Raw genomic sequence first — 576716 nt, 5'->3', positions numbered from 1 at the left:
AAGCAGGAAAACCTAAAGAGAACCCATCATGGCCCAGATATTACTGTTTCCAAAAGAGCAAGGCAACAGATTGAGACAGCCATGGGAAACAAAGTTTGGACATTGGAACCATTAGAGAGACTACTTAACGCACAAGTCCGTAACACTTAAAAGCTCACTGCTAGGAAGAGGAGGTCATACTGTCTCCAAATTTTTCTGCTTGGCCACAGGCCTCTCGAGTAAGAGCTTGGAACAAACCTTTTTGGCAGCAAGTTAACACAGAGAAAATAAAGAGGGCCCTCATCCCACTCCTCCCTCCCCCAAAGAAAAAAAAAAAAAAAAAAGAACACCCCAGATCATTCTATTGGACTAACAAATCAACTGACAGAAGAACCTAATAGATGTCAGATCAAAAAGGATGGGACTGTACAGACTAAAACACAGAAGAGAAGCAGCCACTGAATGATCAAGTACAGCCAAAACAATTCCAGCTATTAGATATCTATGAGGAGGCATTTGATAAGAGTCTGTGCAGGCAAGATATGGTTAGTCAAACAGAACGAGTATTTAAGATATCATTTTCAGTGGACATTAGCAGTTTTATTCCCCATCATCCCATGGTAAAATTTTTCCGCAGCATTACAAAAGGTAAGTTACAAGTAACTGGAAATTCAGTGAAGTTGTATGGCACCAAGAGTGAACAGACTAGATAATGACACAGAAGGGTCAGAAACAGTAGCATATAACTGATGCTGTTAACCTAGCAAGTAACATTTAAAAATTTTTTGAAATGTGACAGTATATTATTTGCTAATATTCTGCAAGCAGATTCAGCTTGATTTCTTTTGCAAAAGTTTGGTTTAATCATATGTAGGAATAGTCACGTATTGCTCAGAGACAACTTTTACTAGGTTAACCCACATAGTATTGTTTTAATAAGGTTTTCACAGCTAACATTTAAGGTAAGCTAAGACTTCTTTATATTCAATTTGCCATATTCCTGCACTTTAAGACTGCTAAGTGAGTTACACAGAAATAAAGCTTAAAATGACTAATGCAAGACAGGACATACCAGTTTTTAAGTTAAATCCTACTACATTAACTCATCACTTGTAAGCAGTTAAATACTTGACCTCAACTCTCCAGGCTAATGTCAAAAGCAACTTTATTTGTTTAGGCACAAATCCAAAGTGATTATTTCAACGTTCGGGTAGGCAGGTTCAAATTGCTTCAAAATCCCAACAGAAGAAAGGCAGTCACTCAAGAGAGGCTAAAATCACCAGCAGACAAATCACCGTATCTCTGTTCAGCCTTTAGCTACCTCTATGGTAATATTATATTACCATATAATATTAACACTGCAGAGGGGCAGAAGTGCTGCAGCCTGCGTACATTGCTCTTATAGGACATTAGTTTCATGAGGGATTATCTAACTCACTTTGGCTGAAGGACTGGATCCCATGCAGTTTATCCCAAATGAGTCCTCAAAAGAAGACATTTTGGGGCACACAGACGTAAAACTTGATCTCCCAAGCAATTATTCTAACCAGTTAGCATACACATAATGTTCTATCAATATCACCAGTCTCTGTTAAAGGATAACAAGAACAGCTTGTAGCTTTGAAAAATCAGTTTTAAGAGCCTTCTCTCAAATGCTAGGCTATAAATCCTGTTGCCACTGACACCTGCCAGAAGATCTGAGCCTGCCTAAAGAACCCCAAAGTTATGATGAAGGAGAACACACCTTTGTGCTATTTAGACCCAGCCAACTCCTTAATCATTTAGTTGATTCTCTCCTCCCACTCCCCAATCCTCAGGTGTTTAGAACTCTTTCTTAAAGACAATATTCAATGGCTCTGACCAACTGCCAAGTCCCACATGGGATTTTCAGCAGGGTACAAGTATCTGTGAAGGTGTACTATATAGTCCAATAAGATTTCTGGTCCAGGCCATGACTAAGTTGATTACTGCCGTGCATACATTTTAAGTGTTCAACTACACTTTACAGGATTCAATTAATATCAGCAGTTAATCCATGCTACCTTAAGAGCTCACAAGACAATGATTTGCACCACCTGCATAAGCTATATGGTACTGATGAACCTTAAACTGTACCAAACTTATTTCTCAGACATCTTGAGCATCAGATCTTGCTTCTGCACACACTGGGTTGAGTTAAAAGGAAAGGGAAGATTGTTCAGTTTAAAGATAAAATGCATGACTCAGACACAATAAAATTCATATTAAAAATTACCTGAAACAAGTTTAGACTAGTGTTAGCAATACAGAATTAAACAGAACACATTGTCATTTGCAATAACATGATTACTTTGCCATAACATGATTACTTTGCCATTACCTTAGCTGCCTCAGTGCAAGTTTGAATTTGATTTGCAAAACTCAACAATGACAAGAGACTGAATCACCACTTCCTAATTTAATACCAAGTTTTACAAATATGGATTACTACAGGTTTACTGGTATTGGTCAGACACTTCATTGAATAGTTGGTTTAGCCCACCCAACCAACCAGTTTTTCCACTCATCCAGCTGTCCATCCATCCAGACCATAAAAACCTAACTTAAATACAGAAATATTGCAGGAGATGGTACCAAGGCCCTGCTAAAGCTGAGATACACAACATCCACTGCTCTCCTGTCATCCACAAATCTAGCCATTTTACCACAGAACAATAACTCACATACTGTAAGATTAGATACTGTTGCCTACCAAAATAAAGACATCTTTAAGCTTGCTGACAGCTGACAATACAGCTTTAAAGGAAAGTTAATGTTAGAACAGCTTCAGAGCAAAAACTTATCCATTTAAACACCAGGAGGGGGCAGCAGAAGCTTTGTACACTTGAGATATGTGACTTGACTTTTTTTGTTATCAAGTTTTCAGCACCAGTTTATACCGCTCAAGCACACTCTGCTATATCAACTCACGTCAGATAAAGGAATTTGCCTCACACATATAACTAAGCAACTCTCTGCACGTTCTACTATCAAATTGAGAAGCACAGGAAAACAAAAAAAGTCTTCAAACATCCTTCTGTGACAACAGGACTCTCCAGAGGGAACACTGCAGCATACTGCACTGAAATATGGCACTGTATGACAGAACTTCCAGAGTATATTTTATTGTTTTAGTATTATAGAAAGAATAAAAATGAATTAAAAATAAAGTGTGGGATACTGAACATTCGCAGCTTATTGTTTCTTTTGTGGTAAAAGATCTCACAGCAACAGGAAAAGCGGGGGGGGGGAGTAAACCAACAGAGTGCAATAAAACTTGGCATTATAAGGTTTACTTGATATGCTGCTTAGAGTTGATGACATTACATATATTAACATTAATATCTATGGTTTATAAACAATAATCCAAGCTGAATTTTCAGAGGTGCCTGTGGGAACCCAGGACATAAAGTTGGCATGCATTGTACCAACTCAGGAGTACTGGAACAATCTAAGAGACCACAAGAATACTATTTTATTTTTACAAGCAGATTTGAACTGCAAGAAGCAGTCCAGAAGGGTTAGAATCCTAACAAGCTTAGCAGAGCTGCACAAGCAAGTACTAGAAGCCTGTCAGTTACGCTTAGAAACCCCATCTATAGGTTCACAAAGCTCATCACATTCAAGAACAACAGGGTTCCTTCCCTACTACCCTCCAGAAGACAGCAGCTGACAAGTTAGTAATTTCAAGCAGAAACCTAAATGACTCTTGCACCTTATTTTGTACATTCAAACTACCTGAAGAGTTTCTAACCTTCCTTTAACTAGGCTGAACTGTTTTGCCTGCTACTATTTAGATTTACTTAAAGCCACACCTTGGCACTACCCTTTCTTCCCTCTCCTTCTCAAGCTTTTACCACAGATTTGCAGTCCTCAAGGTGTATCTGATTTTCTTATCTATAGTAAACACTTACCACTTCTGCATGCCTGAGAGGGCTAAAAAACCTCACCAGACACTGTAAGTTACTGTTAATCTTCTACCCAACTTTAGGAAAAGAAAAAAAATGTAGCTGTTACTACCCAAATATCCCTTCCAGCAGACTTTCTTTTTTCACAGCACTGAACAGCACTGATATGTTCCACTATCAAATTGAGAAGCACAGGAAAACAAAAGCAAAAAACAGAATGTGGTTCCGGAACAACGCTAACACTCACTATCAGCTTGTGATCAGGAGCTAGACACCTCCAGAAAGAGAGGGGGGGGGGGAACAAAGAAAAAAAAAACAGAGAAAAAACAACTTTGCATCCCTCATATACTGTACCCTACCTTTCTCCTTCTAGGAAGGAAAACTTCATCTGTGCTTCAGAACACTCTAGAATTCTACCTAAGGCTGAGGAACAGTTACTGGCTCCTTTTCAAATTCTACTCACTTTTAAAAAACACTCTACAGACAAGAAATACAAATACTTATTCTTACTGCAAGACAACTCTAGGAAAAAGTTATCAACAACACAAGACTTCCACTCAAATACTGGATTTACTTTAAGCTCTCTACTTAAACTTAAGTAACAGCATATCTATAATTTTTGCTTGACAGAAATAAGAAAAAGAACACAAAAGAAAAACACTAAAATCCCCAACCCTAATAACTCCATGCACTTTCAGCATTTACATTTAGTCTTGTAGCATGATCCAAAAATACTCACCCTTAGACTATTTAAACCCCTTTCAGACATCTTCTACTCTTTAGAAGTAACAAAAAACTCTAACATCTTCCTCTTTCATCAAGAAATCTCTTACCTATTTTTTTTTTTTTAATAGCTATCACCATCTTTCTGCTGTCTCAAATGCTCCTCCATACACAGCTCCTCAACCAAAAAGCACAGCTGGCCTCCAGAGCATTTTCTCACAGGAGAAGGAGGAGGAGGAAGAGGAGGAGTCATATGGCCCTTTGGGTGCAAAGAGAGGCACCTGAGCTTCCCACCTGCACTCCACCTGCCAGGAAAACCTCCCGCTCCGGGCCAGGGCCCAGGCTCACAGACTGGCCCCAGTCAACCAGCACGTGAAAAATATCCTGTTCCCTCAAAAGACAACATGGCAACTCTCTGTTAAAAATGACCATTAGTTACCACCAGCAATATCCCAAAATATGGGGCTTTAAAAATATCTTAATGAAAATATGATTCAGTCAAAAATAATTTTTAAATAAATTCAGATTAAAAATGTTCTCATTTCATGCTACTTCGTGATGGACCTTCAGTTTACTACTACTGTTACGGCTTTATCAATTAGCAGTGTACTCGTGGCTGTCACTGTGGCAAGCAAACAGCCAAACATCATATGTAGGTGCTTGAGGAGACTGCGATGGAAGCAATTTTGGAAACCAGCATTTTGACATCCTAACTGCAGGTTTACTCAATTTACATCAGTAGTTTCCATCTGCCAGGTAAACTCTTGGGACACATTGCTTTGAGAGCATAATGTCCTAGCTGCCAAGAGACTTCTATCTCATGAAATGGACTGCTTGCAAATATACTTATTAAGCAGACTTTTATTTGTGGTTATTTATGACAAGATAGGTTTATACTCCATTTTGCATCTTTTCTTTCTGATACAGCACATTGGAGCCAGCCATTCCCACACACAGAGTCAAAGGAATTAAATTCTATCCTATTCTAAAATGATTTATAACCACACCCTGCTTTAAATCTGCCTCTGCAAGGCCATGAGATTTGAAACCATCTGCTTCCACATACTTATTTCACATCTGCACTGTTTCACATTTGCAGGTGTTTAGGATGGTTGTTCCTTGCAGGAGTTCCAGGGTACATTCCAGACCAAACAAACCCATAAACTGTCAGACAGTTGCACGACACAACAAAGTAGAGCTCCCTGATTCGAACTGTAGGATTGTAAATATATTCAGAGGTAAAATGACGTGAGCTTACCCTCACCTAACAGATTTGGTAGTGGCTCCCAAAATAATCTAGAGAAAGTGTTTCACTCCATGTTCATCTGGTAGGTTGTAGAGGCAAGTGGCCAAAACTCTTCAGCCATGGCAAACCCCAGTTTTCACCTGCACCACAGATCCCCACCGGGCTTCCAGAGAGTGTCTACAAAGAGTTGCTCTAATAGCAGCAACCTCTGCAGACAGCTGCTCTTTGCTTTGCTAAAGACACGCAGTGTGGCAACTGAGAAGGATCAAAGCAGTCACTGTGGCAACAACAGAATCTCAGCAGCTGATTCAGTGCATGTGAACTTCATTCCAGCCCTGACCTCAATACCCCTGCAGCAACTTCCATGGATAATCAAAGCCCAAGAAACCAGGCAAGTGCAGCAACTGTTTTTTCTTGGGAAATGTTATCCCACACCCACAGCAGGATAAAGGATGAGTGTCCTCATTTTGAGGAGGATAAGATTTCTCCCTCTATAGCTGACACTGTGAAGTCCCTTACAAGTTGTAAGTTCTAAGGCAGAATAAATCGTTATAGTTCCACGAGAGTCAAGAACATAAAAAATGCATGTGTTCTAACTCTGTCCTAGACTAAAAGATCTAAAGGGAAGCACCGACAGGAAAAAGGGGAGGGACTCTGGTATTCTTCCACCCTTACCAAACCCAACATTTTAGAAGTCATCTATATATGTTATGATAAATCAAGGAGGTATTATCACATTGTGCAGAACTAGTGATGCTGAGAAAACAAAGATATTGAAATCTATAAAACCCACTAAGATTACGACTGAAATAATAGTAGGATTTCTGGATAATGATATGAAGTGGCAGTTTAGACAGAAAGAAAATTTAATGCTGTACAAAAGCTTTACAAGTGTTCTCTGAAACCAATGAGATGTTGACATTTTTAAGAAAATGAAACCCAAAACAAAAGTCTAGATTTAATTATGTGTTTGAACATTTTATTTTCTTCTGAATTCTGATAGCGTCTATCCAGACACAACGTGTTCATGAGATTCAGTCCTCTTTTGAGCAACAAAATGCCAATTCTATGATCCTATTTTCAGTCATTCACATGATTTATCATTTTAAGCCTGTGCTTTCAACCTATGACATTACCATTCATACTACCTACAGCTGAGAGCACTTCACAACAATTATAATAGTGTTGATAGCTTTATTAAGGAAGTACTAGCATTGGCTGGCTTATGCCAGCATGAAATTGTAATAAGGGGATAAAGACTGGCTTCTTCCTATGAAAATGCTTGTTTGTTTTTGTGTTCAAGTTAGCTCAGTAGAGATATAAGCCTTTCCTTTTACAAACTTCTGAGAAGAAAACAACAGGTATGTTCATTTTCTGAAAATGTTCTCTGTTGTTATTGAAAGAAAAGGTAATGCTGGGGAAATCTACAGAGCTAACTAAGAGAGTTTGTTAGCATAGAAGCTTTAATGAAACTGTTAATAGTAGTCTTTCTGGATAGCCTGAGCAATCAAGATTAAAGTTTTAGCTATGAAGTATTTGTGTGTGTATATAAAGCTAGAAATATTAAATTATCTTGCTTAAAGGCTTGCCTTCTGAATTAATGGAGAGTACACGCATATCTTGCACTTCCATCTATGGCACTTTAATTGACTACTTACAAACCCTGAAATCAATTAAATCATGTATTTCAGTAAATTATTCAGCATATGAGAGGCACCATAAGCCTGATACTGGGTATGATAATCAATCCTCACCTTAAAATACGTTCTAAATAAAGAAGTAACGGGGAGAAGTGGAAGCGTGACCCTAGCTCTTTCCTAGCTGACTGCATGTGGTGCCTCAGGCTTTGACAGCTCATAGGGATACGGTCATCCCACGCATAATACATAAACACAGATATTTCTGATCAGGAATCCTCTCGCACTCTAAGGCTGCTGAACCTAGTCCCGAGATCCACCAGCCTTTCTGGCTGAGGCCTTGTCAGTGAGAACTAGGTAACCGCACACCTGAGGAGTGTTTCTCCATTTTTAAGCCTCTCTAGGTGGAACAACAAGCCAGCCCTTCTGGGTATCTTCTCTTCCTCCTCCCTCCCAAGCTTCCAACCATGCTCTAAGATCACTGCAGCTTTCTGCTGTAGCCCCCTGGCACAGGGAAAGGGTTCAGGGGCAGAAATGTGTCGTTAAAAGAGCAAGCGGTCTGTGTCTCTGATAACGTGAACATAAAGCGCTTGCTTCAACTGCTGCTTCTACATTTTGGTCTTTCGTGTCAACACTTGGCATCTAAGACGCTTTGCTGTGTATGACTTAGGAAGAAAAGGAGGAGCCCGGGGAGAAGCGAGGGAGAGGCACAGCGGGCCAGGCTCGCAGAGCTCCCCGCGCTCGGGCGCGCTGCTCAGCGCCGCCTGGAAATGGCTCCTCCGCGCGGAGCCGGCCGGCCCCCGCGCGCGGCCTCCGCCAGCCCGGCCCGGCGGCCGCCGCTCTGCCGCGGCACAGGCGCGGCCGCCCGCGGCGCTGCTCCCCGCGCACCGGCTTCCGCAGGCGGCGACGGGGGGCCGCGCGCGGCCGCGCCCGCCTCGCCCTCCGCGAGGCGCCGCCGCCGGGGCCCGCGGCCGCCGGCGCGGCCTGCCCGGCCCCGCGGGCGCGGCGCGGCCTCTGCGGCCGCCTGCGGAGTAAGCGCGCCCGCCATTGGCTTCTGCCGGCCGCGGGGGCCATATTGAATGGGCTCGGCCCTCCCCTCGCGCACCATCTTATCCGCTGCGCGGCGGCCCGCGCTGCGCCCTCCCCCGGGGGCTGCGGCGGCGGCGGCTCCCGCAGGAGACTCGCGCGCTCCCGCCTCCCTCCCCTCCCCTCCCCTCGGCCCGCTCGCGGCTCTGCCCGCCCCCCGCGCCGCCGCCGCCGCCGCCGCGCGCGCGCCCGGCCGCCGCCGCGGCCCCGGCCCCTGGCGCGCGCGCGCCCGCCCTGCCTCCAGAAGCGCCTTGTCAGCGAGCGGCGGCGGCCCCGCGCGGGCGGCCAATCAGCGCGGGGGTGACAAATATGCAAATGCGCCCCCCGGCCCGTCGCCGCGGGTGCGCTGGGGCCGCCGGGGTCGCGGCGCGGAGCGAGTGAAACTTCGCCCGCCGCGCGGCCGCCTGCCGCGGCGTGGGCGGCGGCGGAGCCGGCCGAGCCGCCGGCCTGGGCCGCCCGGTAAGTGCCGCCCCCGGGCAGCGGCCGCCGGGGCGCCCGGGGGGGGCGGGGGAATCCCCGCGGGGGGAGGGGAGGCGGCCGCCGCCGCGCCTGCCCGAGGCCGCCCGGCGCGGAGCTGTCAGGCGCGGGGCATCGCCGCCTCCCGCCGGGCAGCGGCGGCGGCTCCGGGCGCTGCCGCCGCGTAATGGCGAAGCGGGCGGTGAGTACGTGCGAGGGGCCGGGCGGCTCCGGAGCAGGCCGCGCTCCGGGTGCCGGCGGCGCCGGCTCGCCCGCGGCCCTCCCGCCGGCGGGGCACGGCGCGGCCTGCTGCCTGCTGCTCGCCCGCTTCCGCCCCCCGCCGCCCCGCGGTCTCCTGCCGCCGCGGAGCCCGGCGGCGGCGGCGGGAGGCGCTTTCCGGGGGCGGGATGCGGCGGCGAGGCCGGGGCTGCCGGGGGGGCGGCGGGGCTGGGTGCCGCGGCGGGGCTGGGTGCCGGCGGCGAGGCCTGCGGGCCGCGGCGGGCCGAGGAGGCCGGCCGCCCCCTTCCCCCGGCGGCGCGGCGGCCGCGGGAAGGGCCGAGCGGGGGGCGAGGCGCGCCGGGCCGCCCCGGCCCCGGTGGCACCGAGGGACGTGGCACCCTCGCAGGCAGGGAAGCGGCGATGTTGGACCTGGTTTCTCCCCGTGCGCGAAGATGGAGGTGGGCAGGGGGAGGAATTAAATCCCTGGGACAAGCGAAGCGGTGGAAGAAGAGGAGCCAAGGCTGGCAGCCTTGGATCCCTGACAGCAGAGGATGTGCGAGCTGGGGAAAGGGATACGGAAGGGACGGCACAGGGTGAGGCATGTTCGTGGAAGAGGCGACGGCCATGTGGCCCGCTGCTCCTCGGCGCTGGGAGATGCTTGCAGCGAGGAGAACCAGCAGCACATGGTGGGAGGCTGCTGCTGTGCGACTGGAGGCTTGAAAAGGGACTCGGGTGTGGAAGTACAAAGTTGGGATTTATTGGCTGGCGTTTTGCAGGCAGAGACTGCAAGCTGACTTCCTTCTGGGATGACAAGTAGAGAGTTTTTGAGGGTAGCTTGGTGCTCTGTGTATGCTGCGTTGGGTGGGTAGGTGGCATGGTATCTTTATTTTGCCAAAGTGGAGAGATTATGCTATTTCTTGTTGAGGCAAAATGATCTGCTTAAAACAAATAACTTCTTCGTTCCCTTTTCACACATATTTTTATGGGCAGGGAGAAAAAGTACGTGAAGAGAGTCCAGAGGTCTTTACTTCAGTTGTATATCTTGGACACTAAGGCTGATGTATGCACTTTCAGTTTTAAGAGATTTTTTGCACTCCTCACTGTATTTGTATAAGTGCCCTGAATCTCTAGCAACTGAAAACTTATTTCAGGGTGTGAAAGTTGTTCAATAGGATGAAGAAATATAGCTCTACTTCTCTCCCTTATGTGGAAGATAACTAAGCATGCTGTTGTCCATGCTCATAGGGGACAAAATAGAAATCAATATAAAGAGAGAAAGCTTCTAGTTCTCTTGTGTCTTTTTTTGAGACTTTAGGAAGTAGCTATAAACAACAATTGTCCTTTCTCAAGAGAGCTAGTATCAGTAATGAGAGCTTTGTGCATCCCTTTTTAAGTGTGTCATTCAACGATATGAAGTTTGCATTTGGTAGATGTGATGCAAAATCATTATTTCACCTTATTTTAGTTAGAATTGGTCCTATGCAAATAGAAATAAATATGTTAAGCATTCTAGGCTGAATATTAACATTCAGTCATCTTTGAGCAATATCTGGATTTTTACCTGAGTTCTGACTTCTTTTTTTTGTACATAATGATCTTTTTGCCAGCTGCTTTCACGTGGTAAATATTTTAAATCTAATGATTTCTTATAGTTTATGAACTGTTGAATAGCAATCAGTGGGGTTTTTTTTTGATTTTTAGATGCTCACAAAGTTTCTGTCAAACACTTTCCCCTACACTAGGCACTAATATATTTCTTCTTTCAGGCTTAATGATGACTTTTTCATTGTTCCTGCATCTGGCACATGGGGCTTCAAAAACACCAAGGACCCAGTTTTGGCCAAGCAAAGAGCAAAAAATAATATACATGTTTGTGAAAGTTGAAAGTTAACTAATCCAGGGAATTGTGTGCCCTGCCCTATGTATGAACCAAGGACACACAAAGAAAGTAGTGGGAACTAAGGTAGGATGTGAACTTCATATACCAGCAACTTTCTGGTTACTACCCACTGTGAACTAACAAAAGATATGTGAGGTAGTTTTCTTTTTCTTTTTTTTTTTTTTTCATTGATGGGTAAGCTACATCAACTTACTTTACTGTATGATAAGGCAGGCAAATAGGTAGTTACATTGTGTCAGTATTATACCTGAAGTTCCTAGTTCACTTTGTGTGAACTTATTCATATGTTTGTGTTTAGTGTTTAAGCAAGTAGTTCAGTTTATAAGATTTATGCTGCTTTTCACGGTGAGGATGTGTTAACTTATCTCTCTTGGATTAAAACTGTCACTTTTACTGCCAAAAAACCTATAGTCTTAAAAGTCTTGTAATTTTTCAAGTCTGATGAGGAATCTCGGCATTTACTCATTTCACATGAGCTGCTGGTGTTGAATGCTTCTAAATATTAGTCCAGGAATTCATTCGTAGAGAAATGTTGATGAAAGCACAGTGTGTGGATTAAAACAGAAAGATTGACGTGGTTGTTCGAAATTGCCTTGTTCTTGCAACCTATAAAGTAAATAGTTACACTTCTATTCTTGCTTGCTTTATAGGCCCAGTTGTTTTCTGTGTGCACTACAATTTTACAGAACAAATTTTCACAAAAATTATGTTTTTCTTTTCTGTACTTCAAAACTAAAGGTAATCCAGACAACTGTGCATGTATTTTGTTGGTCAGGATTCCTAACGATACATTTTTCTTCCCTGTATTTCAGTCTTGGAGAAGTAAGTGTTTAAACACTGGGCTGTTGTCTTACCAGAATATTGATTTGATATCACGCAGTTTGGGATAAGTTGAATCTGATGTAGTTGAATGATGTGGTCCCACTCAACTCTAGGTTGCAGTGTTAAATAGCAAAATTTCCTGAGTATTTAGTTAATATACAATACTGAAAGAAGTATGACACTGTTCATAAATCATCCAATTCAAGTATTTTTCTGAGTTTAACTGAAATGGGGTAACAGTTAACACTCATTCTTTTTTAACTGAACTAGTTTTTTTGGCTGCTTTCTATTCTTCCACAGGCCTGTCTTTATTTGTTCTTTTTGTGGTCCCTGTCCTAGCAAACTAAGGAACCGCGTGCTTAATGCACGCTTAAAAATCTTACACTCTGTCAGGTTCATAGAGCGTACTTTCATTCAATTTTCTAGTGATCTTCCTCTAGTTAGAAATAGCACTTCAGGAATGCAATGCATCTGCATACACGTAAATGTGTGATGAAGAAACTGTCTCTTTATTAAGCTGAATTGATAGCAACTCAGCATTATTGGAACTATTTTAGAATATTGCTGAAATATTCTCGTTCTCCTTTAGCAAAAGAAAGCTGTGATGCTAAGATGTAATTCTTCTGCTGATGCAGCTACGCCATAAGGGTTTGCAGCTCTATCTTTAGATGTAGGAATAGCAGGAGTCTCAGATTTTTATCTGGCTAGTCAATTCATAAATGCAAGAGAGTTGGCTTGAAGTCAAAGAGGCTGAACACGAGACTTTCTTATTCACAATAGCGTGAGGAGGAGAGATCATTTTTAGGCAATATTTCTTAAATATTGCGTACAAAGAGTATGTTGTTTACAATGACCATGTTTTGAAGGAACTGCAAAGTGAAAATCTTGCAGAAGACCAGCTGTAAATCACTTTCTAACAACAATGTTACTAGTGAAGCTGTAGTTTTACTTCAGAAATGTTAGCATCTTACTACTAATAGCACCATGTATATAAATATGTAGATGACTACACAGCTGCCTTTTAGGAGGGGCTGTAGTGATCAAGTAAAACATTACTTCTGGCAGTGCCTTAGACTGAGTTCCCCTTTCAGTGCTGCTTTTATCCTATGTTCATTATTAAACTGCAGGAAACAAATTTGAGGTTGTGAGGCAGTTTTTTTTTCTTTTTTTTTTAACTCATAATTTAGCCAAAATATATTGGCATGATATAACATATGTCAGTGAACACATGCATTGAGTTTATAAGCTTGATTCACATAGACATTAATACTTGTCATCTCTTTAGGAATCTGTAGGCCACTAGCATACACTCATGTTTGTTTCTTAAAAGAACTGTGTTACCTTCTAAAGATACACATTTTTACTTTAATCTTAAATCAGCAGTAAAACTTGCCAGAAGAAGAAAAAACAATCTCTTACTTTTTCTGTAGTTGAATAATAATTTTGACTTTGTTCTTTATCTGAGTCATATTAGAAAATTTGGTAACTTTGGTTACCAAATTATTTCCTTCTGCAATGTGTTCTTGGGCACTTTTCCTTGTGCTGAGTGAGGAGTGCTAAAAGCTTCATTTTTTTCCATTAGTCACTGAAATTCAGGAATTCTCTCCTAATCTATCCTGAAATGTCTTTTGAACAGTAAACAATTTTATTATTTTTGTTATTAACACCCCAATGAAGAAGTCTGTAAGCTTCAGGAAGACTTAATCTGTATAATAATGACATAAAAACCTTCACCTCTGGTGTTCCATATGTTAGGAGGAATCCAAGAACGATATCAGATATGTTTTTGTTTTTATGTCTTGTAGTGAAGCCAATGTAGTTAGTGTCTTCCATCAACATTAAAAACAGTAATAGAAAAGAGAATGGACCTGAGTCCATATCGTACATATGTTGCTGATTTCAGCAAATATTTTTCTGAAGTATTTTTTGTTGTTTCTAAAACTTAGGTTCAGAACCAGATTTTGCGGGAAGTTTTTATAGTACTCTTGGAAAGATAGATGAGTATTGCCTCTCTTTAACTAGGGAAAGTTTTTAAAAAATCTAGTTTGTCAGACTTGTGATAGAGAATTGATGTAAAAGTAGAAATCCGGAATTTTTGACTCTCTCTTGCAGGTGAGTTCAGGAACACATCCCAAGTTTGCTAAAGCAATGAAATAAAATGATAAATTTTGTTTTGTTTGTATAATTGGCTTGTTAGTTTAGGCAAAGAGGAGTGTATTAAACAAGTTACAAACTTAGAATGTCTTGCATTGCTTGTGTTTGGGAGAGACTGTTTTGAGAAACTTCATATCAAATTTCCTTAGAAATGGTCTTTTACAAGTTAGAAAAGTTGTATGTGTCTCCAAAAGGCCCAGACCTTTGTACATGAAGCTCTTTATGCCAGCTAATGTAATATGGAATGGGAAATGTGAACTTGTTCTGTTCAGTAGAGTAGTATTGTGGTATCCTAATCTGGTTGTGTTAAGACCTGAAATTGTGCTTCTCTCCTAAATGATTCCCTTTAATTTTCCTGGGAGAGACTTCTCTGAGTGTCACATCTTTAGTGCTGCTGGTCTGTGCCCATAGCCTGTGGGCTACCCAGTCATCTGTAAAACACAAATGATCCTTGGCGTTGTTCTGTTTGCTACTTCCAAGTCATGAAATTAACGCCACTCAGAAAGCTATCGCACAGCTTTCAGTAGTTTAGAGTTGTTCATCAGACTAGAACATGAGAATTGCTGGAAATTAGTGTATTATCAGATTGTGAGTTGAAAAAGGGCTAGGCTGTGTTTTGTCTCTGAAGGTTTATAACGAAATCTTGTTTTAGGCCACGTGTGAAAATGAGAAGGCTTTTTTTTCTGTTTTTCAAAGTGAATATTTCTCTACGTCTTAACTGCAACATAATTGCCCAGGAAAGATAGTGGACTTTAGAAGCAGGTTTTGTAGGTCTAATTTAAGGTGTATTGCTGAAGTTTATGATAGAACTAATGACCAGAAGTAAACTGTAAATTATAAAACATACTTAAAACACTAAATCTGCTGTTTTCGCTCTTGGAAAAGAGATTAAAAAGAGCTATTCATATGTTGTATGGGCATGCTAAGATTCGTGGGCAGATCTCTTAAAGAAAAAAGTAGTTCTTCATAGTAATTTTCAAAATTTCCCTGAAGGTTAGGAAATTGGGAAATGTCATTGATCTTTATTTAAAAAAAAATGAAGAACTTTTTGGAGTTGTGGAATTTATGTAAGATTTCACAGGTACACTTTGGAGAAACAAAATGACAATAATGTTGAAAAAGCAGAATTGATTACTTGTATAGCTTCCTTCAGCAGTCTTGCAAGAAAATCTTTTTGGATTTCCTTACAGGTTTCAAAAACTTACGTTAACACCTTAGTAATTGCTCTTGAATGAATTAGGTTTATTTAGCTAGTTTGTTAACTGGCCTTTTTACATTGAAATAAACATTTCTAGGAAAAGATTTAGTGGTTAAAAAGAGGTGTTCAGTCCAACAGAAAGGCTTTAACCTTATGTTCTCTACAAGAAGGTTGTCCAAACTTACCTCACTAGTTCAGAGACTGCTGTAGCAAATGAAGATGTTACTGTTGTCCCTAGTTTCTTTATTGTTGTTCCCTTATTGGGATTTATTGCCAACCAAACATAAATGAGAAGGTAGGATGTATGTGTATACCTCAGCCATTTCAGTGTAAAGTGTAATGGCATAGTTTAAACTGCCAAGATGATGGGTTGAAACTGAAGTGAAAGACTATGCTCTGACGCAGCTGAGGCACGTAAATGTGTTTTGGTTTGCATATTGTGCTTTCAGGGCAGTAACTTTTAGCAGAGGTGAACAAAGTAGTTGAAAACAGTAACTTCTTAACTGCCGCTAAATTTTCTAAGGTGTCTGCTGAAGACATAAATACACACAGGAACTTTGTATAAAGCTATATAAGTTGTTTTGTTGTATTTAAGATCATATTTTAAGAAATGGAAAGTGGTTATTCCAGACTGATTAAAATGAATAGTTTATTTCCTGTTACATTAATGTATATTAAAGTTTGCATGTTAGTGTACGAAATGAGAAAAAAATGTTCAAAACTAAGGGAATAGATGTGCATTTAAGGAGATGTATCTTTTTATTTCAGTCTTTTGTGAAGAGACAGTGTTAGCTGGCCAGTAGAAGATTATTTTTAAAAAAGGTTGTTTAATATGTATTTATCCAGACTTGTTTGTAACAAATTTAATTTTGTTTTCACCTGATAAAATACAAGCTTTCTTGTTTATCAGTGAATTTTCTCAATTCAAAACTTAAAAGCAGACATTAAGACTATGTACCAACCAGGGAGGCTTAAGACTATGTATCAACCATGAGGCTTTATAGATTTTTTTTTTTTAACTATAACACATTTAATGCATATGTATATATGTAATTAAAAGCATAAAATATAGCTTATCTGAGAAGCTATGAATATAGATTCCATTTTTCATCTTAAGTTGTTAGTCGCTTTTGTGTGTATTTCTCCTTGGCACTTAGTATCATCATCAGTAGTTCTTCTGTATAAGAAATCTCTCTTATATTTTACAGTTAAAGGTATACAATAGATCTTGTCAATGTGTATTTAGTTTAATATGTTTTTTCTTCTTTTCCATATAGGGTTTTTCAAACTTGTATATTCTCTACAATTATCTCCATATTGGAAGCTGTTCAAGCAAGTGGATTCCATTGGCCTGAAGAGTAAGAATAATCTTCTTCCTGAGGTATTGACAGAATCTGTTTTAAGAAGGACAGCTAAGTTTCAGATAGCAGAGAGTGTAAGATAGAGTTGGTATCGTATGCTAGGCTCAAGTGAATTAGGTTTCTTTTTTTTTTTTAATGCGGAAATTTCGCAACTGGGGGAAAATACTTGATTGCAAATTTTCTTGAAAATTTGTAATTAAAGTAAATTTTGAATGTCCCTAGTCTGTAAATTTGTATATTGTAAAACCTTAATATTGTAACTTTATTCAACAAATAGCTATTAATTAAAGAGAAATCTAATAATTTTGAAGTGTATTAAAATGCTACATAATTCTTGACAGTTGAATAATCTAAAATTTAGCTCTAACTTCTGGATGAGAGGAGAACTTTTATGGGATGGGAGCTCTGTTTGACATTTTTCCCTACCCCCCACACATGTCCTAGAAGGATCTGTTCCTGAACTCTTCTACCCTCCCCCCCCCACCCCCCACTCCATTTTTCTTTAAGCCCTGAAATGTTTCAGAGCTTCTTTTGGATTAAAAGAGAAGTTGAGCTCCTCTACCTTGTATGGCAAGGGGGGAGGAAAAACTGTCATAAAGTGCATTCCCATAGAAAGGCAGTGTCAGTTACTGTTGGGAAGTACATCTGTCACTAGGTAATCACAGAAGCTTTGCTTCTGTTTTTTTAAAGGAATAAAATGTTCATTTAATAAACAGGGCTTTTTGTATTGATGAATTTAAACCTAACCCTAAAACCTCATTTCATTTTTGGTTCTGGTCCTTATACTTGAGCCTTTCAGTTGTCCTAAAACTTGAGGTACTCTGGCACAGATTCCATATTAGAGGTTTAGTACTTTACTTTTTTTTTCTGCTTTTTTTTTTTCAGAAGTCCTACAAAACTTTACTTGCTTATTTATCTGCCATTTGTAAAATCATGGCTACTGGTGATAATGCATTAATTCTGGTGTTCTTTTTATGGTACCTACCTGAGTCTGAAGTATTCAAACATCTAAATGTGTGATCTTGAAGTTGGTTATTATGCAACTAGTTTGTCATGTTTTATTTCTAGGTCTTCAATGATGAGGTATCCGTTTGGAGATAAAACACATCCCTGAGCAACTTCTTCATTAAAGAGATGTGTTCTCTATTAATGGGTAAGGATTTTTTTTTGATCTTCACCTGTGCCCTTTCTTACATTTTGTACTGGATATTTTGAATTTAGAATATTTTGGCAACCTATTTATCTTACCAATGTTTTATACAGAGACCTGCAATGGTATAGTTAGTTAAGTGGCTGTGTTAACTTTCAATTTTGACTCCAGCTAATCATGAAACTTTGAAATACATGCATCTAAGTATCAATGCTCTAGCTAGATCACCATATAATTCTCAATATTACAAGTAGAGAAACAAGCTGGTGGTATATAGATAAATTTAAAAGTTGGTCTGAGATTTGAGATTACTTTTCTGACAATTTTACAGTCTTTATTAGGTATATCACCGTGCATCTTTTGAATTTGGACCTCTAGAAAGAAAGGAACTCTGTGCTGGAAAGCAACAAAAGGAAAGAATGCAAATTTTATGCAATTAAAACATTTTTTTCTCCCCAAAGAATACAAATTTCATTTCATCTGAAAGAATGTATATTTTATTCAGTAATTGTGTGGTATTATACACCTCTTCTTCAAAAACTGGAAACAAAACAACAACAAAAAATTCCTTAGAGAATAACATTTTTTTAAGTGCTGGTAGTATTTTTAAAGGCTGTAGGCTTCTAAATAAAACATCTGAGATTACTTCATATGTTACAGAACTTGACATGATATATTCTCTCCAGATATAAAATACTACCTGAATAAATGTCATTTTGAGACTTTTAAAATTCATCCTGAGTTAGAAATTAAAATGAATCTCTTAAAGAAGTTTAGTAAGTGGCCAAAACATGTTGCTATATGATTTTCTGATACAGAATTTCCATATAAAAATTTCCTAACATATGTCCTCTTCTATGTTCTTTAATTCCGTTGAGCTTAAGTGTAGCTATTCGCAGTAAAAAAGCTGTTCCGTACTCTGAAGGCCACTGTCCTTGATAATGGTAGAAATTTGACTTTACTCGCAGTGAAGATGGATTTCTTTTTCAAATGAAATATCATTTTTCATGTTGGTTGACTTAAACTTTTATGAATGACTGTAACAACTGACAAATACTGATTTATTATTATAGTTTTCTCCAAACCTTTAATATTTATTTCCCAGAGACTACCTGGTTCAAGAGAGAGGAGGAAAGGGGTTAGGAGAGAGTTTGTGTGTGTATTAGGAATAGAAGGGTGAACTGTGACATGAGCTGTTTGGTGCAAGGAGAATGTAGATATGTGATCAGACTGCTGTGTACTATCATGACAAGTGCACAAGCCAGTGTGCTCCAGTGTTGTGCTCTTATTGAGATATAAAACAGTAGCCATAGACTTGAATCTAGTCCTGAGAATTTAATTTAGAGTAATCAGTTCTGAATCTTTCTCTTGGTGATCTTCATATTAAAATACCAGGTGTTTGTATTATCTTAGATATTAGGATAGTGTTTGTGAACTCTTCAGCAGAAGAGAAATTTTAAGCAAAACTTTTAAATTGAGAATATGAGTATACTGCATGGATGGCTTATTACTCAAAAATAGTTATAAATGCATACAAAATACAAAAATGCATATTTATAATTACATATGTACTTTTAATTTTAAAGGGTACCCAAGCAAAATTTCTCTTAATTTTAAGTGATGCCAGTAAGAGAAAATAAATCGTATCTATCCTTATTTAGATATAGATACGATGTTAAACAATCCTTATTTAGATACAGATACGATGGTACAAAGATTTACTTATTCCTTTATGCTAGAGTATCATAGAGATTTTCTCTATTAAATGTTTAAATGTTCTTTTTTTAAAACTTCTTGGATTTTGAGGAAATTGTGCTGTCCCTTTAAAGTAAGTTTTAAATTTAATGTGTACACTGATCTTTAAACCTGTGATAGCATATCATTTATATTATAGCATTAGTGGGGAATAGTTTGTGTTATTTAATTTGCCACAGCTTTTTACACTTAACATAAGCTCTAGTTATAATTAAATGCGACAATAATATAATGTAATTGTCTTTTTGTTTTTAAAATTGAGGAGAGAATAGCTATGTCATTTCTGAATATCATACAGAAGTTACCAGTTTCTCCACTATATGTTTTTTCAACGTGGTATACTGTATAACTCTTTTAGCATTGCATGGTCCATTTGCCAGTAGATGGGCAAATGATACGAAGTCATGAACCTGTAATGTTCTTGTATATTATATAGAGTTTGGCAAATAAAACTATTTTTGTGGTCTCTTTGGTAGATGTCTTATTTGGAAGCAAGTCTGTTATGCCTTGTTGCATTGCTTTCAAAAAAAAAAATTGCTTGCATGCACATAAAATAAAGCTCTTCCCTAGTTACGACTATCTGTGTTTCTCTCTTCTATTTCCTTTACCTGAAATCTGAATTTCTGTTATGCCATACTTGTATGACTTCTCTTTTCATCTCATCTCTCTACTATGTTGTCTATAACTTCTATCTTAGGAAACTTCTATCAAGTGTCTGGGTAGTCATTGCTTCAAATTTTCATGTGAAAAATGGTCATTCAAGGTCATTCATTTTCTCATCTCTGATACTCACTCACATCATTCACGTGCAGCAATAATACCTAGTCTATCTAACATAAAAGCGGGAATGTCATGATAATGTGCTGAATCTTTACCTGATTTACTTGCTCATAATCAAGCCCATTGGTTCTTGTGAAAAATCTTCCTGTTGTCTTTTCCTTCATTGCAAGTAGTCAACACTGCAGTTAATAAAACACATCGATAGTTTTTATTATCTTGTGTCTTACTACTACTCTCACTATATTTTTGTAAGCAGAATTGGTGTCTTTGTTACCATATCCTTTTCCATTCTGTTCTCCTACTTGTTTTTTTGATATATTTGTTAAATAATATGAACCATATTTCCTTCTCTTTTGATTTTTAATCCTTATACTTCTCCTATCATTCCTCCTCTCACTTTTTCCTATAACTATAGTGAATATTCTTGCTACTGAGCTCTTTCAGAGGTGAATTACTATGAAAGAGGATCATCTCTTCAAGACTTCCAACCTGTCCTTATTTCTTGTTCTTTTTTTCTAGTTAGTATAAAGGGTTGTCATTAAACTCTGGACAGACAGTAGAGAAAGTTTGGATTTTTTTTTTTTTTTTTTTTTTGTATGCTTTATTTTTTTTTCTCCCTCTCTGGGGATTTAAACCAAGTTTGTTAACTTGAAACCTCGCTATTCTAACCTAGCCCTGGTACCGATTCCCTCTTACTGTAGACAAGACTTTTAAGGAAATAAATAAAATTGGACCCAAGCATAGCCAGTTTCATTTCTGTCCAAGTGATTTTGAATATGATAGGTAAGATTTGCAAGAGACTTGGAAGTTTAGGAAAGTTAGAGTTCCAGGAGAAGTACAACAGAGTTACCTGGACAGATTAAGTGGAACAGTAGTGCATTGATTTATATTCTACTTGTAATTGAAAAGAGTTTTACAGTAATACAGGCTATAGAATTGTTTGTTTTTCAAAGAAATGCATGGGCCATGCAGAAATTAGTAGTATTGTCTTAGGGAATTTTTTATTCACTTGGGCTTAAACCACAGTTCCAGAACAAGAAAAGATGCAAGTCTTTAAAATAGGTGTCTTGGGATAAGAACTAGTGGGATGTTGAATGAAAAGCACTAAAACTAAAAAGAGGAACTGGGAGAAGTTACAGCTTCGATTCAGGCATGTTTGCAGAATAGTATGATACTAACCAGAGACATAATGCATATGTTTTGTGTGAGACAGCAAATGAAATAGTTTGCAATCTTAGTACTGTTTAAATTTTAGATTTTTTAGTATGACTGAAGATGGCAGACATTGAAACGTATTTCTGTTTACGTCTGGAGAATAATGTTGATGTTTCCTGGTAATTAATTTTAGACAATATCATGCAGTGGGGTTTTGAGGAAAAAGATAACTTGTTTCAGAATAGCGTGTATGACTGAAGGGTTTTTTTTAAAAAAACCATTACGTGGTAGTTACCTTGAAATAATTCTGTTGATCAATTTTCTTATGTAAACTATGTATATTGATACAGAATTAAGAGGTTAACAAAGAGAGAAATTAAATACTATTAAGAAACATTGCAGAATGTATTTTATCTTTTACTTGTAATACTAAGGATGCTGTATGGAATTGAAACTGAACATTTAGTAAAAAGTGTGGAACATGAGAAAATCATAAATTGACCTAATGTCCTATTGTTGGTAAATATTATTTAAGCAATTCTAGTGGATAGGGGGCAGTAACCTCTTAAACTCCAATACAAAGAACATAGTCTTCTGATTGCTTCATCAGCTTGCACCTGTAGTTGTTGTTTGTTTCCTAGAATTGGTCCAAACAGCTCTTGGACATCTGCATTTGTGGAAGGCTTTCACCAACTTTAATCTGGATAAAGGTTAATATTAAATCAAAATACAATAACAGTAGGGAATTTAGACATACGAAATGTTAAATTCTTTTATCTTTTATAGTAACATGGTCACAAATTCTGTTAGGAGTACACAAAGATATCATAGTATTTACTATGAGAAATCAGACTTTAAATTGCCTTTAAATGCAATTATCTACCATAGCAGTGAAATAAACATTTATTTTTAACAGAAATAAGTCTTTTCAGTTTTAAGGAAGACCTCATTTTTGTCTCTTATGTATTTTACATTCTGTCTCTTTTACTGTAGTTTACATCATTGAGTAGGAATTCAAAACTAGTTCTCTTGTTCAGTTAAAATGGGGATACAATAGATTATCTTCAGTGAGAAGTATTTTGGAACAGGTAGTATAAAGCTGCAATTGTTTGGTTAAACTTGCAGTTGTCAAGTGCAATAGATTAAAATCTTTAAAATATTTTTGTTCCTTGAATGATTTTCTGACAGCTGAATGTGAAAAGCATGTTGAAAATTAGAATTGGTGCCACATATCTGTTTAGGAAAAGAGAGGGCTGAATAAAAGTTTGCTAAAATACAAATGTAGCTGCTATCATTTGCTATATATTAAAGAAGGAGCAAGGACATGGAGAAGAGAAGCACTTAAAGCACGTGGAAGGAGTTTCCTGTCAGAACGTTTTTGTTTCGTTAGCTTGGATTTGAGAAGGTAGGAGTTGAAGGAGAGGACAAGAAAGTAGTATTTACATACCAGTTGTAGTCAGAAATGGACCATTATGCTTTCACAATTTGCAGGCTGAGAATTTAACATTTTCATATTAAAGTATAGCAAAAAGAAACAAAAATGATAATTGCTAAGTAAATTTGGAAGATGACTTAGCAAAAAAGGCCAATTTCTCCAAATCAGATATCCTTGAACTTCCTGATTCACCTTTTCTTTGAGCTGAGGAAACATGGTAGATTTTGTAGATAAGGCAAAATGACGAGGGATAAAAGTACTACTCTAGTCAAAATAATAAAAGAAAAAGAAAAAGAAAAAGGGATATCTTTGCAACAGAATTGTTTTTGGCTGTTTACAGTGGCATCGTGTCCAAAACAATTTTGTTTTTCCACTTGATAGTCTTATTACAGAAAAGTTCTCTTCATAAGAAATCTGCATGGGACTAACTAACCTGAAGAGATTTCTCATGTGTCTAGCCTTTAGGTTTCTCATATTGCAACTTCATCTGTGATATCTATCTTGCTTGAATTCTTGAAGCTGAAGCTGACATTAAAGTTAGCTTTTCTTTTTAATCCTACTAAGACTTTCTGTTTTATAAAACCTTTGTTTCTTAAAGTAGAACTTGTAGTAGAGAAGTTTTAAGTTTTGGAGTTGCTTTTTTTCCTTTCTTGTTTTTCCTTATGCTGAAAGAAAGTAAGAAAATTTCTGGAGATGGAAACTTCCCCCCCCCTCTTTTTAGTTTTGAGCAAGGAAACAGACAAGCTCAGAATCAGTGTTGTGGCTGTCTTAAGATGAGAGATGATTGTATTAGAGGTGTTACAAAAACTGAAAATGACACTGGTCTTCAGAGGCGTTGATTTGGAGGAATCTAGATACATTTATTTCATCTTACTTAGTTCTTTTCTGAAAAATATCCGCCTTTTGTAGGCCTGTTTTCTTGTATATCTCTCACTGCTTGCGAAATGCAGAGCTCATTTGATTCATAAGCCTAGAGAAGTTGCCCAGCTGGAATAGTAAAATAATTGAAACATGTAAGGGTAAGTAACTGAAGATAGCTCTCTATTGTTAAAATACTGAAAAGTACCTAAGCTTAAAAGTATATGTTATGGTTAAATTTTATTAAATATAAATTGCTACCATTCTGGATTACTTTCTGTTGTGCAAAATTACTGACTTGATTGAAACAAAAACCAGTATTATAAAATACATGTTCTACCTGGGTAATGATGTTTGTTCATCATCTGTATATTCTACCTGGGTAATGATATTTGTTCATCATCTGTTAGAAGGCGGTATTTAATACCGGAAAGGTGTCATTGTCTTGTTTTTAATCGTAAATAAACAGCGTAATCGGCATTAGAATATAATAGTCTAATTTAGGGTAATACTGCTTTTAACCTGAGAATCCCTAACTTTAAGCAGTAAGTTGTGCATATGTACTTTGGAATGGATAGCTACATTACTAAGCAAAACTATCAGCTTAGCGTGTGTGGATTTTTTTTATAGCAAACTTGTTCTGTGTATTCCTCATAGTGCTCAATGCTTATACCAGTTCATACTTCGATAGATGTGCCTACTTGGTGCATTTCAGTATGATACAAGATTTGTCTGTCCTTTTTGTTTATAGAACAGAAGTTTTATATATTGCATCCCTCAGTTAGGCTTTATTCTGGCTATGGTTACAATACCATACCACGGCAATTTTCCCTGAACAGGAAAGATTTTCTTCTGCCCATCAAAGACTGGCTGGATATACTTTGTACTTGATAGGTTCAACCTTTTCTGTGAGAGGGTATTTCAGATTTCCAGCATGTCCATTTTTGGAAGGCTTTTATACAGGCTGTCTTCCTAGGTGAATACATTAATGAAGGATTGCAGTAGAAATGAAGGAGGAGAGTATCAAGGTGAATTCTAGAAATTAAAGATGTGGCTGTTTTCTTTATGAAGATTAGATATATGCATGGACAGGAGAAAGGATGATTACTTGATGAGGGTGCTTAGTTAAAGTGACTGCTCCTCTGTTCTAGGGGTTTTCAGTTATCTATGGAGTAAATTATCAAAGATGCATTTTCATTCAGACATTTCCCGTTCAGTTTGATTGCAATACAAATCTGCTAGATTTCAGATTAAAGTTAAACTAAGTGTCCTTCTCAGTTCCCCTTGCCTGAAATCTTTGATCGCACACTGATTCACTGGTGATCATTCAGTGATGTTATAGTAAATGAATAAATAAAAGAGCAAAATAACTTGCATTGCAAAACTAGGTAATGAGAAGTGGGTAGACACTTTTGCTGAACCCAAGGTATTTAATTCTTTTCTTGTGTTTATTTTTAAGTGTTTCACTGCACTCATTCTTGCCCCTTTCCTTTAAGCAGGAGTTTTACTATAGCTTAGTTATGTGTGATTAAATGAATTTTTTTTTTGAATCTTTATTTAGTGAAGATTAACTAGAAGAAACAGTATCTCAGCTTTTCCTGCTGAAGTCTGTTGTTGTTGTTGTTATAAAATGTAGTTTATATCCTCTCAAATTTCTTGCTTAAATATACAAAATTATTATATACATTACATGCATTATATTTGATTTCTTTTTACAGCTGTTTAAGAAGGACACATCATAAAAGGAATGCATTTTACTTCTGGAGCACAAGTCTATTATAGTTTGGGTAGTTTTACTGAATGTAGCAAAGGAGAATCTGAAATTGTGCTTAGCTAATAGAGTGATCTGAATGAAATAATTGAAACAGTTTAATTTAAAACATCAAATATTAATTTAATTACATAATGTACAAAAATTATAAAGGCTGTACAGGGCATTGAATATAAGCAGAAATAACTCTTAAGTGGTTTGCATTTTATCTGAACTGCAGAATTATGAACAGAGTATCAAAAAAGCCATAAAAGTATTGGGGAGAGAAAAGAGGTTGTGAGAAAGGTTTAAAAACAAATTAAGTGTAATCATTTTGTTTTTCTTTTTCTCCCATAGAATGCTTTAAGATTTGCATTTCATCTGAAGCACTAATGGATGTTGGCATGCCTTGGATAAGGTGGTAACTGCTAGATGTAATCTGTTCCTTCGCTGCAGCAGGCCAAAACTGACTCCCTTTGGAGTGAGAGAGAAACCAGTACGAACGTATCAAGATGACTGATCCTATGATGGATTTTTTTGATGATGCCAATCTTTTTAGTGACACCTTAGAAGGTTTGTCAGATGATGCCTTTGTTCAACCTGGACCTGTTTCACTTGTTGATGAATTGAATTTGGGTGCAGAATTTGAACCTTTGCACATAGACTCATTGAACCATGTGCAAGATGCTCAAAACCAACAAAAGATGAGTGAGTTTGAGCAGCTGAACCAATATGATTCACTGAAACTTCACCAAGTAAATCAGTCTTTTAGTAGCTCAGCTGACAATGTCTTATCACCACACTCTCAATTTAATTGCTCACCGATTCATCCGCAGAACCAGTCTAATGGGATGTTTCCAGATGTGGCTGATGGTAGTCCTATGTGGGGTCATCAAACTGCCACAACTGTTTCAAATCAAAATGGGTCCCCTTTTCATCAAGGACATTCTCAGTCTATGCAGCAAAACAAAAGCTTTGTAGCACACCATGACTTTGCCTTATTTCAGGCTAACGAACCGCAGCATCAGTGTGCCTCACTACGGTCGCAACAAAACAGAAACAGCATTAACACAGGGCAGGATGCTCTGAGTCAGCCAAAAGACTTCATGGAAGTTAGTGTATCTACTTCTCACAGAGTCAGTGTTAACCACCCACCTCCAGTTTCTAATCCATCAACTTCGCAGCAGCCTCTGTCTGTTCAGCCATTTTCTCAAACTGCAAGTGCTTCAATACACTTTTGTGGGAATCAAGAGGGAAATTTTGATGGACAGTCCTCAACTATTACTCCGTGTTCTGTCAATAATACCCAACAATTTTCTTCTCCTTATTCTTACTCTAATAACCATATTTCTCCTACCAGCCTTCTGCAGTCTACAACAGCTCTTTCTTCTAGCCAGCAGACACACCCTATCTCTGACTTCACTGGAAGTGATGCCTTTGCATCTCAAACAGGGACCAAGCAAGAAACAACTGAGCACATGTTGAATCCTAATACACCTTTGAATTCAAATAGTTTTCAAATCTTGCATTCTGCACATCCTCAGGGCAACTTCAGTAGTTCAAAACTCTCTCCTGTGAGTATTAATTTTTCAGCTTCTACTGGTTCTGCGTCTCAGATAAGCCATTTCACTGACCCGATTGAAAGCAATGGTTTTACATCTTTAGACGAGAACTTACTTCATCAAGTTGAGACTCAAAGTGAACCATTTACAGGACTTGACCCAGATGACCTCCTTCAGGAAGACCTTCTACCACAGTTTGATGATTCTGCATTTGTTCAGGATAGCACAAGCCATGTTTTAGAGCATGATTTAGAACACCACATAACCCCACCACAAGTAACACCGTCATCTGAAATTGCTCGATCACAGTCTCAAAGTCAGATCCATCCATGGCATTCTTCAGTTTCCAATCAGCATCTGCAAGACAGAAGTCGTATAACCTTACAAGGACAGGTATGTAGTGGTTTGTTTTATTTTTGAGCTGTCTGATTTGGCTGTTCTGGTGAAAAGAATAACAGTGGTTGGTACTTTTGCCAAACCACAGTAACTGGACTCTCAGATCTTTTGCTGGTATTTGGCCCAGAAGTCTAAGTAACTGCTGGTTTGTGAAAAGACTGCTGATGAAAATCTTACTTTCTCTTTCCTGTTGATTTTTTTTTTTTAAGCTTTTGTGGAAAACAAGATTTATATGACTTGAAGTGTCTATTTAGACAAAAGGATGCCTGCCTTTCCAGTACTTGTATTTTCTAAGTGCATCAGGGAAAACTGGTTGTTTTATTATTTAGCTGCAAATATAATGGCTGATTGTCTTTTGAAGTACTGATAAGAGCATATTTTTGGGAGTTTTAATAACTTATTTGCATATATGTGCAGGTATAGTATGACTGACTTGTGTGGCTGATTTCCTGCAAGAATAACACTGGTTTTTTTGTTACATTGGTCCTTTGCTTGATAACATAATGCTCATGCTAATCAACTAAAAATATAAGAGTTTTTCTGTTTGTTTTTAGTATGATATTAATAATATAAAATACACAAAAGCTATGCCTAACTTTCTTATTTATTTTCTCTCTCTCTTTTTTTTTTTTGTTTCTTCTGGCTAAAACAAAAATTCCACAGTTCATACATACATGACCTCATATATTGCAAGTGTTAAAATTCTCCACATGGAAGACAAGAGAGCATAAAAATTATCTTGTACATTTTCAGTAGTATAGAAAAGAAACAACCCAAAACTTTGCAGACAAAACATTTCCCAATTTGAAAATTCTAGTGAACTTTTGAATAGCTTTGTTAATTGTTTGAGATCTTAAGCCTCTTGTAGTAAGGGGTTTTTTGGTTGTTTGTTTTTGTTTTTTTAACACAGACCTTTATCTGTATCGCATTCTCGTATTTTATAGTGACATGTATGAGTGGCAATAAACTGAGATATTGACTGGTGATTGCTTTGATCTCGTACGGAAGTAGTTAAACTCTTCATAAACAAAAAAGGAAGGAGTAAAGAAAGCTCTCCTTTCACAACACCATAACCAGCAAATTCATTTGCTTTTTTTGCAGCTATTGGAAACTTCAGCACATACGAGGTTCCTGAGGATTTTTTTTTTAGCTTAATAGATTCTTATATCAAAAGGAAATACATCTTGAATATACAAGGAGAAACTTAAAAACCAAAGGCACAAATAATTGTTCTTTCAGCCTTTAGAATTCATAAATCTTTCAAGCCAATGCTATAGTTTTGGAGAGTAGATTAGTGGCTTTCTTTGTCAACATTTTAAGTGTGGCAGCAGTGACTGCATGACTTACAAATTAATACCTGATAGTATCATGTTTTGGCACTGCTTGATAGCTTTAAGCCCAGATTTGATGTAATAGAAGTGACTGAAACTTCTTCAATTTCAATTAGAGGGTATGGCAAAAGGAGCCGTAACTACTCTGTGGTAAGTGCATTTATTTAGCTGCCATTGCTGGTTATATAGGTCTTTCCAAATTGTGAGGACATTTGTTTAATGTATATACATGTGAAAAGTAAAATTAGGAATTTTTGTCTAAAATTACAGTAGAAATTCTGCTTATTTTGGAGGAAAGGACAGGGAATATAAATGCTTTCTAATTTTCAATATCTATGTTTTGAAATAGAGGTCAATAACATCAAATATGCATACATGCCTGCATATGGCTGTATAAAATATGTAAGTTAATAACTGTATACCTGAGGCTATAGATTCCTGTCTTATCAAAAAAAAAAAAAAAAAAGGGAAGAAGAGGAACTCAATACTGCTGCTTTTATATAGCTTGCAATAAACTCCTAGTCCCTGTGAAGAAGGCAGTAAAATAACATTTTTCTCCTATTCTCAGAATAATCTGCTAATTTTATCAGTGGAAAGATAAGGGTCTAATTTTTGATTTTTAGATCAGTAGATTGCTTTTCCATTTCGACTTCTGCTTATGTTCATGGCATTGAATTTTCAATTCCTACTAGTTTTTACTTGTAGCAAAGAAAGTATGTTATTAGTAGAATACGCACGTGGCTGTGAATTCAAGAATAGCTTGATTATTAGCTGAGGCAATGCAGTACTCGCATACTGTTGGTGTTCATATACGTTATTTTTTTCAGGTCGTGGAGTAGGGAGAAGAAGGGACAGCCCAAGTAGCTAGTCTGGGCAGCTCTCTCTAACGGAAGGCTGTCCGTAACCTAAAGATGCACAGTATAGTAGCCGGCAGTGAAATATGATCCTATTTATTACAGTGTGTCCAGTCCTGCAAAAGGAGCAGAGCTGGAGCCGCCGGCCAGGAAGCGGAGCAGCGGAGAGCGGAGTTGCTACCAGCCGCTTGGAGGCTATTGGTCTCCCCTGTGCACACTCGGGTGAAGGGTGAACAGGAAGCGGAGTCCAGGAAAGGGAGGCGGCGAGCGAGTCGTGCGTTAGCGTAGTGTGCGAGCAGCGTGCGGGATGCCAGCCGGGCTGAGCAGGACGTCTAGGGAAAACTTTCTGGTGCTACGACTTATTTACTGTCGTATACTTCGGGATGTTTTAAGACTACTTCGGTCTTTTGCTGATGCCTGTTTTAGTGCCTTCATTTCTAACTAAGTGTGGAGAAAAGTTCTGAGGCCTATGGAAAATATTTAAATTTGGGAGGCAGTTGTTTGGTTTTCTTACTGTGGCGTGAGAACAGAGCAACTTTACAGTGTTTAAGGTTGGTTTTACTTTTTTTTTCACCTGGAACTTTGAAACGAAACGGACAGAAAACAGTTATAAAACTGCATGATTTGGGTTTTCTAATAATATTCAGGGTGTGCAATAAAGTGTAAAAATTGGATTCTGACCTCAGTTTATCTGATAGCGCAGGTGTTTTGTGTTTCTCTCAGAAAGTAACTGGTGGTGCAATGGCAGCTGTCAAACAACTGGAAAAAGTGAATTGATGGGTGAATGACAGAGGCGAACATTTTAGCCTCTTTAAATCAGTGTGTGTACTACGAATTAGGAATAAAAAAAGTATGGCAATTACTGAAGCTGTGTGTTCCAGATCTGTCTTGTCCAATTGCAGTTACAAGAGGGATTTTAGTTCAACTTCTCGTTTTTATGTATTGTTTGATCATTTTGTAGCATTTAAAGTTCAAGATCAATTTTTGTTTGAGCTTTTTACAAATGCCTGTGATTTAACTGAGGTGGGAGGGTAGAAGATGATACTGGTCTTACTGAGACTGATTATTTTTTAGAGTAGGAGTTAGGTAGGAAGGAAATTTTATTTCGTAACTTTCATATGAATTAGTTTGTATGTCTACTGCTTAATGACAAAAAAGTCTTGTTGTGCTGATTTTTTTATATATATATGTATTGAGGAAACAATTATTGCTAGATTTAGTTTTAGTTTGATAATTGCACTTTATCCAGACAAGATCTTTTTTATTATTTTATTTTTTTTTTTTACTTTAATAAGTAGTTAATTGACTGTAGCTGTTGCGAAAGGACCTGACAATAGAGAACTGAAGATCTTTAACTTCAGTTAAACTGAAGTTATTTAAAGTTAAGGAAGATAATAAAATACCTTTCACTTCATCATTTGAAATGAAGCATACTCAGAATTTTTTGTACAGCTATTCTTTTCATACAAATTAGTTTAAAAATTAATACAGTCACTTCAATGCAATACTGCACAATTTAAAACATCTAGAATGTCTTATGCTGCTACTATATTTGCTATGCCTGCTATATTTAGAATATAATTGTAAATATATTGCACCTCTAAATTCTGCATCATGCATTTTTCAGCTAAGTTACTTTGACAATGAGAGCGCAAATTGAAGTGGAAAAATGCAGTAGAGATTGATGTAGCTTTACTCTCAACTAATGCAACTCCTCTGATCTTTAACTCCACTTAACTTATTTTTGTTAAAGCCAAGTAATCTACTTTCATTTCATAACTAGAAAAAGACAACAAATATACAGGCTTGAATGTTCAGTTCTGTATGTTTAGAACAAAAATAAAGTTGGCAAGTTATTCTGAAGTAGAAACTGCTGAGAGAAGCTTATGACCACCTCACTGTATATACTATAATAAGCATTTTAATCTATTCTGGCTACATATGTAGAGATAAGTGAGATTAAGAGGTCCCTTCCAACCTTACCGATTCTACGATTCTGTGATTAAACTGGAAAATAAAATTCCATTGTAGTTCTGAAGTGTCATAGGGCAAGGTGGTAGTCTTACCTCTTAGGTCAGAAGGGTTTTTTCTTTTTTCCTTTTTTTGTGGCTAAAAGTTTGTCCCCTAACTTTATAGTTCAGCATATTCATGCATTCCAGTTTACATCTGGTGTTTTTTTTAAAATATGCAAGCACAAGCTCTCTTGCTGTTTGTATCAGAGCAACAGATCAGAGCAACTGCATTTTTGGATAGAATTTTCCATGCTCTTTTAGCTAATTGCAAAGAAAGTGAAAATTGTACGTGATTCTTCGTCAGGATTATGCTCTAGGACATCTGTGTGTATCAAAATTGTATAACTTCATATATAAGATTATTATCAGAGGTGGAGGTAGGTTTCACCTGATTGAAGTTCAGGAAACTGGATTTTGTGCTGCTGAGGTGCATGCCCTGAGTTAGGCCACAGGCCTTTAACCTCTCCCTGTGTTAGCAGATGCCTCTCTGTACTGTAGAGTTTTGTGATAAAAATAAAATACACAGTAAACAGTCATGTGCTTTCTCAAGTAATTGTGTTAAGCCCAATAAGCCAATTAGTTGATAGTTATAGAAAGCATACAAAAATTAAGGATATCTAGTGTATGCCCTGGGTATTCTTACAATACAAATACTAAATTATGATCCTTTTATTTACATTGCTTTTGTAGTAGTGGATGACAAAATTTTCAGTGGTACTGAGTATAATAAATTATGTGGCTCAAAATTTATCCCACTTCACATAATCTGAAAATAAAAATCTAAACATCTGATCTAGTCAGAGTAAAAATATTTGAATATGGGGGGCATTCAGAATCACATTTAAGCACCAGTAGTTTGAAAAAGAAAAAGAACCTTCAAACCTCCATTTCTTCCTAAAATGCTGAATGCTGAAACTCCACGGATCCACGGATATCCACTGTATTTCTATTGTTCTTGTTCCCTTAATTATGGTTAATTTTATGAGTAACATTGCGTTAGCAATGTAAATCTCTGTCTGAACTTTCTTTGTGAACATGATTATTTCTAGGAGTTGTCTGCTCTGGATTTAGTTCTCTGTGCTTGAAGAACCATTTTCACCTAGCTTTTAGCTGTTACTATGTCAATGTTTTTTTTTCTCTGCCACAGTGAGGCAGCAGAATTCAGTTGTCATCTCCCAGGACCCGCCAAGTTTTTTTAGCATGAGACTTGCACAATTCTAGACAGGGATAAACATACAGAATGTAGGGTGCCTTTTCCCCTCCTCCCCTCTCCCCCTTTTCCCCTAACTTTTCTCTTTTAACCTCTGGAATGAGCACTCCCTCTGCTGATTTAAAAAGTAAACGTTTCCGTTTTTTGTTTTCTTTTTTTTGTTGAGTTTTTTGTTAGTTTTACCATATTTCCTGCTTTTTCACTTTCTATTATTTTGAAAATCAGTTGCAGAAATGAAAAGAAGTGAAAGTGAGCAGCGGGTCAGGTACGCAGAGCTAATGAGAAGAGCAGGGCATGGTGTCTGAGCTGAGCGCGGCAGTTCCCTGAATGAGCAATATGTTTTAAACTACAGCTGTATGTAATATGTTTTTCTTTCTAAACTATGTTTTGTTTTGTTTTTGCCAGTGATGTATTCATGAAAATAGCAATATTTTGGTGGTTTAATAGTTGAATGTTTATGAAGCACTTTAATTTTTTATATATTTTGATCTTGTATTTATTTTTAGCTATCCCGAATGTTTTTCTTAAGTATCTCTGAACCTTTCTCGGCTGTCAAATAATTATGTTGTCCAATTCTGACTTGAGAAAAGAAATGCTTGCTGATTTTTTCCGTAATGATTGCTATAATTTAAGAATATCACTTTTCCTAAGATAATTGCATGCTCATTAAATACTGCAATAGTTGTCTTTGAAATATGCCAAAACAGAAACATTTTTGTAAAAAGTAGTTAACAGATGGCAGGCATAGGAAGGAGGCTTCTAGCTAGATCAGTTTACAGGAGTAACCTTACAAATATTGTTGAGGCACGATTAGTTGAAAAAATAAATAACATGAAAGATAGTTTTTAAAAATTGATATTGTGGAAAAGGTACAATTGAGTATCTAAATATTTATTATCTGCGAACAGATGTCTGGTTGACGCTGAAGAACTATAAAGCAGTTCAGTAATGTGAGAGTACCAGCATAAAGATGTAACCATATAGCAGTTGTGTTATAGAGACAGCAACCCATACTGCTGGTTGTTAAAGCTAAAGATTGTTAAAAGTTTCAATATATGCTTAAGTTACAATTAGTTTAAGGGAAAAGAGAATTAGTTTAGTGAAAAAAAAGCTATGTTGTTCCATCTTCTGTTTCTTAACACAACAGTTGGAGCTCTCTGGAGATCTCATTTTACTGCAAAGTAACTTTTTTTTTCTTTTTTCTTATTTAATTTGCTGCTTGGTACAAAATTGTGTACTCTGGAAACAGTGGTAGGAAGAGAGGAAAGAGCAATGAAGTGGGAAGCAAAGAGAGCACAAGTTTGCTCCATGGGATTCTTCCTTGGTATCAGTGCCCATTAATCTGTTCTGTCTCATGCCATTATCCAAAGCCTGAATTTGTGAGTAGCTTCGAACATACAATTGCTTCTAGAATTTCCAGAATAGCATTTCATCTTTAGACACTTTGTAGGAAATCAACACTTTATGAAACGTTACTGAAACAACATTACTGAAAGAGAAATAGAACTGGTTAATAGTGTTAACCAGCTGTAGGTTTTTGAAGGCAGTTGAAGTACATTTGGAATTAATACTGCTTTTGTCCAAATATGAGTGTTGTGTGTTGTGTTTTATGATTTATTTTACCTGTTAGGCTAATTCTAAATATGTATATGTAGAAAAAACTTTTACCACAAACAGGCTTCTACAACTGGAGAGGTATTGTTTTATTTGCTTCATTGACTAAGATACAAAGTTTGAACAACCTTGTAATTGCGTGGATTTCCAAGAACAGTGTTTATCTTAAGGTAGTTCGAGTGGATTCCATTTGATGTCTTTTCAGGCTAAGAAATATAGGTAAATGGGTATCTTAGAATGATGTGACTGAGAATTCTTACACTGACTTGAATGAGTGTGATAAATGAATCTAGGAATATAGCTTTAGGCTGGGAATAGTTGACAAGCCTCTTTGAAAGTTGCACAATTTGTGGTAGAGATTGATTTTTCTCTTATAAATGTAGCAGCCTTTCTTTCATGTGGGCTATTTCACTTGTGTTTACATATACTTTGCACTTTGGAGGGTTTTTTTGCTCCCTTAGTGTCTTACTGTGAAGACTAACACTTTAATTTATACCTTGAGATTTTTTTTTCCCCTCTACATACAACCTCTTCAGAAGTTAGTTTGTAGTTTAAAGTAATTTCCATGTTTTCAACATGTCATGTATATAATGTTATTCAATAGCAAATGTAACTATTAAAACAGCAAAGACAGGCTTCTTTCAGGAGATGTTCATAAGTTGTAAGGAAAATGGAAGTTGGTCTTAGTTATAGATCTCAATGTTTTGCTTCTGAGAATTTTGTTTGTTTCTCTTGCTATAGTTTGAAACAGCTGTACGACAGAGTTTCTAAAATTTTGCTTTCAGAAGAGAATTCTGACTTTTTATGTTAAGAGTAATCCTAAAAGCAATTGCTTCACTGTACCACTTTTTTACTGAATACCACTCATGTAGTAAGAGATTTCCTGGATAGTATTTTAAGCAACCTTGCTAGAGAAACATAACTGTCATGCTTTTCATGACTTGCAGCATACTGAGACTCAGTATCCATTTTTATACTTTAAAAGGTTAGGAAGTATCTCTATAAGATTTTGCAAATTTAGTTTTCCTTTCTTCATTGAACCTTGGTGGCAGCTACTAGTGAGGCTCAGACATTGCTCAGCTTTGTGGAAATTTTATTGGAACAGTGAAGTAGCAGGAATTTTGATTCTTGCAAATCTTAAAAAGCAGCAAATGTTACAGATGCTGAGCACAAGCTGTCAAAGAGAGGGCAGATAAATTAATTTAAACATAGGACTGATAGTGGAAAATAGTATGAAGGTAAAGGCAAAGGATTGGGTCATCATTCAGGGGAGATTTTTCATACCCAAACCTCATAGAAGAGAGATTTATGTTGCTGATAAAATTCAAACTACTGTGGTAAACTTACACTCTCATTTTTGGAACAAATAAAACCATACTTTTGAAACAGCAAGTGTAATCTTTTGCATCAGGTGTATAGAACCCCAAAAGGATCAAGTGCAGTATGCATGTGCAACTCATTAAACAGACATTTTAGAGGACTGTGTGCACAATCTCAAGGAGGCCCTCCAAAATTTAATTTATTAAAATTGTTTTGGAGTTGTGAGGTACTGCAATGCTGGGTGCTTTAATAATACTCAAGACTGAGCTGTGAAATTCAGGCAGGATTTTAAGGTCTGTTCTGACGTGATTTATTATGAGTGAAAAATACACAGTAGGAAGTACCAGCTTTTTGATGGCCTATATTTATTCTGTGATTGTTCTGAAAGTTCTGGAATTCCATGCCACTGATTTTAAATCATGTTCTTTTGGTTCCAGTGCAACACTTCTAATGCAGGATTTCTAATAACATCTTCTATATATTCAGAATAGAGGAATAATGACCCCTTTCAAACTATTATTCAGCTTTTGCTTGAGCAAGGAATTGTTATGCTGGAGCACCCTATTCATACTGAATAGGACAAGTATTGCTTTACCTCTTTCAGGCTGGTCTGGAGATCTCATGACTAGTAGGTACTATTCAAGATATGTTGTAATATGCTCCTCTCTCTTCCCACCCTATGGCACTCCGTTACTGCCATGTTCTACATGGATTTTGATGCGTTTTTAAAGTCCTCTCAATGACAGTCAGGTTAAATAAAATCAGTCCATGAATTTAGGTGGAAGTGATCTGAATGAGGTGCCAGTGCCTTGAAGCAGTATCATAAGACATAAATATGTCTTATTACATTGATAGAGAAAAGATACCTTTGCGTTTTCTGGTTGTTGGTAGGATCCAGTAGTGTTATATGTGCAAGCGTGAAAAAAGTGTTTCCCAAAGTTACTTTTACAGTTACAGAGTCAGAAATGTCTTACACACTAGTAAGAACAGCTTTTAAAAAGACTAGGCAAATGTATCTTAATATTTCTGCGTTGTAACTTCTCTTATATTATCGTATGGCGAGGGAGTAACCTAATGTAGGCTTCTTTCTTGTTGCTAGCAGAAAATAAACAATTCACGCATTTACCTCCAGTCGTTTGATATGATGAAATCTGATCAACTGCAGATCCTCTGCAAGGGACACGTTTTCTCATACCAGTCTGTTGCGATTTTGGACGAATGTGAACAGACTTTGACCAGCTTCAGGAGGTTTTCAGGAGCGATGACTGAACATTGCTTGTTTTGGATAGAGGGTCAAAGGTGCCCTGTGGCTCTGACTCTGCCTGCAAATTTCCTTGGCTGCACGCTGCCCTTTTCTAAGCAGTCTGTCATCCCGCTGCTTGCTGATCGTTTCTGTTGACTTCAATGCCATTAATGATGATATGCGTTTCTCTTGTCCTGAGCTTTACACTAGATCTAGTCCTCTTATGCTAAATATCTGGCTCAGCTGAGATAGAAAATTATTGCTGTGATGCTTCTTTCTGGAGGCTTATCTTAAGCCTTTTTTTCTTTTGTTTGATCCCTGCCAGTAAGTTCTTACTCCATGCCTCTGCAGGGAAGCTCTTGGATGATATGTTCTTTCTCTAGAGAGTTTTTAAGAGGCTTCTGGGGGAAGAAAAAAATCTTCCTGGGCTTTTCCTTTGCCTTAAAAAGACTTCTTTTAGATCCCCTGTGCCCTCTGACTGTGATCTTTATTTTACACCAGTGCCTTTTTGATGAACTCCTTTCCTGTAGGCATCCACTTTCCCTTCTCTGTTTTGGGGTGGGGGGGTAGGGAGCATGTCTTTAAGGAATGTTTAATTGAGAAATCTAGACTCAACAGGAGAAGTGTTGATAGGCTTACATAAATGCTAAAGTACTCTTTTATATTGGAGATTCTAGCACTCTAGCAAGCTGTTAAAACATTTCAGTGAGGCTGACACAAAATATGTGCAAGTTTGCTTAAATTGAATCCGAAGAATTATTTCTCCATCAATGGAAATACTATGCATAGTCAGCACTGATTTAAATGATGTGTGATTCCTCGGCTACGGAGGTGGGGTGTTTTTTAATAAATAAATAAATAAATTTCCCCAATTTATATCAGAATCTTTTAATACACACCAAGTGCTGCTTTTTTATCTTTATGAAATTACAAACATTGAAGAAGTTTTGGTTGCTTTTTTAGGTGTTAAGGATACTAAAAAAGAAAAAACATCATTTTCAAAGGTTCAGCAAACTTTTCAACTTAACTGTTTTTGGTGAATAAAGTTATTGTAAATAGTGAGGTCTCACACACAAGCCTTTCTGAATGTTACTTGCTTAGATGTAAAGGTAGTTCATTAGTTCCTGGTTCTGCTATTCACAAGCAGCACAAATGCATTCTGTTTAAAAAAAAAAAAAAAAAAAAAAAAAAAAAAAGTGCTGGTATTAACCTATAAACATTTCTGGATTTTTGACCGGGATGACTATCATTTGCAACATGTTATATCAGGAGCCTTCATATTCCAAATGAGCTGATCCATGTAAAACATCTAAGTGAACTTTACCATTCTACCTAATATATTACAAAATTCCTGTAGAATCTGTTAAATTGTGCTGTCAAAACGTTCTGTGGAGGAGAATCTACCTCTCTGGTTTTTTTATCTGCAGTTGTTTCCCTGACCTAGCTCAGCTTTCCTTTCTGCAGGTAATTGCAGGAGCGAGGTGTCGAGACAAAAGGTGGGCAGGTTCGCGCTAGCTCTGCGGAGTTCGTGTCTGCTTGCCCTTGCCCTTCAGCAGGATGAGTGACTCCATTGCAGCAGCAGCAGAGCACAAAACAGGCCACGGACGGTGCTGCAGTTTGCAGCCTGTCGCAACTGTCGTGGCCGCGTGGCGTGGGGACTTGCAGCCTTTTGACTCTAGAAGCTCTTTGGGGCAAAAGGCTGAATTGAGAGAGTTTGGAGGGGAAAGTGTACAAAAATAATGACATCGTAGTAAACTTCATAAGGATGAAAGGATTTTTGTCTTTAGTTATAAAAAATACTTAGGAGCGTTTTCACAGTAAGTGAGACGAAGTTATATCAAGACGAGCTACTGTTAAGGTTCTGTTCTCTTGCCGAGTAAGAGACTTTGTTATGCCTTGCTGGTTTCTGAGCATGCCTGCGACTGGCGTCCTGATTCGGGTGCTCGTGTTAAGGGAGTAAAAAGCTGCTTGTGTTTGTCATTCCTTTTGGTATTTTTTGAGGGGGGGATCGTCTCCTGACTCTCTCTCTCTGTTTGGTGATGAAAAACAAAAGAAAAGTAGTCTCTTTGTGGTAGAAAAGTGGTGGCCATTTACAGCATGAGTGGACAGGTAGAGACTTGGGAAAATAGAATGAGGAAAGTTATTTTCTGTTTTAATTTGAAGTTGTTTGCAGTTTTGTTTTATTTGCTCTGCTAGCTCTTGCACCTTAATCTTTGATTTGTTCTGAAATCAGCATTTTTAAGGAGATTTTTCTTTTTGTATAATAAATCATAATTTCTGTCTAAAAATAAATACAGTTACTTGTTATAAAATTACTTGGTAAGAAAGCAGTAGCTAAAACATGAGTACTTCTAAGGTAATATGGAAATCTACCAAAGACTGTAAATCTGAATGGTGCCTGTGCTGTTTAAATTGTTGGGTATGTAATGAAGAGGTTGGAAAAAAGCTATTTCAGCATATTCATCTTCATGCTTTGTATTTTGCGTGGAATATATAGAAGTCGTTCAAGTGTTCTTTTTTTCCTTTTAAAAAAAATTGTTTTAAAAGTCAAATTTTCAGCTGTCTTTTTACAATCTAAAGCTTTGTGCAACTGCTAAACTAAGACCTTTATTCAGAATCTTTTAACTGTATCTACCATATGGAGAAGAATTTCCTGAATTCTGATGTGTCCCATGGAGGTCAAATATGACTTTTGTTGCAGGTGTAAAAGCTGAACACTTTCAACAGTTTTTCAATTTTCCTGACTGAAAGACTTTTTTGTAATTTTTTTTAAAAGAAAGGCTTAAAATTTTTCTTTCAATATTCACTGAAAAATGTATTTGATATAGGACTTTGAACCTTGTTTAATGCTTCATTTTTAGTAAAAGAATGCATTTCTTTCCCCCTCTCCTCTTTCCAGTTTTTAGTGTGAGGCAGTTTTACATGTGCAAGTGGTATATATTGTATGCTTTCAAGTACATATAGCTGAAATGATCTTTAGTGCATTTGTTTCATATGTGTATGGTACTTTGTATCTGTTTTGGTATCGGGTCATTGGCACAGGTGCTAGTCTTTGGCTCTCTGAATGTTGGTAGCATTTGGATACTACTGGTCAGAATTGCCCCGCTATTGTATGTACTGGTTGGGTATGTTACCCCGAAAACTTGTGTGCCCAGAAATTAGGATACTGAACTCCTAGCCTGTGTCTGTTAATACAGTTTCACTTGACATATTTGTGTACTGAGCTGAAGCTAGTAGCAGGAATTCCAGTGGTTTAGTGTCAGCTTACTTGAGCTGTTACTAAAAATTATCATATACTTCAAAAATACAGTGGTGGAAATTGCTAGTGAGAAGAGATTTTTTTAAACGGTCAGCATGTTCTATGTGCAACTCTTGTTCCATGGCCAGAGCGTACTTCATTTCCAGTATTACTCTTTCACCTTTTGGGCTGTGAGTGTGGGGAATGTTGCAGTAGAATTCAATTCTTAGCACTCTGATTACAGACTGCTTCTGGTGTTCTCGTTTTGCAAGCAAATAGAGGCTTGAATTTTATTTGGTCCTTTGTTTTGCTTTTTGATCATTCTTGCGGTTCTGAAAGAAAGTGCTAAGGCTTGCTTCCTTTTGACTCATAAGGCATTGAAGTTGTTACTACACATCTTACTCCTTTTCCACAGTGGCAGTTTCTGAAAGAATCTCGCCCATTAGAGATCAACTTCTTTGCTTCAGTTAAAACAAAAAAACAAAAAAAAAAAAAAAGGAAGTTTCAAAATTTTGACTTAAACCATCACATTGAAAGATTTGTTCCTGCATTTAAACTTGAGCATTTAAATTGTCTTACTTACTTTAGACAATTAAAACATACAAATCTTTTCTTCAGGATGGGAGTTTTAGAATATTTCAGAAGAAACAGAGTTTAAAAAGTAAACATTAGTTTCTGAAATTAATGATTGGAAACATGCTATTACAACAATCTTTTGGAGGTTTTTTTGTTTAATTATGCATAGGAATTTGAAATAGGCTTATGTAATCAGAATGAAAGTACAGTATTTGGAATTAAGGTTCCTATATTAAACCTCTTGAAAGAGGGAACTGCGATAAATATTGGATTTCTGGAAATACACAATTTAATTTTCTCACACCTTCAAAACTGTACAATGAAAAGGAACTTTTCAATCATAATTTAACAGTGTGGCACCATATTACATGTGGTTAAATTAGTACTTCAATAGAGGGACTATAGTTTAAATACTGTCATAAATGAAAAGAGTATACTCCACGTTTAGCTTTTCTTTCTCTTTTTCCTTAAAGTACTTATTCAGCCATTTGCTAATCTGTACAATGTAGCAATTTGCCATGAGAGCCTCATCAGTAGTGCAAATTTTAAGAGGCTCAGTTGTACAAGCAGGAAGGAATGGAAATAAAAGGCTGAGTTAGACTCTACTAAGAATGAATTTAAAAGGATAACAACAAAATAGTGCAAGTGTAAAACATCAGTGTGTTTTAGCCACTGGGCCAGAGTGCCTTCTGAGGAAGTATGGGCCCTGTAGCACTTTCACTGTTCTTTGGCTTTGATACGTTTGAATGCTAGCAGGGATGAGGTAGTATACGACCGGAAGGTCCGTTTGGAGACTTACGAAGACTGCACCTGCTTTAGCAGCAAAACCATAGGACTTGTTCTGTGAGGTAAGAGAATCTATATGGGAAGCAGGGAGGAAAGCGAGAGTAGATCGTGAGTGGGTCGTGTGGTGTCAAAGGGTTGGATTCTGCAGCTGATGCCTACCATGATTGTAACCTCTCATGTGGATTCTTTAAGCTCTAAGAAGAATTGAGCTCACATTGCTTCATTTCACTCAAAGTATCTCTTTTCTGCCTCTCTGTCTATGAAATGGTAGAGGCAGGGGACATCTCTGAGATTTCCGTCCTCCTGGTTTGACTGAAATTGATGTGATAGAAGCTACTGGGAGCTCCGAAGCATAGTGGCACGAACTTGGATTACGTGATTGCATAGCCTTGTGTTTTAAAGCAAGCTGAGTCAAAATTGAACAGCTCTCACTTGTAGTTTAGTGTACATGCATAATTGTAACTTGAGAGCTGAAAAACAACCTACTTGAATACTTTAAAGCTAATTCTTGCAGGTCTTTAGTTAAAGAATTTATGATTATCAAAGCCTGGCTTGGTGGCATGGGACAGAAGTATGCCCAGCTGTATGAGGGACAGCAGTTCTGCCAGCTGTGATCATGAGACCGTTGGTTTTTTTTTTTTTTTTTTCTTTTGTTCTAGATTAAGCACCTCAGGAAAGAGGACCTTCAGAGGAAGGTATTAGTAATGTATTTCCTTGGGTAGCCGATGAATTTTGATAAAGTAGCAGTGAACAAACTGTTACCTCTATATCATGTACTACTTAGCTAAGTTAATCTTGACTATGGTAGTTGCATCAAGATGTGCTATGTATGTCCAGTGACAAATAATCCATCTGGGGGGAATAAAAACCCTACTACTTTGCACTGCTATTTTAAACTTCAAAACATTGTGATGTTTCCTATACTATCACAGGTTTTGACTGGCGCAAGGAAATCTTATATTGAGGAGCATTAAGGAAAAAAAAATCAACACAGTCGTAGCAACAGTCTGGTTTATCGTGCTGAAGTACCTTCTGGTAATGTTTTTTGTTCCTTTAACACTGAGTTTGTTCACTTTAAGTTTGTTTGGTTTATCACGAAGTAACCAATTTCAGGTTATCAGCACTTATAGACATGTATTCGTCTGTAAATTATCAGGTGACATGTGACCTGTTATTATGTGTTTTGAAATTAGATGTATTTTACTGCAGACACATCTCTTGAACAGGAAAGTTCACGGTGTAAAAAATCCCTGATACTTAGATTATAAAACCAAATGAATTGCTGCATTTCTTTTTCTACTGAAGCATCTGGCAAATATCTAAAAGATATTTTTGGATACAGATACAAAGAGATTATTAGAACATACTCTTATTGAGGTCTTAATTTTACGATATTTTTATATTTCTGGCAGTGCTAGTTAAGGAACTCCACTCCCGCTTCTGTCGCCTCATTTCAGTGCTGTGAGGTGTCGTACCTTCAGTTGTGTTGATGCTAGTGTTAATTAGGCTATGCAGTATTGCTGAACTGCTGAACTTCATGTGATCTGGGCGCAAAATAATTCCCATTTCTGTATTTGCAGGGAGGGCCACAAGCATTTATAGAAGACTAGGTAACAAGGATAAGAATGGGACTCAAAGTTAGAATTGCCTCTATAGCTGACCTGTAATAAACATGTATGTATGTAAGCACTGGATATATAGAGATTTTAAGTATCTTGGGATGTGGTGGTGGTTCTATGTCCTCAGAAGAGTTAGGCTATATAGTAGTTTAAAAGCTGTCTTTCAGAGGAAAGTTTGTCATATTCTGCAAATATGCTACTTTGCTTATCTGTTGTAAGCTGTATAAGCGTATACTGTAGATCAAAATCAAAAAACAGGGTTAAAGAATTGAGCAGTGTTGCACTAATCTATTAAATATGTCCTATATGTCCTGGTTTTAGCATCAGAATTGCAGTCAAAAACTAAGATAGTACTTTTCAAACAGTGATTTAAATGCAAAACAACTTTGCTGTTGGAAACAGCAATTTTTATTGTATTTAAAAATCAGCCGTGGGCTGTTTCAGTATATGTAACAAAATATGCATTTTAATGCAGATTTCTGTAAATACAAACACTAATCTTGTGGCTATAACATCAAGAGTGGAGAACAGGTGATGGTTGTTTTGGGGAGGGTGATGTCTTCAGAGCACTTTCTCATTCTTTACCATTCAGAAAAGAAAAAGCATTCTCTGGAAAAACAGATGGAGAGCAATGAAGTGGCTCACAATACTAGTATAGGCATTTTTCTGCCTGCCTTATTCATATGACTTACTACCAGGACTGCTTTTTTTTAATTCAGCAGAAAGTAGCAGGAGGGCTAGAATAATTTGCTCATGTTAACCTTATACTTGCTACATTTTGTTGGTATGGCTTGTATTTTCGTGGTAGTTGATGCTGATGAACTGGAAAGATGGAACACAATCATTCTTCTTATAACATAGAATGTTTTTTTTTATGTATGAATGAATTTCTATTAGTGGTGATTTTTCTTGTAATTTTGTAAGAAATATTTATCTTTTTTTCCAAAGTTTCCAAAATACCCCCAGGAAAATAACTTAAAACATGACTTACCTTGCCGGGGGGGAATACAAACTCACTCCAGCCAAACCCATTTAGGGACTTCCTGTTGTTTGACTCCCTTTTTGCAAGGTAGTTTCGGTTTCTCTTTATCAAAGTCGTAAGAGTTAAGAAATGAGATATCTTTATTATAGTATTGCTTGAAGGGAGAACACGAGTTTGATAAAATTTTACTCTGTTCTGAAATTGGAGATGCATTCATAAAAACATAGGTTTTCGTAGTTTTCTCTAAATAAAAGCTTGCATCATTAAATAAAGTAAGAATTACTTTAGCATCCTTAACTGTACTTTAAATACAATAAGTTTACATTTAATGGTGTCTGTTCATGGTGTCACCTTGTTCTGGATTTTAACTGTAATGCAAAAATCTACTAAATTTAATCTTGTGAAAGAATACAAGGTATCTCGTAGGGTAGAAAAGTTAACAGCTTAATCTGCTTTTCCCTGGTAGTGTTATTCATCAGATTCTTAAAGCAGCACCTACTGGGGTGAGAGATTATGTTAGTGGATATTTGTTTAGTGAAGACTTAAAAATGAAAGCCATCTTTGGTTTTTGGTCATCTGGTGGTAATGCAGTTTTAACAATGAAGATGCTTCCTACTGATACAGAGTTGGGCTTTTTTTGTTTTTTGTTTTTTTTTCCTTTGGAGATACATCTGTCTCCTGGTACAACTTTTCCTCTTCTCAGGGCTAGAAGAGTAGGTAGTATTGCATTTTTCTGGAGTGAACAGCTAATAGGCTGTTAACAAGTTGGAGATCCGTTCTCTTTTGCCACTTTGCAACATCCTATTCACCGCAGTTACTGAAGTTGTCTGACTTTCTTTGCCTGCTAAATGAAAGTTTCTCTATTGTAAAAATGGGGGTGTGTTCCAGAAGAAGCTGTTACCTGTACTTTCCAAGAATATACTTGATGTGGTGGGATTTCAGGGGATCAGTGTATTTCTAGAGCTTTGACTATGGCTTTCAAACTCTAATGACCAGTCCCTTTAACTTAGAAAGAGACATATTTTCTTGCCTGTAAGCTGTAAGTATTTGACTACATATCATATTGATTCATTCATCTCCAGATGCCTGCACAGAACTTGTCTTAAACAATGAAGTGAAACCTAAGGTTCCTTTATAGAGTATTGAGTTAGGTAAACTTTTTTTTAAGCAGTCAAAAAATTGAGGAAAGTTAGCAGGTAAGATTAGCTAAGAGTGCAAGAAACAAAGTAGTGGAGCTGCTTTGTTGGACACATTTATTGTTTTTGGCAATAAAACTAGAGCATTTTGATCCTTAGGTTAGACATCAAAGGTTTTTAGGGAACTGTAGAGTTATAGCGTACCTCTGAAATCGGTCTGAACCATAGTAATTCAGAACCACTGCATCTGCAACTCCAGTGGTCTTGAATGTGATCATTAGGTGTTTTTATATTTTTATATGTAGATGCCCATACTTTTCTTTCATATTAAAAGTATGCTTCCAGTGCAGTGCCCACTCAATGAGTAGAACAAAAGATATGCAATGCGTCAGGCTTAGATTAATGTAAATAGTCACTGTAGCTTGTTCTGCATGCAAAAAATCACACTTAAGAAATTTCATAGAGGCGGTAGTTTTCGTTGGCATTGTATGCCGGTTTCCAGATAGCTGTGCTCAGTATGACAGAGTACAGCCAAAGAGAAGTGGTTGCATGGGCACAGAACACCAAGGCGCTGAAGACTGGCATGCATCCAAGACGATATCTTGGTAGAGCAAGATTTCATTTTCTTTCGTTTTTGGCAATCTGTATGCTCCAATACATAGTACTTCCATTAAGGAGTACTTTTAAGATTTATAGTGAAAGAAGCCCACAGTTCTCATGCAACTATCATATTCAGAAAAAGAATTTAGCTATATTTGACAATGAACCACAAAAAAAAGTTCTCTTTTCAACCAAAAGCTTCCAAATAGAAACTTCAGTGTGCTGCAAAGTCATTCTCTAATATTAGATACTGGCTTTGCAGCATGCCCAGGTTAGCAGAATCTGGTCACACTGGTTTGATGTCCTCTCCGTGAATGATATGGTAAATTAGAACCTTACTGGTTAAGATGCAGCAGCATTAATAACTTTTAATTAATATATTGGCTATAGAAGTGGTGAAAGCACTGTAGATGTGTGTAATATGTATTATTAGGTTTGGTAGCTTTTAGAAGAGAAACAACATCCTATAGACGGTGTAACATGAAAAGCAGGTGCTTGCTTCCTCTTAGAAACGTGACTGGTTAAAGGTTGCTGTCCTTTAATATTAATCTCCAGTTAATCTTAAAATTCGGTCATAAACTTAGTGTTAAATGTGTTGTAGGGTTTGGATCACTGTAACCAAATTTACATAGGGAAGTAACTATTGTACAGCTAACAAATGTTGCCTAGTCACATTGTAGTAGTAATCATCTGTTCATTTGTCAATGTTACAGGCAACAAATATGGAAGGTTGAAAAATTAGCTTTTTTCCCTGTATCTTCTTTTTCCTTTCTTTGCTTTCTGTACAAGTAACACTTTTGGATTAGGTCTCAGGTGTATGTATCTATGAAGATTCTGTGTCCTTGAAACATTGACATGGTCATTCATTAACAATGAAAACAGGAAGCAAGGAGAAGAGTGAAGAGCATTATCATCATAATAATCTGAAAAGCTTCACTGACTCCCCTAATAGTTCAATATATGCACCAAACAAGAAAGGAAAAATGGTAGAACCCTGTGGATCTTCATTTGACTGTGTGCTTGGCTTTGAAGAGCAATCCCAGTAGATGATGTGGGACAACTGTTGAACAAGAAAGTGAAAAAAATAGTTTCGAAGAAACTCTGAAAAAATAAATCGTTGCAGTTGATGTCAAGGTCCTCTTACTTTGCCCACTGACCTGGTGGACTGAAAAGAATTTGTTATCCTTTCGAGGCATCCTGTGCTTAGTAGTTACCTCTTCCCACAGATGTGTCTAATCTGCCACAAGAAGTAAAGGAATCTTTCAAGTCATTGAAAATGTAAACCTTTTGGCTTTCTATTTTTAGAATAGCAATGATCGTAACTAAGTTCTTGGTGGTAACTAGTCCTTGGGTGAGTAAATCCACAAGTGAAAATGAATCTTTTTTCTTAAAGATAAGGATGCTTTATATAATTAAATCAGGAATGTGTGGCTCATTAAAATTCAGAGAAAGGCATTAACAGTCCTTAGAGTGTATCTAGAATGTATGTTGCTCAGGAGAGAGATTCAGCCTTAAAAGTCAATGCACATACAGAATTGAAAGTAATACAACATTGGCTTGAATGGTTACATTGTAAGAAGTGTGTTCTGAGAGTAGAAGTAATGTTTTATTCGTGGAACGGATAGGGCAGGCTTTCCTAAAAGAGTAAAGTTTTTGCTATATATGTTCAACTGATTTTCTTGAGGCTTCCTGAGTAGTGATATGCAGTGGATATAAAGGAACTGTTAGAGGTCATGGAACAAATTTAAAGTAGCTTTATGCCTACAAGGAGGGAAAAACAATGTCTGTGTGAGTTGATTTATCCTCATCTTAAGAAGTATTGTGCCAGTGAAGGTCTTTGAGTGCATATCCTAAACTTCTTACTAACAAGGTGTTAGGAAAATGCCTTTTTATGAAAAGTCTGCTCACCAGAGTATTCCTAGCTATTGGGAAGACTTATGTCATGATTCTCTCTGGATATTGCCTGGTAACTTGGTTGTTAAGCTAATGCAAAAGCAAAGATGTCGTTCAGCAATGTGTAGTGTGCTTCTGCTCCTGCAAGACAGCGTGTCAAAGTCTATTGAATGCTGCTGAAGAGAAGGTGCAGTCCTTGCTGCTGTGAATCACGGCATAGGTGGAAAAGTCTACAGCTATTGTCTTACTCCGTTCCACCCTTAATATTTTTTTTAGCGATAATTCTTCCATGTGAACAGCCCAATTGCCTATACCTGCTGCTGTTAATGGCTTTTCCAGGCAGCAGCAGCAGCATGAAATTGACATGATTCTTGACAATTTCATTGCTGCCCACAGGATTTTGAATAGCAGCAGGGGAACTGACTGGAGTCTTGTTAATTTCACTCTGCTGCTGCTTGGCAAGCTATTAGCAGCAGCAGATACCCTGGAGCTCTCCCTATGCAGGCTCAAGAAGACAACATTGTATTGGTTTACATTCAGTTATGTTTGGACAATTATATTATGAGGGGGAAGGGTATATGGGGTTAGCAAAGGCTTTGTCGTTTCTGTTGTAGATGCTATGCAGATGTTTTCCTTTGCAGTGTAAGGGTGTTTCTTTTAAATTTTTGCGTTTTGTAACAGTGATGACTTTTTTTATGTAGGTTTCCTTAAAGCTTTAGTTTGGAATGACTGACTGGTACCTTCCTGCATTGTCATGTACGGCATTCCTATCTAGTTAGAAATATTACAGCAAAATTAAAAAGTGTCCTCTGTTTTCTAACAGAGTTTACTGTTTGTGAAGTGCAAGAGACATACTATAAACAGAAGTGATAGTATAGAGCAAGAAGCAGAGGGTCAAGCTTCAGGAATGAAAACATAGTTGTCTAGTCCAGTGAACTCACAATTCTATGGTAATGAGGTAGTAAAAGTTATTCAGAAATGATTAAACTTGAGAGGCAGGTTTGAGCTCTTATGAAATGTATAAAAAGAAACTTTGTTTTGCAGTAACAACCTCTGAAAGATTATTGCAAAAGATGTACGGAAGGGAAGTGCAAATTTCTTTTAAAAATCCTCTAACGTTACTAGCTTTCATAGCTTTTAGTTTAAAGCTAAAATTATATTGAGGATGAATTAGGAAATTTTTTATCTCAAAATATTTAATTAATACATTGTTTAGCATTTTTTCACTAACTTGTGAGATAATACCTCTAAAAGATAAATCACTACTATTTCTGTTATAGGTTGTATAACTATAATTTAGAAACATCTTGGCTGGTCTGAAAAAAATAACATTAAAGTTTAATAATTGTCCTTGTGTATTAAGCTGCGTGGTTACAGGAATAGCTTTGAATTTAAGTGATATTGTTTAGAAAATAATTCATTTAATATATCAGTACCACTAATATTTTAAATGGACAATGAAGTTCCTTCTGAAGTAAGTCTTAAAACTTAAAAGAGGTGAAAGCCTGATTAAGTGTAAGACCTAACTTTAAAATTCTCAAAATCTCTGCAATATTTTAAATTGTCAATGGAAAATCATACAATTTTTTTTAACTTATTTCACGATGCGTAGTAAGAAAAAAAACAAACCATATTCTGATCTGTTTTTTTTTTTTTTTTTTTTTTTTTTTTTTTTTTTTTTTTTTACCTTTTAACAACTTTTCAAAAACCTGATACCTTCTTTTAGGTTTGCTTTGATATGTTAACAATACACTTTTAAAATTTTATCAAATATAAAGTAACACTTCCAAATAATCTTGGAATGAACAGGATTTTATTACTTAGTCACGTTCCATTTAATTGAGGTCTATAGTTGTGGGGTGGGGGTGGAATAAAATCGACTTAAGAGAATTCTTCCATTTTCTGTAAGGAGCAGAGAAGTCTGTAATACAGTGTTTCTGATCACTGTTACTAGCTTGCGGTCATAAATTCAATATAAAACAGTAAAAGATATCTTGGAGCGCAAAATATGTTTGAGGCCACAGACCAAGGTGGGGGTGTGTGTATCGTCCTCCAGTTTAGATGAGGGAGCTATAAAGTTGCTGTGAATTAGGATACACAGAAATAGGTTAGTTCCCACGAATTTCAGCCGAGGTGAAGTGAAATGGCATTCGTGGTGTTACTGCAGGAGGTGGAAAAGTAAGAGTTAATCGCTGTACCACATGCAGGGAAGAGCAGCCCGTTGGGGGTTAAATTGCAGAGTCTAATGGAATAATAACTGGTAGCACCATCTGCTGGCCTACTTCCGCAGAAGGAGTCAGTATTTTTAACGACATCTCTAATATTCATGCTGATGCATTTTGATGCTTTGTGCATTCATTTCTTTCTGTGCTTTGTTGGAATCTGGCTATCTGCTTACAGCTATTGTTGAAATTCAGCTCTTTGCGGGAGGCAGGCAGTCTTTGTCGTACCTGAGCTGGACGATCAGTGGATGCATACTTGTCCGGGGAGAAAGATGTGGATAAATCACAATGTGTATTTGTGGAGGGTTGTGCATATCTTGGCTGCAGCTTGCTAAATAGGCCATTTAGCAATCTTCTTTCAATGCTTTTCTCTTGAGCACTGCCTGGGGTGCTGAAAAAGCAGAGGGCAAGCCTTTGTCTGACGCCAAAAATGTCTTCAGTGAAGAGGCCAAGAGGAAGGGTAAGTGAAAGCCTGAATGAGTGGGAGGAGGAGGGGTTCTTTGGGCTAAAAGGCTAATGGGATTGAATAACCTTCCTTATTACTGGCTGCTGCTGCGGGAGTCGTGCTGCATCGCCATCTTGAGCTTGTTGCTGTTTTCTCGAGTCTTGGTTATTTGTTATAGCCTGTAGGCCTTAAGGTGGCATTTTAGAGAGTGATCCTAAACCCTGCCTCTTTCCCAGTGCTGCAGCACTGCTATTAAGCCTGTGAGGCACGTATAGAAAATGTATCCAGTGAAGTGCACTGGATTTGGCCTGAAAATGTGTTTGGAAATTCCTGGTGGCTTTTCTTCATGCAGTAGTCAGAGACGCAGTTACGGGTGAGAACGTAACATAACTGTTATCTGCTGGGCTTTTTTTGTCTGTTTGAATAGGAAATTCTTTCCATTCCTCAAAGGGGAAGGGGGGAGGGGTGGAAAGCAAAAACATATCTTCTGGTCTGCTTAAAGAGAGACTGATAATTTGAATATTGAATTCTTAGTGTAAACAATTCTGCATAGATGAAGCCGTGATTTAAAAACCCTAAAGTAAAAGCAAGAGTTACATTTTCTAACTAACATATTGAACTTTGTGTGGTTCTAAATAAAAAAAAAATACTACTTTTGGATCTATTTACTAATACGCTGCGTAGCTTAGTTTTGTTTTTGTCTTGTTCTTAATCTTGATTTTGTTCAAGCGTCTGTTCTGGTTAGCACCGAGTTAGTCTTGCAGGTCTTATGTCTACTTTAAGGTATCTATGGCGCTGATGTCTTATCAAAAGAGGAATATTTATGCTGTTACCTCCGGTAGTTCTTTGCTTTTTCAGATTTTGAGAAAAATATTTATTGGAGATGTGTGTGAAATATATGGGAATGTTTAAGAATTGGTGACTGTAACCACAGAGGTGGAAAGAAGGGCAAGATAAATTTTAAAAAATGTATTTTAATGGTTTTTCAGTGTGTAGACTATTTTTTTAAAACCCAACAATTGATGTACTTATTCTGAAACCCACGCTATTCTGTGGCAAAACAGAATCATTTTCCTTCTTTGTTGTGTCCTTGCATGAATCCCTGCCAGTTTGATTTTTTTTAATGCAATTCCAGATTAAAAAAACTTACACATATTCTAAAAGAATGTTAGTATTGTTAAAATAAGGGAATTCTGTTTACTTTTGTTTCTTATTGCAGCCTCCTTCCTCCAAAAAGGCTGATGGTTCAGGATCATATACTAAGTTGCAGAATACCCAGGTGAGGGCAATGTCTGAAAAGAAGCAGAAGAGAAAAGCAGACTCTGAAAGTAAACAAGAGAAGGCAAATCGCATAATATCCGAAGCAATTGCAAAAGCAAAAGAGAGAGGGGAGAGAAACATTCCGCGAGTAATGAGTCCTGAAAACTTCCCCAGTGTTTCAGCTGAAGGAAAAGAGGAGAAGAAAGGAAGAAAAGTTAAATCAAAACCAAAGGACAAGGAGGGTAAAAAGGCAAAAACTGGTTCTTCATCCAAAATTAAAGAGAAAACGAAAATTGGGTAAGTAAATTAAAATGTCTTCTTATTTCTCCTCAGTTTGCAAACATTCTATTAGAATGAAAACTGCTTACTGGTAACAAAATGTTCTTCACTGCCTACAAAAAATTCTTTCTGATTAAGTCCATGTGTGGACTTTATTCAGGAACAAGAATGCTTTGTTTTCGCTTTAGATTAGATCATTTTAGGACTGTCCTTTGCAAAGAATAACTTTCATATTTTAAATTCATTGCCTGCATTACTCAGTACTTTGAAGCACAGACAATACCAAAGTATCCTTCAACTACCAGTCTAATCTGTTTTGAGTTTGAATCAAGTTTATCTGATACTATAAATGCTGTCTTTATCGATTCTGGCATATATCATCAATGCAGTATGTATGATAAACTGCATAGTAGGAAACTGGAGGTTTAATTAACTTTTGAGGAAGTGAATATTCATGTAGGTACCATGTATCAAAGCTAAAGCGTATATTGGAAAATTTTTATTCGAAATGCTTTGTGTTCTTCAGTCCTATCAACTCAATCTGCCATCTTAAAAACTTCGCAGACTCAGCTGGTTTGGTACCTTGGTAAGGTGCCTCCAAAAAACTTGTGACATATTATAGTGCTGCTAGGGATTCAGTAGATGGTACTCCTTCACACATCAGTGCTAATGCAACTCTCCAGTGTAGCTTTAAAGGAAAGTATGTGATTTTTACCATGCTAAGTCTGTCAAGTAGGACTTGAAACAGAGATCTTAGCTATGATGTGATATTTATTTTTGGAATACTACACCCTTTCTGCAGTAACAGAAATATTAACTGGCATATCTGTCCCGAATTAAATGTCTCATACATATTTATATTCCTATTTTTTACAGAGTGAAAATGAATGTTCTTTTAATCAGTTCACTTCTCTGCAGTGTGGTTTGCAATTTTTCTAAATTTGTGCATTTCTTATGTATTGAGAAGTTATCCTATAGTATAAAGGCTATTACCATAAACTCTCATTAATTCTCAACCTGAAATTTCCTGGTCGTTATTTCTTTTCCTTCTAATTATGGCTTGACATGGGAATAATGTTTGTTACACTCCTTAACACTGCATAGTGCTTCCTGGGGTTTTTTCCTCCATCTGCTTGTCAAAACTGGGGTTTGGGATATTTACTTCCAAAGTTAATTTCACTTTCATGTTCCTAAATTGAATCATATTCTATTACAGGTGGACATTTTATATGTCTTTCTCATCTGGAAACTTAATACACTGTTGTTTAGCTAGTATTAGCTTCTTGCTTGAAGTTTTATATGAATTGCTCGTAGTGTGCTTTTTATTATCTCCCAGATAATTAACAAAACCTTACAAGCTCTAATCCTTGTAGTACATTACATTGTTTTCATAACTTTTTTTCTGTTTCAGAACAGTAAAAAATGAGTTGTTACCTTTGATATATACTTCTCAAGACAGTTTTCTGTCTTTATGAAACACTTAACTCTCCACAAGAATTTGGATTTATTTTCAAGATACCACAAAGCAGAGTGAAGTTGCAAGGAGATAAGATGTTTCCCAAACTATATTTTTAAACATATTTGGGTTTGATCGAAAGTAACACTGAAGCTGATAGAGAGACTCCATGTAGCTGACTATGGTTAACCTTATTGAGTAAATTTGCATTGCTCTGTCCAGGTTTACCTCCCCATTAATTTACCTGTTCAGTCAGCCTGCGCCCCAATAGCACTCTGTTAATTCAGCCTGCTACCAAATAGTTCTATGAGTGTGTGGGACACATACCTAGGGGTTTACAAGTTACTAACAAGCAGTGGAGAGAGGTTTTTAGAACGACGTTTTACAGATTCTAGTTTCTGTAGATTTTGGTGGACAGTTGTAAATCTGATGTTTCCTGGCTCCCAGTTAATACACTTCTCTGTATTTGAGCAGCTTCATGTGGTGTTATAATTGCACTGTTTTTATTAATATATAAATAAAACATGAAATGTGTAGCAAGGATATAATACAGCTGTTTTGAAGAGCAGTGAATTTAAAAAAGCCCTCTCTACTTTTTTTTAGAAGAGTAATCTTGCTAGACTTTACTTGAAGTGCAAGTGGAGCTGTTGTTCCTATCTACAAGTAATATTTGCTATGGAATGTCTACAGATAGCTTTTCAAAGATGGCTAAAAAATTGTAAGGTTACCAAAGTTCTTTTTACTAAAATATACTTTATTTGAAGAAAAACAAAGTGAAATCAAGCTATAAATAATAAGAGTTTAAAAGGCTAAGAAACTCTTCAAAAGCTTCCTTCCTATGTTAGTCTTATGCAAATATTCTTCAATGAATCTAAGTATGTTCTGCAAATTACTGTGTTGTCAAAATATAATTAAGGTTTTGAATATGAGAGTTGTTGGCTTACATTGTTTTTCTCCGTTATCTTAAAATAAAGCAAACCAATTGAATCACCATTTGGTTTAATGGTCAAATCTTGGGAGAAAGTTTTACCATGCTAAAATAACATCTGGAAAAGATATGACTGCTTTGGGGAGGAAGGGGAAGGAGAGGAATAGCTATCCAACGTGAGCACAATTGTGCATTCTCCAGTCTAGTACTCAAAAAATAAACTCTGGTTTAGCTTGTGGTCACAGGCTTTGCTAGGATCTTGCAAAGGTGCCGGTTGTGTGGCAGGTACACGTTGCTCTTGAGGGATACTTGCAGAGTGCCCGTTTCCCTGCTGGCGCTGGTGGCAGGCTGAGGCACTGGCCTGGCTGGTCTGGCAGAGCTGGAACCGCCACGCTACTCGCTGAACGTACCTTGATAAAGTTGTCTGGTAGCCATCAATAAAAAAATGTCCATAAAAATACAATGTAATACACTGCGACTTTTACGGAAATTGAGTAGCCCTCGTCTAGGATCAAAATAAGGTTCACTATTATGTGTTGTAATTTTGCAGACAGGATGATTTTAAACTTTTTATTCTTGCAACTTAACGTAAGTTGGTATGTCTTTTTAGGCTTCATATTAACTGTTTATGTTTTCCTTAATGATTCCTGAGAGATCTACATGTACTGTAAATGCTTACAGCTTGATTCTTTTCAGTTTATCATTGGCATGTATAAATTACAAGCAGCTACTTTCTAGACAGGCTACAGTTTTGTTCTGAAGGCAGGATGTGACCTATTGTCCAAAAAATAACACTTGCTAATTTCAGTCAGCTGATTTTGAACTGGATTCAATAACTAAAGTTGTTATGCCACAAGCACTGATGAGGATAAATGACTGAATTCTTACTACTAAGAATGTTTTAAGTGTATGACAAATTATTAAAAATAATAAAAAAAAAAGTATGTATAATGTATTTAGCATTACTAAATTATATGTTAATTGTAAATAACTAACTTGATAAGTAACCAATGCATAAAATAAACTGGTTATATTTTACAATTTTTATGAGGCTTGCAGACCCGCTTTCTATTCTGGATAACCCAGCATAGTGAATTTATGTTTAGGAATCTATTAAAATGCTTAACCTTTTTGCATAGAACTTGTATCTATTTATGGGCTTTTCTAGTTGATTATAATTCCAGTTCTTCCATTTAAGGTGATGCATATTTAAACTAAAAAGTGTACTTTAATACAGCTTGATGTGAAGGATGGAAGAATTATGAATTCATGAACATTCTGTTGTTCAGAGAAGTAGATTGGCATTTAGTTTTTTATAATTCTCACTGTATTCCCACCTACTCAAACATATAATTAAATATCATGGCCCCAATGAAAAGCAGCCACTCCACATTACTGATGTAAAGGACAATATCTGTAGATGACATTTAGGCCTTTTTCTTTACTTCCCTCTGTCCACACTATGTAATTAAAAAAAAAGAAAAAAAAAAAGTTTACAGAAGTTCAATTCAGGGTGGTAGCCCTTTAAGTTCAAAACTATTTCCTGTTATGAGAAACACGCTGATTGTTCTATGTACAAAAAAGAACAACGGTGCCTCTTCTTTTAATTATTAGCCTTTAAATTATGTAGTACATGAATCCAGCAAGTCCTTTGTGATCCAGTGCACTACTCTAATGAGTAAATGTGACTGTAGCCTTGAAGTAGGTCTCAGTTATACCTTTTACGATACAGAGTGTCCTAGGGACCTAAGACCCTGACAGCAAATCTTTATATGATCACTCTTATGTATGATACTGTTAAGATAGTTGGATCCTGTCTAAACTCCGTTAGCAACAGGAGCCATGTAAAAACGCAAAGGATTCACGTGTTATGTTGGTTCTATATTATTTAAGGTTAAATGCAAGAGCTTTGAGTGAATTTCATGAGTAGCAGACGTTGTGAAGTGAATTAAAATTATGAGTTTGTTGATTATGTTCTTTGTCCAGTTATTTCAGTGAAGAGGTCGACAGGGAATAGTTACAGATCAGCACAACCTGTTGCACTTGCTTAATAACATATGGGCAAAATTTAGATAAGCGCATAAATTGTATATAAAATCCACTAGAGAGCACTTCATTTTGCCAAGGAAAACCCTGATCTTGTGAGTTATTGTGAGCTCGTACAATATTTCTTAATTCTTCATTCACTAGGTAGAATTTGTAAGTTAGATCTTGAATTCCAGTGTATCTTTTTTAATAAATACTTAATTTTTGTAGAGTTCTTGGTGATAGCTTCTGTTCCATCAGATGTGGAATTGTTTTTTTCCCGTTCCTTTACCTCAGGATCTGAGGTAAAGAGAAGTGGTTCTTATTTTCAGCTTTCCTCTCCATGCAGTCTGCTTTTCCATGTGCAACAATTTTTCTTTTTCCTTTTCTTTTTGTAAGATGCTCCCTTCCCCACTCTCCCGTTAGTAGTTGGGATGCTTTGTACTTTCTTTACTCTCATATAATGTATTCCTTACGTTTGCATCCCAGCCTTAGTTTTTATCAGAAGCTAAAGCGAGCCCTATTGCATACGTGTCCGCTGAGAGCGTTCAGTGCGATACCAGTGTCCGGCAGAGCTAGTCTCTCGCACTGTGCCCTACCGGAACCTTTCATTTCAGTTTTCAGGGCTTCCTATTCACTGTTCCGCTGGGTCCCCCGTTAAACGCGTGTGCGTTAATGCTTTTGTGTCCCCCTCTTCCCACGGGGCTCCCAGGAGGGTCCCGGAGTGTCTGTGCTAGGCGAGAGCAGGGGTGGGTCTAGCGCAGTGCCCCTTCTCCAGCAGCAGCCGCAAGGGGATGCGCTGGGAAGAGCACAGAAACGGGGCGCACGAGGTACTGCTGAATGGTTTCCCAGCCGCCAAGCATGCGTCTCAGGAACTTCCTCAGACAGGTACAGTTTTATGAATTTACAAGCCTGGAGTAGCTTCCTGCCCATAAACTAGTCAAGTTTCCCCTGTAAGCTGTGGTAGATTTTAGCATCCGCAGCTCCCTCTTGGCGCAGGTCAGAAGCTCAGGCGCGGTGTGCCTTGCCTGCATTAGACTCGGAGAAACGTAGCTGGTTGGTTAGATTAGCTGATGCGTATTCGTGATACATCTTTAAATTCTCTGAAGCAAACTGAGGGGGAAAAAATGGGAAAAGTGGACTGTCCAAGTCTATTATCAAAAAGAGGCATGTTTTTACAAATACCTGAAGTCAATCTTCATCAGAGATTGAAAGCAAAAAGAAAAGAAATTACTTTTGAAGACAATAGGAAAACCGCTCTATTCGTTTTTGAAATTTTATTGACTGTGATTATGAAAAATGTTTTATAGTTAATAATTAAACTGAGAATACCAAATAAAAAGTAGGGACTTGAGGACCATAACCCACTTTTGAGCAAGCAATCTCTCTTAAATACAGAATTATGATCCTTACTGCAAATTTCATTTTATGAAACTAAAAAGACATGAATGGAAGGGTTTTGTTTGGTTGGTTTTTAACTTTCTAAGGAACAAACTTTGGCTAAATATTGAGAACACATAGAAACATTAATTGCTTTTTAAAATGGCTATTATCTTTTTAACCATGTTGTTTAAAAAACCTGTAGTATTTTCGTAACTCAAGAGTTTCATTTTCTGTGTGGACTGTTAGTCTGGATGTAGTAAATATGTGGTACTTCTATTATTTGGACATTTTCCAAAGAGAAGCAAATGAGAGAAAAGTTTCAACCATCTTCTCAGTGTCTTTTTTTTCAGGTGACCAAGATGCTGCAAGATGCTACTTTGACATAAAAAATAACATATATTGTCATCATAAAAACTACTGTCTTGTATTTAATTTGCTGTTTATAATGGCAGAAGATATTTGGATGTCAGAGCAGTTAACCTCATTTTTTGGTTACACAAATCTGATGATTGGATGCTATGTAAAATATATATATATATATATATATATATATATATATATTAGGCGAGCTCTTTATCTGTGTTTTTGTTGGGTGGTTTGTAATTATTCTGTGATTATTCAGTGAAAACATATTTCAAGAGTAATATTTATTACATTTCAAAAATGAAAAAATATTTTGACATATTTTGACATTTTACTATAGTTGACATTAATGTTTTCACATATGGTAAAAAGAAATTAAACAGTATGATTTCCAGCATAACCTTTAAATTTGAACTAAGAAATAATCTGTACTTTTTCATTTTATCTAATTTATTCAGCACAAGATTGGCTCTGAGCATATTCTAAGAGATTTTATGAGTTCTTAGAGATAAAATGACTGTGTATTGAGTATAGCTTCTCTATTTGTTACATTTTAAAAATGAAGATTCTTGTAATTCCCTCAATTTAACTGCAGAATGCAAAATTTGTAAGCTCAAATAAATCATGTGAGACAGTTTTGAACAATATCACGCTCTTGACCACAGCTGAATTTTTAATGAGTAAAAATAAGATCTGTTATTTGCATTACATCTTGCTGTCATCTTTTGCAGATGATATTCATACTAATTTTTATCTATGAAGTTATGTGTGTCATTGACTAGTTTAAATGTAGAATTTTGTATCATAATTGTTTCAAATCTATAAATAAATAAGGGAGATACAAAGAACTTTGAAATAGTCAGATACCTATTACCTGTGGAGAATTTCAGTAGCAAAAAAAATACCAACTATTGTAAAGTTGTAGCTTTCTCTTTTATGAAAAGTTTTTCATTTTTTGGACCGCAGAACTTTCTGTTTTTATTGCAAAAAGGAATAAGGAAATCACTAGTAGGTGTATTGTTTTTAATCTTAAAATTAAGTGAACTTCAATATACAGTGTTCACTTAAGATGTTTTGTTTGTTTGTTTAACAGAAAGCTAATCATCACTCTGGGTAAAAAGCAGAAAAGAAAAAATGAATCTTCAGATGAATTGTCTGATGCTAAGCAGACTCCACAACGGTCATTGAAAGATGGAGACTCACAGGTAGGTAGCCAGAAATTTCCTCTGTTAAATTTGTGTGTGGTGTTATTTCTGCAGATTTTTTTGTCAGCTCTCCAAAATGTTTTATACATTGTGACACAGTGACAGTTATTTACTCTATTTGGTTTTGCAGGTCTTGATTTTTAAGAATAAATGGCAGTAAAATAATTGAAATATGCTGTCTACCTATAGCAAGAGAAATCAGTGTGACTCTAGAAACTGGCCTGTATTCAAGTATTGCTAATATTAATTTGTTTATTAAATTTCAACAGTTTAGGGGACTGGGGAGTTTGGGCGGGAAGGTGGGTTTTCTGTTTCTGTTTTACAAATATCAAGCAGAACGCTTTCTTTGAAATTATCCGATAATACTCTGAATTAGGTTGTGTTAATAGCAATGTGAAATTATTTTTGCAAATTGTAAGATTGCTTAACACTTAATGTTGCAAAGCAGCACACCGCTGAACTTTGGACCTTGAAGTTGCGTATTTTAAAGTTCTTTTACTTTCTTTACAACTTGCACAAATCTGTACAAATCTTGTACAACTGTACAAGACTATTTTGAGGCTTGTGGATATATGTACTGTTAAAAACCTTGTTACCTGTAACAATACAAACAAGGTAGACTCTTTGCTGGGAAGAATTTTAATAGACTGCTTTTATTATCAACTACTTTTTTCCTGTAGAAAATCAGAAAATCCTGCAACTTAGATTCCCTCTTTTGTAGCATCTTGGCAATAGCATATATATTGTACGTGATGCTGAAGCGCTGCAGGTTCTCTCTGGAAGGTGGACAGTTTTGCTCCGGAGAGACAGATAAACAAAATAATTACTTATTGGAAGCATCAAGATTTTCAAAGGGAACAGGCTATAGCAAGTAAAATGGATGTAGGTTCCAGTAAATGATGATGTTTTTAGTCACCAAATAATTTTAACCTACTCACAGATTGTTTGCATCTCTTGTATTTTATTATTGCTAATTGAAATTAAAAAAAAAAAAAAAAGAACTTATTCACATAATAAAAATAAGGAATCGGAGCTCAGATGGCTATGGTTGATTTTCCCAGTAGTGCTTTTGTTTCTATTAAATAATTTGATCTTAAATTAATAATAGCATACCTAATTACTTGCAAACGTTATACGTGGAAAAATATGAACTATTTACAAGAAATGATATACTGTTTATTTGTATGAAAGTAACAGAATTAAAACCTTCCTGTCTTAGGGCAAACTCATTAAAAGGAAGATTTCTTCCAGAAAATGTACAGATTTTTGTCTTCTGCAATTTTATCTGTAGAGATGAAATCAATATTCAAAATGAAGTGTTGTAGAATAAAAATTATTTGCGTAATTTGATGACAATATTAGATAATATTTACAGGGATGATCTTTAGTGTTTTGGAGATGATAAAACTGGAAAAAAAAAGATCAGAAACCGTTTCTAGAATGGATTTTAATTTAATCAATAGTGTCTTAGGTAAAAGCTACCAATAAGGGAACACGAAATCAATTATTTCTCAGGGAATTTGTCTTAATGTAGAAAGTCTACATAGTATTAATTGAAGAATCTGAAAGCAGGTCTGATGGTTCTGACATACTGCAACTTATCAATAGTGTTCTGTAACAGCAGACCATAAATTTAATGGCCAACATATTGAGTCTTAATTAAGATCTTTTATTTTATTTATTTATTTATTTATTTTTTCGGTAGTCCTATTCCAAGGGTCATCTGATAGACAGAAAGGAAGAAGCATCAAATCATGTGATGGTCCTAGCCTGAAGGGAGCAGAGGGTGGAGATAATGTGGGGGACATGGGCTAGATAAAAAATGCATTGCAGAATGTTACATAGCATTGCACATTTTCTTTGAAATAGTTTGGGAGAAGCAGAACTGGAAAGATAAAGATATGTTGCTTTAGTTCACTCATTTTCTGTTCATTTTTCAAACACTTTCGTGGTGTTTTTCTTCTACTGCAAGTAGCTTCCTATTTCTAAGCTCTGGGGTTGGGGGCAATTTTAAGTCTTTTTTTTTTCATAATTCATTTGATATGCCTAGTTTTTCAGTAAGTGACTTCAAAAAACCATTGATTTATTTGTTGGAAAAACGTGTGGTACTACTTAATTACATGCTTTAGAGCAATTGTTTATGACTGTTTCTCAGTTTAGGGAAACAGATCTCCCCCCCCCCCAAAAAAAAAAAAAAATCAGGTAATACATTAATATCTTAGAAAACATATGTCTGTTGAAGTTTTCTTAATTGCTTAATATATTATGAAAAGAAGTAGTGAGAAGGATTGAAAATGCTTCTTAATGCCTCAGTGGGTTTTGCAAATTTCAACAAATATTTACTGAGTAAAAACCTGAATCTGGCTCTTAATCTTTCTTTTCCTACTCCATGTCTCTCTGCACATTGATGGTGTTAGCAGGCATTCCGTTGGGAAACTTTCACTTTCTTTAGCAAGCTTCTGTTGATGTAACCGTAGTGTGATATTTTAGTATTTGCGTAAACTTCGTTTCTTTTTGCATTAAAAAACCCCCACTTTTTATCAAAGAATAGCTAATCTGGCAGCATTATTATAAAAGAAAGTGATTGAATAAGTATTGTCATTTTTACACTGTTCCGGCTTCTCTAGAAGAATGGTAATACTCATTCTTTGGTATTTTGCTATATTGAATGTACTGTACTATATCTCTATCATATTAAAACACTTCCAATGTATTTGTTAATTTTACCAGATGTCAGCCAGACTAAAGGTTGAATTTAACAGCCAGAAAAAAAGTTCCTGTGCTACAGTCTTACCGTTACTGTAAAATCTGCTATAGAAGCCAGTGGCCCTATAGGTATATGACAGAGTAGCTTTTTTTTTTTTTTTCCCTCCAATTCAGTTTGTTTTTCTCTAACTTATAATACATTGCAATGAACAATGGCTAAATAAATAAACACTTTGGTGTGTAACTCAGTATAATGCATTTTGTTAATATCGGCCATTTTCTCTTTCGATGATTTTATTTCTGTGATGATCAGCTCTTAAGGAGGTTGCAATGTTTTCAAATTGTAGCTGGTTTTAGCTTAACTGACTCCTTTGACTCTGTAACTGTTGTTTATCTGGTGGATGGGTTTAGAAATCAGTCTTAAAATGGTTAAATATGTTATGTTTAACATCCTGGTGCTGAATGGTGAGAGGATGTGTGTAAACAACGTAAGTATTTGAAGCAGTGAGATGAGAAGAAATTTTTGTGTTCAAGGGGCAGGATATTTTTTTTTTTCCAAACTGGAGCTGCTTGTTCTCAGACTCTTGCAGAAACAACAGTGGGAGATCCAGAGAGATAAAAGCAAAGCAAGCAAAATGCTGCTTTTAAACAAGTCTGATTAAGGTAGAGGAGAATGTGTTGAACTGGAAATGTTTTTTTTAAAAAAAAACAGTAAAATTTATTAGCAATCAAATCAGCATTTATCATGATCTAATAATTTCTTCCTATAATTTCTGAAAATTTTCGTAATATTTGTATGTGTTGTTTAATAGATATTTCAGCGTATTTTGTATCTTTTACTAATAGATTATTGGACAGTAAGACACTTTTACTATTTTCTACTACCTTATAAAATTATTTTGAAATACTGATACTTTCTTAGAAGAGACCTGTTATTTTTCAGCCTTATTCGTCTACCCTCAAATATTACTCAGTGTTTGCTTTTGAGCTCTAAAAGCAAAGATTATCAAACATTTATATGTAAAATCTAAGAAAAGTTAGTGATTTTATAGATTGAAACACTGTATTTGACTGCTTCCTCTGTGGTTCACATCCTTAACCTTTGATTTTAGATACAGCTAAAGTATTGCTTAAAAAATATCCCCAAATCTGCAATTCATCTTAGGGGAGATTTTTGGTTAAAAAAAAAAAAACTATTTTTATTTTACTATATGCAGAAGAGAAGATCAAATCGTCAGGTTAAAAGGAAAAAGTATGCTGAAGAAGGAGAAGGAAAGCAATCAGAAGAGGAGGCTAAAGTTTCTGTAAAAATCAAAAAGAATTCTACTCCTTTACCCGCTGAACAGCCTTTACAATTATTTGTTGTAAGTAAAATCTGGCTTGCTCTGTAGTGGCAACTTTCCAGTGGTCTCAATGAATTTAATGAATAAAGCTCACAATTTGGAAGGAAAACCTTATTAATACTAATCTGTAGCTTATTTAATGTGACATCTTGCCGAAGATCTTAAGAACTGGAAGTAAGGGCTAATTACAGTGTTTTTTGTTTGGCGTTTTTTTTCTTTTTTGGCTAAAAATTGTCAAATTAACTGAAGTCACAATTAAGGATAAGTATATTTTGAGGAATGTGTTGTGCTTTGTAGACATGTGAAAAGGCCATGTGTTAAATATATATTATTTTGACTTCTAGAAGTATAAAAGCGATAGAGCCTCTGCTTACTGAGACTGTAAAAGCACACTCCTGCCTTTTTCCCCCTCAGGTTCTCACTTCTCTTTTTAATTTGTGCCACCTCTGGTACTCAAACTTCTTGTTGAACCGTTCTAGGTAAATAAAGTAGCAGGAAAACAACAGCAAAAAAGCCTTCATGAAACAATTGTGAAGGAGTGCCAGAGCTGTAAGGGAGGGAGGAGGACAGCATGGTTGGAAGGAGTCAGGCAGGAGGGAAGGTGACTTTTTACTGTAAGCAACATTTAAAGATTGGCTCATTAGCTCTGGAACCACAGTGCCAGTCCTGGCAGAGCTGAGTAATTCAGTAGCTGTTTCACACCAAAGCCCTGCTGGAATTTACAAGCATGACCCTTGTCTGCCCGATTCCCCAGTGTGTTTCTGTTTTCTGGGCTCAGAGGAGATCTATTAAATGGAGTTTGACACACACTGTATTGTTTTTCTTTTATTAATTTTTTAACCTGTCTGCCAGAGTCCTTATCTTTCCATCTCTGTGTAAAGAAATTCTGGATATGTCAGCTGCATTAGATCAACTGTTTAGGGCATACACAGTGTTTCTGGAAAGCATCAAAATCACTGCTGCTTGTATTATAAATGTGTTTGGCAAGTGAGTGTTGGGTCTGATGCTTTTTGGAAGTGCCAGACATTCTGAATTTTGACATGTATTTCTCTCTGGGTATGAATCTGGAAAATCCTCCTTTTAAGGTGGGCTTATGAAAGCATCTAGCTTTAAAAAAATATACATATTTTTAAAAATCATCAAGAGAGAAATACTTTAGTATTTTTTTTTTTTTACACTAAGTAGTATTAATCAGGTATCAGTTGAATGAAATAGGTAATAATAGGTGTCTACTTCTTGTTTTCTTTCTTTTTTATTAAATAAAACTGATGAATCTATATCCAAGGTGGAATATGTATAATGTAACTTAATTTGTTTTGCTCCCAGGCTGATAATGTTATTGGTAGAAGTCAAGCTTGCCTTTATTGTTGATCTTTTAACAAACCACTTGTGCATGAAGGTTTTGAGGTTGATCGATTTGCAGGGTATCTTTACTGCTATTAATAAAGATGTCATTATTCTCCTTTGTTTATAGGAGAATCCAAGTGAAGAAGATGCAGCAATTGTAGACAAAATCTTATCTTCTAGGATAATAAAGAAAGAAGTAAGTGAATGTCATAGGATAAAATTGCTTATTTGAAAGTGTGGTCTGTGTCCATCATTTTACATATCCCTTGAAATTCCTTTCTTAGGTGTCTGCTGGAATGACAGTGGAAACAGAAGAGTTTTTTGTAAAGTACAAGAACTAGTAAGTATTGAGAAGTTTCCATTGAAAAAGTTGGTAACTTAAATGACAATGCCATATTCAAATTTTGTGTTATTTAAAGATTACTTATGACCAGATTTTGTCATCTTTGAGTTTTTTCTTTACATATTTAGTTTTGAAATTATTAAGAATCTGAATCATATTGTTAACCATTTACAAATTATCAATATGCTGAAGTGGAGGCTGACAAACTGACAGGTGTCGCCAAAGAAGCACAATTTTTAGAGGATGTGTGTTCGTTAAATTCAACAAAGGATTTTTGCCTGAGATGAAGGTCTGTTTCGTGAATTGAAATCGAAGATATTTCATGAACATAGATTAGATTCGGTGTCATGCATCTAGGAGATTGATGTGGGAGTCAGTATTACTGTTGTAAAAAGAACAACTTTTTCTATATTTTCTTCTTCTCCATTTCATACCCATCCTCCTGTTACTACTCAGCTCTTAGGGTTGCAAAGGCAAGCACGTTTAATTTTATATATGTGAGTAATTTCATTAGTTTTTTGGTGATGAATGTAACTATTTTGGAGCCTCCAGTCCCACGTTTTTTCGGAGCATAAAGGAAAAGGTTTTTTTTTTGTTTTTTTTTTTTTTTTTTTTTTTAGCTCTTTTAAAGAGTCAAGTCATCTTCTGAGAGTCAGCTCTTCTGTATTTCTAGGGAAGAGTCCTATGTCTTTTGAGAATTAAGAACTGATGAAAATAGACTTCTGTCAAACCAACCTAAACTTCAGAAAGGTTTGCTTGGGGTACTGTGAGGTGGTGCAGCTACAACTGAAAAGCATGCTCATGCTTTCTTCTGTCTTTGCCTTTGCTCCTACGTGCCTCCCCACTACACAGTCTGACTGCATGAGCCTTCCTGATGTGGGCTCTAGTGCCCACCAACCTGATCATTTAGCTGATCAGCTGTATACTTGAGTGGGATCCACGAAGAGAGGAGTTCACATGTAGTACATGGAAAAGTCCAGTCCATTAAGTGCTTTGCATCTCTGAAAGATGTACTTAAGTGATTTTTTTTTTCTGAATATATGGGTTTCTATTTTTTTTTTTTTTTTTGATACAAGTAAGGTAGCAGAATTAAAATTAGGTTAATGTAAGATCACTTTAAATGCACTTGCTTTTCTTCTCAGATCATTTGAAAGTAATCTGTGAATTCTTAGAATTCTCTGGATCCTAGGCCAAAAGTAACTACCTTACCTAGATATAGCATGATTATTTGGAGGAGTAAATAGACTTAATAATTTAGTAATTTTAACATTTACAGTAAGATTTGTCTTAAATGATAAAATATTCTCTTATTTGAGTGAAATTCAGGTTTATAAACTGTATGGTTATAACTGTTTGCTAAAAGCATATACTAAGCTTTTGCTTTCACTAATATATTAACCTTAATCTTTGTAATTTTAGCTCCTATCTCCACTGTGAATGGGCCACAGAACAACAGCTTTTAAAGGATAAAAGAATCCAACAGAAAATAAAGCGGTTCAAACTAAGGCAGGCGCAAAGAGCTCACTTTTTTGCAGATGTGAGTATGAAATATGCAATTAAAAGAAACCTTTTTCCCTGTTAAGATTGTGATTAAGACTTCATTTTTAAATTGAATAGCTGAATGTTGAGAAGTAAAATTTAGCCATCAGGGTTGGGTTTGGAGTTGTAGCAGGTGTGGGGGAACGCTGTTTGTTTTTTGTTTGTTTTTAACTCTTGAAGATAGATACAATTTTAAGAGAAAGTCTTCTGCAATCAATAAATTGACCTCACTTGCACAATTTAAAATACAGGATTCTTTGGTAACTAACTACTAGTGACCATGGAAAGACTTGGGAAAGGCTTTTCTTTCCTAAGATGGGAAAAGATAAGAGAAAAGATCATCTCAGTATGGGTAGTTTCTATACTGTACAAACTTCTAGACACAGCTGAATTATTGCACTTCCTCCCTCAATGACTCTACATTTTCTATTCTAGTGTCAGATCCCACTTCGATGATAGTTATCTTTATAAATGTGGTGATTTTATGATATGTGCAAAAGCCTCAATGGCTTCCAACTGACAAATTCATTTACAGCTAATCAGATTTTTGTGTACAGCAAAAAATGGGTATGCTAAGTCTCAGTGTATACCAATGTTTTTGGGTTCCCTGCTTGGAACTGATTTTATTAATTTTGCAATGCAGATGGAAGAAGAACCTTTTAATCCTGACTATGTTGAAGTAGACCGAGTATTAGAAGTCTCTGTATGTGAAGACAAGGACACTGGTGAGGTAAATATATCTTAAAGCAAGTCAACCCTACACAGAGCTGCATCTTCTTAGGTAGTTGTATTTTTAGCGTATTTCAAAGTAAAACCTTAATGATTTTTGAATTTCAAAAGTTATTTTTAATGGGACATTGTAATTTCTTGTACTTATGATCTATTTTGAAATAGAAATCAGTGTGCAATGGCTTCCATTTTTATTAGTACTAGTATGTAATAGTAGCCAAAGGTTTGGTTTAATAATTGCCACATGAATTCAGACAAAAGACTGATACTATATGCTCTCCTGTTTTTCTGATGGTGACAAGCGGTCACTTGCTGAAGAAAGCACAAGAAGGCAAAGTATAAATGATGTCTTCAGTGACGATTCCCCCTTCTTCTCTAGCTCTGTCCTCAGGCTTTTGGCAATCCTCAGGGATTTTGCTACCTACCAAAGGACCTTTCTCTCTGTTTATCAAATCTTTTTTGAACCTGATACTTCTCTTTTGGAAGACTATTAGAAAACAAAAGCATGAGATGAGAAAATTTTAAAAATTATGCATAAAACATAATCAAGCAAAATGATAATTCTGCAAGAGTCTGAGAAGCAAATAAAAACCAATGGGTTTGTTGATTAAGGCTCTTGAGATAGCTGTAATAACTAATTCTGTTCTGTTATGTAGCAAAATTGGCAAACTTTTAGCCAATGATTTCTGCATTAATCTTCAAAAGAGTGGATGGGAGTTAGAATTACTGCTCACTGTATGCAGCCCGTTTGTCATTACTACATTTTTAGAAAAAAGGGTCATTGACACAAATCTTCTCCTTATTTTTTTCATGAAGTATCACTTTAATTTAGCTTCTAAGGCTTTATTTGCTAAACTGATTTAAATCAGTAAATAAGCTCTATCTTTAGACTTTTTTTTTCCAGATTTTCATGTATGTGTCACAGCAGACCTGTAAAGCTTTCTGTTGTGCAAGATTTCTGTTTTAGGATCCTATGTAGCTGCATTTTGAGAATGAAGGAAACATTCTAGGTAGCAGCTCTGTGGTTAGATTTTTCTGTTTCCACATACATGGTGACTGCAGTAATTTAACTTTCCTAAGACCAAGATTTAGTTAGGAGTGAGTGGAATCAAAACATGCTCTAGAAATTTCTCTTTGGCTCCAGGGGTCTACAAAAAATAGCTGAATATCAGAAGGCAAGGATAAGTACATAGAAAACACTGCACTGATTCTACCACAGAATCTGGGAACTGATAACCTACGCAAATTAGCACAGATTACCTTTAAACAACATCAAAAACCTGGTTTTGTTTCCAGTGGTTGTATGTAAATTAACTGCTCAAATAGAAGTCATATTAACAGTCTATATACTAAATTAAAAGCTGATAACATTCAGAATTTTTTCCTGCAGCCTGTTGTTTACTATTTAGTAAAATGGTGTTCATTGCCATACGAAGACAGTACATGGGAGCTGAAAGAAGATGTAGATCAAGCAAAAATAGAAGAATTTGAACAGTTGCAAGCTTCCAGGCCTGACTCAAGAAGATTGGTAAAATTATACTTAATTTACTTGTTTGTCTTGGCAAATTGGATGCGCTTTTATCAACTTTAAATTCTTGTATTAAAACGTAAGCTTTATTGACCATCTGTGGAAAGAATCTGTAAACTTTGTTACCTAGAGGAAAAAAGAATTCAAGTAGGCATAGATAAATATTTTCATTTGATTTGTTACTTACTCTGTTAATTAAAAAGTCATTTTTTTTCCTTTGGGGAAAAGTATGAAGTATTATGGCTTTCTTAGCTGTTGAGTGAGTGATGAGCAACACATTCTAATTGTCTATCACAAAATATAAACATCATTATGATGAGAGGAAAAGGGAATAAAATATAAGTGTTCTTTCTTCTCTATAGGGTTGTCCTGTGCTTCAACACTGAAGGAAATTGGCGGAGAGCTGTCAAACAGATTCCATAATTACCTCCTGCTTTTATTTTTCTTCTTTTCATGAATGTCTAGCTAAAAGGAGGAAATATGTATAATGAGGAAATCTGTTTTATCATTAAATTATCAATCTTTGGTTTCATAGGGTGGGAGAAAAGAAAATAGTTCTATTTAAAGTTATCCTATTGCCACGGAGTAAGGCATATGTCCTGCGTGGTGTAGTGCAACACTTGTTCTAATTTATTTACCCTACCAAACTGAATATGCGCAGTATTTTAATTTATAGGCTTTGAATTTTATTTTAATGCTTTCTCACCCATGGATAATTGTAGAAGTCATGTTTAGCCTCTAGATTATGTGCACTTTGTTTTTCTAATATTTATTTAAAATGCTGCCATTTCAGCATATGAAGAGCTTTATACATCTGTGTTTGCCCTATTTGGCTTTGAAAGAAAACGATGATTAAAATAGAACTGTAAGACTGACAGCCATCTTAGCATCAGCAACAGGGGTTGTTTTTTTTTTTTTCTTTCTTTTATTTTCTTTATTCTTCCCCAGGCTTCAGAAAGTACAAGGAAGTGTTTGCTGCCTGCAGCTCTGAGAGCTGGAGGTGGCTCTCAGTGGTGTGAGAAAGTGGCCAGATGGTTGCTTGTGGGTGAGGGAAAGAAGCTACAGCTGTTGGGGAAGGACAGTTACTGCAGCAGGCCGGGGTAGTGTCGGTTAATGCTGATGCTGGCCATAAAGAGATGCAGAATTCAGATCCAGAATTCAGACCTACCAAATTGGGCCACCTGAATTTTGGGTAAACATGAGCTTTTATAAACATTGAGTAATGTTGAGAGTACAGCGGATCAAAAAACTTTTTTTCTAAAAGTATTTTGCTTGAATTTGTCAGTATATTCAGGTAGGAATGCAAAAGCTACCTGAAGACACTGTCTTCCCCTGGAGTCCTACCAAGCATCAATCAAAAAGTTCGTGGTTTCTCTGCTATGTTGCCTGCTCAGCTTATTGCCAGCCTATTGAATCTCCAGGCTGGGGATCCAGTATATATACAGGCTCTCAGCTTTCCTTGAGCTCACGAGGAAGATCATATCTTGATTCTGTTACAGTCTCGTGTCATTCATGTCCTTCATATCATGAGCCTATGTTTGCTGGTACTGTCCTTCATCTGATCCCATGGTGAATTCAGGGAACTAAACCACCTGCAGATTCACTTTTTGTCGTCCTGATGTTAGTTTTCTGAATTGGCTAACTGAGGTCAGGTGAAAATCGGTCACCAGCACTGGGGCTGAAAGAAAGGGCCGGACTGCAGTAACCCAGCGTAGCTTGGCTCAGACCATTTCAGAAGGACAGCCTTAGAATACAGAGTTGCTTATACTTTTGGGATCCTGGTAATCTCAAGTGTTCGGGTGGCTGTGGTCTAAGGGCAGGCATCGCTCAGGCTTCCAAAGTGAGATGTTAAAGATTCTCAACACGTTCTCTGAAGACTCACTGTTGCATAAATGTTTCAGATTGCCAGAGTCAAGCTATTTATGCTTTTAGTTCTAGAAATCAGTTATTTTGTATTATTTATTTTCAAAATATTCATTTCTATAGACAATAAACTTCAGGTTTCCACACGTTAGTAAGTAATGTTAACAGGGACTCCTTCCTATCTTTAAAATTGAATGATTACACTCAAGAACTAATAGGTAAAACTGTTTTGAAAAATAATTATTTGCAAACTTGCAAATATATTCATTTTTCTTTTAAAGGACCGACCACCTCCAAACTCCTGGAAGAAGATAGAACAGTCCAGGGAATATAAAAATGGCAATCAGCTCAGGGAATATCAACTGGAAGGACTTAACTGGCTGCTATTCAACTGGTACAATAGGTATATGCATGGAATATTTTTAATATAAATTTTAAGAATATGAAATTAATAAATATTTTTAAAAAATTATCTTAACCTTTCTCCATTTTACAAAGGTATAACTGGAAAAAAAATTTTTTTGAAGTTTCTCTTCATTTGAGTGTACAACTGTATTTTACCAACAAGATTAACAAAAAACAAGCCTTAGAAGAATAAAACTAAGCTACCTGAAAACAATTTAATGGCTGAGAGGAAATTTAAACAAAAAATGAATTACGCAAAAAATACACGCTTTTAGGAGATAAAGGATTTTTCCTCCTTGGAACAATTGAAAAATAATTGTTGTATGTGTTATTTTCTATCAGAATAATCAATGAAAAATTTTTGAAGATGTTTAAAATGATACTTTCACTGGTATACTTGCATCTTTCAAAATGATTTATAGAATTAAAATATATTTCAAATAAAGTTACTTGTTCTCACAAATAAGATGAGTAGGTAATTTTATTTCCTATATTATAAGCTAAATTAACTTTTGGTAATTAATGCTGTAATATGCTACCTAGAGTATAATCATTGTTTGGAAGATATCTTATCCATTTTTCAAGATGTTCCTCTCCCCTCAAAGTAAGAATTTTCCCTATATCTAATTCAGATATCTACTCATGAATCTTTCTCCTTGTTTTATTTCCAAAGTATCAATTCCATTCTCTTTAGAGATTGTGTCAGTGAGCATACTGTTTAGACATATAGTTTCATGATCTGGAGGGGAAAAAAAAATTCTCAGTTTGAGTCAAGGCCACAAAGATGATTCAGGAATTGGAGCATGACCCCTAAGGAGAGGCTGAGAGAGCTGGGAAGAGGCAGGCTCTTCCCAGTGGTGGCAGGTGACAGGATGAGAGGCAATAGATACAAATGGAAACACTGGAAATTCCACCTGAAAATAAGAAAATACTTTTCGCTGTCGGGGATGGTCAAATGCTGGCACGGGCTGTCCAGAGAGGTTGTGGAGTCTCCATCCTTGGAGATGTTCAAAAGCCAACTGGACATGATCACGGGCAACTTGCTCCAGAGGCCCCTTCCAACCCCAACTGTTCTGTGATTCGGCTCACTGCATAGCTTTGTGAGCACCTCAGTGAATGTATGTGGTTGAGGGTGAGCACCTAGTGGTGCTTGGTGTAATAATTTGGTTATATATCTCTGTCTCCATTTTGGAAAAAGAGTGGGTGAAATTTGACAGTGGTGCTATGATGCACTCCGTTTGTGTGAATGTAGATGGAACAATTTGCATCGCTTATACTGTGACTTTCATGGAATCTTCGTTAGTTTCTAGCAGATTTTTCAAGGTGAATGTACATATAGGAAATCTTTGATTAAATTCATTTTCTTTATTTAGGGTAGAAATATTCTCAAAAGAATAATTTTAGTGTGTTTTATTTAGGAGAACCCTATGGAACTTTCCTTTCTCAGGTTATGCAAGTGCTAAATACGATTAGAAACCACTGTTTTTATGTACCAAGTATGTATTTTCACCATAAACGGGCAATGCTTAGGTGCATCTTCTGCACTCCCACAGTTCTGACTATTGTTTTAAACTGGTATCTCTGAGCTTTGGTTTTTTATAAATTTTCCATTTGAGTAACAGCTCTAATGACTATACTTTCTTTGACCCTAATAACAAATAAATATATCTTACTTTCAGACGAAATTGCATTTTAGCGGATGAAATGGGTCTTGGCAAAACCATTCAGTCAATTACATTCCTCTATGAAATCCTCCTGTCTGGTATAAGAGGGCCTTTTCTGATCATAGCTCCGCTTTCCACTATAACAAACTGGGAAAGAGAATTTCGCACATGGACTGACCTTAATGTTGTAGTGTATCATGGAAGTATGATCAGCAGACAAATGATTCAGCAGTATGAAATGTACTTCAGGGACTCCCAGGTATTGTAATGTCACTTGCATCCACTGACTTACCCCCAAACTTGTTTCAGATGATAATAATGAAAAGTACACTTTTCGTTGTCTGTATGTGTGTCTTGATGAAAGTCACTTTCCATACCATTGTGTGTTTTGATCGTGTGTCAGTCTTTAACATGCTTAACGAATAAGCTGCGTGAAGTTGGTTGCAGCAAGATGTGTGTTGTTACAGTTTGCTGAGCAAGTTTGCAACTGAGTAGCGTTGACTGTGACATTCATGTGCAGATTAAATTGTATGCGGTGTTGATTTTGGGCAATGAATTTGCAGAACAGTGAGAAAGACAATGTAGCCCATTAAGCGCTATGTTGCCTTTAGGTAGCTATTAATTTCCTTTCCCTGGAGTAAACTAACCTTGCTAGTGTTACAGTTTGCTTTTCTGGCTTAATTACTTTATATTAATTGAAATGAAAAAAAGATAAAGTCTTTTTAATAGGTTTTTTTTCCTGTTTTTTCTGGATAAGGAAGGAGTTTTTCTAACCTGTCATGCTGTTTTACAAAGTTTATAAGGCTATTTTTCTTTAAAAACTTAAACTTTCTCTTTTGAACAAATTCTTAAATATTAAAATGATATCTTGTTTCTCTAGTGAGTTACTGTATACTGACTGTCTTATTGAAGGCCTGACATGTTCTCTTTGTCAGACTGATCAAGTAAAGCAAGTTAGATGAGATAAAAGGTGTGTGTTTGATTCTGATTGGCTTAAGTGATATTTTTCTACTTGCTATATGAGTGCTAAATGTATTACTGTTACACGTTTTGATTGACTGTAGGTTTCTTCTGTCAATCATTCTTTCAGATTTTCTTGGAATTAAAAATGTATTATTACCTACAAACTTCTGTTGCAGCAATTTTATTAGATGGCTGTATCTGTAATTAAGAAGTGGTTAAATATTACTGTTAGTTAGACAATATTGTATTTTTGACTATTCATTGGTACTAATTACAGAATTGTATAGACTTAAATATGGTATGTATGGGAAGACAATTTGTGATCTAAAATCACGTGTCTGATTTTGGATAAAATTTCAGCAATGAAATCTTTAAGTTGAGTGGGTTCATGGTAATATGACAAGGTGTGTGTTTATAAATCTCTAGGGCCGCATCGTTCGAGGTACATACAGATTCCAAGCCATTATCACTACTTTTGAAATGATTCTTGGTGGCTGTCCGGAACTCAATGCAATTGAGTGGCGATGTGTTATTATTGATGAAGCGCACAGGCTGAAGAACAAAAATTGCAAACTCTTGGAAGGACTAAAGCTAATGAACCTTGTGAGTGACTGTGTATCACTTGTGTGGTTTTACTGTGTAATTTTCTATAAATATTTTTAAGTACAGTACTATAGTATCAAAGTGCTGTAACTATCACAAGCATGTTTACTAAAAGACTGGAGATACCTATTCTTGATACTCTTTATCAGTTACATTCTTTTTTTGAGACTGGATATTGGTATGTTTTTGAGGAACTAAAATGGGGCATGTACTAGCTGTAAGCAGAATATATTTCTGTTAATGCTTTTTTATAGTCTGATTATGATTTTGATCGCTCTTTAGTAATAAAACAGTTTCTGTGCAAGTATTTGTGCAATGACACATTTAAAAGAAGCTAGAAAATGTATTAAACAAGTTACTTGTTAAAAGTGAGTTGTAACACTATTAAGCAAGTAGTGGAATTTAAGACAGGATGTTTATCTAATACTTCAGATATTACATGATATAGTGGCAATATTTTAAAAGAGAATGCTGCAATGAATCTTTATGTATATGTTTGGGGGGGGTGGAAAGAGTATATCTGCTACAAGGTGTGCCATGGCTACTTTCGAGTTTTTTCTCCCACCTGACTTTTACTTTAGTATACTAATTCGCATTCGCATAGTGTGCATTCTCAGAAGAAGATATATAGGTTGTCTAATTTCATTTCTATTTTATACTTGGTGTGTTTTTTCTGAACTATTGGGATAGGTATCACATATGTGTGAAAAGTTGTTCAGTCATTTCTTTAGTAATTGGTTATAACTAGGTGAACTGTCTCTCAGATGTCAGAAGAGAAAATCTAAAGAAAAGCTAGTAGAAAATACTGTTGTTCTTTCATAAATCAGTTTGTGCATATTACCTGTGTACTTACTGATAGTCAGAATTGGTACTTTCAGATTTTGACACTCAGAATTAATAAAAATGTTTTATTAAATGCTTATGTATAAGCTCATGTGATTTGTTTGGGGTTTTTTCCATCCATCTCCCCTGCTCTTCTCTATAGGAGCATAAAGTGCTGCTAACTGGTACACCACTGCAGAACACAGTAGAAGAATTATTTAGTCTCCTTCATTTTCTTGAGCCATTGCGTTTTCCTGCTGAATCGACATTCATGCAAGAATTTGGAGACCTTAAAACAGAGGAACAGGTACTACATGTGGTAGAAGTTCCTTTTGCATTCCAGTATTTAAAAGCAACTTACCTGAGCAATAATTTTTGTTTCGAATAGCTTAAGTAACTGAATGCTGGTGCCCTTCTCCCCCCCACCCCCATCTATCACTTACGAGTTCTTTTGTCGTGCATTTAACTTCTGTAATCTATGCAGACGGTAGAAAGCAGCAAAAAAATGTAGTAACATTTTCAGATTGCTAAACGAGTCAAGGCATCATCTTCAGGATGTTCTGAAGAAAAACCACAATGCTGAAGTATTTCTCTTAATTTCTTTTCTTTTTCTTTCTTTTTTTTGTTAGAAGTATATTTAGAACTTTGATTTTATTTGAAAAAGTACTCTGATAAATTAAAAGAGGTGTTTGTTACAGAATCTTAGTTAATGCTGAAGGATTATTTTTACTTTTATTTTTTGGATCAGTTTTGTGAATGTCAGGTAAGAGTGAGAATAATAATGATTATGTCTTCCGGTTTTGTAGCCAGGATCTTTGCTGACAAATGCCAAAAAATGCTCCTCTTTGTGTTTTGGAGTGCATCAAAAATCTCTTTGTTAATTAGAAGTTAAAAATAAAATTTTAAGTCTCCTGGAAGTTATTTCATACAAATGTAGAATTAACGATGTGGATTTAAAAACTGTTGAATTACACTATACTATTACTTTGGTCTGTATTCCAACTAGTTTTTGTGGTTCATTTAGGTTCAGAAACTGCAGGCCATCTTGAAACCCATGATGCTTAGACGATTAAAGGAAGATGTAGAAAAAAAGCTGGCTCCTAAAGAGGAAACTATAATTGAAGTAGAACTAACTAATATTCAGAAGAAATATTATCGAGCAATTTTGGAGAAGAATTTTGCTTTCTTATCCAAGGGAGCAGGGCAAGCAAATGTACCCAATCTAGTTAACACTATGATGGAACTCAGAAAGTGTTGTAATCACCCTTATCTTATCAAAGGTAAGTGCATGATAAACTAAGACTTGCCTCTTCTTTAACCTACTTTTGTACTTCTTTTTAGAGCATGTAAGAACTTCTATTTGAAATATATTGCATTGTGATCAGACTTTCCAAGTATTGAATTAGATGGAAACATTTTTTGATGGATGTAAAGCAAACTTGAGGCAGTTGCATATTATGTAAGGCGTGAAGTGTGAATTTCTTATTCATGTAATTTCACAGAAAATTTAGAAATAAAAAATTTCCATAAGATAATGGCTCTTTGGAAAAGTTGCATCAATTTAAAAACAATATGTAAAACTCTTTTAAAATGAACTTCTAAAATTAGTGCTTCTTGCAGACAATAGTGTGATTTATGTCAGTGTTTGTTCCTTTTTCATTTATGTATTACTAACTTGGATATTTTTTTTTCCTACTTGCAAGGAAAAAAAAACTCTTAAATAGCTTAAAATTTTGCTATGGTTTCAATCATAGCAGGACTTAAGAAAAGGTTTTGAAAATACTGCTTCTTGAAAACACTGCTTCTTGCTGCTGAGACTCGTGTCCCATTTCAAATATCACAGCGATAAAAGAGCTTGCAGTATTTTTCGTTGTTTTTAAGCAGCACTCTTAAAAATAAGTTACATTCCTGGTTTTGCAATTTTGAGAGATTTAATTAATTTTGGGTATTTTTCTATATTCTTCTGCCTGAAGTTGTAAGATTTCCATATTGAACAGAACTGCATAGCTGTCTATTGTTTTCTAAGAGTGTAGAAATAACTGTTCTTGTTAGACTTTAAATCCACCCAGAAATTTGTTCTTTCTGGTCTCAGACGGTGGCTGATGGGGAATATTTAGAGTATAAGCACTGACTTTTACTAGATTAGTACTTCTTCCTCCCTTCCTCCTCAAATAAGTAATCACAAGCTAGGTCTGAGTTGAAAGCAATGTTATTTCAGCATTATTTGTGACCTGTTTTTAAATGGCTGTACTCAGACTTCCTTTAGCTTGAGTGCAATGGCTTAATCTTCCTGACAACTCCAGTGTCTCAAAACAATGTATATACCTGTTATCCATGTTGTAGGGTTTTTCCAATCTAGTTGAATAATTTTTCTTATTCATAATAATATTTGAAATTAATAGTGATTAATATAACTACATCTTGAACATTGAGTCCTGCTCTTGAATACTAAGTCAAAAAAGGCATAGTACACAATTAAATCTGTTAAATTTGCATTGCAATATTGCAGTATTTCTAAGGACATTCTGAACTTTGATTAAAAAACAAACCTGACCCTGAGTCATCAATGTCACAGATTTTTTTGGGGTGCAGCTGTCCTTGTCACCATCACCCAATTCCATTGCAGTAAGATGGAAGTCACATATAATTCACAGGTCACTGAAAGTGTCTCTTATGGCTTGTATTTTTGCTATTTATGCTTTTATTTAACTGTGGAAGCCGTTTAGTAAGTACAGGAAAGGAGGACAAGGTTTGGATTTAAGTAAACAGAAACATTTGAATAGTTAACAGTTTATGGATGAAAGATAAATGCTTTTTGCCCATGTTTAAAAAGTTACAAACAAATAAGATGTTTATTTTGAGACTTATCTTGTGTATATATGAAAATACTTGTGTGCGTATATGTAAAGATACTGATATATATTCCTTGGTAGGTGCTGAAGAGAAAATCCTTGGAGAGTTTAAAGAAACTTATAGCCCAAGTGCTCCTGACTTCCATCTACAGGCAATGATCCAGTCTGCTGGTAAATTGGTTCTCATTGATAAGCTTCTTCCAAAAATGAAAGCAGGAGGCCACAAGGTGCTTATCTTCTCTCAGATGGTGCGCTGTCTAGATATTTTGGAGGATTATCTTATACATAAAAGGTAAGGTATTGTATATTTTATCTTCATAGTATGTTACTCTCAATGAGCGTATCTGTAGATGTTTAGTGCAGGATTAATGATTATAGCATAGTAAAGATAGGAAAACGCTTTTGTTGTTGTTGTTGTTCCAATTACTTTGTAACTTACACTCTATGCTGTCAGTTACTCAGTGACAGAAAACCTTTAGAGAGCAACTAAAGAAAAGTTGTTGAGTAAACTCTGCCTTCAGTTTGTTGCTTTTTCATTAAACATGCTTGTATGTGTGTAGTATTTTACACATTGCTTATCAGAAACTGTAAGTTCAAGCTCAGCATTGCTTGTCTAAACTCCAGGAAGCATATAACTTGTGCTTCGTTTACACCATATTGAACTTGGACCAGGTACTTCTATGGGAATTATAGCTTCTTACTCCTGATAAAATATAGGTACATAATGTTTAATAACTGGAGCTTTATTTTCTATATTAATGTAACAAGAAACATGTGACTACAATAAGGTAATTTAGGCCACTCTTAAAAGCAAAATTCTCACTTCCTATCTTGACTGAACTACTACATTTTTGAATTTTGCAGGATTTTACTGCCAGCCATAAAACAGTTCCCTAGACTGGCTTTTACTCTAGCATGTAATAGCACTATTTGATCATACTGCAGACCCAAGGGAAACAATGCACAATGCATGTGACTGAATACTATGTATGAAGCCTTAGCATGTGAAATCTAGCCCTAAACTCAGTTAAAATCAGTAGTTGCTATGTTAGCCTGTAAAACTATAAAAAGTTTGGATTTTATGGTTCTAATAGTTCAGTTTTTGGCTTGTAGATACTGCTTTAAAGTGTATACTTGTCAGTGAATTGTCTAGTAATATGGAACTAACATTAAAAAAAACTTAGTAAAAAATGTAGTGCCTTTGTTCAATGGATACAGGAGTGTGTGTTGGAAGTCATTTGCAGCTTATATTATCATTTCTATTTTATTATCATTTTATATAACTTTTATACTTTGTTACATGAAGTTATTAATTTGAACTGAGAGCTCAACATTTTGTGTTTTTTATGGATGGATTTTAATGCACTGACTGATTCGAACTTCATAGTAGTACATATAATTCAATATGAAAATATTCCTTAGTCTGTAAGGTTGTAACAGCTAGACTAGTACATCACTGCTACAGGTAGAATCTTCTGAAATCTGCAGACGTTAAAATGTGCTTTATGCTGCGCTTTGATTAGAAATGGTAGAGTGCACACATGATTAGAGGTAAGACTCAACAGGACTTGTATCTCTAGGAGATGGATGGCTGCCTGCCAAAATGCCTGTGGTCCTGTGGGTTATCTGCTGTGCCATTTTATGGCTGATTAGAAGAAAAAAGGTTGCAAAGCTTTTTGACTAGTAAATATACATTCAGCATCTTATTCCCTTTAGAGCATGCAGAAGCATTTTACCACTTCTTTAAACAGGGCCAAAACATTTATTTTTATTTCAGAAGTTTCATAGGAATCTTTGTAGTTATCAAAGGTAACAAAAGAAGTGACAGTGGAACTTTTGTTCTTTTAAATTTGCAGTTTTACTTCAGGAGATCAGAAGTTCTTTGAGCCTTGATAAATACAAAGACAGTGGCAGAAGTGCTGCGAGGTCATTTTTGTTCTGTTTCTCTTGGTCTTGACAGAAAGAACGTGCAGTTTATCCAGGCACAGCTCGCTAAGTGCTGCTCTGTACTGCTTCCACAGTTTACCCGTAAGGTTCAGGCCGTTTGGGGTACACAACACAGCGGTACGCTGCCAGGCTTCTGTGACCCGAGGCAGTCGCCCAAGAATAGCACATGAAAAGCTTTTAAATGTCCACGTTGGACTTCAGTTTGTGGCATGCTATAGTGCGAGTAAATGCCGTGGTAATGCATGTTCCCTGGTGTGTATAATCAAACTAATCAATCAGAACAATAATTCTGCTTTTCAGAAGAATTTGTCTTAGAATTTCAGTGTTAGGACTTCCTGATGTTACCTGCATTTTACTACTACCAATATGAGCAGTCTGTCTTGATTTCTGGTTATGTTCCTCACTGATAAGCAGAATTCAAGGTTAACATCACTTTTACTGATTGTAAAGAATAAATATGCAGGCAGGAGGCCTATTGTAATTTTTTATTCTATTGTAAATAATTTCATAATGATTTTCATGTGTCTGTGTGTGCTGTGTGTATACATGACAATTTGCAGATATTTATATGAGCGAATTGATGGACGAGTAAGAGGGAATCTGAGACAAGCAGCCATTGACCGGTTTAGCAAACCCGATTCGGATCGGTTTGTCTTCCTTCTCTGCACCAGAGCTGGTGGCTTGGGCATTAACCTGACAGCAGCAGATACATGTATAATTTTTGATTCTGACTGGAATCCTCAAAATGATCTGCAGGTAATTATTTTATTTGTTTATTTTTGTGAGAGTAATGTTGATGCCTTAGCAGGCAAACAAACCTAGTCGATATAAATTTGGTCACTTGGAATATTTTATCTGTTTTGAACATGCATGATTTTAAAATGTTCAGGAGTTTTTTTTTTTTTTTTTGGAAGTGTATGTTTAAATTTTATTGATGGATACTCTGTAGGTGAAAGTCATCTTTTCTAGATTCCATCCGTCTTTCAGAGTGATTTCTCCTTAAATGCAACAGTTCACTGCAACCAAGTCAGAAAATTTAAAAAAATTCTTAAGATTTTCATGACATCAGGAAGCATAAAACAATGCTGGAGGGCAGGTTTTACATATGCTGTCTTGTACAGTTTACAGAAGTGGAAGTGTTTGATTAAAAAAATATTTATATATATTTAATTAGGGAAGAATTCGGTCCCATATTAATGTACAGTTACCCTGTAGTTTTATATAGGAGTGACCTCAGAAAACTATCCCAAGTGAGTGGATGCAATTAAACTAGTAAATCTTGCTAGCCATGGGTGGTATTTATCTTTGCGGCAAAATATCTAGGTGTAAATATTTGAAAAAAAGTAATGAGGACCAGAGGGGACCTGGGATATAGATTAATCGTGTAAGCCTGAAGTAAATAAAAAACTATATAATCAAAACAGCTTTGTGTAAGAAATGCTGAGGGTAAAACCTTCCTTTCAATTTATGCAATTTAGACTTTGCAATGAAGTTTAGTTAGATGTTGGTACTGTGATAACTGACCAGAAAAATAGAAGGTCCAGTTATCCAATTAGCACGTGAAATAGGTCTGGACAAAACAGACTGAAGAAAAAAGTGAAGTTCAGCCATTCTTGGACAGATCATCTGTTTCAGAGGTAATCACATCACAGCAAAAAGCCCAAAATATATATCTTTTTTTTTCTTCTTCTTCTTTTTAGAAATAATTATACTGAATACAGTAGGTTCTGATCCTGGTTTACATGAAGTTTACACTACCTGTATTCTTACTATTCTTACTTCATACAAGCTGTATGCTCCTGCTGCCATCCTTGACTATAAGACTCAAAAAATGTAGAAATCTAAAGGCAAACTTTTATCTTGTAGATTTATGTAAGAAAATGTTTATTCTTGTATGCAAATGGATGGGAGAGTAATATATAAATGAAAATATTTCCAATTGCTTATTAAAACCAATAATAAGAGATTGAGGTTGAAACTAATGCATTTTTATATAATACATGCGTAATCTGTAGAAAAAGGAGTAATTTATAGAATCAAACAATGAATTAATCCAGTGAATTAGACACTGAACTAGAATCAATTTTCAGGTCACAACTTCTTTAGTGTTTATATCTGGGGATTGGACAGATTGTGGCAGTGGTCATTTTTATGTGGTGTTTTTGTTGGAGCGATACCATTCAGCAGCATTCAGCACAGAGCAGCCCACCTGCTGTTTTTACAGAAGTGTTTATGGTATGAGAAATATCTGATAGCTTCTATTTAAGTAAATGTGAATTGACTTCCTTTCAAGTTTATGCTATTGTTTGAGATGACAGTACAGTAGAACAGATTTCTTTAAGTCTTATCCTGTTATTAGACAAAAGTTTAAGTTTCCATTTTTGTTCTCCCTTCTTTCAAAAGGCTCAAGCTCGTTGTCACAGAATTGGTCAGAATAAAGCTGTGAAAGTCTACAGATTGATAACCCGTAATTCATATGAGAGAGAGATGTTCGACAGAGCGAGTCTGAAATTGGGACTGGATAAGGCTGTCCTGCAGAGTATGAGCGGAAGAGAAAACAGTGTTGGTGGTGTATGTAGATATATTTCTTGAAATAATTATCCTTTTGCTCTTGTAGTCATGTGGAACTGCTTTAATTTATAGAAGATATGATTTTTTTGTATTGCTTGCATCTCTGTTATGTTTTCTGATATGGATTAATGAAGATTGACATAATTACCAAAATACAGTCGTATTTTCTGATAAGTTTTCTGTTTTAAAATAGAGTTGTTATTTCTTACCTCATAAGGTAAGATAATTTCAGAGTTAACACAGGGAGAAAAATTTCTCTTTGCCTTGTTGTATCTTCCTGAATTAGTATAATGTATTACTTTAAGCTCAGATGTATGTGTGGTATTAAAAGGTAATTTTTTTTAAACTTATGTTCGTCACTACATTGATAGTAGCTGTGACTAGAGAAAGGTACTTGCAAAAAATCAGCACAGTAACCATGTAACATTATTTCAAATGTCAATTAGACTTTTCTCTGAGTGTTTTTAATAACCTAGATTTTAAATTCGAAACTTAGTAGGCATAGTTAGATTTTGGAAGGAAACAAGAAATAGAAAAGGCTTTGAGGGAGTTTTTCTTAGTTTATTTTTAAATCTATTTCATTTGCTCAGATCCAACAACTCTCTAAGAAAGAAATAGAAGATCTGCTTCGAAGAGGGGCATATGGTGCCATTATGGACGAGGAAGACGAAGGCTCTAAATTCTGTGAGGAAGACATTGACCAAATTTTGCAACGTCGTACTAAAACTATCACGATTGAATCAGAAGGAAGGGGCTCCACGTTTGCCAAGGTGCAGAAGCAGCAAGTTGTTCTTTGAGCGTACAAAATTTTAAATTTAGTGGAAGAATGTTATAAAGCTTATAATTTAAAAAGAAATAAAACAGTAGTTCTGTCTATTAATTTGTTTTTTTTTGTTTTGTTCTTATATTTAAAACCTTACATAGACATGCATATAGCTAAATGTGATTTGCACATTCATATTGAATCAACTGCCAGACCCAAGGTACATGATTGAGCAAAATCAAGATAGATGTGATATGGTGGATTGCAGTAACCAAGAATATTAAAAAATTGTTTTGTTTATATGTCCACTGAGGTAAACTAAGGGAAAAAAATGCAAGTAGATAACTATTTAATAAGATTAAATACCTAGGATATGATCTGAACCCTGTACTTTTTTGGTAAGAATTGGAAGAGCAGAATAAGAGTGCTTCTGAAATATGGGAAGAGAAATAAACAAATTGTAAGAATAAAGGATCTTCAGAGTGATTATGTGCAGAATAAAATTGGCTGAAATCTGTTCTTAGTTTGTGATGGGTGAGGGAAGGAAAAATAGTAATAATGTAGCATCCAAAAATTTACGTTGGGAATTTGGAAAAACACAGAACAAAAAGTGAATTTGAACCCTGTAATTTCCTAGCAGTACAAATTATGACAACAAATACAAATTATGGAAAACATTTAAAAATATATTTATATGAAAAAACACTTAATTTCTCAAGCAATATAACCTAGATTGCAACATGGGTTTTCACTAATGCAGTTGTGACAATTTAAAAAACAAGCAGAACAGAAGGAAAACTTATAAAAATATAAATGAAAATTTATAAATAGGCATATAGTTTTTTAGGATCTTTTATATGTTGCTAGGTTTTCTTAAGTAAAAAATAGGCTTCTTATGAAGAAATAGGAAGCATCATCATGTTTTTTAACAGAAGAGCTAGAACTTTGTTAGTTTATTTACTTTTTTCCCCAAAGCAGTGTATCTTTTTAGTGCTTTCTGAAATTAAGCTTATTCCATAATCCCAAGCTTTAATTTTTGATAGTTTAAACATTTATTTGAAATTTCACTCAAGGTAGTACTTTTGCATGTGATGAAATCCCCAAATACTGATAAACTAATAATCCTTTTCTAAGGATTCCATTTTCTTCTGTTCGAGTAACGTAGATTGAGACTTAAAGGCAGAAAAATTTTGCAGCTTTGTGTTCTTCCCTCCTGATGATGCAAAATAGTTCATTAGATTTTTTTTTTTTTTTTTTTTTTTTTTTTGTGTGTGTGTGTGTGAGAGAGAGAGAGAGAATATGACTTAGGAGATATTTTGAGTTGCTTCGCACTATAGGTAACTTCTAAAGGCTTAACAACTGCTTGGGATATTTTGATGGGATAAAGCAGTGCAGTTTTAGCAGCACACATTCAAACTGTACTAACTTTTCGTGTAGGATGTTGGTAAGTTTTATTTTGTTTTTAATACAGGCTAGTTTTGTTGCATCTGGAAACAGAACTGATATTTCGTTAGATGACCCCAACTTCTGGCAGAAATGGGCCAAAAAAGCAGAAATAGATATCGAAGCCATCAGTGGTAGAGTAAGTATCTCTCTTTTATAATACATGTTTTAGAATTGTTGAATTCTGGGATAACAGTGAAGTATTTTTGGTGCTTTTTGATTAACATCTCAACTAATCAGACTAGGGGTTTATTTTATTCCATTGTTTATAATTGTGCTGGTTAGTCTGTGCGTGGGTAATCAACCCACAGATTTTTTTAGCTCCTTAATATCCCAGAAGAGTTGGGAGGGGGCAGGGATTGTTTGTTTGCTTGTAGCTTTTTGTTTTTTTGGTTTGGGAGTTATTTTTTGTCTAAGACCTAGATATAGTTGGAATAGTGTAATTGTTCTGATTGTTTCTCTGGCCGTAAATGTTACGCTAAAATCAGCAAAATACCTGACTGGCAGTTTTACCTTACTGAAAGGTGTATCCCGCACTTAGAGAAATTCCTATGCAGTCAGTTCTAAAAAGGTTTTATAGCCCCTTTTTACTGCCAGAGACCATGGAGGACTGTCTGCAAGTTTTCAGTGCAAACAAATGAGATATTTAGTACTGGCTATTACTAATATATTGGCATCATGGTATGAAACTTGGATTTTATTGCCTTAAGCAGCACAAAATATTATGCTTGCTTTACATGTGTTTTTATGTGATGCTCTTTGTAAAATATCTATTAATGGAATTGGAAAGAACTTTTTCCTATCTAAACTAAAGCCACCTACTTAAGAAAAGCTTACTAGCTATTTCTGATAAGTTTTGTTTGAAATTTTGCAGAACAGCTTGGTTATAGATACCCCAAGAATTAGGAAACAAACACGGCCTTTCAGTGCTACAAAAGATGAGCTGGCTGAATTGTCTGAAGTGGAGAGTGAGGGCGATGATAAACCAAAACTCCGCAGGCCTTGTGACCGCTCCAATGGATATGGAAGAACAGAGTGCTTTCGGGTGGAAAAAAACTTACTGGTCTATGGGTATGGTATAGCTCTTATTTCATTCTTGGAAGCTTATGAAACAGTGGTTTTCCAAGTACTATATTTTGTTTATGGAATAAATTTTAGCTGTCTTGGCAAAGATAAATGCAGATCCTGACCAAGTAGAGTGTGTGTATGTGTGTTTATATAAATTAAGTTTTCTGTTGTATTATATCCGTTTGATATTCTAAGCATTAAGATTTGTTAGTTATTGCAAAAGATGTAAGGCATAATAAAATATGTAGATACTGCTAATCACATGAATAAAATTTAACTTTAGATGTCTTTGTTTATGTGGTAAGATTTGCCTTGGTTGTCTCAGGCTGTATGATACACGTGCATGTATGATTGTGTTTATACTGTTACATGTTGCAATATCTAAGTAGAAATAAGCATGTGTATTAACAGCATTTATAGCCTTTCTGCTTGACAGCATTTATAGCCTTTCTACTTTGCTTTGCTTTGTGTTTGAATGAGTTCCTTTAAATCCATTTAATGTTTTTATACTTCTGAATTCCTAACCTCTTTATCTTTTAAGAGGAACATATTTAAACGGACTGCACATTCAATATGCTCAGTCAACATACTAAGTTTCAGATTAAACTTGAAATAACGTGGTATATATTTATTTAGCCTATGCATTTATTGTATACCCTATATAAGTCTTTCTGACAATTTGCAATTGAAGAAATGCTAAGGAAAAGAGGAGAAAATCTTTTTTCAAAGGAGATTATGCACATTTAACACTGGCCCTATGGTAGTCTCTGTAAATTCATTACAGAAGAGAGCAATGTTTACAGTAAATGCTGCAGGCAGGCTCAAAAATCTGTAGGTAAATAAGGCTCAGTAAGGGACCTGGTGTTCATAATTGCAAAACATTTTGTACTTCCATGATGTTTGAATAGGAACTGAAAATGTAACCAGGCGTATTTAGGCATATTAAAATAAAATATGTTGATTTGTGAATATCATCTTAGGCCTTCTTTCTCTCCTACATTAAAAGATAAATGACTATGTTGGTACACCAGTATGAGTACCTGTCAGTAGTGTGTTTCAGAAGCCTACAGCAGTCATCCATGTTTTTTAAACAAACAACCCACAGAGTTTTGTTTGAAAGATTACTTTCAAATTTCCACTCAATAACTTAAATAGAAGGAAAAATTAGAAAAAAAAAATGAAAATCTTTGAGAAGCTGCTTTCTGTAAAATAAATCTACAGGCTGCCTGAGTGTTTCACCTGAAAGTACTGATGTGTGTTTCACTTTGGACCAGGTGGGGTCGATGGAGAGAGATTTTATCGCATGGTCGCTTCAAGAGACAACTAAATGAACAGGATGTGGAGATAATTTGCCGAGCTCTATTAGCATATTGTCTTGTTCACTACAGAGGGGATGAGAAGATAAAAAGTTTTATATGGGATCTCATTACCCCAACAGAAGATGGGCAAACACGAGAGCTGCAGAATCACCTTGGTAAGCTCTTAAGCGTTTCTCCAATTAAATAGCTTCACATGCACATGCTTGTGATACTAGGATGAAAATAGGTAAAAATTTTCTGTGAAGGTGTCTTTCTTAAAATAAATGGAATTTATGCCAGACAGTTAATGGTGGGAATGGTACCCTTTCTGCTTTGCTTTGGTTTTGGGTGACTTACCCTAATGGATTGGTATATTCTAGGCGACCTTTCTTTTAGTTCAGCTGCTAAGGACCTGTTCCATTTCACAGTATGTGAAAATGCTCTCCCTTCTCTGCCCTCTCCTGCTTTGTCCTTAGCTGGTGAAATGTACTCCAGAGGTGCTCTAAGAGAGAAAAGAGAAAAAATGATGTGAGGCTAGAATTCTTTCTGCACTGCAGGTCACAGTATTGATGTAGGATATAGTAAATGTAAATATCACAGGGACTCCATATAGTTGCTGTCACTATATTTTATTTTAAATTACATAGGCTTATCAGCCCCCGTGCCTAGGGGAAGAAAAGGAAAGAAAGTGAAGACCCAAGCTAGTACTTTTGATATACACAAAGCAGAATGGCTTCGAAAATATAATCCAGAACATCTATTGCAAGATGAAGGATATAAAAAGCACATAAAACACCATTGTAACAAGTAAGCAGTAGTTGAAATTTGAATGTTTTCCAATTTTTATTTAAAGATTCCTTTTTCTTCTAATTCTTCTGTCTTAAAAGGCTTTAAAGTACTTGTGTTACTCTCCAGAAATAAGTTTTAATGGTGTGTGTTTGATTAGGACAAATGGGTTGAAGTATTGGGAGGTGAAACAACTATCTCAGTTTTTAAATATTTCTCTGACCATTTCTGATTTAGAAATTAGTGTGTGTGCGCATGCCTACCTAGAGAGACATCCTCCCAGCATATTTTGGGAGCCTTGTAGCACCCAAAGGACTGAAGATTTTACTGACTTTGCTTAGATAATACTTACAGTTTATACTTAGTTTGCAAAGAGAACACTTAGCAAAGAAACTGGAAGCATCAAAGTTATTGCCTCTCAGCCTTCTGCATTTTCTCTGCCAGGGTTTTGAGGCTTCTGAGGAGCTGAGCTTCCTTGCTTGCTTGTTGAAATTCACTCATAGGCATGAATGAGCTTGATTTGGATTAAATCATTTTTTAAATCAGTTTTCTGAGCAGAACTTGTCATACTTTGCCTGATAATTTTGTACAACTGCAGTAGCTGGACTCAAGATAAAACACAGAGAAGCCACTGAGGTCATGTGCTAAACTGTAGAGGGAGGAAGAATGGAAAGGTGGTGTGGAGCATGCTCTGTTCTCAGCCTGTTCCAGTCTTTTTAAGAGAATCATCAAATTTGGAAAAGGAAAATGGCAGTTTGTTAATAACAGGTTTTTATGAATAAAGTAAGGAATATTCTGCTGGCCTTGATCTTTTTCTAGGATTTGAAAGAATTTTTATAAATAAATGATTTGTAAAAGTGGTTGCCATTAAAAAAATTTTAAAAAGGTTAAATTCCTCCTGAATTGGAGGTTATCATCCTCCCTTGTAAGTGAAGACAGTGTTGCAGTGTCACAAAAATTAGTGAAAGCTTTACTTACAGCTATATTATGTTTTTGTTTTTTGTTTTAGGGTCTTGCTTCGAGTAAGGATGCTGTATTATTTAAAACAAGAAGTCATTGGTAATGAATTCCAAAAAGTGTTTGATGGAATTGATGCCAGGTAAACTATACGGAGGTTTTTTCTTGTTTAAGTGTAAACTATCAAATGAAAATTCAGAATTCTTTCTAGATGTAAATAAGAATTAGAACAACCAAATATTTGCACCCTTAAACTGTGAGAAAATGCTTCTATTTGTTCACTAAGCAGCTTGTGTTTACTGTACATGAGGAATTTTGGTTGCTGTTTATTAGTCTAGCTATGTAAAACAAATTTGCTAAAACTAAATATGTGAGTAAAAGGTAAATTATTATAGTTTATATGCTAATCGGATATTCCCTGCTATGCACACTTTCGGTTAAATGCTTCATCTTCCACTGATTTTTTTTATTACTATTTTTAAATGGCAGCATTTCTATTTGAAAGTTCTTTAACTCACTTCTACAGTAACTTGTGATGGATAACAGTTTAAATCAGCTCAGAAGGCTATTACAAAAGTCTGTGGAAGAACAGTCCATCAAATACTATTAATCACAAAAACAGATAGTGTGTGGTTTACAAAACTTAAGCACAGACTGCCAGAAGTTGGCAAAGTTTAAGCATACAAAGACAAAAATGCACCTCTCCTTCTGAGCATTATTGACCTTCATGCTGTTGGTGACTCTCCTTAGTGAAATTGATGTTTGGGTCCCTGAGCCAGATCACTCTGAAGTTCCTGCTGAGTGGTGGGATGCAGATGCAGATAAATCCCTTCTAATTGGAGTTTTTAAACATGGTGAGTAATACAGATGGCTGTTTATATACTTCACCACCACTCAATATAAACCCCCTACTCTCCTGCGGTTTTTAATAGCTACTTTAGAAAGTTGAATTTGTGCCCTTTCTTCACCCGTTTTAGGTTATGAAAAGTACAACACCATCAGAGCAGATCCAGCACTGTGCTTCTTGGAAAGGGTTGGCAAACCAGACGAAAAAGCAGTTGCTGCGGAACAGAGAGCAAATGATTACATGGATGGGTAGGAATTCTTCAGACTAGTAATGAATGTTTTGAGGCCTCAAAATAGAGTAGACTGAATTTACATTCTGTACTTTATTTTCTTCTTAAGTGTTTTTTACATTAGTTTTATGGCATTGATGTGAAGAATACTACTTTGAACTTATTCCTAGAGAGGGGAAGCAGAACTAGGAACAGTGTAACAAACCAATCAAGTGTGGAATTTCACAGTTAAAGAAAATACGTAGCAACTTGTAGCCACTTGTAACACTTGTGGTGTCATAACCATTCTGCCTTGTCGTGGGTCAGAAATGCTACTTAGATGCTCAAGTGCAAAAGCCTCCTGGGGCTGAATACTGCAGACCTGTTTTAACTTGTTTTCATATCTGTCAGCTTGATACTACTCATGTAGCTAACCAGTGACCCTGATAGATCAATTTGAGTATCACCGATAACTGCTGTGAGGCCCAACTGCCTTTACGTGTCAGTAAGAAGCATCGCAACTTTCTCATAAAGGACATCGTTGAATGAGATGGCAGCTTTGAGGAGAGGAGAGGAGAGGAGAGGGGGAAAAGGACAAGGTTAAAGCCAAAGCTGCTATGAAATATTTCTGTCTTTCAAATAATAATAATAAAAAAAAGAATCAAAATAAATGTAACTAAATTTAAATGTTCTGTGTAACTGAAAAAGAGAGTAAGGATTTCTTACAATATTATTGAAATGATTTGTTATTTCTTGAAATTTTAACAGGGATGTAGAAGATCCAGAATACAAACCAGCCCCAGCAATGTTTAAAGATGACATAGAGGTATCATGGGCACCTTTTTCTTCTTTTAACACACTCTGAATGCAACATTTTGAGTAATTTTTAAGCAAATTATTTGGTATTTTCAATATTCATCTGAACTGATACAGCTTATGCGTCTTTCCTGCAAATCTTTGTAGTGAGGGGGGGGGAAAAAGGGAACAATTGGTATATATTTCTATTCTATGCCTAATTTAACCATTTGTCCAAAATATAAAATAAATTACTGTTGTTCTTTGTCATAATCTTAAAATGTCTGCAAGATGTACATTTTAACTAAATCTCTGGAGTGGCTACATTTATTTTTTTTTTTCTATTTTGTTTTTCTACAGGATGATGTTTCATCCCCAGGTGATCTGGTAATAGCAGATGGAGGTACATACCTAAAGTTTTAAATCTCAGCCTTAGTTTGAATTTTTTTTAATTCCCCTGGCTCTTAGCTAAATCATACTTAGGTTGCTTGTTGTTAGCGTGCAGCCATAGGCACCAGCAAGAATGAATTTGTTTGTGTAACTTTTGTTTTAATATAGATGGACAAATGATGGAGGGAGACAAAATTTACTGGCCCACTCAGTCCGCCTTAACAACGCGTCTTCGCCGCCTAATAACAGCTTATCAACGAACAAGTAAAAACAGGCAGATTCAGCAGATCCAGCCAGCATTCCCAATACAGACTAGTATGATGCAGCCTCCGTATGAAGAAGCTGCTTTAAATCCAAAGATGGCTGCTAAGATAGAAAGACAGCAAAGGTATGTGCAGAGCACAAATATTCATTTTTAAAATACATAATTATAACAAAAAATTAAAGGGGTTTTGTATTCTGTATTTTATATATTCCTGATGAGATAATAATTATAAGTTGCATGAAATAGTGAAGGAAATCACTGTTTCTAATTTTTCTTTCTTGTTGATCAAGATGGACAAGAAGAGAAGAAGCTGACTTTTATAGAGTTGTGTCCACATTTGGAGTGGTGTTTGATCCTGAAAGGGGACGATTTGATTGGACCAAATTCAGAGCGATGGCTAGGTTACATAAGAAAACTGATGAAAGCTTAGAAAAGTACTTATATGCGTTTATGTCAATGTGCAGGAGAGTCTGTCGTCTTCCCTCAAAAGAAGGTAAGCGCATATATTTTAGAATTTTATCTTTAATTTTTGCCATGAATATATGCCTTAAAATTTCTTTCATATGTTCCAAAATAAAAGTGTGGGAGAAGAAAATAAGAGTAGCTCTGAAATGAAATATAAATTGAAAGTTCGTAACAGGGAGAGATATTAGCTAGTCAAAGCCATCCACTTCCAGAACTGATTGGGAGTGGCTTGGATTTTTTGTCAGATTCTCATCTTTGTTTTGTTTTGTTACAGAGCTCGTAGACCCAAACATCTTTATCCAACCAATTACAGAGGAGCGTGCTTCTCGGACTTTGTATCGCATTGAGCTCCTAAGGAAAGTACGAGAACAGGCTCTTCGGCACCCGCAGTTGTTTGAACGACTAAAACTATGCCAGCCGAACCCAGATTTACCTGTCTGGTGGGAATGTGGGACTCATGACAGGGATTTACTTGTTGGAGCTGCTAAACATGGAGTTAGCAGGACAGACTATCATATTCTTCGTGATCCTGAACTGTCATTTATGTCTGCCCAGAGGAGCTATAGTCAAAACAAAGTGGCACTCTCAAGGACTCCTACTCCCCTCTTGCATCAATATCAGATGGCATTGTCTGCTTCTCCTCTTACACCTCAGTCAAGATTGCTGGATGCTAAAGTGAATACTCTTGAGGATACAAAAGTTAAAAATGAAAATCTGAAAGAGGACCCTCAGTCTTCTGAAGAGGAATCTATGTCTACAGAGGAGACGCAGACAATAATGAAATCTGAACCTTTAAGCCCCAAAAATGGCACGTCAATACAAAATACCGACCACAAACCTAGTGTGAAGACTGAAACAGACAGGCGCATGGTTGCAGCAAGGACAGAGCCTCTAACTCCAAACCCAGCCTCCAAAAAACAGAGAGTCAGCAAAAGAGGATCTGATTCCAGCTCAGACTCGGACTCTGACTCAGACAGATCATCCTGTTCTTCCAGGTCATCATCTTCATCCTCTTCATCTTCCTCGTCTTGTTCACACTCTCGATCAGGCTCTAGCTCCTCGTCATCTTCATCTTGTTCTTCAGCCTCCTCCTCGTCATCTTCCTCATCATCATCCTCTTCCTCATCATCGTCGTCATCGTCTGAAGAGAGTGATAGTGATGAAGAGGAGGCGCAAAAACGTGGTAAGTGTGTAGTCTTAATTCTGCAGTAAAACTTTTAAGCTGAAAAAGATTATTCTTAATGGAAATAGATCTAAAAGAAATGAGTAAATTAAATTGTACAAAAGTAAACTTCAGTGAATGTTTTTGCTTGGTTCTTCAAGTGAGTTGGAAGAATTTTGGATAGACAGCATTTTCTTTGCTTCCTCTCAGTGCCTTGGATGAAGCAGCAAGTTAGGTGGTGTTGCCTGATTCCCTAAACAAATTTACTGTGCAGTTGGTCCCCCTTTGGGAGGAGAGTGGAATGGCTAAGCTTTCCTACAAGTATGCAGTGTGAGCGGGTCTTCCCTGCTGCAGTTTTTCTTTCTCACTCTTGCTCATCTGCCTTTGTAGCTTACTCGTTGAGTTTTCAGGAGATCGAGAAACTTCTTTTAATCCAAGTTAGAGTTGTGCCGACTGCTTTTTGTCCTTGTAAGCTGGAGGTTGACCAAGCTTGCACTTGTACTAAAAATTTTCAAGTACTTAAAATGTTTGCTCAGAAAAGACTGAGGAGGTTATATAGCATAGGACCAAAGAATATACAGGGAGACACTTTCAGAAGTTTCAAAGTAAAGCAAAAACCACTGATTAGTGAAAGGACTTAAATTTGTACTAAACTGATCAATTGTACCTAATGTTTTTAGATACCGACCGTGACTGTACTCTACCCTTGTCACGTTCAAACTGAGTTAGCATGTGAAAAGATATTTCTCTACACTGTGCTAAGAAATGGTAATAGTAAGGGAAAGAAAGTGAAGTTGGGCAATGGGATTACAGCCTGAATGAATAAGCTTCTCTTCCCCCGGCCCCGATAACTGAAGCGAAAAGCCATCCTGTTAACCCGATGGATCCTTTTGTCTGGGGAACTGACAGATGGAAGCCATAGGGTTAATTTTATGGGGAACGAACACTGGGAAATAAATGCTACTTAGACAAAATGCTTAAAGTGCTGCTGTCTGTAGCAGTAGAAGGACATTTTCAGAGGAAGCAGTTGTATGAAAATTTCAAAACAGGGTGAGAAATAAGGAGGCTTATATGACATAATATTTGGTTCTGGATGGAAGATGCCATAACATTTGCTTCGTATACAGATATTGGGCTTCCTTTCTGCCAGCTCAGACTGTGTAGGCATATAGTTGTGCCATCCTCAGATGGCAAAATGCTGTAAATCCATCAGCCTTTCTTTTTGTGGCTATTGGTGAAGGCTGGTAAATGCTGGAAAATTCCCTTAACTTCATCTACACTTTTAAATCCGGATTTTGTTTCACATATTGTGCAACAGTTGTAGGACTGTTGGCCTGTCTTTCACATTTGAAAATTTTTAAGCCAAATAATATTAATAACAGATCACTCAATATGTAGTCATTGTTAAGAACAAATCTGAGTTCTGTGTCCCTCAATACCTTTACTCTTTGTGCTGGTGTAATACTTGCCTGCCTTTATATAAAGCACTACTTTTCAGTTTCAGTCTGCTTCCCTAATAGTGAAATTTATATTGCTGTCTAGATGGAAGCAAAAGTAAAAGAAGAATGTGAAGAGAGGTATAAGCAGGTCAGAAGACACACTATATTAGGAAAAAAAATGTGATTTAAAAATTATACAGATGCTCATTTTAAAGACAATGGAAAATAAGTGAAGGATTCAACACATACCATCCAGGAAATGAAATGGAGCATTGTTAAAAGCAGTATGCTCAGTAAACTTGCCACATTCTGGTGATAGACACCCTCTCTATTGAACCTAATACTATGTTTTATAGAGCATGTTGATTTGCAAATTAAATACTAGTATTAAAAGTATGTAAGGATTGCCTGTCAGATTGCTCTGAAGCACATCTGTTCAAAAAATAGCTGAGTGTTTGATGTGTTAAGTTCTTGAAAAAGTCTTGGAAAATCCAACAGATCCGACAGATTAATTCTTCGGTTTAACTTGATGTTTGGACTACTTTGAAAGCTGTTTTGTGTATTTCGTTTACTTGAGCCTCTTACAAGATTACAATGAGTGTATTTATTCCCTTTTCTTGCAACATGAAATTATATTAGTGATTTTATTTAGCAGAAGGAGCCCCTCACATAAAAGCCTACGATGAAGAAAGTGTCGCTTCTCTGAGTACGACACAGGATGAAACCCAGGACAGTTTCCAGATGAACAATGGGACACCAAATTCCAGTTATCTCTTGCAGGGTGGATACATGTTGGCAGCTTCCTATTGGCCAAAGGCAAGTTTCTAATGCTGCTTTGAAAACCAAAGGCATAGGGGAGGGTTGGCTGTGACGTATTCAGTTAACTGTTAAAACCAAAAATTACTCAAGCTGTGGGGAGATCTTGAAAAAAATAGGAGTTGTGTTCATGATAAATTGCAGTAAAATTTTGGCAAGTATTTAATATACAGGTTGTACAGCTGGAACTATAAATGAAAAATTGTTTACATTCAGAAAGTAAATTTAGAGGAAGTATAAATGAGATAGAGATGAGATAATTTATCAAGTATTTGAATGATCTTAGTCAGTAAGAGTTAAGAGCAGTCCAAAGTAACTTACAGTGAAACAGAGCAAAAAAATCACTTAAGTTTAGAAAAACTTTCTTAGTAGTAGTAGGGCTCCTTCAGCTGCCATGTAAAGTCTTGGTTAATTTCTTGAGTCATGATGAAATTTAGACTGTTAACATACCCTTTATGGTAAAAATTTTAGCATGTGATTTTTGTATGTTGAAGTTCTAATGTATACTTTGAAAAGAAAAATCTTGACTGATAGGGAATTCTCTTTGAAATAAATAATGTATATTTTTAAGTTTGTTAGTCTTATCTGAGTTTATATGGCAGACATAGCTATAGGATATTTTTTTCATTTCAGAGCTAATACTCTTTAAAAGCTGTTTTTGAATAGCCAAAGAGAAAACTTGTGGAGTTTAATTCATAGTTTGGAAATCTACAGGCTGATTTCTTACACTTTCAGTCCTTAGCTCACTAAGATTCAATGAAGCAAAATTTGTGAATTGCTGAAATGCCTGTTCAGTACATGTTACAGTACACAGCTGCCATGTTAAACTTAGGGGTTTCAGTGGTATGATCCTCTGCTTTTAGTTAGAGAAAAGCCTACAGAATGTTAACTTTGTGCCATGTTTTTTTAATTTATATTTCTCAGTATTTTTGAAGCGTTTTTAGGATACTCATAGTGTTTTCAGATATGCTGTTTCACAAAAAATATACCTATAATGACATTTTACTGTGAAACATGATTTCAAAATCTTGCTCTTTGGAGGAAGCATGCAATTTTTCTTGAAAATTCACAGCTAGATCACAAACTTCTGATGAAGGCAAAGGTTTCAGAGGTCAAGCGACTGAGGAAAGCCCGAAAAGGAGGGCAGTGCAGGAGATGGACAGGGTGATGGAACAGGCTTAGTGTTTGAACTTCAGCAGCTTTTAGTCTTGTTTACATTTACTGTTGGGATGTGTATTTCAATCTAAATATTGCTTTTCATGATTTGAGGGAATTTATTTGAGAAGAGCCTAGCTTTCACATGGAAGTTGCTTGGCAGGTAGTGAAAAATCTCAGTGTACCAAATTGGACAGAAAGATATACATATATATATATATATATATATATATAGAGAGAGAGAGAGAGAGAGAGAGAGATAGATATAGAGATATAGATATAGATAGATATATATATTTAATGCAGGGCTTTATTCTGAGAGGGTCTAGAACATGGAAGGAAACTTACATATTGAGTAGTTCTAGTGTTCGCATTTTTATTTGATAAATGAGTATACTCTGAAAGTAGCAGAAAACTGATAATCTTTTAGAATCTACATGTGATATATGTACTTTATAGTACTAGCGCTGAGGACTAAAATGACTTAAAAAGCTGAAATGAGACATGAATAAAAGTCAGTAGATACAGTTTCATAGATGCTATTTTCCAGATACAGTATGATACTGCTCACAGGTTCTGTCTGTGTGAAGTTAACTAGTAGTCCCTGCCTCAAGCAAGTCGAAGCCAGACCTACAAAACACTTCTTTGGTAGTTACTGTATCTTGCCTTTAAAAGTTGGCGCAGTAACGCGTTCAAGCATTTGCAGTGACAAATCGACCCCGTATCGATGAGAGAGACTGCGTACTTGTTTGCAGGTGGTGAAATGAAGTGCCAAGGTGGCTTGCACAGACTCCCGCAGGGAATTTGTGCAAAGCCAGGAACTTACAAAACTATCAGTTCAAGTCCAGTGATTAACATTTCCCTTGATTTTAAAATGCAAGATTATACGTACGTGTAATGTATACAGTGTTGTTAAGCATTACTTTTGTAAAAATATTTTCTCTCTGTTTTTTAGGATCGAGTTATGATTAACCGGCTTGATAGTATTTGTCAAACAGTGTTGAAAGGTAAATGGCCTTCAGCAAGAAGGAGTTACGACAGCAATACAGTGGCATCTTTCTATACAACCAAACTCCTGGATAGCCCGGGTGCAGCTGCAGACTACAGTGAACCCAGTGCACCAACACCCCCTAGTGCAGGTGTTAAAGAAGAATATGATCAGTCACCACAGATGTCAAAGGTGAAGAAGCATGTACGAGAAAAGGAGTTTACAGTGAAAATCAATGACGTATGTTTATTTTTATTGCCTTAGGACCTGATTGCGATTGCGGTGTGCGGCATGCTTTACCTGCAAGTGCCTGCCTGCTCTCACTCTTTACTTCCTTCGCACACTTGTTTGTGGGTACTGGGGTCTGCTTCTTTGGGGCATTCAGTGTATATGCATATATATATTTTTAGTTTGCATAAACCACTGGAGGGAATCATTGTTATTTCCTCCTTCAAACAGAAAGTTTGCTATTACCTTGCTTCCTCAGACAGCCTATTTTTTGCAGTTTCTAAGAATATGATCAATAATAAAAGATGTTTCTGTTCTGTTTGGCTTTTTTGAACATTGTGGTGTGTCCCACGCAACTAGTACTTTATCATTTTGTGGCCCTTTAGAGGGTTGCAGGTCAGTTTTGCGGTTTTATGTACAGGCTAGAAGCTTCAGAATGCTTAGGGTTTTTTTTATTTTTATTATTTTACTTTTTTTACACCTGCAATTTAAGACCTGTTAACTAGCACATAGAAATATATGAAACTTTTTTCCTGTAATTGGATATGACGTTTTTGTAGGACTAGATTAGGGAGTTAGACAGCTGTTCAGTGGCTTGAGTTTTCTGTGAAGATACTAATTATTTTAAATCTATGTTCATAGAAGTAATTCTGTGAAATTTCCAGACTTTTTTTTTTCTTTTCTTTTTAACATGGAAGAGAAGCAGGACTCAATTTAAGATCTGCAGTTTTCATTCTTCCTCAACTCTTCTGGAGTAACTGTTTGAATGTGAGAACCCTGATTATGAAGTAGTCATTTCTACTTCAGAAGAGACTGTTCTAACCCTGGGATTTATTTAACAGGAAGGTGGTTTGAAATTGACTTTTCAGAAGCAGGGACTGTCTCAGAAAAGGCCATTTGAAAGCGAGGAAGGGGCATTGGGACAGCAGCAGTACCTAGCTCGGCTTCGTGAACTCCAGAATGCTTCAGAGACCAGTCTTGTCAACTTCCCCAAATCACTTCCGGAATCGGGTATGTTCTGTGACTTTTTAAAATATCAGAGGGCATAGGGATTAGTAGTAAATCTTCTATTTGGGGTGATTCTGTTTGTCTCCATACAGTAAAGGAAGAGAGAAATTCACAATATTACTTATTCCAAACTGCTTTCTAGAGGAACTCTCTCCAGTGTGCAGGGAATTTAAGCACCTAAGCTGAGGTGTGGAGTTAGACAACATGAACAGCCTCACAGTATCAGTTAGTGTAATGCTTGTTTATTACAAGTATCCTATTACGCATTTTAAGCATCCTCAATAGGAGGTTTTAATCATTTTAAAGTGTAACATCTCCATTGACTGTAATAGACATAAATCAAAACTTGTGGCTAGTTTCTAAGCGAAGATGAAGAGTTCCAGTTTTATGCCTGTGTTATTGTCTTTGCACTCTTCATATTCTTTCCTGTCTCCTGCAATGAAATAGTGAAGAACAATAGTCTAGAGCCAACTTCTTGTTTTCATACCTTATTTTCCTGATAGTTAAGAGTAGATGTACATTAACAGAAGAAGACATTGAGACTGAAATAGGAAGTTAAAATTTGGATTAAAATATTTGTAATGAATAGAATTGAGTGCTTGTTTTAGGCCAACTTCTGATTAAATGACTGCAAATCATTGAGACACACACATACATATGTGTATATATATATGTAAAGGAAATATTTTTTATTTATATTAAAAAATACTAACCTTCACTTCCATTTTGTGGTTTCTTATTCTTCTTTTACAACATATCGTTAAAAACTTGTTATAAATGTTGTTATAAACATTTATGTAGGGCTGTCTGCCAGTGTTTGTGATGTCAGTGGTCTTTAATAGCTCTTCTACTTGTACAGGTTTGTTTGGGGATGCTTTTAAATAGGAAACTTTTATAGTAGAGTAGCTTTTCAGATCCTCATATTAATAACACATTTTAAATGGTCATAAAACAATAGGTAATTTCTGTTACGTATTATGCGTAGAAATTATCTGTACTGGTACTACTTAAAGTAATTTTATTTATTTTTCTTCTGATATGTTTCTTGTTATAAACAGCTCAAGCTTCATTAATTTTATTGCTTCATTCATTTTGCTAGGTACTTCCAGTCAGTTAACAGCTAGTGCCAATGGAGTGATAGTTGACAGTCAGCCTGTAGTGAAAAAGAGAAGAGGAAGAAGGAAGAATGTGGAGGGAGTTGATGTCCTCTTTATAAATAGAAATAAACAACCTAATCATGTAAGTAAATTTGAATCTATATCCAAAAATAAGGCCCAATATGCTGTTAATCTCTTAACCAAGCATTGACCCGTCAACAGTCAACAACAAGTTTATTACTCAAAACAGTTTTTTCTGAAGTTGTTAGCTGTAAATTTAAGATGACAAAATGAGAATTGTTTCATTAAATATTACCAAAATGCAACATTCGCAACTCTTTATAAAAACTAAACTATATATAGTTCTTAGTTTTGATAAAATGTAATTAGTAATGTATTACTAAAAAACATGACATTTGACATAGCAGCACTTTCAGATATCTTTTTCCCAGTGCCTTTTCTGCCAATATGTGTTACAGGGTTTGACCCTACAATGACTTAGGTGGAGCTTATCTTTGTGCTAATGAGTAGGGTCTCTGAGTTCCTGGATGTGTGCATAATGGCTCGCAGGACTGTGGCCTTTGCTGTATTGTATATAAAACAGTTTCTGTTTTCCATAGAAAACTTAATCAAATGTTTTGAATTTCTCCAGGTTAATCCAGGTATTAACTCCTGTCAAGTTGCTGCAGGAATAAACCCAACGCTCGCTCACGTTCAGTCACAAGGCATGCTTGATGCGGAGAGTCCAGTTCCTGTTATTAACCTAAAAGATGGAACAAGGCTCGCAGGTGATGATGCCCCCAAAAGAAAAGACTTAGAGAAGTGGCTGAAGGAGCACCCTGGCTACGTTGAAGATTTAGGAGCTTGTATTCCTGTGAGTATTCTTTTCAGCTCTGCTTTAGCTCAGCAGCAAAACATCTCTCATAGCGTACTTGAATTTGTATTGTATTTTACGTGGAATTCTCTCTTTTTTGTTGTTTATTCTTCTATATTGCATTATTTAGGAAGGAAAATATCTGTCTCCTGGAATTTCTTCTTACATAATTTGTGAGCTCCACTAGCCTTCCATTTCTCTCGCAAATATAATTGCTAGGAAAAAATAACATTAAATGTGTATATTTGATCATTGTCTAGTTTTACATAGATCATAAGAATTATCTACAATAAGAAAGTATGTTTTACTACGTTAGCTAGTTAGAAATGATCAGAGCTGAAAATACGTAAAGGTGAATTTAGTGATGTGCAAGGGGACTGAAGATTTGATTGTGGAGTATGTCTCATCTACATTTCAGTGGTGTGGTAGTATCGCATTGTGCGAGTATGATGAAAAGTGGCTTTATATCCTGTCGCCATGCAGCCTGTACTGCTGTGAGGCTGTTTCGGCCCAGGTGCAGGACATAGTATTTTTCCTTTGTTGAACTTTGTGAGGTTACTGTCAGCTTGTTTCTTCAGCCTGTGGAGGTCTTCCCGAATGGCACTTACCCCAGCAGTGTGTGAGCCACTTTCCCCTGCTTGGCATCATTTCTTGAGAGTGTATTCATCCTGTCCCACTGTCCAGATTGTTAATGAAGACACAGGATAAAAAGTGCATTTCCCGAGAGTTCCATTTTTCCAATAGTAAATAAGTCAAACTTGACAAAAATAGACCGGCTTTTGTAAATCCTAAGGTTATTAACTTCAAGAAACCAAAACAACGTGTAGGGGCGAAAAGGCTAGTTGTTCTTTTTGTTAAGAACGTTCTCTGTAGTAACATGTTTTGCTCCAACACGTTTTTTTCAACAACTGTGTGTCTGTGTTTTGCTGCATCTGTTCCTCCTTTCTTCTCTCTGTAGTCTAGTGATTAGAAATAAGAATTGAGATAAAATTTCAAAACTTCCAATGAGGCATTTTTGTCTCTGAATTAAGGATTGTATTTAGAACACCAAAGTATGTACTAAGAAATTAATTAAATATGCAAAGAGCATAGTATAAAATTCTGAGGATAAAAATCTGCATTTAGTATTTTTGAAGCGATATAGGCTGTATAAACTAGATAGTCACACAATCACACAATCTATACTTTCATTTTTTTAAGTCATAGGAACAACTATCCAAAATGAGTAAAAGAAGGTGACTTCAAATGAAAGCCTGCCTAAAGAGAATTTGCCAGTATCTTAACATATTTTGAAACAGTTATATCAGAAAAATATTTGACTTTTTAATTCCTTTGTAATAGAGAATGCAGCTGCATGATGGGAGGCCTAAACAAAAAAGACACCGTTGTCGAAACCCTAATAAACTGGACGTTAATAGTCTGACTGGTGAAGAACGTGTTCAGCTCATAAACAGAAGAAATGCAAGAAAGGTATTCACGTTACTGTCTTCATTCCTATCTTGCCAAAACCAAGTTACCTGAAATGAAAAACACTTAATATTCAGCCAGTTAAATTTTATGTACAAATTAAATGTTTTTGTGTTGCATTTTTGGCACAAAATAGGAAAGTCAATGGCAATGTTCTAGTAAGTATTTTGAAACTATGGAAATACGCAAGATTGCTAGAAACTTACTCTGGGGTTTCTGTTCAGAACTGAATACTCAATATACTGTGCTATCTATCTATATATATATATACACACATATATATGTATACTGCAGTGCCACTGACTGAAAGTGAATTCCCATACAGAGGCTATCCTGTGAAATATTTTGTTCCATAGTAAAACTGCTTTAGACAGATTTTGATATTTCTATTACAGTAAATATAAGGTTGTTGTCTTTTCTATGTTACTGATTTAATTTAGCTGCAGTAACTTTTGCAGAGGAAGTTTTTATTTTCCATAGAATCTTTTTATCTTGAAGACTGGCAGCAAAGAACACTCTAAAAAGACCCCACTTTTACGTTTGAATTTCTCTTAACATAGTTTTCTGTAGGTTGTACTAATCAAATAGCAGCTATCTGAAAAGTTCTAAACTTCATGCACATCTTACGATTTATGTCATTACTATTGTCATTACTTATGTCATTACTGCTTTTGAAATGGTTAAAAATACATTGATAGTGTATCCCACGTAGGAACTCGTTCATCAGAATTTGTTAAATCCTGTGTGCTGGAATTTGAGGGGAAGGGTCTATCTTTTTCCTTATCTCTGCTGTTCAGCATTTATGATTCACCAATATACTTGTAAATCAAATTGCCAAGTTAACCAGTAGTGCAGTAAGGGAATAAAAGAGGAAAGGGAGTTCTTGTGTGAAAACCCAGGAGGGGAAGGTGAGATGCTTAGGTGGTATTTACAGGTTTTTCAGTCAGATGATCAAAGTTTGGGAAATATATGATGAATTCAAGCCTTCCCCCAAACTCCTTTTAAAAGCAGTATGCAAGAAAAGCACCGCAGAACACTTGTTTGTGGAATGAATTTAAACAGTTGTGTGGGATGGTGTTTTGAATGCCAGCGTTGTACCAGAACAGCGGCGTGGTGAGGGAGCCTTTTCGGTACTGCATCACTGCACAGACCACTTTCTCTTGTGATACTGCTGCCGTGACTTTCTGTTAGAGAGCAGCTGCAAGGAAAGCAGAGTTATTTTCATGCTGCTATTTTAAGGTCAGAAGCTTTGTGTGTCTAGAGAAGAGAGGCAGAATTTGAGAGTCCTTAATCTCTTCAGTGCATTGAGGCGGCAGCTCTGAAGCAGAGCCTGTGTAGTGCTAGTCCCTCGATAGGCAGGCGCGCTTGGCTTCTCTGTGGTAAGCCATGCTCTAGGGAACCCTTTCAGAGCTGATGATGAAGGAATGAGAGATTTGATCTTCGTTTGCGGTAAGAGCCTGTTTTCATGATGGCTTTTTTTTTTTTCCTTTAAGAAGTTTCCCCTGATAGCTGAAACACTCTTCTGTTCCCTTTTATTATTGTCAGCATTCTCACTTGACAACCTGCCCCAAGCTCGTGTGGGTCACCAAACTCTCCAAAACTTGTGTGTGGTGTGGGTGGGTGTTGGTTGGTTTTTTTTTTTTTTTTTTTTTTTTTTTTATGGGGGGGGGGATGTAATTGGGATCCACATTTAGTAGCATGGGGGAGGAACAGAAAGCAGAAATATGAGTTGATGTTGCAATTTATTATAGAGAAAGTTGAGCAAAAACTGGAATTCTTTTCCCTCTCTTCTTTTTACTAGAGACAATCTGAATCAGTTTATACTTCTGGCTAATCTGTAAACTTAATTCCCTGCTTGTATGATTTTATTGCTGAGACTTGCTCTCTAGCGATCTTGACTCAAAATTAGTCATCTTTGCATGAAATAAACACAAGAATTTTACAAGAAAAGCAGAACCTTTTGATAGAAGTATTTTTAGAAAGTGACTGACATGATAGGATAGGTACTAGATAGAGGAAAATTGTAGCAAATATGATTGGATGTAGCAAATACGATCTTGCAAATCCTTGGACCTCTGTTGTTCTCTGTTCACTGTTGTGCCTGCTGTTCCATTCACTGCATGGCTAAAACGAGCTCTGTCATTAATACTTAATCTGATAATAGTAGGAACATCGGTTACTGAAGTTACAAAGTATGAGTTTAATAGATGATGATGTTCAGAACAAATTAAGAATATTTTGCCTAATCCAGTAGAAATAATCAAATGCTGTGTCTTGTTGATAATTTTAATTGGGGCTATTTGTATTGTTTTACATAAAAGGCAAAAATGAAAGTGTGTGACAGTCATGAATGTTATCTATTTTCATATTAGAAGAGAAGTATTTCTTGACTTCTGTCTCTTACTTCTCAGGTGGGGGGTGCTTTTGCTCCCCCTCTGAAGGATTTGTGCAGGTTCTTGAAAGAAAATCCGGAGTATGGAGTGGCTCCTGAATGGGGAGAAGTTGTAAAACAGTCTGTGAGTATTTGCATAATAAGATACCTGTGACGTGAAACGCGTCATAAAACACAAGCAAACAAAAAAGACATGTTTTTTATTTCTGGTGTATTAGTAAGTGTAGGGTTTGAGTCCATATTAGGTTTTCTGGACAGCTCAGTTCCCTAAAGTGGCACAGCTCCGAGTAGGAGGAGGGAGGGGGAGGCAGTGACAACCCCAAATTAGAGATTTGTTTCAAGGTGCTACAGAGCTGTGACTTCTGCACCTAGTAAATACAGCCTTGAAGGTTTTTAGGCAAGGTGTTAGTCCACGGAATAATTTCTTATCCTTAAAATTATAGTTATGAAGATAAACACTATTTTAAATATTTACTTTTAGTTTTTAAATAACTTACAATGTACACTTTTAATTCTTACAAAAAGAATGTTATCACCTATCAAAATGTAAGTCAAGTAGTGAAATGCTTACTTTCTTTACTTAGAGTTTTTGTTTGTTTTTAACTAAAAACTGGTTTTGAGATTCCAGTGGAGGGAGCGAGGCTAATAAATTTTAAAAGCTTGGTATCTTTTAAATGGTCGTCTTTTCAGCTGAAAATATGAGTAATATCTGTACATCATTAGTGAGGTGACTAAATTAGACTTGTATTAGAGCTTTCAAGCCCGATTTTCACATGCATCATTTCTTTTGTGCCCATTGATTCCCATTGCCAGTGTTTTGGGGAATATTGCCCTACAGTTTTACCATTACCAGTCCTGTTCGTGTAGGGATTTTTCAACAAAGCTGGTGGTAAAAGTAACGTGTTCCCTTGTAGCCCTGAGCTGCTTGCTAGTAGCAAGATCCATTTGGTAAATAACTTTTCCTAGACTGGAACTTACCAGTGTAGCTTTAAAGGGGTGCATGTGTCCCTGTATTTGTATGCTGTGTGCTCCCATGTGTACCTGCATATATGGACATAATTTTACATTTAGATCACAGTTAACAGGGAGCTTACAGAACTAGAGACACTTATAGACACAATTTCTACATGTTTATGTCAATCAAATAACTGGGCAGCTGCCTAGTTAAATTTTATGTCCTGTATGGATAGATGGATATACAGACCTGTGAGAATGATTTCAAAGGTCACTTTAAGCAATTTTATCTCTTTCTGATCAATTGTTAGAGACCATTTGAAAAACTGCTACAGAAAAAAAAGATCTATCTAGAGACTTGTTTAGTTTATGCAACAATACCAAAAACTCTGATTTATTAAAAAGTAATTATACTAGAATTACAAAGGTTATTTTGCTTGAGATTTGTTTTTGGTTAAGTACAAAAAAAAATGCAGTCTTATTTCTTCCTCTACTAAAACTTGTCAGAAGCATGTTACATTAATGCTACATCTTCAGCCTCCAGCAAAGAAATGACTAAGTCAAATTCTGTTCTATTTCATGTTAGCTAAATTGTAAATCTTTCTGTCAAGTTCTAAATTCCACTCTCTCCGGTACCCTTGTGGGACATTCTGGTAGGAAAAAAAGTAACTAGGAACAGGATTAGACTGCAGTGAACAGAGGTGTAAATAACAAAGAATTCTTTCTAGAATTTAGTACTGTATTGTATTATGGAGGTGATTAACAGTTTATCTTCTGATTGCCATTTTTAAAAGGAATTTTGAAGATAATGCATTTTAAAGAATGTGTTAATGTACAATTACAGTTCTTTCTTCGTCATCAGACAAAGGACTTATAGCGGTAAGGAGTGCTATGCAAGCCCCTAAAAGAAGTGCTCTGAATTTCATTTTAATTGAGCTTGAGTCTCTCTATTTATTCTTAAGTATATGGATGATGTAAAATATGAAGGCATTAAATAGACACTAACAATAGTAAAAAGGACTCAGACTCCTGATCTGTGTGAAATCACACATTTATATTTCACCTCAAATTGAGTAACTAAGTTCTCTTTTTAATGAGGCAGTTACAAATTAAATGACTTGAATGTGGTAATATCCCAAAGCAGTGCTATGTTTTATATCTTGAATTCAGGTTGCTCCTCTAATTAGCTGTACTTGGCGTGATCTACAAAGAACCCTCCAAAGATGAGTTAGCAGAGCGTCTTCAGAGGAGACATCACAGTAGAGACCTCACTGGAACTGAGATTTAAATGCTTGAGATGTGTTAGTGCAAAGTCACCGCAAATTGCAGCGAGTTGTCAGAATGTCAAGTTGCTCTGCTAACCTGACAGAATAATCTTTGATATGTTTACTGTATGCTCGGGTGTTCTTCATTTTCATGCTTTCAAAATGCTGAAAATACATGCTGCATCTCTTGCAGGGGTTTCTTCCAGAAGGTATGTTCGACCGTATTCTCACGGGGCCTGTTGTGCGGGAAGAAGTGAGCCGGAGAGGAAGACGGCCGAAGAGTGGGATTGTCAAGGCAACAGCAGCTGCAGCCGCTGCAACAGCAGCCAGCGTCTCGGTTAACCCTCTGCTAGCCAACGGGTTGCTGCCGGGCGTGGATCTGCCCAGCCTGCAGGCCCTGCAGCAAAACCTGCAGAATCTGCAATCGCTGCAAGTAACGGCGGGATTAATGGGCGTGCCGGCAGGCTTAACCACTGGAGGGGAAGCAAAGAGCGTGGCTGCCATGTTTCCCATGCTGCTGTCAGGGATGGCTGGATTACCAAACTTGCTGGGCATGGGCGGACTTCTCACAAAGTCGACAGAATCTATTTCAGAGGAGAAAAAGGGAAGCGATTCAAAGGAGGCAGATATAAAGAAAGAAAGGACAGAAGACCAAAATATAGATATTGGTGGTGAAAACTCTGTTTCAAATTCTCCTTCGACATCCTCTGCTGCTGCAGCTGCCAACCCTCTATCTCTTAACCCGTTACTTTTGTCCAACATACTTTATCCAGGGATGCTTCTCACTCCAGGCCTTAATCTTCATATCCCAGCTTTGTCTCAGTCCAATATTTTTGATGTACAGAACAGTGAAAACAATGACACAGGCTCAGCCAAGCCCACAGAAGAAAAAGAGGAAAATTCTAGGGTTAGAGATCAGGAAGACAAAGGGGGAACAGAGCCAAGCTCTCACAACGAAAACAGCACAGATGAGGGTTCAGAGAAAGCAGATGCTTCATCTGGATCTGATAGTACATCGTCTTCATCCGAGGATTCAGATTCTAGTGATGAAGACTGACCCCAGACTCTGCACTTAAATTATAAACTGATTTTGAATTTATTCTTTAATTATTTCATTGTAAATAACCCAGTGTTGAGTGCATCAATGATTTGCTGACCGAACATTTCAGTATTTGTTTAGAAGTGCAAACTGCTTTCAGAGACGTTTTGCATGTAATATTTCTTGAAGTTCATAAGTTTCTGAACTTGTATGTACTATCAAATACACAATGGTGTAAAATTACAACAAAAGGCATTATAATTTTGTTGGGGGGTTAATTTTATGAAAATAATGCTCGAGTAAGAGCTGTATATTTAATATATTTGCAGTGAACACAGAATACTTTATGCATATTATTGATTTAATTTGAATATAGTTTTACAGCCTCCTTGACACTTATAATTTACAGATCAAAACTCAGCAATAATTTGGGCAGCTAATGAATGTCATGAAAGCTGTAGAATCTACATCACCATCCATTGCTTTAATTACATGAAAATGCTCTAGTGTTGTGATGCACTGCTGTTTCCAATTCAGGTACAAGTGTGTTTAAAAGAAGATAAATTTTTTCCCAATCAGCCAATTAAACTGGCTACCTGTTACCTCAGCTGAGTTAGTTTAGGAAGTTTACATTGGTTTCTATTAACTTGTTTTCAGGTTTTGTTTTCTTTTCTAAAGACATCCTGTATGATATCATGTTAAAATCTGAGTTATCTGAGATATGACTGTTGGGTTGTTTTTTCTCATTACAAGAGTTTGACAGTAGTAAAGGGAAATTAAAACAAACAGTCTTATCTCATGCTACTTGGCACCACAGAGACCTATTTAGTTTACACCTTGCAAAGTTTTGGGCTCCCTGCACAGAATTAAAAGTCACAAAATAAGGAGTAGTTTCCCCAAGACTCAGAAGAGGCAAACTGTCATAAAGTGCCACTGAAAAGACCTTTCAACACTGCATACTTCATGTAAAAACTGTTTGTTTGCTTTGTTTGTGTAGATTTCTATTTGTGTTTTATGTCATAAAACCTCCTGGAATTACCAGTTAATAATGGTAAATAAAGTATAGATAGTTCTGAACTCCTTTTGAGTTTAAGCTTCTCTACAGATTTAAATCTGACTAAATATTAAATATTACCCCAAATCGTTATTGGGATATCAGTTCATATATTATGCTGAGTTGCCCACTAAAGAAAAAGCACTTTGACTAGAAAAGGAAGACAAATTATTCCTGGAAACCACAAGAACAGGGCATAAAGCATCTGTTTAAGTCCAAATCCTTAGAACCCTTTACTATATAAAATCTGTCTAATATTTGATGTGTGATATGATTCCTCCTTCTTCTTAAGCTGCTATTACTCTGACACAGTAGAGGCCCAGATTCACATTTACGAAAGTTCTGAACTAAGTGAGATTTCAATTGACCTTAGTTATATCATTTGTGGTCCAAGAATAGGCAAGTGTTAAGAGAAAGTAGATACAGGTACTGGTAGAAGTCATTGAAAAAGCTTTACAAAGGGATAAATTTAAAAATAAAAAACAAAAAGCTGTATATTTTGATATAGTTCTGTTGCTTGCTTGTACAGTAAAACTACTGTGTTGTTTTTTTACCAAGAACTTTACCAATGAAATATAAGTTTCTATGTGCAAAATAATTAACCCTATGATTAGAAGCAGTATTACATGTAATTACACAATTATACAAGTACCATTTGGATTGTGCTGGTTACGTATTTTCCCGAATAGTATTCTGGTTTTTGGCCCTTCATGCAGTGTCTTAGCAATAGTCAAAATTTAAAAACTGCCAAGAGAAGGGGGTAGCAATTTTTCATCATGAGAAAAATGTATTGCATATTTAATATTTTGCCCTTTGTAATATAGCACTTTTATTTAACTAGGATGCATCTATGAAATAGCCAAAGTTTTACAAACAGTTATTAACTTAGTTTGCTGATGGACTACATCAACAATACCATCACTTCCCACCCTTACCCCACAGAAGAAATCCTAAATCTTGTGGCTAAAACAAATTTATATCAGATTTATGAAATAAACTATTTTCCTAATTATGCTCAAGTGAGTTTGGTTACCATTCTAGTGATTCTTTCTATGTAATAAGGCAATTACAGTTTAAAGTAATGAAGGCTGGTGTAGACTTGAACATAATATATCGAGTTTATTTTTAATCAGTATGAATCAGAAGGGGAAAAAATGTCCCACTATCAGCTATAAACTATATGCAAATACGGTTGTATAAAGTTAAGGGTTATAAGGAAACCTCAGTAGAATTACACTAATACTGAAGTTAAAATTAAAAGGATATCCAAGGTGATGATAAAGTGTGTGTTGGTAGTTACTAAAAGAACCTTAGCTGTTATTGCCTTGTATTTCTATCCCTTGTTTCAGGCTTCATGATCCAAGTCTTAGTCCAGTTTTTTCTTTTGGACATTTGCAATATTTGCCAGTTGTGTTCTGTGTAGTCTGAATTTGCTTTCTGTAGTTGAACAAGCGTCTTAAAAAGTCATTTGTAATTTATTGAATTACTTTCTATGATGTTCTATAGAGCAAATGGAAGTTTAATTATTTTTTATTAAACATATTCTTTGACTACCCATGATGTCAGCCTCAGTATGTGAAAATACTGTTGTCTGTGTAAGGATTAAACATTTATCTGTGAGCGGCAAAAGTTAAGATTGAATGTTACAGTCTAAAAATGTAGTTGTTCACAAGATGTTAGAAAGTCAAGCCAGAGATATAACCTTTTTATTTTCCCCACAAACTGAGGTCAATGTTTTGCTGCTGTTGTATAGCCTTTCTGAGAATCAGTTTCAATCTCCTTCCTGTAATTGTTGCCTTACAACCAAAATAAGCTGTTGCTCCCTTCCTCTGTAGTTATGGTTAGGAAGGAGAACGCATTCTTGGTCTGGGTTCAAAACTTGGCTTGATGTGAAGTAATCATGTGTCTACTGTTGTTCCAAGGTTAAAATGTTGGAAGTGGATACCTTTTGAATTTTTCTTTTTAAAACTCTACATTACTTTTTAGATGCTTACTAAGTCTTTTAATTTTGTACACAAAACAGACTATTGCTATTTTTCACATATTCCATACAGGGGATGGACATTTCATTTTGCAGATCAGTTTTTCGATAAGATTATTTTCATGATGACTAGGTATGGTGTTGGTGTTTCATTTCTTACACACCTCCAAACTCTTTATGAATCAGTATCTGCAGCTGATGATCTGTTCAGACTATTAACAGGTTGTCCTAGACAAACTCCAGCCATATTTATTTTGTTTTGTCTGAGTAAATCCTTCTTGCCATGTTATTTGGTAATGTATTTGTCAGTTATTGCTCTGTACAACAGTACTGGTATACCATCAGGTTCACTATTTTATGCCTACATTTGCAAAGTAGCGAGATGATGTGTGTGTGTGGGTGCTCAGGTGCTTAATGTAAAGGGATCTGGCATGTAGCACTGTGTGAAATTATGCTGTGAAACTGATTAGCATTTGGCTGTACAATTTCTGATCTAGTTCAGCTGTATCTATAGTTATCTCCAACATGAATAAGCTCTAACATAAGCCACAGTGTAATGTGAGATTTACACTGCTGCAGTTGACAAACATCTCAAATTTTACATCTGTGCATTGTAAGGATGTTATACTGGGATTATACTGGGGTCTACAGAAGAGACCCTTATACTAGTGTAGCTATGAGAGTTTGCAAAGTAAAGCGCAAAACAAAACTACTCTGGGCTGTCTAAACAGCTCTAATGTTATACAGAAAATAGGTATCATTTCTTTGCCCCTTTTATAGAGGAAAGGAAAGCAAAGACAGTAAAATGATCATAGATTTCCATAACTGGACAATAACAAAATCTTGATCCCTTTGTTTTAATTTCTGTAATATGAACTAATTTTTTTTCCATTAAAAGATACAGCAAGGGCTTCTGATGGTTAATCGTCTCTAAAGGTAAGTTTCAGTTAATATTTTCCTGAGGAAGAACATGTATTTTAGTCAATATTTTAAATGCAAATATGTATGAGCAGGATTGCTGCTAGTCAGCACTGGGTATTTACATACAGTGGCATCTCGTTGAGAACAGCAAAAATAAGTCGGTATCTCAGCTGCTTCAGTTCACTTCCTGGTGCATTAGTGAAAATCCACTGTAATGAGCAGCTCGTGCTAATCGAGCAGACTGTGATCTCAGGTAACTGGAAGAGGAACAGGCATTTCTTTCTGTAGCTGCTTTTGCTATGTAGTGTGCAGCCTTTAGCAGAAAGGAGGGGGAACACAGCTGGGTACTGTCAAAGCCTTTATTTAAGGGTGGCAGTTTTTCCTTTCAGGAAGCAATGAAAAGCCCTTTTACCAGTAACCTGCCTTCTACTGTATTTTTCTATTTACAGTAGAAACTCATGTACTTCTGTATATAGAAAAGCTTGCTAATGTTTAAACATTCTGTGAACATGCTAGACAATGACGAAAGATCAAATACCCTTATTTGAGGGGTATATTTTAAATACTTCAAAGGAGAGGCTTTGGAAAAGGTTAAACCCTTTTGGTCAGGTTATTTACACTGTCAGGGTAGAGAATGTCATCAGGCAGAGAACAACTACAGAGCTGGTTTTGAAGGGGCCAGGTGAAAATGCTGGAGGATGTTACATTTCAGGCTGCCTTCCCCCCCCCCCCCCACCCCCCCCAAGGCCCTCCAGCTGAGTAGAAGTTAGCTTTGTTAGCTATTTGGTCTTCTAGGAGGAGGTCCTTGCAGAGATACTCATCTTGGTACAAATTGGATGTTTCTGCTTCTGCATTTGAAAACGAAGAGATCAGAGTAGACAATCTAACCCATTAACTGTTGTTCAATTAGGTAATATCTGAGAGTTGTAAGTGAAAAAAAATTTAGGAGAAAAATATTTAGCTTCTAGTAGTGATGCTAGAGCCTTTAAAATGTTGACAACAGAGGAGTGCTTGAATACATTATAACTCTAGTAGAGTGAACAAATTACATAATTTACCATTGCTGAAGATCCAGCCTGCCTGAAGTGATAATATTTTGACTGCTTTATTTCAATTTTGAATGAAGTATTTAAGGAAGAACGTCCACTGAGAGATAAATACAAAGAATTAAGGGAAGATTTCCACAAAGTAAGCTAGGTAAAGTCTTGAAACTGAGATGTATGTATAGGTGAGTATCTCCATTTAGAATGTTTACGTCCTTAAAATACTTTAAAGTACTTTATTGTGACTTACACAACTTGAACTTTGGGTTGAATTTAGAGTATTGAATACTGTAATGCAAATTAAAAGTTATCTAACATTGATTCTTTTTTGAAACGTGTCCTATTTAAAATTAATCACTGTAGCAGTTCTCTTAAAAAAAAAATTAAGATGGAGGCTATGAGGGTTTTGTTTGTTTGTTTGTAACTCTGTTTTTCTTTGAACTCCCTCTGTAAGTAAACCACTCCACAAGAAAGGAGACACGCACTACTCAGAGGATCCTGCTTATAAGGTCATTCAGCAAAACAAGAATTCATTTCCATGTGTTTTGTCCAATTAAACCCTGAACAAGATCTAAGAGTACAAAATTCTCATTGGTGTTCTAGATAACTAACACTGAGCCAAGCTCTCTTACTGTCACTTCTGCATGTAAGGGAGGATGCTTAGGGTAATTCTTTGGATCCTAACATCAGATGTAATACTGGAACCTCTTTTCACCAAAGCTCACCAAAATTGACAGTAAGTCCTTCCAGCTGTCTCCAGTTCTCAGAAGTGAGCAGCTTTTGATCTGGTAGCTGCTGCTGCGTCAGCTCCTCCATGTCATGCTGTTTCATCTCAATTATGTCTCTCAGCTAAAACAGGTGGTTGGAGCTCAGCCCTTTACTCTCCTGCAAGGGAGTTTCTAACTCCTAGTCCTAGGAAAGATAAATATACACCGCTTTCTTTTGTAATGCAGCAGCAATTTTAAGCTGAGTAAATACAGAATTCAAGTATCTGTTTATAAATAATGATGGGTGTCTCCGGGTGCTGTCCAGACTGTCCTGCAAAGGCTGCCTGTCAGATGCAAGTAAGTTTTTTGGCAGTGTTCAGGAAACTCTGCTTCTAGTTTTAATACTAAATGAAGCTGTGGTGGGAGAAATTCGGCTGACTCTGGTATCTCAGATTGTTCCTTTTCTGATTTTTAGTGCAATGAACACTTCTCAGAGACATGAGGAGAAGAAACATGCTCCTTTTTAAATGGAATCTTAAATCTGTCTGTGATCATTTGTCTCCATCAGCTGAGGCTTAAAGAAGGATATTGAATGTTTCAAGATTCCTGATGAAGTTCTGCAGACTGGCAGTATTGGAAGTAGCAGAAGACTGGCTGTGCTGGGAAGGACTCAGGGAAGGATCCTGGGAAAAGGTTTCTGTGATGCACATTGTTTCTCCCTCCACAAGTCTCTTCAAGAGCTGGTCACTCTGGACTTCCCTAACATCAGACTTTGACTGGTATGTACCCAGCCTTACCTGGGAGCCTACCTTATTCTCTGGGGGTAGACAACATTAGCCACTCTTTTGAATACTTCCTTTTTGCAGAGGGCATTCAGTATTTTAGGTCAGCACAGTTAGGGCCCGTGTCACTACTCTGCAGCTGTTTGGCTTCAAGATTTGCTACTCTTTCCTTGTGTTTTACAAGGAGACTGTGGTTTCTTACTGGAGGAAACAGTAAAGAGAAGTCATATGGCACAAAAAGATTTCAGTGTCTTTCTAAAATGTCTAAAAATGCTTCTTGTGTAAAAATTCAATAGTTAAATTAAAAATAACCTTATTTTAAAAGTTTACGTGAATGTTCTTATTTAGAAATCTTACACCACTTATAAAATGTGGACACATAGGTATGCAGGTATTATCACAGCACAATAACCTTATCCCTATCCTTGATTTTGTTTATCTCTTAATATTTGGGGATTTTGTTACTTTTTATCCAAATGATACTTTCAAGTAGAAAGCAGAATTAGTGTAAACGTAGGTTAACCTAAAAGCCTTTGAAGTACTATATTGAGACTTCTGCGGGCAGGGAACAACCCCTCCGTGCTGTATCTCAGACCTGCTAGCAAGTTCACAGCTCCCCGAGATAGAGATGTGGGGAAATACATCTCGTCCAGCCACGTTAAACTAAAAAAACCACCGTGTCAGACCAAGCAGCTCTGCTGACGAGACTGCGCGTTTCCGGCCGGGCTGCTGGCGCGGGGCACGGCGGGCGGGCGGCCGCGGCGGCTGCTGCGTCCTCGCCGTCGCGGCCTGGCCTGAGCCCGCTCGTGCCTCCGCGCGCCCCTCGGTGTTTCCGCGGAGGGCGGGAAGGCCGCGTCCCTGCCTGCCGCCGGCGGGGGCCGAGCGCCGCGCCGCGCCGCGCCGCGCCTCGCGCCCCCTTCAGCCGCGGCGCCATCGCCGCCGGCGGCGCAGGCGCTTCGCGCGGCTCCTCCTCACCGGCGGCCCCGCCCCGCGCACGCCGCTGGGGTGACGTCACGCGCTCCGAGCGTGACGTGTACGCAGTGACGCCATGCTGCTCACGGTGCCTTCCCGGTGCATCCCGGGAACGGGGGCGAGGTTGGGGGGGGGTGCCGCGCGGCATTGTGGGAGGGGAAGTCTGTGGCGTCGCCCCTGTGCTGCAGTGCGCCTGCGCACCTGTTTGGCGCTGATAGGCTGGTCGCCCGCATGTGGCCCAATGAGAGGGCGCGGCGCGGCGGGGGGCGGGGGCGGAGCTCGGCGCCGGGGCGTTTGGATTCGAACGCGCGTCGCGACCCCGCGGGGCGGCGGCGCAAGCGCAGTGCGCGGCGGGGCGGCGCTGCCCCCTAGCGCCGGGGCGGGGGATGCCGGGCGAGGCGGAGGCCGAGGCCGAGGCCGAGGCCGAGGCGGGCGCCGCCGCCGCCGCCTCCCCGGCGGCCGAGGAGGGCGACACCCGGCAGCGCTACGAGGAGCTCTGCAGCAGCCTCAACATGGACGAGCGCGCCCGCTCCGAGGCCTGGCTCAGCTACCAGAGCATGAAGCGCAACTACACGCTGGAGGTGAGCGGCGGCGGGCGGTGGCGGGCGGCGGCGGCGGGGGGCGGGCGGCGGCCCTCGCGCCGCGACGGCCGCTCCCGCGGGGCGCGCGGCCTCCGCCCCGCCCCGCCCGGTAACGGTCGCGCTTCGTGAGCGCGGTCGCTGCGAGCGTTACTGCTCACGTGCGCGACGCCGGAGGCGCCCCGCGCGCGAGGCGCTGGCTGGGGGCAGCCGGGGCGGCGGCGCGGCGCGGGGCGCGCTCGGCAGCCGCCCGGCGCCGGGGGCGGTTCCGAGCGGCCGATGCCCCTTCCGCCGTCAGGCGGCTCCTGCCCCGCGCGCGGCGGGGCCTTGCGCGGTGGTGCGCGGGCTGTGCGCGCCTGCGGCGGGAAGGAAGTGGCCAGGCCGCAGAGCGGCTCTGCCCGAGCGCTTTTGGTCCCCAGATGCGAGGGAGTCGGGGAGGAGGCGGGCGTCCCCGCCGGGGGCGTCTGCGCGCTTGTCCCGCGGTACCAGCTAGCCCGAGAAAGCCGCCGCGTTCGCCAGGGTCTGTGCCCCTTTCTGCTTATCCTCGTCCGGTCGAAACGTTACAGTTTAATCAAAGAGGAACGGTTACAATTGGAATTATTTTTTATCTTTAGGAATGATATTGAGTAATGTTAACAGAAAAATGGAAACTGTGTTTTCCTGTTTCCATGTTCTGTTCAGGGAAGAAGGTTTTGATCGCAGGGAGCTGTCACGGTTGTGACACCAAGGTAGCACAAAGCGTTATCGTAGGGGACAAGCAATGCTGAAACGAAAATGTGCCGTTAAACCTCGGCTACAGCGTGAAATGTGTGAATCTAACTTGCAACTGATAAGTTTCTGTTTTGACACGACTCAGTTTAAGCAGCTGTTCTTCTTGTACTTCTGGATTCTTAGATAGTTCTGTCTAACCATATAGTTAGATGGAGCTTTGAAATAATGAGTTGACTGTGCTGTTGCTTTGAACGTTATTATTATTAGAACTTAATTAGCTTTATTCTTTTTCTTGATGTTGGGTGTGTAGCTGAACAGTATTTTTCTTTCTGGTCAAATCTTTTAGATGCCTGATGTTTTATTTCACAGGGAAATGATCTGCATTGGCTAGCGTGTGCCTTGTATGTGGCTTGCAGAAAAGCAATTCCAACCGTGAGCAGAGGGACAGTTGAGGGGAATTATGTATCCTTAACCAGAATTTTGCGCTGTTCGGAACAAAGGTGACTTTTCTTTTTACTGTTTTTTACGCATTTGTAGAATCTTAACAGCTGCACATCAACTTAAAAAATTTAGAAATTGAGAGGAAAGACTAAATGTCATTCTTATTTCCTACTTTTTTGCAGGAAATGCTTTTATGTAGAAATTATACAGTCAGAATCTTTGCGCTATAGCACATTGCCACAGATGTGAGATAGTTTTGTTTGAGCATTACTGCAAAAACACCGATTTTTCAAATTCAGAGATTGGCTTCTCACCTTCAAAGAGAGGCTGAAACTAGCCCATGAAGAATGGTCTGGTTTTGAAGAATGTGCAGAGGATGAGCTTGTCTGTTCAAAATCTAACATCTGTGTGTGGTTTCTGCTTAGAACAAGGTATAATAGGCTAACATAAGAAAACACTTTTTAATTGGCTGTGTGGGTATTCACACCTTTTCAGTTTTCTAGAAGAAGATTTCACTTTTTATATGTTTTTGCTTTATGAAAAGAAAGTAATATCAGAGTTTGATAAACACATTTTTATCAAATGTTTATTTCTATAAAGCAATGAAGAAGAATTTCATGGAATAACTGAATTTATGTATCAGCTGTATGATGGTTTTGTAGCAACATACTACATGGATTGGCAAGGAAATGAATGTCAGTTTTGCACTTTGTCTCCCATTCTCTTTTACTTTTAGACTTACTTAAATAAAACAAAGTGTTCCTTTAAAAAAGCTTTTTTAAATCAAAAATTCAGGAAGCTGAGTATAGGTAAATATGTGATTTGACCTATAGAAAAAATAGTAGAAAAATGAATGGAAGTTGAATTTATGAAATGAAATATACTGAAACACATGTAAAAATGTTTTATTTGCTTATTTTTCCATATCTTTATATAGTGTTCTTAGCATTGAAGAAGTTGGAGTTTGTTTTATTTAATTAGATTAATTATTCAGAAAAATGAGGGAAACTTGATTTTATTGTAATCTGAATACTGGAATTAATCGTACCAGCCGATAAAAAACTGTAAACGTATGCATACGTACATACATATGTATGTATGTATGTATATAGCTAACATGATCATCAAGAAATATCAAGATATTTTTCGAGTTATTTGAGCTCATCCTTATTTGAATGGCTTTGAATACTTTGAACTGTAATTATTGTCATGGTTGTTTGCAATGCTGCCATTTTGTTAGTAGTTTAGGAAGTAGAAATTGCACTTTTTATTTACAACAAAATATCTTTCTCCAAAAATTAACTCTCAGTTTCAACCTGTTTGATATTTCAGCTTGATAGAGTTTTTTAACAAGATGAAAAAATGGGAAGACATGGCAAATCTACCTTCCCAATTCAGAGAACGAACTGAGAGACTAGAGAGAAACTTTACAGTTTCTGCTGTAATCTTTAAGAAATATGAGCCCATTTTCCAGGATATTTTCAGGTATCCTCAAGATGATCAACCTCGTCAACAAAGAGGAAGAAAACAAAGGTACTTTTCTGTTATTTTCAGGCTTTTTTTTTAGAGTATTGCTACTACTAAAATACAGTGAAGTTGCTTAGTTGCTTTATTTTTAGCTACATTTCCATAGCAGCTCTTTACAGTATCAGAGGTGGTCTGTCTTTTCTCCCAATATTTTTTGTATCTTTTTCCAGTTTGTCAAATATTATAGCATTCAAGCTGTTAATATTCTGTGATTTTTGGGGGGAATATGAAAATAAGCCTATAGTAGACAAGGGAAATAATAGTATTTCTAAGGAGGGAAAGACTGGAAAAGCTTGATTGTTATATGTCTGTTAATTAATAGCTCATAGAATAACCTAGCTTGCTTTACCGCCTAGTAAGTACCACAGTTTTCTTCATTGAGACACTTCTTGCTTTTTTTCTTTACAGTAGAAACTTTATTTCTTTGTTGTTATGGTATTTTGAGTGCTGTGAAAATCGTGTGCTAGTTGTCTTTTGTGGTTATGCTGATTTTAACAAGATTTCGTCTGTTTGTGTTGGTGCTTAGCATGGCTTGCCGTCTTTCCTCATGCTAGTTAGCAAAGATTGATTTATTTCCGTCCATCATTTCTTTCATCTTCAGTACTGTGAAATACTATTATTTATTTCCAGCTTTGCATTGCTTTTTCCAACAATTCCAGACTTGCTTGGTTTTCTTCATGTTTTTGTGAGTGTCACATAGTGTTATTTGTAACCAACTGTATTTGAATCTATAATGAAAGATAAGATTGTGTCTAAATGATTCTGTTGGAGAATGCAAAAGTTAATTTAATTGGAATTGCAGTGTAGAAAGATTAGAATTGAGATGAATATGTGCATATAATGTTGAAATCATAACATGGTGCATATATAGTTTGATGATTAGAAGTAACTCTCATATGTCTGGTTAGTTTGATAGTAGAACGTAAAGTAATTTTGAAGATTAAATAAGAAGCTGATATTTGCATATATTTCATGCACGAAATAGTAATTTTGATATTTAAATTCCCTGCATAACTGTGGAATAACCAAATAAGAAAATAAAAGGTTAAAGCTGACCAAACTACTGGAGAAATGAAAAAAAAAAATGGCTTCAACTTGAATGAATTTGACCTGAATGAACGAAAGAATTTCTAAATTAATAGAATTCCCTGTTGATTGACTTAGTTTGCTTTCCCTTGAAAGAATTACTTGTTTTATTAAATACAGGCCTTAGAGCAACAGTACTTCTAGAAGTAGAAATAAACTGATAAAGACTTTTTACAGTGTGCAAACATTGCTTGGTTTTGAGGTTCACGTTCATATTTTACTGAATTAGACAACTAGAGTTAAAAAAAATAGGAGAACAGTGGAAATATTGAATGAAAACATATCTCTATGGCACTTTCTTTGCACTTCTACTATTTTTTGTCCTGTAGAAGGACTGTGACGTGAAATACCACAGTCAGTGATGATAATATGGGTAAACAGGAAAAGGTGATAGAGTTAAAATAAGTTTAAAAAAATAAAAATACAGAAGTCAGTACTAGGGGAGGGTTTGTGGGCTTTTTTGTTTTGTTTTGTTTTTTACTCCATACAGTGAATACTTAAACATGGTTTCTGATTTCTGATATTTAAGAAAAATTTCATTTGGATGAGTTGATTACTTTATCAAGATTTTTCCATTACCAAAAACGCAAATTGAACTTCTTAGCCAGATATTTGAAAGTAATCCATAGGAAGAAGGTCTAGGAAAACTGTCTGGCATAGTATATGTGGCAGTATTATGAAATAACAAATCCTCAATAGGTAGATTTAAACTTCTGATTTTAAAAGAGGCCTCATGAATGAATTATACATTTTATTCAAAGATCAATAGAGGATCTTAGGCATGATAAATGATGTATTTCAAATTTAGGTGTACTATATATAATTATATACAAAAATACTGTATATACACATGTACATGACACACTTGTGCACAAACAATTCTGCAAATCTTCATACTATGTATATTAACAGTATGAACACACCACAGAATGCGTTCTTCCAAAAATATGTAGACCTGCTTGTAATGATCAGAATGCTTTTGAAAAAGGCATTTCAACTCTTGCTCTTTAAATCTTTGGACTGACTGTATTTGTTATCTGTTGTTTGAAAGATCTGAATGCTAAAAGCTACAGAAAATGCTATTTCTACTCTGTACCCATTCTTTGAGACTGAGATCACAATTTTGCCTTTAAAGACCACAGTTTTGGCTATGTTTAACATTAATTTTACAGTGATCTGCTACTGAGGTCTTGGCCCATTTCAAATGGCACCTGCTATACTGGACTGCTGTAGTGACATTTAAATCATTGCATGCAACCTGAGACTAGGCTTCCACTTGTGTCCTCACTACACAGCTGTACAGTTTTCCTTTTCATCTGTAGTCAGGCTTTGGGGGGAGGGTGGAAGGTTTTTGCTCTTCTATAGTAAAACTCAATTTTCTTTTAGAATGATTGAATGCTGAGTCTTAATTCACTGAGATTACTGTATGTCTTTTTCTTGCTGTATTTCCCCTCCCAAAGACGACAGCCGTGCACAGTGTCTGAAGTTTTCCAGTTTTGTTGGGTGCTGTTTGTTCATGCAAAAGGTAAGAGATCTGAAGGGAATGACATGCTGCAAATCTCGCTGTGCTAGTCTTATATCAATCCTTAAACACTAGATAGGCATAGATATTTCTAAATTCAAAAATGTCTTTGAGAAAGGATCTTTTCAGAATAACCCAAAAGGAATGTACTCTGTCTTGATTTCCCCAGCTGTGTTTTACCATACTTTTAAGGTAAGATATGCGTCCACTTAGTTTGGGAAGTATTTTGTGGAATACCCTTATGAAGTTTGCAGTGTTGTCAAGCTTTTATGCTGTGTTTCTAAGAGGAGAAGTGTCTTATAATTTCAATGATTTCATATTTAGATGTAGTTGTGATGTATAGTGTAGACGTATGTTTCGTAGAGTCATAGAATCGGTAAGGTTGGAAGGGATCTCTGGAGATCATCTAGTCCAATCTCCCTGCTTTTTTTTGAAAGGACGATTTTGTGTTTTAGACATACTGGTGTAAACCCAGAAATGGCTGCCTTGAAAACTGAGGCTCCTTTAGGGGACACAAGGGAAAAGCCTCTGCTTCCAAAGGCGTAACACAATGAGGAGACAATGTACACAATATAACCTTTATTACAAGAGCAATCTTGAATCTAACATGAAAAGTAGAGAATTTCAACAGTGGTTTTTTTGGGGGGAGGGGGAGAAAAAGCCCTAGAAGGAAATAGGAGTAAATCCTTTTTTGTGAGAAAGAGTGAAATTCCCCCAAATTTTAGCTTTAAGTTGTCTAGTCATGTCACATGTAATCTGAGGTTCTGTCTGTATCAAATCTAGGCGTTAAGGAATTTCTGCTCAACTCTAGGGCTTTTTTCAGGTGAGGCTTGAGACTGGGAATTCTGTATAGCTAAGATACTGTTCTGAGGAAAATAAAGACAAGATTTATGCTCCTAACTGAAGGAACTTCTTTATAGATTCAGGTCTGTTAATAATTTCAAGAGACTTTTTATATTGTTCATAAGACAGCTTCTGTTTGAAAAACTTAATAGTTTGTTTACTTGTGTATATTTTGAATTCTACCAGGAAAGAGAGAAAAGGAAATTTGCCTGTTTTTTTTGTTTGTTTTTTGTTTTGTTTTTGTTTTGTTTTTTTTGAGGGGTGGGGGGCAGTTTAAAAGTAAGTCGGTGTGAAGATTGCTGCAGTGTGATGTATTTTTCTCAACTGACTGCTCTGGAGGATAGCCCAGAGCACAATGTAGTTTGTGACAATATTGAATTATCTGGTGCTAAACAGCTTTTCCTTCCTTCCTACGTTATATCACGTAGCAGAAGGTTGTGAGCAGCTCTCTCCCCCTTTCGGAAGAGTTACCAGCGCTATCACCATCGCCACTCACCATCTGCTCTTTGTACAAGGTTTAAGGGTGTAGTACAGAAGGAGTGCCAAGTACTTTATGTTATGTAGAAATTGCCTTTTCCAAATAGTGTACAAATTTCACTTTATTAGGAAAGAGAAATCTATACTAAGCACATATGTTGCTTGCATCCCTGAAATGCAATCTGATTTTCATCTCGAGTGTGATCTTTTCTTTGCAGTCCCAAACAGCACTCCCCAGCAGTATGAAATCCCTCTTCATACTCCTCTGAGCCCGGAGGAGTGTTAGCACTGTGCCTCCTTTCCAGTGAGCAGGGCTGGCCTCTGTTAGCTCGGTTAGGCCCCAGAGAGGAGGTGGGGCAGTCTGAAAAATCACAACTTCTTCTTTTCCCTTCAGTAGTGTCTGTGGATAGATACACTTCTATGCATAGATTGGACAGTGGATGTCAGGGAGTATGAGAGCCTTTTGCTAATGCTAAATTATTGGTTTATATGTTTAAGTAACTACAGATTATTTTAATTGGCAAGCAATTTCAAACATACAAAATGACTTTGTAGAACAGCAGAACATGCTGATAACACAGCCAGTGAAGGAAAACTTACAGTAATTATAAGTTGCAAAACTGTTAAAGGACTAGCAGTAAATTTATTAAAAATGTGGCAGCGCAAAAATTTAAACTGCATGTTGACAATTAAATTCTTATTTGCTGTATTTTGGGGGTTGGCAGCAGTCCTTATCATGGCAACCGCACATCAGTGGCAAGTTTGGGCTTGTCTCTGCGATGCTGCTGCAAGCCCGCGGGTGACTGTGTTCAATGGTTCAAGTGCCAAAAGTCTGGGTCTTGGTCAGAGCTTCTGTGCACGCTGCGACGACAGCGACTTGGCTTAGTGATACTGCTGTTGTTGCATTCTATTTGTAAGATAAATTCTCTTTAACCTGTTTTTTTAATTTCTTTACTATTTTTATTATTTGATACTAGGATGTGAAAGGGAGTACTGAACTGTTGTTTGAAATTTCATTGACTTAGCAAATCATTTGTATGAATATATTGGTCTTTAAATTTATTTTTGACTGTGATACTGTCAGTGACTAGTGCTATACTAGTCTTCATGCTTATAAATTTGAACCTGTGTTATGAAAGTTATTTCTTTAATGTTTTTATTGATTTATGTTTCGCTATTCTACTTAGGACTTTGTTGATGGCTTTTTTTCTGAACCTTTAATGATTTGGAAAGCACTCCAATGAAAGTGTACAGTTAATCTAAATTTTGTGCAGGCTTAATTTTTTCTAAATAGTTTCAATTATCTACCTTGAAATTATCCTTTTGTTAACAAACCTAGAATCAGAGAACTGAGCATAAATTTGAAAGCACTGGTAGGTTTCTGATAGAAAAACAACAGAAAAATCCTCTAATTTTATACACATTTTGATGTGTTCTAGATTAGTTTATTGCTGCATGATAGATCTCTTCAATGAGTTGCCCCATTTTTAGCATGCTCAGCTAAATGGTTTGGAGTTTACCTGCATTAAAAACACTAGGAAGAGTTACTAGTATTGAAAGAGTGCTAGAAAATCATGCTGTAAATGTAAAATAGAAATACAACTTATAATATTAATTAATGGTATATTTTATTTGACAAGACTATATTTATCTTAGGCCATTCCCTAAAAGGAATACCATAAGCCTAAATGAGTTCAGTGGTGTAATGAATCTGAATATAATCTTTGTGAGATATGATTAAAGAGGTTACAGGAAGATGGTGAATAAAAATGATGTTAGAGGTACTTAAAATAAAGCTACATTGTAAGCCAGATCAGAGAGATGCATTTTAAATCTTTCATAGAGCACAAGAGAAATACAATTAAATTTGTTACTACATGTAACGAGCATGCCCAAACCTAAGTTTTATATGGAAGTCAGACTGGTAAAGAAAAAAATATCCTGATTTGTAGTTGCATATGGATTCTTTCTGGAGGATTTGGGAGGCATACGTTTTGTTTTGGAATGGAGTTTTGTTTTCATATTGTTTTGCTTTGACATCTGAACTAACTTTTGCTAGGGCAGAGCTAAATGTTATTTAGGATTCTTTACAGCGTTGCAAAACTGGGAAAAGGAGAGCCAACTTGGCTCCTGTTGTTCCCCCTCTAAGCCTTAAAACCAGATTCTGTTTCGGAAAGGTGCAGTAAGATTCTGTTGAAGAAAGTAGCGTTTCCTGATACTAAAGCTTGTGTTGCCAGATTTCTGGCAACAAATTTCTTTTCCTGGGGATAGCTTAATGTGGGACATTTCACATTACTTCAGTTCCTTCTGCACTGATTAATCAGGTTATTGTGAATCAGGGAGTTTGCAGCTTCATGTTTATCAGTGTTTGGTAAGGTTTGTTTTCAAAACAACGTAATATTTGAGTTCTTATATATCACTGCTGTTTCTGAAAACATTTTACTATTATAATTACTCTATTCTACTATAACTGTTCTATTAAACGTGTGTTTATTTTATTCACTGTATTTCCATCCAAATATTTTTAGTCATAGTCACCTTAGTCATTCTGTTTCAAAGACTCCATCTCAAATAATGATTATAATACAAATCTCAACAGTTTCTTTCTTAACAGAATTTTAAATTTATGTTAATTAATCTCGTGTGTTTTTCTGATATTGAAGGTAATTTTCCTATGATCAGTGATGACTTAGTCAATTCCTACCATCTCTTGTTATGCGCTTTGGATCTAGTGTATGGAAATGCTCTCCAATGTCCTAACCGTAAAGAACTTTTGAATCCTAATTTTAAAGGTATGTTTAAAAAATGAACTGTCTGTATCGAAAGACTGCAAGAACTTCTATGGCTACTGAAATGAGTATGATTGTATATAGTAGAGAACAAATTGAATAATATTATTGGATTGTGAAAAGGGTGAGATATGTTGGAATTATTATTTCACAATCTGGTTATAGTCAGGTTTCTACCAATATAATAGGTAATAACAGACTACTGAATTTTGTAAATAATAAGTCAAGAAATTAATCTACAAAGGAAATATTGTATCAAAGGAAGTTCTTAAGTAAGAATTTCAGTATGTTAATGTCACTGAGAAAGTGCATATTGGCACAATCAGGTTGGAGAGTTCTGGGAGGTAACAACTTGGAAAGAGCCAGTGTTCAAATATGAGTCTGACTTGATAACCACAGATGCAAATAAGTGGTGAGAAGTTTCCAGTGAATCCATGATGTATCCTTTCTAGACTTATGCTTCATTTTCAGTGCTGTATGGTATCTGCATTTACTTAACCTACATTTGACTAGGATGTGAAGTGGAACCATTTTTTCAAATATATTTGACTAATTTTGTTTGATTAGTTTTGTATTAGAACGATGTTTTATCATTGGATATCTAAACTTTTAAAATCTGGCACTCAAAATATTGTTTTGCTAATATTATTAAATAGTGTGGATACTGTATAATTAATAAATTTTTGAAGAGAACAAATTAGTTTACTATTTTAATTTCACTCTACCTACACCACACAGTATAGAATACAAATTTAGTAAGTAGATAGCATATGGATTTACAAAATTAGATAATACTTTATTTCTTAATTGTAGGTCTACCTGAAGACTTTCATAGTAAGGATTATAAAGTATCCTCTGATCCCCCCTGCATCATTGAAAAATTGTGTTCATTACATTATGGATTAGTTTTAGAAGCAAAAGGCATAAAGGAACATTTTTGGAAGCCATACATTCGGAAACTTTTTGACAAAAAGGTTGGTCAATAAATTTGTGGTGTAGAAAAATTTCTCCTTGATCATCACCTTCCAAACATTTAAAGAACCAAAATGCCCACTGTTTGTCCTAACCTGTCTTACAGCTTTTAAAAGGAAAAGAAGAAAATCTGACTGGATTTCTGGATCCTGGGAACTTTGCAGACAGCTTGTAAGTCACTTCATTCATGGTTTGGTTTCCATTAATGTCCCTTTGGTTTGTAATACAAAAGCGATTATACAATCTGTATCTTAACACTAATATTAAGTAATTTATTTGTGTATTAACTATTTTTATATATATATATATATATATATATATATATATATATATATATACACACACATATATATATATGTATATAGAGGGCCACGTTAAATGGGTGGGAAGTAGGAGAGAGGGAATTTTTTATGGTGATGTGATGCTGCCTAAGTAAAGCATTTCCAGATGTGTGAGAGTTATCAGTAGAGTTGCTCCTCCTGTGGCTATTCTAAATGGCCACCCATCAGATATACTGGAAAAATAATGTCCTTGCCACTGTCATGTTTTTGATTCTACAGTTTTTAAAAGAGCCTCTGTACTTAACACAGGGTTAAAATAAAATTTAAAGTAGACTTCCAACAGGCAAAAATAGTGTTCATTCAGTAAGCAGTTAAATTATTAATGTCTAAATAAAGGATTTATTTGTATTTATTTTTTTCCTTTCTGTTGTAGCAAAGCCATCAACAAGGCCTATGAGGAATATGTTTTGTCAGTAGGAAATCTCGATGAGCGGATATTTCTTGGGGAGGATGCAGATGAAGAAATTGGAACTCTCACAAGGTGCTTAAACACGACTTCAGGAATGGAAACAGCTGAAAGAGTACAAGTGAAGCATAATTTGCAGCAGCATTTTGACAGGGTGAGTATGACACAATCTCTGTTGCTGACTATGTTTATAGTAGGGGTCAGCTGAATTAGTTTGAAGAGAAGCAGCTGCTAAAAAAAAACCCTAACATTTATATTGTTTAAGATGATCTGGGAATGTACACAGCATAATAGAGTTAGTTTTGGAAATTGATTTAGGTATATTGTTTACTTTGATTTTTAAACTCAACAGAATCCTCCATGATTGTTTGGTAGGTTCAGAATTGTCCTGAGGTTCAGAACAGTTATTGAATCTCTGCGCCCTTGGACTTTTTGGTCCCTTTAGACTTGTTTGCCCGAATTTCTCATCCCTCACCTCTCTGTCCCATGTTGCAGGGTTTTCCCTATTTAGCATATGCAAAGTTGCTTAGCACTTTCTCTGCATTATCTTTGTTTCTTTGTCTTCTAACAGGTATACTTCAGGTGTTAATGTCTGTTTAATGTGTTTGTTAGTTAAATCATTAGGGAACGGTTTTCTCCTTGCTTGCCTATAAAGCATCATGCAAAGATACGTTATTATATATGATTAATAAAATAGCATAGAACATCATTTTCCGGAAGGATAAAGAAACGAAAACTGTGTGTTTCAGAACAATGAAGTCAGGTCCTTAAAAATCTCAGGGCCTTTGGGTGAGTAGTGTTTTAAAAACAGGCACTGGCTTTTAACAGACATACATACCTGTATGTACAGGTCATTCATTGTTGCTGAACATGGAAAAAATACTTAAAAGGAGGAAGGACATGAGACAGGCAAATAAAGATATAAGCTGTATTAGCACAATTAGATTAAAGAGAGCAAAGGGGCAAAACAGTCTGTATCACTGAAATAGTCATTTGATTGTGTTCCAGCCTGAGAGCTGGTTAATGGTTTTCAACACTCTTGAATGAAGGAAAAGATCAAAATAACTGTATCTGCAAAATTAATATAAATAGATAATTTCTTGCTTCTGATGTATTTAAAGACTGATGTTAGCCACTAAGTTTTGCCAGCGTAAGGCTTGAGTTGAGTGACTGTTAGCCTCTTGCAGTTTGTTTCTGTAGTGATGGAGCAGTCTGGTCTGTAAGACAGCAGCTCGCTGCTGCGATGCTCATGCTGTTGAATGCTCAGGAGAGTCCAAGGCAGGGCTGGGGAACCTGCCTTTCCTGCTAAGGGTACGGAGACAGGAATAAAACACACTTAGGGTTGTGAGGAGAAGATGGAAGAAGAGGACTATTGGGAGATGGAGTGCCAAGTGTAATCTGTTCATTAAAATAAGGAAAATATCCCTTGGTTAGTAATTGTGTGGTTAGACAATTGGAAGATGCATTGTTTTACTCAGAAGTATTGCTGAATATTGATTGAAAGAACTTCCTTGATATTAAATTATTTTGATATGATGGCTTGATCTGAAGCAAATGACTCAGCGTGCTAATTGACTGTTTCAGTTACATTCTGAAGGACTGTTTTATGTCAAACTCTGGCTTGCTGAAAGGAAATCCTGCCTCAGTACAGGTTTCCTATCTGCTACAGCTACCTTCAGTACTCACTCAAGGGACAGGATGGAACTGCTGGATTTTTTTTTTTTTTTTTAGATTGGCTTAGTTGTTTCAGACTTCACTCCTAGTATCTGCATTTCAGTGTGAAGTCACTTCCTCGCTGGTTATACAGTAATATACCTTAGTATTTGATACAAACATCTAAGCAACACAGAAATCTCTCGTGGCTGGCTGTTAGCTAAGGCATGAACAGATTTGGGGTGTTTGATTCGTGGTCTCTCTCTCAACAGGAATATAGTGTAACACTGGGTAAGCAAGCGTTCTGCAGACTGATATCTCAAGGTTATGAAGTGTGTCTGAATTTTATTCTAATGTACAGTTATACACTTCATTTTGTCTTTCTAGTCAAAATCACTTAGGATTACAACTCCACTTACTGGTCGCAAGTATATTAAAGAGAGCAACCCATATGTGACCCCTGTTTCCATAGCAACATATAGTTTGAGCCGTCTTCATACAATGCTGGCAGGACTGAGAAATGCCCCCAGTGAAAATCTGGAGCAAATACTCAGGTAAGTAAGTTTGTTTAGCTAACCAAATAACTATGGAGTTTTTTTTAATCATTTTAAAAACGCATGTTACTGCTAAGCAGTGTAATGTAAAATGTAAGTGAGCATTGAAAGTATCTAGGCCTGGAGTAAAAGAGAAGTCAGAGAGAGATTGAAATTCCCAAAGACTCCGTTCTCCAGTTTTATATACCTTTGTCCTTAAGAAATCAGTGTCTGTAAAATGATACATTTAAAGCGAACAGTTCTGAACTTCTTGAATAGCAAAATGTTAACAAAAATTTTTCTAGACTTCTTCCTTTTTATTATTTAGCAAATCAAAACCATTCCGCAATGTAGGAGATGATTGTTTGTTTTCCAAGTAGTTAAACTGTTGCCTCAGGTGCAGCATATTTTAAAACTTTTTTTTTTAAACCTGGAAAATGCTGCTTAACTATGAATTCCTGATCACAGAAAAATGTATATATTACTAAAATATATACAATAATAATATGTTGTTGGCTTTTTACAGTACATACAAAGTTAGGCATGTATGGGTGTCTTTGTGTTACTGAAGTCCAAGATACAGCTTCTTACTTTAACCATACTATAAAAATAATTATTGATGCTTTTGTCACAGTAGGAATAGTACTTTGAAAATGTTTGTTTCATTTATTTTTCCAGGGCATGTTCCAGGGATCCTTCTCAGTCTATCGCAAACAGAGTAAAAGAAATGTATGAAGTGTACTGCCAGTACATGCAGTCTGAAGGAGACTTCAGTAATTTCTCCAAAGGTGGGAAGCATTTTACTTGCACAAATAAGAATTAAAGTGCCTTTAAACACTTCAATTTTTTGTAACTAACTTACTTAAAGTTTTACTGTATAGGCAGTGCTCTAGCACAAGAGTCCTTTCTATTACTTTTCTTTGTATTCTGAATACATGGGAAAGTTCAGCCCTGCATAAAATTTCATAACTGGGTTTATGTTAAGGCATTGGAGTTTGCTGGTATTTTCACTTTTGCAGAAGTGAAATGAGAAGCACTCGTAAGGTTTTTTCCACTCAAATCTAAGCAAAATATTGATGATACTGATGATAGCTTGTATTTCTGCGACAGTAATGAAAACCCTTACTAATTGCATTCTTTAAGAGTCCTATGGCAGTTTTGGCTCACATACAAATATTATTGAAATCCTGTGAGTATAAGTTCTTTTATTATATATCTTGTAATTTAACTCTTTCTTACATAATATATCTTTTATATTCTTGTGATTCTAAAGATATTATTTGCAAAGTTGTCAGATTTGTCTGTGAAATAAGTAAAAAGATGGATAAAAATTAGGAAGATGCTCTTGACTTTCTTCTGTATGGAGGCCCTACTAATTTTGTATCTGTTCTTGTCAATACTGTTGCTTCAATGTTTTCTTTCTGTTGCGTAGTGCATGTTAGATTCATATAGATATTTATTTCAAACAGTTATTGTTTTCTGAACTTGGAATATAGACATTACATGCTGCAGTGTTAGAGTCTGTTCTTATAGGTGGTGTTTTCATCAAATTCTGTATTAAGTAATAAACTGATCTGCTGTGCAATCACATGTTAATGCAGCCTGGAGAATGATTCCAAAATTAGCTTTAAATTAACCCACTTAATCCTGAAAGTATTGTAGCTACAACAGCATAGAAATCCAAACAAGCTAATTCAATATTATAGTTCTATAGCTTAAGATGAAATATGTAATTTTTTTTATTGCATTTCACAAAATTGTTTCTATTTAAAATGCCTGCAGATGTTGCCAGTAAGCATTTTTGTCGGGCTGAGGTGCTGTACTACAAAGTATTGGAGTCAATCATTGAGCAAGAAAGGAGGAGACTAGGAGACACCGACTTATCTGTAAGAAAATCTAATCATAACTCAATTTTTAAAAAAATTGGAGCTGGAAAAAAGGAAATCATCAATTGTACAGCATGATAAACAGCTGTTATTTAAAAATGAGTGTAAAACGCTGAAACCTAGCCTGTAGCTACAGCAGAATGGAATAAAAAGTGTAAAAGAATGCAGTTGAGTGTTTAATAAATAGTTACAATGTGTAGATTCAAGCATTACAACTTGCAATTCCCTCCCCCCCCCCCTTTTTTTTTCCCTTGCAGGCAATACTGGAGCAAGATGTGTTTCATAGATCTCTGCTGGCATGCTGCCTTGAGATAGTTACCTTTACATATAAGCCACCTGGAAACTTTCCATTCATCACTGAAATATTTGACATTCCTGTTTATCATTTTTATAAGGTAAAGAAGTGTTTGACTGCCAGAGATGTTGATCAGATCATGAGAACTCTGTTGACCTATAAAAAGTAACATTAGCTTAAATAGTAACACTTCATCATATCCACCACCACTTGTTTTTACAAAAAGTGGTATTTCCTAAGCCTGTGTTATTCTGAGGTGTGTCTCAGGTATTTGAAAAACAAAGTTTAACCTAAGCAATATTTAAGTAACCTATATAGAAACTAATGCAATATCATTTTACCATAAGCAGTTCACTGTTTTTTGCAACAGTGCTTGACAGTTTTCATTGTTTGTTTATTAAGCAAGATAGATATAAATAATAGCTGCCTTCTGACAACAGCCTAACACTTCTACAAGTGTTTTCTTAAGGATTAGATCTCTTCCTCAAGAAGAAATATGAACTAAGTATACTATGTTGACTATTCACTATTTATTCAGTATGATATGAATTTCATAATTACCCCCTTTTCAGGTAATTGAGGTTTTTATTAGAGCAGAAGATGGCCTTTGTCGGGAAATAGTAAAACACCTTAATCATATTGAAGAACAGATCTTGGAAAGCATGGCATGGAAACAGGAATCTATATTGTGGGATAGAATCAAAGATAATGAAAACAAAGTTCCTAGCTGTGAAGAGGTAAGCAAGCACTATTTTTTAATGTTACGTAACATTTCACATGGTTTTCCTCTTAGAGAGGGGACATCATTACAGCATAAAAGAGAGGCTTTACCTGTCCAAATTTTCGTTTCTCAGTGTAAGCTAATCAGTGCAGAGAAATTGGAAATGTAGTGTGTTCCAGTCTATCCACGGACTAAACAAAGAGTCCATGGGCTATTAGCTCCAGAGAGACATTCAAAAGGTAAAGTCCACAAATGAGATGATTCTTAACTACTATTTATACAACATGGTAAATCATGAATAGAGTAGACAAGATGCAAGGTTTGGAACAGTCCTATGAAATCTTAAAAACTGAGCTGGAAGAAATGTGCATTTGATAAATAAGAGTACAGACTCTTAATCTCAGTTACAGAAATATTACAGTACTATATCTTCTAGAGTAGTACACTCTGACTACAAGGCATCTAGGTTATGCTTAAAGTAAAATTTTCTGTATCCTTTGTTGTTTTTATTTTCTTCTGCTCTACAAATTTTGATCAGCAAAACTATAGAGAAGTGTGATCATGTTTGTTACGCAGTCAGTCTTGACACGGACACTCTAATGTCAATTTAAATATCTTAGGTAATGCCACCTCACTATTTTGAAAGATCTGCTGGGAACAGCGTTGTAGGTTCTCCATTAACACCAAGACGAATAAATGAGGTTCGTGCTGAAACTGGAGGACTAGGAAAAGGTGAGACTTTTTTTTTTAAGCATAACATCTATTCATTCTTCTTAGAGCATGGCTTTAGGTCTAAATGGTGTACAGCAAGAAAGATGATCTAATCTCAATATACATTTAGCTGCAAAAGTACTTGTAAATGGTACATCTGTTGCAACTCACAGTTGACAACTATCTAAAATATGTTTATTATTTCAATGCAATTAAATTGCTGTTCTGAGAGGATGTTTTCAGAAATTTCTGTGTAACAGTGTATACTAAAACAAAAAAAAAAACAAAACAAAAACAAAAACAACCACCCTGCAGTAGCCTCTAGACAGTTTGCTTTCTAGTCATACCAGAGTGGAAGCTTCATTATACATTTAATTAAGAGACATCTCGTATAATCTGGGAAAATAAGACATACAACGTTAGCTTAGAAGAATGAACATAGCATTATTTGAGAATACATCAATCATCTTTAAAAGTAATCTATAAATGACAAATATGGACATAACAAATTTTTAAGGACACTTCCTGAAGCGCTTTGGAAGACAATTTGGTTCTCTTTTGCTTTCTTTAATGTATTTGTTATAATAAGGGATTATGCAACAAAGCTAAATATCCTCTTTCTTTAATCCTCAGGCCTTGCATCCTCCCCAACTACTCTGTACGACAGATACAGCTCTCCGACAGCCAATCCCACACGGAGAAGACTCTTTGTTGATAACGATAACAGCTCTGACAGCGGAACGCCAGTGAGAGTGTCCCAGCAGCCTGTGGTCAATACTGTGCCTGTGCAGAACATGAATCCTGAAGCAGTGTCAGTAACTCCGGTGCCTGGCCAGACGCTGGTCACGGTGGCAACTGCCACCGTAACAGCTAATAACGGGCAGACCGTTACAATACCAGTACAAGGTAGGAGATAAGCTACTCAGGGATTGTTCGTACTGGTTCCCATCAGACTATCAGTTACCAGTGGGGAGGGAAGCCCCTGTTTAACGTTTCCTCTATTAGGAAGAATTTTTGAATGGATGAGCAGAATTTAGAGCAAGAACATAGACAACACAGAGATCTTCAGACTACCACTGACTACGTATAGAACTTACTTATTTACTTATTTTATAAGCTTGTTTTCCTGAACTGCCTGGGAAAAAAAGTTGAATTAGTATTAAAAACCTCTGTCCATATCAGTTATCATCTCTACTTACAATAAAAAGTCCAAAGCATATACAGATGAAATTGTTTCATCCAAATAATGATAAGCTAATCTTGCCAAGAGCAATATTTTTTCTTTTCTTTTAAGAAATCAGGAATTCTTTTGTTTCAGACTTTTTTTTTTTCCTTAAATTACAGGTATTGCTAATGAAAGTGGAGGAATTACCTTCTTCCCAGTTCAGGTAAACGTAGGTACCCAGCCTCAAGCTGTGTCTGGTTCCATTCAGCCTCTTAGTGCCCAGACACTTGCTGGTACCCTGAACACTCAGATGACTGGGGCAACTTTGCAGTTACCAGGCCAAGTAACAGTTCAGCAAATCGCTTCTGGAGAGCAAAGACAAAACCAGCAATTTACCACTACCACTGCTATTAGGCCCAGGAAGATGGGTTCACTGTCACTCTTCTTTAGAAAGGTACTTTCCAGTCTAATCTGTGCTTCATTTAGTTTATATTTCACTTTAATTGTAGAATACATACATACCTACTTATAAGCAAAAATTCAGTTTTAAGGTTATATATATATCTTGTCTACTCAGATGCACACCTGAAGAGTCCATTTCTTCAAGGCTCAAGGATTCAACTTTGAGACATTCATGAACATTTTATGTTATTTAATATGGTGTTTTTTGTAGACAAGGTTCCTGTGCTTAAGATTCTTAAGAATTTAAGCTTCAAACAATTGCTTCATTAGCATCAATACCTGTGATGGGGATGTCAATCTTATAAATAAACAAAAAAAATTATCTTGTTCTCCTTTTGACATATCATTTGCAAAAGTTCTACAGTGTCTACATCTGAACTACTCTGCTAGCTTGCATTAATAAAAAAAAAATAGTATTGATGTGGCCTCAAGCATAGCTTCCCTTTCAACAGGTGTATCATTTAGCTAGTGTTCGTCTGCGGGATCTCTGCGTCAAACTTGATATATCTGATGAGCTGCGGAAAAAGATCTGGACATGTTTTGAGTTTTCCCTGGTTCGCTGTCCTGAGATCATGATGGACAGACACTTGGATCAGCTGCTAATGTGTGCCATCTATGTAATGGCTAAGGTAAGAGGAAGAAAAATGTAATTTAGATTTAATATTCCAAGGACTACAATTCTTAAGGAAACAAACCCAAAAAACACAAACAAAAACAAAGAAAGAGCCAGCCACCCACCCAAATACATACGCATGCTAGCTATAAGCCTTTCTGTTTGTTTGTCTATAGGTTACAAAAGAAGATAGATCATTTCAGAACATTATGCGCTGCTATAGGACACAACCACAAGCCAAGAGTCATGTAAGTACAGCTAAGGTAGTATGGTTTCTGGTTTATTAAATCTTAGTTCTACTTTTTAGATGGTAGATTTTTAAAGTGAGTTTTAATATGAAGTGAATCCATCCTGTTAGCCATTCTCTTCAAAAGATACCAATCACTTCTAAAATTCTGCACTAGGGAAAGCTTTAGATTCTTTACTGTACCTAAAACAGGAAGTATCTTCACTTACTTATAACCTACAGAAACAGCGCCAATTATAAAATACTGCTATTAATTACAAGGCAGCATTTTTCTAAAAAAGCAGGTACGTGATTGTTTGACTATGTAGCTGCCCATGTAATCACACTTCCTTTATTGTGCTCCTCTACTTCTCTGCAGGTGTATCGGAGCGTCCTGATAAAAGGCAGGAGACGACGACGATGCTCTGGCAGCAGTGATAGCAGTAGCCAGCAGAACTCGCCTACAGACAGAAGTAAAGAGAGAAACAAAGAAAGAAGTAAGTGATGGTTGTAATGCCAGTTCCAAAAGATTTATATAAGGAAAGACTGGATTTTGTTCTCCCTTTCCCTCCAGGTTCCTTCTTTGGGGAACTGACACAATTAGGACTGCATCAGCACCATTTAAGAGTTGGGACAGTTTTCAGTCACATAAGGTCATCTTTAGAGTTTACCACAACTGCTGCACTGACCATTGGGCTCTGTGTATTTTATTGCAGTTAAGTGCTTGCACCAATCTATGTGCATCATTCTGTAGCAGAATGTCTTTACCAAATGAGGAAAGCCAGTGCGAGCCCATGCTCAGTTACTTATTTACTTACACCAATCACAGAGCTGCAGTAGTTTCTTCCAACGTTTTAGTTGGAAAATGGCTGGCTGGCTTCAGAGGTAAGAACAAACCAGCCTCCCACAGCATCATTTTAGCATGTCTGCTGTCTCTGAAGTTGGGGAGAGATTCTTGATATTTGAACTAACACATTTTCCTTCAATGAGCTTTTCCAAAGGAAAGCAAACAAGTGATGCTTTCTATTCTTACCGCCTGTTTTCAAGATGTTTAATAGATGATACTATAAATTTTAGGTATTGCTGTTTCCTGTTATACAGAGGTAGAAGAAAATCAAAAAGAATAATTTTGCAACTTCCCTTTTAACAGCAGGAAGCACTAGTGAGCTAAACATTTCTACCACTACCTGAGAACATACCATGCTATTCCTTATTTGAAATTGTGCTAGTTGGCAACAAGACAGAGCTGCTGTTAGAAGTAAGTGTAATGCAAATGCCTGCAAAACAGTTTTAGCTGTGTTTAATGTCTCAATACTGTGATGAAGATAAGTCAGCTCATACACAAAAAACACTTGCAGTTTATCCACAAAAAACTTAGAAATCAAATGTGTTTCTATATGTAATACTCAGGAGTCAAGTCTTTAGTAACATACTGCTACTTTGTAAGGAAGGATGTTAAGGGGATAGAATTACCATCATGGAAATCAACACCAGATTCATGGCTGCAACACTGCCATTGAAAGAACTGGAATGCAATTTTTGAAAAGCAGATTTTTGATTTCAGACATTTAACATTACATAATTGTGCCAAATAAAGGAAATAAGGAATAAAGGAAAATCTTATCTTTTCAGCCAGCAGAGACTCCAGTCCAGTAATGCGGTCCAGCAGCACCTTGCCTGTGCCACACCCAAACAGTGCTCCCCCTACGCCAACCCGACTGACAGGTGCCAACAGTGACACTGAGGAAGAAGAGCGAGGGGACCTGATACAGTTCTATAACAACATCTACATCGAGCAGATCAAAGAATTTGCCCTGAAGTATACTTCAAATGCAGTAAGTTAACCCTGTGCTTTTTATTAGTAGATAGATCTGATTTTATTCTATAGGCAGTAAAATACCATTGCTAACCTCATTTAAATAGAAGCAAATTCAAGTGTTGTTTCTGTTGATGACAAGAATTTCAGTTCAAGAATATATTCTGCTGCCAAAACATTAAACACTTTTGATGCCCTTTTGTTTTTTCCTCCTGCCCAAAATAATGCAACACTGGGCAATGTCATCCATAGGCCTCAGATACAGTTGAAAAAACACACACACACGCACTTGTATGGCCCCAAAAAACGTGAAAAAACTTGCATATTTTCTAAATGCAGAGAGGTGTGACATTAATATGAAAGGGAGCCATGTTTAAGACAGCTGACTTAAGGCTTCTGTAACACCTGTGATAAGATACTAACTATTGATTTTCCCATTCTCTTGAGCAGACTGATTCTCCTCCACTCTCTCCCTACCCATTTGTAAGAATTGGCTCCCCTCGCAGAATACAGCTGTCCCAGAATCACCCAGTGTACATCTCACCACACAAAAATGAGTCTACTCTCTCTCCTCGGGAAAAAATATTCTATTACTTCAGCAGCAGCCCATCTAAGGTAAGACCAAATATTTGGGTTTTGTTTTTTAAATAAATCCTTAACTCTACCTTTACTTTTTTGGTAGTAAAAATAGATAAAATTGTGCAACAGACCTTGTTTACATTAAAATCTTTAGTTTGTCGGTTTAGATGTACGTTTACGCCTATGAAGGTGTAAAGCAGTTAGAAGTTTGGCTTACTTGTGTTACACTTTGTACTAGGCCCATGGAGACCTGAGCAACTGACTATCCGAATATTAAGTACTGTTGTGTGCTTTTAGCTACTTAGGTGTACAGTGAGGGAGGGGAGTGAAGTATGTCAGATTTCCATTGAGAATCTAGTTATCTAGAAACAAGTGGCTCTTGAAATGGAAAAACTTACCTAGCGAACAGGAGACAGACAGACTCCTGTGGTCTCTGGTCACAAGCAGTGAAGCAGGCATCTTCTTCCAAGAAGCATCTTCATTCGAGATAGCAGTTGAATCTATAATGTTAGTAAGATAACATGACTTAGATATGGGTAGAAGGCATTTCAGCTGTACATGCACACCAGCAGAGCACTGAAATAACAGGCTGGCTCAAGACTATATAATACAGTAATGGATGGACCAGTACAGTGGTGATAAGGATTAATCTGTCCCCAGAAGCACTTTGTATAGAACAAATCGTTAGAAATCCAGCATTTGAAGCATATTGAAAAGCATAAGGATATATAAGCGAGATAAGGCCTAGACCAGACTGCCTCTGACTATTCATTTTATACTTTGGTACTCACAAGGATAAACCAATTCCTTTTTTATTTTCTTTCCCAGAGGCTAAAGGAAATTAACAGCATGATTAGAACAGGAGAAACTCCAACAAAGAAGAGAGGCATTCTCTTAGAAGATGGTACCGAAGCACCAGCTAAGCGAATCTGTCAGGAAAACCACACTGCTCTGTTGAGACGACTACAAGATGTAGCAAACGACAGAGGGTCTCACTGAGTTCGGTGTCGCAGCACAAGCATTCCCTCGCTGCAGCTGCTGGGCCAGGCAGCTTAGCAGATCACATGGATTCAGGCAGGCTGTCGCCTCACGCCTGCCCCTGTGCGACAAGTCTCCTGTCAGACCACGCTGAGCGTTTGTACTTCCCAGAAAGGGGCAGGAAGACAGTCTCGCCCTAGGACCAGGACAGTGGCGATCCACTTCAAACTCCAACTCAGACTCAGCCCTATGGTTAAGCAAATCATAAGGCAAGTGATCCATCTTCAGGCTTAGGCTTGAGAAAGCAGTTCAGGTTTATTTCCATTGCTTGGAGAACGCATCCTTTATATAGCTTTCTACCTTGCAACAGGTATTTAAATCAGTCTGCTATAACCAGTCTGCTTACACTGGTTTTCTCAGTGCTTTACCATTTTCAGCTTTGGACTAAGAAGTTATACGTGCATCAAATCTGGGAGCACTGCACCAAGATAATCATATTCAAGGGTATCTTGGTTTTTACATTAAAAACCTCTATGAAAACAATGACTTACAAGTAGCAGTCTAAGTCCAGTTGTTCTGTCTGGACTTCTCACAGGAAAGGGAAGATGGGAATAACTTTTTTTAAAGCCCTGAAGGAAGTTATCTAAATGGATTCTTTCCAAAATCAGGATGATGTGTGCCCCTGAAAACCATCAGGTTGTTCTGCTTTAATATTTGGGCACCTTGTTGTATAGAAGTAGATAATTTGTTTATGCATTGTTTTTTTAGCTGTGCAATGTTTTAAAGTGAACTCATGTTCAAAAGGTGGCACTTTTGATAGGGCTGTGAAGCATCATTTTTAAGGCAGGTTAGTTTTGCTGTATATTTGCAATGGCACTTTCTAAATGTGAATATTTTTCAGAGGCTGAGACTTCAGATGTTTTCCTTTATTGAAGCAATTTGACTTTTGTATTTATTTTCAAATTGACATCCAAAAGCTCCCCTCTTCAGCAAATGGCATTAAGAATTTGTTTTAAACTTCATGTGTATGCAGTAATGAATGCAGGAAGCTAGGGATGGTTGCTTTTCCCCCCCCCTTCCCCCCCCCAGGAATTTTATATGCCTGTAATGTTTGTTCAATTTTTTTAAATTTTTATTAATACTATTATTTTATTATTATTTTTGTTAAGAGTCAGGAATTGGCCATCTCACTTTCTAGAAGGAAGGTGGCATCAGTCTCTTAAAATGTATACTTAGGGAGGTGGAGTGCTTTTTTTGTTTGTTTGTTTTTTTCAAGGGCAGGGTTTGCGGGCAATTTTTTATGGACTAAATTAGGCTGCCTGGGAGAAATCTCTCCCCTGCTAACAGCATAAGAAAGTGGTGCATATATTAGACTTTTTTTTTTTTTTTTTTTTACTAATTACTTTCAATTAAAATAGCTCCAAAATACAAAACTTCTTAGTATGTTTAATGTTTTCTTAATAATTGATGCACTATACCAAGTTGTTCCTTTTCAATGCCATAATTAAGGACAGCATTGTCATTAATGGAAAATTTAGTACACAAGATTATAGAAACTTTAGAGAGAGGCAAAACTCAAAACCTCCATGTTTTCAGTCATTTCTGCTCCTCAGAATAATGGAAAGATTTAGGACTTAATTCCACTTATATTTAATTAAGGAAAACTAAAAGCATCTTTCATTCTTACCTGCATAACAAAAAGGCTGAAGTTGACCAATTCTGTAGATGTTTCTGTAAAGATATTTATGAAATTGTCAGGCAATTCTTGTTACTCTATACCATTTACCTTACTTTGTATGAAAATACTGCAAGTGTATTTTTCAATAAAGAATTTATAAACTCACAATTATGTTGCTGTATGAAGAGAGTTTTCAATGTGCAAAGCTGAAAATAGCTGGTAACTCTCTAACACTAGGTTTGAACAGCTGATGCAAAAAGAAAACATCAAAATGTTCATCACAGGAATAGCTGAGGGCTACAAGCAACATCAAATACTTGATTTGAAGGACGTCACGCAAACATTGCAAATAACTGTTTGTTTCCAAGAAGTATCCACATCTGTTAATCACAGACAAAACAGCCATTTTATTCTTACCATGGTTTAGAAAGCATGTTTTAAAGAAGTTTCCTCTTCCTACTCTGTTATAACCTGTCACGACTAAGCCTACAGAGCCAAAGTAGTAGCACTGCCTTTACCCTGCAGTTCTCCGAGCGTAGTCACTAACTTTCAGGATTGTTCCTCTTCATAAATGAGGAGGATTATCACAGCTAGGTACTAGAAAGGGAGGCTAGATTGAAAGAAAGGTGGTATTTCCTCCTTTTAGGAGCTTATAATTTGAGATCTCATGTTATCTTCTAATGAGGGCATAGTTATTTTCATAAATGCTAGCTTACGGTTGAACTAAATTAGGGCAATTCTTAGGAATTCTTAATTAAATTCTTAAGGATTGTTTTGGCCAGTGACAACCAGATACTACTTTTTGGTTGAGGAAAGTAGTGTTTTTCCCCGGTATTTACACAGTGTCATTGGCATTAAGTTTCATCAGCTTGTATTTTTATACCTTTCTGAAACCAAATTATTAAGTAAGCCTCAGTTCTTTTTGATGGCAAAGAATAACAGATAAACAATAGGTAGTTTACTTTTTGAAACAAATAATAAAATAAAAAGCCTTACTCCAGTATAGGTGTCTTAAAATAAATAGTACGTGTGTGTGTGTATATGTGTGTGTGTGTATATATATATATATATATATATATATACACATATATATATATACATATACACACACACACACACACACACACATACATATATATATATGTAGAGCAATCTCAGATTATTTGCTTCAGGACTGAACTGTTTAAAGCGTTAGCATAACTAACATTCCTCTTTCTGAAATATTCTATGGAAAATTCAGAACTGCAAAGATACTCATAAGTGTCTTAAAAAAAAAAAAAACACATCAGTGAACTCAAGTAGTGACAGGGACTGCATTTAGTCATCAAGCAATCTTCCCTTTAATGATATACCTGCACTATGAAAGATGACAGCTAACTTCAGGGGAGGAGGATTTGATTTTAACATGATAGTTTTAGCTTACCTCCTTCCTGGGACAGCTTCTTTTAATTCATAAATCTGACTGCAGAAGATGTAATTAGTGTTTTCTCCCCTTTATCAATTAAAAAAAAAAAAAAGATTAGTCAGATTATTAAAGTATACAGAATTCACACTTCTTAAATAGAGAAAGCCAGCCTACCCTCTAGACCCTACTATGGGGGTGTGATCTCTATTAAAGCTCTAAGAGAAATAAACTTACTTACTTACTGATAACAACTTAATTTTTTACTATATTAATGATTCTTCCTTATTTGTTCTTAGGAAGCGTCACAATAAAAGATCAGTAAACTCCAGCAGCAATCTGACAAATAAAAGAACAGTAGCTGTATCTTTGAACTGACATCAGAATTTTGTCATTAGATTCAATTAGATCTTTTCAGTAGTTTACAGTTAGGTTTTTTCATATTTACCTCTCTTTGCTTCCTCCCCTCCCTTGAGGATCTAGGTTAGAAAGGACTGAACTTCTATCCAAGTCCTTCACCTAAGTGGCTTAGAAAATTTGTATGTCAGTGATTGATCAAAGAGGCTTCTGAATAACTATAAAAATAGAGGAATTGCCACTTTCCATGCAATAATCCTTGTTTCACTAAACACTTCAAATGCTAAGTTTGATGTGTTTACATTTCCATTTCAAGGTTCCTACAAAAGGTACAAGAGAAGCACCCCAGCATTCACAGTATTTTATTAGCTATGCTACAGGTCAGTAAATGAGCCCTCAAAAAACTTCCCCACACCTTTTCCTTGAAACAAAACCACATCACCATTACTGCTCCGTAATCCTCGCAACAGATGTTGCAGGTTAAAGCTTCCAGACCAGTTATTCCATTTCTGTTTTCTCATGCAAATTCAAGACAGGTGTGTGGCACCCCCAATACCCTGGCAATCCCTCCTAGCTTGTTAGAGGTCTGAAACACGCAGGCTAAACAGGGCACCAAGGCCACACGCACGAGTAAGAGCCAACCACAGTAAGGGACGCAGAGCGAGGCCACTTTCCTCCGTTACTGCGTTACAACACGTTGGCCGTTCCTCTCAGGCGTTAGACGTCGCCGCCGCGTCGGTCGAGCTCGCGGAGCGTGCTGTGCCCTGCGCTGGGGCTTTCCCCCGCGGGGCCCGACCGCTGGGAACAAGCTGCTGAACAGCCGCCGTGCTCGACTGAACACAGACGTGGCTGCTCCGGAGGTTGGTGCCTGGTGCGCATACCGTAGAGGACGGCGTAACGCTGAACAAACGTGTGTTCAGGATTAAGAGAAATGCCTTCCCTAGAACACAAACAGCAAAAGCCAGAGAAGCTAGGAAGGATGTTTTTTAAAAATAGCCAAACAAGTAAGAGAGAGGTAAGAGAGCAACAGAAGAACGTTAAAGCATTAAGCCATCGTGTCACGCCACGCTACACGTAGGCTATGGCTGTTGCAAGTGTTCACCTGTAACTTTGGCTGCCCCCCTCTCAGCGCGCGGAACTATTTGCCTTGCATGGAGGTGCTGGGGAAGGTGCCAGCTACTTCCTGCAGAACCCCCCCCCCCCCCAAAACAGATAAACTGCATTAAATAAGAGAAGCAGAAAGATATATAAAAACATCAGAGAGCTCTAAACAGGAGCGAGAAAATAGTTACGTTCCTGCTCAAGCTGCAAAAGGAAAGGACTTCTCCCATGTCCATGGCCTTCAAGTTGTAAAACTCTTAAGTATAAAGAAAGCAGGTATCTGCCTGGCAATCTCGACTCGCTCTCTCAGAGCGAGACACTCGGGGCAGTTCCTTTCCTCAGTAAAAACCCCAGTCCACGTGCACGAGCACTCACGGCAGCTTGGCAGCCTTTGCTCCTATTGAACATTTCACGAGGACTTGGGGCACAGAGCAAGCGAAGCCCCGCGCGCAGCCACTAACGCAGCCCGCACGGTGCCTTCCCGAGAGAGAGGCAGGACGTGGCCTCCCACCACCCCCTCAGGGCAGCAGCCAGGTCACTCACCCTTTCCCGGGGCGACGCACGCAGCCTTCGTCCTCTCCAGCGCGGACCCGATCCCAGGGAGGAGCGACGCAGCGGTGCCGGGCGCTCTCGCTCCGCTGGCTCAGGAGACCCCACAGGCGCTGCGCAGCCACTTCGCGCCGCTCGGGGCCCGGCGGCACGCCCGGCAGCGGCGCCCACCGCCGCCCAGCCCCCCGCCTTCTCCCAGAGCCGGGAGGGCCAGACAGCTTCTGTAGCTGGCAATACCACACAAGAAGGACGTTCCTTGCTTTCACAGACCACAAACTTAGTTTTAAGCTTCTATTTTACACTAGCAAAGTTTCCTAAAACAAAAAATAAATCATCAGATCAGGAGGAAGGCTTGGAGCACAGGGCGAGCAGAGGGCTTGGTCGTTAGTTCTTCCAGTCACCTGGGGCAGAACAAATGCACACAGCCCCCCACAGCTTAATATTAGCTCTCCAAGCAACAGCTGTGCAACGTCCAAAAGGTCAGTGCTCCCTTTTGCTTCCCCATGCTGGAAAAGGGGGAGAAGGAAAGTGCAGAGGGTCTTTCTGCACTTCTCACGTACTGCAAAAAAGGAGCGGCAGAGAGAATCACTCACTTCTAAGATCCACAGGTTTTCACTTTTCTATACAGACACACAGAGAAATTATAAAAGGCTTACGGGTACCTGCCATCCAAGTCCTGTTCTCACAGAGTAACTTTAGCATGCAATACAAAGAATGCCAAAACACCTTTAAATAAAGATATACAATGTTACTACTGTAGGAAAGACTAGACAAGTAGCGACAATTCCAGATTTTACACTGTCCTCAAAGGCCAAGAAGTCTTGTCCTCAGAAATCTTTTATATAACAAAAACAAATCCTCACTTAGGAGTAACTGCAAAGTCCTTGCAGGTCCTAAGCCTTTTCCTACTGCTTCCTTCCAAAGGGACAGGAATGGCAGGAGGGAGAAACCACTGCTCAAGACCCCTATCCATTATTTGCACAAGTTTATTTCAAGGTTCGCAGTCAAATACTAGGTTCCAAACTAACTACTAGAAAGGAAGCAAAATTTAGCTTAATGGGATCTTGCTGATGCTAGTTTCTAGTGCTGCTGTGGAAACAGATACAGTTTTCCTCCAAACAGCATTTTAAAACTCCACCAACAAAATATCCTCACACCAAGCCACCTTTACTCTAGATACTGATACATGAAGCACTAAATTGCTTGCAGTGAGCTCTCCAGCACTGACGTGGCAATTAAAGATAAGCAGAAATACACAGAATTATTCTAGTAATGACCTCGCAATAGTCAAAGTACACCAGCAGCAACCTTCAGAGAGCCACTGAAAACCACAATTTGCTTCAGATTTCCCCGTGCATTTTGAGAGCCAGTCATTGTCTCAATGCATCCTCTTCTCAGCCTCACACCAAAGTTGGCTTCAGAGCTCAGCTAGACAAGAGAGATTGCTGTTGAAAATAGTAGGAACCAAGTTTACTCCAAGTTAAGCCCCTATAAAAATTGTAACAAGTTAGTCCTCTACCCTAGTGACCTACGCCTGCATCTCAGTACAAACTGCCTTTTCAGAAATTCTTCAGTCAATCACCAGTTTCAATACAAGCAGTTCACAATAAAAACCAGTGCATTTAACAACATTAAATATATTTGAATCTGCTGTACTAATTCACATAATCAGAGCTTATACCCTTTGGTTTACATAGGCTTACACTTCACATAGGCATAGCTAGCAAAACCTTTCAGAGAGCTAAGGTTCAGTCACAAGTATCTTGTTTAGAAGGAGCCAGTTGGTAACTTGTGCTTAGAATTCTTTTAAATTCAATCTCAGATTTTAGGAAAAAACAACTCTAAACTATATTTCTCTTATACTTACTACAAATGGATATACTAAGTTTTTAAAGAACACTTTGGCTTTTAGTCAAGAACTTAAGTCTCGTAACAGATCCTTTATGAGAGGTAGCCCCAAGGAATGCACCTTTGGATGCAATCCTTGTCCATCTTAAAAGAGGACTGCTTCTCTCCACGTACTCCCTGTACTCTCCAGTGTAACAGCAATTTCAGCAGCTCGAGAGAAAGTCCAGCAACTCCAGTAAACTGACGTATCTCAAAGGCAGAAGCTTAAGAAGTTCAGATCTACGTAATTCAACAAGATTTCAGTAACACCCAAACCAGAGTAAGTACTCAATTCATACAAACTTATATTATATGGAAACCATACAAGCCACCCTTAACAGAACATTAAATTGATCCTTTGGTATTTGATAGCAAGATTCTGTCCTGAGCTTGCATAGACTTTAAAAAGGTTTTCCTGGCTATGGAATAAAGCTGTATTTAACCAACTCTGTTAACACAGTACTTAACAGGATGGCTACCAATACAAATGTAGCTGTTTGCTTTCGTTCCATGTTCAATTTTTGCTCAGTTTCTAAGATATAGACAAACAGAGGGACAAGAGATAGATCATGATTTTTTTTATTTTTTTAAAGATGTCACTATTAACACACATTAGTCAAGCTATCCTAGTAAACCCTGCAGTATGGACACCTAGGGAATCTAAAATCCTCTAAGATTTTATTAGCTCAAGAGACCACCATTAAAAGCTTTGATTTTAGTGTTTATGCAATAAAAGTCTAATATGCCTGACGTTCAGCTTTCACCTTGTCAGACTAATGTGCGCTTTAGTGACAATATCCATTTACAAATCAATAACACATCATACACCGAGTATCAACCTCAGCTTTACCTCTGGAAAGTGCTAAATGGAGTCATTGAACCAGCTATTTACAATTTCAAATCCTAATATATTTACAATAGAAACCAAAGTATTTAAAACCATTAAATATAGTGTTTAACTCTGCTATATTAGTTTACATGAACACAGCTTACTTCTGGCATCATATTTCCTGCTAATATTTCTGCCAGCAATTTAAGATTCAAAAAAGCTACTCCTGGAGGGAAAAATAAAAGCTTAAAAACCAACCCAAAACCTCCAGGCAATTTAGAGCCCTGAGGAATTACCCACCCTAGACAGCCTTCAAGTAGAAGTAACTGCAGTATTCAGAGATACTTCCAAACTCCAGGCAAGCCTTTAAAACCTAATGCATATTTAAAACATTAAGAGTCAGTAATCCATTCAGGAGGTTTACTGGAGTCACTGCTACAGTTCAGTTTTTACTAATCCATAGTCAAGAAGGAAACTGCTGCTCTGCTGTTTCTCCCTCCGTTACATTCCCTCCACCCACAGAAAGTGTTTTGTGCACCACAGTCCAGAAGAGCTAGGTAGGCATTGTCTTCTCTTCTTTGCTGAAAGGCTGAACTGAACCCGGCTTTACCCATGACAGGCCAGAAACATGCATGCTTTTGCAGTGCTGATCTTCTGGCTTCTTCTAGATGAAAGAAAGTTAAAGTCAGAATTACCAGATACCTTAAACCCTCTCACCACCCTCTGTTCATTCTAAGCTTAGCTTGAAGCTTCTTTTTTAGAAAGTATTCTTAATGCCTTTCAAGACAATTCTTCCCCTCCCTCAACACTCATCATGGTTAGAGTTAACTGCTTAGACAGATATAAAAGAGGTTAGCATCTCCCTCTTCTCAGAGGGGGCACTAAAATGGCTACTGCTTTAAACATGCAAATGTGTGCAGCATCTGTGGAGTTTCCTGAGATACAGGAGAGTTTTAGTGAATTAGTTCATGTATCACTATTCCATTATACCACAAAGATTAAAATTCAGACAGTATTTTGTTTAGAGACTACGTCCCAGCAGCACTATACTGCTATTAGCCAATTTCTTCGTTCAATGGTAAGAAGAATCAACCCCAGTCAAGGCAATTTTGGCATCAACTTCAGGCTAGTCCCATAGTATACTAGCTTGCAAAGGCTGAGTGTACCATGGAGCAGTACCCTGCCCTGCTGAAGGCTTCTGGACACAAAGTAACATAGTGAGAAGTAGCAGGTACTTTCTCTACACCATGGAATTAGTGCTTTCTATAGATAGTCTCTCCCATCCCTGAATATTTATCATGGTTAGAATTAATTACTTGGACGCAACACAGTGCAACCAACATTTGAGACTGACTATTGCAATTTAAAAAGACAAAAGAAAAAGGCGGGGGGGGGGAAATCAATTTGAGGGAAAAAGAATACTGAACAATGCACCTGGGAGCATCTGTGGACTTAAGTCAGTTTATGAAGATTAGATATCTACTCTAGCAGGTCAAAGAAACAGAATAGCTTGCAGGTTTTCTGTATAGCAGGTGCTATCCCTGACTCCACGCTGCTATAGGCTCATCAGATCCATTTGTATGCCAACTACATCACATCTGGAATGACGTACATCAAGTTCTAAAAAGGGATAATTATGTGAGTTATGTCACCATACCACAGTAAGGCTTTCCTTTTGCCCAACAAAGCAAATTAAGTCACTAAGAAAATTGAGCATGCGGTCCCTCTGTCCCTCCCCATATTTTCTGAGAAAAAGTGACATCAAGTGACAGAATTGCAGCAATACATCAGACAACCGCAGACGGGGGGGGGGGGGGGGGGAGGGGGAGGGGGGTAGTTAGGCTGGGGCCTGGCATTGCAGTAGTCTCCTTCCTGTCACGTGCCTCAACATCTTTCAGCAGAAGCCCTGTGTTCTGCAGGAAATTGAGATGTCACTGCGCTTTCTAGGCTATGGCTCCAGTATGGGTCATTTTTTTCCCCTGAGGCATAAGAACTGCACATGTAATAAACAAAGATCCAGAGCTACAGAAGAAGAGAAAGACTGGAAATCACAGGATATATGAGTAAGGGATTTCCTTTTAGAATTTGAAATCTGTCACCTAAGACACAGAATTTTGTCCATTCCTGCTATCAACAAACTACTCTGGCAACTAACATACCATATGTATGATAGTTCCTGGAGATCTTAGTTTCCTCCTTAAAAAAAAAAGTTAGTATGCCTCTCCAAAGAGGAAGGAGAAAAGAAGAGTCATTACTGACATTATGCTTGCCATCTGTCTTGGACAACAGCACATCCCTTCAAGTTCAAGCATCCCAACTCATTCTTTTTCTTTAGATTTTTAACTTATAGTGTAAGAAATAAGGGAGTTGAGCTGGAGAAAGAGTCAGGTGTATTTTCTAATATCAGTAAGTTAGAATCTAGATCAAATTATTTTCCTGTGTGTTCTAAAGCCACCATACCTCAAGATCTGCTCACTTTGGCAACTCAGAACATTGCTATACTGAGCTTACAAATAGTATATTGTATTAAGACCAACATACAAACTCACTTATATCTAAGGACATGCAAGAATATGAGCTAATGCTTGCAGCAAGGAAGGTCTAATCTGGGACAAATGAAAAAGACCCAACTACAATACTGGAAGGAGGCCAACACTAAATGACTGAAGTATTCAGAATGTATTTTCTTGCCAGTCCTGCAAAAATACCAAGCATCATTTCAGAATTTGAGCCACTGCAAGGGGACTGACTTGTCATATCAGTTGGTGGAGACCCAGGATTGCTATCTGTCAATTCTTGTCAAGTAGAGAATCAGTTCGAAAAACAAAAACATATCGTCAAGGAAGACGGTATGTTTTTGCAGAATCTTTCTGAAGCCTTAAGTTCTCCAGAATTAAGACTTTTGGATCTATTTCCTAAAAAGACAAAGAAAGCTTCTACCACTTTCTGTTTTCACATGTGTTTCAAGCCATTAGGTAAGTTATCATCATTACTTATGGCCCTTTATCTATGCTAAAGTTATTTTAGTGTTACTGTACCTTGACTCTATAGATAAACAGTATTGCTCAGATGAAAGCTATATGAAGCAACACCATTCTTGCTAAACCAGTAAGAGTTATAGGCTGTACTTTGTCATAAAAATAACCAAAGTACCCTTTATTTAGCTGACACTGTCTTGCAAGACCTAAGTAATATTGGAGACACTTAGCAGAATACTCTGCTTGCATTGTTTAAAAAAAAAAAATGTTTTGAGTGAGAGGAAAAGCCTTGAAGTTTTGACACATTCTTCTCTCAGAGGAGAGCAGAGAAGCTGGAGATTGTCAGATTACACAGAAGTAGTACCTAACGTGACTGGTACGGGACAAGCTGCAGTCAGCAGTAAACATTCAGTTAATCTCTTAGTTATCCTTCTTTCTTCCGTGTGTTCTCTAAACGATCGAGGTCTACCAAGTGGGCCAATCGTTATACTCAGTCTAGCTAATTTTTCTAGTTAGCCAAATAATTAATTGCTTAACACTCTAGTTAGAACACTGATGTAACCGCTTAGTTAGGAGACCTGTCTCAGCACAGTCGCTGATCCAAAAGAGGGGTGGTATAAGGGCGTGCTCATCATAAAGCAGCAGTGAACCTTATTTCCCTTATCAGGCAATAAACACTTCTCACAGTGACTATTTGGACTTTGCACTTACCTTTTGAGTTAACATCTTTTCTCTAGCTTCATCATGGATAGCTGGATTCCATGGAGAAAAACTAAAGAAAAAGTAGAAGCATCTCTTATTTTGCATTTTTGGTAACTGGAGGATATACAGAGAAAAATTATAACAAAAAGGAGCAATTTTCCTTGTTTTTCCGTCAATTACAAAGCTGAATTTTCAGTGTTACAGCGCACAGGTAGAAACTACAATTCACACTGAAATGCATCTTTTCAACTATACATATTTAGGTTCTCATTTTGCTTTGCATTCAGAACTGGAAATTCATGTTGATGATGCTAGAAGAACTAGTCATACATTCATTATGGAGCTTATTGTTCTATCCCTTCTGTAAAAGGAAGCTCTAAAGATATCACCAAGTGCATGCAGCCAAGCTAACAGCCTGAAAATTGTTCAGGAAAGTCAGGATTTGTCATATGGATATTGCCACGCAAGGGAGATGCTTTTCTTAAAGTCTTGATACACTTAGTGAAAAAACAGTAAGCGCAAACATCTGGTTACATCTAAGGTGACTCAATACTAAACACAAGAAAATAAGAGGAGGAATATTCACAGTATTCCTATAAAGGTAAGAATCAGGTCACTAAATTTTAATCTATTGCCAGAAAAAAAGCATTTCAAATCAACAGCTACAACAAAGCTCGCTTCCAAAATAATAGGACATGGCATGTCTGTTTGTGGTACTTACATGATTGCATAGGGATCCTCTACTTTCGGCTGATCAAATAAGTGACTGCTGCATAGTCTGACACTGTCCACCACTTTACTTTTGAACAGCTGAATATCTTTTTCATACCTACAAGAGAAATAAATAATGCTAAAGGATTGCAAAAGCCAGGTTTGCTCTGAAGGCATAGATTTGGCAAAGTCTCAATTTCAGATTCTATTCCAAACAACTCTAAAGGTATAGATTGGGAACTGATAAAAAACAGCTGTACAGATCTCTTGTTTCTCTACTTCTAAACAAAAGTTTCATAGAAGACCATGACTACATACATGGAAGATACTTACAGCACTGCAGCCTCAGGATTCAAAGGGCTAGTTGTATCAATCTTGTAGAAGACTCTGCGAGCATACATTAATACTTGCCATATGTGATTATGATTTCGCCTATAAAGAACAAAACACAGTGAAGAAAGGAAAAAAAATCCTTCAAATGATACATCAGTATGTTAGCACTAACCTCCATTTTGCAAATGCTCTTTTCACATCCAGTTCACCAGACACAGGATCTACTAGCGGATGGAAGACAGGCAGATCAAAAACCAAGCGCTGCATTAGAAAAAAGAAAATCAATTTTAAAAGCACTCGAGAAAGTTTTTTTTGGGGGGAGGGGGCGGGGTTAGTCAGATACTGTTTTCAAACACTAGTTAACTAGTACTGTTCTGAGAGAAAGCAACTTGAAATTTTTTAGACTGACTGTAAAACTGTAATCTAACACACCCTCATTACTTGTAGGGTCTTGCACTCTCTCACATGTTTACCACCAAATCAAGGAATTAATCCAGCTAATCGCACAAGCACTAGAGCCAACACAGGTAATAACATCAGATAAGATCAGATAAAATCAGACCTATTCCTTACACTATTTGTGATTGAAAGCCTTTTACCTACTTGAGTTACAATCAGTACTTTTCTTTAAAAATATTTTTAAGTGTCCTGTGCAATGACACCACAGTGTCTTAAGCTCTTTCTAGTTAGCTTCCTTCGCTGTTTATGCATTCCTCCAGAAGGAAACTATAAAAACTAGGATGCTTTTCCCACAAAGAAACCCAAAATGAAAAGTAATGCTCTACTACCCATCTCCCCTCTCTTCCTCCTCCCCCCCACCCCCCACCAGCCTTCTCCTCAAGTTCTCTTAGTTCTTCGTTTCAATGCATTTTAGACACAGGCAACAAATTCCACAGCATTGTGGCAAGCACTGCACAGGCTCCTGTATTTTATGTTCTACTGTGTTGCTACTCAAGTTTAAACTCTTACAAGAAGTATCCAAATCCAATTTTCTTGCCAAGGAGAAAATAGTCCAACAGTTAAGGTAAAGAAGTGGTTGACTTAATAACCTAAAGCATTTAACTTCGTGAAATTCCCTCTACATCAGACCAGGTAATCAAAGCACATGACCTAGCACAAGCCTGAGGAGAAATGCTGCAAACATTAGCTCTTTAGCAGTCTATTCCAAAACAAAGTAATAAGATCTTCCTACAGATGGCAGAAAATAGATACCAGGCAGATCACAAATGATCCCAGCCAACTAAGCAAAACTAGTTCAAGGAACTGAGAAGTTGATCAGTGTATCAGCTTTAACCAGAAGTCATACTTTAACTCACACAACACAACACCTACAAACCTGCCCGCTCACCCACCCCCTGCCCCAAACCCAACACACATCACCACTTACCGGGCAGTCTCCATCTGGGTAATTATCGGGAATATAGACAGTAAATTTAAACACACCATCCTGGTAGAGCCCATGCCTTATGAAGATTACTCCAAACCACACTGAAAATGAGAAAGTTTACTTGAGTGGAAGAATTTATTTATTTATTTATTTTATTTGGAAAGTTATATTTAAACTTACTTAATGCTGATCGGTAAGACGGCTGCACATAGACACCTGGCAATTTCTGCTTTACAACCAGGGTACTGCAATTAGAAACAGTATTTAGAATAGCTCTACAACCACCTTAAATCTACAGCAAGTTGACAACAGCAAAGCCAAGACATACTGCCAGTAGCTTAACAGGGGACTTCTTCCACAAATTTCCAGTCAATTCCCAAGGGTGGACTGCCCACAGACAGAGAGGCACAGAACTAGGGAAATCTGTCTCTTTCTCCCCGCTTTTCCTAGACCACCCTTTAAAGGGCTACAAATAAGAAACACCATTTCTTAAGACAAAGATAAAATCAGAAGAGTAGTAGATGTACTTATGGCATGTCATCGCTACTACGTTTTCATTTTTCTACTGAAAGACCAATCTCAAATTAAAGGGGAAAAAAAAAAAAGAAATGCAATTAAGTTATTCAGACTTAATTAAATTTTGACTGCAAATTTGATAGATATCACCATTTCTCATTAATTTTGAAACCTGGTCAAAACTTTAGCTTAGTAGTAGCAACAAGTAGCTTTTCAGTCTTAAATAAGACTGAGGAAAGTCAAACAGAAATTATATTGGATAACTAGCAAAACAAAGTACCAGAAAACTGAAAGGAACTCAAGCAGTAGGGTATATTAGAGACCTAGACGGAACGATTCAAGGCAACTCATAATCAGGATGAATTGACTTATTTTTTAACATTGGCAGTTATTTTCATTTTTATTTCTTGTGACGAAAATCAAATCATGATCTCCAGTCGTTAACAACCAGTACGTTTTAACCAATTTTTTTTCCCCTTTCATTTTACTCATGACTTTTCGGAAGCTCCATTTGAAAAAAATCAAGAGTTTTATAGGCACAGAATGTGTTCCTGTTACTATTTTTCAAATTAAGAAACATAGAAAGTTCCTAATAGCTACTAACAGCAAAGGTAAGAAGATTCTACAGAAAACTATAAATAAGCTGAATTTTTTTTTACTTCATAGGTTTTTCAGTTACTTGGCATACAGGCCCATTATATCAAACTCAGAACGCTTGCACAAATACAAACAATAATCTTAAAGGAAAAAAGTTATTGTATTCCTTTGCTTATGATTTCCATAATATACCTGAATTTGTTAAATAAGAGGAGTTTATCTTATCATACTGCTGCATTTTTGCATGCTTCAGAAGAAGCAAAAAAATCTTACTTGAACTAAGACAAACATCTGTGTCAGTTCCCTAAACACAAAGTTTAACGTTCAAATTCTCACTTTCAACTTAATGGTTAAACGCAAGAACTGAGACTTAATACTGCATCAGGACTCCAGGGGATTTCATTCCAAAAGGCACTGCATAGTTCAGAATCCAATCCATCTATTGCAGAGGAAGTCTCCTCAGCTTTGCAGCACAACACACATGCAACTAGGAAGTTTTGCAAATAGATTTGTATGCTCCCACAGCAGTCTACAAATCACTAACAGATCAATTTATTTGATCCAAAGAAAGCTATTTAAATTGTGTTAACTATTCTCTCATAAGTTTCATGTTAATCATCATTTGAAAGTCAGGAAAGAATGCAGTCTTCCTAATATTCATTTAATGGCTCATATCAGGTGGTATTCAAATGTTCTGCATGATAACTGAAGGAAGCTCCCACATCCTACCTCCATTAGACAGGACCCTATATTCATAATTGTTTTCCTGCTAGACATCTGCTTGCTTCTATTTTAATACTTGTTTCCAAAATTGGATATTTCTGACTAAAAAAAAAAAAAAACGTTAAGGTAACTGGTCAGTACGCTTAACTCCAAAATAAAGCCTGAGAAATAAGATACTGCTACTGCTTCAAAGAAGATGCATTTAAGTCAGCTTTTAGCAACAGATGAAAAGAGACTTTATACATTCAGAAAACCGTAGCTAAACACACCCCTTAAAATCTTGTCCCATTTTCCTCTCCTCAGCTACCTCAACAGATTGAGGCTGCTCCTTCAATTAATTTTGTGGAGCTGGAGCTTACTACCCTCTTCAGGGACTATGGCAGAGATACCATATGCAAGACCTACAAGCCCTGTTATTTTCCTTTAAAGCGCAAGTCCAATGATCAAAAACAAATCAAAAAAAAAGTGAAAACTTACAATTCTGCAAGGAGAGAATATTCCAAATAAAAAGGTCCATAAGAAGCGTGTGTTCCATTTGTCGACTGGGATGCGGGGGCAGGAGACACAGGCTTGGTTATTGGCACAGCATTTTTTGGAATAGAAGGCAACTGTTTCTTTGTAGAGGCTCGTGGAGGACTAGTTCTTAGTTCTCCGGTTAGAGTTTTCTCTTCAGCCTCAGGTCTCTGTTAGATTAAAAGAGAATCATAAGATAACAAGTCAAATACTGCAAGTATTAAACATGAGCACATTTTAAATACAGGTTTAAACACTGCCTTACTAATTACAAGTTTGGCCAATGAAGCCAATCTTGGATTTTGGAGCTCTATTTTTCTGTGCTTTTAAACAAACTTATGTTCCTTTAAACTTAGCCTACAATTGCAAAAGCAATTAATATCTGAAGTCTGAACACAGTCAACTATTACTCCTGGACAGGAAATCTGCAGATCAGGACAAATGCTTAAGGAGGCTTGTATTTATTTATAAACTGGCACCAGATAATATATAGCACCAGCTTAGAAGTCAAGTCTATTTCCAGCATACTGTATACACAGATAAACCATTTCCACTGACAAGCACCCCTGCATTTTAGAATTCAAGGAGTCTCTGAACAAGAAGGGTAGTAAAGCAGAAATGAGACAAGAAGAACTTTATACCAAAAAGTTTCCATTAATATTTCATTTCCTGCTTGTGCCGAGATACCAACATCACACTGAGAGTGATCATACAGCCTACTCCCACTGTAGGGAAAACACTGTTTGACAGTGGTATCAAGCCTGGTTTTAATAATTTTGCTGCAGTAACCTGTTTACATCTATGCTATCTTTTGTTTAAAAAGAAAGCCTTTTCCACTCAACTGGATATTGCTAGAGAACACTATACTATATATAGACCCTATAGTAATTCCATAGATTGCCCAAGACAAACTTGCAGGTTAAAAACTTGTGATTAGGCTAGTTGCAGCAAAAAAAGGCATGAATTTAGGGTATAGTTTTTTAAGCACTTGATACTTGGACCAATAACAGTACCTATGTTACAACTTTCATCAAAATACATGATTTGCAAAAGTGCTGAAAACCTGAGAAATACCCAGACCTAAAACAAGAATGATTTCAGGCATAATCTACTGTAGCAAGTGATAGCATTATGAGGGTACAGAACTTAAAGTGACTCAAGGATCCCAAAAATCATGTTCAAAGAGTATTTTACTCCTTAAGATGTAACTTAATATTCTAACTAGAGATAATGATTATTTGTTTTATGCAATTACTTAACATTACATCCAACATAGATATTACAATACCACAGAATAAAACAGAGAACCAGTTCTACCAAATTCACGTCTATCAGACAGTGATTCAAACCAGCAATTAAACATTTCATAGTAATTTGATATATTTTTGTCTGATTCTTTTTTAACTTCGTTGCTAAATATTTCTTTGATCATCAAGAATAATTTAATCATTCTACACTTAATTTATAGCATTACTCAATGCAGATTAACCTCTTACACAGATTAACCTCTTATAGTATCCTTTTATTAAATACCTACCTTGCGTACAGAGCTCGTAGACATGCTCCAGAAAGGGTTCATAACGTGTATTCCAAATAAAGGACTGTAAGTTTTCAGTATCTGCAGCGTTTCCTCAGGTCTCTCCAGTTTATACTCTAACAATACACAAAATCAGGATTTAATGAGTATGCATCCTAACAGATAAACAAGACTCAATATACAAATTGGGGTCAAATCTAATTATGCAGATGGTTTTATATTCCTATAACTACAAGAAATTTTCTCTTGAAATTAAGACTGACAGTAGATAAGTGTCAAAACTCTGTTATTTATCATACTTCAGAACATTCTTATAGCTGTCTATGAAAGAATTTTTGCCTTAGAATCCATGTCTTCTTTCTGCTAGAAGGTTACTCAAAAAAGGTTTGGTATTCTACATTTTTTCTTGTCAGCTGGAAAAAAGATCATCTCTTGGTTCAGCAAAATCAGGAAAGAAGAAAAGAAAAGATCCTCTACACACACAAAAAAATAAAAGTTATCACTTGAATAGTTAAGCCCAGTACTGGATAGTACTACAACAGCTTATTCTGTAGTGTGGTGAAATGGTATCCCTTGCATACCCCACCGTCTTCATATGTTTTTGAAGAGCCCTAGTTTGAGAGTTCTCTACCATTCCCAGTGAAAGACGTGATCCACTCATTGAGTTTGCATCATGCATGTGTCATTTTGTTTTTGTCCACATTGAAACTTGTCCAGGAATAGACAAAGCCACAGAACACTGAAGCGTCTCTGTAGCTTATTAAATGGTTTCATCAGAAAGCACTAGAGCTTAGCATACTAAGCTAATCAGCAGCTTTTGATCAGCAGCTCAAAAACACAGATTTCAGCAGTATTTGGTGTTTCACTGTGTGATCTACTGCTTGCACCCTTGATCCCAATGCTCCCCTCTCCCTTTCGGATGTTACCTCCAGCAGTCTATCACTTTAAAAAACAAAAACTTGCTATTGTTTGTGCCAGAACTCTTGGCTATAGCACCCCTTTGTCCGGCATGCCTGTTTTCCCACTACTTTTTACAATTCTCATGATTTCTAGTCTGTTTTCTTGTCTGTTTTCTTTTTTTTCCCTCCTCCCATTTCTGGCTACACTAAATATGTTTGGGGGACAACTCAGTTTACTTAACTTCTTTCATAAGAATTTGTACAACCCTGACCAAACACAATTCAGAGGATGTGAGACGGGGAGAGCGCAAAAAGCACGGGCTTGTTCATAGTCAACACTAAGTTGTTCTATGCATGTATGATGGTATGTCACCATCTATTCACACATTACATTGATTAGTTTATAGAGAAAACAATAACATGATAATTCAGACTCTTAAAAAGGGCAATAAATGCCAATCTTTTTACAACAGGAAAAGTTAAGCTAGATTGTTTATGCAAAGAAAGTCTAGCAATGTTATACCTTCAGAAGAAACATTTATAAGTATTTGTCTAGACTATATAAGAGTTAAGCATAAAAAAAAGCAACCACCACATTCAGAAGAGTGCTGAGAATTCATTCTCCCATCTCAATCATCCCATGCAAACATTCAAGCTGTACTCAGTATCAATTCTAGTACATATGATTCCTCCTGATATTTTTCTTCTTCAGTGGCCTGGGAGTCACCTAGTTTTGAGCCAGCAAGAACAGAAAGGCAAGCAGAACTATTGTGCTGGGACATGTTCTGTGATAGCAGTGGGAAGTGGGGGAAGGTTACCTTTCCCAGTATGCTACCTGGAAAGCAGAGTCAAGCCAGAAAGATATGCCACAGACAGTGTTGCCTTTCCTCTTCCATGAAAGCCAGCCAGACTAAAACATCAAGATGCCAGGCTAGAGAGGTAGAAGACATTTCCTCAGGGAACTTCAGTGAAGTCAGAGGGTAGAGGAACTGATGCACAAAGAAAGCACCAGAGCACTATGGCCTTGACAAGAAAGCAAGCTGCTGGAAACCAAGGTACAGGTTTGGACTTACTAGTAGGAATCTGGAGTGAATGCTTTACTTTTTTTTTTTTTTTTTTTTTTTTAATATAATAATATGTGATATAAATTGCATTATTCCAGAACCAGAAATACAGGAAATGGGCAGGACAGATAACAAGGTACATACATATAGACAGCCTAACTTACTACAGGCAAGACAGGGAACCGATCTAGAAGCTGGATAAGTGGCAGCTTGTTCTGAAAGACTCCGCCTTTCGGAAAGCAGCTATGCATCCCAGTACACTTCCACCTTTGCCAGCAACTTTTCATTTTATCAACACTTATTTACAAGCTATTAAGAACTGGTTTCCTGCCCCATATAAAACATTGATTTAGCTCTAGTTAAACTACAGAATTAACTTCTACAGATTCTTCCACATGAATACCATTTATCCCACTGTTTTCTAATAATAAGTGATATACAGTGTTGTTCTAAACTTATTAATAACTGTATCAGTTTCACTCATTTGTTAAAATGTTAGGTATGATAGAGATCTAATAACCTCAAAGTACCAGTTTTCCAAGGGCCATTTAAGAAGTCCTGCAGTGTTTTTTAATACTTTGTTTCTTTGAAATCACATACATGCTCCTAGCTATGCTGGAGGTGGGAGTGGAGAATATTATCAGCACAAGAAAATTGCCCTGCAACTGCTTATGCTCTCTAGTGCATTTATCTCACAATTTACTACATCACAACAACAATTAATAATAGAATCACTAGAAGTCAGCTATCAGCACATTTAAATCTGCAGATAGTTTATCCTACTTCTCACCGTGCAGAATTATCTGCGTTAGACAAAGCGAGCAAGGACCCAATACCAGTAAGTGCATTTTCTAAACAATTTAGTCATTTAATTTTACATCAGCTACAATGTTTAGGGCAAGGCTACCATTGCAGCACTTTATGGTAGCCCACATTACTGAAAGCATCACCTTCCCAGAAAAACCCAATCCATCAGTTTTTCTCATTTAAGGGAAAGGGAATAAATGCATCCAGAAACACCACTTTGCTTCTTTCCATACTGTCATCACTTACAGTGCCTCCTCTGAGGCTTGACAGTATGCTGCTCAGTAGCATGTTCTATTATGTCCTACTTCTACAAGAATAGGAGGCAACAGGAATCCTCCTAAATAGGTCTTCTCCCATAGGTCTTCTACAGATATAGATCTATGGCTCAGCAAGTCCTTCTACTATATTTTTTTTAAAACAGTACCTGGGTTGCCAAAGGATATCCATTCTGTACCTGAAGACTGAATCAAGAAGACTACTTGTGACCAGCACCATAATCTTATATTCATGTTTACAAGCACTGAAGAATACAGTACAAGAGAGCATTCAAAGCAAGTTGAGCCAGTTTAGAGACCAAAGATTCACTCAGCACTTCATCACCACTCTTTAAGGCGGGGGGGGGGGGGGGGGGGCAGGGGAGAACTTTCCCTATCTCTACAGGGGATATCCTAATTAAAAGTTATTTTGTTATTTATATCTACTGTCACATCACACCATGTTTTCTTACTGTCATCAGTCATTAGACAAAACACAACAGGACACCAAACCAATTCTACAGACTTCATCTGCCTAAATCAAACAGAGATCTTTTCCAGATGCTTTCTGAAAAAGCACTAAATGATCCCTCAAGAGATAAAGGCATGTGGATGAGTGCATTTATACATATATATTATGCAGTCTGTCCCCTACCGAAAGGGAAAGGGAACATTCTTGCCCCTGACACTTAACACAGCGGATTAAACACAGGCTTAGAGAATAAAACAAGTTGTGATCACAACGCTCTTGGCATTTTTTTTTCCACAGACATCGCAGCTGTTCAGGTTGCGCCTGATCCTGATCGCGCTCGCACCTGAGAACGAGCCTTCGGCTTCGCCCGCCGCGGAGGCGCCGAGCAAGCCCGCCCAGCGCACACCCGAACTGACCAGTCGGGCCCGCTCGCCCGCCGCGCAGGGCAGGGCAGGGCTGACACCCGTCGCCGCAAGAGCGGCGTCGCGCCGGGGACGGCGGCAGAGCGCAGCGGGCCGCCCAGCAGCTGGCGACCACCGGCCCCGTCGCGCCGCGGAGCTGTCAGCCGCCCGACAGGCCGCCCGCGGCCGCTACGCCCGCCGCACTCACCCGCGACCCGGCCGCTCCGCTCCGCTGCCCGCGCGGCCCAGGCCCCGCCAGCCGCCGCCGCCGCCACTCCCCTCCTCTCCCCCCGCCGCAGCCCCATTTAACTCCCACCCCCGCGGCGGCGCACATCCGGGCCTGGCCGCCCACCCAGCCAATCGGCGGCCGGCTCTTCCGGCAAGCCTCGTGTGGAGCGGCGCAGCGGGGACGCGGCCCGCCAATCACAGCCGCCGTCGTTTCTGTGATGTAATAAGGCCGGCCCCGCTCCTCCGGCGGTGTGCGGCTCGCGGCCGCGGGGGGGAGGGTGTTCGGCAGCCGTGGCGGCGATTGGATAGCGGGCCTGCCCGTCCTGGGGAGGCAGACCAATGGGGTGCGTGGACGCACCTGTCACTCTGTGAGCAGGAAGAAAGCTCTGGGGAGGGAGTGCGCCGAGACAACATTTCCGATTGGCTGGCGGAGCCGTCGCTCGCGCCACCTGCTCGCGGCTTCCCATTGGCGGAGCAGCTTGTCGCGTCGCGCGGCAGCAAATGGCGGGCGCGGGCGGGCGCGCGGGCGGCGACCGCTGCGCCTGAGGGGAGCGGCGGGGCGGCGCCTCGGCCGCCGGCGGGGCGGGCCGGGGCCCCCACGCACGGCGGGAGGCAGCGGTGGGAGGGGGGGTAGAGCCAGCAGGTGACGGGCCTGTCGGTCGTGCCACACAGCCCTGTGCGTGCTGCGCGCCTCCGCCGCGGCCCACCGAGAGACGTGTTAGTGGCTAAAGTGAAACCAGCGGGCAGCTGTCGGAAAAAGGCAGAAAACTGCTATTGGTACAGTCCATAGGAGGCTTATGGAGATGTTCTTTCAAGGAACAGAATTAGCTATGTATCTATATCAGTATATGTTAACGGTAAAGTTCAATGTGAATATAAGAATATACAAATCATCCTAACACAAGCAGGAAGGGAAATAAACACAAATTAAATCATTTCAACACTTTACGTGAATAATGTCAGTACAGAAGTACTGGACTACACATGTGAGAGCTACTGAAAAAAAAGCTGTGTGAGGAAAAGGCTGCTGCGAACCTGTAAAGCCTGTCTTCTCCCTTACAATCAGTTCAGGAGCTCTCGGATAGTTTTTAAGTAATGCAGGTGCAATCCGAAATCTTCCAACCTAAACTTGCCAGTGATGACTTCACAAGTCATGGATTTTTGCCACTTTGTTTAGAGCTGCATGTTCTTAAAAACACCTTAGTGACTGATACTTTACAAAACACATTTTTATTTTATTTCCTGATTTAAGCAGATGTCCTTCCAATACTATCACTGAGCAGCCATATACGCATGCACACAGTGTTAACTTGCAGTTAATTCTGCGTATACTCAGATATATATACAAAGAGAGTTTAGCTCTAAAAAGCTGCTGAGCAGAACGTGCAAAATAAGAATAAAATTTAAGAGAATCTTTTGTTTGTAGTTAGGCTTTCTCTGAGCTCACTAGAACAATTACAGGAGTGCTATTCCAAAACTAAAGCCATTTGTCAAGGTTTGGATGATGACAAGAATATCTATGCTATCTCAAATATAAAAATTACAGAGAAAATTACAAATCAATAAATACAGCTTTTTCCCCATTCCTATCCTATGAGCAAAAATATCGTGTTAGGGTTATCACTTGTCTTAATTATTGTAACATCCTCCCATCTGCCTGTGCTCCCAAAAATTACACTTTAAAATCTTCAGTCAGTTAGCTGTATTATTCTAGCCAAACTCTCTCAGTTTGTGAAATCCTTTCCCAATTTCCTGTTCTTCAGTGCTCCAAATGAAAGCTCTTCGCCTACATCTCTGAAATACTGTGCAACATAACTTCCGCTGAGGTTCTTATCTAAAATTCATCTATCGTCTCTCCTACATGCAAGTCTTTATTCTACTGCTTTTAGTCTAGAACCCTTTGTTGCTTGCTCAGTAGCAGTCTTTTTACCTGTTTTTCTGCTTTCTTACCTCTTTTCTGCTATCTTCTTTCTTATCTTTTTTTTCCTGCTAACAGCTCCAAATCTTTTCCTGCCCTCTGTCTTTGAAGATTATGTTTCCAGAAATCTTTTTTATGTTGTTATCTTCATCAGGGGTCTTTTCAGATCTAGCTTTTCCTCAGAGTGCCTTGCTTGTGTTAGGTCCCGATCTTGCTATGGGATCTGCACTGATGATCAGAGAAACATTCTTTGTTCAATGTTCGTTTACATGTTACACAGATGTTACAGATCTTACAGTGTACTTTTGTGGCTTGAATTCAGTTGTATTGCTGTTCATTTCAGTGTACATGTTCATAGTGTCACAAAATTATATCACAATGTGATGAATGTGAATGTGAAGAATTTTAATGTTAACTTTGACACCAAGTCAGGAATACTTCATCAGGTGTTGAACACATCCTTATTATTACTCCAAATCCCACGATACTCCAAAGTTACTTGTTTTGTCAACTACAGAAACACATTGACAAGAAAAAAAAAACAGTCTTGGCCAATACATTTTCATAGATGCTTATTCTGAACAACTGATAAGGAAAACACTTTTTCTATCTGATTACTAGGAACCACTTGTAATCAACATACAGGACCACAACACCATTATCTGTGTGAATGCAAGAACAGTAATTGTCTGCAGTGTGGGTGCAAGGCCAGAGATGCTACTTGTTTTCCTAAAATGTCAGAGCACCCAGGTTTAGGTCTCTGAATTTGAAGTACCAAATTGTCCTGTGTATGGCCATTCTACTCCTGGCATAATCAAATACTACAAACAGGAATATTATTTCTATTATGCTTTTTTTTTTAATTAGTATTTATGTATTTAAAATCTCAGATGTGTTTGTTGAGTAAAATACCAAGTCAGGAAATCTAAAAACTAGGATGTCAGCGCAATGGTATAGTAAATCTTTCCTTTATTTTCCTTTCTTAAGTAACAATACTGATTGTGCAATTGCAATGTAATACAATTTAATCCTTTTTTTGCTTCTAAAATCCAAACAAAGTCTATCCAAACAGATGTCCTCAGGTGAGCTTTACACATCCAGAAAGTTAAATAAAAACATTATTTACTCTCTAGTAAATCTGTAACAGCAGAATAGCTAAACTGAAATATAATGACTTCAAAGAGGAACACAGAAGTTGTCCTATGAGCTGGACTAAAAAACACCATTCTTATAAAATAAGATAGTAGACTAATTTCTGCTTTTAGCCACACCAGATCAGAATGAATTTTACTCAACAAAATCTTTGTATTTTAATGCCCTTTGAATATTTGTTTATTGCTTACCTTATTAAAGATTTCCTTTCCTATGGGTTGGTGTCTGTAGAAAATATTTTAAGACAATATTTTAAATCCTGCTACTTTTTCATTTGTATATAAAGGTAGAATAAAAATCACTGTACACAAATAGCCTAACTCTTCTGTCTTTACCATTTGCACATCTTGCTACCTATTCAAGGAAATACAGAAAAGATGCTGTGAGTCTGAAGCACAAAATCTTTAGGGTTTGTTGAATCAGCTTGAAAGGGTATTAGAGATCCATTGTCATACACACACCAAGAATGCCTTTGAAAATGGCATCATTGTATTTGAAGAGATGGGCTATCATTTGAAGTGCACCAGTTTTGATTTTAATTTTTTCAGGAGATTTTGAAGAGAGAAGCTTTAAAATAGGGAGCCAGATAGCTGTGTATTCATATTAAAATCCAGTTTTCTAGGCATACTTGCATATTTGTTTTACCCAGAAGGCTAAATACCATAAGGAATTTCATTTAAAACGATGTCTTTAGGACAGCATTGGAAAAATGTGTTGGCAAAGACCTTCTGCACATCATACGTTCATACTCAAAACGAATATATACATAACCCAGAATATAAATTGCCAAGCACCTACCTCTCTGTGAAACAAGGGAGGATGCGATGGTCGTGTCATTTAAGGAATATTAAATATTATATTTAATTGTTCAGCATTCAGAGATTCTGGATAGTTCTGACTGACTTAAATCTGGGCCAGAATTTCACTTTGTGGTGACAGAAGTTCTTAGAAGTAATCTGAACTAAAGAGATAAGAGCAAAGTTAAAATATGTATTCAATTAGTTTAAGGGAATACTTGGCACCACTAGATGGTGTTCTGCAGCTGTTCTATTCGCATATTGTAATCCATAGGCAGATAAATGACAAAAATACTTTGACTGAAACAAGATATATGCTGTATGACAAAAAAAAAAAAAAAAAATCAGGGCTAGTGCTGCTAGCTGCAGATAAATATGTAAACTGGTCTCCCTCTGAAATCCACTGTATATGGAGACAAGAGAATTTTGAAAACCAATCTATATAATTACACAAAACATACCCTTACTTGATAACTAGTAGTACTAGTGTGACTTTTTTCCCTCTAAAAATGCAAAGGTAAAAGATGGTATTTTCTCTTTTTCAACACTAACATAATTACAAGCAAACTAAAAGCTTGGACCTCTGAGTATCTTTTTTTGACTTTCAAATGTAATTTCTTTTGATCTGTGTGCTACAAGAATATACAACAACACTTTATAGAACAAGCTAATTAGAAATAAAAGCAGCCATGTAATCAGTTTAGATTTTTTTTTCTTTGTGAAGTGCTATACTGTCTCCCTCAGAATATTTTAAATTTCTCTATACTAGTCTCTATTTGTATAATCTACTGACTGGTTAATGTGGAATTGCCAATAATAGAATGCATCCTTTTTAAACAGAGAAACTAACAGATTCCTAAAATATGATGCTGAACATACAAGAATATTAAAAAACAAGTACCTTCCTTTTAAATGCACGTACAAACAAGTTAATGGATAGGAGGTTATTTGTGAGTGGCACAACTGCAGAGGTTGTCCACAAGGAGGAAAACATCATGTCACTGTTCTCTCATTGTCCTGAGGGGCAATAGCACAAAAATAATCTGGGTAATCTATTTGGATTTAATATTTTGAGGTAAAGCTAAAGCTGTTGAACATCTCTGGCCCTTCTTGCTGCATGCCAGAAAGGTATTTGATTTGGAAATGCTTTCCCAAAACTTACTAACTGCGGCGATAGATTCCGTACAGGCCATCACAGCTTGATGGAAAATGCTGCCGAGATCCACGATTCCCTGTATGCGAGTTGGTGTATGGGTTTCTTGAGGTGTTTTGTCACATTGCTCCACTTGAATTTGAAAATAAGTACCACTTTCTTCAGTTTCATCCAGGTTCACCCCTTTCTTAGCACCCAGCAAGCCTCGTAACAAAGTATAACAAAAAAGAAAGATCAAAATTAGTAAAGATTAATTACAAAGTACTGGCTTTAAGGGACAAAATTGAAAACAAATAGCAAAACAAATACAAACGCCCAATCTAGCTTTCCCCTAACAATCTGATATTTCTGTAGGTGATTAATCTCTTCTGTTTAGAGCCTCTAAGATGCACCAGTGCTGGGATCCATTCAGAGTTCACAGAAATCTCTTCACTCCACTGTGTCATCTAATAATGCATTGCCCACTCTCTTCCAAGCCAAAACAACAAGGAAGAAAACTGCTATTACCTGTCCTGTGTTGCGTTGCAAGTATTGCGGAGGAGAAAAAAACATATTAAACATTTAAGTAAGCATGTTTTTCAGATTCCTTCATTTTTCAGCTAGACTGCTTAGTTATTATGAGTCCTACTGTGAAGAATTCAGACCTACAAAACTTCAAAAAATGACTTCAAGTACTTTTTTTATCCTAAAAATGTCTTTTTTTGATTATGTAGTATCTCTTATTTGAATGGTGAGAATTACTGTTCTTTCAGAGATAAATTTTGATTCTGCATAGTATAATTTTGAAAAGAATTCCCCATTTTGAGAAGGACAAATATTTTATCAATAGATTAAAAAAAAAGTTGGATGTTTGAATCTTACTAGAGACTTACAATGTCAGAATAAATCCCATAAAAGAAGTCTCAGACACTAACTGCACGGGGTTTATTTTTAGTTATGTGAACTCTTGCTGATAGCATAAGGTAGCTCAGACAGGGCAAGCAGTTGAGCAGGATTCAATTTGTCACACTTTCTGGAAATATGTTACATGGGTGTCCAAATGATATAAGTGATCTGCACTGTAAACTTTTGCACATAAGAATAAGCTAAACAACTACAAATCTGTACAAGCTATTCATGTATTATCATTTTTAGGATACTTATGTCTGAAGAACTAAAATTTCTAATTTAAGATTTTTTACAGCAATTCTTTGATGATTAAAAAGTGCTACAGCTGACTTACAGCTCTAATTGCTACTTCCTGAAGGATATATATATATATATATATATATATATTTAATTTATTCTTATCAATACCTTTCTTTCATGGAACATTTTGAATTATAATCATGCAAAATATACTCTCAAACAAATATGCATGTAATCTCTCACTCTCCAGAATATAACTAAGGATTCTAGAGTAATCAGATTAAAGAATCTTTTTGAAAAATCAATTTTGCAGAGAATAGTCATTAAAGTGCATCTGTGTCAGACAACTTTGGCAAATCAGTGAACACAGTCCAGGTAAACAACCTTTGATCAGCAGTTTCCACAATATCATTACGATCTCCAGTTTTTGCTGTAATGGTATGATATGATGAGTGAAAGGCAGACCAAACCCAATTCATAAGTGTGATTTTCCAGCTGAAAATTAATTTGTTGACTAAAAAAATTCCTACATAATTTCAGAGATAAGACATAATAAAGTAGGACTGTGTTTTTTCTTCACTCACACCTGAAGCCATATTTCTACACAAAAGTCACTTTCCTCCTTTCATCATCTTATTACTTTCCTGGTAAAGTGACATATTAAGCAGGTATGTAAGTGGTTGGTAATTTAAAAAAGCTGAATACTTAAAAAACTTAGTGTACGATTGATCAAAGAACTGAATATGAAGAGTAAAGACTGGAGACTGAGGGTGAATATGCAAAGGAATCTATCACAGTCAATGGGAAACGGCTATGAAAAGCTACCAAAGATTGGGTCAGCCTGGCTTAGCTAATACATCTCCACATCAACATCCTTTGGGGCTCTTTAGTCCAGAACATATCAGTAAGAATTAGCAAGATCTGGTACTTGGAGAAATAATACAAAATGTCAGTTCTGTGAGAAAAGGAGTATCAATTCAATCTCACAGCTCAGATATGAGGCTTAAAAAAATTATACCATCTCCCTTTCTTCAGTTAAGAAAACACATCTCAGTCATACGCAACAGCATCAGGCCCTACTTCTTGCCTGCCTCCATGCTTCGTAGAGAAGAGATCATAGTGCTACACTGTGGGATTTGAACACATCACCTTATAAAACTCCATAGAGAAAGAAGTGTGCTTAAATAAATGGTATGCTGCTTAGGAGCACCTTATATCCCATGCTTCCAATCCATACCATAAGACCTGTCGTCTTCAGAGCTCATCCAACCCCTTAGTAAGCCAAATTGGGGTTACTAAAGCCATGTCATGCAATTTAACATGGGAGGTTGGTCATCTCTGTATCCTGATAAATGGGAGGTTTGTGAGAAAGATTGCTTCTCTTCCCCCCTTCTCACCACATAAAAACTACAGCCAACTCTACCTGCTTAGCACCTATAACTGGGAAAAGAGAAGCTATGTTTGCATACATGAAGGACTGAATCAAAACTCAGAAACAATCCCCCAATCTTTTATTCTCTGTTATTCTCCGTGTTCAAATACAATAGGCTTCTGGATCTGGCTATCTTCAGTTGCAGCTAAATATGCAAACAGTGAAAAATGTCTAAACAACTGCTGACTAGTTTCCTCAGAAAAATGAGCATTCATAGGTGAAGAATCCAATGTCTGCCCTACGAAGCAATTTCAAGCCAAATAATGCAATTTTTAGTTTCTACTACATCATGACCAAGGTACAGAAACTTCAGCCTGCCTGCCTGCCCAGTTACGACTATTCACAAATTAATGTTTTAAGTGACATTACAGACCCATTAGAAGTATTGACAAAATTCTTAGCTTCAACAGCCCAAGATTTCAGTTGAGATGCTTTGTCTATGAATAAGAACCTATGCTGGCCCAGAATATCTTTAATAGAACATCCCCATCCACATCTGCTTCATGTGTTTTATATTTTAGCTGAATTTTGTTAACTTTTTAATGTTATTTGCAACAGATTTTTTTTTTTGGGGGGGGGGGGGTGGACAGTATGAATTTCTATCTTCTATTCAGCTGTTTCTGCTGCCTCAAGGTACTGCAGTTCTCATTGCATTCAGTCCTGTCCACTATCCATTTAACAGTTAGCAAAAGCACAATATATTGGGATGTTTCATTCTTCTTCTCTTTTAAAGGACACAAATAATTTCTGTGCAACTTAGAAGCATAGTTTGGCTGTCTGTAGTTTCACTTTATTACAGAGTATTTCATTCTAAAAAGCAAGTGTGTGAACGGAGATTAGATTTAAACTGAATATTTCCAAACATCATGAGAATTCCTCTATCAAATAAATCTTTCATCTTAATTATCCTTAATAATTTTCACTTTGCAAATGTAAGGTCCGTTAATGCCTCTGGATGATGAAGATTATGAGAAAGAGACTATATGAGGATAACCATGTCTCATCATGCAGAATTTTAAACACCTCATTTTAGATAGTAAATCTAGTGTTAATAAGGGGGCTATAATATTAGACTGTTCAATCTGTCCCTCATGAAACTGCTAGGTAGACTGCTCCCTGATGCAGTATTTTCTGTGCTATTTTATATATTGGTTCCAATTTATAGCAAAACGTATTGCTGAAAAATGTCATGTAACCTATGTAATAGCCAAGCAAAGAACTACTGTCACAATTGAATTGCTTTTCATTATTTCAATGTGAACTGTATGATTACAACTTAATTTTTGCTTTGAGCACCTATGAAAATCCCAGCCACCAAAATTTTGGACACACACAAGTGCTTCAGGCATTTAAGCTGGAGTATTCCTAGAGGACTGAGCTGGATCTCAGTCCTCTAGGAATATCTGATAACTTCAGTCTATGTGTGTGTGTATGCACCAAGTCTGTGTCTACAAATGCATAAGTACCCATCAAAATATATCAACACCTTATCTAATTATGGCAGGTTCACACCAAGCTCCACATTGTATTTTGAGATAAATTCATATTAATTTTCTGTAATATATATTTGAATATCCTATCTACCTTTGAAAGCACTTTATCTGCAATTAAGATACCTCTACAAAAAATATAGGCAACAATTCCTTTTAAGTTTGTTGCTACTTCCCATTGCAAATTGTGTAATCATGTTCTTAAAATGGAACATGCATTAAAACTGGATATAGTATTGCCTTAGTATTTTAGTCTGAGCTAATTTTTAACTGTGTTTGCCAAACAGTTATATTTCAGTCTTAGGACTAAACTTTGAAAAGTTAGCTTCCAATTATTTTTTATGATATTAAACCATATAATAGTGTCAAAGATGCATTCATGTTCCTGTTTTGTCACTTACCAGATTTCAAGGGTTTTATCAGGCAGAAGTGAAAAAGGATGTTGAACTGACATCTGAATCTCAAATTCTGTGCAAAACATTAGGTTAGAATTTTTTAGTTAACATGACATTTTAACATTTTATCATGACTTTATATATGTATGCACAAAACATTTCTGTATAGGTATGTATCACATTTATATACAGTTCTGGTTATGAAATATGCAGGAATTCCAGGTTTTGTCAAACTGCGTCTTCTGGTGTTTGTGACCCAGTGCGAGTTTCTCTTACATTTCAGTATTATTGCTTAAAAATTAATACTGCACAAACACTTGTAGAAGTTTGTTTTTTTCCTCAGCTTATCACCAAGAAAACTATATAGGAACATACTGATAATATCTATTTTGTATACAAAAAGGAGAAAGTGAGCCAACATTAAAACAATAGTCATACAACAGCTGTACTTCCATGTGAGAAAAGCATTAAGCATACAGTCGTCACTATTTCTTCCAAATTCTTACTACATTTCATAACGGCAAATCAGCCACCATGACAAAGTAAGCTTATTTAGAATTATGATCTTTTTAATATTAGAGATTAGAAAGGATCAACGACCATCGTAAGGACAAGAAAATGAAGCTTCTCTCCTTCCTCTCTTAGTGTTTCTTGTGGTTATAAGAAATAAAGATTTTGTTTCAAAACAGTCTTGAGGTCCTGGTTTTGAAGTTTTATGTGACTGGCCTTTCTAAAAAGTTGGTTATAAATCTATTATTTGTTAGCAGTAAATATTTTGAATCTGCTCCTATTGACTAAAATTGCACAGAATCAGTCAGGCCTAAAACGAGCTAAATACATCCATATTTTGTGAAAAACAAACAAGAAAAATACAATTCTTTAAAACTGGTAATGCAGATTAATATTTTCATCTCATTACAAAATTCTGTAACAAGCTATGACAAAAATAGTATTAGACTGCGTTTATATATAAATATATAAAAGGACTTTATGTAAATATATTTATATAAATAATTTATAAATAAATATTATATATATATTTTATATATAAAAATATTTTTAATATATATATTTTTTATATATATATATTTATATATAAATAATATAAAGGACTATTACAAGTCATACGGCACTTCTGCGTCCATGAATTACAGAGCCACAGAACGGCCGAGTTTGGAAGGGGCCTCTGGAGACCGTTTAGTTCCACAGCCCTGTTGGGGCTGTTGGGTCAGCTAGAGCAGGCTGCTCAGGACCGTGTCCTGTTGGATTTTAAATATCTCCAAGGATGGAGACTTCACAACCTCTCACAGCCGCAACCTGTGCCAGTGTTTGACCGCTCTCACCAGACCTTCAGTCGCGCAGTCTGTCTGTAGTGCAGCCGCTACTGTGCAGCAGCAACAGGAGAAATGTGGTGAACAGCTAATTGTCTCGGAGCGCAATATAAAAGCAAAGGTAAATCGTGGCAGAGGACACAAGGAGAAACCATATTCCACAGAAAAATGCAATGTAAACTAGTGGCCATGCAGCTGGAGGAGATCATTAGAAGTCTTAAGAGAAAACCTCTCATTTCGCTTTCCTATCCATTAGAACTCCATCTATGGGGTTATAATTAGCTGGAGGAAATGTATATGCATTTACCAATCTCCCTTGATGAAGATTTGGTTAATCAGGAAAGATAATGGGATTTCTACTGAGCTGGAATAAACCCACACTGCTATGCAATCTAGAGTAAGGATATCCAAGATAATTCATGAAATAAAAACAGCCCAAGTAACTTTGTGGTATCTAGCTAGAGCGTCCTTCAAATACCAACACTACACATTTTGCATTTGGGTGTCTCTACAGTGCACTACAGCACATAGCTCAGTTGAACCTCATTGCACAGAGTTTTAGAACATTTTATATCATAATCTAGCTTACAATGACAGATTCCATTGATGGGTTTGTAATAGACCTAATACATTTTTCCCTAGGAAATAAAAGCCATAAGGTACGGCATACTTGATAATGCAATTTTCGATCCATTCTACAGTAGTAAATAATAGTCAAAAGATGATCCCAACTGCTTCATAGGTATGCTCATTCAAACAAAATACAAACTAAATACCAAATGATATAAACAGGAAAAAAAGAAATGCAGTTTTACCTTATTTCTCCAGAAAGGAGTGAAATCTAAAATGCCCAATATCAACTACCCATTACAACTGTTATGCCCCCCCCATGAAGATTAATGTTGTACCAAACACTGCTCAGATGGATAGCTGCTAGCAATACTTATTTGTATTAAAAAAAAAAAAAAAAAAAAAAAAAAAAAAAAAAAAGGACAAAAGCCAGGCACATACACAAAGAGCTGGTGAAATGTGAAATATCTAATATCTGGTTATGAAATAAGTTAATTTTGCCCAAAACAACTGAGAGAGAACTCAGTTACAGGGAAAGATAAACATCTTTCTAATCTAGTGGGGAAAGCCTTAACAAGAACCAATTTCAAACAAGACATTTAGCAAATATTTTAATAGTGAGAGCGATTAACTACTTTAACTATTGAAAGGAGCAGATTTTACCTCTCTTGATTTCTTCAAAGTGAATTTGAAAATCTTACAGGAAAAATATTTTACTCTGCTACTGGGTTCAATACAAGATTAACCAGATGAAATATAATGGCCTACCACGAACTCTGAAGGTGACTTTTTAAATTCAGACTTCCTGAATTCAGGCACCTAAGTTATTCCCATGTTAATATTACAACAAATAATTATCTATTTAGATACCTGAATACTATTAGATTGAATTTACACAAATAGAAAAGATGCCTCAAGTTCAGTTGCCTTAAAATGTTAGTAATTCCCCTGACATACCAACAGAGCCACAATTAAGTTCAGTGTAAATCTGAACATAACTTTGGTGTATCCTCCCATAGGCAGTTTATTTTCCATTTCCTTTAAAATAGACCATTAAGTACTCCCGGCTTGGAAGGCATTTAAAAAATAAAGGTATTTTAGGTTCCCAATGAGTGGCTCGATGAAATGAAATCAAGCTCCAAGGATGGGCTCCTGCTTACTGGCCATGGCGATCACCGCTGCGTTAGCTGTGCGGAAGGGCAGCTCAGCGGTGCGCGTTACACAGCTGGATTCCTCATTTTTACCCCACCATCCAGCACAGTAGAAGCTACTGGAAAATGGAGTACAAATCATTCACGGCTTTACAACAGTGAGTTGAGCTAGTTCTGTGCTATATCATTTCTAGAAGTGGATGCCTTTGTTTTGCACCCTAAGGGCTGCTCATATGCATAAATAGCCACTTTTTTTTCTGTTTCTGAATCACAGTGTCCAGCCAATACAAAAAAGATTAGGAGGTATGAAAACTGCACACATTTCCACCACAGAATAACAAAAAGATCTATACTTTGATTTCCTGGGAAATAAAAATTGTAGCTATACTTCCTGTCAGCCCATTTCTTTGAACATGTTCTCTTCATAATTTGGATTTCGAATCTCTTTTAAATGGCAGTTAAAAATTGTATGTGGCAGTACACAATGAAATTTAGCTTGACAGCCTGGACATCAAAAATAAAAATAAATGACTTCACATCCAAATAATAAGTAATAACAATGTTAGCCTGCATAAGAATAGCAGGACTGGATTCAAATACAATATTAATTTTGGGGATATGAGTGACTAGGGAGAGACAGAGGCAAAGAAACAAATCCTTCATATAGCAATAGTCTCTTCTTATCCCCCAGGCAACTGGCTGCCTTTCACCTCAGCGGCAGAGCAATTATGTGGCATAATGACTGCAGTGCAAATAAGCAGAGAGATTTTATTAAACCAAATGAGCAAATCATCTGCGTATTATTGCGATTTGATTGACAGTGACAAGTGTCGAGCAGACACGGATGTGAATATGATAAAGCAGCTTGCAGGAAAGCTCTTGATAATGTTACTCTTGATAAAGTTGCTCGGCAAACCTCTCTAAGTAAATAAAGGGGAAAGAATATGATGCATATTAATTCACATAGTTTGCAACCTGCCACAGGACTAGAGGAAAAGTTGCAATAGGTTCAGCACATGGCATTTCATATGAATTCTAAAATTGCATTTATGAGTCTCATAGACTTTACAATAATATATTAATATTAAAAGTAAAGGTCATTCCACATAACAGTTAAGCTGCCTGAGCTTCAACCTTTATATCAATAACAGACTCAGGCTGGGGGCAAGAGGAGGAAGAAAACAAGCACGAACGATCTGAATAATGTAAAATGTTACTTTGGGAGATCGCTGCCTTTTGTTAGGATGTCCATTTACATACTTGTACTTTCAGTGGACAATTCCATTTTTGACAGACCTGCCATCAGAATGATTAAATCGATGCCTTTCATACAGCTGTATACGGGGAGGTGATTAATTGCCGCGGGCCTCGAGGCTCTCTCGTAGTCCGCTGTTACATTAATGACTCCCTCCTGACACCAGGGTGGCACAGACGCCCAAGTTTCGCCTGGCGCAGGCAGCACGAAACGCCCCGTAATTACTCTTGTCGTAAGGAATGAATTCAGTGAGGTGACCGGGAAGCTTTGACAGCAATGCCCACGTCAGAAAGGCACCGGGAATAAAATCACCTGTGCTGGAACAGCACTAACGTCATGAATGAAGTTGGTCTCACAAGCTTAAGCTCTTTTATTGGATGAACCATATGATAATTAATTCTCTTTCCTCCCCTCCTTCAAATTTCTGGGTTTTTGGGGTTTTTCTTAATTTGGATGTGAACAGGCAACAGCATTATGCCACATTTTGGTTAACATTCTTCCGCCATCAAATACCATCAAGTTGAAGATTTTCAACCTCTGAAAAAGAATTATATTTGAGAAGAAATGTTCTTGTCATATAAAGTGCACTGTGAAATGTGGAAAGCATTTTGGATTTATGTTTTAATATTGATTTCAATATCTGTTTGGACACATTTCAAAGAGACCAATTTTGCAAGGTTCTGCGTTCTCTGAGCTGATTCCTACAAAGCGTGTGCTTAACTTTAACCACGCAAGTGAACTTCAGCAGAGGCGTTCGAGAGCTGACATGCTCAGAATAATTGAGGCTTGATAAAAAACACCTAATCCCTCTATAACTTACTTACATGAAAGACATGTCAAGGATATATTTTCCACAATGCGACCCCTCCAAACTCTCATGAACAGTCCAAGGGGAATGAATAAAAAAACACAACAGAGCAATAAATACTTAGTACAAAATCCATTCGTTACAACAGCTGTAACAAATATATTTAAATTTATCATTTAAACACTTGAGGAGACATTAGTTCTACAAAAGAGGAACTATAGTATTTAGTAAAATAACTTACTGTACTCGGCTAGTCCAGTTGTAGGAAATCAATTAGTAGTTCTGTGGATAATATGAAACCCCGAATTAATTTCATATAGCTGCAGGTTTTCCACATTTCTAATAGAGTAAAAGGTTGCAAAAAATATAAACAACACTATCTACACACCGGGAAAGACTGCCAGAATAAGAATTTCCTATGCAAATGGTCCTTTATGTTGTTTTTATATTTTGAATACCATATTTTTTCTTATCAGTTTTAAGAAATAGTACAACGTACTAAATTTTATAGTGCCTAATATTCTGTAAAGCATATCCAAGCCAATATACTGTGCTTGTCACATATAAAAGTAAATATTCTACTCACCAGATTCTGATCAACTTCAAAACCTATTTACTGATCTCCATCATTTTTAACCACCAACAATTAAATGTATTTCTATAACAATATGTCAATTAAAATCCAAACTAATCCTGAAATTTTCATTTTCCTCCAGAAAAGAATCTGAAATTTTACAAATAAAATCATTTTTAGGTTTTAAGATTTAAATACAGACTAGAAGTCTAATGTTTAATTTAAGTATTGACGAATTAAAACCATTTTATGAATTTTCTTAAGGTCCTGGTGAGTCTTCTGGTGTATACTATTATCATGTTACTGCTCCTATAAAAATACAGCATATTATTCTCCAGAATATGAGACAATTCAAAACCTATAGCTATTAGAAACAAGCATATTAATCACATTTTTAAAGTTAATTGACACAGTAATTTTTTCTGAGACTCCGGAAAATAGATTTGAGAAAATAGAGTTCATCTTACTGAGATGCTGTGCACTGTATGGCCAGCAACTTATTAGAAGTTATTACAGGAAATTCATGAAGTATGGTAATTTAGGAAAACATCACACTAACAGGTTCACCTACTGCCATTACAGTGTAGGGCGGATGTTAGGCTAGAAGACTAGAAAGTTTCAAGACTTTGCCAACCATTGAAAAAAAAAAGAAATTGGCTTGCACCTTCAGTGTAAGTTCCAAGCAATGGCACACATACAAAGACATTATTTTCCCCCAAATTTAAGAATTTTTTAAAACAAGATTTTAAGATTTTTTTTCTAATTAAGAGCATTTTAACACACATTTTAATATTTATGGGAAAAGAAAAATTGATAATGGGCTTGTGCTGGAAATGAAATATTTCCAGAGGTAAAATATGAAAAATAAAGCATTTTACATTTATTTTTCTAAAATAATACTTTTAAATTTTCTACATGACTCTTTTAAGGGATATAACCAGAGTCATGATGTTTCACTACAATGATGCTTCAAGCCACAACTGCAACCTAAACAATGTTTAATCATGCCAAGACTAATTAAGTTTTTAATAAACGTCAAACAACAAGCATCTTTCGATGCTCCAGTTTTTAACTTTATTTCTGAAAAATTAAACTGATTTGCTCTAGAATCGATAATAATTAAGGACTTTTATTTTAAGAAAACACTAATGTCCGTGTTAACTTTCACACTGGGTATTCCTGCCTTTGCTCAGTGGAGTATTTAAGCATGCATTAAGGAGTAAGCATGCAGGAACAGTTATTCCAAATCAGAACTTCCACTATTCTAGCAAATCTGAAGAATATGAAAATTGAAGGCTAAACAAACGTTATGGCTGCATAAAAAGAGTTGACGTGTAGAGATAAAAAACATATAGTATGTTACATCTCAGTAAACGTGCAGCAAAAATCCCACTACTTGCCAACACATCTGGCCCTAGATTCTCAGTGTTTTAATTAAGCAAAAGCTTTCATTGTTCCAGCATTCTTACAAATCTTATTTGGAAGCCTCAGCAGTCAATGCAGTAGAACTGTCCTTTGTTGTTGCTGTTACTAAACCAAATAGGCTAGAGATATGTTTTATCACACTTCTCTTATTTCGCTTATCATTCAAAAACAAAAGATAATGATTAAATTAGATGTGAAGTCACCAAGTTTACTCTTAAGACCACAACTAGTATAGAAAACTGTTTAGAGTGTTTTGATTTACCACACAGATTTATATTTATATGAGATATTTAACTTAGAATAAATATGTTATGAGAAGCAGTCTATCTTTAAGATTAAACAATAGCTCTTTGTTTTTCTGCTGTAAAGTAATTTTAATTACTAATTTAATTTACCTCTGCCTTGGTAAATTCTTACTTTGTCACAACAAGCCAAATTGTGTTGGTTTTTAAATCTAGGTACTGAATACATGTTCAACTGAATAGATTGCATCCTCATTTACTTGTGTTTTTCAAAAATTCTGAAAAAAAATGTAGTGAAAAGAGGTACTCAATTGTCTTTAGGCAAAACTGTATGTTGAAATGTATGTGATTATTGGGGCTGATTTACTTTGTCTAGTAGTTTCAATAACAGTAATGCAGCATATAACAGTTTTACCTGTAGATAGAAGAACTTTCTATCAGAAGGAAAGCTTTAGGTAGCAAAGTTATATTTGAATATACTTATTTCTTACCGTGAAGGCAGAGATTGGTCTAACTCACAATTTGAAGACCAGTCTTGGTCACAAGAGGATGGAAATGTAAATATATTTCAAAGTATTTTTTCATCATACTATCTAAACTTAAGATCACATGCTACCAAGTCATGGCCTGCAGTATATATGTCAATCTTTGTCATTTTACCCTAGGTATTGTAAGAACAAATGTGATGCAACATAGCATTTGTTAAACTAGGCAATATTTTAGGATCAAAAAAATATCAATTAAAATTATAGTACATTTTAGCCAAGTATATTTCACCTCTGTTGTGAACTTTAAGCTCCCCCCTCAGCTCAGATAGTCCAACAGGATTTCTAATGATGAGACATCACAAATAGTTTCTGTTTCACGTGAAAAACTGAAAATCTAAAAGCAAAGTGCCAGGTCAGTGATTCACTACTAGTTCAGGGGCTAAAGCCATACCTCCTCGGAGGTACCCCATTCATAACTGCTCTGGTCTGACCCTGTTAGCTTAGGAACTCTGACAAAATCACAGCCCGAGGTAAGGTGATATGGCTGGAGGCCATAAGGAAATGTGTGAACAGCACAGGCATTCCAGCTAGGCTGAAAATTCTGAATGAACTCTGTAAGAAAGAATACCTTCCGAAACAGCTAATGCAGAAGTCACAGTTAATGTGTAAACTTAATCAAATTGGAATAAACCTTACAAATTGCTCTGTGTTTTGTGGAAGCAAAAGCCAGATTTTGTTTTAACTCTTGTATTTAAATTTAAATGGAATTTAAATTTAAATACATTTTTAGATGTAGAAGATATCAAAAAAAAAAAAGAAATTCAAATACATTAGCTGCTCTGCTAGAATCTGTCAACTCTTTGGATACATCCTCTGATACTGACACTAGTAAACTTTAATAGAGATTAAAGGGTTTTTTTATTATTTATTTTAGAGAAGAAAACATAGGGTTATTACCCAGAACTTCTGAGAAAGTAGGAAAGCCAAGAACAAATACAACAGAAGACAAAGTAAAAGTAACAAACATTTGGGGAAAAAATAGGGAAATGGAGAGCAGAAAATGTGACACAAAATGGCATGAAAAAATACATAAAGCCACAGGATGGATATTTATAATCAATATTCTACCTCCAACAGAAAGGAAGAATGTTTTGAGAGAGGAGAAGCCAGAATAGGTAAAGTGTCTAAATCTCCACACAGTGTCCAGACTGGAACACAGCAGTGTCCCCGTTCCATCTCTCTGTCCTAGTCCCCCCACTCCTCTCCCCAAGTTATCTAGATTATCAGATATTCTCATCCTATGTATTTATTAGATAATTTCATATCGATTTATTAAACTTGTGTTCCATACCAAAACCAAACTGCTATCAACAATATCTCAGAAGGATTGTAGGAGGAGGTTGACAATAACAGCACAAGAGGATTTTTTTTTCTTCTTTTAAATCAAACACTCAGAAGGAGAAAAACATGTCTCCAAATCCATGAACACACTATTCTACTAAAACCAGCATATGCTTAGCCAGTGGATGCATTTCTGTTGCTTACGGTGGCACCAGAAGTTACATATTGTATTTTTCATTCTCTCCAGCGGTAATTTCTTGGTCATTTACCTCCTCAGTAATAATGTTTAGCTGAGTAAAATAATGCTTTAGGCTTTAAGTCTTAAAGGTTCTTCCCCCTTTGCCCCCCTCAGTATGATGACTGATTTTAGCCCTTTAGAAAAATAAGCTTACTTATGAGACATTAGTGGCATTATTGCCTCCTTTAATATTCGTGACAGTCTCTAGCAAATGTATCACAAGTTGGCATTTATTAGTGCTAGGCACAAGTAAGGGGCATGTTATTTGATTTGAATAACAGCTTGGAGCTACAGTTTGAGTCCAGAAATATATTAGTCAGAAACAATCTCATTTAATAACAGAGAAACTAATAAAAGAAAAGTATTCCAACTGATTCAAAATTGAATTTATGAATATTGCTTAGGAGGATTAATGATCAAAAACCAAACCTGTTTGTCATGTTATAACAGACTTTTCTATTTAAATGCAAAACTAGAAGTCAATGAGTCCAATGGATTGTATATTGCTTTGAAGAAAACCAGTTCATTTTACACATATGCTTTGAAATTGGCAATAAACTTTAATTACAGGGTCAGATAATCAAATTATAATCAAATAGCCTCACATAAAATCCATGTTTGAAATTAATGAGATACAATTCTACCAGTCTGTAATATTGTACCTCTGAAACTTACTAAAAGACATTTCATTTTCATTTAAAAGTCACCTTAAGGACTTTCCCCTCAATTTCTTCTGCATAGCTCAATTTTATTTGGAATGTCTCATTTTTAGACCACACAGTTCTAAAGATTTTTGCATATGGAAAAATCATTTCTTATTCCATATTTTTATTGATAATAAGAATTTTAATGTAATGATATTAGATGTCTTTCAAGTATATGCATATTTATAACTTACATTGTTAGAAAAAACTGCATTTCAAATAATAAAGCTGCATAGTTGTTCAAGTGCACGCACTTATTACAATTTTCATTTAAGATGAAATTCTGGATGACTGATCTCAACTTTTAAGTGCAAACATATATGTTAATGTACATATTTCTTTTCTGGGATATACAACCATGCTAATTTCTCCCTAAATGCCCTACCTTATTTGGAAGAAGAAGTAGTCTTATATTCAAGACAAAAGATAGAAAGAATAAAACCAAATCCTCCTCTGGTTTTCTTAAAGAAAGAATAAAACCAATTCCTCCTCTGGCCTCAGACAAGACACACTGATTTTACAGCTAAGTTTTCTCAAATCTAAAATGGCAGTTACAGCTTGGTACAACTTCACTGGATTTATCACGGGACCTTATTAATTGTACTGATTATCAGACTGAAGATGCAACATTTCATGATAGAAAATGTCAAACTCTAAAGTACATTTTAAAACGTGCAACCATAACAGTACAGAAATTGCCGAATACTTGAAAAACATTCTATTCACTAGCAGTGTAAGTGTTTGATAGCACTGAATGTAAATTTTAAAAACCTATCCCAAAATTTAAAACCTTCGTATCAGAAAGTACAGTTGTAAAATTTTACTACTAAGCAAAATATTTGGAAACAAGTGCTTTTTAAAATCAAACGAATTTATTCCATGGTAAAAAATAGTAACAGTTTAAAATAACTATATTACAACTAATCATCTACTTGGATAAACTGTAGCAAGGAAAACTAGATCTCTTCCACAAGCAAATCAGTACGTAGTCAACTTGGACGTGAATTTACAAAATGGTAGCTACATATGACACCTCAATTTGCCTCAAATAGAGCACTACAGTGTCCCTGATCTCCTCCATAGTCCCTAGAGGGGATCCTGCAGATCTCAGGTGGACTGTGTTTGGGCCTAGCTCCATATGCAAATACTTGTACTACATGCTAAACACGAAGCAGCTTCCTTATTCTCTTGTGTAACTCATCACACGCTCACTGCACTTGAGACTTTCTAGATGGAGCCCTCCTGCAGGGATGTACCATACTGCATATTTCACAGGAGACCCTGCTGAGCAGTAATAGCTTCTCACACAGACAAACAGTAAACAGGGTCAATTAACGTGCAACTTTTCCAATATCCTAGTGGGTATACCAGGCTCAAAGGGGGGAGACCACAAGGAAAATAATTCCAGAGCAGCTATTTAAAGATACAGACACATGCAGGAGATACCCTGGCGTTAGCTGGTGCGCGACTGTATGCTTCACAGCGGCTCCTTGGTAACTGTTCATATTAATTCTGTGAACCCATGATAAATGCATGCTAAATGATGGAAATGCACACCAGGTTCATTAGGACAGAAGGTGAAGAGCTAGTCAGCAACTGGAATGCACACGTTGGTAAGGAGTATGTACAGATCCGCACCCACCTCTCTTGCAGTGCCTGACCCCATGCTGGGCAGCCCTTCGCAGTTGAGTGCAATCGCCCTTTTGCATCTCGCACACGGAGTTCAAAGCAGAAGAGCGCTGCTGCGAAGCTGATTAACGGATCTATAGGTGTGGGATAGCTTGTGTGTCTTTCAGTAGGTAGTAAGTTACTTTCCTTCACCAAAAGGTAAGACCATTCGTACAGCTTCTTAGCACAGAACAGCATCTAATCACACACCTATGCCCAGAACAGCTCTCTTCAATATTGGCCTTTTTCCCGGCAATACAAATGAACCTTGAGAAAGTTAAAGGAAAATCACAACAACTGAATCTTCAGTGCAGGAAGCAACAAAAGTTTGAGCATTCTAATTATAAGGGAGATTTTGACAGATAATTTTCACAAGTAAAACTTAAAGTTATTAATATTCCTGATTATTAGAGGTCATACGCTGAAATGTTCAGAACTGAAATGGGTTGGGAGACTTTGTTGTTCACAACTAGCCTTCTTGCCTGTCCCAGTTATGCTTGAGAACACACACTGTATTTGGAATCATCTTGTAAATTCTTAAACCATGGGAACTTCCTAACCTTGTTTGGGAAATTAATCTGTAACTTCATATATTTAACTGTTAGAAAGTTTTTATGTGCAGTCAAACAGTCTTTCACGAGAGTGTGATCTACTTTCTCCCAGTCTTAACACTTCAGAGCAGCCTAAACAAACTTCATCCCTGTTGTTTACACTGTTCAAATATTAGCTCTCACTCAGCTATCATTTAGGCAAATTACACTGGCTAATACATTAAAGTCAACCACAAAACAATCACAAAGCAAAAACTATGTATTGCTAAAAGCAGAACTTTCTTCTGTTTGCTGCAAAGCAAAGTCGAAAATTTTCATGTCCACATGAAATCTCTATCTGCCAGAGATGCAAATGTCTCATGGTTTCAGACATAAGAACCTCCTGCTTTCCTCCTTTTTTCTGTGCATATATTTTGTCAGAAAAGAGAAATTACAGTTAAACTTTTTGTTTTAATAAAGAAGCCTAGATTTGACTGAAAAACAGTGACGAGGATATATGCATGCTCAAGTTTGATTTCCACTGTGGTATCAGTATAAATTCAAAGAAATACCAAGCCCCAGCATGCAGCTGCTCTAATTCTGAGTGATTTTTGTACATCATGATTCTTTTTCCCTCTCATATAACATTTTAAAGCTATATACACACACACTTCTCCCTTTATCTATTTCTCTGTGTTTTATTTCCTTGCAGAGGACAGAAGCCAAACAAGGCAAACATGATTTATCTAGCAAGCAGCTTGAAAGCTGCAAGCAGCTTTAACTGAACTTGACATGTGAGCACTTTAAGGCAGTAGGTCATGGAAACAGATGAAAGAGGAGAGAAGAGCTGATGACTGACCTTGCTTGTGACAGACATTTATACATCCATTTGTACAGCAGCAATTCAGTAGATACTTTATGGAGGAACATGGAGTGAAGGTCCAATCTTCAAACAGCTTAAATGCCAAGGCCGTAAGCAGTCTCTTCAGAAGGGATGCTTTGCACTCTACTGGTGACAAGGTAGACTGATTTGAATCACAATGGTTAAAACATGAATTTTGATCATGATTTAAATCAGCAAAGTACTTTGAGAAATAGAAGTTTTCTTATTTTTTCAAGTCCATACCAATTTCTCAGTTTTCGGTGATCACTGGAATTAATTAAATCAGTAGCATAATTTAGCATGAAAATCAGGGTTACTACACACAGAATAGTAACAAGAGTTTAGGACATACAGATTTTCACAAAACTAAAGCTGGAGGAGAGAAGACTTACCAAGACCTCATCTATATCCTGGTGATGAGGTGAAATTGCAGCTCTTTTCAGTGACTGACACTCAGTGTAAGAAGAGCCTGGAGGTTACTGGCAACCCACTGTTTGCTAGTTGAAGCATGCAGGCATGTTGATTTTGTACAAAATTTCTTTAGCTTCAAAGTTTGGGGTTTTTCATCACCCTCCTTACTCTTTCACAAAACAAACATATGTTTTGGCGAGGAATCTGAATTCCTTCTCTATGAATGCTACACCGAGCTGTTACTTTTGGATGTACTGTTACACCATTTTTGACATGAGTTTTGGAAAGAAAGAAACTCAACAGCCAGAAGTTTACTAACATTAGGTTTGTTTCCATTTGAAAAGAAACAGATGTTGAAATCAGGTGTTTGTTTCCCTTAATCCTATATATTTATAAAGAAAAAGCAGACAGAAATAGTTTCTTTGCTCCTTGCTTCAAAACTTTGTTAGTCAGTACATCATACAATCATTATAGTGAGGCTAATTTACTGAAAATCCTGTTATCACATATTCTGTATGAACAACGCTGGATAAAGTCTTGGAATGCAATGTACCCTATTCATCACTTCTTGCGTACGTATCAGTATTTTACTGGGTTCCTCAAATGAGTCCTGCATTTCTTTCTCTTGGGATTGTAAAATCATGTTTGGAGAAGTTATAAAATGAGAACAAAATGTCCTTACCTCCTAGAATGTTTTATTTTTCCAGAAACAAATATGAATATTTTTATTTACAGGATTTCCACATCATGCAAGGTTTGGGGTTTTTTTTAATCATTTTGGGGAATTTCCTACATGAGAATTAGCGTTCTTATTTCATTGCCAAGCACTGAATAAAATCTTTGAGGGTATTCACAGAGGCTATGCTCAACCTAGTGAGTCTAATCTTTCTTGATTCTTTCTCCCTCGAGGGAGAGAAATGAGTGCACCCACAATGTGCTCCATGAACGCTTGGTTAAATTTCTAATAGAAGTCACTTTGCAAAGGAACTCTTTTGTCTTTACAGGATAGAGAGACTAGCTGCATTAGTTTGACTACTTTTGTGAATACGCCTTCATTTGTATTCTCACTGCTCTGTAAATCATCACTAGGTACCAGCTTGTGCCAAGTTTCCAGATTCTAATGAAACTTTTCTATAATTTTCATCTAATTTGGGTGCAAATGATTATTGTGATCTCTAGAACCTGACAAATTTAAAATTTAAAAGCAATTTTAATCTTCTAAATCAGCCTAAGTGCAACCAGCTTCTCCATTTAGTTAACCTCTTGGTTTCTTACAAGCTGTTTTGTGAAATTGTCCATAGTTGCTAGATTGCCAGAACCTGATTCAGCCCCAAATATGATGTGCAAAATGCCAAAATTTGGCAGTCTAGTAGTTTAAAAATCAGGATTTTACCTGCTTTTTCTCAAAAAATAGATACAACTTGATATTGCATGTACTCATCATTGAGAGACCCATAGAAGAGGCCCAGTTAGGATAATTAAAATGAGCTCCCATTTAGAGGAGCCATTGTGAATAAAAAGCTTTTACTGTGATAACTCAAAAAGATACTACTCTGTAAAGCAAGCAGTTTATCAGTATATAGCATAGATTTCAAGAATCTGCCTTCAGTTTCAGCAACTCAAGGGACTAGAAGAAATAGAAAAGGCTATTTCTTCCAAGTTCACTCATTCCTTTAAGAAATCAATTCCCTGCTGTCCTGTTTATGGAAATATTTGCAACTAGCAATCAAAATGCCATATGAATGCAACATTAGCATTAGCATGCTTGTGTTCAAAGTCTGTGGCACAGTGTGGTAGATCTGTAATTGCTTGGCAAGTTTCCTTCAGAATTCCTGAATCTATAGAAACATTGAAGGGGATGCGTGGTCTATCCTGATCATAAATTCCCAACTAAAAATATTCTTTAACCATAGCCATGACTTACTTCTGCAATAATTTGTCTTTGGAGAACTTCTTACCCCCTAGCCCATCCCATCCTCCCTCTGACCTCCCACCCTGGTAATAAGCTAGCAATATCTCAAACCCTTTGTGTTCCCGTGTCAACACTACCCCCAAACTATAAGTGTTAGCAGCTGTGCACAATATGAAAGGGTTTTTGAAACACAGGGAGACTAAAACAGGAGCAATCACAAGAGCTTCTCTGACTCCCAAAATGCTAAATCACACACTGCTGATCACTGAAATGGTTTCCTTTCCTTACCCAACTTATGTAGTGGTTTTGCTGTTTTGGCCAACCTACGAATGAACCTTTTGTAATAGGAGGCCTGAAAACTGAACATATGTGAGCATCCAAAGAGCTTGCAAGTTTTAGGCAGCTTCAGCTTCTTTTTGTTGTGAAAACTTTTCCCTCATTGATTGTATACTCAGAATAATATACCTGTTTTAGAAACTACTCATATTTCTTTGGACTGAATTTCAGATTCATACTGCAATATTACTGTATTTATAAATGAATTCTTGCTCATCAAGATTCTGCATGCATCAAAATACAGTAGAGGTAGGCTGAAAAAGACAATACTGTTCTGTAAGCCTATAAAACATGGTGACACTCAGGCCAACACAAGCCAAAAAACCATCACTTAAAATTATCACAGACCTTGTCAGTCTTTATAAGCAGGCTCTTTCCTGTCTTCCACATTTTCTTCTATTTGCTAAAGTCTTATTTTATAGTCTACTCTGAAAAAACAGCAAAAACCTGTTACAGCATTAAGGGTATCATCAACTCATGTCAAAAAAAGCCTTACAAATTTACTGAATTTTTTATAATTCACCAAATATCTAGCAGTCTGATCTTCAGTTGAGCTGTAGGCTAGGCCAAAGAGCTGGCTACATGCTCTTTATGCCTCCCTGATTCATTTGTTCTAAGGATTATAAAGAACTTCCCCTTCCCCTATTGGTAATGGGCGAAATAAATTTATTAGCATCTGTTTCTCCAGTATTTTCGATACTGTGTTAGATCAGTGATTGGACTTGTTGACTTGGAACACTACTCTTAGTTCTTAACCAGAAAGTTTCTTAGATAATTTTGCTGTTCTTCATTTAAGCGGGGAGCATTTCATTAAAACTAGTCCAGAGATACATCTTTTGTGCTCACCTTCAACTCTTTCTTCTTTACGATGTTTTCCTAGAGCAGTATCTGCTAGAATTGCTTCTTCACATTTTGCAACTGTTGTTTCCTTCCTTAATTCTTCCTACTTGTCACAAACATGCAGGGAACAAAAACAGAGCCATTCCAGTTCCAGACCCACAAGAACGTTAGCAAATAATAGTTTTGACATGCACACAAGTTACCGGAGAGTACTGTCACCTGCTCCATAGTAATCATCTGTGTGCATTTTCTTACTGTACACTACCTGCTTGTAAATATGAAGTACCTAACTCTAGAGATACTGATAAGTAAGCAACCTAAGTTTAGCCTTAGGAGGTAGCTGCTGCTACAATCTTTGCAACTGCATGGAAGACTGCTGTGAAATGCAAGCAAAATGTAGAGCTTCATTCCAGAAGAAAATTTGTAGGGTTTTATCATGCTGTTTATTACAATATTATCAGCTGTTATAAAGAAATCCCAAATAACTATTTATTTATTTGTTATATCAATTACTCATGCTTCATTTTCTGATTAGAAAGTTCAGTGTTTGAACTTAGAGTTGTCACATTCTTCAATAATCCTTTCCATTTTAGATCAATGGTTTTGTTCAAATTCTTGTACCTTTTAAATATTTTTGCTTATGTTCAAGCAAATGCCTACTATTCTATGCACTTCTTAGCTACTAGTGTGCAGTCAGTAGCCAAACTCTTGTTTTGATCAACTATTCACATACCAAAACTGTGAGACTGATCTCTATACCTCCAAGCTTTGTCTTCTCAACTTCATGTACCTGCTTGCTGAACTTAAGTGTGAGACCTTCAGTAAACCATGCCAATGCTTTGTCTTGTCCCACCTTTAGTCCTTTTTATTGTCACTTTTCATATTTAACTATTTCCCTATTTTTTTGCATTACTGTCTACTTTTCCTTGTTTTATAAGTGAAGAAGATCTTGCCTTGTTTTTTTTTTTAAACTTAAGATTAACTATTCAATAGATTAGAATCGATCACTTTTTCATCAGACAGCAGTAAATGAATAAACATGCCTGCACTTACATATTGTTTAGCATCATATTCCTCACAAATCGCTGTTTTCTCTTCTGGTTGACTGTTCCAAAGAAATGCAAGACCTAACTCAATTTTCAATTCATATTTGGATGATAAATACATGCCATTTGAAATAGCACTATTTTAGTTACTTAGTTAAATAATGTAACTGTTTACTACCTTTATTTTAAATCAAGGCTGTTGATTACAAACAATCTATTTAAACTCAAGGTCAATACTGGCATAAAAATAAAAGAGGATATAAGATGCCCATTGATACATTTTAACTGAAATTAGTAGAAAGGTGTTCATCATCTGAGGAACAAAGGGCAGCTCCTTAGGGGGCAAAAAAAAAAATCCTAAAAATTTAAAAAGTGGAACTTGATAAATAGATGATTGAGATTTTATGATAAGATTCCCCATGATAGCATTAGCCTGCTAATAAAATTGTACTTGAAATTTAAAGCAACCAGGCCAGTATATAAAGAAATGGTGAATACAACTTTATTAGCTGCTTTTCTGGATATAGAGACAACCGGCTACTTTACCTGTGGCTGCAAATCAACCTGAAATAGAGGGAGAGAATGTGTTAATGTTAAACAAGGTAAATCAGTGAAGCCCTAGAAACAGAGATCTGCCATCACTGTTAATATTTTTTTCCTCTTGACTGTAGATGGAGCCATAACATAAGTAAATATCCTCTTGGCAATACAAGTTTGGAATTTGATGGAATATAGAATAGAGGCTTTTCAGCATTTTTACATTATTGAGGTTTTAATTTTCAGTACAAACAATGTGCAAAGCCCACTGTTTTCTCATTTTCTCAACATGCTCAACAGATTCAGTTCTCAAAAATCCAGAAAGAAAGAAAAACAGTTGTTCAACTTTTATTCTGTCCTGCAATTATCATCTAATCTAACCTTCTTCTCTAACAATTTCTCTGCTTAGGGGCACCTCTAGGGCTGTCAGTCCAGCTGAATTCATTTAGAAAATTAAATCCAAACCTGACTATTCCTATTCATCTCTTACATCCATTATTCCTTGCACAATTTTATGCTACTGTAACAAAAAGTAAGGCAATAACACATTTTGTGGATTTTCTTGTATTACATCTAAAACATACTGCTGAAATACAGACTTCAGGAATCTTAGTGAGGAAGGAGGAATCTTAGTGCCATCTGACTGAAAGATGTTAGATAAAAGAGGAGCTATTTATAGAAGTAAAATATGTCTACAGTTATCACTGTGGCTAACAACATAAGGTTCATAAGTGAAATTAATCCATTCTTTCCTATACCTTGCTTGTTCAAAAAGCAAAGTACTTCTTGGTTCTCTGCAGAAAAATAAACAAAAACCTCCAACAAAACAAGTAAGCACAAACATCTAACAATACATTCTTTCATGCTTCTTAATATATTTTGTCTACTTTATCCTCTAAGAAGAAACTGGTATCAGTAAAGTTCTGTGAGTCGAACAGTATATATAGGAACCATAGTAAGAGACTGATACTTGGAATCAGAGTCAGAACATGGAGAGCTGTAACAACCAGAAACACTTTTAAAATTATTATTATTTATAAAGTTAAGGAAAACCCTAACTTTTTATCATGGCTGGCAAACCTGCCTGGTTTGAGAAGCTGCAAAACAAAAAGTCACTCTGGCCAAAAGATGTTCTTGAAGGAGCCAGAGAGATAAAAGGGAAGGAACAGCATGGCTTACAGGCAGAAGCTAAAAACCGGGACCCTGCACTGCTCTGTGGGATAGGATCACGTCACTTCAGTCCCTCCTGAGGTCTGCAGTTTGGGACACCTGCAAGGCCATGTGTTCCCAATGTAGTTTCATGACACAGTTTCGTGAGCCACGCTCAAATACATACGAAGTGCAGGTGATTTAAAAGCTTTCAATTGATCACAAATGCCTTAGAGCCCTAAATTTATGTGAAAAAACAGGTACATGAGTTTGTTTAGACTGAGGCTTATTTTTGGTAAACACCTGTAAACTCACAATTCTACAAGCACTAAGTGTCCAGCTATATTCATTTTTAGTTCAAATTCTCATGAAACAGAACTTCTGATTGTACAGTAAGGTTGTACAGTTATCATTTCATGTTCTAGTACTTAATAGCTAAATGACAAGATAGTTACCTAAAGCTGATAAACTAGTCAGCACTTACAGGTTCAATAAATTTATATTGACTATAGACTGAAATTCAAAGTACTGATTAGTTATGTCAATTACACATCCTACATATTTCATATAAATTGTACATTTGATGTCGCTAACTGCCATGAAGACGATTTTCAGACTGAAAATTATTTGCTGATTCAATTAACACATTATGTCAATAATAAAAACACTTGGGAATATCTAGGTTTATTGCAACATAATGGATTCTTGGAGAAATAATAAAATGCATCCTATTTATTATAAATTGCTTCCTTCATCTGGATTTTACAGGTACTTAACCTTAAGGAATATACTATACTGAATTGTGGCATAAATTTGTTAATTTATCTCATTTAGGAATAAATTATTTTTTAATCACTCATAGAACGGAAAATTATCTATAAGGAATTTTTTTAAACCAATGAATTAACAATTATCTTCTCATCACCCACAGAATTTCCCTGAATGACTGATAATAACCCTCTTCTGTTACTTTCTTTATTCACTCATAATACAGAGATATCTGGCAATTTTTACATATTTTTTTAGGCAAGGTAAAGCATTCTGTGCAGATGAATGACATTAATTTAGTCTATCCAGATGTTGAAATGTGCTTCAGGTTATATTGTATAAAATATCAGAGAGGTCTGTGTTCTAATTAAATAAAAGCTTTCTGATTCTCCTAAATAATTAAAAAGTCACTTTTAAAAGCTAAGCTGTGCAAAAGATGCTCCCGTAAATTTATGTGTAACAGCTATTTATTGTTTTAAGCTATACTCACATATGTAATATTGTCTACTAGATTCAGATACTGTGCAGTATGAGAGATCTGTAGTATGTAGTATTGTATAGTATACGAGATCTGTTTATCTCTGTGTGTAGAGATAGATAAATGAAGAGATGAGCAGAGAGAAAAACATGAAAACAGTTCAGTTCTGAACTAAGCACGTGAAGATAAGTTACCAATTTCCTCCACAGAATGCTTTAAAGTGCATGCTATAAAACAAATTATTTAATTTGCTAGTGTATAGACTAACCTGTATACATCTTTGAAAACAACTGGATAAATCAAGGCTTGGGTCAAATCGGCTCAGTGAGACTTTTGGTATCAATTACAATGGTGGTGGGATCAATATATTTAAACCAGCTCAACATAGCTCAAAACATTCCCCTCATAGTTCTAGTGTTCATAAGCACTTATCTGAGCTTCCACCTCATGGCTCGGATCACTTCTGAAAACCAAGGGAATCAGGTCTCATGTACCTGGTGACCCACAGGCTGATTCATATATCTGCAGCATCTAAACCCAGGAGCGAGGGCACAAAGATATTATGTAACGGGGTATGATAAGATCATCTCCTATTTCAAGAAATTCATTAGTCAAATAAAAGAATCCTTTAACTAAAAGAGTTACAGCAATTCATTTTATTTAGCTCAACATTTTATTTAGGTATTTACTATCAGTGCTAAGGCCATTTTTAATATATGACAATAGAATTTGTTTTCTGGTGTTCTGGTTTAAATTAGATAATCATTTTTGGATTTTATGCAAGACAATGAAAATTAATCACTGATTTACTGCACATTTCCACACACATTCAAACTAATAACTGATCAGTACTGAAGAAGCAAAACTCTGCTTGGCAGTGAATGCATAAAAAGATTTCCAAACACGTGGATCTGTGGAACCTTGTACAAGAAGCTTTCTGATATTTCAAAATAAAACCCAATACATTGCCACATTTAATGGGGAAAGGTAATGGAAAGTTTAAACTGGGATTTATTTTCCAGCTTTCCAGTTGCAGAAACTACCTGAAACTGAAATAAGGCATTGCAATAAAATAAAATAAAAATATTGCAACAGCTCTCTCCAATACTTGGTATAATAGTTTTCGAGTTTTAGAATTTATTTATATGATAAATACTATCTTCTGCAGTTATTTTAAAAAAAGTTCCAAAAGTATCTGAGTTTTGAACATTTGAACTATTTTTGGTTACCTGTTAAATACGTTTTTAATTCCACTCTTTTGGGTGACAACTTGCAGTTATCCATTGTGCTGCCTCCAAGAATAGGAGGTATTCACTCTGCTTCATTCTTGTTTTCAGCTTTCTGTCCTAGACAACTTTTTTGCGAGTTTCAATTAGGCCAACAACGCTAGTTTTAGCATCCACAGCAGGTGGAATGACCTTTACCCAGTTCCTGATGTGTTTTATGGGGCTTTTCTGAAATGATTTGAGAGCCTAGAGGAACAACATATAGCAGAAGTAGGGTCTAAAAGCAAGATTTCATTACTTTATTTTTGCATTTTATTACAGACAAAGCTAATAATAAGGTGGCATTTCAGTTAATCGGAAACCATCCTCTTTTAAAGATTCATGCATTTTTTTCCTAGGGAAAAGGGGGAAAAAAAACCCAACAGTGACTGCTAATCCTGATTTGGCGGGTATTTAACTACAGGGCATGGTTCACAGATGTTTTTGTGTCCTCAATAGCTTTACCAGGAAGATAGTTAACTTTGATGATATGAAAATGTCAAGAAGAATTATCAGGGAGAAAAAACTCAGAAAGTTTTCTGAGGTTAAATGGCAACAAGGAACCACCTTTTTTCAAGAAGCAGTAGTAAGAATAAACCATTTCTGATGAGCAGATGGTTCCCTTGAACAAAAGGAGGAGGACTGCACTGGAAGAAAATAGAGTATTTGAAAAGCAAAAGCATGCCTCTTGCTAGATATTCTGTCATGTGTACAGAGTAGTTAATCCATCTTTTAACAAGATTAGCTGTCAGATTAACACATTATCCCTGTGAGTCACAGCTAAAGTCTAAACCAAGGATGCGCTTGAAGAATGATGTGCACCCACGTGAAGGAAGGTTTACCGAGGCTGACTTACGACACCACCAAGGAATGCAAACCCGGCTTCCTTTTGCTAATGCCAGCCAGAGCTCTGCAAACAGCCATTCTCAAACCCTGTATCATGCTGAGTTGATACAAGCCTTGATGTGGATTTGAACATCCATATGCAGGCCTTCCATCTGCCACACACATCCACGTATTAACTCCATGCCTCTATTGTTCTGGACAATATATACTAAAACATTAAATAAGGAGTTTACTTACTCAAAATGCTCTTTAAATATGTTTGTATACATTCAAGTGCATTAGACTACGCTCTTGGAAAGCCAACCTTCAGCCAACAGAATAACAGGATGCACTCTGCAAATAGGATGTTTTCTTATCAATTAAGGGAGCACAGATGGAAGTTTTCACAAACAGCTGATAGGTATCAACATGCCATTTAAAAAGTCTCACCCTCCACCCTGAGTATATCTATCATTATATCTCCTAGACTCAAAGAAATATAATAAGAGTAATTTCATCTCTATGGCTATGGTGGTCCATTGGGAAAAACTGGCTTCTGGAGACAATCTTATAAAAGATTCTATTAAAACAAGTGACTGCAGTTCAGAGTGAAAGACTTTTCCCCTATCAGCTTCATTTTACTCTCCACCCTTATTCCATCCATTGCTGATTTTCTTCAGCAGGCCAAGAAAGCCCTTTTTGCATGACCTGTATCTGTATCTTTTACAAACTTCCAAACTTAACAACCAAGCTAAATAAAGACGACGCTTGCTCTGAAACAAACTTTGTTCCCATACCTGAGACAGTGTCTGAAGGAGCTGAGGTTTCTGTCTATAGCCAATGCTTGCTATCTCTAAGAGGAGCTAAAAGTAGAATGTGAAAGAAAATTTCCTCATTTTCTTGCCTTTTGGTTCTCTGTATTCAGTCAGGAACCACTTAAACAGCTCTGGCATGCTTTGCAGGCACATGAGCCAGTTGGTCTCTGTGGGCAACCCCACATGTGCAGTAGAGCACTGATCAGAACATAAACACTGTATGTTCATAATCTTAAGTACATTCAACAGCCATTTGAAAACAGTTCACAGTTACTTGTATTTAGTAAATCCATAGAAATCAGTGTATTTCATTTAAAAACCCTCTTCATCTCTAACTGTATTAAGGAATTGAATTCACTTGGAAATGAGTAAGCATCAGACCTCAGACGCAAAACAGAACACAAGGTTTGAGGCAGCCTTTTATATCAGAACAAGCTTGCATAAGACAATTTACCAATTCAGGTCTGGCAAAGATTTTAAAATTAGATTTAAAAAATTCTGAAGCAGAGATTAAAGAATAACTTGGAGAAGTATTTGCAAGTTGTAGGTCACGTCTTGTCTTTAAAGCTAAGTACATAATATGAACCAAACATGATTTTTTTTTTGGGGGGGGGGTTAGGGTTAGGGGTCAAAACAGTGCAATTTCTGATTGCATGAGAGTTAGCTTCAAGTCTTAAGTGTCTGTAATGTCATTAAAAAACAATGTGAGAAGAAGCAAGGAAAATTCCAATCAAGTGTCACTACATATCCACATCCAATCCCTTGCAATAACCAAACAAGTGAGGTTACTGTCAGAAGCTGAGCACTTAACACCAGCACTTACTAAAATAAGGGATCATCCCACACCTCCAGGTAATTAACACAGATGGCCTACTCCACATTCTATCCTGCTCTGACTGACAGCCTCCCAAAGCCTCCAATTGCAAAAGTAAAAACGGAAACAGCAAACAGGGCCACACCTTATGATGAAATATTTCCTGAAGTCACCTTGGAAACCAGAACCATTCTAAATCCATGTTAAGATCAAACTGGGATTCAGTATTGCACTGTAACTTAAGATGTTCAACTGATCAGTAGCTCCTGCATAAAACATTTGTCTCCTCAGAGAGATACAGTAACTACTAATTGCTTTCATTCTTTGTTTAAACGCTATCCCAAGTAAGAATGAAGTTATCTCATGTGTTGATAAATGAAGGTAGTTTCTGCCCCTTTATTTTATCTCCAAAGCACCAGAGAAGACCTGGAGGGTAGGGAGTCATCTGATTTAATATAGATGATAATGAAATACTAGAACAATGAATGAGTAATGAAAACAGGGAGTTCTTTTTGTGTGTTGAGCTAAGGGATTGTTTTCTGTCCAGTAGAAACATTTTTTGAATTGTTTCCCCTTATTTCATTTTACATTTCAAAACAACATTCTTTTCTAAGTAGGCAACAGGAACTGAGGCAAGAAACTGCATTAAATAAATCTCTGAAATCTTTCTAAACATGCTTCAGGCTATGCTGTACTTTTTCTTTCAAATATTTCCATGTAAAATCAGATGTTAACTCTCTGAGTGAACCCATGTGCAAACTCTTTATTCATCAGATTAATGGCTGTGGAGCAACAGGCAACTGAACACATTTCCCCTCACATAAGGTATTCATGACTTCACAGAAAACTTCACATTATTGCAACTACTTTTCAGTCAAATACATTGCATCTAGTGAAGAAGGAAATAAATTACAAGGCTTAATGGGAAACTACAGTAATGTATTGACACAAGTAGGAATTTGTTTCTTTAAACAGGACCTTATTATTAATTTGATAGATGGATTTTTGCCTTGCTATACATTTGAAAACAAAAGAAAAACCATTTTTTGCCCTGGGATACTTCAGCATTGCCCAGTGAAATACCTTTCTTTGATGCTACTTTTGTGTAGATCCAGGGCCCTGTCGATAAATCAACTCAATCAGTGGCAGCAGACTATCAGCTTAAGAAATATATTAAGATTGATAATCAATCAGGTGAAAATATAGAGGAAAATACAAAAAGTAAATATAATACAGTGTTTGTATTCATACTGCATATTAATGTGTGTATCTAAATATATGCAACAAATGCTTAAAACTATATACACAATGGCATGGTTTCACTTCTGGTCCTCTGATCAACAGGGACATGGTAGATACAGACAAGATAAAATATGCAGGTAATGATGCTTTTACCACCAGAAGAGCAATACACATTAACACTTTATGTAAATTCAACAATATAACAGTGAAAGTAAGGAGAAATTAGACATTCATACATATGATAAAATTTAGTTTACAACAATAAATGCCAAAAAGCAAAACCCTGAAACTTTGGAAGATCTCTTTAAAGATCCAGCCAGTCTTTCTTTAAACTTTTGAGATTAAAATACTTATATATATATATTTTTTTTTTCTGGGAAGGACATTCATAATATTGCCAGATATTTATTTATAACTGATCATCCTAGAGCCTTTCAGAAATACTGAATCAGACCTATTACTGATCTGACCCTGTTTGTTGTGGGGAAGAGGGAGAATACCTTCTTTTTCTGCTTAATTTAGTGCTGATTAATTTATAATGTGTGTTTGTGTTAAAGAATCATTGTTAAACTGAACATTTTGGGACTACATCAGTTCAAATGAGAGGAAGTTCATACTTGTGCAATGCACTACTTGCTTGTTCAAGTATGTATTTTCAGATATAATAATGACTTCAAAGCACATGTACTAAACCCTAAGGTCTTGAAATGATAACAGTGGCTGGAACAGCAGAGATAGTGGCAACAACAAAGAGTGATAATTTGATCACTGGGTAACTTCACTTTTCCAAGACAAGCGACTTATAATTTATGTTATAGAGTCAGAATGAAGGTCCATCTGGCTGAGTATCCTGATTCCACCAATGTCTAAGGGTAGGTGCCTAAAGAATAACAAGGGTAAGAACATATGACACGTTGTCCTAATATTTTCATACCCTCTACCTGTTTTCAGCTCAGGGTATTCCTGAACCACATGTGATTTCTAAGTATTTAGTAAGCCTCTGTGGATTTCTCTTCCTTGAACTTATCCTATTCTCCCCCACAGATATGTAAAGCTTAGCATTTACTGTATCATTCAAAGAGACACTGCCTGCTCCTGGTTGACATCTCTCCAACAGTGCCAACAAATCCTCAAAAACAGAAACAGGTCTTCTATACAAAATACAGAAGTAGAGAGAGAAGCAACAGGACCTAGCACTGAAAGCAACACGGTGGCATTGCCTTCCAAAATACACCAGCCTTAACTGCATGTTGTCTGAACTACAAAGCTGGGGCTGGAGTCATTGTTGGACCCACATAAAGCAAGACTGAAGCTAAGCTCTGAAGAAAATTATTATTTTTTTTGAGTGCTTCTGTAGCTTGTACTTACTCATTTTTATAGCTAGTTATTACATTCTACATACCTCGTTATCCATGCAATTTCAGTTCATGTATTGTTGTGTTGTACTTTGCCATTCACAAGTTCTCAACTCTCACCAACTCCTTCTAGGAATTTTTTCCTACTTTTTTCTTTTCAAAATAATTTACATGTGCTACTCAGTTTGTAAAATGCTTTAAGGATTCCTTGTTGGAAACTACAAATCAAATTTTGAGAATACTGTTATTTCATGAAAATACCCAACAAAACTGGTATTTGAATGTTAGCAATAACAACATAACAATATGAAATCACTAGTCATCTGCTAGAGTATTATGTTTGGCATTAATTACTGAATAATTTAAGACCCTTCTATACAAAATGCTCTGACAGACATAATTTGAAAACAACTATTGGCAATTGTTTTGTTACCACGATAGAGAGCTGTTTAAAACAGAAATTGTGTTGTATAAATAAGAACACGTACTCAGAGTGACTAGGAGAATGCTTTGCAAATTTCTCAGAGGTTTGCCATTTGTCTTTAGAGTATTTATGCAACTAATGGTTTTCAACTGTTAACTCACTTGCAATGTTGGCAAATTCTCAGCAAGAATTCTCAGCAAGCACCCACAGGTAAGTTGAACTCTTTTGCTACTATCTAAAGGATAAACAAAAAGACAATTCACAATATCCTGAAAAAGAGTATTTTAAAAGCTTAAAAACTTGTATATTTGTTATTTCTTAATGTCTGATTTTATGAAACAAAAGAGTCTCAAATTAACCTGTCAGGTTGATATCTTATTGAAGGATACACTATAGTTACCATATAAACAAAATAAGATATTGAAATGGGCAGTCCGCAGCAACTAACTGGATGCTGAAAGTGAATATTTAAAATCAAGTAAAATGTCTTTAGAGGTTCATAACAACCACCATAGATACTAATTCCATCAAAATTAAAATTTTAAACTCCAATTATTATAGGCAATCAAACACAGATCAATATCTCAAAAAACATTTGGACTAGTTGCACATTTATTTCCTTGCATCTGTAATTCCCTTGTTCCTCCCCTCAATTGGCTTTCCACCTTTTATCTAACTTTGTCTGAATTCGTGATGGCTAGTGACTAGAAGAGTTGCACCAGGTGGAAAAACGGGAAATTTCTATTGAAATAAACATGCAGAATTGAAATAACCATTTCTTTTTCCTAACTACTCTAGTTTTTAAATCAATTTTGTTGTTGTTAAATGCCAAACCTGCTTCACACTCACATGCAAACCTAAAGAACACAAAACAAATCACTGTTATTTTTAGTATTAAGTCACATCAGTACTACCTAATAGCTTTCTCTGATTTTCTTGGGATACAGAAAGGATTGCAGGACAAGTCATGATTTACACTAGCTACTGCAGAGACATACACACTGGCATAGAGAGGATAAGTTGTTAAAACCTCTTTGAGCTCATTTTCATCCCATAACATCTTCTCTTGTATATAACCATACTTCTATAGGGAAAATCTAAAATTTGGGATTAAAGTGTTTTCTTTAAAGAACCAGTAGAAACAAATTAATCTCAAATTTTATTGTGAATTACTATCCTGTATGTAAACATTGTATCAGACAGTAGGGGGCAACTTTCACCCACAAGTCTTACTTTATGCATTCTAATGTAATGACAAATATATTGAAGGGGGTATTTTAAATATTTACTTAAGTTTATTGTGTGGTCTGTAATGATTCTGTAAAATGCAAGTTTATGTTTAAACTCCCATTTTGTTCTGTAGGCAGTGTGCTGAGGAAATCTGATTTACATATTAGAAAAATGGTGTAAAGTATAATAAGAAACTACAATATAAAAATTTATTGACAAATGAAAGAGGACAATTACATTCCTCCAGTTTACTCTCATAGGATTTGTGAGAAACCAGTCTCAAAAAGATTATTTTTCCACATTCAAATTTTGACAAACAATTCTTCCTTGAATATGTGATTTATAAAAACAATGATCTAAGACCTTAAAAACCAGAGCACAGACTAATGTAAAAAAAGTTAGTATCAATGGCAAAATATTCACTACTGACATTAACATGCAAAATTAGACTATGCTTATCAATAAATCCATATTTAAGAATTACGTGATGTCTGTATTGTAGGTCAAGTTTTTTATCACTTGAAAAATGAAAGTTTTGTCACCAGTTTCCCTGGACAGCAAATGCTAAGACACAGGCATGACCTCAGAGGACAAAAAGAATCAGATAGAAAATAGTGTTTTTTTTTTTTTCCAAGTGTGCTGAACTATGTCATATAACTATGATTTGTAGATTAAAAGAGTACATAATTTATAGAATTTAATACTAAACTAACCGATTTCCCTTTAAAATTTATGATTCGTTTTTTAAATTATGAGATTGGTGAAAGTAAGGAAGAAGGGGTAGCACAGGAAGTATTTTCACACCAAAGCCAGCCAAGGTGAACAATGCAAACATTTGTAATGAAACCACAAACTAGGGCTAGTCTTGCTAAAAGGTTCATGGAATGAAGCAGTTAAGCCTACGGTGAGTTTTTAGCAAATCTGGGCCAATTCATGGTTTCAAGTGAAGGATGTCAGACACTGTGAAAGAAATCTTACAAAACTTTATGCTCCATTTAAGCTTCAAACTCGAGAGTAAAATACGCTGGATGACAAACTACAGTAACAAAGTGAAAAACTCATTGCAGAACTTCCTTCAAAAGTATACTGAGATCCTTTAATAATTCAGGTAGAACTAATAACACCACAGTCTTTGTCAGGAGGTCAGACTAAGTGGTTACAAATGTCTCTTCTAGCTTTAAACCAAAAGAATGTTTTTTTTTTTTTCAAGTGATGTAGCTAACAATTATTTTTCCAAACTTAATTCCACCTTAAAATATAAAACTCCTGTTTCAGTTAGCATACTTAAACTGTATTTTTCTTAATACACAGAGCATAACATAAACAAGGATTACAGGATGTGAAAAACATCCACCCTGAAGCAGTTCCTGAAATGAACTTCCATTTTCATGTTACTACACAGACAGCATGAGTGACTGGTATTGACAGCACTACTTTTGAAACAAAATTAATCATAAAAATATAGTAGGGAAGCAGACCAAACATTCAAAAGGGAATATGTCCATGCTGATCTCCTTGTGTGTACCAGTCCCAACTCTGTCAAATATTAATAACAGTTAACAAGGTACCACAAGAAATTACTATCTGATGATCTATCCTTCATGCTGCCTTGCAAGCAATTTTTTTTTTTTTTTTTTTTTTTTTTTTTTAAGTTTTACACTTCTACCCATGGCTGAGAAGAATCATGCTGTTTTATTACGGACTGAACTCCAGGTGAAACCAAACATGTTGTTCACTTCCACTCCTTTTTCCCCGATGGCCTTCTCCCAGTGGCCTTTCTCGAGTTGGCACGCCAGGACCAAACTTCCAACCCACGTGCCTCATCACCAGTGTGTCCAGGCTCGACTTCCAAAGCGATCGATGGGAAGAGCTGCGGTTCTTCAGGCCGAGCAAGGTGACCCCGGGAGCACAGCCACGCAGGCTATGAAGTCCAGTTGCCTCCTCTCTCTCCCCTGGATCCAGACTAACCTATACCTGGCAACCTGGTTTCTGTGAAAGTCCTGATAACTACCCCAAAAGCAACAAAGCTACAGGGGTTTTGGGAAACTTTCATTTTCCTAACGTAAAAGCTTCAAGAAAATTGACTCAATACAAAAACCAGGCAAATAAGCCAACACAAAAGCAAAAATCACGTCATCCTTCTCACATTCAGCACACAGGGAAAGCGAAGGCTTCGTTCGGATTCAGAGCCCAGGCTGCCAGCTCTGCCTGCCGCCCCCAGGAGCCCCTCATGCGAGCAGCTCGCTCTCCCTTGCCATCGGAAAAAAAGCAGCCCTGGGTGCGAGCGCCAAGGCGGAGCTCGCTCTGGAAGCTCGCTTCTTAAAGGCCACAGGATTCCCTTACCACGTTTTTCTTTTGTTTACTGCTCTTCTTCATTTCCTCCTGCTATTGCTTCTCCTTCCTCCTCTCGCAGGATGTCTCCAGCATGACTTCTCTTGCCACAGGCCCACCTCATTCCCCCATGTCCTCCCTCACACACAGCCATCCCAGGAAGCAGCCCATACCGGCATTCAAAATCACCACATCCCTTGCAGCCACTTAACCTACTCTAGGTACACTCAGCTATTAATCTGCTCACAGGTCCTACCCGGACTTTCCTCTTTGCCCACCGGGCGCCGCAGCGGCCAGGCTGCTGCTCGGCGCCTCCCGAGCGGGGCTGGCGCCGCACGGACGGCGCGGCAGCCCCTCCGCGGGCAGGCGCCGGCTCACCTCTGCTCAAGGCAGGCCTCGCTCACACAGCTCTTCCTCACACAGAGGGGAGGGAAGCTCCAGCCCCAAGCCGAACCTGGACAGGTTATGAAGGGTAACCACACTGAAGCTTAAACACAACGCAACGCTAGCAAATAGTTACGTCTCTTCCCTCAGTAATTGCAAAGCCCTGTTTCGTCACACAGAAGGTACAAGGATAGAAGGGAAGCTTCCATGAAATGCCCAATTCATTTCATCTCTCATTTGAACAAAAGCCTTTATTTCACAAATATCCTCAATGCCAGTCTTTCAAGGATGGTTTCTGTTAGGAGGAAGAGAAAGGCAACTTTTTGCAGAATATATTTAAGGCACTCTTCAGCCTGTTTGGAGTGCCACGGAAAATAAAATCGCATCAGACAATACCCGTAACTACAATATGAAAATATCCAAAGCTGTTGTCCTCTTACCCATTAATTAATTGTATATCCCAGATAGCTTGATCTATCTGCTCTGTCTCCTTCTGTCCTCTAGTCTTTTCTATCTCTCATGATGCAAGTTGCTAAAGAATCCCTAACACCCGTGGACGCAACTGGGGAACACAACTGCCACACAAGACAGCCGACCACGGAAAGCAGCATATGGCTCATTGCCTGGAGCAGTGGCTGCTTCTGTTTCCACAACATACAGCGATTTCACTGTTCTTTCCATTTGGCTGAGAAAGGGTGTTTACCATAGCCATCGCTTTTAATCAGTTCCCTGCCTGTGGGAATATCAAAGACTCACTTGATGTTCGCCATCAACACCTTAGTGTACAATGTATAGTTTCCACTTAAGAGCACTTATTTAATCTTATTTGAGGATGAGCTTAATTCCAGAGTATTCTGAAGAGTGTACAGCTAGTGACTGATTGAATACTGCATCCTTTCCACGTAAGGCCAAGTGGACTGTTATGGAAACTTCCAGCTAGAACAGGAGATACTATTCATTATAGGAACAAATCAAAGGAATACCTGAAATTTATTCCAGTCATTTTATCAAGCTAACAAGACATCCAGATCAGCATTCTACTTACCAATATCACTTAAATCCCATATAAGTATAGGAATTTTTTCTTTTTAAATTAACATGCAACTGTTGAGCAGGGATGGATAAGCAGCCATATCACATTGTGCTCAGAAATGTTGTAAAGATACACAACAAGACAGCATGTTCCTGCAAAGAAGTCATTCTCATTTCTGAAAAAACAGATAATCAAGTCATAGTAGCATAGAATTTAAACATCCAACAAAAAATATTTTGATTTATAGAATCAAACAAAAAATATTTTGGATTATAGAATCCAAGGAGTTTATTATTTTTTTTGCAAAGACCTTCTATATGCTCATTTTAAGAACAAAGTTCACTTTCAGTAGGAAAGTCTTCCTTCCACTTACCTGCTGTAATGAGTCTTTCCCCAGAGGACAATGAAAATGCAGAAACAGCAAGTCTTAACACCCTACAAAATTCACACCAGCCAACTTCTGCGTTCTCCTTAAACAGGTCAACTCAAAATTATTGAGAAGAAACTTAACAGAACTGCAGAAATCACTGCTTTCCTCAATACGAGTGACATTGTAGGATCTGTCAATAGCTGTACAGGGCAGGCCCCCGTCACACTTGTCTGAGATAGAGAGTGCAAATGTAATCCCTCATTACTCTTCAACTTCTGTAACAAGATCTGTTACTAAAAGCTTTTCGTAGATAAGTGTAAATTTCATTTGAAAATAAATTATTGTTTATTATGCTTACTTGTTTAATTTAAATATATTTAGGCCAAAAAAGAGAATAGATATTCTTACTCAGGTAATATTTACTGTATAAAGATACACAGACATGCTTGATAGAGCTTTATATATTGTTACATTTTTGTTCATTTCATCTAACGGGTAAATACACAAATTACACAACTGACATTAGCAACCTACCACAAGGAGTTTCCAAATGGGGCTGGGTTTGGTATGCCAATATAGACTGTAACAAAGGAAAGAAAGTTAAGGAATGTTTTTAAAATGCAGAAGGATTTTCTGTATGTTCTCTTTTCAAATTTGCTGTGTTTTATTTACTATTCATGTGCTCTGTGTTTGGAGTGAGATGATAGGTGGTGCATCTCCTTAGGAAAATTTTCCATTTTAAGTTACTCTTTATCACTGAGGCCTAAGGTTGCCAGCTATGTCAGCTATTTATACTTAGGAACACGCAGTCAGAATGCAAAAGAAATTTCATTTTATTGATTTCTTTGTATTAGAAGGACCACATTTTTCCAATAGTTTTTCAAAGAATGTTCACTTCTTACAGCTTTAGTGCATAAGGAAATAATTTTACATTCAACAAGAATGCCAGTTCATCTAAATAGAAAATAGATTATTTTCCAAATCCACAAAAATGTTAAACAGTTCATTGTTAGATCATGTGCAAGACCTGTCTTGCATTGTTGCAGCTATTGATGTTGGATTACTAGAGTAACATGTATTTTGCTAGAGGGAGATGGGTCTGGGCAGAGGTTGCACATTTATATTCCTGTTTCTCACAGCTCAGGGAACACATTTCTTCACAAGTCTAAACGTCACATGTTAAGAGTTAATGAACGAAGGGTATGAAGAGTATAATTTCAATGTGAGCCTGGTTTTGTTTGATTAATCTGTTTCTTTTCTCACTCTTAAAATAACGTAAGTGGAATTTAACAAAAACAGGAATGAAGCGTGGTAAATTGGAAAACATATTAGTACTAGACATCTAAAGAGAAATTATCTGAACAAACCACATGGTTAACTATAACATGACTATCTTTTGTCAGTTGCTTCACAAAAGTGTGGATGGAAATTTGATGGCATACTGCAGAGCAGTAGGCATGGAAATCAACACTAAAATGCCTATAGTTATTTGTATCTCTGTACAAAATGTTAAATGGCTGAAACAAATTAAGTGCTAACAGGACAAACAAGATCATGGCTATACCATCCACAGAACTCAAAAAAATATTAGTAAGGTGATGGGTAGTATATTAAGAGCAAAGGCTGTTTTCACATGCTTAGATCTAAATTTGATTTAAATAGCAAACCAAAAAAAAATTGTCTAAAAATTTGCCATGGAGCTTATTTGGATTGCAGTTAGGTATACAAATATATACCACTTTTTCCCCATGAGGGCAGTCAAGCACTGGAACAGGCTGCCCAGAGGAACTGTACAATTTTGGTCCCTGTAGTTTTTCAAGACTAGACTGAATAAAGCCCTAAACAACCCGATCTAAACCTATAGCTGACCCTGTTTGAGCAGGAGGATGGACTAGAGACTTCCTGAAGTCCATTCCAATCTTAATTATCCTATCCTAATGTAATATCAGGCTAAAACATGGTAGTACTATTACAATTAAGGCCCATGAGCATTTCCATTATTTGAAAGTTCATATTGGTTTATCCTCTTAGAGAAAATATCCACAACTGGTATCTGGTAATTTATCAGCAGCTTTGTTTTGAAATTAAAATATGCTAGGACTAAGTTAGGCTTGATCCCGCGAAGTGTGGGGTGCTCAAAGAGGACCTTAGAAGTAAGGAATTTTGAAACGTATAAATACACATTCTTCTAAAGCCCAGAGCTACGAGATTTAGATGGAGTTTGATGTTATTAAAACTCAGGTCTCTATGATCTGTGATTTTCTCAGTTGTGTCCTGTAAGCTGTAAGACTATACTATAACAAGTAAAATAAAACACAGGTAAAATTCTTCCATTAAGTAATTATTGTGATGAAATCAAGTTCTTCACAATTTACCTCATCATGTTTTAAAAATGAAAATAGATTAAAATTAGTCAGCAATATATCAAAAAGAAACTAACAAAAAGAACAGAGCAATACCTTTAGCATACTATGTCAAAAGCAAGCTTTTTAATATACAAGTACATAAGGTATCAACCTGAATTTGTATTCTGCAATTATTTCATACAGGCAATACAGTCCATCCAATTCACTATTAGTTGTAGGACTAGCTTCTAGTTCTAACTACTATCACTATGGGCTGTATCACAAACAGTATTAAAAGTAAGTCTAGTTAAATAAAATAATTAAAAGTAATTAGTTAAATAAATAAAAAAATCCCAATATTTTTCCTCTTGTAGAATACCTGAAAAAATGAATGGATAAAATAGTACCATCTCCTGCATAAAAACCTGACTGCAACATTAAAAACCTTAAATTAAAATTTTTCTGGCCCTGAAACATGCAATAAAGTATGCTGCACAATTATAAAACTAAATTTAAATCAATCTCTCATTCTAATGCAAAATAAGAGAACAAAATTTAACAACAGATACTTAGTAATGATATCTTCTGTGATTCCTTGGACAATGATAATGTCTTATTATATCCTGAAGTACTAAAAAGCATTTTAAAACAATAGATATAAATATAGATATTGATCTTGAGCTGTAGAAGTTCTACCAGAGACAAATTATAGTATATTTTTTTTTCATTTTTTATCTATTATTATAAGCATACAATATGATAAGTTGAGACTTACAGTACAGCAAAATTGATCCTGTTCATGTAGATGTTGCCTTGATTCATGACGTATTTGTTCTTAGGACTTCCATCCCTAGCTTATGGACCAAAACGGGTTAAAGGCAACACACACAAAAAAAGGAATTTTGAGATAAACTTAAGTTTACTTCCTGATTAACATACCTAGGACACCTGGAGAACAGCAGCTATTCTATTGCATAAGATAAAATAGCAAAGCTATAAGCTGTAATAATTAATGGGGAACAATACAAATGACAAGACAATTAATAGAGAAGATACCAGCTGATTACCCAAACTTACCCTATTCATCTAACCCAGGAGCCCTGTTACATTTTACATCCAGATTACGCCTTAGAAGAATTTCACTAATAGTACAAAAATTATTTTTAAAATATTGACTATTAATTAAAATATTTTAACCAAGTAACATTTAAAAATAGGTAGCATCAGCATTAACATGTCTTTTTAAAAAAAAATGCAAAAGGGAATGTTTTTACTGACATACTGGATATAAAAAGAGGATACTTTTTGCTTCAAGCTTAACAGTACAAATATACATTTTCTTCAAGCTATTCACAGCTAAAATCTGGACAAAATAGCACCAGCATTACATTTTCTACTTTCCCTGCACAGTGCAGAATTCAGACACAAGATTTAAGATCACATGGAAATACAGACTACTTAATGCAAGAACAAAACTTTCTAGTGCGTTTGTATGTTTGTGTTGCATAAGATAATACAATTCATCTGCTGAAAAGTCCTCACTGAATATTTTATCTGTCTTAGTAAGAAACATGAATAGAAACCAAGATTTATTTTTTTAAATCAAACACTGGAAAACACAGAGCCTCACAAAGAAATATGTTCAGGAACCTGAGGCAAATTATACATGTTAATGTTGGAGTCGCTGAGAACAGTTAACACGATGTAACCAAATGTCAGCTGGAATATTTTGCAGTAACTTACTAAAGAGGTCTGTGTTTAATGAGTATATGAATGCTCAGTTACTAAGTTTTCAACTTCAGATGGTGAAGATTAAGTGCTAAGAGTGTTACTGTAAACGTTTAAGTGAGACGTCACTGATTTTCTAATTTTACCACACGGTTTATTCACAAGAAAACAAGCACCAGTTACATAGTTCTTCTGCAATTCAGTTAACAGTCACCAAAAAAAAAAAAAAAAAAAAAAAGTACAATTCACTTCTTTGTTTATATGCAGGATATTTAGCTTGGTTTGCAAACTTTAGAAGAATAATATGAACCTCCTGGTAGAGCACCGCAACTAAATTTCTAAAAAGCCACTCAGTTAATCTCAGTGTTGAATCTAGCTGTTTCAAATTATTGTAATGTATAATAACTGTCTTAATGACAATATAGGTGCACAGAGCCAAAAAAAGCTAGAAGTAGTGGCCAAAACGATGAACTAAGAGCCAGCCCAAATGACAACAAACATATGGCCATTATCTCAAGAATGGAAGGGTTTAGGAATGCAGCTGTCTGTGGTCTCCTGAAAGATCCAGAGGAATGAAATGCTGTGAGGACTGGCAAAGTCTGGATGAGAAGTACTACTCCTGAAAATGGTAGGCCCTAAAATGGAGTCAACCATCAGTTCATGGTGGAATTTAGAGATTTCTGTGGTCAGAATATATTCATTCCATTGGCCTCATAATGTACATCAACAAATTAATATTGTATGGATGTCATTTCAAAGCCTACTGAAGACGAAGAGCCATTATTGAAGCCATTAGAGCACAGATGGTTCAAACTATATGCAGATATTCATACTTGCATTTCTGCATTATAACTGCTTTTTTTTTTTCTGTTGAACTGTAATGAATTGTCTCATAATCTATTCCATCTTCTTGCCATTAGCAGGCTTTGAATGTTCACAAATAGGAGCAAAGAACTCATTTTCCAGAGCTTTAATCACACAAAGAGGGAATGCCTAATTCTCTAAATGAAATGGTCTGTGATCACTGAAGCAGAGATTTAATATATCACGGCAAATTAGGTAGATTTTAATAAATTACTTATCTCTCTGAATACTTTACATATGCTTATGAAGAAACATAGCCTGTTTGCAAACAGTAGAAATCCACAGCCTATAAAATCCTTTGAAGAAAATGACAAATAAAAAAGTAAATTAAAAAATGAAATGTATTATATCCTTGCTCTCAAGAGACAATCTTTTTGCGGCATTGATTCACAGCTCCATTAAAAATATCAATTAAATCCTTCATTGAGATTGGTTAAAAGCTAGAAAATTAACTTTCGAAGCTGCTTTCTAGACACTGGTTATTCAGACACAACAAATCATTGTATATGTTTGATGTAAGTTCTAAAAGTGACAAAAAGCCAAATGAAAACACAGTTGCCTGTCTCTACAACTAAACTAGGTGAAGCAAAATCTGACATTTTATAGCTTCTTTCTGTGCTTTGACAGATGTTGGCTGGAAGTAAATCTTTTACAGTATAGAAAAAATGATTACGCCTGCCTTCCCCCTACTTCAAATCATTATAATCATAAACAGCTGATTATAATGTTAGTAGAAGGGCAAAAGTTATTTAAAAAAAGGTTGCAGTAATTTAATCAGTCCTGCAACTAGCCTCATTCTTTATATTTAATTGATAGGAACTGCATGCATCAAAGCAAACACATACTGAGATTTAATGTGCATAAAATGGATATTAGCATTTTAAAGAGGCAGATTAACACATTAATCCAAGTAATTTTCATATATTGCTTTTAATAAAATCTTCACAGTATAAAATTCTTAATGAGGCTAATCACAGGCATTCCATTTAGTGGGGTGATTAGGGATAACATAAAAGTATTTTTAATCAGTTTTCTAAGGCTTACGGGTTTTTTTTATTAAAAATTAAAAATTTGACTTGCATTTTTATTACTATTTTATGTAGGAAAAATGTTGAAAATGCAAATAAAGCACATCATTCAATCATGTAGGTATTAATTATTTACAAGACGTTGTCCATTGTGGAGAGATTTTTAGCCTTAGGGGGGAGATATAAAAACAAACAGACTGAAAAGTATACAAAACTTTACAACTGCAAATCAAGCATCCTTTTCGTATTAATTATACATTAAATATACTGTAAGAATTACAAAGATCTCATCTTCGAAGAGCTATCAAGCATGTATTTACACTGGGAAAAGGAGCTTCTACAGGCAAACTTCCCTTTCATGCCGCCTAGTTATCTCCGCATTCCTCATAGACTGAACGCAGTGCATGGAGGGCCTCCACTGTTACTTTGAGCTTTCCAATTACTGCACTATCATCTTGTGAATCGAAAACTAGAAAGGAAACATCAGAAAACAGTATTAGCAGTTTCATTTAGGGTTTTGGTTTTGTTTCGATAATTTTGTTTGGCATTTGGACAGATTAAGAACATCTATATATGCTTTAAAAAGTAAAAAATAGCTTTCAGTTCTAACACTCAGACCTATAAGGTTTTAAGAAAACTCTCAATTCTTATGACAAGGAGCTGGTGCTCAACCTACCAGGAACTGAGCACTCCAAGAACTAGAAAGTACATAAATGAAAGTATTTGTGTTGGAATTAACTCTGAAATAAAGAGAACTATGTATACGACAGCTTCGTAAATTCATTGCTTGTTATTCATAATAAACATAGATGCTGAGACTTTAGAATCCAAACTTCATTAAAGATATGTATGTATGTTTATTATTATTTATTTATTTATTTTAAAATGAAAAAAAAAAATACTAAATGAACCTATTTTCTACACAGTGTGAGAGACTGGGCCTAACCAGCCAAAACAGGTATTGGTATTTAAATGGCAAATTGGCATTCCATTTGGTGCAGAACAAAATTATTTTAACTCCATGCTTTTATCTGCTGTAGAATAGGTAAGTGTAGACAAAGATGGTATTTGCCCTAGACTAAACTATTTTAACTACCTTCATCTTTGTCTATGTGGGTTTTAAAGTAGTACTTAAAATTTCTATTTTACACAAATTAGCTAGCAGGATCTGAAACTGCACTCTTTTACGGTATCTGTTCAAGCCCAGAGCACCAAATTCTTGGCTGCTATGATTAAAAACATGTTGCCAACAGTGAAAAGGAGGCGCCTTCTCAGTCCTATATAAAGAGCAAAAAAGGCTGCTTAACTTGACTCTAAAAGGAACTCATTTGAAGTCTTTGACAGTCCATCTCCTCAAAGCGAATTATACAGCAGACAAGTGCCACGGCTGCATAGAGTACTTACTATATGGACTCGGATAACTACTCTAGGAACACGCAATTACACTGTGTGCTACCAACTTCTAGGCTGCTGGAAAAGCTCAGTAGAGGTTTAGAGAGGGAAAAGCATAGGATAAACTTTCCATCATTTATTAGACTCTATTCTTTTTGCTCTAGAACATTTTGTATCACCTTGTGCAGATCACTCAGTGAACTGTCAACTTAAACAGCAGACTTCAAGACATTGTTCTTTTGACTTATGAGAACAGTAAGATAATTGTAATTAATAATATCAGAAGGTAACATTAATTCTATTTGCTCAGTTTTAGTGTTGTCATTTCGATTGCTTTCTGAACACACTTTGCTTCATCCAGCCTCTTGCTTAGCTGTTTACTTAACTGATTCTAATTTCATGTAGGCCACTCTCACAGAAACAACAATGACAGGAACAAGGTATGAAAAAGATACATTTGCAGTCCTCAAAAAGTACAGAGATAGCTTAATGTATCTAAATTCTAAGAATGATTAGCTGTTTATGTGGTAGCATCCTATTAAGTCCTCTGTATCTAAACCTAAAACCACTATCTACCTTAGAGAGCATATACAATATTATATAGGAAAGCTATTTGAGTTAGTACATTTAATGGAAGTCTGGGCATAAACATCCAGCTCTTAAGAAAAGATCTTTTACAATGACTTTGTCTAAGAAAATATATTGACATATGCTGTTCTTACCATGATGAGACATATATTAATGCATAGCTAATTTTGATTCTCTGAAAGTTCTAAATTTTCAGAAAATATGGTTATGAATACAAAAAAAAGAGAGAAAATCTAAACAGTATAATGAAAACCAAATACCAATATATATAAATTGCCTGCCAAATATATTGAGTATTTATTACTACTTTCGCAACAAAATTACCCTAAATCTATCTGAAAAAGAGATATTGTATAATACAATATTTTAACCCATCATTTATAATACTGATGAAAACTGATGGTCAAAGAGACTTTGTGTTTTAATAATCAAGTGATACTAGAAATCTCCCTTGAATAAACTAAGATTACTGTGTAGGGAACAATGTCAGTATTTTTTTTTCTAAAAAAACTATCTTCTACACAACTTTGCAAGCTTTTCTTTGTAAATAGCTTTTTCCCAAGGAACAGAATTATTATCTGTGGGAAGGGAGGAATGGGGATAGTAATAAGAAAGGTATTTCTATCTAGTAATATCACTTTCATAAAGCTAATGTACATAGGGAAAGTAAAGATTAGTTTGTATGCCTTAGGATAAGGGGAAGAAATGCTTCTTCACAACAGTGAAATAAATAGTCAACATTACATAATAACGATTGCCTTTCAACAGAACAACTAATACTAAACATGGCAGTCCTTCCTGTCATAATTATCATCTCAGATGATGATTAGGAGTTTTAAGAATTTTGTGAAAAGTGACTTGCAATGGTACAATATCGTATTTATCACTAATCAATCTTATCAAGGGAGGTTTATGACAAAAGAGCCATAAAATCCAGAACAAAAACAATTTTCCAGTGAGAGACTATGAAATACCTGTTTGGAGGAGATGTGCTTTCAGTATGTGCTTTCATGTAACTACTTGGAAGAAATTATTAGTAAAGAAAAGATTAAGTGGTTCAGCCACAAAACTGCATCAGATCTGGATATTATTTTTCCAGGGTATGGAAATTTGATTCTTCTTATAATTTTCCTTATCATATTCCTCAAACTTTGATGCATACTTTTAATATTTTAGCTACAGCATGGATGCAAATCATGCATGATAATGGAAATGGATAAGAAAGCCTATTTCTTTCCCTCACTATTCAGCTCCTCATCGCTTGAGGTACAGTAATTAGACACAACAGTAGAAGCAGCAAAGTCACATTAGCTTGGCACTCTACCAGGCTAACTAAAAGTCTTGCCATTATGAAGAACATGTTGCAAACATGGCTCCACTGCTTCTAGTAATCAAGCTGGCTCATTTACCCTTGTGAAAAGAGTAACTGTGCCATAACAGATGCACTCTCAGCTTCTCCTTTAATTAGCTTTACTGAAATAGAGAAACAGGATGGAAAGGAACAGGTAAGGGGAAAAATGTGCTTTTGATAACTGCACTGCACCACACTGATAAATCTACTAACTGCATTGATAAATGCACTGTTGATATTGAACCTGCTACCTTGGGGAACAGGAAACACTAAGCAGGGAGCATATTTTCCTTCACTGCCTATGAAGGGTCCAAATAGCCTTCTCTAGCCTTCTCACCAGCTTTTTGAAAACGCTATCATAAGACACAGGAAATGGAAGATTCAACCACCTCCTAACTACCTCACCTTGCTTTAATAAGTCACTGTGAATTTTCAGTTTCTGTTTGTTAGAGAAAGGTGCTTGCTCTAACCTGGTACCTCAGCAAATCATCAGTATTTGATCTCATTTCAGACATCTGTTCTATACAGAGGATGTGGTCCTGAGGTACTTAGGTGATTAAAAAAAAAGACTTCAAACAAGTATATAGACATCAGCAATACAAAGTTATTGACAACGTTTAAATAATAAAAAATATACTTACACTCTTACTAGCATGAATTATGTTGTACAAAATAGAAAATCATAGTGGATGTGTTGTGAAAATTCTTAGGTTTTATAAACTGATCACTCAAAAATAAACAAACAAAACCTAGGATTTTTTTTTTTAATCAAACAGGCATTCTAAGGATAACAAAATTATACAATTTTTGCAGATTTTTGTAAACAAATGTTGATGTCATTAATTAATATTAAGCTATTTCTTCTTCAAACAGAGTATCACACAATTACTAAGTCTTGCAGAAGGAAGTAGAAATTTGACTAATAATTTTTAAGTTATGAAAGACTACAACAAAATAATTTCTAAAACTTACCATCGATATCTTGCTCAATGATATCTCTTTCTTTCTGAAATATCTCTCTCAAACTGACATAAGCAAAACCAATATCTTCACATTCAAGGTCCTGTTCATCTTCTGGGGGATCACTAACCACCGTAAATCGTAGACTATGCATAAAAAAAAAAAAAAAAAAAAGGGATATTTTTACTTTCAAAATGGGTGGAAAGTCAAACATCACACAAAAGACCAAAGGCAAAAATAGCTCTATTTTACCAGTTAAGCTTAAAACATATCTCTATCAATGATGTTGAGCATTTTCCATGACAATAGTCTGAGACCCTTCCTTTCAATCCTCCCTACTCCTTTAGCATTATTTAACAGTACTAGTAGAACAGAGAAGTTGTAACCACAGGTCTGATGGTTTATAGGGTGACTTTTTTTTTTTTTTTTTTTTTTTTTTTTAAGTAGCACAGTTCTTTCTCATACAGCAATGACAGGCAGAACGGTTTAAGGATGCAAGACTTAACATTTGAAACTCCTAAGTTCTTAGCCCAATTGTTCAAGTTATTTAATTTCTTTGCACTTTCTTTCCATTTATAAAATCAAAGTAATACCTATGAACCACTAGGCTTTTAGAGAAATTCATTTATAAAACAAATGAAGATATATGATACATATATCTTTTGATTTTTACTGTACTTTTTCAGTTGCCCCCAGTTACTGTGCTTTGGCTTGCATAATAGTCTTGGATCACATTAATTGGATTACTTTTCAACTGGGCTAAAATAAAATGGAAGAGTCACTCCAGGAGTACCCCTAATGCACTCTCCTGCAAATAGGCTTTAAGTCCATGGAACCAATGAGGAGTCATTTTTTTTCAGAATACCTGAAAAATATGCTGACCTTTAGCAGCAACTGTTTTATTCTAGAGATCCTCTCCTGCTGGCCTGCACTACTTGATACCAAAGATCTGGCCTTAATAAACTCCTGCTATGCATTTTCTTGCCTTTACATTTAGTGGTTCAGGAGACACAAGGAAAACATTTGAGAAAGACAAACCATATCAAATACCTGCCTGATGTCAGAAATACTAGCCATAGTCACTGAAGAAAGAATTTCCAAACAGCAAGAGCAAAATATTTAGCTGAAAGTTGTTTGGGAATTTTCACACCTCAGTTAGAAATGTAAGAGCATATTCTAGGCAAGAATACATTCACAAAAGAACAAGATTCTGAAGGCAGTTCTCTAAAAACAGTATCTTTCTAACACTGTATTATGTATTTACTATTTAAAATTGGACCTTACAGAGTAATTCAAAACATACTACACTCATTCCTCCTGACCAGTACAGCTCATGCATTCTCTTTTCCTATTTACACTTAAAAAAACTACTCATGAGAGTAGTCTGGATACAAAGGCCTTTGAATATTTATCATGCACTCTAACTACAGCCTGATTGTCTGTCCCAAATATATATGTCCAACAACTACAAAAAATACTTGCATTTCTTCTGTGCACTTAAATTACACTCACTGCATCTGAGTATAGCTTTTCTTCTAAACACATAATTGCAGTATTCTGGTGGAGCTGATTTGAGTTAGTGGCTTGTGTTAAGGCCAAAAATGTTTAGATTGACAAGATGACAGGAATTCAGAGTTAACTACTTTTTAGGTATGTCTTGGCGATAGTGTTTAAATCACAAATGCCCGTAAGCTTTACAGCCTAAAAAGTTTTCAGTGAGTATGGTTCCAAATGAGTAACAACCAAATTGCACAAAATCTCCAAGTCTACAAGAAAGGATACCTTGGACAATATATAAACAAATCTTCTTAAAAGCCTTTAAACACATTAACAATGAATGCAATATGCTTTTACAGTATTTCACTTTTGTGCTTGGGTCTTACTTACAAATATTTATTATTCATATTCTTAAATACTTGTTTTCAGCTAAAAACAAATATCAATTGAAAATAAATATTTTTTAAAAAAATTCTGAAGGTAAAAAAAAAAAAATCTCAACAACTATTTTCAGAAGCAGATGGCTTGACTGAGTATAATGGATATAACTTAAAATTCTGGCAGCAGAAATATTGCCAAAACTCAAGCAAAACACATTTAAGCATTTCTTGTTTAAGTGAAATATTAAATGAAAATAAAAACAAATTAAAATTTTAATAATAGTTGACAAAATTGTTGAGTATTAGGAATAGATCTGTTTTGTTATGATTTAATGTCAGTGGTCAACCAAACCAACTGGAATAAATGGTTAAGCAGTTGAGACACTGGAAGGAGAGGAGGGGATTAGTATTCAATTATTTTTTATTGTTTAAGGCTACCAACTCCTATTAAAATTTTCACTGAAGCAGAAACTAAAACCAGGCCTAGTAACATCTGGGAGAGTACCTAACAACCAAAGTAAACAGTCATAAATACTGGTCCACTTTCTGGTCCAAATCACAGGCAAGTATTGTACATGAACGGAACAGCTTCAGCTAAACACATCAAAAAACCTGCACCTCTAACACTCCTAACACATCATCATCTTGGATTAAAACTTTGCTGCTAATAAGGAAGAGGGGGATTTGAAGATCCTGTGGAAATACCATAACCAACAGACTGCTACAATTAGCATTACAATCACTTTGACATTCACATTTTTCAAAAATGTTCCAAATGACTTATCTTAAAATTTAGAAAAAATTACAATATGATCTTAAATATGTTTTTTTTCTGATTTGCCAAATATTGCAAGAGTTTTATTTTCAGGTTGAACTGGCCAAAATATACACAATATACACAGGCTTGGAACATATTGCTGCACATGAACAGACTCATCACTCCGCTTCAGGATAGAATGCACAAATATGAAACTTGTGTCCCATCTTATCCTAACAGTGCCTTACTTGCGTAAGAAATTTTGATTGAAGCTGGAATGGAAAAATCATACTAAGATTTCTTACAGAAATAAAGCTGTATATAGTATTTCTCTCTAGTTCTTCTATCTAAGAACCTAGCCTTTCTTTCCAGCTTATTTCCACATTTCTGTAACACAGTAAGAGCAGGCACTAGTACTCATTTCCTTACAGGAATCCCTTGCCTCCTGACAGAATGAGCAGAAACCTTGACACCCTGTTAAAAGTACTATGAGGAAAGACATTTGTTAGTCATTGCAAGAAACAGACTAGAGAACTCAATGAAACTTGCCTGCTAACAGAGTGCCAAAAGAAAGGAATCAAAAATAGTAACTGCTTTAAGCTTAAAATATGCACAATGCAGCAGAAAAACCTGAAACCAATGTTTATCATTATTGTTATGAAAACAGCTATAAGTGTTATCACTAGCAGTGAATTTAGAGTAAATTTAGAGTAGGGAGAAGTTGTAAGTAGGCATATTTGGTATCTGATTCTTTACTCCAGAGGTCAGGCATTTGTAAACAGCATGCAGAAAATTTTGTGTGTTAATACAGTGCTTTATGGTGGTGCTAACACCGTACACATGTTCTATACTCTGATGACATGGCTGCATAAATTTTGTGACTTTGGAGAACAATGACTTCACACAGTCAGATTCTTGGAACAACAATCATTTCCAACCAAGAACTGATGCACTTGTCATGATCAGCCTGGAAGCCTCTTGCATAAACCTGTTTGTTCTTGTTATCACAGCAGGGTGACTGTTGGAAGAATGGATTCCTCCATTCTTTGCATATGTCTCTTTTGACACTTGTCAGAGGAGCATGTAGTCTACCGCCAGGTCTGCAAGCACTGCAAGTACAATCTGACACGAAGAATCGCTTCTCTATCCAACTCCAGTTTCTATACTCTTAAGAAGCTGAAAGGCAACAAGTGAATACAAACAGCAGGAAGAATAAAAGATAACTATGACACAGTAATGGTAAGATAAATGGACTGCCATAAATTCCTCTTGTTATTAATTGATTTAAAGATTTGAACATATAAGTAAATAACTTGGGTTAAGCCAATAAAATGAAAAATGCTCATTTTATAGCCCATCATTTAACAGTTTGCAAAGTTTTACTAATAGTAGCAAGTATATCTTCATAATATAAATACAAGAAACTGGAGCTGAATTACCCCTACTGTAAAGAACAGGAAGCAAAACACAAAAGCTACTTGTCACACAATACAGTTATAAGAAACAGCAAGTGACAAAAATTTCAATATATTAATGAAAAATATATTGTCCAGCAGATAACACAGATAGACAAAGATGCTTGTAAAAAGAGAAAACACATCTTTGTGGATTGCAACAATTACTAACTCAAATAGAATTTTAAACAGTCTTCCTAGTCTCTACTACCTTATGTTCATATATTCTAGACTGTATAAAGCATCATTTGCTGAATATCACATATCATTGTATTTTCTGCCAATAAAACCATTTAATCTAATATAGAACCAAAATCAACACTTCTACAACAATTAAAATTATTCTATAACAAAAATTGTTTTGAAATCTTATCTTTTCACGAACAGCAACTCCAACCCCCCAAAATAAACATACTTTCTCATGTAAATTCCATGCCAATCTACCCTTATTTATTTGTAAATACAGATTATAACAGAGTATAAAACTGTGAAATTCATTATTTTCAGGACCAAGTTGACCTGTTTCAGTTATAACACCAAGCTACAGCTGAAACTTTGGCTTAGCAGTAACTTTATTTATTATACTAATATCCTGTATCTATTTCTTTTGGACAGCGGTATGTGCATAACTCCTCTTAACACTTGAGATTATTTATCTCCTTTAAAGTACATTCATTAAACTGACTTTTCTATTTTTCTTTAGTAAAATATAACTGCATGTAGCATATTTATTCATAGATATTCTAATATGGACCCAATCATTATGAATACCATTTCTAACAACATTTATTGTGACAAGGAGAAAGTTCACCTGAAAACCTAATACATTGCTTTATATACATAATACACTATCCCTTCTCTCTACAATTCGGCATAGCAAATACACCAATAAAGTGTCAGGCATGTGCAGGCAATTTTCAATGATATTTATATCCTTGATAATTTGGTTTCCTGAACTTTAAAGCATTAGTTTAGTTCAGTTCCTGTTTCAGCTGAAAAAGCTCTGATATTATTTTGTAAGGCCTGTGATAGAAAACATGTGTTGAAGAAATAACTAGGCCAGGCCAGGTTTAAAATGCACAGTGCTGAAATTATTTGGTGTATAAGCAGTTTTTCCACAAATTTTGTTTCCTGGTGGTCCTTTTGCTGAGCTGAATTGGGGGATTGGACTATTGATGAACTTCCCACCTTGCTGTTTAGTCAACACAGAATCCAAACTTCACCACAGACCAAACTCCACGCATCAATAAACACAGAAAATCTACCTAGAAACACAGAAGACATTACTATGACGGTGAACGTAAGATGAATGCCTCTGTTGTGGAAAAGGGGCTTGCTTCAGTTATTTTACCTCTTTCTTGCTTACTAAATCTGATCTTTCCTATAGAGAATGTCAAGATAGGGTTTGGTAAGTATTTGGTATAGCTATAGAAGCATTTATAGTGACATTTTGGCCTACAAACTAGCTTTTTTACTTCACTGAATTATCCTTCAGGGAAAAAAAGAATAGTTTGTCCTCAGTATTGTAAAATTCTTAGCAGAAAATGCTATCCACTTCCCTCATCTATGTGATAAAGTCAGTCTTCTGCTTGCATATTAAATGGAGACAATTTATTTTTTTTTATTTCCAAATAAAAACTTCAAAAGGGAAATGGAATGAAGAGAGACTACTCTCTTACTTACTGCAGAGTAAATCTATGATTACATGTATAAGTAAATGTTTAGAAGACAGACCAGGAAGTCCTACACTTCAAATATAATCAGCAGCTATTCTACTCTTCTTCGCATTATAAGAATCTCAAAATTTACAGTTGCTAAATTCTTATGAAGTTTGACCTTAAAGAGGAAACAGAAATAATGCCTGTTGCTCAAAGTAATTTACCTGCTATCTCAATCAAAAGTTTGAATAAGAACAAATATATTAATTATTATGAAGTTGGACAGGACTAATTTATACTCTTTCTCATATGTATATATACAATAGCTGTCCTCTACATCAATTTATACATAGGTTTTAGCAAATTCTAGGGCCAAAGGACACTTCCTGAATCTCTTGCATGCCTTTCAGGATTTAGTATTCAGCAAACAGCAGATGGATTACTCTTGATAAATACACTTTTAAAACACATTATTGATACCAAGTTGATGATAGAGTATCTCTTTTGAAAACAAAAATGAAATCCAAAAAATAACAATAAAAGAACATTAAGAGAGGTTGCCAAACTCCATGTCATACAAGTCTACTCAGGGAAGACATGTATATCAATGACCACATCAGAGTATAGGTATCATTCCTCGCTGAAACAAAAATCTCTCAGGTTAGTTAATTAGCTTCTGTGGGATATTTCCTCAATACAATCAAACAACAAGGCAAGCCAAATAGCAAACTATAAGTACTGTTTAGAAAGAGACTTTTTTGGGGGGGCTGGGGTAAGGGGGTCAACACTAATATGTACCTGTCAGCATTTAGATCTGGCTTTCGAAGAATTGACTTCAGATAATCTCTTCTTGCACGATTATCAGCTTTATCCACATATATCACTGCAAAGCAAATTGGAATTAATATAATTAGCTATAATTTTTTTTAAAATCCTTGAAAAAAGAATATGAAAGAAAACACGAAGAAAATACACATTTCTTTCCCTTGTCTTTCCTAAGGAAAAGCAACAACACTAGAATCAAATTTAAAAGATCATGTGATCTAATGGCATGTCACTGGCAGGTTTATGTGCACACTGTTGAAAAAGATACAAGCTGCATCTAAGCATGCCATATAGTTGTCATTTTCTGTTAATGGCAATAGCAGTCATGATTTTAAAAGCCAGTGGTCTTTATTGCTTTGTATTTGAAAGGTTTTACTGCATTTTCTTCCACCCAGGAAGCTGGTGATAATGATAATGTATGGCAGAGTGCTTGCCCTTTTTGACAACCTCAGTAATTTAATCCTCCTTTCCTGCCACAATATTCAGTAAGAGGAACATCTAGACCAATGGACTGGAGAAAATCCACAGCCTGGGGAATGTGTATGAGTACTCTGAAAGCTTTTTGTTTTTCTAGTTTAAAATACAAACATCAGAACCAGCTTTTAATTTTTGTACTACTACTAAGACCTACAGTGAAAAATAGCCTTGGATTGGAACAACAATATCAGAAATAGATACAGGGTTTTAGGAAATTCTGTAAGTAGTTTTTGGGCATCTTGCATTAAGAAAGCATCTTCTTTCTTACAAGATACAAACAAACTACCACTATCAGAAGAACTTAAACTACTGATAGATTATGGAAATCCAGGATGTGAAAATTAGTAAAAAGTATTAGAGAGATTATTTTTTTTTAAGTGAGAAAACAGCTGAAAAAAATTCCTAGACAGAATTAGAATGAAGATAACCCTCTGAGAAATAAACACACACTTCAGCTCTTAGGAACATTTTTCATTTGTTTTCAAGGGCAGGAGGAGGAGCTCGAATACTGCCCCTTATATTCCAGCATCTCTAATATTCACATGCCTCACTCCCCTCTAGTTACTCTATCGCTCTCCATGTCCATTATGGTTTCCTATATGTTGAGGGACCCTTTGTCAGACATTTCCACACTGACTTCTGCTATCCAATTTAAACTTACGTATATAAACAGAAATTACTAATTCCACCAAGGAAATATGAGTACAAAAGAGAGAGAAAGCTCAGAACTGCTATTAGAAATGACCTATTTTCAGGTAATTGCCACAATTGCTATCTAAATCATTCAATCAATGGAATCAGCAATTTAACACCTTTTTTCCCCTCTACAGAAAAGAATGGATTGGTGTTTTATCTTGGAATCTGTAGTCATCTACAACATGATTACTCTCTTAGGTTAAAAGAAGTTGTTACTGTCATCTGCTGTTCTTTTGGGCATGTGGATGACTTTCCACATGTGCTGCTCTCATGGCGGAGTACTCGTGGGACCACCGCAGGAAGCGATGGGGAGGCAGCAGGGAGACAGATGGACAGCCAAAAAACTTCAAAGGAGCTGCCGCACCACCAGAATCTTCCCTTCCTGACAAGCATCCCAAATGGAGTTTCCTAAGTTTAATCCTCTAACATAATTTTAAATGCAAGTCTATCTACAAACCTAAACAGTTCAAATTCATTTCACTCGATGGAAGAATTCAGAATAGCAAGTACAACATTCAGCACAAGAACTCAATTCAAATCTTGGGGGGAAATGACTAACCATAGTGAAAAGAGTAGTTTTAGCAGTATAGTTTTAAGTAGTGATGAATATTATGTTTTCGTATCACCCCTTAGTATGCCTTGCACTTATAACATTGTTCCAAGGTACAGAACATCTCATATTTCTATCCAATTAGACTATTTTAAAATCACTCAACATTGATTTATGACAGTTTTAATCTAAAATTGTAATCTTAAGTTTGTCCTAAAGTAGCCCTAAAACCTGAGAGATCTCAAAGCCTTTGAACCTCATTAAAAATCACTGCTATTCTAACCATAGGTGTCTATGTTATGGCATGCTTTTTTCATAATTTACTTTCTAATAAAACTAAACGACTATAGGTCATGAAGCAGAAGTCATCATAATGATGAAGAAAGAATGCTTCACACACTGTTGAACCATAACAGAGGAAAAGAATAAACTCAGAGACGTATAACAACGTATATTTAATATACACCTTACACTAGAATGTGACACTGTCATTCGGGTTATATTGAGGAAACCATCCACCTTTTAGAGTATGTCTCTTCAGAAGTTTATTTTCTGTAAAATGCACCCACCTTCCTTCCTCTCTCCTCCCATTTTGGTCTACTAGTACATCAGGTGGTTCAAGTAATCAGCTGCCCACTGGCAGAGAGAGCTTTCTGATTAATGCAAGGCTAATGAAAATTTCCAAATCTTTTTTCTCCTTCTGCTGCCTGTTCTCTAGAATTATAGTAATGACAGCCTTCAGACCTTCTGGTCAGTCTTATTTTCTACTGACTTTCTAGCTGTCTCAGTATTTTCACATATAAATCTTTATACTTTATAAAATAGGAATGTTCTTCATTAACAATATTTATCAACTAAACTTACATTTGTTATTTAAATAATTTTGGCTTTGGCAAAAAAAATATTTATTTTATTAAAGTTAAAACAAATATCAATATATGTACTTAGGTGTGAGGGAAATTGTGGGCTTTGTTTGCTTGGAGCAAACAAGCGTGCAGATTCCCTATGTTTTTCAGGCACTGAAACAGCCACTACATTCACTTAAAATCATATACTGTGACATGATGTGAAAAAAATAATTTTCAGCTTGAAATTTTAACTGATTCACCTGTGTTAAAAAGTTAAGTTATGCATGTGCTGTTTATTATGATCTGTAACTCTCCCTAACATCACAAATAAAACAAACCAACCTCATCAAAAGATCGGAATCCCCCCACACACTTTTTTTTTTTTTTTTTTTGAAAAAAAAATTACAGGATAGAGTCATGGTGTGTGCAGTTTGGGAGGCTCTCCTTTTTTTAAGGTGAATTTACGGGACTGTAGTGTTTTGAAGCTTTCTTGAATATTCTGATAACTTTTCCAGTACTAATGAGCACAACAGCTCCTTTTCTCAGTCAGTGTGGCCAGCAGTAGATGAAATACCTAACGTGAATGGAAATCAGGAGTGATGCAGCATAACCCTAGAGTATACTACTTCCCACTCAAGTTTCTGTCCCAAGATCTAGGAAGAAAGAAAATGATCTTCTAATCATTCATAATCAGAGTCATTATCAAAATAAAAAAAATCCAAGTCAAGTCTTATTTTCTATCCACTTGTTAAAAGAGAAATTCACCAGATCCTGTATGTCCAGATCAATGGAGATCTAATATACTGTTTATCAACAAGTTTCTACTGGACTTATTCTACTGGAACCTTACATATAAAATAACAAAGGCAAAGAACATGTAAGAGGTATTGAAACATTAAAAATGTTCCTTTTACACAAAAAAAGGAATGGAGCCCCCGGTATCAGCTAAGAAAGGTTCAAAAAAGTCATGCTGCTCAAATAATAAATAATTTAAAAAAGTTTTATTTACCAGAAACAACAATATTTTAGTTTACCTATGGATTTATCATCATTTTTTCCATGCAAAATCTAGAAGGCTAGTAGTTTCCCCTCCAGTCTCAGTATGTTTCTTTCTTCCCATGCAAATCTCATTTTTATTAAAGAAAATATTCAATTAACCTCAAATATTCAACATACTCAAATCTAATTAGGCATGAATAAGAGATGCAGTAAAGCTATAGTAAACACAGACACAGATTTCATTACTATTAGCTTACTGGCTTTCTCACTGACACTATCAAGCAGCAGACTCAATAGGATTTTTTCCTTATATACAAAGTTAATCTTAAGTAGAAATCAGATGACCAATTATCAAAATAAAACTCTGCAAATAAGAGCTGCATTAGAAGTATGCTGCAGAATACAATCCTAGAGCAATCGAGATCAAAACCCACTTTTTTATATTGATTCATTAGACTATTTTAAACTTTAAAATGTTCTACAGTTGGACAGTAAATAGAAAAATTAAAGTTATGAAGCCAGGTTTTGACTAGCAGAAATAATATGATATAGTATACCAGCTCTGGGAGGTTTACAAATGACAGTCTGTATTAATCTGGTATTGTCTTACAGTACCATAGCGTGAAATATGTTTAAATTTCATCATTGTACTTAGAGGCAGAAATTTCATCCCATATTCATTACTGTCTCTTCTTTTCCACTTTTAGGTTTTCAATGCATCTGCCCTAACTTTGCTACCTTTTGCTAGTTCAGCTTTGCAGAGTCAGTGCTTAAAAAATTTAATATGCTACTTGGATTATACCCAACATAGAGCAGAATCATAAGATTGTGTAGGAATTTATTGTTATACTTTCTGCATGCTTCTTGCACCTTAAACAAATTCTAGGCAAAGCAATGAGAATTCAAGAAGCAAAAGAAATTGAAAAGTGTTAAACTATTTTTTTTTTTGGTTCACGGTAACAAGGTCTTACAAATTTGACTTCAGTACTGTCTGCCTATCTAACACATTTGGAAAAAGTGCTTTTAGCAGCTATCAAGACAAATATTTATTAAGCTCTAAAACAAATTTTTACTTACCTGATGTCTCATTTAGTATATGCTGCCAGAAATCCCACTTGTTTGAATGGAAGTAAGCCTCAGTGAACAATGTACCATCTACGGTGGTATCAGTTATTTTTTTTCTGAAGTCTTACAAAAATTACTGTCTTTCACAAAGTCATAGGAGTTAAGTTAAAACATTGTGTCCTGTCCTCTACATTTTCTCTCAAATGACACATCCCAGTATAGTCAAGATGTTTGATGTGATGTTTGCAACTTCAGTTACAAGGCAATTCAATAGTTTATGAGTATTTGAAAGATGTAAATGAGTTAATGTAATAAATTCTTAGACAAGTTTCCTTCTAAGATTAGAGTTATAGATGGTAGCAATTTGGAGAGGTATGCAGTCAAATCCTCACCTTTTCAAAAGCTGCTTTTATAAAATGATTATCAAAAGAATGCTTGAGTGTTGCTAGCAGTTGTGTGCCACAAATATAGCAAACTGTTTGACCTGTTCCAAGATACTCTCAGATAAAAGTGCACTTAAAGTCCAAGCCAACATGAAGCACTCAATTTGAGCCTTAAATGTAAGCAGACTTTATCAGCAAAAGAAAAAAGTTAATAATTGAAATACTATGAAATAGCCAAGAAAATAATTAACAAGAACATTATCAGTTGTTATTACAATAGTTCTGTGGATACTACTGGTGTAAATTATTTTACACTAATTGTAAAGTATATTATGTACTGACATAAACTACTTCCAAATGTTAATTTTCTACAGAAAATCATACAGAACACGCAGGATTAAGTATTGTAAAGAAAACAGCAATGTACTATTAGTACTATCATGACTGAATAATTTCTTGTTTCAAAAAATTCTTATTAAAAAAACATTGTGAATTCCCAGAGGATGTTCAAGTCCAATTATATATTTTCTGGTTTTAAATGTGTTTTAGTTCTACAGAGTTATATGGAATTTTTTCCTTCGCCATATCATCATGTACCAATAGAGACATCAGTTTCTTCTCTTGACCTCAATATTCTTTTTGAAAGAATATATGATTTTAGTTGCATATAGTCTAATTAAAGAAAAATTATAAGCTCCCAGTATATTGAAATGTAATGTAATCTTATCACTTCACACATAAGTCCATTTCAATAAGTTTATACTTGATAGTTGTATCATCCCTAGCTACTTTCTTAAAAAGGCACCTGTAATATTTCCAAAAATATTTGGGAAACAGACAAATACAACTGGAACTCTTATAAATGTAACCATAATATAGAGGAAGTAGGCTTTAGTATTTTTTCATAAAACAGAACTTAAGAAAAAATCCGATGAGGAATGCAAAATACTTACCATTGCTGTAGTTATAGTGTATCCACTGACCACCTGTTGGTTTTGGAAGTGACACTGGAGTCTCCTCTGCAAGGAAATTGTATAACCTGCATTCTACAAACAGTTGCTGAACTGTGTCATCCATTGCAACTCGTGAATCAGTAAAACAAAGTGATATAATTTCAATCCGGATTTTTTCACCTGTCTATTAAACCACAAATAAAAAACAAAAAAAAAATATTTTATATTTCTTGAAGTGTTAATTCAAACAAATATTTAAATCATTGCGTATTTTGTATGGCTAAATAGTGATTGATTGATTTTGACACAGCCACAGTGAGATTCTAAAGCCATAGGGCTTGCAGTTAACAGTATCATTGCAACAGATACTTATTTATATTTGATGTTGAAAATATTTTTGCAAGAGTCATACAGTGCTGGAGAAGTTAAGGTTTTATTTATGTACAAATGATTTTTGAGCCATACATTTCAGCTGCCATTATTTTTATTATTTTTAGCTCATAACAAAGTGAGCTGTATCTTGATACTGTAACTGCTTGAAATAGTCTCAGTAATATTAGGTATCAAAGTTTTTCAAATAAAAGAAAATTGTTAGACTCTGTTCCTACTGCAGACTAGACTGGTGTTCTATCAGATAAAAATACACCAAGACACGAAGTAGTTAAGTGTATAAAGTAACCCTGTACTTGTATAACATTCAATTTTACATTCTAAACTTTTCTAGTTAAATCAAGTACACATTTAAGAGGTAAAATTAACAATATGATAACCAAAGTAATATCCCAATTGGTCTTCACTAGAGCCTTTTTTATTGTCTTTAATTAAAATGATAATTTTTTGCAGCTTTCATAACATGCAGCAATGTCTATACTTTTTTTTTTTTTTTTTTTTTTTTTTTGCTTTTTAGTAAGTGTTATCTCATTTAGGGGATGTCAGACTTGATAGAAGAAATGGCAAATATTTTCTTGTGCAACTCAGTGATTCAAGGAAGGAAAAACCACTGGAGTACAGAGCTGAGCATTCAAAGATTAGATTCTTCAAAGAGCAAACAGAGCTCCTTGCCATTCATAAATGTTTTCTTTTCTTTTATAATTCGTGACTTTATTAAAAATATTTTCCCTATGGAGATATTTTGACAATTTCTGATTGTAAAATCAAATCACTTGAAGTAATAAGTTATATAGAAAATATTTCAAAGATTAGCTTTCTAGATCAGTGTTAGAACTGCAAATCAATATTCTAATTTATTACGGACTTTGCTTATGTTTTTCCAAGCTTATTATATAATTAATCAAACTGAAAAGCAGGTGTAGCCTATTGTAAAAATATCCTTCATATGGAACAATTTCCATTGCTGTCAAGCCCTTTCAATATTTGATGAAGTAATTTTACACTCTCCTTTCGAAAGACATTTCCTTTTATTATGTATCCTAGGACACTTTAACTAAAAACCGAAATCTGAATATTTCAATAAGGTTGTTTTATTATTCAGTAGATTCATGGAAATTTTACCAGGATGACAGAGAAAATTCCACACCATTCTGTCTCCACTAATACAGGTACACGGCTTCAGCTGGCAATATTACTAGGATTAGCATAGTATGATGAAATATTTAAAGGAAATTTTTTTCCTAAAATCTAATAAATCAAATGACTGCCAAATGTCATTAAAGTGATGGTCTTTGACTTGAATATGCTTTTCATATTCAAATTTGAAAAGAAAGAGATGAAAGCCTGGAAAGGTTACTCAGTTTCAACTAATAACCTCAAGCACTCTACATTCACATGCATAAAAAATGAAATTGGCTCTATTGTCTAATTTTACTTCAGAAACAACTCTTTTCTTTTTGCACTGAGCAGATGTATTAGCATCTATATTTAAAGTGATATGCTGAGTGGTTTTGTTCCCCCCAAAGTATTTAGCAGTTATGTCAAACTAGTTTGTACACAGACAGTAGTTTATGAATCAAGTCCAAATACAATATCCCGTATTATAAAGTATTTCTTTTACAAAACTTAAAATTTGTTTGACATATTTAACACTTGTAATTGCATCCTGTAGGAAAATAATATTATAGTTTTTCCAAGGAGAGTGGAGTAGATTCAGCTATTGATGTTATTCTGCTTTCTAATTTATAAGAAAACAAATAACTGAGTCATACTATTACAAAATTGTAAGAAGAAATAAATTACTTTAGAGCTAAACATTCAAGAATATTTAAAAGCCTGGTTTTATTAACATTAAACATGAATACAGCATATACAAAATAGAACACAAGCTGATTTTAGAACAGATTATATTTGCAAATAAAAATACACAACTGCTTAAGAACAGCATACCTAGCATGTCATATTTCACTACTAATATAAAAACCTCATATTATGGAGTCATACGGAAAATATATGTAGCATCCAATATATGATAGGAATTAAATTTTAAACAACCATTTATACTTCTATGATGCAGAGTGAAATATTTTATTTATATTTTTCCTTTTCCTAAGTTTTTTTTAGCCTTTTCCTTATTTATTAGATACTATTCATGTGAAAAACAGATAGTTTATCATGATCAATTACTTCCCACAGGTCATTTTATTTTGATGCTAGCTAAAATATGCTTTCAAAACAAAATATTAAGAAATTATTTAGTTCACTATATAGTTTGTTACATTAGTGGTAGAACACCTCAAACTACCATGTCTACATTGTGCACAATAAGGGAAATTTATTAAAATGCTAATTTGACATTACTGGATTTTAACTTCCATTAGTCAGCTAATGTTGCATTTAATTTAGAGTATTTTGATACTGCTTAGATATTGCTTCTCAGTACAATAATCTGCCTGTGATCACGAATCTTTATCAGCTAAGATTTATGCCAAATTTTGCTGAAGTCTCCTGAATACAGTGACTGGATGTACATAATGGAACAAAAGATACTTAAAAATTTTTAAATGAGCATCCCTGAGAAATGGTTTCAGTGCTTTTATTTTGATGGAAGAAAACAAAACAAGGGACAGATTCTTTGTCTATGGCAACAGTCTTACTTTCTGTATCATTTAATATAGACTCTGAACAATAGTAGCCAAAGATTTGGAAGAATCACTGAATTTCAACAATTTTAGGATTTGGCTAAATACTAATGCACTGGGCATTACATCAGAATTTAAAGTTACTCATCTTTCTGATGTCTGAAAGAATAAGCTGTCTTAGTCTAGTTCCATGGAAAGTCTTGACTACCATCTTTGGGAAGCTGTATGTTCCATATTTGCATTTCCTTTTTGGTCAGAATAAAATCCTCAAGATTTTGATGTGAGTAATAAAATGCCAACTCTAATGGCCCATCATAGTATCCCACAGAATTATGTTTTAGACAAAATGAATTTGTGCTTTTTGCACAAGACAACAGCATTGAAAATCTCACTTACAGCAGTAATATAAACGATGTTCAGTGTTATTATATCTAGAGTTTTAACTAACATACTGCCCTCGAAAAACTGAAAATAGAGGAACTTTCTCTACCTTAAGATCAACTTGAATCTTTAAGGATGCTTGAAAATATTTACACTTTACTCTAGGATTTTTATGCATTTATTTCCACAGTCACTTGTCCACTAACTCACTTCCCTATTAGGTCAGGACAAATCAGATAAATTATAAGCTATTGTCACAGAATCACAAGTGATCATCTATTTGCAGTCCTGTCAATATTACTTGATTGACAAATATAATTACTGAATGACAATCATTCTCTTCTAAGAAGCGTACTGAATTCCTGTGATCATCCTATTAACAATGTTCAAACAGAGTTGCAAAGAAATGCTATCACAGCAATGTTTCTCTCTTAATTGCCTAGAGAGGGAAACATTCCTTGTTAAGTAATTATGATTAGCAGGTCAACATCTTGTACCATACACATAAAAATTGAATTCCTCTAAGTCCTCAAATATATGTGCTGACTTTTCATGTCAGGAACAGCAGCTTACTAACATTTTCCCTGTTATCAATGTAGATGTGAGGAAAGAAAGAAGGTTATGGCAGTGCTCTCTGTCCCTTCTCCTAATTGGATGAGGCTTAAAAAAGAGCATCTAGCTTGCACTTGCTCTAAAAGCAGTGGCAAAGCGTCCTCTCCTTGTTGAGCAGCTCTTTTACAGTTAGATTTACTATGAGGGAGGTTAAGGGATAATTTCCTGCAGGATCACTATTCTTCCTCATTGCTAGGAGGAGATTGCAATGTTGCAAGGTTAGCGTCCTTAACAAGGTTCACTGCAATCCCCTCAGCTCTCCTTGTAACTGCTATACTAACATCACTTACTGAATCTGCACTTAAGAACTGCACCCAACAGCTAAAATGCACCCCATAATTGTTTCACTATTTAACATCATTTTTGAAACATATATTTTAGGGACTCCCTAAACCATTACCTATGGGGAACAATGTTTTAGTAAATATGACTCTAGCTGCCATCATTTTAGCTACTGCACCAAGTTTCCATTCATCATTTTCAGAGCATGAATTCATCATTAGTATCTTCAAAGACATGAATTACTACAGTTTGAGCAAATGATTCAAGGATTTTCTTCTGGGCAGATCTTGCCTCTTTTATGCAAATTAACAACATACCAATCAATGCATTACATGTTTTAAAATCTGACCACTTCTAATTCAGTATTAGACACTAAGTATTTTTTAAAAAATACTAAGCTACTGTGGGATCTGAAGCTCTCTTACCATACGGTCATGACAACTGTAAGTCAGAACACAAAGTCACTTGCACCTGGCTCATAATACAAGTTTTACTCAGTTGAACAAGACTCCTTTTGAATTTCTTCCCTTCACATGGCTTGCTTCCCCCACTCTTTCTCCTCTCTACTGCAGCTAACTCAAAGACGAGACTCATTCAATTCTTTTAATGTTTAAGCACTCACCAGAGTTTATATCACCAGATCAAATGAAAATCAAATACTGACTGTATCAAACCTTATAGTCAGTTAGTTGCATCAATATCAACTGGTTAACTGGTTATTTACTTCAAATAACTTCTAAACTTAAAATTACTCCTAAATTCAAAAGCAAATACGATCCTTGCGTAAATAAAGGATAGAAAATTTCTCAGTTTACTTTATACATTTTGCATCTATCAATTAAGCTACAGAAATAAAATACGATGTATTTTTATGCAACTTTGCATAAAAAATAAACTACACAAAGACAAACATGCTGGAATTTTAGTTTAAGCATGTATCTATGCATATATTTTTTCTATATGTAGATCATAGACTTCTTGCTGAATTTTAAAAATAAATTAAACTTTTAAAATCTGTATTTGAAAGTTAATCCATTTAGAAAGAAATCTTGGTATGGGAAGAAAGCAGGAGCATTAGTACATCTTCATTTGTTAAAAGTGCAGCTTTAGTGACAAATATATCAAGTTGCACATTTTTAATAGAGTTGTTTTTACTGTTTAAAGCCTTAAGACTTTTTATGGTTTTTCTCCATCATATTATTCTGTAGGGACACTATAGATGTACAAGAATGAATGGGATTCTATTCTCTCTCTCATATCCACCATAGTGTGAACAAAATTCTGCCTGGTGAGATGTACCACAGCTACCTAAAACTCAAGTTCAGTTTCAAATCATTTGCTATACTTTTTAGACCACCAATTACAGTTCTTTTTCTATTGAAGGAATTCATACATTTGCCTACCCACAACATATTTTGGCAGATTTACAGAATTATAAATGATCTCCCAAGCAAGCAATTTCTGAAGCATTCACATTCATAAATACATAAAATTTTATCAGCTAGGTTAAAAATGGCTCCAGTTGAAAATTTTTTGTAGGCTTACTCAGCCTTAAATCTACACAACTGAATATTCTGATTTTGTCACTTAATAAGCAATGGGTTGCCTAACAACAACTTATATTCTGTGTTTTGGATCATTTCAAAAGCTGGCCTTGAAGATGACTTGTAATACATGCTTGTAATTAGCACCTATTCCACAAGCATCATTATAAAATTCTTTTCAAGAACTGTAACCATCATCATCTCCTTTTCTAACCTGTCTTACAAAGGTTGAAGCCATCTATAGTAAAATCCTTATTGTGAAAATTGTCCTATCGCGTTTCTATTGCACTCAGCTATTTTTATTTTCTACTTCGTCAGAAATAAAAAATTGTCCCTCTTTTTCAACTTGTGCATTGTTTAGATTTTATGTAATCTCTTCTGTATATTAGAAGTGGTTTCAAGCATTCAAGCACTGCAAGTACAATTCTACACTCATTTTGATTCTTAACTACATCTGCAAATTGATAGTAAGGCATTGAAATGAGTATAAATAATTTTATTAGCATTTAATTTTGGAAATAAGATAGCATCATCAATGTACTTAAAATGAAAACAAAAGAAATTAAGACTCCTGAGCACAGTGCTTGAAGGACAGACCAGAAATGAAGAGATAAACACATACTTCAAAGTATATTTGACAAGCGCTATAAATTTTAAAAATTTGTCATTTCAGTGTATTATTTATTTAAATGAGGTCCATCTCACGCTTTATCAGAAAATATCACTAGGAGTAATGAAAAAAGCAACTCAGGTTTTGCCTGGGGTCTTCAAACTTCATCTCTTTCACTTTAGCTTTTGTCTCACATTGACCTTAATCACCAATAACTTTTTTAAAGATAAGAATGGCAAATATTTATTTTTTTCTTAGACTAAGTCAGTACTCTTTGAAAATACTGACTGAAAGCTTTAACAAATTATCTGTACCTCATTCTGGTGATTTCTGTTTGAAGAATTTTATTTCATGTTTCATTGAATATGCTGGTGCAGCACTTGTACTTCCCCAACTGCTAGATCTAGACAAGAATGTCAATACTAACAAATCAGTATTCCTGACAAAGTAGAATCAAGCCCACTCAGTAAGACAGGGCCAGCCTACATGACACCACAGCGTAATCTTAAGAAAAAGGAAGGAGTTGTTTGAATTTAGATCTCTAAGTTCAGATTAGATAGCCACACAACAAGCCAGTTTAAAAAACTGCTGAGTACTTAGGAGTCTCCCTAAAGTACATTAAAGGTACTGAAGTCCTGCAGAAAGTAAACCGAAAGAGGAAACAAGGCAGCCAGAGTTTATAATTGCAACACAGTGCCCAAATTCTTTTGATGAATGCAGCTAATATTTCATAGGAGAAATATCAACTAATTGTGCAAAAAGGCATAATAAAAAGTAAATGTATTTATTACTTTACTATACATACAACTTTATGCTTTACATCTTCCCAACTTTTCACAAAGATGTTTCTTTGAAAAAACAGAATTACAAGCATTTGGCATTGCTTAAAGGTATTTAAGAGATTTTAATGTCAAAATTAATTAGATTGTGAGATCTTAATTTATTTGAACTGGTAATGACAGTTTTCAATAAACTGCTATTAGTACAAGAAAATGCACTCCTAGTGTCTGTAATGAAGAGGACAGATGAAAATACACCTACAGAAAAATAGGACCACCACTGAATAAATTGCATTTGCCAGTAATTGCCTTATGGGCACATTTTAAGACAACTTGCAAGCTGACAACACTAAATTTTGTAGTAAGATTTGAATGCTGTATTATCTTCTATAATGATAAAGTATAGACATGGGGGTGAAAGGGAGGAGGGATAGAAGAGAAAAGATGATTTTTTTTTTCTTTTCTTATACAAAGACTATGCCAAAGGAAATGCAAATTCCCAGTTTTGATGTCTATTTTGAGGACTTGAAACAAGGCTTTTAATCAATGTATTATACATCAAATTGATAATGTTAACTTCTGATTATTCAAATGTATGAAATATTCATAGAGAACTGTCCAAACTTTTACATTTCTCAGACTTCTTTTCTCTATTAATTATCATGCCTCGAAGCTTTTTAGTAAAAGCAGCAGCCATCAGCCTGACTGAACCTGACAAGCTAGCAAGGCCCAATTACACTGGTGCTCTGTGGCACTTTGATGTACTGGAAACGAAAAGAGATAGGGGCAAATTGTATAGCACATTATGTTAATGACTTGATTTAATCCAGCCACTAAACTTTATGTAGCCTGTTAAAAAAGATGCTAACACTAATTATGCCACTTTGGAAAGGAAAGAAGGGGACAAGCATTTCATACCGACAAAGTGAAGCTCATAAATGTTGTAAATGAAATGAAACAAAATGAAGTAATCTATGATTAATTATACATCATAGACAAGAAAAGAGAAAGAAGTAAATGGTACAGCTAAGTACTGGAAAATCTGTTAGATTCCTTTTATGATCAACATATCTAAGAAATAACCATGAACTGTCTAATTTGCAACATGCAAAAAAGAAACAGTACAATCTTAAATGGCTTAAACAGTTTGGCATACAGCTCAGATTTATAGGATAATCACCATAACAATCTCTAAAAATCACAAGTCGTATTTACAGTGTTTGATTACTTGCAGGATATTCATCTCAAAAGATAAAAGGCACTGATATTTAATCTTTTAAAAAAACAACAACAAATTCAATCTCAATTTTCACAAGCTTTAAATTAGCATAGTTTTCAAATACAGCAATGCCTTATTTTAAAACCAAATTTGTATCAAATTTGTTGCCTTAATAGTTCATAGCTTTTGTTGTCTTGTGTTTGGTTATCTACCTTTCTTTAACACACACTTTATTACCTGATGAAGGGATCAATGGAGAAAAGTAGAAGTTAACAAACCATAAATGAATCTACACTCAAAATTCTTTCAGAAGTCATCTGAAATAATTTTGATCTTATTAAATACAGGATAACTAGAAATGTATATATCAACTTTATTATTGTTTGGCTTAATGGTGATGAGTATTAGCCATTTTAGTCACAAAGTTACAAGTGAATACTTTTTTTTATAAAAAACAATACAATTTCATCTTTCAAAATATCTTCTGTATCTCTCTGCAGTCTATATGAATGATATTATTTCTAAACTCCTGCTAGAGCTTATAAAAGAGCAGTATTTCTCATATAAAACATTGCTTATTATTGATAGTTACTTTATGTCACACAGACTTTTACTTGCACAGAGAATACCAGAATCAAACTCTTCTAGGTTATTACATATCAGAACATTAAAAAAAAAAAAAAATAAAGGCCAGTAGGACATAAAGGACATAACCATATGATATTATTGGGCCTTTCCAAAGAAACTAAGAAAGACCCAAGAAATATTAACTATTAGACATATCATAATCATTTTTTAAAGTGATATTTTTTCTTTTTGAAGACTGTTTGGTCAGCTTCATTTCTAAAAGCACAAAATATGTATTTGTATAGAGCTATACTATTGAGAAAAAGTTAAATATTCCATATTTGAGTTATTTTTCATTATTCTGTGTATGTTACTTTGTTGTCATTAATTGTTAGTTTTAAGCACAAACTCAACAGAATATCATTTTGGTACACATCCAGAAATAATAATGCACAGAAACGGAACCCTGAAGCAACTGAATCCTGCACATGTACAAACTTTCTTGAAAACTCATCTTCAATTCTAAACTTAATGGGAAATCAAGAACAACAACAAAAAAATCTATTTGGTTGAACTGGAAAATGCATCTAATTTTGCATGATAGTAATAGCTTCAAGCCTATGCAATTGCCATTTCAATCAAGTCAACATACTGCGTTGCAACACAGTTGGTAGTGAAGCCTTGTAGACTTACTACAAGCCTTGACAAGTGAAATTATTCTCCTCTTCCTTAGAAAAGGCTGGAAGGAGGAAGAGAGCACGTTCTCTGACATAAAGGCAACGGATAGGACTGAACAACAAGACTAAGTTCTTTGCATTCACATAGTTACATTCTTCAGTTAGGGAGATTTTGCACAAGGTTAAAATTTGAACTCAGACTGAAATTAACTCTAAATCTCTACTAAGTTTTTTCTCTCCTCGTGAGGTATAACAAATATATCATAGAAAAACAGTAATATCTATCACACATCCTAATTTTCTACATTTGGCTTTTGGTTGGCTTAACAGAGGGAAGATCAATACCTGAGACTTACTAAAGGGAAACAAACTAAGCGTTTGTTGGCAGCAAAAATCCTAGATGACAAAGGAAAAGATGACAACAAATAAAATTACAGTTAAAGGAAACGAAGTGTGCTGAAGCACACACAATTATCACGGCATGGAGGTGCCTTCTTCAAATAACACACAGTTTTCATGGCTTTTTTGGTCTTTTTTAAATAAAGGTTGTTGTGAGTTACATAACATATTTCCATAGTATGAATCATCCCTCAAAAATCACTCTATTTTTTTAAATTAACTTTTATAAAGAAGGAAGGAAAGCCTAAAAAGGTGAAAATATGTATCACTAAGCACCAGTTGGTTATCTGATTCATCACAAGCTTAAAGAAGTAAGATGAGAAATCACAGCAAGTAAAAGTACTGAAAATAACACAGAAATAATGTACATCATTGCGAGTATCAATAGATAGTAGAAAAAGAGTAAACACATGCATTGTAAGGGATGCAAATGAGGTCTAATTTGCCAAAACAAACAAAAAACCCCCAAATTTTTAACTCTAAAAGTGAAGATACTTTCTATTATCTAAGCATAGTTTTTCATGTCCATTGCAATGTCTAAGGTAACTTATTTTGAAAAAAACTTTTTTTAGTTATTGGCATCTACATTTTACCTAGGATGGATTTTTAGCTCAAAAAATCAAAATAAAGTCTAGCTTAGAATAGTTTGTGTGTACATTGAACAGTATTTTAAATAAGAATAGGAATTTGGCTCAGCTAGGAAGAGGGAAATAACTGATATGACTAGGGGTGACAGAGGTGGACCAGTTTCCTGCAAAAACAGGCCTAGGCTGATGTGAGTTTGAGTTCAAAGCTTTCTAGGGGAAAGATTTCTTTATTTAGGCACACCCAAAATAATATTTAGGTTCAGGAGATGGCAACATATGAAAACATCCTCTTTCAAGTACTGCATGATTCTTGCCACGTCCAAGTACTGCACGATTCTTGCCACCTCCTTTTTTTTTTTTTTTTTTTTTTTTTCTTTTTTAATAAAGATCCACTATAAACTGAGCCAAACAGGCTCCTTTTCCATATTAGGAACTTCTTCTGGGAACTCAAAAGTTGTCATGTAGTAAAAATTGATCTTAAAAAGAAATACTAGAGAAATGTACACCTTTAAGGCCAGACAGTATGTGAGTAGGTTATCATGGAAATGAACACACAAATCTCTAGCACTATTCCATCAGAGTACTTTATATGAGTCAAAAGAATAATTAAAATGATTCTCTTTAATCAGAGAGCAGATGTAAAAAGTGATGTGATGGTCTGAAAATCAAGCAATTCAACCTTTAGTATTTATTACAGTAATCCTTAAAGTTCTTGGGTACACCATAAGATTTCCTAAACAATAACGTTAGATTCATATGACACTTTCACCTAAAATTTGAAAAGTCATCATCAGATACTCCTATGTTTAACTATCTGACATGAAAGCTCAGTTTTTCAGATTCACTGAAAATTTTGGGTTCAGTTTGCATGTAAAATACTATGAATTATACTCACAATATGGCCACTAGGTTAACTATTCCACTTTCTGTGAAGAAGTCTGTTTGAACTGGCAACAGGCAAACATACATTAATCAAAGACTCCTTAAAATCTGACCTTAGAAATATCAAAGCTTACAGAATGTTAAGTTTAAAATATTTTTCTTAGATTTACCGAACATTCAATTGCCAAAAATACTGACTGACCTGTTTAATATTCTTGGACCCTGGACTTGGAACAATACAATCATCGCTGTCAGTTATTATTGATTCAATGGCATCATTTGCCTGTCTATCATCTTGATCTGCTAAAAAAAAAATTTTTGTTTAGAAAACTTAATATATTGCAATCAAGTTTCTCATAAATATAAAACAACAGTGGCAGATAGATCTTTTTTTCCTTGTAGATGATAACATTGAGAAATCAATGATCCTTAAAGTGTTCTAAAGAGTCTTTTTTCTTGGTTTCCCAAAGGAAAGGTGATGAGTGCAATGATAAAGGTCTGTCAGATGAACTGCAGTTCAGACATTGATTAGCTTTTATATAAGAGTATGGACTGAATTTGTGGATTTCCTCTAGCTAGGTTTAATAGTATGCACGTATAAAGAAGAGAGTATTCTTTTCTTTTTTTAAATAAATTGTTCTTCATGCAGATGGACTATTTTCTAAAGCATTCAGGTCTCTTTTCTGGAATAAAATTACTTAAAAATACACCAGAGTCAACATCGTGTTTTTCAAGTTTTACTAATGAGGAATTCTTGCACAGAATCTGAAAACAACTGAATGTAAAATGCTAGTATCTTGTTTGTGCCTTTTTTCCTTTTTTTTTTTTTTTTTTTTATAGTATCAGAAATTTAGTTTATTTCTGTGATGCAATGTTTACACTCAGAAGTAGAACAGGATGACCTGGCTTTTATAACCTTTCAGTAAATCTGCTTCTAACAACTTTATGTCACATATGTGGTATGACATACTATCCTCTCACTGTCTGAAAGGATCTCTGATATCAGCATTGACTGTTATCTGCAGACGAAAGGAGAATACTCATTAAAACAGTCTTTCTAACAGCACAGTTCTACGGGAGAATACAAAGACATTTAAAATAGAAGCCAGGTTTCCTTTAATATTTCATGAATCTAGGTCAGATACCAGATTTCTGCATTCAATTACAATGCAGTTTCCATTTGGGCTGAAAATAACACCTACATATCTACCACCTAGCTTCAGCTATAAAGTATACCAGAATATCATTTCTGTCATGAAGCTTCTCATAATGAGGCAGCTCCCACTGCTAGGAAGAAATGCTTAAAAAATGGGAAGAGACAGATTTATTAAGGAAATACTGTTTCTTATTCATAAAAATGAATTCTACCTTCTGGTTCTAATTCTTCAGTTATTTCTGTTTCATCTCCTGAGGTAGCTGAGCTTTGGTCAGCCAACTGTCCCTCAGACAGATGTGAAAGGTCTTCTTTTTCCTGTTGAATTTCTTCAGCAATCTCCTTCACCTTATCACCTGCCAGGCTTTCTTGTTTAACCTAACATACCACATGCAATACAAAAATAGATAAACTTTAGATAGCCTTTTTAACACTCCCTGAATAGTAGAATTATGGCTCATGTCCATTATATATAGTTTGTTAAACAATTATGTTGTTGATGCAGTGTAAGAGGCAATGAAAAGCTGATCAGTTTTCAACTGCAGTAACAAATAATTGATGCCATAAAAAGAAGTATATCTAATGATGTACATTCACTAAAACAACTTTTACAATCATTTGGTACCTGTCAACAGATACTCAGCCTCTTAGATTTCCAAGCATACATTTGCATTTCAGCTCTTCCAGTTCTAAAGCACTCTTTTCCAAAAAAACTTACTCAGTTAGCGATTTTATAATTTATATATACAATATTTTCTGTTTCCAAGGCAAACCAGAAATCATACAAAAAAGAAACAACTTTGCAGTTATATGCTGAACATTACAAGCATGTTATCTAAGATAAAAGAACTTCTGTGTGTAATTTACTTCGAGATAAATCAAAGTAAATCTTATTCCCTTCTTTCACTTGAATACAAGTACATATAATAATACCTCATCAGCAGATATAACGTTAGAGACATGGCATCTCCCATGGAAATTTGCTGGAAAATCAGGTACAATCTATTATTAGATAATTCTCTAGGACAGAATTTTCCAGAGTTAGAACACTAAGGCTTCATCTCCCCTTCTCAGAATATATGAGAGAACTTTCAGTTGTCTACAGAACATCCAGGTTTTCCACAACTGTTTTATACTTGGACCAGATTACTCCCTGAATTGTTATTTCAAACTGCTCTAAGATAGTTGAAACCACATACAGAATAGTCACAACAGTGAAGTGCCTTCTTCTGTAAATGAAGTTCATCTTGGAAGCTTTCAAGTGATAGAGAATAGGCTTTATGTCTTGTCTTCTACCCCTCCCTGGCATTGACAACGTGTCATGTTGAACACGTTTTATTCTAGACGATGCTTGGCCATTCTTTATAAATAATTGCTTCAGTGACAGAATTGAGTTTCTGTGGATATAATTTTCAAAGAAAGAATATGTTTTGATTAATCTACTGGCCAATACCACCCAATGTGGTGGAAGGGAGACAGCTTTCTAATGAAAGCCCCAAATGAGCTTTAAAACAGAAAAGTGAAAGGAATATAAAGGCCAGTGAATAACTATTCTGTTAAACCCCTGGAATTTACAGTCTGACAATCTGCCACAGCAGCTTAATGTCCCAACCAACTGCAATATTACAAATTACAATATTCCAAACTTTTCTTCTCCTTGTAGTGGTACATATTTAGCATATATTCCAAAGTTAGCCCATTCTTCTTCACTCACTTCCCTGTCACTTATACAATGACGATTTTTATAGAGAGGATAGAATAAACTTAAACTGAACGTAAAAAGTAGTAAGTAGAGATATTCCTGCCTACTGACCAAAAAACAGGAACATCATCCCAAGGAGTCACTATTTTTTTTCCTACATATTTCAGGGATGTTTTTGAGATCTCATTCAATTATAGTTTTGTATTCAATACATGACTCTGAAGAGACATCACATACCTAGAATTCAAACAATACACTTTATAAAGTCACAAAAGTTCAACAATCTCATATCATACCTCTGAAACACTTGGCACTGCTGAAGCCTTAATCTTCTGTGCAAGTTCCTCATCTTTTTCAACAGTAAGAGAGCCCTAAGTTATGGGTAAAATAAGGGGAAGCATTTAATATAAACTACATAATTAGCACATATGAATTTACTAGTGGATGAGCATTTGGACAGGAAATTATGGCCTCCTTTGCTTCCCTGCATTAGCTTTTGCTCCCTGCTATAGCTAGCTGCTACAGCTTCTACCTATGAGGCTGGACAATTCTTACAGTGTGACTGCTTTGGGCCCTAATGCGTGTCTAACTGCTCATCAAACTTTTTAGTGAGTTTCTCTTTTCCAAATCATCTACTTGCTTTGGCATGTGCCCCATTAATATCCAAGAACTAGATTCCTTGCTATCCAGAAAATGAAGCACACTGTTCCAGTTCATTCTTGGTTTTAATCTCTTAAGCGTCTAAATTTTCTTGCACAGACACTTTGCAATGTCAACAGAAGACTTAGATTTCACAGAAACCCCAGCTATTTCATTATTAATTATTAACAACACTATACTATAATTCTGTACCCAGACAACGAGGCTTGGATTTGGAAAGCAGCTAAGGGAGCCGACTGCCCAGTACTGAATGAATTCCAATAGCAACAGAATAAATAACTCTCTCCCTTTGAGGAAACATAGTCTATGAAAAATGGTCAGATTTTGAGAGGTTACTCTACAGACAGCTGAAGATAAGAGGTGCTATGTGTGTAAATATATGGCTAACATTTCAGTTTTCCATATGCAACCTTTCTAAAGATTTGATTTCACTGATATTTTACTTTTTTAAAAATTAAAAATTACAAGAGATCAATTTTATTCCTATTTACAGTCCATGCTGTGCAGTTCAAAACAAAGTTCTAGTCATGGTAAACTCGGCAAAAGCAGAAGGAGCCATGGAGTGAAAGTCGATGTTACATTTCAAAAAAGAAATCTAAACAAGGCATTTACAAATGGAAAAAATGGAGGAAAAAAGATCACAGCTAGTTTTTACTTAACTAATGCTACACAATATTATTAACTAATAATAATACTCATAACTAATAGCTCCTGACAATCAGGTGTTAAGATATCCATCTTTATTTACTGGACTTAATTAAAAGAGTAAATACAGTCTATTCTTATCAGTTTATGTAAGATCAAATAAAAACTTACACCATACGGAAGTTTCAGAGTTAGTTCCATGCAGAGTTGTCTAGAGTCTAGAAGGATGTACACATGATAATGTAGCCCAAGTCTAGAAGTATTATAACTGTTTTTACAGTGTGTGTAATATCAGCTGATAACCCTTGTGGCCTGTGAACTGTGTCAAATTGTGTATCTCGTTGACACTACATTTAAGATCTGTGTGGATCAAGCTGGTTTCTGTGAAGCCATTGAGAGGTCTGTGCAGGTGGCACACAATACAAATACATTTTAATTAATAACCCAGGAAGACAGGTAACACAATGCAGAGATAGTTAATTGGCCCTACTGGAAGCAGCCTTATGTCCATGAAAGCTGAAGCTAGTAAACTGTGGTGGACAGCAAGCAATTCTAAGGGAGTCACAGAGACATCCCTGCGTTGTGCTCCCCAAACTATATGCAGTACCACGCTATCATTCATTGCCCGAGACATTCAAGTCTTTTGTTGATAGATTATGGAGTGTTCACTAATAGTTGCACGTTGTCCACAGTATGACAAAACAGTCTTTCTTGCTTCAATATGCATGAGCAAAATACTTAAAACTTACTGTCCTGTGTACTGAACTGATATCCAGAAAAGATACCTTCTTGTCTGCTTGAGCTGCACGCTGCCTTGGTTTAGGTGTTGGTATCTATAATACACAAATAGAGTTGAAGACCATTTACTTCTATATTCTAATCACCTTATTTTACCATAAATTGTGAGGGACCCTAATTTTTCTTGTAGCCAAATGTAATTATACTAACTTAGATACCGTCAGTTCGAAACAGGCAAGATTATGCAGATTTGGTTTGAATCGGCAGCCATGCAAAAATGGAGATACTTTTCAGAACAAAGCCACAAATGGGTGTAACAGACTACAGCAACCATGGCTATACAATGCGAGTTCTAGGTGAAAAATAAGTGCAGGATTGAAATCAAATATCATCACATATTTGGCAGAATGATTTATTATTGTTATTAATGGAATGCTTAATTTGTTTTCTTGCTCTGTAGGCTTACCATATTTTTGACACTACCCCCATCATCCTGTTGGGAAATGATGATATAGAAACAGTAAGAGACTTTTAAAAGTTGCAAAATTAACAAAACGGCTTAGAAATATTTGTCTTGATGTTCCAATACAAAAGAGAAAAAATAAACAAGAAGTGGCTTATTGCTTTTCATATTTTACTCTTTTGATGAAGGTAGAAATTCTCCTTCACTTCCATTGATTTTTATGCACAATAATATCCTTGCTCTACTTTTTATTTATGAGTTTGTTTATGAGTGATTTTAAGAAGTTAATTTGGGTATCTTAGCACCATGCTCCAGGCAACAAAATAACAAGCAGTGGTGTGCAGACACATTTAAGAGTCTACATATGGCTTGGGTCTAGCTGCTTGAGAATTCTTTTGGCCCAAAGTCATCCCTACTGACCAAGTTCTGGCTGAGTTTCTAATAGACCACAGAAATATCAGGTAGCTGAGTTTATGACTGTTGCAAATTTCAGCCTCAGACCTAAAGTTACACAAACATACTATTACTTTATTTTAAAGAGGACAACTGCATTGAAAACAGAATTAATAAGCATTAATTACATAAGGAAGATGCTTAACGTTTATTATTTCTCTTCTCCCACTGCCCTTTTGCTAACCAGTTACCTACCATTACAGAAGACCTTTGAAAATTACAGACACAGCAAAAATTTCACTTCCGAAAGGAAATTCAAGATGGTGGTTATATGAAGTATATGTACCAAGCATTATTTTACAATAATTCTAGTCATCAGGAAAGAACTAAATAATCTGATGTAATAGGTCTTTTGTATCTCTTAACTTCTGTGAGTTTGTTAAATTACTTACTGTCACTGATGAAGTAAAAGGAGGAGACAGGGCTGGAGCCTCTTCCAGCAATTTAGTTGCCATTGATTTCTCATTTTGAATGTAATTTACTAAGTCTGCAGCCAATGCTGATCCACTTGGTGGTAAATAAGCAAATTTCCATTTTAACTCAACTCTGATGGTACCAGTAGCACGTCTTTCAGAATCTGTTAGTTCAAAAGCACCTGAAAGCAAAATGCAAGTCTTATCTAAATCTCTTGTTTCATATATATACAATAAAATGCAATAGAAATCAGAATGTGAGTCAAGAATTAAATGATTTAATAACTGTAATTTTAGAAGCCATATCATGTCAAAATATTATCTTTTGTAGTTCCAAATATGACAGAGCATATTCAGAAATGTAAGATTTAGAAGGAAAGTCACAGTTAACACGTACAACTCACTAGATTATTGTGTTCTTTCAAGATATGCTAGTTTCTCAGTCCAATACTATGCTATTGATCTTTACTGACATCTTGCAATATCTATCTTAACCAAAACACTTTCTTTTTTATAGTAAGTTACTTTTGCTAAAAAAAAAATTAAACAAGTTTTAAATATCTGTAAGTTTCTAAAGATTTATCAGAGAAGAAATACCTTAAATTCACATGGAAATGTTTCCCTTTTATCCATTTACATGAGATCATTATAGAATCCTATTTTTAAATAAATCGTATTCATATCTCATAGCGGACACAAAAATAATTATTAAGCAGTTTTAATATAAATAACTGTAGCAAGCTGGCAAATGACACCAACTTGTGGGGAGCAGTCCATGCACTGAAGGTAGGGCTGCTCTTCATAGAAAGAGGAAAAAGGGACAACAATCTTGGAACGTTCTGTCAGTCCTGTCTTAGCGGCCAGAAGAGATATCTGAAGCTCTTCTCTTTCTCTAATGTTTGAAGGTTACTCATTACACTAACGAATCAGTTTCAAGTTCTGACACAGACATTTCATTAGCCATGACTTAAGTAACACTACAATGCCAAAACTCTTTGCAGGATTTCACTAGAGTTTAAAACTCTGTCAAACTAAAACTGTCTACAAGGGATAAGGGATTTTCTTTGTTTTGGTTCTTGAAGAGATATAAAGAGATATGGAAACAGGAGGTAAAGATTTTGTTATTCTTAAAAAGCTCAAATTCTTACCGGAGATGCATCTGTCATGTGCTAAAGAAATTAGAGGTACATTGGCTTTTCCTAAATAACCACCTTCTTCTGGTTCACCATCATCAAATACATAAAAAGCTAAAGATTCTGATTTTAGGTATCGGTCTAAATCTGCATTCATTGGCACCTGAAAACACATATGGTCATCTATTTGTGGGTTGTTGCTGCTAGGAATGATGGGAGTATCGTGGTCTGCAAAATCAAAGAACTTGTAGACAACATAAGGATTTGGCTGAAGATGTCTCTTCCTGGTCTGCAGACTGTTACAACATTTTATTGTAATGTGGAGTTCATTTAAATTGCCATCTGTTGAAGTGCTGACTTGGGCAGTTCTGTGTATCTGCTGCTTTAAATGAAAAAAGAATTTAAATTAAAAACATTAGAATTCTTCTGTTGCTGCACTCTAAGAACTATATAAATAGAAAAATAACCGATTGCTTGAATGACACTCCAACCACCATTTAACTTCTTATGTCAAAATGTTACTTGTTCTATAAATTCAGCTACATCTCTCTTTGATTGCAGGCATAAAGAAATAAGTGGTTAATCCTTTCCAGTTTGTGATTATTTGCTTTATTCTCCTAAAACTTTATCATCCACTTATCACCTGATTACCTACAAAATAGTGAAGATCACTGTTTCAAGAGTGATTCACATCTAGTACCACTTTCGAATTAAGGATTCTGATCTTGACAGTTATTCTGTGTGAAGACTTTTCCTTTTTTTTTTTTTTTTTAATAACTGCAGCGCCTTTTATATGTGTGTTTTTCAATAATTAAATTGTACCACAAATTAATTTGCCTCAGTATTTTCTGTTTCTAAAACCTTTACGTACACAAATTCAAAAAGCAGAAATCAGCATATAAATAGTAATAATAACTGCTTAAGGCAGATAACAAACACAATGATTTCAAAAGTTTTATCAATTACCTATCATCGGGGCCTGTACATAGCGTAGAACCCAAAGACAGCACACCAAGAAATTAATTTTAATAAAAATGGAAGAGTAACAAGAAAATATATAACATAGCTATCTTTATATTGGTATCCAAAGCCTCTACTTTTTTTTTATTACAATATGGCACAGGTATTTTCATTCATTGTACAAAATTATCCTGCCAGCATTCTAGCAGCTGTCTTTTGGTATCTGAGGAAAGGTGCATCAATTTGATTTTGTATGATAAAACATTAAATATTTTGATTAAATAATCCAAACTGAAATGAGTTAATGAGAAAGTCAAATATGGGCTTAAGATTAACTACTTCACATGCAATCTCAAGTCTACATTTCAAGCTATGCACAGAACCGGAACAAATTCATTATAGCAGTTTGCACACAGTTCACGTTAGCACAATTTCTGCAACTATACAGGACAGAAAGTTTTTATATATTTAACCAGGGAAAGCTCTAATTTTGGAACACACAACTGAAGCTACTTTTGCAGCTGCAGATAGATGGGACTTTTAACATAACATAACCATCTGTACCACAGATATATGACTTTCAGTTTCTGCCATGAAATATTTCTGAAAACTGCAGCGTTTCAGTGCAGTAGAAGCTGTCTTTAATTTCTCCCATTTTTCTGACTTTATTTCCTCCTATGTAATCAGTATATTTTATCTATTATATTTGAACCTGGAATTTTACAATAATTACAATAAAATTCTTTCTTCCACATGCCTTACATTTCAACTTTGGCATTTATCAACTATCAGAATTTACTACTTAGTTAAAAATCACTTTTGATTCTTTTAAAAGCAGATTTAAAATAAATGTTACAATATTATCAACCACTAAGTTACTCTGAAAATACGTGCATTGACCTATAATAGAATTCATATACCAAATATACTTCTCAGATTACATTATACTACAAATTGAAATTCTGGTATAATACAAGCTTATACCGTGGACTAAGATAAAACATTAACGTTACTTCAAGTTTACAGTTATTTAGGCTGGAATAAGTAACAAAATGGCATGTTAGAAGGTCTGCAGCACTTGAATTTATACAGTTAAGATTGGTTGTTTTAATTTCCTAAAGGCAATTATTCAAGATATCTGAAATTCTCTACTTTTTCTGTCTGTGACCTGGTTAAAGCATGATTGTACAGTGAGTTATAGCAACAGAATTCCATCTCCATCTAAGAAAAGGAAAAGTGAAATAATATGACCTTCACACCCAAACTTCAAACATTTTGAAACCTTTCTTTAAAATGACTCAATCTGTACCATCAATCTGACACTGAGTTGGCTTAACTTCCTGTGTATTGCAATAAAGTGTTAACAAAATCTGAGGCTAAGAGGTTAAGTAAATTAAATATACTAATCACATAATTCTTTCAAATTTTCAGGCCACAAAGTTATTGACCATTTCAGTAAAAATTAATAACTGATTTAAGACTTAGTCTCTTTAGCAAAGCTATGATTCAGCTGGTTCCTGAACTCTTTACATGATAAAAATGTCATTCAACTTATATTTTTCCATTCAAGAAACTTTAAGCTCTTTAATCTTGACTAAATAAAGAGTTGAAGTAAAGTATTTGAACTGAAAAAGTAATTTTGAATAGTTTATTCCATCAAAATTATTAAGAACAACACCAAACATACCTGGGTTGACTGCTCATGTTCTCTGAAATTGGATGTTATATACCCCAGAGCTTTTGATCTTTCTTTGTAGAGTCTAATAGCTTGATCCATCGGAACTCGTAATCTGATCCAGTACTCTACCGTGCCATAATTTTGGATGTTTCCTTTGATTCCTAAGCAATAAATACATTTATGATTATATTAATTTTATTTTCAATGTTAAAGTACTTAAGTAAAACAGAAAAGCTAGGAAATGCCACAATTTAAGTATTAATCAATCTTGTGACTATGCACCATGACAGTTTTGGTGACTTGACATGTTTAGTTTATGTCAGAATCAGGAACAACTTTGCTGGCTCTACAAGGTCTAAAAAACAAAAGATGAAAATTGTTTCATTTTGTTATCTGCAACATTTATTATCCATGCTATAGAGTCAAATAAAGTTCATTATTTTAATCTCTCTAAGGAAAACAAAGCTTAGTAAGTTTGGTATGCCAGCTGCTGAAAATGCCCTAGAGTGGTAGGCAGTTTTAACCACTGACTAAAATATCACTTTGTAACTCTGTAACCATATTTTTGACATTCTGACAGAAGTAGACAGAGGCCTCTATATACACTGATATGGCAAAATACTTCTAGTAGGAAAAGCAAGCAGCATAAAAAAAATTGAGTCTTTTAGAAAAAAGCTCATCTAAAATATTTTAAAATTGTTTTAGAATGAACTAAATTAAAAACAAACAAACAGCAACCCAAATCCCTCTATAAATTAAGCTTCTATATGAGATAGTTTTATCAGTAAAGCATAACATTCATACCTTTTTAATGTTTTACTATTATATTTAGACTTCTGACCTATTACAGCCAGCTACTGTAATGATTTCTTCTTTATTTACTGATAAAGTATGAGGTGATATAATCATGACACAAGGACCAGGCATGAGGCACTGATGTTTGACAATCTTCTAACACACAAATGTTTTTGCTTTCAAAACACAGTCTGCCAAACTAAGTAATTACATATGAAAAAAAAAATAACTCACACATTAAGTGAAATTCTGGTTTCATTTAAAACAATTACATGATAATGCTCTTGACTTCAGTAGAAGTATAATTTTATCCACTGTTTTGCTCAAATAAAAGAGCAAGTCTTGCCCAGGCTAACTTCTTGGATTATGTTTTATCCATGCCAAACCATAAGTATGAGAATGTAAGACATACCATAAAGTGCAACAGGTGAGTTTGTGACTCAGAGCTTGTATTTTGTATTTCACAATTAGGTAGGCAAGGCAATCTTTTATCAATGCCAATCTTACAGGACAAAAGAAACATTCATTAAACAACTAAAACGCTTAACTACATGTAAGTAATTCATTAAAATGAAATAGAATGTCAATCTCATATCATTTTAAAATCTTCTCTACAGTACTCGTATTAAAAAAGTGCTAAGAATTGAATAGTACCACAGTGAAATCAAGTATGCTGCTTTACTAACAACTTTTTCCAAGTTCTCGTATAATTCTATTGAATAAGACAGTATTACCTCTTTTATTAAAATACTATTTACCTGTGTAATAACGCTTTGTATGTAACCTCTATGCAAAACAATAGCATGCAATTGCCAGACAAGATTCTCTAATGTCATTTCCAGCATCAAGTCTACTACATTACCTACTTTAGTATCACTGTATTAAGACCACATTTGTCCTAACCCTATTGTGGGCAATATTTTACCTGTCAAAGCTTTCCCACAACTGTAAGCAGAGTCAAGAAAACATGCTGCACATCTAAAAGGAAATATCACGTTGCATAAACTATTTTTTTCCTTCCAAAGTATTAATACATGCATTCAATATTGGCCAAAAACACATAACTTTATTGCTATTTGCAATACTGCAATAAATAGAATAGTTTGATATGTTAATTACCAACTAAAGTTGTTGTGCTGTAGATCCTGCCATTGTTTTCCAAGATTTCATGGAACTTCAGTTGACATGCAGCAGCTGTTTCATAATCTGTGCCGTATGCATGATGAACCTCAAGTGTCATACTGTTTTGTTGTACGTAGTGCAAGAAGTAGTCATCAACCCGCACAAGATACTGAGAAGTGAAGTCATAGGACGCAATAAACCCACGCACCACTGGGGTCGCCTGAAGTTCGAAGTCATAGAATGCGTAAGTACAAAAAGTTGCAGGTTCCTGGTCACCAAAAGCTTGCACAGCTTCAGTAGAAAAGATCACTTTGCTAATATGAATTTCAAAAAGATTTTCTCCTCTTTCTAAATGCAAAGTTTCATCAAATTCATCCACTGGATCATCTGGCAATATTTCTGATCTGAATTTGTGCTGCTTAGTACCATAGGCAATATCTCTAAGTTGAGCTGCAACAAATAAAGCAGAGCTACAAAATGAGTTCCTTGTTTTAACATCATTTATAATTAATGACTGAGTGGAGAGGGAAAAAAGGAGTAATTCAATTATATTTAAAATTTTACTTCTTTAAAGAGGTTACCAAAAAAGCTTGCATATTTAAAATAATACATTTGCTGCTCATTTAGCACATTGACAACAATCAAGAATATCTCCAGAGAAGAGCTGATTCAATACATATAAAAATAGACATAGGCTCCTAAAAATTTATAACAAACTACAAGGGAGTTTTAAAAAGCAAAAATGCAGAAGCATTATAGAAAAATCAAAATAAGAATCACTATGCTAAAATGTAGCAGAAACTTAGCATATGTATATTTTTGTACAGTTTAACTATACAAAATAATATTACTTGCCAGGGAAAGAAAGAAAAATACATGCTTACAGAATTAGGACATAAATCATCATGCAATCCTGTAGTACAGGGGATGCAATTTGGAGACAAAATATTAAACTTGTTATCGCATTAGACTTTGGAAGGTATCCTTCAGGACTCACACACATCATTTATACACCAAACACATTAAAACGGCATTTTAAATTCATCACACTGAAATGTTTTGTAGCTATATTTATTATACAATGACTCAGGGATTTTTAGCAACATAAAATGATTACGTAATTGTAGGATAGCAAAATAAGAGATTGACCGTAGATATACAATGTATTTTAAAAAACATCATAAAGTTTTCCTAGCTTTATCCTAACTGAAGAATACCTGCAGCATAAACTAGTATGTTGATTTTGATTAATAACTTGAACACTATGTCAATGCAACAGCATACAGATTTTCCATGAAGATATGACTTTCTTGCCAGTTTTAGAAAAGTTTCAGCTGAGAAACTTAACATTTACAATAACACAGATAAACTACATAAAAATTTGAGGAAAGTATATTTCAAAAGTACCTTCTAATTTTCTGATGCGCGCAGCCCTAATATCAAGAAGGTGGACATACTGTTCCAGTTTTACCTCATAATCTTTCTGTAGACTTTCCATCTTTTGTGTCACAACTTCAACCTCAGTCTGAAAAATTTTTGCATATGAAAAAAAGATTTTGAGGCTTATCTGGATTGACTTTATACATGCTTTTGGCTACAAATAAGAAAACTCAGTTAAATTTGAGAAAAAGCATTTAGCATATGCAAAAATAGTACCAGTTCAACAGCACAGCAGTCTGTTCTAATTTCAAGAAGATATGGGGGATTTTTTATTTTATTTTATTTTTTTTTTTTTAAGAACCATGGAGTGCTAAGCTATTCTTTCAGGTGAATGTTCCTAATGGTTTATTCAAAGATTTTGTCATTTTAAACTCAAATTCTATGAAAATCTAAAATATGATCTGCAATAATCCAGTACAAAAGAGCAAAAGTAGAATGGAAAAGAAAGCTTATTTGATAAGTACACTCATTACTTTTCATGTGAGGATCAGATAAGAGCTCAGAGACAATCTGAAGAAGGCAAGTATTTGAGGGTTTCAATCAGGGTGACTCAAAAGACTAAATTTGTAGGCATTTGGATCTCACTTTTTAATTAATACTTTTAACAACAGCAAATCTTATGTTAGCTTATCTAAAAAACAGACCAGCTTTGTTGTTCAACTTCCAAATCTTACTTATGACTTCATCTTTTCCTAAGGGAAAATAAGTTCCAGTGCCACCAATGTTAAAATGTTACTACCTAGCTATTTTTCCACTATGAGTAGAAGTTAGTACCTGGTAATCTTTGTTAATTTTATGCTGTACTATTAACATATTCCTCGTCTTCTCAAGTTCTTGCACAGTTTCTGCATGCGTTAATTGAAGCTCCCGCATGGACTGTTCCAAATTTTTATGGATGCCATCTTCTACTTTTTCAAAAATTGTAAGGTCTCCATTATTCTGCTGCTTTCGAACCTGAACCGAATTGAAAAATTACTGTAACAAACTTTTGCAAAATAATTGGATGCATTTGTGTATGGTTAAATATAACATCAGGATAGAATTCTGGAACTAAGAAAGTAAGGTCAATTTTGTAAATTTTGAGTATGCCAAAGTACAAAAATTAGGAATGAGGTAGACCAATAATGGTCAGGATTACATTCAGGAGTGTAATCTATTGATCATCAGGAACCAATTAAAAAGTATGAGACACTTGAAAGCAATCATTCTCTTATATCCACTGAAAATGCAAAATCCTTATAGATTTGTCTTTTATATAAGCACTACTACTTTTTTAGTGAATGGACAAAACCAGAATTACTACTCTGCAGACTACACTACTCCTTTCACAAATAATTGGGGTTTAATTTTGGTGTAATAACTTTTCCACATCAGTCTGTTTTTACTTTTCTTTTTTTTCATTACCATTATGGAATTATTATTGCAGTTAAGTAACAGAAAGAGAATTCTGCATACAATATCCATTTCCTCAAGAAAACAAAAAAAAAGGCCCCTGAACAGTGAAAATTTAATGCAAACTTTTATTTTCATTAATTTCTCCCCACTCCATCTTCAATTTTGCTGTAAACAATGGAATTACAACTTACGTGAAAAAACACAGCCCCCCTTACCTTTTCCACCTTATCTTTCCTTTAATAAACAGAGAAAAGTTGCTAAGTATCTGTTTATTGTCTTTTCAGCACTTCCATGCTTAGAATATGCTCTGATAACTTACAGCATTACTAAACAAAATATTGCTTTAGATGAGTGTTATAGAAAGGAGGTAGAGGAGTAAGTTGAAGTGATAATTCCTTTAATTAAGAAAAAGCAACTTTTACAGAAAATGCTTTCAAATCTGATTTAATGCACTTTTGATGTTATAATGAAATATGTACATAACCTTAAGTAAATTTCATCCTAGCAATTTTTTCTTCTGCTTCACCGTAACTGAAAAATGACAAATGCACATGTACAAGCTTGAAGCATTAGCTACCAAAATATGCACAAATGATATGTCCCTTGAAAATCCTGGGCATTGTATACAGAACGTGTAAGGGTCAACAAAGAGCTTGGAGAAAGAAAAAAAAAAAAAAGCAGCAAATAAATTCTTTGCAAGTTACCTTTATAAGCAAGAGAGCTTCTCTGAGTTCTGCCACATCAATATCACTTTCCTGAAACAGAAATACTCAATGAAAAGGTGTTATCAGATGTAAATGAATAATGGAGAGAGACATTCAGAATAACAAGTTGCATTCTCACTAGACATGACAATTTGCCTGGTATCATGAATAAATAAACTGTTATTTCTGCATTCTTTTACTTTTAAGAGAAATACTTGCATTATGTATAAAACGTAGAATGGGTTTTTTTGGTCATTTTCTAAACAGAAATACTGTTCACCTTGGTGAAAAACTTCATGTGATTTTTCAGTTCTTCTAGTTGTTGCTTATGTTCCAGACAGTGTAACTGCAGGTCTTTGTTCTCTTGGGTCAGCTTTTCATTTTGGTCTTTACATACAGAGAAAGAATATGATACTCTGATTAATTCAACATAATTATAAAAAACACGAACTTACTTCTTCACATTACTTTTCTATATAAAAAAATCATTAAAAATGTAAAAACTAATTTATTTTGTATAGAAAATTCTTTGGTGTTAACAAATGAGAAGCAGGGGATAAAAAAATGACTCCTCTTTTATCTGCTAGAGTTGTATAGATAAAAAGGCATAGCTTTCTTTCATTAAAACCGAACCCACAGCATCAGAAATCTACTCTTTGTGCCTTTCCAAACAGAAAGATATCCCAACTAAGTACAGCTTCACTGGGTTTCTCTTTTGCAGGAGAGATGACGTGGGGAGGAAAGGAGATGTAAAATTCTTTGTCAGCCTGAATGTCTAAACACCACTAAAAATTTCTCAGTTGAAGGATGTAAAGATTTTCCCCTAATACCTACTAATGCATAGCTACACCTAAAATGATTTCTCAGGAGCTTCAATAAGAAATTTTACTCAATAAGAATAGAGAAAAGACTTAAGGACTATCCAAATAATTTAGTTATAACAATGTACCTTCTTTCACACAGAGAACTTCTAAATATTAACTTTTTTCTAAATCAGTTTCTAAGGCACAAAAATACTCTTTCCTATTACTTTCCTTCTCCCTACCAAATTCCTTATCCTCTGGATTACAATGTTTTTCTCCTTCCGTTTTCTCTGCTCTGTTTTCTTTCTCTTTTTAAAAATAAATTCTAAAGTCATATTCTCATACTATCTGCTTAAAACACTGTAAATTCATAAAATCATATTCTAGGTTAAAGTGATACAAATGTACACTGTCAACCTGATGTGCAAGTATTAGCCTTTGCAATTCCCATCTGCACTAGTGGGAACTGAATGGCAAAAAATTACATACTTAGTTGAGAATATACCCTATTCCTTTTGAGAAAAAGTTCACGATACACTTTTAATGCTGGAATCTTTTCTGTTGACCCTCAGGGGCGTTACCTATTTTTACAGAATAGCTTTTCAGTTTTGAGGTCTGAACTCAGCAAGAAGCAGGCAGTTGAGATTCTAGTCTCAAGGGTTCAGGCATGTTTCAAAAACTGACATCAAGTTAATTTTAAATCTGTAGTGTTTATATAAATGACATCTTCACTAAAAATGAATCCTCTGTAATGCCAATGCTCCTATACAGAGTCGCCTCACTCATACATGTGTTGGGCCTCCACAAGAGTCACTTTCAATTCAAACACATACTTGCCAGTAGGGTTTTAATTCTCTGCAGTTGTGAGGAAAACGTAATGCATTTGTGCCATTGTGAAGAGCACGCAGTAAGGAACCCTTAGGAGCTAACAATCAGCAAACGAATATGGAAACAATCAAAACAAGCCTTTGGGGGGATGATTTTGGGGAGGGAGGGGCAGGAAGGAAGAGGAGTGGGAAGGCCTTGATAAAAGCCTGTGAAGCACTGATCAGCAATTGAGTCTTGTGGACTATTCCATTTCATATACCGTATGCAGTACAGGCACGGAATGATAAGAAATAGGCCACGGGCTTGGAACTGGAGATCCCACGGCTCACTAACTGACCTTAAAAAAAACCACAGACCTGGAGCCTCAGAAAACTGTTTTTAGGGGTAACAAGACATACAAGACAGATGCACATAAAAAGCATGATATTTTGTCCGTTTTGGATGTAACATGGAGCTGTAAACTAATTAAAAAAATAGGTGTAAAAGTGTGTTAGAGCACACACAAAATGATCCCAAGCAGATCCTGGAGAGGAAGAAGAAGAAACCAGCATTATCAACATCAGATTCCTTCCAAAGAAGGACTCCAGAGGCTGACAACTTACAGTGCTATTCTTCAAAGTAGTCTGAAGCTACTCACTTTAAGACCCAGAGGAGCAATAGAAGGGCGAACATAATTCTAAGAGAAGGGATAGAAACCAGTGTGTTACAGTTTTAATTGTATTATTGTTATTATTGAGACTTATTTCCTGTATAGAAGTATTCTAACTGCCTTATTATTCTTTTCTTATAAAAGACCAGGAAGCTAGCGGGGCATGCTCTCTAATGCTAAGCCTGAGTTGCTAGTTGAAAAAGGAAGAGCCACTTCTTGCTCACCTGATCATATATCCTTCAGGAAAGTGGCAAGAAACTTCCTCAATGCAGTTTTAAAAACCAGCTGAAGTATTTTCAATAGCTTGTTCAACCCAAATAGCCAAACTGTTAACAACACAGCTTGGTCTACTTTAGCACTTCTTCTAGGAACGCAGTCATAGATTGAAATGCATATATTCAAATATCGTCTTTATCAGAGAGCCATTATGTTTTTGAAAAGCATAAAGAGATGGAAAGGAAGTGATGAATTTCCGAACTTTCTTTCTCTGCCAACCTCAACGCATTATGATGGGACAAAGAAATGATGTCTCACATCCTAGAGTTTTCTTCTTATCTTTTTTCCGTGACCACAAGAATTTATCACAAGCATTTAGAGACATACTGCAAAATACTACAGAATTCTACTGAATTTGGGGTACTGAATGTTCTACTAACATAAGTATATAAAATACACTGAAAAAAGGAAAAATGAAAATTGTATCTATACAAAAGAAAGCTGTTAAAGAGTAAAAAGAGACCCTGAAAACTTACGAATTATAAAGAATCAACAGCCACTACAAATCACCTAATTCTCTATGATTCAGACAGAAAAAAACTTTATGAAGTATGGTCTTCAACTCAGAATTATTTAGCAAAATTTTGGAATTTTTTTTTACAAAACAGTTTTCTAAGACTTTCTGTACTAATACTCTTGCGCAAAGGACGTCGAGACAAGTTCACCTGCAGGATGATTTTGTAGTGGAGTCTGTAGCTCATGGCATATATTGACCAACATTGAAGGTTACTTTGGGCGGTGGGGGGGGAAGAGGAGAGAGAGAGAAACGGGAACAAAGCATGGAAGACCCGCAGGGGAAGAGGCAGAGAGGAAAGAGAATACTCTCCCTGATAGCCAGCCAGGAAGATAAGTGGCAGGAGGGTCCCCAAAATGAGTACCCTTGCTGGGTGTCCTCTCCAGCACAGCAGCTGTTCCTCCTCTTCCGTACAATTGCATGGTTTTGCCATTAGGACCCACTCAAACTCCCTGTCGGTGGTTCGCACTTACAATGCTCTTAGCGCTGACTGGAGCGCACTTTGGTCAGGGGCTGCGGCTACATGCTCGCTAGTTGTTTAACTTGCTTCAGGCATGTTATTGGATCCTCTAATGTAAACCAAAAGCTACAACCAAAGGGAAGAAGCAAGGGAGAAATGGTAATTCTCCCATCACTGGCAACTGAGAACCTGCAAGCACAACAATATCAGGGTTTGCAGATGCACGAGAATATCCACATGAGAACAAGTTAAAAATGATGCCCAGTGGCTCTGAAAAAACCCTGCTGTGGCAACATGCATGGAAGGCTACAGAGCAGAAGGCAGGCCACAGACTTGCAGATAGAAGGTCCTTACAAAACCTAAGTCACTAATGGCACTGTGCAATACTACACTCAGCTGCAATCAAAATACATATTGTGCTGATATATGCATTCCCACTCAAAGATGTAATTCAAATAACCTTGCACTGGTGTCCTCCACTTTAAATATTCTTCCATACGTATTTGAAATATATGAAAATAATCAGCATCTTCATCAACAAAGGCCCTACATCCGCATGCCTTCTCTATAAATCTACAAACACAGCTCATAAAAACCCATCAGCAGCATATTAAAGAGAAAGCAGGCAGTAGGGGTGAGGGGAGAAGAAGATCACCATCTTTCCCTGTAAAAAGAAAGGAGACATTTCCAAAACAATGAGACATCTTTTCCTTACTATCACACAAGCTACCTATCACCACACACAACAGCAACTATCCTCTCTCTCTGCCTTGCCAAACCCTCTATTTGCCTTTTGTAACTTTATGATGAGCTTGAGCCAATTTAGGGCCTAAGATTATTTTCTTCATAAGCCCAAAATTTCACCTCAGTATCTGGCATAAAATGGGAATATGCTGGTCTGCCTACGCAATCTCTAATCCTCCATTTTTCATCTTGTCCACAGTGGAATAATACTGGAACTGTCTTTAAGCTTTTTTTCTTTTTTGCCTTTTTTTTTTCATTTTTATGGACTGCATATGTACAGACTGAAATATAACTTTTACTCGTAGATTTCACATATGTCAGTTTTTACTGATTGAGAATAAATATTTATCCATTGCAGCAACCTAAACTATAGGCCTATATGTATACTAAAAACATGTAGTTAGTAAACAGTTCATAGATTAGTACCACATAACTGATCACAGCAAATGCAGCAATGAATGAGATACACTAATGAAAAACAGAAATTGTTTAGACATAAACATATCAAGCAAAGATATACACTTTGTGAATTTAAGAGATGAGTAACATCAACCCCAATAGTGGATTGTTTCAACTTAGTTTTTATGGTATCTTATCTCATCCTTTTGAGATTTACATGAAACAACACTTTCAGGAAGACAAAATGAATGTTAACCAAACCGCAATTGTAATTGATGGCTGAGAGTCTGGAATATATTGGGAAGACAAAATAAATGCCAAAAGAAAGGACTAATGGAAGTGGAAAAAAAAATCATCAGCAAATACAGTATTCTAAAAAGGGAAAATGTAGTCACAAGGCAGAATGTGTTATTCTGCCTTCTGTCTAGAAGTATTTTGATTGTGTATTAGAAAGTAGAGTTCAAATAATTAGAAAGAGCTCAGATCCAAATTACACCATAACACTAAAAGAAAAATACTTAAGGAGGACAGAGAAAAAAGACAAGATAATGTTATCTTCCTATAGCATTAAGAAGCTTTAAGATTTCATTTATTTTAACATCTTTTGTACTCCTGGAAAAGAATCATATGCCAACTACAAAAGGTAGAGAGGACACTAGCCGTACACTAGTTCCATGAAAATTATATAAATCCTCAGGCTACCCACTGGAAAAACAGGCAGAAAAAGAAAGGTTGAAATAAGGTATTCCCTTCCCCCTCCCCCCAAAAACCCGCCCCAAAACCCCTCCAAAAAAGATAGACTTCTCTCACCAAACCTATCTGAGGTTTCCTATTTAGTTGGAAAACCTACTAAAAGAAAAAAAAGAGTTTTTTGTTTCTACCCACCCCCTGATATCAAAGAAAAAAAAACCTAAATTTTTAGTTTAAAATACCTAACATATTATGAGAAATGACTAAGCAGGCAGTAGGTTAGGACTAACTGAAATTTACTTTTCCTGCTCAACTTTGGGGCTGTGCAGCAAAGGCAGATAATCTAAAGTATGTGACTATGAGTAAGCAATTAAAAGTGCCCAAGTTTTGATGAGGAAAACAAGCTGTAACTGAACCCTAAATATGTAGGCTTTGAAAGGTTTTAATTCATTTTTCCATTTCTTGGCTACCCTTGATGAATAGGTCATGTCTACTGTCTATTCTAAACTCCCCTTGGAAGGATGTGTGCGTGTGGGGGGATACTGGGACTGTAGTCAATACAGCTGGAAACTGAATAGCTGCTGTCCTATAAGCATGAGGATCCACACAGAAAGATGTAAAAGTTGCTCAACCAACTGAGGATGACAGAGACTTGTGAAAAACCACAAGAGTATAACATCTACTCAAGCGGTAGCGTCCTTAGCTCAACAGAAATTGGAAGTGCAGTAGCCTTGAGGACTAGTTTAGAGTAGAGTAAGTGTCTCTCTGGAAAGGAGGTGGTAAAGACCTGTCACTTAAACAGTACCCATAGTAAAAACTGAAGATGAAAGGTGTTACCAAATTTTCCACAGTCAACTTAACCAAATAATAGTAAGATCTATGACATCTTTATGCAGTTAAGGTCACTTTAAACCTTGCACTGCATTGTGTAATCAAACTACAGTTAACACCTGTCTCAAGTGCATAAATTAAGCATCCATACATTATAACTTCATATAATTATAGCTTAAGGCATTTTATGTATTTTAGTATCACTTAAGGCTAATTTTGCAAACACTTACTCTGATCAAATAAAGTGTTTAAATACTTAATCTCATATTTGAAGTCAATAGATCTACTCAGAATCTCAGCATTAAGCACAGGCTGAACTGGAGCCATAATCATAAAAAGAATTGCTCACAAAGTGGGCCAACTAAGTTCTACAAGATTATTCTCACAAAGAAAAGTTGAACATTTGAAGAATCAGCCCTAAAAACATTTTGTTTCCTTCCTGCCTGTGCTTTTGTTTTGTAAATTTTGTTTTATCATAGTATATCACAGGACTGAGATAAAGATTGTAAGGTTTCAAAGATTCACTGAGTTGTCCCACAGCATCGGAAAAACACAAACCGAAACACATGTTCAGAAGATTAGAACAAAATTGTATTAGTTTAAATGTATACACAAATTTTACTTACAGCTGTACATTAAAAACACTAAAAATTTGGAATTCAAACATTAAGACAACTAACTATCATTAAGGGCCTATAAAGGTTACATATACCTTTGCACAATACATCCAGTTGGATGGATGTTTTATATTTTGAAAGGGCCTGTCGGATGGTCTTGTTGCCTGTAAAAATTTTTAATGTAGATGGAAAAAGAAAAAGAATACGGAAGTAAATATTAACCCAATAGTTGAAGAGTTAATGTAACTGGAAGCACATGATCTTCATTCAGCAATACCTATCTGTATAGAGGCAATAACTGGATTTAATAGCTAGTTGTAACCTAAGAATACTGTTCAATGCACACTCAAACGGCAGTTTTGAACTCACCAACAATATGAACTTTTCTGAAAAATATACCTTAACCTGGACTGCAGCACAGGAGAACCTCACTTCCTGAGAAAATTAGGGTTATTTCTGAAATATACCTCTTTCTACTTTGATCTTGTCAAGGATTTCATTTTTGTCCACTAAATCAGATTTGAGAGCAGCCTCTAGTTTAGCAATCTGCAGTTTCAGTTGCTGTTCCTTTAATTTCCATTGCTGTTCATGGGTCACACTGAAGATACTGCAATAAAATATGTGGCATGTGAAAAACTTTTAGAAATTAACTTCAACAGAAAATAATAAAGAAAAAAGCTTTTAGTGGCACAAAGACCACTGTCATCATGTCTTAGGAATTAAGTAAACATATGCTGGTCTGCTGCTGTTGAAACCAAGGCGCCTTTCTCAGGCTGCGGTTAAAAAACATGAAAGAGTTTGTGGGATGAGCAAAGGAACTGGCCTTAATTTAGAACTCCAAAGTCAGAAAAGTTGGCAGCATGCAACCTTTGTGGGACTAGAAAAGGAATTCAGATGTGTATTCCAGAGTAATCCACAACTCCAAACCTCAGCAACTGACAACTGACAAAACCATTCTTTCCACATACAAAACCTCTTAATGTAGAGAACTGTGATTACCCACCTGATTTCTTTTAAATCTGTGAAACATGTAGAGGCTAAAGTCAGTTGCCTGTTCAAAGGAATGTTGACCACAAAGTGACAACAGTTCTCGTACCGTAAAACAACAACTCTGATACTGATTAAGAAGTACATATAAAGTAATCCTTTTCCTACTCTAAGAAATAAAAGAAGGGAGGTGGGCAAAGAAATTAAAATACTGTTTTTCCTGTAATACATTATTTAGTAGTAAACTACAAATCTGTGTGCAGTAAGTATAGACTCAAAATCAGAACTGGTGAAACCACAATAAGATGTGCAACTTGGATTGAAGCAAAAGCAAGTATATTAAATAATTTACAGTATACTTCCCAGTAGGTAAAAAGAAAAAATGTAACATGGTTTTGTATAATTTATAAGGTGAGTATTATGGTCTTCATATTACTATTCAATAGCTGCATTCTTACTGATTGGAAAAACACCTTTCATCTTAATCAATCATAAAAATAGTTTATTCACCTAAGTAAAAATGTAAAAATCCGTATTTTGTGAAAAATCTGAAATTTATATTTTAAATATGTTAATGTATGAGTCAGTTCCTCACCTACTCACTCTGGGGAAGCTCATAAGCAAAAAAAATGTTACTTTTAAAAATATACATATTTTAGAGTTTTATGTAACAAAAACTACAACCAAAAAAAAGTAAAGAAGAGAGAAATAGTGAAGAAGGGACAACCCACATAGCTTGGATGATTGAAAAGGAATTCCTCTATTTTGATGGCAATGACTATGTAAAATGGTTGTGAGTACACATAAGTTAACTTATATCCAATAAATGTAAAGAATAATTTTTCTGAAGATTAAAGGAAAACACATTGTAACATGAATACTAGACTCCAAAATGTTTGGCAAGAGTTTATATTCTTGCTTTGTGATCTTCAGAAAATCATTTTTATTTCTCTGCACCTTTTTCTTTTTTCATCCTACATCAATCTTACCTATTTATATCATACAGTTCTCTGGGTAGATACCATCTGATGGTGTGAAAGAGCATCTTTTATAGCTTAACTATAACTTAACTAAAGCTTCTAGGTTGTAGAATAATATACATTTCACTCTACTGTAATTTTGAAGATAATACAGTGAATTTACAGTCCTTTCTAAAATATTGCAAAGATGCAGAAGACAGTATGTCCATAAGCATTCTTTAAATTTTGATTGACTACCGTAAGGAAAGCAAAAAATCTTAACAAGACATACAAATGCCCTTAGTTTTCAGATTTCCAAAAAAAGTCTGCAAGTTTTAATAAGTATGCTATTTAGCTATATATGTTCATTATCTTTAGGTACAATTACTTCACAGAAAGATGTGATTATGTATTATTTCAGTTTTTCAAAAGACTATGCTGCAGAAAAATCATTAGCAGCTATTATGAACCTAATTCAGAATCTGGATATGTTTAAATGAAGAACAACTCAGAAGACAGGATTTAACTTTAGCATTATATAGGCTTGGATAAGTTGCTTATGCCAGTTTGAATAGAGTCCACTTCTACCTCTTCCCTCCCTCAAATTTTAAGATTACTTTACACTTGAATTCATGTGGAATTTCTTCTACATTTACTGTATTTCACTGGAGTTGAAGCCATCTGGATAACTATAAATGGTCAACCACATCTGGCACTGTTTCCTTTGGAGGGAGTCTGAGCATTGCTAGATTTGCATTACAAGATCATATGAAAACAATTCCTGCAAACCTTTTATCCAAATGAATTGTTTTCTTGGATACTGCCTAAATAATACGAGTCAACTGACAAATTCATACTTGTTCTTTGTAAATTCTTCAGATCAAATGCTGCAGTCTTGGCTTTGGCAAAATTCCCATCAACTTCAAAGGGATTTTCCAAGAGAATGACATTAGCAAGGAAGGAGGTCTTAGCCTTTTTCTCCCCCCATTAAAAAAATTATAGAAAAGTTTATTAATTTTCTGGCACCTGTGGAAACAGGCCTATCTACTGCTAGCAATGAGTGTGCTGTAGTAAACTTGCATCAATCAAATGATAACAGAACTAGTAAAATTCCAAAAGATACAATGAAAACGCTCCAATTCTTTTTTTAATTTCTTAGTAGCTGTATACTAACACGGAATCATGTAATATGAATAAATATTAACACGGACTATAAGAAAAAATAGTTCATTCTAGAGAAAAACCATATTGTAGATTATTGGTTTATAAGAGAACCACATTTAGATTTATCCAGTTAAACAACTTTTCAGTTGTCCCACTCCAATTTACAAAGCAAGTAAAGAAAATTTGAAACCAAGATTGCAAGCTGATACATTAGCACAAGTTATTTCTTTGCATAACGATTGAGGAAACAAATTAATAAAAAGAAATACTTATATGAACAAACTTTGGAGGAATCCAAAACAAACTTACGCAAGTGACAACTGACTGTCTTCCCCTATACAGAACTCTGAATATTGTGATTATATAGTTGTTATATATCATATTTTAAAAGTTTTTAAAACTATTAGTACTCATAAGTTTTTACTTATTATAATCTTAAATTTCACAGTAGAAAGAACAAAAATGACAACATGTATTGTAACAATACTATAAACAACACTCAGAATCACTTGCATTGTATTTACTCATCTTTTTTTTTTTAACAGATATTACACTGACAAACTGAATGAAGACGAGAAATCATTCTGATAAGAGAAAAGACTTTAAGCATTTCTCCTGCTTTCTCAGACAATTAGCTTTAGGAAATTTACTTTCTAACCTTCTTCAGTGTAAGAGGTTCCACAATCTAGGAAAAGTTCATTTCAAGGTCTTTTTTTCTTTTAACATGCTTCTGCCATTTTTGACTGTAATTGCTTCCTTTCTGAAGTAGAGATATTTCCTGAATCATATCTGGCAAAACATTATCATTTTGATTGCTGATACCAATTATACAGCTTACTATCTACATGAACTTTTGCAAAAGCTCATATGAGCCTATGTAAAAATTCAAGCAGAATCAGCACAGATGAAATGGTAGCTTTTATAAAAACAATGAATTAACACCCACTCCCTCCAAGTAAGTAAACATGGTAGAAGCTGTCTGATGTTAGACCTCATAAATACACGGAGAAGTGCTGGAAGAATTTATAGAAAAAGATTAGCCATCCCCTTCCCTGAATTCAGAAAATAAATTTAATCTAAACTGTACATCTAGCTAGATTTTTTCTTCTTTCAACAATAATCTGCTAAAAATATATCAGAAAGTCTAATAATTTGTAAGTTGATGTTCAAATTTAAGTTAATTCTACTTAATTCTTACCAAGAATTTTTTAAAGAAAAAATTTGATTTGAAGAGTATTAGAACAACCAGGATGGAGACGGCTACGTTTCAACAGAACAGGTGAAATACAGGCTGGACACCACACAATTTTCCGTACATACTTACTGTTATGAAGAACTGTATTAAAAATACATTTGCACAAGTGTGTCAATATACGTATGCACATGCCCATGCATGCACATGAACACTTTATGAAGAGCTTTTAAACAGGATGGGAAATCAAGTTCAATATATATGAAAAAAACATAATTTACCTGCTATGCAGCTTATCATAGTTTTCTTTTAAGAGTTCTTTCTCCTTTTCCAGATCATTTACTCTATCCTGTAACTAAAATGAAGAAGAAAGTTCCAAGCAATAAACAGTACAAAAGGAGATTACAGTGAATTTATAAAGATGATTAGTTAATTATTTGCAGGCATTTTCAGGAAAACTTTCATTTGTTGTTTTTATGCAAGTATATTTAGAAGCTTCAAAATAATACTTTTTTCCACCAATGGATTTACGTTTGGCCAAGACAGACTGTTTCATGTTGCTTATATGAAGTTGAGATTAACTTGTCTGAGTTGAAGAACAATACCTAACCATATTCCTCTTTATGCCAAAAAATTATGTCTACAACACTAAAAATACTTAATTCAGTTCTGGTATACGAATAGTATTAGCTAGTTAATGGCTGCTGTATAGTAGTAACGGCTGCTCGTCTTTACTGATCAGACAGAAGCAGTAAGCCAAGTCCACATTTTCAAAGCACTCACTAAAGCAAGATACGGTTTTAAAGTTACAGAAGAAGCTAGAACATAGAAGATATTCTCTATGTGCATTACAATAATTTAAAGGTTAGGAGGTAATACTTATGAGGTAATCTCAGTAAACATGGTTCATGTAAATTACATTCAAATCAGGTAAGCCTAGTGACAAAACTGAACTTAAGTTGCTACAAAATGCAAGAAAAAACAAAACAAGTAATTTTGTAGACTCTAACTCCTCATACACTGAATAGAATGCTTTATTTTTGGCCCCATATCACAGTCACCACTAGTGATGACTCTTGTGTCTGGGATCCAATAGACAAAGAAACAGAACTGACTGATTTAACAGCGCGGTGAAAGTAATACTAACCAGCACTGGTTATAGTGATGGTAAAGAAACAGCAAAATTAAATATTCTGATAGTTTCTGATTAGTTCTTTAAAGCTCTTACAGCACTTGTTTAGTATCAGGATTGAAGTGAAACCCTATGCTTTTCCTCTAATACTGTCTGAATACTGGCGCAGTGATATGTGACATGCAGGTCAGGTATGGTTTATGAATGTATTTAATTCAAGCAGTAGCCACAGTATTTTAACTGGTAACTGTACATGTTATAATGTCAGTCTTCTAAATGTGTTTGAAAGGTCTGTTCATATCTCAGCAATGAAAAGGTATCCCATCTTTAACTTAGACGATATTTTCCCTTATACACATATATTACTTAAAGCAGATTGTGCACAAGAGAATCAGAATCTCACCTCCTCTGTCCTTCGCTTTGAAATAATCACTGATTGCAATTCTTTTTCAAGATGGAGACACTTTAAACGTTCCTCTTTAAGCTGTCGATTCAGCTCATCACCTTTTGTCATTAGAGCATCATGACTGGTCTTCAGGTTCCTTTGGTTCTACCAAAAGAAAGGAAGGAAAAAAAAGGGATGGGGGTGAGGGTTACAAAACTCTGTGTGTTCCACCAGTGGTCCTTTCTGGCAGCACTTAATACATATTCTCAATGTGGTCAACAGGAGACACTCTTGAGCTAAGAAACTTTCATCACACAAGGCCAGGAGAAGGTGGCATTCTCTATCCTCTCATGAACATTAAACCCTCAGTTCAGTCACGAGGAGAAGACCCAAGAAATACATCTGTTAAACAATTAAAAGATTTTGCTGTGGTTACAGTGGTTAGACATACTGACCAAGAACACTGCAGTAGCAAGAAAAAAGAAAAAAAAAAGAAAAAAAAAAAAAAAAAAAAAAAAAGAATGTCGACCACAGTCATGCTACTCACAGAAGTTACTACAGCTCTGTTAACCCATAGTTGTAAATATATAATGGTTTCATATTCCTTATGTACTTGGTTATACTTGGTTATATTTCCCTGCCAGCAGTAACTTAACAAGGGACTTATATTTCTTTCACATTTTAATGTACTTTAGTGGATTATATTAAGCTTTGTATTACACATTTATCTAATTTTAATATTCAATGGAAGATGCTGACAGAACCTGTATTTCCAAAATAACAGTTAGTATTGTACTCTATCTTGCAATGCTTTAATAATGCTTAAATTCATTAAGAATTTATATGTAAATCATATTCAAAGAAGAATGACTTGCCCAACAGCCACTCTCCTATTTAAAAAGATATTAAATGAAAACTTATGCATCAAATACATGAGTGAGCATACATAATATTTAATCTTCGCAGGAAAAAGAAAACTTAGCTTCATATTTCCCATAATCTTTTTCCTAGAAAGAAGCATAACAGAGAAGCTGAATGTGAGTCCTGTGCAAACTGTTTAGGCTTACATCCTAGAAACCAAACAGATTGAAAAAAAAAAAAAATCCAACAACCTCCCATATCTTATTTCTTCATAAGAAAAATCTTATGGAGAATATGTAGCATAGCACACAGGCTTAACTCAGAGAGATAATGAAATAGTCTTTCTTCATTGCTCTTCTTGCTCTGTGGTGTGTCTATAAACTGAATTTCAGTAACGTCTTCAAAGAAATGACAGCTTAAATGTCTTTTATACTCTCTTCTTTGCATATCTCTCCAAATTTCTTTCTTTCTTCCTCAAAACCATAAACTTTACAATCTAACCCTTCCAAAGACTGCTCAAGCGAACTCAACTTTTCTTCCTCACCTCTCAATCTCCAATTTTTAAATTCTTTTCCCTTTCAGTAACATGCATCACTTTTGACCTACTAAATATATATAAAGAAAAAAAATGGCAAAGCTGTCATTCATGGACCCTTTCACTTTTTTTTTCTTTCATTAATTTCTAACATAGTTGAAAACAAAAACTACAATTGAGGTCTTGATTTCACCTTCAGGTCGATCCCAAATCTCTTCCAGTCAGGCTGTGATCTTTTTGCTCTACAGAAATATCCTCTTGGAATCCCTAATAATGCCTTCTTGAAATATTTCCTCACTTCATTCCAATCATTCAGTGTGTGTCTGCTTCTTTCATCGTTCATCGTTAACTTTCCTCACTAACTTTAAGGGGACCAAGACTTCACCCTCACAATTTTTTCCAAGATGTATTCTTTCCTGGATATTTTTCTATGTTTGACTGTTCTGTCAGCAATTTTTTTCCCCATCATGGCCAAATTGTTTTCTATCCTGTTCTCTCTAGAAATATTCCAAGATTCAGGCCTTGGCAACAGCTGGATTGATGATTTTAGCTTAATGTTTCTAGTCTGGGATTTTGCTCCTTAGGGAAACATGCCTCAACATAGTTGTCAAGTAAAAATAATTCCCTTAAGAGAATGGATGAATACCACCTAGAAGAGCTGCACAAATGCAATACTCTCAATTATATTTCTCAATTACATTTCTAAAATCAACAGTTGTAGTGATTGTTCAGTATCAGAATTAACTCTATAGTAGTTAAAATTGTAGTTGTACAAGTTCAGCATATTTCATATTACAGTTCAGGAAGTCTTGAATTTCCATTCTGCAATTGAGATGCATAAATATACCATTCACATCAAATACATAACCAAAGCAGTTTTCAAGCTCCTTTCTTCTTCCAGGCAGACCGCACAACTCCTTAATTCAACTGGCTACATAATAATTCTTTAATAACAAAGTCATCCTGTAAATGTTTGCTAACAAGCTCAACTTAAATAGCATTAGATGGAATAGAATTACAGGCTCTTATCATCCTGTGGTTTCACAATTGTTGGGCTGGCTCAGGTTCAAAGGGGAAAATACGTAGGTAGCATAGGCCTTTCAACTCACAGAAGCTGAAAGTAAATGACAATTAATGAACTCAATATTCATGACAGCCATCAAGATCAATACACAGAAATAATAAAAAATGCTCTTTTTATAAGTACTTTACTTACTATTTAAACAACAAACTTCCAATTTTACAGTTAGATACATTTAATAGATAAGTGTTTCAAACACATTTAACTGGAAGTGGGAACACTACTGTATCCATTATCCTGTAATAAACATGAAAAGACAGAAAACACACTCATCCTTTTGAAAAATTCAGCTCTGACTGTGAATATTAGAATCAACGTCTTAAAATACCAGTTTGAATCCTGGGCATGTGTTTCTATTCAGCTGCTGCCAAGAGAGGCACAAGAACTTGATGTTTGCTGTAAATTACCGAAAAGTCGCATATGATTTAGAATGGAACAGTTTACATATCATTTTCTATTTAACAACATAGAAAGCCATGTGAAACCTGTCTCCCCTAGAATTTACACTCTATGTAGTTCACTCCATGCATGAAATCAAATTAAAGCTACTAACAGAAGAGCTGCTTTGGCACAGAGGATATAGGTATTAGTCTGGGGAAAAAGTAGAGCAAAGCAAAATGTAGCAGGAGAAAGATACAACAAAAAAAGGAATAGAACAAAAATCTTACGGCAAAAGGCTTGTTTAGAGTGCTAAAGCAGCAAGAAGGCAGCAGCAGCAATAAGAGTGTTCTGAGAAAAAAAAAAAAAAAAAAAAAAAAAAAAAAAAAGGAAAGAGCCCCTAGAATCAGCTGTGTGGCAGGAGGTTGAAAATAGGAGGCTAAGGTAAAATAAAAAGAAAAGTGGACTTTGGCAGCCTCTGATTCAAGAGGACTAATGAAGGATGACAAATAGTTCTTCTGAGTTCTTTCCGGGCAGCAGTGAGTACAAGTATAGGATCCATGTGGTATTTTTAAATAAACAGATAATAACTAAATAAGAGACCTTAACTTTTGTCGTGATATTCCTGCCTCAAGATTTTGGTATTGCATCAAGTACTGAAGTTTTTCTTCTGTGGGTTTTATAACATTCACAAAATCCTACTATACAAATACAATTTTTATTTATTGTTTATTATTTAGTCTTATTTATTAAGCTCTGTATTATATGCTGATAACTGTATTTTCTTTTAAAAATTTACTTGGCTTAAAATTTTAGAACGTACTTTAATTTCTATAATTTTCCTGTTTTGAATCCTATTTTTTCTTGAATTTCAAGTACTTCAAGAATTGTGAATGCATGGGTAAAACAAAAATTAAACAATGAAATATTGCTAAATCCAAATGAAAGAAGTTTTCAGAGAAAAAAAATTGCTTACAGTGAATTAAATGATAATTTCTCAGATAGGAATAACAATCATATCTCTTGTAAATAAGAAGGACATCTAGCGCCATCACCTCACAAAAGTAGAGGCTATACAGCTCAATTGCTTATAGGATTCTTACTTTTGAAACTGTCCTGTTTCGAAGTCATCATCATCCTGCCTCTCTGAAGGCATACACTGTTCTCCAAGTATACATGTGAAGAGGCAGAGAAGTGCTGCATCACTAAAACCCATATGAATTCTACTATGCAGCTGTATATTCCAGTGATATTACCATAATTTGTTTTTTGATAAAGAAAATCCACTACTTAGAGTAATTCTCTAAAATAACTTCTGTGAAATGATGAACACAAGTTAAGTCCTAACCTCAGAACTCTAAATAGCCAAATCTCCTCCGTTTCTCAAAGACTAGTGCTTGTCCCCCTTGTTTAGTATGTCAGTATGTTCAAATCAAACCCCTCTTATAACGGATCAGACTTCTCTTCAGATAGCCAGAAAACTGAGGTCTTCCTACAACAAAAAATTCTGCCTTGCAAATAAATGCAAGATCTGTTAGAGTCCTCTGGAAAAAAACAAGTAATTTTAAGACTTAAAAAAACCCCTTAGACATTTGAGCTAGTTCAGGTGCAGTGTATTATTTAGTTTATTTTCACATATTCAACATTTATTTAAATGCAAAAACTGTGTATATTTGTTTTCTATTTACACATGCTCATGTGGTAAGGGTAGTGGAATATACTGACCAAATTGTGATTACCTCTTGAAGCTGGAGAAATTTTTCTTCCATTGCTGAAAGAGCATTGCTTTTCTCAATCAGCTGTTTACGGACCTTGATCATTTCCACATTGTCTCGAATGTTTAACCTTCAAAAGTGTATTAAAAAGAAACGCATGGTGAGATTTAAGATATAAAATGAATTCTCTCACTAGTTTTGTATTGAAAAGTGAAAGCACGCACAAATCAGCTTTCTATGGTAAATTTGGGAGGAGATTTAGTGCAGAATAGCCAACTTAATTTCTTCTTCTATAACTCATATTGTAGAATTTAATTAATTCAACATTCCAATATATGATGACATAGGAGGGTCAATTAATACAGACACATCTTTGTTTATGATATCAAAGTATGTATTACAGGCAGAGAGAACGATCTTACACTTAAAAAAAGATATTTTTTCTAATCACTTCCTCCTCACCTCTCCAAAGTATTTAGCGGCAGTGAATTACACTTTATGGAGTTTTGTCTCCCAGTTTAAATCTGGGGACATTCAAAGCCTGCCTGGATGCAGCCCTGTCTAACATGCTCTAGGTGAGCTTGCTTGAGCAGGGGCGGGAGGGGGTGGACTAGATGATCTGCAGAGGTCCTTCCAACCTTACCGTTTCTATGATTCTATGAAACATTTCTAAAAGCGACTCAGTAATTTACACTGATAACATCTTAAGACTGGCATTCAAACAAGCAGGTGTGTCTTTTAACTATACAGGTATCACTTAATATGTATGAGAAGTTTTATATGGTTATAATTCTGCTATAAGATTAAATTGAGAATACACTGTTTAACAGCAAAGATCTTTAAATTTTTTTGCCATTTAAACAAATATTTATTTCAGATGTTTTTTCCAACTTCATATAGAAGTTTTTAATATATTACTTTTTGTACCCTCTAAAAGTTCAGGAAGAAAAAACAATATTGATTTGTATTCATTAATATAAAACATAATGAAGTCAGAATAATATCTTTAGTAGTTGAAGGAGATCACTTCTCTTCCAATACTTACCTATTTTGGGTATATATTGAAAAAACTATCACAATGCTCTGCTGGAACAAGAAAATGGACTACAAAGCTTATACATCTGTAAACCAGCTGAGAACGTGAAATACTTTTCCTTTACTCTTTAAAATATCAAAGCCCAGTATGTTTTGGCATTGCCCAGTTAATTGTCCTTACACAGAAGATAAACATACTCACAAACCTGGGATCTTCCCCAAGAAACAGTCCTAACACAACGTTAAAACAATCATATGTCTAAAACATGTTATCTACATAAATTAAAGTTGTGGTGAGTAAAGACAGCAACAATGTCTCATGCTTGCTATTTAAAAGCTAATGTAGTGGCACGTTTTTATTAATCTTGTTCCATACATCAAACAAAAGGCTCTGATGCCTTCAAAGGCTTCGTCTTTTCTTTTTTTTTTCCCTTCTTTTTAAGCAGGAGGTTTTTTTTCTTTTTTAAGTAGAAAAAGGAGCAGATGATAGTGAAATTTATGATGTACAGATGTAAACCCCATGGCTCCTGACTATCAACATTAACTATTTTTTCAACAGTGAATGAAACACTATTTGATTTAAGCAGGTTTTTTGGTACCAATATTATCAAGTCAATCATTCAAATTCAGAAGTAAAAAAAAAATATTGTTTACAGGGATTTAGTTCAATTCTGACAATTATAACACTTTTTATCTTATGGAGATTCTGCATATCAAAAGCATGTGCTATTCACTTACTAGTGCACTATATTGATCATAATCTCCGCTCTGAATACAGGCCAGAGCAATCAAATTGCTTTCTACAATACTTTTACAGTATTTTCAGGAGTTGTTTTGTTTTGTTTTGTTTTTATTTTTTAAATAAAGTGTCTAATTAACGGCTGATGCAACCAGGCACATGATAATGAGTATGCCATTGAAGAACATAGGGCAGAATCATTTCAAATTTCATGGGCAAAGCAAAGTTAGTTGAGGAAGATCCCTTTGGCTTTCCAAAAAGATGGTCACAAAATAGTGGAATAGGCTATGGCCATGAGGAAATTGATTATCTACACAACTTTCTCCCTCGCACACAGCAGATATATTCTGCTCCCAGAACATCTTCCCAGGTATTCTAGTGTAGCTTAAAAATAGGTGTTACATAGAGATTTCATATAAAGTGAATGCCATTGTTCTCTTATACAGATAATATTTTGCTCAAAGAATAAAAAATAATCTAAAAGATCAACACTGTACAAAGAAGGCTTATTCAATATTATCACCTCTATTGCCAAAAAAATCCAAAATTTTGACCTTAGAACCCCATGACACGGAGGCAGACCTGGAGCAAAAGTTAGAAAAAGAACAGACCTTAGAGCTCCTTTTTGAGATAGGACCCTGAAATAATGGGTATATTGATTGATCTATAGCTGAAACTGAAACTGGAAATGGAGTTAGGAGAGAGTGACTCCTTAAAGAGCTAAGAATTATGTTTGGGGATAATGTCTAAAGTATACCAAAGAGATAATCTCCTTTCCAGGTCTGTATCATCTGGATTAAAAGAACATAATGGGGTTCCAATAATGGGCTGGAGACCAGCTGTGTGAGAACGGGGGTCTCACAGCAACCTATACCAGAAGGCAATGATTAAAGATAGATCATGACCTGCACTGTACAAATTTATTCCAGTAATTCCCAGATGGCTAAGCTAATAAAATTGAGGCCTAATTAAACCACATCCCTTGCATCTTGTCTTTATTTCTATATGAGTAGGACATGAATAAAATACTGAGACTGTAGTCAATAGATATCTCTTAGAGAGTGCTGGCTGTCATATCCACCGGATCAGTAACCCTCAAACTTTCCTCTATTCACACTCAGAACCAGAAAAAAACCCCAACAACAAATAAAAAAATTACTACTGTACTTTTCAGGATTGCTTATCATCTACCCAGCAAAATAAACAATAGTTTTCTAACACTGTTGCACCAATGTCCCAGATATCCATGTAGATGACCGTCAAGGAGAGAAGTAAATGACAGAACACCAATATACAGTACACTTCTCATTATACAGTGCTCTGAGAGCAGCAGGACTATAAGTTGACATATGTTATGTTCTTTCCTTTATCTCTTATTCTTAAAGAAAAAGTAAAAAACAAGAAAAAAGCTTTAAATGTTGTAGTTCACAGTGTATTTGCAACACCTAAAACCTATTAACATTGTATCAGCTATTGTATTGTACAGCTAGTGCACCAATAGCTCTAGAATCCAATGCAAGTTATAAAGGCTATTTAAATGTTGATATAAAATTGCATATTCATAGCTAAAGAGCTATCTATCAATGAAAAAAACCCATGATCTTCAGGAATACATGTTTAATACGAAAAATCAGATGCAAAAATGCAAGCATTATTCATAGCAGACCTGATTTAACAAAGTCACATACATACTGTAGTCTCTCAGAGCCTTTCAGGCCTTGCATTATGATGAACATATTGCACTTTTTAATCTAGGAATGCAATGCTATCATGCAAATGCAGAAGTCAGGACTACTTCAGATGTGATAATCCTATGCAAAAAAATCCACACTTAACAGGTCTAATTCCAAAGTCACGTTGTAATAAAAAATGCCAAAAAAATTTAAGAGCGACCATCAAATAAACATCTTTAGTAAAAACTGTGCACCTGCAAATACCAAATATCTGTTTCACAAGTGCATTTTGAGGTGGTTTCAAAAATGTTTTTGGAAAGTACCTAGAACAATTAAATTATTTGAAACTAGCTGCTTGCAAAATGAGATTATCCAGACTTAACTGTTTTAACTTGAGCATCGTAGATGTTATTAAACCATGGAATTATTATGGTTTTAGCCATCTTCAAATTAAAAGCAATCAAAATAAATTAAGTTAAATTTTGTACTTAAGAAATGTAGTTTGTCTAACAACTCGCAAATCAAGTTTCTCCATTACATAATCTGAAAGTCAGAATCATGTTTCTGGAACCATTCGCAAACAACTTCTCCCAAAATACTTAGTAAAACACTGACTGGTGGTGTTACGACAATTATTTCGGGGTGTACACTAGAGATGAAATGAATTCTGTTATGCAGCTCTCGTGCTGTTATATAGAAATTGTAATCAAGAATGTTGGATGAGCAAAGCTAGCCTTACAATATTACTGGATTTCTTGTAGTTACAGGCCTCAGTATAACTAGTATCTCCTTCTCTTATAGCCAGTCACTATTAATTGTGGCTGCTTCACTCCTTGGAAATATTTTGGGTTTTTTCAATCACAAAATATTTCTTAATCTTGCAGTATAATAAGGAATGCTTTCCTAAAGGTTCAAAGTAACCTCTCAGCACCAGGTTGAGATCAAATGGCAATATAAGGTGAGGAACTGATGGAAGCACATTTATTACGTCTTTTAGAACCTCACAGTTCCTAAATAATTTCCAACAGATTAACTATCTTTGGGGAGTAAGGTAACTAGATAATAGCCAAGTGTGTTCTAACTAAACACAAGAAAACATTGGCAATTGTACAAACATTCAAACACATAGGCTTCAAAAAGAAAAATGAGAAGATCATTTTCACTAAGTAACCCAAATTTCCATTTTTTTCTCATAGCCATACTCCAGCATTATTTTTTCTCTGCTGACACAAAGAAGATTAAAAATAAGAATCACTTGGAGCCATAAATCAACTTGCCTAGTGAAACAACTAATAAATACTGTATTTGATAATACTCGTGTGATTTTCAGGAAAGAAAACTAATGAAAATTTCTTAAGGATAATACATACAGATACTCTATTGCCTATGGTTGAATATGGAGAGAATTTAAAGAACAGAATCCCTATAGCTCTGGCTTTCGTTCATTTAGCATAAAAAAGTGCATCTTGGACATATGGGTATTAACAGCATTCTATACATTATTTTAGTGGAGAAATCATGGACCGCACATTATTCTAGCTATGCACTAGAGGACATTCTCCACAAATTCCCCAGTGTCCTCGGTGTCCTTACCTACACACACTAACTCTTAAATACTTTACATATCTTTTATCAGGTTTTAAACAAGAACTATAGCATAGGAGAAATATGTCCAGAATTTCAGATGTGAATTCATAAATTTTAATTTACGCTAAGTATCATGAATTGCACACAAGTCATTTGATAAATATAAATAGGTAAAGACCTGTATTACTTTTGCAGACTGACTTTATTTAAGGATTTTTAGTTGAATTTTGAAATGCATCTTTACTATAAAACTCTTAAAAATTTCACAGAAATAGGATAATTGGCATCCAATTTAGGAGTTTTCACAGAATCATAGAATGGTAAGGTTGAAAAGGACCTCTGGAGAACACCTAGTTCAACCCTCAGCATAGCCCCGTACGGGGATTGAACCCACGACCTTAACATTAGCAGTACCACGCTCTAACCAACTGAGTTAAACCTGTTTTATTCAGTTTCTGCCTAACGTACTCACAGAAAAGTTCTAGCTATAGAAAATGAAACACAAAATGTCTTTGAGATTTGTATCACAGTATTTTCAAATGATGAAGAAATCTTTAATCTTTACAAACCATATGTTATTAAAGACATTCTGAAAAGGAAAGACTTATGACTTAGCGATCAATTTAACAACAACATTATACCACATTATTTATACAGTATCATAGATGTGCATGAGAATGTTCACACAGCTAAGAGTCCCCTCCCTAGAAGAAGGGTTAAAGAATCAACCACATATTTCTCATCTAAGTAAAACTTTCACTGAAATCAAACGTATTTTCAAATGACTAAGGAATGCAAGAATGGGCCCTATTAGATTCTTAATATAATGAAAAGTAACAGGTTGAAAATATCTGAGGAAGAATAAAAAAGGATAAAAAGAAAAATCTGTGCTGCAAGCGTGATTGTCTCATAACTCAAAGTGAAAACAATAAATCAGTTTCAAGAGCCACATAGCTAAGAGAAAACTCATAGGAAGATTTCAAGCAAATTAAGATCTTAATAGCCCAATACTACTGAACAGGAAATCTGGTACATAACAGGTAAGTAGTTGGAGAAAAATTTCTTGAGAATTTCTTAGTTCTAAAGAAAGTAAAGAGGTAAAGGTGAAACAAAGTATCAAGTTGAGTGAAGTTATGATTTTTAAATATTACAGATGACCAAAAAATAGGTCTTAAAATTTGATTTACATTTTCTATTGGAATTCTGCATTTAAACACAAAAGGCAAGCTATAGGAAAGTAGTTTGTATATGGGACAACAATTTAAGAAAAAAGGCAAAGCACAAAGTTAACAAAACTATGGAAACATTAAAAGTAAAGCTCTAGTGTGTTAGGAAGGTTGGCAGGAAGATTAAAAACTTGTTAGAAATTGAATGAGCTAAGCAGAAGGGAAATCAGAGCCAAGAAACAAAGAAAGAACACAAGAAGAAAGAAATCTAAGAACAGAGTAATAAAGAAAGAAGTGTTGAGGTCAAAAGTGATAAAAAGAGAAAATATAAGTAAAGTTATCTACTTCTGCCTATATTTTTGCATATGTGAAAGATGCAAGAAAAAGAGAAGCAATTAAACTAGAGGCTTTACTGTGAAATATTCTACAAGAATGTTTATTTCACTGCACAACTATACCATATTCTTCTAGTATTTGTATATTCCATATTACCAAAATATATTAATAAACATTAAACTATCCACTATATCCACTAGCTATATCTACAATTTTCTAAAAGCTATGCTAAAGAACTGATAAGCAATCAAAATTTCAAAAGCTGAACTTCAGCTGAATCTAAATCATCTGGTACTTAATTCTCTTAAATGACAAAAATGGAATTCTTATTTATTTGCATAAAATCATCATATTGTATTATCCTACCAATCTTCTTTCTTCATTAGAGTTTTCCAAGGCCATCTGGTAAAATATTTTATGACTTAGTTTCACAGAAAAAAAATATAGCACATATTACTTAGAGGAATAAACAACTACCAACATTAAATAAAAACATTACAATAAAGCTCTTTGAATGAAGACTTCCATTTTTCACAGTACCTTTGGCTTGTTGTTTCTTGCTCTTTCAACTGTAAGAGAGACTCTTCAATTTCCTTTTCTTTCCTCCTTAGCTGATTCCCAAGCATCTCTCTGGTATGTTCCAATTCCTCAATGTGTTCCCTCTGTGACTCAATCACAGTCTCTCTGCAAGTACAAACATCTTATGTTCCAAAAGCTGTTAAGTGGTTAATAAAAGAAAAAAATTAATTAATCAAGAGAGCAAAAGTTTAAAGCATTCAACAAAAAGTTGTATTTCTTTATTAAATCCATCATAAGAGTTAAACTTTCTACGAAAATATTTAGAGGGCTCCACATGAAGAAAGTACTCCAATAGATGAATAAATAAATGAACGAATAAATAAATCTCAGATTCAAACACATTATTAAACAACAGAAGCAACAACATAATACTCTCTACATAATAGTTTATGTGGACTGAATAATTTTTTAACTTGTTCAGCAGAGACTAACTGAAAACATCAACATTATTTATGGTTTCTAGTAGACTATACTATCACCCTATTCCTAATCCATTGGTACTTACTACCTCCGTTACTATCTATTAAAAGAATGCTAAATCTTCAATGGATATAACAGCAATAGCAGTTTTAAGCTTTTTTTTTCCCTGGGTTGAATAATTGTAGACAAAACAATTCACATATTTGCCTTTAACAGTGGAATTTACCCAGAAAATGTGATTAAAATCAAGGCAGAAAATAGTATAGAGGTCACAGTCAAATATTTTTAGTAGGCTGCAACTTTGAGATTTTAATTCTCTGGGCATGTTATTCTCAGATACCTTTTCCAGTAACATTTTTTTTTTTTTTGTAATAAAAAAGGATTTGATGAATAAGGTATAGTTCTTCATTACATCATATATCTATCACAGACTTTAACAGTATCTTGAGGTTTTTGACCATGTGTTTGCTCTTGTACATGGGTGCTTGATCTTCAGGTGACAGCAATTATGGTTATTTTTTTCCATCCTTGCTAGAACTGGAATCTCTGGAAAAAATGCTATTTAAATGTTTTCTATATTACAATACAAATTTTGATCAGTCTTACCACAGTAAGAGGAAAGTTATTGTGAACACCAAGATTTACTGCAGTCTTAATGGATTGCTCTTGCTTTCCAAGTCTTCTGAAGTCATAAGGATAGGAGAAAGAGCCCATTGTAGGCTCAGTGTAAGTTACTACCTTTATTTTTTTTTTAATTAACTATGTACAAGTTACACACAAAACAAAACAAAAAAAAAAAAAAGATGTGCAACTGTTCAACATAGGTTAGTCCCAGAGAGGATGCTAACAACAGTACAAGTTAAATATTGGTAAACTCCTTCATATCAATGAAAATTACTTCCACAGTGTTAGGAATAGGAATGTCAAGATAATGAAGAAGATAAACAATCAAGAACTTTCTTTGGTATGAAAGCTTCGCCTGCTGCCCAGTCTAAAAAAAAGGCTACTAGTTTCAGATGATTCACGGAAAACTGTACTGAAAATATTTAGATGTTCAAATTTATTTAAATAAAATACTGTTATTTATATAGAATATTTATTTGAAATTATTTCCTACAAGCCTACAAAAATATTTATGCTTACAGTAGTTTGAGCAGAAAATACACAACTGCACTTGAATTCAAATATTTTTATGTTTAGCATAGCCATTTGTCAAAAATTCAGCATATTAGATATTATAATAAGTCTGATTTAGGTAACACTTACTAAAGAAAAACACACATTGAAAGTAGCTTTCAGAAAACTAGACTTTAAAAGTAATTGATTCTGATATACTTTGGAAAAGAAAAATATTCTAATCAAATATTATTTATTATCTTAAGTTAGGTTATATTTATCTTTTCTCCAGGTTCTATATAACATCTCTCTGCTCTTGTGCAGTCTTTACACTAAAGATGTTCAAGAGTTTCTTGAGCTTTAAGTTCAGCTGTAAAGTGCAAACGGACTACAACCCAGCTTTTAAGATGCAAAAGTGAATCACAGTCATTTTGTGTTACCACTCTACACTTTCCCTTTTGCATCATATCTACAAGATCTGACTCTCTAGAAACAAGACTGCATCCATTAGCCTAACATATTCAAGGTGGTCACCACTTACAAGGGTTATCATAGGCATTTTACCAGTTATATTAATAATTCTGTAGGTATCGTTCTTTCTCCTTTCGTCAGTTTTGTCCAAGTAGGCTAGGCAGCATCAGGTCCTAGCAATCATCACTTTTGTTCAGGAAAAAAAAAAAAAAAAAAAAAAAAAAAAAAAAAAAAAGGTTCTCACTATTAAAGATCAATTTTAACTTTCACTCAAATTCCTGTGTACCTACATTTTTCATTCTAAATTCCTGATCCTATGTTTTCCTTGACATAAAACACCTGTGCATTGTTTCTGGTATCAGAGTAGTTGGTGCCAGATTCAACAACTTCACTTTCTCTTCCAAAGCAGTCACTTCTGAAAAATGTGTTTCTTTTTTAAAAAAAGAAGTTTCCCAAGTTTTAACAATTTTAATTACAGAAATTAAGAAATATGAAAATCGTACAAATTTCTTATTTCAGCTCTTGCATCCTCGAGAAGACTCTGACCATATCTTGGGTGCATAAGGTGAGGCGATCTCACTTCTAAATCCTGAAACCTCATTCCTAAACCAAAGATAAGAGAAATAAATTTTTGCATATAAATGTACGGAAAAAATATTTAACAGAAGGACAATAATCTCTACGCAGTACAAATGTCTATGACTCCTATAGAGACTCTATAAAAAGTATTTTATATAAAATACACATGGAAAGAGATATTCTTATTATCTATCACACAGTTCATGTAAAATTTAAATTATAGGCAATACAGGTGGCCCTGTTAAAGACAGACATTAAAAATAGTTTGAATGAACTGTTGAAAAGTTTTTCTTTAGAATTTTTTATTTTGAAAGATAAAGAACAGAGATGGTATCTTCAATGAAAAAAAGATTTAACAATTACAATGTAATTAAACAGGAATATGAACTTGTAACTATTTGTGCTCTGATCACACTTCCTTCACAAAGTCACAATGAGACACCCATTTACCTAGACAAGCAACTACAGAACCATTTTAAGCAACAGTATGAATAATTTGCTAAACCTCTTCAGAGACATACTAAACCCCTGGTGAATAATAGTCAGAAATTTCTTTGGTGAAGAACTATTTGTTCAGTCAATTTGTAACAGTCATTAAAGCAACGATTACACCAAATCTATTCCTACTACTTCTCCTTCTTCAGCAAGATGAAATAAATGAAATGTTAAGGCAGGACCAAATTAAAAGAAAATAATCAGACAAATCAGTGTAAACTTAATGAACATGCATACATAAGCACACTTCTTGGATTGACTGGCTACAGAATTTGTAAACCTGCCAAATGTAGAACTGATAAAGTACACTATTTATTGTTTGTATAGTCTTGCTTCTTCAAATCCAAGAGAAAACTAAGCTCTCTTGAATTTTGCAGGCACTCACATTATCTTTGGAGAAGTCTTCCGAATATTTTCTAATCTTTACTAAAAATATTTTGAGATTCACTCTCATGATTTCACAGAACACTCCTAGAGTCTTGCAGTCTTTAAAGACAGGGGACACATTGAATCCCAGACTGCTGGCAGGTTTACCATTAATCAAAAGGCCAGGTTGAGGAAACATGTAAAAACACCTGTGTTAATGAATATTACAGTAAATATTTTCTGATCTTCTAAAGACAACATACAGTTTCCAAGTCCTGAGTGTTCATTGCTAGATTTTTCCAACCATAGTCCTAACTTCAGAAAAGTAGGTTCAAGAAACTGCATATTCATTTCAGGTACTGGCACTCAAACAAACTATCAGAATCCCTTCTAGTTTGGCCAAGATCTTAGAACTGCAATTGGCAAACTAAAACTTTTATGAAATCTCTGAAAGTTTATCTGAACTGGACTTTCTGTGGACATCTTCCTCCCCAGCCTCCATATTCTCCCCAGTAGAACCACTGGCTTGGTCAGCACAGGCCCAACCATTGTTAAAAAAAAAACAAACAAAAAAATCAATGTTGAGAACAAAACTGTCTCATTTATGATATACGAAAAAGTTAAAATACAGATATTTAACATTTGAAGCTTTTCAATATATTCAAGTCAAAGGAGCGAAGTGGTAGAGCCTACTGCTTTTCATTGACTGTCTAAAATCGTTGGAATTATTTATTTTTTGGCTAGATGAATAATCAAAGTAATTGACTTTCATCAAAAAAAGACTGGCAGGAGAGGAAGAGAGAGAAAAAATACTGATCCAAAACTCGTACAAGTTACAGACACTTCTGCTGACTCAGTTTTGAATCATGGCCAACATTTACTGCTTTTTTGCTTTAAGACATTACCTGTACAGCATATAAGTTAACCAAGTACATCTACTTCTATCACCTTCTTATGAAAATGGAAAGGTTTCAAAGGTTAATTTCCAAATATAGTTATCACAAATAAAGGACTCAGAGTGAGGATGCCTTAAGCTGTAATTCTTGACTGTAAAAAGCACCACTAAGGATGGCTTCACTGTGGTATTTGCTTGCCAAAGTCCACACATGTAACAGCTTCTTCAAAGGTCTGTAGTGTTGTGCACACATGTATCAAGACTAGAACAAACCTTGAAATTAAAAAAGGAAAAACATGTGCAAACAAACTACAGATGTAAAACTTTGTTGTAACATGTTAAGACTAAAATTTTTCATATAATTCTTCTTTTATAATCTCTTAAGTTACAAAAATTTTAATTTATATTAGGAAAGCCTCGCGATTGTAACTATTAGAACATGTGTTTGATAACTATTTTATTTTCAAATCCATAGTTTTCTTTTACGTCTACCACTGTGGATTCTCAAAATAGGGACTTCTAATGCAAACAAGTTATCATGACTGCTATAAGTAGAGAAATAGAAAAAAAAGGAGAAACTGATCATTTCGATACTATTGCTCAAAGAAGAATATGAACAAAAAAAGAGTAGTAATAATTACTGGTATCTGAATAAAACATAATTTTTAATAAATAATTTTTTAATAATGTGAATTATACCTTTTTTTGCGCGTTCCTGTATGCCAGCAACATCACTCATTTTTCTGAGACCAGTGTTAATACGGGATTGAACATAACTGTATGGACTAGGCCTATGGCCTTGAATCTGCAGCTGCTGTTTGGTTGAAATTAGTTTGTTGTGGAGGCCCTCGTTTTGTTTCTCAAGCTCACGAACTTTCTCTTGCAAATGCTCAATCATTTCTTCCAGCTCCACAGCCTGACCCAGCCGCTTGGGGCCGCCACCAACCTGGTCTGATCTTTTTTTGTCATTAACAAGCCGTATTAACTTGGTGGCCATTCTGGTGAAAATAATAAAAAGATGAAAAAGAATGTGAAAAGTCAGCATAAAAAGCATTCTGTTGAAAGGAACATAATCACTGTGAAGACTTCAGCAAAGAACCTGAATAATAAATTTCAGGTTTTGATATAACTATTACTGCCTGTGAAGAACTCTTTGAAGATAATTGAAACCACTGTGCAGCAATCTGCTTTATAGCACTGACAAATAACAGTTTCCTAAGGCTTATCATTTAAGGTTAGTAAAGGGAGAACACATATTTACTCCATATGCTCTTTAAATGTAATTTTTAATGCATGATCTTATATAGGAAGTGCCACACGCTGTTAAGTAAAGTTACAGATTTGGGATGTGGTGGGGCAAACTATAAAAGCTACAATTCCACAAAACATTCAACTACTGAAAGAATGCTAATAATACACACAACATTACAATGATCTATCATTTATAATATCTTAGGATTTAAATATATATTTCAGTTCTAAAATGCCCAAAATGTATTGATGGGCATATTTAAAGAGTCACTCAGGAAAGAGATACTTAATAGTTCACATTACCATACTAAATTTTTTACTGGTAAATAATACTAATGTGCTTCAGAGTAAGTAACGGTTAGTTGTAGAATGTAATTAGATACAGAGGGTATGGTTTTCATCTATCTTTAAAAGGATACAAATTTTGCTTTTGGCATCTCAAGAGTTGTACCTTTGATTTCCTTTAGTTTTGATAAACATTGGTAAGCTAGAACAAAAGGCAGAGAGGGCATATGGGGGTGATGTAATATACAAAAACAGAAAACATGCCCAGCAGTGAATGGAAAAAACTTGGCATATAAAGAAAGAAAAGGTGGCTTTGATGAGAGAGACAAGTTCAAGACTTTAAAAAATTGGTCGCACATCTTCAAGACCTGTATCTAGTTTACAGGGAATCTATTTTTGCAGGCCCAGACAGAAGACTGAATATAAGGACATGCTTCATTTCTTTAAAGGGGCTTGTTTTATTTTTGTATAGTTGTGGACAGAAGCTTCTACTTAAAAGAACAAAAGTGGAAAAAAAATACTAATAACTTTAGGATGTCACAGAATGTTACTTGTCTATAAGCAGATTTTTGTTTGTTTGTTTTTTAAATGTATTTTTACTGCAAATTCAATCCAAAACTTTAGTTACAAGGGTTTTTGTATGACGGATGCTGGGAAGAAAATTTAGCTTGAGGAGTTAAGATTTTTCTGTTGATCTAGATAAATATTATATTGAGAATTTTATAGTTTCTGCATCTTTAAATATCAATTTGGATATTCTGTGTAATTTTATCTAAGTGGATGATGAGTGTATTAGCTAAAGCCAAATAACCCTTTTTTTTTTTTTTTTTTTTGATTTAGCAGAAACGGAATGAGCAAGCAAACTATCCGTTCTGCCATCCTGTATCTGACAGTAGCCTAACAGAAAAGATGGAAATTATGTCATACTGGTCAATTGGACCCTGACTCACTGAATCGTGGCTCAACAGTAAAAAGGGTTTCAGGCTTTAGGAAAGTATGAAATAGTTATATCCACAGATGAAGCGCCTTTCAGGAATTAGTTGGCTTCTGACCAAAATCTAGCTTGGATTCAGCAAAGTTTATTAGCTCAGATACAACTGAATTTGAAGGGAGTGTTGTACTGCTTTTGCCTTAATCAGCCCTTCTGGAATATGGTAATACCATGAACAGTTCTGCAAAATCCGGACTGGGTTTGCTGGCATAACACTAAGCTGGAGCTAATAAGCCCAAAGAGCCCCAGGTTACCTGTGTACGTTTGGGGTACACTTTTCTTCCAATACTACCTGGGGTTTCATCAATGAAGTTTCCCTGAATAAAAGAGTTGATCATACTTCTAAAGATATTTTTAGATTAACTAGATGATACAATGCTAGACTCTGGCCAACTTTATGAGGAAAAGAGAAGGACAGGAAAAGTAGCAGAACCTCCTTGTATAGGCCATCCTGAACATAGGATGAAATTGCTGATGAATAATTAGGTTTCTATGGCCTCTTCTTTAATTCCCAGAATTCCAGTTTTAATTTGTACCCATATAGCAGAAGCTCCAAATCCTAAGGTAACCAGCTCCATAGTGGCAAAGAGAATTAATAGATGCATATCTCACTACACAGGCCTCCAAATATCACCCACCATAAATGCAATTTCTCTATGAACATGAGCATTCTCATTCACAAACAAGATTAAACAACTTTGGTATAGGGGAAAAAAAGATTTGTGAAGAGAGTAATAGTCCATGCTTCTACATTGCTTGCTCAAACTATGTGCAAGACACAGATTAGAAACCATAATAATTTTAACAACAACAAAAAATCAGTAAGATGGCAGTTAAAACTGAAAGAGAAGTTTCTTTTGAACCGTATTTCTAATGGAATAACACAAAGTATCCTAAGAGAATACTTAAACTGATTCATTTCTTTAATTAAGCCTTTAATTAAAAAGTACAGTCAAAATTTGAGGCCTGAACCTGTTGCCTTCCCTGTCATAACACAATTTAAAAATGTTAAAATAATGCAAGAAATGCATAGAAAACATCCACATCCTTTAAATCTGCATATTTGCTTTTGAAACCCCTACAAAACCTCATTTATTTTTCTTCTTTTGCTCAACTCCTTTTCAGCCCTCAAGACCTAGGTTAGTCTGACCATATGACAAGGACGTTGCTTTCAGTTATTTTGTTTTTATGAATATAATTTCCCTTTTCCGAGTAGAAAATAGCTGTATAGAGCAGGGTCCCATGGCAGAGCTTACTACGTGAAAATTCAGTGGTCCTGTAGGCAATGTGGAAAACACTAAGGCTTTGAGAGACCATTTTAAAAGTGCTCTCAGAAATCAGCATGATTTTTAATTTCTTGATAATTAATGCTTTAAATAGTCAAAATGTGAGTAAAATAAAAACAAAACAAAGAACATTAAAATCCATACCTTTTAATTTTTTCCTCTTGCTTATTTGCATGCTGTTTGAGTAGGATGTTCTCATCATGTAAACGAAGGAATCTGTCTTCCAACTCCTCGCGACTAATCCGAGATACAGCTTGTCGAGCTTTTACATTCTGTGTAGTTGATGGTTCTACCCAAACCAAGATCACTTTAAATTACCTTCAATATGTCCAACAGCATATAACCCCAAATAATTCATTTTGATTAAAAAAAGATTGAAAGTTTTCAAGTAGTTTCAAATTTTACACTTGCATAAGTTTGTTAATTGATTGATTTTTTCCAGTTTTGTAGCTATATTAACCACTTTTTCCCTTCTCTCCTACAGACAAAAAAAAAAGTGATTCAAATGACATAGCATACTGGTTATCTACTAGACAACAGAAGACAAATAGTTTAGGAAACATGGTACTGTCAAATACACTATTTCTAAAAATAAGATTATGATTACCAAAGGGGTTCTGTCTTAGTAGTAAGTATACCCTCTTTAAGCTCTAACAGAGCTTAAATAATTTTGTAAATTCACTCAGATACAAGATAGAGCCCAGTGATTTCATTCTAATATCAACTTTGTACCATGTCAGAATTGCATAGTACTTTCAGTTCATATTTTGTTAAGTAGGCCTACTCTTATCCTCAATTCAGAAAAAAGCTCTTTTTTTTTATTTTAAGATTCACATTATAGCTAAATGAGATCTGCCCCCCTTTAAAGGAGGAACACGGACACAGAATAGGTCACAGTGTCTTTTATCTTTCAGAATTTAACCCAGACTCTTAATATTATTTGAACTTAATTTTGTGAGCGTGAATGTTGAAAACAATTTTAGAAAGAAGCTAAAGAAGCCACTGATCAAAGTCTGTAACTGTAATAGACAGCAGCTGGTACAAACCTTGTAATCCTCCCGTTCCAGCTAGACTTAGACCTACATCTCTCACAGGCAGGTCTCCTGCAGTTTCATCAGCTGGAGCAGACATGGCTTACCTGTGAATAACAAAATTCAGATGAAATCCCTCTTCCATCTGTAACATAAATTGTTCATTAGAATTAACCATAAATACATTGTATATAATAAAAGAAAAAGTAATGACAGATTCACTGAAATGACACACTTGTACATTACTATAAATTAGAAATTACTTCTACTTCACATATATGACTTGGGGACAATCTAAACTTTGAGGTTTAATGTTATGTCATTTTTACCATTGCACTAAATACGGTTTCCTTCCCATATAACACTTTTTTTTTAAAAAAAAGGTGTGCAGTATCTTAGTATCAGTCTTCAACAATATTTGGGCTAAATCCATATTTCTAAGTGCATGGGGGAACTGTAGGGTTCTTTTTGTTGTTGGATGGTTTTCGTTTTAGACTAGACAAAGTTCAGTGCAGAAAACTGGCCATAAGTTCAATTAAGTCTGAAGTAACATTAAAAAAAAGATACAAAGTCCTCACAAAGTCTTTTTCCCTGATGTTACACTCTATCTTCAGATAGAGATTTAGAAATCTAACTCCTTGACGAATGCAGAAACATCTAGGAAGTACCAGGAAATCAACATCACTGTTTGAAGACCAGTATCAGAGGACAAAATTGCCACAGTATAAGCTGTAAACATTCTATGAAATCTCTTAATTCTATCACAACCAAATCTGCAGCTGAAGATACGCTCTTCTTCTGCCAGTAAAATTTTCTAACAGAACACTATTATATAGGATGCAAGTGATTGTCTGTTTTTAGCAAATAATAAATGACAGTTTTTTTAGCACTTTCAGAGAGGTCAAGAGCTAAATAAGTGTTTTATCAGCATGACTGTTTCCTCAACATTAATAGTCTACCCAAATCATGATTCAGACATTCTAGCACAAAAACAGGCACAACCAGACACAGCTGTTTTCTACTATTTGCCACTTGCAAAGAATCTTTGCTACAAACGTCTGCCTGTTACTTTCTGTGTGAAAAAGTCCATTCATTAAAAAAACACATTTGTCCCTCAAATAAGCAAAAAAACTTTGCCAGTAACAAACCAATAGCAGCAGTAACAAAAACACATATATTCAAGCTGGGAGCAAACAAGCATAGCAGTCGTGTACACAAAAGCCAAGTATATTGGCAACATGGCATAACTAGTACATAAACAACACATACAAGTCTCAGAGGGAGAAAAAATACAGCTGATATAAACCTGAAGTCAAGAAAACTTAGAGAGGAGAAATTCCAAAAGTAGAAAGAAGAGTTAGTTTTCCCATTTTCACTACAAAGTGGTGGAAATAAATGATTCAGCTTTCTTTTCTGTCCTAGCAGAGAGGAGTTTTTAACTTAATGAAAACAGTATTTGTAAATGGAAATAGTGGAAGGATAAAGAGGTATGTTTTAGTTGCGCAAATCTACATCCTGGTTTTAAGGATGGAAAATATAATTACAAATTTAGAAGATGGCAAGGCATCCTTTCTGTCTCAATATCATAAGCAGCAGTTATGTTTTTAACAACCACTAATAACCATCATTTACACTTCTTCTCTGAAAGAGCACACTTCAAATAGCAAATCATTATATGCGTTAGTTATTTGTTAAATATTAACTTAGTCTCAATCACTAGTATTTAAACAAATTTACTTTCCTTGCAATCAATGATTCCCAGCATTATTTCTAAAAGCATACAAGATTTCTCTGCAGAGTTCCAAATTATTTGTTTGGAAAGCACTTCCAAAGTGGTTAAATCTGTTAAAAGTATGTTACAACACTGCTACAAAAGTGCTTATACTTAACAGTCCAGCATTTCCTAAAATGCAAGCACAATAAGCAAAAGAGATACATGCACTGCATCCACAAAAAGAGAGATCCATATGTCATGCAGAGCCTCAGCAACTTAAACTATTTTTTATTTCCAAAAGAGATTATCCTACAGACACTTTAACACTTTTTAATTCCTAAAAAATGAGGAAAAACAAAAAGTTTGTACACAAAGAGATAATTTTTTTCCATATCTCTGGAATTAACCTATAAGGATTTCAGCTTTGGCACAAAAGTTTTAGATATGGTGACTGAAGTTACAGAAACAGTAACTTTCTTACACCCTGTATACTAAACTACTTACAAGATTGTAGCTATCAGCATCAGCATCTGACAGACTACTACAAAAAGCTGCATACAAGTTTGCAGCAATACAAAAGACCAGACAGAGCATGAATACTTAAATATCAAAACTCATGCTTTAGGCCTTTATTCTTCTAGGACTCACAGAAGTGTACTTCTATGCTGATATCACTCCAATTCTGAAAAACTGAGCAGAGATGACTTAAATTCCCCAAAGTTTTCAGTTAGTGAGGCTAGATGAGATGCTTACTGGTGAAACCTTAAAAATTAAGGCAATTAATTAATTGACTCAACACAAATTTAGAACTTTTTGAGCTTTGGCCATGGCAAAGATGATGCCTTTTTAAAAAAAGAAAAAAGAACAAAACAAAAAAAATACCCCCACAAACTGACCCCACCTCTCTGAAAAGGAGGAAAAAAATAAATAAAAGAGAAAAAGGGTACCCACACCTATCATGAAGTACTTCCAGCCTACATTCTTCTTTTACCAACTCCTTAAAGATAAGTGTTTGCAGTGTATTGGGTTGTCATCTAAAATAATCTCATGTATTCTTATTAGAAGATATATATACATTTATCATCTCTCAAACATCATCTGTCGTTGTGTTGTGAGCTTTTTCTGGGAGGTGGGAAGGAATAAGGTGAAGCAAAAAAAAAAGGGGGGGGGGCAGGGCAGGGAAGAAAGAAAGATACAAAAAATATTAGGAAGCCAGATCACCACATCCTGCTGTGGTCTGAGAGAAGAAGCATCTCTCACACCTGTAAGTCCTACTGCAATGAAGAAAAATAAAAACTGTGGTTAGCCTTCCACATATTTCACAAGCACTTTCCAAATTTTGTTCAGTTCCATCAGGCCCAGCAATCACAAGACTTGTTGGGGGGGGAGGGGAGCTAAGGCAAGAAAGCCAATATTCGCTGCGCAAGGGACGGGGCCAAACTGCAGGGCTGCACCCCACACGCCCTCCCCCAACCCCCCCCCCCCCCCTTCTCCCGCTCTCGGGCAGAGGGACGCCCCGCTTGAGTCCGGCGCCTGTTCTACATCCCGAACAGAGGCCAGGACAGCGGAGGGCTACAGGGCTGCTTTTAGGGCGAGCAAACGCCTCTCCGCCCCCTCCCTCCGCAGAAGCCTCGCGCCAGGCCGCGAGCGAGGAGCCCCGCGGGGCCCGAACAACCGCCGGGGGCCGCTCCGCTCCGCTCCGCTCCTCAGCGGCGCCGCTTCCCGCGCCGGGCGATGCCGCCGCCTCAGGACGCGCCGGCACCTCGCCCTGCGCTGCCCCAGCCCCCCCCCCGCCGCGCGGGCGCGGGCGCGGCCCCGGCACGGAGGAGGCGGCGCAGCCCCCGCCCCCTCGTACTCACGGCCCCCCGCCAGCCCCGCGCCGCTCCGCCGTTAGCAACTGTCTCTGTTGCTACAGCCGCGCACTTCCACTTCCGGGGAAGCGGGGCCGCGCTGCCTGCTGGGAGTTGCAGTTCGGGAGGGGCAGCGGGGCCGCCGCAGCGCGCGGCCCAGGACTACAAGGCGGCCTCGCCGCCGGCTCTCTGCTTCCGGGTCGCGGGGCGCGCCGGGAGTTGTAGTCGCCCCGGAAGCTGGGTGTCAGCGCGGTGCCGGCGGGAGCTGCGCGGGGCGGCCGAGGCGGGACGGGCCCCGGCGCGCGCCGCTCCGCGAGGCCGAGGCGGCGCCATGAAGCGGAGAGCAGGGGAGCGGGAGAAGGAAATGAAGGTACCTCCTCTCTGCCTCCTGCTCCCCGCGGTTCAGCCCTGAGGAGGGTTCCCGGAGCGAGCCCAGCGCCGGCGGCGCGGCGGGGGCCGGCGGGGCAGAGCGGGCTTCGGCGGTGCCGGAGGAGGAGGAGGAGGGGGAGGCCGAGCGCACGGGCGTGTGTCGTGGGGCGGCGGGAGACTCTCCGAGGATGCCGAGAAGTTTTGTTGTTGACGGGGGCAGCGCCAGCCGCAGAGCTGCCTGCCCCGCCGCGGGCCGGTGTGGGCAGCGCCCCGCGTCTGCGGCCGCCCCCGGAGCCCCCGGGGCGTTGTGGAGGCCCGGGCACGGGGCTGGGACGCCGCTGCCGCGGAGGCCTGTTGGAGTGCTGGGCTGGAATCGAAAGCTAACTTTTTGGTGCCAAGGTTTGCTTAGCTTTGTCGCTCTCATTGAGTTGGGAATTTTAGGGAAGGGGGGGAATTCTAGGAGGTTTGATACAGTCTCAATAGGAGTTAATAATAAACACAGGGTATTACAGACTCTGGGCTTAGATGCTTTAATTTAAAGGGAAATTCTGGAGCATTAAATGAGAAAATCATAACGGTAGATGCTTGTTTGTTGTTGTCAGTATGTTCTTCGTAAGTTTTGTAAGTGCACTTTTACTTTGAATTTCAAAAGTTCTCTTACTCTATGCTAAGCCTAACCTGAATAGATTAATTGTATTTGTTTTAATACTATTTTAATGTTATTGTAAGTCTTCTATAGCATCTTTGCTTTATAATGCTTTTTCTTGATAACGTGCTTTTATGCAGTGCTGATATGTGCTTACATTGGTGATGTAATTAGACTGTATGTAAGCAAACTTAGCACTGCTGGATGTTTCGCTGTTTCACGTACCTGTTAGAGGGCTTGTTTCCACCACAGTGTACAATGCTTGATTGTTACTACATATTTAATTCTACTCTGAGGCCAGTTTGATGATTGTTATACCTCTGCTGATTTTGTTTACAAAATACTGGTGCAGCGAATTAGTAGGTTACCTGTTTGGAAACATAATGCTCATTCAGTGATGCTGATGAGTTATTCCTCTATGAATTTAGGAAAAAGTTTTATATAGTGATGTTCTGGTTCACTGTCTCTGCATACAGAGTGCAGTTTTTGGTGTTGCTATTAGTTTATCATTTACCATTTAAAATTAATTTTACTACAAGGATAGGGAAGTGATCTGACTTAACAGTTTACATGTAAATATTTTAATAGAAAAATATTTTTAAACAATTCTTCAAGGCCAACCTAGTCACATCCTAGTTTATCTTTCTGCTATTCTCCTTCATAAAGGATAGTAACTTCTACGTTTCATTTGTGCTCTGCTCTTTCCATACATATGAAAGCACACACAGACGTAAGCTGTCCCATCCAATCCAATGTGACTACGTTACAGAAAGAAAGCATGCTTTTGTTTCGTCTATATGTTCATGATATCCATCCAAGAGCTGGATTTAGCTTATGTCTTGCAATATATCTGACCATTTTTGGGAAACATTTGCCTTAGGAGAATAATTGTCATTGAGAAGACAGTCAATCCAGGATACAGTATGAGGGAGTAAGTGTGAAAATTTGAACAACACTGACAAAAAATGTAGAAGGGCAAGGCACTTGAAGGTATATTAGAAAAGCAACATATAACAAAACCACAAGGAACCACAATGTGGAACATGAGTGCCTTAGACATACCTAGAAGTCATAAATGCATGTGTAGAGAAGAATGAAAACGAGAAAAAGGTCCTTAGAGAAAATTTAAAGAGGGAATAGTTATAGGGTGCCTTAGAAGTTGGATATTATTTGTAGAAGTTTTGAGTGTACTGAAAGAGGGGAGGAAAAAAAAAAGGAGCCAGTAAAGTGTCTTGAAGGACACTGCAAGAGAAGTCAGCAATGGGGAGAAGAGGGGGCTATACAAAGAAAAATATATGCTTTCTTTTCAGAGAGACATCCTCATACTGTGGTTACATGCATTTATTTTATTTATTTATTTATTTATTTATTTATTTACAAATAATTACAAATTTCATCTTTGGATTTCTGGCAAAAAACTCTGTTCATCCTTCAGTCCCTGAGTTTAAGCATTATTTATTTATGTTGCTCAACAAAGAAATGCTCAAGGCCAAGAAAGTGTGTATTTATTGTAGTAGCTCTGCCAAGACTTAGGTCCTAGGCAAAATTTTTCATAATAAGCCAAATACTATTGCGGTTAACCTGACCTCTTTTGGAGAGCAGGATTTATGGGGCCTACAAATGAGAGGGAAGTGGCTGGATAGAGAAGCTGGTTTGGATTATAAATCTCCTGGCCATGTCTCTGTTCTGGAAAATGAAATCCTGAATAAAAGTTTATTTGTGTTTTGCAAGATTTGTTTACAGTTAAGTGTTATCTATCAGAAGCCTAGTGATTGGCTTCTGCTTTGTAATGAAACAGTGTATAACTTATATGTGACAAGCTGTCCATTCACAGCTAGTTTTGCAAGTTAGGTATGACGTAAAATACAGAGATCATTAATTTTATAATAAAATCCAAATAGTCACAGCTGGATCAGTTCCTGGCCTACAATGTGATGCAGTTTCTCCAAGTATTGCTGTACTAACATCTCTCTGAGGGTAAGATCTAAACACAGCTGTTAAGAATTGTTTCATCAATTGTCCCAGGTCTAAATGCCTGAGTAATTCTCTGTGCGTGCAAAACAGTGGCTTCGCAAGAGACGTCTCTAATTAGATCTTAGAGAAAGTTGAGTAGTCTATTGTAGCATACTTGCTTTTTGTTTATTTCTTAATGAAATCACCATGTATATAACACGTTTTGGCTTATGCTGTTATAAGGGAACACTTCTGTTCCATGGACACTTGGTAGAGTATCTCTAGTGCAGTGCTGTCATACAGCCATTTCCACATTGCTAAACTGGTATGAGTACAGTTGAGCATCCAGCAGTTTGTGCTGGTAGGTGGTGTGCAAGCCCAGGAAGAGACGGAGGAAGCAAAATCATTCCTGCGAAGAGGAGCTGAAAAATGTTGGAGAACCATGTCTATAAAATAATCATTCAGCTGTCTTAAATGCCATTTTGGAGATGCTAGTGTCCTGTGGAGTATTACTCAGAGTTTTAAGTGGACACCAGAACATAATTATTCTAAGATTTTAAAGACATCTTTACAGATGTTGCATGCTGGTGGCTTCTGTCTTCCTCATAGCAAATACTGCTTTTGTGCATGATCTTACTTAACATAAAAACAGAACTATTAGACTAGGTGTTGTTGATTAGCAGGAGAGGCATTGTTTTTGATAAGTTCACTTAGAATGTTTTCTCTCCTTTAAAAGGAAAACAGATTTTCCCTAAGTTTGAATATTTATTATCCTGATTAATATTCACAGTTTAGGTATAAAAGTTCATGTGTAATATATGACTGTTCTCAAGGCTTGCTTCTTTTTGTCAAAACTTTATAAAGTAACTTTCAATGCAAATCAAATTTCAAAATTCCATTAACTCTATCTATATGCTGCTTCTTGGTACTGTTTGCACATTAAGACCCTATGTCATTGCCGTATGAGAGACAGGATGCTCGGCTAGTCTGGAATATTATTTTCTTTTACATGAAAAAGATTACATTGGTGGCTTTTTGGAACATGCTGTTAAGCCCAGTTCACAATTACCTATTGTAGCTATTTACACTAGGTCATGTTACAATGAAACGAGAACCAACAATGCTGAATTTATACTGTTACATTTGTACAGCTCCCAGCACAGCTGGGACCCCATTCCAATAAAGTTACTGCTATACTAATAATAAATAAATCAATATGCACATATATGTGTATTCACAAGGGGTTTATAAAGGTATTCATGTACAGTTTCACATTTGTGATACGTGTTAGACAAAGTAGCAAGGAAATAGCAAGCTTTAAACAACAGAAAGCCCTGCAAATATTTTATTTACAGGACGTAAAGAAGAATACACAATGGTCTGGTTGAGACTGTGAATTTCTGACTTTTAGCTGGTGAAAAGTATTTCCTGCATCATCCTAGTCTTTGCTGCTTGGAAAATACTATACTGTTAAATAATCTAAAATGGGTTGCTTCAACATGTCAGTACTCATAGGGAAAATAGACAAGTGTTCTCAGAACACTTAAGAGCAGGGGAATGATTTTAGGATTAATGCTGAAAAATAGTCACTGATGTCATGCAATTACATGGATCAACTTTAACACTGTCTTGTTATAGTTTGTTCAATTATTCAATTATTATATTAATTTCTTGCTTTCTGTTGCGGTTCTCCTTTTCTCTTAAGATGAAAAGATATGCTAACTCTTCCAACTGAAAGATTGAATAGATTCTTTTAGAAGTTTTATTAAAGAAAATAAAAGCTAATGTAACAACTGAGATGCAATTAAAAAGCTTGTTGTCACGTTGTATTTCTGCTTAGGTAAACAGTGTGCAGGTTTTAGCAGAATCAGCAGTCAATATGCCAGTAGTGATTTTTGTGGTAATCTCATTATTGGCCCTTAACACTATTAATGAGACAATAATTGAGAAGTATTGTTGATAGTCACATAAGACATGATTTGTATATTGGAAATGGTCAGGTAGAAGCCTTACATATGCAGAATAAAATGCAAGAAAGAATGCGTAGCAAATGTTCCTTGCTTTTAAATTCATCACATCCCAGCTGCTTAAATTGTCTCAGCTGCTAATGCTGGAACCATTACAGTAATGGACTCAGCAAATGAAGGAGAACCAAGACATACACACTATTACTGGAGGGGTAATTTTCTCTTCATCTGTAATAGCAGCAGTGCCTAGTATTGATCAGACCATCAAGATACTAATCCTCTGTAAAATTACTTGTTATAACTGAAAACGTGTTAATTCAAATCAGTCTGTCCTGACTTTCTACTTACTATTGAATGCAAACTGTTAGATGGTTTATTTTTTGTGATTTAAAGCCTTTATACTGATGATAGTTGGAGCTTCTTCTGCAAGAGTGAGTGCTTAATCTTAGCTATGGCCCAGGGTTGTCTTTTTGTTTTAAATAGAACATCACCCACTTAATTAAGAGGTGAGTGTCTGTCTGGCTGATCTGAATTATATTGGTACTTTAGGCTTCCTGGATTTATTAAACATGTTGTTTTACGTTCAGTCATTTGTTTTTGCTGTAAATAAGAACAGATCTATGCTTCACATATTGGAAGCTTTTATGATCTCCGAGCTGAGGATGTGAGGGGCATGGATCTTTTCTCAAATCTCTAATTCGTGTCCTGCTGATTGTGGCCTGTAAGGCCATTGTGTATGTGTATGTATGTAATGCAAAAGAAGCAAAATGCCAAGGGTCTAAGGGTCTTCAGTTTACTTTGTTTCATTTGGTGGAGCATTTGGATCAATGGACTGGAAGTAGATCTTATTTTTAGGTCTGCAATACCCAAATTTGTTGTGTTGGTTTTTTATCTTTTTTTTTTATCTTTTTTCTTCTGCCTCTTCTGTTCTTTGATAATCTTAGGTGTTAAGATGTAAAGCTCATGTCTGTTACTTGTACAGCTTGTAACTAACTGGGGTTTTGATTTTTGGCTCAGTTGTATGCCACAAGTATAATGGTTGTTACAGGTGCACTGTACTTCATAGGACATGGCTGCACATAATTGTTCCGTTAACCCTGACCTTTCATTAGACTTACTAATTTGGGCTCCTGCCACATCACACTGTTAGTATCTTGTAGTATCTTGCCAGTTTGTGGGAGTTCATAGTAATAGTTCTAGAAGTGAGACAACATGCATAACTGTGGTGTGGGATTGTTTGTTTGTTTTAAGAAACTGATGGTATTCTATGCATCTTGGGATATTTTTTTTTCCATTGTAGTATCAAATGGATTTTTTACTTGGTAAGACCAATGGCATATTTATTTCCTAATTGCCCTTCTCCTTTCTATTTTTTCTTATTTTAACTATTCCAACTTGCCATATTTTGAAATAATTTGCATTTCCTAAAAAGTACTGGGGTGCCTTTTTGGGTATTTCTTTTTTCCAAAAGATTTAAATTCTTGCATAACTGTGGTGTGGGATTGTTTGTTTGTTTTAAGAAACTGATGGTATTCTATGCATCTTGGGATATTTTTTTTTCCATTGTAGTATCAAATGGATTTTTTACTTGGTAAGACCAATGGCATATTTATTTCCTAATTGCCCTTCTCCTTTCTATTTTTTCTTATTTTAACTATTCCAACTTGCCATATTTTGAAATAATTTGCATTTCCTAAAAAGTACTGGGGTGCCTTTTTGGGTATTTCTTTTTTCCAAAAGATTTAAATTCTTATTTGCAACTGTATATAGATACTGGTGGGCTCTATTTGCTGGCAAATATAAATATGCCAGATGAACCTTACTGGATGTTTAAAATTTCATCCAAACAAAAGTTTGGGGATTCTGTAAGAGAGACTCTCCATTCTGAATAATAATTGTGCTTTTTGGGTGTGGTGAGAAACAAGTCCAACCTTGTAACACTGTGTGTGAAAATGTGGAAAAAATTTCCTGTTATCTGCCTGGAAACACTTGGATAGTTAGTCATATTAAATGTAAATTGGTGCCACTCTTGAGCTCTCCAGAACCTCTCCTTAGGTCCCCATTAGAAAAGTATGAACGGTAATGCAATGGGAGAATAATCTTTTGACAAAAGCAAAACACTTTCCAGATTTCTCAAGGTCCATAGTACCTTCATGGACAACTTCTGAGGAAGGGCAGACAAAATGGCTCAGAGATGACACTCCTTTTGGTAACTGTGATGATTTTGATTACTTATCTGTCTCAGAACACTAAAATTTTAATCATTCTCATAAGGAGCGTCAACTCACTGTATGTTATTTGTTTAATTCTAATTTCACTATTGAACAGTCCCTTACACTTTAACTTTCAAGAGAACAGAGTAGAGATGTTCCAGTGAGTTTCTTGTATGATAGTATGGTTTATCTGGCTGTAAACTAACCTGCCAAATGTAAAAGTTGGACATAAAAGAAGTTCCCTATTGTCTTAATGAGTCTCCAGCTACACTGGGGTTAAACGTATCGTGCCAGTATGTTCTTAAACAATGATACTAAGTCAAAAAAAAGTGATCATATATTTGAGTTCTCCAAAAGTGCTATTGCTTTTACAAGTGTGCTTTACAACTCTGATGTTAGTGTTTATGGATATAGTTGAAAAGGAATAGAGTCCTAAAGGGTCTCCTGCTTCTTTGTAGAGGTAATATTTTGGATATACATGCAATACATGGGTAATTTCAAAAACATAATGATTATTGTTTACATTTATTTTCAAATCTTTTATACCTTGTTAAAAATTCCAGAGAAAAAACTTTGGGGAAATCTTTCCTGTTTTCTGTAGGAAAGAGAACTTCATGTGGTTTCTGCCCCCCCCCCTTCAGTTTTGAGTGAACTTTTTTCTGAAGAGAAATCATTTGATTTGGGTGAAAATTAATTTTGGAAGTTATTAGTATGTAATTCAATTTCAGAAAGCTACACAGTCTTAGATGCAGCTATAATCACTGAGCCCCTCTTATTTTCTGATTCTGAATCTTGGCAATTCCAGAAGGAGATCAGCATTCTTGAAACGTATCCCTGCTGGAGATAGAGTACATGGGCCTACTGTCACTTTTATTTATAGATTTGGAAAACATTTAATAATTATTATACTTTCCTTTTGGACAATGCACAGGATTCAGTTTCATCTGACCAGTGTAATAAAAGCAGGACAGGGCAAATGGTGAATGCATAAAGCATGTTTCTGTTCCCAGTGGAACTGGTTATCAAACTTTCACTGGCTTCAGCTGATGCAGGATTGGGCTCTCATGTTTTTAATAACTTATCCATGTCCTAAATTATTTAATTGACCATTAATGACCTAGAGTATCCAAAATACTAAATGATCCTCTTCAGTTGAGACTGAAAAGCATTATAGTATATTACTGCATTCACTAGTGAAGTGCAAAACATGGTTATGAATATTTATTACCATTTAGAATGTGATGCAGATTAAATGGATCCTTGAATCCTTCTGGACAAAGAATGACAGTACTGTAATTCCAAAACATTTTTTGAAATTACAGAAGACTTATTATGGGAAGAAACTCTGCTCCACTTTATTTAGACTAAACCCTTTTTATTTTATTACATTATTTCATTTTGCTTTGGTACACATGCTACACTGCTTTCTAAAAATAATTGCATCTTTATCTCTTAAAATTTTGTTCTGTTTCGTTTTGCCCTTTTGTCTGCTGCTCATCCCACCACTTTTATTTAAGACTGTAAAGTTACTTTAGTGTAACTGCTGTTGTCACCTTTGCCCTTAGCTAATCAAATAGTTTACCTTGAGGGAAGCATTTATCTCCCACTTTCATTATTATTATTTTCGTAGCTGTAAAGATATATATTTTATGTCTGCAGAAGGCTGTAACAGTGAAACGAGGTATTGATCTGCTGTATATGGCAATTTCTTTCCACCTTGCCATCGATACCATGTCAGCCTCTGTCTGTACTGTGGTTGACCTCACAAATAGCTCTTTATGTTCCCATTGGATTCAAATGATATACTATGCTCAAACCTAAATCAATGAATGATTATAAAGTTCTTAGTATTATTTCATAACCCCCAGGCAACTTGTACTTCATGCACTGAATGCTTGAAAAGGTACCTAATTAAAGTATGTTGCAGATTCTGTTCTGAAGTTTAAAATTATGTTGAAGACAAATGTTCTATAACATTAAATTTGGCGTCTGATTTAGATATTTTCCAGATACTAAAATTACTGAAACTTCTACCTGTAATTCACCAGAGTCTCCAATCTACAGTGGCAAAAGAATTTACTAAGTGCAAAATTTCCCATTTCTGGTATGCAGTGTTTTGAGTGCACAAATGTCTGGATCTTGCTAATGGCAGCTGGATCTTGCTAATGAAAGGTCATGAATGGTACACTATAGAGGGGAAAAAATGGAAGTAAAGATAAGATTTTCATTTCCTGAAAGTGAACAGTAAGTTTAAGTAGCTCTGGGATTTAAAAACATTCTGTCTGCTGTTACTGCTTTGTCGAATGATACACCTTGTGTTTACTTCTATCAATGTAACTGGTAAAATTTTGTTAAAATATACATCTATGGATTTTTTTTTTTTAACTGTGAATGATTAGGTGGGATTTTCAGCAGTATTTAAAGAGCTTAAAGCCCACTCCTACTGATGGTAAAGTCAGGCAGGGAGCTTTTTAAAATCTGACTTGTCTCCAAGTGGTAGGCCTCTTAAAATATATACAGTTGTGTATATTGAAAGGACTGACTGAAGATTGTATACAAATGCTTATGCAAATTAATTAAAGAGCAGTTTTTACGTTTGGGAACTACTTAATTTGTATGTTGGCAGTATTCTCTCCTGATTTACTCCCACAAAGCAACGTAAGTTATGTTATTGCAGTGGTTAGTGAAAAGCAGTAGCAACGCTCTTGTGCTCAAAGGAAATACTTCACTGTCTGTTATCTAAATCATCTGATGGCAAACAACTGCAGATGGTAAAATATCGAACAGTGCTCTGTTGGTGCATGTATGTGTACCTAATCACAGACTGAAAACATAATGAAGTGTTTAATCCGAAGAAGCTCTGTAGGAGAAAGTCATTTTTGACTTGTCACAGACAGTAACGAATATAAACAACAGTGAAATGACCATCATTCTGTGTTAAGAAACTCACTTAGAATCAGAATTTAATTAGAAAATTTCCATTTTTTTTTCTTTAAGAAAATGATCATTTGTCAAAAGTAACACTTTCACAGAGCTTTTAGGAAGAAAACTTGCAGAAAATCATTTTCAGTGACACAGATTTAGAATCTAGGATTTCAGTTGTGTATTCTGAGACTTTAAGTGGTGTGTTTTAGTATGTAACATAAAAACTGGAAATTATATCAAAGATATTATCAGTCAGAAACTGTTTTTATAAGCCTGGAGTTTTTCTTAAATGTGTGGGGAAAATATTTTTGTTGTATTTAAGTTACTGTGAAACTTAAAATATCCAGTTCTATCTTCTATTCAGGCAGGAGCCAAGTGGTACTTTTTATTGTGTTCATTATTTCAGATTTTAGGAACACTTGGTGAATATAATGAATCAAGTGTCCATCAATACAAATAGTTATGGGGGATCTTTACTGACTTGATAGCAGGTAAGATCAAAAGACATTTCCACTCCCCCTTTTCCAACTGTTTATTTTTTTTAACTGACTAATTCAGTAGGCAATTACCTTTTATTGATATTCACTGCTCTGTTTTCTTGTCTCTGCTATGTGGAATGTAAAAAGTATACTTTAATAGTAATATTTGTTTTGTTTCTTTCAAAACTTGATGAAGACGGTGGTATATTAAGCCTGTGCATTGTCAGCCCAGGAAGGCTTCAAATATGCACTGTCTTTTGTTTCTTAAATTTATGTCACTGTTTCTAACACTGGTGTCTCAAAAGTGGCCCCGTGAAATAATCATGAGGACACTGTAGGTGTTTGTTCAATGGAAAGTATTTACATGTGGAAAAAAATGAGGGAAAAGTAGTTTAAGTACTACAGAGATTTTAATGTTCTAGCATTATATATTACTTCTGAAAGTATGGTATTTTTACTTTTTATTTTTTAGTGAAAATCCATAACCTTTGGTTCCTTTCTCTTAAACCAATTTTTCTTGGATTTGTCATGCAGAATTTCTATAGATTTGGGGACGAAGCTACTTTCTATTTTGCGTTACAGATCTGTGTGCTGTATTGGACATTACTTAGGTAACATGAGCCAATCAGTATTGTAGCACGAGATCCAACACGTGGTTTAGTCATCTGTTTTGTTTTTGTTTTCTTTCCTCTAGCCAGCTCCTAATGTTTAAAAGTTTTCTTTTGTTTTGTTTTTTAAGAAAAGGTTTTTGCCTTTATTCCTACTTGTCTTCTGTGTTTCTTTGCATTTTAAAGATTCATATTTTTGAGTTACTTTACACGAGCTTTTTCTCCACTATTATTTCAAAAAAGAGTTGAGACTTTGATGTAATTTCAGGACTCCAGCAACTGGTACTTCAAGAACTCCTCAGAAACACTTGACTTCTGCAAGCTGTGGTAACAGTAAATAATGGGGCTCTTAGTGGAGTACCTCTGGTTCTGTCCTCCGCAGTTACAGGGAAGTCTAGGTATCAGGCAGCCTTCCCTCAACTGTGGTAAAAATCTTATGTTACCGAAGCATTTGCATTACTCAAATACATTCACCTGTGCTCCTTAGTATATCTTATCATCTCATGTTATTTCATAAGTTTGTCCTCAGAAAACACTTGTTTCTTTCCCCTTTCCTTTGTAGTAGGAAAGTGTTGTTTTAAAATTTCTCTATGCTTCAATTTCCATTTGTAGAAAAGGGAACTTTCCTGTTATCACAAGTAAATTGATAGCATATCATAGACATAAAATATACTGCTCACGTTCCTTGCGACTGAACAGTGTGCATGCAACAAGTCCAGTTTCTTTTGGAGAGCATTGGACTCTGAAATAGCAACAGTGTGGGGGCAGTACGCATGTTCCACGTGCAGCTCGTGATCAAAGAGTCAAGAAGTGATGTATGTGTGCAGTAATGTTACGCTTTTTACCAATGACAAATGAAGTCAGGACATCCAGAATTTGATGTCTTGAGATTTCAGACAAATACAGAAATTCCATGGACTTCATCCGGGCTGCATTGTGAGCTAGGAAGAGAAGCAGCAACTCTGAGGGAGAAAATAGACTTGCGCTGTATGTAACCAAGCAGGTCCTTTAACAGTTAAGGAGTATGCTTTTTTTCCTTTCTCCCACCTTCTCAGGAACACCCATCAATAGCATCTATAGGCTGAAGTTCATAATTTCTTTATAGACATGCCCCCCCTTTGTCTATTAAAAAAAAAAAAAAAAAAAAAGCCTTGAAGTTTGTCCTTTTGTCCAAAATACATGATAAATTGTGATTTTACGCTTGTGGCTTCCTGAATTCGTCGTCATTGAAAAATAGGCTTGTTTTTATCTATAATTTAAAAAGTGTTGACAGTATGACTTGTGCAATAGAAGATATGAAGACAGTCACTGCCTTGAAGCGTTTGTGCTCTGTGTGTGTCTGTGTACGTGACAGACAAGTGGTTTTATGCTTCACAGTCCAAATGCATTCCTCATAAATAATGACGATTCACTTTCTATTTAGTTTGCACAGCACACAGTTTGTGAATAAGGGCTTTAATGTGTTAGTATCATGACAGAAATTGGTACAAAGCAGTAATGTCACAAACAGGATGATATCAGTGACCCAGCAAAGAGAAACAAGCACTTTGCATGTTGATTTGTTTTGTTAAAGGGCAATATTTGGCCTTGTAAGTGCAAGAGAGATGGACTGTTTATGAAAAGGGCATAAGGAGCCAACCCATATGATCCTTTGTCAGCCTGATTAAATTTAGTGTCAAGTATCAAGTATTCATTCATATGAAAGATGAGAGGCATCACTGTTTATCTAATAAAAAAAAAAAGTATCTCTATTTTTCCTCAAGTCTTTTATATGTTAATAGAGGGAAACATGAATACGATCACATAATTTAAATGTGTAAGAAAAAATATATATCTTCTTGGCAATGGGTTAAAAGTAAGATGTATATGTATTATGCAAAATAATGTAATTTCTTGTTAATCATGCTGTTCAAACCATAACTCTTCACAAAAAAATGTGCTTTTAAGCAAATAGAAAATACTGTTATTGGACCATTTATTATAGAAATGGCTGGGATATTTGGAGACTAATGCAAAGTATTTATTTGTATACTTTAACATATACTTCTATTGCATTATTAATATCTAAATAAAAATTAGAATCCCAAGTGATTTTATTAGCCCTAATTATAAGATGTTAGGGTCTGCTTTTTAATAGTGGAGGAAATCTCAGTGTTTAGAAAACTAGTATTAAGGGTGTGATTTGGAATTAAGTGCATGCAGTTACAAGAAACCTGAATTATAAAATATTTAAACTTCTGTTTAATATTGTAGAGAAGAGGAAAAGTTTGTGTTCCTTTTCTCTCACCCTTCCTATTCTGCCAAATCTGGCTTGCTTAAAAAAACTGCTGGGAACTCTGTTTAATGTTGTATTTTGCATGCATTTGTGATTTTTTTTTTTTTTTTTTTTTTGGGGGGGGGAGAGAGGGAAGAGAGTCGAATTTGAGACAGACAGCTTGAATGGCATGCTGTCAGTTTGACTCTTCACGAATTGGCAGTGGTCTCATTTAGGACCTTCAGATATGTGTCTGCCTGGACAGACTGAGAACGTTTTGCATGTTCTTCAGAAGACAACCCTTCCTTGCTGCCTCACAGTATTCAGTGGTGCATGACAGTTGCCCTTCATTGCTGTCTTCTTAGAACTTAACCTTTGACCGTCCACTTAGTCGCTGCGCAACGGTTGGAGCAGGCCAAGATGTTCGTGAATGACGGGCACCGGCCTGCAACGTGCTTGTCATTATCTGACTGTCAAAAGTAGCCTGCCATTGGACTCCATCAAGGTTTGAAACCTATGTGCAGCAGCCCATATTGCTTAACTTCCAAGGCTGTCAGCGGGGTGATCAAATGTGCATAGAAAATGTGTGTTGAATACATCTTTGATCATAATATAGGGAGATATTTTTGTGAGTGTGCTAAATGTATTCATATGACTTTCACAGGGCCAAGAGGTTGAAACTGCTGCCAGGGTAAAAAGTGAACTGTTGTCTCCTGTGGTCTAAGTTTCAAACAGCACAATTTAGATTTGAACAGCTCTGCCAGTTAAACTCTCAGCTTGTCTTGCGTATCCTATCAGCTTTTCAGCCAGCAGTATAAGCAGCGAGATACTAGACCAGTGGTGCCTGAGGTTAGCTGTCAAACTGGAATGTTATTTTGGATCTTGCTGTAGTGTAATATTATAGAAGGAGGTCAGGCTGTGTGATTTGTAAAGCAGTTGTGAGAACTTAAAATGGCTGAAATGTTATTTCAGGTACTTTTTTTTTCTTTTTTTCTTTCTTTCTTTTTTTTCCCCTTCTTGAAAGAGTCCAAGAGAAGACAGAATTTAGCATGATATAATAAGAAACCTGAGGCAATGTAAAATGCTCATTTTTCTCTCATGCACAGAATACAGTGCATAGAAGTGCATCAAAATTCAATCTGAAAAATTAAGACTGAAAATCACCAAGTAATAAATGCTTGACATTAAAAATCTTCAATGGGCAGGCATGCTTATATCTTCTAATAATGAAAGCTAAAGACATTCAGGGCTGAGCCTCATCCTCAATTAAATGAATAGGAATTGTACCATTGACTTAAGTAGGATCACAAGCTTGGTGTATAAGGGAATCATATATTCAAACTATCATATAATAACAATACATGGAATTACTTCATGCTTGAGTTGTATGCTTCTTTAGCATAGTATTTGTTACTTGTGCAAAAACTATCTGTAAATGCAGTTTACTAAATTTTAAGTGTTTTCTCAAAAATCCAATTCCTTTAGATTTAAAATAGTATATCAAAATAATATCACAATATATGTCAGCTTTAAAAAATTGAGATTCACTAGGTCTTTTTTGTAATGGACAACTTTTTTTAATCCAAAGCATAAAATTAGCATTATCTTGCTAAATGGCTATAAAAACTTTTTCATATTCCCAAAAAATTTGTGTTATTTCAGTAAAACAATAAAATTAGAAAATATGGTGACTAGTTAGTAATAGCAAAAGAATTATGAAGGGAACACTCTTATTGTCTGTATTTTCAGAACCAACATTCAATTTTTAGATCTGCACATTTGAATAGAACATCTCTTGCAAGGGTCATTATCAACAGGAAGAAAAAACCTGTAGCATAGAGATCTTTCAGAAGTCTTTGGTAGTCTTCCTCTTAATCTTAAATTGTTGCTGTTTGAGAACAGTCAGTCAAACTTTGATTTTAGTATTTGATAATGCCTTAAGGTATGCAGTACAAAATGCAAGTATTCAGATGTGTTTTTGCGTATGTAAAAGTGTGTGTGTGTGTGTCTATATATTTATGCACATAATGTCAGTGTACAAAATTAGTTTGACAAGCAAACAACAGGTCTGCTGTTACACATTGAAATCACTCTCTTAAATATTTTTTATTTGTGAGTATTAATTGCAAAATTTGAATAACTAATAGAATGGCTAAATTGCTAAAAAGTTGCTAAATTCTGATTCTTTTCTTCATCCTGAATAATGTATACACACAGTATATTTTGGGGAAGGACTAATTTCTGAAAGTATGCACATGCAAATATGCAAGTGTTTCCATGCGAGTATGCACATAATAAATAAGGAACACTTACGTTTGTTTATTTGGTCTCTAAACATACAACTACTCTTTCTTTAGCCTGACTAGTTTAAAAGATGTTGCCAAAATGAACATTAAAAATCAACATTTTTTTCTAAAATAAAGGAATGTTATTTTCCATTTAAGAAAGAGTTTGCACTCCTTTCCACTGTATGAATTGGACTTTAATTTCTAGTGGGAGTTAATTATACTGTTTGTAGTCATGTTCTTGAAAACAGAAGTATTTAGAATCTATAAGCACATTTCTGATGTTTCACAAAAAGTGTGGAGAACCTGCTCTTCCTGTAACCAGAAACTTTTCTTTGCCTGTGTTAAAGTAACATTTTACACTTTTGTATAGAAACTAAGCATCACTGTGCAGGTTATCACAAGTGTGTTCATACAGTACACTTTTCTAAACTAAAAAAAAAAAAAATTTTTTTTGTGAGCAGTGGACATTCAGTAATTGTAGTTACTAAGCAATTTGTGTTGGTGCTCTTGCTCCTGTCCTGTAGATGTTTTTAGTCCGTAACTGTTTTAAAGGATGTGGAGAAACTAATTTGTTAACGCACACACACAAAAAGTTTCTGTGCATAGATGGTTAGATATTAACAAATAGAAAGTGTTGTCTTTTGCCATCACTATCTCAAAATACACAAGGAACAGTGCCAACAAAGTATTGTCTAACTTTCTTTAGACATTAGAATCAAACATTTGAAAGTGAAAAGTCTGTGAATAAGGGCAGTTGCAGATAAACATCACTATTTTGTGATGTGTTCTGAGTTAAGAGTAATTCTGACTGAAAGCAAAGTGCTTTCATCAAGGAAAGAAAATTCTAAAGTTGTTTTTAGAATTGCAGCAGGTATACTTGTGTTTTTGTTGTAACTTCCAAAAATGTTCAAAAATCATGTATACATACTTGAGAGGTGAAACTTCCGTGAGCCTCTATAGTGTTAAAGGAGGAATATAAATCCTATTACCCCAAATAAATGAGAGAGAGATACCTTAAGGGAAGTGCTTTCTTGTCACCTACGCTCTCTGCAGTACAAATATCAGCTTGTCACAAAGGTTGAAACCTTTGTAGTGCATTCTTTCAGGGTACAAATCTGTCTCTCTTCTGGCTTTAATGCAATAGCTGTGAAATATCTGTATTAGGTAAAATAGAGGTTAAGGCACCTTAAGGGCACTGAATTCTTATCTCTTTTTACTAGCAGTGGTGTCAACATGTACTAAAATGTGATGACCTACTCTCCTCTTTGATAAAAGGAAAATGACCTGTCTACTGTGGATGGTGATAGAGTTGCCTGAGGCAAGATTGTATTGTCACCTTCTTTAGAATTGGCATGTATAAAAATAAAAAAAGGCCAGGATATTTCTGTTTACCATAGAATTATTTGACATTTCTAGCTATTGATAAAATATACTCAAGGGTAGAAAGAAGAAACTGGTTTATGCTACTAAACAAGGCTGTGAAGAAATGTGGGAATTTTTTTTATTGTATGAGTCCTTGGTATCACAGGACACGTGATAAGTATCAAGAGATTCCTTCTGATGACTTCAGACACTCCAAGGTTCAAGTTTCGCATTTAACCCTGCTTTTTGTTTGCCTTTGGCTTTTTTATACACAAAAAGCCAACATCTCTTGAGTCATGATCTGAAGTTCTGATATACCTGTATACTATGCAGCATACAGAATTTAATCATGCACTTACTAATTAACTTACTATTCATTACGTGGTGAAAATAAATGGTGTCCAGTTCAAGGGGTTTTTGTTTTGTTTTTCATTTTGTTTCATAACAATTAAGTTAGCAGTAACTTTGGACAGTCATTTACTATTACTTTGAAAGGTGAGATATATAAATAACCTTGAGAGTTGATTGAAATTGTTGTCCTGGAACATCTCAAAGTACTAAATGTACTTAAAGCTGTAAGTAATATATCTGTGACATTCTGGTAAATTAAGTGTAAGATGGTCTTCCTGCTAATCATACACAAACTCAAGAATAAAGGGAAGATACTGTTGTGCTTTTTGTTAATATTTAAAAATGGAGTATGATTCAGGCGTGCTTTGTGCTTTGCAGGGGTGATGATGAAATGCAGAAATTCCTTCTTGTGTGAGTTCCTTGTAAAATGTCTGAGTGTCCAAACCGAAGATAAAAGCTTTCTGAAATGAGATGATGAAACAGGTCCTTAAGATACGGTTGTTTATGGCATCCTATTAGAAGATAAGAGCAGTGGCTGTTACCAGTGCTTTTCTAGAAGCTTTATGGGCCCAATGCCTGAATCACTCACTCTCTCTTGGATCATGAGCTAAAGTCTTGCAACTCTAGACAGCTCTTGTTGTATGACTAAAATCTACTACGCAAAAGATTACTGTTTTTTAACCCTGCAAGTCTGTGCACTCTTTCCCTCATTTGTTGCTTATTAATATTAAAAAAAAAAAAAAAAGCCTGAACATCTGAGAGAATAATTCAGTAGTTTGTTAAAATAATGAAAGTGTACAAAACTAACTTTATGGAACATATTTTGAAACTCCCAAAATAAATGATTAATTTAAAATCTAGTCTCTTCAGTGGGCAAATTTGGTGCTTGCTGACTACTGTTCAAAAAGAAAGTTTTATTATTGCATCAGTCAAACTCCACTGGATTTGAAATTGACTTTCATATTTTATGCTTAAGTGGATCAAATTCATAATTTTTCTTGTTACGCTAAAATCTGTGCAAGGCTTACAAGGCCAAAATGTGCACATTTTAGACAGCAAAGCTGTGGTATCTGTAAGAAAAAAAGAGAAAGCTTCTTTAAAAGGCACGGAAGCCATTCAGTGAAAGTATGCAAAACATATGCGTCAGTCTAGTTTCTGCAGTTTGCAAGTGAAACTCATTAAACTATGTTCTATAGCTCTAAGCATCCATAAGAAGATAGAAATCTGTTGATATTGGGCTGAATTGCAGTAGGACAAGATGAAACTAGACAGTCAATTCTTAAATTAGATCAATGAAGTGGACCTTGTGCAATTCTGAAAATTCAGGCATTATATTAGATTTTTGAAGCCTAAATAAATTCATTTCCATTTTCCAGAATTATTTAGAAATTTTTTTTAAAGAAAAAAATGAAAGAGGAATTAACTGTGGACACACAATTAGAATGACCATAAGCGGACATAATTCTTTTCAACTTGATGAAATAATGCTTTCATATATATGGGTGATTTTGCCCCAAAAGCCCACAATTTCCTTGGAAGTTGATGCAGTCTCAGCGTGTTGATTGCTGTAAAACTGACTCTCTTACCAATGGAAAGAATGTTGAGCCTGACAAGAGCTCATGAGTTAAGTCAAGCTTATTTTGAACTTTCTAAAGTGTAGGCGTATCGGTAGAAATATCAGTTTAGTTTTTTCTGTCTTTCTGTACTGTTATCAAATGATAAATGAATTAAAATGAAAAGAACAATGAAAGTCTCAAGAATTAGAATCAAGTGTTGTAGGAATGTTTCTAATGACTTTCTAGAAAGGTAGTAGCTAGATAAAATAAATGCTTTTTCTTTATAAAACTTTCCTCTTTCAGTTCCTAAGTTTATATTGGATTCAGTGGTACGTTGGCTCTTACCTAAATGGCTTTCATTTTACATGACTTTGTCATTTAAGGATTATTTATAGACTTGCATTAGCAAGCCTATTTGTTTATAATAATTATCTTTGTTCATAATCACAGGGTTTTTTTTTCTTTTAAATACTTTTATTCCAAGGAATTTAAGTCAAAAAATGGATATAATTCAGTTTGTAAAAGTAATGTATTAGAATAGTCAGTAGTGGAGACATGCAATGAGTGAGTGATGAGGGACAAAATAAGAATTCAGCGAATAGGGACTTGCTGGAAGATGGTAAAATATTAAGGTAATGTGGTATTTATTTTTTGAAGAAGATTAAATAAGCAGAAAAGTGGCACAAAATTGAGTGATGGAGAATCAATAAAATATGAATTAAAAAGTCAAACAGCTAGTGGATTCCAGTGTAATATCCTAGCATTTATTTGACTGGAATGTAATCAGTGATTGTTAGGTAAAATGTGTATAAATAAATACATGTGCTTGTATTGCTGTCAAAAAGATTTTGTTATAATCTTCTGAAAAGGAGCTATTTACTGTATGGACATCTCACTTTCCAGCTACTGTATTAACGTGACTATGGAGAGTAGGTTGTGACTGCAGTGGCAGAGAGGAACTCCAGCAACCTAAGCAGAAGAACTTTTGCTCCTCTCCTCCTTAAGTGATATGGGGGTGTTTTTTAGAGAGAGAAAGAGTTGTGATAACATGGATCTTTATATGCAGATGAGTGAGTTAGGCTGCTTGCAATGGAAGTTTAGCATTATTTTTTTTTTTTAAGACAACAAACATTCTTTTGACTGGGTGACTGTTAATTGTTGTTTTTATGAAAAGTAAATGTGTGAGCAAGAGTAATTAACTAACATTTTGAAAAAACAAAATGGAAGGGTTTTTTTTAAAGCATGTAATGTTAACATAGCTACAATAAAATAATATCCAAATAGTTTAGGAAAGTATGCTGCCTTCTCATGGGTAAGCACTTGCCAGGACTCAGTTATACCAAGTACTAAATAGAGGCACTTCAGAGAGGGTGAAAAAGTTTGTATCACACTGTCAGATTTTTTTAGGTCCTCGTCACTTATTTTTAGAAAATCTTTACATATGGAGTCTTCTCTGTTCTTGTGACCCTATGCCTAATGTTCTCTCCTTTCTAATTTAATTTGAGAGTTCCAGATTTTATCTGCATGTGCAAAATTGCAGAGCTTTGCATGCATGGTAAAAGTTCAGTGACTTCTTGACAGTACCAGACTTGCTGCACGTGTGGCGTGACTATTGTCCATGCATAATATATTCAGTCATACTGTGCATATGCAGTGACACAATAAGCAAAGAGGAATGAAGGATCCCTACGGATGATGTCTGGGAGAGAACTCTTGTCTTGTTGTCAGATATGTTTGCCTCTTCCTAACTCCCTGTAGATCTTTCTTCCTGAGCTCTATGCCAGTTGCAGCATCTTCCCCATCTGGTCAGTACCCTGAAGCTGGACCACACCTCAACCTCTTTCATTTCTAGCTGGCAAGTTAGTATAAGATGAATGGCATTTCCCTAGAGAGCCTTTATATAAAAATTGCTTGCTTGCTCATTTAATCAACATTTAGTATTCTCCTGTTAACAAATTAGCACTGTTTACAGAGCAACTCACCTGGTGTTTTGACTGCAGAAATTTTCTATTGGATGACTTAGTGCCTTATATTCCAAATATTAGGACTTTTATTGTGATCGCTTTTAGAAACATGCCAACTTCTTGGCTAATGCTATCATGTTACTCAATTCTGAATGTGTAGTATGCCATGTAATATTCTGTGCTTCTACAGACAATTTCTGGCATTATTACATATACACTAATAAAATGTTAAGCTGTCTGAAGAAATTAAAAGATTCTTAGCTAAGACCACTAAAGCTCTCAAAGTAGAAGATTTACCTCAATGTATGCTCTGGCATGAGCATCACTGTTTCAGCCTCTATCCTGAGATCATATGGTGTCTGTAAGTGTTAACAAGAAACCTTAGAGAACTTCTGACAGCCAGTATAGTGTTATGACATTATGCCAGCAAAACTGTAAGTGTCACATTTGTAGCTACATACCATGGAAAAAAAAAGTACATTTTGTGAACTGTGGCATTGAGGCAGGGATAGTGACCTGATGCCATGCTGCACCTATTTCTGTTTCATACTAAATAGCATTTTGTATTTCATCTTTTCTTTTCAAATAAATTAGTAAATCAAGTAGTTTTTTCAAGTATGTTTTAATTGTGAACTAAGTGGATAAAATACAATCTAAAGTTTAGCTCATTACCGATGTTTCAGTGATGAAAAATTACAGATTAGTCTGTTTCTCTAATCAGAACATTTTACACAATGAGTATGTTGTTACAGTTGTTGTTTTAGTTCTGATTATTATTACTTAGTATGTCTTGCAATTTTTTCACTTACAACTGTTATTGTGCTCCAAAAGTGATAGATAAAATTACTTTGTCCACCATTTACTTTATGAATAACCTACAGAAACGTTAGTGTTGTTAATATTGTCCACTTCATGCACACAGCAGTTTATAATATGAAGAGATGAATACTACTTTTCATTGTTTAAATCTTATTGTAATAGAGCTATAGAGCTAGTGCATTTTTTGGTAGTTAATACAGTTTTAAGATCACCTGGTGGGTTTAAAAAATGCAGAAAGAAAAGGTCTGTTCTAAGCTAAGTAATTGAAACTAACATGATATCTAATATATGAATAAAATAATTTATATTCAAAATCTATATATATATATAATATGTGTGTGTGTGTGTATATATATATATATATATATATATATATATATATATATATATATAAAACAAGAGGAAGATATAGTGACAGAGCACTGGAACAGGTTGTCCAGAGAGGTTGTAGAGTCTCCTTCTCTGGAGATCTTCAAGGCCCGCCTGGATGCAACCCTGTCTAACATGCTCTAGGTGACCCTGCTCAGCAGGGAGGTTGGACTGGGTGATCTCCAGAGGTCCCTTCCAACCGTATTGATATCTCTACTATGATATCCCTTTTAACAGAAGGACATTGGGACATCTGCTGTTTAACCTTTTATTAAAAGGATTGTGTTCTGCTAATAATATGAAGTAGATAGATAAACTTTAATTTTGGTGTGTTACCCAGAAGCAAGAACGTATACTTGAATGCAGATGTTACATTAAACATAGCTAAACTAGATTTACTGGTCTGGTAAATAAGACATTAAGGTCTGCTCGCATGGAAAGAATAGCACCCTGTAGAGGAAATAAAGAAAGGCCATGAACCATGCACTGTTCCTCTTCTCAAATTAGTGATTTTTGAAAGTTTCTTTCTTTTGTCTCATTTTTCATTTCATCATTGTGGACTTTAGGAGCCTGAAAAAGAATTCTGACTCTTCTTTCAGGATCAACTGTTGTTTTAGTAGTATTTGTTTTTTTGAAAAAGCAGATGGGGGGAGGGCGTGCGTATGTCCACGTATGTGTTCGTTGCCTGCTAATTCGTGGTATTAGATTTGTGTACTTGAGGATGAAAGATGTCTGGACTGCCCCTGTAAAGCAGGATTGAAGATTTCTACAGGGAAATGTACTGGGCTCTAAAATTCTGGTTTATGTTTAGATTTCCCTAGTTGTCATTATTAGTTAGGGAAGATGGTAAATAAGAGGAAAAACTAACCTTTTCATAGATCCCTTGTATGAGAAGGTAGGTGTCAATCAGATTTTGGAAAAAGTGGAGGTCAGTGACTTTTAGCCAGTCAGCTTCATAGCTCTTGTCTTCTACTTACTTTTTAGGAGCAACATAGGAAGGCTAGCTTTTGTAAACCTCAGAGGAAGTTTTTTTTGTATGTACATACACACACATGTATGTGTGCATGTATGTGTATATGTATGTGTGTATATATACTATATATATAAAATTCTGTATATATTTGTATGTATTTGCATGTGTATCTCTCTCTCTATATATATACACATATACATATACATATATATATATATGTATATACACACATATTCCTTTCTATTTTCTGATTACTCTGATTGTATGGAGGAGAAGTTTCTTAGCCTGTTCCTCCCAATTAGGCAAGGCTTTTCTGAGTCTATTCTGTTTGGACTGGTAAAAATCCAGATGCAGCTTTGGAAAGTGTTGTCAGTTGCATGAAGTAAGGATGTGCTTTGACTTCCTGAAAGTGCATGGAAATACTAAATCAATACATACAGAAAGCATATGTTACAATTGAGAATATTTCTTTCTTTTTTTCCTCAGACTACATGGGAATTTTAAACAGAAAAACTCCAATTAATATTATGTAAACATTATGCTGTTAGAGGAAGTAAAGTTCAAGCTTCTGACATCAGTATTTATGTAATACAAGAATAGCAGTTTTGATGATTTTCCTTGCTGTGTCAAGACACGTTTGGTAGGTAGAGGTAATATATTCTAGAACAGCTCTCATTGTTAGAAAACTTTTATGAGGCTGAAGACGGGCTTGTATGTCCAAAAGCTAGTGTGACCCCCTGCTCCCTCTGCCCAGAGGGCGCTCCAGGTGATCTTACAGAAGACCTATACCTATAACCATTATCTCGCCTGCACCCTCAAACTATCATGACTCCTAAAGCGCAAAATGCCCTGGGATTGGTGTCGTCCCCCAGCCCTGTCTCCCCGCAAAAATGCGTACAGCATGATAAACAAGGTGTGCTGTGTAGACTAGTTGGTCTTTGTTGCTGAAGTTATCTCCTGTCCAGCTCTACTGACCTCAAAGTAACTCTTTGAAAGATAATTTTTGACATCTTGGTCTTGAATTTTTCATGTAATTTTTAATGATATTTTAACTTTGTAGTTACATGGTTTAACCAAGTGTGTGCAGTAAACTGTGTATATGTTTACCGTGATGTAGTGGATTCTTTGAATAAATAAAATATCTACCCAGTCTTTCTGCCATAAAAGAGATCCCTACACAGTTGTGTATTCACTAGTTTCTCAGAAATACTGATACATTGTCATTGAAACTCTATGCACTGTGAGTTTTAGGGGGTTGTAATAAGCAATAATCTATTAGAAGTTTGGTCTGGTCAGTAGACTGCAGAAAGCAGTCTGATATTTTGCCTCTAGTCTCAGATAGTACCCGATATTTAACTGAAAGGTAAAATGTGCATGTGCATGCATGCGCTCGTGCTTTTCCTCCAACCAGTTGTACAATACTGTCATTTTCTTTTTTAAGAGATCATATTAAGTATTATTTATTCAAGACCATCTGTAGCTCTATTTTAATTTACTTCTGAGATTTATGTGATTGTTTTCTCAAAAATATACTGGGGCCTTGTTAAAAATTATGTAACATATAAGAAATAAAGAATGGCACACAATTGATATTTTAGCAGAATAATTTTGATATCTTCAGTGGTTTCTTTGGTTACTCTATCAGTCCTTTTCACAGTTCTTTTGCTTACTGTAGAAAAATTACATCAAATGCAGGATAACAGAACACTGTCAAGCTAGGAATGTTTTATATGGACAGCATTAGACAGGAGCAGAAAGATCCAGTGCACTAATAGGCACACTCACACGAGCTAGCTAGTCCACTGACAGTTTTTTGCTTTGTTCTCTTTCTCGACCCACTTTCTGCCAGTGATTTGTGACATATTTTGCAAGAGATCAAATAAGCCCTTGACACCTGATTGCAATGTAGTGCTTGTTTACAGTTGCATTTTTGAAGGACCTCTAGACAAGATGGAAGGTTTAACTTAAAGTAATTAAATTTGCATCTGGTCTATGACAGGAATTTTCTTATGTATGCATCCTGTTGAGCAACTTTTACCATAATTGGCCATGAAGTACCAAAGAAGGATGCAGGTAGACAAAATCATTGGTGCCAACAACTAAAATCTGTCATTGTGTTTCCTAAGGACTGACTTGTACCTCAGTTGTGCTTGATTCTTTGACTCCTTTTTTTTTTTTTTTGAGAGAGGGAGAAGAGTGAGTTTTCAAAAGCATCAGACCTTTCTCTAGGTTCTCTCATGCTACACAAGTGAGATTTGACTTTTAAAATGCCTATTGTTGCACTAATCCCAATCAGAATTGTTTTTGCTTCTTAAAATATTTGTTACAATCCCTTTTGCAGTTACTTGCCTTGCTTTTTGGCTTGTCTACTTTTGTCATTGGGCAGTTTCCTCAACTTTTTGATGGTTATATATATAGCTGTGCACTGAACCAATTCACTTTTTGTTCTGAATCTTGATTTTTCTTGGTCATTAAAGGGAGATCTGGTGTGAGGTAATGCAGCTCTCCTGAAATCACTGGAGATGGACTCCCTTAGGCTGGCTTTAAATTTGACTGAATGTTACATCTGCACAAATTGTTGTTTTACGATAGTCTATGTTTGTTTATATGCTAGTTAAGGAACAATAACAAATACTTGTTTGGAATTATTCATCTCAGAGTGACTTAGTGCTTTTTCAAGTCTTAAGGCAGTATTGGAGGAAGGTAGAGACCTGGAGAAATAAGCCTCAGGAAAACTGAATGATTTGATCATGTGCAAATAGCAAATTAGCACTGGGTTTGGAGGAGGTTCTTCTGACTCCAGGTCTGTGCCAGTTGTTACAGACTGCAAAAACTAGCTGCAAATTCTAAGAACACATTGGAAAATGTCTTTTTTTTTTTTTTTTTTTTTTTTCTGTCCTCCAGTCATGTGTTGCCATTCAGTACATTAAATGTTCAGTTGTCTTTTTCAGAGATAGCAGTGGAAGTTTTGTAACGGCTTTTGTGAGAATTGGATACAATTTTAACTGTGTATTTTCCTTGTTAGTTTACCAACAGTTACTTCTTAGCATTATGTTTCATTTAGTATCCCACAATATTCTTCATCTTACAAAAGCATTTGGAGGCCCTGAGAAAATCTGAGTCTCTGTTGCTGCACAAATACAGCCTTTCCCAGAAGTTTACTTGTAAAGTGCTGATGTGCTGATTAAATGTGGAATATATATATTTTAATATGCCTAGATGAAAGCAACTCAATCACTGCTTCTGTGTTTTTTTTTTTTTCCCCTCTATTCTTTATTGTCACTTTAGCTATTGACTTTGGATGAATAAGCACTGGATTGCCATTAGATTGGCAGAACTCTCAGGCAGTGTTTAAAATCACTTTCTACTAGAACCCTATGCACACAATGTAGACTCATTAGAATAACTTTTTTTTTTTAAAGCAAGTATTTTGTTTAGGAAAATACTTCTTTGGGCATATTCAGTTCATCACAGATTTTTTAGTAGCCTAATGTTGGTAGCAAACTTCTCTTAACATAATTTTGAAACTATTGTCTACTCTCAGGACAGTGCTAAACCACCACTGAAATTATCAAATTTAATTTCTTTACTGAGTTGCTCTCTAACAGTATACGATTCCTGAGATTCTCAGGAATAGAATCTTTTTTTCTTATAATGTTATCAATGTCAGTGCAATTTCTTAGAAGTCAGACGGCAAACAGGATGCACTGTATAACATACTGAAGATAAGTGAAATTCTTTTCTTATCATTTCAAATTTGGACCCTAATTTGAACAGAAAATTAAGCTGAATTTGGCTAAAAGCATTCTCTGTTTGAATTTAAAAACTAAAGAAGTATTTTTAATTGCTTTGAATTTGCCACAGTTCTTACCTACTATGTGTGGTATACTATGACCAAATGCATCTGAAATGGGTGTTGTAACATACTAATTGCTGTTGCTGAGATTTCTCCTATCAGTGAGATTGTAACAGGCCATGATGTTCACCTAATACTATTTAAACTGGTTTTACGAGGACCAAGAATTTGTGTCTTGCATGACCTGTCCTTATTGCTACTTTTGAGTACAACATATGTTAGGAGAAGTAATTATTTTCAGCCCACTGACTACAAGCAAGATTAATAGCTTCTGAGAGGGCCGTAATGAAAGGCTGACCCAACTGGCTTTTGTATTATTCTTTGTTTATCCTACTCTCATCTCTATCACCTTTGGGCTACAACAAAATGTAATTTATGTTAGCAGTGCTTCATAGAAGGTCAAAGGTCATGTTTTTAACGAGGGGTCGGCCTGATTGGGATTCCAGTTTAAAAATGTTCTGTTGTAGAGGACAGTCAACAAAATTCATGTAAATAATGTGGTTGGGGGAAGATGCAAGTAGACCTAAACAGGAAATAAAACAACCTTTTTTACTAGACATTATTAAAGTTCAGTTAGAAGTTAAGTGACTAGAAAGTATGATTTGAAAAAAATAAGTATTGTGATTGTATGGTCAAGTCAGCCTTCCTAGTTTCACTGGACCAGTGGCTGCTTTGTACCGAACAAAATATTTTGTAGATAATTTTGTTTGTGATGCAACTTGCTAAAAACAACTTTATAATTGTCTTATTTTTGGTTTGTACAATGCAGCAAAACTATGCTTGTTTCAAGAATAAGTATTCTGTAAAGTCCAAATTTTGTAAGGCAACAGTTGCATCAAGTTGAGCAGTGCTGTTCACTACGGTGAACATACCCCTAATGAAGTGCAACTTTCTAGAGTGTTTTAGTGCTTTAGTGATAAACGCTGCTGTCAGATTTCTTTGTTGGATAAGATTAACATTAGAACTCACTATATTATATAACTTTTTTTTTTGTCAGAAAATACCTTCTCATAGAAGGTATTTTTTTGAGTAGGATATGATTTTTGAGGGAAAGCAAAAAGAAAAAAAAATAAAAGGAAAAAAAAGAATTTTAGCAGATGCAGGAGGAAGCTTTGGGGATAAGAGAGGAAGAAGGGAGGAAGAGTTCACTCAGAGTAGTCAATTTAAAGAGGTTCTTGGGTTTGGGTTTTCAGCATTCAAGCTGTACCCTGTGGTGTGGCTTTTGCTTCTTATGAAAGCCCATTCTTGTCTTTTGTTTGTGCAAAGTGGATATAGATAAGAATGATGGAATGGGCCACTCTAGTTATCTACAGCCAAATGATCTTTTACAAAAAAAAGCCCCTGAGCTTTTGTAGATTTTTTTTTTTTTTTTTTTTTTGCCATTTAAGAAGTTCTATGTTAGAATAGAAAGATATTTTTGCTTTTATGTATCATAGCATGATAACTGATGGTAAGCAGTGACTACTTAATGGTAACCACTGTGCGACAACTGTAAGGGATCTAGGCCTTTCTTCGTGTAGGGTATCATTAGAAAAGTTTCAAATGGTAGCAGTCCAGGCTACACAAACACAGTAAAGACGTTGGAGAGGAATTGTGGCAATGCTTTTTTTCCTAATTTTTGCACTTTGTATGATGCAGCACTGTAATTAAGTACCCCTCATCATGCCCCTGTATGGGGTGATGATTTTAGGTCATGGTGAGATGTGAAGCATATTGAAACCCTATTCTAGTAATTTGGACATTGAGTTTCTTAAGCCTTCCAGCCTCCACCCCCCCCCCCAGTCTAACTTGACTGCCTTTTAGCATAGGTCAGCCTCTCTAAGCTGTCCTCCCCAGTGCCACTCCGTGCTGCCGTCTCACTTCTTCCCTGCTGCAGCCCTCCCCCGTGCCTTTGAGCTCTGCTGCCTGTTGGCGAGGAGTGGAATCACACAGTTACTATCAAGCAACATAATGTTGGGACTGCCCTTCTTTTCTTCAGTGTCAATAGGTCTTGAACTATTAATGCAAATCTTCAAAATGATTCTTTTAAATCTACACTTGTTTTACATTATTTTATAATTAAGTTGTAGTGTTTAAAGAGAAGAAAGAAATGAAAATTTTCAAGTGATTAAATATTAATTTAATTCACATTTAACCCTAATTTACATTAAGGATGTTAACTGAAAGGAAGATCTTTTGAATTCAGCGTTTTCATTTCCTTCTAGCCTCATTGATGAATAGCTGGTTCTTGTCATATGTTCATAAAGGGTGATGGTCCACTGGGATAGAAGGAATAATTGTGCTGTCTTGCACTTTCTATGGTGGTCTGTTTGTGATGCTTACTGTTTCCTAACCAAAAAAAAAAAAAAAAAAAAAAAAAGACTAATGATTCCCTTTTGTTTAAAATAAAATCCAAATTTGAAAGAAAAAAAAAAGCTTATTTCAGACTGTTAAAAAGACTGCCCTACATTTCATGTGGGTAATTATTTTTCTTTTATTTCAACAAAAAGAAGTCTTTATAACAGCAATACAGTTAAAATACCACCTTTTAAAGACCTCTCCTGTCCTTTTGAAGGAGACTTTTGTAAGCTTTCTCTGCTTAGTTGCCTTTGTTTAAGCCTTAATGACTGAGCAAACAGATCAAACAAGTGCTTTGCAAACCCAGCCACTCCTGTATTCGGTTGCTCTTTTGTATGCAGGTGATGGTAAGACCTTAGATTACAATATATTATTCTTGATCCTGTATGTTTCATACCCAGATTTCACCTTCACGTTAAAAACTGAGAGACTGATTTGAAGAGAGCTGTTTAATCCTGGGCATGTATTTTGAGAAATCTGACCGTACGTCTCATTCTTCTCAACAGAACTTAACTGTTTTGGAAATTTGAATTTTCAGGTATTTTGTTGGAGGCTGTGTCAAGTGATAATATTGTTTGAAAAATCTTACATCACATGCTAATACTGTAATATATCTATTGCATATAGTATTATGAGCTTAGGTAAATAGGAGAATAATGAGATGTATGCAACAACAAATAGGGGTGAAACTAACTTCTCTGAAACCAAATCGAAATAAACCTCAGAATTATGTTAACTAAACTTCACTCAATGCACTCAAATGATGCCCATTAGAGGCTGTATTTCTTATCTGGGAGTTCTGGCAACCTGTAACAAGTATTTATTTTCTTAATTTAAATTGCCTACAGAACCCTCAATAAGAGTACAGTCTTAGTATTGTATGAACAGCTAAAGCCTGTGTCGTGTATTCAGCCCATGCATGTGCATATGTAAATACTTTGTGAACAAAATTATATATTTTGCGAACCATATGTGGTGTTATTACTTTAACCTTTTTATCAGAGAGACACTTTACTAATTTTTCGTATTCTATCTCATTTGCCAAAAATGTGTAACTGTAGACCTTTGCGCTCAGTGTTTATTAAATTATTGAACTTTGAAGAACTGTTGAGAAGCAGGGCTGCTGTGTGACTGAGCCGTTGAGATGCTCGTGTGTGTCTAACAGGCATTAATAGATGCTTGATCAGATGATGTGAACACTGAGTGAATGATGGTAATAGCATTAAATGTTTACCTATAGCAAAAGCATCTTGACAACAGAAAGGTGGATAGTAAGGTGGATAAAACCAATGCAATTCAGTATACCTTTCTGTAGGACAACTTTCTTATAATAACCAGCAATACTTTTCTGCAAGATGCATGTTATCAAAGGAGCTGCATAGGACTTACAATTACTGTATATCATTCTCCCTATTTTATGAGTTTTAAAATCTGTGAAGTTTTACTGTCATACAAGACAATATCAAGACTATCGGTGTAATCTAACACATCTGGTATGCCTATATCTGTACCTACCATAATGTAAAAATGATTACTGAGTTTGAGAATATGAATTGATAACTGGATATCAAGCAAGTGTTTAATATTAGACAAAAACCACTTTTTTGACCTCTATGTTACTAGAGGCTCAGAATTACTCTGCTTTATTTGGAATTACTTTAGTTTTTCTCTGAAGTTCCTAACACAGCAGCTATCTTGAGACTGCTATTTATATCAAAAAAAAAAAAAAAAAAAAAAAGTGTGGTTATACTCAAAAGAATTAATGAAAACAAAAAGGGATGTCCTTCTCTCTCCTGTCCTATACAGTGCAGAGTAGTTTTATGGGATTAAATCCTTTTTGTGTTGTCCAGAGTCCTTGAGGTGCGTGATTCTTGTTTACATGCCATTGGTTTGTTTTCTGAGGCCCTGCCAGTTATGACTGTAGAATAGTTGATACTGCGTGACTTAAAATAGGTCACTTGATTTCTCACATAATTTTAAAAGGAAATTACTGTTTCAGAAGCATAGTTAATAACTTGATTTTGTAGTGAAGCATGAGCAGATAAATTGTGCTGAAAGTTTTTAGGCTTTTTAATGCTTTCCAAACAACTATCAGTTATAGGAAAGAAATAAAACAAATGTGACAGTAAATTGATTTTTTTTAATACTGTATGAAGCTTGTCTTACTATGACAAACATGTTTAAATTTAGTGATCTGCCATGTTATGCAATTAAAACAAATTATTAACATATAAAAAAGATAGCATTACTCCATTTTACTTCATTTTCAATATTAGTTTCATTTGTGATATCAAAAGAGAAAAATAGTGCACAATTTTAGAATTTGTAACTTTAAGTGATCACTGAACTTGTGGTAGAGAGAGTTGTAGGGGAGCGGATATTGGAAATTCTTTTATGTTTTTGTTTAGAGTTCTTCCCAGCTTTCTGTTTTTATTGGAGAGATGCTTACCAATTTATTTCTTAGTAAGTGGTCGTCTGTGCTGAAATGATCCAAAAAGCTTGTAAATAATCAACATACGCGATAGTATAAGTGAGTATGAAAATCAAATGAATAAGACAGATGACCAGTTGAGTAGTCAAGCCTTTCTTGAGGTATTAGGGAAAATACTTATTTCCAGCTGATACAGAGGGAACATAAATCCTGCGGAGGAAAGGGCTGGTCTACTGCAAGGAGGGAAATTAAGTATGCGACATGTCACTGCAAATGTGTGAATGACATGTTTTAGGAAAGGAATGTGGAAAGGGATACAGGAAATTGATGTGACATATTCTCTTCTTGGCTTAGTTTTAGTTTGAGGTAAAAAGTTTTGCAGGTTATAGCTGCCCTGAGAAGCAGTCCTCTGCAGATGTAAAATTGATGTGGATTACAGAGTTAGGATGTTTATAATTTGAACGGAGGTGGTCCGAATAGGGATTGAACTGAAGAGGAGCCCAAGCGGCTCATTGCACTGTCTGAAACCTGCACGATGTTCCTCGTTTGCTTCAGAGGATGTCAAGAATTGGAAACTATGCAGCACTTTGATTCCTGGTGAAATCTGAAAAACATAAAGTAGCATACACGTAACTTTTGGAAGGCTGCACATCCCAGGATGCACGTAAGACTCAGGATCCTCAGAGAAGACGCTTGTTTTGGAATGGGAGATCTACATATATTTTGCAGGGCTTTTTCTACAGTAAGTTTGGGATCTTTTTGATGAAAACTTCTAATATGGTGATCAGTAGTTGTTCCCATTTAAATCTGGGATTTTTGTTTGCACAAATGTTGGTAAACGAAAAGAAGGTACTCTTGGAAAAGTAATAAAATATGACAGATTCTTATTAAAAAAAGAAAGAAAGAAAAAGAAAAAAAACTACGTATGTGCACGCAAACACTTACATTTGCTTAATACTACACTGTTGTTTATTCCTCTCTACCAGAGCATTCTTTCCTTCAGTCTCCTCGTACAAGCTTTTCAAGGTGTCACACAGTTGTGAAGGCACTTCAGGAAATACAAATAGTTTCTTTGAAGCTGGAAGTGTAATTTGATGAGCCATGAGTAGAATTCTCTGACACGTAAGGAAGGAGATTGTCTCATTGTTTTATCTGCTATTTAAAATAGGGTAATACTGATTTTTACGGTAGCGGTTTAAGTCCTAAGACAGGGTTATAGATTAAGCATCTGAAGTACATGTGCACTAGAGGTTTGCAAATTTGGAGTTACTGTGCGCTGTGCACTGAGCGAAGCTTTTCCAGTTGGTTTTCCAAGGGAGTTTGCAATATCTAGCTACTTTGCAAAACCAATTGTCTAATACAATAGAAGGTTTAATCCACAAGGTAGTTATCTTAATCTGACCCTCAGAGTGGGAATTGTATCTTGAGAAGGGAATCTTCTGTGTTTGCACATCACTTCAGCTGTATTTGAAGCAAATATATAAATAAACTGGATTCTTTGTGCATTTCTAGCAGAAAATGTAACCTTCAAGGTCCTGAGCCTTTAGGGTTAGGAATGGAGTACATGGGAGACCTAGCTGTAATCCTGGTTTGATTTCATAGAGCTGGGGTTGGGGGTAGGTAAATAACATGAGATGAAACTTTCTTTCCAAGTACAACTGTGCAGCTTGTATAATGTTTTCATAAGCTCTTTAAAAGATGTTCTTCCTCTTCATTCCTCCACTTCATGCCTCTTCTTGCTGCTTCAGAATTTGAGAAATTATTTTAAAAGCACTTTGCTTTAAAATTTTATGATGTAGGTTATATTTCAGTCAGAATAGGCATTTAGTGTCCTCCTGCAGTAATCAGCACACCTTTTCGGGGTTTGGGACTTTATTCAGTTTATTGTGGTTTTGTAGTGTGAAGTTCCAAAAAGTACCCTAAATGTATTAGTCTCATTTAGTTTAGTGAAGCTGGTAACCAGCTGATTCTGGATTGGCTGCTATGGGGTACCCGAGGTACCAATATTCAATGCCAATAATGAGGAAGCAGCTTTGAGGATGGTTTCTTAAACAAATAAGAATTATGAAGTGTATAGCAGCATATTAATTCTTTAAGATAGATGCGGGTGTAAATAAGTAGAGTTTTCATTATATAAAGCTTCCATCAGTAAGTTGTGTGCATGTGCTAAATGGGCCAGTGAGCATCAAGACTTTCACAATATGTTCCCCTCGTATTAAAAAAGACAGCTCAGCCTTGAGAGCACTGCCAGATATCAGAGTACAAATACTTAACCTAAAGATGTGGGAGCGTGTTTTTAAGAAAACTGATGTTTGTCACCTAATTAATGTAGCGTGATAGTATCTTGTCCAGTGTGGGCTTTTAAAATATTCTAGTTAAAAATAAAAGAAGAAAATTAGATGTTTACAGTTAGCGATAGATGTCATTCCAGTATGGAATCTTAGGGTAGCCTAACTCATTTTGTAGACACAGCTTGGTGAAAGAGTACTTCTGTAACCTTTGCAATTAGGAGCCTAGAAAGGAGACATTTAGGAGGCTGTGTTGATGAGGTTGTGTTAAATGAGAAGAGGAAAGTATGGTAGTTGAGGTTGTGGGATTAGATGATTGCCCAAAGATGAAGTGTAGAAGGAAAAAGAAAGAAAAAGTGTAGAAGAAAAAAAAAGGGTGGAGGAATTGCCATTGATTATGTTGAAAAACATGATTTTTTTTTCTTTTTGGTTTTTTTTTGTTTTTTTTTTTTTTTTGTTTTTTTTTTTTTTTTTTAGAAAGGATGAGGAAATTGGAGAGAAGAAAAACACCTGGGTGAAAAAACAGCATTGATAGAGAACAGTGATGCTATGGAGGAAATGATTTGTTGCTTACCAATGATGACATTTTCTCAGAATTTGTGGACAGTTTGCTAGGTCAGTAAAGCATGACAGATAAAGAAAAAACTACTGAGTGTTGGCATTTACACCACAGGATTTCATTGGAACAAGAACAAATTTATTGACTACTGGTAGTTTGTGTGTGAACACTTTATTTTTTTGACTGTAACTTTTTTGTATGAGCTGTTTTTGTCATAAAAGTTGGTCTCATGTATCTGGGAAATAATGCTGCTAATGCTCAGAAAATAATAACTGTCCAATGTCATTAGCTACTTCTTTTCAGAATGTTTTTATTATATAAAATGTAATGTGTTATTGAGGAAAGCTGAATGCTTAACTACAGTAAAAAAAAAAAAAAAAAAGATACTTCACAATGTGACTTTAGAATTATTTATTACTATGGCTGTATGTATAGTAATGCACTTAGGTTTTGAATAAGTAGAAAGTAAGAATTCCATTTCAAATGGCCTACCTAAGCGTTCTTAACCGATGTTCTTGAAAACCTTGCTTTTTGAGAAATCTTGCAAAATAAGAGCTGCTGACAGGCAGAGATTAATATCAGTCAGGGATAATACTAGATTGTTTTCAATCTGTGCTTTTTACATGATGTCAGCATGTGAATTTGTTTTTGCATTGGTGCTTTTTTTCAGCATGCATATTCATTTAAATTCAGCATAAGTTATATTTGGCCTCTTCACAATTTATCTTAGGCTAGGAGTTTCACTGCAAAGTCTGGTTAGTTTACATCAGCTTAAAAACTGACACTAGTACTAATCAGCAGGAGCGCTACAGGGTAACAGAAGGGAGAAATCACTGCAGTTTCCATTGTGGTGAGAGTAAATACAGTGGCAGAAGAATACAAAGGGTCGAAATGCAAATAAGCTTGGAATCAATATGTGAAGTGTAGAACGCTTTCTTGAGCTGTGAAAGCACTCTAGGATTAAAAACAAAATATCAAACAGGAACAGAAATCAGTGGAAATAGATTGCTCCATTAATTAAGAAATGTAATTTTGACTTCTGTGTTTGTGGAACTGTGTTCCCATAGATGTAGATTAATATATGTTTTCAAAAAGTATGCTGTAAATGTAATTATTCTTTTTGCATTGCACAATCACTTTATGACTTTGTTATTTTAATTTTCAAGTACTTTGGCACTTGGATATTTTTTAGAATCTGTTTGATTAAAATTTTAATTCTATGAAGCCATGCAGTTCCTGATTTAGTGAGATGTTCCAAATGTTGTAGATATTTTTTGACTTGTTCCTGTTTGTTTGTTTGCTCCCCTCACCTCAACATTCATTCAGGCATCATTTCTGCAGAATACTATATGGATTTAAGATCGGTAATGATCATAAATCTCCTTTTTTGTCTCATTTTCAAGCAAGATATAAACCACATTTTGAGTAAGTAAGTTGATAGAATAATATTTTCTTAACACCAATTTAATAAAATTAAATATCCAAGCTAGCTAAACCTTTTTGTGCATAATACAGGTTTTAGTATATACTAAAGTATATACTGTATACTTATAGTATATACTGTTCTATCTTCTTCTGCAAGCCTATTCTCTTGTAGATTATGGAGGCAGGTTGTAATAAAAATGTCTATAGCATTTTATCAGCTATTGAAGCAAGTGAATCTTTTGGATATAAGGAAAGGGGAGGTGTCTTTCTCATCGTGAACTCTCTGGGTCCGTCTTCTCTCAGCAAAGAGTGAGCTTGTTCTTTGGTGCTGTGTCTTGAGCTGAATTAGCTTTTGAACTTTTCATGTCCTGTAAATCTTAAGAGACAATAAAGTTGAGTGCACGTCACTAGGTGGCACTGAAACATTGCTGTATGCCAAGCACAGTCCTGAGCTCTTCGCCTATGCTGCTGGAGCTGCCTGGATTTCTAAGTGTCAGGAAAATTGTTTTATTGTTAAAGGCCATAGTGTAATATATTCCTCTCTATCCAAGGCAGTTCTTGAATGCCCTGAAACATGCCCTCTCACAGCTCTGGCCTGTTGACTATGCTTATTTGGTGTAATAATTAGCAGAATTTCTCACTAACAGGGGTACTTACTAACACCTCACATCTTCCTCCGTGTTTTTGTACGTGATGGATCGTGCATTCTGTGAATAAAGTTAAGCAGGTCAAAGCCTACACCCTGTACAACACAGCCGTTTTCTGCACAATAGCTTTGAGTAGATATATATTAACTTCTCTTTAATCCCTGTGGTATGTAATGCAAATGAATGAGTCTTCTTGTTGTCTTGTTATTAAAAATTTGTAAACACAAGACAGCCTGTCAACTTTCAGAGGAATAGAAATTGAATGAGCAGCTATAAAATTTAGAGTACGTTGTCTTCTAATGAGTGTATACTTTAGAAGCCTGTAGTAATGCTTTATGAAGTTTTGTATAGGTTGCTGTACTTAGTTTTACAGGACCAATTCTCATATGTTAAAAGTGATTTTTCTACTATTAACATGCTCAAACATTTATCCTGCCTATTACAAAAGTAGAGATAGTAATCCTGAGTTAAACATCTTTGATTTTTCTTCCACTTTTACTAGCTAGAAATAAGTGAGGATGTTGAAAATTGTTCTGATGCACTTAAAGATCCTTGAATAAATGCAGTGGTAGGAATCCCTGACATCTATATTTCTTTCCAAAAGCAGTGACAGGGGCAGCTAGAGTTAATGGTTCATAAATTACTTAAAAAGGTAGTCCTTTTTAGTTAAACTCCAAAGTGAAAATCTAATAAAATTCCTATGTAATGAATTCAGATTACAATGATTTGAAACTGAGCACTGCACTGAGGCCATCAAAGCATTTTACCTAGTGCCTCAAACAGTTTCTAGACTGCAAAAACTGTCATTTCTCGTTTAGATGGGAATCCCAGCATATGTAGTGTAAAATGTTGGTCGTTAATTGATGCTGCTGTCCGAAAAATTGAATTATAAAATCTTGCCTTCCAGTACTTTTTTGGTATGCTACCCTGTTCATTCTTTTTTTTCGGCTAGCCCTTTTTTTAATTCTTGTTACCGCTGAAGCAATGCCGTGTGTAGAAGCAGAGGTAACACTGCGTGTTAAGCCAGCAAATAAGGACAAAGGTGGCTGTGGCAGCTGCCTCTTCATGTCAGTTCCTTGGCCTCAGCCTCGCTTATTAACGCATCTGAGCTGCTGTCACTCAGCTGGATTTGAAAGACGTGAATACTGTATGTCAAAAAGGATGGCAACTTTGAGTTTCAGGTTAAGCATATCCCTACCTGTACAACCACTACATCAAATTATAAAACAGTTAACTCCAGTCCTTGCAGATGTTCTGAGGGGAAGTGGAATTTATTTATTCTCATCTTTGATGCATGGTCTTAAAAAAAAAAGAAAAAAAAAAGAAAAAGAAAAAAGAAAAGATGAAGTTTAGAATGCAAAGGTGTTAAGGATATTTTCACTTGTCTGTGTGCCTTAAAAAAAATATATAGATATAAATATACATACATATATATATTAAAAAAAAACTTATACAAAACAGTCCTTCTTTTTGTCAGGTTGTACCCCCATATTTGAGTTTCTTTGGTGGATCCATTATGAAAGATTCTTACCTTTCTTTGCCATCCCCCGTACCTTTGCTTGTGTTAATTCACTGGGGGTTGGTGGTGGTGGCAGGTTGGCTATGTTCTTACGTAATATGTACAGTTATTTAAAAAAAATGCTCACAAGCATTTTGGTCTTTTTTTTTTTTTTTTTTTTTTTTTTTTTTTTTCAGTAGGTCATTTCATGGATTTATCCAGTTTTGGATACTATGCCACACAGGGTTGAATGTGTGGGTATTTTCCTATCCGCTGTTCCAGTTTCAGTACCTGTGATAATCAGTAGGATTGCCTCTCCTCTTTTCTTGCTTGAAGATGAAATCCAAACTATTCTTGAATGAATTAGTACTATTGGTAAGGACTGTTTATTTATTAGATTTGGCCTTTAGAATATACAGTAGTATAAATCTAACTTTTTCAGCAGAAGGGAGCAAATTAGGCAAAGGAGAATTGGGAGAAACCTGGAATTACATTCTCTCTGCCAGCCTCTCCCTTTCTCACCTTTGGAAATCGAGACTGTATTTGAGAAAATAGTATGGAAGAGGAAAGAGAAAATTTTTTAAAAAGACATCATTGCTGTGCTACTTCTATTCACAAAGTACAGACACAGTGTGAAGAGCAGGGCTATCTAGACTCTCAGGCCAGTAAGAAATATTAGGGTCTGGGGAAAAGGGAAAGAAGGAAGTTTCCTGAAACAAATGGACATAGATGACTTAAATAACTTTTTTGCATGGCCATTTTAACTGACTAGAGCTTTGTCTGCACAATTACATCTCATCATTGTGAGGGAAGAAAAAGTTAACAAGAAATGAGCTCTGTATGTGCAAGCAATCCAATATTTTACAGAAAAATGGAAATTAATATTAGTCTTTGCAAGAGCTAGGACTGTTTTAATTGTGACTAGTAACAGCATTATTTGAAAAAGTAAGTTTTTAGCTAGCTCAACAAATGTTTTTAAGCCGATTATTGACTGATGGATTTGGATTATGAAACGTGTCTTGGTTTGGCACAAAGCAAATAGCTTAGTAAATCTACTTCTTTCATAATAGATCAGTGCTCTGCTATATTTTACATCTTAGTGTACCCTGAGCTTATTCTTTCAGCCACGCAAAGAGTGTAAGAATGAGATGTGAATATAAGAAAATTGAAGAATCCTTCCATTCACTAGAGGTTGGATTTTTGGATTTTTTTTTTTTTTTTAAGACTTTAATAGCAATTTAAGTATTCCAAATACTGTGAAATCTGTGAAATACAGTCTCTGGCAGACCTTGGCCAAGTTTGGCTGTTAGGAGACAGCAGAAAACTCTTAACACCAACTTTAAGATTTAAATAAAGCATATTCTGTCTGAAGTAGACCAGTGTCTCCCAGTGTCTCCTGATTCACAGACCACAGGCAATTGGCAAAGTGATGATGAAAACCAAGCTGAGGAATAAGTTGCATGAAATTGTCAGTCTAAGTGTCTGTACTGCCTCCAGTTTATTTCGTTAGGCTGCATGTGCAGGAGTTCCTAGGGAAATATGGATGATTCATTGCAGTCAGTTGGTCTAAACATTTTGGGAACCACTGAACTAAAACATACCATTTAGAAAAACATACAAAGATGATTTAAAAAAAAAATCCCATAAGGGAGAATTCATTTCACTCAGTGGTGATCTGCTGCAGCGGTTAATTATCCTTTCTTTTAAATTGTGCTCCCTTTTTCTGGTCTGAACTTGTCTGACTTTACCTTCCAGACACTAAGTTTTGCTAATCATTGCCTGCTAATGTAACTTGAAATGTTAGCTTTGTGTTTCTTATGTGGCTTATTCCCGAGGCTGTGAACAAAGCGAGACCTTCAAACTAAACAAAGTTAACTCCGTTTGAATCTTTCACTGCATAGTGTGCCCTCCTCCCCTGAGTTTTAAAGTTGTTCTTGTTACAAGAGTAAACCCAGTTCTTTTAACAAACCCACCAAAACTCAACAGTGTTTTTCATGTTGTCATATTGTGAAGTAGAGGCAACAGCAGCAGCTTATAGGTTTTCTAATTGTTACAGTCACCCTTTGAACAGTGCTGTGGTTTATGCAGAAACAAAGCTCTTTTCTCATGAGCACACCATTATATGTGTGCATTTACTACATAGATTGCTTAGATGTATTAAACATTACAAATTTCACTCTGTGCAATCAAATACTCCTACATAATATCATTGATATTAAATTTATCTACATGAGTAATGATTTGTATTTTTTATCTTCTTAAAGTATTTTTAAGAAATGACATAACAGTGTACACCTGTGTAGCTGCAGAAATAATATCATTGGCTGTGCTGTTTTGGAAATGTTGACTATCTATATAACATCAAATTTGTTGTAACCATGATCACAAATCAGTGATAGTTTCCTTTAAATTTCCAGGGGAAAAGGAAGGGGAATTGCGCAAAGCTTTTGCTCAAAGGCTCCTCTAGTGTGAGAAATGTTTAAAGGAAAATCTGTGTCCATAAAAGAGAAAGCAGTTGTCCTTGAAAAAGGACACATCATAAAGATTGAAGGGAAGAGGCAGCAGAGCTCAGCTTCTGCAAGTGAACCCCAGGGGATCTAGTGTACCCCTTCGTTCTATGTGCTCTGGCTGCAGTGATTCTGTTAATTGTGGCATATACTCTCAAGAATCATGAATATCTCCTTTAAAATATGTTGGCTCTGTAACTAACACACAAGTGCTCCTGGAATACATTTGCTTTTATCTTTAAGGCTTTCAACTCTCTTCCTGTCTTTCCATTACAGAGTGAAAAATCCAGTTAAATAATCAAATATGCTGTCTCTGAAGGCTACAACAGCCTTCAAGTTTTGCTACGTTTGTAAGTACTACTGCTTTTGTAGTACTTATAGTGCTAATGAAATCTATGGAAAATAATTTAGTTCTGCAAAAATATCAAGAGCCAACAATTTTGTAATGGCCTAGGTAGATGTTCAAGTGCTATGTAGTAGGCATGACAGTTACAGTATGTGAAATTTAATGCTCTAGCTGCTTATTGATCTTTTTTGTAGCCAGCTGCATGGGCACAAGCCTTTGCACTTAGCACCTGCTGTTTCTACATTAACACCATCTTTAGCATTGTTATCAAGGGGACTTTGGAAAGCACACTTGGTAGTAAACTTGGATACTTACAGAAATATGTATTTTTTTTTGTTTTGTTTTGTTTTCCCAAGGATCTGTTTTATTTTCACTTTAGTTTTGACTGCTTTTCTTTTTTTCTTTTTTTTTTTTCCCCTGGGTGATGTTTTAACACCTAGAATTCTTTTTTTTTTCCTTCTTTTTTTTAAGTACCGTTATTACACGTGGGATTACTTATCAAAATATATAGGGACGAGAATTCTGGCAAGGCTCAGTATATTCTGCAAATGATGAAAAAACACAAGAAAATTCATTGCATCTTTGACCCTAATGGTGGTTTTGACAGTAAGTAGTAGTATTTGCCTAGATAAGATGAGAAATCCATAGAATCAGCTTTAGTACCTTCAGTGTCAAGTATGCAAGTAGATAAATGGGCATAATCAGCCACACCCACAATAGTTGCCAATTCAATCTTGATTTCTTTCTTTTGGATACAAAAGGTATTACCTAGGTTAGGAAGGCTGGATTTCCCAAAGGAATATGGCTGTTGACTCTTCCTTTAGCCACTCTTCTTTCTCATACTAGTTGGTGGAGTGCATCTCCAAAGCAGAGTTGTCAAAGTCAGAGCTAATAGTGACTTCAGAGCATTTGTTCTTTTGTGCCATAAATCCAGATGTCTACTTATTATGGTGCATACCTTCCTGCAAACTTCTGCTACAGTTACTAAAGAAATTGAGTGCTTTAAACTATTACTGTAGAAACCAAAGGGGTCTCATCTTGTGAAGTAATGTGCAAATACATTGAAGGGAAAAAAAAAACTTCTGAATAGTTTGTTCTGTGAAGAAAGCACTTATTCTTAGCATCTTTGGTGTATTTTTTTTTTAACCTCAAGAGATATTCCCTGCATTTAAGAAAAGATAAATGTTATAGGAAGGAGTCAAAGCCTCTCCTTTTTATTCTATCTTGAAAAGTTTATGTAACTGTAGTTAGGTAAACATTCATTAAAATAGTAATTTATCTGAAAACCTGTATTAGTGTGTATTAGTACACTGCTTATGTACGTGTTTGCAAGTTCTTCATCTATATCTATAGAATTTACAAGCCTGTCGCAAATATTTTGAATCTGTATCTCAAGCTGTGTTAGCCCTTGGTTTTAGCTCTGGTTGTTGGCTAACTTACTGTTAGTTACTTACTGTTACTTTAAGATCCACTACACTACTTCGATAGTAATAGTATACCCTGAGCAAGCTCATGAAGTTCTGCTTCCCCAAAATGTCATGCTTCTCATACTGCTCTGGCATTTTTCCTGTCTCCTTGAGTCTTTAAGGGAGTAGCAGGACTATGGTCTGTATTTCCTATTCATAAGAGTGGTATGCAGCTGCTCAGTCTACAGACTAGTGCCTTATGCCCTGATAGGGGCTTGAATTCAAATTAGGGAACCCCTGTAACATTGTAGTGTCCTTAAAATACAAGACTTCTGCAGATAGCAATACCAAATATATCCTTATTTCAACATTAACCATTGTTATGATCTGTATTTTTTTTTTTATATATCAAATCTTTTCTATATTAAAGGACTGATGCTTAGTGTTTTGTGTCTGGTCAAACCCTGCTTGATTTCTTGAGACTTGGCTGTACAGAGGTATTTTTGAAATGTCACACAATCAGTTATGTTGACAGTCACTAAAGTTTCGGTCATCTGGCTCTTTGGAGGTTTTACTTTAAGGATTACTTACTGCTCAATTAAGAAATTTGGTTTCTCTGACTTGTTCAATGAAACTATGCAAAGAATGGCATGTAAAAATGGTCCAATGTCTTCATTTGATCTGCATGATTCACAAACATCATGTTGATCCCAAAGTAATTCCTTCAGAATTTTTACATGCATGTGCATGTATACTCCATATGTACATGAGGAAAAACTAAGAATTTAGAGGTCCGTTTGAAGGACGATCATCATTTTCTGTCATCTGTTTCAACATTTTTACTTCACACCTAATATAGCTGATCCATTTACCAGCGGGTACCTGCTGGAAGGGATTGCACAAATGAGAGAGAACAAGAAATGGACAGTGATGCTAAGATGCTTGCAGTGGTGCTGGAAGTTTATTGACAGGGTATGGTGGAGAGGCTGAGGAGTATTCTGTTGGCAAAAAGCAGCTGTGTTTGAATGATTTACCATTTCAAATTTCTATTATATAACTTAGTGCTAAACCATGTGTGACCAATCTACAGTGAACTGGGTAAGAAAATTGCTGGTCTTGTTTCATTAACAGCCCCTGGCCAACAAAACAGTGTTCCTGTAGGTTAAAACAACAATTAAGGGGCCCTTAACATATCAAGGCAAGCCTCTGAGAGAGGATACTGGTAGCAAAGACATTTTTCACACATTACTAAGCTGCTTCAATGCATAAATTAACTTAGTTCAGTTATATCAGTATGTTGTGCATATGCATGACTGGTCTTTGTGTTTGCATGTGTGTGGGAACCAAATTCTGGGCCTGTTGATTTATGAGAAAGGGTAAGAGAGGTTGAAGTTGGTAAGCAAAGCCAAACAGTACCTTAGCAGGAAGGAATATCAAGCAGTCTTTAGACAGCTGCTCAGTGACAAATACTGGTATTAGACCTAAGATCTGTTTGCATTACAATAGGCTGTTCGTTATATATTTTTCTTTATTTAGTACTCTAAATTACATTGGTTTGTTCAGTGGGACAGTAAGATGCCCAGTGACTACATTAAATAACTAGCATTCTGAAATGCAGTGTAGGGAGCCAGTTTGGAAATGGTTACAGCGATAGTCTTAAGGCTTTCTAACAATATTCGTATACGCTCTTCAGCTATAGTATGCAAAGTACAGTCACTGTGCTCATATGTCTGCCAGTATTTTTGACAGGCTGGATCACAGTGTAGCACAGACAAGACTGTTGGTAAGTCTCACTATAATGAAGGGTAACCTGGAAGTGTAACTTTTTCATGTGAATAAGTGGCGCTGTAAAATTGGCCAGTCCCTTAAGATCTTTTAATCAGTGGAGTTTATAGAGATAATCTGAAGAGAGATTTTTCTGAAATCTAATATATGTGGTAATTGAACTTAGAGTAAGAAAAAACATATTCTAAATGCACTATTACAGTTTTTATTTTTAATTTCTGATGTAACTGGATTTAGTGAGTCACTGGAATGATCTTGCTTCTTGGTTGTTATGAAGTTTTAGTAGCTAACACTTGGAAAACTCGGTGGTTTAATAAAATGTCAACTTGAAAATTTGTAACTATCCAACATTCCTACTCAAAGTATTTGTAACTGTATTTTATTTTTTGTTTTAGGGTGTTTTCTTTTAAAGTGATTGGTTTGTTTCTAGATGAGACTTTAGTGTTTTGTCTCAAAATTTTGAGAGCTTCAGACAGCCTGATGTGGTTATATAATGTTTTCTCCATGCATGGCCTGAAGGAAAACAGTGTTCCATTACAGTTGATTAAAAAAAAAAAAAAAAAAGGAAAAAAAGAAGAAGAAAGAAAAGAAAAGGTGAAAGAGAGACATGATGTGCCTCATTCTCACATGAGGAAAAAGCCAATAGAAAGGAGGGTTTTGTAGAATCTCAAAGGTTTGTTTCTGAACTCATGGCTCTGAGCTCTCTTTCCTGAGAGCGTGTATTCTCAGAGTGAGGCTGGCTAACCATGATAACCTTTGGGAGAACAAAAGAATATCAGCTAAAACAATATGAAGATAGAGATATTTTCTTATGCTTTGAATATAGCCCTTTTTTTTAAAAAAAAAAAAAAAAAAAAAAAAAAGACTGCCCCAGAAATTTCTGCAAACTCATTGGATTGCATGGAAGACAAAAATACGCGTGTGCGTGCTAATGACTAAGTCTAGTCCTGGGTCAGGATTCTCAAAAGTGTAAAAGCTGCAGCTGAAAGTTAACAGAATTTTCTGGCAGTGTAAGTAATGGCCAGTCTGTTAGCGCCTTTCATTAGAAGTTTATAACACAAAGTCTTTTGTAGGCTGTGAGAATGGAGACCAGGTCTTAGAGCTGCTAGGTGTTCCTCTTGCACTCAGCTCTAGTACCGTATTGCTGCTTCCTTTTTTCCTGGTAAGAATTTGTCAAGTATACATGCAAGATAAGCAAAAGTTAGCCTAGTTAAAACTTTCTGCTTTCTTTTACCTCTCGTTGCTGTGGGGCTGCTGGCAATGGGAGGGAGTAAAAACAAGGAGAATTTTTCAATCTTTGCTGTATATATATGTGTGTGTGTGTGTGTGTATATATATATATATATGTGTGTGTGTGTATATATATATATATATGTGTGTGTGTGTATATATATATATATATGTGTGTGTGTGTATATATATATATATATGTGTGTGTGTGTATATATATATATGTGTGTGTGTGTATATATATATATATATATATGTATGTATGTATATATGTATAAAATCATTGACCCCATAAAGTTAAGGCAGCAACAAGGTGAGCCTTTAGATGACTAACACAAGTCAGGTAGTGAATCAGAAAATTCAATTACATTGCAAGGAATAATGTGTATGAGTATGCAGAATTATTTTGCTAATAGTGCTATTTGCTCTATATAAGACAAGCCGGTGCAAATATTTTTTTCAGCAGTTAACTGAAAAAGTAAACTTAAGAGACATTAAATATACACATGGAAATACCATTAGACATGAATTAATTACATTATAAAGACAGTTATGTTAACTACCATATTTCAAGGACCCATCATAACTAATTGGAAATTTTCTTAACATCCTAGAACGCTTGTATTTAAAACAAACAAAAACTCCCTCAAACACTGAAATAACTATTTTAAAGCTCATTTAAAAAAAAATAAAATCTGTATTGACAACTCGTATACACTTCCTTTTAAGGAAGTGTGTGTGTTTAATTTCATTATTTACAAAATGTTTTTTGGATTGCCCCCCACTCCTCCTTGACCAGCCTGTGAGGGAATTAATGACTTGGGGAGCCGGAGTATCTCTTCTGTTGTTCCCGCTGTGGGAATGGAGTAAATGTGCCGATCTGTGCTTTGCACCCTGAAAAGCAGAGCTAAGACTCCAGCCAGTTCTCAGACACCTGCAGAGTGTAGCAAATGGTTGTTCCTCAGTGTAACTTGTATAGGAAATCCATGCAAGTAATGAATATCTGATTTGTAAGAATTGTTGAACGGAAAACAGGAAGATAAATGCAACAGATTAAAATATTTGGGCTATTCAGTTTTTCATTGAATTTTCTTCTTCTCTGTATTTTCTTTGTAGTTTGATTACCTTTTGTTTTGTTCTGTTTAATACTGCTTTAATGCTGGAAGTAACTAAGTACTCAGTCTGAAAACCAGGTTGCTTGCATCCCTACATAGGTTAGGAATGTGATGGTTAAAAGTTTCAAAATGCATTTTTTTCAGAAAATTCTTTTGGGGGATAATGAGATGGGCCTTCCCAGAAGAGTGAGTAACAGTCATGCTTTTAGGGGTCTACTGGTCTGAATAAAGTATATTCTTTAATTAGTCACTAGAGTGAATGCTAAAACTAACATCTCTAAATGTTTTGTAGGCAGCGTTGTATCTGTCCGTAACTCGCACTTTTGTGACTAACCTTTTACATCTGCATGGGATGTTAGTCCAGGTCCAGAGAGATTACTTGGTGTAGTGAAGCTGACGTTTTCTCCTAGCAGCATCCTGAGTACATGAGACACGCAAGGCAGTAAACAGCCCAGGGTTATATTTTAAAGGCAAATCCTACTTAGGTTGTTGACTTAAGTCTACTTGAGTGGGCAAATGTAATTTCTCACTGCATTTTATCCTAAGTACTGGAAAAATAAACTTTTTGTTTCTTAATATTTTTTGGGTTTTTATGCTTTAGAAGTTGTTACGACATTGCAACCTTAAATGTGTTTTCAGTACTGTTTCCGGCAAAATAATGATCTGCAGCCTGAAAGAACATTATTGCCTTCTGACTTGTTTGATGATGAAACTAAGTGGAAATTCTACATTTGAAACAGTAAGACCTTCACTAGCCTTTATAGCCTATATTTTGAAGTTTGTCTTACAATTAAGAGGGACATGAAACCTTCTGAGAATGGTATTGATGTCCTTTAGGGAAATGTATCAACTGCAGAAATTCTTACGCTGTCGTGCTCCTTGGCCAGAAAATATCATTAAGCCCCATCTCTCCCTTAACCACTTAATTTGGAAAAAACAACCAACGTGTTTGCAACATAACTGCATTTTGTCCTGTGAATTTATGTGCATGTTGACTGTGTTTTTATTATTTCTTTGCTCTGTAACATACAGTGCATTACTTTTTTTAAAAGTTACTTCATGGCAAAAAGGTACATATAGTGGTAGAGAGGGTCTACCTATTATTATTACCATTGCATTCATTAGTGCATTCATTTGTTAGTAATAAGTGGGTAGAGATTGATAGTGTCTGCAAGGAAGTTCATCATACATTGTAAAGGTGGGTGTTAGTGCTTCTGGCATTTGTTCTGTTATCAAAACCGAATATAACAGTTCCGTTAACAGTCAACAGCTTGTGAAATAAGGTGTTTACGGATATTTTTTTATCTTTGACAGCAAAAATGCAGCACGTACCAGGTTTCCTGAGCAGTGCACAGTGCGTGGTGATATTACAGTGATGGTGCACGTAAAAAGATTGTCTTTTCATGTATCAGCATTGCTAGTCTATGTGTAGAAATTACATTGCCTTTTAAAGCATAAGAAATGTAATAGTGATATCTGAATGAACTGTCATCCTGTTAATAAAGATTTTCTAAAACGTAAGACTAGGATTTAGAAAAATACACTCTAGGATACCCAGTATCTTCAAGTAAGGACACTTTTTCTGTACCGTAAAATTTACAGGTTTACCTATTGAAGTGCCTATAAGCAACACTTACGTAACAGCCCTGAGACTTAGTCTACAAGCAGCTGATATAGCTAGATCTTTGACTTTTCCTTTTTTGACTTTTTGGAGATATTTGTGAGTAGCTTGATGTTTGCGGCATTTGACAACTTCTTGCATAAGAGATGAGCAGTGTGTTTAAACCACCCAGCTGTGTGTATTAGTCTGTACATCAAGCTGAGGAGCAGCATTTAGCCAGACCTGACAATCAAATGTGAGCTAGTACTACCTATACACAACAGTGCATTTTAATGTTGCGTGCTTAAAAAACAGCCAAGAGGCTGGTTTTTGACAAAGAAATTGTAAGAATCTCTCTGCTTTCTGCCTCTTTCACCCTCAATTGTGAGTATGTTGAAATACAGGATTTTTTTCTGTGGTTAATGTGTTTTATTTTACAGGTAACAAAAGCAATCTAATATTTTCAGTGATTATATGTAATAAAATTGCAGCAACTTTTTTATAATACAGAAAAGTTACTGTTTTGGAATACGCAGCATATTAGCATATAATTTTCTGACAACTTAATCTGAAGTTACATGATGCTTGGTTTCACCAATGACTTCATGTCAATACGCAAGGTGTCCCCAAAGGGAGCTAGAGACCTAGTGAGACTACATTTCTAGTTTGTAAATCTCAGTGCTGTTCCTGTCAGGCTGGTTAGAATCAGTGAAGAGCAGATTGTGAGTGTGGGGATGAGTGAGTGAGAACTACATGCTCTTGTTTTAGTTTGATCTGCCACCTCTAACCCTTAAAAGCTTCTACTCTTCTTCCTGAATTTAAATGTGTTGTCTTCCCTGATGCTTAAGCTTGAATAAAAGAAATTCACTGTCACAAAATCGAGTACATATTAAGTCTCTTCGTAGTTCAGCTTTCCTTGTTTTGCACTTACTATAAGCAAGAAGCATGGAGTTCTTTTTTTTTTTTTTTTTTTTATCTCCCCCTCCCTCCCACTTTTTAAAAAGTGATTTAACTGCTAGAATCATAAAGATCTGTTTTGACATATTAACCAGCTGCGATGCGAAAAGATTGTGAAAAGGAAAATTTACAGAAGAATTCAGAAAATGTGTTTAACAATGAATTCTCATGTCTGTAGAAGTATCAAAGGGGAAAGTAGATTAAAGCCTTACTAACTGCTGCTTTAATGAAGCTTCATTAACAAAGACATATAAGGAATAAATTTGCAGTAACATGTAGGTAACAAAGGTTTAGCTCAGTTGGTTAGAGTCTGGTGCTGCTAATGCTAAGGTCATGGGTTCAATCTCTGTATGGGGGTATGCTGAGAGTTGAAATAAATGATCTCCAGAGGTTCCTTCCAACCTTACCATTCTATGAAATCTGTAAAAATATGTGGTTATTCCTGTATAACTTCTGTGAAAGCCTTACTGATACTGTTTTTTAACTTAATGTGCAACTTAATCTGTATTACAGCCCTACCATTCTCATATAAACTATATTCCACTTTCTGCTTGTTCTTACTACACAAATACTTTGAGTGTGCTGAAACTTCAATTATTTCTTGTGACAGTGTCTATAGAATGGAAAATACTGTAATAAGAACGAGAAACTGAATTCTTTCATTATTTGAAATATTCACTGGGGCAAACATCTAGTTTTATGATCCAAGTTGCATTTCATTAGCGAGTATTTGTTAATGATCAAAGTTTGTAAAGAAACCATCCTTGCATACTAAAAGAGAAAAGGAAGACACAGAAGGGAAAGCAGAGCAACATTCTAGGCCTGTGCTTTCGCTGCAACAATTTTTACACTCTTGTTAATCTTTACTTATGTCACTATAACACTTATAACACTATATATTGTAGTGTTTGACTGTGGGTAGATGAATGTGGATAGACTTGTCATGGATTTTTTTTGAATTGTTTGATTCCAAAAATTGTATGGCTTGTATCAAGCTTCTCTCTTGCACTGTCCAATTTGTTAGCTGCACAATTAACTGTGTAACAAATGCAAAATTTCCATTAATTAATTAATTAAAACATGAGAAAATAGTTCTTTTTGTATCAATTTCTTTAAATAGTTATAATGTTGACTAAACATTAATGAAGATAATCTACTCAAGAAAAGGTTACTTCATCTAATTTCTGCAGACAAACAGAAACAAAACGGAAGTGAAAAGGGAGACAAGAGAAAAAGGGGGAGAGAAAAACCCCTTGTTTGCAGTCAACTGCTGCTTAGATCACCACCAACTTCAAATCAGAGTTGAGGCTGTCTGCTGGGGTGGCAGGTCTGAAGCATGGCATCTTAAATATTGTCAGATTTTTGGACAGTGAGGTGCAGTAAATGATTCTTTCTTTTTCCATTGCCCATCTGTTTTGGGAGCCATTTCAGACTGTCCCAAACTTAGGCTGATTGTTTTAATAAGATATATTATTAAGCCAATAAATGAAATGTGTGATCTTTGTACCCATTGGGTCCACAAGTTGAAGTAGAAAATAAAATGAGTAAGAAATAAGAAATGAGCTTCAAGAAGTAGACAGAGGTATGCAGGACACTGTACAATGATGGATTTTCCTCAGTGTAGTAAGGATGAATTTAGAAGGAAAAATACTCACATGCTTGGAAACTACCTAACCCACATTACTGCTTTAAAAAGCTCCTTGAATTTGCAACCGGTTTTCCTTAATTTTCAAGAACTGAGGCTAGTAAGACACACAAGCTCACATGCTTGTGTATTTCTAATACAAGCAGTTTAATACTTAACTGGTTTTATCTTGTTTTCAGTCTAATTTTGTGTGTTTTTTTAACAGAAAAAGAAGCTTCTTGAAGAGCTTGGAGAGAACAGACTTCCATATATGACACCAGAGGATGCTGGTTTCCATCAGTTGGTAATATATTTTTCTTTTAAATATATTTGTTTTAAACTAAGTTTTCTGTTTTTATTAAACCAAAAATTTTTCTTTGAAGAGACACTATGAAAGTTGATATGAACAAGTGTCAACTCTTCTGGTTTCTCCTGATAGCTGATAAAGATGATGCACATTGATATTGTGTAATATAAGACCTCTAGAATGAAGGTATTCAAGAATGAAAAACGCAAGCAAAATTTCCACGGATCTCTTCTTTAATGTATGTTTTGCCCGATGAAGAATTTTAGAATTGGGCCTCCAACTGTAGGTTGAAACACTATGATATCCCTTTTTAAAGCCAAGTTATGAACAGAATTTGAGGAAAAATAGAAATAAGATAATACTAACAGAAGCAATTCACAAATATTTCTTAAATACAGTCTATGATTTCATGATGTAAGGGTCAGTTTGCTATTCACTGCTGATTGCTGGTGCTGCTCTATCACTTGAGTCATCCTCTAGAATCATCCTCTGTATTGAGAAGCCCTGGTACATTGGATGAAAAAGTGTAGGTATATTTCAAATGTGTGTGAAACATTCATATGAAAAATTAAGCCTCAGATGTTTCTTTCATGTCCTGTGGTTGTCAGTCACCTTGTTACTCTTGACAGTGGGCAGTGAACTATCCTTTGATACTTGCTGTCAGAGTTACAGCACACGGTACATATTTTTTTGCCTTTTACTTATTCCTTCCAAAACAACAAGGTATCCAGTGTGAACCCAGTGTTTACCCTATGTTCTGATCCGTTAATGCTTTCATTATGTAAGATATTGCACAACGACTGTTTGGATTTAGAGAAGAACAAGCTATTTTCATGTGAGATATCTGAAATATGTTTGCACTTCCTGATTTCTTATGGGCTATCAGTATTTTTTTTTTTAAGCTAGAATCATAGGTACAATATGTAAAATACAATGCTTTAATGATTAAAAAATATTTAATAAGAATGACTTCTTAGATTTGCCATAATAGAATATATAATGTAGTAATTGGTTAATCTGACCTGAATATGTCCTATCTACATAATTGTTCAAAGAACTACTGAGATACTGCTAAAGAACTGCTGGTGCGCTCATCGTTTTTCCTGTTCATTAATTACATATCCTGTTTTCATAATGGTACATATCATACAGTACACTATTCTTATCTTACTCCTACATATCTGGAGTCAATACTTAAATTTTGCAATTTACTGCAATTACTAATTTCAGTGATTATAAGGATTTTGTGTACTGTTCAACAACACACTGATTGAGACAAATGAGACAGTTCATGATCCCTAAAGGATTTTTTTCAGGCTTTTGGAAAGCTCAGGAGAATTGTTTCCCAAGTATATATGCAGTTCTTTTAAGGGAGATTGGGATCCAGTACTTTGTGCTGGGGAGTGTAGAGAACCTTCAAAGAGATATCTAGGATGATTTTTAAGTTTTTGTATTTAAAGTTAAGCATGTAAATTCTGTTTTGGAAATCTGGAGATCATCTAGTCCAACCCCCCTGCTCAGCAGGGTCACCTAGAGCATCTTAGGCAGGGCTGCATCCAGGCGGGCCTTGAAGATCTCCAGAGAAAGAGACTCCACCACCTCTCTGGGCAACCTGGTCCAGTGCTCCGTCACTCTCACAGGGAAGAAATTCCCCCTCACGGTCAGGCAGAACTTTCTGTGCTTCAGTTTCTGCCCATGGCCTCTTGTCCTGTCACACGGGGCAACTGAAAAGAGTTTGGTCCGTCCTTGACACCCTCCCTTCAGGTACTTACACACATTGATAAGATCTCCCCCTCAAATGATGACTATCTGTAGATATCATTATGTCAAACAGGCTTTTTTCCTCCCCTAGTTTTTGGAAACCATAAAAATTTCAGAAAATATGTAGTATTAGCTTCACTGGAAAAATTCACAAGCAGTGGTGGCAAGGTGTATGAACCAAGTTATATTTAATCACTATTTTTCATATAGTCTTTTTATTTTCATCTTTAGAGTAGGAACAAATGACCCCGTAAAATCTTTTCTTAAGTATTGTGGGATGTTATTGTGCATGTTATTATGCAAAGTCTAACCATTTTCCTGTGGTAGAAACTATATAGACTGACTTACTACATGGTTTGTATTTTTAAAGACAAGCTTTTTGCATTTTACCGTTAATTTTCAGAAAGCCAGGTACAAAACTGAGTTGGAAGTAGATGATACCAGTAAAGTCAACTTGAGTTGTACCTGAAGTAGCCAACAGATGTTCTATGTCAGTGTGGTGCTTTTGTGGTGATGTTGCAGAGTGTGGGTGTATATGTGTGTTTTAAAGGCACTTTGAACGTAAGCTATTACATAAACAAACATTTTTGAAGATTCAGTTTTGTGCATCCGCATGCTGTGGCCCCATTCCCTAATGCCTTCAGGTTTTGGCTTTCCCTAAGTGTTTCCTGTAAAACTGTCACTGTCTACTTGCTCGCCAGGCTAGTGCCTAGCATCTGGGCAAAAGGAAATAGGTACAGCAAGCTTCTTCTGAGCTTCCCATGCACTAATTGACACCTAGTAGGCTTGCATTACAGCCTTTCCCTTGCTAAGTTATTAATTTGTATCTGTTTCTTTTACCTATCCATTAATTTTAATGAAATATATAGGAACTTAGTTTATTTAGAAAGTAGTTCTCTGGCCTTTGTCCAGTTTGATGGTCTCAGCAGTATTTATGGCAGATTTGCAGGCAACCAGTAAAAGGTGTGATTAGGTGATCTTCACTTCCTCAGGAAATCAGATTAACAATAACAAAGTCATCCAAGCCTTCCTGGAGTGGGAAGTGGTATTTTGCATACAAAGCAAGATACTGCTGATTAGCAGCATCATGCCTTTGCTGGGAATTGTCTGTGCAAACTGCTGCATTGTGAACTCCAGAGGATATCACAGGAGGAGAGAGAGGGAAAATAAGGTTAGAGATGTTATAATTAGAAAGGAGGAATTAGATGGTGTGTGTTGAGGACTGTGAAAATAAAGGTCTAGTAAATTGAGCATTATTTTGAAGAGAACGAGGTGCAATACAGCAAAATGCTTGATGTTTTTTACACTTCACAGTTTTATTTTCTTTTCTCTATAAATTGTTTTTTATATGTGTATTTCCTATATTTTTATCCAAGATGAAACATCAGCAGTTTATCTAAGGGGCTCCTGAAAAATGCCATTAGTTTCTTTCAGTGAGACTGACCAAGCATTTCTTAACTGCTAAACCTAAATAGTGAAAGTCTGGAGGCAGAGCAAGGGGTTCAGCACTGTGCTAAGAACTTCTCTTGAAGTGTAGACATGCACTAACTCAACAGGAAGCTAGGAAGCTTGACAGCTTTCCTAAGTTCTGACATCCTTTCAAAATAATGCTTAGCAAGAAAGATTATGAAAGTGTCATATTGCTATGAACATTTCAAAGCTTTGTCTATACTGCTTTTTAAAAATGTGATCACAAATTTGTAAATGTCCTTTCAGATCCTTTTCTCTGTCTTTGCAGAGACTGGATGAGTCTCTGCTTCTTAAGAACTGGGCCCAGGAAACCAGTCTGTGATGGAGCTCGTATGAGTAGCCAGTATTTTACCTTTGATAAAGCTAACATACCAGATAGTGGGTAGCTAAAGAGGATCCCATACTAAGGCAAATTTTACGTTTTGGATATTAAAGGAACATAGCTTAGTAGGCATTGCTCAGCCCTTGTATTTCTGAGGCACAGTGTTTCTGACTGACATATTCTGCAGACTTTTAATGTGGTAGAGTTGCTTTTAGATGATACTTTCAGTTCTTAAGTTTTGTGGCACTTAAAAATAAAGATTTGCCTTGGTGATACTGTCTGGTTACAGGCCACTGATATATGTGCACAGTTTGTGTAATATGTTGGAATATGGTATTTATGTCTTTGCCATGCTCTAGACTCATGCTTGATGGCTTGTCAGTTGAACCTTACCTGTTCTTGAATGTATGAAATACTTTGCTTCACGTGAAAAGAGTAACTTTTGTTTGTTTGTTTTTTCTTTAGTGGGAGACCAAATATTCCAAACTAATTTTCAGGAAATCTGATACAGTACCTGAAGAGCTCCATCAAGCAGTACAAGAAGGCTTTTTGACCTTGCGAAAATATGATTGTTTCTTTCAAGATCTTGTAAGGATCAAAGGAAAAGATTTTGTCACCCCAGTGTCTCGTATATTAATTGGAAATCCAGGATGCACTTACAAGTACTTGAACACAAGATTATTTACAGTTCCTTGGCCTACTGAGGGCTATGAAATAAAATATTGCAGTCCTCAAATACATGATGCTTGTAAAGCATTAATCAAACTTAATGACTATTTGCATATTGAAGCAGTCCAAGCATTACAAGGACAAAACTCGTCTGAGACCAAAGATACTGTTGTAACAGATAGGGAACAAAATTGTGATGCTCCTATTAAGGAGAAAGGGTCTGTTTTAAAAGATCAAAGCAGTTGTTACGTTTCAGAGGATGACTACACGAGTCTAAAGAACAGAACATCTTTTAACTTGACTTTATTAAATTATATGGATCCGCTACAAATGCTGTACTTGAAACAAGAGCCTTATTTTGGAATGGGGAACATGGCAGTGAGCTGGCACCATGATGAGAATCTGGTTGCAAGGTCAACGGTTGCTGTGTACAGTTACAGCTGTGAAGGTGAGTGACGGGGAGGCAGTATAGTATGGCTGCAATAGTGAGATAAATATTTTAATTCCCTGAAGCTGTTTTATGTTTCTGTGTTTTAACGTGTATAAGCACATCTGCATGCTAGTCTAGATTTTTCACTTGCTTCTGAATACATTGTGGTCCTAAATGTCATCTTTCATTTCAGTGCCTCTTTTGTTTTAGTAACACCCATGCAAAATGCATGTATGTTGACTACAGCTGGCCTTATCAGTTTTTTTCTAAGTAGATTTAAAAATTGCTATAATTAACTTTCAGATGAAGTGCCAAGAAATCAAAATATGTCAGATCTGTGTTCCAGGTTACCACAGGTGCCTATTTTCTATCTTGTAAAATGTTTTATTGTAGTTGAGATCATGGTATGTATTGGGTGATTTATCGGATACAGACTTGTTCCTGCTATATGCTGATTTTAGTACTCTCCTTTCTTTGGAAAGAACATTTTGGTTTGGTTTTGTATGAAAGTGTTACTGTATTTACTGGCAGTATATACCTTTTTTGTCTAGGCATGCTGTACGTAGTGCTAATGTATGTTTTGTGGAGGGCCTGCCAACATTTCTGTAGTTGGGAAGAGTGGAAGTTTTCTATTAAAAAAAAAAAGAAAATAAAGTTGTAGATCGGGTTTTGCAGGTTCTTAGTTATTTAGAAAGCATCTAAATAATTTAATTGAAGTGGAGAAATATGTAGTAGTTTCTTTAGTTTAAAGTACCATCCCTGTCTTTTTTTATAAACAGGAATGAGTTTGTTTAGTTTTGTTTTTTTCCTAACAGTTCTGAACAGAGCCTTGATAGATTTTTTTTAATGGTTTTCAGTTTTACAAGCATAAGATTAGAATTTAGACAATTAACTAGTTGATGTGAATTTGCAAATGATCCCTTGTGTTTCATAATTCACAGCTGATTTTTGATCCTTCCAAAAATCCTTTGATGTTCACCTCAAAATATGAGAACCATTCACACTGACTTCTGTAGGTTTGGGCCAAAGACCATGATGTAAAAATAACAGCTGATATTTTCATGTGCATTCTGTTGTTGATTTTGTTAATAGTATTGAAACTATAGGTCACTTTGTTCTATAACGTTCAGCTGAAATCATCATGTTTAGAAATTTACATTTTCCTGAACATAAAACATAGCTATCAAACAGGATAGAAAATGTTCACTTGACCAATAGAAGTGTCATTTTTTTTGACTGTTGTTCTATCCTGTTTGCCAAAAATCTTGATATGTTGTATCCTGTAAATGTAATTTGTGTCAATAGTGCTGTAGAGAATTTTTCTTCAGTAATATTTTAGGAGAAATCTGATCATGAGTTAATAATAATATGTTAGAATTTCTTGCCATATGCTTAAAACCTGTTTATTTTAATGTAAAACTTTCATGTGGAAAGGGGGAAAATTAGTCCACTTAACTTCAAATAAATATAAATTAACAAAAAAGTATATTCATAGCTCGTTGTCACTTTTTTTGTTCAACAGTTCAGCATGTTAAATAAGTAAAAATTATGCTCTGTATTAAAGCCACTGAGAATGCTATGCAGGATTTGATTGACAAGAGTAAAAAGAGATTTTTTTGATATATTTGCACTAAAAATTTTCTTTTCTTTTACAGAGAAGTAGATGATTTTTTTTTTTTAATAAAAAAGAATTACTCATACTTAATCTTTTGGGAAGATTTAAAGGCAGACATGAATACTCCAAAAATAGTAGTTTTTCAGTGAATAAATTAATGATTCTGTCATTTTACATTATGCCTAATCTGGTATTTGTGATTATTTATGCAACGATTCTAAAAGTTTGAGTTTGATATATATTGTAGAAGATTTCTTGGCAAATGCAGGCAATATTAAGAAGCCCAGGCTGGAGACTATATAAGTGGTAAAGGAATTTTTGGGGGAAAAAAAAAAAAAAAAGATTTTTAAAGTCAGCTAATTCTACAGGAAGTTTAATGCCAGTTGAAACCACTTGAGCATGACTCAGATGGGTTCCATGAACTTCTAAGGGGAGCTGAAGGTGCTCAGCACAGCTGCTGAGCACCATGCAGTATGTTTACCAGTACGCCCGCATGTGCAAACAGTTCAGTGATATGTTTTTGTGTTTGGGTTATGGCTGCTGATGCTTGTTGTGTCTCCCTAAAGTGAAGCCATGCTGAGGGTCGGTCCGCTAATTCATAAGTCTGAGGAAATGGATAAACTATGAGTAGCCTTTGAATATGGCAAATTCATTGAAGTGACAATAAATATTTGTTGTGGATGTTGACTTTTTCTACGTGATTCAATAAGCTTAATTAGCGTACTTGATTTTAGAGGATTAAATTGTCATTTTGCTCTCTTGTTTGCCTGTTTATACCTCCCAAAGGAGGTGTTTGTAAACTCATCAGTGCTTGTAATATTCTTTCCAGTTCTATACCACTTGCAGTGCGTTGGTTTCTGCAGTTCACTGAGACTGTCATATATTTACTTTGTCTCCTATGAAGCTCTTCATAACTCAGGTATGAGGAGGCGCAATATATTTCTGAAGACTGTTATTAAACCTTTGGAGAGGCATATTGTGACTCCTGTTCCTATTTTCCATAAATATATTTGCTGCTTATATCAATATATTTTATTAGTACTTAATCCATTAATCCATTTAGTTAGTGTTGAGTATGAATTCATACATCATATAAAGACTCTGTCATGGAGTCATTATAGAATACGTAATAAAAAGAATTTTTTAAAGAAACAATTTTTCATTAGAAAATGTTGATTAGATGAATTGGTAATATTCTGGGAGAAAATACTGTTATTGCCTGTCAGCTCTCTACCCCTCAAGTTCTCACTGGTCTCTGTAGTAGCTGAGGACCTGCAGTAGCCTCATAGAATGGAGAAACCAGGGTTTTCCTGGCTAGTACGAATATATCCATATATCCTGCCATGAAGACTGAATCGCCAGCCTTGCAGATTTGGAATAGCCCTAGAAGTCAAGCAGTCTGGCAGTGTTATGGGAGCTGTTTTTTACCTGGCTCTTTAGGGGTTCTGATTATATGGCTTTCTTCTTACTTTAAGTGGTATTTTTACATCATTTCTGATAGGCTTTTATTTTATTAAATGATATTAAAGCAGATGCTTTTGCAATAGAAACACTTTATTTTCTTGTTCGTTTGTTCAGTATGATGCCTTAATGAAAGTTTAATGTTTGATGCTTTGATCAATATGAATTGCAGTAGAAGCTGGTTTTAATATGTCAGAAAAGTAATTTGAGAGCCAAGGTGAAGATATTAGACCACACTGATGTTCTAATTAGTATCAATGTTCCTTGTTTCAAATGTCGAACTATTTCATAGCAACTTCAAATGAGGAACTTTTTGAATAACAAAATAAGACAGACATTTTACATAATGCTCATCTGAATACTCTTTGCTTTTTAATTTAAATTAAAATAAAAAATAAATTACAATAAATTGGGTTAAAATATGTTATAAAATAGTGAAAATAGTCTATCATTAAAATGAGATTTTTTTAAAAAAATTTTGTTTATACCTCATGAAAGTGCATGAGTGTTAATCACAGAATATGATACAGAATGTGTGTTCAATTGTACTATCACTAACATAATCCTGAATTAATTTATTTTTCTTTCAGAATTTACCATGAAACAGGGATTCCAAATTTTGGCGAGTTTAGGATTTTTAACAACAAAGCTTACAGAATTCTACCATGTCATGGGAGCATTGATATAATAACATGTTCAGGATTTTAACATAGTGGGCTAAAACCTCATTTCCTGCACTTTTCTGAAAAGTGAATTGAAATCCAAATATTGTTAGAATAAGAGCAGGTTCAAAAACTGGATTTCTTCTGAGGGCATTTTTTAATGAACGTTTTCCCCTCAAGTTCTCCTAAGTTCCGTAGGAAGTTTTATCGTTCACGAGAGCAATTAAGATTAGTGCTTAAGATGAAGTAAAGATACCTAGCTTAAAGGAAATGGAAAATCATGTAGTGACCAGAAGTGGCCATCTTTTTCCTACCTGGACTTTCCACAAACTAAGTTTGAGCTTGGAGGAGTAGTTTCCTCTAGAGACTTTACTATATTTTGTTTGGCTTGTTGCCTGTAAGATGTACTTGCAATGTAAACTTCTTGGAGTAAAAAGTGACTGGATCTGTTCGCAGACAAGGTAATGTTCAAAGGTTTAACAAACTTGTGATTAGTTGCTGTAATGACTGATGTTGGAGGAGCTTTCATACTTGTTTCTTCTGTAAAAAGATATTTGTGTTTTTTCAAACTACTATGTTGAATGCAACATCTCATTATAAAACCTTATGACTGACATTTCATTTCTACAGTAATTGGGAATAAAAATAAGAGAGAGAGAGAGATTCATTACATGCTTGTTTCCTCATGAAGTTAGAAAAGTCCTGAAACTATGAAAGCTGTTTCGAATTGGAATCATTTTAAATCTGTGGTTGATCAATAATGCTCTTTATGTCCTGCTTAATGGATAAAAGTTACTGAGTAGTCATTTGTACAATATGAAAACAATTATATTAAGTGATTTGTAATGTCTGTAATGTATTAGAAATAGTGATTGTAGAAAGAATAAAAATGTTGCATGGAAAAATCTTTACTATTTCTTAACAATGAATAAGTTGGTGGAAGTAGTCAGGTCTATAACTTGTAGGTGCTGGCTAGCTGGCTTTATTATCTGAGATGAACACAAAATTTTAATGAGCCAATGAATGCACTGAAATTGTAGATTTGAAGCTCTAGTTTCTTAAAAAGAAAAATCATCATTTGAATGAATACTCTTTTTATTATTATTTTTCCTGACCACACTATCAATACTTTATGAAATACTCATACAGCCTTAGCAGTGTAGGGCTGGGAGAATTTTGCTTGTTTTGTATTCCAGATATGAATTGATAAGAACAGTGCTGGCAAATCCTTCAATTCTGTGTTTGTGAATCTCACTTGTAAGCAAAAGTTAAAATGTTAATACAGGTTAATTAACCTATTATGCTGTGTTTTCTCAGTAATAAGGCAGAAGAAATAACGGGGTAGGTACTCGTTCCTTCCCTCCAGCTACTGAAAAGCAGGGCATGCTCTGCTTTTTTCACTTGTCTTGCATGCAACACATGTAAGTTGCTATGGAAGACAGTGAAGTAATATGGACTGCAGTTTTTCTGGTATTAAGATAATTCCTAGCTGTGTGTTGCTTTTTTGAAATCAGGTGGTTCAGTTGCTTAGTCTATCTGCTGTTCAGCAATTGTCTGTTCATTTTCAGTGCTTTGTGAAAAGTGATTTGGTGGTGCCAAAAGACAGAACTTTTGTAATTTTGAGGAAATAAATTCTCAAAGTAGTATTGGTTTTGTTAATCAATAGTTTGTATTGTTATTTATGTCACAAATTTGTAACTGGTAGTAGCAATCTGGCTACGGGAATCTCACGCTATAGAAGTGGTTGACAGCATGTTTTGACTGTTCTTTTTTTGCCAGAGTGCAATCCGCTATGTAAGGCAGAGTTGGTCAGTTCTTCAGTGGATTATTTTAACATGCTCTGTTTTTAAAAAGAAGTCTTTGATTGTGGAATTTAATTTTTGGTTTGATCTAAAAGGAGTTAGATTTGTTGATCTTCAGTTTTCATAATATTATCTTTTCTTCTAGGCTTTTTAAGAGAAAATAGCTTAACAGTTGTACTGGAGCATAGTATTGCCTGAGTTCGGTCAAAGGGAGGAGGAAGAGTTTTTATTTATTATATTAATTGTGTATAAAGTAAGTCCGATATTTATATTTCATTAAATTATGAATTTGTGCCCAAATTCTTTTAAATTCTGGAATAGTTAATCAATATGGGAAGGATAATTCTTTGTTCTATATTCATATAACAATGGTTAGTTGGAGTTAATGACAGAAGTAGTTGTTTATAGTCCTTATTCTTTTTGACAGTGTGTTGGCAAAAGTGATACTGTCTTCTAAGAAATCATCTTTGATTTTAAGATTAGATTTAGGATATGATTTGACATTAAAATTTAAACAGGGCACAGTGAGGTTTCAGAGTGCCAAAATACTCCTGAATTGTTCTTGAAGATTTTGGTGCCAAATGGTAAAGAAACTTTTCAAGTTTGCTTTAATTTCTTTGCTGTGGAACAATAACTAACCTAGGCCCTGGAAAACAATTTCGCTGTTGTTCTGGACCTTACTGTGACTCAAAACCAGTAAAGTGGAGCATGAGAGCTGAGACATCTTTGCAGTTTGACCATCCAGTTAGAGGAGTAGTGTTGTGGCCCAATTTCAGCAGCGATGTTCTCCCTTTCACTGTTCAATCCTTAATTACATCTTTCATGAGTCATTAGTGTTATGTTGTTATAAGCTTGTTACCTGGTTGGATCATTATGTTTGGGATACAAGCAGAGAGATTCCTGCTGGCCAAATTCGGTAACTCTTTACTGAGTAGAATTCAAAATTGCAGATAATTTTACTGTATTTCCATTTAATGCTGCTGCCTTTGACAATTTCAATATAGTTTACTCCAAAACAAATAAATGCTCTTAAGGTCTATTGATCTATGGAAGATATCTTGTATATGTAAGAACCACATGATTTATGCTAAATTACCTATGATTTAGACACATCCAGATGTTTTCAATTAAATGGGAACCATAATTATCTAAACTAATATACAGTGTTCTATCATGCTTGAGGTGTGACATACAGCATTTTATATTGACTTCTTGTTATGCATAAGTGTGTCAGCGCTACCCAAACATACACCACAAATGGTAAGGAGTATTTTCCCCCTCACTTTGGAGAGCTTGCATTTAAAAACTAGTAGCAGCTTGCTTCCATTTGTTTCCAAAATAACATGGCAGGAGCAATCAGTTTCAATTGCTGCTGATAATTATAAGGTGCAATCACTAAGAATATAGAGAAAAGGAGTCTGTGAGCTACATTTGAACTCTGTACTTAAGCAATAAAAAATTTATCAAACTGCAAAAAATAAGTCATTTTAACGAGCACATTCCAAGGTGCTGGATTTATGAGGAGACCCCAGGATACTTTGATTGAAATTGCTGTGTCTGATTGTAGTTCTATATTTTATTGGTGCCATATTGTGAACAGTGCTGCTGCCAAAGTGAATAGGAAAGCAGCATAACAGAGAGAGTTAACCGACAAAGGTTACCTCTTTTTATAATGCCCATGATGTATTGCATTAAAAATGCCTTGAAAGCCATCCTATTTGCAGTTTTCAGAGAGCATTTTTTTCTTAAGTTACGATTTATCTGAACAGGGCAAAAAATATGAAAGACCCAGGGAGACTTTAGTATTGATTTTTCTGAGTATTTGCTGGCTCTTGTTTTCTCATTTGTGTGCTCCTTGATGGAAAGGCCTAGAGCTGATCCTGAGCCAGAGCTTCAGTTGGATGAGAACAGCAGCAGTGGAGGGAGGGGAAAGTGGAGACTGGATTTACAGTAGGAGTTTTATTTAACTAAGGACTTCAGATTGGCTTTGTGAGAGGCTTTTGACTCTCTGGTTCCTGAATTAGGCAAAATTTAATCAATTTAGAAAGTTATTAGAATTTATTAAAAGCTGCTCCCAGCTAAACAAATGTTGAAGAATCCATGTGAGATAAATGACTTGAATATTTTGAAAGCTGAGTTCAAGGCTATGTTTTATTTGCGCATAGAGTGATAAAGGCTGTAAATATTTTAGATTTTTTGTTTTAGAAGTAATTTAGAAGTAATAAAGTTTTTAAAAAATTATACAAGAGCACATTTGTAATGGACAGGAAAACAGACACACTCAGACAGTTACCAACTTTTAAGCAATAATTAGACTTGCTATATATAGTTGACTCTTTCTAACTGTTGACTGCAGCTTGGTGCCAACTGCTTATTAAAACTTCATCCTCCTCTGTCAAAATGCTCTGTTACATTAGCCACAAAACTGTTATGCCATAGCTTCCAAATACCTTGCTATAAATGCTGGCTTTATCTTTCAATTTATAGTGCAGTGAAGTAAGCTTCTGAAAAGAGTTCTGAGGGATTAAGCGCTAAATATTATTTCAATGAAGTGGATTATTTTTTCCCCCAGCTCAACACATTCATGTTGCTTAATGATAAGAAAAGTACTGTGACAAATGTCGCAAATGACATTGACTCTTGCGCATGTTGTCTATCATGTTTGGCTAGTCTAAGAATTTTGAGAGAAGAATGACAGATATCATTCCAAGATGCTTACCTCAACTCTGGTCGGCTAGGTGGTATCTTTGTGCAAATTATTCCACCTCACTTTGCCTCCATTTTTTTGGCTTGGTGATATTACAAGTATGTAAACAAATGAAATTGTTCATAAAATGCTTTTGCAGTTTATGACTTGAAATTCTCTCAGAAGTTATCTGGTTTTTTACACTGGTCTTGTTATACTCTCTCTCTCTCTCTCTCTCTCTCTCTCTCTCTCTCTCTCTCTCTCTCTCTCTCTCTCTCTCTCTCTCTCTCTCTCTCTCTCTCTTTTTCCTCTACTGGTTACTATAGTTTCAATAATGTATTAAAAAAAAAAAAAAAAAGTGACAGTGGGCATAAAACTTCCATTATGTGTACCTGAGAACTTCCAAATAATGTGAGTCCATTGCAAACTGATTTGCCTTTGCTTTGTAGTTTATATGATTGTTTCTGTCTTTATGCAGTTGTTTGCAAAAAATTGTTGGCCTCATATGGCGTTTTTATATCTGTTATGCACTTTTGAACTTGGAGATGGTGATTATACCAGATGGAGATTACAGAAGGTTTAAGCCTATTAACATTGTACCAATCCATGATTTTATTAAGTCTGTATTGTTTGTATCTTATGTTTCTAATCTTGTCTCATTTCTTTGTGGTGTTTCCCACCCCCTCTCTCTTTAAAGGTTCTGCATTTGAAGGAAGTAATGAACAGAATCTGAAGGGAAGAGACCCAGCTGTTTGGCATGTAGGCTTGAAGGTAGCATGGGACATAGAGACACCTGGATTAGCAATACCACTTCACCAAGGAGACTGCTACTTGATGCTGGGTAATTGTTAAAGGTTAGGAAGGGAAACTTTGTGTTGAAAACACAAACTGACACTTACTTTGATGTAAATTATCACATATTTGTTTCAGTTAGAGTGCTCATGATTTACAAAGATAGAAGATCTGGCTAGACTGTATAATAAATTCTTCCTACCCTTCCCGCATCCACACTGTATTTTTAGGAACCTTTTTCTTCCAGTATTTCTTTCCTTTCAGAGCTGAAAAATGAAAACATTCTTTTTGAGCCTTTCAAACAGTCAGAATTGCTAGTTCACCCAGGCTTCAGATCATTGGCAGGAATTCCCCAGCTGTTATGAGCAGTGGAGGTGTTTCTGTCCCATCCTTGTACATGTTAATTCTTTTCTATTTTCAATGCAATTTCACAGAATAATAGCATCTACAAGCTTTTTATGTCATTTTTTTGTAGTTTTTTTATTTCAGTTCTTTAGTTTGGGTTACAGATTGACTATTAATCATGTAAGCTATGACTGTAGCAATATTAGAGTCTCGTTCCATGATTCTGGAGATGATAATCTGTGCATGTTTTATTGGTCACCAGTTTAACATCCACTTTTTCCTCATTCTGCTAACACTTCTCGAAGTGTATATTCAAACGTACCATTTTCCAGTATTGGGATTATACTAAAATCATGATAAACTGAGCTGGCATACTCCGAGATGTGTACTTGCTCAATATATTGTGTAGAAAATCAAAAAAAGATTTTTTTTTGAATTGAACTCATTGACTTGAGCAACTGAATTCAAACAGTGAACTTCCATCAAAAGAATCGAGGGTAAGGTTCATTGACATAAAAGCTATTACCTTCTCTTTTTGCTTGTGTTTCCCTTCGTTATCGTTTTTGTTTAGTTTTAGTTTAGTTCTAGGTCGCACAACTTAAAACATGACCAATTTTTTTGTTTGCCTGTTCAGTGATTTGACTTGATAGATGTCAAGAGTGAGGGTTTTTTGTTTGTTTTCTCTCTTTTTGGACATTCCCTGTTTGTGCCTTGATAGGTGGAACACATTGGAACTTCCCTAGAGTCTCCGATGCCACTGCCAGGTGGTTGCATCAGAATGCTTTCACTTTCACCTTCCAACCTCCCAATAAATATGAACATGGCTTACTTATTACAGGTGATAATTTTTAAGATTGCCCACAAATATATGCACTACAGTTTGTTCTTAGTTACCTCATCAAATCCTGTGCACTGTTATGAATTAATTATCATGTAAAAGAACTGGGCTTTCTGTCCTCTTAGGTATGTGTATTCAGACACCAGCAGATCATTTGCTAAGATAGCAAGTATACCAGATCCTTTGGCACTGTGATGTAGCTATACCTCCCTCTTCTGCATTTGCAAGGGTATAGAGTAGCAGCTTGGAGGGAGACTGAGACATTTCTTAAAGTGAAGTTTAGGTAGTGGCTAAATATTCCTAGAAAGGGAATTATTGATCTGCTTTTGTGCAATAGCTGTTCTAATGTAAGTCTGTCTTGAACAATCTTGTTCAGTAATCCTTACTGACTAGAAAGTTTGTGCCTATCAACCTCACTGGACAAGCAGATTCAGAAAGCAAGTAGTGAAACAAGGTGTTTAACTTTGGTATTTTTATTGCAAAACTCTGTAAATTATAGTTGACTTGAGTTACCAAATCATAAGAATTTTTCTTATTCCTCAATGGAAGCTATATTCTGTAACTGGAATATTGGGAATTCTATATGAAGGATGGCTCAGAAAGTTACTTTATTAAACAATGCCATCCTGATTGTGTTTAGATGGAAACAAAGGATATATATTAAACGTTATTTTGAAGAAGATGCATAAATGGAAAGCTACAGTTTTGCAGATTTGATAATCTCTTCTGCATTTCCAAAACGTTTGCAATTATTTTTCCTCAATTACTTAAGACTCATTAAAATTCATTATCTTAATGTTTTTAAGTAGCAACAGTCTGACAAAGTATTCCCAAACTTGCTCTATGGCTTCTTAGCCCTTAGGTTTCTTAGCTTTAGGTTCTTGGTCCTCAGGTGAGTGTGTACATCAGAACCGCTTTTAACAGTTTCTGCTTGAAGCGAGAGACTTGACATAAATGGGTTTCTACAGTTTTTAGTGTGTTTTTATATGGTTCATGTTTTCTAAACTATTTTAAGAGGAGGCATCTTGAGGATGCTCTCTGAGAGGTAAAATATGAAAACTTTAAGTAAAAAATAACCTGACAGTAAAGAAGGTAATTTTAGATTTGTTAATCTTCTGCCTCTGCACATTATACATTCCAGAACATCATAAGCTGAGTATTCTCACTTGCATGCGAGACATCTAGAACATGTAACATTCATACTAGAGTACTGCAGCTCTGGACATCAGCTCATAGTTGCTCTTGAAGTAGAAAGGACTGATTGGCAGGAACGTGACTTTTCTGACTGCCATTCTCACTGCTCTTCCAGATGTAGTGAACAACTGAGCATCAGTACATGTCTGTTCTTTTAATTTTGAAATAGTATAATGCTTGTTTTATAGGGATGTTGCAAAATATCAAAATGTCAAGTTCAGTATGTTGCTTATAATTAAAGTCAGCTCCTATCAATTCCTGTACTTGTAATACTCCAACTATTTTCTGATATTGTACACATAAATCTTATGAAAACTTGGTAACTAGGTATTTCTAACATTAATGTGTAAGTACAATAACTCATTTGTAAATCCTGAGCTACCAACTACCAAGATCGGTTTTGTTTTTAGGTTTTATTTTTTTAAAAAATAACAGTTTTGTCCCTGTCTTCTTTTGCTCTACAAAATAGTGTTTGTAGAGTTTTATTAAAAGGAAATCTTAAAATATAGGTTTATACCTGCATTTTCGGCACTGTTCTTCAGGTAAAATAATAATAAGCCTTAATTTGAATGCATACTAATACTAAAACTGGTGCTTAATCCATCCACTTTAAGACAAGTTATTACAATAATATAAACGTATTTTGATTTAAAGAAAAACAAAATTCAAAATAACTTTCAGTATGACAGCTTTAAAAAAAAAAAGAAAAGAAAAGTTTTTTCCCCCCAAATATGAAGAAAAAATATTTGCTGAAGGACTGCAAATCTGTTGCCTAAAAACTCAAATCTGAACTTTATATCACTCATGAAACGGAAACACTTTAGCCCAATTTAGAATAATATATTGGTCTGCAGAGGAAGTGCATACTGAACCCTGCTGTCTCAAGTACACAGTCAAGGGGTGTCTAATATGAAACGTGTTGGGTGCATGCAATAAATCCAAAATGCGTGGAGGTGTGCGAAGTGCCCCATCTGCTCTGCTCTAGAGCATGCTTAACTAGGGTTGTCATGGTCTTACTATTAAATTGCAATCTTTCCCCTAATCTTAGTTAGACATGACCAGATTTGCAAACAGATTTACAATTTTCACTAATTTTCCTACCATGACTTCAAAACATACTTAACAAAAATACACTCTGGCCTTTTTCAAAGGGAGAAGATTTACTTTTCCACAGCTGTTTCCCATAGATCAAACCCTTGCTTGAAGGTCAGGGTTTTAAAACAGCATGAAGATGAACTTGGAATCTAACTCCCCTCTCTATCATCAGCAACATATAGTTCAAGAAGCATTAAAAAATTATTTTCATAACCCACGAGAAGTTGGGTGCACACATTGCGGAGGCTGCCTTGTGGTTATAGATAAGTATTTAATGGAAACACTTCCACATGTTTATAGTGGCTCACTAAACTATTTCTAGATACTTAATCTGCTTCTATACCCACAAACTCACTTGAACCCTTTTTGCTCTCCAGCATCTTGAATGTGTTGGAGTTTTTTTAGCTCCACAGTTTTTTTTTTTTTTTTTCCTGACTCCACATTTAATCCAAATGTTATATTACTTGATTATTAAGATTTTGAACCTCAAACATATTTGTTTTTACCAAACTTTGATCATGTAGTTTGGCAAATCCCAGACATCTTTTTTATTTCAGCCTCTTAATTCATTCTGTATTTTGTTTGTGCACACTTTCCTTGTTCAAAAACTAAAAATATTTCTTAATTAGGGCCAGATCATCTCTCTGGCTTTCTGTTGTGAAAATAGTACAAGACATATTCCATTGACCTTTAGTTTCTTGGAGAAAGATAGATAGCCTTCCTGGTACTTTCTGTTGATGTACCTGCAGTAAAATTAGTTTGATTTGGATTTCTCCTTTTGAAGCATTGCTGGAAGATGGGTGAAGGAAGAGTCTGTTTCCATAGCCTCCAGTCATCTCTGTCAACCCTCCCATTGTGTCAGAGAATACTGCTTGATTTGTGAGGCATGTGTAGTCCTGCATGTACTAAAAACCATTTAATTACATTAATCTCATGAATAAAATGGTCAGATGAATTTGATGAAATGGTATATATGAAAGGGTAGCCTTCCCCTTTTAACAGTCACTGCTATGCTTACATTTTTTTAGCATGAGTTTGCCAGTCACAAGTCAACCTTCAGTGATGTGGTATGTGTGCAACTGGATACAAGTGGAATTAGAAACGGTAGAAAAGCATGTTAGTACTTTTGGAAATTTCACTGTAGTAGAGTAAATCAGTATTTCTTTATGATAGTTAGGAAAATAAATAGCACAACTTCGTTTTACATTTATTTTTGTACATATTTGGGTCAGTAAGAATATCAAAGTTTTTGCCAGAGCTTTTAATCCCACTGTACATGTTCCTTGCTTTTCGAAATAGATGACAAAAAGAAAACTAAAAATAAAAAGTTCAGTAAGAACACTTATAAGAAGATAGAAAAGAATATAGAGCATTGTTGCTAGTCCTGAGAACAATGCATAACTTGTGTTTTCCTGAGATGTATTTTGCCTAGTAGTGATCTAGGTTTTGAGTCTTTGGTCCTTATTCCTTTCAGTAAGGATTGGCTAAGAATTCATCTCTCTTCTTGCTTTCTTGTGTTTGTTATGTCTTAATCTGTAATACTAATAGGAAGGTAAATAGGCATATAGCCATTCTTTCCTTGAAACTGCCTTGACTTGTCACCTTACTTCTACTCTAACATTTAGTTAAATAGCCCAGTTAAGTATACGTACATTTATCCATTAGTCCATCTTTTTGACAAAAAGAAATACAAACACAGGACTAGTATTACACTATCCATGTGTTGCCCAGAAATGACTGAACTGTGGTTCTAATTTGAAAAAAAGAGCTAATTGTATCTGTCATGAGGCAGCACAAGGAAAGAATTGTATATTATAGTTTTTGATAGGATCATACTATTATTACAGTATGCTGTTATAGTATACCATTCTGTAAAACATTAGAATAATAGAAATTCTTAACCTGAAGAATCTGGTTTAAAAGAGTGTCTCAAACTTGAGAGCTAGAAAATTGTTCTTCTGTCTTATGTAAATTTTGATGTCATTTTGTATCATCTTTTATTTCTTACGAGTCTGGCATAAGAACAGAGATGAGGACACTGATATTCCTTATACTGTCAGTGTACACAGCGAGGTGTGAACAGAGCTGGAACAAGGACTGCAGAGAACAGAATCGGGCGGGAGAGGGCATACCATAGAAGTACCATAGATGTTGTTTATTGCAGTGACTCTTTTTCTCTGCAGATGAAAGAAGTAGGAATCTGTATTAAGCAAAAACACTGTTTAGAAATTGTTTTACACGTGTGTTTTCTGAGGTGATACTGTGTCAAAGAATTGTGTGCATTTGCAAGTAATCGGATCGTCTGCTAAACATACTACTACTTAGTACTTCATCTGTAAAGTCAAAACCCTTTCGCATCTGACCTCCAAATTATTTCAACACACTTCAAGTTGATAACTTTGTTTTTCAAGGTGGTTTCAGCCACCTGTACACAATCATACGTGTGATTAATTTCTTTTAATAAATATTGCCTGGACTTACCTCAGCTATTAGTGCTATAATGGGATCTGGCCCTAAGATGACAGATGAATCATTAGAACGTGGCAGACAGAAAGCAGTAGAAATAAAAGAACAAAACAATCATTTTAAAAGAAATATGGATTTTGCATATATATGCATGCAGGAAATAGTCTTCGTGTTTCTTAGATGCTGCACTTCAGAAAGCTGAAATTCTTTTTTCCAGCACTCAGACACCAAGTTTTGTTGCCAAACAAGACTTTGTTTTGTTCCTTTGAATACAAGCAAGTCCTTTACAATATTATCAGTAGTTTGGGGAGGCTGATGTAGACATTATAGTGCGAGAAGCACAAGCAGTCTTCCATATTTGTATAGAGGCTAGTGGCACAACGATATTCTGTTAATACGGGTAGGTATGAACGGCTTTCATGTGTGTGACCAGTTTAGGCTTCGATTCAAAAAGTTCTTTTCTTTTTGGTCAAAATACGCTTCAGCCTGTATTGAACTTCATAGTTTTTTCTTGGCTGTTTTCTGGAGTTACAATTTTAATTTTGGATAATTTGTAGTGTTTAAAAGTTTATAAACATAAGAAAAGCCTAATCAGACCTTAGGAGAATAGTCTGTGCTAATGATAACATTTTTCGTGGACATGGAAAAGTGCTGAAAGTGGAACAGTCATTTAAGGAGTAAACTTCAGACTAATTTTCAAAACTCATTCATATAATTCGTATAAAAGTTAATTGATATATGCATATTCTTAAATATCCTTGCCATATGGGAGGCAAGACTATTCAAAAAAAAATATTAGGAGAAGGGATCACATGACAGTTCTTGAAACTGTATTAAGTACATTGCTAAATAGGTGCTAATTGTGATTTGAAGTAAAAGCTCACTTCTCATGTGCATTACATAGTTTTCCTAAGTTATTTATAAGTATTGATACTGAAATGAGATTTCCATGCCACAGTCATTCTGTATTTGTGGTAAGATATGGGTCCACTGTGTTAAGGCAGAAGAGACACAATGTTGGCAGGACTGCTACATGTATTCCTACTTTTATATGTGTATATTTTGTGACATACAATACCTTAGAGTTGACTTGAAAAGTCAGTGTTTCAATTTTCTGGACCTCATCAATCAGTGTTTAGTCATGCAAAATCTGAACTGATGTTACCTCCATATGTGTTGTGTTTTACTTAAATCTGCAATGGAGTTTTGATAGTTTTGACATGGGTGTCCAGGTAAGGTAGCAGTTTTGGTTCAGCTCTAACACTGAAATAATAATCTGGATGTAATGGTCTATGCAGATAAAATCTTTCGCTGCCAAAGGGACAATGTTGCATTTAAAAAAGTCTTTTTTTTTTTCTTTCAAATGCTACGTTTTAAAGGAAAAGAAAAAGAAAAACAGATTTTTACTGTGATCTTTTAAGACTTACAAAAGATATTTGAAAAATATATTCTGAGATGTGATCAGTGAGGCTTCGACTGTTTTTGTACAGTTACGGTTTTAAGTGAATTACAGACTCTCAGATAAAAATTTCAGGGCTCTTTCTAAGAGTTATAAAGCATTAGGGGAAGTTAGAAGCAGTTTCAAGGGGGAGCTCTACAATGAAAGTTGCTAAGGATTTGAATGAAAGTGCGAATGGAAATGCTGTAGTTCTAGTGCTGTGTTAGAAAAAAAACGCACCAAATGAATGGGTACTGAATGGGATGTGGGAAAGAGTTTAGGTTATTTTTGGGTAACAGTTGTTCGTGAAAGTGACTGTGATATTTAGTATTGTTATGTTCAGAAATATTAATATTCTGTGACCTTTGCAAGATTTGGCACTATATACAATTTAACTCTCAAATGAAATTCTCTCTCATAGGAAGTGTTTTTCTCCTGTTCGAGGTTTTTTGTTTGGGAGTTTTTTCTAAGCTTTTCTACTTCATCTACGTGCTCACGTCATGCAAATAGAAAATAAGCCTCCTATCTAAAATTGTCAGTGGGAATAAAATCCCAGCTACACTTGTTCTGCCTGTTCCTGATATAAGCCATTGGTCTAATTGGTCTAATTTTTCTTGCGTTCATGATGCTATCTGCTATTTTATGTGTGAACTTTTTTAAAGATTGCTTATAAAATTCTTAGAAAGAAGACAAATGGTTCTTAAAACTGACAAATTCAGTCATTCTTGTGAATTATTATTTGTAAGGCTATTACCAATTTTAAAATTTCAGACTTGTTGCAAGGTGAGGTAAAGCTTTTAGAGCATGTCTGCTTTCAATAATAAAGGAAATAAAACATTAAATTTCACACATTGTTCTTTTCCGTCTGATAGACTGTAATTATGGTCAGAAGAGTATTTTCAAAATGAGTAGGAATTTGGAGTTTTTCAGGTTCAGGGTGTGCAAATATGAATGCTTTCAAGAGAAATATATTTGCATGATGGAAGGATGAAGCTTGGTCATTTCTCATTATGCTGTATTATGGTGACTGATGCTACGTTCCCTGAAAGAAAGATGAAAATACAAACTCAAAGTTAACCAGCATCTTGCAGATCTCTTTCTCTTCATATACATATGTGTGTGTGTGTGTGTGTGTGTACACACACACACACACACACACACACAAACACACTGGCCTGGTTTTTTTCACCTACTAGTGGTCACATTTTGCTGTTTGATAGACTTTCTTGAATGTTTTGTTGAGTTTGAGAGGGCAGCATAATTTTAACACTAAAAGTATTTGATTTTCAAAGCACCTCATGAAGGGTTTTTAATGTAATGGTGAATGTTATTACTAGATTTAGGCTTAACTTTTGCAGAAGAATATATTTCCTCTAGAAAATGATGACTTGTTAGAATTCAAGCATTTATGAGAATTTTGGTAAAATTCTGATGGCAACTATGTGGATTCCATTTAAAGGGTGGTAGGGAAGCTATTTGTTGCCAGTTGGTCCGCTCAGGTTCTTAGCAGCCCTCCTGGCAGGCTAGAAGATAGTCTTAAGTGAAATGCTTTGGAGGTAGAACTTTGAGCAGGTAGAGGCCAGATTTTCTTCTCTGAGCTGAAGGCAGACCTTCAGTTAAGTTTTGAGGGGAAAAAAAGATGAAATAACATGTGTTTGTCTTTTTTTAAGAAATATTTTTAGGCTTTTTGCAGTGAATTTCAGTATTCTTTAGTGATTTTTGAGAAGAGAGATTGTAATTTCTACACAGTCTATTATTTATAATGATGCTTAACTTTGAAAATTCATTTGTTTTAGCTGAATTTTTTGCATGGGAGGTAGAACAAAGTCCACTTCTTTGTACACTTGTGTAAACTGGGAGAAAACCTAGGTTTGGGAGATCTTTGTAATGCTAGGATAGTGACAGTTATCATGGTCTACTGAATGCTTGAGCTCTATGAAGACAATCTTATATACTCTTTGAATTCTCTACTTTTTGTTTCAAATGCTTCATGCCCTGTCCTGAGTTCATATCAAGCCAGAATAAGTTGTTAAGTATAATTTTTTTTTTCTGTGCTTAAGGTTTTCTTCTCTGTGTCTAGATGATCTCAATATGACACATCAGCACTGTGTTCTGGCCGGTTCTTTACCTCGATTCAGCTCAACTCACAGAGTGGCAGATGTAAGTATAGAAAATCAATTGCTATTTTTTTGTTTTGTAAAGCTAATATTCTGGTACTGTAAACTCAGTATCATGTTGTCTTATCCTGAAGTGTGGTTCACAGTTACGCTGATGACTCATTAGACTTCTTGCTTGAACAACTGCTATTCATGTATTGTTGGATCAAGGTACAGTTCCTCTCTCTAGTTAGTTTCCTAATGTCACAATTAGGCATATAATATATAAATTAGCAATATGCTACACCACACAGTCACAGATAATTGAAGAAATGGAAAGCATGCAACCATATTTCTATCTGAAATGTTTTACAACTCTTTTTGCTCTGTTCATATCCCTGTCCTAGTTGAAAGACAGTATTCATGATGAGATAGAAATATTCAAAAATATATATCAGCAGGATCCACTGTCAAAAACAGCCTTTAGGAGGTCAGGATAACTGAAAGAAGTCATCAGTAAGTTTTAAATTGGATCCTTCTGGTCCATCCTTCTGCGATGGAAGAAGCAGAAGGGTGATTGTGTCCCTTGTCTGAGAGTTGTATGCTGTGCATTTAAACAAACAAAAAAGTGTTTTTATTCTTCTAAGAAGTGTTCTGGCTCTGTGCCATTTTTACAGGAAAAGGCACATTTATTTTCAGTTTGAAAAGCTTCTCTATTAAGGGATTATATGTTGTTTTTGTAAACTGTTGTGATCTTGTGTTGTACAGTATGGAAATTTTATTACCAAAAATATGAGACTGGGAGTCTTACTCAAGATTATTTATGGGAATTTAGTAGAGTGGGTCATAAATATTTAATTGGAAATAATTAAGATATAAACATATCCTCTTTTTGCTTCAAAACAATTTTTGTATTTCCTTCTAATTTTGAAGCAACCTGTTTGTAAAAACAAAATACAAGGAGCAGACATGCCATTCTGTTCTGTGCATATTATGTATGCATTGTAAGCTTGTAAGCACAGTGTTCTCTCAGACTGGATATGGAATTCCATGTTAGTATTACTGGGAACCTTATACAAAACAAAAGTGAGTATTTAATACTGTCAAAGACTAGACAGGAAGCAAGGGAAAGTCTGGCCATGTTTTTGTATGTCATATTTGTGCAGTAAATTTAAAAGGAATACTGTTCTTCCTCCTTTCAGTTTTGTGCTTCAGTAAAAAGGAGGTTGGAGTAGATCTCCAGAGGTCCCTTCCAACCTTACTGATTCTATGATTCTAATGGACTGTATTTTTGATGGATAAGAGATTTTTCATAATTCCCACTGATAGCTGTACAATTTTGGAGGCATTAAACTTTTACTTAAAAGATCATAAAGTTACAAAAATGCGTCCTTTCTGCTCCTTCGTTTTGATTATTTCAGAGGTAATATAAAAGGCTGGAGTGTATTTGAGAAATATATAACTTATACAGTCATTGTATGTATGTATATATTTATTTTTAATAGTGTTCAAGAGGATCATTGGAATATATATTTGCTCAATGTGAGCTTGCACTCCAGAATTTACAGACTGATTCTGATTCAATGGCTTTATCTTTGAAGTCTCTGGAAGCTGCTGTTGTGAAGCAAGTAGAAGAAACGCATAATGAGGTGAGATTTGCACAGAAAATACTTCAGCCTGATTCTGTGAGATGCATTCTGCTCATGGAGTTAATTAAGTGTATTTAATGGCTCACAAGACATTGCTGTGTGTAGGTTTAAAATACATTTTTATTGACTTTTCTGTTTGGTTATAGTGATTGGGGTTGACTCACATCTGATACTTTCATTCTCAAGGAAGATTTCATTTTTTCCTCTTAAGATCCCTCTGCTGGTAGATTCAAAGAGTAGTTTTAGTGAGATTGGTTTCATGGTGTGAAATCTGATGGTGTGGTGGACCCGTTGAAATACCCTAGCTCTCCTTTGGCAGAGAGGAAGAGAGAGAAAAAATTCAAAGTGAAAGCAAGGAAAATTCTTACAAAAACTTTTCAGTAGTTTTTCAAAGCATTAAAATAGTTGCTAGTCTTTTATAGAATGCCAGATGTGACACGATTGTGAGCATTTGCTTTAAAGCGTAATCGGAAGAAAATGCAGTGGAATAATTTTGAGGAATAGCTTAGTTCTGCTGGTAATTCCGCAGTATAAGATATGCAAGTGTAACCCTGCACTCTCGCAGAATTCCACTGCAGCTGGCACAGTGCTCTGTGGTTTGAAGTGCACAACAGTGTGTTAGCAAACACACTGACTTGACAAACCAACCAAAATTATCAGGCAATATTTTGGGCAACTTTGGAAACAGGCAATTTTTCTGTAATATAAAAGTAGGTAATGTCATGGGAAATGTAATTTTGTTAATTCTGCATTAGTGTAAAGAGTTGGCAGTATGACATAATGTTTTGGGTCATCTTACACAATTGGCATTTTCTAAGATAGTTATTTTATTTTATTTTTAGAGTCAGAGAAAGTGTAGACAGGGGTATTTTTTAGGGCTTTCAAATGACAGATTGTTTAGCTGTTGTGGAAAGCTATGCGTCCACCTGAAATGCTTTTCGCTGTTGCAAACTGGAAAGCATTGCTCTGGCTTTGAAAAACAGTTATGGTGAACAATTAAAACAAATTTTGGGACCACTTTCTGCCCACTTATTAACAGCATTGCTATATGCAGACATTTTGAAGGAGATTTTCTGAATTTCTACTGAGATAAGCATGCTCATATTTATACAGGGACATACATAGTATGTAGGTAATTTTCACTCAAATGAGAATTTGTGTAAATGCTTTATTTAAATTGCCATCTGCTGAGGATTATAATGTGGTGTATTGTTACTGAAACATTGTAGAACACTTTTTATTTGTATTTTGTTTAGAGATGGTAAAATTGAGTATAGTGATGGCAAAAGATTTGCTCCCTTGATATTTAGCAAAATAGTTCCTAGAACAATTTAAAGAAGTCTGATGCAAAGGGCTTTACAAAACATTAATCAGACTCAGTCCATAAAACTATATGCATATGTGCCTTGCACAGCTAGGGCCACATGCACAGCTGGTGTAAATTTGCACGGGCCCTTTAACATCAAAGACCTGTGCCATTTACATCAGGTGAGAGACTAGCCCCTGGTGTTTGCAGTCACCTGAATAATTTCGCTATGCGACATACAGGGATGTTTCCTGTTACACATATGGGATATGCTGTAGCAGAAATCACTGTTTAACTTGTACATATTGTGCGCTTAGTCTTAGTAGACACATTGGCTCTATATTTCATTTGAAAAGAGAATACCCACTCACTTTTTTTTAATTTCCTTTTTCAAGGTCACTTCTTCACTTGAATGATAAATACCATATGTTGAAGTGCTATTTAAGCTTTGTTTTTCATTTGCTGCATAAATGGGAAAAATGATCTGTGGCTTTACACTGTGGTAGATACATGTTTCTTTTTTGCACGTCACTGAAGTGAAAACATAAGTATCTATGAGGCAGATTTTTGTATATAAAAGCTTCCTACTGTTTTTACCCACTATATGATAAATCTGTGTAGTTTCAGGTACTAGTGTGGCACTAGTATGTCTTCACAGAGATGTGAAGACAGTATTTTATTTCTTTAAGGTACCAAACTTTTCAGCTACTGATGAAAATGAGTGTGGTCAGGATTTGATCACTCTTATTTTTTTTTTCCCTGAGTTTCCCCCCTCAGTATTTTTAAATAGGAAAGTCAAAACTGCACTAGGTAAAGCCAAACACAGAATAACGAAGAAATAACTTCATGAAGGATTACTGCTCTGTTTTGACTGTATATTTCTGTTCTGATGTACAGCTTGCTGTGGTAGATCTAAACTTCCTTATGATTTTTTTTCCCCCTCTGGACTAGAGATCATTTTAAAGAACTTGAAATTGGGTTGTATTCTCATCTCCCAAGAGTGGTACAGTTGTATTTTTATTTTTAAATATCATTTTAATTGAAGATTTTCATGTGTTTTAGCCCAGATAACTAGATGCAGCTGTTTTTCTAGATCCTCTATCTTCCTGAAATGTTAGGATTTTTTTTTCCCCCTCCCTCTGATTGGCTCCTGTGAATTAGTCATCAGAGATCATTAACTGGATCAGAACCACTGAGGTGGCATCAAGCTACATGCAAATAAGCTGAAGTATAGTAGCTTAGCAGAGGTTCACAGTCTGTGCTGGAATTAAGTGCCCTGCCAAATGAAATCTACATGAATTAGCTGCGTCTGCCAGAGGGCAAAAGACTAAGAGCAAATCTGGAAGAATGAGGTGTAATTCTGTGCCTTCACTTTTGTATTTCTGGGCAGGAAATTTGACTTGCTGAGCTGATAAAGTGGATTTGAACTGAAGATCTGAAGCTTAGGTGGAGGTTTACTTTTTCCATTTTTGTCAGGGACACAAACTTCAGGAACTATTCTAGTGGGCAGCCAAGTAGAATTTAAATATTTCTTTAGACCTAGCCTTGGTGTCACGGCCACCCTCAGTAAAACCACCTTCAAAGGAAAAGGTGAGCAACTGTGATGTATATGCTGTTTGTTGGATAAGTTTGAGTCGTTTCACATGCAGTAAGTACTTCATAGCTGTAAGTAAAGATAACCTCAACAGAGGGTGCTGCTTGTCTAAGTAGCTTGTAGGCTTGAAATCTGAACAAGTACTTTGGCGGGGTATCCTATGAACAGAGTGTAGTAGGGTGAACAGAAGTAATTACCTGCACAGCTGTGAAGTATACTAGCCTAACAAACAGTGCACGCATGGTGTTACGCATTGAACTAATGTTACCCTGTTAGCAAACAGCAAACTGATTGCTTCAGTAGTGATTTATCCTGAAATAAAGGATCTTACAGAATTCACTCAATGTGAAGCTCTTGACCATATGAAATCACTCTTGGCTTTCCAAAATATATACAGCTGCTAGGTACATCTCAAACAGAGCAACAGCGGACCTGGGAAAACCCATTGGTAAGCAGATACTTTCTAAAGTAACCGACGCTGCTGAACAGGTGGTTTCAAAGTTCATACATACAAAAATAAATCTGCAGAAAAAATCTTCTCTAGCCTATTCCTTGCGTTTCAAAAAGAAAAAAAAATCTTCATTGCTTTGAGTAATGCAAAGTCTGATAGCAGGTTCCTGTTGTGTGAGATGGTTTCAAGAGTTCCTTATTGGCCCATACCAGACTAGTCATCAGTGTACGAGGAGGTTTTTTAGGATCTGATGATTGTTTTATATGTAATACATACTTCGAAGTGTGTGCTCCACTTTAAAAGAGCAGAGTTTGGTCCTCATGGGGGCTTTGGCTCAGCCCTGGTTACCAAATCCTTATTACCATGACTTAAACATGAGATTGGATTGGTTGCTCTGTTGTTTGTGAGGTTTGTCACTCATGCATACAGCAAATCTTGTCCCCTGGAAGAGGGAGATCAATTTAGGATGGTGAATACCTAGGGATATAGAAAAGCCTGGGCTAGTTAAGTTGAAAGATATGTGGTGTTAGATCCTGAGGTCACTACTGAGAAAAGGTAGCGGGGTACACAGCCAAAGGAAGGTTAATGTGTTTTAGCACACTGCAGTGAAATGACAGCATGGTTGGTGCCTGGCTAGTACAAAAGAGAAAATACAGATCACCTACATATGTGGCATTTTATAACCAATACTTTTAAATAATTGACTGAGGAGCATTGCCTCACAAAATGTCAAATGCTGCTGTTGGCCTTTTACTACCCAGTATTGACTATAACCTAAAATTGGCCTTTAATCGTTGTTTAAAGGACAACTTGAAAATATGTTGAGGTTAGGCATGAGGCCTGATTCTGAGCCTACTTGCACAGCTTGCTTGACAGTAAGTCCTAGGTGAAAATTAATTAGGAGATAGAAATTATTCCTAAAAACATGCAGCTTTTTTTTTTTTTTATGTTAATATGATTAGGCTTTATTCAATTCAATTACCTGAACTACTTCCTAATCTGAACAAAAATTATTCTGGCGTACAGGAGTGTCTGCATGAAAACTCGTTCACAAAATCTTCAGCAAGAGCTGTTAACTTGAGAGTTTGGTCAAGAAAATGAATATTCTGTAACTTTGGTTCCATCAAGTCTAGAATGAAACTTTCTTCTCTCTACAGCACTTACTGTTGTTTTTATTTCTAGTACAGCTCCTCCTCTTCGTGGAAAGAGAGGGAAGAAGGTGAGCTGATAGGAATGCCTTCCAAATGCAAGAAAAATTATTATTCAATGTAGTTTGACAAGAGAAAGAGATAGTATAGCTTTAAGAGATCTTGGAAAGCAGATAGCACATGCACTTGTTAAAGCATGTACTTAGTAATGGATGTGATATAAAAAGTGTTCAAGTGTTAATTTAAAAATAACAAACAAACTTGCCAGAACAGAAATCCCTGGAGATTTTTAACAAAACTAAGTATTTGGGCTTATACATGTTTGAGACAAGGACAAAAGAACAGAAAAAAAAGTCACCCTTGCCTCATCAAGATGATTTTGTTTTTCAGAATCCACAGTTACCTGGTCATGGGTAGTATTGGACTATTTCAAAGCAGTCACTTACCAAGCAGCTTGATGGATATGTTGGTGGGTGAAACACTGCTCCCCACACCCACCTATCCACATAACTAAGTTTAGAGGCTAAAGTGAGATGTTGTGATACAAACCTGAGTTTGAGAGCCCTGGTAAAAGGCAGTCTACATCATTAAACAACTGATTGTTACAAGTTGGTACACTGACCTCTGGTGAGACCAGATAATCCTGCACAGAATGAACTACGTATTGCTAAACTCGTTCTCTTGTGCTTAATGAATGAACAGCACTTTCGTGTGAAATTGTATTACTGCATTATGCTTGCCAGTCTTCGTACGTTATAGCCCTTTCAGTGGCAGAGACCAGCAAAAAGAGAAAGAAGAAAAAAGTGTTAAGTACCCAAAACTCTGGTTGAACTGTTAAAGTGTTCAGCCGTCCCCAAACTGTGTGTACTCACTTTTAACAAAACATAACTTGATACTTCATACCTGGTTAATACTATAGAAGCAGTAAACTTTACTAGAATTTTAGTAGGAAGGATATATGTCACCAAACGTGTACTAAAAAGCTGCTAGAATTTGTAGGGTTTTTCTTTTTTCTTTTTTTTTTTTTTTGAAAATACTTATCTGCCAACTAATCATGTTATGTTTTACTAACAGAGTGGTTTTAATATTCTTTTTATAATTTTTACATTTAAGTATCTTTTATTGAAATCATTAACCTATATTGACTAAACATTTAGTTAATGTTACACGAAACACTTCCAGTTTTCAGTAGCTATTCTCTTCACTCTTTCAGGAAAGAAAGCGATAAGTGACAGCTCTGGGCAGTTGTTATTCTTTCACCTTCACAGTTTGACTTTATTTGCATCATCAGAACTGAGCAGGGATAAACAAAAACGTCTTTGTGGTAGCAAGTAATGATTAAAATAGCTTTAAACTCCATGTGAAACGTAACTGCCACAACAAAGATAAATTCAGAATTTGAAGGACTAAAACTATAAATTACTTTTAAAGAAAAAAAGACTCACCAGGAATTAGGATAAATATATCATGAGTTATATTTATATTTGTGTATTTGATGTTTTAGAAAGCTAATATTAATTCTATCTTAAAGTTGATGGGCTACCTATATATGAAATTAAAACCAGCCTAGTAAGGCATACCTCATTTGCTGTGTTTTATTTTTTTTAAAATGCATTGCTTTGCTGAGTGACTTTATATAACTTCATTTGAGGATTTGTTTTCTTTGTAAAGCACATTTTCCACATAAGCTTCATGATGGAAAAACAACTGGAGTCTTACTTGAGATACCCAGAAAAGCTGAAGTCTGCTTTTCGTTCCTGGTGGGTGGGCCTTGTTCTGCGGAGGGAGCTGCCCGCTGAGTTTTGTGCCTGCTGATCCAGTGGGGGAAGCGTAAGCGCTTTGGGAACACCCCTCTTACGCAGGGTAGGTCTGACAGAGTAGGGCACTTTGAAGTCTTGCGTTGAGATCTGGTGAATCTAGAAGTTATTGGTAGCCTATCTAGTAACCAGATTTTTGGGTAAACTGTCAGAAACTGGGTTTTATTATAATGCTACTCTCCCATTTCCTAGCTACCAATTAACCTGCATTTGGGTAATTTTATTAGTGCAAGTTTGTTTGGTCTTTTTTTGATGCCCAAGTATTTTCCCACCTACAACGCTAATCAATATAAGCTAGAATTGATGCATATTTGACTGAACTGTGAGGAAACTTATGCTTCTAAAGTTTCTGTTACGCATATCCTATGTGTGAAGAAAAGATTGGTTTTTGGACCTCTTTAGGCTTGATGGGAGTGGCTCAGTTCACACGGAATAGAAGTACGCCCTAACAGCTGGGTGTTATGGTGTATTTGGAAATAAGTACTTCAGTAACCTGCTTTTATGTGGAATAGCTCAGGTATTGCTGACTTCATGTGCTACCCCTTTCCCACCCCAAATGAACATAAATGACATGCCACTGTGTATTTGTGTCTTGCAGGTTGAATTTGAGTGGCTTAGGCAGTTTTGGTTTCAAGGCAAGCGCTATTTAAAGTGCACTGATTGGTGGCTTAAGCCTATGGCTAGATTAGAAGAATTTTGGAGGAAAATGGAGGTTATGGTAAGTACCACTGTTATAGTCTACAGCTTTTAGAGCTTAACTTGGAGAACACAAGAGCAGTCATAGTTTTCTTTCTTTCTTTCTTTCTTTCTTTTTTTTTTTTTAATGTATTTTAACATCAGGGTTTAAAATATGTTCAGGCCATGTGAAATGTAAGATCAATGGCAGCATTCCATTGTTGCCTCCTCTTTCTCTGCCCCAGTAACCGAAAGAAATATGAACAAAATAAGATTCAGAAAACCCAAGAGGAGATTTCAGTTGTTTCCTTACTTGCTTATTTTTAAAGTTTGACAGCTTTGAAAGATGACAGGCGTAAATTATATCACACCAATTGATACATAAGACCATCTAATGTTGTGCTCAACTTTTTCATACAACACCAAGATGCATAGCACTTTGCTAATGACAGCAGTGGTGAATGTGTCTGGGGAGAGTTGAGAGTAAAATCTGATGGTCTGGAGGTACAACTGTCTGCAGTCCATTGTACATACTTAAACCACAGCAAGAACCTGCAACAAATTCTGGTGAATGCAGAGCTAATTAGTTTCTTAAATAATAGAAGTTTTGTTAGTTCCTGCATATTTGAAAGTACATCCCTGCCTTCCTTGAGAACTGACCTAGTGGCATTGATAACAGCCAGCTATCCCAGCAGACTCAACTGGGAGACTTTACTGGTGTGTTTGATATACATACTGGCATGACTGCTTTTATATATTTATGCAAAGGAGCTGTACTGGCAAAAATGTCTGCTTTGCTGGTATCCTTGCATCTGCAGAAGAAGCTTCTTGAAGGAATTTCTGCTGGTCACAGTCTGAATCTCAATTTGTCCATAGTTGTCTTGGAAAAGTTTGTCATATAGTCCAGGATATTGAATATAATTCTAGTGGAAATGTTTTTGAATCCCCAGAATTTTGACACAACAAGAAGGTGCTATTCATTTTTTAAGGAAATTTTATTGTTCACTAGCCTATGTGTGAGTATTTTAAGCTTTTCTTGTTAACAGCTGGTTTCAAACATTAAAAGCAATGGGGAAAAGTGGAACTTAGTGGAACATTAGACTTTCCTACAAAAGGAGAGAGATGATTTTTTTAAAACTTTTTTATTTTTAACTTTTTTCTTATTTTTGCATTTTCATGTCCTCCCATTATGCTAATATTTTTGGATCTTGAATGAATTTTTTCATCAAACCCCCCCCCCCTTTTTTTTTTTAATGACAACTTGTCCTCTTGTGACACAGGCTTATATGAGGTAGAGGCAAGAATATTTGGTTGTTATTTTATATTCATTCTGTGTTGAGAACATGGGAAAACAGCAAACTCAGGAATTCTCAGGGGTTAGGTTTTCTGCAATTGGTGTGACGTTACCATGTGTCTCTAATTAGAAACATGGTGGCGTCAGTGTATCTCCTTTCAACAGGCCTCAGGATGATATCTATCAGCAAACTGAAGGTTTGGGCCAAGACGGAAGCTGCTTCTAATTTAGATTTTAAAAAATATTTTAATGTTTTATGACTTATAACACATTAATCACAATTAATTTCAGCTATTGAAGGAGACAGAAGAGAATTTTAATTGAGAATGTCTGTTTTGTTGAGTCTCTAAGTAAATTTGATGCTCGCTGTGTTTGGAACTTGGAGGTAGCTTTTTGTTTGTTTGTTTTTAACCTACTTTTACTTTGGTGTTTCAGAAACTGACAGTAGGGGGCAATGTTGAGCCACAGTTTTAATGCGACCACAGGCAGTGACTTAATAAAATACATAGAAATGTAGCATTAACATCAAGAATTATCCCTGTTGCTTCAAGTTAGCTGTAATCTCTGAGATTCCATAACACAGGAAATCAATTGTAGGTTAACAAATTCAACAGCAATTTAACATAAAAGGTGCAGTGTTTTGGTGCATGTTTGGCTTCCACAGCATTAAGTTAAATCAAAAAGTTATTTCTGGAGGTACCTACTAGTCTACATTCAACATTTTTCTCCAAATTTATAATTTTAGCTGGATGATTCTTTAAAAAAAACCTTTGCCTATATAATACAGAAAAATGCTTAAATTATAAATGTCTTACAGTTGTTGATCTTGTCTCAGGAGGGTATTATAGCTTAGAAGGAATTATTTCTTAAAGAAAATAATTAAGCAATGTATTTTTCTTTACATTTGTGTGTGAGCTGAAACTCTTGACATGTTTTATATATGTTTTTCTAGAGTGCTACAAATGTCAGTCTTGGGTTCTCCATGTCTTCCCTCCCCCCCCCCCCCGCCATTTAGTAATGCAGTTGGAAAAAAAATAAAAATAAAGAAAAATTTTAAATGAAATAATTTGAGTCTGCTAACTGTAATTACTCTGATGTCACAGCAAAATGTAATACTTTAGGAAGTTTAACCCAATGTCTTCAAACCTTTGACCTTTACTTTATATTTTTGTACGTTATAGTAGGTACCCAATTTTATCGTAATGTTTATTCCTGGCATTTATTTCCCTGAGGATGGTTTTACTTATAGCTCACTCTTGTGATGTAAATGTTAAACCTTTCATTTGAATGACATTCTGATAAAACATCACATTTCCCACAATATTACCTCATGAATTTATGAAGCATTAAATCCAAAGCAGTTTAACAAGTCTTTGACTGTGTCTCCTCTTCCCCCCTTGAAAAAATGAAGGCTATTCAAATGTTTGAAGTTTTTTTTTTTTTTTTTTTTTTTAAAAAAGTCATCCAAGATTAATACGTTATCATGTGCAACATCAGGATGAACGCTTGCTGAATTCAAAGGGAGAGCTACCATTTGAAAAAAGACTGTACAAGCTCTTCTTTCTGGGTAAAGAAGTCTGAAAAGCTTAAATCTCATGTGATGTGACGAAGTCTTACTGTAGCTCTTCTGAGATTCAGTGGCGAGACAATTTGTCTCTCAGGGTCTGATATCATGCAAACCTCAAAATCTGACATTTATTTTAGCTATAAAAATGTTTTAACACCATGCTAAATCAGTAAGAACTGTACAAATACTACAGCCTTTTTTTTTTGTTTATTTTGTTCTAGACTGATTCATATTTGATTAAGTAAAATGTAAATCAATGCAGTGTTTTTTGTTTGTGGAATAAAAAATAAATAGATATAATTATACTCGTAAATATCAAATGCCAAAGACTTTTTTTTTAAACATATCTCATCTTCCTTTAAAAAAAATGAAGACACTAGTAGTGCTATATGGTATGAATTGTATTTCCTGCTTTGACAGTCCATTTAGCAATGTAGCAATGTATTTATATGGCAGTTGGCCTTAATAACCTTATTGACTTTAGTGGGTAAGAGCCAAGACTGGGATTATAAAAATGTATCAGTTTCATTGCAATATAAAATCACAACATATATAATTATGTTAGGTAGGCTAGGCTCCATTTAATCCCACCCATTTATGCAGGAATTTGGCAAGAGAAAGAAAATCTTAGCACTAAAATGTACAGAAACATATGACTGATTTGGAGTTGTATTTAACAGTGTAACTGTTTGCTTACTGTAAAAGGTCTTACTTATAGGAATGAAACATCGATCTTAACTTTTTTGTTGCTATAACTTAAATGCAAATAATTGTTATACCATTTATTTCACTTTTTTGGTATCCTGAAAATATAATTAATGATAGAGATTGAAATGCAGCATACCTTTCAATTTACAAATGTGGTGTAAAAACTGGAGTGCACACATCCTGTGTATTTATAATGAGCAAAGTGGCATTTAATGCAGGCTCATGTAGGCTCTTCATGCATCTCTGTACATAACAGTTTCATCTGCACTTGTAAGAATTTTTAGTAACTGTACTAACTAGTCATAGCATTATTACTACTGTCCTCAATATTTCCCTTTTATCGGTTTATACAATTGAATTGAAATTGAAGAGCAAAGCTTTTTTCTTTTAACTATTTTTTTTCTCCTTTTTGGGGTCTACATTATTTGCTATTGTTGCTACATGTGAAGGATGTCGTAGTTTCTGCTATAAGCCACTATTGTCAGGGGCTTATAGCCTGGCAGAATTGAGTCTAGGCTGAAACTTGAGCTACAAAATCTCAGCCCAGGGCCATAATATATTTCATATATTTTTCCAAATTAAAACAAGGGTTTAAATATATATTTAAAGCAGGGTACCTCAGTTCCAGAATAACCATGATAAACTGTAACGCACCATATGCTTTTTAAAAGGAATCCTCCTAGCTTTCATAGACTTTGCCATTTTGAACACCTAACCAGTTATTAAATAAATAAATAAGTAAATAAAATAACGGTGCCACAAACGGGCTGTTTGTTTGTTTAGCATTTTCAGAAAATGCAGAGTAACTTAACTGACATTTGAATTGGTCTGACCTTGTCAGCCAGAATTCAGGAGATTCTGAGGTAAGATGTAAATTCTGTTCTTAGCTTTCCCGCGGCGCTTGGGCATGGCAGTGTCACAGTCCTTTATTGGAGGACCGTGCAGTGATGGGTGATCTTATTTGCCTAATGAGCTGTGAAATGTAGGCACAACATGGCAGCTCAAAGACCCAAATTTTAGCCATCTCTCTTGTCTCTCTGGGCTCTTCTTATCTGCTTATGCCAGACCCTTTGAATAAATGTTTTTGGCAGGTTATATTTTATGTACACCAGGAGTCAAATGTTCCTGGAAATGTACCTTTTATTTTTAAAATAAATAAATAAATAAAACGAAACCTCAAAACCTGATCCCAAAGGTTGTCTTTTCTTTTTTTCTTCTTTTTTCCTACTAATTTCCTTGACCCTCCATATTTTTAGCTCTCGGAAATGTGAATAAGGACTCAACATTGTTTACAGTAGAATCACTAGCTATCTTAGAAAGAAAGAAAGAAAAAAGGTTGTATTCCACATCTTTCTGAAAAAATATTTACAATTCTGAGGGAATTCAGACTTAAGCTTCCAAAACAAAGTGTGTGCTGAAAGCACAAAGGACTGTGTTTATGATTCTCTTTGAAGTGTTTTTGCAACAGGATAAGGAAAATTTTAGAAACTGTCTGATAGTGTTCAGGGTAAATACTTAAACCCCTTTAGAGAATTTCACACACAGATACTGTGCAGCAGAAAAAAGGATACTTATGTTTCCTAAAGCTGCTACAGCCTACAGCTTTGTACTTAAAGACAGAGGTGTTGAATAGAATTCTACTGAGGATACATCCAGTGACAATATCTACAGGAACATCAGAGCAAACCAGTGGATAGCACTTTCTATTTTTAACCCTTCTGTGAGCTAGCTGAGATCTAAGCTATGTTGATATGAAGCTCTGCAACATTTCTATTACAATCTGGGAATGTTAAAAGAGCAGTCTTCCAACTCATACAGCATATTGTGAAAATTACTCTGAAAACATTAAAGCTGTAATGTAAACTGGCGTAAGCTAGGAGATGTTTAGGACAGGCTACCCCAATTTATGTCCTCTGGGGAAATGAGATGTGTTTCTGACAGCACAAATGGGAGGACCATGGGTGGCTTGTGCAGCTGTGCATGTCATGTGGCTGGAAGCGTGTGCTACACCAGATGGTGCAAAGGAGGTGGGCATGCTGGCCCATTTTTGTGTTCCCTCTGAGTTGGATTTGTACCTGACTTAGAAGTTTGATGTTTGTGGGTGTTCTGGTGCACACAAATGTACCTTCGTAATATTCAAATTTGAATAGCTAGACTTGTCATGTGCTAAACTTGTACTGTCTTAGGGCTTATTTCTCTCTTCTGCACTATATATCTATGCAGTTGATTGTATACGGTTGTTTATATATATATATATATATATACGTGCATATATATGTGTGTGTTTATACACAACACATGTAGTTGTGTGTAAAATATAAGCTCTGTGTTAATCTTTAAAATACAAATGCATATAACACAAATGAGCAGGAATCCTAATCATCGTATAGGTTATGTCCCAGCTTCATATTTGAATTGTATAAATTGATATCTGTGTCTGAGCTGAGCAACCATGACTTGGACAGGATTCTGCATCATACATAAGGGTCTTCTCATATTGGATAGATTACCAGTGCTGGGCTGTTGTGTTTGTGACCGTGTGTATGTACGCACTTGTACAAAAAAAGTACAATGCTACGTGGGTTTCTTTAACTGTGATTATCTTCTAGTTAAATGCTATCTATACCTTCTTTGTTGTATAAAGTTATACTTGGAGAAAACTGGTTACTGGGAGTGAGCCCTGCGGGCTATTGCTTGCAGTCCTCAGCAGCAAGAATAGCATAGAAAAAGAGTTTTGAGAGCATTAAACTACATTTGGTAGTACTGTAAGTCATCCAGCATATGGCAGAGAGGGAAAAGGTCAGATCATAGTTCCTTCTGGATCCCTGTGAATCTAGTATTGGTCCTGGAAAGATATTTTAGAATGTGGTATTGCCCTTTCATAGTTAATGAAAACTATGTAATTGACTTAAATGGAAGCAGAGTCAGTATGATGGTGCTACTGTACATTGTATAAAATGGCATGCTGTTTTCATCATTTTTTTTCCCTAGAACCTTGGGTGGACATGCACTGGATCAACAGAAGATCGTTTTTGTCAACGCTGTGTTTACCAGCTTAAGAGGCTTATTACTTTCTATAGAAATAGAGAAGTAGCAACATTGTATTGTTGTTTCAATAGTCCAGTTACTAATTCTAAAGCCTCTTATGGTATTTCCTAGTACAAAAGCTGAATAAAAATGAATATTTACATGCTGAAAATAACTAACATTTGTTGAAAAGAAAATTATATTTTTGAAATTTTTTTATGTATATAGTTATATATAATCTGTTTATCTGTCACAATTGAAGTTGTTTCTAGTTCTTACATGTGCAGTTATAGAAATGATCAGATATAGAACTTGTGCATTTGTATGTTTGTGTATTTATCTATGAACATATTGCATAGGTACAGTAGAAGATTTGACTTGGTGTTGAAACTGTAAATTAGAGGGATTTTTCTTGTGATTGTTATAAACTAAGTTACAAGTTCTAGTGAAAGTGGAAGTGAGTTGCAATATGACTTTCATATTTGTAATTATGGTTTCATTACTACCCTGTTTTAGTGGCTATTTAATGACTTAAAAAATGTATATACCTGTTTTAATTTTCAAATGGCTTTTGTAAGCAAAGTTGTCTTAAAAATCGCTATTTCTAGCATTGATACCTTTTCTGTCCTGCCTGATCACTGTTATCTATAATTCATAACAAAATCATAGGGGAAGTGTCTTTTTTTTTTTTTTTTTTTTTTAACAGTGCGTTGTAACATCTTTGATCAAAATTACAATTCTAATTCTGTATGTAAAAGAATAAAAACTTGGCTTCGGCACTTACTGTGGAAAGCACGACATATCCATGATCTGATAGATTAGGTGTTAATTTTTTCACTTGTCCTCCATTTGATTTGTGTAAGTAGCTCGAGTACACTTTTCAAAACCAGTGCCAAAGTCAAAACTCTGAGGTCTTAGTTCAGTTTTTAGTTTGAGGACTGTTTCTGATCTTAAATTATTTGTCAATAAAATGAGGCTATGATTCTTACAACACTAGAAAAGAAGTTACTTATAAGTTATGTCCTAGGAGAGAGTGAATGTTCTGGAGTTGAAGAAACCCCATAGATTTCTGTCTAGACCGTGCAATGATTTGAAATATAGAACTGGGACCAAAATTAACTTTCCCTCTCTGTCCCCAAGATGTGGGCCAGTTCTACCACTTAGGTATGGCAACAGGAGCTTACTGTGTTTTGGCTCACCCTGATTACCTTGGGGGCCTGGGCAAGCGAGTGTATTTCAGTTTCCAAATCCTGGTTGTTAGGAGCTTTTGAGTGTGTGGTGGTTTTTTTTTCTTTTTTTTTTTTTATTTATTTATTTTTTTTTTTTTTTACAATTTTCATTCTTGTTACAAGTCCTGGTGCTTAATAATCCTGAAGCTGTAGACAAAATAAAATGCAGCCTATTCATGTGTTTACCATTCTGCAGCAAAAAAACCCAATATTAGATTTGATCAAATATCTCCAGTTAACATCAGGTTTTGGCAGTTCTCCTTGGATTGCTTCTGAATCTGAAATCTTATCTAATTCTCACAGCAGAGACCCTAATATAATGTTTAAGCATAACAAAGCTTCTTGCAGTTATTCCTGTGTAATGAGATGACTGTTTATCACAATTGGCCTAAATGGCATCTCTTTTCAAAAGACTTCTTTTGAATTTTTGTAAAATAATAATAGGTTTAGGGGGTGATTAGAACAGGCCGGATTCTTGCTTGTGGCCAAGAACGACATCAGTGGAGTTATGCTCAAGATGAATTTGACTTCGTGATTAGCATGCAGTATTCAGCAAAGTACTCTGTTAATAACTGGGAATAGTATATCAATTTGTGTTGTCTAGCTGCCTAGGTTCAGTATAATTGTGTCATAAACTGAAGTAACTGTTGTAAGTGTATATATGCACTCTACTAATAATTATATTCTGCCTTGATCTTCAAGTAGTTTGTGCTACGTGCTGGTGGATTAAAGCCTCACAAGATTTGTTAGCTAGCTAGAAGGCCAGTTGTTTTGTGGAGGATGTGGTGTAACACAGCTTGGATAAGTGAACTACAAGAAGTCTCACCGTGACTGAGATACTGGCAAGATAACGTCTACTCGTTCTGCTGCCTTACTGCTTGTTCTCGTATCCTGTACTATTTCATTCTTCCGTTTCATAAAATAGAAGATTCTATGCTGAAATCATTTGCAGTAACTGGACCTCAGAATTCACTCCTTTGCTTAGAAGTAATGATTGGGTATGTTGCTGATGGAGGATTTGGATAGAAATTATTTTGAAATCAGTCTGTATGAACCATTTTATGCTGATGCTTTGTAGTATAGAAAAACTGTGCTTCCCAGAATTGCTCACACGACAGTGTCTGAAAATCTCTCAGTAGCAAAGCCTTATATTTCTGTGTTCCCTCCTCTTCATGGGAAAGAGGAGAGCATACTATGGTATTAAAAGTAAATGGGTAACGCATCTGTTCCCAGGAAAGCAAGGATGAAGTAATGTAAAGAAGTTAATTTTGTTCTGCATGTATATAGATGCTCACTGCAAAGGCCAGTGCAAGTCCTAGCTCTATCTTAGTCTGAAATATTACGCTACTTTTAGAAGAATTAAAAATACACATAATTAGGGTGATTAATATTTCTCACTTTTATGAGCCTTCTTTTGTAGGTGATATCTTCATTAATGCAACCTCACAGTGACTGACTTGGTCTCTCAGAGGCATGACAGTACAGACAGGTTACCTTGCTATTACATTCTATACCAAAGGCTTTTCAGATCATTATTATTCATCTTTTGTTGTTTTTCACATAAGACATACATGATACACAGATGTATATAAAACGTGTGTATGTTCCTGAATCAAATCCCCTTGTGATGGTTCCATCAAGAAACTGCAAATTTATAGTGCCAAACTTTAGGAAGCTTGTAGGGGGAAAAATGAAGGGTAAGAAGATAGAAGAGTCAATCTTAAAAACACAAAAGATTAACAAAAATATGAAACAAACCCACTAGTTTCCCTAAGAAATCCTACTGTTAAAGAACAGGATATAAGACTGTTTTCTCAACTTTTTCCTTGGCTTTTTCTTTGCTTTCATCTTCTAGGTTTTTCTTGTTAAATGTAAAATATTTTAATTGAATAACAGCATTAGCTGGCTTTTTCCAATAAAACAGCAGATTTAGGCTCTTTTACTGATAGTTTCAAAAGTTTTATAGATATATATATGTGTGTGTGTGTGTGTATAGAGAGAGAGAGAGAAAAAAAAATTGAGTGCACAGATGTATAATCCCAAAGGAATAAACTGACTTCTGCTAGACAAGCTGAAAGCTGATTAAAATATTTTTCATCCTTTGGGTATGCAACAGCTTTTGATGATGGAGAATGTATTAATATTCAGTTTATCTGCTTGTCGACACGTCAGACAGGTCCCAGGAAAGACTCGGAGACTGACCAGGTTTGCTTGCTCCACTAGAAATCTTCACAAGATGCAGAACAGCACACTTGCACCAGCAAAAGCCAAGATAAGCCGAATGCTGTTTAGCTATGTCTTTATTTAGCAATTGCTTTTAGACAGTTTGAAAGGATTGAAAATTTTAAGAAATTATTTTCACGGTATGAACTCATTCGATGTGATAAAGGAGAATAGTGTTAATTGTTTTGAAAATAAGGATGCTGTAGTCCATTCAATTTTCAATCCATTTGTCCAAGTTGTTTGTAAACATACAAAGATTCCGATAGCAATATTAGAGACTGGGAATTTCTTGGAGAATGTTCCCACTGCAATTATTTTATAACAATCAGGTCTGAAGTTTTCGGGGGGGGGGGGGGTAATGTTCTCTCAGCTTCATTTATTCCCTTATAATACTTACCTTCTAGACAAGAATTTCTCAGCTGACACTTCTGCTCTTTTTTTGGAATGCTGTCATGTGGGGTGTTTGCTTTTTCCCCTTCCAAAGTGACTGAGTATGTACAGTATCTCTGGGAAATATGTAATCTGTGGTGTGAGGTGCCTTTCGGATGGCTCCAGGGCTAAATATTTTCTGTAATAGGTAAAAGAGCACAGCTTAATCAGCTTAGTTAATTAAGCTGTGCTTTTTCTCATGGAACAGCCGTAAAGTATATTTCGCTTAGAAATGATATTTCATACTTGTAGAATGACACAAGGTTGGAGAAATCCTGTGGGGTTTTTATACTGGGCTTGAAAAAGGTGAAGTTTGCCAGTTAGTCTGCAGTGTGAATATGTGAATTAAAGTGTATCTTTTTACTGAAGACTTACAGGAGAAATTCTGATGCAATTTAAAATGTAGAGGCTTCTCAAACTGAAGAAAAATCGACCTTTTTTCCTCCCTTTAATATTTTTATACATGTAAAGAGCTGTCTGTGTTCATGCTGACATTCTGCTGCCTACTTGCAATGAGTCAACTGATTCCATCACATTACCCTCTTCATCAATCTTAGGAAGGTAGACTAGAATGGCATGATGGTGCTGATGTGCATCTTCTCTCACTCTGATCTGCAGAAAATGTCTACGAATTAACACAATTTGAGCTGAGTTGTTCTTCCTTGAGCTGCGTTATTATTTGTGTTCTTCATGAGACACTCCATGTTGAAGAAATGGACTGAATTCCTCTTGGAGAAATGCTGTCAGGGAGATTAGGGGAGAGAGCTGGTTAGAAGGTCATAGGCAGAGCTGGAAATAGTCACCACTAAGCAAGTTCTACTTTCCATCTTGTTTGGTTCAAAGGCTACACACTAACGACGCAAATGCACAAAATAATGAAATAATTGCTCTTCAAATGTGTGCACCTGTATCTTGAATTGTATGCACTTCTTGTATTACTATGATCTTTTTTCCCCCTGATTTGTACAAGACCACTTTCCATATCCGATAGGTATGTAAGTGTTTCCTTATTTACTTACCCGTACAGTTTATGGAAAAAGGGATATTAAATTGCTGTATTTGGTTATCATGTAACCAATACATGGCCATCTGCTATTTAATAATCAGAAACCAATTACATTAAAAACAGGCTTGGTCATATAAGCGTCCAAAGGTGGGGGGAGCTAAGCTACGGGTAACTAGTTAGAGAAAACTTGTTGAATGAATAATAGTCTGATGCTTAATTCTAGAGAAAGGCATGTGAGATTTCTTGTACTTGCGTGTTCTTTCTGTGGAGCAGTGGGCAGTGGGTTGGATGGGATTGGCAGAAGAAGCTTTAGAGATTAAGAAAGAGTGGAAAGGATAGCAAAGGCTCTTGGGCAAAATGGAGTAGTGTGGTTTGGGAGATACAGGGTAAGGGGAGCTCTGCAGTGGGGGAAGTGGGCCTTTGGTAGGGTGGAGATGGTTTGGAGGGCTATGGAGTTGCTGCAGTGTAATTTCAAACACTGAAGGACTTTAAAAAGAACTGGACATTCCTGGATCAGAGAGGTAGTAGGTGGGTCGCTTGGTGAAAGCAGACCAGAACAGAAATAAGCATCACTATGGCAAAACCTCTAGGGTGGCTTTTGACTGGGAATCATGCCCTTAATTATTATTTGTGAGAGGTGCTTGGAGGAAGGGGTTGCTGCTATTTTACTCATGGTAATATATTTTTTAAGAAAACCTTTTTAACTTTCAATTGCCTGAAGAAATCTTACATCTTCTGAAATTTCTCTAACATATGCAGTTATGCTACTCTAGTATTTTGCGTAGGTCATTTAGTATTCTAGACTTTTTTTCTTTGTATACCCCTAAAACCTTCAAAATATTTCAATCGTAGCAGGTTGCAGAGTTGTGGGTAGCAATTTATTTGGTGTCTTTTTCGTCTCTTTTTATCTTTTTATGTTTTGATAGAAGTTTTCTTCCATGATATGCAGTCATAATGCTATCTGTAATATAATACCAAGTTATATTGCAGAACCAGTAAGGAAGAATGAGTTCTTATTTCAGCAAAATATGTTTGCATCAAATGCAGAAACTTAAAGCATGTTAAGATATATTGGATGTTTATGAAATAAAATTATTCATGGAACTAAATGACAGAGAAAAAAATCAAGTGGATTATAGAAACATAGATTTTAACAATTTAATATGTATATAATTATAGAAATGTATGAATTCTTTTGTTTATATGCATACACACCAACATTTTGTGTGTGTGTATATATGTACACACACACACATACACATACATACATACATGTAGGGAGAGGGATTTATCTGTTTTAGCACTGAGCTGTTCTTCATAATGCTTGAATTTACAGAATCTTCCTGAACTGGTCCAATATATTAGTTTCTCATCTTAGTACTTCCTACTGCTTGTGCATAATTCTATGGCAGACTTTAGTGTTTCTTGATTATATGGGGTGTTATAATTTCCTGATGACTGGTTGTATAATTTATAATGCAGAGGGTGTTAATCCTTTGGTGATTAGCACTCTGTTTGAATTACCAGAGGTCAAAGGTACATTCTTTTATTTGGGCTTTTTGCAGGGTTTCTTCCTTTGATATTTTTTCTACTGAAGATTTTGTGTTCTTTGTTTTATCTGAAAAGTACTTTAAGGTAATTTGTGTGTGTGTGTGGGGGGGGAATCTTTCTTCCTTAGGGGCCCCAACTCTATTCAAGCAGAAGTCATTAGAACATAAATTCTCTTTGCAATGAACAGTTCCTCCAGAAATCACCCGTTTAAAAACAGCGTAAATCTCTTAACCAAAAGAATCATAGTCAAAAGACATGGAGGAAAGCATGTCTACTCAGCCTCTAACAGAGAAGATACCTATATGTGTGTGTGTGTGTGTCTATGTGATATTTATATGTGTGTGTATAACACATATAGAAGTGGAAAGTGATAGAAGAACAAGAAAACGTTATTATCAGGAAGCCAAAAGTGAAAGGAGAGCAGCTCACCTGGTAGGCTGTATTTCAAGCTTCAGATTCTAGCATGTTTTCAGCTCAAATGATGCTAATACTGGAAATCAGGAATGATTTGATAGTTTGCCTCTGCCTTTTCCAGTAGAGGTGTGACTGATCTTGCCTTGGTGTTTTGAGAAAGCTCAGTGTCAGATGAGCTTGGTCAAGCCTTTGCAATGTGTATTTTGCAGAGCTGGAACCTTAGTTCCCTGGCATTTAAACACTCTGTGTTAGCTCAGTCATCCGCTATGGGTTTAATGCTTGAACTACTGGATGAAGTTTAGAATAATCTAGATTATATTTTAATCTATGTACCAAAATAGTGAGTTTTTAAATATTCCTTTACAGTAAAAGCATGGCTCATAAGAAGCAGAAGCACAGAGGCAACATGTTCCTGTCTAGATATTCATTTGGTGAAGATTTTGTTTTATTATCCATTCTGTGCTAGCTTTCTCTCTGCTTTCTCTCTGGTGTTTTGCTTGGAGCTTTGTGAGGTGCTAAGATTAGTGCTGTTTTGCTTTTGTCAAAATCTTTCATGTATGCTGTGACAGATAGGTGAAAAAGCAGTATTTGTTCTGCTCCAGCATGCTAGAAATCTAGCTCAGACACCAAGGACAATTAGTCCTATCTCGTGAGATAAAAAGCAGACATGCTAAAATTTTAGGTGGACATTTTTCCTGTACGTGCCCCAGGGGGAACTTTGCTTATAGTATGACGGCTTCCTACATGACTTTCTGTCTATGATTATTTAACTGCTGTCTGCCATTCAATTGTTGGCCTGTGGTTAGCTTTATTTCTCATGTACAAATGCAAAGCGCTGCACTGGCTTCAAGCCTTCTTCTTTGTTCCTCTAGTGTACCACTCTTATTTCACTAGTTTCATTTATACTTTTGAAATCAGGGTTTGGTTTGTTTTTTTTCCCCTTCCCCTGTTTCTGCAGAGATATAGTGAGTAGTTGTGTACCACAAAATATGTGAAAAGTGTAAGAACTTGAAGGAGGATTCAGTAGGAGGCAGAATTAAAGGCCAGAGTGGTTTAGTAAGCTGAGCAAGAGAGAAACTTGGGGGCAATAAGTAGCAGAGGAGAGGGAGGAACAGAAGGGAAACAGTTGTGAGGAAGAAAAGTTTAACAAGGTGAGAGAAAGGTAAAGCAGAATATAGACAAAATAGGAATAAAGATAGTGGAAATGCAAATAATTTTGGAAATGCAAGAGATACTATAGTAGGAGAGAGAATAATAAATTGGCAAGTGTCAATGTGCTTTTTAAGTTTGTTTATAGTTATAATGAAATTAATATGAAATGTGGTGTCTCATCTCTGAATTATTTTTCCTTCCCTTCTATTCTTGCCTTCCTTTCCATTCTTACCTTGTCTGGCCTCCTTCAAGAAAACGGAAAAGCTACAGTAAAGTGATAGAAGGGAAAGGAGACATTACATAGATAGGACACTTTAATGAATCAAAAGATTCTCAAAGTGAAGGTCTAATTTTAGTCTGGATTCAAGAGAATCTTGAACAAAATACCCTAGTTTGTGTGTTGTCCGAGTGACAAGTGCAAGATATTAACTTGAAGATCTGACCTTTCATCTATTAAGCTTTTATCTTGTTGGCGACTGTTCTGTAGTGTTCAATAACAATGGCACAACTAGGTAAAATTTGACTTTTGGATGAATGTATTATTTCACTTTGTGTCAGAAATAGTTTTTGTCCACTGACACATTTCTTAATCAACTTTCTTGAAAAAGAGTTGTTCCATTAGGGTCTTGCTGTAGAAGAAACTTGAGCCTAGAAGTATGCAGGTAGAACATTTTCAATACCATGCATGTGTGAAACTTTAAGTGATAGGCTGCCTGATTAAAATGAGATAATACACTTCTACAAAAGTTGTTCCTGGTTTTATATAAATCTGTGTTTACTATTGCAAGGAGATAAAAGGTGGGGAGAGAGAAACTAGAGGCTAGCAAGAAAGGGCCAGAATAACCTGTAGTTAAAGGTGGAACTTACATATTTAAAGGGTTCATATTCATATAAATTTAAGTAGTAAAATCCAGTTTCATAACTAAGATTTGCTTCAGTAAAGATGAGGCAAACTGTCTGCTGATTAGGCTGGTATAACTGGAAGAATATACTTAATTTTTATATTGAAAATTATATTATTTATAAGTACATATTTCACTGTAATTTTGATAGTCCTATTTCAAAGTCTATTGAAATCTCCTTGACTTCTTTTTATATCTTTCACAAATAAGTACTTATTTTCTCATGTTAAACTGTAATTATTTGTGGAACTGCTATAATCTTTTATATTAATATGTGCATTTTAGTCCAAACAACTGTTTGAAAAGTTTATGTAGTGGACTTAATGTGAATAACATGACTCTGTCACTAGATTTATGAATTTATTACTTAACGATACTCTTTTCTGATGATTCTTCCCAGAAACATAATTTATACAATTGAATTATTTATTAGGCAGTCTAAATATGCTACATTGAATAAATTTAGAGATGTACTTCAAAAGTACCAGGTATCTGTATTCTTTTCTCATTTTACTGCCTTATTTCCTTTTACTCTCTTACATTTGTACTAAAGTAGTCAATAAGCATGTATGAAACCATGCTGACTTGATATTTTAAGGACAGTTTGTATTTTTAAAAGTACTTAAAAGTATTTTTCTACAGTACAACTTCTCCTAAATTTAAGGCTAGCTGCTGCTGGAGTCAGAAGATGGTAGATAGCCTATACTATGTTTGATCTGGTGCTCCAGCTCCTGATGTCCTGAGGATATATGTAATTGCTCCAATATAAATGTTTTGGATCACAATGACAGCTGTGGAAATTAAACAGAGTCAGCAAAATTTATTTTCTGCCTAGCCAAGTAAAGGAGAGGACAGATGAAATAACTCCCTGGGCAAATAATTTCTTATGAATAGTGATGAATCTTTTCCTTTTACTTTATTAATTTTATTGTATGTTATATATATATAAAAAGGCCAACTCAAGATTCTTTATATTCAAATTTATCTTCCAGTGGTGAAAAACTTAGAATATAGTTTCTAGGTCGTGTTGTGTAACACATTACAAACACTTCTCCAAAAATAGTGGAAGTGTACTACTTAGGGTAGTTTCCAGAGAAGTTGCAGTGGCTTGTGAATGAAATAGGCATTAAAATGCTAAGAAAATCTGGGGAGGATTTCCAGTTTGCTAAAAATTTTATTTCTCATAACTTATTATACCAGTGGTCTGTTTTCAGAGACTTCAGAAATACTAAGCGTTACCTTATTCTGCTTTAAAAGATCTTAAAATAGAGTCTTCCAAAGAGACTCTCTTTGATAAACACATTCTGATACTTGCTTCAGGGGTTACTTTAAAATGTAGAAAATGCAGAATCCTCTCATACAGACTGTGTGGCAGTTTTGCAGTGAGAAAGAAGCAGCAGAGAGAGGCTACCTTGCCAAAAAGAGTAAATATTTATTTTTCCCTGAGGTACTTTCTTGGTTTTTGTAGTTCTGGGAGGATTCATTTTCCCTAAGGGTCTAAATGCATCTTACCTAACCTGCTCACTCTTGACAACTGGTTTGAGTCCGCAGTTAGCAGACTTCTGAGCAGACTGAAGTACACTGCTTTGCAGATGGTTCTTTCAATTTGGGCTGGGAGCACTTGAGCATGCTGTTGTGAGTAAGCTTATACTGCTCCTGTCTGGGCTAATTCTTTCTTGTTTCCACAGCTACTTCTTAAGTATGTCCGTCCAGCAAAGTATTCTTTGTGGCAATTCACTATTAAAAGTAATTTGACAGTTATCTTCGTGAACCATACCATTAATTGGCTGTTTCCGCATGGACTGAAGACTCAAAATGAGTGATGGAGTGCCAGGTTACTGAATCTATTACATTTTTTTTTTGACAAGGCAGAGGAATTATGTAGGTCATAGCTTAGAAATGAAACTATTAGGCTTTTACTGATGTGTTTAAAAAAAAAAAAAACAAAAAAACCAAAACAAAACAGTGTATCGAGACCCTATGGATATATAGACTTTTTTTGGAAAAAGCTGTCTTAAAGTTTATTGCAAAGTAAATGGTTAAAACTGAGCTGCAGTTACTTGAAAGAGACAAATATACATTCATTATTTCCTGAGTATGTTGTTTTTATGGGAAAGCAAAGGAAGCAATGGCTGGGTGTCATTAAGAAGTAGCTAGTGGAAAGTGGTGAAATGAGCAATGAGACTTGTAAAGCGTCATGAAAACTGAAACACCAGGGTACAAAGTACCGCTTATCCTCACAGATATGGATACCATATGGCAACATTAAGGGAAATGGAGAGTAAGAGACAAGAATCCTATTATTCCTCACACTTTCATTTGCTTGCTACTGGCTTTGGGTAAATGACTTAAGAAGTTGTGCATGAACCTTCCTCTGGCACAGTACTTATTAACAAGGCACCTGTCTTCCCAGTCAGGCTCCTTGAAGTTTTTTTGGTGCTGTTCCAAGCTTGGCACTTGCAATTTTATTATTGCTTTTGTAATAGTTTTTGAAATATTTTTTTTCTTGACTGTTCCTTGGTTGAAATTGATATTCATTTTCTGCTACCATATCCCATTCTTCTCTTACAGCATCTCACTGAAATCTCTTCTCTGCCTTTTCTTCTTACTCTGCAAGTTGCTGTCCTTATAATGTTAGCTAAGTCTACCAATACTCAATAAAATTAACTTACCTAAAATCTAGCATCTTTTTCCTTTGCTCTGTTGACTTTAGTGTTTGTCAGACTATAATTAAAAATTACCTCTTCTGTTGAGGCCCTCTAAGGTTAATGGTTAGTTGTTGTGACTGAAACAACAGAGTATTGTACAATGTGTGAAATATTGTACAATGTGTGAAACTGGAGACGGCACAATCAACCTGAGTCTGAATCATCTTCTCTTTCACTGTTACTTACCTTGAAGCCTTCAGCTATTTTGGCTCACATCTTCTGAGAGGACCATTTCTATATCTGATTTTGTCCTCATTTAAGCTGATGTAAATCAGCAGTCATTTGATTGAATTACAACGAGGTAACATAATTTTAAGTAAAAGTAGTTTCCGACCTCTTTTGTCCTAGTAATGGTTGCTATCTCGAGAGAAAACAAGAAAAAGTGCACAGAAAGGGTAGATGGCAATGCAAGAAAATTGTACAGAATTTAACGGAGGATGTCAAGGAGCATGAGTTTTATGCTTTCTGTATTATAATTTTGAAAATTAATGCTTCATGTGTTATATCAGACTGTGTTGTGGGCATGTAGTGACAATATCACAGATAATAAATTACCGCTTTTCCTACTGAATCTGTATAACCTTTTCCTAATCTTAGCACCACAAAGAAATGCAGTTTAGTGATTATCTGTTATGGAATTTAATGCAAGTATTTGAACTTCACTGTAGTTTACTACTGGTATTTTAAGAAGTATTTCATAGTTAAAAGATCACCATTGCACCAATAGCATCATGATTTTGTAGTGCTTTACTCAGTGGAATACTAGCCTATTTGGGGAAGTGGGAGAGAAGGAGGGGAGTCCAGAAGACATCCTAACTTCTCTTTTCTAAAGATGTGCTCAATTTGACACACACAGTGTTGGAGGATAGATTCAACTTAATATATTCTCACTTTCAGATCGGGGAAAAAACTGAAATATAAAACTATTCCCACTAGAAATCCTATAAATCTTACAAAATACATAAGCTTTCTTTTCTGACACACATCAAAGACATAAAACTTGGGAGATTAAAATATATTTTTCCTCTTGGTTTGATGAGCAAAACTTTCACTGTAATATTTATTATGAGAGGCTCTACTTGTGTTGCCTCTTCCCTTTGTTCTGTTTATATATGACTTCCTTTCTCCCAAAAAGTAGGAAATATCACTTTCACAAAGCCAAAGGATATTGCAACGGTTTGTTCATTTAAGCTGAATTGTAGGCCCACATGGCAGACACAAACTTTTCTTTTATTGTCCTGGGTCCCAGAGGAAGAGCAACACTTTCTGATGGCTTCCAATGAATGCCTTTCATTTGTGGAGGAGTTTCAGTGGCTTATGCTGACTCTACGAAGATCAAAGAGGCAGGAAAATTGTGGTTTTGAGAAACTTAGCCAATATCTTTGTTTTCTTTCTCAGAAGTTTTTCTTCTCTTACCTTATTTTTTCAGGACAATATTAGGATAATTAGTTGTAGTTGCTGATGGAAAAAGCTTGTTGCATCATTTTCTGTTTAAAATCTAAGTATTTTCTTAGTTATTAGAAAATTTGTAGGTATGTATAAACAAAATACTAACCATAATTGTAAGCTTTCTTTATTGCATTTGGAATCAATGGTATCCAAAGTCAAGCTTAAAAAAAATGTTGTGGCTTCTTGGTCCTGCAATTTGATCTGTATTGGGACATCGTGTCTGCAGAGTTTTGCTGAAATCAGACAGGTTCTACATGGGCACAAAGGTTTGTCAAACAGATTTGACCGTAGGATCTGAGCCACTGAAGACTCTTTTTGTTTCAAGAAACAATTTTTTTTCCTTTTCCTTTTTTTTTTTTTTTAAGCATTCTCCATAACAATTTCCTTTTTGCTTAACAGTTCACTTTCCTTAAGTATTTAGAAAGAGATAAGTCAGCCATGGCATCTTTTTAACTGGATGAGAGCATGTTCTGCTGGCAATATGCAATTTTCATTGTGTTACTCATATAAAACCACACATTTTTCACGCGAGTCTAGTTTTGTTGAAGGATTATTTTAATCAAACTAAAATGGCTTAAATTTCTGAAGTAAAAGACGAAGCATCTTTAGAGGTCAGATGTAGCTGAAACTTGAACAGCTGTACAACATGCATTCTGGATTGTTTTTAATTGTCTTCCCTTTCTCTAACAGCAGTAATTCTTGTTTATACTGTCAAGATCCTTTCCACTGAGCACAAGCGCACCATACTTTAAGGTCACATGCTTAACCCCACTGCGTGGTTACAGTGTAAATGGGCCCCCTTTGTTTTCATTACTGCGTGAGGGGTGGATGCTAGGCAAGGCTGTTCATACGGCTTAAATAACTCAGTGTAAAAGTGTCTTAAAGAAAGCATATTTTGTCTCCGTACCACAGTTGTTTAGCATTACTCTGGTGCATCCAACCGACAGCCAGTTTGACAACGGATTGTTGTGTGTCGTTTTGGTTTTGACCTGTGATACTTTTTTCTTTTTCCTTTCTTTCTTTCTTTCTTCTTTTTTTTTTTTAACTGAGGCAGTGAATTCTCCCAAAGTAATAAAAGATGAAGAAGCTTTTTCCTTTTTCTTTCTTAAAAATATGCATTCAAGAGGGTTGTATGCAACGGTTTCGCTGTATATAGTAGGAATTCATGCCTACAGCAATAGTACTTTGTGGATTTTCAAACTGTATTAAGATGAAGTGTTGTTTCTGTTTAGCAACTGACACTTGAGATGAAAACTGGTAGAGTTTTCTAAGGTTAAAAACTCTCATGAAGTTAAATTTGTAGTATTTGGTTGTTGTATTTTAAAATTGATATTCCATGGCAATAACCTGCTTTCAAAAATGCCTATCAAAACATTATTTTTTTTCCCTAAAAATAATTGCTGTGTTCTTAGACTTTGGACCCAGAAATTTGATGTCTTTTTATTTTCTCCCAATTCATCTAAACATTTTATGTTCTCTTTCATTGGTGTCTGTGTGTGTGTGTGTGTGCGCATGTGTGTGTATATATATATGTATATATGTATATAAACCTTGTTACATCTCTGGTATAAGAATAACTGTTGATTTGACTAGCCATAGAAGTTTAAACAGGATGACATCTGTCAACTTCAAAAGTGTAACACTCAGGAAAGTACTGATATTTTGATATTAGAATGCTTTTATCTGTGAATAAACATTTAAGAAGTATTTTTCGAAAGCAGAAAAATTTAATTATATCATTTAAGATTTTAAATAAGTAATAAAATAAACATCTTAAAGAATTAGAACGAGTCTTAAAGAATTCCTTTTTATTGACAATAGGATTGCTCATGATCATGAAAAAAAAATCAAATATCCTTAAAAGATGCTTTTTTTTCCTACTGAAAGTGTTTCAGCACATTTTTTCCTAAATGATTCTAGAATTATCCCTGAATTTGATTTGGGAGTTCATATATCAAAAATTGCATGGAAAATAGGAGAAAAAAAGAAGAAAAATCATTAGAGAGCCCAGTTTTTGATGAAATGCAATGTTCTTTTTTAAAAAGAGAGGAAAAATTTATGAACAGCATATGAACAGTTTAGATTCTTGATCATGTAGATATTCTCTTCCGTGTGGAACCTGAATAATTTGCACTATAGTGTCATGTTAAAATCGGGTGTGATGTGGATACCCTGTTAATACTAAGCTGAGACTTCGAGCTGTGGTATGACTAGTTATGAAGCATCACTAAAGGTAGAAGTTTTTGTGTGAGAGAACACAGGCCAAACCCGCCTGCTCGTACTGCTGTTCTTCATTGCTGTAGCAGCACAGACGACCAGAAAGCTTTCGTTTTCTGGGTTAGCTGAGAACGCCTCCGTTGGGGCGCATGCTCAGTACGTGTGATTATTTCTGTCAGAGGATGCATAGCCAACGTACATTGATACATCCCTGACATTGCTTTAACTTTTACCAGTGCATTAACTGATCCATCCCAAAGAGTGCGGAGGTGATTAGTCGGCCACCTTTGACCACTCTCTTAAGTTGGACTTTGCAGCTGAACTTGAGAATCTGTATCTTATTTCTTGTGTCTAAGTAGCAAACATTAGTGAATAGTAACATAGGAGCTGAATGTGTAACAAAATACTGTGTTTTCCAAATTGTGTTGTTACTGTTTATGAGCACATCCTGACAATACATTTGTTAATCGAAATGAATTCCCAGAATATTCAGCAAATTACTTTTGATTCAAAAAGTAATTGATGTGCATATATTCACAGTGAGCTGTTGATCATTCTGTTTGTTTGTTTTCTTTGTTAGGCACATGAATCACATAATAAACTTCATTTTCCATGATTGGATCACTTGTCTTTTAGCAAAAATTGTCTGAATAATAATTTTTGATACACAGTGAAGTTTTCAAATAGTTGGTTGTTCAAGCTTTAAATTCCCTTTCTCCAATGTTCCTCTATAAATACCTGAATGTTCGTGGAGAATGAATAGGACAAAATCACAACATTTAGAATGTAATTAGACTTCTAAATAAAGTATTTCTAGAAAAAAGTTTGATTTATGCACTTGTAGGTGACTGGAAGTAATTTTAAAATTTCTGAATTGATTTATTTTTCCCCTAAGCTACTTCCTTGTTCTTTTCTTGTGTGTATTTTGTTTAATTAGTTTATATTCTCCATTCTAAGAATGAAGGAAACTTTTCTTTCTTCCTCCTGCGGAGATAAACTAATTACTGAGAACTATATTACTCCCTTCCTAAGGGTGTGAAAGAGAGCAAAAGTCCTTCCTCAAAATCAAAATGAAACAAAAACGAACCTATGTGAGAAGTAGATCTGTCAATATTAATAGAAGGGAAGTAGTACTTTGGTACTTTGATAGTATGAACTTATCAATGGTGTTGCTATTTATACAGCCTACCATCAGATCTCCCTGATCCGCGAGAGCGCAGCTCAGACGTCCGGGGAGTGCAGCATAGAGCATTCTTGTTTACGGGGACGTAACTTTATCAAAAGAGTGTAACCAATAATTGGCTATAGTTCCCATTGACGCGTTTATAAAGTGTACGTTCTACGGACATACAGCGTTCAGAAGAAAAATAAATAGCAAGAAAAGTTGCTAAGTTCCTGGCATGACAAAGGTAAGCTAGGAAACCGAGTGTAACAACAGGATTACAACTGCTGGAAGCGACCCACCTTTGGAGGAGGTGGAGGGCAGCCTGTGCGGGTGTTGTGTTAATGCTCCCATTTGGTGATAGCATCCTGCAGTTAAGCAGGATCTGACAAAATTGTGGCTGTGACATCTGTAGTGTGCCCTGATCTGTGGAAAAGAGTATGTGGGCATACATGTCTAGGATCATATGGAGTTTACTTTGCTTTTAATTTACTTTGATTTAGGAAGAGTGGGGTTTTTTTAGCAGTATTCTGGAAGAAAAGGGTAGGTTTCTATTGAGGCTACAGGTTTGTAAATTTGATCAGAAATAGTAATTATAATGAAGACTTGCCTTAGCATTTTAGAACGTACTTGAACCATTGAATTAGTTTTACAGTTTTTTTTTCTTTTGAATATAAAATTTCTGTTGCCTGTATGTAGCAGTAAGTTATTGACATTCGTCTTAATCACTCATAATGGGAAATTAGGGTCCATATATAACTGGCGTGTATGCTATAAGGTTATGTAGCTTTGTACTACTATAAATCAAGACAAAGTGTGCAAAACTTTGTTCCTAAAAGCACTCAGAGTACAAGAGAAGTAAAAATATGTAATTGCCTGCCCTCTCAGGAGAGTTCTGTCTTTGCTGTAAGTACTGTGTCCGAGATCGTGACTATACATATTTTGGGTGACTGTTAGATGAGTTAACTTAGTAAACTTCTCTGTATGTTTTCCCTTGCCAATCTCCCACTTTTTGATTTGCTAATATATTGCATTTACCTGTGCATTTAGACTGCACACCCCCAATAGTAGGTCTTCACCATTTGCATGGACTATAAAGTGCCTAGTGAAATTTTGGATGTAAAAATTTAGTCATGTAATATACAAAATCATATGGGAAGATAGACGCTGAAATCACTACCTGTTTTTTCACATGAGGAACAAGAGTCATAGCTTGTGAAGTAGTAAATGTCCAAATGTTACTCTCCTGGTCAACCTCTTCCCAAGAGTGTTGTCTCTCTTGCTGTCTTCACAAGGTCATATTCCTTATGCATTAAATAAATATATGTAATATAATAGGTTCTTTTGCCCTAATTTCCTGAGATCTTCCCAGGCACGTGTTCTTCTTCTGTCACTTTTGCCGTGATGGCTAGTATGTACTACTGCCCTTACATGGATATGAAGTGTGCTGTGGTACCGCTGGGGGTAGTGAAGCTGTTACTTTAGCCAAATGTGCCAAAGCTTGTTTTCTGAAACAAGAACTGTTTTCACAGGGATGTTTGCAGTCACTGTGCGGTTAGTATCGTAAGGATGATAAAAGCCTTGAATCCCATATGCCATTCCAAGACATGATTCAGCTGTATGTGGCTATCTTGCATATGTACTAAATTATTATTCTGCTATGGCATGCGTCTCAGACAAAGCATGCCCGCAGGCACTTTTGGGCATAAGTGGATTGCTCTTCATTTGATCATGGCTAGTAGCTTCTTCATTCTGTAATGTTTAACCCATTGTGTTACTTAGTTCTCTGTATTTTAAATTATTTCAATAAAACTAATGCCACTCCAAATATTTGCACAACTGTATTTTTATCAGACGCTGTGCTAGAAAGTAGTGAGGTTAAGACAATAAATAGGTTGATGGCAACAGGTAGTAAGTAGCTTCACTGATACGAGAAAAATGTTAGTGACATTCTAGGCTTTGAGTGGCTATAGATACTAACGTTACTCCTTTTCAATGAAATCAGAAATATTACACTAGTTAAAAGATAGTCACAATCAAAAATGCAGTCATAAATTCAGACTCTAGCACTCACTGTGTTCTCATCCTTCTTCATAGTTTTATTTATTTCATGCAGTATATAATGAATATACAGCAGGAAAAAAATTGAACCTGGGTCTCAGTTTGTATTTTGAATACTACAAAGTGTGGAGATGTGTACTTTGGAGATTTTGATACATGTCTGCATCTATAAATATTTTGAAAAGCTTGTAAGTTGCCTACCACACTAGGGCTTCAGAATAAATCAGATCAGACAAAAGAGCCTTGCTCACATGCTGTATTACTTCAATTTCAAATAATAATTTCATTATTTCAATTAATTCATGCTAGCATTCATTTCAACTAGTGTTCATTTTGGTGTTTGCATCCTATTGAGATGGCTGTACCTCAGACCTTCTGTCTGAGGCCCATAATTTTTGCCTTGTTTTTTCCCCTGAGGCACTCATAATATCAGATGATGTTAATTTTGGCATACTAAAAGGAAAAAAGTACTTCCAGAGTTCTCTTTGAATTTTTTTTCAACATTTAAGGTTCTTTATTGTATGATTCTTCAGTGCTCTTGTCGACGATGAAGGCTCTGTCCACTTGCGGAGTTAACTGGTGCAGGTTGCACCAGGCATGATTCAGTATTGCAGAACGAGCTCTGTCCAGAGTGCACATCAGTGAAGTGAGTCTGGCATTGCCTCTTAGCTCAACTGATTTCAACAATAGTAAGTAGGCACTGAAGCATGTAGTGCTGGGCAGTCCTTCAGAACTTAAGTGTTCAGTGTAACTACTGTTTGCATGTGACTAAAATGGGAAAAGGGAGGTGTATACAAAGGAGTGAATTATAACAAAGAGCACTTTCTGCTTCAGTTCTTGTTCAGAAAACATATGTTCAGCCATGCAGGCAGCAGTTGGGGTAAAGACACACTGTAGGTTTGGAAACAAAAGGCATGTTCTTTTCTTGCATTCACAATGTTTTCAAACATATTCACTTTTTAGGGACTAGCCTGTCAGCTGGATCTTCTTGCAAGTGTGATTTCTTTTTCCCCGAGTCCTTTCAAAAGCTTTTCCCCACAATGTTTTACACTTCATATAATCCACTATGCATGGCAGGCCTGCTTCAGTCTTTGTGCTATTGATGTTTCAGAGGGCCATGCTCGGGGAGAATGTGGCTAAAGGGTAACCTTTCAGTCACCCATACATCTGAAGGTGCTAAGCCACTCTCATTCCAAACATCTTGAGTGGTTCAGTTGCTCTTTCTTGATGGGATGGGTTATACGTCATCTTTAGAACCTTGCTGAACTGATTAGTGCAGCAAAAGTTGTTTTTTTTTTTTTTTTTTTTTTTTGAAGTATTGAACTTTATACATTTTTTATTGGCAACTGAGTACTGAAAATCTTTCAGACACCTATTATGACTGTGTTGAATCATCTAATTAAAAATATTTTTTTCTCCACTGGAAATTCATTTAGTTTTGACATGCAAGAATAATCTAAAACAACTTGATCGTTACTTTTGGATTCCTTTTCCAATACATGGTTGAAGGCTGTAGTGCAGGTACAGTTATATAGGATAAAGATGATATTTCCTTTCTTACGTAAGAATAAGATCTAACTAGTTTAATCTGTTTATCGCATTTAAACTCAGGCAGCTAGAAAATATACTGCTTAACTCTATAGCTAAATGGTACAACTTTCTAGTATAGACAACACCTTAAGTTTCATTGAAAATATCTAAGTTATCTACTCTCTGTAGGTTTTTCTAGGTCAAACTTGTCATCTATCAAGTCAGGTATTCATCCTTTGTTGTCAGCAGTGAATACCTCAAAGAGAGGCAGAGCCCCTACATTTTAATGCATTTAGACTCATTGTAGTTAGAGCTTAAGCATATGTCTAACTTTAAGCATTCTGCTCTATAATTGGGTTGTCTATGTGCTTAATTTAGATTTGCTGAAACACTTTAGTTAATTGTATGCTACTGAATGTAATGGTAGAGGAATCCTTAATCTTTGTGACAGTCGTTCCATAACAGAAACTTGAGACTCTATTCCTTTTACCCTGCAAAAGTGTAAATATTGCATATCTTAAATAAAATTGTCCAGACCTTTACTTTTTTATATACAAAATGTTTTTATCTTCTTTAGTATTTTCCCTCGCTTGATTTGTGGAGTTTGGTGTTGGCTTGTGGATTATTCCTGTTGAAGTATTGAAAGTGCTAGCTGAATTCAGCAGTCTGGGAAATTACCACTGAGGAACATCCAGTGATTAGGATTTCCCACAAAAGACTTTTCAGAGCATGAGGATCACTTGGACAACTAGAAAATCCACAGACAAGAAAACTCCATGTAAATATTTTCTACTTGAAGGTGCCAACAAATATATCCTTGCCAACATATATCAAAACTGCCAAAAGATCTCTGAGGATGAGGATTAACTTTTTAGCAGTGTCATTTTAAGAGACTTGAAAGGGAGACATTATTTAAACATTTTTCTCTGACTGAATATGACTGAAAAGATGTTAACCGTAGATAAAACTAATACAGAGTAGTTAATGATACTGACATGTATTCCAAGTCTGCGTCTTTTTCTTGAGCTCTGTCAGACATCCTTGAGAATACTACAGCTTTAAAATAAATTGGCCTTCCTTCTCAAATGAAATCTGATGATTTGTCTCCAGTCTGGTAAAAGAAAGCACATGCTAGTATCTTTCTTTTTTTCTTTCTTTCTTTTTCTTTTTTTTTGGTAGACTCTTTGAAGGTAAATTATGTTTTAGATTGTAGTTCTTGCGACTTCTCTGACTCTTAGGAAGAAAACAATTAATAATAATTTCTTTCAGCTCCCATGAGCTTGCCTTCATTGTAAAGTTTGCATATAACAGCTAGTAGGAGTAGAATGTAGTGAACCTTAAACAAATCTATTAGGATCACCATGGCAAGAAACTTGGAAAATGGCAGGAAAAACGAACAATGATTTTGTAAACCCTCCAAAGGTCAGAAAAAGGCTTTCAGTAAGTATGCAGAGGCTAGAAATCAAATCCCATTTCCTATCATAAGAAACCAGTTGTTTTAGCTGCAGTGGTTAATGTACTGTATGTGAAAGATTTAAGACTAGTTGGAAAGCTTTGCTTCTGTTTTATTAGGCTGCTATTGAAAAGCCAACAGCATAACTTCAACTAGGTGCTTTGAGATTTCTTAATGGGCTGTCAAGGGCAAGACACCAGGTCTGTGCTATACTAGCTCTTTCCTGTACATTAAAACAACAGGGGCCAAATGATCATATACAGAAGTATGAATTACTTGATGCTTTCTCTGTTCCATATGGTCAGCCATGTCTTTGGCAATTAATCATGTACAGAATCAGTTGAGTGCTCTCTGAAGCATTGAAGTCAACATTTAGTTGTACCTGTGCCAGTGGGGGCAGTGGGGGTTGCAGGCGTAAAATAGCAGGATGAAGAGCTGCTGGCGCCAAAGCCAGAGCAGCTGGCTTCTATAAACAACACTTTTTTTCCCTCTTTGCCTTTTTTTCCCTTTACTTTCTTAGACAAACACGAGCCATTTTTCAATATCATCCAAAACATGAGAGTTGCTGAGTGAAACTTTGATATCTGGCATAGTGGATTGATAAACAAAAGGCAGAGAGCTGAGTTTAATATGCTCAAATTGTTGGGTGAGAAATTAAAACATACTGGCTACTTGCATCATAGCAATAAAAATGAGTGCATTTACTCATATTTTAAGTAAAAATCTTAGAAGTAAAGAAGAAAGTAGGAGTGGTTTTTAATCAATTACTAGCTTATTTTATTGTGGATAAATTATGACATGTTAAATTAACAGCTTAATAGATTTCAGGTGCTTTTTCTCTAAAGGAAATGCTTCTAGCTGTACAGACTTTCATCAGAATACTTTTTGCACTAATAGCAAAATAGAATCACAAAAATAGCAAGGAAGATACAGAAAGGCATTAAAATTAAGTCCTACTTAGAGATTTTAAAACTTGCTTCTTCCTTCCTGTATTAGTTATTGATTATTGAGCAGTCTGCTATGTTGAAGTAGAAGAGATTAGTAAAGACTCAGAAGTTTATCCTATTTAAACCAATGATGAGGAAATTAAATCTTAACTCAGAGTGATAATCTCATTTGTTGACCCAATAAAGTGGGACCAAGAGGCAAACTGTCCCAAGTGCCACTTTAGTTCAGACTGAAAGGCTAATTTGTTTGACAGAATACTAAACTTTGTGTTTCTAGCTCTACAGTGTTTCTAATCTTAAGTCTACCTTCTTGAGAAGTCTGTATTGAAGGAAGTAAAATGTAGGTATAATGTGACTGCTTATATCTTGACTGAATGTATCCTAGGTAAATGGAAAGACATGGTTATAACAGTTTCCATTCAGTGCCATGTCACTGATTTATTTTGTTAGAGGGAAGAATAAAAATACTACATTGTGCTCTCTTAAAATCTTACTACCTCCCTCTATTACATAATGAAAGAAGATGCTCTGGTGGCTGTTACATGTTGTGTCAGCATAACACTACATCTAGTTCTGTCATTTACTGCATATATCATTTACTGCATATTAATCTGCATATATCTCTTTGGATATTTTGAGAGATGGAGTATGTGTTTGTTATAATACCATGCAGTTGGTGTTTTGCAAAGGAAGTGCCCTAAATACATACATTCATAGGTTGGTAAGGAAAAAATGGGGAAGATTTGCAGAAAGTTATTTATTAAGTTATATTGGTTAAAATTATTTATCAAAGAGACATACTGGCCAATAAGACAAGAAGTCACTTCCCCCTAGTGATAAGCAGTTTGGATAATCTCTTTACTTAGGTTGTCCAGGATATGTTTTTGCCAGCTCAGGAAGCAGAAGAAAGAAAGTCTCGGCAATTTGTAAACATTACCACCCTCAAGAACCTCTGTTAACAGGGGGATGAGATAAGACAGGCTGTGGGGCTGGTTACATTGTTTGTTTGTTCTACTGTCCTGTGGTCCCAAGTGTGTTGAAAAATACTGAGTCAGTGTTGAGTCCAGTTTAGAAATCTGAAAGCTTCACTCAGTATTGGGCAAAAGGGGCCTTTGTAGGCAATTATCTGTCATTAAGGAACATTAAAAGAATTGAGACACAGGGTTAGATTTTCTTTGATGGGATGTGCAACTATAGTGATACTCAGAAAAAGGTCATTCTTGCCCTTTAGAACAGAGGTGGAATCGGCTGGGTTACTGATGGATTTTTTATCCAGTGTTATCAGTGTTGATGTGAGGAAATGGCTTTCCCAGCTGATAACATCTTTGACCGAGTTTCTTGAACCCTTGACCTTTATCAGTCAAAGTATATATTGAATACTCCTGTTAAAAATAAATCCCAAAACAAGTTACATAGAAAAAAAAAATCTTACAAAGGAAGATGTTTTATAATAATAATTTGCCCAGAATACTACTTTATCTTTTACAATTTGGGAATTTTTGTTGAGACAACAAGAATAGCCAGTTATTAAGAAATACCTCTGTCAAAGCTGCATATTAAGTCCTGTATTTGCATTCCATCTAAACCTTACTGCCCTCAGCACCCTTAGGAAGGGAGTAAATCAGTCAAATTGCTGTGTATTGTTGTCGTATGTTGCTTAATAGTAATATTTCATCCTCAAGTTTGCTGCAAATGTGCTCAGAGCGCTCAGTAAAGAAGCATTTATGATGTCCATGTCAAACTATGGGTTTGACTTGAACTATGTACATCCCACTTAAATGAAAGGTATTAACAGAAGTCTGAAGCAATATAATGATTCCCAGTAAAAGTTATGTTAAATTTCAAGAATTAAGATGCAGCTGCAGGTGTACGGGTAGACAATAGGTTGGAGTACTAAGGTAATTTGGCCAGACATTCAGAATTCATACAAAACTACTATGCAATTGTGAATATTGGGAGAAGTGGTCACTCATTTCTACTGATAACTCTCCCACTTTTGACATGTTTGACAGTTCATCACATGCCTTGTCTATCAAACTTTAACTGGAAATCCCTTAGGGATTGCCAGATCTCCACAGTTTATACTTTGGAAACTGTCTATTTAAGGGACCTTGATTTTTGTTGCCTGCAAATAATTATACTTTCAGCTTTATAGTGTATAGTGTCGTGAAACTGTGACTTTTCTACAATCTTGGAGAGAAGTAGACTTGTACACCATCACTAGCTTTATCATTTTCTGAGGAATTTCCCACCCTGTTGTGATTCATAAGGTCATGCAAGAATTCCAGGTGGGAAATGTTGGTGTGCTGTGACCTAGTAGTATATCGGATCATGCTGTAATACAAAGATAACCTTCACCTATAGTGCTGTGTCAGAAGTCTTACAGTAATATAAAAGTTTCAGTCTTAATAGGTATATTTAATCTAAAGGACAGGGAATGTTCACTTTCATCTGTTAAAGAATGTCCATCTCTTCTTCCCATGCTGGTATCTCATCTCAAAGTCCTGTCAAAGATTCTGCTTTGAACTGCTCAGTTCTTGGAAGTGAGTCTTAGATCAGGATTGTTGGAATCGGCAGATACTAGAGCTTGTGGAAAAGATGTTGTAGGTCAATGCAAGGGAAACTTGTGTCGGGGAATCCTTATCTAAAAATACTCTCTGACTTTTTATTTGCTTTCTAATGTCAGAGCAGGGTCAAGAATGTGATCCTTATAGGTAGAATTTTAGGGGGTTATTTTTTTCACGAAAATATTTCCTTTTTGATAGGAAGATTAGTTTCCGATGATGAAATAATGTTTGGTAGACCAACTGACACAGTTGGGAGGGGAAAAAAGAGTACTTTCCGGGTTTTGTCACCTGATGTTGGTGTAATAAAAGTATCTTCTCTCTCTATGGACCTCATACTTTTGTCTTGAAAGCATCATGGTGGTAACAATGACACTGCTATTTTACATACTTCAGAAAGTATATCATCATAGTATTATTCTTTCTAGTGGAAAAAACTGTCAGACCAAGGATAGATTTTCTGTTTTCACAAACTAAAAGTAATAGCAGCCATCTATTTCACAGAATCCCCAGAGGAATCTTAGTGTGTGTACATCTGGGCAGGACAGCACATAATCTATTCTCTGATGTTAAGAAGGAAACTATATGCTCTACCTTTTTGTCATGTTATTCCCGTGAGAGAGGCTATGTTGCTGGTAGCAGTTGCAGCTATTAGGCTTTAGTTATACTTGACTTGTGTTTTGAAACTTCTTTCCACAATTGTTAGGGTTAGAAACCTATTATCAGACTCTTTTACAAAAAAAAAAAAAAAAAAAAAGCTTCTGCATGCAGTCTGTCCAGTCATCCTTCCCCTCAATGCATTTAGACACTTTGGTCTGTTTGCATATCTGACTGAAGGTTAGAATATCAAAGGTAATCACGTGAAAATCAGTGGCTGGTTAAGAAAGGAGAAGCAAATAGGTTATCCCCACTGAAAGCAGAGTCTGCAGCCTAAACTGCCGTTGTCTCTTGTGCCTGGACTGTTGCACATCCAGTCAGCAGATGTACACATTAGTCAGCCTACATGTTAGAAATGAGCATCAATACGTGCTGTTTCCTACTAGTCCAGAGATGAAAAACATGGGGAGATGCTGGGGAAAAGAAGAGAAGGAAACTGCGGGGGAGTCAGTAGTAGAAGACAAAAATGGAGTAAGGGAACTGGAGTTACCTTGCTGGGTGGGTGAAGGACACACATCTGCAGTTTCAGTGGTTCTCCTGTTGATGCATTATCTGAAAAGTCTTTTGGTCTGCAGATGTGAAGTGAGAGCTTACTCCAAAACTGATTAAATCCATTCATTGCATAAGTATCTTTTAGTAATTTATGATTTATAGGGGGCAGGTTTAGGTCAGTTTGTTGGAGCGTGGTGCTGCTAATGCCAAGGTCGTGGGTTCAGTCCCCGTACAGGCTATGCTAAGAGCTGGACTAGATGATCTCCAGAGGTCCCTTCCAACCTTACCATTCTATGATTCCAAGAAGGAAAAAGCTGCTTATTTTCTTGAAATAGTTTATTATTACATGGTAAAGAGAACATATGGGGACATCATTAGCAATTCCTTTCAGAAGATAGTGTACAAATGGGAATTTTCTACATTAGCCTCTGCAAGGATTAAAAGGAAGGGGAAAATTCCCCAAACAAATGCTGTATTAAGAGAAAAACTTCTGATAATATTTGACATAAGAAAACATTTTTTAAAAAGAAAGTATTGAGAAAAAGAGAGCTAGAATGCACAATGGCTTGTTGTGTTACTTAAGGCAATGAGATTTTAAGACTTACCATATGTGCAATGTATGTTGATTAAATACCAAATATATAGTGGCTATTTTGACAATCATTTACTGTATTGATTTGTCAACAGTGAAACTGTAATAAAAAAAAGTCATTGATTTACTGTCCTTATTTGTTTATGGGCTTTGTATTAATTTTATGCATTGTTTCCTATTTTGGGATTATAATTTTCATGTTTTTTGCTTTTAAGACAAACCTAGTTCTCTGTGAAGTTCAAAAAGAAGATAAAACTGCAGAACAAAGGAATGAAACCATCGGTTGCCTCTTGCTAGTTCTTACTGAACGACAAAAGCTACGTGAAGAATGGACAGCAAGGTAAGAAATTTCAGAAGAATAATGTGATGTTGAAATGAGAAACAAGCATATCAAATAGACTGCTATAGCACTTCAGGGGTTGGGGGAAGAAAGCAGCTTGATATTTTTTTTTTTAAAAAAAATTACTATTCTGTTAGCATTTTTCTTTGAATTGAGCAGCCAAATGTTCTGTTTCTGATTTCAAAGTTAATTTGTGGGGTGGAATGCTCCCTTACTGTGCTTATATAGTGCAGACTAATGATAATAGCTTGATAGGCAGCATACACATTTGCAAATTGTTATCACTTTGGAAACCCTAAGGTTTTCCTTATATTGCTGACAATATCACCAATACTCCTTGCTGGCATGGACATAGCAATATGCTTTTGTCCTTCTTGCCTGCCGTGTATCGATTCTGATCATCCTGACATTTTCTTGTGCTGTCTTACTGGTGTTAAACAGATTGTGTTGGGTGAGATCAGCATGAATTACTTACTGCTAGAATTCAGATCACATGACTATTTTATTCTACTTGTGTTCTTAAATTGAATGTATTACCGTGGTAAAAAATCAGGTAATGTTGCTTACAATTTTAAAAAGTTGTGTATGGTTTTGTCTGACAGTTTATTTTACTGGAACGTAGTCAGATGAATGCATTTCATAAACAACAGTTATATCACTATTTCTAGTTCTTTCAGATATATGTGTATTCAAAAGAGAGAATTTGCACTATATGCCATCTTGTGTCCTTCTTACAGCTTCTTTCCTCTCTTTAGCTGCAGAGAGAGTTAATGTCACCTTTTTTTCACATCTGCTTCTAAAACCTATAGATTTATATGTTTAACAGTCTCATATTTTATGTGAAGTTTGTGCTTTATTTCTGATATCTGATTACACAAATAAAAAGATCCAAGTCTATCAAAATTTTATTCCAAACATACAGCACCCTTTGAAGCCAGTGAATGGCCTGTGCTTGCAGTTAAATACAGTTCTTGGCCAATATATATTTTTAATGAGACTTTGTTAATTGATAGTAGTGCTTAATTAGTACGATTTTTTTTTTTACCTGCCCTGACTGTGCCAGTTAAATGAGTTCTTTGTATTTTTAAAATATAGCTTTGTGAAGTTCCTGAAGATTCTCTGAGATTGACTTTAAGATGCCGATTTTAGCTATTTGTTTGGACACTTGATTGGGTTTGCTATTGTCAATAATTATGGTGAATGGTGTTGAAACAATTTAGAAACTTTAGAAATTAAATGGTGCTACATAGTACCAATTATTATTACAAATTAAGGGCCTTTAATAAGCCTACTTTCTAATGGTATTGGATGCTCATTTGTATACTAATCAATTAAGAGCTCAGAGTGGAAAATAACTTTGGAAGATGGGTCTGTAATGTTCTACAGATTATCGTGTGCTTTTAGAGTCTTCCTTTTAAGGAATTTAAGGGCTTTTTATTGTGTGTTTTTTCTTCCATGTTCCATTGCTGTACTTACTAAATAATGCAAATGATATGGCTATATTACAAAGTGGGTAAATTGCATGGGGTTTTTCATGGGGCACGTGCTTCGTTTTGTGAACCAGAATAGAAGGCTTTTTAAAGATAGGAGATGGTTAAACCGTTGTAAAGAGTGGAATATCTTTTCAGGGTTAACGGTATTTTCCCAATATACTAAGTCATTGGGAGTCGTGACAAAAAAGACCAGTTTAAGAGTAATCTTGTTAGTGTTTCTGGCTTCTGCTTACTATTCACAGTCTAATCAGAAGCTGGAGCCAATGCTGCAGTTGTAGACAGTGTCTAGTCTCTGGCACAAAATGCTGAAGTCCTTGCGTGGGGGCAGACAAAGTGCAGGCCTCCTTAAAACTGAACACCTGAAAGAAAATTTCAAGAGCACTGTGCCTTGAAAGCTCTGAAAGTAAGTGTCCTTTGAGTATTAAATATCCATAATCCTTTTTCTTTCCATTTGATGTTTCCCATCCTAGTGACCTATCTGAGAGTCTCATCCATATGATCTGCATAAACAGGCTGTTACCATGCACCTCACTTTACCTCATCAAAGCTTCAGCTAGATGTCTGGAATGAAGCACCGACTGTGGTAGCCATCAAGCATACCGTGGTGAAAGTCATAAAACGTTGGCCGTGGTACTAGCAGGGCTGCCCGTGTTTTAGAGATCAGTCTATTGTGTACTTTGGAATTACATGAGAAAAATGTGCTTGGACAGGAAATAATTAGCACTTGTCAAAGGGCAGGCAATAGGTTACAGTATTTTACTTTCAACAGGCTATCAGGGATCAGCTAGATTAGATAATAGATTTTTTTTCCCCTCTGGAAGTTAAATACAGGTGACTCTAATTACCTTACATTGTGCATTAAAGAGCACATTATGAACAGTACAACTTCAAGAAATTTAGGTCAACTAAGGGAGAGCAGCTGGCAAAAACTTTACTCTGTACTTAGGTCTTCGTGGAGCTATATAGCCGTTCTGTTGTTTCATGGGTTTCATTTGTGTCATTGGCACCATAAATAAATAATAATAACAATAATAATAAATGGTGGGAACTGCTAATACAAACTGACTGAACTTTTATAAATTCAGCCTTTCTCATAGAAAAGGGTCCAGACCTTTTGGATCTATCTGTCTGTCCCTGAATGGTTTGCTTTAAGTTGTACCAGTGTTTCTGCATATTAATCAACTGAAATTGCTATAATTCTATTTATTTCAGCTCCCTAGTCCAAAACACATGGTTGTGCACTTCATGTTATGGCTTGCCCTTTCAAATAGTTGTGACTCAAAGACCTTATCGGTATCTTAAGTATCTGAGCAGATCTTTCAGGGATTCAAGCTGTCCTGTGCTTCAGGTAGGATTCAGTGAATGTTCTGTAAGTGTTAAAAGAAGTGGTCCAGAGTTTCTAAAGCCCCGGGTTTGTTTATGCTGCGTGGTCGTGCCTGATGGACAGGTTGTTATAGCTGTTAAAGAGCTGCTGTAGCCCTTTGAACCGACCCCTGCCTGACCTCTGCTGTAGAAGGTTGGTGTTCAGCCATGAAGCAAGGGGAACCTCAGCTTCTACTGTAGCAAAAACGGGGCAAAGAGAACAGCTGGGAATTTTGGACTGACCATGCAAACCGGAGTAGACTTTTTAGGGTCACTGTATGATAATGAAAATTGTTACCAAATTATATGGAAATTTAACAGCAACAGTGGGAAAGAGAGGGTGGAGTCCAATGCATTGGGTTTGATAAATGAAGTGTGAAGTCACCCATCTGGCTCTAGACAGCCCTCTTTTTCTCCACGAAAGGGAAACGTTTAAGAATAACCATGGTACATCTAGAATCAATGACCCATACAGAGAGCTGGAATAGATCAAGATTTAATGGTGGCTGTGGAAGAAATTATCATTTGAAAAGTGAGACAAAGGATGAAAAAGTACAGTTTAATATCTGCACCTGATTCATTTTCAAAAAGATCGTAATATTTTTAGCCCGCTAATGATGCTATTGACGTTTTTCATTATACTTTCTTTAAATGTAACCAAAAAAGTTATGTTATTTTATGCAGTGATAGTTTGGAGAAAAATAAGTGCTTGAATTTTAAGACGGATTTTCTTTTTTCCATGGCCTGTAAATGCACAGCAGAATTAGATGGCATAGTTCAATAAAAATTGTATCTCTCATTTCTTCTCCTAGTGGAATTTGTATCACATTATATTTTCTTTAAGAGTTGTTTTGTTTTTGCTCTATTTCTCATATCAATACATTTACTACCAAACTAATTTGTCATCCAGCAATCAATGATGGATGATTTTAAAGAATAATGAATAATTACATTGAAATTATTATCTACTAGTTAAAAAAATGAATCCATTATTAAAATAAATCTTTTTTCATGCAAATTTTTCATTAGTCTAAGATATTGTTATTGGGTGGCAGATTCTTGTGTCTATTAGGCTATTTCCCTGAGTGAAATTTGCACTGACACTACTTCTCTTAAAGAAAATTCAGTCATGTACTGGGAAGTGTAAAATTTTGGAGACACGCATAATGGAATAATAAACCTAATGACAGGAAAAATAAAATTATGTATGATGGCTTTGTTTTCTTAGTTCTACTTACTCAAATTCTGGAATCTTTATAATGGAATTCTCTCTAAGCCATTATGCAATGGCGAGTTGGTGTAGTGAAAAGAGATTCAATAAATAATTTGAACCAAAGTAAACACAGAATTCTTCTGAGATGAGATAGTCTTATGAGATAAACAACAGAAAAATGTTAATTGATTGTATCTTTTAAGAGTCGATATCTTAAATCTGTGGCTCATTGGAATATCACAATGAGAAAATCTATTTTATGAGGCCATTACTACAACCAATAACATTTGGTAGATCAGATTATTGTGTCCTTCTAGAGTTGGTATATTCTTCCATTTCTGCCTAACCCCACAAAAAAGAACCTCTAACAAAAATTATGAGCATCTGTTTTAAAGTCAGTCTGCTGCTATAGTTCTTTAGCTTTTTCTAGTCACCATACTTGCCTTTGTCCAACCCCTTCTTAGAAGTAATTTAGACCACACAATTTTGACGTATAAACGTAAAGGTAGGTATTTTTTCCAGATGCAAGAAAGGCTCATTTTACTGTTAAGATGGTCCTACCTCTCAGTAGTGATATCTGTATTTTTACATGCCTATTTTGCATACAACTTTAAATTATAATATCTTATTGTAGTCTACTTTTTGTAAGTGCATACTGTGACAACTGAGTCCTCATCTATGGCAGAGCTTCTATAAAAATAACAATAAATAATATGAGAGTGTAATCTGAAGAATAACATGCATGTTAAATGGGACACAAACAGGAGTATATCAAAATATTTTTTTTTGTTTTGAAGAAAATGCTAGACTTTTCTCTTTATATATTACCATACCTTCTTGCACAAGACCTAAAATTCTAATATATTGAAGAGGTAAATGAGGTAGATTTTACCCTCTTAGCTCCAGTAGATGGTGTTGATGTAAAGAAGGGAGATACTCTTCCATTACAGAAAGAGGATCGACAAGTTAAAAAGTTAGCATGGACTTTAGGAAATTTGGAAGTAATTTTTTTTCTTCTGTCACAGAGTTTGTTTATCTTTGTAATGGTCACTAAATGTCAGATTTTAAATGAAATATGCTAATACTGATCCAAGTACTGCTAACAAATGCTTTTTTCCCTCTATACTCTTAGCAGGTGTCTCTCTACATATTAAGATATCTGAATTTCTTTAAAATGTAACTGGTTTTATCTCTGACTGTTCTCATTTGTGAGACCAGGATAATAGTTCTTTACATCACAAGACTGTCAAGGGGAAAAAAGTGAAAAATTGTGAACTCTTCAGAAGCTGCTGTAATAGGAGGTATACCGGTTCCTAAGATTAGACAGACAAATCATGGGTATCAAGCAACATCTGGTGGATAATGCGGCGGGGAGTATTTAGGTTGCTTAAATTTTTTTTGGTTGTTTTTATGTAACATTAGAAGGACTTTTTTTTTTTTTTTTTTTTTTTTTTCTTACTGAGGAATCCAGCATCCATGTTTTTAAAATCGGTAATTGGTATACCCAGTTGATTGCCTGTGGGATCTTTTGTAAGTCATTCTCTCTGGACACTGTGTGCTTCGAACAAAAACAAGTTTGGATTTACTGTTTTGGAAATGATAGCAAAAAAAAAATCCAGACTATTTGTTTGGGATTTCTTGATATTCATATCTTGCGTAAAACAAAATGAAGCTATTAAGTATCCATTATGGAGCCTAAAACAGTTTTTCAGAAAGTAAATGTACATGGCAACATAGATGTTGTCACTGAATATTCCATGCAAATTGGGAGAATTCTTTCAAGCAGAGTGGAAAAAAAACAACCTTGCGACTTCTGAATCGATGTAGAAAACTCTGAGACTTCAGTGAAGCTGTCAGGTCTTCTGCTGTAGTTATGCTTAGATGTCAGCTGCCTCACTTAACCTGTGCTGTGACTGTTCTCCAGTTGGTTATTACCTGGCTGCTTTTGCTTCTTGTGACCCTTCCTGTGTTGTGCCTCTTTCACCTGTGTTTCTTGTATTGAGGAGTCTCTGAAGCAGCCGAGCTTGGGATCAGTACATACAGGTACTCTACAAAACAGTGGAAATACTGTTTAATTCAGTGCCTGCTTTAAAACTGTCTTGACCCTTTACTCACTGGAAAGACTTTAAGTCTGAAAGATGTTGATATTCGCAGAATATTCTTAGCTTATTCTTACAATTTCTTACCTTGTGGTGCGCAAAAAAACCTTATCTGTTACAAGGGCTTAAAACTAATAGTGTTGTAGAGGCGTCTCATAAAAGTCACAGAACTTCAGCTCTGTGTGTGGCTTTTGTGTGCGTCAAATTTGTTCGTTAATCCACTTTACAGGGACTGTTTACTCTGAGGGCTACTTTTTCATTTTATTTTAGTTTTAGTGTTTTACTTTTGAAAACCGTAAACAGTTAAATCATTCCATATCTGGATAACTACTGAAAAAATATACATATATTTTTACATTTCCCTTCTTTGATTTCATACTTTCTGTCATGGTAGGCTCGAGGAGTTTTTCAAAAGCTGATTCTGTGACACTTTCAAAAGTTGACAAGTGACATAAATTTAGCCCTTTTTTATCATACACTTAAAGTTTCCAAAGCATAAGACAATAAAGAATTTTCCTAGTTTGATAGAGTGCATTTGATTTTTTTTTTTTTTTTTTAACTAATTGGTTAAATTTGCTAGAGGTTTGGATTTATTTTTCCTGGACAGGCCTTTAAAGTCGGCATGGGTGACATTTCCTTATTTATGTAAGCTTTTCTGATTGCTGTACAAGAAACATCGTTAGTGTTGTTTTTCCAGTGGTTTGACAACGATTTGCTCACTACCGCTGGAGATCTGAATGCTGGGAACAGAGACTATTGGGCTTCCAGACTGCAGGATGCTGGAGATTGAGTATATCACAGAGGTGACAAATTTATAATCTATGGAGACAGTGTTAGCCACATCATCAGGCGGTTGAACCACAAAGTAGCATTAGCATCAGCTGTCATTATTCCTGTAAGAGAGAATGGTATCTGCCAGAGGCAGGGGAGAAGAGAATAAAGCAGGGAGAAAAGTGTGTTGAACACTGCTCTGGAGCTGCCTGCTTTAGCTAAAAACCTGGTGTTATGAATTAGGAATAAAGCGTGACTGGTCCAGAGAATGAAAAATCATCATAGATTTATTTTGCTTTATCCACTAAGGTTTCTTTCTTCAGCAATATCAATCTCTACTTTCCTTCCCCTTCAGCAAAATATTCTTACTGTCATGGTACATAATATCTCCATAAAACCTACACATGAATTGAGTATGAGTTAAAACTTTGTCTAAAAGTAGACATTAAGAATTATATCAGTCTAAAGACAAAATTCTCTCTACTATAAAATAATAGGTGTCTTATCCAAACAGAACGTTATTGTTGTTGCTGCCATTGCTGTCACTGTTTAATTCAGTTTTATGACAGATAAAGCTAATTAAATTAGAAGATATCAATACATATATAAAAACAATACAGAAAAAAATTGAGGGTATCATAAAGAATTTACCAAGGCAAACGATATGCTTATCGTGTCACTGTATGAGACATGAGTGAGCAGATGCTTACAGAAGTACATGACTTAAGTCTTAAATGCTGTCAGCCTTGTGTTATTAAAGTTTTTCCACATATATAGTACTTGATGGCTCTAGGGATTGCTAACGAAATACAAAGCCTTTTGTTTTCAGGTCAGTGGTTCAAATATGGTTCAGGTAGATAGTGCCAAATATTATTCCCATTGGATATCTGTGTTTGATGGCCTATGTAAAATGCATTGGTTCTCCAATTCTAGTAGGCAGGTGTGTATATCACATAAAGCAACTGTTACAGCTGACACTAATTGGTACCCTTGCTGGCATTCTCAGAGCAGCCAAAAATTAAATGGATGTAGAAACTGAGCAAGATGCTGTCAATGCTCTATGCAGTCTAGACCATGGTTGTGCAGCAGTGATAAGCCAGTGAATATCAAGGGTGACAGTAGGCAAAAAGAGGATGTCAGTCTGTTGCATTTTTCTACGTTTTGCTTGTACAAGAAGTTATAAGACATATACATAGATATCCCATACTGATGGGAGAAAGCCATGGTCAATTAGTGGGCAATGTCAACAGCATTGGACAAGAGAGAGGTGCAATCCATTGGCAGGCCAAGGGTTGAGATGGAGATGTACCAACTAGTCAGAGAAACTAAGACAATCTGGAAAACACAACTAGTATTTCTTGTCTATTTAGACTACTAAAGAGATCTTTATGGCCTTTTAGCAGTTTAATTTGGTTGTGTTGTTTGTGTCATTTATTTTGTCTAAATTTTCAGTTCTGAATGTATCATATTGCTGTTCAATTCTTGAAATATAAACTATGATATTCGGAAGAGATATCAAAGGAAGTTTGTATTTCTTCTGCTTGGGGAGCTGTTATATGCATTGTTTTCATTTTTCTGGTCTTATTTTAGTAAGTTACCCTAAATGGAAACAGTATTAAAAGATATATAATGGTAGCAGAAGAAAATCCTACTATAATTTACTGAGAACTTTGAGTAGCTTGGCTAAAAAGAAGACTTTGAGATGTATACAATACCTGCATTTACAGTTTGTTTATATTTCCATAGTGCAGTGTCCTTGAGAATATCTGGCCTGTTTTGGTGATGCAGCAGACAGTGTTCATAGGTAAGAAGCATATTAAAGTAACATCTGTGAACATTAGTGATATCATTCAACACTGGAGAAATAACAGTAACACATAAAAAGATAATATGAGATGTATCAAAAAGGTTTACTGAGAAACAGAAGCTCTCAAAAACCAGGATTTGTGGAGGAAGTTGTGGAAAGGCTATTTATTAAGAATTAAAGTGGAAGGTGGTAAGACTAGCAAGAGAGAGAGAGGGCTTGTTCTGCAGGCAAAGGAGGAGAGTTCTGAGAATTTTAAGAGCTGCTAATAAGAGGGTGTACCCGTCTCTTTACAAGGGTAAGCTGAATGTTTCCATCAGCTGTGCCTGCAGATTTGGTGGAGCTGGATTTAGCCCCAAATGGTGATCCTTTAAAAAGGAGACAAAAATGTAAAAGTTTAATAGACCGTGATCTTAAAATTTTTGCCAGTTGTTTCTGAGCACGTTAACATTTTCTTCGTTTTGTTTTCTCCAGAATAGTCAGATAATTTCAGAGAAGAGTTTGCTTCTAAAATTGGTGTAAGTAAGCATTACTTTGCAGTGTCTGCTCAGTTTGGTTTACTAATGTAGTTATTGATTTTGATCTATGCTAGATAAAGGGTTTTTTCCTCCCTGCTTATTGAGTTCTAAACAGTATTTTAATTCAATTTTAGCAACAGCCTGTCTAATAATGAGACTGTATTTAATTAGTTCAATGCTTGGTCACTAAAGGTAGATTTCAAGAAGTGCTCAGGCAATGTAAGATGATCAATGTATCCACTTCAGACTAGATGACTCAATATTTGTGCAGCATGTTGATCATAATATATAATTTACCGCATATATGGTCTAGCTATTTTGTGTTAGAGCATCCAAAAAGTGGTTTAAGTATCTGCCCTTCCATGTGTATTTGGAGATACAGATAAACCCTAAATGAGGATGTCAGGAGACGAAGTGGAGAGGAAGAAGGGAATTTGAAAGGGAAGAGGTTGAAAGAGGTTTTTTTTTCTCTTTAACTGTTTTGCTTGCCTGTAGGTGACACTGTTGCATCATTTATCTACACATTTTCTCATATCTTGTCCAGGGGCAAAAAAAAAACAAAAACAAAAAAACCCTTCAATAAGATAATTTGAGAGAGATTCAGACAAGTATGTTGCATTAATGATTCCTGAAGTCTTAGTTAGAGAGTAGTCTTAGGTAGAGGAATGACCTGTTGTCTTTCCAAAGATGGCAGCAGTTTGTAATGTTGTTTCTGATTGACTAGTTCACTGGCATTGCTGCTTCAGTTTGGTATTCCCTTGACAGGTAAGATACTAAAAAGTTTGCTATGCCTGTTTCTAAAGACAAGTGCAGTAATCAAGATGATAATACATTCGTGAAAAAAATCTCAATTCATACCTGTTATGATAATATGAAGTTAAAATGCTTTTCTTTGCTCAAGTCATTTAAATTATTGCTATATGCCATTAAGTGAAATCTCACAGAGGAGGATTTCTTCTTTGCTATTAAGTATGTTGGCTACAGAGAAAATGAGATATTCTATGAGGCTTGAGCAATCATCTCTCTCTAAGCTACCATGTGCCTGTCGCCAGATGTTCAGGTGCTGCTGCTGCTGCTGACATGTATATCTCTTCCAGGCAAAAAACAATATATACATCAGTTCAGGTGCAAAGTGGCCTTGCCAGCAAACCTGCCGCCTCCTAGCTGTGACACTCATCCGCTCCCCGTCAGAATGTGTACATTAGAAGGGGATTGTAATTAACCCCTGGAAAGCATAGGTTTCACTGAAGTGATGTGCACAGTAATGATATTGTTAGCTTCCTTAATTTCCAGTTTCACCATCAATTATGCCATGTGTTTCATCCAGTTGGTGCTACCCTCCCAGTGTTAATTATAACCTACAAGACTGTTACAGTTAATTTTATGGCAAGCATATTGTCTCTTCAAGGCTCCACAGCAGCTCATAAATTATCTTGAAGGTAAAATGTAACTTGGGGAACTAGTTATGAAAATTCCATCCATCTCGCTTAGGAGGTGCAGCTGCTACTGTCAGCTGCCTCGCTGCTGCCTTGTGAAGGAATTATGGTGGGTCAGGTTTAAGAGGCTAGGCCCAGGCTGTCACTGCGGAGAAAGGCTGTCCTGGCCCTGTCAGACAAGTACCTTCTGCCAGTCCCTCGTGGTTTCGCTGTGCAGGCAGTAAAAGGCAGGCAGTGCAGGTGGATAGTCCCCAAGCTGTCTCTATTCATTACTTTACAGAAACTTGTTTTAGGTAGGCAGGTACGGAGACCTTTTCACTGTTGTCATAATGTTAGGCATCATCTGCAAAGTGCAAGATAGATAACTCTATAAATAACTCACTGTTACGTTGGGCTGTGGTAGCGGAGAAGAGATGATTAGCACCGTAGACGCACAGGAAATAGCTTGCTGGTTCATAAAATGACGGTGGGTTTAATTGTAGCAATGGCTTGGTTTTGGAGGAGCACATCTGTTCTCTTACATTTCACGTACACAATTTGAAGAGGAGCAATTTCACTGCTAAGTAATTTGTGTTAGAGTTTCATATTGAATAAATTAGCAAGATTTAATATTGGAATTATTTATGATGTCTGTTTGTGTGTCCTGTTTTTGCTGAAAGAATTACAAACACTGTGTTAAAACTGCTCAAAACAATCAGCTCAACATTCAGTGCTATTTGTATTTTTTTGAGTAAACTTTTATTATTACTGCAATGCATTATTCTACTATTTATGGTAATAATGCAAGATTACCACAACATATAATGCCCTATTCTGCTAATGTCTCTTCCTTTTGTATTTTGTATTTTATTAGCTGTAAATACCGTCAAGCTTTGGGAGTTCCTTTAAGAAGGAAATCTAAGGACAAATCAGATTTTCCAAGAGATCTTTTTTCTCTACTATCTTAACTTTCAAAAGCAATTCTGTGTTTACAGTGTTGTTTCCTAACCTCATTTACAGCCGGGAGTGCAGAGGAGGAGCAATACTGAAAGCTGACACTTTGCTGGTTCCATAGACAACCACTGTGCAGGCGTGAATGGGCAGACCCATTGTAACTGAGTAAATGCTGTGAATTGAATTAAGGAGAAAATGAACAAACGTGGTAACGAAAACCAGCAAGGATAGTGCATCAAACCGTATATTGTTCATTTGCTTTGACAGTCTTCATTCAGTCTTAATTATTTTCGATCATTCATTGTACACTGAGGCAAATTTTTCAAAATAACGACGACTTTGGTGACTCTTGCGAAATGGGGGGAAGGCTGGTTGGAGAGTGCATGTTCATACAGTGCTGATGTACGTTCGTTATTGCTTTTCCCTAGGAATTTAGAGGAAGCGCACCCTGCGATGTCTTTTAGAGATCCATTCTTTTCCCAGAGGCAACTATATGTGTTTCAGTGTCTTCAGAGAAGAAACTCCTGTGTTTCAACTGACCAGAATACTGTATTCCTGTCTCTTTAGCTTATTCAGAAACAAGTTGTGCATTAGGCACAGCCTTGGGCAAAGTGAGGTGCAAAAACTAGATCACCTCAAGAGCAGTCCCAGAGGCACTGCTCTTCAGAAGCAGAGGCCTTTCTTGTTTCCTCCTTTCCTTGCCTCCCACAGGAGAGGCAGAGGAAAAAGGATAACTTTGTCTAGCATACACCATTAAATGGGCTCTTGCTTCACCTAGTCATCTACATCATTATCTCTAACCCTTTAGGATGTCAATGACTGCACAAAGATTATCTATCAGTATTGCCAAGCACGCAATCCCTCCCTGCCTCGTAACTGGGAAGCGTCTGGAAAGTCTGCAATTGCTATAGTGTAGTTATCACTACGTCTTTGATGAGTATGCGTAGGCTGAGGTGGCTGGGGACGGGGAAGTAGTCTGAGACTTTTTTCATGTCCCATACTGGTTTCTGAAGGGGTGATAAGATTGCTGAATATATAAAAATGTACCTTTTACTGGTTTTTGCTTAATAATGTGTGAAAGTGGCCTTTTTACCATAATCATCATCTCAGTTTTGCTTTACACCATTGCAACATCACTGAGTTTAAGGGAGTTGCTCTTGATTTAATTTAGTGTAAATGAGAACAGGATCAAGGCACAGGTTTTAGCAAATCTCCTTCACATATTTTTATGATGCAGTGTCAGACTTCTGTTGTGATGATTTTGCAGAAAAATGCATCTGATTGAAAAGGCTTTTCTGACTGTAATTTGGCATCAGCTAAATAATTCTCTTTTAAATATAATATTTTTTGTGCAATTGAGTAAGAAAACCTTTCCCAGAATAAAGTGCCTTTGTTTCCTGGCTTGTGGCCAGCTTCAGTAGGGAAAACTTCATTTGGAAAGCAATTGAACTCTGTGGTATTGTGAACTTGTTGTTTGTTTGGGAAGATGCATTAAAGTAGCATTAAAATGCATTAAAATAATGAGAGAGAGGACAACTTAAGAGTTGGATCCAGACCAACCAATTGTCACAGATGCATTTAAAAAAGCATTTTTTAAAAAAAGTTACTATTTCTTGCTTAACGTTATTCCATATGCTCTTTTATATTATCAATCCAAGAAGAAAATAAATTTCCAAAATTGTCTTAGTATTAGCTATTCATTAGAGTCTAAATCACATTTGGAAAAAAACAGTTTTGCTTATGGTTATAGAGTTTTATGCATGACATGCAGAGATTTCAGACTTTTTGTTGTGAAAGAAGTAATTACAGAAGCACAAGCTAGGATGAAATGTATTTGCTGATTGCACATGCACTATCAATCCAATTTATAAGAATAAAAATCATTTTGTAGTACAAATATATGCAAATATCAAAAGAACTGAAATTAAAGTGATGGTTTGCACAGATCAAAGTTGAAGCTGGATACTTCAATATTTATAGAGAAAAGGAATCATAATTTTTATGTGGATTGTCTTAATAGAAAAAATAACTTTCAAGTTTTTTGCTCGATAATAGATTAATTAAAAGTTCCAGTAACATGAAAGGACCTCTGTGCATGTTAAATCCTGTGAAGTTCTGCATGAAGTTCAACATTTGCTTATTCAGTTCACCCACAAAAACAAGTCAGGGGTATTGCTTATCTCTCCTATTGTCTTCTCTTGTAGTATATTTTGCAGTGAAATAAATTATTTTGTAATATTCCCATACCTTGCTCTTTTGTTACTCAGTTCTCTGTGTTCTCCGGCTCCAATTTGGGGCACCTCCAATCAAATATGTTGAAGTAACCATTTTATAGTTAGCCTGGAGTGGGAAGTTTAAAGCTATCTTGAGTAGGATTGCTCAGACTGCCAAAAATCTGTGCAGATTAGTGCAATTAAAGTTACATGATCAAGAAACAAAAGCTTTATGTGTATTTGGTTCCCAGCCCCGCAGAAATCTTAAATGATGATAGTATCAAGAACGTAAATAGTTTTTGAAGGAATATAGCTTGCAGTGAAGTAACTTGAATCACTTGTGTTTAAAGTTCCGCGTGTTCAGACAAACCACTTTGACCATATGTCTAACTTTTAACGTTCATTTAAGTCACCTTGTTAGTCCTTCGGTTTAACCGTGAACGCAGAAGTACTTGATTGAAGAGACGTGCACTTGCTTTGGTAAGTTTGGGCTGTGTTTAGAGATTTCTCTCTCTCTCTCTCTGCCCGTCCGTAATGTCCTTTTACCGAAGAAAAGCTCTCTTCAGAACGTATTAAAAAACTTGAACATTTTATAATGTGTATCTTTCTTTACGAAGCAGAACTTTTTCTTTTCTCACAAGAACTTAAAACATAGGTTAGCATACTGACGTAGTTGCTGATCTTGAAAAGTGCTGACTGACCTTTTCTGCACTTATTTCCAATTGATATATTAATTTGAAAATCCTTTTTCCTTCAACTTTTGCTAATTTTTATTTTTATCTTACAAAAGAAAATAAGTAAACTACATACTGCCAAACATCAAGAAAAGTTAAATGTACATTTTAAAAAAAACCATTAATTACTATGAGGTGCAATTGATTGAATGCTGAAAAAGAATATTTTTTTTTTTTTGGTATCTGCACACTTTTTTGGTCAAAGTCTGACCTTTATTTAAGCATATTATTTTTCTGTGTCACACAAAAATAACTACAAGATTTATTGTCGTTTATTTGAAAAAAAAATGAAAGAATTTTTGTGTTTTGTAAGAAACTTAATACATTCTCACAGATGGCTCAGCTCAGGTGTGATTTTAATTATGAGATAAAACAAAGCCCGACACAGTAGGACGTCTTCTTAATAAATGGCCTGAAGCTTTTGTCTTCATGTGTCAAAAAGCCTTTTTATTGAATGATTAAAATATTTTTTTACTAGCTGTTTCTAAAAATGTTTTAAAAAATATAAGGGCTTCCAAAGTTCATTTGAATTATTTTGGTCAAGTAAAAAGGAATGTTTTGTGAGTTACTTTTTTTTTTTCTTCTCATTAGTTTAATCTTCTGCTGGAAAATGGCACAAAAATGTGTTAATAATAATGAAACATGCAAGGATGTGAATAAGTTGTTTACAAATAACACCATTTTCTAATTATATGTTGTCTTTGTTGGCATATCACATTGCTCAGCAATAAAAAAAGCTGAGAATTTGTTAAGCACTGCTTAAACTGCACCATCAGAAACTAATAATAATTTAAACTGTGTTATGGTGTTCAGCCTCCATTATTAAAACACAAATGCTATGATCCTGTTGTTAAATATTAGTAATACATTATAATAATGTTGTAGTGGCTTTGCCTTCATGGGGAATTACGAGGACCTCATGCTAGGACCTCGGTGTCCTGACATAGTTAATTATCCCTAGATAATGGCTTTCTGCAGTAGGTGTTTGGAGCATCACACCCTCACTGCTAAGGGCTTAATAAATATTTGCAGACTCAGGTGCAGTGCACCTATGTACTTCTGTACAGAAACAAACAGCTGTGTCTTCTTTCCCGTACTATACATATCTCATTTATGGTAGTGAAACCTAGTGATGGAAACGGAAAGCTTTAAGTCCAGTGGTAATATGTTTACTGTGGATGTGCAAACTTGTCTTTCATGGAGTCATCCATCTCTTCTAATACGGAGCATCCTTAGCAAGCTGCAACTCTAGGGGTTTAGTACTTCAACACTGTGTATTGATATAATTATTAAAAACGCCTTTTAGAGTAATGTATAACCACTATTACCACCTCTGCTGGAAGGTGGAAAACTAAAGTAACAGATCGTTCTCAATGAAATCTTGTGTTATGATATCTGTGAACTTTGTAGTAATTATTTCAATTATAGGAGAGTGAAAAGAGTGAAAGTAATGAGCTTTTACAAGTAAATACAGACTAGGATTTTTTTTTTCTATGAGGTTGAATACCTCTTATGGGAAGAAGCGTCCTTGAGGATTAGATAGGTATATATCACCTTAAATTATGGCTTGAAAAAATCGAGTGGTTCTTACGTAACACCTCATCTTTAATTGCTGCTGAATCATAGAGAGAAAGGAGAAAACACTAGTTTTATGTAAATGGAAGTAAACCACGTCTGGCACGAGACCTGCTAGTAGTAGCCAACCTTTTTGGTCTGCAGTGACTGCTACGCAGGATCGTGTGCTGCCTGACGGGGTAATACACAACGAATTCACATGCTTAAGAACTGAGTTCGTAACAGGGGCTCAGACATTGTTGCGATGTTTGAAGGAAGTGGACAGCACTATAGACAGTTATGATACTAACTTTTTTCTTACATTTTTTAATATTTCCTATTTTTCTCAGAGCATTAGCTTTTATAGACCTATGATTAATTGTCTCAACTTTCATTTATTTGAAACTACTAAAGAAAAGCTTCTGAATGTGCTTCATAACAGCAAATATATGTGTGTGTGTGTGTATATTCATATATACATATTAATATACATGCATATTCATAAACAGATGCACACACACATGGCTTTTGGAACTTGACTCTGTTTTTGTAGGCTTAGGATAGTCAGGTACAGAAATACAGCGGAAAAGCTCCAGCAACTACTATTTTTTTTTAATTAATAATTTCGTAAACTAGTAATATCTGTTAAAAGTTAGTGTTTTTTTTTTCTTTTTTCACCATATAGAAGTCTTTTTTGTTGTTGTCATGGAAAACCTATGTATGCTAATCATATTTAATGACATCGGGGGCAACAACCTGTCTTTTGCATTGACATTTAGTTTTTGATGTGGAGCGGCATTGTACACTAATGTAGTTGCTTATATATGTTTATTTTGAATGTTAGCGTATTTCTAAATTTCAAAGAGGAAAAAGAAAATCCTTCTTGATTGGGCAATAAAAAAGAATGTTACATCAGGCCTCAGAAATAGCATGTAAATAGAGACCTGAAAACAGACTGCATCTCCTTACCTATTTGTATAATGTTTTAAAACAGAAATTACAATTATTGGCTACTGCGTTGTTTGAAATAGGTATAGAAAATGTTTAGATTAATTGACATGACACAATGGTGGTAATACTTGAAATGTTACTCAACAAGTTGTTATTCATTCTAAGAGGAAATATATCACTTTCTTTAGATTTTTTCCGTATTTTCAGGAATCTTCCGTTCTCTGTCCCTGTGTACACAGCCCCAACCCAATTCTTGCATCTTTAAGTGTTACATTGTATTAATGCATCTCTTTTCTAGTCTGTTTTGTCATACATTGAGAAGATATAACAGAACTGGTAATCTTGAATATACGAGTAATGATGTGTTTTAAGCTATCCATCACATGCTGACTGTGGGAACATTAGCAGAATATGGCATAGTCCATAATATATAGAATTTATAGTTCAAATTAAGCAAGAGAATGATGCTTCTCTTTCTTATCTTGTGTAGACTGTCCACAGAGATTCTCAGTCTATGAATTGCTGAATAATCTGTGAATATTTATCTTTCCTGTGATTCTCAGGAAATCCTGCTATGTTGCTGATGGGTAAGGGTAGCAGTGACGGTTACCTTGGTGGCTGGCTGTCCTGACTTGCTTGGATTGCCATGCGGAAGCATGCATCCTGGGCGCCTGATCGCCCTGCTCTCTGACACACCTCTGACTGATCTTTGGTTTTCTTGCATGCAAACCCCCCATCAAGCAAACTGTGCATTACCGGTAGGACGCCGCATATCACTGCTAATAGTGTTGTGAGTGTTATGTACAGCTGAAGTTATGATTATGATATTCCTTATCTAGATCTCAGTTGTGGCTTTGCTACAAATCCTGAGGAAGGAGTTTTCACTCTCGTGTGCATCCTGCGCATGACAGATGATGTCTTTCTCCTTGTTAATGTGGTTGTGCTGGTTGACTCATAAAGTAAGTGAAATAAAAGCTGGCTCTACTAGTCAGTGCTACTCCCCCAGGTGCTGTGTTCCACTGCCGCCGCGGACGGGGGGGTGCTGGCTGCTAACACGTCTTCATGGCCAGATAGCCAGGCCGTGTTTGTGCTCCTAACATCAGATGAACAAAACGGAGTAAGCAAAGAGTACCGCTTCTGGGCTGGCTTTCCTTAGTCGTGCCTCCACATTAAACTGAAGACATGGTGGCAGTGCTTGCTTCCTCTTAATTTTTAATGTTACAAATCTAAAAATTACTTGAAAAACGCTTTAATTTTAGGATTAAAGTTCAGAATTAGATTAATCTAACTTCAGTTGTGTACGTTTTAAATTGAGTGCACTTTAAAATGAATCCTCGCTCTGTTGGTAACCTACGCCCATTTGAGTCATTAACAGAATGTAACTGATCTTGATCTGTTTTTTTTTTTTTTTTTTTTTTTTTTATCTGCAATATTATCAAAGCAAGAAGCCTTTGGCTCATGAAAGTAAATGTTTTCAATCCTTTGTTGTCAGATCCCACAATTTTCTCTACAGCAGGCTTAGATGAAACAGAAAACTGATATACTGAGCCACTGGAATTGCAGTCTTGTAATTTAGAAATATCCATTTTATCCCATATAATTTCTTCACTGAGATTCTTCAGTCTGAATCTGATATAGGTAGGAGCCAAGACAAACAGTAACCACTTATAGTCATTCAGAGCAGTTTGGATTTCACTAGAATGTAAAGCCAGTGAGTTCTTGGCTTTGTTTCATCTGTCTTACAAGGATAGAAAGTGCATTTAAATTGTAATACTCACTGTAGCTGCATGTTTCTGTAACATCTGCAAGCTTTTATTTTCAATATATTGATATTATAAAGATGTAAAAATACTTGTGCAGTAAACTCCCTTAATTTGCCAACTGAAGAGCTTGTTTGAAGGTCCTTTAACTTGCTAGAAATAGAGCATAAGCTACCTCAAGCCCTCCAAATATTAGCCAGAATGCGGTGATACTCGTGATGCTGTTGTGCATGCCCACATAAAGGAGAGGGCGGGTGCATATCTATTCTGTGTGGGGCATTGCTGTTAGAGTACTGGCGTGGATTGAGAGTTGGATCCTTCAGAACACTTTTAAATAAACACACAGCTAATTTACTGTGTTTACAAGAGCAAGTATTGCAGCAGTTAAGATTTGCAGGACTCAGTATAAAATTGATTCTATAATTTACATGTGTACTTGTTCTAGAGTTATTTGCCAAATAGCTAGAATAGGTAACAATAAGTGCTCTAGTTGCCTAGCCCCAAAACATTGCAAATAAACGTATTTTGCTTCCAGGAATCTTATTCATAGGTTTATGAGAAGTATTGTGATAGGTTCTTTCACTTCATTTTACTATGCTAATTTATTTTTCCACCATCCCAGCCAAAGTGTGTATGCGTGCACACACCTGATTTTCTTACATGTATACTGAATTGATACCTAATGATTTCGTCTACTAAGCGGAGTTCGCCAGGATATCATTTGGAATTTGTCCTGTCTTGCCCTGTCCTCTTGCATTAAATGACTTGAGGTATAGAACTCCACATCTCTAAATGAGGCTTTTGCATGTAGCTTAAACTATTTATTCCACTTCATATAGCACTTTGGAATTTCCTGATGAAATTGCTAGATAGTATATATAACAATGAGGAGGAGCGAGCCCTCACATTTGTGGAATCCGCATTGAACAAGGAGTATGGCAAAAATATTGTAGTACTATGTTCTTTACATTTGAAAGTTAAGAGCTTTGAACTGCATCTTTAGCTGTTGTATGAATACCTTTGTAACAGATGTATATAGTCTATAGAAGAATACCACGGTAAGCAATGGGTAGAGAGTGTGCCCTTCACCAAAGTGTGTATTTGAGGATAAGATCTTTTGGGTGTATTATTAGTTATGAATAAAAATGAGAGAAATAATCAGTAACTAGGATCTAATTTAAATACATGTCACAAAAAATGCATGCTGTCTTTTTTCTCTCCGATAAAGAACTTGATTTATGGATTGAGCTGGTACATATTTTTTGTGTAGTAGATGATTATCTAGTTTTCCCTATTCCACTGCTCATAAGATGTTCACTATGAATCTTAACTCAATAGCTGGATGGACCTCTAAGACTAATATATTAATTACTTTTAGTACTTTGGAAATCCACAGAATGTCCTTTGTCATCCACAGTGATGACATAGTGGACAGAAGTATTTGCCTTAGTAGAAAGATTGCTCTGTATGGAGGAAACCTGAAACGAGAGATAGTATGAAATAGGTTTAAAATGCATCACTTTCTGAGAAGGCAATTAACATCAGCTGCTAGAGCAGCCAGCCTAAAATGCATGTTCCTAGAGATAGGTTGAAGCTAATGCTTTATAACGTTTGGATTTATAGTCTGGCAAAACCTGAAAATTTCACAATGTTACTACCAAAGGACTCTTAGCTTCTTGAAGTGTTCACTTGGCTTGCTTGAACCACTCTTACGTTTAAAAGTAATACCACCCGTAAAGACGAGTTAGAATTTAGTTGCTTGCTCTGGATTCAGAGTTGCCTTTGAGGAAAATGGCTGAGCAATAAATAAGTGATTTAAATGTGTTCCAGGTAAAGGGAAAATTTATCCAGGAAAATGTTCCACAAAAATCTCTCCAAATCCAAAAAGAATTTTAAAAAAAGGTTGAAGAAGTAGAGTTTTGAAAGAATAAAAGTATTGCTTTGTTAGCTTAGAGCATTCAAATTACATACAGAAATAATCAAATGTGTTATAAACTAAGGAATTAATAAGGTACCTTTTTGTTGCTCTACTCATTTCACTCTGAGGACAGATAACCTTACGATGACCTTTCCACATCTGGGGTCAAATCCTAGCAAAAGTTGTCTTATTCTGAGACTTCAGCTGGGCTGGCATTTCTGACAGACGTGTAAACAGATGCAAGCATTGTTGCTAATGACAGGTGATTATAAGTGGCATGGGTGCCAAGGTAATTAAACCATGCCTTGACAGGAACATTTGGTGATACGGTATTTCAGCATTAGAAAAATTGTTGCAACACATTTTTTCCTGCTAGGCTGTAGACCTGAATATCATTCATTTTGATTTCTTGGTCGTATTACTCTGAAATCTGGAATTTTTGCACATTGCTTGATCTTAGTCAGTGTAGGGAAAGGAGTAGAAATGGTCGGCTGGATAGAGCAGGTACATGAGAGTAGAATTTTGGACCTTTAAAATGAAGCATATAACTCCAAGAAGACTTTCAGCATGTAAATACAATGCAAAAATCCAGCCCAGAGGGACTGGAGGTATAATATCTTGGAGGTATAATTGACAAGACAACTGTTATTGTACCAGATTTGCTAATGACCAAATTATTGTCATATTGCTTGTCATATACTTCTTAGTGGATCTCCCAACTTTTTTTTACGGATGTAAATCGGTTTCTAAATCTACTTAAAATTATGCGGGTGAATGTAGACTTCACAATGTATTACGAATTATTCTCTAAGTAGAAATAACAATTGTTTTAGAAATCATACATTTTAGTGAATGTTACAACTTTATAAATATCAAGCAATATATTCTCAGATCTTTTTTTTAATCAAAGTAATCTGTTCGTTTAAGTTGACTTTATGTTCTCAATTTCTTTTTTTTCTGATAGTGAGTAGTACAAAAGGAAAAGCTCTTCCTAACAACTCCAGATTTTAAAAGAATCAGTAGCTTGTTGCATGAGAGCTGTGGATAAAAATGACTTAATGCAAGTCATTCTATAAATTAATCAAAATTCATTGCATAAAATGTGAGCTGTTCAATATGTTTCCATTGTTGTTTACTTATTCTGTGTGAAATTTGTTATGATTTTAGGGTGGACGTTTACTTTGCACACATTTGATGTTCCTTTGGTATTGCCTCAGCTTTGAGGTTATGTTTTAATGTAACTAATCTTAGCTAAAATTCTGGATTTCCACCAAATTTGAGTAGAACTAAATCCTGCTTATTTGCTACTTAGGGCACTCAGAATGAAAAGACAACACAAAAGCAGTACAAGAAATTGCTACAAATATTACATTGTAGCTTATATAATCCTAATATTTGGATTTGGTACCTAGCAAAGGGTCTTTGGAATTAGTAACTATTTTAGTTTAAAGATGGTACTTAGAAGTTAAAATTTACATGTGGTGAAATCAATTTTCACATCAATTATTTGAAGAGATTTAGTTAAATGACGTTCTAGATACCTTGCTTCCATATTCTTTAGTAAAGAAGGTAAAATTGTATTAAGTCTATTAAGATGCCAGTTAAATTTTTGACATTTGATTGATTTTTTTCCCCCTTCTCCTGGTGCAAGTCTCCAAGCTTTTCGTCCACTGTTTCTTCTAATTAATGTGTTAATAGAATAGTAATGTATTTAAAATGTTTTCATAATTCTCAGCCTCTGGACTTAGATATAAATTCTATCTGAAGCAGAAGAAAAATTTAGAAGGTCCAATGAAGGTGGCTTGAATAAATCAAGTATGGTGGTAAGTGCTGTGCCTGTCAAACACAACAGAGATGACCTAGCAAATTTAGTGATATCTCCATTAAAAAAAAAAAAAAAAAAAAAAAAAAAAAAAAAAAAAAGAAGAAGAAGAAGAATCTGGGGATGTCATATCAAGATTATGAAGTTGAAAATCGAGAGGATAATTTTGGCATCCTTGCAGTCAGAATTCCTGTATACAGGATTATTTCAGAAGTTTTAACAAGCCAGGGTGTTTTTTCCTGTTAGCATGTTGCAGGACATGCACATTATGCTTCCTGGTTTTGCTTTGCAGTGTGTAAGTAGGGAAATTGTAGAAGAAACAAGAGGATTTGGATTTTTATAACTAAGAAAATGTTAGTAAAGCTTGTTAGAAATAAAATCAGTATCTTATTTAGATGCATTATGGAGTGCATGTATTTATACATGTGATACTATACATAGCTTTTCATAAGGGTTTTTGGCATTCTGTGCAAGTAACCTTGGAGGCGCCAGTTTGTTTTATTTCTGATGTTGCCTGCTTTTCCCTGAAGCAGATAAACCATGGATTTTTTTTTATTTTCTTTTTAATCTTCCGTTTGCTATAGTTTGGTGCTGTTGCGGTTACAGTGGCCGTGTCAGCACGTGAAACGTTCAACACCGCTGTCTGACGGAGGCTTCCGTTGTCTGCTGCCTCTGGGGCCCGGGGACTCTTGCTGGGCTTGCCGCGGAGGTTCCGCAGTGTAATATGTCATGAAGCATTTTTCAGTAATGACAGGCATTGAATATGAGTGACGGGAACTCTGACCGAGTGAAATGGGTTCAATTACCAGAGATGTAGGGTTACCTGAGATAAAACCAAATGGTCCAATTGTGCTCGTTTTTGACCCCTTGACTCCCAGCTACCCGGCAGCAAAGACAAATGGCTGATTAGCAGTCCCCTAACCCTCCTTTTTGATGATAAACTTGTTTGGATTTCCTTGTCTGAGTAAAATTCTAAATGTGGCATGTTTCTAAAAGGAAATATGATAGGAAAACAGTGGCCACTGGTGCTGGTCATTTTTTTCTCTTAGCGACACAAAACAGAGAGCTGCCATTCTATCTGGGAATGCATCTAGGACATAGTGTCCAGAAATCAATACAAGATAAGTGATTGCTCTCTTAACCTCACCTTTCTTCTGCTGCAGCGCTTGTGTTCCTCCTGTTCACCTGTAGCCAACCTGACGCCAGAATAAATGAGAGAACCTGCCATTAAAAGTATCTTCTTAGGGTTTTGTGTGTGTGTGTGTGGAGAGGGTTTGGGGAGGGTTTTTTTGCTAGTCAGTGCTGAGTGCAGTTTTACACTTGTTCTAGTCCAGTGCCTACAGCTCCCAGATAGAGTTATAGCAAGCTCCCTAATTAAACTGTCGCTGTCTGCCCTCACTTGACTGCCTTTACAAAGTCATTTAACTAACAGACATTCCTGACTATTAAAGCTGGGAGCAGCATGTCTCCAGTACTGGAGATAAAATGAATGAAATTTGTTAATCTCCACTGACACTTGATCCTAGATGTTGAACTAATGCTGTTGCACCTGAACTTTTTCTTTATTGTAATTACTTCTCATGTTATTATTTCATATAATAAATTGGAGGAAGATTTCAACAGGTATTAAATTATTCAGGTTGATTTATGGATGCTGAATGAACATGGCATTCCTCTTGTGCATTCATCAAAAGCACATTTCAATGGATGTTCAGAGCTGGATGCGAGGGTTGTGCTTAACAGAAAACTGTAGTAAGGCAATGTATTTCCTTCATCTAAAAGGAATGCCATACTGAAGGTCTGAAACCATCTAGTAATGTAGATAAATTTTACATTTGTGGTTTTATGTACTATTGATGTAAACAAATATTTTGAATGCAAATTTAATACACTTTTAAACAGTACATCAAAAGAATTGGATGTCATTGGTAAAATTAAAGTAGGGCTGAAATTAGAGTTGAATTCAGTTCTGTTTGAAGGAGCAAACTTTAAAAAAGACTCAGTAGTTTATTTTCAATCAGCTATATTTATTCTGTGTTCTTATTCTGTGATTCATAGATTCACAGAGTTTAAGGCCAGAAGGGACCACTAGATAATCTAGTTTGACCCCCTGTATTTCATAAAGTATTACATTTCACTTGTTTTTTCCTATATTGAGTCCAAGGATTTGTCTTCAGTTTTAAATGCAGCTTTCAGGAGGATATCCACTGTTCTGAGGACAATGTGGAGGTATTACCACTGCTCCCTGTGGTAATTTAATTTTTAATCATCCTCACAATTTAATAGTCCTATTTTCTATTTGAATGCTTGGCTTCAGCGATTTTTTAGTCTTTAGTATTTACCACAATTTGCTCTGCTACACAGAAAAAAAACTCCTAGTGCACAGTATTTTCTCTCTGCAGAAGTACTTATATACAGTAATCACTTCACTTTGCTGTTCCTTTTCTGAGTAGCTTGGTAGACTGAGATCTATAAGCTGCTGTCTTGGATTCAAGAAGCTGTATACACCTAATGTGATATTAGCTCAGGGCTCTGCACCAGCTTCTGTCATGTGCTTTAGGCCTGAACTTCCAGTATTACTTCTCTGGGATCCTAATGTTTAAAATTTGAAAGTGATTAGCAAGCCAAGAAAAAAGATCTAATCCTGCTCTTAGGAACTCTTGGATATCTAGTTATACCGTTCATTTTAGAAGTTTATCCTTAACAGCTGATGATTTATAATGCCTTTTATTCCTAGTGAACTGCCTAACTTCTTCATTGTCTTCATCAGTAGCTTATTTCTTGACCCAAGAGAAATAGGTTTGACTATTTCTGCTTCTTCTGTACAGCATATTATTAAGGATATAAACAGTAGAAGGCCCAATTGTTCATAGCAGCTGTATTTCAGCATCACTTTTATTACAGGGTAGGAAAGGCAGATGGTCTCTTCGAATAAATAATAATAATAATAAAAAAAAATAATAAAAAAATCTGTTTTCTCTACCACCCTAAAGGTACTTTAACTTCTTATACCAAAAGCAAATAACACACTTAGAGCCTGCCACTACTATCTGTTGAGCTTAAAAAAAAAAAAAAAAAAAAAAAAAAAAAAAAAGTGATTTTCACTGGGTGATGATGTAATGATTAATTATAGCTAGATTAGGGTGGTTTTTATTTTCTGTAGAAAGAGAAGAAGAAAAAAAAAAAAAACAAAATGCAGAGTTTGCAGCTAAGTCCTTTCCAAACTGATCAGTTTTGGAACTCTTACATTGCTTCTAAGCAATGCCTGAAAGCTGTGCTATTTCTTCTTTTCCCAGAGAATTAGCTAGTGGAAGAACTGCTTGTGGTTCTGCTTTTCTGTCCCTTGAGCGTGGCATCCCATAACACAGAGAACTCATGAAAGTTGGGATTTTCAGGACTAGGCATAAGTACTTTTTTAGCCTGAAGTATCAGTCCTGTAATATTTATGTAGCCTGTTGAAAAAACAAGGTACATAGGTAGAAGTACCTGGTCGTTGTGCTGTTACAGCTAATTTTCATTGTTCCTTGTTCCAGTGGGCCTGACTCAGCAAGTTGCAATTCTTCTTGCATCTTTAGACCTGTTTTTAATGCAATGACCTGGAAGCTCTGATTTCAGCACTCCAGGATGTTTGGAATTTTCATATGACATGAGATGCCTGTGGAAAATACCTTAATTATTCAGATCATGCTGATAAAGCATGACTTAAGTTTATACATCTTACCTCAGTTTAGCATTATTAAGTAATTTCTGAAAAGAAAATAGACAAAGAAATTGGCAGCTGAAGGTGGGCAAAAATAGATATTGCTGCTGAATTTATAGTTAATATTCCTACTAATATTCATCAGAACATCAAGCTGAAAGCTTACTACTTTATTTGATTAACATGTTTCCATTGAGACGGTAGAAGTAACAACAAAGAAAATGTTCTAAAAGTAGAAATTCAGAGGCTACTTAAGTAACTAGTCTGTATATAGTATATTATGTGCGTGGTATACTAAGACTTATGGAGACAGAGCTGAGCTATATGTCAGGAGACATCTCCTGATAGTTGTGTAAAGTCTGTTGTGTAAGAAAGTTATGCAGATAGTTTGAATATACAATTTTTAACTAAAACTTGAGTTTTCTCTGAACTTCGGTTGTGTGATTACTGTTGGATGTGCATTGTAAGTTAGACTACTCGACCTCAGAGGTCTCTGGCTTTGTTTGTTTGTGTCCTTTTCAGCTAATTTATGTCCAGAAACCAAAAAAAATGTTATTTTCTTCTTGAAATAGGAATTTTCTTTAAGCCATGCCCAATTTTAATCCTATTCATCTTGGAAAGAGCTTGGATGATGTGGCTTTTTCTTTCCTGTTCCATTTTTACAAGAGAGCTTAGTACTGAACTTGCAAATGACTCAGCAAGAAGATTTGTGCATGTCTTCCAGAGATTCAGGAGAGGAGACATGCATCTCCAGGAAGGTCTCAGCATCTTCCACCTTGTTATAAAAGTCTCTTCATTCCGTATACTTTTTAATGTTTATGAATCCGCATTCACAGTGCAACCTTTGTGCTGGCATGGCGCCCACTGACTGCAGCAGCGGTCTTCCAGTTGAATGAACCTGGGATGTGGGGCTGCTCCATCAATTATTTTGTTGTCTTGCAAAAATACAGTGTAGTGAAGTGTGTTCAAATTTTTTATTTTGCTCAATTGATGCAAAATCAGCATTGTGTCACGTATATCTACGGGTTTTACTCTATTTAAAACAGCAGGCATTGTGGCCAAAACTTCAGGGCTTTTCATGGATATAGAATAATCTACAAATCAGAGCTTGCAGCAGTGAGATCTGGACATCTCTGGCTACAGCAAGAGGTAAAGGAGGGAAAAACATACTGTGTCTTTATTTACAAATATAAAGAAAATATGTATCTGTATAACTAATAATTCAAACTTCTATATAGTAAGCAACCTTCTATAAGAAAATTTAAAAAGATGAAAAACTAACTAGCATTCAGCAACTGAAGAGAATAAACAGTTATCTGCTAGTCATAAATTTACATTTATTTCCTTAATGTTATTCCTATGTTGTGATAATATTCTTACCACATCCTTCCTCTGCTTCCCCTTTTCCATTCTGACTGTTTCCTTGCTCTCTTCTTCCCCAGGTCTTTAGACACCTATCTATAATCAGCAAGAATCAATCCTTTGCAACTTAGATCTTTGGTTCAGATGCATGAATCTTTACTTTCAAAGTCCACGATAGCCAATGTGTTTGGGAAAATCCATATCCATATATAGTGGGCTCCAGTTCTATGCTACTCCTAGCGGTGCAGCTCTCCAGTAAAAATGCATTCCACAGCTGCCATGCTGCAACTTTGCAGGAACCCCACTGCTGCATACCATCTGGAGGATTAATCTCGTGCTACCTCTGTAAGTCCCCTGGATCAAAGTTAACAGTGCGATTAGTTGACTGATAGCTAATGCACGCTTCCATGCTTTGATAGCATGTTATTTAAGGGTTCTACGCCATGGGAAGTTTGGAAAGAAAAAAAAAACCCACCTAGTATTTTGATATTTAGCAGATTTGAGAAGATTGTGTAGGTTGAATTTTTTTAGCCCTGTGTGAAACCAGGCTGAATTCAAGAAAATTTTTCTTTCTTTTTGATCTCAGTAGTTTTGAAGAGAACAGTACATGGCACCCTGTTAACAAGTTGGATATTTCCAAAGATATATTCTCAAGACCATATTCTCAATATGGGCTAGCAAAATCTTCTTTTAGTTGCATAAGTGCAACTTAATGCTTTCTGAAGGCTAATTTGCCTATTATGGTGTCCTCTTTATGTTGTTTTAACTGTTGGTCTGCACTTTAACTTGCAACCACAATTGTATTTGATTAAATGTTACAGGGTAAATGGAATCTACTTCATCAGTGCTAGAAACAAATATATATGGCAACTTCTATCTCATTTTTAGAGGTCTATATATATATTTTTAAAAAAGTCTACAAGTCCTCTGTTATTTCTTAAACTACATTTAAAAAAAGAAATCATACCCCAAGATCTGCAGATGGAAGCATTGCTTAATGGAAGTGTCAGGAGCATAAGAGAGTTGCTACATTACTGTAAAAGGTACTACGTGCGATCCCTTGTGTGATTGCCTGCGTCTACTGGTCTTTGTGAGTGTCTCGAGGGAGGTAGAACTGTGGAGCGAAAATATTTTTATAGATATTTATTGCACTGAAAAGCAGAATTTTTTGGCAGATCCTGTAAATGGTACCTGCAAAGTCAGAAGGCCTCTTGGGCTTCTTTCACTCCCCATATTCCTACAGAGAGGCTGCCACAGAAGGTCTGTAGGTTTTCAGGTTTGAAAACGTAATTCACAGAAGTATCAGAAGAGAATTTTTAAAGGTATTCTCTGGTTCAAGCAATAAAAATTGAAGAAGAATGTCTGTGAAAAGGGAGGCAAGACTTACATAAAAGACAACAGGGAAGTGAAAAAGTCATGAAAGAATTTTTATGCTTCCATATTTTGAGAAAAATCAGAATTCTTGAAATAAAGCAAAAATATAGTGAATCTATATGCATAGAACTTTGGAAAGGAAAAGAAATGCTTCCATTTTTTCAAAGTTTGATTAGCAATTACAAGATGGATATTATGGTAGTGTTTGAGGACTTATTTTCTGTCAAAGTAATAGTACTAGTAGAACTCTAGTAAAGTTGTATCACTTTGGAGATATAGTTAATGACCCTACTGTGGATACTGTTACAGCAGTGTAAAGGAGCCCATAGTCATATTGTTTATTCAGCATCCATAAGAGCAACTTGATTGATATAAAGCACTTTGAAACTGATAAGCATTCTTCTGTGCTAAGGGCAATGTATAATCTTATTTATGTACTACTATGTTTACATCAGTACAGCTTTCTAGTGTAGACACAACCTGAAAATGTACTCCTTTCAGTGCACCACTTACTCAATGACTAAATAAGGAGTTTTAGCTAGGTCGGTCGGTCTGTCTGTCTGAGGGTGCCACTTTTGACACTCAGCTGTGAAGGATGCATTTTCTTCCCAAGTCAACCAGGAACAATATATTGCCAAAGTCAAAGAGGGGAGAGTTCCTTTGCCTGTGACTTCATGCCAATGGTAACATTACAGAATAAAATGCAAAACTAACTTCATATATTTCCTTAATTTAGTCACTTATCTTCACCTAAGAGACCTTGGACCCAAAATAGTCTTAGAATACAACAAATGAAAACTTAGATATCTAATAATTTTAGATATCTAAATTTAGATATTTGTTCAAGTATATAAATTTCTGAGGAGTCATATTTGCTTGAAAATGTTTGCTTTCCATCTTTCAATACCATCTTCAAGACACCAATTCTGTGCTGTGATTATGAATGTAGGAAGGAGGCTTTTCAGTGGTTTCCTTAAGATCCAAAATGCATCAGCAGATCCAGATGAAAGGTTGTGTGCACATATATCTGTCTGAAGTTGTGTCTTATATGGTTCCTATTTCTAGCATAACAGAAATCCTAAGATAGAAGTAACGCTGTTACATCGCAGACTGCACAAGCAGTAGTTTGATGTCACTGTACTCATAGAGGAACTCTTCCCGTTTTGGGTTTAGTCATGTTGCTGTCATAGTTTTTTTGCATCTCTGTGGAGAAGAGAATGGCAATATTTAACAGCAAACATATGCAAATATTAATGAATATTTGCAATATTGGCAGATAAACCCTGGCAACAATTCTATGATTTTATGGCACTGCAAAGCATCTCATACTACCTTGTGTTTTGGTAGGCAAGTTTCATCCTATTTTATAGGTTTCAGAGCTGAAGTCCATACTTAGTTCTATCCTAAAATAGTGGAATTGTACCTTCTCTTAAGCACTGTCTTCTAAACTCAGCTAATTTTTTCTGACTGAGGTATTGATGAAGAGTCTTATGTTCTAAAGAATGTTTCTTGACAGGTTTCTGTTAAAAGAGAGTAACTTTAATCCTTGGCTTAAATGCTATGTATTCTGACTATAATAATTGTTTTTTTATAATTCTTTATTTAAAAGAAGTGCTAGAAAGGGAATAAAATGTATAACTAAATTGTGTGCAAGTATCTGAGTTCTGTCCTATTGTTAACTTATGTCAATAAGGTTGACTGTTCTGAAACTATTTCCAAGAGATAAATTTAGCCTTATTCATAACCTCATTCAGTTTGCATAACATGCAGCAATGCTTAGTTTTGTTCCCAATAAAATCAGTGGCAAAAATTCTTTGACTCTTTTGAAAGCAGATGGTCTAAAGTCCTTCTTTCGGAAACTAACTGACAAAATTCCAATATTAATATTTTTTTAATTAGTAGAAAGTAATCTCTGCATTTCCTTAGCACTTTTAGTGAGTGACGTTTTATTTCACAGTTCCTAAAAATGTTGTATTGTCTTAGTAAAGACAGTATGATCCTTTATTACCAATTTGGTAAAACTGAATTATTTGAATTAAGAAAATGCAGTGTCTTCCATGTTTTGAATATTTTAAGTATAACCGTCTGCTTTGACTAGGAAAGGCAAATATTCTCCATCACAGAGACCTTGGTCTTAGTAGGTCTGCATGCTAAAACAGATCTTAGCATAACTTTAGTGCTACTGGTATCCAGAAACACATGTAATGCTGTTAATTCTCATTTTAAAATTCTGTTGCTTTAAATCTACAGTTCTCGTATTTCGTCTGGGTAAATAAAGCTCCTCCTGCAAGCCAGCCAGGAAAACATATGATACCATTTGCGATTGCAGAATGCGGCATGCTGTTCTTCTGTAATTATAATGGCCTAAGCAGTGTGGGGTTGGTTAGCCTTCCTTAGCAATCATTAATCTACGGAGCCTCAGCTTCAGCGGCCCATCTTGGAGAGCAGCAGTCGCTGGCGCGGGCCGCGGGGCCGCTTTGAGCGGGGCATAGCCTTGTTTGTCACGTGCTGCTGCTCGCCGCTCCCGCAGGAGTCCGCGGAGGGGGTTCTGCCTTGCCTCGATTGCTGCTTGCCCTCTCCCTCCTTCTCTAGCTTGTCCCTTTATTTCTCCTTGTTGTGCAAGTTTCTTTCTGTGTGACTGGGAGTCTGTTTAGCAGACCATATTGCAAGTGAAGGTGCATCGTTTGTTGCCTGATTTTGGCAATGCTGGGCAGTCAGCTGGGATGTAATTAAGACTCTGCGAACAGGCTGTCTTCTCCACAGGAAGGGCATGTTAGATGTTGCTGGGATTTGGGGCTGTCAGTTTGGCCAAGGCTGGAAACGGAGAGCTAGGGACAGTGATCTTTTCTTTCATTTATAATCCCTTTATGTACAGTGTATGCACTTGGCAAAGTTTACATATAACCTAGCGGCTGGAGCTTACAAGCCAATGCGGCTAAATTAGCATATGTTACATGTATATTTTAGTAATATTTTAAAGCAAGTGCAAATTTCCAAAGTGAATTATGCATGTATGACAGAAATAGGGTTGTGTTGCATTGGGTGTCAAATCCCACAACTTTTTGTCAAGACCATGGATTTTACATTAAAAAGGCAGAGAGACTAAACGAGGTAAAACAGTTTTAATTTTTAACAGTTTGGTCCAGCCTAAGGAACCGCTCTCTGACAGTTATAACTGACATTTGAATAATTGGATTAATACAGAGAGGGGCAAATCCTGTATTGATGGCTGTGCTTGTTCTGTATGTTTTTTTACTTAGGAGCGGAGCAGAATGGTTTAATTATTTAGAGGGCGCTTCGTGCAATATAAAATACTGCTGTTCTGAAACTTTGGTCTACAATGAAGGAGGAAAAATATTTGCATTATTTCATTTCTTTTTATATATAGGGGCTTGAAAAATTGTGAAACTTACTGTTTTGTGCTTTTGAAACAAATGTAAGGAAAAAGAGGAGAGATTAAAGTTATCATTTGTGGGCCAAAGCACCAGAAAAGGAGATAAAAATGATTCAGTCGACTATATTCTGATGTTTGCTACGGAAGTGTAAACTTGTAAGCTCCTAGTAATAATCACGTTACTTTGCAATTGCAGAGTATTCAATTAATGCTATTGCGTTAATATCACAGTATCACTTTCAGTTTTCTTAAACCAGTATTAAAATTTTTATTCAGACTTTTGATCTTTCCATGAGAAATACTTTAAAAAGTAAATGATTTTACTGTGCTGAAAGCCAAGGGTCGGAAGGCTGACTATTGTCAGAGACGGTTTAGGATACGAGTGTGCTTCTGACTGTTCTACCCAGCGGGACATTAATGGTATTAACACGCGAGCAAGAAGTGTTGATTCACTACTTACACTATTAACACTCTAAGAGAAGTACGAAACGTGCCTGTGAACTACATCGTGCATATATGGCTGCATGTATGGTTTAGGACAAGCAGAAATGCTTTTAAAGGTGTTACGAAATTTACTGTGGTTTTATTAATTATTGAAATTTTTTTTGTCGCAAAGGAAGCAAATTACCTCTTTCCCAAGCATTATTGGCTTACTTACATATTAGATCATTGGAAATTCAAGTAGTGTAATCTGTTTCCAAAAAGAAAGTCAGCAGTGCCTGATTCTGCCTATATAGTTGACAATGAAACATATTCTTTAAGTTAATTTTGTTCATTTTAGTGCTGAAGAGCTTCTGCACATTCCTGATGTGCTTTATCATTTGCTTTACAAACAGGGCAGTCAAGCTTTCTTGTATTCAGACTAGCATTCCTGTGGGGATTCTCAAAGCCTTTTAAAATTATGGGGTTTTTTTGTTTTGTTTTCTTTTTTTCTGGGGCAGTCTGAGTAAGTCCCAGGAGTGAAGTTGCCATCTGTCCTCTATATTAAAAGAATCTCCTATATTATATACCTGATGTTCTTGTCCCAGAGATAAATGTTGATAATTAAAAGGATAGCATTTGTCCTTTATTCTGAATAAAAATTCTTTACAATCTTATGAACAATTTTTAGGTTCTAAAAATTCTAACTTGTGTGTCATTTTTTTTTTTTCATGCCAGTGTTTTGGTAAGTATTGACAAGTATATTGGCTAGTTAATAATCTAAACTTGTGCATGTATGAGTAAAGTCAGACTGAACACCTAGCGTACAGTAGTAAATATATTATTATTATTGGTAAGTGTTGTGGTGGAGAGGAGGGAAGACAGCGTGTTGAGAATGGGAGAGTCACTTGAGCCAGGCACCTATTTGGGGATTGTTTTCATCAAAAAAAATTGCAAGTTAGGGACTCCACCTTCCCCCTTCAAGGAAGCAATTTTTTTCATTGTGCAAACATTTTTTTTCCTAATGAACATTTACCCTGGAACAGTACTGCATCTTTACACTTCAGCTGTAGCTCGTTAGTGTCCATAGTTGCTGCCAATGCTCCCTCTGTTCAGTGAATGCAGGTACATCTACAGTGCAACGCAAATGCGAGTAGCGCATGTACAATCTACATACGAACTACTTACGTTCTGAACAGCATAATTAGGCAATTAAAGGATAATACATTATAAGTACTGTCCTTGCCCATGGTTTTAATACAATAATGTAAAGAAGAATGTGTCTGTCAATAGGAAAAAAGATGTTGAAGTGAAGTAGTTGGTGGTGCTGTCCTCCTTGACCCCAAAGTATGTAGGACTATGCCAGGTCTGACCAAAGATTGGCGTTGCTCAGTATCATAAAGCTGGACAACAGCAGATAACAAAAGAAGAAAATCTTATGATAAGTATATGGTGGGTTTATTGCTTTGGGTACTGGTCCAGCTCCAGTGATTTGAGGCTAACAATTTCTTTTGCAAAGGCAGTTTCTGTGTATTTAATGGCCCTTAATAGACCGCAAGCTTATGTTCCAAACTGAGTTTGTAATCTGCCTGGAATACACTGGATATAGAAAAATAGTGGAGAAATTAATTTCAGTATATGATGTGCTAACAAGAATCTTTCTTATATATAGTCCATTGAAAAGGTTTATTATCTTGACTCTTAGTTTTAGTTTAGAAGGGTTTTTTCTGATAGAGTGACTATCATTTTATTTTAGTGTCAGACTATCACTAGTTTCATCATGTCGACTATTGTTAAGTTGTTTATCTTCTTTTAGCAACTAAGATCTCTTTTCAGAAATTTTCTTTTTGTTCTTTGAATGATTTACTAAAAGTTTTAGTGATTTATAAGATATGGAAGTCCATTCGTTGGTGCTTCCTTGATTGCTGCAGTTGTATTATATAGTCAGTTACCAAATTTTAAGCTAATCACTTAATGTATTGTATGAAGACACAATATGGTCCTTGATGGTGTAATAATAATCAAATATATGCTGTATCCACTCAAAAGAAAAGTGGTTGACAGACAGTGTGTATAAAAATCACATATTCCTGTGCTGGCCTGCACCATCTTTATATAGGTAGGACAACAAGAAAGAAAACTTACCGAAGTATCGGGGAAGTTGCATGCACCATGCAACATAACTCCAACTGGATGCTGGACAGGACATGGGGGGGTTGTGAAAAGTTCCAAGGGTTTTTTAAAGACATTGGGATATGATTTCTTTTGTTAGGCCAGATCTTTGATGATTTGGGGCAGTGCAAATGAAGGCTGGTTTGGCACATAGCATTGAATAGAAATGCTTTAAAGTTACTCTGCATGGTTGGTATGTTTTTAAACCTGAGTTACCGTCTCAGAAATTTGGTATTTCAGAGTTGATTGCATTATTCCTCTCCTGGGCTTAGGAGAGACAAAGAACTGCTCTAGTTACATTGCACTTGTTCAAATTAGGTATCTTCATCTATAACCGTGTGTGCCCTCTGGTGGTGCAGCACAGCCATAAAGCTAGGGATCTGCATGGCTCCCTGGTAGCTCACCACTCTTTTCTGGTCGTATTTAAGCCTGGATAACCGCCCTGATGGACTGTTGCAGGAAGAGGGGGAAGCGTGTGTATGCTGAGTTACTTTAGGGGTGTTTGCCCTTCTCCGCTAAGTATCCATCAGTTCAATACCTGGTGGCCATCTAAACTAATCTTAGATGCTGTTCTAGACACCCAAGTTTTAGACTGATTTTGAATATTCTACAATGGTTTTGAAATTTTACATGCTGGCTGCCAGGATAGAAAATTTATTAATAATGGTTTTACATTTCTTTGTGCTCAACTTTGGTCCCTTCTGTACCCAAATTCTACTCTACTGCCAGGGTATGGAGACAAGTTTTGGAAAGGGGACTATTAATAAAGTGGACTGATTTCTAGAAGGGCTTAGAGTGAAAAGGCCTTCAAGTCTTTAAAATCAAGTCTTAATGTTTGTGTGGATTTCCCTGTCAGTGAAAATATTGTGTGGTCAATTCCTTTCTGCAATATGAAAAGTTTAGGAGGGAAATAATCCTGTTATACATGGAAATTGAAAAGAACTGATGTGTAAAGTTTGATGAAAGCCACTGCCAAAAAAAAGAATATGTATATGAATACATATATATATATAAATATATATTTTATATATATATATATATATATATATATATAGTGGAGGAAGTGATAGTTTGTGAATGAAGACACAAATACACAGAGAAATTATTATTTAATCAAAAAGATGTATATGACAGATGGGATGTGTGTTTTAGAAGATGCTGCAAACAGTTGTGTAAAAAATATAATGAACTGAAATACAGGATGCACCTGTAGGATACAGGAAAGCCCACTTGATAATTGTGTAGCAGGTTCATTTTCAAAGATGACTGCTGCCTAGCAATCCTGGGTGCTATGAGTGTATAACTGGCATTATGCATACAAGAGGCATGTATTAGGTAGTGATAAATGGCTCATTTTGAATGTCATTCTTCAGCATCTTAGAGTTACTTGGCAGAATTTTGATATGCAGTTGTTGGTTAGTGTATATACAGTAACAATCCCTAATGATGAAGTAATCTTCCAAACTATATACAAAATTTTTAGTCTCTTTCTTCTTAAAATCGTCCTTTTCAGATTTCCCTTATGCAATACGCATAGCAGAATGTAGATTCATGTCTAACTCATTAAGAAAACTTTATCAAGAATTCCTGTTCTCCTCCCCCAGTAGCTGCTAATGCAGATTTTGTTACCTTAAAGTTTTCCTTTTATTAGTATTGATTAAGCTATAAAGGGTTTCATTGCTGTTAATAGGGGGCACATTTTAAATTTTAGATCATTAACATTTAAATAGATTTTAATTGTTAAATATAACAAATTTATGCAGGTAAAGATTCAATTGTTTCAATTAATTTACATGTATACGCTCAGAGATCTTGAATGAGGGCTATTCTCATGGAACTTTAAGGGTCCCCCAAGGAGTTCTCCATACTTCTATTTTCTGTTTTATTTCTGCTACTCTCTGCATATTGTGTCTTTGAAACTGCTAGAATTTTATCCAAATAGCACTTAAAATAACATTTCTCTTGGCCTTTTAGGCAGAGGTTTGTTTCAACAGAGTTTTATATAAAGAACAGAGGTGCAAACAGATTTCAGGAATTGTGGGCCCAGAAAGATTAAAGGCAACAGAGATATAAAGGAGAATGGAAATGGGAGATGATCTAAAATTTTTCAAAGGAAGTTTTAAAACATTTTGTGAAAGTGATTTCTGTGCACCAAAGGTGGCCAAGCCTGGCCGAGGTGATCAGAAAGGAATTTGAAACAACAGAAGTTAACAGACGTTCGATGGATGTAGGAACAAGAAAAGTTGAAATAGGGCTCAGAAAGGAAGTTGAGATCTAAAATGTTTAGGGGGTTTCTCATGCCAATAAACATCAATGTTTTAGGAGGGTTTTGCCAGTAAGGAGCAAAAAGTTAACTGAAAGAAAAAAGGAGGAGAGAGGGACGAGACAGGGGTGACGTTAGCGGTTAGCACAGGACATGATCAAAGTGACGCACTCCTGGAGTATGCTGGCCCCTATGGAATGAAAGGGGGTAGGTTTCCTGAGGATAACTTGACTTGTTCTTGTGTTATGAAAGGCAACTTGTGTCAGGAATTGGAGTCTTTTTCTTGATAGTGTTTTATCCTGTCAGCCAGTGTTGATTTTAACTGTGAAAGGGAATATAGAAAAAATGGCAGCTGCACTGTGATGGCACTTACCAGCTCCTGGGTATCGGACTGCTATGCAGAGCTGCTGACAGCGTTTAGAAGTGTAGTTATTGATTGTAGGAAGAGAAAATCTCACTTGCAAGTTTGATGAATGGAAAGTTTGTTTTCAAGGCCATTGATTTTCATACAGAATTAAGAATCAAAGTGTATATTATGCACTAAAGAATTGTCTGTATATGGAAAATCTTTGGTAGTGATGTCTGGATACATAAAAACAATAAAAAAAAAAAGGATTATAACAAAAGAAGGAATCTGGATTGTGAGGACCCTAAAGAGGGATTTCACTTGTGTCCAGTACATGAGGTTGACAAACTGAGCATCTAATTAACTGCTGAGCAATCTCAACTTCCATTGACTTGGTTGGGAACCAAAGTTGTTTCCTGTCCCCTTTCACATTAACGACTTCCAAACTTCTGCTGCAAGTACACAAGAGTTTGTGTAAATGCTGGGGGGTGAATAGCCTGTGCTCTTCACTCAGCTTCTGCTGCTGCCTTCAGAATTGCTTCAGCTCTGTCATTCCTTACAGTTCACAGTGAGAGAAGAGGAGATGTGGTTTCGCAGGGAATGGCATCCTCAAGTTAAACTGGAAGTTTAGATGCTGTTACTGTGCTCAGTGTCAGTAAAACAATCTCACAGAAAAAGCAGGTGCTAGACTTTGTGGAACTTGGAGAAGCTTTGTAGAAATTATTTTTAAGCCAGTAATGACTCTAGAGAATCTATGTGTATGCATATGGAAAGCAAACTCTTTCTGAGATGTGAAAACTAGTGCTTTGATTTCCCTTTGAAATGTTTTAGGAGGAATTGTTAGGGCCTGTCAGATAAGGAAAATGCAGAAACATAAAATCAGGTATTTCATAACTTATCTAGGAGACCACTGAAGAGAATTAAGACCTCATTAAAAGAGAAAATATTGGGAATTTGAACATTTTAATAATTCCCTTAGTCCAAAAGAGCTGCTTCCTTTGTTTTATTTGGGTTCACTTTGCAGTGCAGATGGGGCATATGTGTAAATGTCAGTCTCCTGTTTTTTCAGCAAAGCAGGAAGTGTACATCTTTGTTGTCCTAGCGCATTTCTAAAGAGGGTAAATTTTAGTTTGTATCAGTCATTTATGAATGGCTTCCAGACACTGAAGGCATCAGTTTAACTTGAATGTTTGCATCTGCATTTTTCTGAACAATTAGTCAATAATATCCTCGGCTATTTATTTAATATAAAAATAATTTGTTAGAAAATATTGACATACATTTGCATGTTCCTCCAAAGCTCTTCTCATCACTTGATGAACCTTCACAAGTCACACACAGCTTACCAAGTAAACAGAAATGTAACAGCATACAAAGAATAGACTCCTGCAAACTGTGAATGCGCACACAGACCTACACATTTTAGTGCTGTTAAACACATTCTAATGAAAATTAGATTTATTTTCCCTTTTAAAAGACTCAACAGAATTAATTCTAGTCTTTTCACTGTACTTACTATATTTTGATTAATCCTCCAAATTTACCCCTAATAACCTGAATTTTCATAAGGAGAGGTAGAAATAAATATGGTGTATCTTCTTTAGACTGCAATTCTCCACTAAGAAAGCATGCTCTGATTGCGCTGTTAGAACCTGATTCCTGAGTCCATCCAGTCCAGACGGGTCTGCCTACAACTATAATCAAGCTGATTGTATTGCATTGGTATTCTAATTTCCAATTTGGGATTTTGCTACATAATCTCTAGTAGAGTATATCTAATCTTTGAGACCCAAAGTCTTTGTATAAACTCTGTGGATTTCCCTCCATGTGCCTCTGCTAAACTGAGATGTGTCTTCTGGCTGAGTTGTAGAGACATTAAATTACTGAGTAAATCAATACAGCGTTGTTATGTCACTGTATCTTTTTCAAAGACCAGCTCAAATTTTGTATGCTGAAGCTTTGATCCCTTTCATTTAATTCTAAATACACTTGTTATTATAGTAACTGTTGTTTGTATGTTATTTTAGCTTTTTACTTAAGTAGCTATTTAGCAATTTAAATGAAAATGTAATTAGGTTACATCTGTTTTACATGCATGTAATACCACGCAGATGTAAACTTCTATTAAAGCCATATTTTCTTTTTGGCAAAAAGACATAAGAATAAAATTGTAGCAATCATGCAATACATCTTTTTTTCTAATAGTGTACACAAGATATATTCCAGTATTTCTGTTGTGATGCTAACAATCTTTTCTATTTTTGCGAGGCAACATGGGAAGCTAACTGATACAGCCTTTTATTTTAATTGCACAGGGACAAATACACTGCTATACTGGTTTAAATCTGAAGGAACTCCATTGAAGTTAGTTAAAATTCCTTACCAGACTCATTGGTTTCAGTAAACTGGTCTTTTTGAAGCCAAATGCCACTCTAAGGATCTCCTCTGAAATAAAGAATCATTGAGGGTTTACACCGTTGTAAATGACAGTAGTATTTGGCTTTCAATAGCCTTATAATAAAGATGAACATTCTGCTGGACAGATCGTGCAGGGTGCTGAGTAAACTCAGCTATCACTGACTAAATTAGTTGTGTTCTGGGCAGAGAGAAAAGAGGTATGGAGGCAATTCCAGCTTTTCCCTGGACTTGTATATAGACCTTAGGAAGGTACTTGATCATGTACTACTGTGACTGTGCTGCAGAATTTCTTCCTTCTCTTTTGACTGTAGGCTCTTCAGGGCTGATCCTTACTCTTAGTTTATACAGTGTCTAACACAATGGTATCAGAAATATGAGTAATGTCTATTGATGCTGGTGTGAGATAATTAATAAGTGAAATATATAAATAAATTAGGGTACCTGGCAGTTCCTAATAGTGACTAGTATCTGTAAGACTTTGGAATTTCTTTGGAGTTACCAATTTGTGTATCAGAAGGCTAAACTGTTAAGTTTATTCTGTAGTATACCCCACCCTTTTTACTGGTAAATAACGCCTTGAAACCTGCATTAATAAGGTGAAGTACATCTTACTTGTTTAGCTTTACTTATATAAGCATAAATTCAAAGTAATCAATGTGTTTTGCTTAGAACAAGAGTGTGCTTTAATAACATTTTATTGTTCCAATATTTGGGTTTTTTTCGATCCCTCTGTCTTTTCAGAGAATAATTTTAAATGAAGTTTAACTGATTCATGTTTTTCTTCTTTGCTGTGAACATTTAAGGCTTTGATTCCACAACTGTGCGAATAAACAAATGAGACTACCATTGTTTTTAAATAACTAAGACTAGGAATTATCCATGAAAAATCTGCAATCCCAGTCTTGGTTAAAAATTATCATTAATAGTTTCATAAATATTGATAGTTTCTTTGTTTGTAAGCATGTAGAATCCGAGCACTCCTCGGATGTTTTGCTTTACTCAAAGTTCTATCATTTCATAGAATTTATCTTTTGCTTTTGTGTTAACTGAGGTGGCTCAGGTAACTTTGCTGCATAAGGTACTCACAATTTCCTTCTTTATTTTGCCAGAGAAACTGATGGATGTAGAAACCTTTACTTCCCACATACGGAATTAATCAGTTGATTGGTTGGCTGTTATGTGTGGTTATGCATGCGATGTGTATCTAGGATGTTAATATTAACAATATGGACAGAAGAAACCAGGATTTTTAAAAATATTATCAGGCAGACACTGAAACCTGGAGTGCTGAACATATATACGTTTTTTTTTTCTCCTTTCTGCATGGAAATTTTTGGAAATAAGACAGGAACCCACCTATCTTGGGTGATATGTGGCTTCTCCCTTTTGGGAGATCGGTGTAATTGTCCTGTCCTATAGACTGGCTTGTTGAGGGCTTGCTCTCAAGTTGGTATAGTATAGTTATAGTTGGTATAAATGATATGTATAGATAAGTATAGATTTATAAATACAGAAATGTGCGTGTGTGTCTATATTTAACACTTCTTGAGTTTTAACGATTTTAGCATGCCCCAATGCCACAAACACTGTACTTTAAGTAGAACTATCTCAGTTTCCAGACTGCCACAGTATATGTCAGCTTTCTGCAGCTTTCCTGGTATTTGCAGACTGTGTACATAAACTTTGCAGAGAATGACTCAGTATTAACTTACACTGCAACTGGCTGTATGATTTATGGTGACTTTAGATAGGAGCGTACTATGTACAATGGATTCTTTCTATTTCTGTCTCCTCCTGGCCTGCCATATACCCATCTATTGCACGTGAAAATGTAACTGCCTGTGGTTGGCAAGGAAAGCCATCTCAGAGATGTGGTGGTGATGGCTGTAGTTTAAGTACTGTGTCCTGGTTGTACAGCTGGTCCATCACTGCTACTCAGTGGTCCTTCCTCTCTTGGCAACGCAGTGGAGCATGCTGTTCATTGTCCCTCACCTGGCATTTTATGCCACTGTGGTGTAATGCTTGAGGTAAATTAAAATCATTGTAGTTGAGTTATGATTCAACATTGACTTTGATTATTGTCACCTCTAATTGGCCAAGGCAGCTCTTTGGTTATTAGTATTTTTTTAATATTTTAAATGTTGTCTTACAAATCAAAGATATGAAACATATTTCAAATTCAAGATTGAGTGTGTGGAGGGGGAGAATCTGGCTATGTGATTAATAACAATTATGAAAGCACTTGCATAGCATATAACATCTTTCTATTTATGTTATGACAGCTTTCTTTGCTGAAGAGGTAAATGAGCATCTGTTATGACTGCCAGAGTCAGGAAAGAGCACTGAAACTTGGACTCAGTATCAGATCATGTTTCACCAACAGAACAAGATTGATTTATTGTGTTACATCAGGGTTAGATGGACCTAGTACTGCTTCACCACATGCTATTTCATTCCCTTGTCTACTAAGTATGCAAGTACAAACAGCTTTAACACAATTCTTTACCTAGAAACAAGCCTGAGGCTTCATCCAAATACTTTTAACATATGAAAATTGAGCTGCTTTGAACTTGTATGTTTTTGATAACTGCTTGGTATGCTTCCTGGAGGATCACCTGTAGGCTTTTCTTTCCAAATCCTAATCCCTTTGATTAAGTGCCAGGACAGATAGCTCTCATTGAATAACTCCAGTCTCATAATTCTTCCTTCATTCAGAGTTGAAAGGGAGCTGCTGAAGCTTCAATAGGTAAATCCTCAGATTTAGTTAAAGTAATTCAGACACTTAAAAACTGAAATTGTTTTGTTCTAAAACAAGGTTTAGATGGGCTACTGAACATTTACATACCACTTGCTGCCAGAAGCTGTAGAATGAAAAAACAAAACGAATTTTTTAGGGAGTAGGATTAAGAGGAGGAAAACTTTAAGAAGTAGTTGTTAAAAGACAACCTGGCATGGAAATTTAGACTCAGGAATAGGAGCATAGTTACTTTGCTTGACTGTTCCTGTTCTCTTTTTCTTCCTGTGGTGCAGGGCTGCACATTCCATTCCTTCGTTAGCCCTTCTCTTTACTAGCCACCAAAATATGTGCTAAGGTGGGAGGACTTTTTCTTTTTCTTTTTTTTAATCTTTACCAGTATGCCTGCTGGAAACAAACCTGAGCCAATTCAAGATTCTTCTGTTTAAAAGTGTTTGCGGTATTAGAGTGTGATGAATTAGAAATAAACCCGTTAGCTGCCAGTATCTAGAGGTAAGAGAGTTTTCTAATGCATATACATCTTTGAGCACATCATTTTGCATATGTGCATTATGAAGCGATTTCCTTTGTGAAAGACTTATTGTTCACCTAGGAAATAAGAATATTTTCCCATGAAGAATTTGTCTTGGGTTAATTTTAGTACAAAAGGAAATGGAGGAGAGAGAGAAACCATGTGGCCAATGCCTGTGATAGCTTTTCAGAGTTAATTCATCCTGAAAAGACTGTTATCTTTAGTAAGATGCAATTTGTTGAAATCCCTTGTAAAACTGAGTATTGTAGGACAGTATTGAAGAACTAGCACACTTTGCAAACAAGAGACTGTGCTTCCATTGCCTTTAGCTGCAGTTGCTAGACTTGAGCAAAAACAATTTGATGACCGCATACCTTGACAGTAGCATACTTTCGGTCCAGTCCAGCTGCCTCTCTGGAACCAGTTGGTTCCAAAATATACATTACTAATGATCTTGCAGGCAAATATATATATATATATATATATATATTTGCCTTATATATATATATATTTGGCCTTCCTTGTTTCCCTTTATTTGTTGTTGCTGGTTTAGCTGGTAGTTTTAGTAGTGCAGCTTTTTGGCCTGCAAACCATGCAAGGTATTTGCAGATATGGCTTTGCCATTAGAAGAAAGCAGCCTTTGGAATGAATTCTGACAGTAGAAGCAGGACACAACAGTTTTTCAGTTGCAAGCACCCCAAAATGTCAAGTGAATTCTTCAAAAACTATAAGAGTAGATTAAAAATTATGGAATTAAAATAAAGCCAACCCATCCTAAGTCCAGTGGTAGTTCCTACTATTCAAATCACCTTCCACAATGACAAAAAAAGTTTATTATTTTTTCTTTTTTTAAGAGGACTAGATTTTCATATCATGATGTGACTCCAGAAACTGCATCTTCAACGAAAACCTCAGTATCAAGAAAATTGTAATTGAGTTGAAATTCAGGTACATCAATACAGTTAAGGTTGTAAGTAAAATTGAATATTATCCAGCTGAAACAAGAAAGGAAAAACAAGGAGGAAGGATGGCATAAACAAGTCAGAGTTTTGGATTTACTGCTAATTTCTTTGCAGTAATTTTCTTTTGCAGTAATTTTATTTTGATCTGGGAAACTTTTACATATGTTAAATAAGGATTTCAGTCCTCTCTGAAAGATGTTGCTGCAAACAGCTTAACAACCTCTGTTATCTTGAATCAGCAGTGACTCAAGAAGAAAAGCGTATTACCTTACAGAGTCACAAATGCAGAGTTAAATACACCTGTGGATGAGGTCATCTGTCTTAATATTGTGAGGCTTTATAAGTCTTAGCTCTGACTTATTATTTGATTCCTTCACTAATTTGATAAATTAATCCAGTAGGTCTTCAAGTTATTATTAGGGCTAATAACAGCTTGAGGTTCTTCTGGTTAGTAAGATAATAACAACAGTAGTTTGGTTAAATAAACTTTGAAGCAGAAAGCCTGAAGGCCTCTTGTTATTACCTCATTAACAAGAAATGCCATTAAGTTGTTATTATTATCCTGTAATGGTTCTCTGTCTTATCACTCTTAAACTCTGATCAGCAAGCCTCTTTAATGAAGTAGTAATAAATTTTAAGAAATTTATTACTTAAAATAATACTAGCCAAGCAAGACTAAAAACTAAAAATGAAAACAGAAAGATTTAACATTTGAACATACACTTTTGAAATGGAGAAAGATTCTGCATGTTCTTACGACAAAGCTTTGGAATGAAAGCAAAGTTTATGACACATTTTATTATACCTGTAAATCTGAAAGCTTAGCTATAGTTTTTAATTTTTATTTTGCCTCTATAACTGTTTTTATACCCTTTTTATAGTTGAACGGTCCAAGGTTTAAAATAAGTTCTACTGGGAGTCTATGCCCCATTAGTCTTCTGTAATAAAATGTGAACCTGGCTAAAATAAAACATGATGCCTTAAGAGCAATTAGGAATAGTCTTTTGTAGATAACTGTAACATGAAATACAATCACTGTTTTTATTAATGGATTTTGGAAAAGGAGCTCAGTGATTTATAGCGGAAGAGTGGGTTATTTTACAGTTTTATTTCTTTTTTGTTTTTTGTATGCCTCATTCTTCTAAAAAGCCTTTTAAGATCTCTGAAATAATCAAATTCTGCGTTTAAAATGTGTATCATGTTAACGTGAACTTTGGTATCTGTTTTATTCAGGTAGTGTTGTGATGTCAGCTAAGAAGGTGTCCTTGTTTTTGCCCTTTATTACAATCCAAAAAAAAGTGTTCTTTTTGAAGGAAAATCTGATTCAGTGTTTTATAAGAGTGATAAAAAGTAAATGCTGAGCTTTGTACTGTAGAGTGGCAGGATTTGTAGGACATGGACATAATCTACTGGGCATTGTCTGAAGACTAAGCGTAGCCCCTCATTGACTCATAGTTTTTAAGAAACTATGAGTCAGTTGACGGATGTTTCTCTATCAGTACAATAATAGTTTCTTTGTGATTATTAGATTAAGCTTTCTGAAGTGTTGAAGCTCTGTGTTTAATATAGCTGGAAACAGAATCTGCTCTGTTAAATTTGGAGAGGTTATAGTTCTTATGTTTGAAACATTAAGAAAGCCTTCAAGGAGAACTCTCTCTTGTTTGGATTTTAGTATTGCTTAATATGCTACTTGCAAGCAGAAAGTGCAAATTTGGGGTCAATACAAATGAGGGCAAGGGCAAAGGAAGCGAAAGGAAAAGCTAAAAGACCAATACCTTTTCTCATTTCCTTGAGAGCGTAAACTCTGTCAGTAATGCGTCCGATATGTGCTCCTTTAGAGGCCCTAGTTTTCCAAAAGGCCTGAAACCACCGTCTAGGTTTCTGCTGACAAATCAGTTAGCTAGCGGGGTTATTGCACACGTGCCATTTACGTCTCAATATGTGTCTTCTGTGACTTGCAAAAACTTGGGGCAGCACAGTCTTGGTTACACAAATTTAGAAGCATTTTTCTAGACTCTGTACTGGTATATTTATATCTCAAATAAGAAATGAATTATTATGTGCTAGTAAGCGTGAGAATATGTTTGAAAAAAGGTAATTTATAGCGTATTTCAAATCTTTTTTTTCTGCAGTAGGGCTGTTTGCAGCTTTACAAGCCATTGGCACATGAGTAGAAGGGCCACAGCAATGTTCCAGGCAGCGTGACTGCTGGCATTTACTGTATGCAGGATCTAGGGACACAGACTGCGGCTGGGGAGTGATATGGCTTACAGCTTGCGCTCCTCCAGGCCAGGTGGGTTACGAAGCCTGCATCCTAACGGGTAAGACTAAGCTAAAATTCATGCCCTGGATCAATATTTGGAAGAGCAATCAAATTCACATTAACTGAGTTTGTCCTAAACAATTTGTGCACATGAGTGTTTTAGTGTAAAAGCAGCTCTTTGTGCTTTGTCACTCGCCTCATTTTGCCCACGGAAAATGAACACGGGCAGTGCTCTGCCAACAGCATATTACCTAACGATACTTGCAATGTTAGCTCAGTGAGCCAGAGCAAAGCATACATGACACAACAGCATGGTCACTATAGCGGTGCTCTTCGCGTGGGAGGTGGAACAGAGGGGGCTGGAGTGCTTGGAGAGCCTGTGCTCCGAAAGAAAAACAAAACCAGAGAAGTCTGAAAAGTCCCGTATGGTAGCTGCCCCTTGTGTGGAATGGAAACGTAGCTCAAACTTTTTGTGTAGTTTCTTGATCTGCAAGATCAAGGTTTCTAGATCTTTGATCTGCAGGAAGCAGTTTTCAGTTTAAGTGATATGTTTTAAAAATCTAGAGATACGCAAAAGAGACATGTAAAAATCAGGGAAAACTTTCAGCCAAACCAATGGCAGTGCGTCAAGTTATCTCTGTAGGTTTCTGAACTTGCTTATTGACTCCAGGAGTGCCGGGTATCCCAGGGAACAGTCTGCCAGCAGTACTGTTGGCCCATTTATCTGCCACCAGAAAGAGCGAGTTTTAGATGAAGTTTCTTCTGCGGAAATATTGGTTCACTGATGTGTTGAAATATACAATAAAAATAAATACCCAATTGTTTCTGCACTTGTAATAAAATACATTTGCAAATGAAGCAATCTAACTGATTTGCAAGTACATTTGCAAATGTTTTGACAGACTTTGCAGTAGCAATGAATTCTGTGCTTAAAGCTGCTGGCCCAAGAATCAAGGGGTGGTCTTAACCCTCTTTAAATGCCTAAGTATTATTGAGTAGAGACAAATAGTAGCAGACATACACTGTGTTAGCAATATCCTCTGTCTGCTGTAACCAAATTCTTCCCTAGCCAGTGCTGTGCCCTATTTTGGGAATGTGCTGGCTCACAGTACAAAGTGGGAAGTTAGTCACCTTGAATTCCAGCAGCTTGACTTTCACTCCCCAGGGCCTCAGCTCCACGTTCAGCGCTAGCTGCTGTTGGCATTGACCCTCGAGTGAGTCAAGCTTCTGGCATATTGTTAGGCACTGGTTGTTCTTCAAGGTAAGATCTGAAATAAATCTCTCTTTGGAAACGTGTACTGTCATTATAGGCATAAGAATTCAGCCTTCATTTAAAATCAGAAGCATATCAGAGTCACTACCTGAGCCATTCAGAAACCATTATGTGGAATTATCCGGTGATTCATAGCCCAGAGAATGGGAGGCGAGGAGATGGAGTTTCTTAACTCGGTCTGCTCCAGCCAGGTAGTGGAGAAATGTTAAAGACTTTGAGTATAAAGTTTCAAAGTTGTGTGTAGGAATCCAGTGCATAGCTTCTCTTTGCAAACGGTCGGATTTGCGTTCTGACCTCATCTGGTGCAGCTCGGAAATGTGCCGCTGCGACGCTAACTGGGCTGAAGAGCGAAATAGCCTGAGGGGGAAAAGACTGCGTTCAGAAACCCAGCAATGCGTATACACAAAACCCACCTCCAGAAAAGGAGAATGGAAGTCAAAGTGACTAAATGATACTCTGTAACTGCCAGAAATGCCTTCTGCCTCTTGGGAATACTTCGGTAGGAAGAGAAGGATTCTCAGGTGGTCCTGCAGGATGTAGGGTGTTTGAATGGCAGTGAAGAACTAGCTCAGTTCTGTTTCTGGCAAATCTAAATAAATTGTAGTTAATTTAGACAGAAACAATCCCACCTCTATCACACACTGACATAACATTAAAAGTAAGTTACTGCTTCTGGCATAAGTGATAACTGTCAATTTGCTGTGATTCCTTGTCCTGTATTAACTTAATATTTTTATTCAGCTTTTACTGCTGGTATCAGCATAGCCTATTTCCAGGGGTTTGTTCCTAGTTTACTCTATGCTGTGAAAGTGTACTTCCCTGATACTTCTTCCCTTTAGTGTAACTGTCAACATGGCTGGGAGATTTGCATCATATTTTAATTATCACACTTTTTTTTTCCAAGTTAAAGCAATTAAAAGCAACTTGCTGAACAAGTCAAACACTATCTATATTCATACAGAGTAAAGATTTCTGAGAAAAATGGTTTGTATTTCAGAGAAGGGAGTGGCTGTGGTCCAGGGGAGTGTATGATTACAGATCATCCCAGAAGATCTTTTCTAGTTTTGTTTTTCCCTCTTTGTTAATACATTTATTAAATTGTTTTTATCAATACAATAATTAATCTTTCTTAACATTTAGGATTTTAAAACACTTTAGAATTTCTTGAAGGATACTGTGCAGTGGAAACTTGAATTGTATTAAATAAAATGGAAGCTTTGGCATCTTTTAGTATGTCTTAAGTATCGACTTAAGAGCAAATGAGATTTAGGATGTGCAAATCCATTTAGGACCTTGGCTTGAGACTGAAGGCTTTGTGTTGCTACTCTTCCCCTGTGTTGTTTCTTCACTGTCCTTAGCTTCTACTGTTTGCCTTTTATCTACAAGACAGGCAATATGATTCAGACAGCAGTGCTTCATTTTAGTCTTTACTGGAGAATGCCATATATATAAATATAAATATATATATATATATATATATTTAAGTTTGCTAATGTGAAGAAATTCAGGTTGCAAGCCATGGCCTCGTTGGCCTGCTAGCCAACAGCCGATGATAACGGGTTATGGCCCTGTTCATAAGATGCTTGTTCACAAGCTGACAACCAGTGCTGATACCAGTGCCATGTGTTCTTGGCATATCTGTGAGCATATATACTCTTTGTATATGCTCAGTTCTTGACATTTAAGTGTTCATTATAGTGTCCTAGAATTTTTCTTTAACTTAACAAAACAAAATAGAGGAATATAGGAAGAAGTAATAGTACTATTTGGAATCAATAAGTATATTTCATACAAATTGGTTTAGTTAATATATTTTTAATTACTTTGCTCCAAAATATTGGTAGGCATCTCTGTACTGAATAGATATTTTTTGTATCCCTTACAAACAGAAAGTAAGCAAGCAAAGCTTAGTTTGACTTTGGGCTACAGAGCTCAGTGTTGGTACTCATCATTCATGCACAACAACACATACTTACAGCTCCCTTTTTACGTCCAGTAGCTGTGCAATTAAGACGCTGCTTATTTGCACATCTGCAACAGCTTTATTTTCGGCCTACTGTATTGCTACTCTTAATCTTCTAAACACAACTGTTGCATGTGGTGGTGATGCATAGCATTTTAAACATTTGCAAGTACAGAGTATTCCGTGTAAAGCTGAATTATCAATGTTCTTATATTAAAATATTTCACAAGTGACCTATACTTTCATACAGAAAACTGAAAATATATCTATTTTCCTATCCACTTACTTAAGTAAAAATAGTACAGCAATAATTTTAATTAACTTCTTTCTATTATTTGTATTTTCTGCTAAGAAATCTTTTTACTTCTTCCTAGTTCATAGAGGTTACCTTGTATTTGGTGCTTGCGTGTGCCAATGTATGTGACATTCTGTCCTGTGCACGTTGTACTGAAACACCTAGGGTTACTGAGATCTTGCTCTTAAATAGGTACCGTCAGTGAACTGAAATGTGTACAAGGACAGCGAGAGCAAAATATTTCTTTAAAGTTTAGTTTACACTGTTTTGGGGTGAAGCATCCCGCAGAGTGGACGCTGAGATTGTACAGACAGACAGTTGTGCTTTCTGTAATTATTAATTGCTTCTTTTTAAATTTATTTTAAGTTATGGATTAGAAACTGTTTGTTGTTTTGTATTGAAGAAGGCTGAGATTTTTTGTGACTGATGCTTTGGTTTGGGGGCTCTGGCTGAAATTTTGTACTTCTTTCAGAGATTCCCTCAGTGCTTTTGGATGAGTTTCTTAATGAAATGTGAAAAGACGTTAGCTAGCGAACTGAAAAGAGCCTCTTGTGCAGACAGCAGAATAGAAGTCTCCAGCTCACATGCATAAGGTATATTTAAAATCACATTTACTTACAAGCTAAATGATATGTTTGGACTGCATGGGCATATTATGTTTAGAGGATTCTGGGAGAAATACCAATAATCAAAAGATTTTTCTAAACAAACAGCAATCTACAGTCTCTTAGGAGAATAAATCTTAGTGCATTGAGGCTGGATTGAGGCAGTCTGTTATGAATGTCCTTTCAGCAGAAGGCAGAAGCATCTAAACTTGCCTCTGTCCTTCACTTAAGGACAATGACAGATCATCTTTCAGTAATGATAATCTTTCTTTCTTTTTTTTAGAGCATATAACGTGGTGACTTTGTTTCTGTGCTCTTGATTCATCCTGTAAATTATGTAATGAGTGAGAAACTTTAAAATATATTTTTTCAAAGGCATAAACTGTTTAGTCTAGAGGTGTATTTACACATTGTAATATATTGCCTACCTAAATCATGATATTTCCCATCCAAAAGCGCTTGGAAATTCCATAAAATTATTATGTGGATCATACATAGAGTGTGAGGGGAAAAAAAAAGTAACAAATCTGCACAAAACAGGGCAAAAAATAGCACTTTAATTACACAGGAAATAGAAATGCCTATGTCCTTTTTGTCAAGAAATTTAGCTAATTATATTTTATTTATATTCACAGTTCGGTACACTTGACTACTGTTTTCAAAGCTTTTCTGTGCAAGGGTAAATTTAATCTTTGTGTTATCTTTGGACAGTGTGTATCTGCGCTGGTTTTGAAAAATGTCTTTTTTGTGAGAACAGAAGATAGTTGGTTCAAGTCAGATGAAAAGGTGCTAAGAATGCGATGATGTTGGTAAAATCTGGTTCTTGGGAACGCTGCATTGTTCTTGTTTGTGAACTTTTGCTATTTTGATTTTCTATCAGAATAAGCAAGGGTCAGAAGATGAGTTCTTGCTGATTATGTGCGGACATTATCACTCAGCTCTTACCAGCTCACGTCTTGAGTAAACAGCTGTATCACAGGGGCTTTTTCTGAATTGGTAGCTCCTCCTGGTTTGCTACTGTAAAAGAATGACTGCAAGTCAGTCTTTGCCAGCTAGCGTTAAAACACAGAGCAAGTCACTATGTTGGGGCATATATTAGAGAGACATCTCTCTTCTGAATCAAATTAAGCTTTTTCTGGGCATCTGCTTTTTATCATTGAGATTTCTAAACTGCTAACGCTCATAATTACCATGAACCTAGAAAATCTTCTTACTGGAGCAGTAACTAGCTGCATATGGTTTGAATGGGCTTATGGACAAGCTGCACCCAGGCTGCATCTACGTGTCTTTGAGGAAGGAGGCATTTTGTTGATCCGCTTGGGCTCATGTTTGCCTAATTACTGTGGATGCTTTTAAGTAGTGAAGTTTGCTTCTGATCTTCCCCGAAACTTTAAAGCTAAGGAGAGCTCCTTGCCCCAGCTGTAAAATTTGCCGTGAGAACTACTTGCTGAAAGTGCTGAGCAGGGCTGTCGTTATTCAGAGCCCCCAAACCGGAGACAGCTACAAGACACCGACAGCGTTGTTCGGCTTCCTCCCGCTCTGTGCAAAGCTATCGGAAGAGAGCTTCAGTAAGGGAATGAAGTTCCACGTTGTTTTTACCGAAATATGACGGCAAGGTTTTGTAAGGCATAGAGAGCAGCTGGAGTAGGTAAAAAAAAAAAAACAAAAAAAACAAAAACAAAAACAAACAAACAAAAAAAAACCAAAAAAACCCAAACAAACAAAAAACAATTTTAAAGAAATGAATAGAGTTGTTTGTTTGAATCAGATTTGTTGAATCAGATATACTTTTAAATCCAATGCTGTTTTTAAGTAAGTATAATAAACTTGACAGTCTATGTTAAGATGCAGACTTCCTATGGTCTATGAAACTCATTTGAATTAAATTAAACAAATGTGCTTGTTTACCACTACAGTTTTAAAGAAAGTCAAATGACTGAAGGAGTTAAACACCTGGAGCCAGTCTGTTGAACTGCTAAGCTGGCTTTTGGCAGCAGTAACAGTATGCAGAGTTTTTTCTCCATTACAGTTCAGTTCAATGACTAATTCATTCAAAGCTGAGAAACCAATTGAGAGTTGAAAAAACAGGAAAGCTTATTTTCCTCTTCTAGCCTTTAAATAGAGTTATATACAAGAGAATTTGAGTTACAAGTTTTAAAAGCTTGTGAGACATATTGAACAAAAATAATGAATTAAATTTGAAGTTTTTTCTCATATATTCAATGTAGTAACCTTGGTTTTATTTTAATTAATAAACAACTGCTCAAAAAAGGATGATCTTGTGCATTTCCAATTCTCTTCCAAGTACAGTTTAACATAAATCAGTTTTGTCCTTTTTAGTATATAATGAATTCATTATTTCTTGATCTGTAAAATACCAAAATGTGCAACGAAAAAACACTTTTGTAGCAAGCTATAAAATTGCCTAATAGATATGCATAACGTGGAGTATTCTGGTTGACCAAAAAAATTAAGTACCATATTTATTGTACTTGGTTGTAAAACAACATGTTTTAATAGTTATTAGTTGATTAAAATCAATATTTTTGTAAGAGAACAACTGAAAGATATTAATGTGGAAAGCAATTAAAATCGATTATTCAGTTCATAATTTTCTTTTCATGGAATTAAACGATTCTTAGTTTGTGATTTAAAACATTTTGCTTTATCCTGCTATCAGTCTGGCAAATAAACTGGCCAAACTCTGCACGGGCGGTTCTGTAGCCATCACAGCGCTCTGTACGGAGCTTCGCGGGAACGAGGGGTTTGGTGCTCCAGTCCAAAGGTGCTCTGTCTGTTGCAGTTTAGATTCAGTTTTCATCTCCCCAGCTTTCACCTTTTTGTTGTAACTGAGGCAAGTTCATCCAAACTCTATTTAAAAATTACAGCATCTGAGTCAGGGGATTTGGTTCTTGGGCTTCTATCTGTATCTCTGTCAAGGTGCTTTCCAGCTTCCTGCAAAGGATCCCTGCTCTTGGTGGTTCCACTTCTTGTTTACTTAGTCGATCTAAAACCGTTCTTCCCTGACAAAATGGAAGGTTCACGGTTCAACTCTTAGGTGTTCAAATACATCACCAAGCAGTCTGTGAAAGTATCTCAGGTCTGCCTATGTGGAAGTAAATACTTCTTTTCAAATGGCTAAAGGTCATCTATGTCTTGATAAATGGTATTATAGGATGAATGAAGGCAAGACCATCTCTTTTGTGCTTTTCCTGTGCTTGTAAGTGAAAGCTTAGACAAGGAAGAAGTCCCATCTATATTCTCTAAATAAACATAATATAAACACACTTTCCAATTTGTTGAATAAGTTTAGGAAGTTCAGAATAGAGATTTAGATAAACAGTTTCACTGAGAATTGAACTGTAGGAAAAATGAAGTATTAATTTTAGTTTTTCCTAACCTCTTGATTCTAGAAATCAGACATAAATTGGAATTTTTTCAAATCTATTGCTGGCCATGCTCTTACAGTTACTTAAACAAAGCTTAAAGCAACATTCACAAGGACCATCAAATACTGTTTCAAAGGGACTTTTTTTGTAGTGAATTGCAATTATGGATAACTAATTTTCCTTTCTGGCTTATTAAGCTCTATTTCATTCTTCTATAATTTCAAGATTCGTGTCCTTTTCCTTCTTATTTCACAATATGTTTTGAATATGAAACTCATGTCAAAACTCAGCTGAACCCTTCATCAGGCTTTTTAAACCCTAAGTTAGAATTCTGTTTCTAAGATAAACAGATTTGGATCAGAAAGATTTCCAACTAGCTAGTGTGCATTTTGGCTGAGAGCTCAAGCAATGTCTTTAATCATATTTTTGTTGATTATTTATTAGTTTCTGTGGGAAATCAAAGGATGGACAACCTAAAATATGTCTTCCATAAAATACTTCATGAATCAGGAGCTGTAGCAAAGAATTTCTAGGAAATGTCTTTCAAGTGCCGATATGAACTGATTGAGAGATAAAATATACATCTTTAGTGTGTGTATAACATGCAAATGAAGGTTGACCCAAAAATGGAAAACTCCACTATCCGACTGGAGCAGAATTAGTATTGCATTAGTGGAGTATGAAAATCTGTTGTGAGGGAGAGGTACTCTGTGACATCCAAAGGAGGATGGTTAAAACTAATTCAAAACTAATTCAAATTCTCAAGTCTGGAGCTTTGATAAGTGCATCCTGAGAACAGTGGCTACCTTTGGAAACTTGAGATAATGTATAGTTCCATAATCACCACTTATATGAAGTACTAATAGATCCATAATCATTCAGATATAGCTGTGAAACCCCAATCATTTGAACGTATAAGTGATTGGGTAAAACTGGCCCTGAATTTTGAATCTTCTAATGGAGAAATACTATTCTAAAACTGCTACAATTATAGTAACCACACTTCGTTTGGGAAGTTTGGTAGCCTATGAGAAGCAGCCTTATCTGACATTATGAATACGAAACATTTAGCTGTTTCCCAGCTGGCAATTCATGTTTGTGAGCGAGCTCTTTTCTAGCTGCTTCAGCTTGCTGGGGGTTCCGGTCTGCTTGTCCCTTCTTCCCTCCTCCAGCCCTCCTGCATGCCGCTCGTCTAAGTTCCCTGCCTCTCTGGTAACAGGGCACATGCCATCAGTGATGCAAATTTTTATTACAAGAGTTCGTTGGTATGAACTGAGCAGACAAAGTCTGTCATCGGATGCTACGGCAAGATTCTACCAACTGCCTAGAGACGGATGGGAATGCTGTGAAACCGCCCTGAAGCCTGCCAGAAATTCTAGGGGAAAGAGTGAAATAGCAGGCAGATTCATGCCCAATCTTTTTTGAAATTAGATTTTTTTTCTAAAATGTAGTGACAGATTAATAAAAAATAATTGTTTTTAATAATAGAATTTAATAATTAGCTTATCAGCTTTTTTTCCTGTTTGAGTGACAAATATGTTTCTCTGTGCTGAAAGACAGAGAAACAATGAAAGACAAGTATAAAGTAAAATTTCATAATTCAAATATTTTTTCATGTTGGTTTGCAAAACAGTCAAATATTTTGTAAGAAGATTATTTGTCTTCTGAAAATATATCGATTTTTTTTTTAAAAAAAGTTTGTTTATAGGAAAAAGCCGTTTCATTTCTTTTTTTAGTGTTTCCTCTTTGAAGATTTCTGAAGGGCAGAGTAGAAAACAGGTTCTGTCCTGTATTTAGAACTGGGAGGTATTTGGCAGTCTAAATGTCAGTGCTGCCAAATATAATATGATTCATACACCTCTAATAGCTCCTGCTTAGCCATATGTGAGATTTTGGTAAATGTCTATGGAAATTGTGCAATACTCATCTTTTGAAAGATCTAAATGTGCAAACACAAAATGTGTCCTCACTCTGCATCCTAGGGCAATATCTCCCCAAAAGAGAAAGTGCAAACCAACTAGCTAAATATGGCATAGTTCCTATTTTGAGGCATCATCTTCTTTAGTGTAGAAGTTCTGTCTATCAAAACAGTGAGCTCCATGTTTGAGGAAAGTATCAACTACTTAATATTGTCATGATATAAAGATATGCAGACTTTAGGATCCCTGAGTTTATCCACGCAGCCTTAGGTTCGCATGCCTCTGTCAAGAAGGCTAGAGATGTTGCTGCGTTTTTTTTCACTTCTGTGTCAAACTTAGAGCAAAACGTATTGTTGTGTTTCCCCCAGCATAGTACTATTTTTCTGTGTTGCAGTTCACTGATTTAAGGAGACTAGGGAGCCAGTATTTTTTTTTTTTTAATAGTCATCACTTGATTTCTAGATATATTGGTGAGGAAACAAAGATCATCTTGTTCATAAAGGAGTTAGTGCCCCAGGTTAACAACCAGGTGTTTTTTCAACTGCAGGCTGAGACTAATTCCTTCCTGGCCCTCTGGTAACCAGCTGAAGCAGTAGTCCAGCTGGTGTATCTTCACTCTTGAATGCCAGCATCTTTCGCTGGTTCACAGATTTCCTTATATCCTTAGTACTTCCTATAACGCTAACAGTCTTTGAATAACAGTTTGAAGGTAACTGCTGTTTTCCTTTGCAATGGCTGAGGGAATGGGGGGGGGGGGGGAGGGAAGAAAAAATCTTACAATGCTACTCATGAGCTCCGTTTGCCAAACTGTCGCATCGCATACCTGAGAACCCGTTGGAGGTTTGCTAAAGAAATGCTTAACCCTGAATATTGTCTGGTTTGAGATTTACAAAGTTGGATGGCATTTCAGCAGTTAGTGCTATAAAGATTGCCTAAAATGTTTCATGCAAAAGTTCAGTTTTGGATATTCACACACACGTATGCTCAGACTTATCTGCCGCCCGTCATAGTTCACAATCTACTTTTTGCCAACCACACACAGATGTCAAGATTGTCAACCTAAAAATACACTGAGTAGTAGAGGCATGTGATGGCAGTACGCTTTTGTAAGGCATTCTGCACTTTATCATGTATTTATCCTGTATTTATTTCTAATCATTTGTACAAGGTTTACAAACCACTTGTACCAGCCCATCTACCACATAGTGTATAACTCATTTGAAAGAGGGAGGTAGCAAACATAAGATGGAAGCAGATGAGGGGGGAGCAAAGGGGCAGCCACCAACTTTAATTGCTTTTTGGTGAAGAATTTTCTGACCCTGAGGGTACGCCAAAGATGGAAGCCTGCGAGCTGGTCCTCTGGGGGGAAGAGATGGCAAACGAAGGTGATCTGTGCAGGAGCCGGTGACTTGCAAAGTAGGAAAGAAGCAGGTTCACTCTGTGTGTGGTGGAGAATGTTAGGGGAGGAGAGTACATAGCTTAAAAAACAAAAGAAACTTACCCTCATATCAGAAGCCCCCATTTGAAGCAGTAGACCGCTGTCTGGAGACTGTTACAAGGGAGCGACAGTGAGGTGGTTGTGAAGGACTCACAGAAAGGCTAATGTTTGAGTAAAAATACCTTCAGGTTTCTCGTATGAGCCAGGGTAAAACTTTGCAGTTCAAAGTGTTTCTTATTACTATCATAAATGTATTTGTGTGATGTTACTTGTTTTTATATAATTAAATCATAGTGTGAAAGAGCAGATTACATATGTTTGATCATTTAGACCAAATAATTGAGTTTAGATAGCTGCATCAGCTATGACAGACTAGTAAGAAAGATGTGCAGGTAGAAAGAAGACATCGTTCACCAGAATGTCCAGCTCTGCTTTCGTTGTAGCAGGTCAGGCTCCCTGGTCCCTATTAACACCCAAAAGTATAAATCACCATTAACAGCTGTGGAAGAGGGAAGGTGCAAGCTAATTATAATGCTTTGTTTAATTCTTTATACAGCTTATATAGTTTGAACAGTTATTTAAGAAAACCTCGTAGGTGAATCCTTTTGAGCAGTCTGTAGAAACTAAAGCAAGGGTAGTTCAGTTAACATAGAATCATAGAATTATGATTATGCTGATTTTTGTGTATGTGCACAGTATCTTCTGGGTTTTCTTCAGTTCCACAAGCACCTTTACAACATAACAGCATGTTCTAATTATATAATTACACATTTACACCACTTATGTCATTAAGTATAATTGCACTTGCTATGTGAACGTGCCATGATAGTGCAAAAATTGCTTTGATAAAATTGACACAACAGAACGTTTTTTAAAAGGCCATTAAACATGCAAAACATGCCTACGTAAACACAGTATTACATACTCAAGGTGAAAAACTTCCTTGATGCACAAGTCTTTGCATAATCTGTATTTCTTATATGTACGCTTGTAAGATCTTAGGCTTAATTTTCAATTGGTAATTTTACAAGAATGCATCACAGAAAAGCTTGAATCTGGACTAAGTCTGTGGGTGGCACTCTTCTTTCTGTTCCTGACGTAGTATTAGTTTGTAGAGAGGTATTCGCATGAATCCTAGGATATTGCTGGAACAACAGTATTTGGGATGAGCCAAAGTTGTGGCTACAGTGGCTCTTCCAAGCGTGTATTTTGCAAGTGCTGTAGTGAAGAGCAGAGTCTTTGTCCAAACGTCCGTGTAGATAGCCTATTCTGCCTCAGTTCCTCAAACTATTTCATTTGGACTCAGATTTATTGCTGCTAAACTGTTGGATCTGTGTTAAACAGCTGTTGCCTTTTATTCAGACCTGGTTTGAATTCAGTGATTTATCTTAAGTTGTGAAGCTAGTCTAAGACAACTCATCAAAGGCTCAACAGAAACAGTTTCTTAATGGGAAGTAATTTTCCAATCGAAGTATTAACAGAACTGTAGTAATACATTGGAATGTGCTTTGATGTAGCTTAAGACATATGGTTGCCTAATAAATATACCTAATTGTATAAGTTTCATTGTATCTAGCTGAGAAATCATTTTGATTAGCTTCTACATTGCTGTGAGGTACTTCTGAAAGAAAGAAATTTAAATTCAAGATGATATCATATAATGAAAATGCAGACATACTGTATTAGCATAATTATTTATCTGTAGTTGTAAATATTTCTGTAATAATACTACAAAGTCCAAATATTGTTACGTGCTTTTATTCCAGTTGGTCCAAATGTTCAAGAAGAACTTGTTCTTCAACAGTTCTAGAAATAGTTTATTCTTCAAGTTGTTAATAAGATTTTAGAGGATTTAAGCATGCTTTTCTAAGTTTTTTTTTTTATTTTTCTTCTGTTGTTCAGATATCACTCCTGTTTTGTCATGTATCCGATGGAATTTCTTCATTTCTAGGAGAAGAAAAAAAGCCACTTACTTTCTTTCATGTAAAAGTTAGGAAAAACACTTTTTTAAAAAAACTCACCTGTACCTTTCTTTTAGAAAGGTGTGGAGAAGGGGATATTGTCAGCTAGGTACCCTCTTAACATATGGGCTGAATTACTCAGGAAAGAATTGAACCGCCACTGTTTCAGATTGGTTACGCTGGTAAAGAACTGGCTTGCCCTGCTTTGCAGAAGAAGGATGGATAAAATGCTCTTTGAACAGTCAAGATTTTTTTTTAAATGTCAGTGCAGAGGGCTTGCATTTTTATTTGGCTTTCTAGACCTGCCTCTTGACCTTCTAATTACTTTATTTGAAACAGCACTGAGGGTATAATAAAACTGGAGGTTGTCTCTCGTTTGCTTTATCATAAATTAAAGCTGTTAGTTTGGCGAGGTGAAAGTAGAGGCAGAGTGTTCATTACTGCCCAAGTGACGGCTTGTCAATAGCACTGCCTTTTAGTTTGTTCTAGTCAGCACTTGCTGTGCATTTTGTTGGACCACTGGGAAATAAATACAACAAGATTATACATTTGGAATACCACAAGAGTTCATGGAAAAAAAAAAAAACAACTGATAAATTATACACTTGGTAGAAAGTGACACGCTATCTTGTGCTATTAACAACCAGAGATAATTGCAGCGAATTGTAATTGCAGTTTGCAACTTACAGTACAGTGTGTCCAACATCAATCTTAATAGTGCACAAAGCAATTTATATTAAAACTTAATTCACTTGCTAAGTTTTGGCTGTATACAAGAGAGCTAACAGATGTAGCTTTTCAGAAAGTTCAAAGGCATTTGGAACATGGAGAGAAATGCTAATGCAGTAAGCCTTAGAGAAATATTGCATTTCTACTTGTAATGAAAACAAATGTATGCCATTATATCCTAGTTTGTGTTTATTTAATAAACTGTACAGATTTGTGCATTGAAGAAATTGTGTTTCTGAATGTAACAAAAACAGATTTTTGCTCATAGATAACGCAGGAATAGCAGTTATGTATGTACAGAGTATATGGGGTCTGGATTTGCATATATCTGAGTCTATATTCAATTCTAACTTAATCCTTTTATGAGAGACAGTACTAAAATGGAGAGAAGGTGTGTGTGTGTATACTTATATATATAAATATATATATATATATACACATATGTACATATATATACGCACACACACCCCTGTGTGTGTATGCTTTTTTTTTTTTTTTTTTTTTTTTTTTGATCTAGGGCTTTATTTTGGAGTTATTTATTAGTGCCCAGGGTATTTTGCGAGGCTGCCTGATTATACTTACTCTAGATTTTGAGTAATATCTTTAATCTGGCTTAATTGAAATGACACTTTATTTTGTGAAAGCCTGGCATCCCTTCTAATGGAGATGATAATCTTACTTTCACTGACCACCTAGTGGTGCCCTAATGTCTGGAAGAGGTTCTGCATACTGCTGAATTTCTCTTGTAGAGGCTACAGCAGTGACTACACTACAGTGACTTCACATTTACGTCAGCAGGTTTTACTATTTTCTCAATGTTAAGATGAAGAGCTACAGCTTACGGTTCTGCGCTCTGACTGACACGTACTTGTGGGTGACTGTCAAACACAGCGTGAGAGTACAGGGTGAAGGTGAGGCCATTTGGGATAGTTATTTTTCAGTGCATGAAAATCTCTGAATTAGAACATATTTAGATTTGTCTAATTTAATAATTGCTACCTTTTTGGAGATGGGGAAAAAATAGGAGGTATTTTTGAGGAGGAGGTATTTCTTCAGGTATGGTTTGCTTTCACCTTATTTGTACAGATCTCATTCAAAGGGTTCATCCCATGCAGAGAGGAGTGTTGTTCTTCAATTTAGTACCATCATATTTTCACATATACCTTACCCTCCTGCAAAAGCAGAGTTAGCAGTTCATATCTAAACCCTGGGCAGATTTTGGCCTAGTGTAAAACTGTTGTAGTTCTACAGAGGTCAGTAGCACAAAACATTTAAGACCAGCTGCTGATTGACTCTTACAGAAATTTCGGAAGTAGCAGAAAAGTTGGATGGAGGTGGTTGTTCTTTCTGATATTGTTTTCATTGGATAGGTAAGAATGTGCATTTCAAAACCAAAAATCTTCCTTAAATATGTGGTATGGATCTGTACTTATCTTGGCTGAAAGGGTTCCAGAGTTACATTAAACCGTCTATTTCTTAGAGACATGACCGTGTGCTTCAGCCAAGTTTCTGGACTAGGCTTCAGTACAGGTATATCATATTAAAAAGGGTAATCTTAAATTATTTTATTAGTAATGTTATCGTATGGAGGGAAGCCTGCAATGATTGTTAGCAGTTTTTTAAGGAGGCAAATATTGTCTGCAATTTTAAGAATGAGATGTGGAGAAGAAAAAACCTTGCTTTTTGCTGGCAATGAATTTTCTCCTGTATTTGCAACCTTCTATCCCTGACATAAATTGGCAGGAAAGGTAGTTTGAGAAACTCAGTCCAGGAACGTTACAAATAGTTTTCCATTTGTTTTAGCAAAAGGCCTCTATAAATCTAAGTAGTATTTTGACAACCAATCATTCTGGCTGTACAGTACTCAATTTGAATTATATTTATTTTTGCTTTTTCATGAGTGAAAGTAGAAATTATTAAAAAGTGTAAAGTTATCTTGTATAGTACTGTTTTTTAGGAAGAGCAAACCTCCCTGCGTACGTGAATGTACTGTCCAGTGGAATTCATTTTACAAGGAGGTGGGGGCTGCCTGTAAATATTTATTTTATATGTCACAATACTTATTTGAGTTCTTTCCCCGTAATTCTTAACTTTGTGACTACGTAGCGAGTCTGTTTTATATGTTACTCCGTTAACAGAAGACCTTTCCAAAACCGCCCAAGCCAGGCGTGCGTGGCGGAGACCGGTGCCCCGTTGCGCCTGCCTGGAGACCGCCTTGCCGGCGCGCTCCCCTCCGTCGCAGCGCGGGGAGCGGAGCGATGCTCGGGGCTAGGCAGCAGTGGCACAGTCCGGGACCGAATGCGATGTTGTCACAAAAAAAGTTTGCATTTTTAACAAGCTCAGCAACTAACACTTTCTGTTTAAGAATCTAATTAAAGGAGACAGGTTTTCACAGGAGTTCAAGTACCATGTATATATTTACTCTGCTTATATATACATTCCATAAAAAGGTGGGCCTATCTTTTGCTCCAGGCACTCTTTGAGAAATGTCAAAAGTACAATTACACAAATAGACTACTTGGGACCCTCTCTTCACCCAATAATTAGCTTAAATCATAATCTGGCAACAAACCTTATTCACACTCTTTATCATCTCTCACCAGAATACTTAAAATGACCAAACAGCCAAATTATTCAGCTGTCATGAACTCTCAACCTAAAACAGAATTTAGTTCTTTTCTATGCATATATTTAAGAAAAATTTCTGAATATTAGCCTTAGTAGATTCTTTACATTTTTCAGATGTGGTTTAGTATTACCCTTCCTTTACATAAAGGGTGTCATTTTGTTAGTTAATCAGTATGTGTAATTTGTACATTTAACAGAAGAAAAAAATGTTGCAAAGAATGAACAAAGGAAATTTAGTGTAAGGAATTTCGTAAGAATTAAAATCAGCACTACAAGAAAAGCCTAGAGATTCCTACCAGGTACTGTAGTGGAGCATGCTTTGAGCTACTTTTCATCTAATTGAAATTGAAATACTTTACTGTACTTCTGAAATGGAAAAATGTAAGTAATAGAAGAAGCCAGCATGCTATCCTCAGGACTTCTTCAAAAATGAAATACATGAGGGATAAGGAAAGAAATAGAATACAGAAGACATATAACAAAGGTTAAATTGAAGACTTATAGGAAAAGGACGAAGGTCATAAAACATACATGCAGGACAATCTAGTTCTGGTCAAGAGCAAGAAGGCTTTACGGATCTCTTTGTACAAGAGAAATGCTAGTAAAACTGTAAATCGACTGCTGTATTAAAGTGGGGAAAGGAGTTAGAATCTAAGAAATTTTATGTTCATCAACACATCTTAAAAATCACTTAATTCTTTATTTTTTTCGTTTTTTTAACAGAGTATCTGTTGAATGAATGCTAGAGAACACTTGAAACAGTCAAACATGTGCAAATAATTAGGTCTGGATGACATGCAGTTTGTAATCTGGAGAGATTTCGCTAGCAATTCCTTTCCTAAGAGTCAGGGTGGTAGAACTACATGAAGTGACTTATAAGTATATTTTGGAAATAGAAGCAACAAGTTTGGATAGTTATAAATTCTAAGGTCATATTATTTCTTTGCAGCCTTCAAACAATTTCTATACATTCATGGAAAAAATTGTTTAGTATTTTTTATTTATTTTTTCAAACTGTAAAATCAGTGGTTGGATATTTGGGTCACATGCCACTTAACATAAGTTTGTAGAGAAACCATTGTCTGAAATAATTTGCTGGTAGCATGTAGGCCATTCTTGCAAAATAAGGATGAAAATTCAGATCTTCCTACAGAGCTGAACCTAATTCTTGGGGAGTGGTGGAGGGGGGTCATTTCTGTTGAAAAAATTTCTGTTATTTTGGTGAAATAATTGTTGAAGCTGTATTTTTCATTCTTAGGATTATAGTAGGAGAAATCTAGGTTTGTCGATACAAATCAGATCCGGCCAGGATCCACCACTAAAGTCACTGAAAACAGGATCCAGCCTGAATGTTTGGTGTGGTGTCTGTGCCAGGAAAAAGTATGGGCAATTCAGGTTACAGGAGTGAAAATATGTAGTGATGTCTTTTTAAAATACGTAAGCCTGATGAAGTTATTAAGAACTAGGTATTTACTGTAGTGCATTTGGTTTTCTGCATCTTTCGTAGCTCTGTGTTGCCGGGCATTATGTCAAGGAGGGATTTTTTTCTCAAAGTGGCAGGATTGAATGAAGAAAAGTTTAGGTTATTAAATCAAGCTCTAACACTTCTTACTTGCCCAAAATATTTTCAGTAAGTTCTATGAAGTAGAAAATGAAAGGAAATGTGCCGTGCAATTTTTCTTTAGCCTTTTTGCAATGCAACAGGGCAATCAATACAAATCTTTGCAGTAATCATATATTGATTTTTCTAGAATATAACTCCATTTAAAGCATTTTTATCCCCAGGAGTGAAAGCATTGGAGGCTATCAAAGGAGGAAGTAGCTTTCCTTGACCCCATCTGCAGTTCACATTGATTAACAGAGGCTAGGTAAAATAAATAAATAAGTGTGAGAGAGAGAGAGAAGAAAGAAAAAAAAAAAGTCACAGAAAGGTTAATACAGGCTGGGGAGAGAAACATAATTATCGTGCATTAGGGGTTTTTTTTGGTAAAATTATTAGGTCAGAATAAGCTACCACGTGACTTGGAGAAGGTGGATTCTTCAAGTCAGAGCTGAATATTTCAATACCAGTTTTTCACTGACAGTGCTGTGAATTCAAGTAATGGGGAGGTATCTAATGATCATGCACCCATTCAAGTAGTAGGAGAGCAAAACTGACCTGAAACTAGTAGGTTTTAATTTTACTCTGAAAAGGAAAGTCTGTTATGTTGTACTCAATCTGGGATAGACCCAAAGTGAATGTACAGAGGTATCGTTAAAAGAAGTTTGATAAGTCCATGCCACTGGTTTTCTTTAATTACAAGAATGCAGTTGCTGCAGGTAGTTTTAAAAAAATCACAGAAACTTGATGGATCAGTTTTATTTATTGTTTTATGATAAATGATAAACAACGTAATATATTTTTAATATAATTTTAACTTCTACTCTAACTCTTCTACTAATTACCTCTTCTACTGTAGAGTATTAAAGACAATTTTCAGTTTTAAGCCATTCGTATCACTGGAAGCGCGAAGTAGATGGGAGCACATCTCCTGCAAACGTTATTTTCGACGGCGTGCTGCCCCGCCGTGCTGTAGCTAAAATAAGCGGGAAAAGCAAGACGCTGTGACAAAGAGAGGCCGGCCGCGGGCCGTAACCTTGGAGCAGGCCTTGCCCCGTAGCTTTGGGGTCTGCCTGCCCTCGGTCGGGGCCGCCTGGACTTGCCGCTCGGTCCCGGGCGCCCTGGGAGTCCGTGCGAGCGGGTCCCTCGGCGGGTGCCGCTCCGGGCCGTCGGCCGGGCGCGTTCGGTCGCGGGGCTGTGCTTTCCCCGTTCCCCAGCCGTTCACCCCTGCGATTTCCTGGCCCTCGTCCTCCGTTTCGATGTTTTTGGTGACTGAGCCCAGGCTGTCGGCGATCGGCCTTTGCTGAGTTAAAAGGTGCGCGTGGCCTCGTTATCCTTCACCGTGCGTTGCAGTTGATACTGTTTATTTTACCAGCAACTTCAGAGCTCTTTTGCTTCAGGCAAAGCAACTACTACACGTTGTCAGATAAAGTACCTTATCTGTCAGCAGCACTCTTGTGAATTAATCATAATTCAATAGGTCTACTAATCACGATTTGAGATGAATGTTTTGATAGAGCAATCAGATTTGTCTAATCTATCATTAGCTGACAGTTGCTTTAGGCAGAGCGCTGCCTTGGCGATAGGACCCGGTTGCGAGCCGTTTGGCGTGGCCCCACCAGGCAGCAGCATCGGCTCCTACAGCGGCGGACCTCGACCTGGGTGCTGATTCCAGCCCTCTCCCGGTTTTGGGAGCGACTGGGCGGGCTGAAGCTGGGCTCGGGCAGCTCCCGCTGCTCCTCTGCTGCGTTATCAACACGTTTTTGATCTGCAAGTTCACTTTGTAATTTTCGCAAATAGCAGAGGTACTCGGGACTTGTTGACAAATCTGAGACATGATTTATGGCAGCGTATGCAAACCGTGCTCAGAACTGAAAGGGTCACTGGGATAGAAAGGAGATAAACTTAATATATTGTTAAGCGTTACTAATTATGAACTCAGTCACGTCTGATGTTACTAAAATTTGTTCTCCCCTTTGCCCAGTTGTACATTCTTGGGGGTAATTTACAATGTAGCTTGCAGCCGTTTGCTCAATTTGAAAGCATAAATGAAAGCTTTCATTGTATATTGACATATTTTTTGTGTTAAGCAATGTTTAAAGTACTCATACAAGATGCTGTAATAGTGGGTTAGGCTGCAAATGCAAGTTTGGTACATTGTAGTCAATAATGCATTAGCATGGGAAAATCAAGGAGAGAATTGATGTATCCATTTTTTTTTTTTATATATCATAGGTAGTGTCTTGTCTCCATGTAGAAGGAAAAAAACCCTTAGGCATTCAGTGGCCAACTATAGATTCATGTTCTCATTTGATTTAATTTTTAGGGTATGCATCAATGGTGTGAACACTTGTGGACTCCTAGTTTTATGCTATTTTTGTTCTACCTTACTAATTTTATGATACTTACGATTTTGAGGACAGATAACATTCATGCATTAATGTGCTGAGAAGTCCACTCTGAAATGTCCTCAGCTCAGACCGTGTGATTATAGCTGATGCTTGGATTTGTGCAGCAGGCTAGCCTGTGAATTATGCACCACTTAAATTTTGTTGAAGCCCTTAAAACCAAGGCAAAAACAATGCGTTGCCAGTGGGAGGTAAATGCTTATCCCTATGTATGGATTCTCTCTTGATCATTTGAAAATTTGAAATAGATTAGATAAAAGAAGAAGCAAAAAAAGTACTAGTTCTCATACAGATACCTGTCTATAAGCGCCAGACACGCAAATGTGCAGATGTGGTGTTTATATAGCAGAAATTGGTATCAGAGAAAGCAGTTTACTGTTTCTTTTTATAAAAGAATTAAGAATCATAGAATCAGTAAGGTTGGAAGGGACCTCCGGAGATAATCTAGTCCAACCGAATTGGAATTACAGTTTAGTTGCAATTTGGGTAACAGTGGGATGGGCACAAATATTTCCTGCCTGAAAACTGCCAGGGAGTAAGAATACCAGTAGCACTAACCACACCAGTGTAGGTGAACTGAGTCAGAATCTGATGGTCATCCAAGCTGTCCTGAAGCTAGCAGGCACAAGTGAAGACAGAACACCTCGCAGCAGTGACAAATGAGATCCTCTCCTGGCTAACTTCATCACGAGTGAAACGGCTTCAGTATCTGCTGCAGGTCAGAGGGAACTTGTGTGTGTCATCCTGTAATTTAACACTACCTAGTAAAAAAACAAACAAACAAACAAACAAACAAACAAAAAAAACCTGATGTAATAATCAAATGTAGAGAAAATATGTTCTTCTGACTTTAGCTTTCTTTTCCCTTTTTTCTTTTCTTTCTTTTCTCTTTTTTCTTTCTTCTTTTTTCTTTTTTCTTTCTTTTCTTCCTTTCTTTTCCCCTTCTTCTTCCTTTCTTTTCCCTTTTTCTTTCCTGCACAGCCTGGCAAGTTTTAAAAAATCGACCTTTTCATGACTTTTGTTTTAAAAAGAATTTTTGTATTTTTGCCAGTCACTACAGTAAAAGCCAAAGTGAATATTATTTGTACTCACTGCTCATAAAAATACTATAGGCCTGTTTCTATGGAGTGATGAGAACTGCGTTGACTTTGCCACCACAGGTTTCCTTCTAATATTCTATCAGCAGTCTCAGGCCCTGCATTTGCTGCTGTGCTCAAATCCCATCTCTCCTTAACATTTAAAAGGAATAGTGAAAGGCCATCCTTTCCATTATCAAACTACTCTGTTCTTTCATTTGTGCACTGAACTGCTGTTGATACTTCAGAAGTTCCCTCTGCCCAGAAAACTGGGCAAGATTTTTCTATACAAATTTAGATGAAGAAGGCTTTTTGATGATCTATGAAGTCCTGTGTATGTAAAGTGATTGATTAAATTTCCTTGCTTCCTCCATCAAATTCTTCAAGTTGAAAATCCCATTCTGAGGTCCTCCACTCAAAACCCTGCTGCCTTGACAGCCACCTTTGACTTCATTTTCTCCTTGATAAAATCTAGCATGACACGCACGAGTGCCTTGCTTATATGTGAGATGAATGATAGTCCTGCACGCTCACTACAGTAACATGAGATTAACATAGATCAAAGTTTTACTAGAGATACTAAGAACAGGCAGCCTCAACATACTTAATTCATCTGGATTTTTCCCCTTTTGATGGTTAACATATCAAACTAATAAATAGCAATGAGTCATTTTATTTTTTTTCTTTAGATTGCTACTTTATCTGAGTTGACAGTTTTATAATGGTGAAGAGAGAAAAAGTATTCTTAGTAAAAAGACACTCCGTGTGAATACTTGTATGCATTTCTGTTCGCAGGGTCATATATGTAACACCTGGGTGATCCCTCAGGCAGTTCAGTTGCTCATTTTTCCTGCCAATGTGCTTGCTTCATTTTGATCTATGTTTGCTATCATTTGTCAAATGACACCTTTAGCATGTTTTCACATTAGTTGTTTTGAGAACATGAATGCTGATAATTACATCAGTCCATCCCCATTGCAGGAGGATAGGCTAGACAGTCACCTGGGACTGTGTGGTTTTTTTTTGTTGTTTTTTTTTTGTTTTTGTTTTTTTTTTTTAACTTGAATTGATTTCTGATTTTCCTGTGTTCTAGAGTTGCTGATTGTTTATCTCTTTTTCTCACTGTAGTTCTGTGTAGGCAGCAACTAGAACTCCTTTGCTAAGCGCACGTCCTCATGGCTTTAGCACTGGAGCTTGGTGGTTGGGTTGTGTCCATCTTATCTCCCCTCATGGAGATGTCAAATGCATAAAGAATAGTTCAGGTGTGCAGTACCATGGTTATTCTCAACATTTTTACCTTACACAAGGATTTCCCCAGAGTTTGTGCATACTGAACTTGAATTCACCAGACGCACGTGAGCGGCATCACTGCATACAAACTTTCCATGAGAAGGCAGTCTAGCTCTGTCATGACTCTGAGATTCTTTAAGGGCTTCACACAGATGTTCTTTTGTGTGAGGTATCCCTTATTTCTACCTCTTTCTCATTATCAGTACGCCCATCATCTGAATAGGTCATCAGCTGCTCCTTGTTCTGTCCTTCTATGAGGACAGCCATCTCTCCAGCTCCCACTTTTATAGAGGAGCATAAATGACATCAGTTGAGGTTTTCCAGTCATATAGGGCTTTGCACAAGCAAGGTATCCCTGAAGACTGTCCTCCTATGCAAAGCCATAGATTTTCATTTTAGTCAGCTAATTCACCTCCTAGTTTTCTTCCTAAAACCTCACACTTTGAGAATGGGAGCATTTGATGTAAGGAGTGATTTGTCCTTTTATCTATGTGGGACTAAGCATTTCTGGAAATCACCCAGACTGTTGTCTTTTTGCTTAGACAAAGATCATGAATGCAGCCCAGGAACTCATTGAAAAAGAATCATGTCATCTTAAGAGAAACATATTTCATACCTCTAATCAGTAGGTGAATTTCCATAACACAAGTCTTAAATAACACATGAATTGTTGCAGTAGCATTAAACAGTGCTACTGCTTTAAAAGAGATTTACCCTCAAAGGACTTATTACCACAATTTTCCAAGTCTTTAATTTATGATGTGCTCCATGTTTTATTACCTTTTCCAGATTTTAGTCATCTCAGCCCCACTTTTGAGTGCTGAAAGGTTAAAAGGTGCACTACAAAGCTGTGAGCATAAAGGCACATCAAATGCTAAAATGTATAGACTATTTGAAATCAAAGATTAAATTGTAAAGGTGTTTATTTCCAAAGTGCTTATGCATTTCATGTCATATTTTAGAATCCACTATAAAACCTCTTTAAAGATTATGGTGCATAATAAACATTTACCTTTTTATCTATGTATTTTTCATAAATGTCTAGGCCAGGAAGTATTGTAGAGTTCAAGAGGGGTGCTTTAGCAAAAGGTCCGTTGAATTTTCCATGTTAAGTTTGAAATGTAAAGGCATTTTTGGAGGCGTTTGGTTGTTTGTTTGTTTCTTAAACTGAAATTCCGTTGTCACACAGGGAGACAAAGTGATAAGGTATCTGCAACAGCAAAAATGCTGTTTCCTGTGCAGTCTGCACACACCGGAATGTACGTGTTACAGGGAAGTCAAAATTTTGTTGTTTAAAAATATACGTTACGTTTATGTAACATCTTTTATCCCAAGGGATCCCAAAGCACTTTTGAATACTCTTTACGTATGTTGGGTCATCTAGCATATCACTGAATCTTGGTACTTCTGGTACAGATCACTGTAGCTTTTAAAAGTAAAATTCTTCTTTAAGATGTAAATACAAAAGCCAGTAAGCATCTAGCTCAACTGTCAGCACAGTCTTTCCACTACCTAGAAATGTGACCATAGTTCTTGGCGGATAAAAAAGGAGAACACCCTCCATTTTCTTTTCTAAGGTTGTTATTTGTAGTTTTATACATACACATATATACTGCTTATGATTTCAGATTCTGAAGAGTTTCTAGATCTTTTTTAAAGCACTTCAATTCAACTCCAGCTGCACATACCTAAGCTCTAAAATATTTAGGACAGGAAATACACAACAGTATTTTCCATTGCAAATGAATAGGGTTTTAGTCAAGAAACAGGAGTTTGACTTTGAGTGGGATGGATGCTGTTATTTTGGAGAAAAATACCGCTATATGATTAAGCCCCAATCATGCTTTCATTGGCACTGAATAGAAATTTTGCTGTTGATTTTGAGGCCAAAGTGATAATGAGTTCGGTATGGCTGTTGCTAAATAAATAAAATGGAAATGTGGGCATGTGTCTCTGCTCTCTTGCCCACCCTGGTTGGTCACCTTGAGATTCTGTAATATGCACAAATGGGGAACATCAAGTTTTTAAATTTCATTTGGATTTTAATTTCACTTTCTTCAGACTGGATCAATATCCATTATATTTGAAAGACAAATAAAATGACTAGAAAAAGAAACTAAAAGAGTGACTTTAGTAATATAGGTACTTTTTAAATTTGTATTTAATTTTTGAAATCTTAATTCAGTCATTGGCCACATAAAAGGCATTTTACTTCTGTGGCTCTCTTCTAACCGGAAGACTGCAACTCCCCATTGCTATAATGGTATTGACTTTTAAAAGATAACATCTGCTTTTTGAATGCAACAAAAACTGAAATTAATGCCATAAGAATTAAGAATCGAGTTGTTTAAGGACTGTGGACAGTTTCAGCCTTGAATGAAAATGTCTGTGATTTGAGGTTTAAACTTAAATTCCTAATATTAGTTTTATATATATATGTGTTTGTGTATCTATAAAAATTAATTCATATATATAAAATACCCACATGTGTTTCTGTAGTTCATGGTGAAATGTATGTACAGGAAATGATTCCAAGACTTCTAATGAGAAAGGAAGGGAAATTAGCTTTTCTCTTCCATAATAACCTTAACATTTTTTTTTAATTCACTTCTCTATGCAAAGGCTTCTAGGCAGGTCCTACTTACATGTTTTTCATCCTTCTGTTGCTATTTTTGGATTGATTTGTTTTTCAAAAATACAGATGCCCAAGTCTATATCCCTACATGCAGGTGAACAAATCGTAGCAGAGTGCATAAATGTAAAATTCACCTGCGTGAGTTAGCTCTGCTGGTTTTTGCCTGAGAGCGGAGATGCCTAAAGCTGTTAGCGCGGCCAGGGAAGCCTGCAGTACTGCGCTTTGCCTCTGCAGCCAAGCCCGGGGGCTTCTCCGAAAAGACCTGCCCCTGAAAGCGCGTCTGCCGTCCCAGCCGCCGCAGCTGCGCGGGGAAGAGGCGGTGCAGGGGCTGCTAGGAGCTAGCCTAATCCCGCGAGCAGGATAGGGGATCCGGCTGAAACGGCAGCACTAAGCCCATCCGGACGCGTCCAGGCGGTGGAAGTGCGGGGCTCTGGTGCAGAGCCACCACTGGGGATTTCTCCTGACAGCAGTGGCCGTGCGCCGGCGGGACACGGAGCCAGGCCGGTGCGATCTTACCTGTCTTGCAAATCATTGCACGCTGCCTTAGCGGCTGGTTTAGCCTCACAGGCTCTGGTACGCCGGGCATAGTACTAATATCAGTGAATATTTTGTGGTTTTAGATATAAGTATTTGCAATCAGTTGCTATATGTAAAACGCTTCATAGTTCTGAGCCATATAAAGTACTTAAATATGTTGTGGTGAAGCAAGAAATCATCCTTAACATTATCACTCAGCTGTAAGACAACTGGTGTTAACTCTTCTCTAAAAAGGTGCTTATGTCCTTTTTCATGACCATATGATTTTGATGAAAAACTCTCATGTATACAGTACGTTATCTTCCTCAGTAAAACATTTCACTTTGGTTATTTCTCATATTAACCATAAAAATACTGATAAAATACTTGATACCTTCAAACCCCTTTATCAGTTCCCTCTTGAAGTAAAAAGATATCACTTCTGATATCTTTAGCCTTTTAATCTGAACAGACAACTACTTAAACTTTACATCTTTCCTGTGAGTAGAGTGTCTGATATAATAAATGTGGTAGATTGGCATAAGGTGCAAAAACAAATGTTGAAATCCTAACCCTGCTGACCTAGAGGGAGTATTTCCTCTGAGTTCATTTTGCCTAGATTTTCAGTGACAACTTTGTTTTTTTCAACAGGTTATCCTAGTTTAATGGTTTTGTGCTTCTCATTTGGCAGACTTTTGATTCCATTTACATTGGTTTTATAGTTGAAACCTTTATAGTTTTAGTTCAGATCTGCCTTTTTATCTGTTTTGACCTGTTTTGTAAGCAATGGCTTCTCATCTGTAAGGAGAGATCCAGGCTGCTATCTCTGCATTTGGGCTCGGTCACTTTTTCAAACCAAGTATGGAGGTTGTAAATTAAAAACTAGAATATCTTGGAATATGACCAAACTCCCGATTGCATGGAAACAGCACCGTTCGCGTTCCCAAACCCGGATCAGCCAGAATCCGAACGCTCTAGCGCGAGCGTTGGTTTGCAAAGAAGAGAGGGGCAAGTGTTTATCAGGAGGAAAGTAAGAAACTACCAAAGGGTAGGAGGGCTGCTGCTGAGTTCAAAGATCCCTGGATTTACCTTGGCTTGAGGAAAGTCGGTGTGCGCAGCAACGATAACGATGCCTGCGCACTTTTAACTTCTGGGAAACATCTCACTGAAAGAATGATTTTATTTCTGATACGAGATCTTTGATTAAGGAACATCATTTTTTTGGCAGTTGCACAAAATGGTTTTCTCTTTAAAATATTTTGATTCATTCATTTCATTTAGCTGAAAATGACAATAAAGATGCTGGCTAAGTTTAGATCTTTTTCAGCCTAAAATAAGGAGTAATTAATTTTTCTAAATGAATTCATATGCTGCTAAGTGAACATACAAACAGAACAGAAAGCAGAGTTGTTTTGTTTCTTATTCTATTGAAGGCCTTGCTAATTTTCACCTTCGCTTTGTAGCGTGAGTCACAAAGTATCCAGGGACTTTAAGTCTGGAAAATCCTGTTGGCATTCTAATAAGATCTTTTTAAATAAAAGTGTTTAGCTAGGGAAAATTTTTCACCTTCCCTACCCAATATCCTTTCCTTCAATCCCCTCCAAAGAAAAGACATTTAAATCATGATTAATCATGGTTAATTGTGTTTTAATTGCCTTTGTGGACCCCCGAATGCATTATTGGGTTTGAGTGAAAATGGGAAAGTGGAATATTTAGTAAATAATGTTGTTATATAGAACATAACTAGATTAGAAAACATTGTGTTTTCTTTTTCTTTCTAAATTCTTCTTACAAAAGCAGAGGAGGAAAAGTAAGGCAATCATTACGATTTTGAATAATTTTAGAAGTATATATAATTATCTATAATTATGCTTCATCTGTTTCACAGATCTCTTGCAAACTAATGGCTTTTGTATATATGTTTTTAGTAAGGCTGGATGGGTCTTATGAGAAATTTGATTTGGAAAATGGAAAATCATAGCTAATGGTATGTATTTTTTCACTTAATAAATATGCTGTAATTAAAATAGATAACAACTCTTTGTTAGGGAGGTGATTTCAGAATAAATATGAATAATTTGCTTGCATGTGTTCTTCTATAAGCTGAGCAAAATTTCAAGTCAGTAGTAAAACATTGCTAATCGATGGATTGGTTTGACCATAAAGCAGTTGTATATTGATGCAGCTGAAGCATTAAATTCAAATGTTATCATCTCTGAGTGTGGCAGATCTGAAGGCGACATTGGAAGCTACATATTCCCCAGTATTGATAGTAATCAGAGAAGGGAATTTTTAAAGGAAATAACTACAGAATTGAAAGGGTAAAAAGTTCTCTAGCATTAATGAATATGATGCATCATGATCAAAGCAGATCATCAAAGTATGCGGTAGCTACTGTACTAGCCGTATCTCTACTAATGGCTCTCACTGTCTACCTGTCATTGAACTGTAGAGAGACAAGAAAAAAAATAGTTCAGAGGACAAAGTATCAGCAGGGGGAGATTATTTTCCCAGACACATTCATGATATTTGAGTCCCTGGGTCATACCTGACACTATAGGTTAGGGTATTATACTGTAATTTTAGATGTATGACTTCTATTGAGCTAAAATTCGTAGTATAGAGAACACTGAGGTCCTGGTCTAATTCTCCAGGAGGTGCTACTTGGCATAATGCTTGGTGCATTGATATTAGAGCAACGCATTGATTCGGAGCTAAAAGCTTTGTCCGTCATTGGGAAGAGCTGATCTTTTTCTTCTTAGCAGTGGGTTTTCATCAAATGATCTTTTAAGATCAAGAAACTGAATTGAGTTTAGTAGTCTAATTTTTTAATTTCAAAATAAAAGGGCATTTGAGTTTTGGGCACAAGGAAGATATCTTCTTTTTGCCTCTTTAGTACTCTCCGATTCATTGGAATATGCTTATTGGTTTGCTGGAGGCTGAAAAGACTTTGAATTGTCAGCGGCACATGTACTCACGTACACAAGTCTGAGAAAAGTTGAAACTTTTTGTTTTGACAGGCATTTGCAAGATAACAGCTAAGTAAAATGCAATATATAATGCAAGTGTGTAGTTGTGAACAATTTCTTCTTCCCTTTTTATATGCTCATATTTTACTTGCTCTCAGTGCTCCAAATAATCTTAAAAAGTATCTGATCCTATCTGATAAAGACCAACAATTTTTCCCCTTCTTCTCTCTCCCAGTCAAATGAAATACCTTATCAACTTAAATATAATCAGAACAAGTCTCCTGAGAATTGCCCACAGCTGTTACCGAACTTCGCCAGGAACGCTGCCTCCGCTGCTGCGGAGAGGCAGCGCCAATGAAATCCCCAACTAGGAGGAAAAAGTCCAGGGTCTGGCGTCCAGCACCGAGGACTCTCCCGTTTGCCGGCGTTGCTTTCGTTAGGCATTTCTTCTGCGTGCAACTGCAGCGGCTGCTAAAGTGGGCAGAGAGAGAAGGGCCATTTAGACAATCTTCCCCTAGATTCAGAAATTTGCAGAACAAATGGTATTTTAAAAAGCGCCCAGAAGACGGCAGTTAATATAAATGTAATTCCAAGCTTTGCAAGGCGTATAGAACTATCATTTAGCTCGCCAACTGTGCATTGGCTACCATTTCCAAATAGACTTATTATAGATACGAAACATTGTGGAATAGTCATTGCCATGTTTTTCTATGGTAAATGAATTAATCATTCAGCAGAAAACAAAATGAAACAAAAGCAGGTGGTGTGGCGTCCGTTGCTAGCTGTGAAATAATTGTGAAGTGTGCCAGAGCAGCTTCAATAAGCTGAGAAGTCCTGTGAGATGATCTTAACCCAGTAGTGCTGCACGGCACAGATACACGTATCTAATGAAGTAAGAGCACCCAAAGATTATAAGATTATTTTTACATTTTTTTGAAATCTGTGTATTATAACATCTCGATCTCTAATTGGACTAAAATTGTGTATGTGATGAACAGAGTTGCCTGCCTTTCGTGAAGAGACTCGCTCTTCCTGCAGGCTGGAATTTTGATTTATGAACTCTGGGCATATCTGGGTGATGCTGCAGATAGAGAGTGTAAATTTTTACATTTTTACTATTATAAAATGTAACTAACTCACCAAAAGGCATGAACTGAATATGTAGACTAGCCATTTTATTCATAAGATTGCTTATTTCCTGTTTTGTGTTCAGAAAAAGTAACAGTGAGAGCCAAGTGATTTGGTCATCATTAACTGTAGTAATTTGTCTGAAATGATTTTCTCGGTGTGATTCTGAAAATATCACAAAACAGGAAAAGGGGATAATTTACACCTGCTTTTAATAATTCATTTTCAACATTGACCCATTAAAAAAATAATCTCCATTTGAGCTTAGCGACTGGAAGCTATTTCATAGCAAAAGGAAATGACTCGTTCTCACTGTTTTCTTCGTATGGAATATTTGAAACAGCAGAAACTAAATTAATAGAACTACATGAAATAAATGTATTGAAAGGATTTGAGAAATGCAGGTTGTGAATACATGTGTCTAAGTAAGGACAGAAACCAGGCCTGTAGTGTTAGAGTAAAAATTGTTCCTTAGGTTGAAAGCTGCTGCTATGTCCATATGCTTCTCTCATCTATGAGTATAAAGACGCCTGTGCACAGAAGAGGGAAATGTGTCCCCTAATGATTAGTGAGTTGAGAGCTTAAATACGCATGAAAACTGTAACATAAACATAGCCCAAGACCAAACACATTGCAAATTAATTGAACAAAAAGATGTGTGTAGTACAGTTGGCATATCTGTTCTTACATGAATCGAAAGGAAGAGTTGGGCAAAGATCATTTTAGGAAGAAAAGAAAAGCATATTTTAGTTATTGAGAAGACACTTTTATGAGAAAAGGGGATGCTGCTTCATTAATAACTCTGACATGTCTCACCAATTCTGATAGGTCTGATAGATTAAACATGAACCTCTCGTTATTCAAGCAGCTGAAATGAACTGGCTGCTTTATCCACCTAATATTTATTCCTTGCACAATGTAACTACAAAATTGACATCTTCTTTTAGAATTGTTTGGCTGTAAAAAAATATAAAACTTTCACCATTAATGTAAAGCATTGCTAGCTGGCATCATTTCCTATCCCCTTTTAATTATTCTTGACACTGTGGAGAAACATCTAATATAAATCTGTAATGTGCTCTGATGACAAACTACACGGTTGGAAGACCATGTAATCTCTCCACAATTAATTAAAGTGCACAGAGCCTTTTTTTTTCTTGTTTTTTTTTGTTTTTTTCCGCCCCCCTGCAACCAGATGCCACCGACTGACTCAAATAACATTGCTGTCAACTGTAAAAAATTAAGATCCAAACCCTAAGAAAGGTATTTAAATAAAGAAACCAGATGCCAGGTTATTTTTTGATATTGCAGCATACATCTTGGTGGAAGTCGCTATTGTTCAACATCTGTAGCTTTACATACTTAATTACTCACGTAACTTAGCAAATCTGCTGGCAGTTTATTTCTGCAAGTATCTGTCACTTCAGCAAATCCTGTATTAAAAATTGAACGATGCCAGTCAGTGCGAATAGTTCACCAACACACCGAGAGCAATGAAGTTAAGGAGGCTCTAGCTGCGGCTTGTCCAAGGGGCATTTCCTTCGGGTTCGGAAGGGGTGCGAGCCCACTTCAGCAGACTTTCAGCTCCCGTGCCAGGAGCGGTTAGTAATACCGTTGGGCTCATAAGGCACATGGAGCTGATCAAATGCAAATTAATAACAATTTTTAGGCAATACGAGAACGTTTAACATTTACTGACTGTAATAATACCAGGGATAGAGAACAGGTTGATAAAAGGTGTTTATTAAGTATTTCACTGCTAAGCTTTGTAAACTGTGTTGCATGCTGTACCACAGTATTACTTTAGGTGGAGGACTCTGCAGCCACGGGAAACTGCAGGTGCAGGATAATTTGCAAGATAGCATCAGCAGTCCATACCCTGCTTCTTAAAATTAACAAGAAAAATCGTGTAAGATCACTGTAGTTTTCCATTGACATTATAGTATGAGTGTCGCCCCAATATCATCATCTAGCATGGATGTTTTTACACAAATAATATGTTAATGTATTTTTTACTGTTTCTATAAAAACAGAGGAAAGCAGATAGAGTGCTAGTGTCAGTGGTTTTACTAACAGCCTAGCAAGGGTATTTGGATTGCTGAAGTAAAATGTTTTGGGATTGCATAACCAATTATTTGGAAAATCTCCATTATGCTTCATTATTAATCAGCTAGAGTTCCTTTATTACTTAAAAAAAAAAAAAAAAAAAAAAAGTTTTTTCAGGCATTGCAAAATATATTATTATTGTCAGTTGGTGGGGCTTTTACTGGTGAAGCGTGCGACTGTGCTGACAAGCAGAGAGCCTGTGTCCCCTCTCCTACAAGTCTGCTAAGCGCAGTGCAGCCTTGCTCCAAGCCCAAGCCTACCGCGCTTGTCGCAGCAGTCAGTCTCTTCAGCACTGGGAGCGTTGAATAAAATATTTAGTCATATAAATAATAACACTGATATAATTTAAATAACTATATTTGTTAATTATGTAGTACTGGTGGTTTAAGGCGCAGCTGGAAGATCTGTAGTTCTGTCACGTTCTGGAAAGGCTTCTGCGTATGAAATAGCATTAGTATTTTTAAACTATTTTGTAACTCTGTAACCTTCCAGTTCACGTTTTACTTTATGGCACCGCTCATTTGCCCCTCACGAGTGAGGTTTACAGTATGTTTCCTTGCTGTATGGTATATGTCTTAAAATAGTTTTACCATTTTTTGCTGCTTTTATCTTTTTTTCTTGCTGCTAGACAGTTGGCACGACTAGAACTTGTGCCACGCTGTACTTGCTGACAGTCCTATAGAGAAACTTGCTGTCGTTTAGCAAAAAGCACCAACTCAACAAAATGTGAGCGTTCCTATTGTGTGTATCATGTTTCTGTTGAAGCACTTTTAGCACAGAAGGGTGAAAAATACGGAGTAGATTATAAATGCAGAATGTAGATAAAATGAGGTGGCTTAAAACTATGTAAAACTGATGCAGAGAATGTATAAGTTTTTCTGTGCTAATATTTTTTCAGTATTTTTAGCATAATTTGTGTTCTATCAAGAGGTTTAGGGTATCCTCAATGATTACATTTTTTGAATTATTTGAGTTACATACAACATAATCATATTATTTAAGCTTACATTACAGTTGAGGGATTTCAAACTGTGTTACAAACTATGGATCAAATTTCACTATCAAGTACATCCAAGAAATCCCATTAGTTTCACTCATTATAATAGGTTGTAACTGAGAGAGAATTTAGAGATCCGTATGAATGTGTGTCGATGCATGCAAGACACATCTCGAAACCGCAGCCGCTTCTGTGGCAGAACATAGCACGATGGTAAGAGGGTAGCTCAGCGCCGGGCCGGGCAGGGCAGGCAGTGAAGAGGCTCTCTCTAAAGAAAATACGTAAGGAGCAAAGATAGGTGGCACGTAACTTCTGCACTAAAAACATTCCAGTTTGGGCAAAAGCAACAATCTAACGTACAGTAAGCACCAGAGGATTTTAAAGACCACAAACAGTTAGGACCATGGTTTTGCATCTCCTCTGACCAATAGTTTATGATGCGCTGTGGTTTTTGCAGTTCTCTAAGAACATGTTTCTTGGATCGTTTAAATATTTGGCTTGCAACACCTCAGAGGCATGGGTTAGCTCAGAGTAATGCATACTTTGATGTGTCTTATTGTTAAATTATATAGCACATACAATATTTCATTTTATTTAATACAAATCATTTTTATTTACTTAAAAGGAGCAAGCTGTCTTATTATATGTGTTTGGCTTAGAAACAAAGGAATTATATTCTTTTAAGAGGTGTTTTATGTTTTATGGTTACTGAGAGAATACATAGCCTTTTAATAGGCATTTATATAAGTGGGATCCATGTCTCCACTCTATTATATATTTTCAAATAATTAAAAGTGCTATACAAATGCTATACGATAGCCTTCCAAAAAGGGGGGAAAATCCATGTGTTTTAAGATGTCAGGAAAAAAAAAATCCTGTTTCTTGGGGAGAGAAGAGGGCAGAAAGGTTTATTAGGGTAATTTAATTTCTACTGATGCTACAAACATGCATGGGATGAGGATGGGGGAGTTCAGCTGTAGACGCTACTTGTACTGTTTGCTACAGTGACCTGTTCCTCATTGAGACGCTCAATTGGTGCAGACGCCAGTGCATTTATTACTGAGTCTACTGTAAATGAGACTTTCGGTCTTGCCAGGGATAGATATTTTTTCTGTGTTCACCACTATCACACATCACGTTGGAGGGAGGGGAAAAGGAACTTTTAAAACAATAATATCAAACAACTTGGAAAAAAATGTTAAATATTACCATATGAAGAACTGATTAAATTTGTATGGTTTTCTTTCAGTAAAAATTGATATGTGATGAAACACAGTGCAGCTGGATAACTTGTTTTGGCTAACGTTCCAGTGTTCTCTGATCTCTTTACCCAGCTATATATAAAAAAAGAAACTATATCAGCATTCTTGTCCCTGTTGTACAAGCCTCAACATAAATGCCCCCGTTTCATTTACCCCTTAGCACATGAACTGTAAGAATCTTAGCATGAGTTTGTCGATGAGGTGGTTTATCTACAGATCTTCTTCGTATTCAAACCTACTCTCAAACACTGTCATTTTTGTAAGTGTCCTCATAGGAGTTTTCTTGCATTTAATATGAGATACTACTGCAGTCTATTCCAGTCTTGGTATTTCCACTTTAGCAGTGCTAAGGATCCAGTGAGCAGGCGCTGCTTGTGTTTCTTTTTTGTTGTAGCCCGGAGGCAAGTATGTGCTGATAGCTGGGAACTGAAGTCTATGTCTCGTATTTAGAAGTTGTCTTGTTCCATCCTTCAGACTCCCTGGGCTCTTACATGTGGTCAATAATTAGGGAAAATGCTACAATGTTTGCATACGTGTTCCTGTATCGCTGCAATATTCTTTTTTTGCTTTGTTTATATACACCCATGTGTATGTTCACAGTATTTTTAGTATGTCAGAGAAACTCAGGAACAGTTCTTCCATCGAGTAGTATTTTCAAACAGTTAAGACATTTATTCCAATGTCATTTTTAAAAGCACAGAAGCCCTATTAAAGAAAAAAGTTATTGTCAGTATCAGAGGTGATTTTAAAACTTACGGTCATTGTGAATATTCTTCAGTACTTTAAACACAGACGTATGAAATGAGATTAGTTTATATTCATTTCTTCAGCCAAATGCCCTGATATTGCAGGCTTTTGGCTGGCACTGGAAGATCAGACTTCCTGCTCATTGATGTAGATAGAATTTTTCTTTTATTTTGGGAGTGGTAGGGGGTTGCTGCAAAGTTTAATTTTCCATTTTGTTAACTAAGAACATATGCCAAGGGTCTTGGACTCTCTGAAATCATGACTGACATAAAATATAATGGCAATCCAGCATGAGCTGGGGTTGGAGAATCTTGGATATTGTCCCGCTAGATAGTGGAAGACTGCAGATTTTTTTAACTGGGATAGATAGCATGGCTAATTTGCTCTTCGCTTTGGCACTCTCTGTTTAATTGCAACTACAGCAGAGCAAAACCATCTGCTAAAGTGATCAAGGAGTTTTTGAGTTATGGATGTTAGAGAAAGTCATGGATACAGTTCTTCTTGTCATTCCTTGTGGTGGAACCCCGCAGGGATGTGCCCAGGCCTTGGTATATAGCGGTTGTCTGTATTGTTCGGTAAGTGCCAACCATGTGCTGCCATCTTCCTGCCAGTCCCGTGCTACTCCAGCTGCTAGCATGTTGCAAGCTCCTGCTTGCTCTGTTTGTCAGTGTTCTTCCTAACTCTTCCATGTTTTTCAAGGGTTATTGATGCAACATAGTGCTGGAAAAGATCTGAACATTTGTCAGGAAAAAAATGTAAGAATTATCATCATGACCCAATGCACTTTAATCGAAGAGGCTTCAGTTAGGGACTGTACAAACCGTAGCATCTGGAGCTATGAGGTTTTACATACTTTATAGCAACAAATCTCTATTTAAGCCCTTTTAGTCAGACTTTCTGCTTTTACTGTTATGAGACAGAAAATTTCTTAGTTAGGGGAAGCTGGTGGGTGTGGGTGCTTGGACCATCAGGGGAGAGGTGCTACAGGAATGATTCCTCTCCTCTTGTGTTGTCCCTGCGCACCGCTCTGCCATGACTTCCAAAGCATTCGTTCTTCTCAAGCATAAGCTTGCTCTGCAAATATCTTCACAGATTTCTTTTTATTTAAAATACTACATTTCTATAGAATGGAGTATACATTCCCTGCAAAATTTGTAAGTGTGCCAATAGGGATTTAAAAAGAATAGGGATTTATATCCCTGCAAGAATTATCTATATTAAAAAGGAAATACTTGCAGTTAATAAGTACTATTACAATTCTAATTCTACAGCATTTCCATTCCTCTGGAATTTATTAATTCCATTCTCAGTAAATGCTAAAGAACTTTGGTATCAAAATAGATGGGTTTTTTACTTCAAATGAAAGAGGTTATTATTGTTTATTGAATGACAGGACAAAATACAACCTTTGCTGCAGCATGTCTTTAATCCCCAAGATACCAATGGTGGAATTCTGACACTCCTCTCAAATGACAGCGTTCTCAGTGTGTTTAGCCTTCTGGAACATGGTTGTTATATAACAGTGTTTTCCTCCTTTTTGTCACTGGTAGCACTGCACAATTATTCATGCATGTTTTCCCTCTGCTCTGACTTCGTACTGTATACTCCACAGTGCTCAGAACCCACCTCACTTGTCCAAGTCCATGCCATGGAAATGAAGACCGAGGTTCCAAAAGGAGCAGCCAGTAGCTGCTTCGACTCTTTGGACAAAATTCTGATCCAGTTGTAAGCGTTTTCTTTACATATAAAGAAAGGTGATCACCTTTAACACCCTGTAAAACATGCTTGTTTCATTTTTCTATCATATCACTGTTGCCATATCTCTTTTTATGGTCATGTTTGTTAATGTTACATTTGTGTTGCCAAGTTAAAAATCAGTTAATTTTCTAGAATAATGAATGTCTTGATCATAATAATGCAAAGACTGCTGTGAAGGTTCAGGTGAGTTAGGTCCACCTGGTTTGGTAGTCCAGGCTGAACTGGGAACTAGTTGTGAAAGCTTAAAGAAAGAGTGCAAGAGAAAGAGGACACTGAAAGACAAAAGCTTTTTCAAGAGTTCAAGCTAACTTGATATTGATGTAAATAAAATCTAGTATGATCTAGAACTAAGTAAGAATTAAGTGGAGCAGAACAGGGAAAAAATAATGCTGAAAAAAAATAGACTTACAATTCTGTACCTGTAATTCACACGGAGATTACTGTACCTGTATTAATTTTGATTTCAGTATGGCCTGATGCAAGTGATATAACTTCTGACCGACAGTCTAAAATTAGAATTTCTATTTGTGCAAATAAAACCAAATGGTTTAATAGTCTTATAGAACTGAATTAGCAATTACATATTTAAAACAAAGTTTGCTTTCAAAAAAAAAAAAATAACAAAAAACAAAAAACCCCCCAAACCAGAGTTTACAGATCTGCTTGAAGACTAACTACTTCTTATAAGATGTGAGAGGAGATGGGTGTAAAAGAGGTAAAAGTCAGGGTATTACACCTATTCTGAACGTAAGGAGTCTGACTCCCTCTTTCATTCTATTCTCCGGATATAAGCTTCTGCAAAATTCAAATGCTAACGTGTTCCATGCCGAGTAGGCAAAGTGCAAATAACAAAAATGCAGACTTACGGTCCTTCTGGGAGGGTACAGCGAGAAAGATTTTGGCAGATGGCACTCAGGTCTGATTGGAGTGGCTGTGTATGGCATATGGCTCCACAAACTGTAGGCGATGCTTATGTTTGATTTTAGCCTATAATTATTTGACAAAATCAATATCTGTTATATTAAATTTCAACAACTAAAACAAAGTTTTAAAATATAGTTAGCTTGGTGGGCCAAATTCTAGACCACGCGACTCTCCACAACCCAGTCCCATTCAAGGCAGATAAAGACTACAAGACCAGAGAAGACTTTGAGCGCATGTGTTATCTTTTATAATATCATATATATATATATGATATAATATATCAGCTATTGTGAAATTACATTTATTTATTGTATTGAATGTTTGTAGCGGACTTTCTTTCCCCAAAGAGCATGTTGAAAATACGCAGTTGTCTCCACTCTCAGAAGCGCTTTCCCAGTTAACTTTTAAAATGTATCGTGGGCACTGTAAGCTGTTAATGTAAATGTTTCATTTTCAATAGAAACCTGAAGCGTTAGTACGTTATTGTGTAATCCTTTCCTATTAGAAACAGAGCAGTTTTCCGAGGCATGGCTTGCTGCCTTGTAGAGTCACGTCTGCAGCTCCTTTTCTTCCACATCCTAGTATGGGTTTTTCCGTGAACACTTTTTGCTCTTTAGTTATTTGTTGTAATTATCAAGTTCATTTTTCTCTAATAGATGTGATTAAGTATATTTAGCACTGTGTAATGAGTTTTCTGCCTGGTTGCATTCTAGCTAATAAGGAATTCCTCCGAGTCGCTTCTGACAGCTGCTGTGGATCCCAGGTCTGGGCTGCCACAAGAGACCTCTTCCATGAATTGCTAACATTAGAGAAATTAACTCGGTTAGACTAACCATAAAATCCGGGCTGAAATTTGATTACTAATAGATCTCGTGTTAACTGTCAGCAGCACAGAGATTGTGGCATTCTCTAGCGCAGAAAGACCTACCAAAAAAAAAAAAAAAAAAAAAAAAAAAAAACCAAAAACAAATACACTGAAAACACTTTTAGATTCACAGATAGAGACTATGTCAAGTTCTTTGCAGAGATCAGACTGATGAAAATTACTGACTAAAAATAATACTGGCAATGTTTAATTAGTATTGTTATTATTGTAGTCTTTTTTTTTTTTTTAATTCTTACTATCCCTCTACTAGCTTTCCCCTCCATCGATAATGCTTTTGTTATCCTTACTGCTACTTACTGTTATACCAGCTCCCAGATTTGAGGCCAAAATGATGGGCAAAATCTGTAATTGGTGATGCACTACTACTGCTGCCGTAGAGTTGCTTAGCAACCGCAGCTGCGGTCTCTTCGCCGAGTCTCCGGAAGGGGGATACAGAGACAGGAAGATGAAATAAATACAGTTTTGGTGTGGGTGACTTTGTAAGAGAATGATAGAGGTTGTAAGTTATTTTTCTGCTAAGTGCCACTGACTGTGGGAAAAGTCTTCTGCAAACAGAGCCCACGACAAAGAAAAGAAATGGGAGATGGCCGCTTGACTTTCTGAATTACAGGAATGGAATGCAAATATAACAATAAATACCTTTTCCTGCTAACTGTGAACCTAGGTTGGGACATATTTTCTACTGTGGCACATAATCGTTACAGAAAAATGCATAATCATAACCAGGTGTCTTCTATTTATCACTAGAATTGAGTACCAAAATCATGGAGAGAAGGGATTGAAAATTAATGCCAAGTACCTCTTAAATTCCCTGCAGGTATGTTAACTACATAAAGACTGTTCATAATAGGGTTAGTGGTAATGTAATAGTTGTGGATGAGTCTACAGTTTTAAATTCTTTTGAGATCTGAACAACTCTGTGTTCGAGATCATAGAGTATTTGCTAGGAACTGTATTTCAACCCTGTGCTATTTATCCAATGAAGTATTTTATAAAGACTCGTGGGATTACTGAGGTATCAGTGTTATTTTCAGTACCATATATCCCACACCCTGAAACCTTTGGAAGTCTGCTGGGCTTGAAGCCTCCCTGTAGAGCAAGGTATCAAACTTTGCTACCTTATTTAGTACAAAATCTCAACCCTTAGAAAGCGTATATTGTAAGAGAGCAAGAAGGTTGATGTAGATACATCCAACTTTGTTAAAGCGCTCTTATCTTCAGTAACCAGCAACATGCTGGGTTTTTCCAAGTGCTAGTTATTAGCTCTAGTCAGTGCTGCTTTGCAATTAGTGTTGGAGCACCTAGATAAGGTGGATATGTAGGAATTAAAACCGATAATGTAAATGCAAACAAAGAGACTTAAACCTTTGGACCTTCTTTGTACTTTTTTATTTCTGAACTCAGTCTTAAGTGGAAGAACAAAAGGAAAAAGATTATGTTTAGAAATTTAGAAAAAACCACTTGATTATATAAATTTTTTCTATTGCTTCACTTTTACATTGCTATATTTTGCAAATGATGCTACCTTTGTCATAAGCTTGGTCCTGAAAATTATCATAAATAAGACAGTGTGTATCATAAAAGCAAAGACTTTTTTAATCTAAGTGGTAGTGTGTTGTTCATTTTTAGAAGGTCAGACTGATAGACAATGTCTCACAGTCTAGATAGTGTCTCTATCAAACTAATTCTTAAACACATGGTAGTACAATGAATTATTCCTGTCTTGGAAGTATGGTTTATGACCTTTCTGCCCCGGGTATTATTGCTGATTATTATCTGAAAATGAGTAGTAGCATGCTTTTTGTTTCATTGTTTTATTAAAAAAAAAATATTCTAAGCTGTTTTTTTAAGCAAATATGTTGTGAGAGCTATATAATACAGCAAACTCCTGATAAAATAACTGTCCTATAGCATGATAATAAAGAACCCTCCTCACCTTTCTTATCTCCTAAAGGTTATTCTTTTAGCTAATATCTCAGGTTGTGCAGATAAATAATCCTCTGATGTTTTGTTTTCTGGGGTTTTTTATTATTTTTTCACACTGATTTGTAGAAAGGTGTGAGCATCTTAAAATATTTTAATTTATTTTGCAGAATCTTCCCTTGCTAATTGCCAGGTTTTCAAAAACAAAATGGTACAATTCTTGATATGAGGCTGCATAAAAGATGGACCATTTTTGTATATAGAATATTGCCTGTCCTTTAGATCTATGTGTTTTGCTTATGGAATAAACTAAAGTAGGAGAGATAAACTAATATTTTGTATAAGCTCAGCCAGACAATACACATGATAAAGATGTTTCATCTTCTTATGTATGCAGAAAATATGAAAAATTGTAGTTTACACATATTTTCTCAATTCAAGTGTAAAATTGGGCCCCTAGATTGCCCTGGGCCACGGTGGTTGTGTTAAAGAAGCACTATTTACCTAGCAGCTGAGTGAAAAATGATCAGAATATTAGACTCATCTAGGCCACATTAAGGAGCCATTGCATTTCTCGACAATTTTATGCTATCTCAATATGAAAACAGAGCAATTTCAGCTCATATCAGGTTATGATCGCCAATTACAGTTGCATAATTCACCTAGTCGTCTCTTTTCAGGGCCTTTATTTTCCCTCTTGGTGACATTCCTGAGAAAGTGCCTGATAAAAATGTCATATATCATCCTGGCTTTAAAACTCGTAAGGGGGTAATCTGCTATGCCTTGCTGAGCCTATATTCATCACTAGATTTTTGACTTGGAGGGGTCATGACACTCATAATTTCCTTTTTGATATTGTCCTCACTAGATATGACAAGGGGCTGTAAAAGCTCGGTTGTATGCTGTGGTTAAGAGCCGTTCCAGTGGGGCTCATCACTAGCAATAACAGTGCATTACTGCGGATTGTGCAGTAGTTGGCCGTTTCGAAGATAATTAGATTTGATGTCAACATTTCTTTATCACCTGCATCCTTTTGTGCATCTGCGTGTCAAGTTGTTATTTCCGGATTTATTAGCACCCTCAGAGCTGCTATCTATCTGTCAGCCTGTGTGGTGTTTGTGTTGACAGTTGTAAAGTTAATTACTAGTACTAATGAGCATCGGGCTTTTGGTGGACATGGCATTTTGGGCATTTAAAACTGTAATTAGTTTTTTTTTTTCCTTTGTGTACAGCCACAGGAAAAATGCATAATAAGAAAAAGAAACCCAAATCAAACACCCTGACCTCAAATCTGCATCTGCAGTTTGACACTGTTTACAGTGTCTTTAATTCAAAAAACTCAAAAAGGCAGCATTGTTTGCTCATTACAGTTTTTAGTTCCCATCATTAACTCTGTGAATGTTTGTTTTATAATGTTATCCAAATTAAGATCCTAAAAAAAGTGTTTTATTTTGATCTGATTTGACAAAAGCTGTGTCCAGACTGTGCATATATCAGTCTTGCCCTTTTCTGTGGAAGTTGTTTGTATTTGAACACACACAGTCAGTATGAGCAGTGTATCAAAAAAATAAAATTGCAAGGACAGTAAAAGACTAGTTAGTATACTAATATAAATAATACTATGTCAATATAACAATGTATTAAAATATAAATATAAATTAAAATGTAAAGTATAAAAAACAATGTAATAATGTATAAAACCCAGTGAACATAGATACATTTATTGTTTATTATACAACTATAAATCCAGAGTAATTTCAGTGAAGTAGGATTAACATGTGTAACAGAAAGCAGAATTTTGAGACTTACTTGCCTTGCATACGTGCTAAATTCCCTATCCAGTAAATCATATTACCAGATCTTTTATGTAATGTTCCAAGTAACATTGAACTCATAGGATTTAGAATAATGGCACTTATATGTGACATATACTTTATGTAAGTATATTGTTTATTCTAGTGCTGCAACTAAGAACCACTCCCTTGCTGCTGTTTCTATTTACTTTCTATTTATCATTATCTGCCATTTTGTTAAACAACTACCCTTCCCAGACATAAATCATCTATAAAAATACTCTGGCCCAGAGAAAATTTCACCCTGGCACTGAAATGATGAGATAACCATTTTCATCTCTTGTTGAAGCATTGAGATTTATTGGGCTTTGATGGGCTACAGACCAGACATCATTCTCTGCTAAACAGACTCCCACTTGCATTTATTCTTATTGCATTTAGCAATTCAAAATGGAGCTCCCGAAGTCCCTGGAGAGCCCCTTCCCAGCTTAGGTGGGGCCTGGAACGTCAGTGTTATTACTTTATATTAGATAAGGAAAGGACACACACAGAAGCGTGTGGTGATTCAGATGATTTTTTATTTCCGTTTAGCAGTGATGACAGAATGTCATAGTGAAATGACTTCAAAAGTCATTTTTCCCACTGCCCTGGTTCTGCAGCCTTGTCCCTTGAGGGCACTTCTATTGTACAGTTATATTAATTCTGCTAACTTTCAGACTTCATTGCTGACAATAGGCCTTTTGGCTTTCTCAGACTATTACATTAAATTTCCCATCAAACCATGTCAGCCTCTGAGGTCAGAGATTCCAGGAGAAGCTTTAGGTATTTTGCCTTTTGACTTCACGGGCGGGTATTTCTAAATTGCTTTTAGGTTTGTTTTGCCAGTGTCAGAAATCATACTGAACCTATCTAAAAACTCAGACAAGAAATGCTCATCAGGTGAAGGACAAGCGGTTGGAGGGGTGGCAGGCGCATGCGGGACACCTAAACGCGTGCAGGCTGGAACGGTTCAGTTCTCACTCATGCCAGGGTAACAAGGATCAGCAGCCCTTGCTCCAGGTGCATTACTGCAGATAGCAAACTTGGACCGCACGTTACACACACACGTGCGCACGCAGGACCCTTGGTCCTTAAAGGCTCCTCTTCCAAGCAAAAGCCCTTTGTTTTGTCTACAGTGTACACTTAATGTCAACTAGATTTTCTCTTGACTCTGCAGTTCGTTCAGCATCGTTCTAAACGAAGATAGGCCTGGTGATCTGCAGCTTAGCGTAGGGAAACTGAGGCACAGAGGGGTGAACTGTGTTACCAAGCGTATGGAAGCACGAGAACACGGCGTGCTCTTCCTCCTGGAGTCCTCTCACTTGCCCTTGCCTAGAAACAGCTACATAAAGGTGTTTCAAAGACTTGAAATGCAGTGGACTTAAAGCAAAACTTATTTACATGGAACATGGTTGCTGTAAGAATCATTGCAATCCTGGATTGTAATGTGTGACCATGAAATAGTTTTCAGACTATAGACTTGGCTGCTGAGGCTTTTTTTTATATACACAGAGATTCTCAGCCTTCTCCAAATAACATAGTAAATTGTTTTGAGACATTCATTTCTCTTTGGAAAGATTTTGTATTATGAAAAAAATTAATATAGCCTTTGTCTAATAAGATTTTTAATTTATCACAGGTTTACCCCCAGCATTTAATTGGAGAAAATATTATCTTTAAAAAGGTATTACTGTATGCAGAATACAACCAGGTAAAAAATGCAAGCAAAAATGAATGGAAAAGAAACAGGCTTTTTAGGATAGAATCATATCAAGAAACTAAAACTTGAATGGCATTTAGAATTCAACAAAATTCAATAGGTGCAGCTATCTTAGCGACTATATTTAATTTGAAATCATGTTTTCTGCATTTAGAAAACGGTAATCTGCAGTGTTTCCATTCCCCCCAATTTCTATTATTTAAAAATAATAGCGGAACAGACTTCCTTAGAGAGAAAGATTTCAGCCCTAAAACAAGCTACTCATTCTTCATGTTATTTTTAAAGGACAAAAATTACAGCTGTCTTAATTCTTACCTGGGACTTGCGAGCATGTACGGGAGCGTGTGCGCGGGCGTACAGGATCACGGGCGGGTGGCAGGCCTGGAGAGAGAGGAGCTGAGAAAGGCAGTGTCGATGTGCTAGTACCTGCTGGCAGCCATAAGGATAGGGAATCATTTGTGACACTCTGGGGACAGTTTTGTCACCCTGACAGTAATGCTGTTATGCACCAACTTGACACGTAGGAAGAATCCATAAAGACAGATAAGTAACTGTGAAAGTGGCTAGGGATCAGCCTGAGTGCTACCGCTCACCTGCAGTGACAAATAGGTAGTCACGAAGGATTGAAAATCCTGCCCAACACAGAGATGCATCAGTCCACGGCTCGAATACCGCATGGTTACGCAAAGGCTGTAGTGAAAATCCACACCAGACACAGGCGCGGAAGGGCCCCCAGGCGTAAGGAGGGGAAGGATGACTTCGAGGGAGGCTGGCGGTTCGTTGTAGCAATTTTTTTCGTTTTTTGGATATTTTCTTTAGAAGAATGCTTGATGTCTTTTGCAATTTGAGCCAAATTCTTATATTAATTGCATTTAGCTGGGCTGATTCCTGCGATTTCAATTGAAATCAGTGTAGGTTAATATTGATGTAATGAAAATAAAAATTTGGCCAATATGATTTTTAGTGGGAGCCAATAGGGCTGTTTCCAGGTGTCATTTTTTAAGTAATTATTTTATGCCAATAGAGGTCCCCATCTGCAAATCAAATGATAAAAGCTTGTGATTAACCAAATGTATTCTACTTTTTAAAAAATGTACTCAAGCTATGGATATCAGCCATAGGTGCTAAAAATAGCAGCAACCCCCTTCCTGTTTATTATGTTAAAGAGTGTCTTAGTTCTTATTGAAATGCATTTTTCTTTAGAAAAAAAAATACTGAATTGCAGTCTTAAAAATATTCTCTAGAAACAAAATGATAATTCTGGTGGCTTTATTTTTATTTTTTTGAAGACAACGAAATGTAATCCAACTTTGAAGGCCATTTTCAAATCCAGTTGCTCTTTGAGAGCTTCTTTTCATTATTCCTATTGATAATTTGAAGTTTATCTGTCAAGAAAGAAACGAATTTGAACAAAGGCAGAAGTTGTGCTTAGTTTTTATTTTATTTAGTTCATAAACTGTACTTTTCCCTCTTTTGTCTCAATCTGGCAACTGAGCTTTTACTTTTAAGAAACCATCCTCTGGAGCAGCTGCTGAGCTGGTGTCCCACGCGGACCAGAGGAGCGGCCGCCCTGGCCTTCCCCCCTAGCCTGCGCCCTGAGGGTTGTTTTCTCCTTTTTTTCCCCTCTCCAAACTGGACGTTCACGGTTGTGTCCTCTGTGATATTTGGCCTTCCCATCTGACCGGCTGCTCCAGCCACCCTGCGGTGCGAACGTGTCCTTTCCCCGAGGCGTAGGCGTATGGGTGACCTCGAGGAGACGGGCTTTGCGGGGTGACCTGGCAAGCCCATGCCAGTCCCATTCGTCACAAGGTGTTTCATAAGCTTCTGTCCAGTGAGATTCGCTGGGCGCCAGTATCAGTAATTGCAAGCTCTACATAGCAAACGCATAATTAGCTTCTCCACTGTCATAACTTACTTAAAGCATAGAGCAGACCCTGAAAAAGAGACTTTGAAACTTATTTTGTACTATAAGCAACGCAAACCTTTCTGAGACAACAGTAAAATACTGTCATGAGTAACATAGACGTTTTTTAGATTCTAAAAGATGGTTTATGATCTTTTTTCAGCTTTTATTTTTGAGCAGGAGTCATATTTCCTTTGCAATCTTGAGCAGTAAAGCCTTTCTAAAACAAGGGGGTAAGATCTATGTGTTGTTGCAAGTCTTATTTGAGAAAGATACAGCAAATACTGTGAATTTTGTTATAAAATTATAAGAATTAGCAAAGCAGTGTTTCGCGCTCCCTATTTAATCATATTTTTGCTAACATTTTTGCGAAGTGATTTTTCACTGAAAGTTGAAGTTCTTACAAAGCTAAAGCTTTCCATGAAAAATATGTCAGCTTTACTAAAACAAAATCTGTTTAATTTGGAATGATTTTGATCTGAAGTGTAAGAGTCCAGGCTTTTCATTTTTCCAAAACTTTTCATTTTGTGTGATTTGAAATTATCTTATGAAAGTTGTAGATTAAATTCCCACTTTGTTCTGCTTGCTCTGCATTCAAATCCATGCTACTTCTGGGATATATTTTGTACTTTGGACTGTAGTGGCCTACAGGAGTTACATGACTGGGAATAAATTGTAGGAGGTGTAGTCTCAGTGCAGAACATTGACCACAGTGTGAATTGGGACTTCAGGCTGACCTGCCACAACTCCCATCAAGCTACATGTTACCATAAGGAGTACAGTTCCATAGCTGACTGACTAGAAAGTGAATATTTTAGACCAATTCTACAAATCGAAGTGAACATTGCAATTTTAAAATATTTGGACATCATTTGATTTAAAAAAATGCAATATATAAAAAAGCAGTGGAGATTTCAAAACTTCCTGCAGTGTGTAGAGTCGTATTTTGACTCATTTCAGTGCAATATGCCACTGGCAAAGCAGTTCTCTCCTATACTCAATTGATCTTGTTGGCTGAAGTGAATGCTAATGGGAGAGCTTTTATCTCATTCAACACATACTAGTCGGAACCCAGAGAGCAAGAGGATACTGCCAAAAGGTGTCTTGCATTGACAGCAAAACTTCTTGCTCTGGAGCGCATCTCTCCTATTTCCATTCTAATCTTGGCTCTGAGTTGAGGGGAAAAAAATACAGTTATTCCCTGTCACCTTTAGAAATACAAATAAAAATGTTTGTTTCCACTTTTGCTTCTCCCTTTGTAGTGCCTCTCGCCTAGAAGGTGCATAATGACGGCAGTTCTTGGGCGCTGAATAGTACTAAAGCTTGTGCTTCACAGATTTGCAAAGGGAATTGGAAGGGATATTTTATACTTTTATCCTCTCTTCCACACACTCATGAAACAATTGAACATAATCATTCATATATTTCATGTGTTAGCTACAGAATTATATTAGAAACATTTTATAATGTACTTCAGAAAACTCATAATGGGACATCTGTGTTTCTAATGCTCATATTTCTTCAGATGCTGTTTGTTTTGGTTAAGAATTCTGAATTTTTTCCATTTACACATGCATATCTTTCCCCAAGAAGAAATTCCGAAGCTATGTCAGTCTTTGTCTTCTTACTTGATGTGTAATATAGGCACATGCAAAATATATGCATGATACATAATATCGGCATTATTAATTACGAATACCTTCTGTTTTGAAATGTGTGTTTTCTTTGTGCGTAATGGCTAAAAGAAACTTTTGAAAGACTTTATGAGTGGTGTTCTTCAATCGACCTTAATTAAGCCTACAGATTTTGCTGGTAAATGTGTTTTTTGTTCAAAAGTAGTATTTGTAGCTTGGGAGGATGCGAAGCTGAAGTCACAATCTGATCTAACTTCTGCAATCTGAGGTCCAGTAGTATTTTGTAGCCAACCGAATTAGTATTTTATTTACCCATGGTGGGTTTTTTTGGTTGTTTTTGTTTGTTTGTTTTATTCATGAAGTATAAATCTCATGATAAATACCTCTTTAGGTTCCTGGAATCTGGACTGGAAATGAATGGAATGATGATGTGGTGATTTGCCATCACTAGATTCAAAGTGATAGCCTTAAATAACCTGAAATTGAGTATGCATGTTAAAAACTGTACCTGCCCTTGTTAACTAATATTATCATGTACCTTTTTGTGGTGATTGCAAGCAGATTACTTTCAGGAGTTTTTTTTTTTTTTTTTTTTTTTTTTTTTTGTATTTTCTTTTAATAAAACAGTATACTTTCTCCTTTTTAAGGAAGACCCTTACTAAGCCTGTAGATTCAATGCTTTGGCTGGTATACATTCTCTAGGCAAAGTGTAATTTGGGCAGATGGGAAAACAGAATACAGTTCAGGAGAACTTCTCCACCTGACTTGATCCCAGCTAGTGAACACTTGCTTTGTTCCACTGACCTCTTTGCAACTCTGTCGATTTATATAATTTTATGGTCTTTTGAGGTTACTGCAAAATCTGAATGGAAAAAATATAGATTTTCCCCCCTAAAAGTATGATGTGCTAGTAATTTTATAGTAGGAGGCTCACAGGACTAGATAGTAGTTTTCTGTAACACTCTAGACTTCTGTCTTTATAGATTATACGTATGGAAATAATGCCTTAAGCTGTTATATTTAGTCACCTGCCAAACTGGATATCCCAATTTTTTGGGGGGGCATTCTGATCCACAGTTCTCCCAAAGAAAGGGAAGAAGCATAATTTTAAATCAGAAAAATCTGTATTATATTTACTTCCAAACTTGTGATCATTTGATATTTCAAGCTGTTGCATCAGCCAGCTATCAAATATTTCATGATAGATACATCTGGTCATAATCTCTTGGTTGGTATATCCCTAATCATTGTCTGTAGAAAGTCCTAGTGGGATTGCAAGTGGCAAATGTGGTAGATATTTTCATAAAAACAGCAAATTTGTTTTGGCATATATTGTAGGCCTCTGTGATAATAGTTCATCGACAGCACTACTCTGTTGGAAGCCTGTAGGCATGGGTAAAGAGGGTATGTATGTGAAGGCAGACATGACACTTATCATGTGGTGCTGAAGTGGGATTTCTATGAGAAATATTGGGCTATACGGAGTTCCTTGGATGAGGAAGAGAATAGGGAGCCTTGAAAAAGGAGAAGGAAACGTATGGGAAGCACTCAACTTTGAGCAGATCTATGATCAACGGCAGATATGATGACATAAGCAAAATTACTTACTTTTAGATATACTATGCTTTCTTACCAAGTTATTCTCACAACACCAGTCTAATCGGTTTCACTGCTCCTAATTCTATGTGCAGCGGGACTCAGATGCAGCTTCTAGCACCTCTTACCCGCTTCATCCAATATAAAATACGGAGGCCATCGTTTAGAGGCCTGCCCCTCTTACATTGATATTTATGCATTTTCTATTGTTATTGCCAAGGGTAGGGAATGGAAAGGAAACTGGCTGTATGAGTGTTTAGTTAGACAGACCCATAATGTTTCCAACCTGTGAAAACCCAAGGTTGCTGAAAATCTTGGGGTGTGCTTTCCATTGAATAAGCAGTGTGGACACAGGAGGTTGTTTCACAGGAATTACTAACAGGAACTGAAGTAGCAGGACACTGTGCATATTCTTCTGCAGAGAATCCTTGGATTGTGAAAGAAAGGAGCAAAGTCACAGTATTACTAGAAGTGCTCACAGAGGTCAAACCCTCAATTACAGACACAGTAGTCTATAAATAATATGCACAGACACATACACATATCACAGGCACAGATCTTTTTCCCATCATTAATTATGCAAATGTAATATTCTAGCTTATGTCAGATCTATGACCATATAGTGAATTCCTTTTTTTGTGAAAAGTTTCTGTGTTCTGCCTCCTCCCTGCCGAAAGCAAGTACTTAATACAGTTTCAGAACTTACAGTCTGCATTTCTTGCTAATTTATTTCAAGTAAACTGCAGTTTATGGGCTTATCTACTAATTCTTTTGATTAAAACGCAAGCAAAACTCAACCAACTTGAACAGGTTGAATGCCACATCTGTGCAGAAGATACAGCACACTTATTTATTGCTCAAAGAAACGGAGTCTAAATTAAGCCAGCTATTGCTATAGAGTGGATAAGCGGCCATTATGAATTATCCTTAATTATAGCGATTTCCTAAACTAATAAACCTGCTAAATCTTTATTGCAAAGGTTAGTTTACACAGTGCATATAAAATCCGCATGTGCTACGCATCAACCACCAGCTGTCTGACAGTGTGTTGCTATTGCAGTGAGTGTTCACATAAATTTTATGTTGGTTATATTAACAGTCAGTCCATATCACTACCCACAGATGCCAGTAGACATAAAAATTGCTCTCCAGTGAGCCTAAATATCCCTAGAAGCTAGTTGTGTCTAATGTTCCATGTAGTATTTGTACGTGAAAGCAGCAGATTGAAAAGTTATTTACAGATGAATATTTCAATCCAGTTAGTTCATATTGGCCTACTTAGCCTTCTTTGCTGGTTTATTTGTATGCTAAATAATTCACTAAAGGTTCTTGTTTACTTTCAAAAGTAGTTTCTATGAAATGCAAACAACAGAACCAACTAGAGATGCTCAAAAGGCTAAACAGCCCTGTGTTTAAATGCAGGTCAGAGCTACAGACAGAATCTTGCAGATGCGCTGTCACTCACTCTGTTACTCTTCCTTTTTTTTAATTATTATTTTTTATTTTTTTAAAGAATTTACTGAGATTTTATGTTTTCATATGAATTGGCAAGAATCGGTTGTTTCTTCTTGATTTATCCTTTTTATGGACATGTGTGAAGTCCTTCAGAGTCTTCTCATTAGCCAGACAGTGCTGGCAGCTTGCAGCCTTTTGTGGGCTATTGGATGGATTCTTGACAGTGTACAGGACTAGCAGGTGCAGCAAATATGTGATCATCCTGCTGTAGGGCATAAATATGTTTGTATATGAATTTCTATAGTGCAATGTATGCTTGCCATTTGTTGTATACTTTTGTTTCTTTTAATCAAAGCACTGTACAAATTCAGCCACTATTTGTTCGTTGACTAATATGCAGGGACCAGGAACTTAGGTGAGTTCCTAAGTTCAGACCACAGTACTGTCTAGATCACAGAGTTCATCCACGGTGCTAACTTTTTATTTTATAATATTGATTTTATCATTTTAGTGTTCGTAATAGGAGTTGCTTTATTGATATTTACTCAACCTCTCTTTGTGCAAATGCTGTAGAATACTTTGTTGCAAGTATTGACATACATCTCCTGGTTGCATCACCATCATCAGCTTATTTCACCCAAATGGTATTCAGATGCTGTAATTGTTTCTTGTTATTGATTTTAGATTACATTTATAACATGCTTCCAAAGATCACAGCACACATGCTGTGTCTAACTGGAGTTTCAATTCAATTCAATAAGAATATGAATCACACATATAAAATTGAAACAGCTTAATATTTTAAGTCTAGTTTTGCTTTACACAGACCTCTTCAGTAAGACTGGGACCAGACGGTTCTTGAGATCTGGAAGGAGTATCTTGATACTTCCTAAAGAATAGTTAATTATTTCTTGCAGGCATTCTGAGCCATTAATGAATATTCCAGCATAATACTAGGGATGCTATACTGTCAGTGGTGACCTATTTTTGAACAAGATATGTAGTTGTTCAGGTTTAGAGTCACAAAATATTTAAAAGCTTGTTATTTCATTGCCTGCGTGCCCCACTGTTTGTAAAATGAGGCCTTTTGGGCAAATTTCATCTTGAACAATTGCTAGATGTGGGTGATCACTGAAGATTCTATGAAGAATCAGTGATTTCACTTTGTTTATGTTCAAGTCTCATTTGGCCTTTCTACTGATATTTTTATGAATAAGTTTACTGGCTAAAGTGCCCATGGAAATGCATCTCTTCAGGTATACAGGATGCATCCACGGCAGACAATGAAAAGTTTGAATGTAAAGTTAAATTATTTGCACCAGGAATACCAAGCAGGAAGCAGAAGCCTATTCTATCACCTAGTAATGTTAACCAGTAGAACACGTATAAAGTATGTAAATGTATTTGGCTTTTATCAGTTGGATTTTATTTATTATTTACACAACACCAGTAGACAATATTCTTTATACTCAGTTTACATAACCTTAGGAAAAATCAGAGTAGAGTAAGTGCTGTAAAGTATAGGAGAATGGCTTCTTTTGTGCCACTAAATTATGAGATAACTGCTCAATTATTACTTATTTGATTGATGGTGCTTTTTGCACAGCAAATGCTGTGTTACTGTACTGGTTATTGATCTTAATATCTATGGAAAATATCCCAGTAATTTTTCTTTGGAGAACTGAATAATAGTTCTTCAAATTACTTTTTAAAAACTGAGTTGCATTTTGCATAGAAAGAGTAGTAGATTAAATACCTAAACCCTAGGAAAGTTGATGAGACTTTGCGACAGAAGCACTCGCGCGGTTTTGAAAATTCCACTTTGCATTAAGGAAACTAAAAATGTCAGAATATTTCATAAACATGCAAGAGCATATGTTTATGTGGAGGAGCAACTTCGTTCCACGGGGAATTAGTTTTCCCGAAAGGAGCCGAGTTGAACATTGTTAGTATTAAAATACAAAACCCAGCTACATTTGCCAAAATATCAGCAATCAAATTCAGTCCTCATGTGATTGCATCAAATAGAAAAGTTGGCCCCACAGTGTTAGCTGCGGATAAAAACAAATCAGCAGCACTTCTACAACAGACAGGCGAAGGGAAAAAAGCCCTTATGAAATATTAGTGAACATGTTGTGAGACATTAGTATTCTTCAGAAGCTCTCCTGTTTGTCGGTGCTGTCCTAGTTGCTATAGAATACACACATTTAAAGAAACCTTTCTCTGTAATTTTTTGTACGGAAAAAACCCTGAATTCACTCCAACTCGTCACATGCAGCACTGAGAGATGCAGACTTTGTGAAAGGAGCTAAATTACATGCTTTCTGCTACTTTGTACTTCGCTAAGAGAGGGGAAACATTTTGTAAGCCTTCTCCGTATTTGGAAAGAAGCGTTTTAAAATGGAGCACCCGGGCGCTCTCAGGGCTGGGGCCGACGGGCGCAGGCCCGGGGGCCGCGGTGGAGGCCCGGGGGCCGCGGCGGCGCCCGGCGGCCTCTCCCGGGGCGGGCGGGCGGGCAGCCCGCGGCGAGGCGCTCGCCCCCGTAACGCGTCTGGGAGCTGCCCGCGGCGCCCCGAGCTCCGGACGCGCCGCCGGCGAGAGCGGGTGAGCAGAAGGGCGAGGCGGAGGCGCGGCGGAGGAGGGAGGAGGTTACAAGCCAGCCCGTCTGCTCGAGCGGCGGGGAGGGAGCCTCGGCCGCCTGCCTGATGCGGTGTCAGAGCGTCGGCTTCGGGGAAGCTTGCGGACGGAAGAGCAAAGACGGGGCTAAACGCTATCAAGGAAATAACGGAAGGATCTGCGGCTTCGGTGACGCTCGGCGGCTCTAGCCGCTCAGAGCTGCGAGGGGACCCGAGCGCGCTGGCCGTCGGGCGTAGCCACGCGCCCTGCCGCGGAGACCGCTGCGGGGACGGCAACGGTCACGGGAACTACACCAGTAACTAGGGTCATCTCGTTAACCTTAGCAATCCTGGTTGTAGCCGTTTGCGAAGGAACAACAAGTTGTTCATGTTGTCGCGGTACTGGGTGGCTGAGGAAGGCCCTTTCAGAGGGCCTGGGCCACCGGTTCCCTTTCCCCTTGCAACACTTCCTGCTCCCGTGTGCCTGTCGCCCGGTCAAGTTCCTCCCCTGCCATTAACATTTTCAAGGTCAGGTACGGTGGTCACAGTCAGTTTTTACTGTGCTTATAATGTTTTTGTTTTATCTAGCATCCCTTGGAGGACAGACAAATTGGGTGCGTACGTGTAGCAGGCCATCCTGACATTGATTTTTGAAGGTTCATTAGATAAATGCTGACATCACAGATTGATGTCTCTTTAAAACAGTGCCTCGCGCAGAACCATTGGGGGAATCAAAAATATTGACTTAGCGTGCTTCTGCAGAAGGCCCACTGGAGATTTCTCCTGCATTAATGGAGTCCATCAATTTAGGTGTTCTTTAATTATTCTAATTGTACCCCTCACAGCTGGAAACTGACTTTGTTAGGACTTACGGCTAGGTAGTCACCCCTTTCACCGAGAAGAAATAAGCAGCAACTTTTGTGTGTCATCACATCTTGAGTTGTTCAGTATTTAATGTTTTGCTCTATTATGGCATAATTTCCATGTGTAACATGGTGGTAAAAATGAATGGGGAGGCAGTGATGGGCCAATGCGGAGACCAAACAGCTATCTAGTACTTTGGAGAAGTTCAGGCTGGTAAAAGAAAGTTGATGGTTTTGTTTGTGTTTAACCCCTCACCCTGGTACCATCAATAGATTGAAGACATCATTTGTATCTGCAAGTGTTTGTTTAATTAAGACCTCCTAAAAATCTTTGCTATTGATTCATTCCATTATCTTATTGATTAACTGCACTGGATCATGTACTTGCTCTTTAGTGGAAGGCAACAGTTTCAGCCTGCTGTCATTTACCCACAGATGTGAACAGTAAGCAATGTTCAGCAACCATGTCTGCCAAAGTGTCTTGTGTTTTAATGAAGTACTGGCTGCAATTCCCTGTATTACATGAGAAAAGCCAGTTGTCTCCTGCTGGTGGTGTGACCAAGCATAAAGGTTTTCTTCCAGTTATTCATAAAGCAGCTGCTTACCAGGGTATGTTAGAAAGTTGTGCTTTGCATTTGTATGTTAAAATCTAGAGGTTTCAAGTCAGAGCAGCAAATTAACACAGATGACCTGCATATTTCATTTCCAGGCTTTTGTATTTTGTTTTTTTCCATACTAGAAAATAATACATTTTTTTTTATGTACTGAACTGTGTTTGTACCTTGCAGTCTCAGCTTGGGGAGTTTGCTGCATGACCTAGTATTAATATATGTGAATATCTGATAAAAGCATCACACCACTGCTTCTCTGAAGATTTTCCTCAGGAAAATGATTCAGTCAACAACATTCAGACCACTGAAGGGTTGGGCTGTCTGGCTACATTTGTGCCGCTGCATGTGCTCTTGTTTATCAGCTCTTTGCTGTCCTTTTCTTCGAGCGAAGTCCCTTTCTTACGCCAGTATGATGGCAGCACAACATGTTGGGCCTTATTTTGCAATTCAAGAAATGGGTTTCAGGGTAGGGAGTGAGAATTTGACTCCTCAGACCTGTGGGGACCATCTGCCACCCCTTCTGGTAGCCCACCCCTTGGCAGGCTGAGTCGTGGTCTTAGCGATGCTCCTGCCGCCCCTCAGATTCGGAGGGGCTGCCATTAGAGACAAGAGAGAGGTGGTGACTGACAGGAGAAGTTCGGGTAGGGGAAGTTTAAAGCAAAGGAAAAAACCTAGCCCTGCATTTTCTCCTTCTGTTCTGACATTTGAGTGACAACCCAGATTGGTCCAGAGTAGCTGCCAATATTGCAGTGGAAAATTTTAAAACATTATGCATGCCATGTTGAAGTGTTTCATAGGAAATAGGGCACATATTCTTTATTTTCACATGCAGCTCTTTCTTGACTTTTCCAGTCTACTGTGTGTAGTGTGGGTGGTCTCTCGGTGCATGCCAGCGGGCCTTTGTTGCCATTGTGAAGGGAGAAACTCAGAAACTCCCCCCGTGACAAAATCACGATTTTTTTCCACCCTTTTTTATATATATATATAAAATGAAAACTTCTTCAGTTGGGCTGTTTTAAAATTCTAGCTCAATTGGGACTTTTATGTTTAGTTAAGTTTATATATCTGCTGGCATGCGTTGTTAATTTAAGCCAAACCCTCAACTTTACCTTGGCAGAGAGACTGATTTTGTTGGGTTCCCTGCACCCTGTTAAATGAGCTAGTACCAAAACAACATCCAAAGGACAAATGGCTGCCTTCTGATTACTATTACGGCTCTTTGATGGCAGCACTAAGGCCTGACTCAGCCTTTTTTCTACTTTAGCATGGCGATTTTGATTGCCTCAGGTTATTTGTAACTGGATAAATGCTAAAATTAAATCACAAAGGAAAAGTTCTTTAATTTTTTGTTCTTTAATCCATCCATCTCAGAGCATATCACACAACTTTTTTGTTTTTATTAGGATTTGTTTATGTGCAAATAAAAGCTTCCCTTGTTTGTGGAAACTCGTGTTAACATGAGTAATTTTAATATTTATGATATAAATATGTGATATGTATCATATAAGGTAAGTTGCTAGGCAAATTCTGGAATTGTGACGGACACGGTGGAAAGGACTACTTTGTTTCAGAAATCGCCTTTGTCTTTCTCTCTCTCTTTTTTTTAAAAAAAATCTGTTCTCCCTTCAAAATGCTGTTGTGACAGATCCTGGGAATATCTCAGGTGTCTGGTAATATCTTGGAAGGATTCGTCTCAGAATGGACCTAGAACTGAACTGTGTATTTGATGGGGAGTCAGAGTAGGAACAGGAATGCTTGCCTGCAGGTCTGTGGAAGACTGAGTGACTAAGAAGGCAGACTGCTGTAGGTTTTAGCAAATTTGTTTGGTTTTGCTCCATAGTTTGATAGGACTTTCTCAATTCCACAGTCTTGGCTGTATGATATTCTTTCTCTTTCGTGTCTGGCTTGCATTTTTTGCTTAGTATCAGTCTGCTCCTTTGCTTAGGTTCTGAGCACTTACTGTGATTAGAGGACAGAGCAAATACTGAGCCAAAATGGGTCTTGTCCAACTCTTTAGCAGTAATTGAAATGATGGGAGAATAGCTCCATGTCTCTCCCCCTCCCCCCCTTTTTTTTTAATCTACCAATAGACTGATTGTAAACTGCAATGCAGAACTCTAAATTCACTTTGCGTGGTCATACCTTAGATGCCTTTAAATTAACTGCAGTTTGGTATTTATAGAGGGCACCACAGCTACCTAGTGGTGATCAACCTTTTAGGTCTTGGTTTTTCAAGGCCAAAGTCTTACACTGCTCACCTTTAACTAAACTGTTAGGAGTATCCTGGCTAACTCAGGGGTGCTTACAAGAGCTGAATCACTCCTTTGGATTAGCATTTAGACTTTGTTAGCGTTTATTCATGGAAGCAAAGAATGAGACCATGTTCCTGGAAAACACTGTTTTGTTTTTTCACTTTTCTAAAATAAATTCCTTTGTAATCTTGAGTAAATTCACCTGAAGAAAAGAGCAGAGGTGAGTCTCTGGAAAAAAAATCAACATTTTGAATAGTCTTAGTAAGGACACAAAGTCAAATTCTTGAAAACTTTCTGCAACCTTCAAATCAAAAGATAGTTTAGCACAGCTTAGCTGAAATAGTTTGTGTTCACAAAATGTATTAGACTTTTGAAGGATCTTTTAGATATGTTTAGCTGAAATTTCCAAATGGAAGTTACTTATTTTTGATATGTTAAAATGAATTTTTTTTACATTTTTGAAATAGCTTTCCAAAATATCTTTGAAATGTTTAATAAATTGAAACTGACCTTTTCCACCACCTTTTCCAGTTTCAAGAAATTAGGATTTTCTGAGGAAAATACATTTAATTGAAAAGATCCCAGATAAATCTAGTGAAGATTTATTATTTATTGTGGACCAAATCTTTCTGTACTTACATAAATAGTTAATGAAAGTGCTTCCAAGCAGAAAGCATGAACTATTTGGACCAGTGTTATAAAGTGCTTTGAGCTGGGAGGAATAGAAGCTGGAACATGGAAGTTACATTATAAGCAGTGTTATTTTTGTTCTGTAGAAAAACTTTTAATTGTCAAAGACTTTTAAAAGAAGTCTCTTTCTTTCCCTTCTCAATCTTACAAGAGCTAACTTCTGCACACATTATTCATGTTTTATTGCAGTTGTCAAAAACTCAAAATGTTACTGTTTTGATCATTGAGATTTAGGCAGAGTTCAGTTGAACAATTAAAATCTCCAAATAAAATTTCCTGAATTATCGAACTGAGTGCGATCTCCCAGTAAAAAAGGTTTATTTTTAAAGTTGAAATTTCTGTGCATAATGTCTTTGCCAGTCTGTAGCTTTGCTAATTGGAATATATAGAAGTGTTTCACCAGTTTTACAAAGCATGACATCTTGGCCTTTTATGGTGGTGAAATTACTGCATTCATAAAATAAATATATGGACTCATAAAGCTTTATGTAAAATCAGTTACAAATAGGTTATTTTAGAAGAAAATAACACTTGTAATTGCTGAAACTGGCACAGGTGTCTGGAGTATTTTGAAGTCTGAATGGAAAGAAAAGAACTCTTTGAAATCAATTCTAGGTTAAAAAAAAGAGATACAATATTTTTGGAAAATAAATAGAGTAAATCTTGTCAGTATATTAATATAATTTTTCTAAAAATTTGCTCTTGACCCTTTAAAATTGATTAATTCTGAAGATGCTTCCTATATAATACTGAACACTATATTAAAATGAATAGCAGCCTTACCTGAATATACACATCAGAATAACATTATATATGTTAATACAAGGTGTTGCAAACTGAAAGTTGACCCATGATATGTTTGGCAAAAATAAACTAAAGCTTTGTGCAAAATTCTCAATAAGTTGATGTAGTGGAAGAATATATATGAAACAGCTTTAAACTTAATAAATGGAGACCATTGGTAGTGAATCTAATTAGACAAAATGTATCTAAGAACCTGAAAAAGTACTTTGGAAATATGCTGAATCCTCAGCTGCTGTCACAGTATTAGCAGTTTTCAAGTTAGTTTTCATGTGCGATGCTGCAGAGTAGAACAATCCTAAATATCTTTATATCCCTTTATATCCACCCATTCTGGGAGTTCTTACATACTCTGTGTAGTTCTAGTCTGAATTATGACTAGTCTTTGTTAGCCAAAAGAAGACATAGAAAACTTTTCTGCAAATAAGATTGACTCACAGTTTTCACTGGCTAGCACGAGTAGGGTTTTGTTGTTATTTGCTTGTATCTGCTTGCATTAGTGGTAAACTTGGTCTCAGCAGAGAGTTTGGTAATTCATTCATGCCAATGAGGAACCCCACAAAAGTACACAGTAGCACAATCTAAAAGTAAATAAATAAGAACTTCTGTGGCTGTTCTCCATAAAGCATTGTCTTGTGCAGATTTCTATTTAATTTCTATTGTTTGCCCACATACATACCCATTAGGATTTCTTGGAGGCTGTAGCAGGCTAAAACAGTCACCATGATTGCTGGTGCATACATGCTGGTTCTGTGTCTCTGTCCTTTTTTTCCTACAGACAGTAGCATAGTTTTTTCTGAATCTTTTGCCAGGATTCTCCCAGCAGGAGGTGAGAGTAAATGAGTGATACTCTTTAAGGAGGATCCAAAGGCATGTTATTTTCCACCCAGCCCAAAAGATGGGACTATTTGTATTTTTCTCCTAGCGATTACTCCATCTCTCTATAAGTAGGCAGTTGTGCTTTCACCTGAAAATACAACAGTGAACAAATTTCTCTGAATTGCCTTTGTTTCCTGGACAGTTATTGTTAAAACAATGAAGTTTCCTGTTAATCTTGTCTATACTTTTACAAAATCCCTGGAGAAAAGGAGCTGATTTATCTACAGTTTAGCCTGAAGCACTTGCGTCACTGTATGATCCTGTATTGCTTGCTTAATAGACCACAAAAGTCAACATCTTTTTGGAAGAACAATTTGTGCTTAAAGTAGTCACAAATTCCAAGAGATCCTGTTAAGGCAGGATGTTGTGAGAACCCCAGAGTTGGAACAAAAACTCATGTTTCCTAATTATAATGTTAATACTTGGGAAACCTTAAGCCACTCTGTCTTGGTTTATGTCAATAAAGATTTGGTATTTCTTCTTTCTTTCTTTACCCATCCTGCTTTGGGAAGCTGGAAGTAAGTCAACATTTTTAGCTGCAACATAAGAAAATTCTAGTTGTCTCTATGTAAGTAGATGCTAGATTACCCAGAAGAGAGAAATGACCTGCATTCAAGGTATCTTTTATCATACTAGGTAAAAAACTTTAGTTCACAAAATGATAGGAAGAGTTAGATTGGAAGGGACCTAAGGAGGTCTCTAGTCCAATCTCCTGCTCAAAGCAGGGTCATCTGTGAGGTCAATCAGGTTACTCAGAGCTTTATCCAGTCGAGACTCAAAAACCTTCAAGGATGGAAACTGCCTGCACAACTTCTTTGGGCAACCTGTTCCACTGCTTGGCTATCCTCACGAGAGAAAAGTTTTTCTTATGTCTGATCACAGTCTCTCTTTTTGAAATTTATACCTGTTCTCTCTTGTCCTCCTACTATGCACCACTCTGAAGAGCCTGACTCCACCTTCTTGCTAACCACTTCATAAACACTTGGAGGCTGCTTTCTGGTCTTCCCCAAAGCTGCTGCTTCTCCAGGATAAACAAGCCTATGTTCTCAGTCTCTTCTCACAGGGCAAGTGCTCCTGCCTCTGACCATCTTGGCAGCCTTCTGATGAACTTGTGCTGGTTTGTCAACATCAGTCTTGTATTGGAAAGCCCAAAAATGGACACAGTATCTAGATGTGATTACAAAAAGAAAATGCTAAGTAGGGGGGATAATCACTTCCCTCGATCTACTGGCTGTGTTTCCATTGATACAGCCCAGGATACTGTTGGCCACCTTTGCTGCGGGAAAGACTTGCTGGCTTATGTGCAGGTTGCTGTCTACCCGCTCCTTTTCAGCAGAGCTGCTCCTCAGCCAGTCAGTTCACAGCCTGTATTATTTGTTCCAGGTGCAGGGCTTAGCATTTCTCTGTGCTGAGTAAGGTTGACCCATTTCTCCAGCTGCTCTGTGTGGCAGCCGTGCCTTCAAGCATATCAACTGTTTTCCCTGCCAGTTTAATGTCATCTGCAAACTTAATGAGCACATGCCTCCTTTGGTATGGAGGAGGATCTGGATGGATCCTTTACCTGCATCCATCGTGTACCCATGCTCTGCACACTTTGCTTTCTACCCCATCCGTTTCTTCCTCACTTGACTCGGCAGTCATTTGGTTGTGGATCATAGGCATCTGTTACCATCAGTGAAAACTGTGTGTTTCTCTTTCTGTATTGACAAGGCTCTATAAAATGTAAATATAGAAATCATATCAAATGCCTTCAGCTTGCTTCTTTTGAATCTCTAGAAAAGCTGCTCAGTTACATTTGCGAGAATACTATGTTTCCCCAGTACAGTGCATGTTAGAGATACCATCGCTGTTTGACTCAGTACTTAACAGGGATTCAACCTGGGATGATCTTTTCTTCTACAATGCTTGTTTGTAAATGCTTGTATAAGAAAGACAAATCCTGCACTTAGTCATGCACACACAGAAAATTTGGTTATTCATTGTATTACTTAGGTACTGTGTAGGTGAAATGCAATTAAGCCACAGGAACATTGAAGTGATGTATAACCACATTCATGACAAGTTTTAACTAGCACTTTAAAGTTTTCATATTTGAAAGACTAAAATAATAGCAATTCTATATTACAATTCTGTAGACTGCAGCAAAAGTTCACTTACAATAATCCCTACTAACAGACTGCCAGTATTCAATCTGCATCAGTTTAGATTCATCAGTCCACAGACCTGAAATAGGAGCTTTATTTAGGTCTAGTTCTGACCGTGTTTATTTAATATGAAGGGTTAATATTTTTTTTCCTAAAATAGGCATTAGTTATTTGAAACAGTTATGCTATAATGTTGCTGATCTTGGTTGCTTTATTCAGGTTAGCTTCAGTAATTTTCATAGCATATGACATGTAGTTTATGCTCTTGCAGAAGTGCCCAGTATATATTTACTTAGAAAATTAAGCACTTAAAGCTAACTGAAGATTGATATGAGAAAGCTCACTGGCAGCTGGTGTCATTTCAAGGGGTACTGGATTTATGATGTCTAGCATTAGATAGTTTAGAGGGAATGCATGAAAACCGATGTATGGTTGCCCAGTTTCTCTTGAACTATCAAATACAAAGCCACGCATGATGAATTTTGAGATGAATATGGCTCAGTGATATCAAACTCTTGAGTTCTTCTGGCACCACTGATAAAGCAAACTGATTTGTAGAACAGCACTTTGTCCATTCTTTCACATAGTTGAAATTACTGCCCTCAGTCGGTCATATTGAAATGATTTAATTTTATTTCAGGAAAACCCATGTGTCATAACATATACATTCTCTGTAGTTTCTGTTCTGATGGATAATTTTATTGATTTCAGGCAGCAACTAAAGCTTTCTAGCCTCTTTCTATAGAAAAGAAGTCATGAATCTTTCTGTGTTAATATTGCATATGTATTTCATCTCACCTATTTTTTGAATATTCCAGGCCTATTTAATGCAGACTATATAGCTGTGCTCCCACTTTATGGGAATCAGTATCTCTGTTGAGACCTATGTCTGAAGATGAGTGCGTGTTTACTGACTGTTGAAACAGAAGCACAGTATGAAAAATTTCAGAAGATCGGGTTAGTAGGTATCTTGAGGTGCAGAATTGATAATATACTTAAGTATGCCTTAGTAAAATGTTGTGGGTTTTTTTTGTCTTGACTTTTCCCTCAAAAAATCTTTCTGTAGGTGTGTTTTCTGTATTTTTTAAAAGGGAAAAGAAATCTGAGTTTTTAAAAGGCATGACCAAGTACCTTAATGCGTTAGTGTAAATGGTCTAGGTCTGTAATGGATGTTACTGTGGGGCCTTGAATGATGAATGTGTGGTTAATCTGATTAATATTAACCCTCTTCTGCACATACATACATACCTGTTGAATATTCTTAATGTGGATATATTTCATTCTTTACAAGCATACCATATTTTTGATAGAAGTAGTTTTATACAGCATCACTGTACTGGTTAGGTACTGTTGTTTTTCACATCATTTCTTATTAGCTCCATCATCATATAGGTTAATTTGGACATTCTGCATCATGTATCCATTTAAGCTCTTTGTTAAATTTACCTCATTTCATTTTCTCATTCTTCACCTGAGCATGTATTTTGATAAACTTAATGCTGTAACTTTTTCTTTTAGTCCCAAATAGCAAATTTGTTTACTGATGATTATAAAGCTAATAACTGCTCATTAGATAGCCTCTCTTACCATTTCCCACCTTGCAGTCTCTCCTCCACTCTAAAGGAGAGCAGATTTCTGAAGACGGTGACCTGTTTCCCAGCCATTTCATCTCTTGCAGACCAGTGATGTTTGCATGTAACACTTCCTCCAGTCATTCCATCAATTTAGGAAGGGTGTCTGATCTATATAAGCTCAAAGTATCTCATGTTTTCAGTCCTTTTTCCTCAGTGACAGTAAAGTGCTGAACAAAACAGACTCAGAGTAAACTCTTTGATGATGTGTAGGCAAGAATATTAGCTAGCAATTAAGAACAGGTTTTGAGAGTTTGAAAAATATTTGTGTGAAGATTAAAAAGAATCTGAGTGGTAGATAATTAGGGATAAAAGAAAAAGAAGAGGTAGAAGAGACTAACTGAAACAATGAAGAACAAAAAATAGTATGATGGGGACAAAGGTAGCAGCTAAGGTCCAGCATGCAGCAATGATTGTATGTATTCAGAACAAGAATCAATGTCATGGTGAGAAACATGAAAATGCCAAATTAATCACTTATGTACCTTGCTTAAGTAGGTATAGCCAGACAGAAAAAATAATTTTATAACAAATACCCTGCAAGAGATTATTTGTAAACCATATGGAAAGTGCAAAAAGATGAAGACAAAAATCTTAATTATGAAAGTGCAGTTACAAAAAGATGGAAATAATGCTTTAATGAACTGTCAAAGGGTGAGATTATTAAAGGTGTCCAAAACTCCACCACTTTATAAACAACTGAACAAATTTTCAAGATTTCCATGGGGCAGTGAAAGTGCTCAGGTACAACAAAGCACCAGGTGTTGAAACCATTTCTGCTGAATTTTTAAAGCAGCAAGGGATAGGTTCTGTTTGAAGACTGTAAGTGGAGATATGAAAACTTTTAAAGATTTAGCTTATAGTAGTAGTTGTAGATGTAAAATAAATTCAAAAAGATTAAAAATGGGTTGTCGTCTAGGAAAAAAAAAGGGAAGTGCATAGTAAAGGGTATCACAACCTCTCACATTTTATTACAGGCCATAGGATCCTATCTTTGATCCTAATATGTCAGATTGCTTACTATTTGGCAGAAATAATAATGAAATAATCAGGAAGCCTGTTAAGATGGATATTACTGTGGGGCCAGTGTAATACCACTGAATAAAGTCTTTGCCTCACTTCATATTAGTGCAGGGCTTTGAAAAAGCGTACTCAAATGATCTCCACCTGCTTTTAGGCAGCTAATGGTTTTATTATTGTAAGGAGACAGAAGCAAGTGAAAATGGTAAGAAAAATGTAATCCAAATCAGTAAAAATAAGGTAGTTCTATCTTATAAGGCAACAGAAAGACCCATTTTTACAAACAGTTCACAATGATAATCACATTATATAGTTTATGTATCTAGAAGCATTAATTCCTATTAACAACTTAATAAGGGAAGAAAGTAAGGCAAAATCCACAACAGTAATGCATGTTTGTCTATCACTTTTATCTTTTGAGAATTTTTTTGTTTCAATTACCAAGTCAAAACAAGCTGGAGATATACAAGACGAATTTTAAAAAGACTAAACACCTGTTGTTTTACACTGGTTTGAGGCCTCGGCATTTATGATGAAGGAAGCTGAGCAACCCTGTAAAATGAAATACTAAGGCACAATTTTTTGGGCTGACCACAGAATGATTAAAGCTCTGATAAGGAACTGTGGGAGGTTGGTGAAGAAGCAAGCGTGAAGCCCAGCATATTCAGAGCTAGAGCAGAGAGCTAGAAGGTCAGAGACCAGCTAAATGTCTTCTGGAAGCTCATGCTTTTGGGCTTGATCTTACACCAGCTGAAGAGGAGATGGAGCAATAATATTCAATGAGTCCTGAGAGCGCTTAGTATTATTTACAGCAATAGGCAAAACATACCACTGACTTAAAAGGGGACAAATTATGAGTGCACCTGATGACCTTTAGCATCCATAGGGCCAGACATTATTTTTATTATTTCTGGTAATTCTTGTAACTGCACAGATATTTTTATTACAAATCTTATGTAACAACTGTTTTTTCACCAACAATTAATGAAATCCATTATCTAAGTGAACAGAAAATTGCATGGTGCCTATGAGGGGAAGTTTATAGAAGACTTTATAACAGATATGACCTACTTGATCATTCCAGGAGTCTTAGATCAAATTTACAAGCAGTATCCTGCTTAAGTTTCTCTTCCAGGCTGCTGTGCAATAGCCTCTTAAAATCTGCCTTTTATTTCCTACCCATTTGTTATAGTGTCCTATTTGTTGGCAATATGCCTATTATTTAAGGTTACTTCCATTAATTAATGATAAACTAATTTCTTTGCGAGTGGACACTGATTTCATTAAACTGTCTTTAAAGCTGAAGGCCTCAGCTTTTCCTGTTGACTTCAGTATCACAGCAGAAAGCATATCCTTAAAGTTAAAGGGCTGTGTCTCTGGGGGTAATTTGGTAGTCTTTGAAAAAGTGACAGTTTGGGCAATCAAAAAGCAATAAATATTCACTTTTTATTTAAAAGTTAGGAAATTCAGCCCCTGGTGCAGCTGCAGAACGTGGAACATGTCCTTATGGTAACCAGGGCTCCGTGGATCGCCTCGCAGTGGTGCCCGCAGAGCCGTTCTCACAGGCTGCCTGGTCTTACAGCTGGACACATAATCAAGTCGGTGTTAACACAGCAAAAGCATTTTGCCTGCCCTGTGACACGCGATTCTTTTTCTGGGAGATATAGGCATATTTTAGCTATGACTGTCCTTGTTGTACTGCTTTTTGATTTTTTTATAGCAGCCACATGTTTAAAGGTTTATATACTGATCCGTGACTCATGTACTACGCTTGTGCTTTGGGATGTTTCTTTTCAGAATAGGCTGCTGCCTTTTTTTTTTTTTTTTTTTTTTTTTTATTAAGATAGATGGCCATTACCAGTACACAGGAACAATAGTCAAACTTGGTATGTTGCATATACTATGAGTTTAATGTTTTTTTCCATTGCACTGCATCTCCCTAATGCTGTCTGAGGTATTCTGAGACATGTGCATCCCTGTCTTCTGTCTTTCAGAGTTAACTTCAATTTGAGCATTAAAATCTGGGTGCTTTTTAGAGCATTAAATCTGGCGAGTGGAAATTGTTGTGATGTCTTTCAGGACCACCAGGTGTATGTCAGACAGTGGCAAAGTTGCTCCACAGGTAACTCAAATCTCTGTGAGCAAGCCTGGTACATGAAGAAGCCATTTGTATCCCACTGAGTCCCATAATGCTGAGCACGTCGCTGAGATTTACACAAGCCCAATCTATGCAACTGATAAGATGACTGCAGCTGGGTAACAACTGTATGACCTGAATCACCGTTATCACCGTTTCTTATGCCTCAGTGACTGTGGCACTGGAGAGTTTTGGGCTTTTTTTTTTTTTTCTTACTCCTTACCTGGGTCAAAGCTACTATGAAGGGTGCATTTTATTGAACTAGGCAGCTGGAAAGCAGTTAGGTGGAAGAGCTCAGGAAAGGAAACCCAGCTGTCTCTTGGGCATGGAGCAGAAATGCTGGGTCAAAGGTATTATATTGGCAAAGGTCCTGAATGGCTGTTTCTGTATCTTACTTAGGGTTGCCCTAGTGCTTTTAGACAGAATTATTGTCAATGGTATTGATTAGATGTTTTGATAATCCAGCAAGCTCCTTGATGTGTTAAATTTCTTTCCTTCTCATGGTTCTAAATGTGGGAGAAGTGTATGTAACTGCAGAAGTAGCTCTCAGTGGACACCAAAGTATGACCATGTGCGATCAACTTGTGCCATGCATGCCAATTCCCATTAGTCGTTTGTCAGTCACTTTTAACACTTACTAGCAATTCATCAGCTCTGTACCCCTACCAATGTACTGGGTGCTTCTAGAGTTTTAATTTATGTATTTATCGAAAGCAATTACACCAAAATAATTTTAATTTCATCTTTGTATGAAAACAAAAGGTGTCTGGATTAAAATTCTGCCACACTTACAGAATGTGTTCTGATACGTATACATTTGAACTCAAAAGTGGGCATGGACTCTAGGATAACAAAATTCTCTTTTTAAATTAATTAAAAGGAAGAGATTCAAATGTAAAATTTGTACATAGAAGTAAAAATTTGCATTGTGTCTTGGGAGAAAATTAACTTCATGGAAGTCTCTGATTTCTTTTCTGTAGACATGTTGATGGTTCTTTTATGAATGAATGCTTACTGCAGAAAATATTCAGTTTTAAATCTACTTTAGTTTGTGTTTCAAAGCGGCAACACTGTGAGAGGAAGGGCCTGATTTCCAAGACCTCTCGCTTTTTGTCAGTGTGTGTGTGTGTGTGTGCAATAACAAGTTCAAGCTTTCTTATTTTCCGTCTGGCATGGGAGAGCTGTCACTGCGGACCAGAGCAGATGTCATTGCTCGTTTTGCCTGAAGGGCCTCGCGCTACCCAGCATGATGTCCTGCCTAACCGTCAGTCAAAATGAGGCAGATCACAGCAAGAAAAGGGTTAATGGTTGTATCTCTGCTTCAGCAAATGCCCAGTAAAGAGCTAGATTAGTAGAGATGAAATATTTATTGCAAAACTGACACAGTATTATGAAAAACAAAATGATTTCATTGAGCAGTAGTTCTGTTACCATAATCCTAACGATAAACTCGGTTACACTGATAATAGGAGAAAAACTAATTGCAGTGAGGACAGGACAAATCTTTTTTAATCTTCGCTGTCATCTCAACTAAATCCAAACCCGTTTGTATTAACCTTTGCTGACAGAGTCACATGATGGACATAATTTCTTGTAATTTACCAGCAGTAGATCTAACCTTTCTTCATCAAATATTCATAAAGGCATGATTCTCAATGATTTTCTGTCTCTTTTCCTATTTACAGCTTGTTGTCTTCTTCCTTTTTACTATAATTTGAACACAATTGAAGTCAGATGGAATTAAAGTTAAATTGCTTTAGTGGCTACAGTACCTGAAAGCGAAGACTAACTAATTGAAATTTCTTACAAGTAGAGATTGAGCTGTAGTCTGATGTGGCTGCGTTATACTGTCCAAATGTCCCTTCTTCAGGAGGAAAAAAAACCCACAAAAAACAGGTTAAGCGGCATCGATTCTTGTCACTGTTAAGGTGTATATGTGTGCTATGTATATGCACATACACGTGAGAACACAGAATTGAAAGTACAAGGTATGTGGGTTTTTTGGATCCTTGCATAATGTATTTGCATCATGGAATGACATGCTCTGGGTTTGAGTCCTTATTTAGGTGTAAGTAAGAATAATCATTGCAGTCAATTCAATTATGCCAGTGTAAAACTGATATAAAAGGTCAAGGCCAAATCAATTTGGTTAAGGCAGCGTAAAACTAGTATGAGAGCCTTGGACCATGTATCTATCCAAGAAGTTCAAGTGTAATCATATACCAGCTGCAGAATGACTGCACTTCCATGTAGATATTCTGATGAGGAAATAAGACTGTTTTGATACAGCTATAGTGTATAATGATAAATTACACATGACAAATATTAAACAGAAATTCATGTATTTGAAATATTCTGACTTCTCAGTAATATTTTAGGCTGGTATATTTGGATGTAGGATGAATAGCTTGTTGTTATCAACCTTCTTTGCATCGTACTGTGACCAGATACTGTGCCTGTGCTTAGCTCTCTCTGATAAGCAGACTGGTGTCTCCTTGCTCGTTCTCTCAGAGTACATTGTGAATAAGTGGAAACAATATAAATGATTTAAAATAAGCATAACTTTAAAACGCAATACTTGCTTTGTCTTCATCGTGGTGTTGTCCGACTCTGGTGTGTGCCAGCCGGTAACTGAGCTGACAAGCCTTGCTTAACAATTCCCAGGTACGACTGTAACAATTCCCAGGTACGACTGTCGATCGTTTGGTGAGCACTGGCCACTGTGTGCTCCGGAGAGCTGTTGAGCACTGTCAGCTCCCGTGTGACCAAGTGAGAACTCGGTGTTCAGCGCCTCGCGGCATAGACTCGCTGGAGGACAAAGGGTTCTAGAGGCTCCTAAGTAGTGAGGTATTTCTAACTAAAGATAATTAAAGTTAATGACAAGGACACGTTAAAGATGCATTTGTCATAACTTTTATTTCTGAGGAAAAATGGGGCAAAACTGAGGGTTCTGGTATTTGGGGTAGGTTCCTGAGTAGCAGAGACCAGAGGCTATAGAGCCTTCTGGCAATACAACCCTTCAGTGTCCCCAGTACTGGAATAATTGTGTGAAAGCAAGTAATTCTATCTTACAATTTTTTTTAACAGTAGAATAAAACACACCAGTATGTTCATTGCGTGTGCCTGTATCTATAAATTTCAACTTAGAAAACTGCAGTATTTTTGCCATAGCTGACATAGGAGGAAAATCACAAGAGCAAACATAGTATCTCCAGAGATTATGACAGATGCAGAAAGAACCTAGTCCTGTTCGTTCACCAGTAGGGTTGATTTAACAAATAGAATCTGAAACCAAATAATAATCAATGAAAAAAATGCTTACAAACTAGGCATTTATTCCTTCTGTTTTCTATGTAATTATATTTTATGAGATTCCCTCAAAATGGAAGATTAATGTAGCCTGTAGTTGAGGCTGTAAAAAGTTGTCCATCTGTCTAATATAGCTGATTACTCAAAAATACTAAAGATGCAAAAGGAAACCACACTGCATTCTTCCACATTTTGTATTATATGTATAATAGCTCGTAAGTTAAACTGCATGGTCTTATGGGAACATGATGAAGAACTCCTATATAGAAGAAACACACAGGGCATAAATTTGGGTTGGTTTTAGTCTATTTGTATTCCGGAGTGGTTAGCTGTGGTTACAAGTTATTACAAGATAGCTTACTTCCTGGTGATATGTTCCTATCCCCTCATTTATGACAACCAAAAAAGCGGTACAATTAAAAGCCACTATGCAAAAATTACGTTCTTCTTTATTTCAGTCATGAGTCTTGACAAACTTTGAGTTTAGAAATTCCTTGCTTCTAAAGACAACGTATCAACATAATTATGATGCTCATGGTAATTCCGATGGGTAACTTAATAATGAACACTGTAGAATCAGAGTAATTGAAAATTGTATACTTCAGCTAACTGCTTCTCAGACACTTTAACTCGTAGAACTGTTCATCTAAAAAGCACAAACACCAAGTTAACAGTGTACTGAAAAACTTGACTTTCCCTTAGCAAGGGCAGGAGGTTATTGGGACTAATCGAGTTCTTGTGGTCTTGTGGGCAGCAGTTAGGTCTCACGGCTTCCCAGGTGACCGTGGTCCTGTGATGTACTGTAAAGGACTGACTTTCTCCATTAATAGTTTGTTTGTGAGGGCTGGAAAGGTGACTTGTAATACAGCTCCTTTTTCCTGATTCCTCCTTAATGACATTTTGAACAAGTAGATGATGTCCTTTGAATCAAATGACCTTCTTTGTTTTGGTGATTCTAGGATGCTTTAGGAAGAATAAAGTAAATGAAAAGATAAACTTGCTGTTTGCTTAAATTTTCTTATTTTGAATCTTTTTCCTAAATTACATGACAAATCAATTCTGCTGGAATATCTGTACTAATTAGAGTGTATAATTTTACACCACAGTGTATTTCAAGGAATCTTAAAGTAAGTCTTACCCAAAGTAAGCTCATTAAAAAAAGGTTGTGTAAAATTTTGAGTATCATTATAGTATCATTATATTTAGGACTTATATGTCATCTAGTTTCATCTGTCACAGGTCACTGCATTTTGTCCTTTTATCCCTGTGTAGCTGTGTAACTGCATGCTTTCTGGTCAGGATCCTTTTCTTGATTTGAAGATGTCAGAAATGAGGTCTAGTCTATTCCTGTAACAATTTGTCCCAGTGCGTGATTGACTTCATTGTAAAAAGTGGCATATTTGAATTTGCTTGTGTTCTGTTTCAAATCCAGCTTCCTCTGCTTGTATCCTGTATCCTTGTATATTTAACTATGTGGACTAACACCAGAAAAACATGGAATAATCTTGTTTCCAGATTTTAGAAGTACATTGAAAAACTGAAATGAGTACAGAAAGGAGACTGCGGAGATTGGTAGAAAATGTGTTATAATGATAAATTCAATTTGATTCACTTAACAGATTTAAAACTGATAGAGTACATGATTACTATGTGTAGTTCCTTCACAGAAGGAAAATAACTTATATTACAGATACAAGCACAGCTCCATCCATGTTGACTGCTACTATGCATTGATGTGTGAGAGAGTGCGATTTTTGATAGACAAACACACATACACACACATGCAATCTCAAAAGCTGTATTAGTCCTTTTAGGTGCGATATTGGGAATTCATTTTGAATTACTTGTCCAGGTTGGTGTCTAGGTTCTCTTCAGATGCAGTGGTTTTGAGCAGATTCATTCTCTAGTCATCCTTCTCCCTGTATTTGCGTATAGTTCTGAAACATATTTGGTCCTGATCGCTAAGTGACCCAGTTCACCTCCGTGGCAGTCTTGTCCTCATTAACCTTATTAACCATTTTATCAGTTACTGTACTGTCTGCGAAAATTACGGGGTTGCTGATAATTCACATTTACTTTCAGAATACTGATGAAAATGTAACAAATATTGGCCACAGTATCAGTCTCTCTCTAGACCTATATGAGGGTTGCCATTCTGTAATGAACCTTAGTTGTTGTTTATCATATTATATGTTACTGGTTAGGCAAGATTTCAGGTAATGTTCTGTTGATATTTAGTGCTTCATAGAGAAAAAAAAAGCCATTGATTAGCTGGTATAAATCAACTTACATTTTGTTTTCCTAGTTTATTCTAGTAACTCAACGGGTAATCTTACAGGGTTTGTCCAACAAGATCCATTTTCCAGAAGAGCATACTGATTGGCATGCTTTATGTATTCATATTATCTCTCAAATGAATCTTGTACCAATTTTTCTACTATTTTTCCATGCCAAATAGTATGCTACAGGACCTGTAGATACCTGGGTCCCTACAATTTCCTTTGTTATGATAGTAGCACTCTAGCAAACTTTTGTAAGTTCCAAGATTCGATTGAAAATCAACACTGTTGGACCACAGGGTTCCTCAGTCTGTTATAAGTCAATAAGAGAGCATAGTGCCAGATATTAATATCTCTAGGAGCTCTGGTTGTATGCGAAAATGGATACTGTTCTTTTTGCTCTTCTGTTGTTTTTCTGTTTGTGTTCTGGAGCAGATTAGGAGACAATTGATCTGAACACTACTGAAAGCATCCTGGCACAGCCTTAGCTAACTTTTACCAATAGAGTTTTTATGTCAGTGGAAGACTATTTGATTCCTAAAATCCAAAAATGCAGAGAATAACTTGCTTCATTGTTTCTCAGTGAGAAATACCAAAGGCAGACAGGATTTCTTAAGTTCGAGGTTTCCATAAAGCAAAGTTATTCTGTTGAAGGTATTTTAAACCTTTCAACTAGAAAGGTCACAAATAAATATCTCAATAACATTGAGACCTGATTTAAATTATGAGACAAATGTAAATGAGCAACTTTTTTTTTTTTTTTTTTTTTTTTTTTTTTTTTGTAATGTCTTGTCAGGAAAAACAAGGGAAGAAATGCATGGAGCAGGCCTCAAGGACTTAAGGACCTGCAGTTATAGTATGATTTCACCAGTATTTCACTCTGGCTAACCAGACAAGAGAACTTAGGTAAATTGAGCCTGGTAAAATTTGGAAAGGCTTGGAAAAGGGACATCGAGTTGATATCAGCTAAAGCAAAGTAGCTAACCCAGACCTATTCCTGTTTGAGCTGGATATGTGTGAAAGAAGTTTGCTTATTTATTTCCAAGGGGAAAGTAAAAGAAAGCAACAGTACTGAGTATCCTACCTGCTCAGTAGCAGTGAAATGTGAGAAAAGTGAACTTGAAAGTGGAAAGGACAAATTCCATGCAAGAAGGTCTAAATAAAATGGGCTTTTCCTCTTGCATAGGAGTGTCATTTGTCTTCCCAGGATGTTCTGCCAGGCACTTAAATGAGAGGCATGTGAAATTTGCCTATAGATATGTACATATCTGAGAAATACAAACTACAAATTAACTATTCTTCAGAAGTAGTGGGAAAAGGAAAAAGAAGACAAAACACTTCGTATTGGCACCAAAATGAGGGAGATAATGTATATATTGCCCAATCCCTCAAAATTGTGTTAATTCCTTAGCATTAAGACAGGATAAAGTAACAGCATTTCAGCAAAGAGAACATATATTTTGCTTATCAGATTAGTATAATTACAACATTATTTTAGAAAGCAAACAAACAGTGGGAGGGATATTAGATCTATTGCATGCTGAAGGAAGTAGTGTTTCTTGCAACCCAGGAAGAGAAGATATTTCATCAGCAGTTCATTGAAAGGAATGACTTACGTAGCTTTGTTGGCAAGCAATAAACTAGGAAAAATTCAGTCTGACAACATCCATAGACAAAACAAGACATGGGGAAGGCCGAAACTGTCCAGTTTTCATAAAGTTCAGATAACTGTTCTTTAACAGACACAGAATGAATGAAGACAAAACAGTAGGTCTCCTGCAAGAGTAATGAAATAGATACTTTTCATTATGTATTTCTTCATATCCTATGAGTGAGCATGGAAGCATGGACAGCTTGAAACACCTAAGAAGATAGGGTCTCTTTTCTTTTTTTTTTTTTTCCCAAACACAAAAAATATACCATTATCCACAGAATTTAAACCTGTCAGTATGGCTACTATGCAAGTTACTTTGCAGAAAAGTGCCCTTAGTACATTATTGTATTCCTACATTACTTCACATAACACAAGAAAGATTCAGGCCTATTGCATAATGAATTACAGAGAACAGATCAGATAAGTACAGTACAGAGACTAAAAGCCAGGGTAGGGATGAAGACAGGGTGAAGATAGCTACCTTGAGTTCTACAAAAAAGCTGCAGTTAATCATGTATGTTTATAAGCTGTGCATCAAGCAGTGGTGTAAAGAGGTCATCTTCAGGGACCCTGCCCAGTGAAGCTTTTAAGCTGGTGCTGAACTTGAAATGTGTTTGAAAGTTTCACTGTGCTATGTGAAATTTAAATATATGACTATGAGTTTTGCTCAATACTGACATAGGATTGAATCAGGTCTGTAATTAATTAATATAAGTGGTCTTTAGAAATCTGATGTGGTAAGTTTTAAGAGGAATTATATTTCAGAATAATGTGAGAACAGCATTACAGGTCAATAGGCCCAGCAGATGTCAGCTTCTCTTATTAACAAACTTTCATTTTTGTAGCTATTTTATGCTAAGGGATTAATACACAGAAAACACGTAAATGTTTGAGAATGAATTTTGAATTATGCCTTGGGAATATTGTCAGAATAACCCATCTGAACTACTCTTAAGGCGTTGGCACCATATCCTGTATTATCATTAGAGTGTTCTCTATGGCGATAACTTCATCCAGGAAGAATTTAAAGAGCAGTTGCATTATCTATTAAAAAGCAATTTTTAAGTTTCTACTCAGGCAAGATAGTTTTAAGAATAACTCTGAAGTTTACTCCAAAGGCCATTTCAGTCATCTGTAGATCTTATGATATTATGTTACCTTCTTTCGTTTTGAATTCACAGCATAAGAAAGAAAAAGAATGACATAAATTGGATGTTCGAAGAGTTCTGAAGATAGACATCAGAAGAATTCAAGAGTAAGAAGAGAACTCGGCATTATTTGTTATTTTCCATCCCAAAGTAAAAAGAAAACAAAGCATCAAAAGCATCAATAGTGAGAGATGGCTCAAAGCCAGGACTATGTATCATAGCATATAAAACAAGAGAGTTGGCACAACCGAAAGGTCTAAAGTCTTAGTCTGTGGTTTAAAGTTGTTGATGTTGCAGTCAGAAAGATAGAAAGATTCTTTACAGGACAGAAGAATGATACAAAGAGCTATACGCATTTATTGTAATATGCATTGTAGCTTTCACCTAGAGGTAGCAACTTGGTAGTAGGTTGTACTCATTTCAGTGAATCAGTTTTGGTGGGTTGAGAGAATTCAGATCCATCTGTAGGATGTTATAGACCTGGATCCTGCACCTTTTTTAAAGGATATATGGAAGTCATGCCTGTGAAAGTGGGCGGGATCAGATGCCTATAATTCATTTTATATTTAAATGGAGTGAATGCAGTCACAGTCCATAAAGGAAAGTGTGTTCCTGTCTGATAACTTTTACTCATCATTCAGTCCATACTGGAATTTTAGTTGATGTGCAAAATATTGCAAACTGCATTAATTGCAAAATATTGAGATGGGACTGATTCTAAACTTTCACACTGAATTTCTTCCCTTAGTGCACTTGGGAATAAGTACAGAATATATTTCTATATAATGATTGCAGCTTTCTGATTTTGAAAATTCAAAGGATAAATAGAAAGAATATAGAGATTTGGTTATCAGAAATATTTGCTTCAGTTATGGAAACAGAGAAGCGGCATATTGTCAGTATACTGATTACTAAAAAAAAAAACTGAGGTAAGACTGCAGCATTCACAAAATATATGTATTTTATCACACAAATTCACTAGCCTGTACCCTAGAGTCTGTTCTAATATATGGATGAAGTTTAGGGACATAAACCACAATTATATAGACATCACATATTTCGTAGTATACTCAGAACAGAAGCATCCTAAACACACCCAAGCTCTTCGACTAAGTAAAAATGGAAGTGTCACCAAATTACAATGGTAACCAAGATTCTCAGCTGAGATGGGATTTAGCAGATATTTTTCTGCATCCTGCTTATCTCACTGACTGAACTGTGCACATTAGCAACTAGTTCGGTTCACCCACACAATCATGATTTAGTAATCATTTACAGTGATTTCAGTGAAATTTCACCAGCAGACTTTTTAGCTTTTATTGTAACTCTATGGTTTTTATTTTTGCCTGGATGCACGATAGCATTTCCTGGGTTATCAAGCCTATTTCTCTGCCAGTACTGGAATGTTCCTGATGGTGTATTTTAAGGTAATTTATCCATAAAATAAGGCTGAATAAATCAACAGCCATGGATAAATTCAGCAGTGATTCAAGTATGTGTTTAGTTACGTGAGAGTTTTTTTATTCCTAAACTTCTTTTCCCTCCTTTTGAGCCTCTCTGCCTTTCTTGATTCTGTTTTCTCATTTTCCCATTACTTACTTGCTTCTGCTTCTGCTTGACCTCACATTGACCTAGAGGAAGCTATGTTTTAGTCCACGGGATTGCATTGCTCTTATAGTATTAGTTCCAATATATGTGTTATAAACATTCTGGTTGCAGGCTACAGCCATAGTGAACAACACAGTGAAGACAATGTAGTTCTGTAGCACAGGAAACCATATTTTTATTTTTTTCCCTAGGCCACATAGGAGTTCAAGGCTGTATCTCTTGTTAGAAAATGTGCTGTAAGCTCTTTACTACATGTGCGTGTGTATGTATATATGTATATATGTGTGTGTATGTCTAGGTATATAAATATGTACATATACATTTGTATATTTTATATAAAAATCTATATTTGTATATATTTTATATAGATTTATAGGTAATATACATGGACATATATAGAGAGATGCAAGTGTTTGTACATATATATATTTAGATCACAAGTCATAGGCATAAACAAGATCTTTAATTTTACTCTACAAAGAGGGAGTTAGTCTTTTGGCTGTTTGTTTTCCTCATATGGGTCTTGCTATCTGTGTATTATAATCTCTTTTTGGTCAATGAAACATGTAGATTCACTGGAATGGACCAAAGCTGGGGAGAGCTGCATGTCCCTGTGAGTATGAGAGTAGCTGGGCAATGTGGTTCCTGGGGCAGGATGTCTATTTGGTGGGCTTGCATCTAGAAGGACTATTCAATGTAAAATATTATGAGGAGTCGTTTTTGTCATAGTAAATACTAAAAGTGTCCAAAATCTGTGGTTCCCTTTTGCTCCGAAACTGTGCTCCTGCTGTGTCATCCTTGCTTTGGCCTTGCCAGAAGTCACAAGATTTTGAAGATGAGTTGTTCAGGGGGCTTGCAAGAGTGGCACATGAAGCACTTGGAGCTGGAAGGATTGTATAGCTTTGATGATGAAAAGATATAGTTAATTTCTGTGAATTCTGTTTTAAGCATCAATTAATATGGTTACTTTTACTTGTATTCGACACTGCGAACATACTTCTTTTGATTTTGCTTTCCACATACAGAGGGTTTTGTCATACAGCAGTTGACTTTTATTAACCTGAAAAGTTGTCGTATGGAAAGGAAGGAGAAAGGAAGACTTTTCAGCTTCCTTGAAGAAGGCAGAGCCTTCAAACCCTGAAAATTTGAGAAGACAGGATTTTCTGCTTTAATGAGGGGGCATCAAATGGAAGCCAATCTTGCTGCATTGTCTTCCAAAACCGTACTGCTTCTATGTATTTCCTTGGCTGTAAGTCCTCCACATAAAAGGAGTGCAAAAGATAACGTGGGAGAGTAAACGATACTGGAAGCATCATTAACCTTTAGTGTGGGATTCTATTGGAAAATTCAGCATCTTTGGAAGAACATGCCATATGCATGGCTCAGCCCAAAATCTTCCGGCAGTTTAATGCTGCTAGGGGGTGGAATGGGGGGATCTGTAGCCCCCGGGAAGCAGGCTTTTGAGATTCCCTTTTCTCTTCTTTGTCGGTTTTTATTTCCATTTCCTCTTCCTATCTCTTTCTTAGTCATTTAATGCCATACTGCACAACAGAGAGGAGCGTCTGGCCCAAGTAAACACTCAATAAAATAAAGGGGGGAAGTTCACAGCTCCCTTGGTGCTATTGTGTCTGGCTGGCTGGCTGTGGATTCAACAAGATAACCATGCATCACATTACATTGTCCAGGCTATCTTCACAACCAGAAGTGCAAGAAACCTTATTTTAATAGAAGCTTAAATTCTGGAGAATACAGTAAAATCTCTCTAAAGGCTCTAAATCAGCATTTGCATCTGTGTTTCTGCAAATGTAGGGGAACAATGCCCCAGCTGATTATGCAAACAGAATAAAGATAGTTATTTTAAAAGTGCATAAAATCAATACTTTGGGGAAAACAAGTCAGCTGTGTTTATACTCAGTGTTTAGCAGACATTTTGTTTCTTTGTCTGAGAAATCATAGGAAAGCAATGATCGCATGTGAAATAAAACAGCAGATCACAGAGTGTGTAACAGAGGGGACTGGAACATCAGATGCCTAAGCAAAGGCTTCGAGCATTTGAGGTTCCTTTTGAGGGAACATAAATTATATTGAGGTTGATAAATTTTTACATTGTTTGAAGTCAAAGCCACATATTCTCAGTGTAGTGGGAATAGCTCACATCCCATTGCTGATAATGAAAAGTATATAACTAAATCCATGTCTGTGGTGCTGAAAATTTCTTCCTAAATGCTGTCTCTTTTGGTCTGATGGGATTATTTGCAAGTGTTGGTATGAAGGGGTGTGTACATAAATATGTATAAACATGCTTCTCATGCATTCAGGACACATTGCTTCTATACATATTATTCTAAGAAATGGGGAACAAAAGCATCTGGGAAACAGGGCTGAAGGAGAACAATTTGTAGACCTGTAGGTTAAATTGGATTAAAATTCATCCTTCAGCAAATGTTATGTTATTTGTTCAGTGTTTCCCTGGGGGATTTCCCCACCCCCTACACTTTATAGAGAGTAGCGATGTTTGTTAATTAAAAAAATCAAAGAAACATGGAGTAGAGACTGCCCTGTGCAGGCATTCTCCTGTGGGAATAGGAGACTCACTGAATTTCTTTTGGATGCTTCCTAGGCCTGTTGGACGCAGGCCACAAAGGAAAGGAAAGACTTTGTATGGGGAAGTCAAGTTTCCGTCACACGTTCCGTGTCCGTGCTGTTCTGAGGGCTTTGCAGTTCCTGCAGTGCCATGTGCTACGAATTCCCCTTCGGTATGGTGGACAAGTTGAGGAAAGCCACTGATAATCTTTGTCGGAAGGTAAAATAGCTTCTTGTGTCCTCTCTTCTCTAAGTCTTTTTACCTGGAGCAGCAAAGTTGCAGAGGTTTGGGGGGTTCGTTTTTTGATCTGCACTCTGTACGAGAAGATACTGTGCAGCAAATATTTATTCTTTCCCATAGGTACTCAGCTAAGTAGTTTAGAAACAGTGAAATGTATTTGCACAGATTTTAATTAATATGGCAGTGGAAAAAAAGATCAAAGATGGTTTTAATTTCTCTTCAACTAAGGCAAAGCAAAACATTCTTTAAAAAATAGTTTGGGGAATTTTTCCTATATTTCTATAAGGGCATGTGTAACATTGTTGGTGCTCTGCTTGAATAGTTGGACTCTATTATTTCTTACTGATTATATATTAACAATTTATATTTTTCTCATCTTTACCTGCATTATATTTCAAAACAGGAAGAGAAAAATCTCTGTAAAACTGCAAGCCTTTTGCAGGACAGATATGTCATGGCTTTTGTTGTGATTATGGAGGTGCAAGAACGTTACTAATTGTTAGCAATGGTGTCAGTGAAGGCTTCACACAAACTAAAACGGAATCTTTACTGTCTGCAAACTGTAGCATAAAACTTATGTAAAATTCTAACCCAAAGAGTATTAAAATTTCTGTTGTTAATGCATCTTGTAGGTTTTTTGTAGATTTGATCTCCGTTCTGGTTTTGGAGATATGTTATGTATCGATATGAAAATTTGATTCTACTGAATTCCGCTCAGCAGCTAGCATTTTAAGTTTCGTTGAATGAAAGGAGAAGTCAGATACCACTTCGTAGGAATAATGTGTGCTTTTCATGTATGGCAACTAAAACCCAACTATGTGCGTACCAGAGAAGCAGACAGAGGGAAGAGGAAAGAATGGTAAAGTGGCAATCTGAGGAGTAATAGAAGTTCTCAAGTTTGCGCAACTGTCGCCTAAACCTCTGTGTCGCCAGGTTCGTTCATTGCTGCCTCTCCGTGGAGCAGCGAAATGGGCTCTGCGGGCCGGAGCAGTGAAGGACGGGTTCTGCCGGAGGTGCTCTGCGCGACGGCCCGCGGTGGCAGCGCTGGCCGCTTTCAGGCCGCCGTGCTGTGGCACGCGCAGAGGCCCAGGGGACTGTGGCAGTCCTCCGTTCCAGGGGAAAGGGCGCTTTGGGGGTGTGACGCTCTTGTGTGAGAGACTGTAAACTTTGCTTCTGTAATAGGGGCCAGTGATACAAATTACCATCAACCTTTGAAAGAAGCAGACATCGTGTAACATGCCATCGTGTGTATTTGTATTAGCATAATTCTGCAGATGGTTCTTACTATTTTCTCAGATTAAAATTTAACTGATACTGCCTCCATCCCTTCATAAAACTGGCGTGCTCTTTTCAAATTCTTTATCTGGAAACAAACTCATTTTGTCAATTTTGTCCTTTTTATCAATGCGGTTCCTGGTCTTGGCTATTACGTATGGCTGGACACAGTGTAGTTACAGCACATAAAAGAACATCAGCAGTGGCTGAACGTAAGTGGGACAGACTACCTGGGAATACACGGGGGATTAGATGTTCAAAAGGATAAAGCACTACTCTTTCTGTTTTGCCTCTTCGTTTCAGTGCCTTTTTGGGACTACTACTTCTGAACTTCTAAACTTCTGGTTTGCAAAGTCAAATATTGATGTTATTTATTTTGTTCTTAAAAGGCGAAGGGAGCCTTTAGAAGGCTTTAGTGTGCAGAGTCACGGTATGAGCAGGCATGGAACAACGGAAATAAATTGTCTCTGCCGAGATTGGTGGGTTTCTGGTTGGTTAATAAAAAAAGCTGAGAAAATCTTAGGTTTAAGAATTAGGTTGCACTCGGTAACTTTTCAAAATTCGAGTTTTGGCATGAAAAAATTAAGATAGAATTTTACTGGTGAAAAAGAGAAGGTCATTTACAGCCATATGAAAAAGCATCTTTCGTACTTTTTAATTTCCATATATTTATTTATATTTTCTCCAGCCTCCATTTTTTCGGTGAACAATTTTTAGGATACAAATTATAGAAGTTAATCATAATACCGAGTGAAAGATGTGTAAACTACTGGCTTGATGGTGTTTTGCTGGGCAGAAACAAAGAATCAGAAAACATTCCACCCTAACCCTGTGTCATAAAGGGGGATTAGCTAACCCCTGTTTTCCAAAGAGCTTTCCATTTTGCTGAATTCCAGCTGATTTTGTAGCTGCTCTTGCTTCTAAAATAAGCCAAGCCAAAAGTCAGTATTTCAACATTTTTAACTATAAAGGAATTCACTTCAGCTCCATTTGTAGATCTCACCTCTCGGATCAAGCATCCGAGAGCAACGTGGTGGTTCCCGTGGTGTAACTGGCCCGGGCTGGATGCTTTGCCGTGCAGAAGAAAGGCAATGACTGCTGCACAGTTTGCTGTCCAATTGGAAGAGTTGCCATTTCTTCAGCTGTGTGTGTTGTTCTTTGAAAACAACCTGTCCTTTCTGCTGCGTGGCAAGGAAAGCTACCTTGTACTGTGTGAAATTGTGCACCTTTGGTTTTATCCGTTTCTACAGCTTCTGTCAGCTCTCTATATAGTAGAGCACTGGCTCAACCCTGAGTACCCTGCAGCTTCTAGCGGGGTTGCTGCAGACAGGACGTATATGATCGTCCTCACCATTTGATCCCTGTGTTGTCCCATGGGATCAGGTAGGAGCAATGCAAGCTCCTGGTGACTTCTCTGTGACTGGTGGCAGGTGTCAGCAGGTCCTACCTCGTCAGCTGGCCACGGGCCCTGTTCATCACCACTGGTATGTAGCTGCTGTGTTGACAAACAAACCTAGGTATAAAATCGTGGTCAACAGTCTCCTTGATGGCCTTAAATCTTAATTAGTGATCCTAAGTTTTCACATGTTAATAGCTACTGTGACCATACAGGAGCCTCAAGTAGAAGAAATTAGGCATATCATAATTTCTTAAATTGCTAATGCTGTAACAGACACCCACCTGGAAAGCTGCTGCTTTTCAGAGTTCCCCGCCCAATCCGTTTTATCATTAATGACATTTCTCCTTCCTCTTTTTAATTTTTCATGAAGATACATGACAGTTCAGTTCTTCAAATAACAGAGGTAACTTTTTCAATCATGTTTAGACACTGTATCCCAATATTCTATCCATATTCAAAATTGAAGGAGAATGAGTATTTACAGCATCAGTTGGCACTTGTCCTTTAAAGATTTTCTGTACTTTGTGGAGCAATTCAGTTTGGTAAACTAGATTTTTTTACTTTCTGTGTCAGTTTTAAAATTATGGAGCATCATATCTTGTGATTGCACATGCATGTTAGCTGGCTTACAGGGCCAATGATTTAACTGTGTTTTAAAACACAGTTGCAAATGAAAATATTTCTGGATGATTTTTTTTAATTGAGTATCCCTTGCTAAATTTCACCTTGGGAAACTGTATTCAGCCAATTTTATTTCCTTTATAGTTTCATTTGGGTGATTTTGATTATTATTCTTGCTAACCCTGCGTCCGTTGTGAATGATTTATGGAAAAGCATTTGGACTAAAATCTTGGCCTTGTTGAAATCACTGGGAGTTTCAACTTTGACTTAAGTGGGATCAGGATTTAATTGTGAGCCATTCAGCAGCAGAAGTAAATTTGGCATAACTTTCAATGAGATGCACTATTTAAAAAAAAAGTTTCAAGGTTAGCTCATCTGAGTAATCATTCTCATGTATGTAATCCCGTATTTTCTCTATACTTTACATAAAGACTCAGGTACCTGAGAGAGGACTGTATTCTCTGGTACATGCTCTAACAACTAAGAATGTAAGCTTTAAATAACATCAGATAATCCTAACATTGAGATTAGAGTAACTACACCTAGTTTGCATAATAATTTCAAGGGAGAGGCAGAGTTTGAAGAACGAGGATGAAAAATCTAACCCTGCAAAGAAAATTCTCTGTACCAGGTAGCAGGAACGCTGAAGTAAGCATTGTGCATATGGGTGAATATCTGCTTTGGAATAACAATATTTAAGTATATTGATAATTGATGCTTTGTAGTTGCAAAATAGTTGCAAAACTTAGCAGTCGGAAAGAGGATTGTTTTTCAAACCAACAGCTCACATATTACTGTAAAATCTATTGATTGAAAACAAAGCATAATATTAGCCATTTAGTCAGTAGGGTGATGCAATACTGAAATAAATTCATCCTTTGACTTTTGCATTAACCTTCTATTGACTGCTTGCATACTTATAATTAACACACACTTTAGCTAGCTTGGTTAATTTTAGCATCGTGATCAGTGTCGCCTAATGTAGCTGACACTCTGATCGTCAAAATGTCAGTGAAGCCCAAGGGACCATAGCCAGGCAACTGTCTGTCTCAGTGAACGTACACCTGCCCATGGTGAAATTAGCCTCCGTCTAAGGCGAAGAGTCATATATTATACAAATGTTTGTCAGTTGGCTGAATTGATATTAGTATTCAGCTGTTGGTAAGTATTAATGAGTTAAGACTACTTGGCAAAAGTTAGCAAAGTGGGATCAGAAACCTGCAACTATTACAAGGGAGAGTTAGTGAGAATGTGCACAGCAACTGCAATCAATTGCTCCTTCAAAATGGGCTTTTTTAATTGAAGCTGGCATGGGTTTTGATTGTTTTCACAAGGAGCTAAGGGACCATGGAGTTTTCTTCATCCTCCACATATTTAGACATATGAATCATCCTTTTTTAATGTTTCCCCTTGGTAGACTTGTATTATCAAGGTGTTGGAGCTAAATTGCTCTGAATTGTGTCACAGTTCTCCTGCCGCAAATAAAGTATGAAAGATGCCTCTTAGTTTGGCATGTTTCTTACTGTATCTTGGAGCACATGATATTTCCACTCTTTTTTTCTTAATGCATTATGTACATATGATATACATGGATTAAATTTACTCCATTTTGGAGATTTGACCTTATTAGCAACTCAAATAACAGTTTTCAGTTATAAATATTGGTCTAAATACTTTTCCATGACCACCAAACTTTGTTTGCAATGTTTTCCATCAGGACCCTCATCTACTCCTTTGTATCTATGAAAAGATTGGACTTCTGTGTATTTTGGGTGAAGTTAACATAAGTTGGCAATGATTTCTAAGTAAGTCTGTGCAGTTTTCAAATGCCTTTGGTTGTTATTCCTTAGATGAAATTGTTTCCTTGTGCAGGATCTTCAGGTCTGTTACACTGCTACAAATTAAAGACCAACATAGGAGCAATTTCCTGCAGTTTTGCAGAAATCTATTAAAACCAATAGTATTATATTAATCTGAAAAAGACTGTTCTTACGTACCAATTCTGAGGCAGAAGGTCAGTACATATTTGGATGACTCAAGCTGGTGGATGCCGTGCAGGTGGATGGCTTAAGATATGATATGACCCGCCGCATACCACGATGACTTCTCCGAAGCCAGCCTTATACCTTTAACCCTGGGGAACTTGAGCTGACTTTGATAACAGTGGATCCTGCACAGGGACTGTAGTTTTGTTCAAATTAGGTGACCATAAAATGGAAAAAAACAACATTCACTGTCATTCTTGCTGGTGATGTAAAGCAAAACAGCAGAGCTGGATACAGACATGAAGGAGCTGTGGAGAGGTGTAGGTTGGAAGCTTGCGACTGGAAGATGCCGCTTTCCCCTTCATGCCTATGTAGAGCACTAATATCTGTCTGTCATCAGTCCTGGTCAGGAAGTCCAAGGACCTGACACACGTCCATGCCCCTAATCCCTCATGGGGAATATGAGAAAGCTAAAACTTGCATGCACGTGATTGCCTGGATTGCCTTGCAGAGATGACTCTATTAGTAAGAAAATAGAGAAGGGAAAGCAGCAACTTGCAGTGTTGCTCTTGGGCTGTCCAGGCACAGCATCACCGGTCACTGCTGACACCTTCACAGGGAGGCAGATGCCACAACCCAAACATGAGGGGAAAGCTGGTAATTCAGTGTGTATGTGTGTGTGTGAGCGAGAGAGACGGACAGACAGACAGAGAGGAAAAGAGAATTTACAGGTAAATCATGCCCTGAAATGGTATCTTTTTCCTCAGTAAAAATTATAGTTTTAATAGAAAGTATGAGAGAATGTTTGTTATTATAAATCGAGTTTTGCAGGCCACATAATATGCCTGCAGTATTGCCAGCTGAGCTTCTTGATTTGTCATCTTTAATAATCTGTACATGGTTAATTTATCCACTTTTAGATTGAAATGCTTAAACTGGAATATCTTATAGTACCCAGCAAATTGAGCATATTATTTTGTGCTAAGACAGAAAATAAAGCAACATTTTAAAAGCCTCATAGAGTTATGCCATAATTAGTTTCAGCTTCCCCTGCATATTAATTTTCTCCTGTTCCTTTATATAATTTGGAAAACGTCTTTGGAACACGATGGCACAATCAGTTAAGCACCTCTCAGAACTCATACACTAAACTGCATTTGCTCTAACAACTATTATAAAGCAGCCTGCAAAACAAATCCTCTGTTATTCTGTACAGTGCAGCTTATCAATGCAAACAGTTTAATATTTATGCTAAGAGGATTGTCACAAGTAGCTTCTGTTCCTTTAATTCTTGTTTTAAATAAATAATGAGAACATTTAAACACATTACTCTTCTCAGGGCCCTGAGGTCGGCTAATCTTATTATTTATGAAGTGATGTGCTACATAATAGTACTTAGTGCATGTTAACAGATGCTATTATCAGGGGCTGATGTGGAGAGCTGAAGATATATTGGAATGTTATGTGTTAATACTGTCCTTGTGGTGTAATGTACGATGGATTGAGTGCCCAGGATGCTGGTGCGGCAATTAACCACACACCAGCATGGGTGTAAAGCTGAAGTATGTTTTCTCCTGGGTATTACACTGCCATTAATAATTCCCAAGAGAAGAGGACATCTTTCATTTAGGAACAGTCTCTTCCAGGAGGCCGGCCGTGCAGACAGGAAGTTGCGTGTGTCAGTACTTCAGAGCACTTTTACAGACGAGAAAGGCACCTGTGATATGTGTTCAAAACAACTTTAAAATCGTTACAACAATTACATGCTTTATAGAAAATAATTTTTAAAAGATGTCTAACGAGATAAAACAATTTATTTCTAAGATTATCTTCTTGAGGAACTACATTGACCTGCAGTATATAAAAAAATTATAATTAAGCTTAGCCTTTGTCTTGTCCCTTTACTAACAGCAACTAATTAATCAGCAACATGCAAATTGTTTGAGGGGAGGGGAACGGAGAGGGGGAGAAACCCTCCTTGAACTGTGACAAATCTTCTGATGCAGCATGCTGTGTTACTACCTAATCTTAAGAAACGTGACGGTTGCCAGTTACAAAACTTTCCTCTGCGGGCTGAAATTTAGTTGAATATTATAATTAGACTTCACTAGTATTGATGAATAATCCATTTAATAAAAAACACTGTAATTTAAACATTTTCTCTGGGTACTAACACACACTAACCTTTTAATTTAATTTTATTGAAGTTTTGTCCACCTATTCATCATTGGAAGTTGTTATTAACATCCATTTCCGTTTATAGAATTTTCTCTTTTTATATTGCTTTTTTCAGAGCTAAGCAGGTTGATACACTTGTAAATCTCTAGAATCTACAAAGCTAGTCTGGATTCTTTAATATTGTTTAATCTATCCCCCCTGACCTTAATGCAGTAAATTCAGTTTAATCTTTCTCAATAATCTAGTAATACATTGGAAACCCACAAACATGTAAATCTGATAATGGTTTAATCACGTACTTTAAATAACAGCTGAGATAATGAGAAAATAATTCACCATATAAAGATACACTAACCAAGTTTTCTCTGTGATTGGCTTTTTGAGAAATCCCTGTAGCAAATACAAAGCTTATAGCAGAAACCAAAGCAACTTCACTGTAAGTGAACAATCCATTTGCTTAGAAAACATGGTCGTTCTTTTTTATTTTCAACTCTCTTTAAATTAATGCACAAGTGTATTCTCACCGAGTATTCAGTTTCTTGTTATACCTTTACTTAAGTAGTTCTTCTGCTTTCCTTTCTTTTCAGATGCCAGTCAAAAGCAGCAGAGAGATTGCCAGAAGACCAGAAACCGGAATGCCATCCCTTCTGGATAGATGATGACAGTAATATGCCTCTGCCATATGATCTTGAAGAAGTAATTGCTAATCTACAAAATCTTGTTCAGTAGGTAGCATAATAGGTGACCTTCCAGCCTAGAATTATTAATGCTCATCATTTGGAAAGAAGTCTTTTAGTTAGGGTGATCTGTATGGTTCCTCGGTCGTGTGTTGTTTTATGTGTCAATGTAAATTTGTGTTTTTACCGGCCTCTGCACAGCCTCTAACCATAGTTATTGTCTCTCAATGAAAAAGACCAGGCCCCATACCTACAGGTGGATTTTAAGACTTGAAGTCCAGAACGCCAGCCTAGGTTCTCCCTTCCTCCCTCTAATTCCCATCAACCCTAGCACCCATAGGTATATATGTTTTCTCAAGCTCCCTTGACATCTGAATTTCAGCTTTTGTGAGTGCCTGGAACAGCCTCTGGCTCAGCAGGTTTCAGCAATGCAAGGCCTACGCACCCTTCACTTCCCCCCATGAGAGGCCATAGGAGTGAGTTTGGAGTTAGTCTTGTGGACATCTCCAGGATGGAGCTGTGCACACAGGATAGTGACGTCTTTGTTCAGTAGTGCAGACAGAGCTGGAAGAGATGGTGGATAAATCCTTTAAACAGTAGTTCCTTGTCAGAGCATTTGTTCAGATGACAAGCTCCTGGAGGAGTGTCCTGACATGGATCCTGGAGTACCTCAAGCCAGATGACTTAATCCCCCAACTCTAAGAGAGTTTTCCAATGTGAATCTTGTCTCCGGGCTCCCTAGAGCTCGGAATTAGGTTCCCAAGCCTTACTTGGTTCTGCCTGTTGTGAATCCTTCCTGAGGCCAGGTCTCCCAATGCATTAGCTAGGGAACTAATGGACCTAATTGGGGATTTTCATTTTGGGTGTCAGGCCCCCTGGCAAATTAGATTTGAGCTCTGTGTTACCAGGCATTGCAGCGTCTATGTTGATCTAGCCATGAGTACAATGTCAGAAGACTGTGAGAAATGAAGTTGCTTGAGATCTTTTTATATTAATATTCTATAAAAAGAACAATTCTATGCTGGACTGTACGGGAGCATTCCTGAACGAGGGGGATTTTTCATTTTGTTAAGTTGTTATTCTAACTTCAGCTGGTATATGCCTTTTCTGTTGTGATAAAAAGCAGAAGAAAATTAGATTATAGTGAAACAGCACTCAGTCTGGATTACCACTCCAAAAAAACCTTAAGATTCAGCACTTGTCGTTGCCACCAAGAAATGGAATATGCCTCCTGTGTTAATCTTCTATTTAAAATCACTGTCGAGGCTAGGCTTACCCAGAGTATACCAGTATATTCTATTGGCAAAGCATTCTGTGTGTGGAGGAGGTTTGTACTGCCGAAACTGTATTTTTGACAGTGTAACATATGCCAGACCTCCCTGGAGCTAAAGAAGCTGTTCCAGCAAAAATTCAGTTTTCCTGGTATAAAGCTGTGTCCACACCTACCATCTTTTGCCAGGACAATTATATCAAGTAGAGATTGTACGTCTTAAAACCTTTGACATAGCTATGGCAGCAAAAGGATGAAGACCTGGATCAAGTATTTTCCATTATATTCCTGGACTTTTGCTAAAGCTGTTAGCCACCCTTCAGAATGTAAAGCTTCTTCAAAGAACAAGATATTATTTAAATTAGGTTTCATTATGTTGTGACCTTGATCCCCACAATTTAGCTGTTGTCTCTTGTGCCACAATTTTCTTAATATTTTGAAAGAATGGTACATTATAAGCACAGCTTTTCTCTTCCTGCACTAGCTAAGGCTCCCTTTACCAGTGGGCAAGTGGCATATATTTGGATTAATGCCACACTAAATGCTGTTTACTTTGGAGATCACTTAGAGAAAAGCTAGCTGAAGATGTGGGAATTTGCTTTTGAAAAATGCAGTTCTCACAGAAACAGATATTACTTTGGAAATGAGCACGATGAATTCAAACAAGCAAATGATGCAACACTGTTAACATAGGGTTTGAGGGGATTGTTTGTTTATGCTGTTACTTTATGATTATTTTGTGTTTAATTAGGCACTGCTAGAACCATGGGGATCACAATATTGAAATGAATTTGACAGCCATAAAGGGTAGAGAAGGCACATCGATGTAGTTTGCAGTTGAAGTAGAAATGCAGCTATTAAAGAATGATTGGCAAAAAATTATTTCCAGCAGTAGTGAAAGAACACTATTTTTTTCTCTTATATTAGGAAACTGGGAGCAGCAATAATACAATGTTTAAAAATACATACTTGTGTATGCTGATGATTTAAGTCAGTGAATTAACTGAACTTGTACCACCAGCCTCAGTGCAGTCAGATAGCACCCATTGAAGCCATGGATGGCAATGGCATAGACTCAAGCAAATGAAAACCTTAGGAATGGGTAAGACCTAAGTTTCACTGGCAAAATACCAGTAATCGAGTGGTTAAAGAGAATTAATGCTCTGTGTTGCATTCCAGTCTCACATCATGTAAATCAGTGTAATTTGATTGAATTCAGGGGGAAAACAGCAGCGTAAAAAGGTTTCATTTCTCCACAGTCCACAGGAGCTGATGGCAAAGGCATCAGTAAGGTTGATGCAACTGTTTGAAATATACAGTAGTGCCTAAGAGAAGAACATCCTTACAGGTAAATATCTATAAAAGAAAACTGATTGGCCAAGCATAAGTATTGCTGTGTTTGAGGCATTTATTAGAAACAGAAAAATACTTCAAATTTTTCTTTATTTCATTTAAATAATTATAATTTAGCTCATGTTGCAGTGACCTTACCAATCCACTCATATTCCAGCATTAAATACCCAGTACTGTTTTGGATGGGCTAAAAAACATTCTTAACACAGTCTCTAATGGATGTTCTATGTATAGCAACTGTTGGCCAAGTCTGGATACTCTAGATGCCTGAAGACCAAGGTCAGATTGTTTCAGGGAAGAGGGAGGAGCACAAATTAACTTCTAATGTTAGATTCGGTGATTCTTTTCAAATGGTGAAGTTCACGACTTTGCTTACATTTACTTCTCATCAGCCATGAAAGAATTAAGGTAAAATAGTTCACTTGCACGTGTGTGTCAGGCTAAATGGATTACAGAAGATACAGATCTGTTTGCCTGTCTGCACTTGCCTTTAGACAGTATTAATCAATTTTACAAAAGCTACTGACTGAACATGGAACCAATACAAATGAAAAGCTCAAGGCAGAGGCTTTCTTTAAAAAATCTGATACAGAGTTAGTTTACACTGAGAAAAAGAAAATGTTGGCAGAAAATGAAAAACTTTTATTGTTTCTGTAGTTTGGGGGATGAAAGGTAAAGGCCATTTTTAATTATGTGATAGAAAACTGCTGTGTTATGCCATGTAAATTAGAAATATTTTCATAATGCTTTATTCATATCTCCACATATGAAAATATTTTATCTTACAGGTTCTTTCTTGTTGTTAAAAGATTAAGTAAATACAAAATATTAATCTCAGTATAGTAGATTTTAAAGGCATCATTCTTATGCTCTGAGCTTTACAAAAGAGTCCTATTATCTAAAGTGTAAAAAGAATACCGTGAGTAATTATCTACTGGAAAATGTCCAGGATGGGTAACATGCAGCATAATAAATGTCTAACTCAGTTATCTTATTATTATCCAGAAACGGTTTTTAGTTTCTCTGGTAATGAAGTGATTTACTTAACAAGTTGTCTTTTCAAATCATGCTAGACTTCTCAGTGCTGCAGGACAGATTCAGGGATTCCAGTGCCATCACAACAGCAAAAAAGGAACAAAAAAAATACCAAAACTGATCACAAAGCGTAGCTGAAAGATTCTGGCATGTTAACGGTGGGCATTGCTCATGTCTCAGTTACTGTAGCGCTATCCCAATAGCCCAAATTCCAGTGCCTCAGACAGGTTTAATGCAACAGAGATGAAATTAGGCCAGAAGCTGATGTCTAAGGTGGGATGAGAGGAGGGGAGGAGGATGAGAGGGGTGTGGTTTCACAAGGCCACAGTTTATTAACTGAAGTCATATGGGAATCATCCAGCAGTAACTTGTACAGTGCAGGTCATGCCCTGTGTCTTAATTGTTACCACCTGGTGCAAAGTTAATGTTAGCTCCTTAACCCCCCTTTTCACCCCTGACAGCTGGTCCTCAGCTTTTTACTGGGAGCTGACCACTGTCGTCTTGTGCCAAGGTAAGGCATCGGGAAAAGCTGCTGTTCCACTGTAAGGAGTGGCATGAGAAAGCCCTGTCCCCATTTCCCGCCTCCTCCCTCCACCTCTGTCCTCCTAGATCTCAGTGGACCAGGTACCTCCACTCAACATCTGTTTCATGTCGAGGTTCAAGTTGTTGCAGCTTATCTTTTGAACCATCTCACCAGGCACGTGAGCTGCTGTGGAAAAGATTCGGGAAAACAGACAAAACACTCTTTTCACAGTGAGATTCCTCGTCCCAGCCAAGACAGCTAGTACACTCCCCACAGCACGCTGCAGAGCTCAGCCCCACGCTCACTGAGCTGTCAGCCCAGTAGTGGGAAAAAAAAAAAAAAAAAAAAACGTTAGGTGAAAAGGTTGATGTTCAGCATCTCTGAGGCCTCCCAACCTGCCCAATTTTGGCCATCACTGTGTCCCAGCTGTGAGAGCAGAGGCAATCCATAATGGAAGCCTGTTCCTTTCTCTCTCCAGCCCAAACTGAGACTCATCCTGTTTTGCTAGGTTTGCATCTTAATTTACATTCATCTCTCCTTTTCACATTAAATTGGCACACTTATGAAATAAGAGAAGATAATTTATACGTTTGTAAAAACACTGTACTTACTGAGGCTGCAGAATTGGCCGAATAGCATGTCAAATGGAAGCCAACAAATAATTGATAAACTGATTACATTAAAATGCTGATGTTGGGTGTAAGCACTTCACACACAATATGAAAACTTGCCTACGTGTCTATGGTTTGTGGTTTGTGCAGAGCACTCGTAATTCACACGGTAGAAAGGACATACTATTCTACAGTTTATATCCTCTAATACCGCACCGGTTTTACAGTGCTTGTCCATGATGAATCAGAATCTGGTCACAAATGCTGCTCCCCTCCCCCTCTGTATCTTCAAATACTTGCTTTCATGCCAACACATCTTGGTCTGATTAGTCCCCTTGATTAGAGACTGAAGTAAAAAGTCAGGTGTATAGGATTCCCATTATCCTTTATTTCAGTGCTTCTAAGAACAGGTCAGTCAGAGTTATTTCAGTGAAAATGTGAACAATCAACTTCTGTTTACCATTAACCTTCAGTTTTCTTTTCTTAAAATCAAATCAGGGTTTAGTAAGCAGTTATTTTCATACATGTCCCTTGATCAGTGGAACAATCTGTCAGAAGCCATTAAAGCCTCTATTAGGTTGAATTGCATTCAAAGCTAAACTACACAATCATTTAAAGGGCTGTGATGATTGTTTTTAATATAGTATACATTCATTTCTCTCTCTGAGTTGTAAGATAACTTTGAAACTAAGCATGTATGACTAGGTTTTTTTTTTTACTATCCAGCAAGTCCTTAGAAGCTTGATTTCGTGTGGAAGGTAAATGTCTACATGAAAAAAATTAATGCAGTTAAATGCCCTTTATATTTTCATAAGTTTCTCCTCAGATTTTTCCAATTTCATTGGATTGGATTGGTAGTTTATATGTAATGGGAAAAAATTTTCCAAGGTCCTTTCCTTAAAAATTTCACCGAAAATTTACCAACTAGTTTTGCTAATATTTTAAAGTGGCTTTTTATCTTCAGATCTCAAGATGCTTCACACAGGGAAACTGAGGTAGAGGGCAAAAGTGCAGCCGTGTGCAGAATGCTAACTCTGCAGCAGAGCAAATGTAATGCTCCGTCGCTGCCCTGTCTCAGTTACTTCCAGTTAATCAGCTCAATTTACTGATTAAAGAAGCTCTCATAGAAGTTATTTTTCTCCAAAAATACACTGGGATCTGAACATGAAACTGGAATTTGTCCTCCTCATATAATGCATAATATATAAAAATACAACATATGCAATAAGCAATTTATATATTTTAACTTTATTAAAATATACAGTATTTTAATACAATTTTATTATATATAATTATTATATAATTATATAATACATGTATAATAGAGATCTTTCAGGCCTTCTAGTTTTTGATTAAACTTTCCAGTGAATGTTTTAGTCACATTCCAAGTCCCTGCGCCCACAATGGGAAAAGGTAAATTTTATTGGAACTGTTAAATTATTCCATGGAGAATATGCACACACTTTTAGCTGTTCTAAATACATTCGCTGGACAGTCCTCCAAGGTCGTGTAACTGCTGTACTAGGAAACTCTTGAAAGAATACCCTGTGAGCATTTGGGTGCTATTTAGCAAGGTGAAGATATATTGCTGGAGCACACAGGAATGTTTGTTGTGCACCTGCTAGCACTTTTTGTCTGGTACCTATTTTGTGGTCTGGTAATACTTTACTATGAGAACTACTTCTCTAGCTATTTTGGTGAACATCCTAATAATTTATTACCCAAACATTATCAAAGCATTCCACAATTCTTTCATTGCTGTTCCCTCCCTTCTGTCCACTGATGCCCTTTCTTTCCCATTTGTGCCATTATTAACAGTAATTTTGGCAACAAGATGTTTTCTCTGTTAGGCTGACATGGCTTCAAAGCAAAAAAACCCCTAAAAATTATGTATCAGATAGCATACTCTCAAGTAGGTTTATTTTCCAACCAATTTAATAGGACTTTTTGCTACTTGCTTATTTGCTACTGCTACTTGTGACTATATAAACTTGACTGTTTATATAGAACTGTGAGATGCACTGTGATATTTAAGTTTATGTAATATGTGTTTGCTAATTTACCCACATTTTTAAAATAAACCACTTAAAGAATCTTTTTGTCTATCATTTGTCCTCCAGAAGGTGTTAGCTCTCATCTTCAATATCTGGTTGTTGCAGTGAACGGAAGAAGCTGGGGTAAGAGGAGCGTGCTTTTCACACCATCTGACTTTATGTGCCTAGATGGAGGAATTAATTTCTTTAAGTTTTCTGTGTGGTTAATAGTGAAAGGGAAGCTTCTCCAAAGTAGTAAACTCAAAGGTGCTCTGAATCTACTCTTCAGTGGAGTGACTCTGTACCTTAACTGTATCACATGCCCAAGTTAGGTGGGCCCAAATTATCCTCATTTACTTGTACTAACAATTTAATGATGGTAAATAGTTAAAAGAGATAATGGGGAGTTTGTTGTTATTGTTGAAGGTGGTGGAATTAAACCGTAATTATATTGCAGGTGTTCTATTAAGGCAAATTAATTTCTGTTACTTTGGTAAGATTAGTTTCCGTCATTTTGATAAGAGTCATACCATAAACAGACACACTAACTTTTACCCCTATAATAGTGATTCCCTCAGTACAGGTTTATGGATCTTCTACTAGGTTTAGGAGATATTCTCCTGGCTATGCAAGCTCACACTTCTCATATTCAGCTCTTATACCGTGGGACCATAGTAACTCTGTGCCCAACAGCACTGCAGAAAGCAGTTTGCATATATAAACGGTGCATTTTCTATAAATGTTTTGCAGTAGAATTTACAGTTTAAAACGTGTAGTTATGTTAAGTAAGACAACCTCAAAGAAATGCATCTTGCACATGGAGAAAATGGTGGTGAAATTTGTGAAATCTGTTGTTTCTGGGGAATTTCATTTCAGTTTTACCTCCCACTCACAGTAGCTTTCCGTGGAGGGTTCTGCTATGTCAAAGGAATGGAGTATTCCTCAGTTGCCTTCGTCTCAGAGCTGCAGATATCCTAAAGTCTAAGCCTACCCCAGACTCAGATCACAGAGCAAGCCAGTGCTTTAAATTTTGTTAGATATTCTGTAGATACCATTGTAGAGTACAGCAGAGAGATTTGATGTGCACGTGCCCGTGTTGCTGAGATGCACTGCAGCGTTTTATATTACTTGGAGTTGCTTTAATGCCAAAGGCTGTATGCCCTGCTATTCTGCACTACCAGATTCCAGCCAAGAGGTGACGAAAGCACAAATAACAGAGGCCAGGTCTCTGCTTGCCAGGATAGAACGAAGTCTCCTAGCCAAAAAGAGTTGACAGAGAGCATTAGTCACAAATTCTCCAGCTTAGAGTCAGCAAGGCATCCAAGAGCTAAGAAATCTGGTTTCTGAGCCTAGAACATTCTTTCCTTGGCTTTAGAAAAAGTTTAATTGACTTAACCAAAAAAAGTGAGTGTATGAGCAACTGCAGGAAGGCCCATTTGAGAAATCAGTATTATTGTGGAACATTTCTTGCAGTTAATTGTAACACGTATTACATTCATCTAGCAAGACCAAGCAATGTTTCCCTGTGATCTAGGCTTCCTTAAGCTGTTCTTTTTTCTAGCTATCTTGGAGCCAAAGATTCCCTAGAATTTCCTGTCTCTTAACCTTTTATAAGATAGATAAAACACACAGCACTAGCAACCTTTCCAAAAAAAAAGGGTACAACTAGCAGAGGGCCTTTTGGGGGGGTATATGAGCACAAGGAGACTTCACTGCCCTTCACTCAAGGGTTAGCATCTTATGGGGTAAGTAAAGCACTCTTTCAGTCTCTTCACTCAAGAACAGCTTGTCTTAAATGGGGCAGAGACTAATCAGGACGCCTGCTCTGCATGGGTGGCTAAGGAAGGGCAGGTACTCATGCTGCAACAGGGTTGAAATGAACCGATAGTTGCTGCACCTGATGTACGTTGGTGCCGTGGGAGGAATGTGTCCTGCAAAAAAAGGAAAACTGAAAACTTGCCTCTGGAATGCAGTTGCTTGCAAAGTCCCTCGTGCAGGCCAGCCCCCAAAGGCAACGTCCAGTTCCCCATGCTAAGAATCGGGGAGAAAGCAGAAAAGTTTCATTCCAAATTCTGGAGATGCATCGTGGCTTTTGTTGAATAAGGGAGAAGGAAAGTCTCTCACCGCAAGGAGAACCCCTCTGCACTTTACCGATTAGCGTCACCTGATTAAGCATTGCATGTTGCATTTGGAATTTTACTCTAATTCCAGCCTTTCTGCAGAAGAGCTCTCATAAAAGCCTGAGTCCTCTTTGGGGAGAGAGACTTGTTGTCCTTTTATCATAGATGGCAGGACCCCCAACATACATTTATCACCCTGCAAATAAAAGTTTGCCACCAGGGGTGTAGGCTCAGCTAAAGCTAAGAGATATTCTACTTTCCCTTCAGCATAAGTCTTATGTTTCTGAATTAAAAGGTCTGAAGTTATATTCCTGAAGTTTGAGATGTGCAGTTCATCTGTCAGTCAATGTCTTTATTTTGCTATATAGCACATTCATAACTAGAAGTGGATTTTTTAAAACCTTTTCTTCTGTTGTCTTTTTTATTCCAAGGTCATTCAAATTAAAGAACCAGCAACACAACACAAAAAATTTGAATTGACTTTATGAACAAGTAAAAAGAAATGGAGAAAGTCTGTAAAAGATTCCTCCTATCACTCTGGATACTTGCTTTTTCAATGAGTGAAGAGGGCGATTTGAGTGTTTTCATCTGAATCATCTTATATCTTATCAAAGATAACAAATATGCAAGTTCCAGTCTGATCTATATTACATCCTCCATGTTTACTTATATTCCAAATAATTATATTTTATTTCATTGGGTATGAGTAGAATTTGTTGCATAATGCATCTACTGTAAGTACCACTAAAATTTCCGAACTAATGGCACTTCATAAATTAGGCTACTGTTATGATCCTGTTTCTAGCTGCATCTTAGTTATTAGGCTGAAAATAAAGAGCACTGTTTTATAAGCCTTCATATTTTCTGCTTACAGGGATTTTACTAACATCTAATAAATTTAATGACTTCTAATAACAAGAGGAAGTGAAATCCTACTTAGCAAATTCGTAGCTTTTCAATGCATCTTGCGGCTTTATGGCATTTCAAACCTGAGGAATGTAAAAGCTGTTTAAGGAGCTGTTGCTAGGTTCAACTAGCTGCAGAAACTGTTAAGTTATTTTTGTTTCCCTTTTATTGCTTAACCTCTGGGGCCTATCTCCAGCTACCTGATAAAGCAGTCGTTCAGGAACTTTAAACCTTACAAGCTTTGACTTGATAGACATGGAACAAGGTCTTGTATTAAACATACATTTTAAAAACATAATTTCAAATCTGGAAATTGATTGTGGTTTGACCTACTTATTTTGAAGAGCTCACTGTTTCTTAGTTTCTTTCCTATGCCGATATTATTAGATCTATTGTTCTTTACCAGAACTCCCAGCTAGTAGAAGGAAAATCAATATAGTGAAAAGCTTGTTGTGCAGCAGCGCTTTAATTTCACTTTCGCTAGTGCACATGCTAGCAGGTCACCTGGGGTACAACTCACCAGCACCATTAGTGAAGACTAAGTTATGGTGTTACCACTATTAAAGGTTGCAAACTCTCGTATTATTTCATCTCCCAGTATTCTCAGAAGCCAGAATCAAATGTGCATGAAACAAGCTGGGAACAGACCGGTCTTTTAAAAAAAAAATCCATACTACAAACTAATTTTTGCCAATATGTAATAAATACGTATGATTTTTAGATCATGCAGAGTTTCTTTCCAATACTGATGTTTAAACAAAGTATATGTCCAAAGTAACACTTTCCAAGCTTTTTTATTTATCTGCAAAACCTTAAATTCACTCATTTCAATCACCTTTTGGGCGTACCCTCCTCTCAGCTGCTTATCACAATGTGCATTTGGCGCTTGCCCGTATGGTACAGAAGTGCATGCAAAGGTGTCTCCGAGGATTCACCCCTTCTAGACGCCGTAGCCCCAGCTAGCTCCTCCCGGCTCGAGGCTGTGCCGACGCCGGTGGTTCAAATGCGCGGCTGCCCAGCCAGCGGGTCGGCACGTCTGCCTCCCGTAATGGCTCGGTTCTCTCTCGGCAAAGTGCTGCCACAACAACTTGAGAGAGGATCCATCCTCAAGTAAGGCTTGATACAGCCCAGGAGAATGACAACTACAATTTTTGCTAACACTATTCCTAACTTTATAGGAGCACTTAATAGGAAATACTATAAATAGGCCATACTTCACAGGAAATACAGGATGATGGAGAAATCAGAGAACTTTTTTAGTGTTATGTGACTAGTAGACATCCATACAGTGGAAAAAATTTGTGATTGGGAATAAGAAGCTCCCATGGGCAGCTCTTCCACTGGAGACAGTGAGGTCTATCCACATGAGGACCACCCCAGTGAAGTCAGAGTTATTCTCCTCTTGTGCTAAACGCACCTGGGATGGCCACAGACAGTTTCTTATCCAGCAGGTAAAATCGCAAGAGGCACCCCTGGAGCGCACATAGACTTGCATATCAGATGCAGAGGTGTTTTGTTTGCCCTTCTGAAGTTACCGATTCCCAGAAAGGACAAGGCATCCCAGAATATTGGCCCATTTATTCTTAAATTCAAAGTCTGATTTCCATATCAGGTCAGTGGCAGAAATATAAATTAGATACATGGGCAGCACCTGAGAGCTCAGCTGTCTCTGGCCACGTATTTCTCAATTTTGTGATTCCAGCCACAGCGTGTGCCAGCTTTCCATGGAAGATGGAGCGGTAAGCTGTCCGGTCATTGCTCCTTGCTTGACTAACAGCACATATCCCTTTTGGGTGTGCAGGACTCTTGCACGTACCGCTGGCCCAGACTCCGGCCGTAGCACAGCTTTGTCACCACAAACCCGTCGCAGCCGCGGCTGCAGCCCAGTCACTCCCGCCTGCCCGAGCGGGGACACTGCCTGCTGAGCACCCTCATAGCTCCCTGTCCTGTTTCCTCAAAGAAGCCTAATTCAGCTGTGTGGTTTGTGCTTGTAACGACAGCTGCCTTTTGGGATGGCTGGTTAGACTCGCCTCTGTCCTCCGTTCCCAGTCCGGCAGTTTGACTTGTCCCCAGACATCCTCTGGGTAATATCTACTCGCTTCAGGTGTGTCAGTGGCCTCTCCCATTTCCCCCTTCACTGAGTATTTAACTTAAACTAGAATATTTTCAAACTAGGCTTATGGAAGGCACAGTGTAGAGCAGAAAGAAGCTTCAATGTTAAGGCTTTCTCTATGAAATGATTTGACAAAATGTGGAATATTGAACTGTAGATAATATTTGAGGGCTTTTTTCTTCTTGAGAGCAAGCATACAGCTTGTTACTAATGGTTGATGAGAAGGAAGAGAAAAATCTTACCAGTTATACATGCAAAAACTATGCGGTCAAGGAAGGAGTTAAATGCGCAGTGATCTAATGCATGCATAAAATGGGTCCAAAGAGCTACACAAGCAGCTGAATGTTATGTGGCTCTTTTACCGCTGAGAAACCCAAAACAAAACAAAAAGAGATTGATTTAAAAGCAATTCTGAGCTAGAATTTTAACACACCTCTACAGTACCCCCCAGCTTTCTGCCAATCTGCCATCGTCTCTGCCATTTGTATCTGACAGTTGTGTAAGATAACCCCTCTGTTCCCTTCAGCATTGCAGTGGTAAGTGGTACCGAAGCAACACTGTTTATTTATCTAAAGCAAAATCTCCAAACTTTCAACAGTAGCTACTTGAACAATATATCTGTAATTACTAAAATAGTATGTAATTCCTTTCTAATTCTTATTTACTGTATGTATGTTTCGGAACCTCATAGGATAAAAGAAAAAAAATACAGAGGTTCTTGTAGTGTACATATATCCCAGTGTTACAGAGCAATGAAAATACATTTGGTGAAATGTCGTGCAGTATTTTCTACTATTTAGAAAGAATGTACATCATTATTTTACAGGGAAGTAAAATATGTAAAAACAATTCTATGCAATTCTTTTCTAAAACTAACACAGAATCTTTTTATCCTTTTTTAAGCAACCATTTAATAAAATCTGACACTTAGTAGCAATGTTTTGAAATAATTTTTGCTGCTCTGCCAGCAGTTGGCTTTGCTGTGAATCTCTAAAGACAAATCCATCTACAATGAATCTAGCAAAATTCAGCTCCGTGTTGTATGTCAGGGTTGAGGACTACTTGTCAGCTCTGGCACTGTCAGATTTTATCTTTAAATATGACAGGTAATTTGTTCAGGGAGCACTTCTGAATGACAAGATATAGTGGTGTTGTAAAACATGGCACCTGTGTGGTATGCCCTGCCTTTGTGGACATCAGAGGCTATTGTTTCCTTTGCTATTAGACAGCCAGAGTCGCACAATAAGGTGTGTAAAATGTTCACAGAAACCTTTTAAATAGACTAGCAGGAAAGTAGATACCCTCCGGTCATTTAAGTCAGGCCATTTATCATTTTATCTTATAAAACACAGCATTCGCTAAAATATCCTGTAAAGAGAAAACCAAATGCTCCTCTGAGCAACATTGGTGAAAGCCCAGGTTGTGAACCAAGCTGTAATAAAAAGTGTTATCTTTAAAGTGCCATGCAATAGAAAAATTAGGATTTTACCTTCTTCACAATCAGGTTGGTAGCGAGAGTTATTCAGAGGGCTGTTGTGGACATGTGGTATGAATAAGGTCTGGATGAAATACCTGTTGTTTACTCCAGTAGGGCTTCCCGGAATGGGCCAATAAGAATGGTTGGTGAAGCATTAGTGCAGTTAATATGTTTAGTTTAAAAATAAATAAATAAAAGGTCATTGGGAATAATGTTCTTACAGTAAAAAACAGATATAACAGGCAGAATTAAGCTGACGGCACACTGTGAGTATGCCACTGCCAAAGTCAGTAAAGGGTTTTTCCACACTGTAAGAGCAACATTACCATGGTCATGGTAAGTAGAGTCTTCTTAGAACATGATTCAAAAACTGAGTAAAAATCTGATACCACAAAGGCATCCTGTGCAAGTATATCGCATCATGTCTGTCCCTGAACCACGCTAATGCTCTTGCCCAGCTTAAAGCAAGCAATGGCAATATTCTGGGGGAGGTGGGAGGGAGTCCATGCCGCACAAATGTCCATAAAGATGCAGCATAGGTACAGTTGGATCCCTTTTTGGAAGGATTTTGCATGGCTTAAATATACTTCCGTGTTTCTTATTCCGAATAGAAGCAAAGTGCCGCCTTCTCAGGAGTAGTGTAAAGGAAATTCTGGAGATGAAGAAGAGAGGCAGCCTATTCTTCTGTGTGAGAGACAAAGCTATTCTCGTCATGTTCACACTTAGTGTAATTTCACTGGCTTCTATAGAATAATATGAGACGTAAACTTTTTAAAATAGCATAATTGTGTTCAGATCTTTATGAATTCCCTTCAGATATTTTTATCTGGTTCCCTTTGACATTCAGGGTTATCATCAGGACCACTGTATTGGGCAGATGTCTCATTCTGGGGAAAAACTATAAACTCATCTTCTATAAGTTAAGATTTTTTTTTTGACAATTAGGTCGATACTCTAAGATGATTTTCATAACCAATGGAAAGCAAGAGGCAGCTCCAGGTGTTTAGTCATTCCACCTATCTTTGCTATTTGTTTCAGGATAGAATGAGCTATTTGAAGAAGCTGGTCCCTTCCCGTTGTCTCTAGAGGGAGTGTGGGTAACTCACTACTATAACTTTCAGATTGTTAGTTTTGGCTGAGAAAAATACCATCTTCAGCCACCTAAGTCCCTTGACTTTGCCTTAGACCTAGAAGCCTAGATCTCCAAGATGTTTTTGAGGAATGTTTACCTCCTCCATATGCCACAAGCACTTGACCATCTGTGATAGGTTAACTTCATAATGGAATCTAATTCAAAGGGCTTTTAAAAACAAGGAGAAAGATTTTATTGTAACTAATAGTGATGGATGATTGGTATGGTCACACAGAGCAACATAAATCTTTGTGCCATGCCCAATGCTAAAAAGCAGACAAACTCAATAGCTCAGGGAACTCATGTACTTAAGCGTAGAAGAGTCATACAGGGAAAGGTTTTTAGACCTTACCTCCATTAGGAGGGCAGATAAACACTCAGTGAAGTAATTTTGCCTGCCCATCATTGAATGATGTGCTCTGAAATGAAGTACTGCACTGCAGTTTCCCTCCTCAAGTGAGCAGCCTTGCCAACACTTTCAGAGAGAGCGTAATTAGAAAGCAGAGACCCCCTGAAACGTTAATGAGGGAACCAGATCCATCAAAATGAACTGCACCACATATTAGAAGCAGCTATATGTAATTATCAGTGATCTACCTGCTGATTTTCATTATTAATTTGGTATATGCATCATGCAAGCGCTGTGTACTTACTGGGGTCTGCTTGGTGCAGTTGCACACCGAGTATTGGGGTTAGTGGCACATCTGGGCTGTGGCGTGTGAGGGGTGGGCAGGGCAGTGCCGGGCGGTGAGTGCGCTGCGCGACCGGGCTCTCTCCAGGGTGCTGCCGGGCCGAGGCCGCGGGGCTCTGCCGCCGCTCCCGCCGGGCCTCCGGAGCACGCTCCCGCCGCGGCTGCGTCCGGAGGGAGCTGATCACCAGTGAGGGACAAAGGAGCGCCAGCTCGGGCACCGCGGCTCACGGTGTGATCTTTGGCTCTTACAGCAGTTCCTGGTCCCCCCCCCCCAATAGCAGTTTGCTACTTCTCCCCCCAGATGCTGTAATTTGAATGTTTGTATTCCAGGAAAACTGGGATGTGCCAGTTAGGAACGAGCAGTTCATCCCACTAAGCGCTCTGCACGTGTAATGCTCTGGTGAGTGTGCTTTAAAAGTCCCTTCTGTAGTTAGCCCACAGGGGATATCATGTGGTGCTTATCTGCAGTTAGAGTATTTGGGATTTTTTCAGTGGAATATAGTTTTTACTTTAGTGGGTTCCTTGTTTAAATCCCCTCGTGTAAGCCATGAAGGTGGTCATCGTTTGAGTGTGGGCTCACACTGGAATGGCTTCCTTCGACAGGGGAAGTTTGTGATTCATTGCTGTACGACACACCGTTCCCCTCGGGGCCCGAGCCGTAAAGAATGTGGCTGTCCACAGCTACAGTAAGTCTAAGGTGGCAGGGGAAACAAGGGTGCTAACTGGATCTGGAAGCAAACTTGCACAGACTCCGTGTACTTTTCCTGCTACCCAGGAAGAAGCCTTGTGTGTGGGCAATGGGATTGCTGGAAATGGGATTGGAGCAACTCAGAACAGGCTGGAGGAAGCTCGCAGTGGTGCCTGAAGTCTGAAAGGTATGTAGGAATATCCCTCCGTGGGTCTGAAGCTCTAGTGTTTTGTAGAGTAGACAGTTGCTTTCAGTAGAGCAGATAAATGAACACTTACTTTCTGCAATTAATACAGGAATCAAATTCAGGCACGGGAATTTTTCAGCGTGATCATTCCTGCTGTAACAAGACTTTGGCATCCTTGCAAATAAAACACTGGCTTGGGAAGACAGGTACTGGTCCTTGCTCTGACACTTTTTAGCTCTATCTCCTAAGTGGGAAGGAGCTCCTAAGAATGCATCTTCATTGTGTGTCCACCTCTGACTTAGGAGTTTGTAGCCAATTTCAAATATGAAAAAGAAATTCAAGTCTCAAAGTTTTGAAATTTCAGAAATTTTTGTGAAAATTGGAACGTGGCAAAAGAAGAGATATATACATAGCAGTGTCTCCTCTGAGGAGAAGCCAGCAGAACTTGACCATCACTGTCCATTTAGACCAGCCAGGGGGTCAGTCACTCACAATATGTTCTGATATGTTCTGTCTCTTATGTAGAGGAAATATTAAAAAGAATAAGGACGGAGCTGAACTATTGTGGTAAGGAGACAGGGGCAGGGATTTTGGTGACAAAGAACTCCATGGGAAATTAGGCTTTAGTCATTCTGCTGCTCACAAAACAGCTTTCTAGTAACCCTGGGAAAATCACAGCTCCCTCTGTTTTACACTTACAAATCTTGATTGGGTAATGTTATTTGAAGTGCTTTGGTTATGTAAAAGCTAACATATTTCAAGCTTCCAAGAATTATCCACAGTGGCCACACGTTATTAACTCGTGTTTGCTTGTAATAACCATCAGCCTGACACTTTTAGAAAAATTGGGCTAGATAATGAGCTTGTTAGCCCCAACCCAGCAAACCACTTGGGCATCTATTTCGGTTTAAGTTGCGTGAGTTCTCCAGTTGACGAAAGGTGTAAGTGCTTTAGTGGATCAGGGCCCGTGCTTTGTAACACAGTTTTCTAAGTTTTTGAGTAGAGGTTATTTCTGAAGAATAAACTGTTTAGCCTGGTTTTCTAAGAAAAATATGATGTTTACAAATGTGCTGTGTGCTCACACATACGTGTCTGTTAGTTCTGTGTTCTAATCACTTTCAAACCCAAGGACCTATTTAAACCAAATTTATCCTGGGTAAATTTCTACAGGTTTTGTGAAACTAGAAAAGAGACACTATTAATGCTCTTAAGGAAAAAGCTGTTTTGAGAACTCGGCCCTGTTAGAAATCAGATAACCTACACAGCGATTAAATTATGAGGCCCAACTCCATAGGAAATGAGAACTCATGGGTTATATGGCTCAGGGAACTACCTGTGTTTCTAGTGTGATAAAGCTTTAAAAGAAAATATACTATTCAAAATAATTGTTCAGAATCTCTGACCCAAAGCAGAGATCTTTTCCTAGCTAAGGGACACCCATGGCAGGCTATATCTTAATCCAGACCCTCGTGTTACCCAGAAACAGCACAACTCCTCTCCGTGGCTGTGGGGCGCTGACGAAGTACGGTTGTGGTCTGGCTGCAGGCTCCATCCCCTCCTCACCTTTCCAAACTCACCAAAGGGGAACAGCGAAAAGAAAGCTGACCCAGATATACTAATCTGAGTGCAGGCATGAGGTACAAATAGCTCGCCAAATCACAGTATTATGTGAGATAATGTTTCTGTTATTCTTATGAAGAGTTAGCGATTACACTGCAGTTTTGTTTTGTTTTGCTTTTCTTTAAAATCAACTGAATATCAATCTACAATCAATAAAGTAAGTTGCCTATAGGCAGTTCTGCCTTCAAATCTACTTCATGGATTAGCTGCTGGTAATTTATACAGTCAATAAGACACATTTCAAAAGTGAGTTTTTTCTCCCAAAAGGCAAAACTGCTCTAATTTACAGCTGGATATGAACTGGGTGAACAACACATACCTGAAATAAATGTAATTTCTAATTTACAAACAGCTCCAGTGCAAGATTAGATCTGATCTACTCTCTATGCAAGTAATCTATGGATATATTAAGATAACTGGAGCACACAGATTGCTTTTGTTTTTCCTTTTAGGTATCTTTTTCATTTGTTTGTTTAGCAAAACCTGCAGGGGAAACTAGAACAACTATAATTACAGTCACAGTTACAAGCGGTGGGGTCTGTAGATAATAAGCTACAAGGCATTTTTATTGTGCTTTTTATTATTACTTAGTTAAAGGATGCTTTTTCCCAAGACAATCCATCTATATTTTTGTAGAAAGGAGAATCAAAGCAATAGCTGCCAAATATCAGTGAGATAGCAGCTTTACAAACTAATCCCATTGCTTGGTATTTCCACAAAGGTTGAAATCTATAATTGGTGTTAGAAACTATGATTAACTTACTAGGAGTACTCAAGGAGTTAGGTGTGCAAAATGGCAGCAGGTGTCTAATATCATTAGAAATACCTGTAAAAAAAACACCTCTGAGTTTTATCTCTTTAGTTTTGTGCTACCAGATGCCAATTTGATTGGTTAAGTAGTTTTGGGCCATGCAATACTCTTTCTTTTGGATTGATGTGTTTATTACTTTTTATGACAGGGGATCCCAAGGCAGATGTTCAATAAAGAAACAAGCTGCTACAGACCAGAGTAAAGAGATAGGTGGTGTAGATGCAGGAAATTGGGAAAGTTATCATATGTGCTAAGTTGTTATTGAAGATTTTGCTCCCAGCATTTGTAGCAGTTGTGTTATATACTCTTTCACAGACAGTAATCTAACAGGGAATTATTGAAAGCCAAGTGCCAAGATTTTAAATTGCACTGTATGATCTGGAGCTGCTACTCAAACAGGGAGCTGAAGCTTTGAAATTATAAAGATGTGGTCATGCCATTTTTAGGGAAACTGTGAGTGGTTAGAGCTGGTTTGCCTGTGCACAGCCTTTTTTCACAGAGATACATAGCTGGAGAGCTTCGGTTGGTTTGCACCTTATGCAATCATTTACATTAGTACAAAGTCAGTGAAAATCATTACTCGAAAGGAATGTAGTTCAGAATTTGGATAAGGGGAGAGCAAATTATAGTTGTAAAGAGACCTGATCTGTGGATCAGTCAAAGCCAAATTCTGCTCTATTTTCACCAGTAAAACTGACGTATCATCCACATTTAAGTGAATGGGAACATACAAATAGATAAATGGGAAAAGCAAGAAGAGAGGCAGGTTTTGTAATTTCTGTAACTGCTCACAGCTTGGTTTTCTTGCATAGTATTCTCCATGATCTTAAAGGGAAGAGAAAATACAGATTTCTATCATTGCCTTCAGAAAATTTTAAATACTCCTTTAGGGAAGAAGTTAATATTTTCTAGAGAAAATTGTTGGCATAGACCAGCCTTTCCTTCAGTGTTTTAAAGGGAAGCAATAGCATGTGATGGACTTAGAAATCTCCTTTTAATTGATTTAGTAGATTTTGCTGGTTTTGTGACTTCAATTTAATGTATTATAATTGTATATGAAAAGATTTAATAATTCATGAAAAAGATATTATTCTCTAATGAGATTTTTTTAATGCCCCTAAAGCCTCCAGAAGCTGGCCAACAAATTTGAAAGATATTGACAGCGAAGTGTTCTGCTGCATCTGCTGCTTTTAGTTTCTCAGTATTAGTGTCATCCCTGAAACAGTGTTTTTTCACCTATGTTTTGAAGGGATGAGTATCTCACTCTGTCGTTCCCCACCTCTGAAATACTTGCAGTCTTACCCTGGTAATCTCTTAGGCCCTTTTTGAGGCTCAGCTGTTCAGACTTCAGTGGGCACAGAGTGCTGCCAAAAAATTGTGGCTGTGCTATCCCAAATCTTCCCACTCCCATGTGTGTTGGCAATCACTTGAAATCTGCGTTCTTTGGTTTTAAGACTTTTGCAGACTTGTTCCAGCCTGCCTTATATGCAATTCCTTTCTGTTCCCTCTGCTTCTTCCCACTTGCTTTTAAATTATGGCATGGGACACGGGGGAAAAGGAGACGTACAATGGTCTCTAGCTGTTAGTGGGTTGAAATGTTCTTCAATTCAAATCATTTCAAGGGCACCAGGGCTTCCCATGGCCTGGAATGGCACCTTCCATGGGCTGAGATCAGCATTCCTGCCTGCTTCCCAGCCCTCCCATCCTCCTGTAGATGGAAAACTACTGAAGCCTTGAGAAAAAAATACTCCAATTTAGAAGTTATAAGATATAGGCTAGCTATTAGACAATATATCAGACCAAACATCAGATTATATATGCTATTTAGAATTTGTCTTGATTGTAGACACTGAGACAGGAACAGATGGTGAGAAAAGCCCACAGTAGATTAAACATAAAGAGTAAAGAAGGAGGAGCAACAAAGTTGTATTGGAACGAGAGGTGAGCATAAAACTGGAAGAGTACTTAAAATAACAGGACGGGTTTGATCTCAAAGCTCTCACAAAGGGAACTGGAAGAGACAATACAGACCTCGCAGGAGCTGAGGAGTGGAAGAACAAGGGGGATGAGAAGCATGCTAAAAAACAATATAAGCCATTGTGGGAAGTGGCGTCTTTCAAACAAACCACTGTGGTTGCTGCATTGTACAAGCCTAATAAGACATAGTGAAAAATATTGGATTTATTTTTACAAGTTAAAAGTGACCTTGTTGGCCTTATGAATGGATTCACTTCTCCCAGTACTTCTTAAGGGCATTAGGGTTATGACTAACTCATAAAAATAAATCCAATATTTTCCCCTTGGCCATGTTGTATCTAGTGCTGGCATTCAGCTATGAGAACTGGTGGGGCTCTGACTTTCATTTAGTTTGACCTCCCATTATGAGAGCTACCTAGCTCTCAATCCTGGTGGGCTGCAGCATGATTCCAGTAATGGCCATATCACATACAGACTGGGAAGAGAGAAAAAATCCAAGAACGCCGAGAAAAAGGTCAGGCAACGCAGTGTGTGGCTGAAATAGCATATAAAAGGAGTAAATTTCAGGTACTGATAGGTCTTTTCCTTCCCTGGTTTTTATTTGACCTGTGTAACAGATCAAAGCAGGACTGTCAGTTTAGTCATACACTATATATGGGAAAAAAATGTTAAGCTAAGGGCTTAGCTCATACAGATGTTCCTTTCACAGAAAGTCAGAACAACTTTAAAAAAAAGTCTGGCCAAGAAAATAACCAGAGAACAAGTGGATTAAGTATGTATTTGAGGGCTTTAAAGTTGATAGACAGACCAAACTAACATTTCAGATAGCACAAGACCTTTACTGAGCAGTGAAAATTCATTTTTCTTCAGCACTCATGGATGTCTACAGTTACAAATTTAAAGCTCTACTCCTGCACCTTTACTAGGCTCCATCTATTCCTGAGGCCTGTATTTGGCCGTGCGTACATGTGACTGCACTGTGGGGTGGACACGCTGTGGTGTGCGGTTGAGGAAAGGTTTGCTGTAGGGGTGTAATGGATGTGCTGTTTGCATGCTCTGCACGTCTGCTCTGTGTGGTAGCCGTTCTCTGTCTAACAGGCTCAGAGGAGTTCATCCTATTCTTGCTTGAATAACTCTTAGAAGTCCAGTACATGCATCTGGCATTATCTTAAACCCTAGCTGTAACAGCGCAGACCTCTGCATAGGCTTACTTACCCTGTGAAGAAATGTAAAGTGGACAGAAAAAGTCAATGGAATGATAGTCGTGACTGGACACCAGTCAATGGAGTGATGGTGTTATGGGGGAGAGGATGTGCCAAGTACCATTAGCTAGACCAAGCTAGAGAAGAAGCAGCATGAGATTAAAAATTTCCCTCACTGGGATTGGCCTTGCAGGGGTAAACTTAGCTAGTGTAATTGGGGTCTAGCACAAACTCCAGTGCAAAGAACGTATAAATCCGTTTAACGTGGAAGCCAAGCTGGATTCAAACCTTAGTTACTTCGAGGTTAATTTTACCTGTGTTCGGTGTTGCCCTTTCTCCTCATAGATTTTTTCCCCACCAGATTGAACAGCATGCTGAATTAGAACTGCAGAAAATCACGAATGACATGCATATGCTGGATGCATTTTTGAGGTTGCAGGGCTAACAGTAAATATTCACGCTTAAAAGACTGAATTTAGGTTTATATGCCATGGTAATGTTGAGTACCTTCTTTGCTTTGTTTCCTCTGCTGCTGCTTTTCCCGTGATTCTTTTGTTACAATGAAAAAGTTCCGTATTTGTAACGTCCAGAAGTTGAGGAGTTCTCACATTGCATTTCCTTATTTTCTCCAAAATGTTTCAATGAATATTATTTTACCTGCGTTATTATGGTATCCAAAGCATTTCCGTAGTCAGATCAATCATGGGAGAATTTTTCATAGATAAGTCCTAGAGACCTCTAGGTAATAAAGCATAGATAAGTCATAGAGAGTCCTACTCCGTAAGCTGGTGAGGGTTGAGCCCTGCTGGGTGCTGCTCTGTTGGGCACCATACGACATGAAGGGTTGGCTTTCTTGTGTGGCAGTCAGTGCACCTTAGCACCAACCTCACAACCCAGGCAGGGGAACGTGGTGCTCTGGGCACCAAGGTGGCTAGTGCAATAGCTTCTGGATGCTGAAGAGGTGTGTTGGCAGCTAAACCGGAACCACAGGTGCAGCTTGCTTTTATGAGACACCTCAAGATTTAAAGGTGCTTTTCCTGAATGTGACAAATAAGCCTGCTAAACCAGCTAGGAACTCGTGCTTATGTAAACAGGCATTGATGTTACCTTGTATAAAATATATTTAATTTTAACCAATGCATATTTGAGTTACAGTTTCCATAAATGTTTGTGAATACATTATGATAAAATCTAAAACCTTGGCAACAGTTAAGAGAAGAGAGTTTGTAGATAAAAATCAATATTGCCTGTGGTATCCCAGGAGAGCATACTGCTAGAGAAGTTTAAATTAGCTTTGCCCTAAAATCTAAGACATTCCTGCAGCACACTTTAAAGCATCTTAAAGTGTGAAGGAGTTAAGCTAATTACTGTGGCATTTGAAGACAAGACATTTGTAAAATTAATGGGCTAAAGTCTGCAGTCTTTCATTCAGCAAAAACTCCCACTGAAATTGTGAAATGTATTTATGAAAGTGCTGCAGAATTTGGTCCCCTGCTTTTAAATGGTGGCATTTTTCAAGTAAATACCCCAGATTCTCTTTTTCTGATTTCTGGTTACACAGTGGGAGGTGGGGGAAATCAAAGCATTTACCTTCCAGCATCGCTTGATGTTACTACATGGCACCGCTCTCCCTGTTGCCTGTGGTGACCTCTGCCTGGGATAGCAAGACCTGGCACAGGTGCCCCCAGAGATGCTGCCCTGCACCACTCCAGCCTGGGAGACTTGGTCTTCTGAGCAGTTGCTGAGTTTGTCTTTGGCTCGCTACGAAAGTGAACAAAAACAGTAACGGAGACGCACTCTGGTAAGCTAAGGATACCTGCCGTGTCTATGGCTCCTTCTGGCACCAGGCAGCGGCTCCTACCTGGGAGCACAGTGAAAGTAGTAGGGTCCCAGGCTGCGTTACTTGACCTTCCCATGGGAACGTGTTGAGGTGTCGTCTTGCCCAGAAGCGGGACTGGTAGGGCCGTTCGAAAGGGACATTGCTGCAAAGGGCATCGCGCTTTGTCCACGCGCGCGGGCAGAGGAGCGGAGCCGGCTCGTGTGAGCGGTGAGCACTGCGGTGACGTTTACCCAGGAGGCACGAAGCCCGGGGCTTGTGGTGTGGGCACGAGCGCTGTTCGGAGCAGCTTTGCTCCTTCTCAGCATTGAAGTTCTCACACTGGGACATGATGGAGCTACAAAATGCAGAAAAATAGGGAGGAATTCAGTCAGCACTTAGCTTTGTAAAGTGTTACGGGAATGCAGCCCCCTGTTAAAGTGCTGATGGGGCGCAGCACGGGTGCACTGTAACTCCCTGGGACTGCACGACAGAAAGCACTGCCTCTGAGCTCTGGCTTAGGAAGGCAAGTTGTTTGCTATTCAGATAGTCTGTTTCTCCTCTAAATCAGTCAAAATTAGTAGTGCAATTACAGAAAAGACCAAAACAACTTGTTTCCCCCGTAACAAGAATTAGCCTCGTTCTTTCCAGGCTGCAGAGACATTTCTTCCACATCTGTTTTTTAGCTGAAGATTTTTACAAGACATTCATGACTGTGAAAAAAATTAGCGTATTGCATGAACATTTGCCCAGCTGTGTCTTGCAAGGCTTTATTTTGGCTATGGAAGCTGCTGGCTGGAAATGGGTTGGTATAACAGACTTCTTGGTTTTACTCTTTGAGTGAGAGACTCCAGACTTCACTGACCTTAGAAAAGCCTTGCACAGAAAAGCCTTGTTTCCTGACAGGTAGGACTCAATTAATGGAAATTAAAAGTCTGTTCGAGGTTGAGGGTGAGTGACTGGTTGGAGAGAGGATTGCTACTTGGGAATTTACAGCAGGGAGTCTCTGTTGTAAAACGCTAAGATGTGCGTTTCACGTGTTTATGTAAATATAATCGCGTTGCTGAGAGTGGGCCAGGTGAAAAGAAGCAGTGCTCCAGGTGCAATTTATATATATGTATATGTATATATATATACACACACACATATACATACATACATATATATATTTCTACCCTCGATCTTTATAGAGAAATTTTGTCCTTCTCATACATTTGGTTTTGGATGACGCTTGTTTGCCTTTTTCCAATTCAAAGATATAATGAATAAGTGAAGTTAGGCTGGCAAAAATGGTACAGAAAATTGTTCAGACCCATAGGAAAAGTAAGATAATTACACTTTCTATAATCATCTTCCAACGAAATTGAGTTTCACTGGACCAGTAACTGTTAGTATTCAGTTTCTTCCCAAACGCATTTTGAGGAGGCTTTTTTAAAGTAAACCTTTCTAAGTGATCCTTCTATAAAGTTCTTACAGTTTGTTATGATTTCCCAAGTAACAAGCTTTTATTATTGCAAAACTTACTGTAGAAATGCTTATGGGGTGGCTGTGCAGCTCACCAGGTTTTTGCAGAGGGTGTTCTGTGCTTGGGCACTTAAAGGTTCAGGGATCTGGACCATGTGCTGAGTCTGTCCCTGCCTCTGAATTCTTCTAGCATTTCTTGGGGCATTGGTAATCTGCGATTCTTTCACCTTTTTTATTTCAGCTGCCAAGTGTCTCAATCACCCTTTTGGCTCATAGCAGGAGCCTTCAAACTCCTTCCTTCAGATGCTGGGGAGCGCAGAGTGCTGGCAGGCGGCTCCGGCGGCGGCCCCCGAAGCTCCCCCCTCGGGGCAGCCGGCCGTCCCGGCAGCCTCGCTGACGCGCACGCTCTTCCTGACAGTGAGTGCCTCAGCTGGCTGCGGTCAAGCCAATCTCACCCTCGCGTCTCACTTCAGTCCGTTTGAATCTCGCACCTTGTGCTGTAGCCAGAGCCATTAGCCCATGTTATCCTTCGCTGCAATACAGATCTGCTCCTACCGCATTACAAGGTGCTTAGTTCTACTACAGGGTTTGATACGCTCATTCGGAGCTGTGCTGAGTTATTAAAGATCTCGCTTAAACAGTAAGACTCAGGAAGTTTTGAAACTCCAAATTTAATGCAACCTGTAAGTTTTAAGTGCTAGAGACGTCTCTCAGCAGCGGATGTTTTTTAATGCTGTAACAGTTTAGCGCAATGGGCAATCTGAGAGGATGGCAGTTCAGACCGGTAGTAATTATATGCATCTGGAGATAGATAAAGATATTCTGACTTTGGACAGCTTTGGCTCTATTGCAGCTTGGCTGCAACAAAAAAATTAAAGACCTCTTCCTCTAACATACATAAGCAATGAAATCTGTACATCTACCTTGTCAGACCAAAGCCTGGGCATTAGTCTAGTCATAGTAATATTTTTCATGTGCCTTGCAGTAGGAATTGAGTGTTCAACTTTGCCTTAGTAGGTCAGAGATGATATTCTTTTTGTACAGATCTTTAATATAAGCAATATTCTCTCTCACCCCTGACTTGTGATACAGCAGTTTTCCTTCAAAGCGTAAATTAAAGTGAAGCCACAAAAGGGTCATTAATGGACTTAGTAGAGTCAATACACAGGGTATCATGTACTGCCTGTTTAATATTAAAAATGAAGTCAGTGGAGTTGTGGCCTTAATATATGTGGGCTTCGTGAATACCAAAGGGATTGTACAGAAAGTTTAAACTTAGGAGTGTGCAAAGAGATGAAACAGAGCTTACAGTGAAGCGTAGTGTTGTGGTTCATTCCTGAAAGCCCAGGAAAATACATGTCTGCAGTTAAAGGTCAGAAACTATTAGTGAGAATTAGGATGGTCTCATCCACTGTATTTCATCTTTGGATTTTTTTTTTTTTTTTTTTTTATTTATTCTAATGGAAGGAAGAGATTTGTAATTGCAGAGCCAGCATTTAAACAGTAATATCCAAATCATTGGCTAATCTTATCCTTCAAAATAATGAACGGAAGGGCCAAAATGCCATAGAGAAATCTGCAGAAGCTACTTTGCAAGCAAGCTAATAAGACAGCACACAGTATAACTTTATTCCACTTATGGTATGTGAGATTTTTTAAAGGACCAATTAAAAGAGACTTAAAATGCAATTAAAGTAGAAATCACTTGGCACCAAGGCATTAGCTATCTCTCCAATCAACAGTGCATTAGCAAGCCTTTAGCAAGAGATTTGCTGGTGGATAAAATCTTTGTGAAGCATAACAGTGTGACTGAGCTAAAGCGACTGAAGGAGGTGGAGGGAACCTGGCCTCCAGGGAAGAGCCTGGGACTGCATGTTCATGCTGCTCTGAGATGCAAATGGTGGCAAGTGGTGGAAAAGCAAAGCAGTTCGTTAGAGATGTGGCTGCACTTGAGAACAGAGTCTGCCCCCTCAAACCCAGAATGCAATAGCACTGGTCCGTAGCAAGCCGCAAGTACAAACGAAGCACTAATCAGAGCACTTGGGTGACCAAGCAGCAAGCACAGTTTATGCCAGTGCAAAGCGCTCATTTATAATCTTATTAATTTGGGAGTGAGCTTTCTACTATCGCACTGTATAATTGCACTTTTAGCTGGCTCCAATCTCTTCTATTGGGTGATATGAGGGTGCACAAATTCGCCATTGCTAATAGTCAAACCAGGACTCGAGGCATTCTCATATCAGAAAATGGCCAATTTTGGTGTTTTGAGTTGGGCAGTTTGACTTTTTACGGTATCCGGAGAGAAGAGGAGTGGACTGTGCTCTTTTCAGAAGGGGGCCTGAAAGTTTTGCGATGGTGATGTCTTAAAGATCTCTTCTACTTCCTTCTAGTCAGGACCATGTCAGGACTCCAGGTTTCTCTCAGACTCTGGCTCTCCCAACTGTCCTGCCTAAGCCTTTTATTTTTCAATGTGTGCTGGGCAATACTCCATGTCTGTGGGATGAACTGTCCACCCAGGGCCTTAGACTAAAGTCTGTTTGATGTTCTAATTCATATTAGGTGACGAATACTACAAAGTCACTGTCTCAATAGATCAGAAGCATCCTTTCTAATACGTGTATGCTGCTTGGGCATTCAAAGATACGCAATCTTTGAAGATAAAAATACATGTACGTACGTCGAAGTGCTTTAGCATGGTACTATGCCCATGTTCAGGAACTCTGATTGCCTGCTTCATTTGGAGTCAAAGGCGTTGCTCAACTCTGTGTTACGCATATCTCTGCACAATGCAAAAATTCAGGCTTAATTGTCTGTAATATATGGCAAAAAGCCGTGTCAGCAAACTGGTCCCAACTGTCTCATGCCAGAGCTGATCCCTTAAAAGTTACAATTGACTTCCTACCCGGCACCAGATTGTGGACTAACAAAACCCGTCACTTCTGCTACCCAGGATTTGTAACAGTAGCTGCAACAGGATTCATATAAAAACAGTAAAACTGTGAAGTGCAGAGCTGAGTAACTATTTGGTGCTACTCAAAAAGAATTCTCAAACAGTAAATCCCAGGACACATTGCACCTCCTTTTTTCCTGCTAAGTGGCTGTTAACCACATGCTACTACTCACAATTTGCAGAAATGAGCAATAATTAATTATTTCTCTTTTCTTACTGCTGATTACATTTTAGAAATAACTTGGGCATTTCTTAACAAAATGGCTTCAGATTTGCATAATTACAACAGTGCTATCTTTTCAACTTTTAATAAAGGATAATTAACATTGTTCTTTTTCTGCAGGGAAATACCTTAAGAGAAGTCAAAGCAAAAGCTTGGCCATTTTATTCTAAGCCACATTGCATGGACAATAATGAATAATAAAATCCTGCACCCCTTAACTAAAATTAAAGAAAGGGTGTTTACTATTGCCTGCCCCTCAACACAACAGATTCCTGCAAGGCCACTTGTTCAACTAGGCCAATATGAGGACAGAGCTGAGATGCCTCGTCATGAAACAAGGGCCTGACATCCTAATTTAGAAGCATCACGTAAAATCTTAATCAGTGCAACCACATTAGCAGAGGGAAGCTTTTACACCATGTTCATTGTTTACGCTTATTATTTTTAATAAATTTTAAATGCTTTTACAGGTGTGGAAATAGGCATATTACCAGGATAATTTTCTTAATCATAGTCATCTTAGATTGAGATGTGACATCCGCTGTAGTTCCCTGGCTCTATCTCACAGCTCTCTGAAAACTATCTAGGTTCTCAACACCACCTCTCTGGTGCAAGTGGTCTTGTGATTGACATATCTCCAAATAAGCCTTTGAATAGCTTTCCATATCGGTCTTGAAGTAATTCAGATGTCAAATTACCTCTTGCCAGACTTCCTGACTCCACTAGGCCCCTTGAATATGTTTTTAAAGTATTTGGGGGGAAATATTAAATTTTTCTAAGCTGGGTCAGGGTTCATATCATTTGCTAATAAAGAGGCAGGCAAGGAAGATATTTACTCGGGGAAGGCTTTGAGTGTATTTTGTGCAACAGCTGCAGGTTGGTATGGCCTTTGGTTCATGTTTCTGTGTTTGCTTGCCTCCAGCTTTTGGCATCTTTGCATTTTTCTCCTGTTTTCCTTTCAAGAGAAATAAGGAAACAATTCCAGTCTTTCACATTGATCCTTTTAGGAAGGTCCCCATATTCGAACTTCAGATTGAACCACTTTTCACTTTGACAAAGGACATCCTCCAGCTTCTCATTTTATTCTCTTTAAAATGCACTTAGGGCTGATATGCACTGAAAAGCACCGAGGACTTACAGTCATTGGGAATGCAGGTAGCCCTGAGTCTACCCCTGCAGCTCTCTTGCAGTTGCTCGTCATGATATTTGTGTGCTGGAGCTAACCAGGAGAAGTGATTCTTGTCATTGGCTTTGGTGGGCAGAGGCCACTCTGTGTCCCACAAGCTGCTGGATAAGCATTTGTTTAAAGATTGTCCTACTTGCTGGTTTGTCTCTCTGATTGGACTTTGCTCTACATTCCTGTTAACATTGTACTACCCAAGGGCCAAGTTTTGAAATTCAGCAAAAAATCCCATCGTGTGTTTTTGAAGAGCTTTGCAGTGGTGATGGCAGATGGCCTCTGCCTTTCTCTTTGGAGGATTAGTGCAGCAGCTCCTCAGTTACTCCTGCAGGTGATAGTTATTGCAAGGCCTCTTTGCAGAGTGGTTTGATGTATCCACGGAAGTGGAATGATGTGAGATTAATGGAGAAGAGGAACTTAGCGGCCTTCTCCTGATGTATTAAAAAACTTCCTCCAGAGAAAGGTGCATTAGAATAAAGCTTTTTTGCACTGGTCCTTTTGCACAGCCTTGCTGTGGTCAGTGCCTTTTCTAAGCCAGCACGGGGACAGTGGCTTTCTGCTGAAGGACTGCAGGAAGGACAGGGCTTTCCCTGCTGATCAGACAGTTGTCTTTTACAATGCGCCATCCTTTAGGGTTTAGTTGTTGCATGCAGGCAAGGGCATGGAAAATGCAAAAGAAATTCAACCTTCTCTTTATATTTCCAGTATTAAGTTCACAGCATTACAGATACTGGCAAAAATACGTTATCAAAGCTTAATTCTCTAGAATGAACCCTTTGCAGGAAGGAGTCAGCAGGATTGCTAGCTGATTAGATATTTGAAATCTGGAAGGAAGCTTAAAGCTCCAAATATTTCCTCCTCGCACGATGGGGTGAGCTGTGCTACAGGCAGAAGGAAGCAACTGGTACTGCCTGTGTTTTTAATACAATTAAACTAGAAAAAGTCCCTGCGGTACATTGGATTTAAATAATGCACCAAGAATGTGGAAGTGAAACAAAGGTAACACTAATTTAATTGTATGCGGTAAAGAGTTAAAAAAAATTAATTGCCCCCATTTTAATAATCTGCAGCATAAATGTGGAAGGAAATTGATTTATTTGCTATCTACATTATTAAACTGGGTATCTCCTTAATCAGGCCTTCTATCTAGTTTGCCCTATGTGCTTAGTTGTACTGGTTATTTCATATGCCAGAACCACTTGAAAAACCGGTTAGTTACAGCTTATCACTATTAAGAACATGTTTGCTGCAAGCAGGTGATATTTGTCTGGAGGTACAGAATTTGCTGCAGAACGATCGACCTAAAATGCCCACAAGTATTGTTTCCTTCAAAATAATTTCTTAGCTTTAGCCTTATCTTACAACGTAGACTCAAACAATCTGAAAGGTAAATAATCAAAGAGAAGTTATTACCCAAGACTGTGTACAGTGCCATTAAATCCCAGTCTCTGTGCAATGCTGAAAATGTGGTAGTTAATTTTAAAAACAAGCATGTGACAATAGTAGCACACCATCAAAAATGTTTAAACGCAACGATTATGATCAAAAAGTAATTATACACTGCATTCGAAAGAGAGAGTTCAATGCCTCTCAGAGATCAGTTACAACCAAAATCTGTGAATAGAAGCAGTGAGCTCGTATGATTGTCACGCAAAGCACTACCAAATTACTATTCACTTCGATTAACTTTCAGTGACCGTGTCTATAGGCTGCTTGGTTAATGGTTTTCTGTCGATACTGTAAAAATGCTAACCTGTCTTTATATCTAATCAATTTTGAAATGGCTCTTTACATAAATGGTCTATTCCTTTTCTTCATTAAAAAAAAGCAATCAAATAGGATTGAACTGAACAAGCAGTTGTAAAAAAAATACAATAATTAATTTTGAGTCTGTGTATTTTGGAGTAGTTGTCCTTGAGTATTTTCTTCATCACCATTTTTTAAAGGGCATTGAAAATCAATGTTTCACTTTACTATCATCCATCTTTATATAGTAATAAATTAAGTGGAAAGTATTGATATTTTTGAGTGAGCCTTTAAAATTTACATACTAATGACAATTGTACCCTTGTGACTTTTGATTTCTGTTGCTGTTTACTGACACTGACGAGAGGGAAATTTTAGTCATCTGGGGACCATTTTTTCATCTCAAGGAATAAGACGGTGTCACATCTCTGGTAATCTTATGCTTGAGATCTTAGCTGCAGTATCTCTTCCTGAACTTCTATTCAAAAAGCAGCCGGCAAAGTGAAAATGGTTGAAATGCTTATCATGCTGCTCCGTCTTGGTACGTTCCGGCTAGAACAATACGCATCGAAAACGCAGCTAATGGAACTGTAAGAAAACTGGTGAGCATGCTGGGGAGCTGCAAATAAAAATGCTGTTGACAAACTAGTCATGCCTTAGCGTGCCCCTAGTAATGCAGCTAGCCTTAGGATGTGCAGAAAGGCATGCTGTCATATATTTGGAAGGGGGAGGGATGAATATGAAGCTGTGACTGTCAATCCAATCTTATCCTTTCTGGCCATTTTTCCTATGTATGCTAGTCTCATAAGCAATGTCTGGGTTGTATGATAGCTAAAAAAAAAAAAAAAAAAAACTAAATCCAGTGCATAAAGGAAGGAAGCTTTTATGGATTCTCTGATCCTTTTAAAATATATTATTTAGAATATAGCCCACTAGTGTAGAAGAAAGTTAAGAGGGCTTATTTTTAGCGGTGTGTGAGTACTTGAAGAAAAATTATTTGCGAGTGATATTTTAAATGAAAGCCACAAGTTGCTTTGATAGTATTTCCTACATCCCTGTTTGCTTTCTGGGAACATTATGAGCTCTTTTCTGTGCACAAAAACATTTGCGGAAAGAAGTCTTGTGATTATAAATTACTGGTGCCAAAAGCAGATGGTCATCTTGGGCACGTGGGAATCATCTAACCAGATACAAGAGGGAGTGAGGGAAAATACCAGGGGACTTAGGTGAGGAAATTGCTGAGCACAAATAGCCGATTGCACAAAGAACATACACGCAAAGTAATAGTTGTGGCAAAAAACCTGCCAGTAAAGCATTGGCAGCAGTTTGCTGACATGACCCATTTGCTGAATAATTCTAAATAGCAAATAGATACACAAGCTCACTGTCTGTTTGTAGATAATTTGCAAACAAGAAAAAGGAGTTACATTTGTCGAATAAATTGTTCATTGCAAATATCTCAGCTCTAGTTATTTTCTACTGTTTATCCTCTACAAAATAAATTCTTAGAACATTTCTTCCTCCTACTGCATGATTTGTTTAGGCAGGCAATTTTATTTACTTTCCATTTTGGACACCTTCTTATTAACATGATGACTATCAATGCTTAGTTTATTGTCTACTAATGTCCATTACTGTGTTAGCCATCCCATTTAATAACATACAGGTGGAAAACAAACTACTCTGCAATGAGCGATAAAACCAAATATTGACAGGGGGGCTTTGTTGGATTTTCTGCATGCAGACAATATGTAGGTGTGTTCATGCAAGACTGTGTAAACACAGTACTGTAGATAAATTAAATCAGTACAAAAATTAATTACAAATATTATTCCAAAGGACAGGCTCTGGAACACTTTACCACGCATCTTATTCCAGAAAGCTGTCTTACTGGAGTGAAATGTTTTCCTGTGAGCAACTCAGCAAGGGTTCATAATTTGGCTTTAGAGGTAGGATCATAGCGTAAAATTCGTTTAGAAGGGACCTCAGGAGGTCCCTAGTACAACCTCCTGCTCAAGGAAGGGTCAGCTGTGGGCTTAGACCAGGTTGCTAAGGGCTTTAACCAGTTGGGGCTTGAAGACCACCAGGGATCAACCGCTCTGAGCAGCCTGGTCTGGTGCTGGGCTGCCCCAGCCAGGGAGGAGGGCTCCTGTCTAACTGGCTTTCTTTGCAGCCAGTGGAGCTCCCCAAGCTGAGAGGGTAGGAGTAGGCGCCAGTATAAAATCCTAAAAAAATAATTGCGTCCTTCATACACGTTGAGCGGCTCTTCAACTTCTTTGGGACTGCTCTCTCAAGTAGATGCAAATGCCCCTGGAAAGGAAGCGCCGAATTGGACCCCCTGTGAGTTGCGCTGTACTCGCGGCAGCAATTTTTTCTTTCTCTGAGCAAACAGTGCTTCAGTCATAACGGCTAATTTGCACAGTAATATTGATTGCCTGCAACACGCTCAATTCTAGTTTAGATTCCACAGGATAAAGACACAGCAGCACTGATGTGTTTTTCCCTCTGGGACTTGAAGGGTGCTGGAAAAGACAAATACAAAAGAAATTGTGCACTAAGGTACAGGCAAGCCATATGTTAGCTGCAGCTCTCCCCAGGGCAAGGTGCTAAGTTTTGTTTACATTTTGCCAAGACAGCAATAAATTGCTTGTTTACAGATGACAGGAAGAAATGGGATGTCTTTAAAAGCAAGCTATGCACACAGATGCAAACAGCACGGGGACAGATGCACATCTTTGAGCAACATAAATCTAATGCCCCCGTCCTGCCCCCGCTTTGAGGGGGAAAGGGGTTAGCTGATCCTGGGGATCATTACGCAGGATTATAAAAATATTAAGGCTGATGAAAGTTGGGCTTCTCCAATTTCAAACTGAACGGCGTATTACACTATTAGATCAAACTGACCAGGATGTGCCTCGCAGCCCTGTCTATGCGCAAAGGACAGAAAATAAGAGAGGTGTGGAGAAGGACTCACTTTCATCAAAGTATCAGTTTCCAGGATAGTTTGGAAGCCCACAGCATTATTGTATTACACATTGCACAGAAGCGTGCCTTGTTCGTTTTTTTTAGTGTTTTAGAAATAAAAGACTTTTCTTCCAAATTGCGCTGGGAGGCAAATTCTTCAACAGTGTAATAGAAAATGTTAGACAATATTCCTTACTGGAGCTATTGACATTTTTGGTAGTCGTGACACTTTGATTTTTCTCAAAACATATGGATCAAGCCTGAGTGTGTTATTGGACAGGAAGACCTGATGAAAGGCCTTCCTTTATCTTTCTTTGTATTTTTTTCCCCTCTGTTTGTTCATGGCTTTCTCTCTGAATATAATCGTGGTTTTCTTATGCTGCCCAGGGAGTCGTTATTGCCTTACTAAATATTTTATAGTGCACAGTGCACCATACCTGCCAACTGGTTATTATTTGTTATATAAAAAAATAAAGGGGTAGCCTGTGAAAAGGAGTGTGTGTTAAAATTTCAAAACTACACACAGAATAATTTTAAACCCTTAAATTAGATGTCAGGCTGGTTTGGGGGGTTTGGGCTTTTTTATTTGCTTGAAACAGCTCTGTTTATAGTGTGTTTTTTTTTCCCCCGCTCTTTTTGGTATGTGTTCCTGTCTCTGATTCCAAGCACTTGTTTCCTCACAGTTTCGTTTCCTATTTGTTCAAAAGGGAAAAGTTCAAAGGCACTCTGGCAGCCGAGGGAAAAGCTTGCTGAATACTAACCCTCAAGTGTCTGTCTTGTCCTGACCTTGAGAAAGTAGCAGTAAACTGTTCTCTTGCAAACACCACATGTGTGTTTTGTTAGACCAGGTTAGGAAGGGTCAGAGCTCACCTGAGGTTTGGACTGCAGATTTTGACTTCTTTTCAGCAGCATAATGTATTTTTAAAAAGGGACATTCTCGCCTTTGTATGGGCCTAATATAGGCTCTGTTTAAAAACCTGTCAAAATCCCAAGCACACACTCCATAAAATATAAATAAGTACTTACTGTTTGCAGATGTTGCTTGTTTTTCATAATGTTTGTATTTGAAGTCCCGAATCCCCGCTTCCTGTCAGAGCCAGCCCTGTTGCTTTCGTCCATTTATTTCTGAAGGAACGGGAAGAACTTCAAAACGCAGTTTCTCAATGAAGACACTTTCTGTCACGTCTGTCGGCGCTCGCAGCGCAGTTACCTTCCGCAGCCCACGGACTGCGCTTACGGCTTCGACTGCACGCGCAACCTCGCTTCCCAACCCAGCTCACTAAAGCGGCCGTTGCTTTTTAAAAGGCTCCTAGCTGCAATAAATTGTGACTTTAGGTACTTTCAAAGCGGCAGGATAACTTGGGAGACCGTTCTCTTATTTGCGTGGTTTAATTCATTTGATAACCGATAAGAAGAGATAGCGTAGGGAACAATCCTGTCCTGGGAAAAGGGATAGACCAGATTTTTTCACGTGCAATCTATCAAGCATCTCCCCCGGTAAGCTGAGCTCTAGCGAGCCATTTCTCAAAAGAGGAGAGAAAGGACCAGGGAAAAAAATTGTTTCTGAAGCACAGCTACCAGCACACCTCAAAAGAAGAACAGCATTTTCTGACCTACCGTCTGTCTGAAGAGAAGACAGAGATCGTTTTCAGGGGGCCATCTAAATTCCACTTAATCCGAAGAGAATTTTCTCAAATTTGGATCAAGCTTTTGTTCTGACCACATCATAAGAAATGGTGCTTTTGATAAGCCTATTTGAAATTATTTAATTGATTAATTGACTTGGCTCTGTTACCAAAAAAAAGAAATATTCTGAACAGCGGACCGCACTAATGCGTCTTGTACTCGAACCTTTTTTGTGCTGAGAGTGGTGTTTTCCACGTGCTAGAAAGCATGCGCAGGCTGACGGGAACACCATTGCAGGTAATTCCAGGGCATTTCCCTCCGAAGCCTGCAGCAGCGCGTGGCCCAGGCCCCCCTCCAAAGCCCGGCTCGCTGGAAGCGTCTCTTATGCATTTCCCAGGTCTTACCTCGACGTTCCTGCTTTAGTCGCCATGTTTTTAGATTAAGTTTCTTTCCTCTGGCTCCCTCCTCTAGCAGTTTAACCTTTCCGCTCGCTGCAGGCTCTTTGGTGTGCAATGCCACCTCGGTGCTGGCAAGGAGAGGGGGAGAAGAAAAGCCTCTCCTTTGTATTACAAACTCAAAGGGTCATTATTCCACCGTTCCCCATGGACAAATGTGTGAAGATTATTGTGAGAAGTTAGTATTTATTCTGAAGCCCTAATATGATCCTCTTGAACATTTTAATAATGCATTCTCTAGGGTCCGCGCTGCAAGTGTTTAAAAGGAAGCAATATGCGTTAGCCCTGGATGGCTGCTTCTTTGCTGAAATAGTCTAAGTTAGGGGGTTGCTTTTGATCAGCCTCTGCTTAAAAAAACACAAAAGTCCCCTTGCCCCCTTCCTCACTATCCTCGGTTTCTTTTATCAGTTACATTTATCTAGAAGCAAGGACAAGGCCACAGTATTATATGTCCACGTTTGTTACAGATTTACGAGTTTCTTAATTCTAAAAATCTTACCTTATCAATGGCGTCAGGAAGTCCTAAATCCCTGTTATTAAGCAGAGAAAGAAAACATGCAGAATAAAAATAGGTGGGTTTTTTGTTGTTGTTGGAGACAAATATATGATAAACAGTGTCCACT

General features: G+C 36.4%; 5 protein-coding genes across 37 annotated transcripts; 3 read left to right on the top strand and 2 right to left on the bottom strand.

The window, feature by feature from the left end:
* Nucleotides 1–8995: 8995 nt before the first annotated feature.
* Nucleotides 8996–109988, top strand: CHD9 (chromodomain helicase DNA binding protein 9). 5 transcript variants are annotated; one of them, XM_062586880.1, is made up of 41 exons: nucleotides 8996–9056; nucleotides 16624–16727; nucleotides 17776–17860; nucleotides 25948–27545; nucleotides 51849–52186; nucleotides 59417–59528; nucleotides 63452–63598; nucleotides 65052–65120; nucleotides 65209–65264; nucleotides 66687–66804; nucleotides 67450–67536; nucleotides 68926–69063; nucleotides 71208–71329; nucleotides 73011–73254; nucleotides 74385–74561; nucleotides 75547–75690; nucleotides 76408–76663; nucleotides 78317–78527; nucleotides 80743–80938; nucleotides 82586–82753; nucleotides 83344–83523; nucleotides 84988–85098; nucleotides 85834–86030; nucleotides 87302–87501; nucleotides 87973–88132; nucleotides 89121–89210; nucleotides 89819–89922; nucleotides 90046–90163; nucleotides 90892–90949; nucleotides 91279–91321; nucleotides 91477–91696; nucleotides 91864–92066; nucleotides 92313–93221; nucleotides 95295–95455; nucleotides 97566–97838; nucleotides 98669–98837; nucleotides 99934–100073; nucleotides 100584–100805; nucleotides 102147–102275; nucleotides 104684–104788; nucleotides 107077–109988. In XM_062586880.1, the coding sequence occupies exons 4-41, from the start codon at nucleotides 26103–26105 to the stop codon at nucleotides 107938–107940; spliced, it is 8682 nt and encodes a 2893-aa protein (XP_062442864.1). In that variant the 5' UTR covers nucleotides 8996–9056; nucleotides 16624–16727; nucleotides 17776–17860; nucleotides 25948–26102; the 3' UTR covers nucleotides 107941–109988. The 5 variants fall into 5 exon arrangements, with proteins under 5 accessions (XP_062442864.1, XP_062442862.1, XP_062442863.1 ...); XM_062586878.1 differs by having other exon boundaries at nucleotides 95292–95455; XM_062586879.1 differs by lacking the exon at nucleotides 8996–9056 and adding an exon at nucleotides 9185–9255 and having other exon boundaries at nucleotides 95292–95455.
* A 5781-nt stretch (nucleotides 109989–115769) lies between these two features.
* Nucleotides 115770–140552, top strand: RBL2 (RB transcriptional corepressor like 2). 6 transcript variants are annotated; one of them, XM_062586809.1, is made up of 23 exons: nucleotides 115799–115963; nucleotides 117041–117171; nucleotides 118445–118645; nucleotides 121186–121250; nucleotides 125231–125359; nucleotides 126170–126330; nucleotides 126435–126499; nucleotides 127043–127229; nucleotides 129116–129282; nucleotides 129940–130049; nucleotides 131044–131147; nucleotides 131405–131542; nucleotides 132015–132179; nucleotides 132784–132895; nucleotides 133508–133780; nucleotides 134219–134262; nucleotides 134371–134493; nucleotides 134954–135130; nucleotides 135291–135362; nucleotides 135720–135837; nucleotides 136973–137175; nucleotides 137607–137771; nucleotides 138564–140552. In XM_062586809.1, exons 1-23 carry the CDS (start codon nucleotides 115895–115897, stop codon nucleotides 138732–138734), a joined length of 3150 nt encoding a protein of 1049 aa, XP_062442793.1. In that variant the 5' UTR covers nucleotides 115799–115894; the 3' UTR covers nucleotides 138735–140552. The 6 variants fall into 6 exon arrangements, 5 of the variants coding, with proteins under 5 accessions (XP_062442798.1, XP_062442793.1, XP_062442795.1 ...); XM_062586814.1 differs by having other exon boundaries at nucleotides 115770–115963; nucleotides 134219–134493; XM_062586810.1 differs by lacking the exon at nucleotides 115799–115963 and adding an exon at nucleotides 116420–116480 and having other exon boundaries at nucleotides 134219–134493.
* A 3418-nt stretch (nucleotides 140553–143970) lies between these two features.
* On the bottom strand, nucleotides 143971–160691 carry AKTIP (AKT interacting protein). Of its 3 annotated transcripts, none has more exons than XM_062586817.1 (10): nucleotides 160619–160691; nucleotides 156514–156629; nucleotides 154941–155146; nucleotides 152808–152872; nucleotides 152628–152728; nucleotides 151413–151501; nucleotides 151241–151339; nucleotides 150918–151025; nucleotides 150206–150266; nucleotides 143971–144114 (listed from the first exon to the last, which is right to left on the bottom strand). In XM_062586817.1, the coding sequence occupies exons 2-10, from the start codon at nucleotides 156553–156555 to the stop codon at nucleotides 144097–144099; spliced, it is 789 nt and encodes a 262-aa protein (XP_062442801.1). In that variant the 5' UTR covers nucleotides 156556–156629; nucleotides 160619–160691; the 3' UTR covers nucleotides 143971–144096. The 3 variants fall into 3 exon arrangements, with proteins under 3 accessions (XP_062442801.1, XP_062442799.1, XP_062442800.1); XM_062586815.1 differs by lacking the exon at nucleotides 143971–144114 and adding an exon at nucleotides 146242–147180; XM_062586816.1 differs by lacking the exon at nucleotides 143971–144114 and adding an exon at nucleotides 146242–147177.
* Nucleotides 160692–206878: 46187 nt separating this feature from the next.
* On the bottom strand, nucleotides 206879–289819 carry RPGRIP1L (RPGRIP1 like). 21 transcript variants are annotated; one of them, XM_062586438.1, is made up of 28 exons: nucleotides 289770–289817; nucleotides 288866–289036; nucleotides 286216–286307; nucleotides 285314–285458; nucleotides 282056–282354; nucleotides 279525–279624; nucleotides 276976–277119; nucleotides 269924–270029; nucleotides 265348–265494; nucleotides 264094–264167; nucleotides 259978–260117; nucleotides 252980–253086; nucleotides 252700–252750; nucleotides 251375–251554; nucleotides 250568–250685; nucleotides 249158–249610; nucleotides 247253–247404; nucleotides 244621–244987; nucleotides 243452–243654; nucleotides 242610–242636; nucleotides 242155–242238; nucleotides 240397–240471; nucleotides 238614–238776; nucleotides 237448–237548; nucleotides 225675–225858; nucleotides 219677–219761; nucleotides 213145–213278; nucleotides 206879–209310 (listed from the first exon to the last, which is right to left on the bottom strand). In XM_062586438.1, the coding sequence occupies exons 3-28, from the start codon at nucleotides 286298–286300 to the stop codon at nucleotides 209207–209209; spliced, it is 3828 nt and encodes a 1275-aa protein (XP_062442422.1). In that variant the 5' UTR covers nucleotides 286301–286307; nucleotides 288866–289036; nucleotides 289770–289817; the 3' UTR covers nucleotides 206879–209206. The 21 variants fall into 21 exon arrangements, with proteins under 21 accessions (XP_062442422.1, XP_062442428.1, XP_062442427.1 ...); XM_062586444.1 differs by having other exon boundaries at nucleotides 237448–237545; XM_062586443.1 differs by having other exon boundaries at nucleotides 244621–244984.
* A 209-nt stretch (nucleotides 289820–290028) lies between these two features.
* Nucleotides 290029–546805, top strand: FTO (FTO alpha-ketoglutarate dependent dioxygenase). 2 transcript variants are annotated; one of them, XM_062586153.1, is made up of 9 exons: nucleotides 290029–290134; nucleotides 340698–340775; nucleotides 344797–345448; nucleotides 354354–354497; nucleotides 363905–363984; nucleotides 365426–365569; nucleotides 372484–372603; nucleotides 406110–406234; nucleotides 539831–546805. In XM_062586153.1, the coding sequence occupies exons 1-9, from the start codon at nucleotides 290096–290098 to the stop codon at nucleotides 539970–539972; spliced, it is 1524 nt and encodes a 507-aa protein (XP_062442137.1). In that variant the 5' UTR covers nucleotides 290029–290095; the 3' UTR covers nucleotides 539973–546805. The 2 variants fall into 2 exon arrangements, with proteins under 2 accessions (XP_062442137.1, XP_062442138.1); XM_062586154.1 differs by lacking the exons at nucleotides 406110–406234; nucleotides 539831–546805 and adding an exon at nucleotides 374020–374069.
* The last annotated feature ends 29911 nt before the right edge of the window (nucleotides 546806–576716 follow it).

Source organism: Rhea pennata, chromosome 13 (genome assembly GCF_028389875.1).
Source record: "Rhea pennata isolate bPtePen1 chromosome 13, bPtePen1.pri, whole genome shotgun sequence".
Taxonomy (NCBI): domain Eukaryota; kingdom Metazoa; phylum Chordata; class Aves; order Rheiformes; family Rheidae; genus Rhea; species Rhea pennata.
Note: the sequence above shows the minus strand (reverse complement) of the source record. Positions and strands in the feature narration are given on the sequence as shown.

Excerpts from the sequence above, each read along its gene's own strand:
- CHD9 (XM_062586878.1), top strand. The coding sequence starts at position 26,103 with ATGACTGATCCTATGATGGATTTTTTTGATGATGCCAATCTTTTTAGT. Across the intron at positions 59,529-63,451 it reads TGAAAGATGGAGACTCACAG|AAGAGAAGATCAAATCGTCA; the intron begins GTAGGTAGCCAG and ends TACTATATGCAG. Across the intron at positions 69,064-71,207 it reads GGCCTGACTCAAGAAGATTG|GACCGACCACCTCCAAACTC; the intron begins GTAAAATTATAC and ends TTTCTTTTAAAG.
- RBL2 (XM_062586814.1), top strand. The coding sequence starts at position 115,895 with ATGGACGAGCGCGCCCGCTCCGAGGCCTGGCTCAGCTACCAGAGCATG. Across the intron at positions 115,964-117,040 it reads AGCGCAACTACACGCTGGAG|GGAAATGATCTGCATTGGCT; the intron begins GTGAGCGGCGGC and ends TTTATTTCACAG. Across the intron at positions 131,543-132,014 it reads CTGTTTATCATTTTTATAAG|GTAATTGAGGTTTTTATTAG; the intron begins GTAAAGAAGTGT and ends CCCCCTTTTCAG.
- AKTIP (XM_062586815.1), bottom strand. The coding sequence starts at position 156,555 with ATGAACCCTTTCTGGAGCATGTCTACGAGCTCTGTACGCAAG. Across the intron at positions 152,873-154,940 it reads TATTCTCTCCTTGCAGAATT|TACCCTGGTTGTAAAGCAGA; the intron begins GTAAGTTTTCAC and ends TTCTAATTGCAG. Across the intron at positions 147,181-150,205 it reads AAAAGATGTTAACTCAAAAG|AAGAAGCCAGAAGATCAGCA; the intron begins GTAAGTGCAAAG and ends TCTTTCATCTAG.
- RPGRIP1L (XM_062586440.1), bottom strand. The coding sequence starts at position 286,300 with ATGTCTGCTCCAGCTGATGAAACTGCAGGAGACCTGCCTGTGAGAGAT. Across the intron at positions 253,087-259,977 it reads CAAGATCAAAGTAGAAAGAG|ACCAAAATGAAAAGCTGACC; the intron begins GTATATTTCAGA and ends CTGTATGTAAAG. Across the intron at positions 237,549-238,613 it reads TGAAGAATTAGAACCAGAAG|CAGATCAAGATGATAGACAG; the intron begins GTAGAATTCATT and ends TTTTTTTTTTAG.
- FTO (XM_062586153.1), top strand. The coding sequence starts at position 290,096 with ATGAAGCGGAGAGCAGGGGAGCGGGAGAAGGAAATGAAG. Across the intron at positions 290,135-340,697 it reads AGCGGGAGAAGGAAATGAAG|AAAAAGAAGCTTCTTGAAGA; the intron begins GTACCTCCTCTC and ends TTTTTTTAACAG. Across the intron at positions 365,570-372,483 it reads TAGAAGAAACGCATAATGAG|GTTGAATTTGAGTGGCTTAG; the intron begins GTGAGATTTGCA and ends TGTGTCTTGCAG.